Raw genomic sequence first — 576,716 nt, forward strand, 5'->3', positions numbered from 1 at the left:
GCTATGTGGGCTCATACTGTATATAGGAGGCTATATGCAGCCTCATACTGTATATAGGAAGTGATGTACAGGCTCATACTGTATATAAGAGGCTATGTGCAGGCTCATACTGTATATAGAAAGCAATGTGCAGGCTCATACTGTATATAGGAGGTAAACACTGCATTCAGGAGGCTATATGTGGGTGCTCATACTGTATATAGGAGGCTATATGCGGCCTCATACTGTATATAGGAGGCTATATGCAGCATCATACTGTATACAGGAGGCTATATGTGGGTGCTCATACTGTATATAGGAGGCTATATGTGGCCTCATACTGTATATAGGAATCGATGTGCAGGCTCATACTGTATATAGAAGGCTATATGGGGACTCACACTGTATATAGGAGGGAAATACTGTATTCAGGAGGCTACATGTGGGCTCATACTGTATATAGGAAGCGATGTGCAGGCTCATACTGTTTATAGGAAGCGATTTGCAGGCTCATACTGTACATAGGAGGCTATGTGGATGCTCATACTGTTTATAGGAAGCAATGCGCAGGCTCATACTGTACAAAGGAGGCTATATGTGGGTGCTCATACTGTATATAGGAGGCTATATGCGGCCTCATACTGTATATAGGAAATGATGTACAGGCTCATACTGTTTATAGGAGGCTATGTGCAGGCTCATACTGTATATAGGAAGCAATGTGCAGGCTCATGCTGTATATAGGAGGCAAAAACTGTATTCAGGAGGCTATATGTGGGTGCTCATACTGTATATAGGAGGCTATATGCGGCCTCATACTGTATATAGGAAGCGATGTGCAGGCTCATACCGTACATAGGAGGCTATATGTGGCCCCATACTGTATATAGGAAGCGATGTGCAGCCTCATACTGTATATAGGAGGCTATGTGGGCTCATATTGTATATAGGAAGTAATGTGCAGGCTCATACTGTATATAGGAGACTATATTCGGCCTCATACTGTATATAGAAGGCTATATGCGGCCTCATACTGTATACAGGAGGCTATGTGGGCTCATACTGTATATAGGAGGCAATATGCAGCCTCATACTGTATATAGGAAGCGATGTACAGGCTCATACTGTATATAGTATAAAGTGCAAATATATCCCAAATACTGGAAAAAATTCTTCAAAGGCTCAACTCACTGGAAATATAATAGCAAAAAAAATATCATAAATGAGCTATTAAGCATCACAAGAGATCAAAATTGGAGTTTTTCAAGCTAAATAATTTATTTAGAATAATTAACAGAGCATAAATGCTAAATGCAAGTTACAGCAGACATAAACACAATATAATTAAACCAGCACCTTATCATTTTCACTTTTAACAGCCAATCAGAGCGATTGTAGACATGTGGGGGTGAAGCCACCCCACCTGTGGAGAAGTACAAAGCCCCCTGTGTGTGTGGGTCGGGTGGGGTCACTAAAAGGTCAGTCACCCGACCCGCAGGAGGGCAATTAATTCATGACGCCACATAGGCGTCACTGGTCAGATTGGCACAGCTTTTCATGATGCCTATGTGGAGTCATTGGTCGGGAAGGGGTTAAAGGAGCATACACGCCTTTGCACAGTGGGGGTATTAATATTTTCTATGGGACACTAATTTTTGGGGGAGGGAGTAATCATAGTAATGGCACAGTTTTTTAAAATATTGGGGTCAGTATCCTATGCCTCAGGTAAGCAGAGCGGGGAGTTTTTGTAGGTTGGGAATAAATGAGACATCAGTAGAAATGTGAGATGTCAAATGTGTTTTTGTTGTAATCTGTGCAGATGAGTTGTGGCTGGAGAAGTGGTAATGGAGGTCTGGGCCTGATGAAAAAGACAGGAAAAGTGAGCGACCCAAATCAGAAAGATTGTCAGCTGTAAGGTTCTATATATAACTACTGTACTCACGTGTATGTTCTGTGGGACTAGTATCTACCAATATACGATAACAGTAAGATGGTAATATTGCTCTTTTTAGTAGACTATTTTTTTATTTAGTGACCGCTAAATTTGTTTCAGTCTATGTAGTAGTAGGTGTATGGTGGTGTCATTGGTCTCTGTATAGTGTTTTGTTATGTAAAGGTAATGGTTATATTATATTATGTATTTGCTGAGTAGTGGTGATGGTGGTGGACATTGAGTAGTTTTATTGTTTTGGTCTTTTATAGTAGTAATTTTGATAATATTGGTCTTTGCATTGTATGTTTTTGGTTAGCAACAGTGGTATACTGTACTTATATATCTATAGATGCTCTTTAGATGATTATAGGGGGTCAGATGGGTAGACATGCACTTTGAGGCATGGACCCCTGAACTTTTAGAACCCTAGCAATGTCCCTGCTGTAATGTGTGTTTACTTGTCAGTGTTTCTAGAGATATATGTATGTTTGTCAGTAAGCTCAGTTATGGTACCATATCTAAGCAGTAAGCTTGGTTCTGGTTCTGTATTGATGTAGTAATCTAGTTTCTTGTACCATATGCATGCCGTAAGCTTGGTTCTGTTCCCATATCTGTGAAGTAGACATATTAAGCTTGGTTCTGCTCCCTTATATCTGTAGTAAACTCGGTTCTGCTCCCTTATCTCTGTAGTAAGATCGGTCATGCTCCCATAGCACTGTAGTAAGCTCGGTTCTGCTCCCATGTCTCTCTCGTAAGGTTGGTTCTGCTCCCTTATCTACATAGTAAGGCTCGTTTCACACTAGCGTTTGATCGCGCAGCGCATCGTGCACACGCGCAATGTCCCCCTATCTTTAACATGGTGATCGCAGGGTCTTGCGAATGTACGCGCTCTTCAGCGTTTAGCGTGCGCTGCGCATTTTACAGGTGTGCGCCCAGACGCGACGTACGCTACATGTTGCATTTTTTTTTCCGGCGGCATCGTTAAAAAAATCGCGCTCGCACGTGTGCGCCCAAAAATAGCATTACAGTCTATGTGGTTGCTGATGAGCGCTTGGCACCGCGCACGTCAGCGCCTTGTGCGCACACGCGATTTGAGTAAACAATGACTAGACACTTGTCTAGAACTCCCCCTAAACAAGCAACATTGTTTTGGAGGAGTGTACATAAAAGAATGTGTCTTCAGGGTCAGACAATTACTCTACATAATGCCTTGCAGAGACCAGACAAGCATTCTACAAGAGCCTTCTACCTGTGGATTCAAGCTTCAGGAGCCAAAATGTGAGTATTCTTAAAAATAATGTCTGTGTGTCCTGTACAATTTATTATGTACTAATGTATTTTTTGCTTTCTTTTCAGCATGTCTTCTTCCGGATCGGTCTATTCGCCATCTCGGCAAGAACTGGCCCAAGCTCATCGTGAGGTGAGAATCTTGCTGCCTTTTGATAAGTATAGCTGCCTCTAGAAATGTATTTTAATTTTTTCTTTCTTTACAGACATCGGACACGGGAAGTGAAAATGGAGTGCGGGAGCGGTCTGTACGGGAGCAGTCGGAGCGGTCTGAGCGGGATCCGTCTGAGGATTCTGAGCGGGAGCAGCATAGTCAAGTCGTGGCGAGGAGACCCAATGTGAGTATATATATTTTTTTTTTCTGTCTTTCTTTCTCTTGCTTCTTTTCTGTTTCTTTTTGTATCTTTTCCAAACTTCTAAACATTCTATATTTTTTTTTCTAGGTTCCACAGCGGGATGACGAAGAAGTCTACACAGACAACGAGCACCTCATCCGCCTCGTTGAGGAGCGCATCCCATTGTGGGACAGCCGTGACCAGCAGTACAAAGACACAGTGGTGACCCGGCAGCTCTGGAATGAGGTGGCCGCAGTGATGGATGGCTTGGACAGTGCCTCTGCAGCTTCAAAAAGGGTGTTCAGTAAGTATAAAGATGCTCTGTGATATAGCATTTATTTTTGGACCTGATGGTGCTGATGTGTTTTTTGCAAGATATATTCTTGCATTAAACACACCAATGCCTGGTGGAAAACTGTGATTGATTTGTGTCTTGAACTGCTGCATTGTTTTTTGGACCTGACGGTGGTGGTGTTTTTTTGGCAAGATATATTCTTGCATGAAAACCACCAAAGCCTTGTTGAGAACTTTGATTGATTTGTGTCTTCAACTGCTGCATTGTTTTGTGGACCTGACTGTGGTGGTGTATTTTTGGCAAGATATATTCTTGCATGAAAAGCACCAATGCCTTGTTGAGAACTGTGATTGATTGGTATTTTCAACTGCTGCATTGTTTTGTGGACCTGACGGTGGTGGTGTTTTTTGGCAAGATATATTCTTGCATGAAAAGCACCAATGCCTTGATGAGAACTGTGATTGATTTGTGTCTTCAACTGCTGCATTGTTTTGTGGACCTGACGGTGGTGTTTTTTTTGGCAAGATATATTCTTGCATGAAAAGCACCAATGATGGAATCCTCTGTTTGAAAATTTTTTAGCAACTGAGCTATGGATTTCATTACAACATGATCTGTTGGTAGACCTTGTGGAGTGGATTTGGGGAATGCTGCTGGATCTAGTGTGTTCAATATTACTAGAATGTAGAGACTGCTGTGGAAAAGACAAGTCATATAGGTATTATCTACATGACTTGGAGTCAGACACACTCCAAATAGAAAGACAGGCTTGTCTCCCTTTGAAGTCCTGTTTGGTAGTGCACCAAAGACTGGTCTGTACTTCCCACAGGTGCTACAAATGCAACACGGTTCTATGACAGCCTATGTCCAGGCCTTGCAGGAAAGACTTAAAGTGGTGCATAAACATGTGTTCTCATCCATTCCAGATCCTAATGTCAGTGCAGATGTGCATCAGCTCAATCCAGGTGATTGGGTGGTTATACGCAGACACGTGAGAAGGAGCCTGAACCCATGATTTGACGGCCCCTTCCAAGTCCAGCTGACCACATCCACCTCAGTAAAACTTGAGTCACTGCAAGAAGGTCCTTTCAACAGCAGAATGACTGTTCTCCTAATCACCTTGCTGGCAGTGGCAGGGTTACTGCACTCTACAGAGACACAGGACAAACTCTTAAATGCTGACTGGGACAACAAACTTATTCAACATCATGCTCTTCTTATAAAAGACATGGAAGGACAGAAACCAAAAGACTGTTGGATCTGTACACACAGCCCAGTATCTGCAAGGACTATACCATACTTAGCCTTACCTATGGAGCCATGGAATAATAATAAATCTAATAATAATCTTTATTTTTATATAGCGCTAACATACTCTGCAGCGCTTTACAGTTTGCACACATTATCATCACTGTCCTCAATGGGGCTCACAATCTAAATTATTCAATAGGGCCCAAAATATCAAAAACCAGCGGTTTGAATGAACACACATTTCTTGGTAGAATCATGCAGGACTGAAATTTTTGATGTTTTTCTACTCCTCTCATGAGCCCAAACAAGTCTCTAAAAGCATGAGTTTGCAACTACTTTACTTTTGGAGAAAATTCAAAACATTCATTATTCAATAGAGCCCAATAGCAAAAATCAGGTTTTGAATGAAGAATCACATTTCTTGGTAGAATCATGCAGGATTGAAATTTTTGATGTTTTTTTACTCCTCTCAACAGCCCAAACAAGTTTCTAAAAGGATGAGTTTGCAACTACTTTACTTTTGGAGAAAATTCAAAACATTCATTATTCAATAGGGCCCAAACTATCAAAAACCAGCGGTTTGAATGAACACACATTTCTTGGTAGAATCGTGCAAGACTGAAATTTTTGATGTTTTTCTTCTCCTCTCATGAGTCCAAACAAGTCTCTAAAAGCATGAGTTTGCAACGACTTTACTTTTGGAGAAAATTCAAAGCATTCATTATTCAATAGAGCCCAATAGCAAAAATCAGGTTTTGAATGAAGAATCACATTTCTTGGTAGAATCATGCAGGATTGAAATTTTTGATGGTTTTTTACTCCTCTCAACAGCCCAAACAAGTTTCTAAAAGGATGAGTTTGCAACTACTTTACTTTTGGAGAAAATTCAAAACATTCATTATTCAATAGGGCCCAAAATATCAAAAACCAGCGGTTTGAATGAACACACATTTCTTGGTAGAATCATGCAGGACTGAAATTTTTGATGTTTTTCTACTCCTCTCATGAGCCCAAACAAGTTTCTAAAAGCATGAGTTTGCAACTACTTTACTTTTGGAGAAAATTCAAAACATTCATTATTCAATAGAGCCCAATAGCAAAAATCAGGTTTTGAATGAAGAATCACATTTCTTGGTAGAATCATGCAGGATTGAAATTTTTGATGGTTTTTTACTCCTCTCAACAGCCCAAACAAGTTTCTAAAAGGATGAGTTTGCAACTACTTTACTTTTGGAGAAAATTCAAAACATTCATTATTCAATAGGGCCCAAAATATCAAAAACCAGCGGTTTGAATGAACACACATTTCTTGGTAGAATCATGCAGGACTGAAATTTTTGATGTTTTTCTACTCCTCTCATGAGCCCAAACAAGTCTCTAAAAGCATGAGTTTGCAACTACTTTACTTTTGGAGAAAATTCAAAACATTCATTATTCAATAGAACCCAATAGCAAAAATCAGGTTTTGAATGAAGAATCACATTTCTTGGTAGAATCATGCAGGATTGAAATTTTTGATGTTTTTTTACTCCTCTCAACATCCCAAACAAGTTTCTAAAAGGATGAGTTTGCAACTACTTTACTTTTGGAGAAAATTCAAAACATTCATTATTCAATAGGGCCCAAACTATCAAAAACCAGCGGTTTGAATGAACACTCACATTTCTTGGTAGAATCGTGCAGGACTGAAATTTTTGATGTTTTTCTACTCCTCTCATGAGCCCAAACAAGTCTCTAAAAGGATGAGTTTGCAACTACTTTACTTTTGGAGAAAATTCAAAACATTCATTATTCAATAGAGCCCAATAGCAAAAACCAGCGTTTTGAATGAAGAATCACATTTCTTGGTAGAATCATGCAGGATTGAAATTTTTGATGGTTTTTTACTCCTCTCAACAGCCCAAACAAGTTTCTAAAAAGATGAGTTTTGCAACTGCTTTACTTTTCTAGAAAATTCAAAACATTCCTTATTCAATAGGGCCCAAAATATCAAAAACCAGTGGTTTGAATGAACACTCACATTTCTTGGTAGAATCATGCAGGACTGAAATTTTTGATGTTTTTCTACTCCTCTCATGAGCCCAAACAAGCCTCTGAAAGCATGAGTTTGCAACTACTTTACTTTTGGAGAAAATTCAAAACATTCATTATTCAATAGAGCCCAATAGCAAAAATCAGGTTTTGAATGAAGAATCACATTTCTTGGTAGAATCATGCAGGATTGAAATTTTTGATGGTTTTTTACTCCTCTCAACAGCCCAAACAAGTTTCTAAAAGAATGAGTTTGCAACTACTTTACTTTTGGAGAAAATTCAAAACATTCATTATTCAATAGGGCCAAAATGTCAAAAACCAGCGGTTTGAATGAACACACATTTCTTGGTAGAATCATGCAGGACTGAAATTTTTGATGTTTTTCTACTCCTCTCATGAGCCCAAACAAGTCTCTAAAAGCATGAGTTTGCAATTACTTTACTTTTGGAGAAAATTCAAAACATTCATTATTCAATAGAGCCCAATAGCAAAAATCAGGTTTTGAATGAAGAATCACATTTCTTGGTAGAATCATGCAGGATTGAAATTTTTGATGGTTTTTTACTCCTCTCAACAGCCCAAAAAAGTTTCTAAAAGGATGAGTTTGCAACTACTTTACTTTTGGAGAAAATTCAAAACATTCATTATTCAATAGGGCCCAAAATATCAAAAACCAGCGGTTTGAATGAACACACATTTCTTGGTAGAATCATGCAGGACTGAAATTTTTGATGTTTTTCTACTCCTCTCATGAGCCCAAACAAGTCTCTAAAAGCATGAGTTTGCAACTACTTTACTTTTGGAGAAAATTCAAAACATTCATTATTCAATAGAGCCCAATAGCAAAAATCAGGTTTTGAATGAAGAATCACATTTCTTGGTAGAATCATGCAGGATTGAAAATTTGATGGTTTTTTACTCCTCTCAACAGCCCAAACAAGTTTCTAAAAGGATGAGTTTGCAACTACTTTACTTTTGGAGAAAATTCAAAACATTCATTATTCAATAGGGCCCAAAATATCAAAAACCAGCGGTTTGAATGAACACACATTTCTTGGTAGAATCATGCAGGACTGAAATTTTTGATGTTGTTCTACTCCTCTCATGAGCCCAAACAAGTCTCTAAAAGCATGAGTTTGCAACTACTTTACTTTTGGAGAAAATTCAAAACATTCATTATTCAATAGAGCCCAATAGCAAAAATCAGGTTTTGAATGAAGAATCACATTTCTTGGTAGAATCATGCAGGATTGAAATTTTTGATGTTTTTTTACTCCTCTCAACAGCCCAAACAAGTTTCTAAAAGGATGAGTTTGCAACTACTTTACTTTTGGAGAAAATTCAAAACATTCATTATTCAATAGGGCCCAAACTATCAAAAACCAGCGGTTTGAATGAACACTCACATTTCTTGGTAGAATCGTGCAGGACTGAAATTTTTGATGTTTTTCTACTCCTCTCATGAGCCCAAAAAAGACTCTAAAAGGATGAGTTTGCAACTACTTTACTTTTGGAGAAAATTCAAAACATTCATTATTCAATAGAGCCCAATAGCAAAAACCAGCGTTTTGAATGAAGAATCACATTTCTTGGTAGAATCATGCAGGATTGAAATTTTTGATGGTTTTTTACTCCTCTCAACAGCCCAAACAAGTTTCTAAAAGGATGAGTTTGCAACTACTTTACTTTTCTAGAAAATTCAAAACATTCCTTATTCAATAGGGCCCAAAATATCAAAAACCAGTGGTTTGAATGAACACTCACATTTCTTGGTAGAATCGTGCAGGACTGAAATTTTTGATGTTTTTCTACTCTTCTCATGAGCCCAAACAAGTCTCTAAAAGCATGAGTTTGCAACTACTTTACTTTTGGAGAAAATTCAAAACATTCATTATTCAATAGAGCCCAATAGCAAAAATCAGGTTTTGAATGAAGAATCACATTTCTTGGTAGAATCATGCAGGATTGAAATTTTTGATGGTTTTTTACTCCTCTCAACAGCCCAAACAAGTTTCTAAAAGGATGAGTTTGCAACTACTTTACTTTTGGAAAAAATTCAAAACATTCATTATTCAATGGGGCCCAAAATATCAAAAAACAGCTGTTTGAATGAACACACATTTCTTGGTAGAATCATGCAGGATTGAAATTTTTGATGTTTTTCTACTCCTCTCATGAGCCCAAACAAGTCTCTAAAAGCATGAGTTTGCAACTACTTTACTTTTGGAGAAAATTCAAAACATTCATTATTCAATAGAGCCCAATAGCAAAAACCAGCGTTTTGAATGAAGAATCACAATTCTTGGTAGAATCATGCAGGATTGAACTTTTTGATGGTTTTTTACTCCTCTCAACAGCCCAAACAAGTTTCTAAAAGGATGAGTTTGCAACTACTTTACTTTTCTAGAAAATTCAAAACATTCCTTATTCAATAGGGCCCAAAATATCAAAAACCAGTGGTTTGAATGAACACTCACATTTCTTGGTAGAATCGTGCATGACTGAAATTTTTGATGTTTTTCTACTCCTCTCATGAGCCGAAACAAGACTCTAAAAGGATGAGTTTGCAACTACTTTACTTTTGGAGAAAATTCAAAACATTCATTATTCAATAGAGCCCAATAGCAAAAACCAGCGTTTTGAATCAAGAATCACATTTCTTGGTAGAATCATGCAGGATTCAAATTTTTGATGGTTTTTTACTCCTCTCAACAGCCCAAACAAGTTTCTAAAAGAATGAGTTTGCAACTACTTTACTTTTGGAGAAAATTCAAAACATTCATTATTCAATAGGGCCCAAAATATCAAAAACCAGCGGTTTGTATGAACACTCACATTTCTTGGTAGAATCGTGCAGGACTGAAATTTTTGATGTTTTTCTACTCCTCTCATGAGCCCAAACAAGACTCTAAAAGGATGAGTTTGCAACTACTTTACTTTTGGAGAAAATTCAAAACATTCATTATTCAATAGAGCCGAATAGCAAAAATCAGGTTTTGAATGAAGAATCACATTTCTTGGTAGAATCATGCAGGATTGAAATTTTTGATGTTTTTTTACTCCTCTCAACAGCCCAAACAAGTTTCTAAAAGGATGAGTTTGCAACTGCTTTACTTTTGGAGAAAATTCAAAACATTCATTATTCAATAGTGCCCAAAATATCAAAAACCAGCGGCTTGAATGAAGAATCACATTTCTTGGTAGAATCATGCAGGATTGAAATTTTTGATGGTTTTTTACTCCTCTCAACAGCCCAAACAAGTTTCTAAAAGGATGAGTTTGCAACTACTTTACTTTTGGAGAAAATTCAAAACATTCATTATTCAATAGAGCCCAATAGCAAAAATCAGGTTTTGAATGAAGAATCACATTTCTTGGTAGAATCATGCAGGATTGAAATTTTTGATGTTTTACTCCTCTCAACAGCCCAAACAAGTTTCTAAAAGGATGAGTTTGCAACTCCTTTACTTTTGGAGAAAATTCAAAACATTCATTATTCAATAGGGCCCAAACTATCAAAAACCAGCGGTTTGAATGAACACACATTTCTTGGTAGAATCGTGCAAGACTGAAATTTTTGATGTTTTTCTACTCCTTTCATGAGCCCAAACAAGTCTCTAAAAGCATGAGTTTGCAACTACTTTACTTTTGGAGAAAATTCAAAACATTCATTATTCAATAGAGCCCAATAGCAAAAATCAGGTTTTGAATGAAGAATCACATTTCTTGGTAGAATCATGCAGGATTGAAATTTTTGATGTTTTTTTACTCCTCTCAACAGCCCAAACAAGTTTCTAAAAGGATGAGTTTGCAACTACTTTACTTTTGGAGAAAATTCAAAACATTCATTATTCAATAGGGCCCAAAATATCAAAAACCAGCGGTTTGAATGAACACACATTTCTTGGTAGAATCATGCAGGACTGAAATTTTTGATGTTGTTCTACTCCTCTCATGAGCCCAAACAAGTCTCTAAAAGCATGAGTTTGCAACTACTTTACTTTTGGAGAAAATTCAAAACATTCATTATTCAATAGAGCCCAATAGCAAAAATCAGGTTTTGAATGAAGAATCACATTTCTTGGTAGAATCATGCAGGATTGAAATTTTTGATGTTTTTTTACTCCTCTCAACAGCCCAAACAAGTTTCTAAAAGGATGAGTTTGCAACTACTTTACTTTTGGAGAAAATTCAAAACATTCATTATTCAATAGGGCCCAAACTATCAAAAACCAGCGGTTTGAATGAACACTCACATTTCTTGGTAGAATCGTGCAGGACTGAAATTTTTGATGTTTTTCTACTCCTCTCATGAGCCCAAAAAAGACTCTAAAAGGATGAGTTTGCAACTACTTTACTTTTGGAGAAAATTCAAAACATTCATTATTCAATAGAGCCCAATAGCAAAAACCAGCGTTTTGAATGAAGAATCACATTTCTTGGTAGAATCATGCAGGATTGAAATTTTTGATGTTTTTTTACTCCTCTCAACAGCCCAAACAAGTTTCTAAAAGGATGAGTTTGCAACTACTTTACTTTTGGAGAAAATTCAAAACATTCATTATTCAATAGGGCCCAAAATATCAAAAACCAGCGGTTTGAATGAACACACATTTCTTGGTAGAATCATGCAGGACTGAAATTATACTGTATATAGAAAGCTATATGGGGACTCACACTGAATGAATGAAGTGATTAAACAGAGTCAGCATGGGTTTGTAACTAATAAGTCATGTCAGACTAACTTAATTTCCTTCTATGACGGTATTACTGATTGGGTGGATCAAGGAAATGCTGTAGATATAGTATATCTTGACTTCAGCAAAGCATTTGACAAAGTCTCTCATACAATCCTTATTGAAAAAATGACTAAGTATGGAATGGACAAGGCAACTGTTAGGTGGATTCATAACTGGCTTAGTGATCGGACCCAAAGAGTGGTCGTAAATGGCTGCACATCCAGTTGGAAGAATGTCTCAAGTGGGGTACCACAGGGCTCTGTCCTGGGCCCTGTATTGTTCAACATCTTTATCAACGATTTAGATGAAGGAATTGAGGGTAAACTGATTAAATTTGCTGATGACACAAAGCTAGGAGGGATAGCTAATACTAGAGAAGAGAGAGAGAGGATTCAAAAAGATTTAAATAAACTGGAGAAGTGGGCAGCAACTAACAGAATGGTTTTTAACAGGGAGAAATGCAAAGTACTACATCTGGGCAATAAAAATGAAAAAAGCATATATAGAATGGGAGGAATAGGGCTAAGTGACAGCACATGTGAAAAAGACTTGGGTATACTAATAGATCACAGACTGAATATGAGTCAACAGTGTGATGCAGCAGCAAAAAAGGCAAATGCAATTCTAGGATGTATTAACAGAAGCATACAGTCTAGATCACGTGAAGTCATTATTTCCCTCTACTCCTCTTTGGTCAGACCTCATCTGGAATATTGTGTCCAGTTTTGGGCACCACATTTTAAAAAAGACATCAACAAACTGGAGCAAGTTCAGAAAAGAGCGACCAGAATGGTGACCGGTCTGCAAACCCTGTCTTATGAGGAAAGGTTGCAGGATTTGGGAATGTTTAGTTTGCAAAAGAGAAGACTGAGAGGAGACTTAATAGCTGTCTACAAATATCTAAAGGGCTGTCACATTGTAGAAGGATCAACTTTATTCTCATTTGCACAAGGAAAGACTAGAAGCAATGGGATGAAACTGAATGGGAAGAGACACAGATTAGATATTAGAAAAAACTTTTTGACAGTTAGAGTGATCAATGAGTGGAACAGGCTGCCACGAGAAGTGGTGAGTTCTCCTTCAATGGAAGTCTTCAAACAGAGGCTGGACAGACATCTGACTGGGATGATTTAGCGAATCCTGCTTTGAGCAGGGGGTTGGACCAGATGGCCCAGGAGGTCCCTTCCAACTCTATGATTCTATGATTCTATGACTGTATATAGGAGGCAAATACTGTATTCAGTAGGCTATATGTGGGCTCATACTGTATATAGGAAGCGATTTGCAGGCTCATACTGTTTATAGGAAGCGATGTGCAGGCTCATACTGTATATAGTAGGCTATGTGGATGCTCATACTGTTTATAGGAAGCAATGCGCAGGCTCATACTGTACATAGGAGGCTATATGTGGGTGCTCATACTGTATATAGGAAGCTATATGCGGCCTCATACTGTATATAGGAAGTGATGTACAAGCTCATACTGTATATAGGAGGCAAAAACTCTATTCAGGAGTCTATATGTGGGTGCTCATACTGTATATAGGAGACTATATGCAGCCTCATACTGTATATAGGAAGCGATGTGCAGGCTCATACCGTACATAGGAGGCTATATGTGGCCTCATACTTTATATAGGAAGCGATGTGCAGGCTCATACTGTATATAGGAGGCTATGTGGGCTCATATTGTATATAGAAGCAATGTGCAGGCTCATACTGTATATAGAAGGCTGTATGTGGCCTCATACTGTATACAGGAGGCTATGTGGGCTCATACTGTATATAGGAGGCTATTTGCAGCCTCATACTGTATATAGGAATCGATGTACAGGCTCATACTGTATATAGGAAAAAGTACAAATATATCCCAAATACTGGAAAAAATTCTTCAAAGGCTCAACTCACTGGAAATATAGTAGCAAAATAAATCTCATAAATCAGCTATTAAGCATCACAAGAGATCAAAATTGGAGTTTTTCAAGCTAAATAATTTTTTTAGAATAATTAACAGAGCATAAATGCTAAATGCAAGTTACAGCAGACATAAACACAATATAATTAAACCAGCACCTTGACAGTTAATAAAGTTTTTATCTGTATAAAACATGTAGTTTCTTTGCTTTCCTTTCACAAATAGAGTGCATAGTAAACAGCAAACTCCCCATTTACATAATATGTATGCCCAGATAAGGTTTTGCATACAATAAGTGCTCAGAGTAAACTGCTGAATATAAAGTGCACAAGTGCCTTGTATCAAATAAGCCTGGTAGGCGTTAAGTGTACACAGAGTAAAAACTGTCTATACAAATTCCAGAGTAAGATACAAGGACTGCATTAGAAAGTAACAACTTACATGTGTAGTGTATGTCGCTGTAAAACCTGCCGCCCCTACGCGCGTTACGCCGCAGCTTCCTCAGGAGGCGTGGTTTACAAGTGCCCCGGATCTAGTTTATATAGTGCGGTCAACCAATAAACCGCTTTCCCTAATAAAGCTTGTAAAATTCAGGACCTGCGCTGTAGTGTCCACAATGACGTCAATAGTATCCAGTTCTAAACGTCCACAGCATTATCGGCGCATGCGCTGTTGAGTCCCCACTATGAACAGGGAGTCTATGATCAGCGCTCATCAGCATGAAAGCGACTCAAGCTGCAAAACAGCCAGAGACAGCCACATACCAGACTGAGCACGTCAGACGGCTCCTAGGGAGGACAGAACTGGGCATGCGCTCAAGTGAGGACAAGAAAATAAAATAATTATGAAGAATAATAATCACTACTTAAAGTGATAGCAAGTGTTGAAAGTGAGGGGATAAAACATAATGATGCTGAAATAATTATAGCGGTGTGTATGAACCATTAAAGTGAATATGCCTGACATAGAGTGCAAAGGCACACACATATGTGTCAATTATAAGCACACTATGCAAGCAATAAATTTTATAACTATAACAACTATATATCATGTCTCTGTTAAAAAACAAATGTACATAAAAATAACACATGGCATTCAATACATACATCAAATGTCATATATCATAAAGTAATTATACACACAATTATGTATAATGCATAATACATAGCACAAATACACAAAGAAAATTGTGAAAAAAATAAAAAATGAGTGAAAAAAATATATATAAAAATAAAACAAATAAAAATGTAAATGAAAAACAAATAAAAAAAGAAAAAATGAATAAAAATGTGAACAAATAATATGAAATATTGAAGACCCAATGGGTACGAAAAGAGCCGTAGATTTCTTGTGAGAGGAGTGTTTCTTCATAAAATCTTGAAATGCCCTCAACAATGAATTCCATGCCAGATCATATATTGCGATGCGAAGAGTACTGGAGTATAAGCACAGGAAAAGCACAGGAAAAAATAATTAAAAACCGAAAACTAAAACCAAGACTAGAGTTGAGCGATACCGTCCGATACTTCAAAGTATCGTATCGGATGGTATCGGCCGATCTTTAAAAAAAGTATCGGTATCGCCGATTCCGATACCGGAAGTCCCATTCAAGTCTATGGGACTTCCGGTATCGGAATAAGAAAAACCCTTTCCTGCCCTTGTACAGCCTCTCTGGGGTCTGTACGGGCCTTTCGGGGGGCTGTGCCGGCCTGCCAGGGGGTCTGTGCAGGCTCCGGTGGTCTGTGCCGGCCTGCCGGGGGGCTGTGCAGGCTCCGGTGGGCTGTGCCGGCCTGCCGGGGGGCTGTGCCGGCCTGCCGGGGGGCTGTGCAGGCTCCGGGGGGCTGTGCCGGCCTGCCGGGGGGCTGTGCCGGCCTGCCGGGGGGCTGTGCAGGCTCCGGGGGGCTGTGCCGGCCTGCCGGGGGGCTGTGCCGGCCTGCCGGGGGGCTGTGCAGGCTTCGGGGGTCTGTGCAGGCATCGTCCGATGGGACTACAAGTCCCATCGGGCGATGCCTGCTACCATGACAGTGATTGACACATTAGCCAATGATGGGACAGTAGTAGTCCCATCATCCGGCTAATGTGTTAAATGTAAAAAAAAAAAAAAAAAAAAATTACATGCTACATACATACAACATGCATACTACATACATGCTACATTCATACTACATACATGCTACATACATACTACATGCTACATACTACATACATACTACATGCATGCTACATACATACTACATGCTACATACATACTACATATATACTACATGCATGCTACATACATACTGCATGCTACATACATACTACATATATACTACATGCATGCTACATACATACTACATGCTACATACATACCACATATATACTACATGCATGCTACATACATACTACATGCTACATACATACCACATACATACTACATGCATGCTACATGCTACATACATACTACATATATACTACATGCATGCTACATACATACTACATATATACTACATGCATGCTACATACATACTGCATGCTACATGCATGCTACATACATACTACATACATACTACATACATACCACATATATACTACATACATACAATACATTCATACAATACATACATAGACATACAGTACATATAACATAGAGTAACATACTTACCAATACTTGTCACGTTGTTCCCCGAAGCCATTGTCGTCTACGGAATAAATATTAACATAACAAACCACAAAAATACTCACCCACGATCCGAAGCAGTCCACGAGTGTGTCCCACGACGATCTTGGGTAGAGAACTGCAGCATCAGATGATGCTGCCGTTCTCTACGGGCTGCAGGAATCCAATGACGGAAGGTAGGTATCCTTCCGCACTGTATTCCTCCGCCACTTAAAAAAAAAAAAGTCCCTAGTCTCACTTTATGCCATTGCTGTGTGGGAATTTCCCACGCAGCAATGGCATAAAGTGAGACTAGGGACTTTTTTTTTTTTAAGTGGCGGAGGAATACAGTGCGGAAGGATACCTACCTTCCGTCATTGGATTCCTGCAGCCCGTAGAGAACGGCAGCATCATCTGATGCTGCAGTTCTCTACCCAAGATCGTCGTGGGACACACTCGTGGACTGCTTCGGATCGTGGGTGAGTATTTTTGTGGTTTGTTATGTTAATATTTATTCCGTAGACGACAATGGCTTCGGGGAACAATGTGACAAGTATTGGTAAGTATGTTACTCTATGTTATATGTACTGTATGTCTATGTATGTATTGTATGAATGTATTGTATGTATGTAGTATATATGTGGTATGTATGTAGTATGTATGTAGTATTTATGTAGCATGCATGTAGCATGCAGTATGTATGTAGCATATATGTAGTATGTATGTAGCATGCATGTAGTATGTATGTAGCATGCATGTAGTATGCATGTAGCATGCATGTAGTATGCATGTAGCATGCATGTAGTATGTAGCATGTATGTAGTATGTATGTGGTATGTATGTAGCATGTAGTATGTATGTAGCATGCATGTAGTATATATGTAGTATGTAGTATGTATGTGGTATGTATGTAGCATGCAGTATGTATGTAGCATGTATGTAGTATGTATGTAGTATATATGTAGTATGTATGTAGCATGTAGTATGTATGTAGCATGCATGTAGTATGTATGTAGTATGTATGTAGCATGCAGTATGTATGTAGCATGTATGTAGTATGTATGTAGCATGTAGTATGTATGTAGCATGCATGTAGTATGTATGTAGTATTTTTTTTTTTTTTTTTTTTAACATTTAACACATTAGCCGGATGAAGGGACTACTACTGTCCCATCATTGGCTAATGTGTCAATCACTGTCATGGTAGCAGGCATCGCCCGATGGGACTTGTAGTCCCATCGGACGATGCCTGCACAGACCCCCGAAGCCTGCACAGCCCCCCGGCAGGCCGGCACAGCCCCCCGGAGCCTGCACAGACCACCGGCAGGCCGGCACAGCCCCCCGGCAGGCCGGCACAGCCCCCCGGAGCCTGCACAGCCCCCCGGCAGGCCGGCACAGCCCCCCGGCAGGCCGGCACAGACCCCCACAGGGTGCACAGCCCCCCGGCAGGCCGGCACAGCCCCCCGGCAGGCCGGCACAGCCCCCCGGCAGGCCGGTACAGACCCCGGGCAGTCCACACAGCCCCCCCGGCAGGCCGGCACAGCCCCCCGGCAGGCCGGCAGAGACCCCCGGAAGGCCCGAAATGACGGCGCATCATGATGCGCACACACCGCGCATCATGATGACGTCAGTCTGTCAATCAACTTTGAACTTCCGATTCCGATGCCGAATTCCGATATTGAAAAAATATCGGAAGTCGGTATCGGAATTCCGATACAGCAAGTATCGGCCGATACCCGATACTTGCGGTATCGGAATGCTCAACACTAACCAAGACTAAAATGATACCCATACGATTTTTACAGAAAGGACCCAAAACCATTACTCTCATTCAATCATTTTTTTTTTGCTACTGTATATAGGAGGCTATGTGCAGGCTCATACTGTATATAGGAAGCAATGTGCAGGCTCATACTGTATATAGGAGGTAAATACTGCATTCAGGAGGCTATATGTGGGTGCTCATACTATATATAGGAGGCAAAATGCGGCATCATACTGTATATAGGAAGCGATGTGCAGGCTCATACTGTATATAGAAGGCTAAATGCAGCCTCATACTGTATATAGGAGGCAAATACTGTATTCAGGAGGCTATATGTGGCCTCATACTGTATATGGGAAGCGATGTGCAGGCTCATACTGTATATAGGAGGCTATATGCGGCCTCATACTGTATGTAGGAGGCTATATGCGGCCTCATACTGTATGTAGGAGGCTATATGCGGCTTCATACTGTATGTAGGAGGCTATATGCGGCCTTATACTGTATATAGGAAGCAATGTGCAGACTCATACTGTATATAGGAGGCAATTCAAAAGCAGGAAATATCCAGCTACAGATCCAGGGAAAAATTGTTAAAAACAAAAAATGAAGGATAGCGATAAAGTGGCGCCTGTGTAAAAGGTTTTGTAACTGCTGCGACTCTAGATACCAACCACAAGGAAATCGAAAGGATTATAAATATTTGTGATAGACTCGCGCTGAAAAAACCAAGATGTGGGAGAAAAGCTAGTCACTTATTAATGAGACAAATAGAAGAATATTTAATAGGTAAAACCTGACAAGAATAAACAATAAACTGCAGTTAGCCCAATCGTGGGGATAAATAGCTGAGAAATAAATAGTGATTATTATATCTTAATGAATATATTGCAACTCGCCCAGTACAAAGCTGTGAAAAAAATGGTGGTTAATGGAAATAGTAAGTATTGCACTCAAACAGTTGATTAACCAAGGAGAGATGGCATGTACCCGAATAGAATTCTCCTAGAAGTAAAGGGTTAATATGTACATAGAACACAATTGGGTGAAAATATTAAATGGTCATAAGTAGAGTTGAGCGATACCGTCCGATACTTCAAAGTATCGGATCGGAATGGATCGGCCGATCTTTAAAAAAAGTATCGGTATCGCCGATTCCGATACCGGAAGTCCCATTCAAGTCTATGGGACTTCCGGTATCGGAATAAGAAAAACCCTGTTTTTGCCTTGTACAGCCTCTCTGGGGTCTGTACGGGCCTTTCGGGGGGCTGTGCCGGCCTGCCAGGGGGTCTGTGCAGGCTCCGGTGGGCTGTGCTGGCCTGCCGGGGGGCTGTGCCGGCCTGCCGGGGGGCTGTGCAGGCTCCGGGGGGCTGTGCCGGCCTGCCGGGGGGCTGTGCAGGCTTCGGGAGGCTGTGCCGGCCTGCCGGGGGGCTGTGCCGGCCTGCCGGTGGTCTGTGCAGGCTCCGGGGGGCTGTGCCGGCCTGCCGGGGGGCTGTGCCGGCCTGCCGGTGGTCTGTGCAGGCTTCGGGGGTCTGTGCAGGCATCGTCCGATGGGACTACAAGTCCCATCGGGCGATGCCTGCTACCATGACAGTGATTGACACATTAGCCAATGATGGGACAGTAGTAGTCCCATCATCCGGCTAATGTGTTAAATGTTAAAAAAAAAAAAAAATACTACATACATACTACATACATACTACATGCATGCTACATACATACTACATGCTACATACATACTACATGCTACATACATACTACATATATACTACATGCATGCTACATACATACTACATGCTACATACATACTACATATATACTACATGCATGCTACATACATACTACATGCTACATACATACTACATGCTACATACATACTACATATATACTACATACATACTACATATATACTACATACATACTACATACATGCTACATACATACTGCATGCTACATACATACTACATACATACTACATGCATGCTACATACATACTACATACATACTACATACTACATGCATGCTACATACATACTACATGCTACATACATACTACATGCTACATACATACTACATATATACTACATGCATGCTACATACATACTACATGCTACATACATACTACATATATACTACATGCATGCTACATACATACTGCATGCTACATACATACTACATGCTACATACTACATATATACTACATACATACTACATACATGCTACATACATGCTACATACATACTGCATGCTACATACATACTACATACATACTACATGCATGCTACATACATACTACATACATACTACATACATACTACATGCATGCTACATACATACTACATGCATGCTACATGCTACATACATACTACATACATACTACATACATACTACATACATACTACATGCTACATACATACTACATATATACTACATGCATGCTACATACATACTATATGCTACATACATACCACATACATGCTACATATATACTACATACATACTACATACATACTACATACATACTACATGCATGCTACATACATACTACATACATACTACATACATACTACATGCATGCTACATGCATGCTACATACATACTACATGCATGCTACATTCATGCTACATACATACTACATGCTACATACATACCACATACATACTACATACATACTACATGCTACATACATACTACATATATACTACATGCATGCTACATACATACTACATGCTACATACATACCACATACATACTACATACATGCTACATGCTACATACATACTACATATATACTACATGCATGCTACATACATACTACATATATACTACATGCATGCTACATACATACTGCATGCTACATGCATGCTACATACATACTACATACATACTACATGCTACATACATACCACATATATACTACATACATACAATACATTCATACAATACATACATAGACATACAGTACATATAACATAGAGTAACATACTTACCAATACTTGTCACATTGTTCCCCGAAGCCATTGTCTTTTCCGGAATAAATATTAACATAACAAACCACAAAAATACTCACCCACGATCCGAAGCAGTCCACGAGTGTGTCCCACGACGATCTTGGGTAGAGAACTGCAGCATCAGCTGATGCTGCCGTTCTCTACGGGCTGCAGGAATCCAATGACGGAAGGTAGGTATCCTTCCGCACTGTATTCCTCCGCCACTTAAAAAAAAAAAAGTCCCTAGTCTCACTTTATGCCATTGCTGTGTGGGAATTTCATGATGACGTCAGGCTTTCAATCAACTTTGAACTTCCGATTCCGATGCCGAATTCCGATATTGAAAAAATATCGGAAGTCGGTATCGGAATTCCGATACAGCAAGTATCGGCCGATACCCGATACTTGCGGTATCGGAATGCTCAACACTAGTCATAAGCAATATGTCCCGGACCTGAAGAAAGAAGCTGAGTTTTCCGAAACGCGTTGGTTTCGGCCCTTTTTGCCACACGTACCTCCATCTAGCAGCAGTTACGCGGCACCACGTGATCCACCGCGTCACACAGGTCCTGCTCCTACTGCACATCTGCCGGGACGCAGCTATCGACCAGTGTGACCGGATCCCTGCCGACAGCTGGAGCGCAGGAGCGCTGGTCTCACACTACACCTCGGCATATCGCCGCATCTTCCAGGTCCGACTTTTACTGCACCAGCCAGAACGCAGTCACCGGATTCTACGCAGACCATCGGAGGTATTGTGAGTAGCAACACTCACATACAACTATATATGGTGAAATCACCTTGTACTGTTCAGCGCGCTATTTCACAGGGCACGAGCCCTCCACTCATTGGAGAAAGTACTTGGTGTATCTGTCATCGGCCGGGGCAGCTCTCCCCATGGCTATAGACATTGGACTATTTTATGAATGCACGTTTATACCAAGCATTAACTATGGACTAAGGATATAATCATACTCTTTATGCCAGGACATATTGCTCATGACCATTTAATATTTTCACCCAATTGTGTGTTCTATGTACCAATTAACCCTTTACTTCCTGCCGCTCTTATTTGCAGCCTCTAGGAGAATTGTATTCGGGTACATGCCATCTCTCTTGGTTAATCAACTGGTTGAGTGCAAAACTTAATGGAAATAGTAACTACCATTTTTTTTTCACAGCTTTGTACTGGGCGAATTGCAATATATTTATTAAGATATACTAATCACTATTTATTTCTCAGCTATTTATCCCCACGATTGGGCTAACTGCAAATTATTGTTTATTCTTGTCAGGTTTTACCTATTACCGTATATACTCGAGTATAAGCCGACCCAAGTATAAGCCGAGGCACCTACTTTTGCCACGAAAAACTGGGTAAACTTATTGACTTGAGTATAAGCCGGGTGTGCATTGACCACTCATCCCTACCGTGGTATGCATGGTTCCCCCGTCCCTGTCATTGTATGCATGGCTCCTTATCCCCTATCTTTGTATGTATGATTCCTGTTAAGAAAAAAACCATCCTATTTACCTGCCTGGGCGCAGTCAGTGGCACTGCATCTTGTTCTGGCCATATAACACGGATAATTCTTGGTAATGACAGTGAATATTTAGAACATTCATTACTGTGCACTTTATACACATCAATCAATCAATCAAATTTATTATCGCCAAGTACATATTACATATATACAAGGAATTCTTTGTGGCAAAGAGGCAACATAATATATAACAACAGATACAACAAGTAACATCTAACAAGACAGATACAGTATATAGTCTACACATGACGATTTAATTGTTGAACAGAGAGTGGAAAGAAGCTGTTCATATGGCGGTTGGTGCTGCATTTGGGGACTCTGAAGCGACGTCCTGAAGGGAGTAGTTGGAATGAGGAGTGTCCCGGGTGAGAGGGATCGGATGAAATTTTCAATGCGTGGGATCGAATACTCTTATCATAAAGATCCTGGATTTTAGGCAGGGGGGAGCCTATAATTCTCTCTGCTGTTCTGAAAGTCCTTTGTAAGCGGAGCTTGTCATGCGCAGTGGCTCCCCCATACCAGACACATTATACATTCCTGCAGCTCAGTGGCGTAGCAACTGTTTGTGGCGCCCGGGGCGGTCGAAAAATTTGCCGCCCCTTTGGTCGTTGATATTACTGAAGCATCCGAAGAGCCCACATTACAGTCAAAGATCTAATTTTCAGTCTACTACTAACTCTGCTGTTATTATTTCTAATTTTCTAGACTTTCATCTTCTTGCAGTTCTCTATATATATATGTATGTATTAGCTTGATGACCCTACTGAACCTGTCACGTGGGGCTTAGTCCCACTAAGGCTGTAATACCCGGGGGCCCTGTGATGTCCCTATAACTAGGGGAAACCCTCTCTGACCCTCAACCCAGGGTTTTTGCTGATGGTGCAAATGCCTGATCCTCCAACCTTTCCTTGTCTCCTGCTCAGCCCTGCACTTAACCCTCCACCCTCCACCCAGTGAGGAGACACACCACCAAAGCCCCCACACAAATAAAGACAGACAGGGAGAACTTAAACTGCACTGCGCCGCACACACACAGGAATATACAGTAATGTGAACAGGGCACAACTAAACACAAATATGGGAAGGAGAAAGGATAACGACGGATCATACGACACCAGATACGAATCTCTCTCTCTGCAACACCTCCACTCCAGACCGGAACCACTTGGTATGAAACACAAGCTATAATCGGCGACGCCCATAGGCCAGCATGACTATTTAAAGACCGTGGGCGTGACTAACCATCCAACCTGGTCTCCAGCAGGATTAACCCCCGAGAGCCTGAAGATCAGGCCGGCGCCACTGAGGCTATAGTGGCTGGAGGTGGAACTACCTCTGCCTGCCGGACGCTGTGGTGTGAACAGCGTCCGACATGACATTACCCCATCTTCTACGAGGGACCTCCGGACCCTCAAGACTCATAGGACCCGGCTTGTCCGGATGACGACGGTGAAAATAACTGACCAGCCGATCCGCATGTATGTCTGAGGCTGGAACCCAAGACCTCTCCTCCGGACCATACCCCCGCCAGTGCACCAAATACTGAAGAGTACGGCGTACTACTCGAGAGTCCACTACCTTAGCGACCTCAAATTCTAAATCACCATCCACCATGACTGGAGGTGGCATCGGCGTCACGTCCACAGAGCCTACCACCTTTTTCAATAAAGCTCTGTGAAACACGTTGTGTATCTTGTACACCGCAGGAAGTTCCAACCGATACGCCACTGGGTTAATGATGGCTGAAATCATAAAAGGCCCAATAAACCTTGGACCCAGTTTTAAAGATGGAACTTTGAGTCTTATGTTCTTCGTAGCTAACCACACCCATTCACCCACACACAGGTCCGGACCTGGCACACGTCTACTGTCAGCCACCCGTTTGTACCTGGCACTCATGCTCAACAAACGCTGTTTCACCCGCCTCCAGACTGATGACAATTGGGCTCCTAGCTGATCCTCCTCCGGGACACCCCCGAGTCACCCTGACATAAGGTACAAAACTGAGGATGTTGACCGTAAACACAAAAGAATGGAGACTCTCCCGATGACTCTTGGCGGTGATTATTTAACGCGAATTCGGCCAGAGGAAGGAAAGTAGACCACTCCTCCTGGTTGTCGGACACAAAGCATCGTAAATATTGTTCTAGATTTTGGTTCATGCGCTCAGTTTGTCCATTAGACTGTGGATGAAACGCCGATGAATGTGACAACTTGATCCCCAAACGTGATCAAAAAGCTTTCCAAAACCTCGCTACAAATTGCGTACCCCTATCAGATACTATGTCCGACGGTACTCCGTGGAGTCTGACCACCTCCTTCACAAATACCTGAGCCAACGTCTTAGCATTGGGCAACGAAGACAACGCCACAAAATGCGCCATCTTTGAAAAACGGTCAACCACCACCAGGATGACCGTGTTCCCCGCCGAGGCTGGCAAGTCAGTGATGAAATCCATGGAGATTTCTGTCCATGGCCTATTGGGTACCCCAGAGGCTGTAGCGTGCCAGCAGGACGGGTACGGGGTGACTTAGCCCTAGCGCACGTGATGCAAGCTGCCACGTATGAGACCACGTCCTGCCGGATTTTGGGCCACCAGAAACGACGCGATACCAGCTCTAAGGTGCCCCTCACCCCTGGATGACCAGCCAGTACCGAGTCGTGGTGTTCCTTCAACACCTTAAGCCGAAGATGCAGGGGTACAAATGATTTGTTGGCGGGAAGTCCTGGTGGTACCTCCTCTTGGGCCTCGGCAATCTCCGCCTCTACCTCCGTCGTGAGAGCCGAGACCACTACCCCTTTCTGGAGGATGGGTGTACCGGCTCTTCCCGAGGTTCTCCCCCCGGAAAACACCTAGACAAAGCATCCGCCTTGGTGTTTTTAGCCCCGGGACGGTAAGTCACCAGAAAATTGAAACGAGTAAAAAACAATGCCCAGCGAGCCTGCCTAGGAGACAGACGCTTGGCCGACTCCAGATAGAGCAGATTCTTATGGTCGGTGATGACTGTGACCTGGTGAGCCGCCCCCTCCAAGAAGTGTCGCCATTCCTCAAAAGCCAGTTTGATGGCCAACAACTCCCTGTTGCCGATATCATAATTCCGTTCGGCCGGCGACAGCTTCTTGGAGAAGTAGGCGCATGGATGCATCTCGCTCAAGGACGAGCCTTGAGACAGTACTGCCCCCACTCCCACCTCCGACGCATCAACCTCCACCACAAAAGGTTTAGACACGTCTGGTTGCACCAGAATGGGGGCTGAAGCAAAACTATTCTTCAGACGCTCAAAGGCACGTATAGCCACCTCAGGCCAGTTCGCCAGATCGGCACCCTTTTTTGTCATGTCCGTGAGCGGTTTGGCGATAGTCGAAAAGTGTTTTATAAACTTCCTATAATAATTCGCAAACCCAAGGAACCGCTGGAGTGCTTTCAGACTCTCCGGCCTCTCCCACTGCAGCACCGCTTCTACCTTAGCGGTGTCCATTTTAAACCCGGCTGCGGACACAATATATCCCAAAAAGGGCAACTCCTGGACGAAAAATAAACATTTTTCCAGCTTAGCATAGAGCTGGTTCTCCCGGAGCAACTGTAACACCTGCCTGACATGCTCCAAATGAGTGTCCCGATCGCTAGAATAAATGAGGATATCATCCAGGTATATAATCACAAATCTCCCCAGGACATGAGCAAATACATCATTAATAAAATGTTGGAAAACGGCAGGCGCGGTGGTCAACCCAAACGGCATAACCAGACTCTCAAAATGACCCTCAGGAGTGTTAAACGCCGTCTTCCACTCATCCCCCTGACGGACCCTTATGAGGTTATATGCCCCCCTGAGGTCCAGCTTGGAAAACCATTTCGCCCCCGCTACCTGGTTGAACAAATCCGGGATTAACGACATAGGGTAAGGATCACGGATAGTAATCTGGTTTAACTCTCGGAAATTCAGACACGGGCGTAACCCCCCATCTTTCTTCATAATGAAGAAAAACCCCGCGGCTACAGGCGAGGACGAAGGCCGGATGTGTCCTTTGCTCAGACTCTCCGCGATGTAGTCTTTCAGAGCTTGTCTCTCAGGACCAGAAATATTAAACATCCTGGCCTTAGGTAATTTGGCCCCGGGTTTTAACCTGATCGCACAGTTATAGGCTCTATGTGGAGGCAGTTCTGAGCAACCCTTCTCAGAGAAAACATCTGCGAAATCCTGCAAAACCTCCGGCAGGCTGGGCGTCACGGCGGACACACATGTGGCCAAGCAATTGTCTTGGCAAAAACGACTCCATTGTACTATGTCCTGAGTTTTCCAATCAATTACCGGGTTGTGTCTGGACAACCATGGAAAACCCAGGACCATTTGTGCTGGGAGATTACGGAGGACCCTACATGTAACCGACTCAGAATGTAGGACCCCAATGTGGAGTTTCACCTCTGCCACAAACTCTGTAATCTCCCCTTGAGGGAGGGGAACAGCATTAATGGTCACCACCTGTATGGGGTGAGGAAGTTTTTCAATCTTAAACCCGGCGGTGTGTGCAAACTCCTCATCTATGAGATTGGTGGCGGAACCGCTATCCACAAACACTGATATTGGTAGCTCTCTGCCCGCGATAATAACCTTGGCAGGGAGCATACATTGAGATACCATCATGGAGGATATGCATACGCTCAGTTGGGTCTCCTCCATACCCTCTGAGCTTAACAGTTTTCCGCCGATGTGACCCTCTTAGGTAGTACCGGGCAAACGTTAATATAATGACCTCTTTTACCACAGTAGAAACATGCCCCGGGCTTCCGGAATCCTGGAGCGCGACGCTTAACCTGTGCCACGCCAGCAATCTGCATAAGTTCAGGGGACTCATCTACTTCAACCACACTTGCACCTCTGCTTTCGCCCAGAGGTAGCGTCTCCTGTGCCCCCTGATGAAAACAGCGATCAATACGTATCACCAAACTCATGGCAGACTCCAACGTTGCCGGAGTCTCATACATCAGGAGGGCCTGTTTAACCCTCCCTGACACCCATGCATAAACTGGCTCCGCAGCGCTGGGTCATTCCACTGTGTGTCTACGGCCCAGCGGCGAAATTCCGAACAACAGTCCTCTGCCAAGCGCTCCCCCTGGCGGAGGGCGCGGATTTTAGATTCCGCTAGAGCCAGTCGGTCAGGATCATCATAAATGAGTCCGAGGGCAGAAAAAACATTATCAACAGAAAGAAATGTAGCAGAGTCAGCTGGTAAGGAAAATGCCCATGCTTGGGGGTCACCACTCAGTAATGACAACACCACCCCTACCCGCTGTGCCTCATTACCTGAGGAGATAGGGCGCATGCGGAAGTATAACTTGCAGGCCTCCCAAAATACGACAAATTTGCTGCGATCCCCTGAAAAACGTTCTGGCAGCGGAAACTTCGGCTCTGCACCGATACCTGCAGATGCCGTTTGCACCTTCGCTACTACCAGGCCCTGCTGCTGAACTGCCCCTTTCAACTCGGAGACCTGTAAGGACAGCGCCGCCAACTGGCGGGTTATGGAATCTAATGGAACCATGGACTCCTGAAAAAATGAAGGCCGATTATAATGTCACGTGGGGCTTAGTCCCACTAAGGCTGTAATACCCGGGGGCCCTGTGATGTCCCTATAACTAGGGGAAACCCTGTCTGACCCTCAACCCAGGGTTTTTGCTGATGGTGCAAATGCCTGAGCCACCAACCTTTCCTTGTCTCCTGCTCAGCCCTGCACTTAACCCTCCACCCTCCACCCAGTGAGGAGACACACCACCAAAGCCCCCACACAAATAATGACAGAAAGGGAGAACTTAAACTCCACTGCGCCGCACACACACAGGAATATACAGTAATGTGAACAGGGCACAACTAAACACAAATATGGGAAGGAGAAAGTATAACGACCGATCATACGACACCAGATACGAATCTCTCTCTCTGCAACACCTCCACTCCAGACCGGAACCACTTGGTATGAAACACAAGCTATAATCGGCGACGCCCATAGGCCAGCATGACTATTTAAAGACCGTGGGCGTGACTAACCATCCAACCTGGTCTGCAGCAGGATTAACCCCCGAGAGCCTGAAGATCAGGCCGGCGCCACTGAGGCTATAGTGGCTGGAGGTGGAACTACCTCTGCCTGCCGGACGCTGTGGTGTGAACAGCGTCCGACATGACAGAACCTCCACCACTGCCCTGCATAGAGCCACATCATAAAACAGTGTAAGGAGACCCATGTGTCCTCCCCCTGCACAGTCCCACAGTACACTCCCTACAGAGCCCTCATGTTCTCCCCTTGCACAGCCCCCCGTGTTCCCCCCATGTCCTCCCCTACACAGCCTCCCCATGTACCCCCCCAGCACAGTCTCCCATGTCCTCCCCTACACAGCCTCCCCATTTACCCCCCTGCACAGCCCCCCCATGTCCCTCCTACAGAGCCCCCATGTTCTCCCATACACAGCCCCCATGTCCTCCCATGCACAGCCCCCCATGTCCCCCCATGTCCTCCCCTACAGAGCCCCCCCATGTCCTCCCCCTACAGAGCCCCCCATGTCCTCTCCCTACAGAGCCCCCCCATGTCCTCTCCCATACTGTATATAGGGCTCAGGATGAACTCCAGGCAAGTATCAGAGACTCCACAGCGGAAACTCCAGATCTCATCCAGGGCTTCCTGGTGCCTGATCAGTAGGCAATGAGGTCCCTGTATCCACAATGATCCTTGGAGAAACAATTGTCCAGCAGACCCAGCACGCCCTATAACTGGTAAAACCATCCTTTTTACCTCCCTGCTGGCTTTGCAGCTCGTTCTGGCTGCCGGAGCCTGCAGCTCTTCCTGTCGAGTGATCACGTGGTACTGCTCATTAAGGTAATGAATATGCGCTCCACGCCTAAGGGAGCGGAGAGGCGTGCAGGCATGTGAGTATGGTGTGCTGGAAGCTGGTGGCCTCTGTGACCTGCTGCTCCCCTCCTCTGCCGGCTTTCTGGGACCGTGACTCGTGTATAAGCCAAGGGGGGTGTTTTCAGCACAAAAAAGTGCTGAAAAACTCAGCTTATACACGAGTGTATACGGTAAATATTCTTCTATTTGTCTCTTTAATAAGTGACTACCTTTTCTCCCACTTCTTGTTTTTTTCGAGTCTATCAAATATTTAAAAACAAAAAATACATTGAAAAAATGTTCAAAAAACCATAAAGAAAATGATGTGTCAGACTTTCTCTTGATGAAATGTATCACTCTGCGGTGGATTAGGCTGTGAAGCTGGTGAAAATACCGGGAGGAGAGGGCTTCAGTGACATGACTACTGAAGACGGAAACACCCTTCAGCAAGTGAAGAAGAGGATGAGGAACAGTTTGAACAACAGGTTTAAGAAGAGGAGGAGGTTGGCCTAACACTTGATCGACTTGTAATCATGGCCATAATGGGCAATGTACTTCATCGATTGGCTGAGGAATAGGACCTCTGTATGGTTCATAAGAAGCAGAACCAGCATCTCTCCATGACTATGTTCATCACTCGAACAAGAGGTTGGTTACGCATTTAGTGGTAGTAAAAGTTACGGATGAGGCTGAAGATACTACTGCCTCACCTGAAGAAGCTCCTGATGAAGTGGTGCCAATAGGAGAGCTGTAATGCTCTTCCATGCTGTGCAGTACAGTACTGTACATTAATCCCATTTTCATCACCTTCAATCATCAGTACTACACAGCTAATTCATCATCTTCATCATGTAGAATTTGTTTAAGAACATACGTAGTGTTTATAAAAAGGTGCAAAAGGTTAATAAGGAACTGGGGCCGACTAATAAGGGACTGGTAATGGTAAATAAGTGTGTGGGAGGGGTTTGTAAATCCTTAAAATATATAAATGCTAAAATAAATGTAAGTTTCTTACTTGGCGGATTTTCAACTATCGTGTTGGAGGTTTAGAATGTAATGCCCGCGATAAGTGGGGGATCATTGTGTAGGATTGCTGTGGATTATATTCACTTTTTGCAGTGGTTTTGAGGCTCTTTTTAAGGCAGATTCCAGGCAGAATTTAAAGCCAATTGGGGGCAATATGAAAATAACACCTGACACCAGATAAAAAGGGGAGAAGTTGACTCAATCTTTGCAATGTATGTCTCTGTGCCACACTAAGCATGGAAGACATAAAGAGAAGATGAGAACTGTGAGGACTTGAGAACCAAAATTGTTGAAAGATATCAACAATCTCAAGGTGGGGCGTGGCTATGCCGTGAACGGGAGAGGATGCTGGCTAGGAGAGCTCCTCATCATCCTGCTGGATCCTGGACCCTATATAAGATATAGTTTGTGACGCCACCTGTGGTATTCGGCAAGGGATAGCCGACGCTGCTTAAAAAGACCGCTGAGGCTGATGGTGATGCAGCAGAGTTGGTAAAGCTCTCCACAGGTAGAGCTAAGTCCCAGGGCAATTATGTTATAAAAGATGGTGATGATGGATGTAATGCAGGGCTGAGGTGACGCAGCAAATAAACAGGAGAATACAGCGGGGTGCAGTCTTTACGCTTTTACTCACATTTTGAGTTGCAAACCAGGGCTCTGAGTACAGATGGTAATGGAGATCCAGCCAGCCTGGAAGCAATTTAGGATCCACTAAGCCAGATGGGTTGGAGGCCTCCTTTCTACTCTGTCCCATGAAGTCTAAAGCTATTCTCAGTCCTCTGTTCCTTATGGTTCTTTAGTCCTTGCCTGTATGGCAGGCAGCTTGAGCCTTTCACAGGTGTCACTCCTTCGTGGTGGCTCTGGCTCTGGTATGCTGCTGTGCGTTCAGGTGTGTGATGGGGTCAGGAGGCCGGCAGTCTCCTGCCCTCCGGATTTGGCTGCTGGGACTGTTGTACCCGTGCAGCCACGGACTCTGGCGTCCAGTGTCAAGCGCTCTTCGCTGGGGTGAGCTTGGTCACAACTCCAAACTTAATGTGTATGGCGGTTTAGCACTATAGCACCTTATATTACTGGGTCATATTATAGTAATTTATATCTTGGCATATTTTAGTATACGTAAACTTTCATTTGTATTTATCCCTCATATTTTGCAGTACTCTGCAATTCATCTATATCATTGCAGTACTTTTTGTAGAACATTATTTCTTAGTTATACTTGTATGTTCATTTATTTTCAATGTGCATTGTATGTTTTGTCCTCTAGAACTTTATAGTACTGAATCATTTACATTGGATTTAATTCTATATCTTGCAATACTTTTCACTTTTGCACAATTTTTGTTTTACAGCACTATAGCACTTTTTAGTGCAATTTTTAGAATATTATGGTAGTACTTTTCACAATATTATTGACTACACTATATATTTAACTTACACATTATTAATAGAAAAAAGTTTTTTGAGCGAAAAAAATTTATTAAAAATTTTTTGTGCGATATATTTTAGCACTTAGCATTTTTTTTACATATTTTTTATTTTTTCTGGTGCTGATATTATACAAATTTTGGCAAGATGTATTGATTTATTTAATGTATGTATTCAGATTTTATATTTTAGCACTTAGCACTTTTTGATATATATTTTTTATTCTATTTTTTGTGTTTATATTATACTAATTTTGGCAAGATGTATTGATATATTTATTATTCAGATTTTTATGTCATCACATTATAATTTGGTATGCAATATATATATATTTATAATTTTGGCTTTCCATCATTTTTTCATGCTGAATCCGTTTTTTTCTCATAGACTTGTATTAGTGACAGATTGTGACGGATGGCCACACGTTTCATCTGTCGTCCAACGGATCCGTCAGAAAATCTCTGTCCGTCGGCTGGAGACAACGGACAGATGAACGTTTTTTGTGTACGTTGAAAAGTCGGATAGCGACGGATTCCGTCTTTTAAAACTGAGCATGCCCGGAATCATTTTTCTTCCTTTATTTTAACCTCTGCGTCTGCTTTTTCTATTCTGGCACAAAATCCTTCTCTCTCTCTCTCACTCCAGAATTCTGTTTCTTTAATTCCTACAGCAAGGCTGCTACAACGGATCAGTCAAAAAAACGGGTCCAGTGCATCAGTTTTTTGCAATATACGCAGGATCCGTCCACTTGACGGATCTGAACACTTTGACGGATTGTGACTGATTGCAAAAGACTGGAGTGTGAAAGGGGCCTTAAGAAGCGAGATGTGGATGAGAAAAGGCGGTGGATCCGTTGCCAACCGTTAATTGACGGAATCCGCCAACGGATCCTCCTTTTTATACTGAGCATGCCCGAATGAATGTCCTTTCATGATATTTAGCCCCAAATCCCATTCTGGCAGCTAAATCTCTCTCTCTCGTGAAACAGGCCTTACTTTAAATTTCATGCACTAGCGTCTAAAGCGGATCCGTACAAAAAACGGATCCAGTTGCATCCGTTTGCCACAAAACGGAAACGGATCCATTTTTGCACACTGGCGGATTTTGACTAACGCCAGAAAACTGAAGTGTGAAACAGGCCTAAGAGAAAGAAAAGACTCAATCTGAGAAGAGGTCACCTATAAGGTACCAGGATGTACATTTTTAACTATTGGTACTGACTGCGTCTCATCAGTACTATGGTTCCTGTATAGTCCACAGACTGATAAAGTGTCACGGCACCGCCAGACTCAGGGCCTGCTGTTCCGGCCTCGGCCAGTAGGAGGCGCCGGACTATCACATCACCGCCAGACTCGGGGCCTGCTGTCCCGGCCTCGGCCAGTAGGAGGCGCCGGACTATCACATCACCGTCAGACTCAGAGCCTGCTGTTCCGGCCTCGACCACTAGGAGGCGCCGGACTGTCCTATCACCGTCTGACCCGTGGCCTGCAGTCTCGGCCTTGGTCTCTGGGAGGCGTTGTGCTTCAACCCCGAGTGGTGGCGGCGATAGTCATGAGGCTCCTGCGCAGGCGTCCGCTGGACGCAGGCTTCGCTCCTCGGTCAGTCATGAAGGGGCTGGTGCATTACCATCCAGCCTGGTCCTGGGGGCGGTCCGGATGACATCATCAGGCCACGGGCCTGTAAGGGATGACCTGATCCCTTAAATACCTTGGGACTGCTCTTGCAGGCCGCCGGATATATTCTTGGTTCCCCTGCGTGTTACTGTGTGAATTGCTGTTTTACTGACGCTGACTTTTGCCTGGACTTCTGACTTTGCTTCTGCCTAACGATTCTGTACCTCTGCGACTCTCCTGGTTTATGACACTGACTTCGGCCTGGATTCTGACTCTGCTTCTGCCTAACGACTTTGTACCTCTGCTGCCCTCCTGGTTTATGACTCTTACTTTGGCCTGGATTCTGACTCTGCTTTTGCCTAACGATTCTGTACCTCTGCTGACCTCCCGGTTTATGACTCTGGCTTCGACCTGGAATCTGACTCTGCTACTGTCTACTGTCTTTATACCATTTCTGCCTGACTGGTTTAGTCTCGGATATCATTGCCTCTGTGTCCTGTATTGGAACACCTTTCTGGCGACCGTCCTGCTCTGGTCATTGCTCCTATTCAGACAGCGCCTCCTGGGCTCTGCTATAAATCCAGATCCCTGTATAGGGGTAAAGGGTCTCAGTGTTTCTTGGGGTGCTGTCTGGCTGCAGTCCAGACCGCAGGCAGACGTCACATTATATCCGGCGCTAAAAATAAAACGGCTTTTTGTGTCTATACTTAACACAGATAAAAGCAGTTTTCCTCACCTTTTTTTTTTCTTCCTCTTGACTGAGCTGATTCTTGGCCCAAACACCTGTTACATTGCTCAGCCTGGGAAGTCACTCTCAGGCTCAAACATGCTGCAGCCTGGAAGCTTCAAGGAAAATGCTGGCTGTTGGAAATCCACATTCCTGGACCATCACCCCCTGGACAGCGTTGGGGGTCAGGTATTGCCCGCAAAAGCGGCCAAACTGTTGTTACCAGTTTCCCTTTCTTTTGCTAAGAAACGTCTGTGTGTGAAGGCTTATGTGGATTGTGGTGCTGCCGTCAACCTTATGGATTTTTTATGTGCTAAGAGTCTGGGTGTACCTCTGTCAAGGCTTAAAGCGCCTATTCAGACTACTGCGATTAATGGTACATCTATATTCCAAGGAGGCGTGGAATTCTTTACTGCTGAAATTTCTATGTCAGTGGGGACATTGCATAATGAACAAATGTCATTTTTTGTTATATACAATTTATCAGATCCAGTGGTGTTAGGCATGCCATGGTTGCACCAACATAATCCGATTATTGACTGGCGCATAGGTGACGTGGTACGCTGGAGTCCATGGTGTCAGAGTAACTGTATGTCTTTTTCAGTGAACCAGATTAAAATTAAAACACCTTCTATTCCATATGCGTTTAGGGATTATGAAGATGTTTTCTCTATAGTGGAGTCGGAGAAACTACCTCCTCACAGAGAATACGATTGTCCTATCGAATTGGTCCCTGGTGCCCGTCTCCCTAAGGGGAGAATATTCAACCTCTCCGGTCCTGAGCGTGTAGCCATGAAGGAATACATTGCAGACAGCCTTCGAAAAGGCTTCATTAGACCTTCCACCTCACCTGTAGGAGCTGGGTTTTTCTTTGTAGAGAAAAAAGATGGTGGTCTCAGACCATGCATTGACTACCGTGAGCTTAACGCCATAACGGTAAAAAATCAATACCCGCTGCCACTCATTCCTGATCTGTTTAACCAGTTACTGGGAGCTCGCTGGTTTACTAAGCTTGACCTCCGGGGGGCATATAACCTGGTCCGCATAAGAGATGGGGACGAATGGAAAACGGCCTTTAATACACCCCTTGGCCATTTTGAGTACCTGGTAATGCCCTTCGGACTCAGTAACGCTCCTGCAGTGTTCCAGCACTTCGTCAATGATATTTTTAGAGATATTTGTGGGGTGTATGTCGTCGTATATCTGGACGACATTTTGATTTATTCTGCTGATCCTGTGACTCATGCTCAACACGTCCGTTCAGTACTGCAAAGACTGCGCGAAAACTCTTTGTTCGCGAAATTTGAAAAATGTGTTTGTTTTTTTTTGCCGAAGAGGTGCAGTTCTTAGGATACATGGTCTCAGGCAAGGGGTTCCGCATGGATCCCGCCAAGATTCAACCCATTAAGGATTGGGTACAACCCAAATCGCTGAAAGCACTCCAGCGATTTTTGGGATTTGCGAATTATTATCGCAAATTCATCAGGGGATTCTCAGAGATTGCCAAGCCACTCACGGACCTTACCCGGAAAGGGGCGGACGTGACTAATTGGAATCCTGAGGCAACCAGGGCTTTTTCCACACTAAAAGGGTGCTTCGTGGCCAACCCGGTGTTGATTCAACCAAACTTGGACCACCCGTTTATTGTGGAGGTGGATGCCTCCGAAGTCGGAGTGGGAGCAGTGCTCTCACAAGGCTCTGCATCCCTCACTCAGCTTCGTCCATGTGCCTTTTTCTCCCGCAAATTCTCTGCCACGGAGAGAAATTATGACATCGGCAACCGAGAATTATTGGCAATTAAGTGGGCCTTCGAGGAATGGCGCCACTTCCTCGAAGGCGCCAAACACAAAATTACTGTTATTACCGATCACAAAAACCTAACCTACCTAGAGTCGGCTAAAAAACTAAACCCTAGGCAGGCCAGGTGGGCCTTGATTTTCTTCAGGTTCGATTTTTTTTTTTTTTTAATCACCTTTCGCCCCGGAACCAAAAATGTGAGGGCAGATGCCCTCTCCCGCAGCTTTTGTCACACACACACCGAGGACTATGAACCAGCTCCCATATTGGCAAATGGCATTGTTGTGTCGGCAGTATCTCTGGACCTTCTGGAGGAGATCCGTAGGTCATCAGAACAAGTTCCTGACTCTACGCCCCCCAAAAAATTATTCGTCCCAGCTACTTTTCGCTTACGAGTGTTAAAAGAATCTCACGACTCCGTCCTGGCAGGCCACCCTGGTCTTAATAATACCACTAGGCTGGTAACCAGGAACTTTTGGTGGCCAACGGTGGCCAAGGACTGCAAGGAGTACGTCTCAGCGTGTGAAGTCTGTGCCCGCGCCAAGTCCCCCATAACCGTCCTGCCGGCTGGCTTCAGCCCTTGCCCACCCCTGAAAGTCCATGGACCCACATCTCCATGGTCTTCATTACAGACCTGCCACCTTCCGAGGGGAAAACTTGTATTTGGGTGGTGGTGGACAGGTTCAGTAAGCAGTCTCACTTTGTTCCCCTGTCCGGCTTACCCAACTCTGAAACCTTAAGCAAGTTGTTTGTTCTTCATGTTGTACGTCTGCACGGCGTTCCGGCAAATATCGTATCCGACAGGGGTACCCAGTTCGTCTTGAAGTTCTGGAGGGCGTTCTGTAGACGTATTGGTGTTGAGTTGTCTTTTTCCTCGGCATACCATCCCGAGACGAATGGTCAAACTGAGCGTGCCAACCAAACGCTGGAGCAATACCTCCGCTGCTATGTCTCAGCACATCAGTCAGATTGGGTGGAACATTTGCCATTGGCAGAGTTCGCTCTCAATAATAGATACCAAGACTCCATCAAAACCACCCCCTTCTTCTGTAACCTCGGTCTACATCCGCGCTTTGGATCATTTTCGGCAAAGATGTCGGAAATCCCAGGGGTTGAGCAAAGTATACATCGTCTAAAGACTATTTGGTCCGAAGTAAACTCTAATTTAAAAGGGGCTCAAATTAGACAGACTTCGGCAGCCAATAGACGACGATCCCAGGGGCCGCACCTGGGAGTTGGTGACAAGGTTTGGCTCTCTACAAGAAACATCAAACTTAAGGTACCGTCAGCCAAACTGGGTCCCAGGTTCATCGGACCATATGAAATATTAGAGGTAATTAACCCAGTAGCGTTTCGGTTAAAACTCCCGCAGTCTTTTAAAATTCCTAACGTTTTTCATAAGTCCCTCCTCAAGGTATACCGCTCCCCAATTCGTCCCGTCCGGTCCCCTCCTCCTCCAGTTTTGGTCAAAGGCGCCTTAGAGTACGAGGTCCAAGGCATATTTGATTCCCGTCTAGTGAGAAACTCGGTACAATACTTGGTGCATTGGAAGGGCTACGGCCCAGAGGAGAGGTCCTGGGTCCCCGCTAGTGACATTCGTGCAAAGCGGTTGATTAGCAGGTTTCACCTCCTCCACCCTGACAAACCGGGTTTTGAGGGTCCGGAGGCCCCTCTTAGAGGGGGGGGGGTACTGTCACGGCACCGCCAGACTCAGGGCCTGCTGTTCCGGCCTCGGCCAGTAGGAGGCGCCGGACTATCACATCACCGCCAGACTCGGGGCCTGCTGTCCCGGCCTCGGCCAGTAGGAGGCGCCGGACTATCACATCACCGTCAGACTCAGAGCCTGCTGTTCCGGCCTCGACCACTAGGAGGCGCCGGACTGTCCTATCACCGTCTGACCCGTGGCCTGCAGTCTCGGCCTTGGTCTCTGGGAGGCGTTGTGCTTCAACCCCGAGTGGTGGCGGCGATAGTCATGAGGCTCCTGCGCAGGCGTCCGCTGGACGCAGGCTTCGCTCCTCGGTCAGTCATGAAGGGGCTGGTGCATTACCATCCAGCCTGGTCCTGGGGGCGGTCCGGATGACATCATCAGGCCACGGGCCTGTAAGGGATGACCTGATCCCTTAAATACCTTGGGACTGCTCTTGCAGGCCGCCGGATATATTCTTGGTTCCCCTGCGTGTTACTGTGTGAATTGCTGTTTTACTGACGCTGACTTTTGCCTGGACTTCTGACTTTGCTTCTGCCTAACGATTCTGTACCTCTGCGACTCTCCTGGTTTATGACACTGACTTCGGCCTGGATTCTGACTCTGCTTCTGCCTAACGACATTGTACCTCTGCTGCCCTCCTGGTTTATGACTCTTACTTTGGCCTGGATTCTGACTCTGCTTTTGCCTAACGATTCTGTACCTCTGCTGACCTCCCGGTTTATGACTCTGGCTTCGACCTGGAATCTGACTCTGCTACTGTCTACTGTCTTTATACCATTTCTGCCTGACTGGTTTAGTCTCGGATATCATTGCCTCTGTGTCCTGTATTGGAACACCTTTCTGGCGACTGTCCTGCTCTGGTCATTGCTCCTATTCAGACAGCGCCTCCTGGGCTCTGCTATAAATCCAGATCCCTGTATAGGGGTAAAGGGTCTCAGTGTTTCTCGGGGTGCTGTCTGGCTGCAGTCCAGACCGCAGGCAGACGTCACATAAAGACTGATAACTCCCTGCATCTCCTTACCATTGTTAAGGACATACTGGGAGTTGTAGGTTCATCAGATACAAATGTATATGGGCCTGACTTAGAAGGATTCAGCTCATCAGTTATTAATCACATGATGTCATAGACCTAATGGAAAAGGGAAGAATTAGCTGGGTAGAAATGCAAAATGGGCGCCTTAGGCTTCATCTGCCTTGGGCACCCAAAATACTTTGTTTCGGCCCTGGTAACGGATAAAGCAAAATCCTACATGACCTATCAGTGTTCTACGATTTGGGTTGAGGACACTTATTGTATGTGGGCTGGTGAATTTTGTGTGCCAGGGCTGCTTTTTAGTCCCAACTCGGCCCTGAATCCCCTCGTGTATCTGAATGGGAGGAACGGGGTGAACTTGTGCTAATTGTGCAGTCACACTTTGTCATCTCTGCTCCGTCCTGTCTTCCAGCGCAGGGTTAAATTGCTCTGACTTCATAATCTGGCTTCATGGCTTGGTCATAGATGCTGGATCCTGATCCCCAACAAAATCTCACCAACCGAAGATTGTGAAAGAAACACACAAAACACTTTTATTGGATGTTAAATTGACCGAATTTTATTCCAAATCTCATCATTATTTCTTTGAGTGTCTGAAATTTAGAATCAGCCAATTACTATGAAAGAGACACTGAAAATGGCAGAACCCCCGACTCACGAAGAATCGTCCTTCAGCACTCAGGAGAGGAAAAACCCCCTGTGGTGGAAACCTCTAGGGAACCATGGCTGCAGGACTGCCCTTCCCTTGGGCTTAGAAGGTTAGTGCCAACATGTAACAGCAAATTGTACCTGAATTTGTACATTGTGTCATATTTGTTTTGGAGAAGCCTAATGCGTCCTCTCCAGGCCGTACACATAAAGTGAAGGCGGCGAGTGCCGGACGTGAGGGAGATCTGGCTGCAACATCTGTCACCCCATTGATCTGGCTGGCTAGGCGGTATGGCTGATCTGGCTGGCTAGGCGCTATGGCTGATCTGGCTGGCCTCCCCATGTACAGCATGAGCCCCACACAGCCTTCCCATGTACAGCATGAACCTCACACATCCTCGCCATGTACAGCATGAGACCCCACACAGCCTCCCATGTAGCCCCCCCAGGGAGCCTCAGCAGACAGGTAGGGAGGGGGGTATGCACGCTCTTTGGTTACAATACCCAGCATCAGGAGAGATAAGGCTTCCAAAAACAGACTGAATTGAAGTTGTCGTAGCTGTTTTCCTTCTGACCAAAGTCAGGTATGTCAGGAGACCAGTCCACCCCCGTAGCCCGGCCCCTACCACATTTGCATCCAAAGCTAAACACATTACTGCAGCTTATCACACCCAGGGCCGGACTGGCAATCGGGCATTTCTGGAAAATGCCAGAACGGCCGAACCCTGTAGTGGGACGCACGATCAGTAATCCTCTTCACGCTGTCAGCTGCTAAAAATCACGGCCGCCACATGAAATTTGTGGCTGCGGTCTGATGTCCAACTCTTGATCCGGGATGCAGTGACGTAACAGAGATAGGGCAAGGGGAGGAGGAGACTCAATGTGCTCAGTGCTGTGCTGCTTGGAGTTCCGGTCCTGCTTCTTACTGCAGTGATCAGTACATCAGACGTCCACTTCCTCAAGTCTAGCGCAGCTTGCATGACCAGAAGGGGTTAACAAGCATCTGATAAGCTGAGTGCACTGCACAGAGAAGCCCAGACAGCAGCACAGGAGTTGCACCTAGGAAGAAAGAAGCTGTTAAGAGGCAGGCATTTGTGTACGTGCACATGCTGTGGAATGCTCTGTGGATTAGGCTGCGAGGATATTGTAAAATTCGTAGATAAATCTGCAGGTCAAAAGACCTGCAGTTTTACCTGTGGATTAGCCTGCGGTTTTGCCCTGCGGTCTATCATCTCTACAGTGGAGGAGATGGTAAACTGCAGCCGAATCCGCAGAAAGATTTGACATGTCAATTTTTTTCTGCGGTTTAGAAAACGCAGCAAATCCGCGTGGAAAAATCTGCACTGCGGTTTTTGATATCTATAGGATATTATGGTAGTGTACACCGCAGCAGAAACTGCTGCGGGTCCGCAGGGCCAAAACTGCTGCGGATTCGCAGCATAATCCACAGCGTGTGCACACACCCTAAGGCTGTGTTCACACGTAGCATTTTTTTGCGTTTTCGCTGCGATTTTCAACGTGCGATTTTGCCGCAAAAAATAGCATCCCATGCAATCATATAGCATTCCGCTCATGCTTTCCTAATGCTGCAGATTTTTCCATGGCGGAATTGCATTGCAGAAAGATACGCAGCATGCTCATTCTTTGTGCGGAATCGCGGGAATTCCGCACACATAGGAATGCATTGTTCTGCCTTCTTTCCGCATGAGGCTATGCTCACCATGCGAAAAGTAAGCAGAACATTTGCGGATTGTACCCACTGTTTGGAAGAGAGGAGATTCTCCTCCAGGCTCTGGGTACCATATACCTGTAAAAAATAGAATTAAAATAAAAAAATGGTGATAATCTCACCTTCCGATGTCCCTCGCAGCGTCACCAGGCCTCAGCAATGCTCTGGGCAGGTCCCGTTCCAAGTGATGCATTGTGACAATGACCTTTGATGACGTCGCATTCTCGCGATACCATAGCAGTGACGCGAGACTGCGATGTCATCAAATGGGAACGGCACCTGCCAGGAGCATCGCGATGATCGGGAACGCTGCGTGGGACGTCAGAAGGTGAGAATGACACGATTTTTTATTTTTTTTAATTATTTTTAACATTAGATCTTTTTACTACTGATGCTTCATAGGCAGCCTCAATAGTAAAAAGTTGGTCACACTAGTCAAACACTATCACAAAGGAGGAAGAAAAAGACCAGGTTTTCCAATGTATCCACACTGACCACACAAGGACAGAAATGTCAAAGTAAATGTCTAAGAGAGAGATTTTTAGAGCGTGAATGCCCTAAAAAATTAGTAAAAAAAGCATACTCAGAGGCAAAGGGAATTTCACAAAGTAGTTTAATACATGGGACAGACAATAAAAAATCTACAGATGAATACTATACCACTAATTTCATCACAACCTTTTCTTCCCAAAATGGCACTTTCTCAGGAATATAATACAGAAGCACTGAAAGGTCCTACTAAATTACCCAGTCTTTCAGAAAGTATTACCAACTAGACCAGTGGTTACCCTTAGGAGGGCGCCATCCCTATAAAACATTTTAGCCCCCAGTAGAATTAGGAATGTGGGAGACAAAAAAGCCCCGAATGCAGGAAAAAGTACCTTACAGAAGCACATAAGAGTTTCCTTTAAATGTAAAAACAAAAAATGCTTGTGTTTATGCATTAGTGATAATGTAAATACCTTTTATTCAAATAGTGATAATGATAGAGTATATAACATTAATTTTAAGCTAACATGTCAATCCAGTTTTGTGATTTATCTAATTGATTGTTGCTGTGGGAAACAATATGTGGGACGCACTACACAGCCTCTACATCTAAGGATGAGCTCACAACATAGACACAATATCTCTAAAGGATATCTGAAACATGGCTTGTCTCGACATTGTTTTGAAAAACACGGGAATAAAGCCTCTCTGTGAGTTACACCCATAGATCATATACCAGCAGATACCCCAAACAGAATACAGTGTCTAAATAAGAGAGAACTGTATTGGATATGTAAACTAGATACCATTCATCCTAAAGGCCTCAATGAGTTGGTAGATATTTTTTGATAAGCTTTCTCTCATGTTTCTTTGTCCCTAGCGGCCCAACGGATTTCCTTCCCTGACCTGGCGTGTCAGCGTTCTCACATGGGGGTCCGTTATTGGATGTCGGACACCTAGTGGGAATTTTACCAAACAATCGGTTAATTCCAAATTACATAACCATTCCTTGCAAGTGGAGAGGTAGCATAATGGTAATGGGAAGCCTACAGGGTTCTGGCTTGCCTAAACCTTGTGGGTTCGAGTCCAGTCATTATATCTTTATAAAAATGTAATATATATTTATTATAGGTTTCATACATTTTTAAATGAAAGATTGATTTTTTAGATGTTCAATGTGTTTTATCAGAGGTTATATTTATATAGGTTTGACATTTTAACATTGGAGGGGGAGTTTTCACAGGAAGTGATGTTTTGTCTGTTAGTGATGTCATGTAGGTCTTATGTCATGAAGGGCTTATATAAAACCACAACAATCCTAACAAGTGGAGAGATAGTATGATGGTAATGGGAGGCCTTAAGTGTTCTGGCTTGCCGAAAATCTGTGGGTTTGATTCTAGTCAATTCTATTTTTATCAAATTTTAATATGTAGTGAATATAGGTTTCATACACTTTTTCAAATTAAAGATTGATTTTTTAGATGTTTAATGTGTTTTATCAGAGGTTAGATCTTGATATAAAGTTATTGTGACTGGTGTATGACATTTTGACATTGGAGGGGGTAATTCCACAGGAAGTGATGTCTTTTTGCATGTAATTGTGATGTGATGTAATGAAGGTTTTGTATAAAACCACTGCTGTAATCAGATTCTGTAATTCTTTGGCCCTGAGGAAGTGGCAGATATGCCATGAAACGCATCGGCACAATAAAGCTATGAAGAATATTTCTGTCCTTGTGTGGTCAGCGTGGATATATTGAAAAACCCGGTCTTTTTTTCCTCCTTTGCGACATTGGTGTCTACAGCAACCACTGGTTCCTTTCACATTCTGCAAGGGGTTGTGACAGTTCACAACCTTTAAAGGTGAGTGCACTAACCGTGTATTTGCCACCCCCAAAAAAATCACTTTTATCGCCCTATGTGCGCTCTCTTTCCTTAATAGTCAAACACTGTTTGACGAGTGTGACCTACCTGTCAATCAGTTTTCCAAGCGATGCTACAGATTGCTTGGAAAACGCTAGCATTCTGCAAGCTAATTACTTTTGCAAATTGCTAGTTTTTCCGTGGGAAATAGGCAGAAATTGAAATGCGATTTTCTCGCATATTTCCTGCGGAATGGAATTCCGGCATTCCCGCTGAAATTTCCGCGGCAACGTGTGGACATAGCCTTAGAATTAACAAAAAAAAGTGTCCTCTCTGCTCCCATGCCACTAATGCAAAAGAAAATCATTACTCCTGTGGTGAACTATAACTCCCAACATGCCATATTAGCTCCTGTACATGCTGGGAGTTATAGCTCTCTTCAAAGACATAAGGATAATGGTCAACCATGTGACATAACTGGCACCTATGGGATCTTAAAGGTAATCTGATGGCTGATGCCAGCTGCTCAATCCACAGGCCGCATGGATCAGACATTGGCTGTATCATTCCAGCCAGGTATGGTTGACTCTGACACGCTGCGGCATTTCATGCAAAAACCTACTTTGAAAGCCGCCGTGGACTGAGGTCACACAGGTGACTAGTCAGACAGGTGGGTCCCTGGTGGCTTCTCCCCATCTGCTCCCACTGAGGGACAATTTTCTTTCTGCGTGCAACCAGTCATTGGCAGCAGGAGGGGAGAAGTCAGAAAAGTTTTTCTCTGTGACGCTGCAGTGTTAAAGAGACAAACATACTGGGCTTAGATCGTACAGCCGGTGCCGGACACGTGCTGCCTATGGGTCAGACTCACTATAAAGCAGGTGTGAGCAATTAATTTTTTAGAGGGGCCACATGAGACCATGACTGTTGTGGAAGGCAGAACCAATAGCTTGAAATTAATTCTCAATATTAATTTATTAATATTAATTGTATCACTTAATATTGAGCAGAATTAAATATGCTAAACCCCTATATATCTTTAACCCCCCACAGCCCCTTATATACATAACATGAGCCTCACACAAGCTACTACATATGCAACATGAGCCCCACACAGCAGCCCCACACAGCCTACCCATGTAATGCATAAGCCCCACACAGCCTCCCCATGTACAGCATGAACCCTACACAGCCTCGCCATGTACAGCATGAACCTCACACAGCTTCGCCATGTACAGCATGAACCTCACACATCCTCGCCATGTACAGCATGAGACCCCACACAGCCTCCCCATATACTGCATGAGCCCCACACAGCCTCCCATGTAGCCCCCCCAGGGAGCCTCAGCAGACAGGTAGGGAGGGGGGTATGCACGCTCTTTGGTTACAATACCCAGCATCAGGAGAGATAAGGCTTCCAAAAACAGACTGAATTGAATTGAAGCTGTCGTAGCTGTTTTCGTTCTGACCAAAGTCGGGTATGCCAGATGACCAGTGAGTCTGAATTAGCAGTTTTTTACGCCCTTAATTTACAAGCAATTGGAGACAAAAGAGACTGCACACGGGTCGTGGGAAAATCACTTCATCTGACGAAATGAAACACAAGGCAATATTTTATACCATTTACAACAAATGTAGCTCTATGTGGCTCATGTAGCCCCCACCCCTCAGGGTCATACCTTGTTTACCATGTACCCAGAACATGTTGTTGCTGACTATTGAGGACATATATGATAACAAGTATAGTCTCCTTGAAACAGAGACTAATAGTCTGCAGTGTCATAAGAATAATTCTAGCAATAATAGGCAAAAGGCAATTGAAGTATTAAAGGGATATGAAAGCAAACCTTCTATATCAATTTCCCCCTTTTGTAAATGGTATAACTTTTGCCACAGGGTCAGCTGATGTCCACAAAGGAGCTATTGTCTCATGGGTCTAGTACCCATAAGGGGGCTTCCTACCTGCTTCACCCATCCACCCTCAGTGTGGACACTCACTTTCCCCATCAGCAACGCTATCTGGGGTCTATGATACACTACAGAAGGTTCAGCCTTAGATTATTTTTTCACACATACATTATTCAGCAGTAGAGTTGAGCGAAACGGGTCGAAAAATTTCAAAAGTCGCCGACTTTTGTCAAAGTCGGGTTTCATGAAACGAAACCCGACCCTAGGATGAGGTCGGCCACGAGGTCGGCGACTTACGCGTCAAAGTCGCGTTTCAAAAGTTTGTTTTGCGCTCTTTTTCAGCCAATCAGGATCCACGGACACTGTGGGCAACGTGGTGACATAGGCACGGGTCACCACCATCTTTCAGAAGGGCATGCAAGTGATTGGCTAGCTTTGGTGGGCGTCACAGGGGGTATAAAAGGGCATGCACGCCGACCGCCATCTTACTTCTGCCGATCTTAGCATAGGGAGAGGTTGCTGCTGATTCTGTAGGGAGAGCGTTAGGCAGGGAAGAAGAAAAAAAAACTGCTTCTGCTGCTAGCGATTGTGCCTGTACAACACACCAGTTACTGTGTGTGCAGTGCAAGGGGAGGCTATATTGTGGTGTATCAGTGGTGTTGGTTGTTGGGCTGCCTTCTAAGGCTTCCTGACAGCTGCATTGCTGTTTACCCACTGCTCTGCAAACTGCTTTTTTAAAAGCAATCCCAATTTTTTTTTTTTTTTTTGTCCTTCTGAGGTACTGAGCTGCAAACTGCTTTTTTAAAAGCAATCCCAATTTTTTTTTTTTTGTCCTGCTGAGGTACTGAGCGTGCATTTTTTCACACCATACAGCGGTGTACGCTCCTCACACAGTACCGTGTAACGGCTGTTATCACAGCCACAGTGAAGCTAACTGTGTCACTCTGTGAGAATAAGTCGAGGACATGTTCCCTTCTTACAGACCTGCACTCTAGGGAGATTCCTATTCTGCCCAATTCAACATACACCTTGTAGTTTGTGATAAACTAGCCAATTTCTGCCTCTGACATAGCGCTGTGCAGAAATTCAAAATCTCCCTTATCCTCTAGTCACTTTTGTCACAGCTGTGCCATCGAGCCTGTGACATAGCGCTCAGATATTCAGTGGGCCTCACACAATCCAAGAGTGTCCAGTGTCCACAAGTGTCTGCAGAAATTCAAAATCTCCCTTATCCTCTAATCACTTTTGTCACAGCTGTGCCAGTGAGCCTGTGACATAGCGCTCAGATATTCAGTGGGCCTCACACAATCCAAGAGTGTCCAGTGTCCACAAGTGTCTGCAGAAATTCAAAATCTCCCTTATCCTCTAATCACTTTTGTCACAGCTGTGCCATCGAGCCTGTGACATAGCGCTCAGATATTCAGTGGGCCTCACACAATCCAAAAGTGTCCAGTGTCCACTAGTGTGTGCAGAAATTCAAAATCTCACTTATCCTCCAGTCACTTTTGTCACAGCTGTGCCATCGAGCCTGTGACATAGCGCTCAGATATTCAGTGGGCCTCACACAATCCAAAAGTGTCCAGTGTCCACTAGTGTGGGCAGAAATACAAAATCTCACTTATCCTCTAGTCACTTTTGTCACAGCTGTGCCATCGAGCCTGTGACATAGCGCTCAGATATTCAGTGGGCCTCACACAATCCAAAAGTGTCCAGTGTCCACTAGTGTGTGCAGAAATTCAAAATCTCACTTATCCTCCAGTCACTTTTGTCACAGCTGTGCCATCGAGCCTGTGACATAGCGCTCAGATATTCAGTGGGCCTCACACAATCCAAAAGTGTCCAGTGTCCACTAGTGTGTGCAGAAATTCAAAATCTCACTTATCCTCTAGTCACTTTTGTCACAGCTGTGCCATCGAGCCTGTGACATAGCGCTCAGATATTCAGTGGGCCTCACACAATCCAAAAGTGTCCAGTGTCCACTAGTGTGTGCAGAAATTCAAAATCTCCCCTGTCCTATAGACACCTTGTACCTTGTTTTACATTACTATATAGTTTGTTGGATTTTGTCTACATTTCTGCAAAAAATGAGGAAGTCTGGTGGAAGAGGCTGTGGAATTGGGCGGGGTTTGGCAGCTGGTAATGATGGTGTTGGTGGTGGATCTGATGGTAGTGGCAAGAGCAAAATAGGACCGAATGCAGGAGGTGTTGAGCCTGCATCATCGTCTGTCTCCATAAGGCTTCGAAGGCTTAGTTTTCTAGGAGTTGGCAAACCGCTTTTAAAGCCAGAGCATCAGGAAAAAGTTTTGTCTTACATTGCTGACTCAGCCTCCAGCTCTATCGCCTCCTCTTCTTCAGTTGTAAAAAGTAAAAGCACTGAGTCGTCATTGGAGGCTCATGTTCATGAACCACACCTTTCCTTGTGTCCTTCACCCCAACCAAGATTGAAGGATGACGCAGGCCATACTACTGATTACTCCATGGAGCTGTTTTCACATACCATGCCTGGATTATCAAGTGAAATGGTGAATTACCCAGGCCAAGATGAATCTGACATGGAGTGCACTGATGCACAGCCGCTGATGGATGATTCTGCTGGTACATTCACTCAGAGCACTACATTGTCCTCGCAGTGTACAGAGCCAGATTCTGACCCTGATGAGTCTCAGGTGCCATCTAGGCCATCAGAAAGAACAACAACTCCATCACCATCATCAACCCTCTCTCAGTCCGCCCTGTCCACCGCTACTTCCACCATATGCAGCTCTCAAGTCCAGCTCACCCTCCCAGACATTATGAGTAGGTCAAGAAAGTACTCAGTCTCTCATCCGCGTACACACTGGGTTTGAACACCCACATTGCCAAACTAATCTCGTTTGAGATGATGCCCTTTCGGGTTGGTGGAAAGCGCAGCTTTCCGCGAACTCATGGCCTATGCAGTACCACGCTATGACCTACCCAGTCGCCACTTCTTCTCTCGCAAAGCCATCCCAGCCCTCCACCATCATGTGAAAGACCGCATTGTCCATGCACTCAAGCAGTCAGTGAGCGGAAAGGTGCACCTCACAACTGATGCATGGTCCAGTCGGCATGGCCAGGGCCGTTACGTGTCCATCACTGCGCACTGGGTTAATGTGGTGGATGCAGGGTCCACAGGGGACAGCAGTGGTGGGACAGTGCTGCCTAGCCCACGGTATAGGAAACAGTTGGCTGTAGGCGTTCGACCCTCCTCCTCCTCCAGAAGCGCAAGCTCGTCCACAGAGCGCAGTCGTACGAGCACTCCATCTGCAGCTGCCACTGTTGCACACGAGGTGTCCCCCTATCGAGCAGCTAGTGGAAAGCGTCAGCAGGCTGTGTTGCAGATGATGTGTTTGGGCGACAGACACACCGCCGAGGTGCTGGCCGAGTACTTGAAGCGACAAACTGAGTCATGGCTGGGCAGTGTACATCTTGAGGCAGGCAAGGTAGTTAGTGATAACGGCCATAATTTTGTGGCAGCCATAGCCCTTTCAAAACTCAGCCATATACCTTGCTTGGCTCACACCTTGAACCTGGTGGTGCAGTGCTTCCTCAAAAATTATCCGGAGTTAACAGCCCTGCTCCAGAAGGTGCGAAGACTGTGTGCGCACATCCGCCGGTCGCCTGTACACTCCGTTCGTATGCAGAAGCTGCAGCGATTGCTCCACCTTCCCAACCACCGCCTCATTATCGACATTGCAACAAGGTGGAACTCCACCCTGCACATGGTGGAGCGGCTGTGCGAGCAGAGGCAGGCCATAATGCATTTGTGGGAGGATACACGGCCAGGCACTTTGAGAGCAGACATGGAGTTGACAGGTGTGCAGTGGTCGAAGCTGAAAGACCTCTGTAAAGTCCTTCAGTGTTTTGAGGAATGCACACGGCTGGTAAGCGCAGACGACGCCATCCTAAGCATGAGTATCCCACTTATGCGTCTGCTCATGCAAACTTTGACGCACCTTAAGGAGCAGGCTTCTGCAGCCAATGTTGATGAGGAGGAAGAGGAGGAGGGAATCCTTGATGACATTCAGCCATTGTCTGCTCAGGGACCTCTCCTGGACGAGGTGGAGGAAGAAGGGGAGGAGGAGGAGGATGATGGGGATGATTACTTAGGAGAGGAGGATGCATCTCGTGGGGCAAGTGAAAATGTTGGCGTGGCAAGGTCTGGTACAGGGTTTGTGCGTGACTGGAGGGATGTGGATTTGCCAGAAAGTGCTCCTCCAACCAGCACTCGCAGTGCATCATTGACACCGGGAACATTGGCCCACATGTCAGATTATGCCTTGCAGATCCTAAAAAGGGACCCCCGCATTGCCAAAATGATGAACGATGATGACTACTGGTTGGCCAGCATCCTGGATCCACGCTATAAAGGCAAATTACAAAACATCATGCCACAGGACAACCTTGACCTAATATTGGCTAATAAACAAGCAACTCTAGAAAATCGGTTGCTTGAGGCATTCCCAGCACACAGCAGCGGTGATGGTTCTCACACGAGCCGTACGGGCCGGGGGCAGCTTGGCAGAGGTGTTCGTGGTGCACACAGCAGAAGTGGCATTGGAGACAGGGGTTTCATGACAATGTTGTGGACTGATTTTTCAAGTACCGCTCACACAACTGGTAATACTGCATCGATGGAAAGTGACAGGAGACAGCAGTTGTCAACTATGGTTACAAACTACTTTTCCTCCCATATCGATGTTCTACCACACAGGTCATTCCCCTTTGACTATTGGGCTGCTAAACTGGACACCTAGCCTGAACTGGCACAATATGCCTTACAGGAGCTCGCTTGCCCAGCTGCAAGTGTGCTATCGGAAAGAGTCTTCAGTGCAGCTGGATCAATCCTGACAGAAAAAAGGACCCGTCTGTCAACCCAAAATGTGGATGATCTAACCTTCATTAAAATGAACCACGCATGGGTTTCCAAGGATTTTGTCCCACCATCCCCTGATGACACATAGGGTGACAGAAAAATGGCTTGCTTTGGTCCACCTCTTCCTGGGACTTGACCTATTTCACCTTTTGCATCAGCTGAATGTCCAACATGAACATATGCTACTTTCTAAAACTCCCTAACTGTGCTGCCTCCCCCCCCATGAACAAAAAAATTGTCATCTCTTTGCTGCGTGGCGATCCCCTGGATTGGGCATTTTCTTTGAAACCAGATGATCCTATTCTGACTAATGTGAACGCATTTTTTCAAGCCTTGGGGTTGTATGACGAACCTAATGCCATTGATCAGGCTGAAAAGACCCTGCTGGCATTGAACCAGGGTCGGGATTCTGCAGAATTGTACGGTCAAAAATTCCGAAAGTGGCGGTACTTACTACCTGGAATGATAATGCCTTGGCTGCTCTCTTTCGGAAGTGTTTGTCAGAAGCCGTAAAAGATACTATGGTGGGATTTCCTGTTCCCTCTGGTCTTGACGATTCTATGTCATTAGCCATTCAGGTTGATCGGCGTTTGCGCGAACGCAAAACTGCACGAGAGGTGTTGTCACCTGTTGAACAAATGTCTGAACCTATGCAATGTGATAGAGTTTTCTCCAGAGAGCAGCGTCAGGAGTTCAGAAGGCGCAATAAGTTGTGTTTTTTCTGTGGGGATGCCTCGCATATTATTTCTGTCTGTCCTAAACGAGAGAAACGCTCTGCACACACGTTTTCTGTTGGTGGTGTTCAACCTAAGTTTCTTTTGGCTATTACTCTGATCTGCTCCCTGTCCACATTTTCCGCCAAGGCTTTTGTGGATTCGGGAGCAGCCCTAAACCTAATGACCTTGGATTTTGCTAAACGTTGTGGATTTCCAATGACACCTCTGCAGACGCCTATCCCTTTGAGGGGGATTGATGCTACTCCTTTGGTTAAAAATAAACCTCAGTTTTGGACCCAGGTGGTAATGCGGGTCGCCCCAGACCATCAAGAAAATTGCAGATTTTTGGTGTTGCATAATCTGCATGATACCATGGTTCTGGGGTTTCCCTGGTTACAAATTCATAATCCAGTTTTGGATTGAAAATCTGTGTCTGTGGTGAGTTGGGGTTGTCAGTGTGCCTTTAGTGAGGCTCCGGTGTTTTCCACCTCTCCTCAGTCGCATGATGTTCCTGATTATTTGGCGGACTTTTATGATGTATTTAGTGAAAATGAGTCTGCATCTCTGCCTCCTCATAGGAGTTATGACTGTGCAATTGAACTGAGCCCGGGGTGTAAATTTCCCAAGGGTCGGCTCTTCAATTTATCTGTACCCGAGCACGAGGCTATGCGATCCTATATTAAGGAGGCGTTGGAGAAGGGTCATATTAGACCATCCTCGTCACCCTTAGGTGCCGGTTTTTTTTTTTGTAGCCAAAAAGGATGGATCATTAAGACCTTGTAATGATTATCATGCCCTCAACAAAATTACTGTTAAATATCAGTATCCGTTACCCCTGATTTCGGATCTATTCTCTAGAGTTAAAGGTGCTTGCTGGTTTACCAAGCTTGACCTCAGGGGGGCGTATAATCTTATTCGCATTAAGCATGGGGATGAATGGAAGACGGCGTTTAATACTCCGGAGGGACATTTTGAGTACCTGGTGATGCCTTTTGGGCTCACTAATGCCCCTTCTGTCTTCCAGTGCTTCATGAACGATATTTTCCGAGATTTTGTCGATAAATTTTTGCAACTACTTTACTTTTGGAGAAAATTCAAAACATTCATTATTCAATAGGGCCCAAAATATCAAAAACCAGTGGCTTGAATGAACACTCACATTTCTTGGTAGAATCGTGCAAGACTGAAATTTTTGATGTTTTTCTACTCCTCTCATGAGCCCAAACAAGTCTCTAAAAGCATGAGTTTGCAACTACTTTACTTTTGGAGAAAATTCAAAACATTCATTATTCATTATTCATTATCTCTACAGTGAATTCCACTGTAGAGATGATAGACCGCAGGGCAAAACCACAGGCTAATCCACAGGTAAAACTGCAGGTCTTTTGACCTGCAGATTTATCTACGAATTTTACAATATCCTCGCAGCCTAATCCACAGAGCATTCCACAGCATGTGCACGTACACAAATGCCTGCCTCTTAACAGCTTCTTTCTTCCTAGGTGCAACTCCTGTGCTGCTGTCTGGGCTTCTCTGTGCAGTGCACTCAGCTTATCAGATGCTTGTTAACCCCTTCTGGTCATGCAAGCTGCGCTAGACTTGAGGAAGTGGACGTCTGATGTACTGATCACTGCAGTAAGAAGCAGGACCGGAACTCCAAGCAGCACAGCACTGAGCACATTGAGTCTCCTCCTCCCCTTGCCCTATCTCTGTTACGTCACTGCATCCCGGATCAAGAGTTGGACATCAGACCGCAGCCACAAATTTCATGTGGCGGCCGTGATTTTTAGCAGCTGACAGCGTGAAGAGGATTACTGATCGTGCGTCCCACTACAGGGTTCGGCCGTTCTGGCATTTTCCAGAAATGCCCGATTGCCAGTCCGGCCCTGGGTGTGATAAGCTGCAGTAATGTGTTTAGCTTTGGATGCAAATGTGGTAGGGGCCGGGCTACGGGGGTGGACTGGTCTCCTGACATACCTGACTTTGGTCAGAAGGAAAACAGCTACGACAACTTCAATTCAGTCTGTTTTTGGAAGCCTTATCTCTCCTGATGCTGGGTATTGTAACCAAAGAGCGTGCATACCCCCCTCCCTACCTGTCTGCTGAGGCTCCCTGGGGGGGCTACATAGGAGGCTGTGTGGGGTCTCATGCTGTACATGGCGAGGATGTGTGAGGTTCATGCTGTACATGGGAAGGCTGTGTGGGGCTCATGCTGTACATGGGGAGGCCAGCCAGATCAGCCATAGCGCCTAGCCAGCCAGATCAGCCATACCGCCTAGCCAGCCAGATCAATGGGGTGACAGATGTTGCAGCCAGATCTCCCTCACGTCCGGCACTCGCCGCCTTCACTTTATGTGTACGGCCTGGAGAGGACGCATTAGGCTTCTCCAAAACAAATATGACACAATGTACAAATTCAGGTACAATTTGCTGTTACATGTTGGCACTAACCTTCTAAGCCCAAGGGAAGGGCAGTCCTGCAGCCATGGTTCCCTAGAGGTTTCCACCACAGGGGGTTTTTCCTCTCCTGAGTGCTGAAGGACAATTCTTCGTGAGTCGGGGGTTCTGCCATTTTCAGTGTCTCTTTCATAGTAATTGGCTGATTCTAAATTTCAGACACTCAAAGAAATAATAATGATGAGATTTGGAATAAAATTCAGTCAATTTAACATCCAATAAAAGTGTTTTGTGTGTTTCTTTCACAATCTTCGGTTGGTGAGATTTTGTTGGGGATCAGGATCCAGCATCTATGACCAAGCCATGAAGCCAGATTATGAAGTCAGAGCAATTTAACCCTGCGCTGGAAGACAGGACGGAGCAGAGATGACAAAGTGTGACTGCACAATTAGCACAAGTTCACCCCGTTCCTCCCATTCAGATACACGAGGGGATTCAGGGCCGAGTTGGGACTAAAAAGCAGCCCTGGCACACAAAATTCACCAGCCCACATACAATAAGTGTCCTCAACCCAAATCATAGAACACTGATAGGTCATGTAGGATTTTGCTTTATCCGTTACCAGGGCCGAAACAAAGTATTTTGGGTGCCCAAGGCAGATGAAGCCTAAGGCGCCCATTTTGCATTTCTACCCAGCTAATTCTTCCCTTTTCCATTAGGTCTATGACATCATGTGATTAATAACTGATGAGCTGAATCCTTCTAAGTCAGGCCCATATACATTTGTATCTGATGAACCTACAACTCCCAGTATGTCCTTAACAATGGTAAGGAGATGCAGGGAGTTATCAGTCTTTATGTGACGTCTGCCTGCGGTCTGGACTGCAGCCAGACAGCACCCCGAGAAACACTGAGACCCTTTACCCCTATACAGGGATCTGGATTTATAGCAGAGCCCAGGAGGCGCTGTCTGAATAGGAGCAATGACCAGAGCAGGACGGTCGCCAGAAAGGTGTTCCAATACAGGACACAGAGGCAATGATATCCGAGACTAAACCAGTCAGGCAGAAATGGTATAAAGACAGTAGACAGTAGCAGAGTCAGATTCCAGGTCGAAGCCAGAGTCATAAACCGGGAGGTCAGCAGAGGTACAGAATCGTTAGGCAAAAGCAGAGTCAGAATCCAGGCCAAAGTAAGAGTCATAAACCAGGAGGGCAGCAGAGGTACAAAGTCGTTAGGCAGAAGCAGAGTCAGAATCCAGGCCGAAGTCAGTGTCATAAACCAGGAGAGTCGCAGAGGTACAGAATCGTTAGGCAGAAGCAAAGTCAGAAGTCCAGGCAAAAGTCAGCATCAGTAAAACAGCAATTCACACAGTAACACGCAGGGGAACCAAGAATATATCCGGCGGCCTGCAAGAGCAGTCCCAAGGTATTTAAGGGATCAGGTCATCCCTTACAGGCCCGTGGCCTGATGATGTCATCCGGACCGCCCCCAGGACCAGGCTGGATGGTAATGCACCAGCCCCTTCATGACTGACCGAGGAGCGAAGCCTGCGTCCAGCGGACGCCTGCGCAGGAGCCTCATGACTATCGCCGCCACCACTCGGGGTTGAAGCACAACGCCTCCCAGAGACCAAGGCCGAGACTGCAGGCCACGGGTCAGACGGTGATAGGACAGTCCGGCGCCTCCTAGTGGTCGAGGCCGGAACAGCCGCTGGTTTTTGATATTTTGGGCCCTATTGAATAATGAATGTTTTGAATTTTCTCCAAAAGTAAAGTAGTTGCAAACTCATCCTTTTAGAAACTTGTTTGGGCTCATGAGAGGAGTAGAAAAACATCAAAAATTTCAGTCCTGCATGATTTTACCAAGAAATGTGATTCTTCATTCAAAACCTGATTTTTGCTATTGGGCTCTATTGAATAATGAATGTTTTGAATTTTCTCCAAAAGTAAAGTAGTTGCAAACTCATCCTTTTAGAGACTTGTTTGGGCTCATGAGAGTAGAAAAACATCAAAAATTTCAGTCCTGCACGATTCTACCAAGAAATGTGTGTTCATTCAAACCGCTGTTTTTTGATATTTTGGGCCCTATTGAATAATGAATGTTTTGAATTTTCTCCAAAAGTAAAGTAGTTGCAAACTCATCCTTTTAGAAACTTGTTTGGGCTGTTGAGAGGAGTAAAAAACCATCAAAAATTTCAATCCTGCATGATTCTACCAAGAAATGTGATTCTTCATTCAAAACCTGATTTTTGCTATTGGGCTCTATTGAATAATGAATGTTTTGAATTTTCTCCAAAAGTAAAGTAGTTGCAAACTCATGCTTTTAGAGACTTGTTTGGGCTCATGAGAGGAGTAGAAAAACATCAAAAATTTCAGTCCTGCACGATTCTACCAAGAAATGTGTGTTCATTCAAACCGCTGGTTTTTGATATTTTGGGCCCTATTGAATAATGAATGTTTTGAATTTTCTCCAAAAGTAAAGTAGTTGCAAACTCATCCTTTTAGAAACTTGTTTGGGCTGTTGAGAGGAGTAAAAAACCATCAAAAATTTCAATCCTGCATGATTCTACCAAGAAATGTGATTCTTCATTCAAAACCTGATTTTTGCTATTGGGCGCTATTGAATAATGAATGTTTTGAATTTTCTCCAAAAGTAAAGTAGTTGCAAACTCATGTTTTGAGAGACTTGTTTGGGCTCATGAGAGGAGTAGAAAAACATCAAAAATTTCAGTCCTGCATGATTCTACCAAGAAATGTGTGTTCATTGAAACCGCTGGTTTTTGATAGTTTGGGCCCTATTGAATAATGAATGTTTTGAATTTTCTCCAAAAGTAAAGTAGTTGCAAACTCATCCTTTTAGAAACTTGTTTGGGCTGTTGAGAGGAGTAAAAAACCATCAAAAATTTCAATCCTGCATGATTCTACCAAGAAATGTGATTCTTCATTCAAAACGCTGGTTTTTGCTATTGGGCTCTATTGAATAATGAATGTTTTGAATTTTCTCCAAAAGTAAAGTAGTTGCAAACTCATCCTTTTAGAGACTTGTTTGGGCTCATGAGAGGAGTAGAAAAACATCAAAAATTTCAGTCCTGCACGATTCTACCAAGAAATGTGTGTTCATTCAAACCGCTGGTTTTTGATATTTTGGGCCCTATTGAATAATGAATGTTTTGAATTTTCTCCAAAAGTAAAGTAGTTGCAAACTCATCCTTTTAGAAACTTGTTTGGGCTGTTGAGAGGAGTAAAAAACCATCAAAAATTTCAATCCTGCATGATTCTACCAAGAAATGTGATTCTTCATTCAAAACCTGATTTTTGCTATTGGGCTCTATTGAATAATGAATGTTTTGAATTTTCTCCAAAAGTAAAGTAGTTGCAAACTCATGCTTTTAGAGACTTGTTTGGGCTCATGAGAGGAGTAGAAAAACATCAAAAATTTCAGTCCTGCATGATTCTACCAAGAAATGTGTGTTCATTGAAACCGCTGGTTTTTGATAGTTTGGGCCCTATTGAATAATGAATGTTTTGAATTTTCTCCAAAAGTAAAGTAGTTGCAAACTCATCCTTTTAGAAACTTGTTTGGGCTGTTGAGAGGAGTTAAAAACCATCAAAAATTTCAATCCTGCATGATTCTAAAAAGAAATGTGATTCTTCATTCAAACCGCTGGTTTTTGATATTTTGGGCCCTATTGAATAATGAATGTTTTGAATTTTCTCCAAAAGTAAAGTAGTTGCAAACTCATCCTTTTAGAGACTTGTTTGGGCTCATGAGAGGAGTAGAAAAACATCAAAAATTTCAGTCCTGCACGATTCTACCAAGAAATGTGAGTGTTCATTCAAGCCACTGGTTTTTGATATTTTGGGCCCTATTGAATAAGGAATGTTTTGAATTTTCTAGAAAAGTAAAGTAGTTGCAAACTCATCCTTTTAGAAACTTGTTTGGGCTGTTGAGAGGAGTAAAAAACCATCAAAAATTTCAATCCTGCATGATTCTACCAAGAATTGTGATTCTTCATTCAAAACGCTGGTTTTTGCTATTGGGCTCTATTGAATAATGAATGTTTTGAATTTTCTCCAAAAGTAAAGTAGTTGCAAACTCATGCTTTTAGAGACTTGTTTGGGCTCATGAGAGGAGTAGAAAAACATCAAAAATTTCAGTCCTGCATGATTCTACCAAGAAATGTGTGTTCATTCAAACCGCTGGTTTTTGATATTTTGGGCCCTATTGAATAATGAATGTTTTGAATTTTCTCCAAAAGTAAAGTAGTTGCAAAAATTTATCGACAAAATCTCGGAAAATATCGTTCATGAAGCACTGGAAGACAGAAGGGGCATTAGTGAGCCCAAAAGGCATCACCAGGTACTCAAAATGTCCCTCCGGAGTATTAAACGCCGTCTTCCATTCATCCCCATGCTTAATGCGAATAAGATTATACGCCCCCCTGAGGTCAAGCTTGGTAAACCAGCAAGCACCTTTAACTCTAGAGAATAGATCCGAAATCAGGGGTAACGGATACTGATATTTAACAGTAATTTTGTTGAGGGCATGATAATCAATACAAGGTCTTAATGATCCATCCTTTTTGGCTACAAAAAAAAAACCGGCACCTAAGGGTGACGAGGATGGTCTAATATGACCCTTCTCCAACGCCTCCTTAATATAGGATCGCATAGCCTCGTGCTCGGGTACAGATAAATTGAAGAGCCGACCCTTGGGAAATTTACACCCCGGGCTCAGTTCAATTGCACAGTCATAACTCCTATGAGGAGGCAGAGATGCAGACTCATTTTCACTAAATACATCATAAAAGTCCGCCAAATAATCAGGAACATCATGCGACTGAGGAGAGGTGGAAAACACCGGAGCCTCACTAAAGGCACACTGACAACCCCAACTCACCACAGACACAGATTTTCAATCCAAAACTGGATTATGAATTTGTAACCAGGGAAACCCCAGAACCATGGTATCATGCAGATTATGCAACACCAAAAATCTGCAATTTTCTTGATGGTCTGGGGCGACCCGCATTACCACCTGGGTCCAAAACTGAGGTTTATTTTTAGCCAAAGGAGTAGCATCAATCCCCCTCAAAGGGATAGGCGTCTGCAGAGGTGTCATTGGAAATCCACAACGTTTAGCAAAATCCAAGGTCATTAGGTTTAGGGCTGCTCCCGAATCCACAAAAGCCTTGGCGGAAAATGTGGACAGGGAGCAGATCAGAGTAATAGCCAAAAGAAACTTAGGTTGAACACCACCAACAGAAAACGTGTGTGCAGAGCGTTTCTCTCGTTTAGGACAGACAGAAATAATATGCGAGGCATCCCCACAGAAAAAACACAACTTATTGCGCCTTCTGAACTCCTGACGCTGCTCTCTGGAGAAAACTCTATCACATTGCATAGGTTCAGACATTTGTTCAACAGGTGACAACACCTCTCGTGCAGTTTTGCGTTCGCGCAAACGCCGATCAACCTGAATGGCTAATGACATAGAATCGTCAAGACCAGAGGGAACAGGAAATCCCACCATAGTATCTTTTACGGCTTCTGACAAACACTTCCGAAAGAGAGCAGCCAAGGCATTATCATTCCAGGTAGTAAGTACCGCCACTTTCGGAATTTTTGACCGTACAATTCTGCAGAATCCCGACCCTGGTTCAATGCCAGCAGGGTCTTTTCAGCCTGATCAATGGCATTAGGTTCGTCATACAACCCCAAGGCTTGAAAAAATGCGTTCACATTAGTCAGAATAGGATCATCTGGTTTCAAAGAAAATGCCCAATCCAGGGGATCGCCACGCAGCAAAGAGATGACAATTTTTTTGTTCATGGGGGGGGAGGCAGCACAGTTAGGGAGTTTTAGAAAGTAGCATATGTTCATGTTGGACATTCAGCTGATGCAAAAGGTGAAATAGGTCAAGTCCCAGGAAGAGGTGGACCAAAGCAAGCCATTTTTCTGTCACCCTATGTGTCATCAGGGGATGGTGGGACAAAATCCTTGGAAACCCATGCGTGGTTCATTTTAATGAAGGTTAGATCATCCACATTTTGGGTTGACAGACGGGTCCTTTTTTCTGTCAGGATTGATCCAGCTGCACTGAAGACTCTTTCCGATAGCACACTTGCAGCTGGGCAAGCGAGCTCCTGTAAGGCATATTGTGCCAGTTCAGGCTAGGTGTCCAGTTTAGCAGCCCAATAGTCAAAGGGGAATGACCTGTGTGGTAGAACATCGATATGGGAGGAAAAGTAGTTTGTAACCATAGTTGACAACTGCTGTCTCCTGTCACTTTCCATCGATGCAGTATTACCAGTTGTGTGAGCGGTACTTGAAAAATCAGTCCACAACATTGTCATGAAACCCCTGTCTCCAATGCCACTTCTGCTGTGTGCACCACGAACACCTCTGCCAAGCTGCCCCCGGCCCGTACGGCTCGTGTGAGAACCATCACCGCTGCTGTGTGCTGGGAATGCCTCAAGCAACCGATTTTCTAGAGTTGCTTGTTTATTAGCCAATATTAGGTCAAGGTTGTCCTGTGGCATGATGTTTTGTAATTTGCCTTTATAGCGTGGATCCAGGATGCTGGCCAACCAGTAGTCGTCATCGTTCATCATTTTGGCAATGCGGGGGTCCCTTTTAAGGATCTGCAAGGCATAATCTGACATGTGGGCCAATGTTCCCGGTGTCAATGATGCACTGCGAGTGCTGGTTGGAGGAGCACTTTCTGGCAAATCCACATCCCTCCAGTCACGCACAAACCCTGTACCAGACCTTGCCACGCCAACATTTTCACTTGCCCCACGAGATGCATCCTCCTCTCCTAAGTAATCATCCCCATCATCCTCCTCCTCCTCCCCTTCTTCCTCCACCTCGTCCAGGAGAGGTCCCTGAGCAGACAATGGCTGAATGTCATCAAGGATTCCCTCCTCCTCTTCCTCCTCATCAACATTGGCTGCAGAAGCCTGCTCCTTAAGGTGCGTCAAAGTTTGCATGAGCAGACGCATAAGTGGGATACTCATGCTTAGGATGGCGTCGTCTGCGCTTACCAGCCGTGTGCATTCCTCAAAACACTGAAGGACTTTACAGAGGTCTTTCAGCTTCGACCACTGCACACCTGTCAACTCCATGTCTGCTCTCAAAGTGCCTGGCCGTGTATCCTCCCACAAATGCATTATGGCCTGCCTCTGCTCGCACAGCCGCTCCACCATGTGCAGGGTGGAGTTCCACCTTGTTGCAATGTCGATAATGAGGCGGTGGTTGGGAAGGTGGAGCAATCGCTGCAGCTTCTGCATACGAACGGAGTGTACAGGCGACCGGCGGATGTGCGCACACAGTCTTCGCACCTTCTGGAGCAGGGCTGTTAACTCCGGATAATTTTTGAGGAAGCACTGCACCACCAGGTTCAAGGTGTGAGCCAAGCAAGGTATATGGCTGAGTTTTGAAAGGGCTATGGCTGCCACAAAATTATGGCCGTTATCACTAACTACCTTGCCTGCCTCAAGATGTACACTGCCCAGCCATGACTCAGTTTGTCGCTTCAAGTACTCGGCCAGCACCTCGGCGGTGTGTCTGTCGCCCAAACACATCATCTGCAACACAGCCTGCTGACGCTTTCCACTAGCTGCTCGATAGGGGGACACCTCGTGTGCAACAGTGGCAGCTGCAGATGGAGTGCTCGTACGACTGCGCTCTGTGGACGAGCTTGCGCTTCTGGAGGAGGAGGAGGGTCGAACGCCTACAGCCAACTGTTTCCTATACCGTGGGCTAGGCAGCACTGTCCCACCACTGCTGTCCCCTGTGGACCCTGCATCCACCACATTAACCCAGTGCGCAGTGATGGACACGTAACGGCCCTGGCCATGCCGACTGGACCATGCATCAGTTGTGAGGTGCACCTTTCCGCTCACTGACTGCTTGAGTGCATGGACAATGCGGTCTTTCACATGATGGTGGAGGGCTGGGATGGCTTTGCGAGAGAAGAAGTGGCGACTGGGTAGGTCATAGCGTGGTACTGCATAGGCCATGAGTTCGCGGAAAGCTGCGCTTTCCACCAACCGAAAGGGCATCATCTCAAACGAGATTAGTTTGGCAATGTGGGTGTTCAAACCCAGTGTGTACGCGGATGAGAGACTGAGTACTTTCTTGACCTACTCATAATGTCTGGGAGGGTGAGCTGGACTTGAGAGCTGCATATGGTGGAAGTAGCGGTGGACAGGGCGGACTGAGAGAGGGTTGATGATGGTGATGGAGTTGTTGTTCTTTCTGATGGCCTAGATGGCACCTGAGACTCATCAGGGTCAGAATCTGGCTCTGTACACTGCGAGGACAATGTAGTGCTCTGAGTGAATGTACCAGCAGAATCATCCATCAGCGGCTGTGCATCAGTGCACTCCATGTCAGATTCATCTTGGCCTGGGTAATTCACCATTTCACTTGATAATCCAGGCATGGTATGTGAAAACAGCTCCATGGAGTAATCAGTAGTATGGCCTGCGTCATCCTTCAATCTTGGTTGGGGTGAAGGACACAAGGAAAGGTGTGGTTCATGAACATGAGCCTCCAATGACGACTCAGTGCTTTTACTTTTTACAACTGAAGAAGAGGAGGCGATAGAGCTGGAGGCTGAGTCAGCAATGTAAGACAAAACTTTTTCCTGATGCTCTGGCTTTAAAAGCGGTTTGCCAACTCCTAGAAAACTAAGCCTTCGAAGCCTTATGGAGACAGACGATGATGCAGGCTCAACACCTCCTGCATTCGGTCCTATTTTGCTCTTGCCACTACCATCAGATCCACCACCAACACCATCATTACCAGCTGCCAAACCCCGCCCAATTCCACAGCCTCTTCCACCAGACTTCCTCATTTTTTGCAGAAATGTAGACAAAATCCAACAAACTATATAGTAATGTAAAACAAGGTACAAGGTGTCTATAGGACAGGGGAGATTTTGAATTTCTGCACACACTAGTGGACACTGGACACTTTTGGATTGTGTGAGGCCCACTGAATATCTGAGCGCTATGTCACAGGCTCGATGGCACAGCTGTGACAAAAGTGACTAGAGGATAAGTGAGATTTTGAATTTCTGCACACACTAGTGGACACTGGACACTTTTGGATTGTGTGAGGCCCACTGAATATCTGAGCGCTATGTCACAGGCTCGATGGCACAGCTGTGACAAAAGTGACTAGAGGATAAGTGAGATTTTGTATTTCTGCCCACACTAGTGGACACTGGACACTTTTGGATTGTGTGAGGCCCACTGAATATCTGAGCGCTATGTCACAGGCTCGATGGCACAGCTGTGACAAAAGTGACTGGAGGATAAGTGAGATTTTGAATTTCTGCACACACTAGTGGACACTGGACACTTTTGGATTGTGTGAGGCCCACTGAATATCTGAGCGCTATGTCACAGGCTCGATGGCACAGCTGTGACAAAAGTGACTAGAGGATAAGGGAGATTTTGAATTTCTGCAGACACTTGTGGACACTGGACACTCTTGGATTGTGTGAGGCCCACTGAATATCTGAGCGCTATGTCACAGGCTCACTGGCACAGCTGTGACAAAAGTGATTAGAGGATAAGGGAGATTTTGAATTTCTGCAGACACTTGTGGACACTGGACACTCTTGGATTGTGTGAGGCCCACTGAATATCTGAGCGCTATGTCACAGGCTCGATGGCACAGCTGTGACAAAAGTGACTAGAGGATAAGGGAGATTTTGAATTTCTGCACAGCGCTATGTCAGAGGCAGAAATTGGCTAGTTTATCACAAACTACAAGGTGTATGTTGAATTGGGCAGAATAGGAATCTCCCTAGAGTGCAGGTCTGTAAGAAGGGAACATGTCCTCGACTTATTCTCACAGAGTGACACAGTTAGCTTCACTGTGGCTGTGATAACAGCCGTTACACGGTACTGTGTGAGGAGCGTACACCGCTGTATGGTGTGAAAAAATGCACGCTCAGTACCTCAGCAGGACAAAAAAAAAAAAATTGGGATTGCTTTTAAAAAAGCAGTTTGCAGCTCAGTACCTCAGAAGGACAAAAAAAAAAAAAAAATTGGGATTGCTTTTAAAAAAGCAGTTTGCAGAGCAGTGGGTAAACAGCAATGCAGCTGTCAGGAAGCCTTAGAAGGCAGCCCAACAACCAACACCACTGATACACCACAATATAGCCTCCCCTTGCACTGCACACACAGTAACTGGTGTGTTGTACAGGCACAATCGCTAGCAGCAGAAGCAGTTTTTTTTTCTTCTTCCCTGCCTAACGCTCTCCCTACAGAATCAGCAGCAACCTCTCCCTATGCTAAGATCGGCAGAAGTAAGATGGCGGTCGGCGTGCATGCCCTTTTATACCCCCTGTGACGCCCACCAAAGCTAGCCAATCACTTGCATGCCCTTCTGAAAGATGGTGGTGACCCGTGCCTATGTCACCACGTTGCCCACAGTGTCCGTGGATCCTGATTGGCTGAAAAAGAGCGCAAAACAAACTTTTGAAACGCGACTTTGACGCGTAAGTCGCCGACCTCGTGGCCGACCTCATCCTAGGGTCGGGTTTCGTTTCATGAAACCCGACTTTGACAAAAGTCGGCGACTTTTGAAATTTTTCGACCCGTTTCGCTCAACTCTACTGCTGAATAATGTATGTGTGAAAAAATAATCTAAGGCTGAACCTTCTGTAGTGTATCATAGACCCCAGATAGCGTTGCTGATGGGGAAAGTGAGTGTCCACACTGAGGGTGGATGGGTGAAGCAGGTAGGAAGCCCCCTTATGGGTACTAGACCCATGAGACAATAGCTCCTTTGTGGACATCAGCTGACCCTGTGGCAAAAGTTATACCATTTACAAAAGGGGGAAATTGATATAGAAGGTTTGCTTTCATATCCCTTTAATACTTCAATTGCCTTTTGCCTATTATTGCTAGAATTATTCTTATGACACTGCAGACTATTAGTCTCTGTTTCAAGGAGACTATACTTGTTATCATATATGTCCTCAATAGTCAGCAACAACATGTTCTGGGTACATGGTAAACAAGGTATGACCCTGAGGGGTGGGGGCTACATGAGCCACATAGAGCTACATTTGTTGTAAATGGTATAAAATATTGCCTTGTGTTTCATTTCGTCAGATGAAGTGATTTTCCCACGACCCGTGTGCAGTCTCTTTTGTCTCCAATTGCTTGTAAATTAAGGGCGTAAAAAACTGCTAATTCAGACTCACTGGTCATCTGGCATACCCGACTTTGGTCAGAACGAAAACAGCTACGACAGCTTCAATTCAATTCAGTCTGTTTTTGGAAGCCTTATCTCTCCTGATGCTGGGTATTGTAACCAAAGAGCGTGCATACCCCCCTCCCTACCTGTCTGCTGAGGCTCCCTGGGGGGGCTACATGGGAGGCTGTGTGGGGCTCATGCAGTATATGGGGAGGCTGTGTGGGGTCTCATGCTGTACATGGCGAGGATGTGTGAGGTTCATGCTGTACATGGCGAAGCTGTGTGAGGTTCATGCTGTACATGGCGAGGCTGTGTAGGGTTCATGCTGTACATGGGGAGGCTGTGTGGGGCTTATGCATTACATGGGTAGGCTGTGTGGGGCTGCTGTGTGGGGCTCATGTTGCATATGTAGTAGCTTGTGTGAGGCTCATGTTATGTATATAAGGGGCTGTGGGGGGTTAAAGATATATAGGGGTTTAGCATATTTAATTCTGCTCAATATTAAGTGATACAATTAATATTAATAAATTAATATTGAGAATTAATTTCAAGCTATTGGTTCTGCCTTCCACAACAGTCATGGTCTCATGTGGCCCCTCTAAAAAATTAATTGCTCACACCTGCTTTATAGTGAGTCTGACCCATAGGCAGCACGTGTCCGGCACCGGCTGTACGATCTAAGCCCAGTATGTTTGTCTCTTTAACACTGCAGCGTCACAGAGAAAAACTTTTCTGACTTCTCCCCTCCTGCTGCCAATGACTGGTTGCACGCAGAAAGAAAATTGTCCCTCAGTGGGAGCAGATGGGGAGAAGCCACCAGGGACCCACCTGTCTGACTAGTCACCTGTGTGACCTCAGTCCACGGCGGCTTTCAAAGTAGGTTTTTGCATGAAATGCCGCAGCGTGTCAGAGTCAACCATACCTGGCTGGAATGATACAGCCAATGTCTGATCCATGCGGCCTGTGGATTGAGCAGCTGGCATCAGCCATCAGATTACCTTTAAGATCCCATAGGTGCCAGTTATGTCACATGGTTGACCATTATCCTTATGTCTTTGAAGAGAGCTATAACTCCCAGCATGTACAGGAGCTAATATGGCATGTTGGGAGTTATAGTTCACCACAGGAGTAATGATTTTCTTTTGCATTAGTGGCATGGGAGCAGAGAGGACACTTTTTTTTTGTTAATTCTAAGGCTATGTCCACACGTTGCCGCGGAAATTTCAGCGGGAATGCCGGAATTCCATTCCGCAGGAAATATGCGAGAAAATCGCATTTCAATTTCTGCCTATTTCCCACGGAAACTAGCAATTTGCAAAAGTAATTAGCTTGCAGAATGCTAGCGTTTTCCAAGCAATCTGTAGCATCGCTTGGAAAACTGATTGACAGGTAGGTCACACTCGTCAAACAGTGTTTGACTATTAAGGAAAGAGAGCGCACATAGGGCGATAAAAGTGAGGTGAGTGCAAACTTTGACGCACCTTAAGGAGCAGGCATCTGCAGCCAATGTTGACGAGGAGGGAATCCTTGATGACATTCAGCCATTGTCTGCTCAGGGAACTCTCCTGGACGAGGTGGAGGAAGAAGAGGAGGAGGAGGATAATGATGGGGATGATTACTTAGGGGAGGAGGATGCATCTCGTGGGGCAAGTGAAAATGTTGGCGTGGCAAGGTCTGGTACAGGGTTTGTGCGTGACTGGAGGGATGTGGATTTGCCAGAAAGTGCTCTTCCAACCAGCACTCGCAGTGTATCATTGACACCGGGAACATTGGCCCACATGTCAGATTATGCCTTGCAGATCCTAAAAAGGGACCCCCGCATTGCCAAAATGATGAACGATGACGACTACTGGTTGGCCAGCATCCTGGATCCACGCTATAAAGGCAAATTACAAAACATCATGCCACAGGAGAACCTTGACCTAATATTGGCTAATAAACAAGCAACTCTGGTAAATCGGTTGCTTGAGGCATTCCCAGCACACAGCAGCGGTGATGGTTCTCACACGAGCCGTACGGGCTGGGGGCAGCTTGGCAGAGGTGTTCGTGATGCACACAGCAGAAGTGGCGTTGGAGACAGGGGTTTCATGACAATGTTGTGGACTGATTTTTCAAGTACCGCTCACACAACTGGTAATACTGCATCGATGGAAAGTGACAGGAGACAGCAGTTGTCAACTATGGTTACAAACTACTTTTCCTCCCATATCGATGTTCTCCCACACAGGTCATTCCCCTTTGACTATTGGGCCGCTAAACTGGACACCTGGCCTGAATTGGCACAATATGCCTTACAGGAGCTCGCTTGCCCAGCTGCAAGTGTGCTATCGGAAAGAGTCTTCAGTGCAGCTGGATCAATCCTGACAGAAAAAAGGACCCGTCTGTCAACCCAAAATGTGGATGATCTAACCTTCATTAAAATGAACCATGCATGGGTTTCCAAGGATTTTGTCCCACCTTCCCCTGATGACACAAAGGGTGACAGAAAAATGGCTTGCTTTGGTCCACCTCTTCCTGGGACTTGACCTATTTCGCCTTTTGCATCAGCTGAATGTCCAACATCAACATATGCCACTTTCAAAAACTCCCTAACTGTGCTGCCTCCCCCCCCATGGCCGTGGTCACCACCTAGCGCACGACACCGTGCGAGTGCCGTTGCCCTGGACAGGTGGGTAGGCCGACTCTTGGGCGCGGGCACTGGCACAGGGTCCCTCATAGTGCAATCAAGTGTCTCTGACGGTGGTGGTGCACACCCGCCGTCAGACACACCGCCGTACTATGAAGGGCCCAGTGCCAGTACCGACGACCATGAGTGGTCCCCCCTTGCTTGGGCAGGGCCCCAGCATTTGCAATATTTACCTCTCCCTGCTCCTCTGCTGTGTAGTCTGGGCCGTCAAATCCATACTGTGCCTGACACCGTCTGAGCCTGCCTCCTGATGTATAGACATATATTTTGAATGTGTACGCTATCCATACATGTTATCCGGGGATACGGTACCCTTTCTCACCTTTGTGCAAACACGTGCAAGTCATACTGGGCCTAACACCGTCTGAGCCTGCCTCCTGATGTATAAACATATATTTTGAATGTGTATGCTATCCATACATGTTATCTGGGGATACAGTACCCTTTCTCACCTTTGTGCAATCACGTGTAATCCATACTGGGCGTGAGAACGGCTGGCGAGCTGTTAAGCAAGCTACAGCACCTGTGGTTTGCACACGTAAGTTTTTCATTTTTTCAGGAATGACGGTTAGGCCTAATTCCGGAACTGCAGTTGACCTACACTTACTGGGAAATCATCGTTCGCGGGTAATAATTGTAATCAGTGATCCCCATCACTAACGTTGTTCAGCGGATTATCTGCACCTGTAAGCGACAAACGCTGGCTTTTTCAGTGTAGCGCACATGCAGCCACGGACATGTAAGGGCATGACACACCAGTTATTGGCCAATCTCATGTGCCAGAGCCTCACGTGTCCCTCTAGTAAGCCGGACTCGGACCGCGGGGCATGACGGAGTCTCGTTCGTTAACGGAATTAAGCTTGCAATGTGTGCATCTTTTCTGTAGCTGGCATGATTGAGGTTTCCCAGGTGGAGTCGAATTTAACCGTAGGCTCCACTCCTGGTGGTGCCCTTCTGGACATTCCTTTAAGGTTCAGCTTTGCAACCATACTGCCCACGTAAAACAAACACTTTGCCTTCATGAACGCTGTTTGGAGGGTCATGACTCGTGGGAATAACGCCGCCCAATCAGTTAACCTGCTAGAGAGATCGTTCGTTGCTCCCAAGCATGACATCACACTCCCTAGGAGGAAGGTAATGCTGATGCCCAGCCACTGCTCGATGAATCTGCTGGTATATTGACCCAGACCACTACATTCCCCTCGCACGCTACACGGCCTGAATCTGACCCTGATGAAACTCAGGTTACCCTTCCCATATACAGTTCCATCTTACACGATGACAAAGAAAGCTGCAGATGAAAGTGCAGGTTCGGCCCACCCGCCATCAGACACACCACCGTACTATCAGGGGCCCTGTGCCAGTGCCGTCGCCAACGAGTGGGCCCCCCCTGCTTGCTCAGGATCACAGCACTTGCAAGGTTGAAATACTGTGCAGTGAGATGGAAGATGGGGACGACGAGGAGTCCAGACTAGTACAGGGATTCCCTAGCGAGGAGACTTATTTGATTGTTTTCAATGTTGGGACAGCAATTTTTGGGGAGCACTATACTCTGGAGAATGATAGATGGGGCCCACCATACACTGGAACATTCCAAAGGTGGACATCAGACACTGGAGCAGCATTTACAGGGCCCATTATACACTAGAGCATTAGAAATGGGGCCCATTATGTTTGGAGCATTATTTGGGCCCATAAGACAGTGGAGCTTCATCCATGGGGACCAACATATACTGTAGCATTATGTGGAGCTCATCATATACTGTTTCAAACATTATATGGGACCAATGATTCTGTATGGAGAAATAGATGGGCCTCGTCATGAGATGTAAAACGTGAAGTATTTTTCATTGTACTATACCGCTATTTCTCTGCCGTATCGGAGCATGATGAGTTGTGGTATGTGTTAAAGGGGCGCTCTTTCGCCCAGGGCACATGAAAACCTGGAGCCAGCCCTCCCCCCCACAACTGTAGCCAAATAACCCCCATTTTTCAGTGCGTAACTTGTATTATGAAGTTAATTAAGGTTGACAAGCTTAAGTAAGAAGAATTGATGCTTTTGGCATTCAAATGGGCACTGTAGGTGTGTTTCCTGTACTCCTCTCACTGCCGACTTTTATTCCCCATTGACTTACATTGGGTTTCGTGTTTCGGGACGACCCCGACTTTTCCCTATAATCGGCCGATCTTGCTCGATCCGACTTTTGGAAAAGTCGGGTTTCACGAAACGAAACTCGACCCTAAAAAACCAAAAGTCGCTCAACTCTACTGACAAGAATAAACAATAATTTGCAGTTAGCCCAATCGTGGGGATAAATAGCTGAGAAATAAATAGTGATTAGTATATCTTAATAAATATATTGCAATTCGCCCAGTACAAAGCTGTGAAAAAAAATGGTAGTTACTATTTCCATTAAGTATTGCACTCAAACAGTTGATTAACCAAGAGAGATGGCACGTACCCGAATAGAATTCTCCTAGAGGCTGCAAATAAGAGCGGCAGGAAGTAAAGGATTAATAGGTACATAGAACACACAATTGGGTGAAAATATTAAATGGTCATGAGCAATATGTCCCGGCATAAAGAGTGTGATTATATCCTTAGTCCATAGTTAATGCTTGGTATAAACCTGCATTCATAAAATAGTCCAATGTCTATAGCCATGGGGAGAGCTGCCCCGGCCGATGACGGATACACCAAGTACATTCTCCAATGAGTGGAGGGCTCGTGCCCTGTGAAATAGCGCGCTGAACAGTACATGGTGATTTCACCATATATAGTTGTATGTGAGTGTTGCTACTCACAATACCTCCAATGGTCTGCGTAGAATTCGGTGACTGCGTTCTGGCTGGTGCAGTAAAGGTCGGACCTGGGAGATGCGGCGATATGCCGAGGTGTAGTGTGAGACCAGCGCTCCTGCGCTCCAGCTGTCGGCAGGGATCCGGTCACTCTGGTCGATAGCTGCGTCCCGGCAGATGTGCAGTAGGAGCAGGACCTGTGTGACGCGGTGGATCACGTGGTGCCGCCTAACTGCTGCTAGATGGAGGTACGGGTGGCAAAAAGGGCCGAAACCAGCGAGTTTCGGAAAACTCCGCTTCTTTCTTCAGGTCCGGGACATATTGCTTATGACCATTTAATATTTTCACCCAGTTGTGTTCTATGTACATATTAACCCTTTACTTCTAGGAGAATTCTATTCGGGTACATGCCATCTCTCCTTGGTTAATCAACTGTTTGAGTGCAATACTTACTATTTCCATTAACTACCATTTTTTTCACAGCTTTGTACTGGGCGAGTTGCAATATATTCATTGCTAGGGTTCTAAAAGTTCAGGGGTCCAAGCCTCAAAGTGCATGTCTACCCATCTGACCCCCCTATAATCATCTAAAGAGCATCTATAGATATATAATTACAGTATACCACTGTTGCTAACCAAAAACATACAATGCAAAGACCAATATTATCAAAATTACTACTATAAAAGACCAAAACAATAAAACTACTCAATGTCCACCACCATCACCACTACTCAGCAAATACATAATATAATATAACCATTACCTTTACATAACAAAACACTATACAGAGACCAATGACACCACCATACACCTTCCACTACATAGACTGAAACAAATTTAGCGGTCACTAAATAAAAAAAATAGTCTACTAAAAAGAGCAATATTACCATCTTACTGTTATCATATATTGGTAGATACTAGTCCCGCAGAACATACACGTGAGTACAGTAGTTATATATAGAACCTTACAGCTGACAATCTTTCTGATTTGGGTCGCTCACTTTTCCTGTCTTTTTCATCAGGCCCAGACCTCCATTACCACTTCTCCAGCCACAAATCATCTGCACAGTTTACAACAAAAACACATTTGACATTTCACATTTCTACTGATGTCTCATTTATTCCCAACCTACAAAAACTCCCCACTCTGCTTACCTGAGGCATAGGATACTGACCCCAATATTTTAAAAAACTGTGCCATTACTATGATTACTCCCTCCCCCAAAAATTAGTGTCCCATAGAAAATATTAATACCCCCACTGTGCAAAGGCGTGTATGCTCCTTTAACCCCTTCCCGACCAATGACTCCACATAGGCATCATGAAAAGCTGTGCCAATCTGACCAGTGACGCCTATGTGGCGTCATGAATTAATTGCCCTCCTGCGGGTCGGGTGACTGACCTTTCAGTGACTCCACCCGACCCACACACAGGGGGCTTTGTTCTTCAATACAGGTGGGGTGGCTTCACCCCCACGTGTCTACAATCGCTCTGATTGGCTGTTAAATGTGAAACAGCCAAATCAGAGCGATAGTAATATTTCATCAATGAAATTTGATGAAATATTATAATCCCACCACGGCCGATGCTGCAGTAGCATCGGACATGGCTGGAGACACTAACCTGAACCCCCTCCCATACCGGCTGGGAAGGGCGATCTGCCGCCGCTGTCATCATCTGCCCCCCCTGCCTTGGAATTAGGGTTAAGATTAGGGTTAGATGTGTGTTGGGGTTAGGGTTAGGCTTGTTGTTAGGGTTATTGGTAGGGTTGGGGTTAGGGGTGTATCGGGGTTATGGTTAGGGATGTGTTAGGGTTAGGGTTGGAGTTAGAATTGAGGGGTTTCCACTGTTTATGCACATCAGGGGGTCTCCAAACGCGACATGGTGCCACTATTGATTCCAGCCTATTTTGCGTTCAAAAAGTCAAACGGTGCTCCCTCCCTTCCAAGCCCCGACGTGTGCCCAAACAGTTTTCCCCCCGCCACATATGGGGTACCAGTGTACTCAGGACAAACTGAAAAACTTTTGGGGTCCAATTTCTCCTGTCACCCTTTGTGAAAATAAAAAATTGCCTACTAAATAATAATTTTTTGAGGGGAAAATTTTTTTTTATTTTCAGGGCTGTGTTATAAACTTCTGTGAAGCACCTGGGGGTTCAAAGTGCTCACTATGAATCTAGATAAGTTCCTTAGGGGGTCTAGTTTCCAAAATGGGGTCATTTGTTGGGGAGCTCCGAAGTTTAGGTGCACAGGGGCTCTCCAAACACAGCATGGTGTCCGCTAACGATTGGAGCCAATTTTCATTTCAAAAAGTCAAATGGTGCTCCTTCCCTTCTGTGCCCTGCCGTGCGCCCAAACAGTGGTTCCCCCCACATATGGGGTACGAGCGTACTCCGGACAAACTGGACAACAACTTTGTGGTCCAATTTCTCCTGTTAGCCATGTGAAAATAAAAAATAGCGTGCTAAAAAATCATTTTTGAGGAAAAAAAAAATGATCTTTTATTTTCACTGCTCTGCGTTATAAACTTTTGTGGAGCATTTGGGGGTTCAAAGTGCTCACTACACATCTAGATAAGTTCCTTAAGGGGTCTAGTTTCCAAAATGGGGTTACTTGGGGGTTTTCACTGTTTAGGCACACGGGCTCTCCAAACGCGACATGGTGTCCGATAACGATTGGAGCTAATTTTCCATTCAAAGTCAAATGGCGCTCCTTCGCTTCCGGACCCTGCCATGCACCTAAACAGTGGTTTATGACCACATATGAGGTATCGGTGTACTCAGGAGAAATTGCTTAACAAATTTTAGGATCCAATTTATCCTGTTGCCCATGTGAAAATGAAAAAATAGGAGTGCTGGCGGTGCTCCTTTGCTTGAGGAGTGCTGGCGGTGCTCCTTTGCTTGAGGAGTGCTGGCGGTGCTCCTTTGCTTGAGGAGTGCTGGCGGTGCTCCTTTGCTTGAGGAGTGCTGGCGGTGCTCCTTTGCTTGAGGAGTGCTGGCGGTGCTCCTTTGCTTGAGGAGTGCTGGCGGTGCTCCTTTGCTTGAGGAGTGCTGGCGGTGCTCCTTTGCTTGAGGAGTGCTGGCGGTGCTCCTTTGCTTGAGGAGTGCTGGCGGTGCTCCTTTGCTTGAGGAGTGCTGGCGGTGCTCCTTTGCTTGAGGAGTGCTGGCGGTGCTCCGTTGCTGAGGAGTGCTGGCGGTGCTCCGTTGCTGAGGAGTGCTGGCGGTGCTCCTTGCTGTTGACTGCTGATGTCGGTGGCCCAAGCAGGTTCTGTGGTGGTTTGGCTCCAAGCTGGTGGTGCTATGGCGGTGGTGGTGCTCCATACAGGAGCAGCGCTTGCCATAGTGGTGGTGGCGGAGGTGTGTCCTGCAGCACTCAGACTTGAGGTGGTGTAGTGATGTCCGGCTTCGCTGGGAATGCAGGTGGCCGTGCAGTGGTATGCAGCAGAAGTCGGTAGTGTGGTCAAGCGAGTCAGTGGTGGAACTGTTGGAAATGACACCACTGACTGCTGCACATACCGATTCTGCTGCATAGCCTGCAAGTAAGCAGTGTTGCAGGCCTGTAACACACTCAGCTGTTGCTCAGGACTAAGGTGTTCCGCCATGCCCTGTTCAATTTTACTGAAAAAATGGTGCGCTGGTGAGTTGAGGTCGACCTCCAGATGGTCAAGGCGCTGGTCGACAGAGTGGAAGCGGTGTTCCATGTGGTTAAAACCATGCTCCATCAGGAAAAAAACGCTTTCCGTTCTGGCGGCCAGCGCCCTGAAGCTGGCCTTAAAGGCCTCGCTCAAGTGCATGAACTCGGGCATGACATTACTGTCCAAGGCCCACTGCCGCTGGCGGGTAGTGCCCGCATAACCAGTGACAGAGACCTGGGACAGGGGAACACCTGATGGACCAGCTTTCTGGTCACCAGCTGTCTGTGTTGCTGACCTGCAAGATGCTTCCTGGCTGTCGGATGGCTGGGACGGGCCCGAGGTCGATCGATGAAGAAGCGCTCCCGGGACAGGGTTAGGTTGCAGGGTGCTGCTCCAAGTGCTGTGGAAAGAAAGGGAAAACTTTAGTATCATGCATTTACAAGAAGCATCACCTGTGGTATAGAAAAGCATATATTAAGCACAAACAAAAAAAAAAAACTTACGCTCTGATGGCAAGGACCGGTCTCAGGAAAGCCAACTCGTGATGGTAGCGGTACTTTCTTCTGCGCCTTGCCGCAGAACCACTCTGAACCGGTCCCTCAGCACGAACATCAGTGTTGAAGCGGTCCTTCATCGAGCGCCAACGTGTGCGGATTTTTTTCACTGTTGGTAAAAAAAAAAATAAATAAAAATGCACTAGTTTAACATCATTCTCACCACACACCTCATTGAACTTTGAAAACAGTCTCTGCTGCAGCACCAATAAAATTCTAGACACAATGCAGTAACTGTTGAGACGGTGGACACTGTTATGTTTCCTGCTACAATATATGTATCAGCGAAAACAACAGTATCATCAGGAACAAGAGTGAAAACAGGATCAAGACAGCAGTTGAAAAATCAATCACAGTTCTCAACAAGGCATTGGTCCTTTTCATGCAAGAATATATCAAATCAATCACAGTTCTCAACAAGGCATTGGTAATATATCAAATCAATCACAGTTCTCAACAAGGCATTGGTGTGTTTAATGCAAGAATATATCTTGCAAAAAACACAGCACCGTCAGGTCCAAAAAACAATGCAGCAGCTGAAGACACAAATCAATCACAGTTCTCAACAAGGCATTGGTGCTTTTCATGAAAGAATATATCTTGCCAAAAAAACACCACCACCGTCAGTTTTACAAAACAATGCAGCAGTTGAAGACACAATTCAATCATAGTTCTCATCAAGGCATTGGTGCTTTTCATGCAAAAATATAACTTGCCAAAAAAATACCACCACCGTCAGGTCCACAAAACAATGCAGCAGTTGAAGACACAAATCAATCAAAGTTCTCAACAAGGCTTTGGTGCTTTTCATGCAAGAATATATCTTGCCAAAAATACACCACCACCGTCAGGTCCACAAAACAATGGAGCAGTTCAAGTCACAAATCAATCACAGTTTTCCACCAGGCCTTGGTGTGTTTAATGCAAGAATATATCTTGCAAAATACACATCAGCACCAACAGGTCCAAAAATAAATGCTATATCACAGAGCATCTTTATACTTACTGAACACCCTTTTTGAAGCTGCAGAGGTGCTGTCCAAGCCATCCATCATCACTGCGGCCACCTCTTTTCAGAGCTCTGTCTTTGTACTGCTGGTCACGGCTGTCCCACAATGGGATGCGCTCCTCAACGAGGCGGATGAGGTGCTCGTTGTCTGTGTAGACTTCTTCGTTATTTCCCTCTACTCCTCTTTGGTCAGACCTCATCTGGAATATTGTGTCCAGTTTTGGGCACCACATTTTAAAAAAGACATCAACAAACTGGAGCAAGTTCAGAAAAGAGCGACCAGAATGGTGACCAGTCTGCAAACCCTGTCTTATGAGGAAAGGTTGCAGGATTTGGGAATGTTTAGTTTGCAAAAGAGAAGACTGAGAGGAGACTTAATAGCTGTCTACAAATATCTAAAGGGCTGTCACATTGTAGAAGGATCAACTTTATTCTCATTTGCACAAGGAAAGACTAGAAGCAATGGGATGAAACTGAATGGGAGGAGACACAGATTAGATATTAGAAAAAACTTTTTGACAGTTAGAGTGATCAATGAGTGGAACAGGCTGCCACGAGAAGTGGTGAGTTCTCCTTCAATGGAAGTCTTCAAACAGAGGCTGGACAGACATCTGACTGGGATGATTTAGCGAATCCTGCTTTGAGCAGGGGGTTGGACCAGATGGCCCAGGAGGTCCCTTCCAACTCTACGATTCTATGATTCTATGAGTCATCCCGCTGTGGAACCTAGAAAAAAAAATATAGAATGTTTAGAAGTTTGGAAAAGATACAAAAAGAAACAGAAAAGAAGCAAGAGAAAGAAAGACAGAAAAAAAATATATACAGTGCCTACAAGTAGTATTCAACCCCCTGCAGATTTAGCAGGTTTACACATTCGGAATTAACTTGGCATTGTGACATTTGGACTGTAGATCAGCCTGGAAGTGTGAAATACACTGCAGCAAAAAAGAATGTTATTTCTTTGTTTATTTTTTTTTTAAATTGTGAAAAGTTTATTCAGAGGGTCATTTATTATTCAACCCCTCAAACCACCAGAATTCTGTTTGGTTCCCCTAAAGTATTAAGAAGTATTTCAGGCACAAAGAACAATGAGCTTCACATGTTTGGATTAATTATCTCTTTTTCCAGTCTTTTCTGACTATTTAAGACCCTCCCCAAACTTGTGAACAACACTCATACATGGTCAACATGGGAAAGACAAAGGAGCATTCCAAGGCCATCAGAGACAAGATCGTGGAGGGTCACAAGGCTGGCAAGGGGTACAAAACCCTTTCCAAGGAGTTGGGCCTACCTGTCTCCACTGTTGGGAGCATTATCCGGAAGTGGAAGGCTTATGGAACTACTGTTAGCCTTCCACGGTCTGGACAGCCTTTGAAAGTTTCCTCCCGTGCCGAGGCCAGGCTTGTCCGAAGAGTCAAGGCTAACCCAAGGACAACAAGGAAGGAGCTCCGGGAAGATCTCATGGCAGTGGGGACATTGGTTTCAGTCAATACCATAAGTAACGTACTCCACCGCAATGGTCTCCGTTCCAGACGAGCCCGTAAGGTACCTTTACTTTCAAAGCGTCATGTCAAGGCTCGTCTACAGTTTGCTCATGATCACTTGGAGGACTCTGAGACAGACTGGTTCAAGGTTCTCTGGTCTGATGAGACCAAGATCGAGATCTTTGGTGCCAACCACACACGTGACGTTTGGAGACTGGATGGCACTGCATACGACCCCAAGAATACCATCCCTACAGTCAAGCATGGTGGTGGCAGTGTCATGCTGTGGGGCTGTTTCTCAGCCAAGGGGCCTGGCCATCTGGTCCGCATCTATGGGAAGATGGATAGCACGGCCTACCTGGAGATTTTGGCCAAGAACCTCCGCTCCTCCATCAAGGATCTTAAGATGGGTCGTCATTTCATCTTCCAACAAGACAACGACCCAAAGCACACAGCCAAGAAAACCAAGGCCTGGTTCAAGAGGGAAAAAATCAAGGTGTTGGAGTGGCCTAGTCAGTCTCCTGACCTTAACCCAATTGAAAACTTGTGGAAGGAGCTCAAGATTAAAGTCCACATGAGACACCCAAAGAACCTAGATAACTTGGAGAAGATCTGCATGGAGGAGTGGGCCAAGATAACTCCAGAGACCTGTGCCGGCCTGATCAGGTCTTATAAAAGACGATTATTAGCTGTAATTGCAAACAAGGGTTATTCCACAAAATATTAAACCTAGGGGTTGAATAATTGACCCACACTTGTATGTTTAAAATTTATTAAAATTTAACTGAGCAACATAACTTTTTGGTTTGTAAGATTTATGCATCTGTTAATAAATCCTGCTCTTGTGTGAAGTTTGAAGGCTCTAACTTATTTGCATCTTATCAAACCTGCTAAATCTGCAGGGGGTTGAATACTACTTGTAGGCACTGTATATACTCACATTGCGTCTCCTCGCCACGACTTGACTACGCTGCTCCCGCTCAGAATCCTCAGACGGCTCCCGCTCAGACCGCTCCGACTGCTCCCGCTCAGACCTCTCCCGCACTCCATTTTCACTTCCCGTGTCCGATGTCTGTAAAGAAAGAAAAAATTAAAACACATTTCTAGAGGCAGCTATACTTATCAAAAGGCAGCAAGATTCTCACCTCACGATCAGCTTGGGCCAGTTCTTGCCGAGATGGCAAATAGACCAATCCGGAAGAAGACATGCTGAAAAGAAAACAAAAAATACATTGGTACATAATAAATTGTACAGGACACACAGACATCATTTTGGCTCCTGAAGCTTGAATCCACAGGTAGAAGGCTCTTGTAGAATGCTTGTCTGGTCTCTGCAAGGCATTATGTAGAGTAATTGTCTGACCCTGAAGACACATTCTTTTATGTACACTCCTCCAAAACAATGTTGCTTGTTTAGGGGGAGTTCTAGACAAGTGTCTAGTCATTGTTTACTCAAATCGTGTGTGCGCACAAGGCGCGGACGTGCGCGGGGCCAAGCGCTCGTCAGCAACCACATAGACTGTAATGCTATTTTTGGGCGCACACGTGCGAGCGCGATTTTTTTAACAATGCCGCCGGAAAAAAAATGCAACATGTAGCGTACGTTGCAAACTATCAAAAACCAGCGGTTTCAATGAACACACATTTCTTGGTAGAATCGTGCAGGACTGAAATTTTTGATGTTTTTCTACTCCCCTCTCCTGAGCCCAAACAAGTCTCTAAAAGCATGAGTTTGCAACTACTTTACTTTTGGAGAAAATTCAAAACATTCATTATTCAATAGAGCCCAATAGCAAAAATCAGGTTTTGAATGAAGAATCACATTTCTTGGTAGAATCATGCAGGATTGAAATTTTTGATGGTTTTTTACTCCTCTCAACAGCCCAAACAAGTTTCTAAAAGGATGAGTTTGCAACTACTTTACTTTTGGAGAAAATTCAAAACATTCATTATTCAATAGGGCCCAAAATATCAAAAACCAGCGGTTTGAATGAACACACATTTCTTGGTAGAATCGTGCAGGACTGAAATTTTTGATGTTTTTCTACTCCTCTCATGAGCCCAAACAAGTCTCTAAAAGGATGAGTTTGCAACTACTTTACTTTTGGAGAAAATTCAAAACATTCATTATTCAATAGAGCCCAATAGCAAAAAAAAGCGGTTTGAATGAACACTCACATTTCTTGGTAGAATCATGCAGGACTGAAATTTTTGATGTTTTTCTACTCCTCTCATGAGCCCAAACAAGTCTCTAAAAGCATGAGTTTGCAACTACTTTACTTTTGGAGAAAATTCAAAACATTCATTATTCAAAAGAGCCCAATAGCAAAAACCAGCGTTTTGAATGAAGAATCACATTTCTTCGTAGAATCATGCAGGATTGAAATTTTTGATGGTTTTCTACTCCTCTCATGAGCCCAAACAAGTCTCTAAGGCTAGTTTCACACTTGCTTTTTTTTGCAGCGCGTTTTTCCCGCAAAAAGACGCATTGAAAAAACGCATACAAAAGCATACAACTGCTGCGTTTTTTTCAAGCATTTTTATGAGCATGCATGAAAAAAACGCAGCGTTTTTAAGCGTTTGTATGCGTTTTTAGTGCGTTTTTACTGCGTTTGCGTTTTTTTCCAACATTTTTAGGTGGCCCCTCACACTACCCAAACCATGACTTTACTGACCCTAACCCTAACCCTAACCCTGACCCTATCCCTAACCCTAACCCTGACCCTAACCCTTAACCAAATCATACTTAACCCTAACTAACCCTAACCCTGACCCTAACCCTGACCCTAACCCTAACCCTAACAAAACCATACTTAACCCTAACCCTAACCTTAACCCTAATCCTGACCCTAACCCTAACCCTAACCCTGACCCTAACCCTTAACAAAACCATGCTTAACCCTAATCCTGACCCTAACCCTGACCCTAATCCTTAACAAAACCATACTTAACCCTAATCCTGACCCTAACCCTGACCCTAATCCTTAACAAAACCATACTTAACCCTGACCCTAACCCTGACCCTAACCCTTAACAAAACCATACTTAACCCTGACCCTAATCCTTAACAAAACCATACTTAACCCTAACCCTGACCCTGACCCTAACCCTAACCCTGACCCTAACCCTAACCCTTAACAAAACCATACTTAACCCTAATCCTGACCCTAACCCTGACCCTAATCCTTAACAAAACCATACTTAACCCTAACCCTAACCCTGACCCTAACCCTTAACAAAACCATATTTAACCCTAATCCTGACCCTAACCCTTAACCAAACCATACTTAACCCTAACCCTGACCCAAAACCCAACCCTAACCCTGACCCTGACCCTAACCCTAACCCTAAACCCCCTTAACTAACCCTAACTCTAACCCAAACCCCTAAATTCCATGGTTAAAAAAAAAAAACGCATATGCAAAAAAACGCTTACATGAGCATGCCAGTGCGCACATATGCGCATCCAAAGGCTATAATGGCCATTTTTAGCGCAAAACGTGCGCATATGTGCGCATGCGCTTTTTTGCAGGGCCAAAAAATGCAACATGCTGCGTCTGGAAAATCCAAAAGCACACCCCAAAAAAAACGCAGCGCATGAAAATCGCATACATGCGCTTACAAGCGCGCAGGTATGCGCACCCATGTTAAATATAGGGGAAAAAACGCATGCGCAGGTTAGCGTTTTTTTCCAGCGCTAAAAAACGCAAATGTGAAACCAGCCTAAAAGCATGAGTTTGCAACTACTTTACTTTTGGAGAAAATTCAAAACATTCACTTTTCACTAGAGCCCAATAGCAAAAATCAGGTTTTGAATGAAGAATCACATTTCTTGGTAGAATCATGCTGCATTGAAATTTTTGATGTTTTTCTACTCCTCTCAACAGCCCAAACAAGTTTCTAAAAGGATGAGTTTGCAACTACTTTACTTTTGGAGAAAATTCAAAACATTCATTATTCAATAGAGCCCAATAGCAAAAACCAGCGTTTTGAATGAAGAATCACATTTCTTGGTAGAATCATGCAGGATTGAAATTTTTGATGGTTTTTTACTCCTCTCAACAGCCCAAACAAGTTTCTAAAAGGATGAGTTTGCAACTACTTTACTTTTGGAGAAAATTCAAAACATTCATTATTCAATAGGGCCCAAACTATCAAAAACCAGCGGTTTGAATGAACACACATTTCTTGGTAGAATCATGCAGGACTGAAATTTTTGATGTTTTACTACTCCTCTCATGAGCCTAAACAAGTCTCTAAAAGCATGAGTTTGCAACTACTTTACTTTTGGAGAAAATTCAAAACATTCATTATTCAATAGAACCCAATAGCAAAAATCAGGTTTTGAATGAAGAATCACATTTCTTGGTAGAATCATGCAGGATTGAAATTTTTGATGTTTTACTCCTCTCAACAGCCCAAACAAGTTTCTAAAAGGATGAGTTTGCAACTACTTTACTTTTGGAGAAAATTCAAAACATTCATTATTCAATAGACCCCAATAGCAAAAATCAGGTTTTGAATAAAGAATCACATTTCTTGGTAGAATCATGCAGGACTGAAATTTTTGATGTTTTTCTACTCCTCTCACGAGCACAAACAAGTCTCTAAGGCTAGTTTCACACTTGCTTTTTTTTGCAGCGCGTTTTTCCCGCAAAAAGACGCATTGAAAAAACGCATACAAAAGCATACAACTGCTGCGTTTTTTTCAAGCATTTTTATGAGCATGCATGAAAAAAACGCAGCGTTTTTAAGCGTTTGTATGCGTTTTTAGTGCATTTTTACCGCGTTTGCGTTTTTTTCCAACATTTTTAGGTGGCCCCTCACACTACCCAAACCATGACTTTACTAACCCTAACCCTGACCCTAACCCTAACCCTGACCCTATCCCTAACCCTAACCCTGACCCTAACCCTTAACCAAATCATACTTAACCCTAAACCCTAACCCTAACCCTGACCCTAACCCTAACCCTAACCCTGACCCTAACCCTAACCCTGACCCTAACCCTTAACAAAACCATACTTAACCCTAACCCTAACCTTAACCCTAACCCTGACCCTAACCCTTAACCAAACCATACTTAACCCTAATCCTGACCCTAACCCTAACCCTGACCCTAACCCTTAACAAAACCATACTTAACCCTAATCCTGACCCTAACCCTGACCCTAATCCTTAACAAAACCATACTTGACCCTAACCCTGACCCTAACCCTAACCCTGACCCTAACCCTAACCCTAACCCTGACCCTAACCCTTAACAAAACCATACTTAACCCTGACCCTGACCCTGACCCTAACCCTGACCCTAACCCTTAACAAAACCATACTTAACCCTAATCCTGACCCTAACCCTGACCCTAATCCTTAACAAAACCATACTTAACCCTGACCCTAACCCTAACCCTAACCCTGACCCTAACCCTTAACAAAACCATATTTAACCCTAATCCTGACCCTAACCCTGACCCTAACCCTTAACCAAACCATACTTAACCCTAACCCTGACCCAAAACCCAACCCTAACCCTGACCCTAACCCAAACCCCTAAATTCCATGGTTAAAAAAAAAAAACGCATATGCAAAAAAACGCTTACATGAGCATGCCAGTGCGCACATATGCGCATCCATAGGCTATAATGGCCATTTTTAGCGCAAAACGTGCGCATATGTGCGCATGCGCTTTTTTGCAGGGCCAAAAAATGCAACATGCTGCGTCTGGAAAATCCAAAAGCACACCCCAAAAAAACGCAGCGCATGAAAATCGCATACATGCGCTTACAAGCGCGCAGGTATGCGCACCCATGTTAAATATAGGGGAAAAAACGCATGCGCAGGTTAGCGTTTTTTTCCAGCGCTAAAAAACGCAAATGTGAAACCAGCCTAAAAGCATGAGTTTGCAACTACTTTACTTTTGGAGAAAATTCAAAACATTCACTTTTCACTAGAGCCCAATAGCAAAAATCAGGTTTTGAATGAAGAATCACATTTCTTGGTAGAATCATGCTGCATTGAAATTTTTGATGGTTTTTTACTCCTCTCAACAGCCCAAACAAGTTTCTAAAAGGATGAGTTTGCAACTACTTTACTTTTGGAGAAAATTCAAAACATTCATTATTCATTAGAGCCCAATAGCAAAAACCAGCGTTTTGAATGAAGATTCACATTTCTTGGTAGAATCATGCAGGATTGAAATTTTTGATGGTTTTTTACTCCTCTCAACAGCCCAAACAAGTTTCTAAAAGGATAGTTTTGGCTTTCCATCATTTTTTCATGCTGGATCCGTTTTTTTCTCATAGACTTGTATTAGTGACTGATGGCCACACGTTTCATCTGTCGTCCAACGGATCCATCAGAAAATCTCTGTCCGTCGGCCGGAGACAACGGACAGATAAACGTTTTTTGTGTACGTCGAAAAGTCGGATAGCGACGGATTCCGTCTTTTAAAACTGAGCATGCCCGGAATCATTTTTCTTCCTTTATTTTAACCCCCTGCGGCTGCTTTTTCTATTCTGGCACAAAATCCTTCTCTCTCTCTCTCACTCCAGAATTCTGTTTCTTTAATTCCTACAGCAAGGCTGCTACAACGGATCAGTCATAAAAACAGATCCAGTGCATTAGTTTTTTGCAATATACGCAGGATCCGTCCACTTGACGGATCTGAACACTTTGACGGATTGTGACTGATTGCAAAACACTGGAGTGTGAAAGGGGCCTTAAGAAGCGAGATGTGGATGAGAAAAGGCGGTGGATCCGTTGCCAACCGTTAATTGACGGAATCTGCCATCGGATCCTCCTTTTTATACTGAGCATGCCCGAATGAATGTCCTTTCATGATATTTAACCCCAAATCCCATTCTGGCAGCTAAATCTCTCTCTCTCTCGTGAAACAGGCCTTACTTTAAATTTCATGCACTAGCGTCTAAAGCGGATCCGTACAAAAAACGGATCCAGTTGCATCCGTTTGCCACAAAACGGAAACGGATCCGCTTTTGCACACTGGCGGATTTTGACTAACGCCAGAAAACTGAAGTGTGAAACAGGCCTAAGAGAAAGAAAAGACTCAATCTGAGAAGAGGTCACCTATAAGGTACCAGGATGTACATTTTTAGCTATTGGTACTGACTGCGTCTCATCAGTACTATGGTTCCTGTATAGTCCACAGTCTGATAAAGACTGATAACTCCCAGCATCTCCTTACCATTGTTAAGGACATACTGGGAGTTGTAGGTTCATGAGATACAAATGTATATGGGCCTGACTTAGAAGGATTCAGCTCATCAGTTATTAATCACATGATGTCATAGACCTAAAGGAAAAGGGAAGAATTAGCTGGGTAGAAATGCAAAATGGGTGCCTTCGGCTTCATCTGCCTTGGGCACCCAAAATACTTTGTTTCGGCCCTGGTAACGGATAAAGCAAACTCCTACATGACCTATCAGTGTTCTACGATTTGGGTTGAGGACACTTATTGTATGTGGGCTGGTGAATTTTGTGTGCCAGGGCTGCTTTTTAGTCCAAACTCGGCCCTGAATCCCCTCGTGTATCTGAATGGGAGGAAGAGTGTGAACTTGTGCTAATTGTGCAGTCACACTTTGTCATCTCTGCTCCGTCCTGTCTTCCAGCGCAGGGTTAAATTGCTCTGACTTCATATCTGGCTTCATGGCTTGATCATAGATGCTGGATCCTGATCCCCAACAAAATTTCACCAACCGAAGATTGTGAAAGAAACACACAAAACACTTTTATTGGATGTTAAATTGACCGAATTTTATTCCAAATCTCATCATTATTATTTCTTTAAGTGTCTGAAATTTAGAATCAGCCAATTACTATGAAAGAGACACTGAAAATGGCAGAACCCCCGACTCACGAAGAATCGTCCTTCAGCACTCAGGAGAGGAAAAACCCCCTGTAGTGGAAACCTCTAGGGAACCATGGCTGCAGGACTGCCCTTCCCTTGGGCTTAGAAGGTTAGTGCCAACATGTAACAGCAAATTGTACCTGAATTTGTACATTGTGTCATATTTGTTTTGGAGAAGCCTAATGCGACCTCTCCAGGCCGTACACATAAAGTGAAGGTGGCGAGTACCGGACGTGAGGGAGATCTGGCTGCAACATCGCGATGGCTGATCTGGCTGGCTAGGCGCTATGGCTGATCTGGCTGGCTAGGCGGTGTCCCCTTCCTCCCATTGTGGAGTGATGAAGCTCCAGGTCTCCAGACACATCAAGTATGGCTCCGTCTACGGCTGAATGACTTGTGGTTTTGGAATCTTCTCCTGCATCATAGATGCATGACTTTATGACATCAGCGCAGTTGCCATAGTTATCACAGGTGTTTTATACTGTGGTTTCATTGGCTAGAAAGTCCCTCTCAGTGTTCCAAAGATTTAACCCTTGAATGACTGGTATTGTGCCTTTCTCCAGAAGCCTGTAAAATAAACTTGTCACTAGACAGGACCATTATCATTATTATATTTTAGAGTTGCCCCAACCAAAGTCTAATAAGTGAGCGCATCTACAGAGTTGATGTGTAACAAGCGCAGTCATTCCATTAAGCCCTACTAAATGCATAAATGCACAATATGAGATCAGAGTAGTCTCATAGAAAATTAATGATACCAAGGTAAAAGCAGTTAGATATGGGATGCTATATAGGGGCTCATACTGTATATAGGAGCTATATGGGGACTCACACTGTATATAGGAGGCAATATGGTGGCAAACAATGTAGTCAGGAGGCTATATGTGAGTGCTCATACTGTATATAGGAGGCTATATGGGGACTCACACTGTATATAGGAGGCAAACACTGTATTCAGGAGGCTATATGTGGGCTCATACTGTATATAGGAAGCGATTTGCAGGCTCATACTGTTTATAGGAAGCGATGTGCAGGCTCATACTGTACATAGGAGGCTATGTGGATACTCATACTGTTTATAGGAAGCAATGCGCAGGCTCATACTGTACATAGGAGGCTATATGTGGATGTTCATACTGTATATAGGAAGTGATGTACAGGCTCATACTGTATATAGGAGGCTATGTGCAGGCTCATATTGTATATAGGTAGCAATGTGCAGGCTCATACTGTATATAGGAGGCAAAAACTGTATTCAGGAGGCTATATGTGGGTGCTCATACTGTATATAGGAGGCTATATGCGGCCTCATACTGTATATATGAAGCGATGTGCAGGCTCATACCGTACATAGGAGGCTATATGTGGCCTCATACTGTATACAGGATGCGATGTGCAGGCTCATACTGTATATAGGAGGCTATGTGGGCTCATATTGTATATAGGAAGCAATGTGCAGGCTCATAGTGTATATAGGAGACTATATGCGGCCTCATCTAATATATAAAGCTCAAAGTGTGTATGTATGTATGTGTGTGTGTATGTTTGTATGTCCGGGATAGGCATCTGCACCGTCGCAGCTACAGCCACAAAATTTGGCACAGTCACACGTCTGCACCCCGAGAGCGTCCTAAGCTATGTTGTGAGGCGAAATTTTAACCCTGCGCATTCCAATTCACCAAACAATTTTGCCCCTATCTACATACTGGGGGAAAAAGTGTGTGCGCGTCAAGCCCCGCCCCTCATTGTGTTGTCACAATGCCCCTATTTGCATACTGGGGAAGCAGTGTGTGTGCATCAAGCCCCGCCCCTCATTATGATGTCACAATGTTTGCCATGGTGATGCTGATGTCATCAAAGGTTGCAAGCCCTGCCGCCGCTCATTATGATGTCATAATGGTTGATTATGGAATGGAGGATGTGTGATGAGTATATGGGCACTGGACTATAGGATGGTGGATATGTATGATGGGTATATGGGCACGGGACTATGGGATGGGGGATGTGTGATGGGTATATGGGCACTGGACTATGGGATGGAGGATATGTTTGATGGGTATATGGGCACGGGACTATGGGATGGTGGATATGTATATGGGCACAGGACTATGGGATGGAGGATGTGTGATGGGTATATGGGCACTGGACTATAGGATGGAGGATACAGTGGGGAAGAAAAGTATTTAGTCAGTCAGCAATAGTGCAAGTTCCACCACTTAAAAAGATGAGAGGTGTCTGTAATTTACATCATAGGTAGACCTCAACTATGGGAGACAAACTGAGAAAAAAAAATCCAGAAAATCACATTGTCTGTATGTATGACGGTATATGGGCATGGGACTATGAGATAGCGGATATGTATGATGGGTATATGGGCACGGGACTATGGGATGGAGGATATGTATGATGGGTATATGGGCATGGGACCATGGGATGGAGAATATGTATGATGGGTATATGGGCATGGGACTATGGGATGGAGGATATGTATGATCGGTATATGGGCATGGGACTACGGGATGGAGAATATGTATGATGGGTATATGGGCATGGGACTATGGGATGGAGGATATGTGATGGTATATGGGTACTCGACTATGGGATGGAGGATATGTATGATGGGTATATGGGCACGGGCCTATGGGATCGTGGATATGTATGATGGGTATATGGGCAGGGACTATGGGATGGAGGATAATTATAATTTTCTATAACTTACCACCGTTAGTTACTATGCCCGGGCAGCGCCGGGCTCTTCAGCTAGTACTGTATATACACTGTGTTCCAAATTATTATGCAAATGCTATTTTTCTCTGATTTTCCTAAATAGTCGGTACAAATGACAGTCAGTCTAATAAAAGTCATCACCCGTTAGAATATGCATCGAATTTTATTGAAGAAACCTCCCATTGATAACAGTATAATCTCCAAAATGAATAAAAACTCAAATTGCACTGTTCCAAATTAGTATGCACAGTAGAATTTCTAAACATTTGATATGTTTTAAAGAACTGCAAAAATGCTCATTTGTGGAATTTGCAGCATTAGGCTACTTTCACACATCAGGTTTTCGGCGTCAGGCGCGATCCGGCGTCGTGCCAGAACGCCGGATCCGGCAAATGTTTCGTAAAACCGGATGTGACGGATCCGGTTTTCTGCCGGATCCGTCTTTTTCTGGACAGACAAAACCGGATCCGTCTCATCCGGTTCATCCGTTTTTCTATCCGTTTTTCGACGGATTACGCCGGATCCGGTTTTTAAAATTGACCCTTGTGGCCTTCCAAATGGGATTGGCTACTGGAAAACTATATATAGCATGTTCCTACAGCCCTTCTTTGACAGGTTGTAGAGGAGAAAGTGCAGGTTGGAGAGAAGAGCAAGTTACTGGCGAAGATGGATGTTGTCATTGGAAATATTTTGAAGAATTTGGCGGATTTTACAGCGGAGGCAAATCGTTTGAGGGTGATTGTTCTGGAGAAGGAGAGAGCGAGACAGCAGCGCATCAGGCATCGTAGACGACGTTTGTGGATCCACCCCATCACAGCCAAGAGAATGACGCGTGGGGTCTATTCTACACTATGCATGGACCTTCGACTAAACCCGGATAAATTTTTTGGATATGTTAGGATGAAAATGGAGAATTTTGATTACTTGGTGGAGCGCATTGCACACCTCATAAGAAAAGCGGACACCTATTGCCGCTTCTCTGTTTCACCCGCAGAGCGTCTGATGGTGACTTTAAGGTAAGCCACATTTATTGGATATGATCGCATCAGAGCACACTTTCACTGCAATCTTGTTGGTGGTAATTTGTATCTCCAAGTGTTATAGGTCAGTTTTGGTATGTAATGCTGTGATTTAAAACTAATTTATTGTTTTTTAATTCCCCACAGATTTCTTGCAACTGGAGAATCCCTTTCGTCACTGCATTTCCAGTACAGACTCGGGATTTCCACCATATCTGGAATTGTGAAGTACACATGCCGTGCACTGTGGGACTCCTTAGCTGAAGAGTTTTTACCAGAGCCCACAACAGAGAGGTGGATTGAAATTGCTGACAAGTTTCAACAGATATGTCAGTTTCCAAACTGCTTGGGCGCTGTGGACGGGAAACATATCCGCATTGTAAAGCCAGCTGGATCGGGATCGGAATATTTCAATTACAAGAAATATTTTTCCATTGTCCTCATGGCCATCGCTGACGCGGAATACAAATTTATTGCGGTTGATATTGGGGCCTATGGCCGCTCCAATGACTCTCAAGTTTTCAAACTGTCTGCCATGGGGCGTAAACTGTATGGAAACACCTTCCAGTTCCCACCACCTAGACCGCTGCCGCAAACATCTGGTCCACCTATGCCATTTGTCTGTGTAGGGGATGAAGCCTTCCAGCTGTCAGAACACCTTTTGAAACCGTACTCTAGCAGAGGATTGACAAGACCAAAACGCATTTTTAATTACCGCCTCACAAGAGCAAAAAGAATGGTTGAATGTACCTTTGGTATTCTGACAGCCAAATGGCGGGTCCTATTGACTGCGATCAACCTCAAGACAGAAACTGTGGACGAGGTGATCAAAGCGTGCGTGGTACTCCACAATTTTGTTATCTGCAAGGAACCCATTTCCATTGAGGACACCTCTGAAGAAACCACCTTGCAAGATTACCATGACATTACCACTAGAAGTTCTGTGACGGTTTCAGTAATGAGGGACAATTTTGCACTATACTTTATGTCACCTCAAGGCAGAGTACACTGGCAGGATGACAGAGTGTGAAAGATTTGTGCCCTAACCAAACTTGTGTACCTTCTGTACCAACAGTATATACCTTTGCCAACCAAAGTTGGCTATCTTGTCATGGTCTCTATTTTTAGCTTTAGGCCACAGGTGTGTACCTGGTTGTGTTTTATGCAAAGTATTTCACCTTTTAACAAAAGTTGTGTACATTGTTAGGAAATCACCAACAATAAACACAACTTTTTAGGTGAAATACTTTGCTTCAAACACAACCAGGAACACAACTGTGGCAAAAAGCTAAAATTTACCCACAGTTATATACCTAGTTTTGAATACCATTTCACCTTTTAAATACCCTGTATTTAACCTTTTTCGCCGCAGAAAGAAATGACAGACAACCAGTGTAAAATAATTTAACTTTTATTGAAAAATGTTTTTTTTAGTAAACTTTTTTAAAATTTTAATAAACTTGTTTAATAAAACTTTGAAACTATAAAACTGAAACCATAAAACTGGTCATTTTTATTTAAATACACACATCATAAATCTGTGTAGTGTGTGGTGGAAATACTGCTGTAGGGGCTGCGGGACACTTCGACACTGGGAGTGTGGAGAGAGGACTGGGATCGTGGTGGGGAAGGAACAGTTAGAGGTGAAGGTGTGGAAAAAACTACAGAATGGGTGGACATGTGGGAAGCAGAAGAGGTGGTGGGTGGTGGAGTGGAGGGTTGGGCAGGGACTGTAGGAGCAGATGATGTTGATGGCAAGTTGTATGGGGAAGGAGTTTGGTACGGGGCAGGTTGCTGGAAGTGGGGAGATGTCTGGTACGGGGCAGGTTGCTGGAAGTGGGGAGATGTCTGGTACGGGGCAGGTTGCTGGAAGTGGGGAGATGTCTGGTACTGGGGAGGTTGCTGGTACTGGGGAGTTTGCAGGTACTGTGGAGGTTGCTGTTGCTGGGGAGGTTGCTGTTGCTGGGGAGGTTGCTGTTGCTGGGGAGGTTGCTGGTGCTGGGGAGGTGGATGGTGCTGGGGAGGTGGATGGTGCTGGGGAGGTGGATGGTGCTGGGGAGGTGTATGGTATGTAATAGGAGGGGGAGGATGGAAAGTGGCTGGAGGTGGATGGTATGTAATAGGAGGGGGAGGATGGAAAGTGGCTGGAGGGGGTGTAGATGTAATAGGAGGGGGAGGATGGAAAGTGGCTGGAGGGGGTGCAGGTGGAGGAACTACAGTGGTGGGAGGAGGAGGAGGTTGGGAGGTAACTTGCTGGAGAGCAGCGTGGCATGAATGCATTACATACATCTGCTGGGCAGGAGAGAGCGTTTCCATGCGCTCCACAACAGACCTGAAAAAGGTGTGGTTTGGCGAAGATCTTGCTTCTGAATGCATGGTTTGCAGAAGTGTCTTCACCTCCAGAATGCTGGAGTTGATCTGCTGATAGCCTGCGGAGATTTGCTCTGACAAGACTTTTAGACAGTTCTGGAAAGATGCATTCAGATGCAAGAACTCTGGCGCATAAGTCTTTTCCTGACCCCTCTGCCGCTGCCGCCCAGTACCCGCAGGTGTACTAGAGGTGGCAGGGGCAGAAGGGTGGGGTAAAGGGAAAGCGATCTCCTCACCAGCAGCTTCATGTAATGTAGGCGGCCACGATGCTCCTGTGCTGGTGGATGGGACAGATGGGTCGAATGTGTGGGAAGGCTGGGAAGGTGCAGATGTACCGGGGCGGTCGAAGTGTCCCTCGGTGCCGGTCTCCTCAGGGATCGCCTCAGAAGGGTCCAATCGTGCAGGCTCCCGAGTGCTGCTCACCGTGCTGTGGAATAAAGAGAAAAAAAAACATTAAAATACTGACATGGTATGGCCCTGGCTGAAAAAAAAATTTACATATAACATTTTTTTTCACATGTGGTGTGTAATATTTACCTTCTGGTGACCATTGTTTCCCGGAGGAACGACAGGGCTTCTGCGTACTTGTACTTGCTCCTGCGTCCTCCAGATCCACTCGGGGCCCGCATCTCTTTATTGAACTCCTTCTTGAAACGATCTCTGACAGACCGCCACCGATTCACAATTCTGTTCCCTGAAACGAGAAAGGAGTGGTTAGTATACAACATCAGTGTTTCCCAAACTCCAGTCCTCATAGAATCATAGAATCATAGAATTGTAGAGTTGGAAGGGACCTCCTGGGCCATCTGGTCCAACCCCCTGCTCAAAGCAGGATTCGCTAAATCATCCCAGTCAGATGTCTGTCCAGCCTCTGTTTGAAGACTTCCATAGTAAATAGAAATCCTGAACACATGATCCGTGGGGACCACGAGGACTGGAGTTCGGGAAACACTGGTTTACATCAAGCAACCGGTACTGTATATACTTACGCTCTTTAATCTGGGCCCGAGCTTCGAGGTCCTCCCAGCGGCCCACAAGGAGCGAACAGATTTCCTCCCAGAGTCGTCGGGTAACGATCAGGTCAGCGTGGCGTCGGTCAGCCATATTCCAGAGCGGCTCCCTTTCTCTGACGAGATCGATGAGGCGGTCCACATCAATCCCTCCATCCTCACCGTCAGAGTCGGGAGCACGCTGTGAAGGCTGTTAAAGAAAAAGACAAAAATAACATAATTAGCCTCCACAAAAGAAATGAAATAAAAAGTGCAAAAAAACAAAGCAAAAATATTTATACTTACACGCTGGTGACAGCCGCGTTGCTGTCGCCGACGACCCTGGGAGGCACTGCGAGCACCTCTTGGCCAAGCACCAGATTGGGAAGACTAGAGAAGAAAACAAAAAAAGTTATGTCTTTGGATGTAGGCATTTGTTTGCTGTGTGTGGTCTGCAGAACATTGTTTTCTATGTGTTGTGTGTAGTGTGATGTTGTGTTTCTGCGTTTGATGCAAAAAACTTACCAATTGTGAGCCCACTCCAGGTGTCTGTCCACCCCTTCCTTCTTCTTCTGGGAGCTCCTCTTCATCTTGTGATTCCTGTTTTGAAATAAAAGGCCATGAATAGACATCTATTACAGAGAAGATGGATTTTGGAAATAAAAACTTACCGTCAAACGCTGACGATGCGAGGGAGGGCTCCCAGAAGATGATGTGCTGTCTTCCTGGTGGCCACACTCCATGCCTGTGGGTGGTGTTCCAGCTGCTGCCATTGCTGCTGCTGCTGCTGCTGCATCTATTGGGCGGCTGTTGAATAAAGAGAAACAAAGGGCCAATGAATATCTTGATATTCAATAGCCCTAGTTTGGAGGAATGGGTTATTTGATAATTACCGTCTCTCATCTGCTGCTGGCCTCCCCTCCTCAGCATGTTCTATTTGCTGCTCCATTTGGGGTGGTGGTGGTGCTGATGGTGCTGCAGTGGTCTCCTGCCTTCTCCTGCTTCTCTTGGTTGCTTTCTTGGGTGGCATGTTGGGTGTGGCTGTGGGTCCCACTGTCTTGCTTTTATATATGTCTTGTGGGCAGAGCTACTGAGCATGCTCAGACCAAAAAACCGGATCCGGGCGCCGGATCCGGCGCATTGCGGCGCTCATAGGCTTTCATTGTGTGAAAAAGCCGGATGCGCCGGATCCGGCGTGTCCGGCTTTTTCGCCGGAGACAAAAAACGTTACAGTAGACGTTTTTTCCAGACGCCGGATCGCGACACATTGCCGGATCCGGCAAAAACCGGATGAAACGCATGGCCATCCGGCGCGATCCGGCGCAAATGCAAGTCAATGGGGGGGAAACCGGATCCGGCATTGCATTTCGCCGGATCCGGTTTTTGTCAAAAGCGCCGGATCGCGCCTGACGGCGAAAACCTGATGTGTGAAAGAGGCCTTAGGTGGTCACATTCACTGAACAAAAAGGATATTCTGGAGTTAAATAGCTTAACAGGCCAAGTTACATGTTAACATAGGAACCCTTCTTTGATATCACCTTCACAATTCTTGCATCCATTGAACTTGTGAATATTTTGGAGAGTTTCTGCTTGTATTTCTTTGCATGAAGTCAGAATAGCCTCCCAGAGCTGCTGTTTTGATGTGAACTGCCTCCCACCCTCATAGATCTTTCGCTTGATGATACTCCAAAGGTTCTCCATAGGGTTGAGGTCAGGGAAAGATGGTGGCCACACCATGAGTTACAGTGGGGAAAAAAAGTATTTAGTCAGTCAGCAATAGTGCAAGTTCCACCACTTAAAAAGATGAGAGGCGTCTGTAATTTACATCATAGGTAGACCTCAACTATGGGAGACAAACTGAGAAAAAAAAAACCAGAAAATCACATTGTCTGTTTTTTTTTCATTTTATTTGCATATTATGGTGGAAAATAAGTATTTGGTCAGAAACAAGCAATCAAGATTTCTGGCTCTCACAGACCTGTAACTTCTTCTTTAAGAGTCTCCTCTTTCCTCCACTCATTACCTGTAGTAATGGCACCTGTTTAAACTTGTTATCAGTATAAAAAGACACCTGTGCACACCCTCAAACAGTCTGACTCCAAACTCCACTATGGTGAAGACCAAAGAGCTGTCAAAGGACACCAGAAACAAAATTGTAGCCCTGCACCAGGCTGGGAAGACTGAATCTGCAATAGCCAACCAGCTTGGAGTGAAGAAATCAACTGTGGGAGCAATAATTAGAAAATGGAAGACATACAAGACCACTGATAATCTCCCTCGATCTGGTGCTCCACGCAAAATCCCACCCCGTGGGGTCAGAATGATCACAAGAACGGTGAGCAGAAATCCCAGAACCACGCGGGGGGACCTAGTGAATGAACTGCAGAGAGCTGGGACCAATGTAACAAGGCCTACCATAAGTAACACACTACGCCACCATGGACTCAGATCCTGCAGTGCCAGACGTGTCCCACTGCTTAAGCCTGTACATGTCCGGGCCCGTCTGAAGTTTGCTAGAGAGCATTTGGATGATCCAGAGGAGTTTTGGGAGAATGTCCTATGGTCTGATGAAACCAAACTGGAACTGTTTGGTAGAAACACAACTTGTCGTGTTTGGAGGAAAAAGAATACTGAGTTGCATCCATCAAACACCATACCTACTGTAAAGCATGGTGGTGGAAACAACATGCTTTGGGGCTGTTTCTCTGCAAAGGGGCCAGGACGACTGATCCGGGTACATGAAAGAATGAATGGGGCCATGTATCGTGAGATTTTGAGTGCAAACCTCCTTCCATCAGCAAGGGCATTGAAGATGAAACATGGCTGGGTCTTTCAATATGACAATGATCCAAAGCACACCACCAGGGCAATGAAGGAGTGGCTTCGTAAGAAGCATTTCAAGGTCCTGGAGTGGCCTAGCCAGTCTCCAGATCTCAACCCTATAGAAAACCTTTGGAGGGAGTTGAAAGTCCGTGTTGCCAAGCGAAAAGCCAAAAACATCACTGCTCTAGAGGAGATCTGCATGGAGGAATGGGCCAACATACCAACAACAGTGTGTGGCAACCTTGTGAAGACTTACAGAAAACGTTTGACCTCTGTCATTGCCAACAAAGGATATATCACAAAGTATTGAGATGAAATTTTGTTTCTGACCAAATACTTATTTTCCACCATAATATGCAAATAAAATGAAAAAAAAACAGACAATGTGATTTTCTGGATTTTTTTTTCTCAGTTTGTCTCCCATAGTTGAGGTCTACCTATGATGTAAATTACAGACGCCTCTCATCTTTTTAAGTGGTGGAACTTGCACTATTGCTGACTGACTAAATACTTTTTTTCCCCACTGTATCTCCTTTTATGCCCATAGCAGTCAATGACTCAGAGGTATTCTTTGCAGCATGACATGGTGCAGTTTCATGCATGAAGAGGATTTTGCTCCTGAAGGCACATTTCTGCTTTTTATACCATGGAAGACAGCTGTCAGTCAGAAACTCTATATACTTTGCAGAGGTCATTTTCACACCATCAGGAACCTTAAAGAGCCCTACCAGCTGTTTCCCCATGATTCCGGCCCAAAACATGACTCCTCCACCTCCTTGCTGACGTCGCAGCCTTGTTGGGGCATAGTGGCCTTCCACCAACCATCCACTACTCCATCCATCTGGACCATCCAGGGTTGCTCGACACTCATCAGTAAACAAGACTGTTTGAAAATTAGTTTTCATGTATGTCTGGGCCCACTGCAACCATTTCTGCTTGTGAACACTGTTTAGGAGTGGCCGAATAGTAGGTTTATGCACCACAGCATGCCTTTGAAGGATCCTACACCTTGAGGTTCGAGGGACTCCAGAGGCACCAGCAGCTTTAAATATCTGTTTGCTGGTTTGTAATGGCTTTTTAGCAGCTGCTCTCTTAATCCGATGAACTTGCCTGGCAGAAACCTTCCTCATTCTGCCTTTATCAGCACAAACATGTCTGTTCTCAGAATCAACCACAAATCTCTTAAAAGTACGATGATCACGTTTAAGTTTTTGGGAAATATCTAATGTTTTTATCTCATGACCAAGGCATTGCACTATTTGATGCTTTTCAGCAGCAGAGAGATCCGTTTTCTTTCCTAAATTCCTTGAAACCTGTGCCCTGCTTAATAATGTGGAACATCATTCTTAAGTAGTTTTCCTTTAATTGGGCTCACCTGGTAAACTAATTATCACAGGAGTTTGAGATTGATTTCAGTGATCCAAAGAGCCCTGATACACAATACCATCTGAGTTTATTTGAAAAACAAAAAATTACATCTTTATGACACTTAAATCCAATTTGCATAATAATTTGGAACGCAGTGTAGAAGGCTATATGCGGCCTCATACTGTATACAGGAGGCTATGTGGGCACATACTGTGTATAGGAGGCTATATGCAGCCTCATACTGTATATAGGAAGCGATGTCCAGGCTCATACTGTATAAAGGATAAAGTACAAATATATCCCAAATACTGGAAAAAAATTCTTCAAAGGCTCAACTCACTGGAAATATAATAGCAAAAAAAATCTCATAAATGAGCTATTAAGCATCACAAGAGATCAAAATTGGAGTTTTTCAAGCTAAATAATTTATTTAGAATAATTAACAGAGCATAAATGCTAAATGCAAGTTACAGCAGACATAAACACAATATAATTAAACCAGCACCTTGACAGTTAATAAAGTTTTTATCTGTATAAAACATGTAGTTTCTTTGCTTTCCTTTCACAAATAGATTGCATAGTAAACAGCAAACTCCCCATTTACATAATATGTATGCCCAGATACGGTTTTGCATACAATAAGTACCCAGAGTAAACTGCTGAATATAAAGTGCACAAGTGCCTTGTATCAAATAAGCCTGGTAGGCGTTAAGTGTACACAGAGTAAAAACTGTCTATACAAATTCCAGAGTAAGATACAAGGACTGCATTAGAAAGTAACAACTTACATGTGTAGTGTATGTCGCTGTAAAACCTGCCGCCCCTACGCGCGTTACGCCGCAGCTTCCTCAGGAGGCGTGGTTTACAAGTGCCCCGTTTCTAGTTTATATAGTGCGGTCAACCAATAAACCGCTTTCCCTAATAAAGCTTGTAAAATTCAGGACCTGAGCTGTAGTGTCCACAATGACGTCAATAGTATCCAGTTCTAAACGTCCACAGCATTATCGGCGCATGCGCTGTTGAGTCCCCACTATGAACAGGGAGTCTATGATCAGCATGAAAGTGGCTCAAGCTGCAAAACAGCCAGAGACAGCCACATACCAGACTGAGCACGTCAGAAGGCTCCTAGGGAGGACAGAACTGGGCATGCGCTCAAGTGAGGACAAGAAAATAAAATAATTATGAAGAATAATAATCACTATTTAAAGTGATAGCAAGTGTTGAAAGTGAGGGGATAAAACATAATGATGCTGAAATAATTATAGCGGTGTGTATGAACCATTAAAGTGAATATGTCTGACATAGAGTGCAAAGGCACACACATATGTGTCAATTATAAGCACACTATGCAAGCAATAAAAATTTTTTTTAACAATTAGCATAATGTGTATGCAGGCTATATGAAAGTGTATGTGCATCATATAACTATAACAACTATATACCATGTCTCTGTTAAAAAACAAATGAACATAAAAATAACACATGGCATTCAATACATACATCAAATGTCATATATCATAAAGTAATTATATACACAATTATGTATAATGCATAATACATAGCAAAAATACACAAAGAAAATTGTGAAAAAAATAAAAAATGAGTGAAAAAAATATATAAAAATAAAACAAATAAAAATGTAAATGAAATAAACAAATAAAAAAAAAAAATGAATAAAAATGTGAACAAATAATATGAAATATTGAAGACCCAATGGGTACGAAAAGAGCCGTAGATTTCTTGTGAGAGGAGTGTTTCTTCATAAAATCTTGAAATGCCCTCAACAATGAATTCCATGCCAGATCATATACTGCAATGCGAAGATAGAGAACTGGAGTATAAGCACAGGAAAAAATAATTAAAAACAGAAAACTAAAACCAAGACTAAAAAGATACCCATACGATTTTTACAGAAAGGACCCAAAACCATTACTCTCATTCAATCATTTTTTTTTTTTTGCTACTGTATATAGGAGGCTATGTGCAGGCTCATACTGTATATAGGAAGCAATGTGCAGGCTCATACTGTATATAGGAGGTAAACACTGCATTCAGGAGGCTATATGTTGGTGCTCATACTGTATATAGGAGGCTATATGCGGCCTCATACTGTAAGGGGACAGCCATGGTTGCAGCCTGTGCGCCATCCTATACAAACCTGTTCCTGGGGCTATGGGAGAGGGAGCCATTTTCCACAGATGCCATGAATCTGTTAGGCGTCGGATTCCTAACTCTGCACAGCGGGGATCCAGAGCCAGACATCCAGCGGTCTCCCATTTTTCTCTGACCGCTCCGGGTGCTGCTCAGACTTACTCTGACAGCCTGGATGTTGCTGCCACCTCTGGTGCAGCAATGGTAGCGCAACCTGCTCTGCAGGGAACAGCTCCAGAGGCTAAGTCCTCATGCCGTGCTACTGGGCATGCCCGCAAGTTTACCTCTCAGTGGAGAGCAGGGGTCACGTGTTCAGGTCCTGTGTCGGATCTGATTGGTCCTTCCCAGGGTCCTTCAGCAGACTGAAAGGATTGAAATTTTTGATGTTTTTTTACTCCTCTCAACAGCCCAAACAAGTTTCTAAAAGGATGAGTTTGCAACTACTTTACTTTTGGAGAAAATTCAAAACATTCATTATTCAATAGGGCCCAAAATAGCAAAAACCAGCGGTTTGAATGAACACTCACATTTCTTGGTAGAATCGTGCAGGATTTAAATTTTTGATGTTTTTCTACTCCTCTCAACAGCCCAAACAAGTTTCTAAAAGGATGAGTTTGCAACTACTTTACTTTTGGAGAAAATTCAAAACGTTCATTATTCAATAGGGACCAATAGCAAAAAGCAGCGGTTGCTATATAAAACTTGCTGCAAGTTGGCCTCCGCCTGCTGCATGATTGATCCTGGGCTTCAACACAGCCAGTTGTCGCTCGGAAGTGCTGTCCGCACAGAGAAAAACACTAGCTCCTGTGTTAGTGGGGTTCAGTAACGTCTGCTGGTACCCTGCTATGTGGATTGCAATGTCTCCTGCCGCCTCCACATTCAAAAACCATCAGGCCTCTGCCTGCTCCATGCTTGATCCTGGGCTCCAACAATGCCAGTTCGTGTTCGTGAAAAAACAAGTCCTACAGGAAGTCCCAGCGCAAGAAGAAGGAAGGGGGTTCTACTCCCCCCTCTTCTTAATACAAAAACCAGATGGCTCTTGGAGAACCATTGTCAACCTAAGGAGACTCAATCAGTGGATAGACAATTGCTCCTTCAAAATGGAGTCAATCAACACGGCCACAAAGATCCTGTTCCAGCATTGCCTCATGGCAGTGATAGACTTAAAAGATGCCTACTATCACATCCCAATCCATCGGGAGTATCAGAGATGTCTTTTCTGCGATCCAGGGACATAGTGATCGTCCCATACTTAGACGACTTTCTGGTAATAGGGAGGTCGGAATCCCACTGCACACTTCAAGTGAAGGAAGTAATAGCAACTCTAGTAGGACTAGGATGGATAGTAAACATCCCCAAGTCAAGGATAACCCCAGTAAAAGAGCAATCCTTCCTAGGGTTGATATTGGACTCCGAGCAACAACGCTGCCTCCTACCAGAGGAAAGTGACCAAGATAAGAGGCCTAGCTCGCACAGCAATACAAAGGCCAAATATGACACTGAGGAACGCAATGTCCCTTTTAGGCTCACTGACATCATGTATACCCGCAGTAACATGGGCGCAGTACCACTTAAGGCAACTACAGTGGGAAGTCCTGTCAGCGCAGAAACAATTAAAAGGGCATTTAGAAGGCAAACTATGTCTCTCAGTGGCTGTAAGAGATTCCCTGCTCTGGTGGACTGTAGAAAAGAATCTAACAGCTGGCGTCCCGTGGCAAAAACCAGTTGAGGACATCATTACGACAGACGCGAGTGCCACAGGGTGGGGAGCACACCTGAGATCCCATACAATACAGGGGACCTGGTCCTCACTAGAAAGCGATCAGAATTCAAATGTAAAAGAACTATGGGCAGTGGAAAAAGCCGTGAAACATTTCCTTCCCTTACTTCAGGGCCGCCACACCCGGGTCATGACGGACAATCAGGCAGTAGTAGCCTACATCAATCATCGGGGGGAACGAGATCTCGGGGCCTCATGCAAATATCAGATCTACTCTTCCAGCTAGCAGAACTACATCTCTTATCCATCACAGCATTGCACATAAAGGGGGCAGAAAATATACAAGCAGACTTCCTGAGTCGCAGGCATCTAAGACAAGGGGAATGGTCCCTAAACTCCCGAGTCTTCCAACAAATAGTTCAGGCCTGGGGCAGACCAGAAATAGACCTATTCGCTACCGCACACAACCGGAAGGTCAGGAAGTTCTGCCCGCTAAATCCAAGGGAAAACCCCTTCGCAGTAGATGCCCTACAAATACCCTGGAAGTTCATCCTGGCCTATGCATTTCCCCTGATAACAATGATCCCAGTAGTAGTCAGGAAAATCAGGGAGGATCGGGCAAGAATAATTCTTATAGCTCCTTTTTGGCCAAGAAGGCCTTGGTTCTCCCTTCTGAGGCTCATGTCAGTGACAGATCCATGGATACTACCAGAGATTCCAGACCTGCTTTCCCAGGGACCAGTGGTCCACTCTCAGGTGAAGGGCTTCCATCTAGCAGCCTGGAATTTGAGAGGGCGCTACTGAGTCGCCAGGGATTCTCTCCAGGGTTAGTCTCCACCCTGTTGAAAAGTAGGAAACCAATAACATCCCAAATCTACGGTAGAACGTGGAAAAAGTTCCTAGACTTCCTGGGGGAACCTTTAGGGGATGTAGCTCCAGTGGGACCTATCCTAGAGTTCTTACAGTCGGGGCTGCAACTGGGGTTAGCCACTAACACACTCAAAGTTCAAGTCTCAGCTTTGGGGGCCCTATATAACTGCAATTTAGCAGCCAATAGGTGGGTGTCCCGGTTCATTAAGTCCTGTGGCAGGTCAAGACCGGTCATTATCCCAAAGATACCACCCTGGGACCTGAACCTAGTTTTGGAGGCTTTAACCAAAGATCCCTTCGAACCACTACTAGAGCTGTCACCAAAGCTACTTACACTTAAAACGGTCTTACTGGTAGCCTTAACGTCAGCCCGAAGAGTCAGCGACCTACAAGCTCTGTCTATATGTCCTCCTTATACACAGATCTTGGATGACCGAGTGGTTCTAAGACCAGACCCGGCCTATCTCCCCAAGGTAGTCCAAAAGTTTCATAGGACTCAGGAGATCTCCTTGCCATCGTTCTGTAACAATCCCAGAAACCCGGGGGAGCAAAAGTTCCATACATTAGATGTAAAAAGAGCCATAATACAATATATGTCAATAACTAGTCAGTGGAGGAAAGATCAGTCCCTTTTTGTAGCCTTTCAGGGTAGTAGAAAGGGGCACGGGGTAGCTAAAAGTACCATTGCCAGATGGATCAGGGAGGCCATTATGTTATCCTACTCCGCAAGTGGCACTCCAGTTCCAGAAGGCATCAAGGCTCACTCCACCAGAGCCGTGGCTACCTCCTGGGCAGAGAAGGCTGAGGTATCAATTGAGCAAATTTGTAAAGCCGCTACTTGGTCCTCACCTTCCACCTTTGTTAAACACTACCGACTTGATCTGTCTTCCTCTACTGACCTAACCTTTGGTAGAAGGGTGCTGCAAGCGGTGGTCCCTCCCTAAGGTGTCTTATTCTACAAAAGTCTCTCATGTGTGCCGTCATGGGAGACGGGAAAACACCAAGGTTACTTACCGGTAGCCGGTTTTTCCGGAGCCCATGACGGCACCTGTATATTCCCCCCCTTTTCACTCCTTTGGTGTGCACTATAGTTTGGGTGTTTTTTAGTTAGATAGATATAATGTGGTGATAGTTTTACAATGTGTACTAACCCGGGGGCCTCTCATGCTCTGTAAACCAACTGAAGCGAGGGAGAGGTACCGCCCTTTTATCTTCAGTAGGGTTCCTGTCCTGACTGGGCGGATCCCCTCTCTCATGTGTGCCGTCATGGGCTCCGGAAAAACTGGCTACCGGTAAGTAACCTTGGTGTTTCTCCTCCAGACGCAGAGAATGCCCCCTTGTGACCGTCGCCTTCCTTGGTATAAACAGATCCTCGGAGAGATATTTGTATTGTCCCCTTTTCCCAAAATTTAGAAGTTGGAGGGCCTCAAGGGGGAGACAATGTTTCACTAAAGAATTCATAAGCGTCAGGAATCTGGTAGAAATTTAATAACTTAACTACACATTGAAGTAATGAGGGAAGGCGCTGATGGTCTTGTAGCAGGTGGGTGTGCAGAAATGTATCCATCCAAACCTAAACACATTACTGCAGCTAATGACACCTGTACCTACCAAATAGCAAAAGCCAAGACAGATGATTTATATTGCAGACTGAATAAAATACAATGCCTTCCATATATAGGTGAGTACTTGATGTAGCAGAGTTGGTCAAGTTAAATCAAGCCACATGCATTTGGCATTTGAAATGTGCAACTTGGAAAATTAATGCAGAGCAACAAAAGTTGCAAAAAGCATTAAAATATTGCTTTGAAAAGACAACTTGCTTTGGTTTCAATTCAGTCTGTTTTTGGAAAACTTATCTCTCCTGATGCTGGGTATTGTAACCAACGAGTGTGCATACCATCCTCCCTACCTGTCTGCTGAGGCCCCCTCAGCAGACTGAAGCTGGCTGCTGCCGCACAGCTGGAAGACAGTCTGGACCGTCCATTGTGAAACTTGTTCTATTGTCTCCCTCTTGTGACCTACCTAACTACCTTCACCTGTCTGAGTATCCTCTTGGCTTACAGCAGCCAGGTGTCACAATGGAACAATTGGAACACATGTCACAATGGACGGCCCAGACTGTCTTCCAGCTGTGCGACAGCAGCCAGCTTCAGTCTGCTGAGGGAGCCTCAGCAGACAGGTAGGGAGGTTGGTATGCATGCTTGTTGGTTACAATACCCAGCATCAGGAGAGATAAGGTTTCCAAAAGCAGACTGAATTGAATTGAAACCAAAATCTGGTCTTAAACTCTGGAATAAGAGGCATCTGGTAAGCAGCGGATACTGAAGGTAATAAACTTGTTTTCAGTTGAGGAACACTGGATTTCAAAATTGGGACTGACAAAGGTCCTGGTAAAATGATCTGATTTAATTAGAGGATATGCCACATGTTGTGCATAGCAGGCTTGTGTCCCTGATATGGGACTGGTACTGTTTGAGGACGTATGTCCTGCCCAGGTATGTGTGCCACGGGAGGAGAGGACGCGCTGGTTAGAAAGGCACTTGAGTGCAGGGGAATAGCGATGCATCTGTGTCCGGGCGTGTGTACAGCTGCTGAAGGAGATGCTCCTTCAGTCCCAATTTTGAAATCCAGTGCTCCTCAACTGAAAACAAGGTTATTACGTTCAGTATCTGCTGCTTACCAGACGCCTCTTACTCCAGACGTTTAGACCAGATATTCAGTACTGAATAATACCACACAGGCCAGCTGTCAATTTAATGATATATTAAAAAGACAACTTGCTTTGGATTCAATTCAGTCTGTTTTTGGAAACCTTATCTCTCCTGTTGCTGGGTTTTGAAACCAACACGTGTGCATACCCCCATCCCTACCTGTCTGCTGAGGCTCCCTCAACAGACTGAAGCTGGCTTCTGCCGCACTGCTGGAAGACAGTCTGGGACGCCCATTGTGACACGTGTTTCAATGTTCCATTGTGACACACCTCGGTGCTGTAAGCCGATAGAAAGCTCAGACAGGTGAAGGTAGGTAGGTAGTTAGGTAGGCCTCTAATTCAAACAACACACCAGGGGACTGAACAATCTGCCACAAGCTGTAACGTATGAGCGGTGCCCAGCGCTGCCCCCAGCAGGGAGTACTCTGAACCTTAGCAACAAAGCAGAAAGCAAAAAAAGGCACAACCAAATTAGATGCAAAGGATTAGCAAAGGGTCTTAGTGAAACTTCACACTGCACTCGGATGTCATCCCAGTGCAGTCCGATATACACCAAGTCAGGCCATGGAGGAGACGGAGAACTTACTTGTATCGCATCCGATGTGACTCCACTCCAGCCTTAGGCTCTGTGTCCACAATGAGATTTTGTTGCGTTTTTGACACGACATATTTTTGTTCCATCAAAAACACAGCTTCTTACAGTTCAGCAATGTGGATGGGATTTATAAAAACCTCCTGCCCGCTGGGCTTTTTTTATGCAGTGTAAACTGACCTGGGGTGTGTGCTTCAAACACAACCTGTCACTTTTTCTTGCAGATATGCTAAGTTTTCTGTGCACATATTTCCCATAGACACTTTGGACCAATTGCCCAGGATCAATAACTCTGTAGCATGAGATACCATAAAGCTTAACTTTTAATATATAACAGGTAAACTAATTCAAACACCAATAGAATATATATGTGACACAGACTATTACAAAGTGCTCATGAAAAAAATCAGTGTAGGTAATAAAAAATTGGGGGGTTCATCCCTGTTTCTCTGAAGATCACCCTCAGAAGGCAGCATAGGAGGATGGGTGGAATAGTTCAGTCCTTAATATCCCCTGTCGTGCCCCAAATGCAGGACTCCCATCCTGAGGCCGGAGTAACTCCAGCGATGAATACGGACGAGTGCTATGCAATAAAACATCACATAGCACTCGGACCAGTATTCATCTACGGGACAGCTCCCATCACGGTTTTTTCCCCAGACGTTTTCAGTGTCCGAGTGAAATGGTAGCATACAGAGATTGCCACTGACACATGGCAGAGTCTCGGCTCACTCGCACCCATATAAGCCTATGGATGCGGATGAATTAGAAAAAACACAGCACTCGATGACAGAGGGAGGTGCAGAAGTACGGTATCCAATCCACTATAGATTATAGTAAAGACTTGGCACTCAAGAGGGAAAATTGAATTTAACAGTTCCTTTATTGTACAAAGCATCCAGTTCCAAAATTCTTGAATGTTTTCAGTCGTACATTCGACCTTAGTAACATAGTAACAGTTAGTAAGGCCGAAAAAAGACATTAGTCCATCCAGTCCAGCCTATAAAATTCGGTCAGAATAAATCCCCAGATCTATGTCCTTCTAAAAAACCTAACAATAACTGTAAGATACAATATTGTTACGCTCCAGGAAGACATCCAGGCCCCTCTTGAACCCTTCGACTGAGTTTGCCATCACCACCTCCTCAGGAAGGGAATTCCAGATTCTCTCTACCCTAACTGTAAAGAATCCTCTTCTATGTTGGTGGAAAACCCTTTTTCCCGTCTCCCATGATGGCACACATGAGAGAGGGGATCCGCCCAGTCAGGACAGGAACCCTACTGAAGATAAAAGGGCGGTACCTTTCCCTCGCTTCAGTTGGGTTTCCTGTCCTGACAGGGACCCGTGCTGAAGACAGCAGGTCACACTTATAAATGGATGGGGGAACTACAATACCCAGAGAGATTAGCAAAATTAGGATTATTTAGTCTAGAAAAAAGACGACTGAGGGGTGAAATAATAACCATGTATAAATAAATGTAATAAATGTAATAAATGTAAAGTCAAATGGCGCTCCTTCGCTTCCGGACCCTGCCTTGCGCCTAAACAGTGGTTTATGACCACATATGAGGTATCGGTGTACTCAGGAGAAATTGCTTAACAAATTTTAGGATCCATTTTATCCTGTTGCCCATGTGAAAATGAAAAAATAGGCTAAAAGAAAATTTTTGTGAAAAAAAAAGTACCTTTTTTATTTACTGATCAATTGTGAAGCACCTGGGGGTTCAAAGTGAGCACTCTGCATCTAGATAAGTTCCTTGGGGCGTCTAGTTTCCAAAATGGGGTCTCTTGTGGGAGAGCTCCAATGTTTAAGCACACAGGGGCTCTCCAAACGCGACATGGCAACCGCTAAATATTCCAGCATATTTTCCATTCAAAAAGTTTTCGAAGGGAGTGACAATAAAATCTCTTGAGGAGTAAGATCTGTTGGTGTCAAACCCATACAACGAAGTGAGCCATTAATATCTTTCCAGAAAGTTGAAATACCCGGGCAAAACCAGAAAATATGCACAAGAGATCCTATTGCACCAGAACATCTCCAACACAATGGTGTATTGCTTAAACCTAGGTGGACCAAGCGTTCCAGAGTTTTGTACCAGAATCTTGAATGCATTCTCCTGTAATAGAATACACCTGGAAAAACCGTGAGAGTTGGCAAGCACTTGACTCACTTCTTGGTGAGATAGGGTTATCTTTAGCTCCGATTCCCAAGAGGTTATATAAAGAGGCTCGAAGTTCTCTGGTGGCTTGATAAGATTAGCATATAGTTTAGACACTAGTTTGGAGATAGAATGGAGCTTAACCATGAGCTCCAGCCATAACAGATCCAAGGAATGCTTCAGGTCTGCTTTAAATTTTAAGATGAAATGGACATGCTGTTTCTGCAAGAAGTCCTTAGGACGTTTTGTAGCATCTCTCGGCCAACCCTCCACACATGGTATATCACCTCACAGGAGATGGGAGATAGGAATGTTTGGGAGACCATCCCACAGATCATAAACATCCACGTATTTGGGGTTAGTCAACCAAGGGAGGACTCTGAGTGGGATATCCTCCAGAAAAAAACAGTGAGGTATGATATTTGGGATTAGTTTGAGCATTCCGATACCGCAAGTATCGGGTATCGGCCGATATTCACTGTATCGGAATTCCGATACTGAGTTTCCGATACTTTTAGCATATCGAATACCGGAATCGGAAGTTCCCATAATGCTATGAGCCAGCTTTCTTTTGCCTTGCAGCAGCGCTAGTCACAGCTGTCTGCAAGGTCTGTGTGAGTGTAGCTCACACTGTGTAGTGTGTCCTGCAGACACGTCTGCTTGTAGGACGTTCAGCGTGTCACTGCCTCATACAAATTTTTTCTTTTTCTTGCTGCAAATTTTTCATTCTCCTATTAGTGTGAATCCATCCGTATCCATATACGTTGGTTGCAAACACTATAGGAGTAGACAGCGGAGCCTTTCTGCAGCCTTTCAAGCCAAAGCGGGCGCTCCCAAGACTTGCAGTGCGTGGTCCTTTTTTGACACATTTGCAGATGACATTTGCTTTGTCAAATGCAAGCTGTGTCATCAGAAAGTCAAAAGAGGGAAAAATGTCAGCAACCTCAGTTTGCTGCACTGTTCACGGCTGTCTGAGAGGTCCCTGTGTGTGAGTGCAGCTCACGCTGAGTAGTGTGTCCTTCAGCTACGTCTGGTTGTAGGCCGCTCAGTGTGCGTCACTGCCTCACACATTTTTCTTTTATTGCAGCTCATTTTTTATTCTCCTATTAGTGTGCATCCATCCGTATCCATCTACATTGGTTGGTTGCAAACACTATATAGGAGTAGATAGAGGAGCCTTTTTTCTGGCTTGTGCCCTTCAGCTGCAGCCAGATTAGTATTACCCTATTTTTTGGAGCCTCATCTTTTGCATTGTAGGTTACCTTCCTGCATTGTAATAGCTCCAAAAAGTTTGTGATACTATCGTGTTCAAATCTTTGGTCACATCCTTTTAGTTTTTACAAAAAACAAAAACAAAATAAAGTTCACCAAACACTCCATTTGACAGTTGTGTAGGCCACATTAGCTCCTATTAAAGTGTAGTCCACACACACACTTCATAAAATTAGTGTTTCTTATACCTGTTACCAGCTGTTCAGGAATAAGCACACTAAGCCCCCCCTTTGTACTTTTCTGCCTATCTTTATCAGTATACCAAGATGAAGAAGGCAGGAAGTAAGGCCCGTGGGCGTGGAGTTTCAGCAGGGAGAGGACGTGGGGATTCTGTGCCTGCTGCGGGCACCAATTAGTCAGCATCCCCCAGTTTTAGTAGGCAACAGTCCTTTATGCGCAGCTTTGTAGGACCTCGCCGTACCCCACTGCTGCGGGAGGAACAAATTGAAGCCGTTGTCGGATGGATGGCAGATAACGCATCGACTTCAATGACTTCCACGTCCTCTCAGGGCCAGAGCACTGAAGAGCAACCATCTGTCTCTTCACCACCTGCCAAAGTGCCCAGGCAGTCAGAGAGCCCTGGACAGGAGCCATCAGTCTCTACTTCTGTTCTCTGAATCTGTTGGCTTGGAAAGAGGGGGCCAGCCAAGCAGCATTCAAGAATGTGAAGAAGAGAGAGTATGCAGTGATGCGCAACTTCTTTGTCCCTCGGAATCTGAAGAGGTGGGTGGGCCAGTGCCTATGGTCAGCACACCTCGGTACGCATCAGATGATGAGACTCAGGTGCCACTTTCTGGTGTGTACGGTGCTGGCGAGACAACCCAGGAGAAGCAGGTGTTTCAAGAGGGGAGTGTAGATGATGAGGTCCTTGACCCATCATGGCGTGAGGTCAAGGACCTCTCCCAGGAGGGAGAGGGAGGGGGCAGACTTGGTTGCCTGTAGCCTCCACTTCGGCACCCGTTAGGAGCATTCCTCTTTCAAAAGCCAAAGTGGGCGCTCCCAAGACTTGCAGTGCGTGGTCCTTTTTTGACACAGTTGCAGATGACATTTGCTTTGTCAAATGCAAGCTGTGTCATCAGAAAGTCAAAAGAGGGAAAAATGTCAGCAACCTCAATACCACAAATATGTGGAAACATGTGCAGACCAAGCACGAGGTGGAGTTACACAGACACACTGAAGACGTAGGCCAGCGTACCGCACCACCTACCACCTCTTCAGCTCGTGTTGGCGCCTCTTCCTCCAGCTCACACACAGCTGGTTCGGCTTCCTCACAGGATCGCCAAGGAAGAACCTCTGGCACTGTTGTCCGAAGACCCAGTGACATTCCACCCACAGCACCACTTTCCCAGTCATCCTCACACTCCCAGGCCACTCTACAGCCATCGGTAGCACAGGCATGGGATAAAACCCGGCCATACTCGGCAAATCATCCCCGAGCACAGGCTCTGAATGCTGGCATTGCCAAACTACTGGCCCTTGAAATGCTCTCATTCAGACTGGTGGAGACTGACACCTTCCGGAACTTCATGGCATTGGCAGTCCCACAATACACCATGCCCAGCCGCTTTTATTTCAGCAGGCAAGCCGTCCCTGCCCTGCAAAAACATGTGGAGGGAAAAATAAAACATGCACTACTTAATGCCGTCAGTAGCAAGGTCCACCTGACCACCGATGCGTGGACCAGTAACCATGGACAGGGACGATACCTTTCCCTCACTGCCCATTGGGTCAATGTTGTGGAGCCGGGTACAGATCTGGAGAGTGGCGCTGTACGTGTTCTGCCAACCCCAAGCCCAGGATCAAGCATGGAGCAGGCAGAGGCCTGATGGTTTTTGAATGTGGAGGCAGCAGGAGACATTGCCGTCCACACAGCAGGGGAACAGCAGAAGTTACTTAACCCCACTAAAGGGGGTTTTACACTAAGCGATATCGCTAGCAATATCGCTAAAACGTCACTGGTTTTGTGACGTCATAGCGATATTGCTAGCGATATCGCTATGTGTGATACTTACCAGTGACCGGCTCCCCCGCTGTCCATCGCTGATCGCGCGAGAATGTCCGGCTCCATTTCTCGTTGGGCGCTTCCTGCTGAGACTTTCTGCTGTGACGACGAGCGACGCGTGGAGGCGGGCGGGAGGACGCCAGGATCGCTGTGTGTGAATGGTAAGTATCGTGCGCTGCGTCGCTGCTGCATCGCTGTGAGATCTTTCTGTATGAAAGCTCACTAGCGATCATTTAGCGATGCACCAGCGATCCTGACTGGGTCGGATCGCTGGTCGGATCGCTGGTGCATCGCTAAATGTAAAAGGGCCTTAACACAGGAGCTAGTGTGTTTTTCTCTGTGAAGATGGCACTTAAAATTTCAATCCTGCATGATTCTACCAAGAAATGTGATTCTTCATTCAAAACGCTGGTTTTTGCTATTGGGCTCTATTGAATAATGAATGTTTTGAATTTTCTCCAAAAGTAAAGTAGTTGCAAACTCATCCTTTTAGAGACTTGTTTGGGCTGTTGAGAGGAGTAAAAAAACCATCAAAAATTTCAATCCTGCATGATTCTACCAAGAAATGTGATTCTTCATTCAAAACGCTGGTTTTTGCTATTGGGCTCTATTGAATAATGAATGTTTTGAATAATGAATGTTTTGAATTTTCTCCAAAAGTAAAGTAGTTGCAAACTCATGCTTTTAGAGACTTGTTTGGGCTCATGAGAGGAGTAGAAAAACATCAAAAATTTCAGTCCTGCATGATTCTACCAAGAAATGTGTGTTCATTGAAACCGCTGGTTTTTGATAGTTTGGGCCCTATTGAATAATGAATGTTTTGAATTTTCTCCAAAAGTAAAGTAGTTGCAAACTCATCCTTTTAGAAACTTGTTTGGGCTGTTGAGAGGAGTAAAAAACCATCAAAAATTTCAATCCTGCATGATTCTACCAAGAAATGTGATTCTTCATTCAAAACCTGATTTTTGCTATTGGGCTCTATTGAATAATGAATGTTTTGAATTTTCTCCAAAAGTAAAGTAGTTGCAAACTCATGCTTTTAGAGACTTGTTTGGGCTCATGAGAGGAGTAGAAAAACATCAAAAATTTCAGTCCTGCATGATTCTACCAAGAAATGTGTGTTCATTGAAACCGCTGGTTTTTGATAGTTTGGGCCCTATTGAATAATGAATGTTTTGAATTTTCTCCAAAAGTAAAGTAGTTGCAAACTCATCCTTTTAGAAACTTGTTTGGGCTGTTGAGAGGAGTAAAAAACCATCAAAAATTTCAATCCTGCATGATTTTACCAAGAAATGTGATTCTTCATTCAAAACCTGATTTTTGCTATTGGGCTCTATTGTATAATGAATGTTTTGAATTTTCTCCAAAAGTAAAGTAGTTGCAAACTCATGCTTTTAGGCCGGTTTCACATTAGCGCATTTTATGCGCACGCACGGCCGGGGATAGCTCCGCCCCCGATCCGGCTCTCTGCCCGGCGTGCCCGCCCCTTGCCTGTAGCGCCGCCTCCTAGCGGACAGCGGCGCCTGCGATCGGCGCACCCTATCTTTAGCATAGGGTGCGCAGATCGTGCGCAGGTCGTGCGCTAGTTGCGCTTTGACCTGCGCTGCGCAATTTTGACGGTGCGCCGTGCACGCCAAAATCCGAAAAGTTCGATTTTGGCGCGCACGGCGCACCGTCAAAAGTGCGCAGCGCAGGTCAAAGCGCAACTAGCGCACGGCCTGCGCACGATCGGCGCACCCTATGCTAAAGATAGGGTGCGCCGATCGCAGGCGCCGCTGTCCGCTAGGAGGCGGCGCTACAAGGAAGAGGCGGGCACGCCGGGCAGAGAGCCGGCTCGGGGGCGGAGCTACCCCCGTCCGTGCGCGCGCTGAAAAAGCGCTAATGTGAAACCGGCCTTAGAGACTTGTTTGGGCTCATGAGAGGAGTAAAAAACCATCAAAAATTTCAATCCTGCATGATTCTACCAAGAAATGTGATTCTTCATTCAAAACGCTGTTTTTTGCTATTGGGCTCTATTGAATAATGAATGTTTTGAATAATGAATGTTTTGAATTTTCTCCAAAAGTAAAGTAGTTGCAAACTCATGCTTTTAGAGACTTGTTTGGGCTCATGAGAGGAGTAGAAAAACATCAAAAATTTCAGTCCTGCATGATTCTACCAAGAAATGTGTGTTCATTGAAACCGCTGGTTTTTGATAGTTTGGACCCTATTGAATAATGAATGTTTTGAATTTTCTCCAAAAGTAAAGTAGTTGCAAACTCATGCTTTTAGAGACTTGTTTGGGCTCATGAGAGGAGTAGAAAAACATCAAAAATTTCAGTCCTGCATGATTCTACCAAGAAATGTGTGTTCATTCAAACCGCTGGTTTTTGATAGTTTGGGCCCTATTGAATAATGAATGTTTTGAATTTTCTCCAAAAGTAAAGTAGTTGCAAACTCATCCTTTTAGAAACTTGTTTGGGCTGTTGAGAGGAGTAAAAAACCATCAAAAATTTCAATCCTGCATGATTTTACCAAGAAATGTGATTCTTCATTCAAAACCTGATTTTTGCTATTGGGCTCTATTGAATAATGAATGTTTTGAATTTTCTCCAAAAGTAAAGTAGTTGCAAACTCATCCTTTTAGAGACTTGTTTGGGCTCATGAGAGGAGTAGAAAAACATCAAAAATTTCAGTCCTGCACGATTCTACCAAGAAATGTGTGTTCATTCAAACCGCTGGTTTTTGATATTTTGGGCCCTATTGAATAATGAATGTTTTGAATTTTCTCCAAAAGTAAAGTAGTTGCAAACTCATGCTTTTAGAGACTTGTTTGGGCTCATGAGAGGAGTAGAAAAACATCAAAAATTTCAGTCCTGCATGATTCTACCAAGAAATGTGTGTTCATTGAAACCGCTGGTTTTTGATAGTTTGGGCCCTATTGAATAATGAATGTTTTGAATTTTCTCCAAAAGTAAAGTAGTTGCAAACTCATCCTTTTAGAAACTTGTTTGGGCTGTTGAGAGGAGTAAAAAACCATCAAAAATTTCAATGCAGCATGATTCTACCAAGAAATGTGATTCTTCATTCAAAACCTGATTTTTGCTATTGGGCTCTAGTGAAAAGTGAATGTTTTGAATTTTCTCCAAAAGTAAAGTAGTTGCAAACTCATGCTTTTAGAGACTTGTTTGGGCTCATGAGAGGAGTAGAAAAACATCAAAAATTTCAGTCCTGCATGATTCTACCAAGAAATGTGTGTTCATTCAAACCGCTGTTTTTTGATAGTTTGGGCCCTATTGAATAATGAATGTTTTGAATTTTCTCCAAAAGTAAAGTAGTTGCAAACTCATCCATTTAGAGACTTGTTTGGGCTCATGAGAGGAGTAGAAAAACATCAAAAATTTCAGTCCTGCACGATTCTACCAAGAAATGTGTGTTCATTCAAACCGCTGGTTTTTGATATTTTGGGCCATATTGAATAATGAATGTTTTGAATTTTCTCCAAAAGTAAAGTAGTTGCAAACTCATCCTTTTAGAAACTTGTTTGGGCTGTTGAGCGGAGTAAAAAACCATCAAAAATTTCAATCCTGCATGATTCTACCATGAAATGTGATTCTTCATTCAAAACCTGATTTTTGCTATTGGGCTCTATTGAATAATGAATGTTTTGAATTTTCTCCAAAAGTAAAGTAGTTGCAAACTCATGCTTTTAGAGACTTGTTTGGGCTCATGAGAGGAGTAGAAAAACATCAAAAATTTCAGTCCTGCATGATTCTACCAAGAAATGTGTGTTCATTGAAACCGCTGGTTTTTGATAGTTTGGACCCTATTGAATAATGAATGTTTTGAATTTTCTCCAAAAGTAAAGAAGTTGCAAACTCATGCTTTTAGAGACTTGTTTGGGCTCATGAGAGGAGTAGAAAAACATCAAAAATTTCAGTCCTGCATGATTCTACCAAGAAATGTGTGTTCATTGAAACCGCTGGTTTTTGATAGTTTGGGCCCTATTGAATAATGAATGTTTTGAATTTTCTCCAAAAGTAAAATAGTTGCAAACTCATCCTTTTAGAAACTTGTTTGGGCTGTTGAGAGGAGTAAAAAACCATCAAAAATTTCAATCCTGCATGATTTTACCAAGAAATGTGATTCTTCATTCAAAACCTGATTTTTGCTATTGGGCTCTATTGAATAATGAATGTTTTGAATTTTCTCCAAAAGTAGTTGCAAACTCATGCTTTTAGAGACTTGTTTGGGCTCATGAGAGGAGTAGAAAAACATCAAAAATTTCAGTCCTGCATGATTCTACCAAGAAATGTGTGTTCATTGAAACCGCTGGTTTTTGATAGTTTGGACCCTATTGAATAATGAATGTTTTGAATTTTCTCCAAAAGTAAAGTAGTTGCAAACTCATCCTTTTAGAGACTTGTTTGGGCTCATGAGAGGAGTAGAAAAACATCAAAAATTTCAGTCCTGCATGATTCTACCAAGAAATGTGTGTTCATTGAAACCGCTGGTTTTTGATAGTTTGGACCCTATTGAATAATGAATGTTTTGAATTTTCTCCAAAAGTAAAGTAGTTGCAAACTCATCCTTTTAGAGACTTGTTTGGGCTCATGAGAGGAGTAGAAAAACATCAAAAATTTCAGTCCTGCATGATTCTACCAAGAAATGTGTGTTCATTGAAACAGCTGGTTTTTGATAGTTTGGACCCTATTGAATAATGAATGTTTTGAATTTTCTCCAAAAATAAAGTAGTTGCAAACTCATCCTTTTAGAAACTTGTTTGGGCTGTTGAGAGGAGTAAAAAACCATCAAAAATTTCAATCCTGCATGATTTTACCAAGAAATGTGATTCTTCATTCAAAACCTGATTTTTGCTATTGGGCTCTAGTGAAAAGTGAATGTTTTGAATTTTCTCCAAAAGTAAAGTAGTTGCAAACTCATGCTTTTAGAGACTTGTTTGGGCTCATGAGAGGAGTAGAAAAACATCAAAAATTTCAGTCCTGCATGATTCTACCAAGAAATGTGTGTTCATTGAAACAGCTGGTTTTTGATAGTTTGGACCCTATTGAATAATGAATGTTTTGAATTTTCTCCAAAAATAAAGTAGTTGCAAACTCATCCTTTTAGAAACTTGTTTGGGCTGTTGAGAGGAGTAAAAAACCATCAAAAATTTCAATCCTGCATGATTTTACCAAGAAATGTGATTCTTCATTCAAAACCTGATTTTTGCTATTGGGCTCTAGTGAAAAGTGAATGTTTTGAATTTTCTCCAAAAGTAAAGTAGTTGCAAACTCATGCTTTTAGAGACTTGTTTGGGCTCATGAGAGGAGTAGAAAAACATCAAAAATTTCAGTCCTGCATGATTCTACCAAGAAATGTGTGTTCATTCAAACCGCTGTTTTTTGATAGTTTGGGCCCTATTGAATAATGAATGTTTTGAATTTTCTCCAAAAGTAAAGTAGTTGCAAACTCATCCATTTAGAGACTTGTTTGGGCTCATGAGAGGAGTAGAAAAACATCAAAAATTTCAGTCCTGCACGATTCTACCAAGAAATGTGTGTTCATTCAAACCGCTGGTTTTTGATATTTTGGGCCATATTGAATAATGAATGTTTTGAATTTTCTCCAAAAGTAAAGTAGTTGCAAACTCATCCTTTTAGAAACTTGTTTGGGCTGTTGAGCGGAGTAAAAAACCATCAAAAATTTCAATCCTGCATGATTCTACCATGAAATGTGATTCTTCATTCAAAACCTGATTTTTGCTATTGGGCTCTATTGAATAATGAATGTTTTGAATTTTCTCCAAAAGTAAAGTAGTTGCAAACTCATGCTTTTAGAGACTTGTTTGGGCTCATGAGAGGAGTAGAAAAACATCAAAAATTTCAGTCCTGCATGATTCTACCAAGAAATGTGTGTTCATTGAAACCGCTGGTTTTTGATAGTTTGGGCCCTATTGAATAATGAATGTTTTGAATTTTCTCCAAAAGTAAAGTAGTTGCAAACTCATCCTTTTAGAAACTTGTTTGGGCTGTTGAGAGGAGTAAAAAACCATCAAAAATTTCAATCCTGCATGATTTTACCAAGAAATGTGATTCTTCATTCAAAACCTGATTTTTGCTATTGGGCTCTATTGAATAATGAATGTTTTGAATTTTCTCCAAAAGTAGTTGCAAACTCATGCTTTTAGAGACTTGTTTGGGCTCATGAGAGGAGTAGAAAAACATCAAAAATTTCAGTCCTGCATGATTCTACCAAGAAATGTGTGTTCATTGAAACCGCTGGTTTTTGATAGTTTGGACCCTATTGAATAATGAATGTTTTGAATTTTCTCCAAAAGTAAAGTAGTTGCAAACTCATCCTTTTAGAGACTTGTTTGGGCTCATGAGAGGAGTAGAAAAACATCAAAAATTTCAGTCCTGCATGATTCTACCAAGAAATGTGTGTTCATTGAAACCGCTGGTTTTTGATAGTTTGGACCCTATTGAATAATGAATGTTTTGAATTTTCTCCAAAAGTAAAGTAGTTGCAAACTCATCCTTTTAGAGACTTGTTTGGGCTCATGAGAGGAGTAGAAAAACATCAAAAATTTCAGTCCTGCATGATTCTACCAAGAAATGTGTGTTCATTGAAACAGCTGGTTTTTGATAGTTTGGACCCTATTGAATAATGAATGTTTTGAATTTTCTCCAAAAATAAAGTAGTTGCAAACTCATCCTTTTAGAAACTTGTTTGGGCTGTTGAGAGGAGTAAAAAACCATCAAAAATTTCAATCCTGCATGATTTTACCAAGAAATGTGATTCTTCATTCAAAACCTGATTTTTGCTATTGGGCTCTATTGAATAGTGAATGTTTTGAATTTTCTCCAAAAGTAAAGTAGTTGCAAACTCATGCTTTTAGAGACTTGTTTGGGCTCATGAGAGGAGTAGAAAAACATCAAAAATTTCAGTCCTGCATGATTCTACCAAGAAATGTGTGTTCATTCAAACCGCTGGTTTTTGATAGTTTGGGCCCTATTGAATAATGAATGTTTTGAATTTTCTCCAAAAGTAAAGTAGTTGCAAACTCATCCTTTTAGAAACTTGTTTGGGCTGTTGAGAGGAGTAAAAAACCATCAAAAATTTCAATCCTGCATGATTTTACCAAGAAATGTGATTCTTCATTCAAAACCTGATTTTTGCTATTGGGCTCTATTGAATAATGAATGTTTTGAATTTTCTCCAAAAGTAAAGTAGTTGCAAACTCATGCTTTTAGAGACTTGTTTGGGCTCATGAGAGGAGTAGAAAAACATCAAAAATTTCAGTCCTGCATGATTCTACCAAGAAATGTGTGTTCATTGAAACCGCTGGTTTTTGATAGTTTGGACCCTATTGAATAATGAATGTTTTGAATTTTCTCCAAAAGTAAAGTAGTTGCAAACTCATCCTTTTAGAGACTTGTTTGGGCTCATGAGAGGAGTAGAAAAACATCAAAAATTTCAGTCCTGCATGATTCTACCAAGAAATGTGTGTTCATTGAAACCGCTGGTTTTTGATATTTTGGGCCATATTGAATAATGAATGTTTTGAATTTTCTCCAAAAGTAAAGTAGTTGCAAACTCATCCTTTTAGAAAATTGTTTGGGCTGTTGAGAGGAGTAAAAAACCATCAAAAATTTCAATCCTGCATGATTCTACCAAGAAATGTGATTCTTCATTCAAAACCTGATTTTTGCTATTGGGCTCTATTGAATAATGAATGTTTTGAATTTTCTCCAAAAGTAAAGTAGTTGCAAACTCATGCTTTTAGAGACTTGTTTGGGCTCATGAGAGGAGTAGAAAAACATCAAAAATTTCAGTCCTGCATGATTCTACCAAGAAATGTGTGTTCATTCAAACCGCTGGTTTTTGATAGTTTGGGCCCTATTGAATAATGAATGTTTTGAATTTTCTCCAAAAGTAAAGTAGTTGCAAACTCATCCTTTTAGAAACTTGTTTGGGCTGTTGAGAGGAGTAAAAAACCATCAAAAATTTCAATCCTGCATGATTTTACCAAGAAATGTGATTCTTCATTCAAAACCTGATTTTTGCTATTGGGCTCTATTGAATAGTGAATGTTTTGAATTTTCTCCAAAAGTAAAGTAGTTGCAAACTCATGCTTTTAGAGACTTGTTTGGGCTCATGAGAGGAGTAGAAAAACATCAAAAATTTCAGTCCTGCATGATTCTACCAAGAAATGTGTGTTCATTGAAACCGCTGGTTTTTGATAGTTTGGGCCCTATTGAATAATGAATGTTTTGAATTTTCTCCAAAAGTAAAGTAGTTGCAAACTCATCCTTTTAGAAACTTGTTTGGGCTGTTGAGAGGAGTAAAAAACCATCAAAAATTTCAATCCTGCATGATTTTACCAAGAAATGTGATTCTTCATTCAAAACCTGATTTTTGCTATTGGGCTCTATTGAATAATGAATGTTTTGAATTTTCTCCAAAAGTAAAGTAGTTGCAAACTCATGCTTTTAGAGACTTGTTTGGGCTCATGAGAGGAGTAGAAAAACATCAAAAATTTCAGTCCTGCATGATTCTACCAAGAAATGTGTGTTCATTGAAACCGCTGGTTTTTGATAGTTTGGACCCTATTGAATAATGAATGTTTTGAATTTTCTCCAAAAGTAAAGTAGTTGCAAACTCATCCTTTTAGAGACTTGTTTGGGCTCATGAGAGGAGTAGAAAAACATCAAAAATTTCAGTCCTGCATGATTCTACCAAGAAATGTGTGTTCATTGAAACCGCTGGTTTTTGATAGTTTGGACCCTATTGAATAATGAATGTTTTGAATTTTCTCCAAAAATAAAGTAGTTGCAAACTCATCCTTTTAGAAACTTGTTTGGGCTGTTGAGAGGAGTAAAAAACCATCAAAAATTTCAATCCAGCATGATTTTACCAAGAAATGTGATTCTTCACTCAAAACCTGATTTTTGCTATTGGGCTCTATTGAATAATGAATGTTTTGAATTTTCTCCAAAAGTAAAGTAGTTGCAAACTCATCCTTTTAGAGACTTGTTTGGGCTCATGAGAGGAGTAGAAAAACATCAAAAATTTCAGTCCTGCATGATTCTACCAAGAAATGTGTGTTCATTGAAACCGCTGGTTTTTGATAGTTTGGGCCCTATTGAATAATGAATGTTTTGAATTTTCTCCAAAAGTAAAGTAGTTGCAAACTCATCCTTTTAGAAACTTGTTTGGGCTGTTGAGAGGAGTAAAAAACCATCAAAAATTTCAATCCTGCATGATTCTACCAAGAAATGTGATTCTTCATTCAAAACGCTGGTTTTTGCTATTGGGCTCTATTGAATAATGAATGTTTTGAATTTTCTCCAAAGGTAAAGTAGTTGCAAACTCATACTTTTAGAGACTTGTTTGGGCTCATGAGAGGAGTAGAAAAACATCAAAAATTTCAGTCCTGCACGATTCTACCAAGAAATGTGTGTTCATTCAAACCGCTGGTTTTTGATATTTTGGGCCCTATTGAATAATGAATGTTTTGAATTTTCTCCAAAAGTAAAGTAGTTGCAAACTCATCCTTTTAGAAACTTGTTTGGGCTGTTGAGAGGAGTAAAAAACCATCAAAAATTTCAATCCTGCATGATTCTACCAAGAAATGTGAATCTTCATTCAAAACCTGATTTTTGCTATTGGGCTCTATTGAATAATGAATGTTTTGAATTTTCTCCAAAAGTAAAGTAGTTGCAAACTCATGCTTTTAGAGACTTGTTTGGGCTCATGAGAGGAGTAGAAAAACATCAAAAATTTCAGTCCTGCATGATTCTACCAAGAAATGTGTGTTCATTGAAACCGCTGGTTTTTGATAGTTTGGGCCCTATTGAATAATGAATGTTTTGAATTTTCTCCAAAAGTAAAGTAGTTGCAAACTCATCCTTTTAGAAACTTGTTTGGGCTGCTGAGAGGAGTAAAAAACCATCAAAAATTTCAATCCTGCATGATTCTACCAAGAAATGTGATTCTTCATTCAAAACGCTGGTTTTTGCTATTGGGCTCTATTGAATAATGAATGTTTTGAATTTTCTCCAAAAGTAAAGTAGTTGCAAACTCATGCTTTTAGAGACTTGTTTGGGCTCATGAGAGGAGTAGAAAAACATCAAAAATTTCAGTCCTGCATGATTCTACCAAGAAATGTGTGTTCATTCAAACCGCTGGTTTTTGATAGTTTGGGCCCTATTGAATAATGAATGTTTTGAATTTTCTCCAAAAGTAAAGTAGTTGCAAACTCATCCTTTTAGAAACTTGTTTGGGCTGTTGAGAGGAGTAAAAAACCATCAAAAATTTCAATCCTGCTCGATGGCAGAGCTGTGACCAAAGTGACTAGAGGATAAGGGAGATTTTGAATTTCTGCACACACTTGTGGACACTTATGGATTGTGTGAGGCCCACTGACTAGTATCTGAGCGCTCTGTCACAGGCTCGATGGCAGAGCTGTGACCAAAGTGACTAGAGGATAAGGGAGATTTTGAATTTCTGCACACACTTGTGGACACTTATGGATTGTGTGAGGCCCACTGACTAGTATCTGAGCGCTCTGTCACATGCTCGATGGCAGAGCTGTGACCAAAGTGACTAGAGGATAAGGGAGATTTTGAATTTCTGCACACACTTGTGGACACTTATGGATTGTGTGAGGCCCACTGACAAGCATCTGAGCGCTCTGTCACAGGCTCGATGGCAGAGCTGTGACCAAAGTGACTAGAGGATAAGGGAGATTTTGAATTTCTGCACACACTTGTGGACACTTATGGATTGTGTGAGGCCCACTGACTAGTATCTGAGCTCTCTGTCACAGGCTCGATGGCAGAGCTGTGACCAAAGTGACTAGAGGATAAGGGAGATTTTGAATTTCTGCACACACTTGTGGACACTTATAGATTGTGTGAGGCCCACTGACTAGTATCTGAGCGCTCTGTCACAGGCTCGATGGCAGAGCTGTGACCAAAGTGACTAGAGGATAAGGGAGATTTTGAATTTCTGCACACACTTGTGGACACTGGACACTTATGGATTGTGTGAGGCCCACTGACAAGCATCTGAGCGCTCTGTCACAGGCTCGATGGCAGAGCTGTGACCAAAGTGACTAGAGGATAAAGGAGATTTTGAATTTCTGCACACACTTGTGGACACTGGACACTTATGGATTGTGTGAGGCCCACTGAATATCTGAGCGCTAGGTCACAGGCAGAAATTGGCTAGTGTATCACAAACTACAAGGTGTATGTAGAATTGGGCAGAATTGGAATCTCCCTAGAGTGCAGGTCTGTAAGAACGGAACATGTCCTCGACTTATTCTCACAGAGTGACTCACTGATAGCTTCACTGTGGCTGTGATAACAGCCGTTACACGGTACTGTGTGAGGAGCGTACACCGCTGTATGGTGTGAAAAAATGCACGCTCAGTACCTCAGCAGGGCAAAAAAAAAATTGTGATTGCTTTTAAAAAAGCAGTTTGCGGAGCAGTGGGTAAACAGCAATGCAGGAATGTCAGGAAGCCTTAGAAGGCAGCCCAACAACCAACACCACTGATACACCACTATATAGCCTCCCCTTGCACTGCACAGTGACTGGTGTGTTGTACAGGCAAAATCGCTAGCAGCAGAAGCAGTTTTTGGTGTCTTCTTCCCTGCCTAACGCTCTCCCTACAAAATCAGCAGCAGCAGCAGCTCTCCCTATTCTGAGATCAGCATGAGTAACATGGCGGTCGGCGTGCACGCCCTTTTATACCCCCTGTGACGCCCCCCAAAGCAAGCCAATCACTTGCATGCCCTTATGAAAGATGGTGGTGACCCGTGCCTATGTCATCACGTTGCCCACAGTGTCCGTGGATCCTGATTGGCTGAAAAAGAGCGCAAAACAAACTTTTGAAACGCGACTTTGGCGCGTAGGTCGCCGACCTCGTGGCCGACCTCATCCTAGGGTCGGTTTTCGTTTCATGAAACCCGACATTGCCAAAAGTCGGCGACTTTTGAATTTTTTCGACCCGTTTCGCTCAACTCTAGTCGTTGATATTACGGAAGCATCCGAAGAGCCCACACTACACTCAAAGATCTAATGTTTAGTCTACTACTAACTCTGCTGTTATTATTTCTAATTTTCTAATCTTCTTGCAGTTCTCTATATATATGTATGTATTAGCTTGATGACCCTACTGAACCTCCACCACTGCCCTGCATAGAGCTGCACCATAAAACAGTGTAAGGAGACCCACGTGTCCTCCCCCTGCACAGACCCACAGTACACTCCCTACAGAGCCCTCATGTTCTCCCCTTGCACAGCCCCCCATGTCCTCCCCTACACAGCCTCATCATGTACCCCCCCAGCACAGTCTCCCATGTTCTCCCCTACACAGCCTCCTCATTTACCCCCCCTGCACAGCCCCCCCATGTCCTCCCCTACAGAGTCCCCCCATGTCCTCCCCTACAGAGTCCCCCCATGTCCTCCCCTACAGAGTCCCCCCATGTCCTCCCCTACAGAGTCCCCCCATGTCCTCCCCTACAGAGTCCCCCCATGTCCTCTCCCATACTGTATATAGGGCTCAGGATGAACTCCAGGCAAGTATCAGACTCCACAGCGGAAACTCCAGATCTCATCCAGGGCTTCCTGGTGCCTGATCAGTAGGCAATGAGGTCCCTGTATCCACAATGATCCTTGGAGAAACAATTGTCCAGCAGACCCAGCACGCCCTATAACTGGTAAAACCATCCTTTTTACCTCCCTGGTGGCTTTGCAGCTCGTTCTGGCAGCCGGAGCCTGCAGCTCTTCCTGTCGAGTGATCACGTGGTACTGCTCATTAAGGTAATGAATATGCGCTCCACGCCTAAGGGAGCGGAGAGGCGAGCAGGCATGTGAGTATGGTGTGCTGGAAGCTGGTGGCCTCTGTGACCTGCTGCTACTGAAGTGTGAAACAGGCCTAAGAGAAAGAAAAGACTCAATCTGAGAAGAGGTCACCTATAAGGTACCAGGATGTACATTTTTAGTTATTGGTACTGACTGCGTCTCATCAGTACTATGGTTCCTGTATAGTCCACAGTCTGATAAAGACTGGTAACTCCCAGCATCTCCTTACCATTGTTAAGGACATACTGGGAGTTGTAGGTTCATGAGATACAAATGTATATGGGCCTGACTTAGAAGGATTCAGCTCATCAGTTATTAATCACATGATGTCATAGACCTAATGGAAAAGGGAAGAATTAGCTGGGTAGAAATGCAAAATGGGCGCCTTCGGCTTCATCTGCCTTGGGCACCCAAAATACTTTGTTTCGGCCATGGTAACGGATAAAGCAAAATCCTACATGACCTATCAGTGTTCTACGATTTGGGTTGAGGACACTTATTGTATGTGGGCTGGTGAATTTTGTGTGCCAGGGCTGCTTTTTAGTCCTAACTCGGCCCTGAATCCCCTCGTGTATCTGAATGGGAGGAAGAGTGTGAACTTGTGCTAATTGTGCAGTCACACTTTGTCATCTCTGCTCCGTCCTGTCTTCCAGCGCAGGGTTAAATTGCTCTGACTTCATATCTGGCTTCATGGCTTGATCATGGATGCTGGATCCTGATCCCCAACAAAATTTCACCAACCGAAGATTGTGAAAGAAACACACAAAACACTTTTATTGGATGTTAAATTGACCGAATTTTATTCCAAATCTCATCATTATTATTTCTTTCAGTGTCTGAAATTTAGAATCCGCCAATTACTATGAAAGAGACACTGAAAATGGCAGAACCCCCGACTCACGAAGAATCGTCCTTCAGCACTCAGGAGAGGAAAAACCCCCTGTGGTGGAAACCTCTAGGGAACCATGGCTGCAGGACTGCCCTTCCCTTGGGCTTAGAAGGTTAGTGCCAACATGTAACAGCAAATTGTACCTGAATTTGTACATTGTGTCATATTTGTTTTGGAGAAGCCTAATGCGACCTCTCCAGGCCGTACACATAAAGTGAAGGCGGCGAGTACCGGACGTGAGGGAGATCTGGCTGCAACATCTGTCACCCCATTGATCTGGCTGGCTAGGCGGTATGGCTGATCTGGCTGGCTAGGCGCTATGGCTGATCTGGCTGGCTAGGCGGTGTCCCCTTCCTCCCATTGTGGAGTGATGAAGCTCCAGGTCTCCAGACACATCAAGTATGGCTCCGTCTACGGCTGAATGACTTGTGGTTCTGGAATCTTCTCCTGCATCATAGATGCATGTCTTTATGACATCAGCGCAGTTGCCATAGTTATCACAGGTGTTTTATACTGTGGTTTCATTGGCTAGAAAGTCCCTCTCAGTGTTCCAAAGATTTAACCCTTGAATGACTGGTATTGTGCCTTTCTCCAGAAGCCTGTAAAATAAACTTGTCACTAGACAGGACCATTATCATTATTATATTTTAGAGTTGCCCCAACCAAAGTCTAATAAGTGAGCGCATCTACAGAGTTGATGTGTAACAAGCGCAGTCATTCCATTAAGCCCTACTAAATGCATAAATGCACAATATGAGAACAGAGTAGTCTCATAGAAAATTAATGATACCAAGGTAAAAGCAGTTAGATATGGGATGCTATATAGGGGCTCATACTGTATATAGGAGCTATATGGGGACTCACACTGTATATAGGAGGCAATATGGTGGCAAACAATGTAGTCAGGAGGCTATATGTGAGTGCTCATACTGTATATAGGAGGCTATATGGGGACTCACACTGTATATAGGAGGCAAACACTGTATTCAGGAGGCTATATGTGGGCTCATACTGTATATAGGAAGCGATTTGCAGGCTCATACTGTTTATAGGAAGCGATGTGCAGGCTCATACTGTACATAGGAGGCTATATGTGGATGCTCATACTGTATATAGGAAGCGATGTACAGGCTCATACTGTATATAGGAGGCTATGTGCAGGCTCATACTGTATATAGGAAGCAATGTGCAGGCTCATACTGTATATAGGAGGCAAAAACTGTATTCAGGAGGCTATATGTGGGTGCTCATACTGTATATAGGAGGCTATATGCGGCCTCATACTGTATATAGGAAGCGATGTGCAGGTTCATACCGTACATAGGAGGCTATATGTGGCCTCATACTGTATATAGGAAGCGATGTGCAGGCTCATACTGTATATAGGAGGCTATGTGGGCTCATATTGTATATAGGAAGCAATGTGCAGGCTCATACTGTATATAGGAGGCAAAAACTATATTCAGGAGGCTATATGTGGGTGCTCATACTGTATATAGGAGGCTATATGCGGCCTCATACTGTATATATGAAGCGATGTGCAGGCTCATACCGTACATAGGAGGCTATATGTGGCCTCATACTGTATACAGGATGCGATGTGCAGGCTCATACTGTATATAGGAGGCTATGTGGGCTCATATTGTATATAGGAAGCAATGTGCAGGCTCATACTGTATATAAGAGACTATATGCGGCCTCATCTAATATATAAAGCTCAAAGTGTGTATGTATGTATGTGTGTGTGTATGTTTGTATGTCCGGGATAGGCATCCGCACCGTCGCAGCTACAGCCACAAAATTTGGCACAGTCACACGTCTGCACCCCGAGAGCGTCCTAAGCTATGTTGAGAGGCGAAATTTTAACCCTGCGCGTTCCAATTCACCAAACAATTTTGCCCCCATCTACATACTGGGGGAAAAAGTGTGTGCGCGTCAAGCCCCGCCCCTCATTGTTTTGTCACAATGCCCCTATTTGCATACTGGGGAAGCAGTGTGTGTGCATCAAGCCCCGCCCCTCATTATGATGTCACAATGTTTGCCATGGAGATGCTGATGTCATCAAAGGTTGCAAGCCCTGCCGCCGCTCATTATGATGTCATAATGGTTGATTATGGAATGGAGGATGTGTGATGAGTATATGGGCACTGGACTATAGGATGGTGGATATGTATGATGGGTATATGGGCACGGGACTATGGGATGGGGGATGTGTGATGGGTATATGGGCACTGGACTATGGGATGGAGGATATGTTTGATGGGTATATGGGCACGGGACTATGGGATGGTGGATATGTATATGGGCACAGGACTATGGGATGGAGGATGTGTGATGGGTATATGGGCACTGGACTATAGGATGGAGGATACAGTGGGGAGAAAAAGTATTTAGTCAGTCAGCAATAGTGCAAGTTCCACCACTTAAAAAGATGAGAGGCGTCTGTAATTTACATCATAGGTAGACCTCAACTATGGGAGACAAACTGAGAAAAAAAAATCCAGAAAATCACATTGTCTGTATGTATGACGGTATATGGGCACGGGACTATGAGATAGCGGATATGTATGATGGGTATATGGGCACGGGACTATGGGATGGAGGATATGTATGATGGGTATATGGGCATGGGACCATGGGATGGAGAATATGTATGATCGGTATCTGTGCATGGGACTATGGGATGGAGAATATGTATGATGGGTATATGGGCATGGGACTATGGGATGGAGGATATGTGATGGGTATATGGGTACTCGACTATGGGATGGAGGATATGTATGATGGGTATATGGGCACGGGCCTATGGGATCGTGGATATGTATGATGGGTATATGGGCAGGGACTATGGGATGGAGGATAATTATAATTTTCTATAACTTACCACAGTTAGTTACTATGCCCGAGCAGCGCCGGGCTCTTCAGCTAGTACTGTATATAAACTGTGTTCCAAATTATTATGCAAATGCTATTTTTCTCTGATTTTCCTAAATAGTCGGTACAAATGACAGTCAGTCTAATAAAAGTCATCACCCGTTAGAATATGCATCGAATTTTATTGAAGAAACCTCCCAATGATAACAGTATAATCTCCAAAATGAATAAAAACTCAAATTGCACTGTTCCAAATTAGTATGCACAGTAGAATTTCTAAACATTTGATATGTTTTAAAGAACTGAAAATGCTCATTTGTGGAATTTGCAGCATTAGGAGGTCACATTCACTGAACAAAAAGGATATTTTGGAGTTAAATAGCTTAACAGGCCAAGTTACATGTTAACATAGGAACCCTTCTTTGATATCACCTTCACAATTCTTGCATCCATTGAACTTGTGAATTTTTTGGAGAGTTTCTGCTTGTATTTCTTTGCATGAAGTCAGAATAGCCTCCCAGAGCTGCTGTTTTGATGTGAACTGCCTCCCACCCTCATAGATCTTTCGCTTGATGATACTCCAAAGGTTCTCCATAGGGTTGAGGTCAGGGAAAGATGGTGGCCACACCATGAGTTATCTCCTTTTATGCCCATAGCAGTCAATGACTCAGAGGTATTCTTTGCAGCATGACATGGTGCAGTTTCATGCATGAAGAGGATTTTGCTCCTGAAGGCACATTTCTGTTTTTTATACCATGGAAGACAGCTGTCAGTCAGAAACTCTATATACTTTGCAGAGGTCATTTTCACACCATCAGGAACCTTAAAGAGCCCTACCAGCTGTTTCCCCATGATTCCGGCCCAAAACATGACTCCTCCACCTCCTTGCTGACGTCGCAGCCTTGTTGGGGCATAGTGGCCTTCCACCAACCACCCACTACTCCATCCATCTGGACCATCCAGGGTTGCTCGACACTCATCAGTAAACAAGACTGTTTGAAAATTAGTTTTCATGTATGTCTGGGCCCACTGCAACCATTTCTGCTTGTGAACACTGTTTAGGAGTGGCCGAATAGTAGGTTTATGCACCACAGCATGCCTTTGAAGGATCCTACACCTTGAGGTTCGAGGGACTCCAGAGGCACCAGCAGCTTTAAATATCTGTTTGCTGGTTTGTAATGGCTTTTTAGCAGCTGCTCTCTTAATCCGATGAACTTGCCTGGCAGAAACCTTCCTCATTCTGCCTTTATCAGCACAAACATGTCTGTTCTCAGAATCAACCACAAATCTCTTAAAAGTACGATGATCACGTTTAAGTTTTTGGGAAATATCTAATGTTTTTATCTCATGACCAAGGCATTGCACTATTTGATGCTTTTCAGCAGCAGAGAGATCCGTTTTCTTTCCTAAATTCCTTGAAACCTGTGCCCTGCTTAATAATGTGGAACATCATTCTTAAGTAGTTTTCCTTTAATTGGGCTCACCTGGTAAACTAATTATCACAGGCGTTTGAGATTGATTTCAGTGATCCAAAGAGCCCTGATACACAATACCATCTGAGTTTATTTGAAAAACAAAAAATTACATCTTTATGACACTTAAATCCAATTTGCATAATAATTTGGAACGCAGTGTAGAAGGCTATATGCGGCCTCATACTGTATACAGGAGGCTATGTGGGCTCATACTGTGTATAGGAGGCTATATGCAGCCTCATACTGTATATAGGAAGCGATGTACAGGCTCATACTGTATATAGGATAAAGTACAAATATATCCCAAATACTGGAAAAAAATTCTTCAAAGGCTCAACTCACTGGAAATATAATAGCAAAAAAAATCTCATAAATGAGCTATTAAGCATCACAAGAGATCAAAATTGGAGTTTTTCAAGCTAAATAATTTATTTAGAATAATTAACAGAGCATAAATGCTAAATGCAAGTTACAGCAGACATAAACACAATATAATTAAACCAGAACCTTGACAGTTAATAAAGTTTTTATCTGTATAAAACATGTATTTTCTTTGCTTTCCTTTCACAAATAGAATGCATAGTAAACAGCAAACTCCTCATTTACATAATATGTATGCCCAGATAAGGTTTTGCATACAATAAGTGCCCAGAGTAAACTGCTGAATAAAAAGTGCATAAGTGCCTTGTATCAAATAAGCCTGGTAGGCGTTAAGTGTACACAGAGTAAAAACTGTCTATACAAATTCCAGAGTAAGATACAAGGACTGCATTAGAAAGTAACAACTTACATGTGCTGTGTATGTCGCTGTAAAACCTGCCGCCCCTACGCGCGTTACGCCGCAGCTTCCTCAGGAGGCGTGGTTTACAAGTGCCCCGGATGTAGTTTATATAGTGCGGTCAACCAATAAACCGCTTTCCCTAATAAAGCTTGTAAAATTCAGGACCTGCGCTGTAGTGTCCACAATGACGTCAATAGTATCCAGTTCTAAACGTCCACAGCATTATCGGCGCATGCGCTGTTGAGTCCCCACTATGAACAGGGAGTCTATGATCAGCATGAAAGTGGCTCAAGCTGCAAAACAGCCAGAGACAGCCACATACCAGACTGAGCACGTCAGAAGGCTCCTAGGGAGGACAGAACTGGGCATGCGCTCAAGTGAGGACAAGAAAATAAAATAATTATGAAGAATAATAATCACTATTTAAAGTGATAGCAAGTGTTGAAAGTGAGGGGATAAAACATAATGATGCTGAAATAATTATAGCGGTGTGTATGAACCATTAAAGTGAATATGCCTGACATAGAGTGCAAAGGCACACACATATGTGTCAATTATAAGCACACTATGCAAGCAATAAAATTTTTTTTTAACAATTAGCATAATGTGTATGCAGGCTATATGAAAGTGTATGTGCATCACATAACTATAACAACTATATATCATGTCTCTGTTAAAAAACAAATGAACATAAAAATAACACATGGCATTCAATACATACATCAAATGTCATATATCATAAAGTAATTATACACACAATTATGTATAATGCATAATACATAGCAAAAATACACAAAGAAAATTGTGAAAAAAATAAAAAATGAGTGAAAAAAAATATATAAAAATAAAACAAATATGTAAATGAAATAAACAAATAAAAAAAGAAAAAATGAATAAAAATGTGAACAAATAATATGAAATATTGAAGACCCAATGGGTACGAAAAGAGCCGTAGATTTCTTGTGAGAGGAGTGTTTCTTCATAAAATCTTGAAATGCCCTCAACAATGAATTCCATGCCAGATCATATACTGCAATGCGAAGATAGAGAACTGGAGTATAAGCACAGGAAAAAATAATTAAAAACAGAAAACTAAAACCAAGACTAAAAAGATACCCATACGATTTTTACAGAAAGGACCCAAAACCATTACTCTCATTCAATCATTTATTTTTTATTTTTCTTGCTACTGTATATAGGAGGCTATGTGCAGGCTCATACTGTATATAGGAAGCAATGTGCAGGCTCATACTGTATATAGGAGGTAAACACTGCATTCAGGAGGCTATATGTTGGTGCTCATACTGTATATAGGAGGCTATATGCGGCCTCATACTGTATATAGGAAGCGAAGTACAGGCTCATACTGTATATAGGAGGCTATATGCGGCCTCATACTGTATATAGGAAGCGATGTGCAGGCTCATACTGTATATAGGAGGCTATATGCAGCCTCATACTGTATATAGGAGGCAAATACTGTATTCAGGAGGCTATATGTGGTCTTATACTGTACATGGGAAGCGATGTGCAGGGTCATACTGTATATAGGAGGCTATATGCAGCCTCATACTGTATGTAGGAGGCTATATGCGGCCTCATACTGTATATAGGAAGCGATGTGCAGGCTCATACTGTATATAGGAGACTATGTGCAGACTCATAATGTATATAGGAAGCAATGTGCAGGCTCATACTGTATATAGGAAGCAATGTGAAGGCTCATATTGTATATAGGAAGCGATGTGCAGGCTCATACTGTATATAGGAGGCTATATGTGGCCTCATACTGTATATGGGAAGCGATGTGCAGGCTCATACTGTATATAGGAAGCGCTGTGCAGGCTCATACTGTATGTAGGAGGCTATATGCGGCCTCATACTGTATATAGGAGGCTATATGCGGTCTCATACTGTATATAGGAAGCGATGTGCAGGCTCATACTGTATATAGGAGACTATGTTCAGACTCATACTGTATATAGGAAGCGCTGTGCAGGCTCATACTGTATATAGGAGGCTATATGCGGCCTCATACTGTATATAGGAAGCGCTGTGCAGGCTCCTACTGTATATAGGAGGCTATATGCGGCCTCATACTGTATATAGGAAGCAATGTGGAGGCTCACACTGTATATAGGAGGCAATTCAAAAGCAGGAAATATCCAGCTACAGATCCAGGGAAAAATTGTTAAAATCAAAAAATGAAGGAGAGCGATAAAGTGGCGCCTGTGTAAAAGGTTTTGTAACTGCTGCGACTCTAGATACCAACCACAAGGAAATCGAAAGGATTATAAATATTTGTGATAGACTCGCGCTGAAAAAACCAAGATGTGGGAGAAAAGCTAGTCACTTATTAATGAGACAAATAGAAGAATATTTAATAGGTAAAACCTGACAAGAATAAACAATAAACTGCAGTTAGCCCAATCGTGGGGATAAATAGCTGAGAAATAAATAGTGATTAGTATATCTTAATGAATATATTGCAACTCGCCCAGTACAAAGCTGTGAAAAAAATGGTAGTTAATGGAAATAGAAAGTATTGCACTCAAACAGTTGATTAACCAAGGAGAGATGGCATGTACCCGAATAGAATTCTCCTAGAAGTAAAGGGTTAATATGTATATAGAACACAATTGGGTGAAAATATTAAATGGTCATAAGCAATATGTCCCGGACCTGAAGAAAGAAGCTGAGTTTTCCGAAACGCGTTGGTTTCGGCCCTTTTTGCCACCCGTACCTCCATCTAGCAGCAGTTACACGGCACCACGTGATCCACCGCGTCACACAGGTCCTGCTCCTACTGCACATCTGCCGGGACGCAGCTATCGACCAGAGTGACCGGATCCCTGCCGACAGCTGGAGCGCAGGAGCGCTGGTCTCACACTACACCTCGGCATATCGCCGCATCTCCCAGGTCCGACCTTTACTGCACCAGCCAGAACGCAGTCACCGGATTCTACGCAGACCATCGGAGGTATTGTGAGTAGCAACACTCACATACAACTATATATGGTGAAATCACCATGTACTGTTCAGCGCGCTATTTCACAGGGTACGAGCCCTCCACTCATTGGAGAAAGTACTTGGTGTATCCATCATCGGCCGGGGCAGCTCTCCCCACGGCTATAGACATTGGAATATTTTATGAATGCAGGTTTATACCAAGCATTAACTATGGACTAAGGATATAATCACACTCTTTATGCCAGGACATATTGCTCATGACCATTTAATATTTTCACCCAATTGTGTGTTCTATGTACCTATTAACCCTTTACTTCCTGCCGCTCTTATTTGCAGCCTCTAGGAGAATTCTATTCGGGTACATGCCATCTCTCTTGGTTAATCAACTGTTTGAGTGCAATACTTAATGGAAATAGTAACTACCATTTTTTTTCACAGCTTTGTACTGGGCGAATTGCAATATATTTATTAAGATATACTAATCACTATTTATTTCTCAGCTATTTATCCCCACGATTGGGCTAACTGCAAATTATTGTTTATTCTTGTCAGGTTTTAACTATTACCGTATATACTCGAGTATAAGCCGACCCGAGTACAAGCCGAGGCACCAACTTTTGCCACGAAAAACTGGGTGAACTTATTGACTTGAGTATAAGCCGGGTGTGCATTGACCACTCATCCCTACCGTGGTATGCATGGTTCCCCCGTCCCTGTCATTGTATGCATGGCTCCTTATCCCCTATCTTTGTAGGTATGATTCCTGTTAAGAAAAAAAACATCCTATTTAGCTGCCTGCGCGCCGTCGGTGCCACTGCATCTTGTTCCGGCCATATAACACGGATAATTCTTGGTAATGACAGTGAATATTTAGAACATTCATTACTGTGCACATTATACACATTATACATTCCTGCAGCTCAGTGGCGTAGCAACTGTTTGTGGCGCCCGGGGCGGTCGAAAAATTTACCGCCCCTTTGGTCGTTGATATTTCGGAAGCATCCGAAGAGCCCACACTACACTCAAAGATCTAATTTTTAGTCTACTACTAACTCTGCTGTTGTTATTTCTAAATTTCTAGACTTTCATCTTCTTGCAGTTCTCTATATATACATGTATGTATTAGCTTGATGACCCTACTGAACCGCCACCACTGCCCTTCATAGAGCCGCACCATAAAACAGTGTAAGGAGACCCATGTGTCCTCCCCCTGCACAGAACCACAGTACACTCCCTACAGAGCCCTCATGTTCTCCCTTGCACAGCCCCCCGTTTACCCCCCTGCACAGCCCCCCATGTCCTCCCCTACGCAGCCTCCCCATGTACTCCCCCTGCACAGCCCCCCATGTCCCTCCTACAGAGCCCCCATGTCCTCCCCTGCACAGCCCCCCATGTCCTCCCCTGCACAGCCCCCCATGTCCTCCCCTGCACAGCCCCCCATGTCCTCCCCTGCACAGCCCCCCATGTCCTCCCTCTACAGAGCCCCCCCATGTCCTCCCCTGTACAGCCCCCCCATGTCCTCCCCCTGCACAGCCCCCCCATGTCCTCTCCCTACAGAGCCCCCCCAGTCCTCTCCCTACAGAGCCCCCCCAGTCCTCTCCCTACAGAGCCCCCCCAGTCCTCTCCCTACAGAGCCCCCCCATGTCCTCTCCCTACAGAGCCCCCCCATGTCCTCTCCCTACAGAGCCCCCCCATGTCCTCTCCCTACAGAGCCCCCATGTCCTCCCCTGCACAGCCCCCCACGTCCTCCCCCTACAGAGCCCCCCCATGTCCTCCCCTGCACAGCCTCGCCATGGTCACCTATCTGCACAGCCCCCCAATTCCCAGTATTCCTCCTCCCGCCCTCACCTGCTGGTTGCCGGCTCCGTTCAGCAGCGGCGTGCTCTCCCCGGCCTCCTCCAGCTGCTCCCGGTCGGACCACGACACCCTGTTGGCCACATTGGCCATGCTCCATGCTGTGCGGTCGCTCCGCTCGTTGTTTGGGCATGTGACAGCCGAAGCCTCGGCAGATCCCACGGTCATGTGACTGCCAATCTACAGCGCTGCAGCGGGGTCATACCAGGAACGCACGCCCGAGGCATGACGGGTAATGTAGTCCTACAGTGTTACCATAGCAACACGGCTGCTGGGGCCTTTCCTAAAAGCAGCCGAGGAGCTGTCATGCTGCTGCGCCGCCCCCACACACGTGCCGCCTGGGGCGGACCGCCCTCCCCCACGCTACTCCAGTGCTGCAGCTATGGGTCCCTGTTATCAGCCATTCATAGGCCAGGACCAGCCCTCAACATAAAGGGGACACAATTATAACACTGAGCACAATAGTCAGGGGGCCCGTGAGACCACCCCCTGACATCAGCAGAGACCTGTGCAGTGGCTGAAGAGTTAACCAGCCCTCGGGAATCTGCAGAGCTTCATTATACATCGGTGCCAATGTTCACTACAGGACTGGCATTGTATTCATGAATCAGATGGCTCAGGATGAACTCCAGGCAAGTATCAGAGACTCTACAGCGGAAACTCCAGATTTCATCCAGGGCTTCCTGGTGCCTGATCAGTAAGCAATGAGGTCCCTGTATCCACAATGATCCTTGGAGAAACAATTGTCCAGCAGACCCAGCACGCCCTATAACTGGTAAAACCATCCTTTTTACCTCCCTGGTGGCTTTGCAGCTCGTTCTGGCTGCCGGTGTCACGTCGCCGCCAGACTTGGGGCCTGCTGTTCCGATCGCGGCCACTAGGAGGCGCCGGACCGCCACTTCGTCGTCAGACTCAGGGACGGCTGTTCCTGCCTCGGCCACTGGGAGGGGCCATGGTTCCGTCGCATCAGACTCAGGGCCTACTGTCCCGGCTTTAGCCTCTAGGAGGCGCCGGTCTGTCACGTTGCCTTTTAATTCGGGGTCTGCTGTTCTGGGCGCGGTCACTAGGAGGCGCCGTGACTCGCCCGTGAGTTATGGTGCTGACAGAGTAAGGGCAACTGTGCAGGCATCTGGTGGGCGCAGGCTCCGGTCCTCTGTCAGTCATCAGAAGGTTACTGCATCATCATCTGGCCTGGTCCTGGGGCGGTACTGATGACATCAGCAGTCCGGGAACCTGTGAGGGGTGACCTGATCCCTCAAATACCTTGGGAATGGTCTTGCAAGCCGCCGGATATATTCTTGGTTCCCCTGTGTGTTACTTGCTATAGTTGAATAACTATGACCTTGGCCTGGACTTCTGACTCTGCTTCTGCCTAACGATTCTGTACCTCTGCTGCCCTCCTGATTTATGACTCTGACCTTGGCCTGGACTTCTGACTCTGCTTCTGCCTAACGATTTTGTATCTCTGCTGCCCTCCTGGTTATGACTCAGACCTTGGCCTGGACTTCTGACTCTGCTTCTGCCTAACGATTTTGTATCTCTGCTGCCCTCCTGGTTATGACTCTGACCTTGGCCTGGACTTCTGACTCTGCTTCTGCCTAACGATTTTGTATCTCTGCTGCCCTCCTGGTTATGACTCAGACCTTGGCCTGGACTTCTGACTCTGCTTCTGCCTAACGTTTTTGTACCCTGCTGCCCGACTGGTTTAGACCCGGATACTACCACGTTTTTGTCCTGTATTGGAACTCCCTCTCTGGCGACCGTCCTGCTCTGGACACTGCTCCTATTCAGACAGCACCTCCTGGGCTCTGCTATAAATCCAGATCCCTGTATAGGGGTAAAGGGTATCAGTGTTTCTCGGGGTGTTGTCTGGCTGCAGCCCAGACCGCAGACGGACGTTACATTATATCCGGCCCAAAATAATACAAGGAAAAAAAACTTGCTTTTTGTGTATATGTTCACCATATATAAAAGCAGTCTCCTGAATTTTTTTTTTCTTCTTCTGTCTGAGCTGATTTCCTGGCCTAACACCTGCTCCAGAGCACAGCCTGAAGGAACACTCCCATCTTCCTACACCAGCATGCTGCAGCCTGGAGGCCAGGGAAATGCTGAGCGTCAGAGATCCACATTCCTGGGACGTCGGCCTCTGGGCAGCTCTGGTCGCGCTGGCACAGAGGCTCAGGTATTGCCCGCAAATGCGGCTAAACTTTTGTTACCCGTCTCACACTCATTTTCTAATAAATCCCTGTATGTGAAGGCTTATGTGGATTGTGGTTCTGCGGGCTATTTCATGGATTTTTTGCTCGCAAGGAATCTCGGTGTACCACTGCTAAGACTTAATGCCCCTTTTCAGACCACTGCTATCAATGGTACATAGATTATCCAGGGTGGAGTGGAGTTTGTTACTGCAGACATTACTATGTCAGTGGGGGCATTACACAACGAACAGATATCATTTTTTGTTCTACATAATTTATCTAATCCGGTTATGTTAGGCATGCCATGGTTGCACCAGCATAATCCGGTTATTGACTGGCGCTTAGGTGATATCGTGCGCTGGAGTCCACGGTGTCAGAGTAACTGTATGTCACTGTCAGTGAACCAAGTTAAAATTAAAAACCCCTCTATTCCATATGCGCTCAGAGATTATGAAGATGTCTTCTCCATAGTGGAGTCTGAGAAACTACCTCCTCATAGAGAGTATCACTGTCCTATCGACTTGGTCCCAGGTGCCCGCCTCCCTAAGGAGAGAATATTTAACCTCTCTGGTCCTGAGCGTGTAGCCATGAATGACTACATAGCAGACAGCCTGCGAAAAGGTTGTATTAGACCCTCCACTTCACCTGTAGGGGCTGGGTTTTTCTTTGTAGGAAAAAAAGATGGTGGACTCAGACCATGTATAGATTGTCGTGAGCTTAACGCTATTACTGTAAAAAACCAGTATCCGCTTCCACTCATTCCTGATCTGTTTAATCAGCTACTGGGAGCCCACTGGTTTACTAAACTTGACCTCCGGGGGGCATATAATCTGGTCCGCATAAGAAACGGTGACGAATGGAAAACGGCCTTTAATACACCTCTTGGTCACTTTGAATACCTGGTAATGCCGTTCGGACTCAGTAACGCGCCTGCAGTATTTCAACACTTCGTCAATGATGTTTTCAGAGACATTTGTGGGGTGTATGTCGTCGTGTATCTTGATGACATTTTGATTTACTCTGCTGACCCTGTGACACATACTCAACACGTCAGGTCGGTGCAGCAGAGACTGCGAGAACACTCTTTGTTTGCGAAACTGGAAAAATGTGTTTTCTTTGCCGAAGAGGTACAGTTTTTAGGATACATGGTCTCAGGCAAGGGGTTTCGCATGGATCCTGCCAAGATTCAACCTATTAAGGCTTGGGTGCAACCCAAATCGCTGAAGACGCTGCAGCAGTTTTTGGGATTCGCGAATTACTACCGCAAGTTTATCAGGGGTTTCTCGGAGATTGCCAAGCCACTCACGGACCTTACCCGAAAAGGGGCGGACGTGACCAATTGGAATCCTGAGGCTATTCAGGCATTTTCCACACTGAAAGAGTGCTTCGTGGCAACCCAGTTTTGGTGCAACCGGACTTAGACCGCCCATTTGTTGTGGAAGTGGATGCCTCCGAGGTCGGAGTGGGAGCAGTGCTATCACAAGGCACTGCATCCCTCACTCGCCTGTGTGCGTTTTTCTCCCACAAATTCTCTACCACGGAGAGAAACTATGACATTGGTAATTGAGAATTATTGGCGATCAAATGGGCCTTCGAGGAATGGCGCCACTTCCTCAAAGGTGCCAAACACAAGGTCACTGTTATTACAGACCACAAAAACTTAACCTACCTAGAGTCAGCTAAGAGACTAAATCCCAGGCAGGCCAGGTGGGCCTGTTTTTTCTCCAGGTTTGATTTTTTTAATTACTTTTCGCCCCGGTACTAAAAATGTGAGGGCAGATGCCCTCTCTCGCAGTTTTTGCCCCACACAGACCGAGGACTGTGAACCAGTACCGATATTGGCTAATGGAATCGTCGTGTCGGCAGTGTCTTTGGACCTTCTGGAGGAGATCCGTAGGTCTTCAGAGCAAGCCCCTGACGCTACGCCCCCCAAAAAATTGTTTGTTCCAGCTAACCTTCGTCTGCAGGTTCTAAAAGAATCACACGACTCTGTCCTGGCAGGCCATCCCGGTCTCAATAATACCACCAGGCTGGTAACCAGGAACTTTTGGTGGCCGACGGTGGCCAAGGACTGTAAAGACTATGTTTCTGCGTGTGAAGTCTGTGCCCGTGCCAAATCCCTCCATAGCCGCCCTGCCGGCTGGCTTCAGTCCTTGCCCACCCCTGAGAGTCCATGGACCCACATCTCCATGGACTTCATTACAGATTTGCCACCCTCAGATGGGAAAACTTGTATCTGGGTGGTGGTAGACAGGTTCAGCAAGCAGTGTCATGTTATTCCCCTGTCTGGCTTGCCTAACTCTGAAACTTTAAGTAAGCTGTTCATTCTGCACATACGGCGTTCCGACAAATATTGTGTCCGACGGGTACCCAGTTTGTCTCGAAGTTCTGGAGGGCGTTCTGTAGACGCATCGGTGTGGAGTTGTCCTTCTCCTCGGCATACCATCCTGAGACCAATGGTCAAACTGAACGTACTAACCAAACTCTGGAACAAAAAAAATGTTTCTAAAATGGAAAGAGGGAGGCATATCTAAAGAAGAATATTATGCTGTCTGCAGAACCTGCAGGGCACAAATCAGATTAGCTAAAGCTGAAAATGAATTGAGGCTTGCAAGAGATGTCAAAAGCAATAATAAAGGATTTTGGGGATATGTCAAAAGTAAAAGAAAAGTCAAGGATGCTATAGGATTTTTACAGGATGAAAATGATGAAATGGTCAGACAGGATGTTGAGAAGGCTGAACTTTTAAATTCCTATTTTGCATCTGTTTTCTCTCAGAAAGGAAATGTAACATCAACTGTTATTCACTGTCCTATTAAGGGAACAGAAGAATCCAGGATATCTATAAACAGAAAGATAGTGAGGAAACACTTAGCTAACCTAAATGAATTCAAGTCTCCAAGTCCAGATGAATTACACCCCAGAGTACTGAAGGAGATAGCAGAAGAAATTTTTGAACCCCTCTCCATAATCTTTGAAAATTCTTGGAGGACAGGAGAAGTGCCAGAAGACTGGAGAAGAGCAAATGTTGTTCCTATCTTCAAAAAGGGGAAGAAGGTGGACCCAGGCAACTATAGGCCGGTGAGTCTGACTTCTATACCAGGAAAGATCTTTGAACAAATTATTAAACAACATGTATGTCAATACCTGGATAAGAATGAAGTGATTAAACAGAGTCAGCATGGGTTTGTAACTAATAAGTCAAGTCAGACTAACTTAATTTCCTTCTATGACGGTATCACTGATTGGGTGGATCAAGGAAATGCTGTAGATATAGTATATCTTGACTTCAGCAAAGCATTTGACAAAGTCTCTCATACAATCCTTATTGAAAAAATGACTAAGTATGGAATGGACAAGGCAACTGTTAGGTGGATTCATAACTGGCTTAGTGATCGGACCCAAAGAGTGGTCGTAAATGGCTGCACATCCAGTTGGAAGAATGTCTCAAGTGGGGTACCACAGGGCTCTGTCCTGGGCCCTGTATTGTTCAACATCTTTATCAACGATTTAGATGAAGGAATTGAGGGTAAACTGATTAAATTTGCTGATGACACAAAGCTAGGAGGGATAGCTAATACTAGAGAAGAGAGAGAGAGGATTCAAAACGATTTAAATAAACTGAAGAAGTGGGCAGCAACTAACAGAATGGTTTTTAACAGGGAGAAATGCAAAGTACTACATCTGGGCAATAAAAATGAAAAAAGCATATATAGAATGGGAGGAATAGGCCTAAGCAACAGCACATGTGAAAAAGACTTGGGTATACTAATAGATCACAGACTGAATATGAGTCAACAGTGTGATGCAGCAGCAAAAAAAGCAAATGCAATTCTAGGATGTATTAACAGAAGCATACAGTCTAGATCACGTGAAGTCATTATTTCCCTCTACTCCTCTTTGGTCAGACCTCATCTGGAATATTGTGTCCAGTTATGGGCACCACATTTTAAAAAAGACATCAACAAACTGGAGCAAGTTCAGAAAAGAGCAATCAGAATGGTGACCGGTCTGCAAACCCTGTCTTATGAGGAAAGGTTGCAGGATTTGGGATTGTTTAGTTTGCAAAAGAGAAGACTGAGAGGAGACTTAATAGCTGTCTACAAATATCTAAAGGGCTGTCACATTGTAGAAGGATCAACTTTATTCTCATTTGCACAAGGAAAGACTAGAAGCAATGGGATGAAACTGAATGGGAGGAGACACAGATTAGATATTAGAAAAAACTTTTTGACAGTTAGAGTGATCAATGAGTGGAACAAGCTGCCACGAGAAGTGGTGAGTTCTCCTTCAATGGATGTCTTCAAACAGAGGCTGGACAGACATCTGACTGGGATGATTTAGCGAATCCTGCTTTGAGCAGGGGTTTGGACCAGATGGCCCAGGAGGTCCCTTCCAACTCTACAATTCTATGATTCAATACCTCCGCTGTTATGTGTCAGGACATCAGTCCGATTGGGTGGAACATCTGCCATTGGCTGAATTCGCGCTCAATAATCGATATCAGGACTCCATTAAAACTACCCCCTTTTTCTGTAACCTGGGACTACATCCGCGCTTTGAGTCGTTTTCGGCCAGGATGTCGGAGCTCCCTGGGGTTGAGCAAAATATACATCGGCTGAAAACGATTTGGTCTGAGGTTAATTCAAATTTGTAAGGGGCTCAGGTTAGACAGGCTTCGTCCTCAAATAGACGACGATCTAAGGGGCCGCACCTGGGAGGTGGCGATAAGGTTTGGCTCTCTACAAAAAATATCAAGCTTAAGGTACCATCTGCCAAACTGGGTCCCAGGTTCATCGGCCCATACGAAATTATCGAGGTGGTTAACCCAGTAGCCTTCCGCTTAAAACTTCCACAGTTTCCACATTCAAATTACCTAACGTATTCCACAGGTCTCTCCGCAAGCCTTATTGTTCTCCGATTCACCCTGTCCAGTCCCCCCCTCCTCCTGTTTCGGTCGGGGGAGCTTTAGAGTATGAAGTCCAGGGTATCCTTGACTCCCGCCTGGTGAGAGGCTCCATACAGTATCTTGTACACTGGAAGGGCTACGGCCCGGAGGAGAGGTCCTGGGTCCCCGCAAGGAACATCCATGCCAAGGCATTAATTAGAAGGTTTCACCTCCTTCACCAGGACAAACCGGGTTTTGAGGGTCCGGAGGCCCCTCTTGGAAGGGGGGGTACTGTCACGTCGCCGCCAGACTTGGGGCCTGCTGTTTCGGTCGCGGCCACTAGGAGGCGCCGGACCGCCACTTCGTCGTTAGACTCAGGGACGACTGTTAATGCCTCGGCCACTGGGAGGGGCCGTGGTTCCGTCGCATCAGACTCAGGGCCTACTGTCCCGGCTTTAGCCTCTAGGAGGCGCCGGTCTGTCACGTTGCCTTTTAATTCGGGGTCTGCTGTTCTGGGCGCGGTCACTCGCCCGTGAGTTATGGTGCTGACAGAGTAAGGGCACCTGTGCAGGCATCTGGTGGGCGCAGGCTCCGCCCCTCTGTCAGTCATCAGAAGGTTACTGCATCATCATCTGGCCTGGTCCTGGGGGCGGTACTGATGACATCAGCAGTCCAGGAACCTGTGAGGGGTGACCTGATCCCTCAAATACCTTGGGACTGGTCTTGCAAGCCGCCGGATATATTCTTGGTTCCCCTGCGTGTTACTGTGTGAATTGCTATAGTTGAATAACTCTGACCTTGGCCTGGACTTCTGACTCTGCTTCTGCCTAACGTTTTTGTACCCTGCTGCCCGACTGGTTTAGACCCAGATACTACCACGTTTTTGTCCTGTATTGGAACTCCCTCTCTGGCGACCGTCCTGCTCTGGCCACTGCTCCTATTCAGACAGCACCTCCTGGGCTCTGCTATAAATCCAGATCCCTGTATAGGGGTAAAGGGTATCAGTGTTTCTCGGGGTGTTGTCTGGCTGCAGCCCAGACCGCAGACAGACGTTACAGCCGGAGCCTGCAGCTCTTCCTGTCGAGTGATCATGTGGTACTGCTCATTAAGGTAATGAATATGCGCTCCACACCTAAGGGAGCGGAGAGGCGTGCAGGCATGTGAGTATGGTGTGATGGAAGCTGGTGGCCTCTGTGACCTGCTGCTCCCCTCCTCTGCCGGCTTTCTGGGACCGTGACTCGTGTATAAGCCAAGGGGGGTGTTTTCAGCACAAAAAAAGTGCTGAAAAACTCGGCTTATACACGAGTGTATACGGTAAATATTCTTCTATTTGTCTCATTAATAAGTGACTACCTTTTCTCCCACTTCTTGTTTTTTTTCGAGTCTATCAAATATTTAACCCCTTCCTGCCATCCGACGTACTATCCCGTCCATGGGACCTGGGCCCCTATGCCCATGGACGGGATAGTACGTCTCAGCGATCAGCGGCGCCCATGTGGTGAGCACCGCTGATCGCGGCCGGGTGTCAGCTGATTATCACAGCTGACACCCGGCACAATGTGTCAGGGACGGTCACGGACCGCCCCCGACACGTTAACCCCTTGCACACCGCGATCATGTTTGATGGAGTTAAAGGGAAGCATCGGCAGGGAGGGGGCTCCCTCCGTGCTTCCCTGAGCCCCCCACAGCAGCGCAATATGCAGCGCTGCTGCGGGGGGCTCCTTTCCTCCAGGCCCCCGAATCCAAGATGGCGACGGGGGCCTTCAGGGGCCTGCAGGAAGCTGGCTTCCTCAGTGCCTGCAAAGCGCAGGCAAGAGGAAGTCTGCTTCAATGCCTGTGACAGATCGCTGATCTGTCACAGTGATCTGTGATGTGACAGATCAGCGATCTGTCACAGGACAGTGATGTCCCACCTGGGAATGTGTAATAAAGTTAAAAAAAAAAATTAAAAAAAAGTGTAAAAATAATTTTAAAAAAATCGCCAAATAAATTAGTAAAAAAAAAAAAAAAAAAAAAATATTCCCCAATAAATTCATTTTTTGAAAAAAATAAATAAAATAAAAGTACACATATTGGGTATCGCCGCGTCCGTAACGACCCGCCCTATAAAACTGTCCCGTTAGTTAACCCCTTTAGCGAACCCCTTAAAAAATAAAAATAAAAAACGAAGCAAAAAATGATTTATCATACCGCCAAACAAAAAGTGTAATAACGCGCGATCAAAAAGACGCATATAAATATCCATGGTACCGCTGAAAATGGCATCTTGTCCCACAAAAAAAAGCCGCCACACAGCATCATCAGTGAAAAAATAAAAAAGTTATAGCTCGCAGAATAAAGCGATGCAAAAATAATTATTTTTTATATAAAATAGTTTTCATTGCATAAAACCGACAAAACCTAAAAAACGACCTAAATGAGGTATCGCTGTAACCGTACTGACCCGAAGAATAAAACCGCTTTATCAATTTTACTGCACGCAGAACGGTGTAAACGCACTCCCCCAAAAGAAATTCATGAAACGCTGGTTTTTGTTCATTCTGCGTCCCAAAAATCGGAATAAAAAGCGATCAAAAAATGTCACGTGCCCGAAAATGGTACCGATAAAAACGTCAACTCGTCCCGCAAAAAATAAGACCTCACATGACTCGGTGAGTCAAAATACGGAAAAATTATAGCTCTCAATATGTGGTGATGCAAAAACTATTTTTACAATAAAAAGCGTCTTTTAGCGTGCGACAGCTGCCAAATATAAAAACCGCCATAAATAGTAAATCAAACCCCTCGTTATCACCCCCTTAGTTAGGGAAAAATAATAAAATAAAAAAAATGTATTTATTTCCATTTTTCCGTTAGGGCTAGGGTTAGGGTTAGGGCTTGGGTTAGGGTTAGGGTTAGGGCTGAGATTAGGGTTAGGGGTGTGTTGGGGTTCGGGTTGGAGTTAGAATTGGGGGTTTCCACTGCTTGGGCACATCAGGGGCTCTCCAAATGCAACATTGCGTCTGATCTCAATTCCGGCCAATTCTGAGTTGAAAATGTCATATGGTGCTCCTTCCTTTCCAAGCTCTGCCATGCACCAAACGGTGTTTTACCCTACATGTAGGGTATCAGCCTACTCAGGACAAATTGCAAAACAATTTTTGGGGTCCAATTTCTCCTGTAACCCTTAGGAAAATAAAAAATTGGGGGCAAAAATATCATTTTTGTGGAAAAAAATGATTTTTTTATTTTCACGTCCGAGCGTTATAAACTTCTGTGAAGCACTTGGGGGTTCAAAGTGCTCAGCACACATCTAGATAAGTTCCTTAGGGGTTCTCGTTTCCAAAATGGGGTCATTTGTCGGTGTTTCCACTGTTTAGGTACATTAGGGGCTCTCCAAAGGCAACATGACACCTGCAGACCATTCCATCAAAGTCTGCATTCCAAAACGTCACTACTTCCCTTCCGAGCCCTGACGTGTGTCCATACAGTAGTTTTCTCCCACATATGGGGTGTCAGCGTACTCAGGACAAATTGGACAACAACTTTTGGGGTTCAATTTCTCCTGTTACCCTTGGGAAAATAAAACAATTGGGGACTAATTGATCATGTTTGTGGAAAAAAAACGATTTTTTTATTTTCATGCCCTGGCATTATAAACTTCTGTGAAGCCCTTGGGGGTTCAAAGTGCTCACCTCACATCTAGATAAGTTCCTTAGGGGGTCTAGTTTCCAAAATGGTGTTATATGTGGGGGGGTTTCCACTGTTTAGGTACATCAGGGGTTTTCCAATCGCGACATGGTGTCCGATCTCAATTCCAGCCAAAAATGTCAAATGGCGCTGCTTCCCTTCCGAGCTCTGCCATGCGCCCAAATAGTGGTTTACCCCCACATGTGGGGTATCAGCATACTCAGGACAAATTGCACAATAACTTTTAGGGTCCTGATACCCTTGGGAAAATAAAAATTGGGGTGAAAAGATCATTTTTGTGGAAAAAATATTATTTTTTTAATTGTACCGCTATACGTTATAAACTTCTGTAAAGCCCTTGTGGGTTCAAAGTTCTCACCACATATCTAGATAAGTTCCTTGGGGGGTCTAGTTTCCAAAATGGGGTCACTTGTAGGGGGTTTCCACTGTTTAGGTACATCAGGGACTCTCCAAACGTGACATGGCGTCCGATCTGAATTCCAGCCAATTTTGCATTGAAAAAGTCAAACGGCGCTCCTTCCATTCTGAGCTCTGCCATGCGCCGAAACAGTCGTTCCCCCCCCACAAATCGGGTATCAGCGTACTCAGGACAAATTGCACAATAACTTTTGCAGTCCAATCTCTCCTGTTACCCTTGGTAAAATAAAAAAAATTGAACCTGAAGTACTTTTTTTGTGAAAAAAAGTTAGATGTTCATTTTTTTTTTTTAAATATTCAAAAAAATTCCTGTGACGCACCTAAAGGGTTAATAAACTTCTTGAATGTGGTTTTGAGCACCTTAAGGGGTGCAGTTTTTAGAATGGTGTCACTTTTGGGTATTTTCTATCAAAAAGACCCCTCAAAGTGGCTTCAAATGTGATGTGGTCCTAAAAATAAAATGGTGTTGTAAAAATGAGAAATCGCTGGTCAACTTTTAACCCTTATAACTTCCTAACAAAAAAAAATTTTGGTTCCAAAATTGTGCTGATGTAAAGTAAACATGTGGGAAATGTTAGTTATCAAGTTTTTTGTGTGCCATATCTCCGTGATTTAAGGGCATAAAAATTCAAAGTTGGAAAATTGCGAATTTCCATTTTTTTCACAAATAAACACAAGTTATTTGAATGAAATTTTACCACTAACATGAAGTACAATATGTCACGACAAAACAATGTCAGAATCACCGGGATCCATGGAAGCGTTCCAGAGTTATGACCTCATAAAGGTACAGTGGTCAGAATTGTAAAAATTGGCCCGGTCATGAACGTGCAAACCACCCTTGGGGGTGAAGGGGTTAAAAACAAAAAATATATTGAAAAAATGTTCAAAAAACCATAAAGAAAATGATGTGTCAGACTTTCTCTTGATGAAATGTATCACTCTGCGGTGGATTAGGCTGTGAAGCTGGTGAAAATACCGGGAGGAGAGGGCTTCAGTGACATGACTACTGAAGACGGAAACACCCTTCAGCAAGTGAAGAAGAGGATGAGGAACAGTTTGAACAACGGGTTTAAGAAGAGGAGGAGGTTGGCCCAACACTTGATCGACTTGTAACCATGGTCATAATCGGCAATGTATTTCATTGATTGGCTGAGGAATAGGACCTCCGTATGGTTCATAAGAAGCAGAACCAGCATCTCTCCATGACTATGTTCATCACTCGAACAAGAGGTTGGTTACGCATTTAGTGGTAGTAAAAGTTACGGATGAGGCTGAAGATACTACTGCCTCACCTGAAGAAGCTCCTGATGAAGTGGTGCCAATAGGAGAGCTGTAATGCTCTTCCATGCTGTGCAGTACAGTACTGTACATTCATCCCATTTTCATCACCTTCAATCATCAGTACTACACAGCTAATTCATCATCTTCATCATGTAGAATTTGTTTATGAACATAAGTAGTGTTTATAAAAAGGTGCAAAAGGTTAATAAGGAACTGGGGCCGATTAATAAGGGACTGGTAATGGTAAATAAGTGTGTGGGAGGGGTTTGTAAATCCTTAAAATATATAAATGCTAAAATAAATGTAAGTTTCTTACTTGGGGGATATTCAACTATCGTGTTGGAGGTTTAGAATGTAATGCCCGCGATAAGTGGGGGATCATTGTGTAGGATTGCTGTGGATTATATTCACTTTTTGCAGTGGTTTTGAGGATCTTTTTAAGGCAGATTCCAGGCAGAATTTAAAACCAATTGGGGGCAATATGAAAATAACACCTGACACCAGATAAAAAGGGGAGAAGTTGACTCAATCTTTGCAATGTATGTCTCTGTGCCACACTAAGCATGGAGGACATAAAGAGAAGATGAGAACTGTGAGGACTTGAGAACCAAAATTGTTGAAAGATATCAACAATCTCAAGGTGGGGCGTGGCTATGCCGTGATCGGGAGAGGACGATGGCTAGGAGAGCTCCTCATCATCCTGCTGGATCCTGGACCCTATATAAGATATACAGTGGGGAAAAAAAGTATTTAGTCAGTCAGCAATAATGCAAGTTCCACCACTTAAAAAGATGAGAGGCGTCTGTAATTTACATCATAGGTAGACCTCAACTATGGGAGACAAACTGAGAAAAAAAAATCCAGAAAATCACATTGTCTGTTTTTTTTTCATTTTATTTGCATATTATGGTGGAAAATAAGTATTTGGTCAGAAACAAAATTTCATCTCAATACTTTGTGATATATCCTTTGTTGGCAATGACAGAGGTCAAACGTTTTCTGTAAGTCTTCACAAGGTTGCCACACACTGTTGTTGGTATGTTGGCCCATTCCTCCATGCAGATCTCCTCTAGAGCAGTGATGTTTTTGGCTCTTCGCTTGGCAACACGGACTTTCAACTCCCTCCAAAGGTTTTCTATAGGGTTGAGATCTGGAGACTGGCTAGGCCACTCCAGGACCTTGAAATGCTTCTTACGAAGCCACTCCTTCGTTGCCCTGGCGGTGTGCTTTGGATCATTGTCATGTTGAAAGACCCAGCCACGTTTCATCTTCAATGCCCTTGCTGATGGAAGGAGGTTTGCACTCAAAATCTCACAATACATGGCCCCGTTCATTCTTTCATGTACCCGGATCAGTCGACCTGGCCCCTTTGCAGAGAAACAGCCCCAAAGCATGATGTTTCCACCACCATGCTTTACAGTAGGTATGGTGTTTGATGGATGCAACTCGGTATTCTTTTTCCTCCAAACACGACAAGTTGTGTTTCTACCAAACAGTTCCAGTTTGGTTTCATCAGACCATAGGACATTCTCCCAAAACTCCTCTGGATCATCCAAATGCTCTCTAGCAAACTTCAGACGGGCCCGGACATGTACAGGCTTAAGCAGTGGGACACGTCTGGCACTGCAGGATCTGAGTCCATGGTGGCGTAGTGTGTTACTTATGGTAGGCCTTGTTACATTGGTCCCAGCTCTCTGCTCTCTGCAGTTCATTCACTAGGTCCCCCCGCGTGGTTCTGGTATTTTTGCTCACCGTTCTTGTGATCATTCTGACCCCACGGGGTGGGATTTTGCGTGGAGCACCAGATCGAGGGAGATTATCAGTGGTCTTGTATGTCTTCCATTTTCTAATTATTGCTCCCACAGTTGATTTCTTCACTCCAAGCTGGTTGGCTATTGCAGATTCAGTCTTCCCAGCCTGGTGCAGGGCTACAATTTTGTTTCTGGTGTCCTTTGACAGCTCTTTGGTCTTCACCATAGTGGAGTTTGGAGTCAGACTGTTTGAGGGTGTGCACAGGTGTCTTTTTATACTGATAACAAGTTTAAACAGGTGCCATTACCACAGGTAATGAGTGGAGGAAAGAGGAGACTCTTAAAGAAGAAGTTACAGGTCTGTGAGAGCCAGAAATCTTGTTTGCTTGTTTCTGACCAAATACTTATTTTCCACCATAATATGCAAATAAAATGAAAAAAAACAGACAATGTGATTTTCTGGATTTTTTTTTCTCAGTTTGTCTCCCATAGTTGAGGTTTACCTATGATGTAAATTACAGACGCCTCTCATCTTTTTAAGTGGTGGAACTTGCACTATTGCTGACTGACTAAATACTTTTTTTCCCCACTGTAGTTTGTGACGCCACCTGTGGTATTCGGCAAGGGATAGCCGACGCTGCTTAAAAAGACCGCTGAGGCTGATGGTGATGCAGCAGAGTTGGTACAGCTCTCCACAGGTAGCGCTAAGTCTCAGGGCAATTATATTATAAAAGATGGTGATGATGGATGTAATGCAGGGCTGAGGTGACGCAGCAAATAAACAGGAGAACACAGCGGGGTGCAGTCTTTACGCTTTTACTCACATTTTGAGTTGCAAACCAGGGCACTGAGTACTGATGGTAATGGAGATCCAGCCAGCCTGGAAGCAATTTAGGATCCACTAAGCCAGATGGGTTGGAGGCCTCCTTTCTACGCTGTCCCATGAGGTCTAAAGCTATGCTCAGTCCTCTGTTCATAGAATCATAGAATCGTAGAGTTGGAAGGGACCTCCTGAGCCATCTGGTCCAACCCCCTGCTCAAAGCAGGATTCGCTAAATCATCCCAGTCAGATGTCTGTCCAGCCTCTGTTTGAAGACTTCCATTGAAGGAGAACTCACCACTTCTCGTGGCAGCCTGTTCCACTCATTGATCACTCTAACTGTCAAAAAGTTTTTTCTAATATCTAATCTGTGTCTCCTCCCATTCAGTTTCATCCCATTGCTTCTAGTCTTTCCTTGTGCAAATGAGAATAAAGTTGATCCTTCTACAATGTGACAGCCCTTTAGATATTTGTAGACAGCTATTAAGTCTCCTCTCAGTCTTCTCTTTTGCAAACTAAACATTCCCAAATCCTGCAACCTTTCCGCATAAGACAGGGTTTGCAGACCGGTCACCATTCTGGTCGCTCTTTTTTGAACTTGCTCCAGTTTGTTGATGTCTTTTTTAAAATGTGGTGCCCATAACTGGACACAATATTCCAGATGAGGTCTGACCAAAGAGGAGTAGAAGGAAATAATGACTTCACGTGATCTAGACTGTATGCTTCTGTTAATACATCCTAGAATTGCATTTGCCTTTTTTGCTGCTGCATCACACTGTTGACTCATATTCAGTCTGTGATCTATTAGTATACCCAAGTCTTTTTCACATGTGCTGTCACTTAGCCCTATTCCTCCCATTCTATATATGCTTTTTTCATTTTTATTGCCCAGATGTAGTACTTTGCATTTCTCCCTGTTAAAAACCATTCTGTTAGTTGCTGCCCACTTCTCCAGTTTATTTAAATCTTTTTGAATCCTCTCTCTCTCTTCTCTAGTATTATCTATCCCTCCTAGCTTTGTGTCATCAGCAAATTTAATCAGTTTACCCTCAATTCCTTAAGGTTCTTTAGTCCTTGCCTGTATGTCAGGCAGCTTGAGCCTTTCACAGGTGTCACTCCTTCGTGGTGGCTCTGGCTCTGGTATGCTGCTGTGCGTTCAGGTGTGTGATGGGGTCAGGAGGCCTGCAGTCTCCTGCCCTCCGGATTTGGCTGCTGGGACTGTTGTACCCGTGCAGCCACGGACTCTGGCGTCCAGTGTCAAGCGCTCTTCGCTGGGGTGAGCTTGGTCACAGCTCCAAACTTAATGTGTATGGCGGTGTAGCACTATAACACCTTATATTACTGGGTCATATTATAGTAATTTATATCTTGGCATATTTTAGTATACGTAAACTTTCATTTGTATTTATCCCTCATATTTTGCAGTACTCTGCAATTCATCTATAGCATTGCAGTACTTTTTGGAGAACATTATTTCTTGGTTATACTTGTATATTCATTTATTTTCAATGTGCATTGTATGTTTTGTCCTCTAGCACTTTATAGTACTGAATCATTTACAGTGGATTTAATTCTATATCTTGCAATACTTTTCACTTTTGCACAATTTTTGTTTTACAGCACTATAGCACTTTTTAGTGCAATTTTTAGAATATTATGGTAGTACTTTTCACGATATTATTGTCTACACTATATATTTAACTTACACATTATTAATAGAAAAAAGTTTTTTGAGCGATATATTTTAGCACTTAGCATTTTTTTTTACATATTTTTTATTTATTTTTTTCTGGTGCTGATATTATACAAATTTTGGCAAGATGTATTGATATATTTATTATTCAGATTTTTATGTCATCACATTATAATTTGGAATACAAAATATATATATATGTATATATATATATATATATATATATATATATATATATATATATATATATATATATATATATATATATATATATATATATATATATATATATATATATATATATATATAATTTATAGTTTTGGCTTTCCATCATTTTTTCATGCTGGATCCGTTTTTTTCTCATAGACTTGTATTAGTGACGGATGGCCACACGTTTCATCTGTCGTCCAACGGATCCATCAGAAAATCTCTGTCCGTCGGCCGGAGACAACGGACAGATGAACGTTTTTTGTGTACGTCGAAAAGTCGGATAGCGACGGATTCCGTCTTTTAAAACTGAGCATGCCCGGAATCATTTTTCTTCCTTTATTTTAACCCCCTGCGGCTGCTTTTTCTATTCTGGCACAAAATCCTTCTCTCTCTCTCACTCCAGAATTCTGTTTCTTTAATTCCTACAGCAAGGCTGCTACAACGGATCAGTCATAAAAACAGATCCAGTGCATTAGTTTTTTGCAATATACGCAGGATCCGTCCACTTGACGGATCTGAACACTTTGACGGATTGTGACTGATTGCAAAAGACTGGAGTGTGAAAGGGGCCTTAAGAAGCGAGATGTGGATGAGAAAAGGCGGTGGATCCGTTGCCAACCGTTAATTGACGGAATCTGCCATCGGATCCTACTTTTTATACTGAGCATGCCCGAATGAATGTCCTTTCATGATATTTAACCCCAAATCCCATTCTGGCAGCTAAATCTCTCTCTCTCTCGTGAAACAGGCCTTACTTTAAATTTCATGCACTAGCGTCTAAAGCGGATCCGTACAAAAAACGGATCCAGTTGCATCCGTTTGCCACAAGACAGAAACGGATCCGCTTTTGCACACTGGCGGATTTTGACTAACGCCAGAAAACTGAAGTGTGAAACAGGCCTAAGAGAAAGAAAAGACTCAATCTGAGAAGAGGTCACCTATAAGGTACCAGGATGTACATTTTTAGCTATTGGTACTGACTGCGTCTCATCAGTACTATGGTTCCTGTATAGTCCACAGTCTGATAAAGACTGATAACTCCCAGCATCTCCTTACCATTGTTAAGGACATACTGGGAGTTGTAGGTTCATGAGATACAAATGTATATGGGCCTGACTTAGAAGGATTCAGCTCATCAGTTATTAATCACATGATGTCATAGACCTAATGGAAAAGGGAAGAATTAGCTGGGTAGAAATGCAAAATGGGCGCCTTCGGCTTCATCTGCCTTGGGCACCCAAAATACTTTGTTTTGGCCCTGGTAACGGATAAAGCAAAATCCTACATGACCTATCAGTGTTCTACGATTTGGGTTGAGGACACTTATTGCATGTGGGCTGGTGAATTTTGTGTGCCAGGGCTGCTTTTTAGTCCCAACTCTGCCCTGAATCCCCTCGTGTATCTGAATGGGAGGAAGAGTGTGAACTTGTGCTAATTGTGCAGTCACACTTTGTCATCTCTGCTCCGTCCTGTCTTCCAGCGCAGGGTTAAATTGCTCTGACTTCATATCTGGCTTCATGGCTTGATCATAGATGCTGGATCCTCATCCCCCAACAAAATCTCACCAACCGAAGATTGTGAAAGAAACACACAAAACACTTTTATTGGATGTTAAATTGACCGAATTTTATTCCAAATCTCATCATTATTATTTCTTTCAGTGTCTGAAATTTAGAATCAGCCAATTACTATGAAAGAGACACTGAAAATGGCAGAACTCACAAAGAATTGTCCTTCAGCACTCAGGAGAGGAAAAACCCCCTGTAGTGGAAACCTCTAGGGAACCATGGCTGCAGGACTGCCCTTCCCTTGGGCTTAGAAGGTTAGTGCCAACATGTAACAGCAAATTGTACCTGAATTTGTACATTGTGTCATATTTGTTTTGGAGAAGCCTAATGCGACCTCTCCAGGCCGTACACATAAAGTGAAGGCGGCGAGTACCGGACGTGAGGGAGATCTGGCTGCAACATCTGTCACCCCATTGATCTGGCTGGCTAGGCGCTATGGCTGATCTGGCTGGCTAGGCGGTGTCCCCTTCCTCCCATTGTGGAGTGATGAAGCTCCAGGTCTCCAGACACATCAAGTATGGCTCCGTCTACGGCTGAATGACTTGTGGTTCTGGAATCTTCTCCTGCATCATAGATGTATGTGTTTATGACATCAGCGCAGTTGCCATAGTTATCACAGGTGTTTTATACTGTGGTTTCATTGGCTAGAAAGTCCCTCTCAGTGTTCCAAAGAATTAACCCTTGAATGACTGGTATTGTGCCTTTCTCCAGAAGCCTGTAAAATAAACTTGTCACTAGACAGGACCATTATCATTATTATATTTTAAAGTTGCCCCAACCAAAGTCTAATCATAGAATCATAGAATCGTAGAGTTGGAAGGGACCTCCTGGGCCATCTGGTCCAACCCCCTGCTCAAAGCAGGATTCGCTAAATCATCCCAGTCAGATGTCTGTCCAGCCTCTGTTTGAAGACTTCCATTGAAGGAGAACTCACCACTTCTCGTGGCAGCCTGTTCCACTCATTGATCACTCTAACTGTCAAAAAGTTTTTTCTAATATCTAATCTGTGTCTCCTCCCATTCAGTTTCATCCCATTGCTTCTAGTCTTTCCTTGTGCAAATGAGAATAAAGTTGATCCTTCTACAATGTGACAGCCCTTTAGATATTTGTAGACAGCTATTAAGTCTCCTCTCAGTCTTCTCTTTTGCAAACTAAACATTCCCAAATCCTGCAACCTTTCCTCATAAGACAGGGTTTGCAGACCGGTCACCATTCTGGTCGCTCTTTTCTGAACTTGCTCCAGTTTGTTGATGTCTTTTTTAAAATGTGGTGCCCAAAACTGGACACAATATTCCAGATGAGGTCTGACCAAAGAGGAGTAGAGGGAAATAATGACTTCACGTGATCTAGACTGTATGCTTCTGTTAATACATCCTAGAATTGCATTTGCCTTTTTTGCTGCTGCATCACACTGTTGACTCATATTCAGTCTGTGATCTATTAGTATACCCAAGTCTTTTTCACATGTGCTGTCACTTAGCCCTATTCCTCCCATTCTATATATGCTTTTTCCATTTTTATTGCCCAGATGTAGTACTTTGCATTTCTCACTGTTAAAAACCATTCTGTTAGTTGCTGCCCACTTCTCCAGTTTATTTAAATCTTTTAGAATCCTCTCTCTCTCTTCTCTAGTATTAGCTATCCCTCCTAGCTTTGTGTCATCAGCAAATTTAATCAGTTTACCCTCAATTCCTTCATCTAAATCGTTGATAAAGATGTTGAACAATACAGGGCCCAGGACAGAGCCCTGTGGTACCCCACTTGAGACATTCTTCCAACTGGATGTGCAGCCATTTACGACCACTCTTTGGGTCCGATCACTAAGCCAGTTATGAATCCACCTAACAGTTGCCTTGTCCATTCCATACTTAATCATTTAATCATTTAATAAGTGAGCGCATCTAGAGTTGATGTGTATCAAGCGCAATCATTCCATTAAGCCCTACTAAATGCATAAATGCACAATATGAGAACAGAGCAGTCTCATAGAAAATGAATGATACCAAGGTAAATGCAGTTAGATATGGGATGCTATATAGGGGCTCATACTGTATATAGGAGCTATATGGGGACTCACACTGTATATAGGAGGCAATATGGTGGCAAACAATGTATTCAGGAGGCTATATGTGAGTGCTCATACTGTATATAGGAGGCTATATGGAGACTCACACTGTATTCAGGAGGCTATATGTGGGCTCATACTGTATATAGGAAGCGATTTGCAGGCTCATACTGTTTATAGGAAGCAATGCGCAGGCTCATACTGTACATAGGAGGCTATATGTGGATGCTCATACTGTATATAGGAGGCTATATGAGGCCTCATACTGTATATAGGAAGGGATGTACAGGCTCATACTGTATATAGGAGGCTATGTGCAGGCTCATACTGTATATAGGAAGCAATGTGCAGGCTCATACTGTTTATAGGAGGTAAACACTGCATTCAGGAGGCAATATGTGGGTGCTCATACTGTATATAGGAGGCAAATACTGTATTCAGGAGGCTATATGTGGCCTCATACTGTATATGGGAAGCGATTTGCAGGCTCATACTGTATATAGGAGCCTATATGCGGCCTCATACTCTATATAGGAAGCGATGTGCAGGCTCATACTGTATATAGGAGACTATGTGCAGACTCATACTGTATATAGGAAGCAATGTGCAGGCTCATACTGTATATAGGAGACAAAAACTGTATTCAGGAGGCTATATGTGGGTGCTCATACTGTATATAGGAGGCTATATGCGGCCTCATACTGTATATAGGAAGCGATGTGCAGGCTCATACCGTACATAGGAGGCTATATGTGGCCTCATACTGTATATAGGAAGCGATGTGGAGGCTCATAATGTATATAGCAGGCTATGTGGGCTCATATTGTATATAGGAAGCAATGTGCAGGCTCATACTGTATGTAGGAGGCTATATGCGGCCTCATACTGTATATAGAAGGCTATATGCGGCCTCATACTGTATACAGGAGGCTATGTGGGCTCATACTGTATATAGGAGGCTATATGCAGCCTCATACTGTATATAGGAAGCGATGTACAGGCTATGTGCAGGCTCATACTGTATATAGGAAGCAATGTGCAGGCTCATACTGTATATAGGAGGTAAACACTGCATTCAGGATGCTATATGTGGGTGCTCATACTGTATATAGGAGGCTATATGCGGCCTCATACTGTATATAGGAAGCGAAGTACAGGCTCATACTGTATATAGGAGGCTATATGCAGCATCATATTGTATACAGGAGGTTATATGTGGGTGCTCATACTATATATAGGAGGCTATATGTGGCCTCATACTGTATATAGGAAGCGATGTGCAGGCTCATACTGTATATAGAAGGCTATATGGGGACTCACACTGTATATAGGAGGCAAATACTGTATTCAGGAGGCTATATGTGGGCTCATACTGTTTATAGGAAGCGATGTGCAGACTCATACTGTTTATAGGAAGCGATTTGCAGGCTCATACTGTACATAGGAGGCTATGTGGATGCTCATACTGTTTATAGGAAGCAATGCGCAGGCTCATACTGTACATAGGAGGCTATATGTAGGTGCTCATACTGTATATAGGAGGCTATATGCGGCCTCATACTGTATATAAGAGGCTATGTACAGGCTCATACTGTATATAGGAGGCTATGTGCAGGCTCATACTGTATATAGGAAGCAATGTGCAGGCTCATACTGCATATAGGAGGCAAAAACTGTATTCAGGAGGCTATAAATGTCACCTGCTTAACCCAGCAGGAAGTTAAATGTCACCTGCTTAACCCAGCAGGAAGTACGGCGGAGTCTACAAATCACTAAAATTGACAAATCCCCGGGCCCGGATGGGATACACCCCCGAGTACTGCAGGAATTAAGCACAGTCATAGATAGACCATTATTTTTAATCTTTAAAGATTCCATAATAACAGGGTCTGTACCACAGGACTGGCGTATAGCAAATGTGGTGCCAATATTCAAAAAGGGGACAAAAACTGAAATTGGAAATTATAGGCCAGTAAGTTTAACCTCAACTGTGGGTAAAATCCTGGAGGGTTTTCTAAGAGATACTATACTGGAGTATCTGGAGAAGAAAAACCTTATTTACCCAATATCAACATGGGTTTACAAGAGACCCTTCCTGTCAGACTAATCTGATAAGCTTTTATGAAGAGGTAAGTTCCGGACTGGACCAAGGGAATGCAGTGGACGTGGTGTACATGGACTTTTCAAAAGCTTTTGATACGGTGCCACACAAGGTTGATACATAAAATGAGAACAATGGGGATAGGGGAAAATATGTGTAGGTGGGTTAAGAGCTGGCTCAGGGATAGGAAACAAAGGGTGGTTATTAATGGAGCACACTCGGACTGGGTCACGGTTAGCAGTGGGGTACCACAGGGGTCAGTTTTGGGCCCGCTTCTTTTTAACATATTTATTAATGACCTTGTAGAGGGCATAGAGAGTAGAATTTCAATATTTGCAGATGACACTAAACTCTGCAGGGTAATTAATACAGAGGAGGACAATTTTATATTACAGGAGGATTTATGTAAACTAGAAGCTTGGGCTGATAAATGGCAAATGAGCTTTAATCGGGATAAATGTAAGGTCATGCACTTGGGTAGAACGAACAAGTTGTATAATTATGTGCTTAATTGTAAAACACTGGGCAAAACAGTCACTGAAAAAGACCTGGGTGTATGGGTGGACGACAAACTCACATTTAGTGGCCAGTGTCAGGCAGCTGCTGCAAAGGCAAATAAAATAATGGGATGCATTAAAAGAGGCATAGATGCTCATGAGGAGAACATAATTTTACCTCTATATAAGTCACTAGTGCGACCACACTTAGAATACTGTGTACAGTTCTGGTCTCCGGTGTATAAGAAAGACATAGCTGAACTGGAGCGGGTGCAGAGAAGAGCGACCAAGGTTATTAGGGAACTAGGGGGTCTGCAATACCAAGACAGGTTATTACACTTGGGGTTATTTAGTTTGCAGAATCAAAGGCTTAGGGGTGATCTTATTACAATGTATAAATATATGCGGGGACAATACAAAGACCTTTCTAATGATCTTTTTACTCTTAGACCTGTGACGGGGACAAGGGGGCATCCTCTACGTCTGGAGGAAAGAAGGTTTAAGCATACTCACAGATGCGGATTGTTTACTGTAAGAGCAATGAGACTATGGAACTCTCTGCCATATGATGTTGTAATGAGTGATTCACTACTAAAATTTAAGAAGGGACTGGATGCCTTTCTTGAAAAGTATAATATTACAGGGTATATACACTAGTCTCCTTAATATTGCGTTGATCCAGGGAGCTAGTCTGATTGCCGTATGTGGAGTCGGGAAGGAATTTTTTTCCCCAATGTGAAGCTTACTGTTGCCACATGGGGTTTTTTTGCCTTCCTCTGGATCAACATGTTAGGGCAAGTTAGGATAGGATATGGGTTGAACCAGATGGACTGAAAGTCTCCCTTCAACCTTAATAACTATGTTACTATGTTACTATATGTGGGTGCTCATACTGTATATAGGAGGCTATATGCGGCCTCATACTGTATATAGGAAGCGATGTGCAGGCTCATACCGTACATAGGAGGCAATATGTGGCCTCATACTGTATATAGGAAGCGATGTGCAGGCTCATACTGTATATAGGAGGCTATGTGGGCTCATATTGTATATAGGAAGCAATGTGTAGGCTCATACTGTATATAGGAGACTATATGCGGCCTCATACTGTATATAGAAGGCTATATGCGGCCTCATACTGTATACAGGAGGCTATGTGGGCTCATACTGTATATAGGAGGCTATATGCGGCCTCATACTGTATACAGGAGGCTATGTGGGCTCATACTGTATATAGGAGGCTATATGCAGCCTCATACTGTATATAGGAAGCGATGTACAGGCTCATACTGTATATAGGATAAAGTACAAATATATCCCAAATACTGGAAAAAAATTCTTCAAAGGCTCAACTCACTGGAAATATAATAGCAAAAAAAATCTCATAAATGAGCTATTAAGCATCACAAGAGATCAAAATTGGAGTTTTATTCGGTCGTCCATGACAGCACCACCTGAGAGAGGGGATCCGCCCTTTAGGAACAGGAAACCTACAGATACAAAAAGGGCGGCACCTCTCCCACGCATCAGTTGGTTTCCTGTTCCTAGAGGACAGGACTCCCTACAGATCGTCCGTCATGGAGTCGACGAGGGATTCCCAGGCCGGCTGAACGCCTCAGGTAGCGGGGGGATCTCCTACCTCGGTCCAGTTCGGGGTCCCTGGAAGCACCACGGTGGGGCCGGGTAGGTCGCCACGGCTGTGGTTGGAGCAGGTGGAGCATAGGGTCCGGTGGACAGCCGTCTCCAAAGTGCGGGCACCAGGTACGTATACGCCCCTCCTGAGTCTCCCCCTGAGGTCCGGTCATCCTCCCGCGTCCGGGTCGGCGGTCGCGCACAGTCGTCGGGCGCAGGCGGGCGCATGTGGGGGCGGCGGGCACACCGGAGCCGGGGGAGCCCTGCCGGCTCCGTTCCGCGCGCTCCCGCGGTCTCTGACGCACGGTGGAAGTGACGCGGCGGAAGGGGCGGAGCCGGGGATGCCGAAACCGGAAGTCGGGTGCTGGCCGACCTTCCAATGTGCGCCGCGTGTGCGCGGCGGTCCGGGGGGACGCGCTGTACCCGTGGCGAGGGGTGGGGGGAGGCGGAGCATGCAGGGGGGGGTCGCGGATGCTGGGGAGGTGCCACGCCAGAACCCTGCTGACCCGGGTACAGGGAGGCCTTAAAAGGCAGGAGGCAACGCTGCGGGGGTGCTTCTGAAGGCCCAGCGATGGATATGACAGAAGCCCCCATAGAGCAGCAGGACGAGATACAGGAGCGGCCACAGAAGGAGGCCGTGGCGAAGCCTCATGCGAGTGGCCAGCAGAAGAAAAAACGATCGAGTGAACAGAGCCGCGGAAGTTCCTCCAGACTAAAGGACCCTCCTGCTTCCCTCCGTGATCCGGTACCTGCCTCACCTGCATGGGTAAGAGATATTCGTGAATGTACCCTGATGCAGTGTTCCCTTATGTATTTTTTGCAGGGGAGGAAAGCTACGGGAAAACAGAAGCACAGGGAATGTGCCCTCTGTAGTTGCCCCTTGCCAGACGGCCACCCCAAAAGATTGTCAGCCATGTGTGCGACAAACGGTAGGGGTTGGAAGGGAATGAGGGCCAGGGATAGACTGACAGGCCCTTACATTCTCCCCCGTCCTTACAGGTAGCGGAAGAAACGCCAGATTTCACCACAAGCCTGAGAGAAATAATCAGGACAGAAATGAAAGCCCTGTCAAAAAGGGATTCTTCTAGGGGGAGAGAAGTTAGCTTCTCAGGTTCGGAGTCCTCGGTTGCTCCTAGGAACAATGACTCCTCGGATTCCCCGGCCTCCACTTCGTCTTCTTCGGATGAAGACTCGAGCCGTTTCTGCTTCCCGTTAGACCAGATGGACAAACTAGTTAAAACAATAAGGTCCACCATGGGAGTAACAGACTCAAAACCAGAAATTTCGGCACAAGACGTGATGTTCGGAGGTCTAGATCCCAGGAAGCGCAGGGCCTTCCCTTTAAATGATAAGGTCCAGAGCTTAATAGATAGGGAGTGGAAAAAACCCAAAAAAAGAGGCTCCTTGCCACCGGTCTTCAAACGAAGGTACCCATTTGATGACCCAGTGGTGAACAGATGGGTTAAGGCCCCTAAACTGGATGTGGCAGTAGCCAAAGCCTCCAGAAAATCTTCCATCCCTTTCGATGACATGGCTTCCCTAAAAGACCCGCTGGATAAAAAAGCGGATTCCTTTGTAAAGGGATCATGGGAGATGTCAGCAGACGCCCTAAGACCAGCGATAGCTGCCACTTGTACAGCCAGATCCATGATGGTCTGGCTAGATCAACTGGATTCCCATCTGAGAGATGGAGCCTCAAGAGCATCCATTCGGAAAACCCTACCAATTATCCAGAGTGCCGCTGCTTTCCTGGCCGATGCCTCAGCAGACTCTGCAAGGATGGCGGCTAGATCCGCAGGGTTATCTAACGCAGCTCGAAGGGCCCTCTGGTTAAAATGCTGGCCAGGGGATATCCAGGCCAGGTCACGACTCTGCTCCATTCCTTGCGAGGGGGAATATCTATTTGGCTCTGCCCTGGATGAACTGTTAGAGAAAGCCGGGGATGATAAAAAGAAGTTTCCGAGCCTCCCGAATCCTTCTTATAGACGCCCCTTTACCAGGAAAGGATATTTCCATAGAAGGTCGTCCAGAGATCAGGGCAGATGGGATGACAAAAGAAGGAGAGGTACAGGTTTCATGTTCGGAGCAGGGGGCGCCAGGAAGGTCCAGCACGGGACACTAAAAAGCCGCCCCAATGACTAGAGGCCCTGGTAGGGGGGTGACTAGCTGCCTTCTACCCAGCCTGGTCCATGATTTCGGATAGTAATTGGATACGGGGGGTGATAGCTACGGGTCTACAACTGGAATTCACCCGGGTTCCCCATGATCGATTTAGGGTCACCCCAATCAGGTCCTCCACATCAGAACAAGCTGCCCTGGAGGCCGAGGTTCATGATCTTTGCCTTAAGAAGGTCCTAACTGTGGTTCCAGAAGGTGAAAGGGGGAAAGGTTTCTACTCCCCTCTGTTCCTGGTCCGCAAGCCAGACAGTTCCTTTAGGACTATAATTAATCTTAAGTCCCTTAATGAATTCTTGGTTATACGCCCGTTTAAAATGGAAACAATTAATTCAACAATAAAATTATTGTTTCAAAACTGCTTTATGGTGGTGTTGGATTTGAAAGATGCTTACTACCATATACCCATTCATGCAGCTCATCAGCGCTTCCTCAGAGTGGCGGTTCAGTTAAATGGGTCAGTTGAACATTTCCAATACGCGGCCCTCCCCTTTGGGGTGGCAGTCGCTCCCCGGGTATTTACCAAAGTAGTAGCGGAAGTTATGGCCCATCTACGTGAATCTGACATTCTAGTAGTACCCTACTTAGATGACTTCCTGATTATAGGAAAAACGGCAAAACATTGTACGGAACAGCTACAGAGGGCAATGTCTGCCCTGGAGCGGTTAGGATGGCTGCTGAATATGAAAAAATCTCGGTTACAGCCGATGAAAAGCCAGCAGTTTTTAGGCCTGATTCTAGATTCTGAGAAACAGGAATGCCGTCTGCCTCCAGAGAAGCTTGTTCGTTTACACTATCAGGTCCTAAATGCTTCCAATAACCCCACCATGTCCCTTAGGAAAGCCATGTCCCTTCTGGGTTCCCTTTCCTCCTGTATCCCAGCGGTGCAGTGGGCCCAGTTTCATTCAAGAACACTTCAGGGTGAGGTTTTACTGCATCAAAGAATCCTCGGAGGTTACTTAGAGGGCCAGCTAACCTTGTCCCGAAACACAAGGGAGTCCCTAGAGTGGTGGCTGGACAAGGATAATTTATCCAGAGGAGTTCCCTGGGAATTCGACATATCCCGCATAGTCACTACGGATGCTAGCCCTTCCGGCTGTGGGGCTCATATGGGTGAGGTCGTGGTCCAGGGCCTATGGGACCAGCACCAGATAAATATGTCATCTAATTTGAAAGAATTGACAGCAGTAGAACAGGCAGCTAAGAAGCTACTTATGTATCTGCAGGGCCATCATGTGCGAGTGCTCTCCGACAATCAGGTCACCGTGGCTTATATCAACCACCAAGGTGGGACTCGTTCCAAACCCCTGATGAATGTGACAGAACGGTTGTTCCAACTAGCAGAGCAGCATTTTCTATCTTTGACAGCGCTACACATAAAAGGGAAAGAAAACATTATGGCAGATTTCTTAAGCCGCAATCTGCTAAGGCAAGGAGAATGGTCCCTAAACATCTCGATCTTCCACCTGATTGTGCAAAGGTGGGGACAGCCAGAGGCAGACCTCTTCGCCACCAAAGAAAACAGAAAATTGAGACTATTCTGCTCCCTAAATCCCAGAGACAACCCCCTGGCAGTAGATGCCTTTCTGATAATGTGGGACTTCAGGCTAGCATATGCCTTCCCTCCCCTATCGCTACTACCCTTGGTGTTGAGAAAGATCAGGAAAGACAGAGCAAGGGTTATAGTCATCGCCCCATTTTGGCCCAGGAGGGCTTGGTTTTCTTGCCTCAGGACCATGTCGGTGTCCGATCCTTGGGTTCTTCCGGACATCCCGGATCTCCTATCCCAGGGCCCAGTCTTCCATCCTCAGGTGGCTGGCCTACATCTGACGGCGTGGAGTTTGAGCGGGCGCTCTTAAAAGATAAAGGCTTCTCCCCAGACTTAATTAATACCCTTCTTAAAAGTAGAAAGGCCATTACTACCAAGATCTATGTTAGAATTTGGAAGAAATTCCTTCACAGCTCGGGAATAGTCGCTGGGGGTTCAACACCTATAAATCAGATCTTAGAATTTCTTCAGAAAGGTCTGGACATGGGGCTTTCCACTAGTACCCTTAAAGTACAAGTAGCAGCCTTAGGGGCCCTCTTTAGCTGCAACATCACGAGTAATTACTGGATCAGTAGATTCATTAAAGCAGCAGGAAGATCCAGGCCGGTAGTGAAGGATAGATTCATGCCATGGGACTTGAATCTAGTCCTCACGGCCATGACGGAAGCTCCATTCGAACCTATTTCATCAGCTTCCATAAAAAACCTGTCCCTCAAAGTAGCGTTCCTGGTAGCTCTAACCTCTGCTCGCAGAGCTAGCGATATCCAGGCATTATCTAGGCGTCCTCCTTATATACAGATTAAAAATGAGCAATACTCACACCTGATCCAGCGTATTTACCTAAAGTGGTTTCTAACTTTCATAGGACTCAGGAAGTAGTCCTTCCATCCTTCCTCCCTAATCCGGCTAATAAGAAGGAAGAGAAACTACATACCCTGGATGTTAGGAAGTGCCTTATAGAATATGTGGCAGCTACCGATCCTTGGAAGAAAGAGGATGCCCTGTTTATTTCCCACCAAGGCCCTAGGAAAGGTTGTAGAATATCAAAGAATACACTAGCCAGGTGGATTAGAGAAGCGATTGCCTTAGCATACACCTCAAAAGGCAGGTCGCCACCCGGGAAGCTGAGGGCACATTCCACCAGAGCCATGGCGACCTCGTGGGCCGAGAGATCAGAAGTCTCCATTGACCAGATATGTAAGGCGGCTACTTGGTCCTCTCCGAGCACCTTTTATAGTCATTATAGGCTAGACTTGGGTGCTTCCACAGACCTCTCTTTTGGAATAAGGGTGCTGCAGGCTGTAGTCCCTCCCTAAAGTAGTTATTACTCTCTGTAATTCTCTCAGGTGGTGCTGTCATGGACGACCGAATAAAGTCTTAGTTACTCACCGGTTAACGGTATTTTTCGGAGTCCATGACAGCACCCGTATATTCCCTCCCTTTAGTTTAATTTGGGTGTGCACTTCTTATACGTACACGGGTAATTTAAATAGTTGTGTATAGTATTGTATATAAGTTATGCTATTAACCATTGTGGTCCTCTGTGCTCTGTAATCCAACTGATGCGTGGGAGAGGTGCCGCCCTTTTTGTATCTGTAAGTTTCCTGTTCCTAAAGGGCGGATCCCCTCTCTCAGGTGGTGCTGTCATGGACTCCGAAAAATACCGTTAACCGGTGAGTAACTAAGACTTTTCAAGCTAAATAATTTTATTTAGAATAATTAACAGAGCATAAATGCTAAATGCAAGTTACAGCAGACATAAACACAATATAGCAGTTAATAAAGTTTTTATCTGTATAAAACATGTAGTTTCTTTGCTTTCCTTTCACAAATAGAATGCATAGTAAACAGCAAATTCTCCATTTACATAATATGTATGCCCAGATAAGGTTTTGCATACAATAAGTGCCCAGAGTAAACTGCTGAATATAAAGTGCATAAGTGCCTTGTATCAAATAAGCCTGGTAGGCATTAAGTGTACACAGAGTAAAAACTGTCTATGCAAATTCCAGAGTAAGATACAAGGACTGCATTAGAAAGTAACAACTTACATGTGCTGTGTATGTCGCTGTAAAACCTGCCGCCCCTACGCGCGTTACGCCGCAGCTTCCTCAGGAGGCGTGGTTTACAAGTGCCCCGGATCTAGTTTATATAGTGCGGTCAACCAATAAACCGCTTTCCCTAATAAAGCTTGTAAAATTCAGGACCTGCGCTGTAGTGTCCACAATGACGTCAATAGTATCCAGTTCTAAACGTCCACAGCATTATCGGCGCATGCGCTGTTGAGTCCCCACTATGTACAGCGAGTCTATCATCAGCATGAAAGCGGCTCAAGCTGCAAAACAGCCAGAGACAGCCACATACCAGACTGAGCACGTCAGAAGGCTCCTAGGGAGGACTGAACTGGGCATGCGCTCAAGTGAGGACAAGAAAATAAAATAATTATGAAGAATAATAATCACTATTTAAAGTGATAGCAAGTGTTGAAAGTGAGGGGATAAAACATAATGATGCTGAAATAATTATAGCGGTGTGTATGAACCATTAAAGTGAATATGCCTGACATAGAGTGCAAAGGCACACACATATGTGTCAATTATAAGCACACTATGCAAGCAATAAAAATTTTTTAACAATTAGCATAATGTGTATGCAGGCTATATGAAAGTGTATGTGCATCATATAACTATAACAACTATATATCATGTCTCTGTTAAAAAACAAATGTACATAAAAATAACACATGGCATTCAATACATACATCAAATGTCATATATCATAAAGTAATTATACAAACAATTATGTATAATGAATAATACATAGCACAAATATACAAAGAAAATTGTGAAAAAAATAAAAAATGAGTGAAAAAAATATATATAAAAATAAAACAAAAATGTAAATGAAATAAACAAAAAAAGAAAAAATGAATAAAAATGTGAACAAATAACATGAAATATTGAAGACCCAATGGGTACGAAAAGAGCCGTAGATTTCTTGTGAGAGGAGTGTTTCTTCATAAAATCTTGAAATGCCCTCAACAATGAATTCCATGCCAGATCATATATTGCGATGCGAAGATAGAGAACTGGAGTATAAGCACAGGAAAAAATAATTAAAAACAGAAAACTAAAACCAAGACTAAAAAGATACCCATACGATTTTTACAGAAAGGACCCAAAACCATTACTCTCATTCAATCATGTTTTTTTTGCTACTGTATATAGGAGGCTATGTGCAGGCTCATACTGTATATAGGAGGTAAACACTGCATTCAGGAGGCTATGTGGGTGCTCATACTGTATATAGGAGGCAATATGCGGCCTCCTACTGTATGTAGGAGACTATGTGCAGACTCATACTGTATATAGGAAGCGCTGTGCAGGCTCATACTGTATATAGGAGGCTATATGCGGCCTCATACTGTATATAGGAAGCAATGTGCAGGCTCATACTGTATATAGGAAGCAATGTGCAGGCTCATACTGTATATAGGAGACTATGTGCAGACTCATACTGTAAATAGGAGGCTATATGTGGCCTCATACTGTATATGGGAAGCGATGTGCAGGCTCATACTGTATATAGGAGGCTATACGTGACCTCATACTGTATATAGGAGGCTATATGCGGCCTCATACTATATATAGGAAGCGATGTGCAGGCTCATACTGTATATAGGAGGCAATTCAAAAGCAGGAAATATCCAGCTACAGATCCAGGGAAAAATTGTTAAAAACAAAAAATGAAGGAGAGCGATAGTGGCACCTGTGTAAAAGGTTTTGTAACTGCTGCGACTCTAGACCAGACCAGGTCTAGCCGACCAGAGTATAAGCCGAGGCACCTACTTTTGCCACGAAAACCTGGGTGAACTTATTGACTTGAGTATAAGCCGGGTGTGCATTGACCACTCATCCCTACCGTGGTATGCATGGTTCCCTCGTCCCTGTCATTGTCTGCATGGCTCCTTATCCCCTATCTTTGTATGTATGATTCCTGTTAAGAAAAAAAAACATCCTATTTACCTGCCTGCGCGCCGTCGGTGGCACTGCATCTTGTTCCGGCCATATAACACGGATAATTCTTGGTAATGACAGTGAATATTTAGAACAAATTCAAAACATTAATTATTCAATAGAGCCCAATAGCAAAAGCAGCGTTTTGAATGAACAATCACATTTCTTGGTAGAATCATGCAGGATTTAAACTTTTGATGTTTGTTTACTCCTCTCAACAGCCCAAACAAGTTTCTAAGAGGATGAGTTTGCAACTATACTTTTGGAGAAAATTCAAAACATTCATTATTCAATAGGCCCCAAAATAGCAAAAACCATAGGTTTGAATGAACACTCACATTTCTTGGTAGAATCTTGCAGGATTGAAATTTTTGATGTTTTTCTACTCCTCTCATGAGCCCAAACAAGACTCTAAAAGGATGAGCTTGCAACTACTTTACTTTTGGAGAAAATTCAAAACATTCATTACTCAATAGAGCCCAATAGCAAAAGCATCGTTTTGAATGAACAATCACATTTCTTGGTAGAATCGTGCAGGATTGAAATTTTTGATGTTTTTCTACTCCTCTCAAGAGCCCAAACAAGTTTCTAAAAGGATGAGTTTACAACTACTTTACTTTTGGAGAAAATTCAAAACCTTGGGGGGCGTGGCCAGCGTCTGAGCTGTATGGAAGTCTGAGCTCTGTGCTTCTCTCCAGGGCAGCCTGCCAAGCGGTGACAGAAAGCGTTAATTAAACCAGGACTGGCGTGGAGGGGTTGCGGAAGCTCCACTGACACCAACGGTACCCTCAGAATATGGATCCGCTCAGTAAAAGAGCAGAAAAAGCAAGAAAACTGGAGCGCTCTCCCCTTATGCTGAGGAGCCAAGATGGCGCCCGCCTCACAGCAGCCACAGCCTGCAGCCCCAGCCTGAGCGGCGCACAGCAGGAGAGAACACCACAGAGGCTGATACATGCGGCATACAAGTCAGGGGTTAAGTCTGCCCCCACCCCTGCTAAAACCGCTGCTCCATTTGATAAAGAAAGCGGTAATTTTAATATCAAAGATAGCGCTGTGAAGAAACCAGCGAAATATCGCGAGACTGACCGGGGGACAAGCGGGATTACGCAACAGGTACGCAAATTGCGTACCTTAAGCCAGAATCTAGCGCAGCCCATGAAATCTAGTGCAGCAGCAACGCTCACCGCTGCAATAAATGAAACAAACACAATGAGAAATGCCTCTTCTTGCCCAGATATATCTAATATATCAGACACCCCTCTAACGCCGCCGCAGAGGAAATCATCCCCTGAATCACAAAATAGCCGCAGATTAAGCACTAGCTCTGCTGAGCTGCAACATGAATCACAGTTGGAGGACTCACTCTCCTCAGACAAACCTGTATCTGAGAGCATTCTACAAGTACTAATGGAGGTAGAGGCCACTAGCAATGCAGCCTCAGAATTATTCATAAAGAACATGATATGCCTGCTAGCAAAGACATTCCAAAAACAAATAGAGGGATATAATACAAACCTCCAAAATAATATAGACAGTCTGGGCCAGAGAGTGGATCACCTAGAATCCAAAATGGAGGAAATGGTTAAGTCTCATAAAACCTTAATAGATGAACACTATGCCTTAGAAAAAGAGGTTACCTTTCTAAAATCAAAGTAAATAGAGCAAGAGGACAGAAGTAGAAGAAATAACCTTAAATTCAGAGGAATACCTGAAAATGTTTTGAATTTTCTCCAAAAGTAAAGTAGTTGCAAACTCATCCTTTTAGAAACTTGTTTGGGCTGTTGAGAGGAGTAAAAAAAACATCAAAAATTTAAATCCTGCATGATTCTACCAAGAAATGTGATTGTTCATTCAAAACGCTGCTTTTGCTATTGGGCTCTATTGAATTATGAATGTTTTGAATTTTTTCCAAAAATAAAGTAGTTGCAAGCTCATCCTTTTAGAGTCTTGTTTGGGCTCATGAGAGGAGTAGAAAAACATCAAAAATTTCAATCCTGCACGATTCTACCAAGAAATGTGAGTTGTTGTGAGCTCATTTTCCTCTTCACTACTGAGGCCTGATGAACTCCCTCTTCTGTTAAGGAAAGGTAGTGAGCCTGATTATCAGGCACCTGAGCCTAATGATGATGACTGGCTGAGTGGAGTTACGGACTGGATATAAGGCTGCCGACGCCCTCCTGCCCTGCGGGTGATTTCTCTGTGGGATCCTTGGAGACCAGTCTGAATTCCTGCTCTTCTAAAGCTAAGTTTTTCTGCGCTGCTTTTTGCATTTGTGCTTTGACTTTGTTTGCTTTGTTTTTCTGGATTTCTGCCATTCCCTGCTGGGGTGAACTGAATTCCTTTAGCTCTGTCTTCTGAAAATACCGGAGTGCTGATATAGTTTTTGAAGCCTAGCTGCTTCAGGGTCTTTTTCCATATCAGCTGTTGGCTTATTTCTTTGATAGGGTTTTTGGCAGATTGCAGACAGCAACCGTCCTTTCCTGTCCTGTTTAGTTTAGCTTGGGCCCCATCGTTTGCTCAGCCTATCTTTCTATCTGTGTGAATGTTTTTTCATCTTGCTTCACCGTCATTATATGTTGGGGGCTGCCTTTTACTTTGGGGTCTGCTCTGGGGCAGTTTAGATTTCCTTTTCTGTCTTTAGGCTATTTAGCTCTCCGGCTGTGATCGAGGGGTCTAGGGCACCGTAGGAACCCCTTACGGCTACTGCTAGTTGTGTTGATAGGTTCAGGGGTCTGCAATCTGATAGTTGCCAACGTCTCTGGACGTAGCTTCTATTTTTGTGTCTGCCTCCTACGGTGACTCTTCATAACAGAATCACCCGCCATACCGCAGATCCTAGGGTACTCAATAGCAGGAAAGAATTGTAAAAAAAAAAAAAAAAGGTGCGTATATTTTTTCCTCTATATCTGAGGCCGTAGGTGGAATTTTTTTTTTTTCTCTCAATGGAGATAAAGCAATTGTCTAATCGTGTGGAGCAGCTCGCTGCGGAAGTGCGGGGAATTTCCGCCTACCTTGCTCATTCACATGCTACTGAACCAAAGATTCCTACACCTGATGTATTTTTTGGGGATCGGTCTAAATTTTTGAATTTCAAAAATAATTGTAAATTATTTTTTGCCTTGAAGCCTAACTCGTCAAGGAGCTCCGCGCAGCAGGTTAAAATTGTCATCTCTTTGCTGCGTGGCGATCCCCTGGATTGGGCATTTTCTTTGAAACCAGATGATCCTATTCTGACTAATGTGAACGCATTTTTTCAAGCCTTGGGGTTGTATGACGAACCTAATGCCATTGATCAGGCTGAAAAGACCCTGCTGGCATTGAACCAGGGTCGGGATTCTGCAGAATTGTACGGTCAAAAATTCCGAAAGTGGCGGTACTTACTACCTGGAATGATAATGCCTTGGCTGCTCTCTTTCAGAAGTGTTTGTCAGAAGCCGTAAAAGATACTATGGTGGGATTTCCTGTTCCCTCTGGTCTTGACGATTCTATGTCATTAGCCATTCAGGTTGATCGGCGTTTGCGTGAACGCAAAACTGCACGAGAGGTGTTGTCACCTGTTGAACAAATGTCTGAACCTATGCAATGTGATAGAGTTTTCTCCAGAGAGCAGCGTCAGGAGTTCAGAAGGCGTAATAAGTTGTGTTTTTTCTGTGGGGATGCCTCGCATATTATTTCTGTCTGTCCTAAATGAGAGAAACGCTTTGCACACACGTTTTCTGTTGGTGGTGTTCAACCTAAGTTTCTTTTGGCTATTACTCTGATCTGCTCCCTGTCCACATTTTCCGCCAAGGCTTTTGTGGATTCGGGAGCAGCCCTAAACCTAATGACCTTGGATTTTGCTAAACGTTGTGGATTTCCAATGACACCTCTGCAGACGCCTATCCCTTTGAGGGGGATTCATGCTACTCCTTTGGCTAAAAATAAACCTCAGTTTTGGACCCAGGTGGTAATGCGGGTCGCCCCAGACCATCAAGAAAATTGCAGATTTTTGGTGTTGCATAATCTGCATGATACCATTGTTCTGGGGTTTCCCTGGTTACAAATTCATAATCCAGTTTTGGATTGAAAATCTGTGTCTGTGGTGAGTTGGGGTTGTCGGTGTGCCTTTAGTGAGGCTCTGGTGTTTTCCACCTCTCCTCAGTCGCATGATGTTCCTGATTATTTGGCGGACTTTTATGATGTATTTAGTGAAAATGAGTCTGCATCTCTGCCTCCTCATAGGAGTTATGACTGTGCAATTGAACTGAGCCCGGGGTGTAAATTTCCCAAGGGTCGGCTGTTCAATTTATCTGTACCCGAGCATGAGGCTATGCGATCCTATATTAAGGAGGCGTTGGAGAAGGGTCATATTAGACCATCCTCGTCACCCTTAGGTGCCGGTTTTTTTTTTTGTAGCCAAAAAGGATGGATCATTAAGACCTTGTATTGATTATCATGCCCTCAACAAAATTACTGTTAAATATCAGTATCCGTTACCCCTGATTTCGGATCTATTCTCTAGAGTTAAAGGTGCTTGCTGGTTTACCAAGCTTGACCTCAGGGGGGCGTATAATCTTATTCGCATTAAGCATGGGGATGAATGGAAGACGGCGTTTAATACTCCGGAGGGACATTTTGAGTACCTGGTGATGCCTTTTGGGCTCACTAATGCCCCTTCTGTCTTCCAGTGCTTCATGAACGATATTTTCCGAGATTTTGTCGATAAATTTTTGATTATCTATCTGGATGATATTTTGATATTCTCCAAGGATTGGGATTCTCATGTGGAACATATACGGACTGTGTTCCAGATCTTGAGGGAGAATTCCCTGTATGTCAAAGGATCTAAATGCCTTTTTGGAGTACAGAGGATTTCTTTTTTGGGATTTATTTTGTCTCCGTCAACTATCGAAATGGACCCGGCCAAGGTACAGGCCATTTACGATTGGGTTCAGCCCACTTCTTTGAAGGCTCTCCAGAAGTTTTTGGGTTTTGCTAATTTTTATCGGAAATTTATAGCAAAATTTTCTAGTATTTCCAAGCCATTGACTGATTTGACTAAGAAGGGTGCTGATGTGTTAAATTGGTCTCCGGAGGCTGTTTCTTCCGTTCAGGAGCTGAAGCGAAGATTCACCTCCGCCCCGGTTTTGCGGCAACCTGATGTCTCACTTCCGTTCCAGGTAGAGGTGGATGCTTCTGAGATTGGTGCAGGAGCTGTTTTGTCCCAAAAGGATCCTGTAACATCTAAAATGAATCCCTGTGCTTTCTTTTCCCGAAAGTTCTCTCCATCTGAACGTAACTATGATGTGGGGAATCGGGAACTGTTGGCCATGAAATGGGCATTTGAGGAGTGGAGACATTGGTTGGAGGGAGCTAAGCATCAAGTCGTGGTCCTCACTGACCACAAGAATTTGATTTACCTAGAGTCGGCTAAGCGCTTGAACCCTAGACAGGCTAGGTGGGCCTTGTTTTTTACACGTTTGGATTTTGTGGTTTCTTTCCTTCCTGGAACTAAGAATGTCAAGGCTGACGCCCTCTCTTGGAGCTTCTTTGCGGCTTCTCCTGTGGTGACCAAGCCTGCTACCATCTTAGGCGAAGGGGTAGTTCTTTCTGCCATCTCGCCCGATTTGAGACGTGCTCTGGAAGAGTTGCAGGAGGACAAACCTGAGCGTTGTCCCAGTGGAAAGTTGTATGTTCCTGACCAGTGGAAGAAGAGAGTGATGTCTGAAGTTCATTGCTCTGCTTTGGCTGGTCATCCAGGTATTTTTGGTACTAGAGATCTTGTGAGTCGGTCCTTTTGGTGGCCCTCCTTGTCTCGTGATGTCAGGAATTTTGTGCAGTCCTGTGGGACGTGCTCCCGGTCTAAATCGTGTTCTCGCTCTAGTGGGTTGTTGATGCCTTTGCCTGTCCCCAAGAGGCCATGGACCCATATTTCAATGGATTTCATCTCTGATATGCCTGTCTCTCAAAGGATGACTGTTATTTGGGTGATTTGTGATAGGTTCTCTAAGATGGTTCATCTTGTACCACTCCCTAAGTTGCCGTCTTCCTCTGAGTTGGTGCCCCTGTTTTTTCAACAGGTGGTTCGCTTGCACGGGATTCCTGAGAACATTGTATCTGACAGAGGAGTTCAGTTTGTGTCTAGATTTTGGAGAACTTTCTGTTCCAAGCTGGGAATTCAGTTGTCCTACTCCTCTGCTTTTCACCCTCAGACCAATGGGCAGACAGAGAGAACAAACCAGACCTTGGAGTCATATTTGAGATGCTTTATTTCCGCTGATCAGGATGATTGGGTTTCATTTTTGCCCTTGGCCGAATTTGCTTTAAATAATAGAGCTAGTTCTGCCACTTTGATGTCACCTTTTTTTTGTAACTTTGGGTTTCATCCTCGATTCTCTTCAGGGCAGGTGGAGCCCTCTGCCTGTCCAGGTGTTGACACTGTGGTGCAGAGAATGCACCGGATCTGGGACCAAGTGGTAGATAAGTTATCTCTCTCCCAGGAAAAGGCCCAGCGGTTTTCCAACCGACATAGGACCATTGGTCCTCAGTTTAAAGTTGGTGATATGGTGTGGTTATCATCAAAAAATATTGCTATGAAGGTGGCTTCTCCTAAGTTTAAGCCTAGATTTATTGGACCTTACAAGATTTTGGAGATTATTAATCCGGTCTCTTTTCATTTGGCTCTTCCTGTCACATTTAAAATCCATAATGTGTTTCATAAGTCTCTGTTGAAGAGGTTTGTTGAACCTTTTGTTCCGGGGGTGGCACCTCCAGACGCTGTATTGGTTGAAGGTAACATGGAATATGAGGTAGAAAAAGTATTGGATTCTCGTCTGGCGAGACGGAGACTCCAGTATTTGGTTAAGTGGAAGGGTTATGGTCAGGAGGATAATTCCTGGGTCTCTGCCTCTGATATTCATGCCAAAAGATTGGTGCGTGCCTTCCATCGGGCTCACCATGATCACCTTGGTGGCGTGGTTGAGGGTTCGGTGACCCCTCCTCAAGGGGGAGGTACTGTTGTGAGTTCATTTTCCCCTTCACTACTGAGGCCCGATGAACTTCCTCTTCTTGTAAGGAAAGGTAGTGAGCCTAATTATCAGGCACCTGAGCCTAATGATGATGACTGGCTGAGTGGAGTTATGGACTGGATATAAGGCTGCCAACGCCCTCCTGCCCTGCGGGTGATTTCTCTGTAGGATTCTTGGAGACCAGTTTGAATTCCTGCTCTTCTAAAGCTAAGTTTTTCTGAGCTGCTTTTTGCATTTGTGCTTTGACTTTGTTTGCTTTGTTTTTCTGGATTTCTGCCATTTCCTGCTGGGGTGAGCTGAATTCCTTTAGCTCTGTCTTCTGAAAATACCGGAGTGCTGATATAGATTTTGAAGCCTAGCTGCTTCAGGGTCTTTTTCCATATCAGCTGTTGGCTTATTTCTTTGATAGGGTTTTTGGCAGATTGCAGACAGCAACCGTCCTTTCCTGTCCTGTTTAGTTTAGCTTGGGCCCCATCGTTTGCTCAGCCTATCTTTCTATCTGTGTGAGTGTTTTTTCATCTTGCTTCACCGTCATTATATGTTGGGGGCTGCCTTTTACTTTGGGGTCTGCTCTGGGGCAGTTTAGATTTCCTTTTCTGTCTTTAGGCTATTTAGCTCTCCGGCTGTGATCGAGGGGTCTAGGGCACCGTAGGAACCCCCCACGGCTACTACTAGTTGTGTTGATAGGTTCAGGGGTCTGCAATCTGATAGTTGCCAACTTCTCTGGACGTAGCTTCTATTTTTGTGTCTGCCTCCTATGGTGATTCTTCATAACAGTGAGTGTTCATTCAAACCGCTGCTTTTTGCTATTTTGGGCCCTATTGAATAATGAATGTTTTGAATTTTCTCCAAAAGTAAAGTAGTTGCAAACTCATCCTTTTAGAAACTTGTTTGGGCTCATGAGAGGAGTAGAAAAACATCAAACATTTAAATCCTGCATGATTCTACCAAGAAATGTGATTGTTCATTCAAAAAGCTGCTTTTTGCTATTGAGCTCTAATGAATAATGAATGTTTTGAATTTTCTCCAAACTCATCCTTTTAGAAACTTGTTTGGGCTGTTGAGAGGAGTAAAAGAACATCAAAAATTTCAATCCTGCATGATTCTACCAAGAAATGTGAGTGTTCATTCAAACCGCTGGTTTTTGCTATTTTGGGCCCTATTGAATAATGAATGTTTTGAATTTTCTCCAAAAGTAAAGTAGTTGCAAACTCATCCTTTTAGAAACTTGTTTGGGCTGTTGAGAGGAGTTGAAAAGCATCAAAAATTTCAATCCTGCACGATTCTACCAAGAACTGTGATTGTTCATTCAAAACACTGCTTTTTGCTATTAGACCCTGTTGAATAAGGAATGTTTTGAATTTTCTCCAAAAGTAAAGTAGTTACAAACTCATTCTTCTACAGTCTTGTTTAGGCTCATGAGAGGAGTAGAAAAGCATCAAAAATTTTAAACATGCACGATTCTACCAAGAAATGTGAGTGTTCATTCAAACCACTGCTTTTTGCTATTGGTACCTATTGAATAATGAATGTTTTGAATTTTCTCCAAAAGTAAAGTAGTTGCAAACTCATCCTTTTAGAAACTTGTTTGGGCTGTTGTGAGGAGTAGAAAAACATCAAAAATTTCAATCCTGCATGATTCTATTAAGAAATGTGAATTCATTCAAACCGCTGGTTTTTGCTATTGGGCCCTATTGAATAATAAATAATTTTCACCAAAAGTAAAGTAGTTGCAAACTCATCCTTTTAGAAACTTGTTTGGGCTGTTGAGAGTAGTAGAAAAGCATCAAAAATTTAAATCCTGCATGATTCTACCAAGAACTGTGATTGTTCACTCAAAACGCTTCTTTTTGCTATTAGACCCTATTGAATAATGAATGTTTAGAATTTTCTCCAAAAGTAAAGTAGTTGCAAGCTCATCCTTTTATAGTCTTGTTTGGGCTGTTGAGAGCAGTAGAAAAACATCAAAAATTTCAATCCTCTGGCTTCAGTGTCTCTAGTATTTACCTTGGCCTCCAACACAGCCAGTTGCTGCTCAAAAGTGCGGTCTGCACAATCAACACTTGTTCCTGTGTTACTGGTGTTCTGTAATGTCAGTTGATCCCCTGATGTGTGTCCGGCAATGTCTTCTGCTCTGTCCACATTCCCACTACTAGTCCCTCCACCATTACCAAGCAGCAGCTTACCACCTCTGCATGATGGACCCGGGCTACGAACGCACCTTTATTACTTGGTGCGTTCTGCCAGCCCTAACATTATGCTAGCGCCAGGGTTTGGCTCGTAATGGCGGATGAACAGCAACTACAGCGGTACATTCAGCAGCTGGAGGGTAGGTTGGCGGCTTTTGAGTGCACAACCACAGCCATGGATGTTACCACAGTAGCTGCTCAGGCTGCTAGCATCGCTGTAGCCACTTTGTCCAATGCCCCACCTGTTCCGACATTATCCTGTCTCCCGTTGCCAGATAAGTTTTCTGGTGATAGCCAGTAATGTAGGGGATTCGTGAGCCAGTGTACTATACACCTTGTGCTTCTGGCTGCACGTTTCCCCTCAGAGTGGGCCAAGGTGGGATTCATAATACCTCTCTCATTGGACAGGGCGTTGGAGTGGGCCACGACATTGTGGGAGTGTGACGATCATGCAGTGCAGAGTGCTTCACAGTTTCTGAACACTCTGAAACAGGTCTTTTTGGGACCTCGAGTCACCCACGAAACAGCGCTCCAATTGGCATCTACACAGGGTTCGTCCACGGTCAGCCAATTTGCTACCCATTTCCGGACACAGGCTTCCAAGCTGGAGTGGCCGGATAAAGTCCTCATTCCCGTGTTTTGGAGGGGGCTGGCTGACCATGTAAGAATGCTCTGGCCACTAGGGAGATTCCTGCCACACTGGAGGAGCTAATAGCGGTCTCTACTCGAATCGACCTTCATTTTAATGAGCGAAGGTTGGAATGAGCCCAGTGCAGGCAGAGGTTTCAGATGGCTCCCAGCTTCGCCAAACCCCTGGAATCCCCGGCCCAGACATCCGAGCCACTTGAGGCCATGGAGGTGACGCGGGCGGGATCTAAGTCCTGGACCGCTCGTACATGCATGGTCTGTCGGATATGCCAGCAGTGAGGAAATATCGCCTCTAGGTGTCCTCAGCGAGCGATGGAACGTCCACGCTTAGTGTCATTAGGAGCTGGTTCACTAGACGCAGCAATGCCATCCTCTAAGCTCAACTTTAGGGGGACTATCGGTATTGGCCCATCCACCCAGGTGGTAGAGCTTTGCGTGAATTCCGGGATGGAGGGCAAATTTATGTCTTCTGCCTTCTCCCGATGGCACGCAATTCCACTGGTGATGCTCGCCAAGCCAGTGACCATACGGGTGATAAATGGGTCGACATTACCCTCACAGATAACACATCAGACCATCCTATTTACTCTATCCATGTCTCCATGCCATCTGGAGATCATCTGCTAGTCATGTCTGAGGGCATTGATGAGGTTCTCTTAGGGATGCCATGGCAAAGCTATCACACCCCTCATATAAAGTGTTCTTCTGGGAGAATTCTGGGATGGAGTAAATCCTGTGAGGGTAGATGTCAGGAGTGCCTTCAAGTTGCTTCTACAGAGGTAACCGCAGATCTTTCCTCTCTCCCCAACCACTTTTGGTCCAATGCGGACATGTTCACCAAGAAGGCAGCGGAGTTTCTTCCGCCTCACCATCCCTACAACAGTTCTATTGACCTCTTGCCTGGTGCTGAGCCTCCCCGCGGTCAGGTTTATCCTCTCTCTCCCGTTGACAGTCAATGTCTCAGTACATCCAGGAGAATCTGGCAAGAGGATTCATTAGAAAGTCAGTGTCACCTGCAGGGGCGGGGTTCTTCTTTGAACAAAAGAAGAACGGGGTGCTACATCTGTGCATAGACTACAGGGGTCTTAACGCCATTACCATTAAGAACAAGTACCCTCTGCCCCTGATATTGGAGCTTTTAGATAGGTTGCGGGGAGCGAGGGTTTTTACTAAGCTTGATCTGCAGGGTGCCTACAACCTGATACGCATCCGTGAGGGGGATGAATGGAAGACCGCATTTAACATCAGGGATGGGCACTATAAATACCTGGTGATGCTATTCGGGCTTTGTAATGCTCTGGCTGTATTCCAATACTTTGTGAACGACATCTTCCGGGATATGCTCACCACCTCAGTTGTAGTCTATCTGGATAATATTTTCGTCTACTCTCCAGATATTGACTCCCACCGGAGAGATGTTTGCAAAGTCTTCGACCTCCTACGGGCAAACTCCCTCTACGCTAAGTTGAAGTAGTGTGTGTTTGAGCAGGAGTCCTTTCCTGGGCTATATCATCAACCCCCAAGGATTGGCCATGGATCCTGCCAAGCTACAGGCGGTCATGGATTGGCAGGAGCCTCATTCCCTTAAGACGGTGCATCATTTTTTTGGATTTATCAACTAATACCGCCAATTCATCTCCCACTTCTCAACTTTGGTAGCACAGCTGGTAGACAGTCTGGGCCACCCATTGTGACACGTGTTCCAATTGTTCCATTGTGACACACCTGGCTGTTGTAAGTCAATAGGACACTCAGGTGAAGGTAGGTATTTAGGTAGGCCACAAGAGGGAGACAATGGAACACGTGTCACAATGGGCGGTACAGACTGTCTTCCAGCTGTGCGGAAGCAGCCAGCTTCAGTCTGCTGAGAGAGCCTCAGTAGACAGGTAGGGAGGTGGGTATGCACACTCATTGGTTACGATACCCAGCATCAGGAGAGATAAGGTTTCCAAAAACAGACTGATTTGAATTGAAACCACAGAAAGTTGCCTATTCAAAGCAATATTTGAATGCTTTTTTCAACTTTGGTTCCTCTGCATTAGTTTTTTCTTGGTCCAAGTTGCACATTTCAAATGCCAAATGCATTTGGCTTGATTTAACTTGACCAACTCTGCTACATCAATTACTCACCTATATATGGAAGGCATTGTATTGTATTCAGTCTGCAGTTTAAATCATCTATCTTGGCTTTTGCTGCTTGGTAGGTACAGGTGTGAAGCTGCTGCAATGTGTGATACATTTCTGCACACCCACCGTCTTAGTAAGGGAAAAGCGCCCCCACAACAAGTTGGAGTTTCGGTGAGAAAAGAGCCCGTACAGGGTGAAGCGACTACTCAGCAGACGGGGACCCGTCTATGAGATTCAACCTGAAACAGGTGAAGAGCTTCCCACCCGTACACTACATCGGAATAAGCTGCAACCCTGCTTGTCTCGGGACCCTCGAGTGGTACCAGCTGCCCCGATGCCCACGGCAGCTAAACCAGTGATGCCTGAGACTACAGAAATAACCGAGGAAACTTCGACTTCCACTTTCCTAGTGGCTGATTCTTCAACCTCTACTGATCTAAGACGCTCTGAACGTTCAATGGCAGGTGTACCCCCCATACGCTACAATCAGGACGAATTCATCTGGCAAATTGTACAAGGTCTGGAAGATTGCTAGCAGGAGCTCCAGAAACTCTCTCCTATGGAATGGCGAGCTCACAGGGAGGGAGAATGTAAGGGAGTGAAGTGTTGTGAGTTCATTTTCCCCTTCACTACTGAGGCCCGATGAACTCCCTCTTCTGGTAAAGAAAGGTAGTGAGCCTGATTATCAAACATCTGAGCCTAATGATGATGACTGGCTGAGTGGAGTTACTGACTGGATATAAGGCCGCCGTCGCCCTTCTGCCCTGCGGGTGATTTCTCTGTGGGATCCTTGGAGACCAATCTGAATTCCTTCTCATCTAAAGCTAAGTTTTCTGCTCTGCCTTTTGCATTTTTGCTTTGCCTTGTTTTGCTTTGTTTTTCTGGATTTCTGCCATTCCCTGCTGGGGTGAGCTGAATTCCTTTAGCTCTGTCTTCTGAAAATACCTGAGTGCTGATTTAGTTTTGAAGCCTAGCTGCTTCAGGGTCTTTTTCCATATCAGCTTGCTGGCTAATGTCTTTGATAGGGTTTTTGCAGATTGCAGACAGCAACCTTCCTTTCCTGTCCTGTTTAGTTAGTTTTGGGCCCCATCGCTTGCTCAGCCTATCTTTCTGTCTGTGTGAGTGTTTTTTCATCTTGCTTCACCGTCATTATATGTTGGGGGCTGCCTTTTGCTTTGGGGTCTGCTCTGGGGCAGTTTAGATTTCCTTTTCTGTCTTTAGGCTATTTAGCTCTCTGGCTGTGATCGAGGGGTCTAGGGCACCGTAGGAACCCCCCACGGCTACTGCTAGTTGTGTTGATAGGTTCAGGGGTCTGCAACCTGATAGTTGCCAACTTCTCTGGTTTTCTGGACGTAGCTTCTACTTTTGTGTCTGCCTCCTACGGTGACTCATTCATAACAGTGAAGTACAGGAAGAGCCGAGGGAGAGTTCCCTCCTCTCCTTCGTGCCCTGAACCATTGACAAGGGCAGCAGGTTCCCCGGGGGACACTCTAGCACCCAGAAACAGGAAGGTAGGACAGCTGAGAGCGATTTAGATGAAGGAATTGAGGGTAAACTGATTAAATTTGCTGATGACACAAAGCTAGGAGGGATAGCTAATACTAGAGAAGAGAGAGAGAGGATTCAAAAAGATTTAAATAAACTGGAGAAGTGGGCAGCAACTAACAGAATGGTTTTTAACAGGGAGAAATGCAAAGTACTACATCTGGGCAATAAAAATGAAAAAAGCATATACAGAATGGGAGGAATAGGGCTAAGTGACAGCACATGTGAAAAAGACTTGGGTATACTAATAGATCACAGACTGAATATGAGTCAACAGTGTGATGCAGCTGCAAAAAAGGCAAATGCAATTCTAGGATGTATTAACAGAAGCATACAGTCTAGATCACGTGAGGTCATTATTTCCCGCTACTCCTCTTTGGTCAGACCTCATCTGGAATATTGTGTCCAGTTTTGGGCACCACATTTTAAAAAAGACATCAACAAACTGGAGCAAGTTCAAAAAAGAGCGACCAGAATGGTGACCGGTCTGCAAACCCTGTCTTATGCGGAAAGGTTGCAGGATTTGGGAATGTTTAGTTTGCAAAAGAGAAGACTGAGAGGAGACTTAATAGCTGTCTACAAATATCTAAAGGGCTGTCACATTGTAGAAGGATCAACTTTATTCTCATTTGCACAAGGAAAGACTAGAAGCAATGGGATGAAACTGAATGGGAGGAGACATAGATTAGATATTAGAAAAAACTTTTTGACAGTTAGAGTGATCAATGAGTGGAATAGGCTGCCACAAGAAGTGGTGAGTTCTCCTTCAATGGAAGTCTTCAAACAGAGGCTGGACAGACATCTGACTGGGATGATTTAGCGAATCCTGCTTTGAGCAGGGGGTTGGACCAGATGGCCCAGGAGGTCCCTTCCAACTCTACGATTCTATGATTCTATACTTGGAGCAAAAAGGATATCATCAGTCTCATACCCCCCTGGCTCCCGCAGTAACCCCTCGTACCCCAACTAGACATCGTTAAAGTCTCAGGATCCAGAGTACTACGGACTACAAGCGCTGCTGGTGACTCGGCGCCAACATTGGAGAAGAGTGACACCTTCAAACAAGACCCCAGCAGACTGATAAGTTATTTTCTTAAGGTAAAACTTATTACTGTTAAATACTGTTTATGCTTTTTGACCGTTTGCTAAACCCATTCACATTATATTCATTTCCACACTGTTAATTTCACCAGTGTCATTCCCTGTAAATAAACTTCCCTATAACTGTTGGTCCGTCTGTTCCATGGTGACATACCTACTATTTCTGCATGTTATTATAGCCTCAGCAGACAGGTAGGGAGGGGGGTATGCATGCTCGTTCATTACAATACCCAACGTCAGGAGAGATAAGGTTTCAAAAAACAGACTGAATTGAAACCAAAGCAAGTTGTCTTTTCAAAGCAATATTTGAATGCTTTTTTCAACTTTGGTTACTCTGCATTAGTTTTTTCTTGGTCCAAGTTGCACATTTCAAATACCAAATGAATTTGGCTTTATTTTGAATTGACCAACTCTGCTACATCAGGTATTCACCTATATATGGAAGGCATTGTTTTGCATTCAGTCTGCAATTTTAATCATCTAACTTGGCTTTTCCTGCTTGGTAGGTAAAGGTGTAATAAGCTGCTGTAATGTGTTTAGCTTTGGATGCATACATTTCTACCTACCCACCTGCTACAAGGCCTTCAGCCCCTTACCCTCAGTACTTCCCACCTTAATTCAAGTATCCCATGTGTATTTAAGTTGTTCAATTTCTACCACATTCTGGACGTTTATGATTTCTTTTGTGAAACATTGTCTCCCTCTTGTGGCCCTCCAACTTCTAAATTTTGTGTATATGTATTCAATGACAAAGAAGGAATTGGTCTGGTGTGTTGATTGAATTAGTGGCCTACCTAATTACCTAACTACCTTCACCTGTTTGAGTATCCTATTGGCTTACAGCAGCCAGGTGTGTCACAATGGAACAATTGGAACACGTGTCACAATAGGCGGCCCAGACTGTCTTCCAGCTGTGCGGCAGCAGCCAGCTTCAGTCTGCTGAGGTAACCTCAGCAGACAGGTAGAGAGGGGGGTATGCACGCTCGTTGGTTACAACACCCAGCATCTGGAGAGATAAGGTTTCCAAAAAAAAGACAGAATTGAATTGAAATCAAAGCCATATTTGAATGCTTTTTTCAACTTTGGTTGCTCTGCATTAGCTTTTTCTTGGTCCAAGTTGCACATTTCAAATGCCAAATACATATGGCTTGATTTAACTTGACCAACTCTGCTACATCATCTCCACCTATATATGGAAGGCATTGTATTGTATTCAGTCTGCAATTGAAATCATCTATCTTGGCTTTTGCTGCTTGGTAGGTACAGGTGTGATCTGGGCCTGACTGGGACTAAAATTCAGCCCTGGCATTTGAAGGAGCACAGGCCCACTTGTTGCATCGTGAAAATGCAATCTGTGTGAACCTGTAGATTACAAGACGTGAGGCGAGCGTAACACGACTATATAACATACAGTCTCAGAAGGCCAAGTATAACAGTTCAGTCCTATTTATTGCTCTAAGGCCGAGGTCATACAAGCATATAACATGGCTGAGTGCTATGTGATAAAACATCCCATAGCACTCGGCCCAGTGTTACACTATGGTGCAGCTCAAATCTGTGATTATTTTCTCATGTCGATTGGACATGAGAACAATAGCTGCATGCTGCGACAGGCAGCGAGTCTATGGATGCATGTGAAACATTGGACTGCATTCTGATGTCATCCCAGTGCAGTCCGATATACGCCGAGACAGGTAATAGAGGAGATGGAGAAATTACTTTTTCCATCCACTCTGCACCTGAGCTGCGATTCTGTCATGCGAGAGGATGGGAGCAGACAACACTGATACTAGGTTCCCGCTTGCAGCAAAGATGGAGCACAGGGTTATTGGCATATCGCATCCAATGCTCTCGCATCAGATTTTATGCACTCTTGTGATTACAGCCTTAGTTGCAGTACCAATAAAAGTTGCTACTTTACACAGAGCGGGGTCTCGTAGATAATGAAGATGATGCTGTGCTCTCCATAGTGCTACGGCCTCTTCATATAGCTGATGGGCAGGGAGTCAGATACCCACTGAACTATTATTGATGACCTATATCTATAACTTTGATAAACAAAAACAACTGAGTGTAAATCCAATAAAATACAAATTTTATTAAGTATTCAATATACAAAAGTTCATATAGATGTACATAAAAGCATAAAAGGGTTCACATACGGGGAATGAGCAGACAAGAAAGTATATAGAAACCGGGCCTTAGATAAACATCAAGAGGTGGGAAGAAGGTTTAAAGTCATATAGGTTATATATGTGTACCATAATGCACGGCTTTAAAGTGCATGTGCCAGAATGTAAACCATAAAAAAAGAGTAGATTCAATAGACGTGCCGGGTGCAGGGTCTCCTGTGAGATCCCTAGCAGTTTCTCATATATCAAAAATGCATATTGTAGCAAATGTCACTCTTACCCATAATTCCGCGCTAAGAGTTCCTGGAGCACACAGCCCCAATGCGCGTTTCCCCCGAGGAAGCCAACGCCAAAGCACTTACTCTCCGGCGGTACACAACTGACACGATGACATGATGTCATCATGTCAGCTGTTTCACATGCTGATTGGTGGAGGAAGTGGCCGGAGGTCATTTATATTTCACAGTCAGCTTGAAGACTTACACTTGTTCCTCTTCAGCAGTTTATTGTAAAATAATTCACACTGCTGCTGCGCCCGGCGTCTATCATTATTTGCATCTCTGACGGTCACGTCAATAGCGCTCCAGAGAATGAGCTGCTGAGCTCCTGATTGGCTGCAGCACTACTGACGAGACAACAGAACTGTAGACGCTGCATCTGCACAGTGTGAATAAAGCACAGGTTGTTATTTTTAAAACAAACAACGTGGGGGGTAGTGCCATGTGATGTTTTATCGGATAGCACTCGGCCCAGTGTTATTCTATGGGGCAGAGGAGATCAGTAATTATTTTCTCATGTCAAATCGTCATGAGAGAACAATGGCAGCATGCTGTGATTGGCAGCGAGACTCGGCTCACTCGAACCCATATAAGCCTATGGGTCTTAGTGAAACTTCACACTGCACTCGGATGTCATCCCAGTGCAGTCCGATATACACAAAGTCAGGCCATGGAGGAGATGGAGAAATTACTTTCTCCGTCTCCTTCGCTTCTGTGCTGTGATTCTCTCATGAGAGAGGATTGGAGCACAGAGCACGGACACTCAGATCACGCTTGCAGCACAGCTGGAGCCGAGTATCATTAGTATATCGCATCCGATGTGACTCCACTCCAGCCTTAGGCTCTGTGTCCACAATGAGATTATGGTGCGTTTTTGACACTACATATTTTTGTTCCATCAAAAATGCAGCTTCTTACAGATCAGCAATGTGGATGGGTTTTATAAAAACCTCCTACCCGCTGGGCTTTTTTTATGCAGTGTAAAGTGACCGGGAGTGTGTGCTTCAAATTCACAACCTGTCACTTTTTCTTGCAGATATGCTAAGTTTTCTGTGTACATTTTTCCCATAGACACTTTGGACCAATTGCCCAGGATCAATAACTCTGTAGCAAGAGATATCATAAAACTTAACTTTTAGGCTATGTGCACACGTAGCGGATCTCTTGCGGAAATTACCGTGAGAATTCCGGATTCCATTCCGCGGGAGAATCGCATTTAAATTCCCACGGAAAAACTAGCATTTTGCAAGCGTAATTAGCTTGCAGAATGCTGGCGTTTTCCAAGCGATCTGTAGCATCGCTTGGAGAACTGATTGACAGGTTGGTCACACTCGTCAAACATTCATTGAGTGTGACCATCTTTTTACTATTGAGGCTGCCTATGCAGCATCAGTAGTAAAAGATAGAATGTAAAAAATAATTAAAAAAATATTGTTATTCTTACCTTCCGGTGTCCCGCGCAGCCTTCCCGCCTCTCTCCACGCTCCTGGTCCCAGTAATCCTTTGCGCGAATGACCGCGAGACTTTGCGCTCCCGCGACGACAACATGAATGAACACGAGACGTCGTGCTCCCGCGACATCGCGACGTCATCGCGGTCATTCTCGCAAAGGATTACTGGGACCGGGAGCGTGGAGAGAGGCGGGAAGGCTGCGCGGGACGTCGGAAGGTAAGAATTACAATATTTTTTACAGGGATATGGTACCCACAGCCCCGAGGAAAGTCTCCCTTCCTCCGGATCATGGGTACCATCCGCAAATGTTCTGCTTACTTTTCGCACAGCCACATGCGGAAAGTAAGCAGAACAATGCATTCCTATGGGTGCGGGATCGCCACAATTCTGCTAAATTAATGAGCATGCTGCGTTTTTTACCGTGAAGCAATTCCGCTGCGGAAAAAACTGCAGCATTAGCACAGCATTGCAGAATCCCAAAGGAATGCATAGGATGCTTATTTTTCGCGTTCTCACGGCAAAATCGCGCTTTTAAAACCGCCGCAAAATTTATGGACCTACAGATCATTTTACCAGGACCTTTGTCAGTCCCAATTTTGAAATCCAGTGTTCCTCAACTGAAAACAAGGTTATTACCTTCAGTATCCGCTGCTTACCAGACGCCTCTTATTCCAGAGTTTAAGACCAGATATTGGTTTCAATTCGATTCAGTCTGTTTTTGGAAACCTTATCTCTCCTGATGCTGGGTATTGTAACCAACAAGCGTGCATACCCCCCTCTCTACCTGTCTGCTGAGGCTCCCTCAGCAGACTGTAGCTGGCTATTGTCGCACAGTTGGAAGACAGTGTGGGCCGCCCATTGTGACACGTGCAGCAGTGCCTGTGACAGATCGCTGATCCGTGATGTGACAGATAAGCGATCTGTCACAGGACAGTGATGTCCCCCATGGGACATTATAATAAAGTGAAAAAAAAGTGTAAAAATAATTTAAAAAAAAAAAAAAATATTCCCTAATAAATTCATTTTTTCAAAATAAAAAGACAAAAAAACAATAAAAGTACACATATTTGGTATTGCTGCGTCCGTAATGACCCACCCTATAAAACTGTTCCATTAGTTAACCCCTTTAGCGAACTCTTTAAAAAACAAATAGAAAATGAGGCAAAAAATAATGATTTATCATACTGCCTTACAATAAAGTGCAATAACGCGCGATCAAAAAGATGCATATGAGTATCCATGGTACCACTGAAAATGTCATCTTGTCCCGCAAAAAACGAGCCGCCACACAGCATCATCAGCGAAAAAATAAAGTTATAGCTCGCAGAATAAAACGATGCAAAAATAATTATTTTTTATATAAAATTGTTTTCATTGCATAAAACTGCCAAAACATAAGAAAAATGACATAAATGAGGTATCGCTGTAACCGTACTGACCCGGAGAATAAAACTGCCTTATCAATTGAACCACACGCGGAACGGTGTTAACGCACCCCACCAAAAGATATTCATGAATCGCTAGTTTTTGTTCGTTCTGCGTCCCAAAAATCGGAATAAAAAGCGATTAAATGTCACGTGCCCGAAAATGGTACCAATAAAAACGTCAACTTGTCCTGCAAAAATTAAGGCCTCACATGACTCGGTGGGTCAAAATAAGGAAAAATTATAGCTCTCAAAATGTGATGATGCATAAACTATTTTTACAATAAAAGGCGTCTTTTAGCGTATGACAGCTGCCAAAAATAAAAACCCGCCATCTATAGTAAATCAAACCCCCCTTTATCACCCCCTTAGTTAGGGAAAAATAATAAAATAAAATGTTTTTTATTTATTTCCATTTTCCCATTAGGGCTGGGGTTAGGGTTAGGGTTGGAGTTAGAATTGGGGGGTTTCCACTGTTTTGGCACATCAGGGGCTTTCCAAACGCGACATGGCGTTCGATCTCAATTCTAGCCAAAAAAATTAAATGGCGCTGCTTCCCTTCCGAGCTCTGCCATGTGCCCAAATAGTGGTTTACCCCCATATATTGGGTATCAGCATACTCAGGACAAATTGCACAATAACCTTTGGGGTCCTGTTGCTCTTGGGAAAATAAAAATTGGGGGAGAAAAGTTCATTTTTGTGGAAAAAATGACTTTTTTAATTGTACGGCTGTACGTTATAAACTTCTGTGAAGCCCTTGAGGGTTCAAAGTGCTCACCACACATCTAGATAAGTTCCTTGGGGGGTCTAGTTTCCAAAATGGGGTCACTTGTGGGGGGTTTCCACTGTTTAGGCACATCAGGGGCTCTACAAACGTGGCATGGCATCCAATCTGAATTCCAGCCAATTTTGCAGTGAAAAAGTCAAACGGCGCTCCTTCCCTTCCGAGCTCTGCCATGCGCCCAAACAGTGGTTCCTTCCAACAATTCAGGTATCGGCGTACTCAGGACAAATTGCACAATAACATTTCCAGTCCAATTTCTCCCGATACCCTTGGTAAAATAAAAAATTTGAACATGAAATAATTTTTTTGTGAAAAAAAGTTAAATGTTCATTTTTTATTTTTAAACATTCAAAAAATTCCTGTGAAGCACCTGAAGGGTTAATAAACTTCTTGAATGTGGTTTTGAGCACCTTGAGGGGTGCAGTTTTTAGAATGGTGTCACTTTTCGGTATTTTCTATCATATAGACCCCTCAAAGTGACTTCAAATGTGGTGTGGTCCGTAAAAATAAAATGGTGTTGCAAAAATGAGAAATCGCTGGTCAATAGTGTGGAGCGATACAATCAGATATCGTGAAATATCGGATCGGATTAGATCGGACCGATACCACAAAAGTATCGGGTATCGCCGATTCCGATACCGGAAGCCAAATTCAAGTCAATGGGACAGAAATATCGGAATTAAAAAAAACCCTTTCTTTTTCTTGTAGGTTAATTCTTGTAGAATGTATTGGGGGAGGTGGACGAGACATTAAAGGCATAGAGGTTTATCCCAATCAAATGGAATAACAGGAATTAATTTGTTTTTTTAAAGACGTTCGGAGTTACAAAGATATTGACTATGTTAACCTTTTCTATATTTTGTCAGATATGTATGTTTCACTACTTCCATGCTCTTCACCTTCTTTTTTACTTCACCCACACTTTCTCCTTCATCATCCTCAGCAGCAGGACCATCTTTTTAATCAACTTCTTCTTCACCTCATTCATCATCTTCTTCACCGTCTTCCTATTATTCTTTTTTTTACATTCTTCATATTCTTCTTATTCAACTATTATTCTTCTTCTTATTCTACTTCATCTTCTTCCTATTCTTCTTCTTCTTCTTCATCATATTCTTATTTGTGAGTCATTCCTGTAGTTGTTATGTATAAAAGTTTGAAGATTACACATTCCGTTCTGCCTGTCACAAAAGATTTACAACAGGCTTTGTCCGCGCTCAGTTTGGCCTGCAGTAGCAGACATTTTCCAGGGGCACCATGAGGAGGAACGGACTCCTAGAATCATAGAATCGTAGAGTTGGAAGGGACCTCCTGGGCCATCTGGTCCAACCCCCTGCTCAAAGCAGGATTTGCTAAATCATCCCAGTCAGATGTCTGTCCAGCCTCTGATTGAAGACTTCGATTGAAGGAGAACTCACCACATCTCGTGGCAGCTTGTTCCACTCATTGATCACTCTGTCAAAAAGTTTTTTCTAATATCTAATCTGTGTCTCCTCCCATTCAGTTTTATCCCGTTGCTTCTAGTCTTTCCTTGTGCATACACTGCTTAGTCATCTTCTGCTTATAATTTATATATCTTTTGCTCTGATTTTTAGTCTTATGCTCAATGTTCTTCTGCTTCTTGGTCTTCTGCTTCTTGGTCTTCTGCTTCTTGGTCTTCTGCTTCTTGGTCTTCTGTCTCTTGTTGTTCTGTATCTTGGTGGTTGTCTTCATGTTCTTTGTCCTCTTGGTCATCATCTTCAGGGTCATCATTTTGGTTTTTGGGGTAGTCTTCCGGGTCGTCGTCTTCAGGGAGATCCAGAGTGATGATAAACAAAAAACATTTCCAAAAGCTTGAACTTGGAAATGTAGCAGAAGGTACAAGGCGGCTGAGGAACTGTCGAGAACCAGCTGACGGTGCTGGAATCCGGATGGGTAGCCGAAGCTGCAAGAGCCAATGGAACTAGCGAGGACCAGCTGATGGTGCTGGAACCCAGAAGGGCAGCAGAAGGAACAAGAGCCAATGGCACTACCGAGGACCAGCTGACCGTGCTGGAATCCGGTTACTAAGCAGGAGGTACCTGTGCTAGAAAGCACTACCAAGGACCAGCAGACATTGCTGGAACTCGGCTACCAAGAAGGAGGCACCTAGGCCAAAGGCACTGCCTGGAACCAGCTGACGGTGCTGGAACCCGGAAGGGCAGCAGAAGCTGCAAGAGCAAATGGTACTAGCGAGAACCAGCTGACGGTGCTGGAACCCGGAAGGGCAGCAGAAGGAACAAGAGCCAATGGCACTACCGAGGACTAGCTGACGGTGCTGGAAGCCGGCTACTAAGCAGGAGGTACCTGTGCTAGAAAGCACTACCAAGGACCAGCAGACATTGCTGGAACTCGGATAGCGAGAAGGAAGCACCTAGGCCAAAGGCTCTGCCTGGAACCAACTGACGGTGCTGGTACCTGGAAGGGCAGCAGAAGCTGCAAGTGCAAATGGAACTAGCGAGAACCAGCTGATGGTGCTGGAACCCAGAAGGGCAGCAGAAGGAACAAGAGCTAATGGCAGTACTGAGGACCAACTGACGGTGCTTGAACCCGGTTACTAAACAGGACGTACCTGTGCTAGAAAGCACTACCAAGTACCAGAAAACATTGCTGGAACTCGGATACCGAGAAGGAGGCACCTAGGCCAAAGGCTCTGCCTGGAACCAGCTAACGCTGCTGGAACCCGGAAGGGCAGCAGAAGGAACAAGAGCCAATGGCACTACCGAGGACCAGCTGACGGTGCTGGAACCCGGTCACTAAGCAGGAGGTACCTGTGCTAGAAAGCACTAACAAGTAACAGCAGAAATTGCTATTGCTGGAACTTGGATACCGAGAAGGCTCTGCCTGGAACCAGCTGACTGTGCTGGAACCCAGATGGGTAGCAGAAGGTACCCATGAAAAACAAAGTTGCAAGGTCGCGAGCCGGCCGCAGCTACCGAAACCCACAGTCCTTACAGGGGTGCTTGTCCTATTGGCACTACGGAACCAGCCTTTATTACCAGAACCCGCAGCCCACATAGGAAGGACCTAAACTGCAGGCACCATAGACTCGGCTAACCCGGCCGCAACACGACAGGAAAACGTTTTGTTGGCAAAGTGACGTTGACACTACCTGGAAACAGCAGGCGTGCTGGAACCAGGATGGGCAGGAGAGGTACCCATGCCAAAGACACTTGTGAGCAGCAACTGGCGATGTTGGAGCCCAGGGTCAATCAGGGTGTAGGCTGAGGCCTAATTTCATCAAGTTTAATATCGGTTGTAGACTACTACTGATTTTAACCGTGCTCCAATTAGGCCTCTGGCTTCAGTGTCTCTAGTATTTACCCTGGTGTCCAACACCGCCAGTTGCTGCTCAAAAGTGCAGTCTGCACAATCAACTAGTAGTGGGAATGTGGACAGAGCAGAAGACATTGCCGGACACACATCAGGGGATCAACTGACGTTACAGAACACCAGTAACACACGAACAAGTGTTCATTGTGCAAACTGCACTTTTGAGCAGCAACTGGTGGTGTTGAAGGCCAGGGTAAATACTAGAGACACTGGAGCCAGAGGCCTAATTGGAGCATGGTTAAAAATCAGTTGTAGCCTGAATGTAGAGGCAGCAGTAGACATTGCCGTACACACAGCAGGGGAGCAGCTGGCATTACTGCACCCGACTAACACTGGAGCATGTGTTTTTCTCTGTGTAGATGGTACTTCTGAGCAACAACTGGCTGTGTTGAAGCCCAGTGTGAATCATGGTGTATGCTGAGGCCTACATGGAGCAAGTTGAAAAGCTGATGTAGTGTAATTTTGGAGGGAGCAGGAGACTTTGCCGTCCACACAGCAGGGGAGCAGCTGGCGTTACTGGACCCCACAAGCACAGGAGCTAGTGTTTTTCTCTGTGCACACGGCACTCTTGAGCAACAACTGGCAATGTTGGAGCCCAGGATCAATCATGGCGCAGGCTGAGACCTACTTGGTGCAAGTAGAAAATATGATCTAGTTTGCATGAGGAGTCAGCAGGAGATATTGCCGTCCACACAGCAGGGGAGCAGCTGGCGTTACTGAACCCCACTAACACAGGAGCTAGTGTTTTTCTCTGTGCAGACGGCACTTCTTAGCAACAACTGGCTGTGTTGAAGCCCAGGGATTACAGTTCAGGTGGTAGAAACATGAACACAACAGGAGACCTGGATACTGTTGCCAACCAATTATTTATTCTGGAACAGGACTGGCAAATTCTGGCGAGATCCAGGCCTTGCTCATTTTCAGAAAAGTAAGCCGGTCAACGTTATCGGAGGATAGTCGCGTGCGACGGTCTGTTAGTACACCACCTGCGGCACTAAAGACGTGTTTCGATAATAAACTGGCAGCAGGGCAAGCCAGCACCTCCAATGCATACTGGCTAAGCTCTGGCCATGTATCCAGCTTAGAGACCCAAAACTTGAAGGGGGAAGAGCCGTCTGGGAGTACACTGCACCTTATCTCACCTGTACCTACCAAAGAAAAAATGAATGCAGAGCAACCAAAGTTGCAAAAAGCATTCAAATATTGCTTTGAAAAGACAACTTGATTTGGTTTCAATTCAATTCAGTCTGTTTTTGGAAACCTTATCTCTCCTGATGCTGGGTTTTGAAACCAACAAGTGTGCATACCCCCATCCCTATCTGTCTGCTGAGGCTCCCACAACAGAATGAAGCTGGCTGCTGCCACACTGCTGGAAGACAGTCTGGGATGCCCATTGTGACACGTGTTTCAATGTTCCATTGTGACACACCTGGGTGCTGTAAGCCGATAGAAAACTCAGACAGGTGAAGGTAGGTAGTTAGGTAGGCCTCTAATTCAAACAACACACCAGGGGACTGAACAATCTGCCACAAGCTGTAACATATGAGCGGGGCCCAGCGCTACCCCCAGCAGGGAGTACTCTGAACCTTAGCAACAAAGCAGAAAGCAAAAAAAGGCACAACCAAATTAGATGCAAAGGATTAGCAAAGGGTCTTAGTGAAACTTCACACTGGACTCGGATGTCATCCCAGTGCAGTCCGATATACACCAAGTCAGGCCAAGTAGGAGACGGAGAAATTACTTTCTCCGTCTCCTTCGCTTCTGTGCTGTGATACTCTCATGAGAGAGGATTGGAGCACAGAGCACGGACACTCGTATCATGCTCGCAGCAGAGCTGGAGCCGAGTATCATTAGTGTATCGCATCCGATGTGACTCCACTCCAGCCTTAGGCTCTGTGTCCACAATGAGATTTTGGTGTGTTTTTGACATGACATATTTTTGTTCCATCAAACACACAGCTTCTTACAGTTCAGCAATGTGGATGGGATTTATAAAAACCTCCTGCCCGCTGGGCTTTTTTTATGCAGTGTAAACTTACCTGGGGTGTGTGCTTCAAATACACAACCTGTCACTTTTTCTTGCAGATATGCTAAGTTTTCTGTGCACATTTTTCCCATAGACACTTTGGATCAATTGCCCAGGATCAATAACTCTGTAGCATGAGATACCATGAAGCTTAACTTTTAATATACAATAGGTAAACTAATTCAAATGCAAATAAAATATATATGTGACACAGACTATTACAAAGTGCTCACGACAAAATCAGTGCAGGTAATAAAACATTGGGGGGGGTCTTCCCTGTTTCTCTGAAGATCACCCTCAGAAGGCAGTATAGTAGGATGGGTGGATTAGTTCAGTCCTTAATATCCCCTGTCGTGCCCCAAATGCAGGACTCCCATCCTGAGGCCGGAGTAACTCCAGCGATGAATACGGACGAGTGCTATGCGATAAAACATCACATAGCACTCGGACCAGTATTCATCTACGGGACAGCTCCCATCACGGTTTTTTTCCCCAGCCGTTTTCAGTGTCCGAGTGAAATGGTAGCATACAGAGATTGCCACTGACACATGGCAGAGTCTCAGCTCACTCGCACCCATATAAGCCTATGTATGCGGATGAATTAGAAAAAACACGGCACTCGATGACAGAGGGAGGTGCACAAGTACGGTATCCAATACACTATAGATTATAGTAAAGACTTGGCACTCAAGAGGGAAAATTGAATTTAACCATTCCTTTATTGTACAAAGCATCCAGTTCAAAAATTCTTGAATGTTTCCGGTCGTACAATCGACCTTAGTAACATAGTAACAGTTAGTAAGGCCGAAAAAAGACATTAGTCCATCCATTAGACCCCCCCCAAGGAACTTATCTAGATGCAGAGTGCTCACTTTGAACCCCCAGGTGCTTCACAATTGATCCGTAAATAAAAAAGGTACTTTTTTTTCACAAAAATTTTCTTTTAGCCTATTTTTTCATTTTCACATGGGCAACAGGATAAAATGGATCCTAAAATTTGTTAAGCAATTTCTCCTGAGTACACCGATACCTCATATGTGGTCATAAACCACTGTTTAGGCGCATGGCAGGGTCCAGAAGCGAAGGAGCGCCATTTGACTTTGAATGGAAAATTAGCTCCAATCGTTATCGGACACCATGTCGCCTTTGGAAAGCCCGTGTGCCTAAACAGTGAAAACCCCCAAGTAAACCCATTTTGGAAACTAGACCCCTTAAGGAACTTATCTAGATGTGTAGTGAGCACTTTGAACCCCCTGGTGCTTCACAGAAGTTTATAACACAGCCGTGAAAATGAAAAAAAATTTTCTCCTCAAAAAATTATTTTTTAGTCGGCAATTTTTTATTTTCACAAAGGGTGACAGGAGAAATTGGACCCCAAAAGTTGTTCAGTTTGTCCTGAGTACACTGGTACCCCATATGTGGCGGGGAGAAAACTGTTTGGGCACACGTCGGGGCTTGGAAGGGAGGGAGCACCGTTTGACTTTTTGAATGCAAAATTGGCTGGAATCAATTGTGGCACCATGTCGCGTTTGGAGACCCCCTGATGTGCATAAACAGTGGAAACCCCTCAATTCTAACTCCAACCCTAACCCTAACACATCCCTAACCATAACCCCGATACACCCCTAACCCCAACCCTACCCATAACCCTAACAACAAGCCTAACCCTAACCCCAACACACATCTAACCCTAATCTTAACCCTAATTCCAAGGCAGGGGGAGCAGATGATGAGGCGGCGGCAGATCCCCATTGCCAGCCGGTATGGGAGGGGGTTCAGATTAGTGTCTCCAGCCATGTCCGATGCTACTGCAGCATCGGCCATGGTGGGATTATAATATTTCATCAAATTTCATTGATGAAATATTACTATCGCTCTGATTTGGCTGTTTCACTTTTAACAGCCAATCAGAGCGATTGCAGACAAGTGGGGGTGAAGCCACCCCACCTGTGGTGAAGTACAAAGCCCCCTGTGTGTGTGGGTCAGGTGGGGTCACTGAAAGGTCAGTCACCCGACCCGCAGGAGGGCAATTAATTCATGACGCCACATAGGCGTCACTGGTCAGATTGGCACAGCTTTTCATGATGCCTATGTGGAGTCATTGGTCGAGAAGGGGTTAAAGGAGCATACACGCCTTTGCACAGTGGGGGTATTAATATTTTCTTTGGGACACTAATTTTTGGGTTAGGGAGTAATCATAGTAATGGCACAGTTTTTTAAAATATTGGGGTCAGTATCCTATGCCTCAGGTAAGCAGAGTGGGGAGTTTTTGTAGGTTGGGAATAAATGAGACATCAGTAGAAATGTGAGATGTCAAATGTGTTTTTGTTGTAATCTGTGCAGATGAGTTGTGGCTGGAGAAGTGGTAATGGAGGTCTGGGCCTGATGAAAAAGACAGGAAAAGTGAGCGACCCAAATCAGAAAGATTGTCAGCTGTAAGGTTCTATATATAACTACTGTACTCACATGTATGTTCTGCGGGACTAGTATCTACCAATGTACAACAGTAAGATGGTAATATTGCTCTTTTTAGAAGACTATTCTTTTATTTAGTGACCGCTAAATTTGTTTCAGTCTATGTAGTAGAAGGTGTATGGTGGTGTCATTGGTCTCTGTATAGTGTTTTGTTATGTAAAGGTAATGGTTATATTATATTATGTATTTGCTGAGTAGTGGTGATGGTGGTGGACATTGAGTAGTTTTATTGTTTTGGTCTTTTATAGTAGTAATTTTGATAATATTGGTCTTTGCATTGTATGTTTTTGGTTAGCAACAGTGGTATACTGTAATTATATATCTATAGATGCTCTTTAGATGATTATAGGGGGGTCAGATGGGTAGACATGCACTTTGAGGCTTGGACCCCTGAACTTTTAGAACCCTAGCAATGTCCCTGCTGTACTGTGTGTTTACTTGTCAGTGTTTCTAGAGATATATGTATGTTTGTCAGTAAGCTCAGTTATGGTACCATATCTAAGGAGTAAGCTTGGTTCTGGTTCTGTATTGATGTAGTAATCTAAATTCTTGTACCATATGCATGCTGTAAGCTTGGTTCTGTTCCCATATCTGTGTAGTAGACATATTAAGCTTGGTTCTGCTCCCTTATGTCTGTAGTAAACTCGGTTCTGCTCCCTTATCTCTGTAGTAAGATCGGTTATGCTCCCATAGCACTGTAGTAAGCTCGGTTCTGCTCCCATGTCTCTCTCGCAAGGTTGGTTCTGCTCTCTTATCTGCGTAGTAAGGCTGGTTTCACACTAGCGTTCTATCGCGCAGCGCATCGTGCGCACGCGCAATGTCCCCCTATCTTTAACATGGTGATGGCAGGGTCTTGAGAATGTACGCGCTCTTCAGCGTTTAGCGTGCGCTGCGCATTTTACAGGTGTGCACCCAGACGCGACGTACGCTACATGTTGCATTTTTTTTTTCCGGTGGCATCGTTAAAAAAATCGCGCTCGCACGTATGCGCCCAAAAATAGCATTACAGTCTATGTGGTTGCTGACGAGCGCTTGGCACCGCGCACATCAGCGCTTTGAGCGCACACGCGATTTGAGTAAACAATGTCTAGACACTTGTCTAGAACTCCCCCTAAACAAGCAACATTGTTTTGGAGGAGTGTACATAAAAGAATGTGTCTTCAGGGTCAGACAATTACTCTACATAATGCCTTGCAGAGACCAGACAAGCATTCTACAAGAGCCTTCTACCTGTGGATTTAAGCTTCAGGAGCCAAAATGTGAGTATTCTTAAAAATAATGTCTGTGTGTCCTGTACAATTTATTATGTACTAATGTATTTTTTGTTTTCTTTTCAGCATGTCTTCTTCCGGATCGGTCTATTCGCCATCTCGGCAAGAACTGGCCCAAGCTGATCGTGAGGTGAGAATCTTGCTGCCTTTTGATAAGTATAGCTGCCTCTAGAAATGTGTTTTAATTTTTTCTCTCTTTACAGACATCGGACACGGGAAGTGAAAATGGAGTGCGGGAGCGGTCTGAGCAGGAGCCGTCTGAGGATTCTGAGCGGGAGCAGCGTAGTCAAGTCGTGGCGAGGAGACGCAATGTGAGTATATATATATATTTTTTTTTCTGTCTTTCTTTCTCTTGCTTCTTTTCTGTTTCTTTTTGTATCTTTTCGAAACTTCTAAACATTCTATATTTTTTTTCTAGGTTCCACAGCGGGATGACGAAGAAGTCTACACAGACAACGAGCACCTCATCCGCCTCGTTGAGGAGCGCATCCCATTGTGGGACAGCTGTGACCAGCAGTACAAAGACACAGTGGTGACCCGGCAGCTCTGGAATGAGGTGGCCGCAGTGATGGATGGCTTGGACAGCGCCTCTGCAGCTTCAAAAAGGGTGTTCAGTAAGTATAAAGATGCTCTGTGATATAGCATTTATTTTTGCACCTGATGGTGCTGATGTGTTTTTTGCAAGATATATTCTTGCATTAAACACACCAATGCCTGGTGGAAAACTGTGATTGATTTGGGTCTTGAACTGCTGCATTGTTTTGTGGACCTGACGGTGGTGGTGTTTTTTTTGGCAAGATATATTCTTGCATGAAAACCACCAAAGCCTTGTTGAGAACTTTGATTGAATTGTGTCTTCAACTGCTGCATTGTTTTGTAAAACTGATGGTGGTGGTGTTTTTTTGGCAAGATATATTCTTTCATGAAAAGCACCAATGCCTTGTTGAGAACTGTGATTGATTTGTGTCTTCAACTGCTGCATTGTTTTTTGGACCTGACGGTGCTGTGTTTTTTGCAAGATATATTCTTGCATTAAACACACAAATGCCTTGTTGAGAACTGTGATTGATTTGATATATTACCAATGCCTTGTTGAGAACTGTGATTGTTTTGATATATTCTTGCATGAAAAGGACCAATGCCTTGTTGAGAACTGTGATTGATTTTTCAACTGCTGTCTTGATCCTGTTTTCACTCTTGTTCCTGATGATACTGTTGTTTTCGCTGATACATATAGTAGCAGGAAACATAACAGTGTCCGCCGTCTCAACAGTTACTGCATTGTGTCTAGAATTTTATTGGTGCTGCAGCAGAGACTGTTTTCAAAGTTCAATGAGGTGTGTGGTGAGAATGACAAACTAGTGCATTTTTAATTTTTTTTTTTTACCAACAGTGAAAAAATCTGCACACGTTGGCGCTCGATGAAGGACCGCTTCAACACTGATGTTTGTGCTGAGGGACCGGTTCGGAGTGGTTCTGCGGCAAGGCGCAGAAGAAAGTACCGCTACCATCATGAGTTGGCTTTCCTGAGACCGGTCCTTGCCAGCAGAGCGTAAGTTTTTTTTTTTTTGTTTGTGCTTAATATATGCTTTTCTATTCCACAGGTGATGCTTCTTGTAAATGCATGATACTCATGTTTTCCCTTTCTTTCCACAGCACTTGGAGCAGCACCCTGCAACCTAACCCTGTCCCGGGAGCGGTTCTTCATCGATCGACCTCGGACCCGTCTCAGCCATCCGACAGCCAGGAAGCATCTTGCAGGTCAGCAACACAGACAGCTGGTGACCAGAAAGCTGGTCCATCAGGTGTTCCCCTGTCCCAGGTCTCTGTCACTGGTTATGCGGGCACTACCTGCCAGCGGCAGTGGGCCTTGGACAGTAATGTCATGCCCGAGTTCATGCACTTGAGCGAGGCCTTTAAGGCCAGCCTCAGGGCGCTGGCCGCCAGAACGGAAAGCGTTTTTTTCCTGATGGAGCGTGGTTTTAACCACATGGAACGTGGTTTTAACCACATGGAACACCGCTTCCACTCTGTCGACCAGCGCCTTGACCGTCTGGAGGTCGACCTCAACAGACCAGTGCACCATTTTTTCAGTAAAATTGAACAGGGCATGGCGGAACACCTTAGTCCTGAGCAACAGCTGAGTGTGTTACAGGCCTGCAACACTGCTTACTTGCAGGCTATGCAGCAGAATCGGTATGTGCAGCAGTCAGTGGTGTCATTTCCAACAGTTCCACCACTGGCTCGCTTGACCACACTACCGACTTCTGCTGCATACCACTGCACGGCCACCTGCATTCCCAGCGAAGCCGGACATCACTACACCACCTCAAGTCTGAGTGCTGCAGGACACACCTCCGCCACCACCACTATGGCAAGCGCTGCTCCTGTATGGAGCACCACCACCGCCACAGCACCACCAGCTTGGAGCCAAACCACCACAGAACCTGCTTGGGCAACCGACATCAGCAGTTAACAGCAAGGAGCACTGCCAGCACTCCTCAGCAAAGGAGCACCACCAGCACTCTCAGCAAAGGAGCACCACCAGCACTCCTCATCAAACGAGCACCACCACTCCTCATCTTCAGAGCGCCGCCACCAATTCTCCTCCTCGTAGTCCCCCAAGAACTTTGGCTGAGATACCTGATTCGCAGCCTCCTTCACGTAGCACCGACCCAACATGCTCCCCTTCTAGGAGCACCGCCACTGCCACTTTGAGCAGCACTGCCACCACAGAGCAGCAAAGGGGTGATCCGCATTCCCTATTTTACAGGGCAACGCCACAGTCCACAGTCACCAGGCGATCTACAAAAGAAAAGCGGTCACAGGCTGCAAGTAGGTCGGGGCAGGATATACCTGTGCCAAAAAAGAAGAAAAAAAAAAAAACTTTGTTGGTCCATCCACCGTCTCCTCCTAATGTGTCTCAACCTGCCTCAATGTCCATTCCAGAGCTCCCTTCCTCGAGTACTTTTGTCACCCCTTCTCCTAGAACCCCTTCCTCTACCTCCAGTCGTTCCTTGTATCTCCACACACCCAAAGTCTCCCAATCTTCCCCCAAATGTCATTCATAATAAAATTTTTCTTGTTTATTTTTGGTTTCAAAATAAATGTGCACTTGTGCTTTCAAAAAATTGGTAATGGTTTACCGTGTCTATCGCCGACTACACACACTGTACCATACACATAGGGTTTTTGGAAAAACATATCTCCATTACTGTTTCTTGTGTGAGACTTGTTTCTTGTGTCAGTCTTGGAGATATGTGTTGTCAACAAACCAAATCTACATGACTTTCCTTTTCCAGAACAGTCTCTACATTCTAGGAATATTGCACAGAGTGCATCCAGCAGGGTTCCCCAACTCCAGTCCTCAAGGTCCAACAAAAGATCATGTTGTATGGAATCCTCTGTTTGAAAAATTTTTAGCAACTGAGCTATGGATTTCATTACAACATGATCTGTTGGTGGACCTTGTGGAGTGGAGTTGGGGAACCCTGCTGGATCTAGTGTGTTCAATATTACTAGAATGTAGAGACTGCTGTGGAAAAGACAAGTCATATAGGTATAATCTACATGACTTGGAGTCAGACACACTCCAAATAGAAAGACAGGCTTGTCTCCCTTTGAAGTCCTGTTTGGTAGTGCACCAAAGACTGGTCTGTACTTCCCACAGGTGCTACAAATGCAACACGGTTCTATGACAGCCTATGTCCAGGCCTTGCAGGAAAGACTTAAAGTGGTGCATAAACATGTGTTCTCATCCATTCCAGATCCTAATGTCAGTGCAGATGTGCATCAGCTCAATCCAGGTGATTGGGTGGTTATACGCAGACACGTGAGAAGGAGCCTGAACCCACGATTTGACGGCCCCTTCCAAGTCCAGCTGACCACATCCACCTCAGTAAAACTTGAGCCCACCTGGATCCACGCCAGTCACTGCAAGAAGGTCCTTTCAACAGCAGAATGACTGTTCTCCTAATCACCTTGCTGGCAGTGGCAGGGTTACTGCACTCTACAGAGACACAGGAAAAACTCTTAAATGCTGACTGGGACAACAAACTTATTCAACATCATGCTCTTCTTATAAAGGACATGGAAGGACAGAAACCAAAAGACTGTTGGATCTGTACACACAGCCCAGTATCTGCAAGGACTATACCATACTTAGCCTTACCTATGGAATAATAATAAATCTAATAATAATCTTTATTTTTATATAGCGCTAACATACTCTGCAGCGCTTTACAGTTTGCACACATTATCATCACTGTCCTCAATGGGGCTCACAATCTAAATTCCCTATCAGTATGTCTTTGGAATGTGGGAGGAAACCGGAGTACCCAGAGGAAACCCATGCAAACACGGGAAGAACATACAAACTCCTTGCAGATGTTGTCCTTGGTGGGACTGAGCCACCGTGCTGCCCTAGAAGGTATTAACACCACACTGCATACACAACGAGACTTGGACTCAATCTAGGTTTCTGGGAAAAGATGTGCCCCGTCATATATCTGCCTCATTGGCTATAATCGGATGGGCCTCTAATCCCTGGTTTCAGTTTAACATAACGCGGCCTAAGGTACAAATGTGGTGGCGGGAATATGATTCAGACATCGGAAATATGGTCGCCAGGAGGAGGACTGAAATCCCTCACTCAGACCCCATTCCCAATGATGGACTGTGGTTCAGTCGTCAACACACTGGAGCAAATACCTGTGGTGAGGACAATAATTGCTTCCGTATATACACTCATGATCAAACACAGGTTAATGAGACGGTGTACCAAGATGGTGTTGAAGGCTGTAGAGCATCTACGGGTAAAATAATAAGGAAAGAAAGGGGTAAATGTACATCTGGTATAAGTGGAAATCAAATGAATAATACTTGGTGTGCCCTTAAGCCTATGTCAGGACTTTTGAGTTTATACCAATGTATACAGACCCCTGGTCACGTTTGTGTTCTCCCTGAAGGAGTATTCTTGGTTTGCGGGCATCGTGCCTACAGGTGGGTGAGCCCAGACATAAGAGGAGTTTGCACTCTTGCCAAACTAACACAAGCCACTTTCATAATTCCTTATAAGAAAATAGACACAGCAGCAATTCCAATTCAGTCTTTGTATAGAAGGGCTGCAGACAATAAGCCCCGTCCAAATGGTAGGCCGCATCTAGTAGAAATGGGTATAACAAATAAAATATTCAGTTATATGCTAATATACCCCTTCATAACACAAATGAGGGATAAATTAGTGGAAGCTATCGACTACCTAGATGATCAGATTTTCCAGATTCTTGAAGTTCTTAATGAAACTAATACAATACAGAGACAATTAATCATAGTTACTAACCAACATACTATAGTACTAGATTACCTGACAGCAAAAGAAGGAGGAATGTGTCATATAATTGGTCCCACCTGTTGCAATTATATTGACAAAATAGGTGAACTTAGAGACCAATGGTTAAAACAGCACAGTGCAAACAGACTCCTGGTGGGGTAACACATTCTCTTTTTTTAAATCCAGCAAATTGGTTTAATGGCCTAGCAGGATGGATTTTTGGCATTGTACAGACTTGTATGCAAATTTTGTTGTTTTGCTTATTGTTTTATGTAGTCGTAAAAGCGCTAATATATGTATTACTTAAGCTGCTGAATAGTTGAGCGAATGAGTTGAGCGACTTTTGGTTTTTTAGGGTCGAGTTTCGGTTCGTGAAACCCGACTTTTCCAAAAGTCGGGTCGAGCAAGATCGTCCGATTATAGGGAAAAGTCGGGGTCGTCCCGAAACACGAAACCCAATGTAAGTCAATGGGGAATAAAAGTCGGCAGTGAGAGGAGGACAGGAAACACACCTACAGTGCCCATTTGAATGCCAAAAGCATCAATTCTTCTTACTTAAGCTTGTCAACCTTAATTAACTTCATAATACAAGTTACGCACTGAAAAATGGGGGTTACTTGGCTAAAGTTGTGGGGGGGAGGGCTGGCTCCAGGTTTTCATGTGCCCTGGGCGAAAGAGAGCCCCTTTAACACATACCACAACTCATCATGCTCCGATACGGCAGAGAAATAGCGGTATAGTACAATGAAAAATACTTCACTTTTTACATCTCATGACGCGGCCCATCTATTTCTCCATACAGAATCATTGGTCCCATATAATGTTTGAAACAGTATATGATGAGCTCCACATAATGCTACAGTATATGTTGGTCCCCATGGATGAAGCTCCACTGTCTTATGGGCCCAAATAATACTCCAAACATAATGGGCCCCATTTCTAATGCTCTAGTGTATAATGGGCCCTGTAAATGCTGCTCCAGTGTCTGATGTCCACCTTTGGAATGTTCCAGTGTATGGTGGGCCCCATCTATCATTCTCTAGTGCTCCCCAAAAATTGCTGTCCCAACATTGAAAACAATCAAATAAGTCTCCTCGCTAGGGAATCCCTGTACCACGTGTTGCCGCGTAACTGCTGCTAGATGGAGGTACGGGTGGCAAAAAGGGTCGAAACCAACGCGTTTCAGAAAACTCAGCTTCTTTCTTCAGGTCCGGGACATATTGCTTATGACCATTTAATATTTTCACCCAATTGTGTTCTATGTACATATTAACCCTTTACTTCTAGGAGAATTCTATTCGGGTACATGCCATCTCTCCTTGGTTAATCAACTGTTTGAGTGCAATACTTACTATTTCCATTAACTACCATTTTTTTCACAGCTTTGTACTGGGCGAGTTGCAATATATTCATTAAGATATACTAATCACTATTTATTTCTCAGCTATTTATCCCCACGATTGGGCTAACTGCAGTTTATTGTTTATTCTTGTCAGGTTTTACCTATTAAATATTCTTCTATTTGTCTCATTAATAAGTGACTAGCTTTTCTCCCACATCTTGGTTTTTTCAGCGCGAGTCTATCACAAATATTTATAATCCTTTCGATTTCCTTGTGGTTGGTATCTAGAGTCGCAGCAGTTACAAAACCTTTTAGGCTACTTTCACACATCCGGTGTGTGGGGTCCGGCGGCGTGCGGCGAAAAGCCGGGTCGCTGGATCCGGCCTGCAGCCGTGACACCGGATGTGTGTGCGGCGAGACGATACGGCTCGGACATTACTAAAGGAGCCGCAGGACGAGGTGGACAGAGGCAGCCAATGAGACAGCTGCTGAAAGGGAGGTGAAGGGAGGAGAGGATAGGAGAGGGGAGGGGAGGAGAGGAGAGGGGGGTGGAGAGAGAGAGACATGGGGGGTTAACACTTAGTGTCCAGGCAAGAGAATCTCTCTCTTTTGCCGGGCACTTGTGGGGTTAACCCCACAGAGAGATCTCTCTCTCTCACCCAGACACTGTGAGTGTTAACCCCACAAGTGCCCGGCGAGAGAGATCTCTCACAAGTGTCCGGGTGACAGAGAGAGATCTCTCTCTCTCTCGCCGGGCACTTGTGGGGTTAACATTCACAGAGTCCGGGCATGCGCTGCGGAAAAAGCCGATCCATCGCTGACAAAAAGCGTTGCAGGGAACGTTTTTTGCAGATGCCGGACGGCTAATTTATGCCGTGTCCGGCAACAACCGGACATGACGCATAACCATCCGGCACGATGCGGCGCCCATGAAAGCTTATGGGACAAAACCGGATCCGGTGCTGGATCCGGTTATTAAAAATTTTGCCGCATCGTGCCGGATGACAAAAACCGGATGTGTGAAAGAGGCCTTACACAGGCGCCACTTTATCGCTCTCCTTCATTTTTTGTTTTTAACAATTTTTCCCTGGATCTGTAGCTGGATATTTCCTGCTTTTGAATTGCCTCCTATATACAGTATGAGCCTGCACATTGCTTCCTATATACAGTATGAGGCCGCATATAGCCTCCTATATACAGTATGAGCCTGCACAGCGCTTCCTATATACAGTATGAGTCTGCACATAGTCTCCTATATACAGTATGAGCCTGCACATCGCTTCCTATATACAGTATGAGGCCGCATATAGCCTCCTACATACAGTATGAGGCCGCATATAGCCTCCTATATACAGTATGAGGCCGCATATAGCCTCCTACATACAGTATGAGGCCGCATATAGCCTCCTATATACAGTATGAGCCTGCACATCGCTTCCCATATACAGTATGAGGCCACATATAGCCTCCTGAATACAGTATTTTCCTTCTATATACAGTATGAGGCTGCATTTATCCTTCTATACACAGTATGAGCCTGCACATCGCTTCCTATATACAGTATGAGGCCGCATATAGCCTCCTATATACAGTATGAGCCTGTACTTCGCTTCCTATATACAGTATGAGGCCGCATATAGCCTCCTATATACAGTATGAGCACCCACATATAGCCTCCTGAATGCAGTGTTTACGTCCTATATACAGTATGAGCCTGCACATAGCCTCCTATATACAGTAGCAAAAAAAAAAATGATTGAATGAGAGTAATGGTTTTGGGTCCTTTCTGTAAAAATCGTATGGGTATCTTTTTAGTCTTGGTTTTAGTTTTCTGTTTTTAATTAATTTTTCCTGTGCTTATACTCCAGTTCTCTATCTTCGCATCGCAATATATGATCTGGCATGGAATTCATTGTTGAGGGCATTTCAAGATTTTATGAAGAAACACTCCTCTCACAAGAAATCTACGGCTCTTTTCGTACCCATTGGGTCTTCAATATTTCATGTTATTTGTTCACATTTTTATTCATTTTTTCTTTTTTTATTTGTTTATTTCATTTACATTTTTATTTGTTTTATTTTTATATATTTTTTTTTCACTCTTTTTATTTTTTTCACAATTTTCTTTGTGTATTTGTGCTATGTATTATGCATTATACATAATTGTGTGTATAATTACTTTATGATATATGACATTTGATGTATGTATTGAATGCCATGTGTTATTTTTATATACATTTGTTTTTTAACAGAGACATGATATATAGTTGTTATAGTTATATGATGCACATACACTTTCATATAGCCTGCATACACATTATGCTAATTGTTAAAAAAATTTTTTATTGCGTGCATAGTGTGCTTATAATTGACACATATGTGTGTGCCTTTGCACTCTATGTCAGGCATATTCACTTTAATGGTTCATACACACCGCTATAATTATTTCAGCATCATTATGTTTTATCCCCTCACTTTCAACACTTGCTATCACTTTAAGTAGTGATTATTATTCTTCATAATTATTTTATTTTCTTGTCCTCACTTGAGCGCATGCCCAATTCTGTCCTCCCTAGGAGCCGTCTGACGTGCTCAGTCTGGTATGTGGTTGTCTCTGGCTGTTTTGCAGCTTGAGCCGCTTTCATGTTGATGAGCGCTGATCATAGACTCCCTGTTCATAGTGGGGACTCAACAGCGCATGCGCCGATAATGCTGTGGACGTTTAGAACTGGATACTATTGACGTCATTGTGGACACTACAGCGCAGGTCCTGAATTTTACAAGCTTTATTAGGGAGAGCGGTTTATTGGTTGACCGCACTATATAAACTAGATCCGGGGCACTTGTAAACCACGCCTCCTGAGGAAGCTGCGGTGTAACGCGCGTAGGGGCGGCAGGTTTTACAGCGACATACACTACACATGTAAGTTGTTACTTTCTAATGCAGTCCTTGTATCTTACTCTGGAATTTGTATAGACAGTTTTTACTCTGTGTACACTTAACGCCTACCAGGCTTATTTGATACAAGGCACTTGTGCACTTTATATTCAGCAGTTTACTCTGGGCACTTATTGTATGCAAAACCATATCTGGGCATACATATTATGTAAATGGAGAGTTTGCTGTTTACTATGCATTCTATTTGTGAAAGGAAAGCAAAGAAACTACATGTTTTATACAGATAAAAACTTTATTAACTGTCAAGGTGCTGGTTTACTTATATTGTGTTTATGTCTGCTGTAACTTGCATTTAGCATTTATGCTCTGTTAATTATTCTAAATAAATTATTTAGCTTGAAAAACTCCAATTTTGATCTCTTGTGATGCTTAATAGCTCATTTATGAGATTTTTTTTGCTACTATATTTCCAGTGAGTTGAGCCTTTGAAGAATTTTTTCCAGTATTTGGGATATATTTGTACTTTATCCTATATACAGTATGAGCCTGTACATCGATTCCTATATGCAGTATGAGGCTGCATATAGCCTCCTATATACAGTGTGAGCCCACATAGCCTCCTCCACATAGCCTCCTGTCATACCAGGAACGCACGCCCGAGGCATGACGGGTAATGTAGTCCTACAGTGTTACCATAGCAACACGGCTGCTGGGGCCTTTCCTAAAAGCAGCCGAGGAGCTGTCATGCTGCTGCGCTGCCCCCACACACGTGCCGCCTGGGGCGGACCGCCCTCCCCCACGCTACTCCAGTGCTGCAGCTATGGGTCCCTGTTATCAGCCATTCATAGGCCAGGACCAGCCCTCAACATAAAGGGGACACAATTATAACACTGAGCACAATAGTCAGGGGGACCGTGAGACCACCCCCTGACATCAGCAGAGACCTGTGCAGTGGCTGAAGAGTTAACCAGCCCTCGGGAATCTGCAGAGCTTCATTATACATCGGTGCCAATGTTCACTACAGGACTGGCATTGTATTCATGAATCAGATGGCTCAGGATGAACTCCAGGCAAGTATCAGAGACTCTGCAGCGGAAACTCCAGATCTCATCCAGGGCTTCCTGGTGCCTGATCAGTAAGCAATGAGGTCCCTGTATCCACAATGATCCTTGGAGAAACAATTGTCCAGCAGACCCAGCACGCCCTATAACTGGTAAAACCATCCTTTTTACCTCCCTGGTGGCTTTGCAGCTCGTTCTGGCTGCCGGTGTCACGTCGCCGCCAGACTTGGGGCCTGCTGTTCCGATCGCGGCCACTAGGAGGCGCCGGACCGCCACTTCGTCGTCAGACTCAGGGACGGCTGTTCCTGCCTCGGCCACTGGGAGGGGCCGTGGTTCCGTCGCATCAGACTCAGGGCCTACTGTCCCGGCTTTAGCCTCTAGGAGGCGCCGGTCTGTCACGTTGCCTTTTAATTCGGGGTCTGCTGTTCTGGGCGCGGTCACTAGGAGGCGCCGTGACTCGCCCGTGAGTTATGGTGCTGACAGAGTAAGGGCACCTGTGCAGGCATCTGGTGGGCGCAGGCTCCGCCCCTCTGTCAGTCATCAGAAGGTTACTGCATCATCATCTGGCCTGGTCCTGGGGTGGTACTGATGACATCAGCAGTCCGGGAACCTGTGAGGGGTGACCTGATCCCTCAAATACCTTGGGAATGGTCTTGCAAGCCGCCGGATATATTCTTGGTTCCCCTGTGTGTTACTTGCTATAGTTGAATAACTATGACCTTGGCCTGGACTTCTGACTCCTGCTTCTGCTTAACGATTCTGTACCTCTGCTGCCCTCCTGATTTATGACTCTGACCTTGGCCTGGACTTCTGACTCTGCTTCTGCCTAACGATTCTGTATCTCTGCTGCCCTCCTGGTTATGACTCAGACCTTGGCCTGGACTTCTGACTCTGCTTCTGCCTAACGTTTTTGTACCCTGCTGCCCGACTGGTTTAGACCCGGATACTACCACGTTTTTGTCCTGTATTGGAACTCCCTCTCTGGCGACCGTCCTGCTCTGGACACTGCTCCTATTCAGACAGCACCTCCTGGGCTCTGCTATAAATCCAGATCCCTGTATAGGGGTAAAGGGTATCAGTGTTTCTCGGGGTGTTGTCTGGCTGCAGCCCAGACCGCAGACGGACGTTACATTATATCCGGCCCAAAATAATACAAGGAAAAAAAACTTGCTTTTTGTGTATATGTTCACCATATATAAAAGCAGTCTCCTGAATTTTTTTTTTTCTTCTTCTGTCTGAGCTGATTTCCTGGCCTAACACCTGCTCCAGAGCACAGCCTGAAGGAACACTCCCATCTTCCTACACCAGCATGCTGCAGCCTGGAGGCCAGGGAAATGCTGAGCGTCAGAGATCCACATTCCTGGGACGTCGGCCTCTGGGCAGCTCTGGTCGTGCTGGCCCAGAGGCTCAGGTATTGCCCGCAAATGCGGCTAAACTTTTGTTACCCGTCTCACACTCATTTTCTAATAAATCCCTGTATGTGAAGGCTTATGTGGATTGTGGTTCTGCGGGCTATTTCATGGATTTTTTGCTCGCAAGGAATCTCGGTGTACCACTGCTAAGACTTAATGCCCCTATTCAGACCACTGCGATCAATGGTACATCCATTATCCAGGGTGGAGTGGAGTTTGTTACTGCAGACATTACTATGTCAGTGGGGGCATTACACAACGAACAGATATCATTTTTTGTTCTACATAATTTATCTAATCCGGTTATGTTAGGCATGCCATGGTTGCAACAGCATAATCCGGTTATTGACTGGCGCTTAGGTGATATCGTGCGCTGGAGTCCACGGTGTCAGAGTAACTGTATGTCACTGTCAGTGAACCAAGTTAAAATTAAAAACCCCTCTATTCCATATGCGCTCAGATTATGAAGATGTCTTCTCCATAGTGGAGTCTGAGAAACTACCTCCTCATAGAGAGTATCACTGTCCTATCGACTTGGTCCCAGGTGCCCGCCTCCCCAAGGGGAGAATATTTAACCTCTCTGGTCCTGAGCGTGTAGCCATGAATGACTACATAGCAGACAGCCTGCGAAAAGGTTTTATTAGACCCTCCACTTCACCTGTAGGGGCTGGGTTTTTCTTTGTAGGAAAAAAAGATGGTGGACTCAGACCATGTATAGATTGTCGTGAGCTTAACGCTATTACTGTAAAAAACCAGTATCCGCTTCCACTCATTCCTGATCTGTTTAATCAGCTACTGGGAGCCCACTGGTTTACTAAACTTGACCTCGGGGGGGGCATATAATCTGGTCCGCATAAGAAACGGTGACGAATGGAAAACGGCCTTTAATACACCTCCTGGTCACTTTGAATACCTGGTAATGCCGTTCGGACTCAGTAACGCGCCTGCAGTATTTCAACACTTCGTCAATGATGTTTTCAGAGACATTTGTGGGGTGTATGTCGTCGTGTATCTTGATGACATTTTGATTTACTCTGCTGACCCTGTGACACATACTCAACACGTCAGGTCGGTGCAGCAGAGACTGCGAGAACACTCTTTGTTTGCGAAACTGGAAAAATGTGTTTTCTTTGCCGAAGAGGTACAGTTTTTAGGATACATGGTCTCAGGCAAGGGGTTTCGCATGGATCCTGCCAAGATTCAACCTATTAAGGCTTGGGTGCAACCCAAATCGCTGAAGACGCTGCAGCAGTTTTTGGGATTCGCGAATTACTACCGCAAGTTTATCAGGGGTTTCTCGGAGATTGCCAAGCCACTCACGGACCTTACCCGAAAAGGGGCGGACGTGACCAATTGGAATCCTGAGGCTATTCAGGCATTTTCCACACTGAAAGAGTGCTTCGTGGCCAACCCGGTTTTGGTGCAACCGGACTTAGACCGCCCATTTGTTGTGGAAGTGGATGCCTCCGAGGTCGGAGTGGGAGCAGTGCTATCGCAAGGCACTGCATCCCTCACTCAGCTTCGCCTGTGTGCGTTTTTCTCCCACAAATTCTCTACCACGGAGAGAAACTATGACATTGGTAATTGACAATTATTGGCGATCAAATGGGCCTTCGAGGAATGGCGCCACTTCCTCGAAGGTGCCAAACACAAGGTCACTGTTATTACAGACCACAAAAACTTAACCTACCTAGAGTCAGCTAAGAGACTAAATCCCAGGCAGGCCAGGTGGGCCTTGTTTTTCTCCAGGTTTGATTTTTTAATTACTTTTCGCCCCGGTACTAAAAATGTGAGGGCAGATGCTCTCTCTCGCAGTTTTTGCCCCACACAGACCGAGGACTGTGAACCAGTACCGATATTGGCTAATGGAATCGTCGTGTCGGCAGTGTCTTTGGACCTTCTGGAGGAGATCCGTAGGTCTTCAGAGCAAGCCCCTGACGCTACGCCCCCCAAAAAATTGTTTGTTCCAGCTAACCTTCGTCTGCAGGTTCTAAAAGAATCACACGACTCTGTCCTGGCAGGCCATCCCGGTCTCAATAATACCACCAGGCTGGTAACCAGGAACTTTTGGTGGCCGACGGTGGCCAAGGACTGTAAAGACTATGTTTCTGCGTGTGAAGTCTGTGCCCGTGCCAAATCCCTCCATAGCCGCCCTGCCGGCTGGCTTCAGTCCTTGCCCACCCCTGAGAGTCCATGGACCCACATCTCCATGGACTTCATTACAGATTTGCCACCCTCAGATGGGAAAACTTGTATCTGGGTGGTGGTAGACAGGTTCAGCAAGCAGTGTCATGTTATTCCCCTGTCTGGCTTGCCTAACTCTGAAACTTTAAGTAAGCTGTTCATTCTGCACATACGGCGTTCCGACAAATATTGTGTCCGACAGGGGTACCGAGTTTGTCTCGAAGTTCTGGAGGGCGTTCTGTAGACGCATCGGTGTGGAGTTGTCCTTCTCCTCGGCATACCATCCCGAGACCAATGGTCAAACTGAGCATACTAACCAAGCTCTGGAACAATACCTCCGCTGTTATGTGTCAGGACATCAGTCCGATTGGGTGGAACATCTGCCATTGGCTGAGTTCGCGCTCAATAATCGATATCAGGACTCCATTAAAACTACCCCCTTTTTCTGTAACCTTGGACTACATCCGCGCTTTGAGTCGTTTTCGGCCAGGATGTCGGAGCTCCCTGGGGTTGAGCAAAATATACATCGGCTGAAAACGATTTGGTCTGAGGTTAATTCAAATTTGTAAGGGGCTCAGGTTAGACAGGCTTCGGCCTCAAATAGACGACGATCTAAGGGGCCGCACCTGGGAGGTGGCGATAAGGTTTGGCTCTCTACAAAAAATATCAAGCTTAAGGTACCATCTGCCAAACTGCGTCCCAGGTTCATCGGCCCATACGAAATTATCGAGGTGGTTAACCCAGTAGCCTTCCGCTTAAAACTTCCACAGTTTCCACATTCAAATTACCTAACGTATTCCACAGGTCTCTCCGCAGGCCTTATCGTTCTCCCATTCACCCTGTCCAGTCCCCCCCTCCTCCTGTTTCGGTCGGGGGAGCTTTAGAGTATGAAGTCCAGGGTATCCTTGACTCCCGCCTGGTGAGAGGCTCCATACAGTATCTTGTACACTGGAAGGGCTACGGCCTGGAGGAGAGGTCCTGGGTCCCCGCAAGGAACATCCATGCCAAGCCATTAATTAGAAGGTTTCACCTCCTTCACCAGGACAAACCGGGTTTTGAGGGTCCGGAGGCCCCTCTTGGAAGGGGGGGTACTGTCACGTCGCCGCCAGACTTGGGGCCTGCTGTTCCGGTCGCGGCCACTAGGAGGCGCCGGACCGCCACTTTGTCGTCAGACTCAGGGACGGCTGTTAATGCCTTGGCCACTGGGAGGGGCCGTGGTTCCGTCGCATCAGACTCAGGGCCTACTGTCCCGGCTTTAGCCTCTAGGAGGCGCCGGTCTGTCACGTTGCCTTTTAATTCGGGGTCTGCTGTTCTGGGCGCGGTCACTCGCCCGTGAGTTATGGTGCTGACAGAGTAAGGGCACCTGTGCAGGCATCTGGTGGGCGCAGGCTCCGCCCCTCTGTCAGTCATCAGAAGGTTACTGCATCATCATCTGGCCTGGTCCTGGGGGCGGTACTGATGACATCAGCAGTCCGGGAACCTGTGAGGGGTGACCTGATCCCTCAAATACCTTGGGACTGGTCTTGCAAGCCGCCGGATATATTCTTGGTTCCCCTGCGTGTTACTGTGTGAATTGCTATAGTTGAATAACTCTGACCTTGGCCTGGACTTCTGACTCTGCTTCTGCCTAACGTTTTTGTACCCTGCTGCCCGACTGGTTTAGACCCAGATACTACCACGTTTTTGTCCTGTATTGGAACTCCCTCTCTGGCGACCGTCCTGCTCTGGGCTCTGCTATAAATCCAGATCCCTGTATAGGGGTAAAGGGTATCAGTGTTTCTCGGGGTGTTGTCTGGCTGCAGCCCAGACCGCAGACAGACGTTACAGCCGGAGCCTGCAGCTCTTCCTGTCGAGTGATCATGTGGTACTGCTCATTAAGGTAATGAATATGCGCTCCATGCCTAAGGGAGCGGAGAGGCGTGCAGGCATGTGAGTATGGTGTGATGGAAGCTGGTGGCCTCTGTGACCTGCTGCTCCCCTCCTCTGGGACCGTGACTCGTGTATAAGCCAAGGGGGGTGTTTTCAGCACAAAAAAAGTGCTGAAAAACTCGGCTTATACACGAGTGTATACGGTAAATATTCTTCTATTTGTCTCATTAATAAGTGACTACCTTTTCTCCCACTTCTTGATTTTTTTCGAGTCTATCAAATATTTAACCCCTTCCTGCCATCCGACGTACTATCCCGTCCATGGGACCTGGGCCCCTATGCCCATGGACGGGATAGTACGTCTCAGCGATCAGCGGCGCCCATGTGGTGAGCACCGCTGATCGCGGCCGGGTGTCAGCTGAATATCACAGCTGACACCCGGCACAATGTGTCAGGGACGGTCACGGACCGCCCCCGACACGTTAACCCCTTGCACACCGCGATCAAACATGATCGCGGTGTACCGGGAGTTAAAGGGAAGCATCGGCAGGGAGGGGGCTCCCTCCGTGCTTCCCTGAGCCCTCCACAGCAGCGCAATGTGCAGCGCTGCTGCGGGGGGCTCCTTTCCTCCAGGCCCCCGAATCCAAGATGGCGACGGGGGCCTTCGGGGGCCTGCAGGAAGCTGGCTTCCTCAGTGCCTGCAAAGCGCAGGCAAGAGGAAGTCTGCTTCAATGCCTGTGACAGATCGCTGATCTGTCACAGTGATCTGTGATGTGACAGATCAGCGATCTGTCACAGGACAGTGATGTCCCACCTGGGACTGTGTAATAAAGTAAAAAAAAAATTAAAAAAAAGTGTAAAAATAATTTTAAAAAAATCGCCAAATAAATAAGTAAAAAAAAAAAAATAAATATATCCCCAATTAAATCATTTTTTGAAAAAAAAAAAATAAAATAAAAGTACACATATTAGGTATCGCCGCGTCCATAACGACCCGCCCTATAAAACTGTCCCGTTAGTTAACCCCTTTAGCGAACCCCTTAAAAAATAAAAATAAAAAACGAAGCAAAAAATGATTTATCATACCGCCAAACAAAAAGTGTAATAACGCGCGATCAAAAAGACGCATATAAATATCCATGGTACCGCTGAAAATGGCATCTTGTCCCACAAAAAAGAGCCGCCACACAGCATCATCAGTGAAAAAATAAAAAAGTTATAGCTCGCAGAATAAAGCGATGCAAAAATAATTATTTTTTATATAAAATAGTTTTCATTGCATAAAACCGACAAAACCTAAAAAAACGACCTAAATGAGGTATCGCTGTAACCGTACTGACCCGAAGAATAAAACCGCTTTATCAATTTTACTGCACGCAGAACGGTGTAAACGCACTCCCCCAAAAGAAATTCATGAAACGCTGGTTTTTGTTCATTCTGCGTCCCAAAAATCGGAATAAAAAGCGATCAAAAAATGTCACGTGCCCGAAAATGGTACCGATAAAAACGTCAACTCGTCCCGCAAAAAATAAGACCTCACATGACTCGGTGGGTCAAAATACGGAAAAATTATAGCTCTCAATATGTGGTGATGCAAAAACTATTTTTACAATAAAAAGCGTCTTTTAGCGTGCGACAGCTGCCAAATATAAAAACCGCCATAAATAGTAAATCAAACCCCTCGTTATCACCCCCTTAGTTAGGGAAAAATAATAAAATTAAAAAATGTATTTATTTCCATTTTTCCGTTAGGGCTAGGGTTAGGGTTAGGGCTTGGGTTAGGGCTGAGATTAGGGTTAGGGGTGTGTTGGGGTTCGGGTTGGAGTTAGAATTGGGGGTTTCCACTGCTTGGGCACATCAGGATCATTTTTGTGGAAAAAATATGATTTTTTTAATTGTACTGCTGTACGTTATAAACTTCTGTAAAGCCCTTGTGGGTTCAAAGTTCTCACCACATATCTAGATAAGTTCCTTGGGGGGTCTAGTTTCCAAAATGGGGTCACTTGTAGTGGGTTTCCACTGTTTAGGTACATCAGGGACTCTCCAAACGTGACATGGCGTCCGATCTGAATTCCAGCCAATTTTGCATTGAAAAAGTCAAACGGCGCTCCTTCCATTCTGAGCTCTGCCATGCGCCGAAACAGTCGTTCCCCCCCACAAATCGGGTATCAGCGTACTCAGGACAAATTGCACAATAACTTTTGCAGTCCAATCTCTCCTGTTACCCTTGGTAAAATAAAAAAAATTGAACCTGAAGTACTTTTTTTGTGAAAAAAAGTTAGATGTTCATTTTTTTTTTTAAATATTCAAAAAAATTCCTGTGACGCACCTAAAGGGTTAATAAACTTCTTGAATGTGGTTTTGAGCACCTTAAAGGGTGCAGTTTTTAGAATGGTGTCACTTTTGGGTATTTTCTATCAAAAAGACCCCTCAAAGTGGCTTCAAATGTGATGTGGTCCTAAAAATAAAATGGTGTTGTAAAAATGAGAAATCGCTGGTCAACTTTTAACCCTTATAACTTCCTAACAAAAAAAAATTTTGGTTCCAAAATTGTGCTGATGTAAAGTAAACATGTGGGAAATGTTAGTTATCAAGTTTTTTGTGTGCCATATCTCCGTGATTTAAGGGCATAAAAATTCAAAGTTGGAAAATTGCGAATTTCCATTTTTTTCACAAATAAACGCAAGTTATTTGAATGAAATTTTACCACTATCATGAAGTACAATATGTCACGACAAAACAATGTCAGAATCACCGAGATCCATGGAAGCGTTCCAGAGTTATGACCTCATAAAGGTACAGTGGTCAGAATTGTAAAAATTGGCCCGGTCATGAACGTGCAAACCACCCTTGGGGGTGAAGGGGTTAAAAACAAAAAATATATTGAAAAAATGTTCAAAAAACCATAAAGAAAATGATGTGTCAGACTTTCTCTTGATGAAATGTATCACTCTGCGGTGGATTAGGCTGTGAAGCTGGTGAAAATACCGGGAGGAGAGGGCTTCAGTGACATGACTACTGAAGACGGAAACACCCTTCAGCAAGTGAAGAAGAGGATGAGGAACAGTTTGAACAACGGGTTTAAGAAGAGGAGGAGGTTGGCCCAACACTTGATCGACTTGTAACCATGGTCATAATGGGCAATGTACTTCATCGATTGGCTGAGGAATAGGACCTCCGTATGGTTCATAAGAAGCAGAACCAGCATCTCTCCATGACTATGTTCATCACTCGAACAAGAGGTTGGTTACGCATTTAGTGGTAGTAAAAGTTACGGATGAGGCTGAAGATACTACTGCCTCACCTGAAGAAGCTCCTGATGAAGTGGTGCCAATAGGAGAGCTGTAATGCTCTTCCATGCTGTGCAGTACAGTACTGTACATTCATCCCATTTTCATCACCTTCAATCATCAGTACTACACAGCTAATTCATCATCTTCATCATGTAGAATTTGTTTATGAACATAAGTAGTGTTTATAAAAAGGTGCAAAAGGTTAATAAGGAACTGGGGCCGATTAATAAGGGACTGGTAATGGTAAATAAGTGTGTGGGAGGGGTTTGTAAATCCTTAAAATATATAAATGCTAAAATAAATGTAAGTTTCTTACTTGGGGGATATTCAACTATCGTGTTGGAGGTTTAGAATGTAATGCCCGCGATAAGTGGGGGATCATTGTGTAGGATTGCTGTGGATTATATTCACTTTTTGCAGTGGTTTTGAGGCTCTTTTTAAGGCAGAATTTAAAACCAATTGGGGGCAATATGAAAATAACACCTGACACCAGATAAAAAGGGGAGAAGTTGACTCAATCTTTGCAATGTATGTCTCTGTGCCACACTAAGCATGGAGGACATAAAGAGAAGATGAGAACTGTGAGGACTTGAGAACCAAAATTGTTGAAAGATATCAACAATCTCAAGGTGGGGCGTGGCTATGCCGTGATCTGGAGAGGACGCTGGCTAGGAGAGCTCCTCATCATCCTGCTGGATCCTGGACCCTATATAAGATATAGTTTGTGACGCCACCTGTGGTATTCGGCAAGGGATAGCCGACGCTGCTTAAAAAGACCGCTGAGGCTGATGGTGATGCAGCAGAGTTGGTACAGCTCTCCACAGGTAGAGCTAAGTCTCAGGGAAATTATATTATAAAAGATGGTGATGATGGATGTAATGCAGGGCTGAGGTGACGCAGCAAATAAACAGGAGAACACAGCGGGGTGCAGTCTTTACGCTTTTACTCACATTTTGAGTTGCAAACCAGGGCACTGAGTACTGATGGTAATGGAGATCCAGCCAGCCTGGAAGTAATTTAGGATCCACTAAGCCAGATGGGTTGGAGGCCTCCTTTCTACGCTGTCCCATGAGGTCTAAAGCTATGCTCAGTCCTCTGTTCATAGAATCATAGAATCGTAGAGTTGGAAGGGACCTCCTGAGCCATCTGGTCCAACCCCCTGCTCAAAGGAGGATTCGCTAAATCATCCCAGTCAGATGTCTGTCCAGCCTCTGTTTGAAGACTTCTATTGAAGGAGAACTCACCACTTCTCGTGGCAGCCTGTTCCACTCATTGATCACTCTAACTGTCAAAAAGTTTTTTCTAATATCTAATCTGTGTCTCCTCCCATTCAGTTTCATCCCATTGCTTCTAGTCTTTCCTTGTGCAAATGAGAATAAAGTTGATCCTTCTACAATGTGACAGCCCTTTAGATATTTGTAGACAGCTATTAAGTCTCCTCTCAGTCTTCTCTTTTGCAAACTAAACATTCCCAAATCCTGCAACCTTTCCTCATAAGACAGGGTTTGCAGACCGGTCACCATTCTGGTCGCTCTTTTCTGAACTTGCTCCAGTTTGTTGATGTCTTTTTTAAAATGTGGTGCCCATAACTGGACACAATATTCCAGATGAGGTCTGACCAAAGAGGAGTAGAGGGAAATAATGACTTCACGTGATCTAGACTGTATGCTTCTGTTAATACATCCTAGAATTGCATTTGCCTTTTTTGCTGCTGCATCACACTGTTGACTCATATTCAGTCTGTGATCTATTAGTATACCCAAGTCTTTTTCACATGTGCTGTCACTTAGCCCTATTCCTCCCATTCTATATATGCTTTTTTCATTTTTATTGCCCAGATGTAGTACTTTGCATTTCTCCCTGTTAAAAACCATTCTGTTAGTTGCTGCCCACTTCTCCAGTTTATTTAAATCTTTTTGAATCCTCTCTCTCTCTTCTCTAGTATTATCTATCCCTCCTAGCTTTGTGTCATCAGCAAATTTAATCAGTTTACCCTCAATTCCTTACGGTTCTTTAGTCCTTGCCTGTATGGCAGGCAGCTTGAGCCTTTCACAGGTGTCACTCCTTCGTGGTGGCTCTGGCTCTGGTATGCTGCTGTGCGTTCAGGTGTGTGATGGGGTCAGGAGGCCTGCAGTCTCCTGCCCTCCGGATTTGGCTGCTGGGACTGTTGTACCCGTGCAGCCACGGACTCTGGCGTCCAGTGTCAAGCGCTCTTCGCTGGGGTGAGCTTGGTCACAGCTCCAAACTTAATGTGTATGGCGGTGTAGCACTATAACACCTTATATTACTGGGTCATATTATAGTAATTTATATCTTGGCATATTTTAGTATACGTAAACTTTCATTTGTATTTATCCCTCATATTTTGCAGTACTCTGCAATTCATCTATAGCATTGCAGTACTTTTTGGAGAACATTATTTCTTGGTTATACTTGTATATTCATTTATTTTCAATGTGCATTGTATGTTTTGTCCTCTAGCACTTTATAGTACTGAATCATTTACAGTGGATTTAATTCTATATCTTGCAATACTTTTCACTTTTGCAAAATTTTTGTTTTACAGCACTATAGCACTTTTTAGTGCAATTTTTAGAATATTATGGTAGTACTTTTCACGATATTATTGTCTACACTATATATTTAACTTACACATTATTAATAGAAAAAAGTTTTTTGAGCGATATATTTTAGCACTTAGCATTTTTTTTTACATATTTTTTATTTATTTTTTTCTGGTGCTGATATTATACAAATTTTGGCAAGATGTATTAGTATATTTATTATTCAGATTTTTATGTCATCACATTATAATTTGGTATACAATATATATATATATATATATATATATATATATATATATATATATATATATATATATATATATATATATATTTATAGTTTTGGCTTTCCATCATTTTTTCATGCTGGATCCGTTTTTTTCTCATAGACTTGTATTAGTGACGGATGGCCACACGTTTCATCTGTCGTCCAACGGATCCGTCAGAAAATCTCTGTCCGTCGGCCGGAGACAACGGACAGATGAACGTTTTTTGTGTACGTCGAAAAGTCGGATAGCGACGGATTCCGTCTTTTAAAACTGAGCATGCCCGGAATCATTTTTCTTCCTTTATTTTAACCCCCTGCGGCTGCTTTTTCTATTCTGGCACAAAATCCTTCTCTCTCTCTCTCTCACTCCAGAATTCTGTTTCTTTAATTCCTACAGCAAGGCTGCTACAACGGATCAGTCATAAAAACAGATCCAGTGCATTAGTTTTTTGCAATATACGCAGGATCCGTCCACTTGACGGATCTGAACACTTTGACGGATTGTGACTGATTGCAAAAGACTGGAGTGTGAAAGGGGCCTTAAGAAGCGAGATGTGGATGAGAAAAGGCGGTGGATCCGTTGCCAACCGTTAATTGACGGAATCTGCCATCGGATCCTCCTTTTTATACTGAGCATGCCCGAATGAATGTCCTTTCATGATATTTAACCCCAAATCCCATTCTGGCAGCTAAATCTCTCTCTCATGAAACAGGCCTAACTTTAAATTTCATGCACTAGCGTCTAAAGCGGATCCGTACAAAAAACGGATCCAGTTGCATCCGTTTGCCACAAAACGGAAACGGATCCGCTTTTGCACACTGGTGGATTTTGACTAATGCCAGAAAACTGAAGTGTGAAACAGGCCTAAGAGAAAGAAAAGACTCAATCTGAGAAGAGGTCACCTATAAGGTACCAGGATGTACATTTTTAGCTTTTGGTACTGACTGCGTCTCATCAGTACTATGGTTCCTGTATAGTCCACAGTCTGATAAAGACTGATAACTCCCAGCATCTCCTTACCATTGTTAAGGACATACTGGGAGTTGTAGGTTCATGAGATACAAATGTATATGGGCCTGACTTAGAAGGATTCAGCTCATCAGTTATTAATCACATGATGTCATAGACCTAAAGGAAAAGGGAAGAATTAGCTGGGTAGAAATGCAAAATGGGCGCCTTCGGCTTCATCTGCCTTGGGCACCCAAAATACTTTGTTTTGGCCCTGGTAACGGATAAAGCAAAATCCTACATGACCTATCAGTGTTCTACGATTTGGGTTGAGGACACTTATTGCATGTGGGCTGGTGAATTTTGTGTGCCAGGGCTGCTTTTTAGTCCCAACTCGGCCCTGAATCCCCTCGTGTATCTGAATGGGAGGAAGAGTGTGAACTTGTGCTAATTGTGCAGTCACACTTTGTCATCTCTGCTCCGTCCTGTCTTCCAGCGCAGGGTTAAATTGCTCTGACTTCATATCTGGCTTCATGGCTTGATCATAGATGCTGGATCCTGATCCCCCAACAAAATCTCACCAACCGAAGATTGTGAAAGTAACACACAAAACACTTTTATTGGATGTTAAATTGACCGAATTTTATTCCAAATCTCATCATTATTATTTCTTTCAGTGTCTGAAATTTAGAATCAGCCAATTACTATGAAAGAGACACTGAAAATGGCAGAACCCCCGACTCACGAAGAATATTCCTTCAGCACTCAGGAGAGGAAAAACCCCCTGTGGTGGAAACCTCTAGGGAACCATGGCTGCAGGACTGCCCTTCCCTTGGGCTTAGAAGGTTAGTGCCAACATGTAACAGCAAATTGTACCTGAATTTGTACATCTATAATAATAAATGCCCTAACCAGCTTCCGGTTGTAACAACTTCCGTCCAGTTGTAACCGGTGACGTCACCACACACGCACATGTTAACCCTCAACACACCACACCGCCTCAACACACACTCCTCTCACCTTTCACCTCCACTCATGTCCACTCACTCTTTCACTCCACATACGTTCCTTTCTCTCACTCCGTTTCTCATACTCACACCGTCATCGTCGCTGCCCCGACATCTTCCGCCGCGATCCAGGATCCAGACGTTCTCCATGCCGCCGACATGTTCTTGCGGGACGCCATCTTGGATTTCGTGAAATCCCGTGATATTCAAGATAGCGTCGCCGCAACAACATGTCGCTGGCGTGGACGACATCGGGATCCAAAAAGATGGTGTCGGCGAAATCTCGCTAGATTACGCCGACGCCATTTTGGATCCCGATGTCGCCCATGCCAGCGACATGTTGTTGCGGCGACGCCATCTTGAATATCGCGGGACTTCACGACATCCAAGATGGCATCCCGCAAGAATATGTCGCTGGCGTGGGCGACATCGGGATCCAAAATGGCGTCGGCGTAATCTCGCGAGATTTCGCCGACGCCATCTTTTTGGATCCCGATGTCGTCCACGCCAGCGACATGTTGTTGCGGCGACGCTATCTTGAATATCGCGGGATTTCACGAAATCCAAGATGGCGTCCCGCAAGAACATGTCGGCGGCCTGGAGAACGTCTGGATCCTGGATCGCGGCGGCGGAGGAAGATGTCGGGGCAGCGACGATGACGGTGTGAGTATGAGAAACGGAGTGAGAGAAAGGAACGTATGTGGAGTGAAAGAGTGAGTGGACATGAGTGGAGGTGAAAGGTGAGAGGAGTGTGTGTTGAGGCGGTGTGGTGTGTTGAGGGTTAACATGGCAAGAGGTGTGAGGCTGTGTGCACACGCTGCGGTTCCGCAGCGGTTTTGGCCGCTGCGGACCCGCAGCAGTTTTTGCTGCGGTGTACAGTACCATGATTCCCTATGGGAATCAAAAACCGCAGTGCAGACGGTGCAGAATTTTCCGCACGGATTATCTGCGGTTTTCAATCCGCAGAAAGAATTGACATGTCAATTCTTTCAGCGGATTCTCCTGCGGTTTGCCATCTCCTCTATTGAGGAGATGAAAAACCGCAGGGCAAAACCGCAGAGCAATCCACAGGTAAAACCGCAGGTCTTTTGACCTGCGGTTTCACCTGCGGATTTTACAAAATCCGCGCGGATGAATCCGCACCTAATCCGCAGCGTGTGCACACAGCCTTAACGACGTCGGTGAAATCTCGCGAGATTTAGCCGACACCATCTTGCATTCGTGAAATTGCGTCATTTACCTCACGCCGACTTGCTGTGCGGACGCTTGGCATTGCCTGTACCACCATAACTACTGCTGCCTTGGTCCTATGCCTGTTTACTGCCGGTGTCTAATTACAAGGCCAATTTGCCTATACCGCCATAACTACTGCTACCTTGCTACTCTGCCGGTGTCTAATTACAGGGCTAATTTGCCTCTACCGCCATAACTACTGCTGCCTTGCTCCTCTGCCGGTGTCTAATTACAGGGCTAATTTGCCTCTACCGCCATAACCACTGCTGCATTGCTCCTCTGCTGGTGTCTAATTACAGGGCCAATTTGCCAATACCGCCATAACTACTGCTGCCTTGCTCCTCTGCCGGTGTCTAATTACAGGGCTAATTTGCCTCTACCGCCATAACTACTGCTGCATTGCTCCTCTGCCGGTGTCTAATTACAGGGCCAATTTGCCTATACCGCCATAACTACTGCTGCCTTGCTCATCTGCCGGTGTCTAATTACAGGGCTAATTTGCCTCTACCGCCATAACTACTGCTGCATTGCTCCTCTGCCGGTGTCTAATTACAGGATCAATTTGCCTCTACCGCCATAACTACTGCTGCCTTGCTCCTCTGCCGGTGTCTAATTACAGGATCAATTTGCCTCTACCGCCATAACTACTGCTGCATTGCTCCTCTGCTGGTGTCTAATTACAGGGCCAATTTGCCAATACCGCCATTACTACTGCTGCCTTGCTCCTCTGCCGGTGTCTAATTACAGGGCTAATTTGCCTCTACCGCCATAACTACTGCTGCCTTGCTCCTCTGCCGGTGTCTAATTACAGGGCTAATTTGCCTCTACCGCCATAACTACTGCTGCATTGCTCCTCTGCCGGTGTCTAATTAAAGGATCAATTTGCCTCTACCGCCATAACTACTGCTGCCTTGCTCCTCTGCCGGTGTCTAATTACAGGGCTAATTTGCCTCTACCGCCATAACTACTGCTGCATTGCTCCTCTGCCGGTGTCTAATTAAAGGATCAATTTGCCTCTACCGCCATAACTACTGCTGCCTTGCTCCTCTGCCGGTGTCTAATTACAGGGCTAATTTGCCTCTACCGCCATAACTACTGCTGCCTTGCTCCTCTGCCGGTGTCTAATTACAGGATCAATTTGACTCTACCGCCATAACTACTGCTGCATTGCTCCTCTGCTGGTGTCTAATTACAGGGCCAATTTGCCAATACCGCCATAACTACTGCTGCCTTGCTCCTCTGCTGGTGTCTAATTACAGGATCAATTTGCCTCTACCGCCATAACTACTGCTGCATTGCTCCTCTGCTGGTGTCTAATTACAGGGCCAATTTGCCAATACCGCCATAACTACTGCTGCCTTGCTCCTCTGCTGGTGTCTAATTACAGGATCAATTTGCCTCTACCGCCATAACTACTGCTGCCTTGCTCCTCTGCCGGTGTCTAATTACAGGGCCAATTTGCCTCTACCGCCATAACTACTGCTGCCTTGCTCCTCTGCCGGTGTCTAATTACAGGGCCAATTTGCCTATACCGCCATAACTACTGCTGCCTTGCTCCTCTGACTGTTCACTGCCTGTGTCTAATTACAGGGCCAATTTGCCTCTACCGCCATAACTACTGCTGCCTTGCTCCTCTGCCGGTGTCTAATTACAGGGCCAATTTGCCTCTACCGCCATAACTACTGCTGCCTTGCTCCTCTGCCGGTGTCTAACTACAGGGCCAATTTGCCACTACCACTTCATAACTAATGCTGGGCAATTACAGGGTCAATTAGTATCTGTTTACTCTACAATACTTCAGGACGCCTTCTTCACTGCCAGATAACTGCCAAATAGACTCCTTTACCTGTGCCAACATGAGTCATAACAAAAAGTATGCCAATGCCAGTGAAAGGAAAGCAGCTTTAGCACTATGACAAAAACAACGCCGTGCTAATGAGACTCCTGAGGAAAAACACCATCGCCTTGAGAAGATTAAGGCTTATAAACGCCGTCGCCTCACACAAGAATCCCCTAACTCTAAATCCATAAGATTGGCTGAAGAAGCCTCTGCATGCCGTCACCGCCGACAACAGACGGCCTCTTCCTCATCATTATTATTAGACTCACAACAGGATGCTTCCACATCAGCATGTGGAACAATTTACTGCTACACTTCATCCCATATGCCGTTCACTGACATAACTAATCAGCAATCTGTTTCTGCCCTATCAATACCACCATTCAATACTGATGCACAGTATGCCAATGCCAGTGAAAGGAAAGCAGCTTTAGCACTACGACAAAAACAACGCCGTGCTAATGAGACTCCTGAGGAAAAACAGCATCGACTTGACAAGATTAAGGCTTATAAACGCCGTCGTCTCACACATGAATCCCCTAACTCTAAATCTATTACATTGGCTGAAGAAGCCTCTACCCGCCATCACCGCCAACAACAGACGGCTTCTTCCTCATCATCTATAATAATAAATGCCCTAAGCAGCTTCCGGTTGTAACAACTTCCGTCCAGTTGTAACCGGTGATATCACCACACACACGCACATGTTAACCCTCAGCACACCACACCGCCTCAACACACACTCCTCTCACCTTTCACCTCCACTCACGTCCACTCACTCTTTCACTCCACATACGTTCCTTTCTCTCACTCCGTTTCTCATACTCACACCGTCATCGTCGCTGCCCCGACATCTTCCTCCGCCGCCGCGATCCTTGTTCCAGACGTTCTCCAGGCCGCCGACATGTTCTTGCGGTGACGCCATCTTGGATTTCGTGAAATCCCGCGAGATTCAAGATGGCGTCGCCGCAAGAACATGTCGCTGGCGTGGACGACTCGGGATCCAAAAAGATGGCGTCGGCGAAATCTCGCGAGATTACGCCGACGCCATTTTGGATCCCGATGTCGTCCACGCCGGCGACATGTTCTTGCGGTGACGCCATTTTGGATCGGCGAAATCCCGCGATGGTCAAGATGGCGTCGCCGCAAGAACATGTCGCTGGCGAGGATGACGTCGGGATCCAAAATGGCGTCGGCGAAAACTCGCGAGATTTTGCCGACGCCATTTTGGATCCCGACGTCGTCCACGCCGGCGACATGTTCTTCCGGCGATGCTATCTTGACTATCGCGGGATTTCACGATACTCAAGATGGCGTCGCCGCAAGAACATGTCGCTGGTGTGGACAACGTCTGGATCCAGGATGGCGCCGGCGGAAGAAGATGTCGGGGATCGTGGAGCAGCGGCGATGACGGCGTGAGTATGAGAGACAGAGTGAGAGAAGGGGTCGTATGTGGAGTGAAAGAGTGAGTGGAGATGGTGAAAGGTGAGAGGAGTGTGTGTTGAGGAGTGTGTGTGTTATGGGTTAACATGGCAAGAGGTGTGATGCTATCGCATCCTCCCGATGCGATAGCATCGGGCCATAATCTAGTTGTGTCATATTTGTTTTGGAGAAGCCTAATGCGACCTCTCCAGGCCGTACACATAAAGTGAAGGCGGCGAGTACCGGACGTGAGGGAGATCTGGCTGCAACATCTGTCACCCCATTGATCTGGCTGGCTAGGCGCTATGGCTGATCTGGCTGGCTAGGCGGTGTCCCCTTCCTCCCATTGTGGAGTGATGAAGCTCCAGGTCTCCAGACACATCAAGTATGGCTCCGTGTACGGCTGAATGACTTGTGGTTCTGGAATCTTCTCCTGCATCATAGATGCATGTGTTTATGACATCAGAGCAGTTGCCATAGTAATCACAGGTGTTTTATACTGTGGTTTCATTGGCTAGAAAGTCCCTCTCAGTGTTCCAAAGAATTAACCCTTGAATGACTGGTATTGTGCCTTTCTCCAGAAGCCTATAAAATAAACTTGTCACTAGACAGGACCATTATCATTATTATATTTTAAAGTTGCCCCAACCAAAGTCTAATAAGTGAGCGCATCTAGAGTTGATGTGTAACAAGCGCAATCATTCCATTAAGCCCTACTAAATGCATAAATGCACAATATGAGAACAGAGCAGTCTCATAGAAAATTAATGATACCAAGGTAAATGCAGTTAGATATGGGATGCTATATAGGGGCTCATACTGTATATAGGAGGCTATATGGGGACTCACACTGTATATAGGAGGCAAACACTGTATTCAGGAGGCTATATGTGAGCTCATACTGTATATAGGAAGCGATTTGCAGGCTCATACTGTACATAGGAGGCTGTATGGATGCTCATACTGTTTATAGGAAGCAATGCGCAGGCTCATACTGTACATAGGAGGCTATATGTGGATGCTCATACTGTATATAGGAGCCTATATGCGGCCTCATACTGTATATAGGAAGCGAAGTGCAGGCTCATACTGTATATAGGAAGCAATGTGCAGGCTCATACTGTATATAGGAGGCAAAAACTGTATTCAGGAGGCTATATGTGGGTGCTCATACTGTGTATATAGGAGGCTATATGCAGCCTCATACTGTATATAGGAAGCGATGTGCAGGCTCATACCGTACATAGGAGGCTATATGTGGCCTCATACTGTATATAGGAAGCGATGTGCAGGCTCATACTCTATATAGGAGGCTATGTGGGCTCATATTGTATATAGGAAGCAATGTGCAGGCTCATACTGTATATAGGAGACTATATGCGGCCTCATACTGTATATAGAAGGCTATATGCGGCCTCATACTGTATACAGGGGGCTATGTGGGCTCATACTGTATATGAGGCTATATGCAGCCTCATACTGTATATAGGAAGCAATGTGCAGGCTCATACTGTATATAGGAGGCTATGTGCAGGCTCATACTGTATATAGGAGGTAAACACTGCATTCAGGTGGCTATATGTGGGTGCTCATACTGTATATAGGAGGCTATATGCGGCCTCATACTGTATATAGGAAGCAAAGTACAGGCTGATACTGTATATAGGAGGCTATATGCGGCCTCATACTGTATATAGGAGGCAAATACTGTATTCAGGAGGCTGTATGTGGGCTCATACTGTATATAGAAAGCGATTTGCAGGCTCATACTGTTTATAGGAAGCAATGTGCAGGCTCATACTGTTTATAGGAAGCGATGTCCAGGCTCATACTGTACATAGGAGGCTATGTGGATGCTCATACTGTTTATAGGAAGCAATGCGCAGGCTCATTCTGTACATAGGAGGCTATATGTGGGTGCTCATACTGTATATAGGAAGCTATATGCGGCCTCATACTGTATATAGGAAGTGATGTACAGGCTCATACTGTATATAGGAGGCTATGTGCAGGCTCATACTGTATATAGGAAGCAATGTGCAGGCTCATACTGTATATAGGAGGCAAAAACTGTATTCAGGAGGCTATATGTGGGTGCTCATACTGTATATAGGAGACTATATGCAGCCTCATACTGTATATAGGAAGCGATGTGCAGGCTCATACCGTACATAGGAGGCTATATGTGGCCTCATACTGTATATAGGAAGCGATGTGCAGGCTCATACTGTATATAAGAGGCTATGTGGGCTCATATTGTATATAGAAGCAATATGCAGGCTCATACTGTATATAGGAGACTATATGCGGCCTCATACTGTATATAGATGGCTATATGCGGCCTCATACTGTATATAGGAATCGATGTACAGGCTCATACTGTATATAGGAGGCTATGTGTGCTCATATTGTATATAGAAGCAATATGCAGGCTCATACTGTATACAGGAGGCTATGTGGTCTCATACTGTATATAGTAATCGATGTACAGGCTCATACTGTACATAGGATAAAGTACAAATATATCCCAAATACTGGAAAAAATTCTTCAAAGGCTCAACTCACTGGAAATATAATAGCAAAAAAAATCTCATAAATGAGCTATTAAGCATCACAAGAGATCAAAATTGGAGTTTTTCAAGCTAAATAATTTATTTAGAATAATTAACAGAGCATAAATGCTAAATGCAAGTTACAGCAGACATAAACACAATATAATTAAACCAGCACCTTGACAGTTAATAAAGTTTTTATCTGTATAAAACATGTAGTTTCTTTGCTTTCCTTTCACAAATAGAATGCATAGTAAACAGCAAACTCCCCATTTACATAATATGTATGCCCAGATAAGGTTTTTCATACAATAAGTGCCCAGAGTAAACTGCTGAATATATAGTGCACAAGTGCCTTGTATCAAATAAGCCTGGTAGGCGTTAAGTGTACACAGAGTAAAAACTGTCTATACAAATTCCAGAGTAAGATACAAGGACTGCATTAGAAAGTAACAACTTACATGTGTAGTGTATGTCGCTGTAAAACCTGCCGCCCCTACGCGCGTTATGCCGCAGCTTCCTCAGGAGGCGTGGTTTACAAGTGCCCCGGATCTAGTTTATATAGTGCGGTCAACCAATAAACCGCTTTCCCTAATAAAGCTTGTAAAATTCAGGACCTGAGCTGTAGTGTCCACAATGACGTCAATAGTATCCAGTTCTAAACGTCGACAGCATTATCGGCGCATGCGCTGTTGAGTCCCCACTATGAACAGGGAGTCTATGATCAGCGCTCATCAGCATGAAAGCGGCTCAAGCTGCAAAACAGCCAGAGACCGCCACATACCAGACTGAGCACGTCAGACGGCTCCTAGGGAGGACAGAACTGGGCATGTGCTCAAGTGAGGACAAGAAAATAAAATAATTATGAAGAATAATAATCACTACTTAAAGTGATAGCAAGTGTTGAAAGTGAGGGGATAAAACATAATGATGCTGAAATAATTATAGCGGTGTGTATGAACCATTAAAGTGAATATGCCTGACATAGAGTGCAAAGGCACACACATATGTGTCAATTATAAGCACACTATGCAAGCAATAAAATTTTTTTTTAACAATTAGCATAATGTGTATGCAGGCTATATGAAAGTGTATGTGCATCATATAACTATAACAACTATATATCATGTCTCTGTTAAAAAACAAATGTACATAAAAATAACACATGGCATTCAATACATACATCAAATGTCATATATCATAAAGTAATTATACACACAATTATGTATAATGCATAATACATAGCAAAAATACACAAAGAAAATTGTGAAAAAAATAAAAAATGAGTGAAAAAAATATATATAAAAATAAAACAAATAAAAATGTAAATGAAATAAAGAAATAAAAAAAGAAAAAAAGAATAAAAATGTGAACAAATAATATGAAATATTGAAGACCCAATGGGTACGAAAAGAGCTGTAGATTTCTTGTGAGAGGAGTGTTTCCTCATAAAATCTTGAAATGCCCTCAACAATGAATTCCATGCCAGATCTTATATATTGCGATGCGAAGATAGAGAACTGGAGTATAAGCACAGGAAAAAATAATTAAAAACAGAAAACTAAAACCAAGACTAAAATGATACCCATACGATTTTTACAGAAAGGACCCAAAACCATTACTCTCATTCAATCATTTTTTTTTGCTACTGTATATAGGAGGCTATGTGCAGGCTCATACTGTATATAGGAAGCAATGTGCAGGCTCATACTGTATATAGGAGGTAAACACTGCATTCAGGAGGCTATATGTGGGTGCTCATACTGTATATAGGAGGCTATATGCGGCCTCATACTGTATATAGGAAGCGAAGTACAGGCTCATACTGTATATAGGAGGCTATATGCGGCCTCATACTGTATATAGGAAGCGATGTGCAGGCTCATACTGTATATAGGAGACTATGTGCAGACTCATACTGTATATAGGAAGCGCTGTGCTGGCTCATACTGTATATAGGAGGCTATATGCGGCCTCATACTGTATATAGGAAGCAATGTGCAGGCTCATACTGTATATAGGAAGCAATGTGCAGGCTCATACTGTATATAGGAAGCAATGTGCAGGCTCATACTGTATATAGGAGGCAATTCAAAAGCAGGAAATATCCAGCTACAGATCCAGGGAAAAATTGTTAAAAACAAAAAATGAAGGATAGCGATAAAGTGACGCCTGTGTAAAAGGTTTTGTAACTGCTGCGACTCTAGATACCAACCACAAGGAAATCGAAAGGATTATAAATATTTGTGATAGACTCGCGCTGAAAAAACCAAGATGTGGGAGAGAAGCTAGTCACTTATTAATGAGACAAATAGAAGAATGTTTAATAGGTAAAACCTGACAAGAATAAACAATAAACTGCAGTTAGCCCAATTGTGGGGATAAATAGCTGAGAAATAAATAGTGATTAGTATATCTTAATGAATATATTGCAACTCGCTCAGTACAAAGCTGTGAAAAAAATGGTAGTTAATGGAAATAGTAAGTATTGCACTCAAACAGTTGATTAACCAAGGAGAGATGGCATGTACCCGAATAGAATTCTCCTAGAAGTAAAGGGTTAATATGTACATAGAACACAATTGGGTGAAAATATTAAATTTTTCCGAAATGCGTTGGTTTCGGCCCTTTTTGCCACCCGTACCTCCATCTAGCAGCAGTTACACGGCACCACGTGATCCACCGCGTCACACAGGTCCTGCTCCTACTGCACATCTGCCGGGACGCAGCTATCGACCAGAGTGACCGGATCCCTGCCGACAGCTGGAGCGCAGGAGCGCTGGTCTCACACTACACCTCGGCATATCGCCGCATCTCCCAGGTCCGACCTTTACTGCACCAGCCAGAACGCAGTCACCGGATTCTACGCAGACCATCGGAGGTATTGTGAGTAGCAACACTCACATACAACTATATATGGTGAAATCACCTTGTACTGTTCAGCGCGCTATTTCACAGGGCACGAGCCCTCCACTCATTGGAGAAAGTACTTGGTGTATCCGTCATCGGCCGGGGCAGCTCTCCCCACGGCTATAGACATTGGACTATTTTGTGAATGCAGGTTTATACCAAGCATTAACTATGGACTAAGGATATAATCACACTCTTTATGCCGGGACATATTGCTCATGACCATTTAATATTTTCACCCAATTGTGTGTTCTATGTACCAATTAACCCTTTACTTCCTGCCGCTCTTATTTGCAGCCTCTAGGAGAATTCTATTCGGGTACATGCCATCACTCTTGGTTAATCAACTGGTTGAGTGCAAAACTTAATGGAAATAGTAACTACCATTTTTTTTTCACAGCTTTGTACTGGGCGAATTGCAATATATTTATTAAGATATACTAATCACTATTTATTTCTCAGCTATTTATCCCCACGATTGGGCTAACTGCAAATTATTGTTTATTCTTGTCAGGTTTTACCTATTACCGTATATACTCGAGTATAAGCCGACCCGAGTATAAGCCGAGGCACCAACTTTTGCCACGAAAAACTGGGTAAACTTATTGACTTGAGTATAAGCCGGGTGTGCATTGACCACTCATCCCTACCGTGGTATGCATGTTTCCCCCGTCCCTGTCATTGTATGCATGGCTCCTTATCCCCTATCTTTGTATGTATGATTCCTGTTAAGAAAAAAACCATCCTATTTACCTGCCTGCGCGCCGTCGGTGGCACTGCATCTTGTTCCGGCCATATAACACGGATAATTCTTGGTAATGACAGTGAATATTTAGAACATTCATTACTGTGCACTTTATACACATTATACATTCCTGCAGCTCAGTGGCATAGCAACTGTTTGTGGCGCCCGGGGCGGTCGAAAAATTTGCTGCCCCTTTGGTCGTTGATAGAGTTGAGCGACTTTTGGTTTTTTAGGGTCGAGTTTCGTTTCGTGAAACCCGACTTTTCCAAAAGTCGTGTCGAGCAAGATCGTCCGATTATAGGGAAAAGTCGGGGTCGTCCCAAAACACGAAACCCAATGTAAGTCAATGGGGAATAAAAGTCGGCAGTGAGAGGAGGACAGGAAACACACCTACAGTGCCCATTTGAATGCCAAAAGCATCAATTCTTCTTACTTAAGCTTGTCAACCTTAATTAACTTCATAATACAAGTTACGCTCTGAAAAATGGGGGTTATTTGGCTAAAGTTGTGGGGGGGGGGCTGGCTCCAGGTTTTCATGTGCCCTGGGCGAAAGAGCGCCCCTTTAACACATACCAAAACTCATCATGCTCCGATACGGCAGAGAAATAGCGGTATAGTACAATGAAAAATACTTCACTTTTTACATCTCATGACGAGGCCCATCTATTTCTCCATACAGAATCATTGGTCCCATATAATGTTTGAAACAGTATATGATGAGCTCCACATAATGCTACAGTATATGTTGGTCCCCATGGATGAAGCTCCACTGTCTTATGGGCCCAAATAATGCTCCAAACATAATGGGCCCCATTTCTAATGCTCTAGTGTATAATGGGCCCTGTAAATGCTGCTCCAGTGTCTGATGTCCACCTTTGGAATGTTCCAGTGTATGGTGGGCCCCATCTATCATTCTCCAGAGTATAGTGCTCCCCAAAAATTGCTGTCCCAACATTGCAAACAATCAAATAAGTCTCCTCGCTAGGGAATCCCTGTACTAGTCTGGACTCCTCGTCGTCCCCATCTTCCATCTCACTGCACAGTATTTCAACCTTGCAAGTGCTGTGATCCTGAGCAAGCAGGGGGGGCCCACTCGTTGGCGACGGCACTGGCACAGGGTCCCTGATAGTACGGTGGTGTGTCTGATGGTGGGTGGGCCGAACCTGCACTTTCATCTGCAGCTTCCTCTTTGTCACCGTGTAAGATGGAACTGTATATGGGAAGGGTAACCTGAGTTTCATCAGGGTCAGATTCAGGCCGTGTAGCGTGCGAGGGGAATGTAGTGGTCTGGGTCAATGTACCAGCAGATTCATCGAGCAGTGGCTGGGCATCAGTGCACTTGTGTCGCCCCCAGGAGTACGGTCGCCACAGTGGCATTACCTTCCTCCTAGGGAGTGTGATGTCATGCTTGGGAGCAACGAAGGATCTCTCTAGTAGGTTAACTGATTGGGCGGCGTTATTCCCACGAGTCATGACCCTCCAAACAGCGTTCATGAAGGCAAAGTGTTTGTTTTACGTGGGCAGTATGGTTGCAAAGCTGAACCTTAAAGGAATGTCCAGAAGGGCACCAGCAGGAGTGGAGCCTACGGTTAAATTCGACTCCACCTGGGAAACCTCAACCATGCCAGCTACAGAACAGATGCACACATTGCAAGCTTAATTCCGTTAATGAACGAGACTCCGTCATGCCCCGCGGTCCGAGTCCGGCTTACTAGAGGGACACGTGAGGCTCTGGCACATGAGATTGGCCAATAACTGGTGTGTCATGCCCTTACATGTCCGTGGCTGCATGTGCGCTACACTGAAAAGGCCAGCGTTTGTCGCTTACAGGTGCAGATAACCCGCTGAACAACGTTAGTGATGGGGATCACTGATTACAATTATTACCCGCGAACGATGATTTCCCAGTAAGTGCAGGTCAACCGCAGTTCCGGAATTAGGCCTAACCGTCATTCCTGAAAAAATTAAAAACTTATGTGTGCAAACCACAGGTGCTGTAGCTTGCTTAACAGCTCGCCAGCCGTTCTCACGCCCAGTATGGATTACACGTGATTGCACAAAGGTGAGAAAGGGTACCGTATCCCCAGATAACATGTATGGATAGCGTACACATTCAAAATATATGTCTATACATCAGGAGGCAGGCTCAGACGGTGTTAGGCCCAGTATGGATTGCACGTGATTGCACAAAGGTTAGAAAGGGTACCGTATCCCCGGATAACATGTATGGATAGCGTACACATTCAAAATATATGTCTATACATCAGGAGGCAGGCTCTCCGGAGCTAGAGCCCGGACAGCAGGACAGGGCATAGCTACATCTTAACCATCATCTTTCAGTTCAATCAATTTGTAGTGGCAGTCCCAGTGAAGGATTTGACAGACCAGACTACACAGCGGAGGAGCAGGGAGAGGTAAACATTGCAATTGCTGGGGCCCTGCCCAAGCAAGGGGGGCATACTCGTGGGCGTCGTTACTGGCCCTGGGCCCCTCATAGTATGGCGGTGTGTCTGACGGCGGGTGTGCACCACCACCGTCAGAGACACTTGATTGCACTATGAGGGACCCTGTGCCAGTGCCCGCGCCCAAGAGTCGGCCCACCCACCTGTCCAGGGCAACGGCACTTGCACGGTTTCAGGTGCTAGGTGGTGACCCCGGCCATTGGGGGGGGCAGCCCAGTTAGGGAGGTTTACAAAGTGGCATATGTTGATGTGGGACATTCAGCTGCTGCAAAAGGCGAAATAGATCAAGTTCGCGGAATAGGAGGATAACCAAAGCAAGCCATTTTTCTGGCAACCTATGTGTCATCAAGGGAAGGTGGGACAAAATCCTTGGAAACCCATGCATGGTTCATTTTAATGAAGGTTAGATCATCCACATTTTGGGTTGACAGACGGGTCCTTTTTTCTGTCAGGATTGATCCAGCTGCACTGAAGACTCTTTCCGATAGCACACTTGCAGCTGGGCAAGCGAGCTCCTGTAAGGCATATTGTGCCAATTCAGGCCAGGTGTCCAGTTTAGCGGCCCAATAGTCAAAGGGGAATGACCTGTGTGGGAGAACATCGATATGGGAGGAAAAGTAGTTTGTAACCATAGTTGACAACTGCTGTCTCCTGTCACTTTCCATCGATGCAGTATTACCAGTTGTGTGAGTGGTACTTGAAAAATCAGTCCACAACATTGTCATGAAACCCCTGTCTCCAACGCCACTTCTGCTGTGTGCACCACGAACACCTCTGCCAAGCTGCCCCCGGCCCGTACGGCTTGTGTGAGAAACATCACCGCTGCTGTGTGCTGGGAATGCCTCAAGCAACCGATTTACCAGAGTTGCTTGTTTATTAGCCAATATTAGGTCAAGGTTCTCCTGTGGCATGATGTTTTGTAATTTGCCTTTATAGCGTGGATCCAGGATGCTGGCCAACCAGTAGTCGTCATCGTTCATCATTTTGGCAATGCGGGGGTCCCTTTTTAGGATCTGCAAGGCATAATCTGACATGTGGGCCAATGTTCCCGGTGTCAATGATGCACTGCGAGTGCTGGTTGGAGGAGCACTTTCTGGCAAATCCACATCCCTCCAGTCACGCACAAACCCTGTACCAGACCTTACCACGCCAACATTTTCACTTGCCCCACGAGATGCATCCTCCTCCCCTAAGTAATCATCCCCATCATCATCCTCCTCCTCCTCTTCTTCCTCCACCTCGTCCAGGAGAGGTCCCTGAGCAGACAATGGCTGAATGTCATCAAGGATTCCCTCCTCGTCAAGTCAACATTGGGTGCAGACGCCTGCTCCTTAAGGTGCGTCAAAGTTTGCATGAGCAGACGCATAAGTGGGATGCTCATGCTTAGGATGGCGTCGTCTGCGCTTACCAGCCATGTGCATTCCTCAAAACACTGAAGGACTTTACAGAGGTCTTTTAGCTTCGACCACTGCACACCTGTCAACTCCATGTCTGCTCTCAAAGTGCCTGGCCGTGTATCCTCCCACAATTGCATTATGACCTGCCTCTGCTCGCACAGCCGCTCAACCATGTGCAGGGTGGAGTTCCACCTTGTTGCAATGTCGATAATGAGGCGGTGGTTGGGAAGGTGGAGCAATCACTGCAGCTTCTGCATACGAATGGAGTGTACAGGCGACCGGCGGATGTGCGCGCACAGTCTTCGCACCTTCTGGAGCAGGGCTGTTAACTCCGGATAATTATTGAGGAAGCACTGCACCCCCAGGTTCAAGGTGTGAGCCAAGCAAGGTATGTGGCTGAGTATTGAAAGGGCTATGGCTGCCACAAAATTACGGCCGTTATCACTAACTACCTTGCCTGCCTCAAGATGTACACTGCCCAGCCATGACTCAGTTTGTCGCTGGAAGTACTCGGCGAGCACCTCGGCGGTGTGTCTGTCGCCCAAACACATCATCTGTAACACAGCCTGCTGACGCTTTCCACTAGCTGCTCGATAGGGGGACACCTCGTGTGCAACAGTGGCAGCTGCAGATGGAGTGCTCGTACGACTGCGCTTTGTGGACGAGCTTTCGCTTCTGGAGGAGGAGGAGGATCGAACGCCTACAGCCAACTGTTTCCTATACCGTGGGCTAGGCAGCACTGTCCCACCACCGCTGTCCCCTGTGGACCCTGCATCCACCACATTAACCCAGTGCGCAGTGATGGACACGTAACGGCCCTGGCCATGCCGACTGGACCATGCATCAGTTGTGAGGTGCACCTTGCCACTCACTGACTGCTTGAGTGCATGGACAATGCGGTCTTTCACATGATGGTGGAGGGCTGGGATGGCTTTGCGAGAGAAGAAGTGGTGACTGGGTAGGTCATAGCGTGGTACTGCATAGGCCATGAGTTCGCGGAAAGCTGCGCTTTCCACCAACCGATAGGGCATCATCTCAAATGAGATTAGTTTGGCAATGTGGGCGTTCAAACCCAGTGTACGCGGATGAGAGACTGAGTACTTTCTTGACCTACTCATAGTGTCTGGGAGGGTGAGCTGGACTTGAGAGCTGCATATGGTGGAAGTAGCGGTGGACAGGGCGGACTGAGAGAGGGTTGATGATGGTGATGGAGTTGGTGTTCTTTCTGATGGCCTAGATTCAGTCTTTCGTTGATATAACAGTGGGATTCCCTGACTGCTGTGGCCTTGCAACAACACCTCAACATTTGCTGCTGTGCTAACCGGTGGGCTTACAGTGGGGGAAACAATGTAGCATTGCTGACTACCTTCTTTGTGATCAGTTGCACATGTGGTACTTGAGGTTTGGTGTTGTGTCCACGCTTGCAAGTGCATGGTGGTTGAATGTCTAAGCATGCAACTGGTATTCAAATTTTTCAGATTTTTCACTCGGCTAAAGGTCTTTGCGCACTTCTTACAGATAACCTTGGCCTGATCATGAGGATTTTGTTCAAAAAAGTGCCACACTGCACTCTTCCTACTTTGGCAGACATTTTGCGGCCTAGCACGCTGTGATATTTTGACCCTCTGGACAAGCTGTCCAGCAACTCTTTTGATTTTTGGAACCTGTCTTTGGAGTGCTCCGTGCCTGCCAGATAACAGCTGTTGCGATGTCGATGTCTGCTGTGGATGCTCCTCATCTGAGCTATTGGAAGCAGCACCCTCTTCCCCCAATGGATGCCAATCTGGGTCAACAACTGGATCATCCATCACCTCCTCTTCAATGTCATGTGCACCTTCCTCTGTGTCACCGTGTATGGTGGTATAGTGTGCGGGAAGGGGCACCTGAGTCTCATCAGGGTCAGAATCTGGCTCTGTACACTGCGAGGACAATGTAGTGCTCTGAGTGAATGTACCAGCAGAATCATCTATCAGTGGCTGTGCATCAGGGCACTCGATGTCAGATTCATCTTGGCCTGGGTAATTCACCATTTCACTTGATAATCCAGGCATGGTATGTGAAAACAGCTCCATGGAGTAATCAGTAGTATGGCCTGCGTCATCCTTCAATCTTGGTTGGGGTGAAGGACACAAGGAAATTTGTGGTTCATGAACATGAGCCTCCAATGACGACTCAGTACTTTTATTTTTTACAACTTCAGAAGAGTAGGCGATAGAGCTGGAGGCTGAGTCAGCAATGTAAGCCAAAACTTTTTCCTGAAGCTCTGGCTTTAAAAGCGGTTTGCCAACTCCTAGAAAAGTAAGCCTTCGAGGCCTTGTGGAGCCAGACGATGACACAGGCTCAACACCTCCTGCATTCGGTCCTATTTTGCTTTTGCCACTACCATCAGATCCACCACCAACACCATCATTACCAGCTGCCAACCCCTGCCCAATTCCACAGCCTCTTCCACCAGCCTTCCTCATTTTTGGTAGAAATGTAGACAAAATCCAACAAACTATATAGTAATGTAAAACAAGGTACAAGGTGTCTATAGGACAGGGGAGATTTTGAATTTCTGCACACATTTGTGGACACTGTACACTTTTGGATTGTGTGAGGCCCACTGAATATCACAGCGCTATGTCACAGGCTCGATGGCACAGGTGTGAAAAAAGTGACTACAGGATAAGGGAGATTTTGAATTTCTGCACACACTTGTGGACACTGGACACTTATGGATTGTGTGAGGCCCACTGAATATCACAGCGCTATGTCACAGGCTCGATGGCACAGGTGTGAAAAAAGTGACTACAGGATAAGGGAGATTTTGAATTTCTGCACACACTAGTGGACACTGGACACTTTTGGATTGTGTGAGGCCCACTGAATATCACAGCGCTATGTCACAGGCAGAAATTGGCTAGTGTATCACAAACTACAAGGTGTATATAGAATTGGGCAGAATAGGAATCTCCCTAGAGTCTGTAAGAACGGAACAAGTCCTCCACTTATCCTTCCAGAGTGACACACAGATAGCTTCACTGTGGCCGTGATAACAGCCGTTACACGGTACTGAGAGGAGCGTGCACATACATGGCTGTCCGGTGTACGTAAAATTGTCAAGGTCCGTGTTTTTTAAGTATACGGACTGACACACGCTGTCTCTCTATAGTTCTGAATGTGATCACACAGCAAATATATTTAACTGTTTGAAAGCTAGACAAAACTAGAAGGTGCAGGTCTGTAAGAACGGAACATGTCCTCAACTTATTCTTACAGAGTGACACACAGATAGCTTCACTGTGGCCGTGATAACAGCCGTTACACGGTACTGAGAGGAGCGTGCACGTACACGGCTGTCCGGTGTACGTAAAATTGTCAAACTCCGTGTTTTTTAAGTATACGGACTGACACACGCTGTCTCTCTATAGTTTTGAATGTGATCAAACAGCAAATATATTTAACTGTTTGAAAGCTAGACAAAACTAGAAGGTGCAGGTCTGTAAGAACGGAACATGTCCTCGACTTATTCTTACAGAGTGACACACAGATAGCTTCACTGTGGCTGTGATAACAGCCGTTACACGGTACTGTGTGAGGAGTGTGCACCGCTGTATGGTGTGAAAAAATGCACACTCAGTACCTCAGCAGGACAAAAAAAAAATTGGGATTGCTTTTAAAAAAGCAGTTTGCAGAGCAGTGGGTAAACAGCAATGCAGCCGTCAGGAAGCCTTAGAAGGCAGCCTAACAACCAACACCGCTGATCCAGCAAAATATAGCCTCCCCTTGCACTGCACACACAGTGACTGGTGTGTTGTACAGGCAAAATCGCTAGCAGCAGAAGCAGTTTTTGGTGTCTTCTTCACTGCCTAACGCTCTCCCTACAGAATCAGCAGCAGCTCTCCCTCTTCTGAGATCAGCATGAGAAACATGGCGGTCGGCGTGCACGCCCTTTTATACCCCCTGTGACGCCCACCAAAGCAAGCCAATCACTTGCATGCCCTTCTGAAAGATGGTGGTGACCCCTGCCTATGTCATCACGTTGCCCACAGTGTCCGTGGATCCTGATTGGCTGAAAAAGTGCGCAAAACAAACTTTTGAAACGCGACTTTGGCGCGTAAGTCGCCGACCTCGTGGCCGACCTCATCCTAGGGTCGGGTTTCGTTTCATGAAACCCGATTTTGCTAAAAGTCGGCGACTTTTGAAATTTTTCGATCCGTTTCGCTCAACTCTAATTTTGGCTTTCCATCATTTTTTCATGCTGGATCCGTTTTTTTCTCATAGACTTGTATTAGTGACAGATTGTGACGGATGGCCACACGTTTCATCTGTCGTCCAACGGATCCGTCAGAAAATCTCTGTCCGTCGGCCAGAGACAACGGACAGATGAACATTTTTTGTGTACGTCGAAAAGTCGGATAGCGACGGATTCCATCTTTTAAAACTGAGCATGCCCGGAATCATTTTTCTTCCTTTATTTTAACCCCTGCGGCTGCTTTTTCTATTCTGGCACAAAATCCTTCTCTCTCTCTCTCGCTCCAGAATTCTGTTTCTTTAATTCCTACAGCAAGGCTGCTACAACGGATCAGTCATAAAAACAGATCCAGTGCATCAGTTTTTTGCAATATACGCAGGATCCGTCCACTTGACGGATCTGAACACTTTGACGGATTGTGACTGATTGCAAAAGACTGGAGTGTGAAAGGGGCCTTAAGAAGCGAGATGTGGATGAGAAAAGGCGGTGGATCCGTTGCCAACCGTCAATTGACGGAATCTGCCATCGGATCCTCCTTTTTATACTGAGCATGCCCGAATGAATGTCCTTTCATGATATTTAACCCCAAATCCCATTCTGTGGCAGCCAAATCTCTCTCTCTCGTGAAACAGGCCTTACTTTAAATTTCATGCACTAGCGTCTAAAGCGGATCCGTACAAAAAACGGATCCAGTTGCATCCGTTTGCCACAAAACGGAAACGGATCCGTTTTTGCACACTGGCGGATTTTGACTAACGCCAGAAAACTGAAGTGTGAAACAGGCCTAAGAGAAAGAAAAGACTCAATCAGAGAAGAGGTCACCTATAAGGTACCAGGATGTACATTTTTAGCTATTGGTACTGACTGCGTCTCATCAGTACTATGGTTCCTGTATAGTCCACAGTCTGATAAAGACTGATAACTCCCAGCATCTCCTTACCATTGTTAAGGACATACTGGGAGTTGTAGGTTCATGAGATACAAATGTATATGGGCCTGACTTAGAAGGATTCAGCTCATCAGTTATTAATCACACGATGTCATAGACCTAATGGAAAAGGGAAGAATTAGCTGGGTAGAAATGCAAAATGGGCGCCTTTGGCTTCATCTGCCTTGGGCACCCAAAATACTTTGTTTCGGCCCTGGTAACGGATAAAGCAAAATCCTACATGACCTATCAGTGTTCTACGATTTGGGTTGAGGACACTTATTGTATGTGGGCTGGTGAATTTTGTGTGCCAGGGCTGCTTTTTAGTCCCAACTCGGCCCTGAATCCCCTCGTGTATCTGAATGGGAGGAAGAGTGTGAACTTGTGCTAATTGTGCAGTCACACTTTGTCATCTTTGCTCCGTCCTGTCTTCCAGCGCAGGGTTAAATTGCTCTGACTTCATATCTGGCTTCATGGCTTGATCATAGATGCTGGATCCTGATCCCCAACAAAATCTCACCAACCGAAGATTGTGAAAGAAACACACAAAACACTTTTATTGGATGTTAAATTGACCGAATTTTATTCCAAATCTCATCATTATTATTTCTTTCAGTGTCTGAAATTTAGAATCAGCCAATTACTATGAAAGAGACACTGAAAATGGCAGAACCCCCGACTCACGAAGAATCGTCCTTCAGCACTCAGGAGAGGAAAAACCCCCTGTGGTGGAAACCTCTAGGGAACCATGGCTGCAGGACTGCCCTTCCCTTGGGCTTAGAAGGTTAGTGCCAACATGTAACAGCAAATTGTACCTGAATTTGTACATTGTGTCATATTTGTTTTGGAGAAGCCTAATGCGACCTCTCCAGGCCGTACACATAAAGTGAAGGCGGCGAGTACCGGACGTGAGGGAGATCTGGCTGCAACATCTGTCACCCCATTGATCTGGCTGGCTAGGCGCTATGGCTGATCTGGCTGGCTAGGCGCTATGGCTGATCTGGCTGGCTAGGCGCTATGGCTGATCTGGCTGGCTAGGCGGTGTCCCCTTCCTCCCATTGTGGAGTGATGAAGCTCCAGGTCTCCAGACACATCAAGTATGGCTTCCGTCTACGGCTGAATGACTTATGGTTCTGGAATCTTCTCCTGCATCATAGATGCATGTGTTTATGACATCAGCGCAGTTGCCATAGTTATCACAGGTGTTTTATACTGTGGTTTCATTGGCTAGAAAGTCCCTCTCAGTGTTCCAAAGAATTAACCCTTGAATGACTGGTATTGTGCCTTTCTCCAGAAGCCTGTAAAATAAACTTGTCACTAGACAGGACCATTATCATTATTATATTTTAAAGTTGCCCCAACCAAAGTCTAATAAGTGAGCGCATCTAGAGTTGATGTGTAACAAGCGCAATCATTCCATTAAGCCCTACTAAATGCATAAATGCACAATATGAGAACAGAGCAGTCTCATAGAAAATTAATGATACCAAGGTAAATGCAGTTAGATATGGGATGCTATATAGGGGCTCATACTGTATATAGGAGCTATATGGGGACTCACACTGTATATAGGAGGCAATATGGTGGCAAACAATGTATTCAGGAGGCTATATGTGAGTGCTCATACTGTATATAGGAGGCTATATGGGGACTCACACTGTATATAGGAGGCAAACACTGTATTCAAGAGGCTATATGTGGGCTCATACTGTATATAGGAAGCAATTTGCAGGCTCATACTGTTTATAGGAAGCGATGTGCAGGCTCATACTGTACATAGGAGGTTATATGTGGATGCTCATACTGTATAGCTATATGCGGCCTCATACTGTATATATGAAGTGAAGTACAGGCTCATACTGTATATAGGAGGCACAAACTGTATTCAGGAGGCTATATGTGGGTGATCATACTGTATATACTGTAGGAGGCTATGTGGGCTCATTGTATATATGAAGCAATGTGCAGGCTCATACTGTATATAGGAGACTATATGCGGCCTCATACTGTATACAGGAGGCTATGTGGGCTCATACTGTATATAGGAGGCTATATGCAGCCTCATACTGTATATAGAAAGTGATGTACAGGCTCATACTGTATATAAGAGGCTATGTGCAGGCTCATACTGTATATAGAAAGCAATGTGCAGGCTCATACTGTATATAGGAGGTAAACACTGCATTCAGGAGGCTATATGTGGGTGCTCATACTGTATATAGGAGGCTATATGCGGCCTCATACTGTATATAGGAAGCGAAGTACAGGCTCATACTGTATATAGGAGGCTATATGCAGCATCATACTGTATACAGGAGGCTATATGTGGGTGCTCATACTGTATATAGGAGGCTATATGTGGCCTCATACTGTATATAGGAATCGATGTGCAGGCTCATACTGTATATAGAAGGCTATATGGGGACTCACACTGTATATAGGAGGCAAATACTGTATTCAGGAGGCTTTATGTGGGCTCATACTGTATATAGGAAGCGATTTGCAGGCTCATACTGTTTTTAGGAAGCGATGTGCAGGCTCATGCTGTTTAGGAAGCGATGTGCAGGCTCATACTGTACATAGGAGGCTATGTGGATGCTCATACTGTATATAGGAGGCTATATGCGGCCTCATACTGTATATAGGAAGTGATATACAGGCTCATACTGTATATAGGAGGCTATTTGCAGGCTCATACTTTATATAGGAAGCAATGTGCAGGCTCATACTGTATATAGGAGGTAAACACTGCATTCAGGATGCTATATGTGGGTGCTCATACTGTATATAAGAGGCTATATGCGGCCTCATACTGTATATAGGAAGCGAAGTACAGGCTCATACTGTATATAGGAGGCTATATGCGGCCTCATACTGTATATAGGAGGCTATATGCAGCATCATACTGTATACAGGAGGCTATATGTGGGTGCTCATACTGTATATAGAAGGCTATATGTGGCCTCATACTGTATATAGGAAGCGATGTGCAGGCTCATACTGTATATAGAAGGCTATATGGGGACTCGCACTGTATATAGGAGGCAAATACTGTATTCAGGAGGCTATATGTGGGCTCATACTGTTTATAGGAAGCGATGTGCAGGCTCATACTGTTTATAGGAAGCGATTTGCAGGCTCATACTGTACATAGGAGGCTATGTGGATGCTCATACTGTTTATAGGAAGCAATGCGCAGGCTCATACTGTACAAAGGAGGCTATATGTGGGTGCTCATACTGTATATAGGAGGCTATATGCGGCCTCATACTGTATAGAGGAAATGATGTACAGGCTCATACTGTTTATAGGATTCTATGTGCAGGCTCATACTGTATATAGGAAGCAATGTGCAGGCTCATGCTGTATATAGGAGGCAAAAACTGTATTCAGGAGGCTATATGTGGGTGCTCATACTGTATATAGGAGTCTATATGCGGCCTCATACTGTATATAGGAAGCGATGTGCAGGCTCATACCGTACATAGGAGGCTATATGTGGCGTCATACTGTATATAGGAAGCGATGTGCAGCCTCATACTGTATATAGGAGGCTATGTGGGCTCATATTGTATATAGGAAGTAATGTGCAGGCTCATACTGTATATAGGAGACTATATGCGGCCTCATACTGTATATAGAAGGCTATATGCGGCCTCATACTGTATACAGGAGGCTATGTGGGCTCATACTGTATATAGGAGGCAATATGCAGCCTCATACTGTATATAGGAAGCGATGTACAGGCTCATACTGTATATAGTATAAAGTGCAAATATATCCCAAATACTGGAAAAAATTCTTCAAAGGCTCAACTCACTGGAAATATAATAGCAAAAAAAATATCATAAATGAGCTATTAAGCATCACAAGAGATCAAAATTGGAGTTTTTCAAGCTAAATAATTTATCTAGAATAATTAACAGAGCATAAATGCTAAATGCAAGTTACATCAGACATAAACACAATATAATTAAACCAGCACCTTATCATTTTCACTTTTAACAGCCAATCAGAGCGATTGTAGACATGTGGGGGTGAAGCCACCCCACCTGTGGAGAAGTACAAAGCCCCCTGTGTGTGTGGGTCGGGTGGGGTCACTGAAAGGTCAGTCACCCAACCCACAGGAGGGCAATTAATTCATGACGCCACATAGGCGTCACTGGTCAGATTGGCACAGCTTTTCATGATGCCTATGTGGAGTCATTGGTCGGGAAGGGGTTAAAGGAGCATACACGCCTTTGCACAGTGGGGGTATTAATATTTTCTATGGGACACTAATTTTTGGGGGAGGGAGTAAACATAGTAATGGCACAGTTTTTTTAAATATTGGGGTCAGTATCCTATGCCTCAGGTAAGCAGAGTGGGGAGTTTTTGTAGGTTGGGAATAAATGAGACATCAGTAGAAATGTGAGATGTCAAATGTGTTTTTGTTGTAATCTGTGCAGATGAGTTGTGGCTGGAGAAGTGGTAATGGAGGTCTGGGCCTGATGAAAAAGACAGGAAAAGTGAGCGACCCAAATCAGAAAGATTGTCAGCTGTAAGGTTCTATATATAACTACTGTACTCACGTGTATGTTCTGTGGGACTAGTATCTACCAATATACGATAACAGTAAGATGGTAATATTGCTCTTTTTAGTAGACTATTTTTTTATTTAGTGACCGCTAAATTTGTTTCAGTCTATGTAGTAGTAGGTGTATGGTGGTGTCATTGGTCTCTGTATAGTGTTTTGTTATGTAAAGGTAATGGTTATATTATATTATGTATTTGCTGAGTAGTGGTGATGGTGGTGGACATTGAGTAGTTTTATTGTTTTGGTCTTTTATAGTAGTAATTTTGATAATATTGGTCTTTGCATTGTATGTTTTTGGTTAGCAACAGTGGTATACTGTACTTATATATCTATAGATGCTCTTTAGATGATTATAGGGGGTCAGATGGGTAGACATGCACTTTGAGGCATGGACCCCTGAACTTTTAGTACCCTAGCAATGTCCCTGCTGTAATGTGTGTTTACTTGTCAGTGTTTCTAGAGATATATGTATGTTTGTCAGTAAGCTCAGTTATGGTACCATATCTAAGCAGTAAGCTTGGTTCTGGTTCTGTATTGATGTAGTAATCTAGATTCTTGTACCATATGCATGCCGTAAGCTTGGTTCTGTTCCCATATCTGTGAAGTAGACATATTAAGCTTGGTTCTGCTCCCTTATCTCTGTAGTAAGATCGGTTATGCTCCCATAGCACTGTAGTAAGCTCGGTTCTGCTCCCATGTCTCTCTCGTAAGGTTGGTTCTGCTCCCTTATCTACGTAGTAAGGCTCGTTTCACACTAGCGTTTGATCGCGCAGCGCATCGTGCACACGCGCAATGTCCCCCTATCTTTAACATGGTGATCGCAGGGTCTTGCGAATGTACGCGCTCTTCAGCGTTTAGCGTGCGCTGCGCATTTTACAGGTGTGCGCCCAGACGCGACGTACGCTACATGTTGCATTTTTTTTTCCGGCGGCATCGTTAAAAAAATCGCGCTCGCACGTGTGCGCCCAAAAATAGCATTACAGTCTATGTGGTTGCTGATGAGCGCTTGGCACCGCGCACGTCAGCGCCTTGTGCGCACATGCGATTTGAGTAAACAATGTCTAGACACTTGTCTAGAACTCCCCCTAAACAAGCAACATTGTTTTGGAGGAGTGTACATAAAAGAATGTGTCTTCAGGGTCAGACAATTACTCTACATAATGCCTTGCAGAGACCAGACAAGCATTCTACAAGAGCCTTCTACCTGTGGATTCAAGCTTCAGGAGCCAAAATGTGAGTATTCTTAAAAATAATGTCTGTGTGTCCTGTACAATTTATTATGTACTAATGTATTTTTTGTTTTCTTTTCAGCATGTCTTCTTCCGGATCGGTCTATTCGCCATCTCGGCAAGAACTGGCCCAAGCTGCCTCTAGAAATGTGTTTTAATTTTTTCTTTCTTTACAGACATCGGACACGGGAAGTGAAAATGGAGTGCGAGAGCGGTCTGTGCGGGAGCAGTCGGAGCGGTCTGAGCGGGAGCCGTCTGAGGATTCTGAGCGGGAGCAGCATAGTCAAGTCGTGGCGAGGAGACCCAATGTGAGTGTATATATATATATATTTTTTTTCTGTCTTTCTTTCTCTTGCTTCTTTTCTGTTTCTTTTTGTATCTTTTCCAAACTTCAAAAACATTCTATATTTTTTTTTCTAGGTTCCACAGCGGGATGACGAAGAAGTCTACACAGACAATGAGCACCTCATCCGCCTCGTTGAGGAGCGCATCCCATTGTGGGACAGCCGTGACCAGCAGTACAAAGACACAGTGGTGACCCGGCAGCTCTGGAATGAGGTGGCCGCAGTGATGGATGGCTTGGACAGCGCCTCTGCAGCTTCAAAAAGGGTGTTCAGTAAGTATAAAGATGCTCTGTGATATAGCATTTATTTTTGGACCTGATGGTGCTGATGTGTTTTTTGCAAGATATATTCTTGCATTAAACACACCAATGCCTGGTGGAAAACTGTGATTGATTTGTGTCTTGAACTGCTGCATTGTTTTGTGGACCTGACGGTGGTGGTGTTTTTTTTGGCAAGATATATTCTTGCATGAAAACCACCAAAGCCTTGTTGAGAACTTTGATTGATTTGTGTCTTCAACTGCTGCATTGTTTTGTGGACCTGACGGTAGTGGTGTATTTTTGGCAAGATATATTCTTGCATGAAAAGCACCAATGCCTTGTTGAGAACTGTGATTGATTGGTATTTTCAACTGCTGCATTGTTTTGTGGACCTGACGGTAGTGGTGTTTTTTGGCAAGATATATTCTTGCATGAAAAGCACCAATGCCTTGATGAGAACTGTGATTGATTTGTGTCTTCAACTGCTGCATTGTTTTGTGGACCTGACGGTGGTGGTTTTTTTGGCAAGATATATTCTTGCATGAAAAGCACCAATGCCTTGTTGAAAACAGTGATTGATTTGTGTCTTCAACTGCTGCATTGTTTTTTGGACCTGACGGTGCTGTGTTTTTTGCAAGATATATTCTTGCATTAAACACACCAATGCCTTGTTGAGAACTGTGATTGATTTTTCAACTGCTGTCTTGATCCTGTTTTCACTCTTGTTCCTGATGATACTGTTGTTTTCGCTGATACATATATTGTAGCAGGAAACATAAGTGTCTGCCGTCTCAACAGTTACTGCATTGTGTCTAGAATTTTATTGGTGCTGCAGCAGAGACTGTTTTCAAAGTTCAATGAGGTGTGTGGTGAGAATGACGTTAAACTAGTGCATTTTTAATTTTTTTTTTTTACCAACAGTGAAAAAAATCCGCACACGTTGGCGCTCGATGAAGGACCGCTTCAACACTGATGTTTGTGCTGAGGGACCGGTTCGGAGTGGTTCTGCGGCAAGGCGCAGAAGAAAGTACCGCTACCATCACGAGTTGGCTTTCCTGAGACCGGTCCTTGCCAGCAGAGCGTAAGTTTTTTTTTTTTCGTTTGTGCTTAATATATGCTTTTCTATTCCACAGGTGTTGCTTCTTGTAAATGCATGATACTAATGTTTTCCCTTTCTTTCCACAGCACTTGGAGCAGCACCCTGCAACCTAACCCTGTCCCGGGAGCGGTTCTTCATCGATCGACCTCGGACCCGTCTCAGCCATCCGACAGCCAGGAAGCATCTTGCAGGTCAGCAACACAGACAGCTGGTGACCAGAAAGCTGGTCCATCAGGTGTTCCCCTGTCCCAGGTCTCTGTCACTGGTTATGCGGGCACTACCCGCCAGCGGCAGTGGGCCTTGGACAGTAATGTCATGCCCGAGTTCATGCACTTGAGCGAGGCCTTTAAGGCCAGCCTCAGGGCGCTGGCCGCCAGAACGGAAAGCGTTTTTTTCCTGATGGAGCGTGGTTTTAACCACATGGAACGTGGTTTTAACCACATGGAACACCGCTTCCACTCTGTCGACCAGCGCCTTGACCGTCTGGAGGTTGACCTCAACAGACCAGCGCACCATTTTTTCAGTAAAATTGAACAGGGCATGGCGGAACACCTTAGTCCTGAGCAACAGCTGAGTGTGTTACAGGCCTGCAACACTGCTTACTTGCAGGCTATGCAGCAGAATCAGTATGTGCAGCAGTCAGTGGTGTCATTTCCAACAGTTTCACCACTGGCTCGCTTGACCACACTACCGACTTCTGCTGCATACCACTGCACGGCCACCTGCATTCCCAGCGAAGCCGGACATCACTACACCACCTCAAGTCTGAGTGCTGCAGGACACACCTCCGCCACCACCACTATGGCAAGCGCTGCTCCTGTATGGAGCACCACCACCACCACAGCACCACCAGCTTGGAGCCAAACCACCACAGAACCTGCTTGGGCAACCGACATCAGCAGTCAACAGCAAGGAGCACTGCCAGCACTCCTCAGCAACAGAGCACCGCCAGCACTCCTCAGCAAAGGATCACCGCCAGCACTCCTCAGCAAAGGATCACCGCCAGCACTCCTCAAGCAAAGGAGCACCGCCAGCACTCCTCAGCAAAGGAGCACCACCAGCACTCCTCAGCAAAGGAGCACCACCAGCACTCCTCAGCAAACGAGCACCACCACCACTCCTCATCTTCAGAGCACCGCCACCAATTCTCCTCCTCGTAGTCCCCCAAGAACTTTGGCTGAGATACCTGATTCGCAGCCTCCTTCACGTAGCACCGACCCAACATGCTCCCCTTCTAGGAGCACCGCCACTGCCACTTTGAGCAGCACTGCCACCACAGAGCAGCAAAGGGGTGATCCGCATTCCCTATTTTACAGGGCAACGCCACAGTCACCAGGCGGTCTACAAAAGAAAAGCGGTCACAGGCTGCAAGTAGGTCGGGGCAGGATATACCTGTGCCAAAAAAGAAGAAGAAAAAAAAAACTTTGTTGGTCCATCCACCGTCTCCTCCTAATGTGTCTCAACCTGCCTCGATGTCCATTCCAGAGCTCCCTTCCTTGAGTACTTTTGTCACCCCTTCTCCTAGAACCCCTTCCTCTACCTCCAGTCGTTCCTTGTATCTCCACACACCCAAAGTCTCCCAATCTTCCCCCAAATATCATTCATAATAAAATTTTTCTTGTTTATTTTTGGTTTCAAAATAAATGTGCACTTGTGCTTTCAAATAATTGGTAATGGTTTACCTTGTCTATCGCCGACTACACACACTGCACCATACACATAGGGTTTTTGGAAAAACATATCTCCATTACTGTTTCTTGTGTGAGACTTGTTTCTTGTGTCAGTCTTGGAGATATGTGTTGTCAACAAACCAAATCTACATGACTTTCCTTTTCCAGAAAAGTCTCTACATTCTAGGAATATTGCACAGAGTGCATCCAGCAGGGTTCCCCAACTCCAGTCCTCAAGGTTCAACAAAAGATCATGTTGTATGGAATTCTCTGTTTGAAAATTTTTTAGCAACTGAGCTATGGATTTCCTTACAACATGATCTGTTGGTAGACCTTGTGGAGTGGATTTGGGGAATGATGCTGGATCTAGTGTGTTCAATATTACTAGAATGTAGAGACTGCTGTGGAAAAGACAAGTCATATAGGTATAATCTACATGACTTGGAGTCAGACACACCCCAAATAGAAAGACAGGCTTTTCTCCCTTTGAAGTCCTGTTTGGTAGTGCACCAAAGACTGGTCTGTACTTCCCACAGGTGCTACAAATGCAACACGGTTCTATGACAGCCTATGTCCAGGCCTTGCAGGAAAGACTTAAAGTGGTGCATAAACATGTGTTCTCATCCATTCCAGATCCTAATGTCAGTGCAGATGTGCATCAGCTCAATCCAGGTGATTGGGTGGTTATACGCAGACACGTGAGAAGGAGCCTGAACCCACGATTTGACGGCCCCTTCCAAGTCCAGCTGACCACATCCACCTCAGTAAAACTTGAGTCACTGCAAGAAGGTCCTTTCAACAGCAGAATGACTGTTCTCCTAATCACCTTGCTGGCAGTGGCAGGGTTACTGCACTCTACAGAGACACAGGACAAACTCTTAAATGCTGACTGGGACAACAAACTTATTCAACATCATGCTCTTCTTATAAAGGACATGGAAGGACAGAAACCAAAAGACTGTTGGATCTGTACACACAGCCCAGTATCTGCAAGGACTATACCATACTTAGCCTTACCTATGGAGCCATGGAATAATAATAAATCTAATAATAATCTTTATTTTTATATAGCGCTAACATACTCTGCAGCGCTTTACAGTTTGCACACATTATCATCACTGTCCTCAATGGGGCTCACAATCTAAATTCCCTATCAGTATGTCTTTGGAATGTGGGAGGAAACCGGAGTACCCAGAGGAAACCCATGCAAACACGGGAAGAACATACAAACTCCTTGCAGATGTTGTCCTTGGTGGGACTGAGCCACCGTGCTGCCCTAGAAGGTATTAACACCACACTGCATACACAACGAGACTTGGACTCAATCTAGGTTTCTGGGAAAAGATGTGCCCCGTCATATATCTGCCTCATTGGCTATAATCGGATGGGCCTCTAATCCCTGGTTTCAGTTTAACATAACGCGGCCTAAGGTACAAATGTGGTGGCGGGAATATGATTCAGACATCGAAAATATGGTCGCCAGGAGGAGGACTGAAATCCCTCACTCAGACCCCATTCCCAATGATGGACTGTGGTTCAGTCTTCAACACACTGGAGCAAATACCTGTGGTGAGGACAATAATTGCTTCCGTATATACACTCATGATCAAACACAGGTTAATGAGACGGTGTACCAAGATGGTGTTGAAGGCTGTAGAGCATCTACGGGTAAAATAATAAGGAAAGAAAGGGGTAAATGTACATCTGGTATAAGTGGAAATCAAATGAATAATACTTGGTGTGCCCTTAAGCCTATGTCAGGACTTTTGAGTTTATACCAATGTATACAGACCCCTGGTCATGTTTGTGTTCTCCCTGAAGGAGTATTCTTGGTTTGCGGACATCGTGCCTACAGGTGGGTGAGCCCAGACATAAGAGGAGTTTGCACTCTTGCCAAACTAATACAAGCCACTTTCATAATTCCTTATAAGAAAATAGACACAGCAGCAATTCCAATTCATACTTTGTATAGAAGGGCTGCAGACAATAAGCCCCGTCCAAATGGTAGGCCGCATCTAGTAGAAATGGGGATAACAAATAAAATATTCAGTTATATGCTAATATACCCCTTCATAACACAAATGAGGGATAAATTAGTGGAAGCTATCGACTACCTAGATGATCAGATTTTCCAGATTCTTGAAGTTCTTAATGAAACTAATACAATACAGAGACAATTAATCATAGTTACTAACCAACATACTATAGTACTAGATTACCTGACAGCAAAAGAAGGAGGAATGTGTCATATAATTGGTCCCACCTGTTGCAATTATATTGACAAAATAGGTGAACTTAGAGACCAATGGTTAAAACAGCACAGTGCAAACAGACTCCTGGTGGGGTAACACATTCTCTTTTTTTAAATCCAGCAAATTGGTTTAATGTCCTAGCAGGATGGATTTTTGGCATTGTACAGACTTGTATGCAAATTTTGTTGTTTTGCTTATTGTTTTATGTAGCCGTAAAAGCGCTAATATATGTATTACTTAAGCTGCTGAATAATATATGTGTGAAAAAATAATCTAAGGCTGAACCTTCTGTAGTGTATCATAGGCCCCAGATAGCGTTGCTGATGGGGAAAGTGAGTGTCCACACTGAGGGTGGATGGGTGAAGCAGGTAGGAAGCCCCCTTATGGGTGCTAGACCTATGAGACAGTAGCTCCTTTGTGGACATCAGCTGACCCTGTGGCAAAAGTTATACCATTTACAAAAGGGGGAAATTGATATAGAAGGTTTGCCTTCATATCCCTTTAATACTTCAATTGCCTTTTGCCTATTATTGCTAGAATTATTCTTATGACACTGCAGACTATTAGTCTCTGTTTCAAGGAGACTATACTTGTTATCATATATGTCCTCAATAGTCAGCAACAACATGTTCTGGGTACATGGTAAACAAGGTATGACCCTGAGGGGTGGGGGCTACATGAGCCACATAGAGCTACATTTGTTGTAAATGGTATAAAATATTGCCTTGTGGTTCATTTAGTCAGATAAAGTGATTTTCCCACGACCCGTGTGCAGTCTCTTTTGTCTCCAAGTGCTTGTAAATTAAGGGCGTAAAAAACTGCTAATTCAGACTCACTGGTCATCTGGCATACCTGACTTTGGTCAGAACGAAAACAGCTACGACAGCTTCAATTCAATTCAGTCTGTTTTTGGAAGCCTTATCTCTCCTGATGCTGGGTATTGTAACCAAAGAGCGTGCATACCCCCCTCCCTACCTGTCTGCGGAGGCTCCCTGGGGGGGCTACATGGGAGGCTGTGTGGGGCTCATGCAGTATATGGGGAGGCTGTGTGGGGTCTCATACTGTACATGGCGAGGATGTGTGAGGTTCATGCTGTACATGGCGAGGCTGTGTGAGGTTCATGCTGTACATGGGGAGGCTGTGTAGGGTTCATGCTGTACATGGGGAGGCTGTGTGGGGCTCATGCATTACATGGGTAGGCTGTGTGGGGCGGCTGTGTGGGGCTCATGTTGCATATGTAGTAGCTTGTGTGAGGCTCATGTTATGTATATAAGGGGCTGTGGGGGGTTAAAGATATATAGGGGTTTAGCATATTTAATTCTGCTCAATATTAAGTGATACAATTAATATTAATAAATTAATATTGAGAATTAATTTCAAGCTATTGGTTCTGCCTTCCACAACAGTCATGGTCTCATGTGGCCCCTCTAAAAAATTAATTGCTCACACCGTGCTGACCCATAGGCAGCACGTGTCCGGCACCGGCTGTACGATCTAAGCCCAGTATGTTTGTCTCTGAAACACTGCAGCGTCACAGAGAAAAACTTTTCTGACTTCTCCCCTCCTGCTGCCAATGACTGGTTGCACGCAGAAAGAAAATTGTCCCTCAGTGGGAGCAGATGGGGAGAAGCCACCAGGGACCCACCTGTCTGACTAGTCACCTGTGTGACCTCAGTCCACGGCGGCTTTCAAAGTAGGTTTTTGCATGAAATGCCGCAGCGTGTCAGAGTCAACCATACCTAGCTGGAATGATACAGCCAATGTCTGATCCATGCGGCCTGTGGATTGAGCAGCTGGCATCAGCCATCAGATTCCCTTTAAGATCCCATAGGTGCCAGTTATGTCACATGGTTGACCATTATCCTTATGTCTTTGAAGAGAGCTATAACTCCCAGCATGTACAGGAGCTAATATGGCATGTTGGGAGTTATAGTTCACCACAGGAGTAATGATTTTCTTTTGCATTAGTGGCATGGGAGCAGAGAGGACACTTTTTTTTTGTTAATTCTAAGGCTATGTGCACACGTTGCCGTGGAAATTTCAGCGGGAATGCCGGAATTCCATTCCGCAGGAAATATGCGAGAAAATCGCATTTTAATTTCTGCCTATTTCCCTCGGAAAAACTAGCAATTTGCAAGAGTAATTAGCTTGCAGAATGCTAGCGTTTTCCAAGCGATCTGTAGCATCGCTTGGAAAACTGATTGACAGGTAGGTCACACTCGTCAAACAGTGTTTGACTATTAAGGAAAGAGAGCGCACATAGGGCGATAAAAGTAATTTTTTTTGGGTGACAAATACACGGTTAGTGCACTCACCTTTAAAGGTTGTGAACAGTCACAACCCCTTACAGAATGTGAAAGGAACGAGTGGTCGCTGCAGACTCCTGTAGATACCAATGTCACAAAGGAGGAAGAAAAAGACCGGATTTTTCAATATATCCACGCTGACCACACAAGGACAGAAATATTCTTCATAGCTTTATTGTGCCGATGCGTTTCATGGCATATCTGCCACTTCCTCAGGGCCAAAGAATTACAGAATCTGATTACAGCAGTGGTTTTATACAAAACCTTCATGACATCACAATTACATGCAAAAAGACATCACTTCCTGTGGAAACACCCCCTCCAATGTCAAAATGTCATACACCAGTCACAATAACTTTATATCAAGATCTAACCTCTGATAAAACACATTAAACATCTAAAAAATCAATCTTTAATTTGAAAAAGTGTATGAAACCTATATTCACTGCATATTAAAATTTTATAAAAATAGAGTTGACTAGAATCAAACCCACAGATTTTCGGCAAGCCAGAACACTTAAGGCCTCCCATTACCATCATACTATCCCTCCACTTGTTAGGATTGTTGTGGTTTTATATAAGCCCTTCATGACATAAGACCTACATGACATCACTAACAGACAAAACATCACTTCCTGTGAAAACTCCCCCTCCAATGTTAAAATGTCATACGCCAGCCAAGATAACTTTATATCAAAATATAACCTCTGATAAACACATTGAACATCTAAACAATCAATCTTTCATATATAAATGTATGAAACCTATAATAAATATATATTAAATTTTTATAAAGATATAATGACTGGTCTCAAACCCACAGGGTTTAGGCAAGCCAGAACCCTGAAGGATTCCCATTACCATTATGCTACCTCTCCACTTGCAAGGAATGGTTATGTAATTTGGAATTAACCGATTGTTTGGTAAAATTCCCACTAGGTGTCCGACATCCAATAACAGACCCCCATGTGAGAACGCTGACCAGCCAGGTCTGGGAAGGAAATCCGTCGGGCCGCTAGGGACAAAGAAACTTGAGAGAAAGCTTATCAAAAAATATCTACCAACTCATTGAGGCCTTTAGGATGAATGGTATCTAGTTTATATATCCAATACATTTCTCTCTTATTTAGACACTGTATTCTGTTTGGGGTATCTGCTGGTATATGATCTATGGGTGTAACTCACAGAGAGGCTTTATTCCCATGTTTTTCAAAACAATGTCGAGACAAGCCATGTTTCAGATATCCTTTAGAGATATTGTGTCTATGTTGTGAGTTCATCCTTAGATGTAGAGGCTGTGTAGTGCGTCCCATATATTGTTTCCCACAGCAACAATCAATTAGATAAATCACAAAACTGGATTGACATGTTAGCTTAAAATTAATGTCATATACTCTATCATTATCACTATTTGAATAAAAGGTATTTACATTATCACTGATCCATAAACACAAGCATTTTTTGCTTTTACATTTAAAGGAAACTTATGTGCTTCTGTAAGGTACTTTTTCCTGCATTCGGGGCTTTTTTGTCTCCCACATCCCTAATTCTACTGGGGGCTAAAATGTTTTATAGGGATGGCGCCCTCCTAGAGGTAATTTAGTAGGACCTTTCAGTGCTTCTGTATTATATTCCTGAGAAAGTGCCATTTTGGGAAGAAAAGGTTGTGATGAAATTAGTGGTATAGTATTCATCTGTAGATTTTTTATTGTCTGTCCCATGTATTAAACTACTTTGTGAAATTCCCATTTCCTCTGATTATGCTTTTTTTACTAATTTTTTAGGGTATTCACGCTCTAAAAATCTCTCTCTTAGACATTTACTTTGACATTTCTGTCCTTGTGTGGTCAGTGCGGATACATTGAAAAACCTGGTCTTTTTCTTCCTCCTTTGTGATAGTGTTTGACAAGTGTGACCAACTTTTTACTATTGAGGCTGCCTATGAAGCATCAGTAGTAAAAAGATCTAATGTTAAAAATAATAAAAAAAATAAAAAATCGTGTCATTCTCACCTTCCGACGTCCCACGCAGCGTTCCCGATCATCGCGATGCTCCCGGCAGGTCCCGTTCCCATTTGATGATATCGCGGTCTCGCGACACTGCTACGATATCGCGAGACTGCGACGTCGTCAAAGGTCATTGTCGCAATGCATCACTTGGAACGGGACCTGCCCGGAGCATCGCTGAGGCCTGGTGACGCTGCAAGGGACATCGGAAGGTGAGAATATCACCACTATTTTTATTTTAATTCTATTTTTTACAGGTATATGGTACCCAGAGCCTGGAGGAGAATCTCCTCTCTTCCAAACAGTGGGTACAATCCGCAAATAATCTGCTTACTTTTTGCATGGTGAGCATATCCTCATGCGGAAAGAAAGCAGAACAATGCATTCCTATATGGGCAGAATTCCCGCGATTCTGCACAAAGAATGAGCATGCTGCGTATCTTTCCGCAATGCAATTCCGCCACGGAAAAATCCGCAGCATTAGGAAAGCATGTGCGGAATGCTATAGGATTGCATGGGATGCTTTTTTTTGTGTTTTTGCAGCAAAATCGTGCATTTAAAATCGCAGCGAAAACGCAAAAAAATGCTACGTGTGAACACAGCCTTAGGCTGTGTGCCCACGTAGCGATTTTTAAGCATTTTTGCCGCGATTTTCGGCGCGAAAACGTTTAAAAATCGTGTACAGAACGCCCCCCATGCCGGGGTGGACCACTGCTTACCCTGTCCGGATGACACAGATACCAGGCATTTCAAGGACGAGGCGGAGACAGATTTCACTTGTAACAGTTCCGGATTTTATTCGTCGTCCTCCTGACGACCACAAACATGCACCGCAGGGTAAGCAGTGGTCCACCCCCGAAGCCCGGCCCCTACCACATTTGCATCCAAAGCTAAACACATTACTGCAGCTTATCACACCCAGGGCCGGACTGGCCATCGGGCATTTCTGGAAAATGCCAGAACGGCCGAACCCTGTAGTGGGACGCACGATCAGTAATCCTCTTCACGCTGTCAGCTGCTAAAAATCACGGCCGCCACATGAAATTTGTGGCTGCGGTCTGATGTCCAACTCCTGATCCGGGATGCAGCGACGTAACAGAGATAGGGCAAGGGGAGGAGGAGACTCAACGTGCTCAGTGCTGTGCTGCTTGGAGCTCCGGTGCTGCTTCTTACTGCAGTGATCAGTACATCAGATGTCCACTTCCTCAAGTCTAGCGCAGCTTGCAGGGCCAGAAGGGGTTAACAAGCATCTGATAAGCTGAGTGCACTGCACAGAGAAGAAGCCCAGACAGCAGCACAGGAGCTGCACCTAGCAAGAAAGAAGCTGTTAAGAGGCAGGCATTAGTGTACGTGCACACGCTGTGAAATGCTCTGCGGATTTGGCCGCAAGGATTTTGTAAAATTCGTAGATAAATCTGCAGGTCAAAAGACCTGCAGTTTTACCTGTGGATTAGCCTGCGGTTTTGCCCTGCGGTTTATCATCTCTACAGTGGAGGAGATGGTAAACTGCAGCCGAATCCGCAGAAAGAATTGACATGTCAATTCTTTCTGCGGTTTAGAAAACGCAGCAAATCCGCTTGGAAAAATCTGCACCGTATGCACTGCGGTTTTGATATCCATAGGATATTATGGTAGTGTACACCGCAGCAGAATCTGCTGCGGGTCCGCAGGGCCAAAACTGCTGCAGATCCGCAGCAGAATCCATAGCGTGTGCACACACCCTAAGGCTGTGTTCACACGTAGCATTTTTTTGCGTTTTCGCTGCGATTTTAAACGTGCGATTTTGCTGCAAAAAAGCATCCCATGCAATCATATAGCATTCTGCACATGCTTTCCTAATGCTGCGGATTTTTACGTGGCGGAATTGCATTGCAGAAAGATACGCAGCATGCTCATTCTTTGTGTGGAATCGCGGGAATTCCGCGCACATAGGAATGCATTGTTCTGCTTTCTTTCCGCATGAGGCTATGCTCACCATGCAAAAAGTAAGCAGAACATTTGCGGATTGAACCCACTGTTTGGAAGAGAGGAGATTCTCCTCCAGGCTCTGGGTACCATATACCTGTAAAAAATAGAATTAAAATAAAAAAAGTGGTGATATTCTCACCTTCCGATGTCCCTTGCAGCGTCACCAGGCCTCAGCGATGCTCCGGGCAGGTCCCGTTCCAAGTGATGCATTGCGACAATGACCTTTGACGACATCGCAGTCTCGCGATACCGTAGCAGTGTCGCGAGACCGTGATGTCATCAAATGGGAACGGGACCTGCCGGGAGCATCGCGATGATCGGGAACGCTGCGTGGAACGTCGGAAGGTGAGAATGACACGATTTTTTATTTATTTAATTATTTTTAACATTAGATCTTTTTACTACTGATGCTTCATAGGCAGCCTCAATAGTAAAAAGTTGGTCACACTAGTCAAACACTATCACAAAGGAGGAAGAAAAAGACCAGGTTTTTCAATGTATCCACACTGACCACACAAGGACAGAAATGTCAAAGTAAATGTCTAAGAGAGAGATTTTTAGAGCATGAATACCCTAAAAAATTAGTAAAAAAAGCATAATCAGAGGCAATGGGAATTTCACAAAGTAGTTTAATACATGGGACAGACAATAAAAAATCTACAGATGAATACTATACCACTAATTTCATCACAACCTTTTCTTCCCAAAATGGCACTTTCTCAGGTATATAATACAGAAGCACTGAAAGGTCCTACTAAATTACCCAGTCTGTCAGAAAGTATTACCAACTAGACCAGTGGTTACCTCTAGGAGGGCGCCATCCCTATAAAACATTTTAGCCCCCAGTAGAATTAGGGATGTGGGAGACAAAAAAGCCCCGAATGCAGGAAAAAGTACCTTAGGGTATGTGCACACGCTGCGGTTTTGCTGCGGTTTTGGCCCTGCAGAACTGCAGCAGTTCCGCAGACATGGTACTTTACCATGTTAGCCTATGGGTTTTCAAAACCGCAGTGCTAACGCTGCGGTTTTTTACCTGTGGAAAAGCTGCGTTTTTTTTTCCGCAGCATGTCAATTGTTTCTGCGGATTCTGCTGCGGTTTGCCACCTATTCCATTGTCCAGGAGTCAAACCGCAGGGCAAAACCGCAGGCCAAACCGCAGCAAAACCGCAGGTCACTTTACCTGCGGTTTTACCTGCGGTTCCGCAGGAAAAAACCCGCAGGTGAATCTGCAGTGTGTGCACATACCCTTACAGAAGCACATAAGTTTCCTTTAAATGTAAACACAAAAAATGCTTGTGTTTATGGATCAGTGATAATGTAAATACCTTTTATTCAAATAGTGATAATGATAGAGTATATGACATTAATTTTAAGCTAACATGTCAATCCAGTTTTGTGATTTATCTAATTGATTGTTGCTGTGGGAAACAAGATGTGGGACGCACTACACAGCCTCTACATCTAAGGATGAACTCACAACATAGACACAATATCTCTAAAGGATATCTGAAACATGGCTTGTCTCGACATTGTTTTGAAAAACACGGGAATAAAGCCTCTCTGTGAGTTACACCCATAGATCATATACCAGCAGATACCCCAAACAGAATACAGTGTCTAAATAAGAGAGAACTGTATTGGATATATAAACTAGATACCATTCATCCTAAAGGCCTCAATGAGTTGGTAGATATTTTTTGATAAGCTTTCTCTCATGTTTCTTTGTCCCTAGCGGCCCGACGGATTTCCTTCCCTGACCTGGCTGGTCAGCGTTCTCACATTGGGGTCAGTTATTGGAGGTCGGACACCTAGTGGGAATTTTACCAAACAATCGGTTAATTCCAAAATACATAACCATTCCTTGCAAGTGGAGAGGTAGCATAATGGTAATGGGAAGCCTACAGGGTTCTGGCTTGCCTAAACCCTGTGTGTTCGAGTCCAGTCATTATATCTTTATAAAAATTTAATATATATTTATTATAGGTTTCATACATTTTTAAATGAAAGATTGATTTTTTAGATGTTCAATGTGTTTTATCAGAGGTTATATTTATATAGGTTTGACATTTTAACATTGGAGGGGGAGTTTTCACAGGAAGTGATGTTTTGTCTGTTAGTGATGTCATGTAGGTCTTATGTCATGAAGGGCTTATATAAAACCACAACAATCCTAACAAGTGGAGAGATAGTATGATGGTAATGGGAGGCCTTATGTGTTGCGGCTTGCCGAAAATCTGTTGAGGTAGACGCCTCAGAGGTGGGGGTGGGGGCGGTATTGTCCAAGGGACCCGCCACTTTGACCAATTTAAGACCTTGCGCCTTTTTCTCAAAGAAGTTCTCCCCTGCGGAGAGAAACTATGATGTGGGGAATCGGGAACTTCTGGCCGTAAAATTGGCTTTTGCAGAATGGAGGCATTTTTTGGAGGGGGCTGTTCATCCTATAACGGTAATCACGGACCACAAAAACCTAGCTTACATTGAGTCAGCTAAAAGGTTGACTCCCAGACAGGCTAGATGGTCACTTTTTTTCCCGATTCAACTTCTCGACCACTTTTCGACCAGGATCCAAAAATATCAGAGCGGATGCGTTGTAACGCAGTCTAGATCCGGTGTCTCCCCCCCGGAACCTCCATCCTCCATTCTTCAGCCTGGGGTGGTGGTGGCAGAGGCTTCTAATGTGTTGGAACGGGAGATTCGAGAAGCCCAGGCTCTTGCACCTCCAGCTAAGCCGGTGGATAAACTTTTTGTGCCAGCTCAGTTTCGTCTCAAGGTCCTCCAGGAGTTCCATGACTCAGTTCTGGGTGGACATCCAGGGATCTCAGCGACCCGGAAGGCCATTGCTAGAATATTCTGGTGGTCTTTTTTAGCCTCTGATGTTGGGGAGTATGTGTCTGCGTGTGAGGTTTGTGCCCGTGCAGAAACTCCCCATAACCGGCCGGCCGGGGAATTGGTACCACTGCCAATTCCTGAGAGACCATGGACTCACCTGTCCATGGATTTCATCACCAACCTTCCCCCCTCCAAGGGTAATACCGTGGTCTGGGTCGTAGTGGACAGGTTTAGTAAGCAGGCACATTTTGTACCTTTGGCAGCCCTACCTAATGCGGAAACATTGTCCAGATTGTTTGTGGAGCATGTGGTGTGGTTGCATGGGGTACCCCTGAATGTGGTGTCTGATAGGGGAGTACAATTTGTGTCCAGATTTTGGAGAGCTTTTTGTAGGAGGTTGGGTATTGGTCTGTCCTTTTCATCCGCCTACCATCCAGAGACTAATGGGCAGACTGAGCGGACCAATCAGTCTCTGGAGCAAATTCTGCGTTGTTTGACCTCAGCCTGACAGGATGATTGGTGTTCTGTGTTACCATTGGCTGAGTTTGCATTTAACAACCGCACTAACCAGTCTACGGGTACATCTCCTTTTTTTTGCAATTATGGGTTTCATCCTCATTTTGGAGAATTTTCCCGCTTGAATTCTGGGTGTCCTGGGGCGGATGAGACGATCCAGCGGTTGGGGGAGGTATGGCGGGAGGTCCAGAATAACATTACGAAGGCCCAGGACAAATTTAAATTTTTTGCGGACAAAAAACGATCCGTGGGTCCAGTGTTTCAGGTTGGAGATAAGGTATGGTTATCCACCAAAAATATAAGGCTCAAGGTCCCCTCTGCGAAGCTTGGACCCAAGTTTATAGGTCCCTATGTAATTACCGAAGCGGTTAACCCGGTGGCTTTTCGGTTGAGTCTTCCGCCATCTCTAAGGATCCGTAATGTTTTCCATAAGGCCCTTTTGAAACCTGTGAGGTCCGGTGGGGAGGGATCATCATCTTCCCTGACACCGGTTCTGGTAGATGGGCAGGCTGAGTACGAGGTGGAACGAATTGTCGACTCCAGGTTGGTCCGTCGCGCCCTTCAGTATCTGATACATTGGAAGGGCTACGGTTCTGAGGAACGTTCGTGGGTTCCTGCTCGATCAGTTCATGCGGATCGGTTGATTTGAGCCTTTCACGCCAAGTGCCCTGGGAGACCTGGGGGTCCGGTGGCCCCCCATTGAGAGGAGGGTACTGTCATGATCCAGGATGGGATTTCGCTTTGACCCGTCCTGGTTAGACTATGGGTTAATTGTGCTGCCTCTCTCTGGCAGAAGGAGGCTATTTAGAGCTCACTGGACCTGGGTCTGGTGTCACTTATACTCCTGCCCTCGGCTGAGTTAAGTGACCTCTTGTATACGTGTGCCTTGTGCCTGATATCTTGCTTGCTTGTTCGGTTGTGATCTGGTTCTGTCCCTGTTACGAGTTCTGCCTGACCCTCTTGTACTGCGCTACCTCTCGTGTATGACTCTCGGCTTGTGACCCGACTTCTCTCTGCTTGTCCCCTTGGTACCACGTCGCCCTCTTGTGTATGACCTTTGGCTCTGTCTGACTACCCGTCTGTTTGTCCCTCCTGTACCTCATTTGCCCGTACTGCTGTGACCTCTATTTTGCCTGACTCTGAGTTGTTGTATGGTGTCCTGTCCTATCTGAAAACAGGACACTAAGCCCCGCCCCCTTGCAGTCACATGACCATAGGTCCCGTGCCAGATTATTCATTTTCAGTGTCCTCAGGTCCTATGCCTCTTTACTTTCCAGCGCTGACTGGACCCTGACACTATTACCCTGAAGCACGCATGGTCACCTCTGCTGCCCTTCTCCACTGGTATCTTTTAGCACTGCTTCTGTACTCCGGACATGCGCACTGGCTCTATGAGCAAGTGCAGTGCGGTGTCTCTGACAAGAATGACTGTTCTCCTAATCAGCTTGCTGGCAGTGGCAGGGTTACTGCACTCTACAGAGACACAGGACAAACTCTTAAATGCTGACTGGGACAACAAACTTATTCAACATCATGCTCTTCTTATAAATGACATGGAAGGACAGAAACCAAAAGACTGTTGGATCTGTACACACAGCCCAGTATCTGCAAGGACTATACCATACTTAGCCTTACCTATGGAGCCATGGAATAATAATAAATCTAATAATAATCTTTATTTTTATATAGCGCTAACATACTCTGCAGCGCTTTACAGTTTGCACATATTATCATCACTGTCCTCAATGGGGCTCACAATCTAAATTCCCTATCAGTATGTCTTTGGAATGTGGGAGGAAACCCACGCAAACACGGGAAGAACATACAAACTCCTTGCAGATGTTGTCCTTGGTGGGACTGAGCCACCGTGCTGCCCTAGAAGGTATTAACACCACACTGCATACACAACGAGACTTGGACTCAATCTAGGTTTTTGGGAAAAGATGTGCCCCGTCATATATCTGCCTCATTGGCTATAATCGGATGGGCCTCTAATCCCTGGTTTCAGTTTAACATAACGCGGCCTAAGGTACAAATGTGGTGGCAGGAATATGATTCAGACATCGGAAATATGGTCACCAGGAGGAGGACTGAAATCCCTCACTCAGACCCCATTCCCAATGATGGACTGTGGTTCAGTCTTCAACACACTGGAGCAAATACCTGTGGTGAGGACAATAATTGCTTCTGTATATACACTCATGATCAAACAGAGGTTAATGAGACGGTGTACCAAGATGGTGTTGAAGGATGTAGAGCATCTACGGGTAAAATAATAAGGAAAGAAAGGGGTAAATGTACATCTGGTATAAGTGGAAATCAAATGAATAATACTTGGTGTGCCCATAAGCCTATGTCAGGACTTTTGAGTTTATACCAATGTATACAGACCCCTGGTCACGTTTGTGTTCTCCCTGAAGGAGTATTCTTGGTTTGCGGGCATCGTGCCTACAGGTGGGTGAGCCCAGACATAAGAGGAGTTTGCACTCTTGCCAAACTAACACAAGACACTTTCATAATTCCTTATAAGAAAATAGACACAGCAGCAGTTCCAATTCATACTTTGTATAGAAGGGCTGCAGACAATAAGCCCCGTCCAAATGGTAGGCCGCATCTAGTAGAAATGGGGATAAAAAATAAAATATTCAGTTATATGCTAATATACCCCTTCATAACACAAATGAGGGATAAATTAGTGGAAGCTATCGACTACCTAGATGATCAGATTTTCCAGATTCTTGAAGTTCTTAATGAAACTAATACAATACAGAGACAATTAATCATAGTTACTAACCAACATACTATAGTACTAGATTACCTGACAGCAAAAGAAGGAGGAATGTGTCATATAATTGGTCCCACCTGTTGCAATTATATTGACAAAATAGGTGAACTTAGAGACCAATGGTTAAATCAGCACAGTGCAAACAGACTCCTGGTGGGGTAACACATTCTCTTTTTAAATCCAGCAAATTGGTTTAATGGCCTAGCAGGATGGATTTTTGGCATTGTACAGACTTGTATGCAAATTTTGTTGTTTTGCTTATTGTTTTATGTAGCCGTAAAAGCGCTAATATATGTATTACTTAAGCTGCTGAATAATATATGTGTGAAAAAATAATCTAAGGCTGAACCTTCTGTAGTGTATCATAGACCCCAGATAGCCGTTGCTGATGGGGAAAGTGAGTGTCCACACTGAGGGTGGATGGGTGAAGCAGGTAGGAAGCCCCCTTATGGGTACTAGACCCATGAGACAGTAGCTCCTTTGTGGACATCAGCTGACCCTGTGGCAAAAGTTATACCATTTACAAAAGGGGGAAATTGATATAGAAGGTTTGCCTTCATATCCCTTTAATACTTCAATTGCCTTTTGCCTATTATTGCTAGAATTATTCTTATGACACTGCAGACTATTAGTCTCTGTTTCAAGGAGACTATACTTGTTATCATATATGTCCTCAATAGTCAGCAACAACATGTTCTGGGTACATGGCAAACAAGGTATACTAATAGATCACAGACTGAATATGAGTCAACAGTGTGATGCAGCAGCAAAAAAGGCAAATGCAATTCTAGGATGTATTAACAGAAGCATACAGTCTAGATCACGTGAAGTCATTATGTCCAGTTTTGGGCACCACATTTTAAAAAAGACATCAACAAACTGGAGCAAGTTCAGAAAAGAGCGACCAGAATGGTGACCGGTCTGCAAACCCTGTCTTATGAGGAAAGGTTGCAGGATTTGGGAATGTTTAGTTTGCAAAAGAGAAGACTGAGAGGAGACTTAATAGCTGTCTACAAATATCTAAAGGGCTGTCACATTGTAGAAGGATCAACTTTATTCTCATTTGCACAAGGAAAGACTAGAAGCAATGGGATGAAACTGAATGGGAGGAGACACAGATTAGATATTAGAAAAAACTTTTTGACAGTTAGAGTGATCAATGAGTGGAACAAGCTGCCACGAGAAGTGGTGAGTTCTCCTTCAATGGAAGTCTTCAAACAGAGGCTGGACAGACATCTGACTGGGATGATTTAGCAAATCCTGCTTTGAGCAGGGGGTTGGACCAGATGGCCCAGGAGGTCCCTTCCAACTCTACGATTCTATGATTCTATGATTCTAAGGTATGACCCTGAGGGGTGGGGGCTACATGAGCCACATAGAGCTACATTTGTTGTAAATGGTATAAAATATTGCCTTGTGTTTCATTACGTCAGATAAAGTGATTTTCCCACGGCCCGTGTGCAGTCTCTTTTGTCTCGAAGTGCTTGTAAATTAAGGGCGTAAAAAACTCCTAATTCAGACTCACTGGTCATCTGGCATTCCTGACTTTGGTCAGAACGAAAACAGCTACGACAGCTTCAATTCAATTCAGTCTGTTTTTGGAAGCCTTATCTCTCCTGATGCTGGGTATTGTAACCAAAAAGCGTGCATACCAACCTCCCTACCTATCTGCTGAGGCTTCCTGGGGGGGCTACATGGGAGACTGTGTGGGGCTCATGCAGTATATGGGGAGGCTGTGTGAGGTCTCATACTGTACATGGCGAGGATGTGTGAGGTTCATGCTGTACATGGCGAGGCTGTGTGAGGTTCATGCTGTACATGGGGAGGCTGTGTGGGGTTCATGCTGTACATGGGGAGGCTGTGTGGGGCTCATGCATTACATGGGTAGGCTGTGTGGGGCGGCTGTGTGGGGCTCATGTTGCATATGTAGTAGCTTGTGTGAGGCTCATGTTGTGTATATAAGGGGCTGTGAGGGGTTAAAGATATATAGGGGTTTAGCATATTTAATTCTGCTCAATATTAAGTGATACAATTAATATTAATAAATTAATATTAAGAATTAATTTCAAGCTATTGGCCCCTCTAAAAAATTAATTGCTCACACCTGCTTTATAGTGAGTCTGACCCATAGGCAGCACGTGTCCGGCACCGGCTATACGGTCTAAGCCCAGTATGTTTGTCTCTGAAACACTGCAGCATCACAGAGAAAAACTTTTCTGACTTCTCCCCTCCTGCTGCCAATGACTGGTTGCACGCAGAAAGAAAATTGTCCCTCAGTGGGAGCAGATGGGGAGAAGCCACCAGGGACCCACCTGTCTGACTAGTCACCTGTGTGACCTCAGTCCACGGCGGCTTTCAAAGTAGGTTTTTGCATGAAATGCCGCAGCGTGTCAGAGTCAACCATACCTAGCTGGAATGATACAGCCAATGTCTGATCCATGCGGCCTGTGGATTGAGCAGCTGGCATCAGCCATCAGATTCCCTTTAAGATCCCATAGGTGCCAGTTATGTCACATGGTTGACCATTATCCTTATGTCTTTGAAGAGAGCTATAACTCCCAGCATGTACAGGAGCTAATATGGCATGTTGGGAGTTATAGTTCACCACAGGAGTAATGATTTTCTTTTGCATTAGTGGCATGGGAGCAGAGAGGACAATTTTTTTTTGTTAATTCTAAGGCTATGTGCACACGTTGCCGCGCAAATTTCAGCGGGAATGCCGGAATTCCATTCCGCAGGAAATAAGCGAGAAAAACGCATTTTAATTTCTGCCTATTTCCCACGGAAAAACTAGCAATTTGCAAAAGTAATTAGCTTGCAGAATGCTAGCGTTTTCCAAGCGATCTGTAGCATCGCTTGGAAAACTGATTGACAGGTATGTCACACTCGTCAAACAGTGTTTGACTATTAAGGAAAGAGAGCGCACAATATATCCACGCTGACCACACAAGGACAGAAATATTCTTCATTGCTTTATTGTGCCGATGCGTTTCATGGCATATCTGCCACTTCCTCAGGGCCAAAGAATTACAGAATCTGATTACAGCAGTGGTTTTATACAAAACCTTCATGACATCACAATTACATGCAAAAAGATATCACTTCCTGTGGAAACACCCCCTCCAATGTCAAAATGTCATACACCAGTCACAATAACTTTATATCAAGATCTAAACTCTGATAAAACACATTAAACATCTAAAAAATCAATCTTTAATTTGAAAAAGTGTATGAAACCTATATTCACTACATATTAAAATTTGATAAAAATAGAGTTGACTAGAATCCAACCCACAGATTTTCGGCAAGCCAGAACACTTAAGGCCTCCCATTACCATCATACTATCTCTCCACTTGTTAGGATTATTGTGGTTTTATATAAGCCCTTCATGACATAAGACCTACATGACATCACTAACAGACAAAACATCACTTCCTGTGAAAACTCCCCCTCCAATGTTAAAATGTCATACGCCAGCCAAGATAACTTTATATCAAAATATAACCTCTCATAAAACACATTGAACATCTAAACAATGAATCTTTCATTTAAAAATGTATGAAACCTATAATAAATATATATTGAATTTTTATAAAGATATAATGACTGGACTCGAACCCACAGGGTTTAGGCAAGCCAGAACCCTGTAGGCTTCCCATTACCATTATGCTACCTCTCCACTTGCAAGGAATGGTTATGTAATTTGGAATTAACCGATTGTTTGGTAAAATTCCCACTAGGTGTCCGACATCCAATAACGGACCCCCATGTGAGAACGCTGACCCGCCAGGTCAGGGAAGGAAATCCGTCGGGCCGCTAGGGACAAAGAAACATGAGAGAAAGCTTATCAAAAAATATCTACCAACTCATTGATGCCTTTAGGATGAATGGTATCTAGTTTATATATCCAATACAGTTCTCTCTTATTTAGACACTGTATTCTGTTTGGGGTATCTGATGGTATATGATCTATGGGTGTAACTCACAGAGAGGCTTTATTCCCGTGTTTTTCAAAACAATGTCGAGACAAGCCATGTTTCAGATATCCTTTAGAGATATTGTGTCTATGTGAGTTCATCCTTAGATGTAGAGGCGGTGTAGTGCGTCTCACATATTGTTTCCCACAGCAACAATCAATTAGATAAATCACAAAACTGGATTGACATGTTAGCTTAAATTAATGTCATATACTCTATCATTATCACTATTTGAATAAAAGGTATTTACATTATCACTGATCCATAAACACAAGCCTTTTTTTTGTTTTTACATTTAAAGGAAACTCTTATGTGCTTCTGTAGGGTACTTTTTCCTGCATTCGGGGCTTTTTTGTCTCCCACATCCCTAATTCTACTGGGGGCTAAAATGTTTTATAGGGATGGCGCCCTCCTAAAGGTAACCACTGGTCTAGTTGGTAATACTTTCTGACAGACTGGGTAATTTAGTAGGACCTTTCAGTGCTTCTGTATTATATTCCTGAGAAAGTGCCATTTTGGGAAGAAAAGGTTGTGATGAAATTAGTGGTATAGTATTCATCTGTAGATTTTTTTATTGTCTGTCCCATGTATTAAACTACTTTGTGAAATTCCCTTTGCCTCTGAGTATGCTTTTTTTACTAATTTTTTAGGGTATTCACGCTCTAAAAATCTCTCTCTTAGACATTTACTTTGACATTTCTGTCCTTGTGTGGTCAGTGCGGATACATTGAAAAACCTGGTCTTTTTCTTCCTCCTTTGTGATAGTGTTTGACAAGTGTGAACAACTTTTTACTATTGAGGCTGCCTATGAAGCATCAGTAGTAAAAAGATCTAATGTTAAAAATAATTAAATAAATAAAAAATCGTGTCATTCTCACCTTCCGACGTCCCACGCAGCGTTCCCGATCATCGCGATGCTCCCGGCAGGTCCCGTTCCCATTTGATGACATCGCGGTCTCGCGACACTGCTACGGTATCGCGAGACTGAGACGTCATCAATGGTCATTGTCGCAATGCATCACTTGGAACGGGACCTGCCCGGAGCATCGCTGAGGCCTGGTGACGCTGCGAGGGACATCGGAAGGTGAGATTATCACCATTTTTTTATTTTAATTCTATTTTTACAGGTATATGGTACCCAGAGCCTGGAGGAGAATCTCCTCTCTTCCAAACAGTGGGTACAATCCGCAAATGTTCTGCTTACTTTTCGCATGGTGAGCATAGCCTCATGCGGAAAGAAAGCAGAACAATGCATTCCTATGTGCGCGGAATTCCCGCGATTCCCCACAAAGAATGAGCATGCTGCGTATCTTTCTGCAATGCAATTCCGCCACGGAAAAATCCGCAGCATTAGGAAAGCATGTGCGGACTGCTATATGATTGCATGGGATGCTTTTTTTTGCGTTTGTGGAATGCTCTGCGGATTTGGCCGCGCGGATTTTTAAAATTCGTAGATAAAGCTGCAGGTCAAAACACCTGCAGTTTTACCTGTGGATTAGCCTGCGGTATTGCCCTGCGGTTTATTATCTCTACAGTGGAGGAGATGGTAAACTGCAGCCGAATCCGCAGAAAGAATTGACATGTCAATTTTTTCTGCGGTTTAGAAACCGCAGAAAAATCCGCGTGGAAAAATCTGCACCGTCTGCACTGCGGTTTTTGATATCCATAGGATATTATGGTAGTGTACACCGCAGCAGAAACTGCTGAGGATCCGCAGCATAATCCACAGCGTGTGCACACACCCTAAGGCTGTGTTCACACGTAGCATTTTTTTCCAGAAATGCCCGATGGCCAGTCCGGCCCTGGGTGTGATAAGCTGCAGTAATGTGTTTAGCTTTGGTTGCAAATGTGGTAGGGGCCGGGCTTCGGGGGTGGACCACTGCTTACCCTGCGGTGCGTGTTTGTGGTCATCAGGAGGACGACGAATAAAATCCGTAACTGTTACAAGTGAAATCTGTCTCCGCCTCGTCCTTGAAATGCCTGGTATCTGTGTCATCCGGACAGGGTAAGCAGTGGTCCACCCCTGAGCCCGGCCCCTACCACATTTGCATCCAAAGCTAAACACATTAATGCAGCTTATCACACCCAGGGCCGGACTGGCCATCGGGCATTTCTGGAAAATGCCAGAACGGCCAAACCCTGTAGTGGGACGCACGATCTGTAATCCTCTTCACGCTGTCAGCTGCTAAAAATCACAGCCGCCACATGAAATTTGTGGCTGCGGTCTGATGTCCAACTCCTGATCCGGGAAGCAGCGACGTAACAGAGATAGGGCAAGGGGAGGAGGAGACTCAATGTGCTCAGTGCTGTGCTGCTTGGAGCTCCGGTCCTGCTTCTTACTGCAGTGATCAGTACATCAGACGTCCACTTCCTCAAGTCTAGCGCAGCTTGCATGGCCAGAAGGGGTTAGCAAGCATCTGATAAGCTGAGTGCACTACACAGAGAAGAAGCCCAGACAGCAGCACAGGAGCTGCACCTAGGAAGAAAGAAGCTGTTAAGAGGCAGGCATTAGTGTACGTGCACACGCTGTGGAATGCTCTGCGGATTTGGCCTCGAGGATTTTGTAAAATTCGTAGATAAATCTGCAGGTCAAAAGACCTGCAGTTTTACCTGTGGTTTAGCCTGCGGTTTTGCCCTGCGGTTTATCATCTCTACAGTGGAGGAGATGGTAAACTGCAGCCGAATCCGCAGAAAGAATTGACATGTCAATTTTTTCTGCAGTTTAGAAAACGCAGCAAATCCGCGTGGAAAAATCTGCACCATCTGCACTGCGGTTTTTGATATAACATAGGATATTATGGTAGTGTACACCGCAGCAGAAACTGCTGCGGGTCCGCAGGGCCAAAACTGCTGTGGATCCGCAGCAGAATCCACAGCGTGTGCACACACCCTAAGGCTATGTTCACACGTAGCTTTTTTTGCGTTTTCGCTGCAATTTTAAACGTGCGATTTTGCTGCAAAAACGCAAAAAAAAAGCATCCCATGCAATCATATAGCAGTCCGCACATGCTTTCCTAATGCTGTGGATTTTTCCGTAGCGGAATTGCATTGCAGAAAGATACGCAGCATGCTCATTCTTTGTGCGGAATCGCGGGAATTCCGCGCACATAGGAATGCATTGTTCTGCTTTCTTTCCGCATGAGGCTATGCTCACCATGCGAAAAGTAAGCAGAACATTTGCGGATTGTACCCACTGCTTGGAAGAGAGGAGATTCTCCTCCAGGCTCTGGGTACCATATACCTGTAAAAATAGAATTAAAATAAAAAAATGGTGATAATCTCACCTTCCGATGTCCCTCGCAGCGTCACCAGGCCTCAGCAATGCTCCAGGCAGGTCCCGTTCTAAGTGATGCATTGCGACAATGACCATTGATGACGTCTCAGTCTCGCGATACCGTAGCAGTGTCGCGAGACCGCGATGTCATCAAATGGGAACGGGACCTGCCGGGAGCATCGCGATGATCGGGAACGCTGCGTGGGACGTCGGAAGGTGAGAATGACACGATTTTTTATTTATTTAATTATTTTTAACATTAGATCTTTTTACTACTGATGCTTCATAGGCAGCCTCAATAGTAAAAAGTTGTTCACACTAGTCAAACACTATCACAAAGGAGGAAGAAAAAGACCAGGTTTTTCAATGTATCCGCACTGACCACACAAGGACAGAAATGTCAAAGTAAATGTCTAAGAGAGAGATTTTTAGAGCGTGAATACCCTAAAAAATTAGTAAAAAAAGCATACTCAGAGGCAAAGGGAATTTCACAAAGTAGTTTAATACATGGGACAGACAATAAAAAATCTACAGATGAATACTATACCACTAATTTCATCACAACCTTTTCTTCCCAAAATGGCACTTTCTCAGGAATATAATACAGAAGCACTGAAAGGTCCTACTAAATTACCCAGTCTGTCAGAAAGTATTACCAACTAGACCAGTGGTTACCTTTAGGAGGGCGCCATCCCTATAAAACATTTTAGCCCCCAGTAGAATTAGGGATGTGGGAGACAAAAAAGCCCCGAATGCAGGAAAAAGTACCCTACAGAAGCACATAAGAGTTTCCTTTAAATGTAAAAACAAAAAAACGCTTATGTTTATGGATCAGTGATAATGTAAATACCTTTTATTCAAATAGTGATAATGATAGAGTATATGACATTAATTTAAGCTAACATGTCAATCCAGTTTTGTGATTTATCTAATTGATTGTTGCTGTGGGAAACAATATGTGAGACGCACTACACCGCCTCTACATCTAAGGATGAACTCACATAGACACAATATCTCTAATATATCTGAAACATGGCTTGTCTCGACATTGTTTTGAAAAACACGGGAATAAAGCCTCTCTGTGAGTTACACCCATAGATCATATACCATCAGATACCCCAAACAGAATACAGTGTCTAAATAAGAGAGAACTGTATTGGATATATAAACTAGATACCATTCATCCTAAAGGCCTCAATGAGTTGGTAGATATTTTTTGATAAGCTTTCTCTCATGTTTCTTTGTCCCTAGCGGCCCGACGGATTTCCTTCCCTGACCTGGCTGGTCAGCGTTCTCACATGGGGGTCCGTTATTGGATGTCGGACACCTAGTGGGAATTTTACCAAACAATCGGTTAATTCCAAATTACATAACCATTCCTTGCAAGTGGAGAGGTAGCATAATGGTAACGGGAAGCCTACAGGGTTCTGGCTTGCCTAAACCCTGTGGGTTCGAGTCCAGTCATTATATCTTTATAAAAATTCAATATATATTTATTATAGGTTTCATACATTTTTAAATGAAAGATTTATTGTTTAGATGTTCAATGTGTTTTATGAGAGGCTATATTTTGATATAAAGTTATCTTGGCTGGCGTATGACATTTTAACATTGGAGGGGGAGTTTTCACAGGAAGTGATGTTTTGTCTGTTAGTGATGTCATGTAGGTCTTATGTCATGAAGGGCTTATATAAAACCACAACAATCCTAACAAGTGGAGAGATAGTATGATGGTAATGGGAGGCCTTAAGTGTTCTGGCTCGCCGAAAATCTGTGGGTTGGATTCTAGTCAACTCTATTTTTATCAAATTTTAATATGTAGTGAATATAGGTTTCATACACTTTTTCAAATTAAAGATTGATTTTTTTAGATGTTTAATGTGTTTTATCAGAGTTTAGATCTTGATATAAAGTTATTGTGACTGGTGTATGACATTTTGACATTGGAGGGGGTGTTTCCACAGGAAGTGATGTCTTTTTGCATGTAATTGTGATGTCATGAAGGTTTTGTATAAAACCACTGCTGTAATCAGATTCTGTAATTCTTTGGCCCTGAGGAAGTGGCAGATATGCCATGAAACGCATCGGCACAATAAAGCAATGAAGAATATTTCTGTCCTTGTGTGGTCAGCGTGGATATATTGTGCGCTCTCTTTCCTTAATAGTCAAACACTGTTTGACGAGTGTGACATACAGTGGGGAAAAAAAGTATTTAGTCAGTCAGCAATAGTGCAAGTTCCACCACTTAAAAAGATGAGAGGCGTCTGTAATTTACATCATAGGTAGACCTCAACTATGGGAGACAAACTGAGAAAAAAAAATCCAGAAAATCACATTGTCTGTTTTTTTTCATTTTATTTGCATATTATGGTGGAAAATAAGTATTTGGTCAGAAACAAGCAATCAAGATTTCTGGCTCTCACAGACCTGTAACTTCTTCTTTAAGAGTCTCCTCTTTCCTCCACTCATTACCTGTAGTAATGGCACCTGTTTAAACTTGTTATCAGTATAAAAAGACACCTGTGCACACCCTCAAACAGTCTGACTCCAAACTCCACTATGGTGAAGACCAAAGAGCTGTCAAAGGACACCAGAAACAAAATTGTAGCCCTGCACCAGGCTGGGAAGACTGAATCTGCAATAGCCAACCAGCTTGGAGTGAAGAAATCAACTGTGGGAGCAATAATTAGAAAATGGAAGACATACAAGACCACTGATAATCTCCCTCGATCTGGTGCTCCACGCAAAATCCCACCCCGTGGGGTCAGAATGATCACAAGAACGGTGAGCAAAAATACCAGAACCACGCGGGGGGACCTAGTGAATGAACTGCAGAGAGCTGGGACCAATGTAACAAGGCCTACCATAAGTAACACACTACGCCACCATGGACTCAGATCCTGCAGTGCCAGACGTGTCCCACTGCTTAAGCCTGTACATGTCCGGGCCCGTCTGAAGTTTGCTAGAGAGCATTTGGATGATCCAGAGGAGTTTTGGGAGAATGTCCTATGGTCTGATGAAACCAAACTGGAACTGTTTGGTAGAAACACAACTTGTCGTGTTTGGAGGAAAAAGAATACTGAGTTGCATCCATCAAACACCATACCTACTGTAAAGCATGGTGGTGGAAACATCATGCTTTGGGGCTGTTTCTCTGCAAAGGGGCCAGGACGACTGATCCGGGTACATGAAAGAATGAATGGGGCCATGTATCGTGAGATTTTGAGTGCAAACCTCCTTCCATCAGCAAGGGTATTGAAGATGAAACGTGGCTGGGTCTTTCAACATGACAATGATGCAAAGCACACCGCCAGGGCAACGAAGGAGTGGCTTCGTAAGAAGCATTTCAAGGTCCTGGAGTGGCCTAGCCAGTCTCCAGATCTCAACCCTATACAAAACCTTTGGAGGGAGTTGAAAGTCCGTGTTGTCAAGCGAAAAGCCAGAAACATCACTGCTCTAGAGGAGATCTGCATGGAGGAATGGGCCAACATGCCAACAACAGTGTGTGGCAACCTTGTGAAGACTTACAGAAAACGTTTGACCTCTGTCATTGCCAACAAAGGATATATCACAAAGTACTGAGATGAAATTTTGTTTCTGACCAAATACTTATTTTCCACCATAATATGCAAATAAAATGAAAAAAAAACAGACAATGTGATTTTCTGGATTTTTTTTTCTCAGTTTGTCTCCCATAGTTGTGGTCTACCTATGATGTAAATTACAGACGCCTCTCATCTTTTTAAGTGGTGGAACTTGCACTATTGCTGACTGACTAAATACTTTTTTTCCCCACTGTACCTGTCAATCAGTTTTCCAAGCGATGCTACAGATCGCTTGGAAAACGCTAGCATTCTGCAAGCTAATTTCTTTTGCAAATTGCTAGTTTTTCCGTGGGAAATAGGCAGAAATTAAAATGCGTTTTTCTCGCTTATTTCCTGCGGAATGGAATTCCGGCATTCCCGCTGAAATTTGCGCGGCAACGTGTGCACATAGCCTTAGAATTAACAAAAAAAAATTGTCCTCTCTGCTCCCATGCCACTAATGCAAAAGAAAATCATTACTCCTGTGGTGAACTATAACTCCCAACATGCCATATTAGCTCCTGTACATGCTGGGAGTTATAGCTCTCTTCAAAGACATAAGGATAATGGTCAACCATGTGACATAACTGGCACCTATGGGATCTTAAAGGGAATCTGATGGCTGATGCCAGCTGCTCAATCCACAGGCCGCATTGATCAGACATTGGCTGTATCATTCCAGCCAGGTATGGTTGACTCTGACACGCTGTGGCATTTCATGCAAAAACCTACTTTGAAAGCCGCCGTGGACTGAGGTTACACAGGTGACTAGTCAGACAGGTGGGTCCCTGGTGGCTTCTCCCCATCTGCTCCCACAGAGGGACAATTTTCTTTCTGCGTGCAACCAGTCATTGGCAGCAGGAGGGGAGAAGTCAGAAAAGTTTTTCTCTGTGATGCTGCAGTGTTTCAGAGACAAACATACTGGGCTTAGACCGTATAGCCGGTGCCGGACACGTGCTGCCTATGGGTCAGACTCACTATAAAGCAGGTGTGAGCAATTAATTTTTTAGAGGGGCCACATGAGACCATGACTGTTGTGGAAGGCAGAACCAATAGCTTGAAATTAATTCTTAATATTAATTTATTAATATTAATTGTATCACTTAATATTGACCAGAATTAAATATGCTAAACCCCTATATATCTTTAACCCCTCACAGCCCCTTATATACACAACATGAGCCTCACACAAGCTACTACATATGCAACATGAGCCCCACACAGCCGCCCCACACAGCCTACCCATGTAATGCATGAGCCCCACACAGCCTCCCCATGTACAGCATGAACCCCACACAGCCTCCCCATGTACAGCATGAAATGAACCTCACACAGCCTCGCCATGTACAGCATGAACCTCACACATCCTCGCCATGTACAGTATGAGACCCCACACAGCCTCCCCATATACTGCATGAGCCCCACACAGTCTCCCATGTAGCCCCCCCAGGAAGCCTCAGCAGATAGGTAGGGAGGTTGGTATGCACGCTTTTTGGTTACAATACCCAGCATCAGGAGAGATAAGGCTTCCAAAAACAGACTGAATTGAATTGAAGCTGTCGTAGCTGTTTTCGTTCTGACCAAAGTCAGGTATGCCAGATGACCAGTGAGTCTGAATTAGGAGTTTTTTACACCCTTAATTTACAAGCACTTGGAGACAAAAGAGACTGCACACGGGCCGTGGGAAAATCACTTTATCTGACGTAATGAAACACAAGGCAATATTTTATACCATTTACAACAAATGTAGCTCTATGTGGCTCATGTAGCCCCCACCCCTCAGGGTCATACCTTGTTTGCCATGTACCCAGAACATGTTGTTGCTGACTATTGAGGACATATATGATAACAAGTATAGTCTCCTTGAAACAGATACTAATAGTCTGCAGTGTCATAAGAATAATTCTAGCAATAATAGGCAAAAGGCAATTGAAGTATTAAAGGGATATGAAGGCAAACCTTCTATATCAATTTCCCCCTTTTGTAAATGGTATAACTTTTGCCACAGGGTCAGCTGATGTCCACAAAGGAGCTACTGTCTCATGGGTCTAGTACCCATAAGGGGGCTTCCTACCTGCTTCACCCATCCACCCTCAGTGTGGACACTCACTTTCCCCATCAGCAACGGCTATCTGGGGTCTATGATACACTACAGAAGGTTCAGCCTTAGATTATTTTTTCACACATATATTATTCAGCAGCTTAAGTAATACATATATTAGCGCTTTTACGGCTACATAAAACAATAAGCAAAACAACAAAATTTGCATACAAGTCTGTACAATGCCAAAAATCCATCCTGCTAGGCCATTAAACCAATTTGCTGGATTTAAAAAGAGAATGTGTTACCCCACCAGGAGTCTGTTTGCACTGTGCTGATTTAACCATTGGTCTCTAAGTTCACCTATTTTGTCAATATAATTGCAACAGGTGGGACCAATTATATGACACATTCCTCCTTCTTTTGCTGTCAGGTAATCTAGTACTATAGTATGTTGGTTAGTAACTATGATTAATTGTCTCTGTATTGTATTAGTTTCATTAAGAACTTCAAGAATCTGGAAAATCTGATCATCTAGGTAGTCGATAGCTTCCACTAATTTATCCCTCATTTGTGTTATGAAGGGGTATATTAGCATATAACTGAATATTTTATTTTTTATCCCCATTTCTACTAGATGCGGCCTACCATTTGGACGGGGCTTATTGTCTGCAGCCCTTCTATACAAAGTATGAATTGGAACTGCTGCTGTGTCTATTTTCTTATAAGGAATTATGAAAGTGTCTTGTGTTAGTTTGGCAAGAGTGCAAACTCCTCTTATGTCTGGGCTCACCCACCTGTAGGCACGATGCCCGCAAACCAAGAATACTCCTTCAGGGAGAACACAAACGTGACCAGGGGTCTGTATACATTGGTATAAACTCAAAAGTCCTGACATAGGCTTATGGGCACACCAAGTATTATTCATTTGATTTCCACTTATACCAGATGTACATTTACCCCTTTCTTTCCTTATTATTTTACCCGTAGATGCTCTACATCCTTCAACACCATCTTGGTACACCGTCTCATTAACCTCTGTTTGATCATGAGTGTATATACAGAAGCAATTATTGTCCTCACCACAGGTATTTGCTCCAGTATGTTGAAGACTGAACCACAGTCCATCATTGGGAATGGGGTCTGAGTGAGGGATTTCAGTCCTCCTCCTGGTGACCATATTTCCGATGTCTGAATCATATTCCTGCCACCACATTTGTACCTTAGGCCGCGTTATGTTAAATTGAAACCAGGGATTAGAGGCCCATCCGATTATAGCCAATGAGGCAGATATATGACGGGGCACATCTTTTCCCAAAAACCTAGATTGAGTCCAAGTCTCGTTGTGTATGCAGTGTGGTGTTAATACCTTCTAGGGCAGCACGGTGGCTCAGTCCCACCAAGGACAACATCTGCAAGGAGTTTGTATGTTCTTCCCGTGTTTGCGTGGGTTTCCTCCCACATTCCAAAGACATACTGATAGGGAATTTAGATTGTGAGCCCCATTGAGGACAGTGATGATAATGTGTGCAAACTGTAAAGCGCTGCAGAGTATGTTAGCGCTATATAAAAATAAAGATTATTATTAGACTTATTATTATTCCATGGCTCCATAGGTAAGGCTAAGTATGGTATAGTCCTTGCAGATACTGGGCTGTGTGTACAGATCCAACAGTCTTTTGGTTTCTGTCCTTCCATGTCCTTTATAAGAGGAGCATGATGTTGAATAAGTTTGTTGTCCCAGTCAGCATTTAAGAGTTTGTCCTGTGTCTCTGTAGAGTGCAGTAACACTGCCACTGCCAGCAAGGTGATTAGGAGAACAGTCATTCTTGTCAGAGACACCGCACTGCACTTGCTCATAGAGCCAGTGCGCATGTCCGGAGTACAGAAGCAGTGCTAAAAGATACCAGTGGAGAAGGGCAGCAGAGGTGACCATGCGTGCTTCAGGGTAATAGTGTCAGGGTCCAGTCAGCGCTGGAAAGTAAAGAGGCATAGGACCTGAGGACACTGAAAATGAATAATCTGGCACGGGACCTATGGTCATGTGACTGCAAGGGGGCGGGGCTTAGTGTCCTGTTTTCAGATAGGACAGGACACCATACAACAACTCAGAGTCAGGCAAAATAGAGGTCACAGCAGTACGGGCAAATGAGGTACAGGAGAGACAAACAGACGGGTAGTCAGACAGAGCCAAAGGTCATACACAAGAGGGCGACGTGGTACCAAGGGGACAAGCAGAGAGAAGTCGGGTCACAAGCCGAGAGTCATACACGAGAGGTAGCGCAGTACAAGAGGGTCAGGCAGAACTCGTAACAGGGACAGAACCAGATCACAACCGAACAAGCAAGCAAGATATCAGGCACAAGGCACACGTATACAAGAGGTCACTTAACTCAGCCGAGGGCAGGAGTATAAGTGACACCAGACCCAGGTCCAGTGAGCTCTAAATAGCCTCCTTCTGCCAGAGAGAGGCAGCACAATTAACCCATAGTCTAACCAGGACGGGTCAAAGCGAAATCCCATCCTGGATCATGACAGTACCCTCCTCTCAATGGGGGGCCACCGGACCCCCAGGTCTCCCAGGGCACTTGGCGTGAAAGGCTCGGATCAACCGATCCGCATGAACTCATCGAGCAGGAACCCACGAGCGTTCCTCAGAACCGTAGCCCTTCCAATGTATCAGATACTGAAGGGCGCAACAGACCAACATGGAGTCGACAATTCGTTCCACCTCGTACTCAGCCTGCCCATCTACCAGAACCGGTGTCAGGGAAGATGATGATCGCTCCCCACCGGACCTCACAGGTTTCAAAAGGGCCTTATGGAAAACATTACGGATCCTTAGAGATGGCAGAAGACTCAACCGAAAAGCCACCGGGTTAACCGCTTCGGTAATTACATAGGGACCTATAAACTTGGGTCCAAGCTTCGCAGAGGGGACCTTGAGCCTTATATTTTTGGTGGATAACCATACCTTATCTCCAACCTGAAACACTGGACCCACGGATCGTTTTTTGTCCGCAAAAAATTTAAATTTGTCCTGGGCCTTCGTAATGTTATTCTGGACCTCCCGCCATACCTCCCCCAACCGCTGGATCGTCTCATCCGCCCCAGGACACCCAGAATTCAAGCGGGAAAATTCTCCAAAATGAGGATGAAACCCATAATTGCAAAAAAAAGGAGATGTACCCGTAGACTGGTTAGTGCGGTTGTTAAATGCAAACTCAGCCAATGGTAACACAGAACACCAATCATCCTGTCGGGCTGAGGTCAAACAACGCAGAATTTGCTCCAGAGACTGATTGGTCCGCTCAGTCTGCCCATTAGTCTCTGGATGGTAGGCGGATGAAAAGGACAGACCAATACCCAACCTCCTACAAAAAGCTCTCCAAAATCTGGACACAAATTGCACTCCCCTATCAGACACCACATTCAGGGGTACCCCATGCACCCACACCACATGCTCCACAAACAATCTGGACAATGTTTCCGCATTAGGTAGGGCTGCCAAAGGTACAAAATGTGCCTGCATACTATGTTTCCGCATTAGGTAGGGCTGCCAAAGGTACAAAATGTGCCTGCATACTAAACCTGTCCACTACGACCCAGACCACGGTATTACCCTTGGAGGGGGGAAGGTTGGTGATGAAATCCATGGACAGGTGAGTCCATGGTCTCTCAGGAATTGGCAGTGGTACCAATTCCCCGGCCGGCCGGTTATGGGGAGTTTTTGCACGGGCACAAACCTCACACGCAGACACATACTCCCCAACATCAGAGGCTAAAGAAGACCACCAGAATATTCTAGCAATGGCCTTCCGGGTCGCTGAGATCCCTGGATGTCCACCCAGAACTGAGTCATGGAACTCCTGGAGGACTTTGAGACGAAACTGAGCTGGCACAAAAAGTTTATCCACCGGCTTAGCTGGAGGTGCAAGAGCCTGGGCTTCTCGAATCTCCCGTTCCAACACATTAGAAGCCTCTGCCACCACCACCCCAGGCTGAAGAATGGAGGATGGAGGTTCCGGGGGGGAGACACCGGATCTAGACTGCGTTACAACGCATCCGCTCTGATATTCTTGGATCCTGGTCGAAAAGTGGTCAAGAAGTTGAATCGGGAAAAAAAAAGTGACCATCTAGCCTGTCTGGGAGTCAACCTTTTAGCTGACTCAATGTAAGCTAGGTTTTTGTGGTCCGTGATTACCGTTATAGGATGAACAGCCCCCTCCATTCTGCAAAAGCCAATTTTACGGCCAGAAGTTCCCGATTCCCCACATCATAGTTTCTCTCCGCAGGGGATAACTTCTTTGAGAAAAAGGCGCAAGGTCTTAAATTGGTCAAAGTGGCGGGTCCCTGGGACAATACCGCCCCCACCCCCACCTCTGAGGCGTCTACCTCAACAGATTTTCGGCAAGCCAGAACACGTAAGGCCTCCCATTACCATCATACTATCTCTCCACTTGTTAGGATTGTTGTGGTTTTATATAAGCCCTTCATGACATAAGACCTACATGACATCACTAACAGACAAAACATCACTTCCTGTGAAAACTCCCCCTCCAATGTTAAAATGTCAAACCTATATAAATATAACCTCTGATAAAACACATTGAACATCTAAAAAATCAATCTTTCATTTAAAAATGTATGAAACCTATAATAAATATATATTAAATTTTTATAAAGATATAATGACTGGACTCAAACCCACAGGGTTTAGGCAAGCCAGAACCCTGTAGGCTTCCCATTACCATTATGCTACCTCTCCACTTGCAAGGAATGGTTATGTATTTTGGAATTAACCGATTGTTTGGTAAAATTCCCACTAGGTGTCCGACATCCAATAACTGACCCCAATGTGAGAACGCTGACCAGCCAGGTCAGGGAAGGAAATCCGTCGGGCCGCTAGGGACAAAGAAACATGAGAGAAAGCTTATCAAAAAATATCTACCAACTCATTGAGGCCTTTAGGATGAATGGTATCTAGTTTATATATCCAATACAGTTCTCTCTTATTTAGACACTGTATTCTGTTTGGGGTATCTGCTGGTATATGATCTATGGGTGTAACTCACAGAGAGGCTTTATTCCCGTGTTTTTCAAAACAATGTCGAGACAAGCCATGTTTCAGATATCCTTTAGAGATATTGTGTCTATGTTGTGAGTTCATCCTTAGATGTAGAGGCTGTGTAGTGCGTCCCACATCTTGTTTCCCACAGCAACAATCAATTAGATAAATCACAAAACTGGATTGACATGTTAGCTTAAAATTAATGTCATATACTCTATCATTATCACTATTTGAATAAAAGGTATTTACATTATCACTGATCCATAAACACAAGCATTTTTTGTGTTTACATTTAAAGGAAACTTATGTGCTTCTGTAAGGGTATGTGCACACACTGCAGATTCACCTGCGGGTTTTTTCCTGCGGAACCGCAGGTAAAACCGCAGGTAAAGTGACCTGCGGTTTTGCTGCGGTTTGGCCTGTGGTTTTGCCCTGCGGTTTGACTCCTGGACAATGGAATAGGTGGCAAACCGCAGCAGAATCCGCAGAAACAATTGACATGCTGCGGAAAAAAAAACGTAGCTTTTCCACAGGTAAAAAACCGCAGCGTGAGCACTGCGGTTTTGAAAACCCATAGGCTAACATGGTAAAGTACCATGTCTGCGGAACTGCTGCAGTTCTGCAGGGCCAAAACCGCAGCAAAACCGCAGCGTGTGCACATACCCTAAGGTACTTTTTCCTGCATTCGGGGCTTTTTTGTCTCCCACATCCCTAATTCTACTGGGGGCTAAAATGTTTTATAGGGATGGCGCCCTCCTAGAGGTAACCACTGGTCTAGTTGGTAATACTTTCTGACAGACTGGGTAATTTAGTAGGACCTTTCAGTGCTTCTGTATTATATTCCTGAGAAAGTGCCATTTTGGGAAGAAAAGGTTGTGATGAAATTAGTGGTATAGTATTCATCTGTAGATTTTTTATTGTCTGTCCCATGTATTAAACTACTTTGTGAAATTCCCATTGCCTCTGATTATGCTTTTTTTACTAATTTTTTAGGGTATTCACGCTCTAAAAATCTCTCTCTTAGGCCTCTTTCACATATCAGGTTTTCGCCGTCAGGCGCGATCCGGCGCTTTTGACAGAAACCGGATCCGGCGAAATGCAATGCCGGATCCGGTTTCCCCCCCATTGACTTGCATTTGCGCCGGATCGCGCCGGATGGCCATGCGTTTCATCCGGTTTTCGCCGGATCCGGCAATGTGTCGCGATCCGGCGTATGGAAAAAACGGCTACTGTAACGTTTTTTGTCTCCGGCGAAAAAGCCGGACACGCCGGATCCGGCGCGTCCGGATTTTTCACACAATGAAAGCCTATGAGCGCCGCAATGCGCCTGATCCGGTGGCCGGATCCGGTTTTTTTGGTCTGAGCATGCTCAGTAGCTCTGCCCACAAGACATATATAAAAGCAAGACAGTGGGACCCACAGCCACACCCAACATGCCACCCAAGAAAGCAACCAAGCGCAGCAGGAGAAGGCAGGAGACCACTGCAGCACCATCAGCACCACCACCACCCCAAATGGAGCAGCAAATGGAACATGCTGAGGAGGGGAGGCCAGCAGCAGATGAGAGACGGTAATTATCAAATCCCCCATTCCTCCAAACTAGGGCTATTGAATATCAAGATATTCATTGGCCCTTTGTTTCTCTTTATTCAACAGCCGCCCAATAGATGCAGCAGCAGCAGCAGCAATGGCAGCAGCTGGAACACCACCCACAGGCATGGAGTGTGGCCACCAGGAAGACAGCACATCATCTTCTGGGAGCCCTCCCTCGCATCGTCAGCGTTTGACGGTAAGTTTTTATTTCCAAAATCCATCATCTCTGTAATATATGTCTATTCATTGCCTTTTATTTCAAAACAGGATTCACAAGATGAAGAGGAGCTCCCAGAAGAAGAAGGAAGGGGTGGACAGACACTTGGAGTGGGCTCACAATTGGTAAGTTTTTTGCATCAAACGCAGAAACACAACATCACACTACACACAACACATAGAAAACAATGTTCTGCAGACCACACACAGCAAACAAATGCCTACATCCAAAGACATAACATTTTTTGTTTTCTTCTCTAGTCTTCCCAATCTGGTGCTCGGCCAAGAGGTCCTCGCAGTGCCTGCCAGGGTCGTCGGCGACAGCAACGCGGCGGTCACCAGCGTGTAAGTATAAATATTTTTGCTTTGTTTTTTTGCACTTTTTATTTCATTTCTTTTGTGGAGGCTAATGTTATTTTTGTCTTTTTCTTTAACAGCCTTCACAGCGTGCTCCCGACTCTGACGGTGAGGATGGAGGACTCGATGTGAACCACCTCATCGATCTCGTCAGACAAAGGGAGCCGCTCTGGAATATGGCTGACCGCCGCCACGCTGACCTTATCGTTACCCGACGACTCTGGGAGGAAATCTGTTCGCTCCTTGTGGGCCGCTGGGAGGACCTCGATGTTCGGGCCCAGATTAAAGAGCGTAAGTATATACAGTACCGGTTGCTTGATGTAAACCAGTGTTTCCCGAACTCCAGTCCTCGTGGTCCCCACGGATCATGTGTTCAGGATTTCTATTTACTATGGAAATCCTGAAAACATGACCCCTGGGGACCATGAGGACTGGAGTTTGTGAAACACTGATGTTGTATACTAACCACTCCTTTCTCGTTTCAGGGAACAGAATTGTGAATCGGTGGCGGTCTGTGAGGGATCGTTTCAAGAAGGAGTTCAATAAAGAGATGCGGGCCCCGAGTGGATCTGGAGGACGCAGGAGCAAGTACAAGTACGCACAAGCCCTGTCGTTCCTCCGGGAAACAATGCTCACCAGAAGGTAAATATTACACACCACATGTGAAAAAAAATGTTAGATGTAACTTTTTTTTTTCAGCCAGGGCCATACCATGTCAGTATTTTAATTGTTTTTTTTTCTCTTTATTCCACAGCACGGTGAGCAGCACTCGGGAGCCTGCACGATTGGACCCTTCTGAGGCGATCCCTGAGGAGACCGGCACCGAGGGACACTTCGACCGCCCTGGTACATCTGCACCTTCCCAGCCTTCCCACACATTCGACCCATCTGTCCCATCCACCAGCACAGGAGCATCGTGGCCGCCTACATTACATGAAGCTGCTGGTGAGGAGATCGCTTTCCCTTTACCCCACCCTTCTGCCCCTGCCACCTCTAGTACACCTGCGGGTACTGGGCGACAGCGGCAGAGGGGTCAGGAAAAGAGTTATGCGCCAGAGTTCTTGCATCTGAATGCATCTTTCCAGAACTGTCTAAAAGTCTTGTCAGAGCAAATCTCCGCAGGCTTTCAGCAGATCAACTCCAGCATTCTGGAGGTGAAGACACTTCTGCAAACCATGCATTCAGAAGCAAGATCTTCGCCAAACCACACCTTTTTCAGGTCTGTTGTGGAGCGCATGGCAACACTATCTCCTACCCAGCAGATGCATGTAATGCATTCGTGCCACGGTGCTCTACAGCAGGTTACCTCCCAACCTCCACCTCCCACCACTGTAGTTCCTCCACCTGCACCCCCTCCAGCCACTTTCCATCCTTCCCCTCCTATTACATCTGCACCCCCTCCAGCCACTTTCCATCCTCCCCCTCCTATTACATCTGCACCCCCTCCAGCCACTTTCCATCCTCCCCCTCCTATTACATACCAGCAACCTCACCAGTACCAGCAACCTCCCCAGTACCAGACATCTCCCCACTTCCAGCAACCTGCCCCGTACCAAACTCCTTCCCCGTACCAAACTCCTTCCCCGTACCAAACTCCTTCCCCATACAACTTTCCATCAACATCATCTGCTCCTACAGTCCCTGCCCAACCATCCACTCCACCACCCACCACCTCTTCTGCCTCCCACATGTCCACCCATTCTGTAGCTTTTTCCACACCTTCACCTCTAACTGTTCCTTCCCCACCACGATCCCAGTCCTCTCTCCACACTCCCATTGTCGAAGTGTCCCGCAGCCCCTCCAGCAGTATTTCCACCCCACACTACACAGATTTGTAATGTGTGTTTTTTAATAAAAATGCCCATTGGGTTTAAAACCTTTATTAAAAAAGTTTTTTGCACTTTAAAAACATTTTACAAAAAAAAAAAAATTTTAAATAAAAGTTAAATTATCGTTTCACAATGGTTGTCTGTCTTTTCTTTCTGCGGCGAACTATGTTTAAAAAAAAGGTTAAATACAGGGTATTTCAAAGGTAAAAAGGTATTCAAAACCAGGTATATAACTGTGGGTAAATTTTAGCTTTTTGCCACAGTTGTCTTCCTGGTTGTGTTTGAAGCAAAGTATTTCACCTAAAAAGTTGTGTTTATTGTTGGTGATTTCCTAACAATGTACACAACTTTTGTTAAAAGGTGAAATACTTTGCATAAAACACAGCCAGGTACACACCTGTGGCCTAAAGCTAAAAATAGTAGACCATGACAAGATAGCCAACTTTGGTTGGCAAAGGTATATACTGTTGGTCCAGAAGGTACACAAGTTTGGTTAGGGCACAAATCTTTCACACTCTGTCATCCTGCCAGTGTACTCTGCCTTGAGGGGCCACAAGGGTCAATTTTAAAAACCGGATCCGGCGTAATCCGTCGAAAAACGGATAGAAAAACGGATGAACCGGATGAGACGGATCCGGTTTTGTCTGTCAAGAACAAGACGGATCCGGCAGAAAATCGGATCCGGCACATCAGGTTTTACAAAACATTTGCCGGATCCGGCATTCCGGCACGACGCCGGATCGCGCCTGACGCCGAAAACCTGATGTGTGAAAGTAGCCTTAGACATTTACTTTGACATTTCTGTCCTTGTGTGGTCAGTGTGGATACATTGAAAAACCTGGTCTTTTTCTTCCTCCTTTGTGATAGTGTTTGACTAGTGTGACCAACTTTTTACTATTGAGGCTGCCTATGAAGCATCAGTAGTAAAAAGATCTAATGTTAAAAATAATAAAAAAAAATAAAAAATCGTGTCATTCTCACCTTCCGACGTCCCACGCAGCGTTCCCGATCATCGCGATGCTCCCGGCAGGTCCCGTTCCCATTTGATGACATCACGGTCTCGCGACACTGCTACGGTATCGCGAGACTGCGATGTCGTCAAAGGTCATTGTCGCAATGCATCACTTGGAACGGGACCTGCCCGGAGCATCGCTGAGGCCTGGTGACGCTGCAAGGGACATCGGAAGGTGAGAATATCACCACTTTTTTTATTTTAATTCTATTTTTTACAGGTATATGGTACCCAGAGCCTGGAGGAGAATCTCCTCTCTTCCAAACAGTGGATATAATCCGCAAATGTTCTGCTTACTTTTTGCATGGTGAGCATAGCCTCATGCGGAAAGAAAGCAGAACAATGCATTCCTATGTGCGCGGAATTCCCGTGATTCCACACAAAGAATGAGCATGCTGCGTATCTTTCTGCAATGCAATTCCGCCACGGAAAAATCCGCAGCATTAGGAAAGCATGTGCAAAATGCTATATGATTGCATGGGATGCTTTTTTGCAGCAAAATCGCACGTTTAAAATCGCAGCGAAAACGCAAAAAAATGCTACGTGTGAACACAGCCTTAGGGTGTGTGCACACGCTATGGATTCTGCTGCGGATCTGCAGCAGTTTTGGCCCTGCGGAACCGCAGCAGTTTCTGCTGCGGTGTACACTACCATAATATCCTATGGATATCAAAACCGCAGTGCATATGGTGCAGATTTTTCCACGCGGATTTGCTGCGTTTTCTAAACCGCAGAAAGAATTGACATGTCAATTCTTTCTGCGGATTCGGCTGCAGTTTACCATCTCCTCCACTGTAGAGATGATAAACCGCAGGGCAAAACCGCAGGCTGATCCACAGGTAAAACTGCAGGTCTTTTTGTAGCCAAAATATTGTTTTTCAAATAATTTTTATTAATTTTTCATAAGGGAAGGAAGGGTGAACAAAAAAGAAAAGGGAATAATATAAAACTTAGAGAACTCTTTTATAATAGATGCTTTGCAAAACATGTCATACAATATACTTCGTAAACATTAAACATTTTACTGTTGTATTTATCTTAATAGTATTAAACTAAAGAATAAACTAACCTAACACTACTACCAATCCAGACTTAAAGCTTAACCTGAGTCGCATTCCTGTAGGAACCATAAGCAGCTTATTGTAACTACAAAAATTTTGAGTTCCACGGAGCCCACTTTGTGTGGTATTTATTCAAAGAGTTGCTATTAAAAGCAAATCTTTCTTCTGTAGAGCTATGGAAACATAATGTGTCTAGAATATCTGAGAAGGAAGGGATATCTGATTTTTTCCAAAAAAATGCTAATGAATTTTTTAAAGTTAGAAAGATGTGAATCATTATATATTTGGTTGAAGGATTGATACTCTCCAGATCTAAAGAGAGAAGTACCATCTGCGGGGTTACAGTAATTTCACTATCATGTAAAGAATTAATATGGATTTTGACTTCCTTCCAGAGGATTTTTAGTTTTGGACAGCTCCAAAAGATATGATATAAATTGCCAGGGTTTCCACATCCTCTCCAACATTGGGATGAGATCTCCTGATTAATATGGGATAGCCGTATAGGCGTATAGTACCATCTATTCATTACTTTATAAAAGGACTCCTGCAAGGCCATAGAAATAGTAGACTTATAGGTATGCCTAATGGCGTACTCCCATTGTTCTGGTTGAACTATAATATTTAAATCAAGCTCCCATTTGTGCATATAATTGTTTTTTGAAAAGGATGTATCTTTGTTAAAATGTGAGTAGATATTTTTAATACTCCATTTAAACTGATGATTAATATTAACTAGTAATGAAGAGACAATTTCCAGATTCTTAGCCCTGCTGCGTAACAGCTTTTTTATATTCTCTTTTACCGTGAAAAAAGAATATATTTCTGACGAGGGCAGATGATATTTGGATTTAAGCTCACTAAAAGTACTAAACTCTTTCCCATCCCATAAGTCTCCAACTTTTTTTCTGCGTACCTCATCCCAGGTATCTGGTATTGAGAAATTGTAAATCTGGGCCAAGAAGGAGAGAGGGAGTCTTCTAATCATATCCTCCTTATTCTCTTTCCTGTGTAGCTTAGTCAGAATGTTCCAGGCCGAGAATATGGCCTGGAGGATTGGATGGTGGTGCTCCTTCTGCCGAGATTCCAATAAGTAACTGAAAAGAAGTTTTGGAATGGAATTATAATTTATTTGGGCTCTTTCTATATCCAGCCATGCCGGATGCGAACTCTCTTTGAACCAATCCTGACTGAGTTTGATGAGTGTCGCTTGGTAGTATGACCAGATATTGGGCAAAGCGAGTCCGCCATGTCTCTTTGTTTTGTATAAAATATCCGCTGCAATCCTTGCCTTTTTATTTTTCCATACAAAGAGCTGAATTAAAGTCTGAATTTTTGTTATAAATGAGACATGTATGTTTAAAGGGATAGTTCTAAATAAATAAAGAATTTTTGGTAAGATGAAGACCTTTACCACTAAAATTTTTCCTAATAGGGTCAGGTCGTGAGTTTTGAATCTATGGAAATCTTTGGAAATAGTTTTAATAAGGTTATCTATATTGGTGAGGTTTTGTAACTGCTGCGACTCTAGATACCAACCACAAGGAAATCGAAAGGATTATAAATATTTGTGATAGACTCACGCTGAAAAAACCAAAATGTGGGAGAAAAGCTAGTCACTTATTAATGAGAAATAGAAGAATATTTAATAGGTAAAACCTGACAAGAATAAACAATAAACTGCAGTTAACCCAATCGTGGGGATAAATAGCTGAGAAATAAATTGTGATTAGTATATCTTAATGAATATATTGCAACTCGCCCAGTACAAAGCTGTGAAAAAAATGGTAGTTAATGGAAATAGTAAGTATTGCACTCAGTTGATTAACCAAGGAGAGATGGCATGTACCCGAATAGAATTCTCCTAGAAGTAAAGGGTTAATATGTACATAGAACACAATTGGGTGAAAATATTAAATGGTCATAAACAATATGTCCCGGACCTGAAGAAAGAAGCTGAGTTTTCCGAAACGCGTTGGTTTCGGCCCTTTTTGCCACCCGTACCTCCATCTAGCAGCAGTTACGCGGCACCACGTGATCCACCGCGTCACACAGGTCCTGCTCCTACTGCACATCTGCCAGGACTCAGCTATTGACCAGAGTGACCGGATCCCTGCCGACAGCTGGAGCGCAGGAGCGCTGGTCTCACACTACACCTCGGCATATCGCTGCATCTCCCAGGTCCGACCTTTACTGCACCAGCCAGAACGCAGTCACTGGATTCTACACAGACCATCGGAGGTATTGTGAGTAGCAACACTCACATACAACTACAGTATATATGGTGAAATCACCATGTACTGTTCAGCGCGCTATTTCACAGGGCATGAGCCCTCCACTCATTGGAGAAAGTACTTGGTGTATCCGTCATCGGCCGGGGCAGCTCTCCCCACGGCTATAGACATTGGACTATTTTATGAATGCAGGTTTATACCAAGCATTAACTATGGACTAAGGATATAATCACACTCTTTATGCCGGGACATATTGCTCATGACCATTTAATATTTTCACCCAATTGTGTGTTCTATGTACCTATTAACCCTTTACTTCCTGCCGCTTTTATTTGCAGCCTCTAGGAGAATTCTATTCTGGTACATGCCATCTCTTGGTTAATCAACTGTTTGAGTGCAATACTTAATGGAAATAGTAACTACCATTTTTTTTCACAGCTTTGTACTGGGCGAATTGCAATATATTTATTAAGATATACTAATCACTATTTATTTCTCAGCTATTTATCCCCACGATTGGGCTAACTGCAAATTATTGTTTATTCTTGTCAGATTTTACCTATTACCGTATATACTCGAGTATAAGCCAACCAGAGTATAAGCAGAGGCACCTACTTTTGCCACGGAAAACTGGGTAAACTTATTGTCTTGAGTATAAGCCGGGTGTGCATTGACCACTCATCCCTACCGTGGTATGCATGTTCCCCCGTCCCTGTCATTGTATGCATGGCTCCTTATCCCCTATCTTTGTATGTATGATTCCTGTTAAGAAAAAAAACATCCTATTTACCTGCCTGCGCGCCGTCGGTGGCACTGCATCTTGTTCCGGCCATATAACACGGATAATTCTTGGTAATGACAGTGAATATTTAGAACATTAATTACTGTGCACATTATACACATTATACATTCCTGCAGCTCAGTGGCGTAGCAACTGTTTGTGGCGCCCGGGGCGGTCGAAAAATTTGCCGCCCCTTTGGTCGTTGATATTCCGCAAGCATCCGAAGAGCCCACACTACACTCAAAGATCTAATTTTTAGTCTACTACTAACTCTGCTGTTATTTCTAAATTTCTAGACTTTCATCTTCTTGCAGTTCTCTCTATATATATATATAAATATATATATATATATATATATGTATGTATTAGCTTGATGACCCTACTGAACCTCCACCACTGCCCTGCATAGAGCCGCACCATAAAACAGTGTAAGGAGACCCACGTGTCCTTCCCCTGCACAGACCCACAGTACACTCCCTACAGAGCCCTCATGTTCTCCCCTTGCACAGCCCCCCATGTCCTCCCCTACACAGCCTACCCATGTACCCCCCCAGCACAGCCTCCCATGTTCTCCCCTACACAGCCTCCCCATGTACCCCCCCTGCACAGCCCCCCATGTCCCTCCTACAGAGCCCCCATGTCCCTCCTACAGAGCCCCCATGTTCTCCCATACACAGCCCCCCCATGTCCTCCCCTACAGAGCCCCCCATGTCCTCCCTCTACAGAGCCCCCCATGTCCTCCCCTGCACAGCCTACCACGTCCGCCCACTACAGAGCCCCCCCATGTCCTCCCCTGCACAGCCTCGCCATGGTCACCTATCTGCACAGCCCCCCAATTCCCAGTATCCCTCTCGCCCTCACCTGCCGGTTGCCGGCTCCGTTCAGCAGCGGCGTGCTCTCCCCGGCCTCCTCCAGCTGCTCCCGGCCGGACCACGACACCCTGTTGGCCACATTGGCCATGCTCTGTGCTGTGCTGTGCGGCCGCTCCGCTCGCTGTTTGGGCATGTGACAGCCGGAGCCTCGGCAGATCCCACGGTCATGTGATTGCCAATCTACAGCGCTGCAGCGGGGTCATACCAGGAATGCACGCCCGAGGCATGACGGGTAATGTAGTCCTACAGTGTTACCATAGCAACACGGCTGCTGGGGCCTTTCCTAAAAGCAGCCGAAGAGCTGTCATGCTGCCGCGCCTCCCCAACACACGTGCGCCTGGGGCGGACTGCCCCCCCACGCTACTGCAGTGCTGCAGCTATGGGTCCCTGTTATCAGCCATTCATAGGCCAGGACCAGCCCTCAACCTAAAGGGGACACAATTATAACACTGAGCACAATAGTCAGGGGGCCCGTTAGACCACCCCCTGACATCAGCAGAGACCTGCGCAGTGGCTGAAGAGTTAACCAGCCCTCAGGAATCTGCAGAGCTTCATTATACACCGGTGACAATGTTCACTACAGGACTGGCATTGTATTCATGAATCAGATGGCTCAGGATGAACTCCAGGCAAGTATCAGAGACTCCACAGCGGAAACTCCAGATCTCATCCAGGGCTTCCTGGTGCCTGATCAGTAGGCAATGAGGTCCCTGTATCCACAATGATCCTTGGAGAAACAATTGTCCAGCAGACCCAGCACGCCCTATAACTGGTAAAACCATCCTTTTTACCTACCTGGTGGCTTTGCAGCTCGTTCTGGCTGCCGGAGCCTGCAGCTCTTCCTGTCGAGTGATCACGTGGTACTGCTCATTTAGGTAATGAATATGCGCTCCATGCCTAAGGGAGCGGAGAGGCGTGCAGGCATGTGAATATGGTGTGCTGGAAGCTGGTGACCTCTGTGACCTGCTGCTCCCCTCCTCTGCCGGCTTTCTGGGACCGTGACTCGTGTATAAGCCAAAGGGGGTGTTTTCAGCACAAAAAAAGTGCTGAAAAACTCGGCTTATACACAAGTGTATACAGTAAATATTCTTCTATTTGTCTCTTTAATAAGTGACTACCAGGCCCGGATTGGCAATATAACCAACCGGGCATTTTCCCGCTGGGCCGCTGTCATGTGGGCCGCAGGCGGCAGCGCCCGAACATCTGGCCGCTTGCCAGCTGCTGCGGCCACTGTTGCTCCTGCCGCCGGCCCTCTGTGGGCACGGCGGTGATAGATTCAAGTTCCTCCCACACTGCAGGGAGATAAGCCGCCACGCCCCCCCACGCACCCCATCCTCGCCATAGCATGAGACCCCCTCCCCCCCGCAGCCACTCACAGCGTCGCACTCGCTTGCCTGCTCGCTCTGTTCGCAGGACCTGTGATGAGATCACAGGAGGGGAGGAGTCAGGGGGTCACATGATCAGGAGCCTTTGTCCAGACCCCCGATCATATCACCCCTGACTCTGCCCCTCCTGTGACCTCATCACAGGTCCTGTGCACTCAGCCTTGCCTCTACCGTCTGCAAGACTCTGCTTTGCTGTTGTCATGGTGCTGGTTGAGGTAAGTATGTGTGGGGTCAGGATTTACAGTGTGGATGTAGCGGAGCCGTGTGTGTACGAGGTGTACGGAGCGGAGCCGTGTGTGTACGAGGTGTACGGAGCGGAGCCGTGTGTGTACGAGGTGTACGGAGCGGAGCCGTGTGTGTACGAGGTGTACGGAGCGGAGCCGCTTGTGTACAAGGTGTACGGAGCGGAGCCGCGTGTGTACGAGGTGTACGGAGCGGAGCCGCGTGTGTATGAGGTGTACGGAGCGGAGCCGTGTGTGTACGAGGTGTACGGAGCGGAGCCGTGTGTGTACGAGGTGTACGGAGCGGAGCCGTGTGTGTACGAGATGTACGGAGCGGAGCCGTGTGTACGAGGTGTACGGAGCGGAGCCGTGTGTACGAGGTGTACAGAGAGGAGCCGTGTGTGTACGAGGTGTACGGAGCGGAGCCGTGTGTGTACGAGGTGGAGCCGCGCGTGTATGAGGTGTACGGAGAGGAGCCGTGTGTGTACGAGGTGGAGCCGTGTGTGTATGAGGTGTACGGAGAGGAGCCGCGCGTGTACGAGGTGTACGGAGAGGAGCCACGAGTGTACAAGGTGGACGGAGTGGAACCGTGTGTGTATGGAGTGGAGCCATATGTGTACGGGATGTACGGAGCGGAGCCAAGTGTGTACAAAGCATACGAAGCGTGCTTTTCCCACGGACACAGGAGTACACGGCGGAGCCCCGAGGAGCATTTTAAAACACACACATGACGTTCCACCTGAAGTGATGTGCTGGAAGCTGACCGGAAATGAGATAATTTCTTGAGGAGATTGTGACGGAACCAGGAATGCTTCAGATCCATCACCGTGTTCTCCTCCGACAGCGCAGACAGCAGGATCGCCTTGGAATCGGGGATGCCGGCCATGTGAGCGGATCATGATAGGTCCTGCACCGGGAGGCTCAGGTGGGCACTACAATGGGAGCCGGGCTGCTATAGTATCTTTGTAGAATCTTTCTTTATTTCTTTCTCTCTTTTTCTTTCTTTCTCTGTTCTTTCATTCTCTCTCTGTTCTTTCTCTCTCTAATCTTTCTTTTTTCTCTCTGTTCTTTCTTCCCCTCTTTCTTTCTTTTTCTTTCCTCTCTTTCTCTCTGTTCTTTCTTTCTTTTCTTTACTTCTTTCTTTCTCTCTCTGTTCTTTCTCTGTCTCTCTCTGTTCTTTCTTTCTTTCCCCTCTTTCTTTCTCTCTCTGTTCTTTCTCTGTCTCTCACTGTTCTTTCTTTGTCTCTCACTGTTCTTTCTTTCTTTCCCCTTTCTTTCTCGCTCTCTCTGTTTTCTTTTTTCTCTCTCTCTCTGTTTTCTCTCTTCCTTAGTGCCAGTCAGTGTGCCCATAATGCCAGCCACTGTGCCCTCAGTACCAGTCAGTGTGATCAGCAGTGCTAAATGGGTGCGATTAGGTGTGGACATGGGTGTGACTAGTTGTGAAATGGGTGTGGTTGGGCGTGGCCAAAATTTGCAGCAGCGCGCCGCAGTCTTTGTCCGTCTTTCCCTTCTTCAAAAGTTGGGAGGTATGATAGGGGCGGCTATGACCAGGGGGTCTGGTTGCCCAATAGAGAGCAGTTCTGCCAGGAATTCTGTAATCATGCATACAAAAGGGGACAGCGCTTTGGGAGGAGTACTGTACCTAAAAGCAATAAATAGGACTGAGCTGAAATCCTGGGCACAGCTGTGACTACATGTTATATAGTTGTGTTAATCTCCTCTCACTTCTTGTAAACTACAACTGTACAAAGATATTATATAGTCACCATGTGACTAGTGGGCCTATGTAACTTCAAATGCCAGGGCTGAATTTTAGTCCCAGTCCGGCCCTGGTGACTACCTTTTGTCCCACTTCTTGTTTTTTTGAGTCTATCAAATATTTAAAAACAAAATATATATTGAAAAAATGTTCAAAAAACCATAAAGAAAATGATGTGTCAGACTTTCTCTTGATGAAATGTATCACTCTGCGGTGGATTAGGCTGTGAAGCTGGTGAAAATACCGGGAGGAGAGGGCTTCAGTGACATGACTACTGAAGACGGAAACACCCTTCAGCAAGTGAAGAAGAGGATGAGGAACAGTTTGAACAACGGGTTTAAGAAGAGGAGGAGGTTGGCCTAACACTTGATCGACTTGTAATCATGGTCATAATGGGCAATGTACTTCATCGATTGGCAGAGGAATAGGACCTCCGTATGGTTCTTAAGAAGCAGAACCAGCATCTCTCCATGACTATGTTCATCACTCGAACAAGAGGTTGGTTACGCATTTAGTGGTATTAAAAGTTACGGATGAGGCTGAAGATACTACTGCCACACCTGAAGAAGCTCCTGATGAAGTGGTGCCAATAGGAGAGCTGTAATGCTCTTCCATGCTGTGCAGTACAGTACTGTACATTCATCCCATTTTCATCACCTTCAATCATCAGTACTACACAGCTAATTCATCATCTTCATCATGTAGAATTTGTAGTAGTGTAGTAAGTAGTGTTTATAAAAAGGTGCAAAAGGTTAATAAGGAACGGGGCCGACTAATAAGGGACTAGTAATGGTAAATAAGTGTGTGGGAGGGGTTTGTAAATCCTTAAAATATATAAATGCTAAAATAAATGTAAGTTTCTTACTTGGTGGATTTTCAACTATCGTGTTGGAGGTTTAGAATGTAATGCCCGCGATAAGTGGGGGATCATTGTGTAGGATTGCTGTGGATTATATTCACTTTTTGCAGTGGTTTTGAGGCTCTTTTTAAGGCAGATTCCAGGCAGAATTTAAAACCAATTGGGGGCAATATGAAAATAACACCTGACACCAGATAAAAAGGGGAGAAGTTGACTCAATCTTTGCAATGTTTGTCTCTGTGCCACACTAAGCATGGAGGACATAAAGAAAAAATGAGAACTGTGAGGACTTGAGAACTAAAATTGTTGAAAGATATCAACAATCTCAAGGTGGGGCGTGGCTATGCCGTGATCGGGAGAGGACGCTGGCTAGGAGAGCTCCTCATCATCCTGCTGGATCCTGGACCCTATATAAGATATAGTTTGTGACGCCACCTGTGGTATTCGGCAAGGGATAGCCGACGCTGCTTAAAAGACCGCTGAGGCTGATGGTGATGCAGCAGAGTTGGTACAGCTCTCCACAGGTGGAGCTAAGTCCCAGGGCAATTATATTATAAAAGATAGTGATGATGGATGTAATGCAGTGCTGAGGTGACGCAGCAAATAAACAGGAGAACACAGCGGGGTGCAGTCTTTACGCTTTTACTCACATTTTGAGTTGCTAACCAGGGCACTGAGTATAGATGGTAATGGAGATCCAGCCAGCCTGGAAGCAATTTAGGATCCACTAAGCCAGATGGGTTGGAGGCCTCCTTTCTACGCTGTCCCATGAGGTCTAAAGCTATGCTCAGTCCTCTGTTCCTTGCGGTTCTTTAGTCCTTGCCTGTATGGCAGGCAGCTTGAGCCTTTCACAGGTGTCACTCCTTCGTGGTGGCTCTGGCTCTGGTATGCTGCTGTGCATTCAGGTGTGTGATTGGGTCAGGAGGGCTGCAGTCTCCTGCCCTCCGGATTTGGCTGCTGGGACTGTTGTACCCGTGCAGCCACGGACTCTGGCGTCCAGTGTCAAGCGCTGTTCGCTGGGGTGAGCTTGGTCACAGCTCCAAACTTAATGTGTATGGCGGTGTAGCACTATAGCACCTTATATTACTGGGTCATATTATAGTAATTTATATCTTGGCATATTTTAGTATACGTAAACTTTCATTTGTATTTATCCCTCATATTTTGCAGTACTCTGCAATTCATCTATAGCACTGCAGTGCTTTTTGTAGAGCATTATTTCTTGGTTATACTTGTATATTCATTTATTTTCAATGTGCATTGAATGTTTTGTCCTCCAGCACTTTATAGTACTGAATCATTTACAGTGGATTTAATTCTATATCTTGCAATACTTTTCACTTTTGCACAATTTTTGTTTTACAGCACTATAGCACTTTTTAGTGCAATTTTTAGAATATTATGGTAGTACTTTTCACGATATTATTGTCTACACTATATATTTAACTTACACATTATTAATAGAAAAGTTTTTTGAGCGATATATTTTAGCACTTAGCATTTTTTTTTACATATTTTTTATTTATTTTTTTCTGGTGCTGATATTATACAAATTTTGGCAAGATGTATTGATTTATTTATTGTATGTATTCAGATTTTATATTTTAGCACTTAGCACTTTTTGATATATATTTTTTATTCTATTTTTTGTGTTGATAATATACTAATTTTGGCAAGATGTATTGATATATTTATTATTCAGATTTTTATGTCATCACATTATAATTTGGTATACAATATATATATTTTTAATTTTGGCTTTCCATCATTTTTTCATGCTTGATCCGTTTTTTTTCTCATAGACTTGTATTAGTGACAGATTGTGACGGATGGCCACACGTTTCATCCGTCGTCCAACAGATCCGTCAGAAATTCTCTGTCCGTCGGCCGGAGACAACGGACAGATGAACTTTTTTGTGTACGTCGAAAAGTCGGATAGCGACGGATTCCGTCTTTTAAAACTGAGCATGCCCGAAATCATTTTAATTCCTTTATTTTACCCCTGCGGCTGCTTTTTCTATTCTGGCACAAAATCCCTCTCTCTCTCTCGCTCCAGAATTCTGTTTCTTTAATTCCTACAGCAAGGCTGCTACAACGGATCAGTCATAAAAACGGATCCAGTGCATCAGTTTTTTGCAATATACGCAGGATCCGTCCACTTGACGGATCTGAACACTTTGACAGATTGTGACTGATTGCAAAAGACTGGAGTGTGAAAGGGGCCTTAAGAAGCGAGATGTGGATGAGAAAAGGCGGTGGATCCGTTGCCAACCGTTAATTGAAGGAATCCGCCAACGGATCCTCCTTTTTATACTGAGCATGCCCGAATGAATGTCCTTTCATGATATTTAACCCCAAATCCCATTCTGGCAGCTAAATCTCTCTCTCTCGTGAAACAGGCCTTACTTTAAATTTCATGCACTAGCGTCTAAAGCGGATCCGTACAAAAAACAGATCCAGTTGCATCCGTTTGCCACAAAACGTAAACGGATCCGTTTTTGCACACTGGCGGATTTTGACTAACGCCAGAAAACTGAAGTGTGAAACAGGCCTAAGAGAAAGAAAAGACTCAATCTGAGAAGAGGTCACCTATAAGGTACCAGGATGTACATTTTTAGCTATTGGTACTGACTGCGTCTCATCAGTACTATGGTTCCTGTATAGTCCACAGTCTGATAAAGACTGATAACTCCCAGCATCTCCTTACCATTGTTAAGGACATACTGGGAGTTGTAGGTTCATGAGATACAAATGTATATGGGCCTGACTTAGAAGGATTCAGCTCATTAGTTATTAATCACATGATGTCATAGACCTAATGGAAAAGGGAAGAATCATAGAATCATAGAATCATAGAATCGTAGAGTTGGAAGGGACCTCCTGGGCCATCTGGTCCAACCCCCTGCTCAAAGCAGGATTCGGTAAATCATCCCAGTCAGATGTCTGTCCAGCCTCTGTTTGAAGACTTCCATTGAAGGAGAACTCACCACTTCTCGTGGCAGCCTGTTCCACTCATTGATCACTCTAACTGTCAAAAAGTTTTTTCTAATATCTAATCTGTGTCTCCTCCCATTCAGTTTCATCCCATTGCTTCTAGTCTTTCCTTGTGCAAATGAGAATAAAGTTGATCCTTCTACAATGTGACAGCCCTTTAGATATTTGTAGACAGCTATTAAGTCTCCTCTCAGTCTTCTCTTTTGCAAACTAAACATTCCCAAATCCTGCAACCTTTCCTCATAAGACAGGGTTTGCAGACCGGTCACCATTCTGGTCACTCTTTTCTGAACTTGCTCCAGTTTGTTGATGTCTTTTTTAAAATGTGGTGCCCAAAACTGGACACAATATTCCAGATGAGGTCTGACCAAAGAGGAGTAGAGGGAAATAATGACTTCACGTGATCTAGACTGTATGCTTCTGTTAATACATCCTAGAATTGCATTTGCCTTTTTTGCTGCTGCATCACACTGTTGACTCATATTCAGTCTGTGATCTATTAGTATACCCAAGTCTTTTTCACATGTGCTGTCACTTAGCCCTATTCCTCCCATTCTATATATGCTTTTTTCATTTTTATTGCCCAGATGTAGTACTTTGCATTTCTCCCTGTTAAAAACCATTCTGTTAGTTGCTGCCCACTTCTCCAGTTTATTTAAATCTTTTTGAATCCTCTCTCTCTCTTCTCTAGTATTAGCTATCCCTCCTAGCTTTGTGTCATCAGCAAATTTAATCAGTTTACCCTCAATTCCTTCATCTAAATCGTTGATAAAGATGTTGAACAATACAGGGCCCAGGACAGAGCCCTGTGGTACCCCACTTGACACATTCTTCCAACTGGATGTGCAGCCATTTACGACCACTCTTTGGGTCCGATCACTAAGCCAGTTATGAATCCACCTAACAGTTGCCTTGTCCATTCCATACTTAGTCATTTTTTCAATAAGGATTGTATGAGAGACTTTGTCAAATGCTTTGCTGAAGTCAAGATATACTATATCTACAGCATTTCCTTGATCCACCCAATCAGTAATACCGTCATAGAAGGAAATTAAATTAGTCTGACATGACTTATTAGTTCCAAACCCATGCTGACTCTGTTTAACCCCTTCCTGACATGAGACGTACTATCCCGTCCACGGTACCCGGGCCCGTATGACCGGGGACGGGATAGTACGTCTACCGCGATCAGCGGCGCCCACGTGGTGAGCGCCGCTGATCGCGGCCGGGTGTCAGCTGATTATCACAGCTGACCCCCGGCACAATGTGTCAGGGGCGGTCACGGACCACCCCCGACACGTTAACCCCTTGCACACCGCGATCAAACGCGATTGCGGTGTACCGGGAGTTAAAGGGAAGCATCGGCAGGGAGGGGGCTCCCTCCGTGCTTCCCTGAGCCCCCCACGGCAGCGCAATGTGCAGCGCTGCTGCGGGGGGCTCCTTTCCTCCAGGCCCCCGAATCCAAGATGGCGACGGGGGCCTTCGGGGGCCTGGGGAAGCTGGCTTCCTCAGTGCCTGCAAAGCGCAGGCATGAGGAAGCCTTGTGCACTGCCTGTGACAGATTGCTGATCTGTCACAGTGATCTGTGATGTGACAGATCAGCGATCTGTCACAGGACAGTGATGTCCCACCTGGGACTATGTAATAAAGTAAAAAAAAAATTAAAAAAAAGTGTAAAAATAAATTTAAAAAAATCGCCAAATAAATTAGTTAAAAAAAAAAAAAAATATTCCCCAATAAATTCATTTTTTGAAAATAATAAAAAAAAAAAACAATAAAAGTACACATATTAGGTATCTCCGCGTCCGTAACGACCTGCCCTATAAAACTGTCCCATTAGTTAACCCCTTTAGCGAACCCCTTAAAAAATAAAAATAAAAAACGAAGCAAAAAATAATGATTTATTATCATACCGCCAAACAAAAAGTGCAATAACGCGCGATCAAAAAGACGCATATAAATATCCATGGTACCGCTGAAAACGTCATCTTGTCCCGCAAAAAACAAGCTGCCACACAGCATCATCAGCGAAAAAATAAAAAAGTTATAACTCGCAGAATAAAGCGATGCAAAAATAATTATTTTTTATATAAAATAGTTTTCATTGCATAAAACCGACAAAAACATAAAAAAACGACGTAAATGAGGTATCGCTGTAACCGTACTGACCCGAAGAATAAAACCGCTTTATCAATTTTACCGCACGCGGAACGGTGTAAACGCACCCCCCCCCAAAAGAAATTCATGAAACGCTGGTTTTTGTTCATTCTGCGTCCCAAAAATCGGAATAAAAAGCGATCAAAAAATTTCACGTGCCCGAAAATGGTACCAATAAAAACGTCAACTCGTCCCGCAAAAAATAAGACCTCACATGACTCGGTGGGTCAAAATATGGAAAAATTATAGCTCTCAATATGTGGTGATGCAAAAACTATTTTACAATAAAAAGCGTCTTTTAGCGTGCGACAGCCGCCAAACATAAAAACCGCCATAAATAGTAAATCAAACCCCCCGTTATCACCCCCTTAGTTAGGGAAAAATAATAAAATTAAAAAAATGTATTTATTTCCATTTTTCCATTAGGGTTAGGGCTAGGGTTAGGGCTAGGGGTGTGTTGGGGTAGGGTTGGGGTAGGGTTAGGGCTAGGGCTAGGGTTAGGGCTAGGGTTAGGGCTAGGGTTAGGGCTAGGGTTAGGGGCGTGTTGGGGTTCGGGTTGGAGTTAGAATTGGGGGTTTCCACTGTTTGGGCACATCAGGGGCTCTCCAAATGCAACATGGCGTCTGATCTCAATTCCAGCCAATTCTGAGTTGAAAAAGTCAAATGGTGCTCCTTCCCTTCCAAGCTCTGCTATGCGCCCAAACAGTGTTTTACCCCCACATGTAGGGTAGCAGCCTACTCAGGACAAATTGCAAAACAATTTTTGGGGTCCAATTTCTCCTGTTACCCTTAGGAAAATAAAAAATTGGGGGCAAAAATATCATTTTTGTGGAAAAAAATGATTTTTTTATTTTCACATCCGAGTGTTATAAACTTCTGTGAAGCACTTGGGGGTTCAAAGTGCTCACCACACATCTAGATAAGTTCCGTGGGGGGGTCTAGTGTCCAAAATGGGGTCACTTGTGGGGAGTTTCAATAGTTTAGGTACATCAGGGGCTCTCCAAACGCACATGACACCCGCAGACCATTCCATCAAAGTCTGCATTCCAAAACGTCACTGCTTCCCTTCCGAGCCCCGACGTGTGTCCATACAGTAGTTTTCTCCCACATATGGGGTGTCAGCGTACTCAGGACAAATTGGACAACAACTTTTGGGGTCCAATTTCTCCTGGTACCCTTGGGAAAATAAAAAAATGGTGACTAAAAGATCATGTTTGTGGAAAAAATACGAATTTTTTATTTTCACGCCCGGGCGTTGTAAACTTCTGTGAAGCACTGGGGGGGTCAAAGTGCTCACCACACATCTAGATAAGTTCCTTGGGGGGTCTAGTTTACAAAATGGTGTCATTTGTGGGGGGTTTCCACTGTTTAGGTACATTAGGGGCTCTCCAAAGGCAACATGACACCCGCAGACCATTCCATCAAAGTCTGCATTCCAAAACGTCACTACTTCCCTTCCGAGCCCCGACGTGTGCCCATACAGTAGTTTTCTCCCACATATGGGGTAGCAGCGTACTCAGGACAAATTGGACAACAACTTTTGGGGTCCAATTTCTCCTGGTACCCTTGGGAAAATAAAAAAATGGTGACTAAAAGATCATGTTTGTGGAAAAAATACGAATTTTTTATTTTCACGCCTGGGCGTTGTAAACTTCTGTGAAGCACTGGGGGGGTCAAAGTGCTCACCACACATCTAGATAAGTTCCTTGGGGGGTCTAGTTTACAAAATGGTGTCATTTGTGGGGGGTTTCCACTGTTTAGGTACATTAGGGGCTCTCCAAAGGCAACATGACACCAGCAGACCATTCCATCAAAGTCTGCATTCCAAAACGTCACTACTTCCCTTCCGAGCCCCGACGTGTGCCCATACAGTAGTTTTCTCCCACATATGGGCTATCAGCATACTCAGGACAAATTGGACAACAACTTTTGGGGTCCAATTTCTCCTGGTACCCTTGGGAAAATAAAAAAATGGTGACTAAAAGATCATGTTTGTGGAAAAAATACGAATTTTTTATTTTCACGCCCGGGCGTTGTAAACTTCTGTGAAGCACTGGGGGGGTCAAAGTGCTCACCACACATCTAGATAAGTTCCTTAGGGGGTCTAGTTTCCAAAATGGTGTCATTTGTGGGGGGTTCCACTGTTTTGGTACATCAGGAGTTTTCCAAACGCGACATGGTGTCCGATCTCAATTCCAGCCAAAAACGTCAAATGGCGCTGCTTCCCTTCCGAGCTCTGCCATGCGCCCAAATAGTGGTTTACCCCCACATGTGGGGTATCAGCGTACTCAGGACAAATTGCACAATAACTTTTAGGGTCCTGTTACCCTTGGAAAAATAAGAATTGAGGGTGAAAAGATCATTTTTGTGGAAAAAATATGATTTTTTAATTGTATGGCTTTATGTTATAAACTTCTGTGAAGCCCATGGGGGTTCAAAGTTCTCACCACACATCTAGATAAGTTCCTTAGGGGGTCTAGTTTCCAAAATGGTGTCATTTGTGGGGGGTTTCCACTGTTTTGGTACATCAGGGGTTTTCCAAACGCGACATGGTGTCCGATCTCAATTCCAGCCAAAAACGTCAAATGGCGCTGCTTCCCTTCCGAGCTCTGCCATGCGCCCAAATAGTGGTTTACCCCCACATGTGGGGTATCAGCGTACTCAGGACAAATTGCACAATAACTTTTAGGGTCCTGTTACCCTTGGAAAAATAAGAATTGAGGGTGAAAAGATCATTTTTGTGGAAAAAATATGATTTTTTAATTGTATGGCTTTATGTTATAAACTTCTGTGAAGCCCATGGGGGTTCAAAGTTCTCACCACACATCTAGATAAGTTCCTTAGGGGGTCTAGTTTCCAAAATGGTGTCATTTGTGGGGGGTTTCCACTGTTTTGGTACATCAGGGGTTTTCCAAACGCGACATGGTGTCCGATCTCAATTCCAGCCAAAAACGTCAAATGGCGCTGCTTCCCTTCCGAGCTCTGCCATGCGCCCAAATAGTGGTTTACCCCCACATGTGGGGTATCAGCGTACTCAGGACAAATTGCACAATAACTTTTAGGGTCCTGTTACCCTTGGAAAAATAAGAATTGAGGGTGAAAAGATCATTTTTGTTGAAAAAATATGATTTTTTAATTGTATGGCTTTATGTTATAAACTTCTGTGAAGCCCATGGGGGTTCAAAGTTCTCACCACACATCTAGATAAGTTCCTTAGGGGGTCTATTTTCCAAAATGGTGTCATTTGTGGGGGGTTTCCACTGTTTTGGTACATCAGGGGTTTTCCAAACGCGACATGGTGTCCGATCTCAATTCCAGCCAAAAACGTCAAATGGCGCTGCTTCCCTTCCGAGCTCTGCCATGCGCCCAAATAGTGGATTACCCCCACATGTGGGGTATCAGCATACTCAGGACAAATTGCACAATAACTTTTAGGGTCCTGCTACCCTTGGGAAAATAAAAATTGGGGTGAAAAGATCATTTTTGTGGAAAAAATATGATTTTTTAATTGTACCGCTGTACGTTATAAACTTCTGTAAAGCCCTTGTGGGTTCAAAGTTCTCACCACATATCTAGATAAGTTCCTTGGGGGGTCTAGTTTCCAAAATGGGGTCACTTGTAGGGGGTTTCCACTGTTTAGGTACATCAGGGACTCTCCAAATGTGACATGGCGTCCAATCTGAATTCCAGCCAATTTTGCATTGAAAAAGTCAAACGGCGCTCCTTCCATTCTGAGCTCTGCCATGCGCCGAAACAGTCGTTCCCCCCCACATATCAGGTATCTGCGTACTCAGGACAAATTGCACAATAACTTTTGCAGTTCAATTTCTCCTGTTACCCTTGGTAAAATAAAAAAAATTGAACCTGAATTATTTTTTTTATGAAAAAAAGTTAGATGTTCATTTTTTTTTAAATATTCAAAAAAATTCCTGTGACGCACCTAAAGGGTTAATAAACTTCTTGAATGTGGTTTTGAGCACCTTAAGGGGTGCAGTTTTTAGAATGGTGTCACTTTTGGGTATTTTCTATCATATAGACCCCTCAAAGTGGCTTCAAATGTGATGTGGTCCTAAAAATAAAATGGTGTTGTAAAAATGAGAAATCGCTGGTCAACTTTTAACCCTTATAACTTCCTAACAAAAAAAAATTTTGGTTCCAAAATTGTGCTGATGTAGACAGAGAACAGATGCAAAATAGGAATATAAAAGTTCAGCCTTCTCAACATCCTGGTAAGCCATTTCATCATTTTCATCCTGTAAAAATCCTATAGCATCTTTGACTTTTCTTTTACTTTTGACATATCCCCAAAATCCTTTATTATTGCTTTTGACATCTCTTGCAAGCCTCAATTCATTTTCAGCTTTAGATAATCTGATTTGTGTCCTGCAGGTTCTGCAGACAGCATTATATTCTTCTTTAGATATGCCTCCCTCTTTCCATTTTATAAACATTTTTTTCTTCCTTTTTAGCATGTGCTTAAGTTCTGTGTTCATCCATCCTGGTTTCCTTAAATGCTTCCTATTCTTCCCTCTTTTCGGAATTGTTAACAACTGTGCTTTGAGAATTTCATTTTTCAAGATTTCCCATCCTTCCTGGACATTTTTGTCTTTAAGGATATTCAGCCATTGGATCCCTCCAATTCTCTTTCTGAATCCCTTAAAATCTGCCTTTCTGAAATCTAACCTTGACGTCTGAGTCTTCACAGGTCTTCCGCCTCTAGTTATCCAAAATTCTAAAATAGCATGGTCGCTACCTCGTAGGGTCCCAGCCACTTTTACCTCCTCAACCATTTCCTCCCTGTTTATAAGAATTAGATCCAAGGTAGCAGTTCCCCTTGTTTTCTCCCTTACCTTATTAGCTGGGTAGAGATGCAAAATGGGCGCCTTCGGCTTCATCTGCCTTGGGCACCCAAAATACTTTGTTTCAGCCCTGGTAACGGATAAAGCAAAATCCTACATGACCTATCAGTGTTCTACGATTTGGGTTGAGGACACTTATTGTATGTGGGCTGGTGAATTTTGTGTGCCAGGGCTGCTTTTTAGTCCCAACTCGGCCCTGAATCCCCTCGTGTATCTGAATGGGAGGAAGAGTGTGAACTTGTGCTAATTGTACAGTCACACTTTGTCATCTCTGCTCCGTCCTGTCTTCCAGCGCAGGGTTAAATTGCTCTGACTTCATATCTGGCTTCATGGCTTGATCATAGATGCTGGATCCTGATCCCCAACAAAATCTCACCAACTGAAGATTGTGAAAGTAACACACAAAACACTTTTATTGGATATTAAATTGACCGAATTTTATTCCAAATCTCATCATTATTATTTCTTTCAGTGTCTGAAATTTAGAATCAGCCAATTACTATGAAAGAGACACCTTAAATGGCAGAACCCCTGACTCATGAAGAATCGTCCTTCAGCACTCAGGAGAGGAAAAACCCCCTGTGGTGGAAACCTCTAGGGAACCATGGCTGCAGGACTGCCCTTCCCTTGGGCTTAGAAGGTTAGTGCCAACATGTAACAGCAAATTGTACTTGAATTTGTACATTGTGTCATATTTGTTTTGGAGAAGCCTAATGCGACCTCTCCAGGCCGTACACATAAAGTGAAGGCGGCGAGTACCGGACGTGAGGGAGATCTGGCTGCAACATCTGTCACCCCATTGATCTGGCTGGCTAGGCGGTATGGCTGATCTGGCTGGCTAGGCGCTATGGCTGATCTGGCTGGCTAGGCGGTGTCCCCTTCCTCCCATTGTGGAGTGATGAAGCTCCAGGTCTCCAGACACATCAAGTATGGCTCCGTCTACGGCTAAATGACTTGTGGTTCTGGAATCTTCTCCTGCATCGTAGATGCATGTGTTTATGACATCAGCGCAGTTGCCATAGTTATCACAGGTGTTTTATACTGTGGTTTCATTGGCTAGAAAGTCCCTCTCAGTGTTCCAAAGAATTAACCCTTGAATGACTGGTATTGTGCCTTTCTCCAGAAGCCTGTAAAATAAACTTGTCACTAGACAGGACCATTATCATTATTATATTTTAAAGTTGCCCCAACCAAAGTTTAATAAGTGAGCGCATCTAGAGTTGATGTGTAACAAGCGCAATCATTCCATTAAGCCCTACTAAATGCATAAATGCACAATATGAGAACAGAGCAGTCTCATAGAAAATTAATGATACCAAGGTAAATGCAGTTAGATATGGGATGCTATATAGGGGCTCATACTGTATATAGGAGGCTATATGGGGACTCACATTGTATATAGGAGGCAAACACTGTATTCAGGAGGCTATATGTGGGCTCATACTGTATATAGGAAGCGATTTGCAGGCTCATACTGTTTATAGGAAGCGATGTGCAGGCTCATACTGTACATAGGAGGCTATGTGGATGCTCATACTGTTTATAGGAAGCAATGCGCAGGCTCATACTGTACATAAGAGGCTATATGTGGATGCTCATACTGTATATAGGAGGCTATATGCGGCCTCATAATGTATATAGGAAGCGATGTGCAGGCACATACTTTATATAGGAGGCTATGTGGGCTCATATTGTGTATATAGGAAGCGATGTGCAGGCTCATACTGTATATAGGAGACTATATGCGGCCTCATACTGTATATAGAAGGCTATATGTGTGGCCTCATACTGTATATAGAAAGCAATGTGCAGGCTCATACTGTATATAGAAGGCTATATGGGGACTCACACAGTATATAGGAGGCCAACACTGTATTCAGGAGGCTATATGTGGGCTCATTCTGTATATAGGAAGTGATTTGTAGGCTCATACTGTTTATAGGAAGCAATGCGCAGGCTCATACTGTACGTAGGAGGCTATATGTGGGTGCTCATACTGTATATAGAAGGCTATATGCGGCCTCATACTGTGTATAGGAAGTGATGTACAGGCTCATACTGTATATAGGAGGCTTTGTGCAGGCTCATACTGTATAGAGGAGGCTATGTGCAGGCTCATACTGTATATAGGAGGCAAAAACTGTATTCAGGAGGCTATATGTGGGTGCTCATACTGTATATAGGAGGCTATATGCGGCCTCATACTGTATATAGGAAGCGATGTGCAGGCTCATACCATACATAGGAGGCTATATGTGGCCTCATACTGTATATAGGAAGCGATGTGCAGTCTCATACTGTATATAGGAGACTATATGCGGCCTCATACTGTATATAGAAGGCTATATGCGGCCTCATACTGTATATAGGAAGCAATGTACAGGCTCATACTGTATATAGGATAAAGTACAAATATATCCCAAATACTGGAAAAAATTCTGCAAAGGCTCAACTCACTGGAAATATAATAGCAAAAAAAATCTCATAAATGAGCTATTAAGCATCACAAGAGATCAAAATTGGAGTTTTTCAAGCTAAATAATTAATTTATTTAGAATAATTAACAGAGCAGCATAAATGCTAAATGCAAGTTACAGCAGACATAAACACAATATAATTAAACCAGCACCTTGACAGTTAATAAAGTTTTTATCTGTATAAAACATGTAATTTCTTTGCTTTCCTTTCACAAATAGAATGCATAGTAAACAGCAAACTCCACATTTACATATGTATGCCCAGATAAGGTTTTGCATACAATAAGTGCCCAGAGTAAACTGCTGAATATAAAGTGCATAAGTGCCTTGTATCAAATAAGCCTGGTAGGCGTTAAGTGTACACAGAGTAAAAACTGTCTATACAAATTCCAGAGTAAGATACAAGGACTGCATTAGAAAGTAACAAATTACATGTGCTGTGTATGTCGCTGTAAAACCTGCCACCTCTACGCGCGTTACGCCGCAGCTTCCTCAGGAGGCGTGGTTTACAATTGCCCTGGATCTAGTTTATATAGTGCCGTCAACCAATAAACCGCTTTCCCTAATAAAGCTTGTAAAATTCAGGACCTGCGCTGTAGTGTCCACAATGACGTTAATAGTATTCAGTTCTAAACGTCCACAGCATTATCGGCGCATGCGCTGTTGAGTCCCCACTATGAAGAGGGAGACTATGATCAGCGCTCATCAGCATGAAAGCGGCTCAAGCTGCAAAACAGCCAGAGACAGCCACATACCAGACTGAGCACGTCAGAAGGCTCCTAGGGAGGACAGAACTGGGCATGCGCTCAAGTGAGGACAAGAAAATAAAATAATTATGAAGAATAATAATCACTATTTAAAGTGATAGCAAGTGTTGAAAGTGAGGGGATAAAATATAATGATACTGAAATAATTATAGCGGTGTGTATGAACCATTAAAGTGAATATGCCTGACATAGAGTGCAAAGGCACACACATATGTGTCAATTATAAGCACACTATGCAAGTAATAAAAATTTTTTTTTAACAATTCGCATAATGTGTATGTGCATCATATAACTATAACAACTAAGAAATGTGATTGTTCATTCAAACCGCTGCTTTTTGCTATTGGTCCCTATTGAATAATGAATGTTTTGAATTTTCTCCAAAAGAAAGTAGTTGCAAACTCATCCTCTTAGAAACTTGTTTGGGCTGTTGAGAGGAGTAGAAAAACATCAAAAATTTCAATCCTGCACGATTCTACCAAGAAATGTGAGTGTTCATTCAAAACGCTGCTTTTTGCTATATTGGGCTCTATTGAATAATGAATGTTTTGAATTTTCTCCAAAAGTAAAGTAGTTGCAAACTCATCCTTTTAGAAACTTGTTTGGGCTGTTGAGAGGAGTAAAAAAACATCAAAAATTTCAATCCTGCATGATTCTACCAAGAAATGTGATTGTTCATTCAAAACGCTGCTTTTTCCTATTGGGCTCTATTGAATAATGAATGTTTTGAATTTTCTTAAACAATGTTTTTATTAAGGTTTTTCAAGATAACAGAAATATAAAACATACATTCATATAGTGTGAGTCATTTCCATATGGCATTTTAAACATTGTGTAACAATACAATACAATATGGTACTATTTTCCATCATGTATCAAAATCAAAGACACTTGAGATGAATGTAATCAACAATAAACAAATCAACCAATAGGCAAATGTAGAAACGCCGGCGGGCATCTGGAAATATGAAGTTTTTGAGCATGATATGAGTGAGAAAAGGAAGAAAAAAAAGGGTTCAAGATATGAAAACATTTTCTATTTTAGATTTAAGTTCAAACCATTTATTCCATCTATCTCCAAATAGTTTTATTGATAAATTATTAATGAATTTTTTCATATGTGTAATGTTTGTCGACCAACATAATCGATGTAACAACATCAAGTGGTTGCATGTTGTTCCAACCTTTCGCTATTAGATACACAGCAGACATTAGAATATGAGCGACCAGAAATTTTTCTTTTTTAAACCTATAGATTCCAATGAGTAACAAGGCTAGAGCTGGGTGTGGGTGGACACGACAGTTACATATAATCGAGATTAATTGAAAAACCTTGAGCCAATATACTTTTAAGATAGGGCATCCCCAAAACACATGAAGCAAGTCAGCTTGTGATCCACATCCGCACCAGCATAGTCCAGACCCCCCTCCTCCAAAATATCTGAGTCTATTCGGAGTGAGATAGTATCTATGGACCAGCTTATAATGAGTCTCAAGAATATTCATACATTTTGTGGCTTTTGCCGCTATTTTGAATAATGTTGTCCATTGGGGAATTTTTTATTTGTTTCTGTAGAGTGGTTTCCCACTTTTCAAAACATCCTTTATTGGAAAAGGTGTATTTGTTATTTAGAATAGTGTATAAGGGTTTCAAGAAACTCTTGTGGCTGGGAGGTGTTAATTAAAAAATTGTAAATAGTATGGTTAATCATGATCACTCCACAGAAGTTTTTCTTATAATTACTATACTCCTCTTTGAGCAGGAGATATGTCATGTACTCAGTATTGGGGACTCCAAACTTGGTTTTAACCAGTTCAAAAGGTATGACTCTATTGTTGTCAAGTAAATCATCAACAAACATGATGGAGAATTTTGTCCAGCTGTCAAACAATGGTCTCAAAGAGACTCTGACAGGCGACAAAAAGGGAATTCTCAACTGTTTAGTCGAATGAGGGTAAGCCTTAAACTTCCTCCTGCACAAATGTGACCAGCAAATCATAGAAGCCCTAAGTATTGGGTTCTCTATATATGTAATCTCTTTCCTGTGGATGAGAAAATAAGATATGTATAGTAGTGGCTCTTTTTTAGGCATCAGATTTCTCTCAATTTCTGGCCACCCCATCTCGGTCCACCCCGTAAACCACATTTTTGTTAGCTCAGCCATGGTAGCAAAGTAGTATGCCTCTAGGTCTGGGAGGGCTATCCCACCATTTTCTTTGGATTTGAGCAGAGTATGTTTCCTCACTCTTGATTTTTGGTTGTTCCATATAAATTTATTCATTTGATAGGTGAGTTTCTGTATAGACTGCATTGAGAGAGGTAAAGGTACATTTCTATAGAAAAACAATACCTTTGGGAGGCAGAACATTTTGTACAGAACTATTCTACCCATCCAAGTGGCCGGGGTCTTTGACAGTTCTCCCAACTTGATCTCGAGAGACTGCAAAAGACATTACCTCACCCATGTGTGTGAGATTACCTGTGAGCCATATTCCAAGATATGGAATCTTAGTACAGTCCCAATTGAAAGGGTATCTGTCTCTTAGTTGCTGCTTAATGGGTGCTGGTGCTGGTGCTGGTGCTTGTTCATTCAAAACGCTGCTTTTTGCTATTAGACCCTGTTGAATAAGGAATGTTTTGAATTTTCTCCAAAAGTAAAGTAGTTGCAAACTCATTCTTCTACAGCCTTGTTTAGGCTCATGAGAGGAGTAGAAAAGCATCAAAAATTTTAAACATGCACGATTCTACCAAGAAATGTGAGTGTTCATTCAAACCACTGCTTTTTGCTATTGGTACCTATTGAATAATGAATGTTTTGAATTTTCTCCAAAAGTAAAGTAGTTGCAAACTCATCCTTTTAGAAACTTGTTTGGGCTGTTGTGAGGAGTAGAAAAACATCAAAAATTTCAATCCTGCATGATTCTATTAAGAAATGTGAATTCATTCAAACCGCTGGTTTTTGCTATTGGGCCCTATTGAATAATAAATAATTTTCTCCAAAAGTAAAGTAGTTGCAAACTCATCCTTTTAGAAACTTGTTTGGGCTGTTGAGAGTAGTAGAAAAGCATCAAAAATTTAAATCCTGCATGATTCTACCAAGAACTGTGATTGTTCACTCAAAACGCTTCTTTTTGCTATTAGACCCTATTGAATAATGAATGTTTAGAATTTTCTCCAAAAGTAAAGTAGTTGCAAGCTCATCCTTTTATAGTCTTGTTTGGGCTGTTGAGAGGAGTAGAAAAACATCAAAAATTTCAATCCTCTGGCTTCAGTGTCTCTAGTATTTACCTTGGCCTCCAACACAGCCAGTTGCTGCTCAAAAGTGCGGTCTGCTCAATCAACACTTGTTCCTGTGTTACTGGTGTTCTGTAATGTCAGTTGATCCCCTGATGTGTGTCCGGCAATGTCTTCTGCTCTGTCCACATTCCCACTACTAGTCCCTCCACCATTACCAAGCAGCAGCTTACCACCTCTGCACGATGGACCCCGGGCTACGAACGCACCTTACCATCATCTTTATTACTTGGTGCATTCTGCCAGCCCTAACATTATGCTAGCGCCAGGGTTTGGCTCGTAATGGCGGATGAACAGCAACTACAGCGGTACATTCAGCAGCTGGAGGGTAGGTTGGCGGCTTTTGAGTGCACAACCACAGCCGTGGATGTTACCACAGTAGCTGCTCAGGCTGCTAGCATCGCTGTAGCCACTTTGTCCAATGCCCCACCTGTTCCGACATTATCCTGTCTCCCATTGCCAGATAAGTTTTCTGGTGATAGCCAGTAATGTAGGGGATTCGTGAGCCAGTGTACTATACACCTTGTGCTTCTGGCTGCACGTTTCCCCTCAGAGTGGGCCAAGGTGGGATTCATAATACCTCTCTCATTGGACAGGGCGTTGGAGTGGGCCACGACATTGTGGGAGTGTGACGATCATGCAGTGCAGAGTGCTTCACAGTTTCTGAACACTCTGAAACAGGTCTTTTTGGGACCTCGAGTCACCCACGAAACAGCGCTCCAATTGGCATCTACACAGGGTTCGTCCACGGTCAGCCAATTTGCTACCCATTTCCGGACCCAGGCTTCCAAGCTGGAGTGGCCGGAAAAAGTCCTCATTCCCGTGTTTTGGAGGGGGCTGGCTGACCATGTAAGAATGCTCTGGCCACTAGGGAGATTCCTGCCACACTGGAGGAGCTAATAGCGGTCTCTACTTGAATCGACCTTCATTTTAATGAGCGAAGGTTGGAATGAGCCCAGTGCAGGCAGAGGTTTCAGATGGCTCCCAGCTTCGCCAAACCCCTGGAATCCCCGGCCCAGACATCCGAGCCACTTGAGGCCATGGAGGTGACGCGGGCGGGATCTAAGTCCCGGACCGCTCGTACATGCATGGTCTGTCGGATATGCCAGCAGTGAGGAAATATCGCCTCTAGGTGTCCTCAGCGAGCGATGGAACGTCCACACTTAGTGTCATTAGGAGCTGGTTCACTAGACGCAGCAATGCCATCCTCTAAGCTCAACTTTAGGGGGACTATCGGTATTGGCCCATCCACCCAGGTGGTAGAGCTTTGCGTGAATTCCGGGATGGAGGGCAAATTTATGTCTTCTGCCTTCTCCCGATGGCACGCAATTCCACTGGTGATGCTCGCCAAGCCAGTGACCATACGGGTGATAAATGGGTCGACATTACCCTCACAGATAACACATCAGACCATCCTATTTACTCTATCCATGTCTCCATGCCATCTGGAGATCATCTGCTAGTCATGCCTGAGGGCATTGATGAGGTTCTCTTAGGGATGCCATGGCTAAGCTATCACACCCCTCATATAAAGTGTTCTTCTGGGAGAATTCTGGGATGGAGTAAATCCTGTGAGGGTAGATGTCAGGAGTGCCTTCAAGTTGCTTCTACAGAGGTAACCGCAGATCTTTCCTCTCTCCCCAACCACTTTTGGTCCAATGCGGACATGTTCACCAAGAAGGCAGCGGAGATTCTTCCGCCTCACCATCCCTACAACAGTTCTATTGACCTCTTGCCTGGTGCTGAGCCTCCCCGCGGTCAGGTTTATCCTCTCTCTCCCGTTGACAGTCAATGTTTCAGTACATCCAGGAGAATCTGGCAAGAGGATTCATTAGAAAGTCAGTGTCACCTGCAGGGGCGGGGTTCTTCTTTGAACAAAAGAAGAACGGGGTGCTACATCTGTGCATAGACTACAGGGGTCTTAACGCCATTACCATTAAGAACAAGTACCCTCTGCCCCTGATATTGGAGCTTTTAGATAGGTTGCGGGGAGCGAGGGTTTTTACTAAGCTTGATCTGCAGGGTGCCTACAACCTGATACGCATCCGTGAGGGGGATGAATGGAAGACCGCATTTAACATCAGGGATGGGCACTATGAATACCTGGTGATGCTATTCGGGCTTTGTAATGCTCTGGCTGTCTTCCAATACTTTGTGAACGACATCTTCCGGGATATGCTCACCACCTCAGTTGTAGTCTATCTGGATAATATTTTCGTCTACTCTCCAGATATTGACTCCCACCGGAGAGATGTTTGCAAAGTCTTCGACCTCCTACGGGCAAACTCCCTCTACGCTAAGTTGAAGTAGTGTGTGTTTGAGCAGGAGTCCTTTCCTGGGCTATATCATCAACCCCCAAGGATTGGCAATGGATCCTGCCAAGCTACAGGCGGTCATGGATTGGCAGGAGCCTCATTCCCTTAAGACGGTGCATCATTTTTTTGGATTTATCAACTAATACCGCCAATTCATCTCCCACTTCTCAACTTTGGTAGCACAGCTGGTAGACAGTCTGGGCCACCCATTGTGACACGTGTTCCAATTGTTCCATTGTGACACACCTGGCTGTTGTAAGTCAATAGGACACTCAGGTGAAGGTAGGTATTTTTGTAGGCCACAAGAGGGAGACAATGGAACATGTGTCACAATGGGCGGTACAGACTGTCTTCCAGCTGTGCGGAAGCAGCCAGCTTCAGTCTGCTGAGAGAGCCTCAGTAGACAGGTAGGGAGGTGGGTATGCACACTCATTGGTTACGATACCCAGCATCAGGAGAGATAAGGTTTCCAAAAACAGACTGATTTGAATTGAAACCACAGAAAGTTGCCTATTCAAAGCAATATTTGAATGCTTTTTTCAACTTTGGTTCCTCTGCATTAGTTTTTTCTTGGTCCAAGTTGCACATTTCAAATGCCAAATGCATTTGGCTTGATTTAACTTGACCAACTCTGCTACATCAATTACTCACCTATATATGGAAGGCATTGTATTGTATTCAGTCTGCAGTTTAAATCATCTATCTTGGCTTTTGCTGCTTGGTAGGTACAGGTGTGAAGCTGCTGCAATGTGTGATACATTTCTGCACACCCACCGTCTTAGTAAGGGAAAAGCGCCCCCACAACAAGTTGGAGTTTCGGTGAGAAAAGAGCCCGTACAGGGTTAAGCGACTACTCAGCAGATGGGGACCCGTCTATGAGATTCAACCTGAAACAGGTGAAGAGCTTCCCACCCGTACACTACATCGGAATAAGCTGCAACCCTGCTTGTCTCGGGACCCTCGAGTGGTACCAGCTGCCCCGATGCCCACGGCAGCTGAACCAGTGATGCCTGAGACTACAGAAATAACCGAGGAAACTTCGACTTCCACTTTCCTAGTGGCTGATTCTTCAACCTCTACTGATCTAAGACGCTCTGAACGTTCAATGGCAGGTGTACCCCCCATACGCTACAATCAGGACGAATTCATCTGGCAAATTGTACAAGGTCTGGAAGATTGCTAGCAGGAGCTCCAGAAACTCTCTCCTATGGAATGGCGAGCTCACAGGGAGGGAGAATGTAAGGGAGTGAAGTGTTGTGAGTTCATTTTCCCCTTCACTACTGAGGCCCGATGAACTCCCTCTTCTGGTAAAGAAAGGTAGTGAGCCTGATTATCAAACATCTGAGCCTAATGATGATGACTGGCTGAGTGGAGTTACTGACTGGATATAAGGCCGCCGACGCCCTTCTGCCCTGCGGGTGATTTCTCTGTGGGATCCTTGGAGACCAGTCTGAATTCCTGCTCATCTAAAGCTAAGTTTTCTGCTCTGCCTTTTGCATTTTTGCTTTGCCTTGTTTTGCTTTGTTTTTCTGGATTTCTGCCATTCCCTGCTGGGGTGAGCTGAATTCCTTTAGCTCTGTCTTCTGAAAATACCTGAGTGCTGATTTAGTTTTGAAGCCTAGCTGCTTCAGGGTCTTTTTCCATATCAGCTTGCTGGCTAATGTCTTTGATAGGGTTTTTGCAGATTGCAGACAGCAACCTTCCTTTCCTGTCCTGTTTAGTTAGTTTTGGGCCCCATCGCTTGCTCAGCCTATCTTTCTGTCTGTGTGAGTGTTTTTTCATCTTGCTTCACCGTCATTATATGTTGGGGGCTGCCTTTTGCTTTGGGGTCTGCTCTGGGGCAGTTTAGATTTCCTTTTCTGTCTTTAGGCTATTTAGCTCTCTGGCTGTGATCGAGGGGTCTAGGGCACCGTAGGAACCCCCCACGGCTACTGCTAGTTGTGTTGATAGGTTCAGTGGTCTGCAACCTGATAGTTGCCAACTTCTCTGGTTTTCTGGACGTAGCTTCTATTTTTGTGTCTGCCTCCTACGGTGACTCATTCATAACAGTGAAGTACAGGAAGAGCCGAGGGAGAGTTCCCTCCTCTCCTTCGTGCCCTGAACCATTGACAAGGGCAGCAGGTTCCCCGGGGGACACTCTAGCACCCAGAAACAGGAAGGTAGGACAGCTGAGAGCGATTTAGATGAAGGAATTGAGGGTAAACTGATTAAATTTGCTGATGACACAAAGCTAGGAGGGATAGCTAATACTAGAGAAGAGAGAGAGAGGATTCAAAAAGATTTAAATAAACTGGAGAAGTGGGCAGCAACTAACAGAATGGTTTTTAACAGGGAGAAATGCAAAGTACTACATCTGGGCAATAAAAATGAAAAAAGCATATACAGAATGGGAGGAATAGGGCTAAGTGACAGCACATGTGAAAAAGACTTGGGTATACTAATAGATCACAGACTGAATATGAGTCAACAGTGTGATGCAGCTGCAAAAAAGGCAAATGCAATTCTAGGATGTATTAACAGAAGCATACAGTCTAGATCACGTGAGGTCATTATTTCCCGCTACTCCTCTTTGGTCAGACCTCATCTGGAATATTGTGTCCAGTTTTGGGCACCACATTTTAAAAAAGACATCAACAAACTGGAGCAAGTTCAAAAAAGAGCGACCAGAATGGTGACCGGTCTGCAAACCCTGTCTTATGCGGAAAGGTTGCAGGATTTGGGAATGTTTAGTTTGCAAAAGAGAAGACTGAGAGGAGACTTAATAGCTGTCTACAAATATCTAAAGGGCTGTCACATTGTAGAAGGATCAACTTTATTCTCATTTGCACAAGGAAAGACTAGAAGCAATGGGATGAAACTGAATGGGAGGAGACACAGATTAGATATTAGAAAAAACTTTTTGACAGTTAGAGTGATCAATGAGTGGAATAGGCTGCCACAAGAAGTGGTGAGTTCTCCTTCAATGGAAGTCTTCAAACAGAGGCTGGACAGACATCTGACTGGGATGATTTAGCGAATCCTGCTTTGAGCAGGGGGTTGGACCGGATGGCCCAGGAGGTCCCTTCCAACTCTACGATTCTATGATTCTATACTTGGAGCAAAAAGGATATCATCAGTCTCATACCCCCCTGGCTCCCGCAGTAACCCCTCGTACCCCAACTAGACATCGTTAAAGTCTCAGGATCCAGAGTACTACGGACTACAAGCGCTGCTGGTGACTCGGCGCCAACATTGGAGAAGAGTGACACCTTCAAACAAGACCCCAGCAGACTGATAAGTTATTTTCTTAAGGTAAAACTTATTACTGTTAAATACTGTTTATGCTTTTTGACCGTTTGCTAAACCCATTCACATTATATTCATTTCCACACTGTTAATTTCACCAGTGTCATTCCCTGTAAATAAACTTCCCTATAACTGTTGGTCCGTCTGTTCCATGGTGACATACCTACTATTTCTGCATGTTATTATAGCCTCAGCAGACAGGTAGGGAGGGGGGTATGCATGCTCGTTCATTACAATACCCAACGTCAGGAGAGATAAGGTTTCAAAAAACAGACTGAATTGAAACCAAAGCAAGTTGTCTTTTCAAAGCAATATTTGAATGCTTTTTTCAACTTTGGTTACTCTGCATTAGTTTTTTCTTGGTCCAAGTTGCACATTTCAAATACCAAATGAATTTGGCTTTATTTTGAATTGACCAACTCTGCTACATCAGGTATTCACCTATATATGGAAGGCATTGTTTTGCATTCAGTCTGCAATTTTAATCATCTAACTTGGCTTTTCCTGCTTGGTAGGTAAAGGTGTAATAAGCTGCTGTAATGTGTTTAGCTTTGGATGCATACATTTCTACCTACCCACCTGTTACAAGGCCTTCAGCCCCTTACCCTCAGTACTTCCCACCTTAATTCAAGTATCCCATGTGTATTTAAGTTATTCAATTTCTACCACATTCTGGACGTTTATGATTTCTTTTGTGAAACATTGTCTCCCTCTTGTGGCCCTCCAACTTCTAAATTTTGTGTATATGTATTCAATGACAAAGAAGGAATTGGTCTGGTGTGTTGATTGAATTAGTGGCCTACCTAATTACCTAACTACCTTCACCTGTTTGAGTATCCTATTGGCTTACAGCAGCCAGGTGTGTCACAATGGAACAATTGGAACACGTGTCACAATAGGCGGCCCAGACTGTCTTCCAGCTGTGCGGCAGCAGCCAGCTTCAGTCTGCTGAGGTAACCTCAGCAGACAGGTAGAGAGGGGGGTATGCACGCTCGTTGGTTACAACACCCAGCATCTGGAGAGATAAGGTTTCCAAAAAAAAGACAGAATTGAATTGAAATCAAAGCCATATTTGAATGCTTTTTTCAACTTTGGTTGCTCTGCATTAGCTTTTTCTTGGTCCAAGTTGCACATTTCAAATGCCAAATACATATGGCTTGATTTAACTTGACCAACTCTGCTACATCATCTCCACCTATATATGGAAGGCATTGTATTGTATTCAGTCTGCAATTGAAATCATCTATCTTGGCTTTTGCTGCTTGGTAGGTACAGGTGTGATCTGGGCCTGACTGGGACTAAAATTCAGCCCTGGCATTTGAAGGAGCACAGGCCCACTTGTTGCATCGTGAAAATGCAATCTGTGTGAACCTGTAGATTACAAGACGTGAGGCGAGCGTAACACGACTATATAACATACAGTCTCAGAAGGCCAAGTATAACAGTTCAGTCCTATTTATTGCTCTAAGGCCGAGGTCATACAAGCATATAACATGGCTGAGTGCTATGTGATAAAACATCCCATAGCACTCGGCCCAGTGTTACTCTATGGTGCAGCTCAAATCTGTGATTATTTTCTCATGTCGATTGGACATGAGAACAATAGCTGCATGCTGCGACAGGCAGTGAGTCTATGGATGCATGTGAAACATTGGACTGCATTCTGATGTCATCCCAGTGCAGTCCGATATACGCCGAGACAGGTAATAGAGGAGATGGAGAAATTACTTTTTCCATCCACTCTGCACCTGAGCTGCGATTCTGTCATGCGAGAGGATGGGAGCAGACAACACTGATACTAGGTTCCCGCTTGCAGCAAAGATGGAGCACAGGGTTATTGGCATATCGCATCCGATGCTCTCGCATCAGATTTTATGCACTCTTGTGATTACAGCCTTAGTTGCAGTACCAATAAAAGTTGCTACTTTACACAGAGCGGGGTCTCGTAGATAATGAAGATGATGCTGTGCTCTCCATAGTGCTACGGCCTCTTCATATAGCTGATGGGCAGGGAGTCAGATACTCACTGAACTATTATTGATGACCTATATCTATAACTTTGATAAACAAAAACAACTGAGTGTAAATCCAATAAAATACAAATTTTATTAAGTATTCAATATACAAAAGTTCATATAGATGTACATAAAAGCATAAAAGGGTTCACATACGGGGAATGAGCAGACAAGAAAGTATATAGAAACCGGGCCTTAGATAAACATCAAGAGGTGGGAAGAAGGTTTAAAGTCATATAGGTTATATATGTGTACCATAATGCACGGCTTTAAAGTGCATGTGCCAGAATGTAAACCATAAAAAAAGAGTAGATTCAATAGACGTGCCGGGTGCAGGGTCTCCTGTGAGATCCCTAGCAGTTTCTCATATATCAAAAATGCATATTGTAGCAAATGTCACTCTTACCCATAATTCCGCGCTAAGAGTTCCTGGAGCACACAGCCCCAATGCGCGTTTCCCCCGAGGAAGCCAACGCCAAAGCACTTACTCTCCGGCGGTACACAACTGACACGATGACATGATGTCATCATGTCAGCTGTTTCACATGCTGATTGGTGGAGGAAGTGGCCGGAGGTCATTTATATTTCACAGTCAGCTTGAAGACTTACACTTGTTCCTCTTCAGCAGTTTATTGTAAAATAATTCACACTGCTGCTGCGCCCGGCGTCTATCATTATTTGCATCTCTGACGGTCACGTCAATAGCGCTCCAGAGAATGAGCTGCTGAGCTCCTGATTGGCTGCAGCACTACTGACGAGACAACAGAACTGTAGACGCTGCATCTGCACAGTGTGAATAAAGCACAGGTTGTTATTTTTAAAACAAACAACGTGGGGGGTAGTGCCATGTGATGTTTTATCGGATAGCACTCGGCCCAGTGTTATTCTATGGGGCAGAGGAGATCAGTAATTATTTTCTCATGTCAAATCGTCATGAGAGAACAATGGCAGCATGCTGTGATTGGCAGCGAGACTCGGCTCACTCGAACCCATATAAGCCTATGGGTCTTAGTGAAACTTCACACTGCACTCGGATGTCATCCCAGTGCAGTCCGATATACACAAAGTCAGGCCATGGAGGAGATGGAGAAATTACTTTCTCCGTCTCCTTCGCTTCTGTGCTGTGATTCTCTCATGAGAGAGGATTGGAGCACAGAGCACGGACACTCAGATCACGCTTGCAGCACAGCTGGAGCCGAGTATCATTAGTATATCGCATCCGATGTGACTCCACTCCAGCCTTAGGCTATGGTGCGTTTTTGACACTACATATTTTTGTTCCATCAAAAATGCAGCTTCTTACAGATCAGCAATGTGGATGGGATTTATAAAAACCTCCTACCCGCTGGGCTTTTTTTATGCAGTGTAAACTGACCGGGAGTGTGTGCTTCAAATTCACAACCTGTCACTTTTTCTTGCAGATATGCTAAGTTTTCTGTGTACATTTTTCCCATAGACACTTTGGACCAATTGCCCAGGATCAATAACTCTGTAGCAAGAGATATCATAAAACTTAACTTTTAGGCTATGTGCACACGTAGCGGATCTCTTGCGGAAATTACCGTGAGAATTCCAGATTCCATTCCGCGGGAGAATCGCATTTAAAATCAGGCTGGGCTCCTGAGCGCTGGGCGTCGGGATGGAGGAAGCGCTGTCCGCGGGTCCTCCGGGGCTCAGCGTCCGAGCGGGCGCAGGAACAGCACGGCGGGGGTCCTGGGGCTCTGCCGTGGCTGCCGCACCGCCCTCTCCCCCTCTGCCGGTGATTCCCTACTCTGGAGCAGCTCAGGAGCCTTGAGGGAGCGGCCGCTTCCGGGTCGCGCTCCTCTGACGTCACGCGCAGGGCACGCTGGGGAAGGGGCGTGCCCGCGTGACTTCGGGAGGTGGCGCCGACAATTCAAGATGACGGCGCCCATGGTGAAGACCGCCGATCGGTGAAGAGAGATCCCGGCGGTATGGCGGGGGGGAGGGGCTGTGGGGGTAACCGGAGGAGGCGGAGAGTGCAGTGGATCCCCCTTACATAAGGGGGATGACCACAGAAGACGCACTCATGCCCAAGGCTTCAGAATGGAAGTGGGGCAAGACGAGCAGCGTCAGCAGTGACAGCAGCAGCGACAGCAGCAGCGTCAGCAGCAAGACCTCTCGCCAGATGCCAGGCCGAGCCACCAACATACCAGGAGCAGTCGTTCAAGTGGTAGGAGCAGCAGTCATAAACGCAATCGGCATGACTCTGGGACGTCCAGGAGAAACGTCACGACTGCATCTGAGGAGCCTCCGAGATCGGTACCCCTGATTGACAGCGGTGGTGAGTGATCTACGTGAATGTCACCCTTATGGTAATGGGGTTCCATTTTCTCTGTTTGATCACTAGGGGGCGAGGAAGGCCAGCAGCAAAACCAAAAATAGAGAATGCGCCCTATGTAAAAACCCGCTGGCAGATCAGTGGCAGAAAGATCTCTGCGCTGACTGTATTAACAGGACTATACAGGAGGAGACCCCTGATTTGGTGACTAGTCTGAAGGAGTTAATACATCAGGAGGTGAAAGGTTCCCTAAAGGCAGCCCTTAAAAAGAAAAGAAACCGTAGAAGGAGCTCCGATTCAGAGGCCTCGCCAAAGCAGAAGGGGCGGGATAGATCTTTGTCCCCCTCCACCTCCTCTTCCTCTACGCAGTCCTCAGAATCCTCCTCGGACAGCGATACAGGCGGCCGTCCATGTTTCCCAACGGAGGACGTAGAAAAACTGGTCAAGGCCATTAGAGCTACAATGGGCCTTTAAAGAAGAAAAAACTCCCAAATCATTAGAGGATGTAATGTTTGGAGGACTGGAGGAAAAGCGAAAGCGTACCTTCCCTGTAAATGATAAAATAAAAGCGCTAATTGACAGGGAATGGAAAAAGACAGAGCGGTCAGGGGGCTTACCTTCCACATCAAAGAGGAGGTACCCCTTTGACCAGAAGGACTCAGAAACCTGGGAAAAAGTCCCAAAAATTGATGGGGCTGTAGCCAGATCCTCAAAAAAGGTATCCCTACCATTAGAAGATTCTGGCGTGTTGAAAGACCCGCTTGATAAGAAAGCAGATGGGTTTCTGAAGCACATCTGGGAAGCTTCAGCAGGGGGATTGAAGCCAGCAATAGCCGGTACCTGTACCGCTCGTGCCCTCATGGTCTGGCTGCAACAAATAGAGGACCAGATCAAGGATAGAGTTCCTAGAGACGAAATTCTAGCTAATCTAACATTGGTGCACGGAGCAGCGGCTTTCCTGGCCGATTCCTCTGCAGACTCTGCAAGATTGACAGCTAGAGCAGCAAGCCTGTCAAATGCGGCAAGACGAGCCCTGTGGCTTAAAGGGTGTCCCGGAGATTTACCCTCTAAGCACAAGTTATGTTCCATTCCATGCGATGGCCAATTCCTCTTCGGGAAAAAACTAGAAGAGATTTTGGAGCATGCGGGGGATAGGAAGAAAAGCTTTCCCCGATTTCCGGGAGAACCTAAGAAGCAGCCCTTTCGGAGGAGGAAATTTAACAGGGGTCTTCCCCCGGGAGATAGAAAAAGCTGGGACTTTAAAGAAAAAAGAGGATCGGGCTATATGTTTAAAGGGCCCTCCACTTCCTCCAAAAAATCTCCCCAATGACATTGGGCCGGAGGTAGGGGGAAGGCTTTCTCTCTTCCTTTCCGCCTGGGCAAATATCTCCCCCAGTACATGGATCCTAAATATAATCAAGGACGGCTTAAAATTAAAATTCATCCATCCGCCCAGGCATACCTTCATAATAACACCCAGAAGGAAAGCCCAAGAGCAACAGCTGGCCCTGGAGACGGCAGTCTTGGGACTAGTGAAAAAACAAGTCCTACAGGAAGTCCCAGCGCAAGAAGAAGGAAGGGGGTTCTACTCCCCCCTCTTCTTAATACAAAAACCAGATGGCTCTTGGAGAACCATTGTCAACCTGAGGAGACTCAATCAGTGGATAGACAATTGCTCCTTCAAAATGAAGTCAATCAACACGGCCACAAAGATCCTGTTCCAGCATTGCCTCATGGCAGTGATAGACTTAAAAGATGCCTACTATCACATCCCAATCCATCGGGAGTATCAGAGATGTCTTTTCTGCGATCCAGGGACATAGTGATCGTCCCATACTTAGACGACTTTCTGGTAATAGGGAGGTCGGAATCCCACTGCACACTTCAAGTGAAGGAAGTAATAGCAACTCTAGTAGGACTAGGATGGATAGTAAACATCCCCAAGTCAAGGATAACCCCAGTAAAAGAGCAATCCTTCCTAGGGTTGATATTGGACTCCGAGCAACAACGCTGCCTCCTACCAGAGGAAAGTGACCAAGATAAGAGGCCTAGCTCGCACAGCAATACAAAGGCCAAATATGACACTGAGGAACGCAATGTCCCTTTTAGGCTCACTGACATCATGTATACCCGCAGTAACATGGGCGCAGTACCACTTAAGGCAACTACAGTGGGAAGTCCTGTCAGTGCAGAAACAATTAAAAGGGCATTTAGAAGGCAAACTATGTCTCTCAGTGGCTGTAAGAGATTCCCTGCTCTGGTGGACTGTAGAAAAGAATCTAACAGCTGGTGTCCCGTGGCAAAAACCAGTTGAGGACATCATTACGACAGACGCGAGTGCCACAGGGTGGGGAGCACACCTGAGATCCAATACAATACAGGGGACCTGGTCCTCACTAGAAAGCGATCAGAATTCAAATGTAAAAGAACTATGGGCAGTGGAAAAAGCCGTGAAACATTTCCTTCCCTTACTTCAGGGCCGCCACACCCAGGTCATGACGGACAATCAGGCAGTAGTAGCCTACATCAATCATCGGGGGGAACGAGATCTCGGGGCCTCATGCAAATATCAGATCTACTCTTCCAGCTAGCAGAACAACATCTCTTATCCATCACAGCATTGCACATAAAGGGGGCAGAAAATATACAAGCAGACTTCCTGAGTCGCAGGCATCTAAGACAAGGGGAATGGTCCCTAAACTCCCGAGTCTTCCAACAAATAGTTCAGGCCTGGGGCAGACCAGAAATAGACCTATTCGCTACCGCACACAACCGGAAGGTCAGGAAGTTCTGCCCGCTAAATCCAAGGGAAAACCCCTTCGCAGTAGATGCCCTACAAATACCCTGGAAGTTCATCCTGGCCTATGCATTTCCCCTGATAATGATCCCAGTAGTAGTCAGGAAAATCAGGGAGGATCGGGCAAGAATAATTCTTATAGCTCCTTTTTGGCCAAGAAGGCCTTGGTTCTCCCTTCTGAGGCTCATGTCAGTGACAGATCCATGGATACTACCAGAGATTCCAGACCTGCTTTCCCAGGGACCAGTGGTCCACTCTCAGGTGAAGGGCTTCCATCTAGCAGCCTGGAATTTGAGAGGGCGCTACTGAGTCGCCAGGGATTCTCTCCAGGGTTAGTCTCCACCCTGTTGAAAAGTAGGAAACCAATAACATCCCAAATCTACGGTAGAACGTGGAAAAAGTTCCTAGACTTCCTGGGGGAACCTTTAGGGGATGTAGCTCCAGTGGGACCTATCCTAGAGTTCTTACAGTCGGGGCTGCAACTGGGGTTAGCCACTAACACACTCAAAGTTCAAGTCTCAGCTTTGGGGGCCCTATATAACTGCAATTTAGCAGCCAATAGGTGGGTGTCCCGGTTCATTAAGTCCTGTGGCAGGTCAAGGCCGGTCATTATCCCAAAGATACCACCCTGGGACCTGAACCTAGTTTTGGAGGCTTTAACCAAAGATCCCTTCGAACCACTACTAGAGCTGTCACCAAAGCTACTTACACTTAAAACGGTCTTACTGGTAGCCTTAACGTCAGCCCGAAGAGTCAGCGACCTACAAGCTCTGTCTATATGTCCTCCTTATACACAGATCTTGGATGACCGAGTGGTTCTAAGACCAGACCCGGCCTATCTCCCCAAGGTAGTCCAAAAGTTTCATAGGACTCAGGAGATCTCCTTGCCATCGTTCTGTAACAATCCCAGAAACCCGGGGGAGCAAAAGTTCCATACATTAGATGTAAAAAGAGCCATAATACAATATATGTCAATAACTAGTCAGTGGAGGAAAGATCAGTCCCTTTTTGTAGCCTTTCAGGGTAGTAGAAAGGGGCACGGGGTAGCTAAAAGTACCATTGCCAGATGGATCAGGGAGGCCATTATGTTATCCTACTCCGCAAGTGGCACTCCGGTTCCAGAAGGCATCAAGGCTCACTCCACCAGAGCCGTGGCTACCTCCTGGGCAGAGAAGGCTGAGGTATCGATTGAGCAAATTTGTAAAGCCGCTACTTGGTCCTCACCTTCCACCTTTGTTAAACACTACCGACTTGATCTGTCTTCCTCTACTGACCTAACCTTTGGTAGAAGGGTGCTGCAAGCGGTGGTCCCTCCCTAAGGTGTCTTATTCTACAAAAGTCTCTCATGTGTGCCGTCATGGGAGACGGGAAAACACCAAGGTTACTTACCGGTAGCCGGTTTTTCCGGAGCCCATGACGGCACCTGTATATTCCCCCCCTTTTCACTCCTTTGGTGTGCACTATAGTTTGGGTGTTTTTTAGTTAGATAGATATAATGTGGTGATAGTTTTACCATGTGTACTAACCCGGGGGCCTCTCATGCTCTGTAAACCAACTGAAGCGAGGGAGAGGTACCGCCCTTTTATCTTCAGTAGGGTTCCTGTCCTGACTGGGCGGATCCCCTCTCTCATGTGTGCCGTCATGGGCTCCGGAAAAACTGGCTACCGGTAAGTAACCTTGGTGTTTCTCCTCCAGACGCAGAGAATGCCCCCTTGTGACCGTCACCTTCCTTGGTATAAACAGATCCTCGGAGAGATATTTGTATTGTCCCCTTTTCCCAAAATTTAGAAGTTGGAGGGCCTCAAGGGGGAGACAATGTTTCACTAAAGAATTCATAAGCGTCAGGAATCTGGTAGAAATTTAATAACTTAACTACACATTGAAGTAATGAGGGAAGGCGCTGATGGTCTTGTAGCAGGTGGGTGTGCAGAAATGTATCCATCCAAACCTAAACACATTACTGCAGCTAATGACACCTGTACCTACCAAATAGCAAAAGCCAAGACAGATGATTTATATTGCAGACTGAATACAATACAATGCCTTCCATATATAGGTGAGTACTTGATGTAGCAGAGTTGGTCAAGTTAAATCAAGCCACATGCATTTGGCATTTGAAATGTGCAACTTGGAAAATTAATGCAGAGCAACAAAAGTTGCAAAAAGCATTAAAATATTGCTTTGAAAAGACAACTTGCTTTGGTTTCAATTCAGTCTGTTTTTGGAAAACTTATCTCTCCTGATGCTGGGTATTGTAACCAACGAGTGTGCATACCATCCTCCCTACCTGTCTGCTGAGGCCCCCTCAGCAGACTGAAGCTGGCTGCTGCCGCACAGCTGGAAGACAGTCTGGACCGTCCATTGTGAAACTTGTTCTATTGTCTCCCTCTTGTGACCTACCTAACTACCTTCACCTGTCTGAGTATCCTCTTGGCTTACAGCAGCCAGGTGTCACAATGGAACAATTGGAACACATGTCACAATGGGCGGCCCAGAATGTCTTCCAGCTGTGCGACAGCAGCCAGCTTCAGTCTGCTGAGGGAGCCTCAGCAGACAGGTAGGGAGGTTGGTATGCATGCTTGTTGGTTACAATACCCAGCATCAGGAGAGATAAGGTTTCCAAAAGCAGACTGAATTGAATTGAAACCAAAATCTGGTCTTAAACTCTGGAATAAGAGGCATCTGGTAAGCAGCGGATACTGAAGGTAATAAACTTGTTTTCAGTTGAGGAACACTGGATTTCAAAATTGGGACTGACAAAGGTCCTGGTAAAATGATCTGATTTAATTAGAGGATATGCCACATGTTGTGCATAGCAGGCTTGTGTCCCTGATATGGGACTGGTACTGTTTGAGGACGTATGTCCTGCCCAGGTATGTGTGCCACGGGAGGAGAGGACGCGCTGGTTAGAAAGGCACTTGAGTGCAGGGGAATAGCGATGCATCTGTGTCCGGGCGTGTGTACAGCTGCTGAAGGAGACGCTCTTTCAGTCCCAATTTTGAAATCCAGTGCTCCTCAACTGAAAACAAGGTTATTACGTTCAGTATCTGCTGCTTACCAGACGCCTCTTACTCCAGACGTTTAGACCAGATATTCAGTACTGAATAATACCACACAGGCCAGCTGTCAATTTAATGATATATTAAAAAGACAACTTGCTTTGGATTCAATTCAGTCTGTTTTTGGAAACCTTATCTCTCCTGTTGCTGGGTTTTGAAACCAACACGTGTGCATACCCCCATCCCTACCTGTCTGCTGAGGCTCCCTCAACAGACTGAAGCTGGCTTCTGCCGCACTGCTGGAAGACAGTCTGGGACGCCCATTGTGACACGTGTTTCAATGTTCCATTGTGACACACCTCGGTGCTGTAAGCCGATAGAAAGCTCAGACAGGTGAAGGTAGGTAGGTAGTTAGGTAGGCCTCTAATTCAAACAACACACCAGGGGACTGAACAATCTGCCACAAGCTGTAACGTATGAGCGGTGCCCAGCGCTGCCCCCAGCAGGGAGTACTCTGAACCTTAGCAACAAAGCAGAAAGCAAAAAAAGGCACAACCAAATTAGATGCAAAGGATTAGCAAAGGGTCTTAGTGAAACTTCACACTGCACTCGGATGTCATCCCAGTGCAGTCCGATATACACCAAGTCAGGCCATGGAGGAGACGGAGAACTTACTTGTATCGCATCCGATGTGACTCCACTCCAGCCTTAGGCTCTGTGTCCACAATGAGATTTTGTTGCGTTTTTGACACGACATATTTTTGTTCCATCAAAAACACAGCTTCTTACAGTTCAGCAATGTGGATGGGATTTATAAAAACCTCCTGCCCGCTGGGCTTTTTTTATGCAGTGTAAACTGACCTGGGGTGTGTGCTTCAAACACAACCTGTCACTTTTTCTTGCAGATATGCTAAGTTTTCTGTGCACATATTTCCCATAGACACTTTGGACCAATTGCCCAGGATCAATAACTCTGTAGCATGAGATACCATAAAGCTTAACTTTTAATATATAACAGGTAAACTAATTCAAACACCAATAGAATATATATGTGACACAGACTATTACAAAGTGCTCACGAAAAAAATCAGTGTAGGTAATAAAAAATTGGGGGGTTCATCCCTGTTTCTCTGAAGATCACCCTCAGAAGGCAGCATAGGAGGATGGGTGGAATAGTTCAGTCCTTAATATCCCCTGTCGTGCCCCAAATGCAGGACTCCCATCCTGAGGCCGGAGTAACTCCAGCGATGAATACGGACGAGTGCTATGCAATAAAACATCACATAGCACTCGGACCAGTATTCATCTACGGGACAGCTCCCATCACGGTTTTTTTCCCCAGACGTTTTCAGTGTCCGAGTGAAATGGTAGCATACAGAGATTGCCACTGACACATGGCAGAGTCTCAGCTCACTCGCACCCATATAAGCCTATGGATGCGGATGAATTAGAAAAAACACAGCACTCGATGACAGAGGGAGGTGCAGAAGTACGGTATCCAATCCACTATAGATTATAGTAAAGACTTGGCACTCAAGAGGGAAAATTGAATTTAACAGTTCCTTTATTGTACAAAGCATCCAGTTCCAAAATTCTTGAATGTTTTCAGTCGTACATTCGACCTTAGTAACATAGTAACAGTTAGTAAGGCCGAAAAAAGACATTAGTCCATCCAGTCCAGCCTATAAAATTCGGTCAGAATAAATCCCCAGATCTATGTCCTTCTAAAAAACCTAACAATAACTGTAAGATACAATATTGTTACGCTCCAGGAAGACATCCAGGCCCCTCTTGAACCCTTCGACTGAGTTTGCCATCACCACCTCCTCAGGAAGGGAATTCCAGATTCTCTCTACCCTAACTGTAAAGAATCCTCTTCTATGTTGGTGGAAAACCCTTTTTCCCGTCTCCCATGATGGCACACATGAGAGAGGGGATCCGCCCAGTCAGGACAGGAACCCTACTGAAGATAAAAGGGCGGTACCTTTCCCTCGCTTCAGTTGGGTTTCCTGTCCTGACAGGGACCCGTGCTGAAGACAGCAGGTCACACTTATAAATGGATGGGGGAACTACAATACCCAGAGAGATTAGCAAAATTAGGATTATTTAGTCTAGAAAAAAGACGACTGAGGGGTGAAATAATAACCATGTATAAATAAATGTAATAAATGTAATAAATGTAAAGTCAAATGGCGCTCCTTCGCTTCCGGACCCTGCCTTGCGCCTAAACAGTGGTTTATGACCACATATGAGGTATCGGTGTACTCAGGAGAAATTGCTTAACACATTTTAGGATCCATTTTATCCTGTTGCCCATGTGAAAATGAAAAAATAGGCTAAAAGAAAATTTTTGTGAAAAAAAAGTACCTTTTTTATTTACTGATCAATTGTGAAGCACCTGGGGGTTCAAAGTGAGCACTCTGCATCTAGATAAGTTCCTTGGGGCGTCTAGTTTCCAAAATGGGGTCACTTGTGGGAGAGCTCCAATGTTTAAGCACACAGGGGCTCTCCAAACGCGACATGGCAACCGCTAAATATTCCAGCATATTTTCCATTCAAAAAGTTTTCGAAGGGAGTGACAATAAAATCTCTTGAGGAGTAAGATCTGTTGGTGTCAAACCCATACAACGAAGTGAGCCATTAATATCTTTCCAGAAAGTTGAAATACCCGGGCAAAACCAGAAAATATGCACAAGAGATCCTATTGCACCAGAACATCTCCAACACAATGGTGTATTGCTTAAACCTAGGTGGACCAAGCGTTCCAGAGTTTTGTACCAGAATCTTGAATGCATTCTCCTGTAATAGAATACACCTGGAAAAACCGTGAGAGTTGGCAAGCACTTGACTCACTTCTTGGTGAGATAGGGTTATCTTTAGCTCCGATTCCCAAGAGGTTATATAAAGAAGCTCGAAGTTCTCTGGTGGCTTGATAAGATTAGCATATAGTTTAGACACTAGTTTGGAGATAGAATGGAGCTTAACCATGAGCTCCAGCCATAACAGATCCAAGGAATGCTTCAGGTCTGCTTTAAATTTTAAGATGAAATGGACATGCTGTTTCTGCAAGAAGTCCTTAGGACGTTTTGTAGCATCTCTCGGCCAACCCTCCACACATGGTATATCACCTCACAAGAGATGGGAGATAGGAATGTTTGGGAGACCATCCCACAGATCATAAACATCCACGTATTTGGGGTTAGTCAACCAAGGGAGGACTCTGAGTGGGATATCCTCCAGAAAAAAACAGTGAGGTATGATATTTGGGATTAGTTTGAGAATTCCGATACCGCAAGTATCGGGTATCGGCCAATATTCACTGTATCGGAATTCCGATACTGAGTTTCCGATACTTTTAGCATATCGAATACCGGAATCGGAAGTTCCCATAATGCTATGAGCCAGCTTTCTTTTGCCTTGCAGCAGCGCTAGTCACAGCTGTCTGCAAGGTCTGTGTGAGTGTAGCTCACACTGTGTAGTGTGTCCTGCAGACACGTCTGCTTGTAGGACGTTCAGCGTGTCACTGCCTCATACAAATTTTTTCTTTTTCTTGCTGCAAATTTTTCATTCTCCTATTAGTGTGAATCCATCCGTATCCATATACGTTGGTTGCAAACACTATAGGAGTAGACAGCGGAGCCTTTCTGCAGCCTTTCAAGCCAAAGCGGGCGCTCCCAAGACTTGCAGTGCGTGGTCCTTTTTTGACACAGTTGCAGATGACATTTGCTTTGTCAAATGCAAGCTGTGTCATCAGAAAGTCAAAAGAGGGAAAAATGTCAGCAACCTCAGTTTGCTGCACTGTTCACGGCTGTCTGAGAGGTCCCTGTGTGTGAGTGCAGCTCACGCTGAGTATTGTGTCCTTCAGCTACGTCTGGTTGTAGGCCGCTCAGTGTGCGTCACTGCCTCACACATTTTTCTTTTATTGCAGCTCATTTTTTATTCTCCTATTAGTGTGCATCCATCCGTATCCATCTACATTGGTTGGTTGCAAACACTATATAGGAGTAGATAGAGGAGCCTTTTTTCTGGCTTGTGCCCTTCAGCTGCAGCCAGATTAGTATTACCCTATTTTTTGGAGCCTCATCTTTTGCATTGTAGGTTACCTTCCTGCATTGTAATAGCTCCAAAAAGTTTGTGATACTATCGTGTTCAAATCTTTGGTCACATCCTTTTAGTTTTTACAAAAAACAAAAACAAAATAAAGTTCACCAAACACTCCATTTGACAGTTGTGTAGGCCACATTATCTCCTATTAAAGTGTAGTCCACACACACACTTCATAAAATTAGTGTTTCTTATACCTGTTACCAGCTGTTCAGGAATAAGCACACTAAGCCCCCCCTTTGTACTTTTCTGCCTATCTTTATCAGTATACCAAGATGAAGAAGGCAGGAAGTAAGGCCCGTGGGCGTGGAGTTTCAGCAGGGAGAGGACGTGGGGATTCTGTGCCTGCTGCGGGCACCAATTAGTCAGCATCCCCCAGTTTTAGTAGGCAACAGTCCTTTATGCGCAGCTTTGTAGGACCTCGCCGTACCCCACTGCTGCGGGAGGAACAAATTGAAGCCGTTGTCGGATGGATGGCAGATAACGCATCGACTTCAATGACTTCCACGTCCTCTCAGGGCCAGAGCACTGAAGAGCAACCATCTGTCTCTTCACCACCTGCCAAAGTGCCCAGGCAGTCAGAGAGCCCTGGACAGGAGCCATCAGTCTCTACTTCTGTTCTCTGAATCTGTTGGCTTGGAAAGAGGGGGCCAGCCAAGCAGCATTCAAGAATGTGAAGAAGAGAGAGTATGCAGTGATGCGCAACTTCTTTGTCCCTCGGAATCTGAAGAGGCGGGTGGGCCAGTGCCTATGGTCAGCACACCTCGGTACGCATCAGATGATGAGACTCAGGTGCCACTTTCTGGTGTGTACGGTGCTGGCGAGACAACCCAGGAGAAGCAGGTGTTTCAAGAGGGGAGTGTAGATGATGAGGTCCTTGACCCATCATGGCGTGAGGTCAAGGACCTCTCCCAGGAGGGAGAGGGAGGGGGCAGACTTGGTTGCCTGTAGCCTCCACTTCGGCACCCGTTAGGAGCATTCCTCTTTCAAAAGCCAAAGTGGGCGCTCCCAAGACTTGCAGTGCGTGGTCCTTTTTTGACACAGTTGCAGATGACATTTGCTTTGTCAAATGCAAGCTGTGTCATCAGAAAGTCAAAAGAGGGAAAAATGTCAGCAACCTCAATACCACAAATATGTGGAAACATGTGCGGACCAAGCACGAGGTGGAGTTACACAGACACACTGAAGACGTAGGCCAGCGTACCGCACCACCTACCACCTCTTCAGCTCGTGTTGGCGCCTCTTCCTCCAGCTCACACACAGCTGGTTCGGCTTCCTCACAGGATCGCCAAGGAAGAACCTCTGGCACTGTTGTCCGAAGACCCAGTGACATTCCACCCACAGCACCACTTTCCCAGTCATCCTCACACTCCCAGGCCACTCTACAGCCATCGGTAGCACAGGCATGGGATAAAACCCGGCCATACTCGGCAAATCATCCCCGAGCACAGGCTCTGAATGCTGGCATTGCCAAACTACTGGCCCTTGAAATGCTCTCATTCAGACTGGTGGAGACTGACACCTTCCGGAACTTCATGGCATTGGCAGTCCCACAATACACCATGCCCAGCCACTTTTATTTCAGCAGGCAAGCCGTCCCTGCCCTGCAAAAACATGTGGAGGGAAAAATAAAACATGCACTACTTAATGCCGTCAGTAGCAAGGTCCACCTGACCACCGATGCGTGGACCAGTAACCATGGACAGGGACGATACCTTTCCCTCACTGCCCATTGGGTCAATGTTGTGGAGCCGGGTACAGATCTGGAGAGTGGCGCTGTACGTGTTCTGCCAACCCCAAGCCCAGGATCAAGCATGGAGCAGGCAGAGGCCTGATGGTTTTTGAATGTGGAGGCAGCAGGAGACATTGCCGTCCACACAGCAGGGGAACAGCAGAAGTTACTTAACCCCACTAAAGGGGGTTTTACACTAAGCGATATCGCTAGCAATATCGCTAAAACGTCACTGGTTTTGTGACGTCATAGCGATATTGCTAGCGATATCGCTATGCGTGATACTTACCAGTGACCGGCTCCCCCGCTGTCCATCGCTGATCGCGCGAGAATGTCCGGCTCCATTTCTCGTCGGGCGCTTCCTGCTGAGACTTTCTGCTGTGACGACGAGCGAAGCGTGGAGGCGGGCGGGAGGACGCCAGGATCGCTGTGTGTGAATGGTAAGTATCGTGCGCTGCGTCGCTGCTGCATCGCTGTGAGATCTTTCTGTATGAAAGCTCACTAGCGATCATTTAGCGATGCACCAGCGATCCTGACCGGGTCGGATCGCTGGTCGGATCGCTGGTGCATCGCTAAATGTAAAAGGGCCTTAACACAGGAGCTAGTGTGTTTTTCTCTGTGAAGATGGCACTTCTGAACACGAACTGGCATTGTTGGAGCCCAGGATCAAGCATGGAGCAGGCAGAGGCCTGATGGTTTTTGAATGTGGAGGCGGCAGGAGACATTGCAATCCACATAGCAGGGTACCAGCAGACGTTACTGAACCCCACTAACACAGGAGCTAGTGTTTTTCTCTGTGCGGACAGCACTTCCGAGCGACAACTGGCTGTGTTGAAGCCCAGGATCAATCATGCAGCAGGCGGAGGCCAACTTGCAGCAAGTTTTATATAGCAACCGCTGCTTTTTGCTATTGGTCCCTATTGAATAATGAACGTTTTGAATTTTCTCCAAAAGTAAAGTAGTTGCAAACTCATCCTTTTAGAAACTTGTTTGGGCTGTTGAGAGGAGTAGAAAAACATCAAAAATTTAAATCCTGCACGATTCTACCAAGAAATGTGAGTGTTCATTCAAACCGCTGGTTTTTGCTATTTTGGGCCCTATTGAATAATGAATGTTTTGAATTTTCTCCAAAAGTAAAGTAGTTGCAAACTCATCCTTTTAGAAACTTGTTTGGGCTGTTGAGAGGAGTAAAAAAACATCAAAAATTTCAATCCTTTCAGTCTGCTGAAGGACCCTGGGAAGGACCAATCAGATCCGACACAGGACCTGAACACGTGACCCCTGCTCTCCACTGAGAGGTAAACTTGCGGGCATGCCCAGTAGCACGGCATGAGGACTTAGCCTCTGGAGCTGTTCCCTGCAGAGCAGGTTGCGCTACCATTGCTGCACCAGAGGTGGCAGCAACATCCAGGCTGTCAAAGTAAGTCTGAGCAGCACCCGGAGCGGTCAGAGAAAAATGGGAGACCGCTGGATGTCTGGCTCTGGATCCCCGCTGTGCAGAGTCAGGAATCCGACGCCTAACAGATTCATGGCATCTGTGGAAAATGGCTCCCTCTCCCATAGCCCCAGGAACAGGTTTGTATAGGATGGCGCACAGGCTGCAACCATGGCTGTCCCCTGGAGCTGTAGGAAGAAGGAACCATTAAAAGTAAAAAAAAATTGTGGGTTAAAAAAATTTTAAAGGTGTTTGAATAAAATTAACCTCATCAACATTCAAATTGGACATGCTTAAAAACTGAAAACAAGGTTATTGCCTTCAGTATCCGCTGCTTATCAGACGCCTCTTATTCCAGACTTTTAGGCGAGATATTCAGTACTGAATATTACCACACAGGCCAGCTGTCTCTTTAATGATATATGGAATTCTCCATTACAGCTCCTTTCAGTTAAATCAACTGTGAATTTCCTTTCCTGATGGAGAGGAGGAGGGGTTTGTCTTTATGTAAAATCTTGTCTAAAGTCCATTTTAAGGAAAGATATTAGCGAAGGGAATGAGGATGTCGAGTCCATATGGGTCGAAACACATGGAGGGAAAAAATAGTAACAAAATTCTCTTTGGGGTCTGTTACAAACCCCCAAATATAACAGAAATCATGGCAAGTTTACTACTAAGGCAGATAGATGAAGCTGCAACCCATAATGAGGTCCTTGTTATGGGGGACTTTAACTACCCAGATATTAACTGGGAAACAGAGACCTGCGAAACCCACAAAGGCAACAGGTTTCTGCTAATAGCCAAGAATAATTATCTTTCACAATTTGTGCAGAATCCAACCAGAGGATCAGCACTTTTAGACCTAATACTATCTAACAGACCTGACAGAATAACAAATCTGCAGGTTGTTGGGTATCTAGGAAATAGCGACCACAATATTGTACAGTTTCACTTGTCTTTCGCTAGGGGGACATGTCAGGGGGTCACAAAAACACTGAACTTTAGGAAGGCAAAGTTTGACCAGCTTAGAGATGTCCTTAATCTGGTTGACTGGGACAATGTCCTCAGAAATAAGAATACAGAAAATAAATGGGAAATGTTTAAGAACATCCTTAATAGGCATTGTAAGCAGTTTATACCTTGTGGGAATAAAAGAACAAGAAACAGGAAAAACCCAATGTGGCTAAACAAAAAAGTAAGAGGGGCAATTAACAGTAAAAATAAAGCATTTAAACTACTAAAGCAGGATGGCACCGTTGAAGCTCTAAAAAACTATAAGCAGAAAATTTATCTAAAAAAATAATTAAAGCTGCCAAAAAGGAAACAGAGAAGCACATTGCTAAGGTGAGTAAAACTAATCCGAAGCAGTTCAACTATATCAATAGTAAAAGAATCAAAAGTGAAAGTGTAGGCCCATTAAAAAATTGTGAGGAAAGTATGGATGTAGATGATGAGGAAAAAGCTAATATATTAAACACCTTCTTCTCCACAGTATTCACGGTGGAAAATGAAATGCTAGGTGAAATGCCAAGAGACAAAGAAAACCCTATATTAATGGTCACCAATCTAACCCAAGAAGAGGTGCAAATCCGGCAAAATAAGAATAAAATAGATAAATCTCCGGGTCCGGATGGCATACACCCACGAGTACTAAGAGAACTAAGTAATGTAATAGACAAACCATTATTTCTTATATTTAGAGACTCTACAGCGACGGGGTCTGTTCCACAGGACTGGCGCATAGCAAATGTGGTACCAATATTCAAAAAGGGCTCTAAAAGTGAACCTGGAAATTATAGGCCAGTAAAGTCTAACCTCTATTGTTGGTAAAATATTTGAAGGGTTTCTGAGGGATGTTATTCTGGATTATCTCAATGAGAATAACTGTTTAACGCCATATCAGCATGGGTTTATGAGGAATCGCTCCTGTCAAACCAATCTAATCAGTTTTTATGAAGAGGTAAGCTATAGACTGGACCAAGGTGAGTCATTGGATGTGGTATATCTGCCACACCAGAGGCTGGTACACAAAATGAGAATGCTGGGACTGGGGGAAAATGAATGTAAATGGGTAAGTAACTGGCTTAGTGATAGAAAGCAGAGGGTGGTTATAAATGGTATATTCTCTAACAGGGTCGCTGTGACCAGTGGGGTACCGCAGGGGTCGGTGTTGGGACCTATTCTCTTCAACATATTTATTAACGATCTGGTAGAAGGTTTGCACAGTAAAATATTGATATTTGCAGATGATACATAACTATGTAAAGCAGTCAATACAAGAGAAGATAGTATTCTGCTACAGATGGATCTGGATAAGTTGGGAACTTGGGCCGAAAGGTGGCAGATGCAGTTTAACAATGATGATAAATGTAAGGTTATTCACATGGGAAGAAGGAATCAATATCACCATTACACACTGAACGGTAAACCACTGGGTAAATCTGACATGGAGAAGGACATGGGGATCATAGTTAATGATAAACTTACCTGGAGCAGTCAGTGCCAGGCAGCGGCTGCCAAGGCAAACAGGATCATGGGGTGCATTAAAAGAGGTCTGGATAAACATGATGAGAGCATTATACTGCCTCTGTACAAATCTCTTGTTAGACCGCACATGGAGTACTGTGTACAGTTTTGGGCACCGGTGAACAGGAAAGATATAATGGAACTAGAGCGGGTACAAAGGAGGGCAAAAAAATTAATAAAGGGGATGGGGGAACTACAATACCCAGAGAGATTAGCAAAATTAGGATTATTTAGTCTAGAAAAAAGACGACTGAGGGGTGAAATAATAACCATGTATAAGTATAAAAGGGGACAATACAAATATCTCTCCGAGGATCTGTTTATACCAAGGAAGGTGACGGTCACAAGGGGGCATTCTCTGCGTCTGGAGGAGAAACACCAAGGTTACTTACCGGTAGCCAGTTTTTCCGGAGCCCATGACGGCACACATGAGAGAGGGGATCCGCCCAGTCAGGACAGGAACCCTACTGAAGATAAAAGGGCGGTACCTCTCCCTCGCTTCAGTTGGTTTACAGAGCATGAGAGGCCCCCGGGTTAGTACACATGGTAAAACTATCACCACATTATATCTATCTAACTAAAAAACACCCAAACTATAGTGCACACCAAAGGAGTGAAAAGGGGGGAATATACAGGTGCCGTCATGGGCTCCGGAAAAACCGGCTACCGGTAAGTAACCTTGGTGTTTTCCCGTCTCCCATGACGGCACACATGAGAGACTTTTGTAGAATAAGACACCTTAGGGAGGGACCACCGCTTGCAGCACCCTTCTACCAAAGGTTAGGTCAGTAGAGGAAGACAGATCAAGTCGGTAGTGTTTAACAAAGGTGGAAGGTGAGGACCAAGTAGCGGCTTTACAAATTTGCTCAATCGATACCTCAGCCTTCTCTGCCCAGGTGGTAGCCACGGCTCTGGTGGAGTGAGCCTTGATGCCTTCTGGAACCGGAGCGCCACTTGCGGAGTAGGATAACATAATGGCCTCCCTGATCCATCTGGCAATGGTACTTTTAGCTACCCCGTGCCCCTTTCTACTACCCTGAAAGGCTACAAAAAGGGACTGATCTTTCCTCCACTGACTAGTTATTGACATATATTGTATTATGGCTCTTTTTACATCTAATGTATGGAACGTTTGCTCCCCCGGGTTTCTGGGGATTGTTACAGAACGATGGCAAGGAGATCTCCTGAGTCCTATGAAACTTTTGGACTACCTTGGGGAGATAGGCCGGGTCTGGTCTTAGAACCACTCGGTCATCCAAGATCTGTGTATAAGGAGGACATATAGACAGAGCTTGTAGGTCGCTGACTCTTCGGGCTGACGTTAAGGCTACCAGTAAGACCGTTTTAAGTGTAAGTAGCTTTGGTGACAGCTCTAGTAGTGGTTCGAAGGGATCTTTGGTTAAAGCCTCCAAAACTAGGTTCAGGTCCCAGGGTGGTATCTTTGGGATAATGACCGGCCTTGACCTGCCACAGGACTTAATGAACTGGGACACCCACCTATTGGCTGCTAAATTGCAGTTATATAGGGCCCCCAAAGCTGAGACTTGGAACTTTGAGTGTGTTAGTGGCTAACCCCAGTTGCAGCCCCGACTGTAAGAACTCTAGGATAGGTCCCACTGGAGCTACATCCCCTAAAGGTTCCCCCAGGAAGTCTAGGAACTTTTTCCACGTTCTACCGTAGATTTGGGATGTTATTGGTTTCCTACTTTTCAACAGGGTGGAGACTAACCCTGGAGAGAATCCCTGGCGACTCAGTAGCGCCCTCTCAAATTCCAGGCTGCTAGATGGAAGCCCTTCACCTGAGAGTGGACCACTGGTCCCTGGGAAAGCAGGTCTGGAATCTCTGGTAGTATCCATGGATCTGTCACTGACATGAGCCTCAGAAGGGAGAACCAAGGCCTTCTTGGCCAAAAAGGAGCTATAAGAATTATTCTTGCCCGATCCTCCCTGATTTTCCTGACTACTACTGGGATCATTGTTATCAGGGGAAATGCATAGGCCAGGATGAACTTCCAGGGTATTTGTAGGGCATCTACTGCGAAGGGGTTTTCCCTTGGATTTAGCGGGCAGAACTGCCTGACCTTCCGGTTGTGTGCGGTAGCGAATAGGTCTATTTCTGGTCTGCCCCAGGCCTGAACTATTTGTTGGAAGACTCGGGAGTTTAGGGACCATTCCCCTTGTCTTAGATGCCTGCGACTCAGGAAGTCTGCTTGTATATTTTCTGCCCCCTTTATGTGCAATGCTGTGATGGATAAGAGATGTTGTTCTGCTAGCTGGAAGAGTAGATCTGATATTTGCATGAGGCCCCGAGATCTCGTTCCCCCCGATGATTGATGTAGGCTACTACTGCCTGATTGTCCGTCATGACCCGGGTGTGGCGGCCCTGAAGTAAGGGAAGGAAATGTTTCACGGCTTTTTCCACTGCCCATAGTTCTTTTACATTTGAATTCTGATCGCTTTCTAGTGAGGACCAGGTCCCCTGTATTGTATGGGATCTCAGGTGTGCTCCCCACCCTGTGGCACTCGCGTCTGTCGTAATGATGTCCTCAACTGGTTTTTGCCACGGGACACCAGCTGTTAGATTCTTTTCTACAGTCCACCAGAGCAGGGAATCTCTTACAGCCACTGAGAGACATAGTTTGCCTTCTAAATGCCCTTTTAATTGTTTCTGCGCTGACAGGACTTCCCACTGTAGTTGCCTTAAGTGGTACTGCGCCCATGTTACTGCAGGTATACATGATGTCAGTGAGCCTAAAAGGGACATTGCGTTCCTCAGTGTCATATTTGGCCTTTGTATTGCTGTGCGAGCTAGGCCTCTTATCTTGGTCACTTTCCTCTGGTAGGAGGCAGCGTTGTTGCTCGGAGTCCAATATCAACCCTAGGAAGGATTGCTCTTTTACTGGGGTTATCCTTGACTTGGGGATGTTTACTATCCATCCTAGTCCTACTAGAGTTGCTATTACTTCCTTCACTTGAAGTGTGCAGTGGGATTCCGACCTCCCTATTACCAGAAAGTCGTCTAAGTATGGGACGATCACTATGTCCCTGGATCGCAGAAAAGACATCTCTGATACTCCCGATGGATTGGGATGTGATAGTAGGCATCTTTTAAGTCTATCACTGCAATGAGGCAATGCTGGAACAGGATCTTTGTGGCCGTGTTGATTGACTCCATTTTGAAGGAGCAATTGTCTATCCACTGATTGAGTCTCCTCAGGTTGACAATGGTTCTCCAAGAGCCATCTGGTTTTTGTATTAAGAAGAGGGGGGAGTAGAACCCCCTTCCTTCTTCTTGCGCTGGGACTTCCTGTAGGACTTGTTTTTTCACTAGTCCCAAGACTTCCGTCTCCAGGGCCAGCTGTTGCTCTTGGGCTTTCCTTCTGGGTGTTATTATGAAGGTATGCCTGGGCGGACGGATGAATTTTATTTTTAAGCCGTCCTTGATTATATTTAGGATCCATGTACTGGGGGAGATATTTGCCCAGGCGGAAAGGAAGAGAGAAAGCCTTCCCCCTACCTCCGGCCCAATGTCATTGGGGAGATTTTTTGGAGGAAGTGGAGGGCCCTTTAAACATATAGCCCGATCCTCTTTTTTCTTTAAAGTCCCAGCTTTTTCTATCTCCCGGGGGACGACCCCTGTTAAATCTCCTCCTCCGAAAGGGCTGCTTCTTAGGTTTTCCCGGAAATCGGGGAAAGCTTTTCTTCCTATCCCCCGCATGCTCCAAAATCTCTTCTAGTTTTTTCCCGAAGAGGAATTGGCCATCGCATGGAATGGAACATAACTTGTGCTTAGAGGGTAAATCTCCGGGACACCCTTTAAGCCACAGGGCTCGTCTTGCCGCATTTGACAGGCTTGCTGCTCTAGCTGTCAATCTTGCAGAGTCTGCAGAGGAATCGGCCAGGAAAGCCGCTGCTCCGTGCACCAATGTTAGATTAGCTAGAATTTCGTCTCTAGGAACTCTATCCTTGATCTGGTCCTCTATTTGTTGCAGCCAGACCATGAGGGCACGAGCGGTACAGGTACCGGCTATTGCTGGCTTCAATCCCCCTGCTGAAGCTTCCCAGATGTGCTTCAGAAACCCATCTGCTTTCTTATCAAGCGGGTCTTTCAACACGCCAGAATCTTCTAATGGTAGGGATACCTTTTTTGAGGATCTGGCTACAGCCCCATCAATTTTTGGGACTTTTTCCCAGGTTTCTGAGTCCTTCTGGTCAAAGGGGTACCTCCTCTTTGATGTGGAAGGTAAGCCCCCTGACCGCTCTGTCTTTTTCCATCCCCTGTCAATTTTATTTTATCATTTACAGGGAAGGTACGCTTTCGCTTTTCCTCCAGTCCTCCAAACATTACATCCTCTAATGATTTGGGAGTTTTTTCTTCTTTAAAGGCCCATTGTAGCTCTAATGGCCTTGACCAGTTTTTCTACGTCCTCCGTTGGGAAACATGGACGGCCGCCTGTATCGCTGTCCGAGGAGGATTCTGAGGACTGCGTAGAGGAAGAGGAGGTGGAGGGGGACAAAGATCTATCCCGCCCCTTCTGCTTTGGCGAGGCCTCTGAATCGGAGCTCCTTCAAGGGTTTCTTTTTTTTTTTAAGTGCTGCCTTTAGGGAACCTTTCACCTCCTGATGTATTAACTCCTTCAGACTAGTCACCAAATCAGGGGTCTCCTCCTGTATAGTCCTGTTAATACAGTCAGCGCAGAGATCTTTCTGCCACTGATCTGCCAGCGGGTTTTTACATAGGGCGCATTCTCTATTTTTGGTTTTGCTGCTGGCCTTCCTCGCCCCCTAGTGATCAAACAGAGAAAATGGAACCCCATTACCATAAGGGTGACATTCACGTAGATCACTCACCACCGCTGTCAATCAGGGGTACCGATCTCGGAGGCTCCTCAGATGCACTCATGACGTTTCTCTTGGACGTCCCAGAGTCATGCCGATTGCGTTTATGACTGCTGCTCCTACCACTTGAACGACTGCTCCTGGTATGTTGGTGGCTCGGCCTGGCATCTGGCGAGAGGTCTTGCTGCTGACGCTGCTGCTGTCGCTGCTGCTGTCGCTGCTGCTGTCGCTGCTCGTCTTGCCCCACTTCCATTCTGAAGCCTTGGGCATGAGTGCGTCTTCTGTGGTCATCCCCCTTATGTAAGGGGGATCCACTGCACTCTCCGCCTCCTCCGGTTACCCCCACAGCCCCTCCCCCCCGCCATACCGCCGGGATCTCTCTTCACCGATCGGCGTTCTTCACCATGGGCGCCGCCATCTTGAATTGTCGGCGCCGCCTCCCGAAGTCACGCCCCTTCCCCAGCGTGCCCTGCGCGTGACGTCAGAGGAGCGCGACCTGGAAGCGGCCGCTCCCTCAAGGCTCCTGAGCTGCTCCAGAGTAGGGAATCACCGGCAGAGGGGGAGAGGGCGGTGCGGCAGCCACGGCAGAGCCCCAGGACCCCCGCCGTGCTGTTCCTGCGCCCGCTCGGACGCTGAGCCCCGGAGGACCCGCGGACGGCGCTTCCTCCATCCCGACGCCCAGCGCTCAGGAGCCCAGCCTGATCTTCTACGCCGGCACGGGAGAGAGGCAGGTAAGTGTGACCTGCTGTCTTCAGCACGGGTCCCTGTCAGGACAGGAAACCCAACTGAAGCGAGGGAAAGGTACCGCCCTTTTATCTTCAGTAGGGTTCCTGTCCTGACTGGGCGGATCCCCTCTCTCATGTGTGCCATCATGGGAGACGGGAAAAAGGGTTTTCCACCAACATAGAAGAGGATTCTTTACAGTTAGGGTAGAGAGAATCTGGAATTCCCTTCCTGAGGAGGTGGTGATGGCAAACTCAGTCGAAGGGTTCAAGAGGGGCCTGGATGTCTTCCTGGAGCGTAACAATATTGTATCTTACAGTTATTGTTAGGTTTTTTAGAAGGACATAGATCTGGGGATTTATTCTGACCGAATTTTATAGGCTGGACTGGATGGACTAATGTCTTTTTTCGGCCTTACTAACTGTTACTATGTTACTAAGGTCGAATGTACGACTGAAAACATTCAAGAATTTTGGAACTGGATGCTTTGTACAATAAAGGAACTGTTAAATTCAATTTTCCCTCTTGAGTGCCAAGTCTTTACTATAATCTATAGTGGATTGGATACCGTACTTCTGCACCTCCCTCTGTCATCGAGTGCTGTGTTTTTTCTAATTCATCCGCATCCATAGGCTTATATGGGTGCGAGTGAGCTGAGACTCTGCCATGTGTCAGTGGCAATCTCTGTATGCTACCATTTCACTCGGACACTGAAAACGGCTGGGGAAAAAAACCGTGATGGGAGCTGTCCCGTAGATGAATACTGGTCCGAGTGCTATGTGATGTTTTATTGCATAGCACTCGTCCGTATTCATCGCTGGAGTTACTCCGGCCTCAGGATGGGAGTCCTGCATTTGGGGCACGACAGGGGATATTAAGGACTGAACTATTCCACCCATCCTCCTATGCTGCCTTCTGAGGGTGATCTTCAGAGAAACAGGGAAGAACCCCCCCCAATTTTTTATTACCTACACTGATTTTTTTCGTGAGCACTTTGTAATAGTCTGTGTCACATATATATTCTATTGGTGTTTGAATTAGTTTACCTGTTATATATTAAAAGTTAAGCTTTATGGTATCTCATGCTACAGAGTTATTGATCCTGGGCAATTGGTCCAAAGTGTCTATGGGAAATATGTGCACAGAAAACTTAGCATATCTGCAAGAAAAAGTGACAGGTTGTGTTTGAAGCACACACCCCAGGTCAGTTTACACTGCATAAAAAAAGCCCAGCGGGCAGGAGGGTTTTATAAATCCCATCCACATTGCTGAACTGTAAGAAGCTGTGTTTTTGATGGAACAAAAATATGTCGTGTCAAAAACGCAACAAAATCTCATTGTGGACACAGAGCCTAAGGCTGGAGTGGAGTCACATCGGATGCGATACAAGTAAGTTCTCCGTCTCCTCCATGGCCTGACTTGGTGTATATCGGACTGCACTGGGATGACATCCGAGTGCAGTGTGAAGTTTCACTAAGACCCTTTGCTAATCCTTTGCATCTAATTTGGTTGTGCCTTTTTTTGCTTTCTGCTTTGTTGCTAAGGTTCAGAGTACTCCCTGCTGGGGGCAGCGCTGGGCACCGCTCATACGTTACAGCTTGTGGCAGATTGTTCAGTCCCCTGGTGTGTTGTTTGAATTAGAGGCCTACCTAACTACCTACCTACCTTCACCTGTCTGAGCTTTCTATCGGCTTACAGCACCGAGGTGTGTCACAATGGAACATTGAAACACGTGTCACAATGGGCGTCCCAGACTGTCTTCCAGCAGTGCGGCAGAAGCCAGCTTCAGTCTGTTGAGGGAGCCTCAGCAGACAGGTAGGGATGGGGGTATGCACACGTGTTGGTTTCAAAACCCAGCAACAGGAGAGATAAGGTTTCCAAAAACAGACTGAATTGAATCCAAAGCAAGTTGTCTTTTTAATATATCATTAAATTGACAGCTGGCCTGTGTGGTATTATTCAGTACTGAATATCTGGTCTAAACGTCTGGAGTAAGAGGCGTCTGGTAAGCAGCAGATACTGAACGTAATAACCTTGTTTTCAGTTGAGGAGCACTGGATTTCAAAATTGGGACTGAAGGAGCATCTCCTTCAGCAGCTGTACACACGCCCGGACACAGATGCATCGCTATTCCCCTGCACTCAAGTGCCTTTCTAACCAGCGCGTCCTCTCCTCCCGTGGCACACATACCTGGGCAGGATATACGTCCTCAAACAGTACCAGTCCCATATCAGGGACACAAGCCTGCTATGCACAACATGTGGCATATCCTCTAATTAAATCAGATCATTTTACCAGGACCTTTGTCAGTCCCAATTTTGAAATCCAGTGTTCCTCAACTGAAAACAAGTTTATTACCTTCAGTATCCGCTGCTTACCAGATGCCTCTTATTCCAGAGTTTAAGACCAGATTTTGGTTTCAATTCAATTCAGTCTGCTTTTGGAAACCTTATCTCTCCTGATGCTGGGTATTGTAACCAACAAGCATGCATACCAACCTCCCTACCTGTCTGCTGAGGCTCCCTCAGCAGACTGAAGCTGGCTGCTGTCGCACAGCTGGAAGACAGTCTGGGCCGCCCATTGTGACATGTGTTCCAATTGTTCCATTGTGACACCTGGCTGCTGTAAGCCAAGAGGATACTCAGACAGGTGAAGGTAGTTAGGTAGGTCACAAGAGGGAGACAATAGAACAAGTTTCACAATGGACGGTCCAGACTGTCTTCCAGCTGTGCGGCAGCAGCCAGCTTCAGTCTGCTGAGGGGGCCTCAGCAGACAGGTAGGGAGGATGGTATGCACACTCGTTGGTTACAATACCCAGCATCAGGAGAGATAAGTTTTCCAAAAACAGACTGAATTGAAACCAAAGAAAGTTGTCTTTTCAAAGCAATATTTTAATGCTTTTTGCAACTTTTGTTGCTCTGCATTAATTTTCCAAGTTGCACATTTCAAATGCCAAATGCATGTGGCTTGATTTAACTTGACCAACTCTGCTACATCAAGTACTCACCTATATATGGAAGGCATTGTATTGTATTCAGTCTGCAATATAAATCATCTGTCTTGGCTTTTGCTATTTGGTAGGTACAGGTGTCATTAGCTGCAGTAATGTGTTTAGGTTTGGATGGATACATTTCTGCACACCCACCTGCTACAAGACCATCAGCGCCTTCCCTCATTACTTCAATGTGTAGTTAAGTTATTAAATTTCTACCAGATTCCTGACGCTTATGAATTCTTTAGTGAAACATTGTCTCCCCCTTGAGGCCCTCCAACTTCTAAATTTTGGGTATATGTATTCTATGACAAAGAATGAATTGGTCTGGTGTGTTTGCATCAGCGGCCTACCTAACCACCTACCTACCTTCACCTGTCTGAGTATCCTATTTACTTACAGCAGCCAGGTTTGTCACAATGGAACAATTGGAACCCGTGTCACATTGGGCGGCCCAGACGGTCTTCTAGCTGTGCGGCAGCAGCCAGTGTCAGTCTTCTGAGGGAGCCTCAGCAGACAGGTAGGGAGGGGGGTATGCACACTTGTTTGTTACTATACCCAGCATCAGGAGAGATAAGGTTTCCAAAGACAGACTGAATTGAATTGAAACCAAAGCAAGTTGTCTTTTCAAAGCAATATTTGAATGCTTTTTGCAACTTTGGTTGCTCTGCATTAATTTTTTCTTTGGTAGGTACAGGTGTGAAAAGGTGCAGTGTACTCCCAGACGGCTCTTCCCCCTTCAAGTTTTGGGTCTCTAAGCTGGATACATGGCCAGAGCTTAGCCAGTATGCATTGGAGGTGCTGGCTTGCCCTGCTGCCAGTGTATTATCGAAACACGTCTTTAGTGCCGCAGGTGGTATACTAACAGACCGTCGCACGCGACTATCCTCCGATAACGTTGACCTGCTTACTTTTCTGAAAATGAACAAGGCCTGGATCTCGCCAGAATTTGCCAGTCCTCTTCCAGAATAAATAATTGGTTGGCAACAGTATCCAGGTCTCCTGCTGTGTTCATGTTTCTACCACCTGAACTGTAATCCCTGGGATTCAACACAGCCAGTTGTTGCTAAGAAGTGCCGTCTGCACAGAGAAAAATACTAGCTCCTGTGTTAGTGGGGTTCAGTAACGCCATCTGCTCCCCTGCTGTGTGGACGGCAAAGTCTCCTGCTGCCTCCACATGCAAACTAGATCATATTTTCTACTTGCACCAAGTAGGTCTCAGCATGCGCCATGATTGATCCTGGGCTCCAACGTTGCCAGTTGTTGCTCAGAAGTGCCGTGCACACAGAGAAAAACACGAGCTCCTGTGTTTGTGGGGTGCAGTAACACCAGCTGCTCCCCTGCTGTGTGGATGGCAAAGTCTCCTGCTCCCTCCAAAATCACACTACATCAGCTTTTCAACTTGCTCCATGTAGGCCTCAGCATACACCATGATTCACACTGGGCTTCAACACAGCCAGTTGTTGCTCAGAAGAACCATCTACACAGAGAAAAACACATGCTCCAGTGTTAGTCGGGTGCAGTAATGCCAGCTGGTCCCTTGCTGTGTGTACGGCAATGTCTACTGCTGCTTCCACATTCAGACTACAACTGATTTTTAACCGTGCTCCAATTAGGCCTCTGGCTCCAGTGTCTCTAGTATTTACCCTGGCCTTCAACACCACCAGTTGCTGCTCAAAAGTGCAGTCTGCACAATCAACACTTGTTCCTGTGTTACTGGTGTTCTGTAACGTCAGTTAATCCCCTGATGTGTGCCCGGCAATGTCTTCTGCTCTGTCCACATTCCCACTACTAGTTGATTGTGCAGACTGCTTTTTTGAGCAGCAACTGGCAGTGTTGGAGGCCAGGGTAAATACTAGAGACACTGAAGCCAGAGGCTTAATGGGAGCACGGTTAAAATCAGTAGTAGTCTACAACCGATATTAAACTTGATGAAATTAGGCCTCAGCCTACACCCTGATTGACCCCGAGCTCCAACATCGCCAGTTGCTGCTCAGAAGTGTCTTTGACATGGGTACTCCCTCCTGCCCATCCTGGTTCCAGCACGCCTGCTGTTTCCGGGTAGAGTCAACGTCACTTTGCCAACAAAACGTTGTCCTGTTGTGTTGCGGCCGGGTTAGCCGCGTCTATGGTGCCTGCAGTTTAGGTGCTTCCAATGTGGGCTGCGGGTTCTGGTAATAAAGGCTGGTTCCTTAGTGCCAATAGGACAAGCACCCCTGTAAGGACTATGGGTTTTGGTAGCTGTGGCCGGCTCGCGGCCTTGCAACTTTGTTTTTCATGGGTACCTTCTGCTACCCATCCGGGTTCCAGCACCGTCAGCTGGTTCCAGGCAGAGCCTTTGGCCTAGGTGCCTCCTTCTCGGTATCCGAGTTCCAGCAACGTCAGCTGGTCTTTGGTAGTGCTTTCTAGCACAGGTACCTCCAGCTTAGTAACCGGGTTCCAGCACCGTCAGCTGGTTCTCGGCTGTGTCTTTGGCACAGGTACTACCTCCTGCCCATCCTGGTTCCAGCACGCCTGCTGTTTCCGGGTAGTGTCAATGTCACTTTGCCAACAAAATGTTGTCCTGTTGTGTTGCGGCCGGGTTAGCCGAGCAACGTATGCTGGTCCTTGGTAGTGCTTTCTAGCACAGGTACATCCTGCTTAGTAATCGTGCTCCAGCACCGTCAGCTGGTCCTCGGTAGTGTTATTGATTCTTGTTCCTTCTGCTGCCCCTCCGGGTTCCAGCACGTCAGCTGGTTCCAGGCAGAGCCTTTGGCCTAGGTGCCTCCTTTTCGGTATCAGAGTTCCAGCAACGTCTGCTGGTCCTTGGTAGTGCTTTCTAGCACAGGTACCTCCTGCTTAGTAATCGTGCTCCAGCACCGTCAGCTGGTCCTCGGTAGTGTCATTGATTCTTGTTCCTTCTGCTGCCCCTCTGGGTTCCAGCACCGTCAGCTGGTTCTCGGCTGTGTCTTTGGCACGGGTACCCCCTCCGGCCCAGCCTGGTTCCAGCACGCCAGCTGTTTCCGGGAAGTGTCAACGTCACTGTCACCAATACGTTGTCCTGTCGTGTTGCGGTCGGGTTAGCCGAGTCTATGGTGCCTGCAGTTTAGGTGCTTCCTATGTGGGCTGTGGGTTCTGGTAATAAAGGCTTTTTCCATAATGCCAATAGGACAAGGGGTTAGGACTGTGGGTTTCGGTAACTGCGGCTGGCTCACGACCTTGCAAATTTGTTTTTCATGGGTACCTTCTGCTGCCCTTCCGGGTTCCAGCACCGTCAGCTGGTTCCAGGCAGAGCCTTTGGCCTAGGTGCCTCCTTCTCGGTATCCGAGTACCAGCAATGTCTGCAGTTACTTGGTAGAGCTTTCTAGCACAGGTACCTCCTGCTTAGCAACCGGGTTCCAGCACCGTCAACTGGTCCTCGGTAGTGCCATTGGCTCTTGTTCCTTCTGCTGCCCTTCCGGGTTCCAGTAGCGTCAGCTGGTTCCAGGCAGAGCCTTTGGCCTAGGTGCCTCCTTCTCAGTATCCGAGTTCCAGCAACGTCTGCTGGTCCTTGGTAGTGCTTTCTAGCACAGGTACCTCCTGCTTAGTAACCGGCTTCCAGCACCATCAGCTGGTCCTCGGTAGTGCCATTGGCTCTTGTTCCTTCTGCTGCCCTTCCGGGTTCCAGCACAGTCAGCTGGTTCTCGCTAGTATCATTTGCTCTTCCAGCTTCTGCTGCCCTTCCGGGTTCCAGCACCATCAGCTGGTTCCAGGCAGAGCCTTTGGCCTAGGTGCCTCCTTCTCGGTATCTGAGTTCCAGCAACGTCTTCTGGTACTTGGTAGTGCTTTCTAGCACAGGTACCTCCTGCTTAGTAACCGGGTTCCAGCACCGTCAGTTGGTCCTCAGTAGTTCCATTAGCTCTTGTTCCTTCTGCTGCCCTTCCGGGTTCCAGCACCGTCAGCTGGTCCTCGCTAGTTCCATTGGCACTTGCAGCTTCGGCTACCCATCCGGATTCCAGCACCGTCAGCTGGTTCTCGGCAGTTCCTCAGCCTTCTTGTACATTCTACTACATTTCCAAGTTCAAGCTTTTAGAAATGTTTTCTGTTTATTATCACTCTGGATCTCCCTGAAGATGACGACCCGGAAGACTATCCCGAAGAAGACCAAAAAGATGACCCTGAAGAAGATGACCAAGAGGACTAAGAGCATGAAGACAACCACCAAGATACAGAACAACTAGAGACAGAAGACCAAGAAGCAGAAGACCAAGTAGCAGAAGAAAAAGCAGAAGAACATTAAGCATAAGACTAAAAATCAGAGCAAAAGATATTATCTAAATTATAAGCAGAAGACGACTAAGCAGTGTATGGGGATGAGTCCGTTCCTCCTCGTGGTGCCTCTGGAAAATGCCTGCTACTGCAGGCCAAACTGAACGCGGACAAATCCTGTTGTAAATCTTTTGTGACAGGCAGAAAGGAAGGTGTAATCTTCAAACTTTTATACATAACAACTACAGGAATGACTGTCACAAATAAGAATATGATGAAGAAGAAGAATGGGAAGAAGATGAGGAAGTAGAATATGAAGAATAGTTGAATAAGAAGAATATGAAGAATGTAAAAAAAGAATAATAGGAAGATGGTGAAGAAGAAGTTGATTAAAAAGATGGTGCTGCTGCTGAGGATGATGAAGGAGAAAGTGTGGGAGAAGTAAAAAAAGAATGTGAAGAGCATGGAAGTAGTGAAACTTACATATCTGACAAAATATAGAAAAGGTTAACATAGTCAATATTTTTGTAACTCCGAACGTCTTTAAAAAAAAAAAATTAATTCCTGCTATTCCATTTGATTGGGCTAAACCTCTATGCCTTTAATGTCTCGTCCACCTCCCCCAATACATTCTACATTATTCTTAGTTGTTTTTCTTCATGTAGAATTAACCTACAAGGAAAGAAAGGGTTTTTTTTAATTCCAATATTTCTGTCCCATTGACTTGAATTTGGCTTCCGGTATCGGAATCGGCGATACCCGATACTTTTGTGATATCGATCCGATATTTCACGATATCTGATGGTATCGCTCAACACTATTGACCAGCGATTTCTCATTTTTGCAACACCATTTTATTTTTACGGACCACATCACATTTGAAGTCACTTTGAGGGGTCTATATGATAGAAAATACCAAGAAAATACCAAAAAGTGACACAATTCTAAAAACTGCACCCCTCAAGATGCTCAAAACCACATTCAAGAAGTTTATTAACCCTTCAGGTGCTTCACAGGAATTTTTTGAATGTTTAAAAATAAAAAATGAACATTTAACTTTTTTTCACAAAAAAATTACTTCAGGTTCAATTTTTTTATTTTACCAAGGGTATCGGGAGAAATTGGACTGGAAATGTTTTTGTGCAATTTGTCCTGAGTACGCCGATACCTGAATTGTTGGAAGGAACCACTGTTTGGGCGCATGGCAGAGCTCGGAAGGGAAGGAGCGCCGTTTGATTTTTTCAATGCAAAATTGGCAGGAATTCAGATTGGACGCCATGCCACGTTTGTAGAGCCCCTGATGTGCCTAAACAGTGGAAACCCCCCACAAGTGACCCCATTTTGGAAACTAGACCCCCCAAGGAACTTATCTAGGATTTTCTTCTCCAATAATGAGGGAAGAAAAAAAGCTGGGGTAGCCATTGCCTTTCATAAGGATCTATCCGTGGTAATTTCAGACGTACATAAAGACAACAAAGGCAGACAGCTGGCCATTAACTTTTCTTTAGAGGGTATAGAATATACTGTGGTCAATGTGTACACCCCCAATATAAGACAAATTAATTTTCTTAAAGTTAAGAGAAAACTCTCTAGCTTTAGCAAAGGACAAATTATATGGGGAGGAGACTTCAACTGTATTGTAAACCCAGACACTGACTGTTCTTCCTCAGATTTACACTCCTATAGTATGAAGCAGAGGAAGTGGCTGGAAGACTCCAACCTACACGATAGCTGTAAAATATTAAACCCCACCTCAAAAGAATATACCCGATTCTGCCCTCACAACAAATCTTATACCAGAATAGACCACATATTTACCAGTTTCTCATTACTAGATCTATACGTAGATTTCCAAACTGGTCCTATCACATGGTCAGACCATGCTCCTATTCTGTTGACACTTTGTGTCTCCTCACTAGACCAAAGACATTACAACTGGAGATACAGCAAATTTGTTGTAGACTCCTCAGACAATATAACATTAATAAGAAATACTCTGATGGATTACTTTAGAGAGAACAAAGCCCAGGAGATCACACCTGAGACTTTATGGCTGGCGCATAAGTGTGTCATCAGGGGACATTTGATCCAGATGGCCTCAAGACAAAAGAGAGCGCAAACAAAAAACATTACTAGAACACATCACAAAATTAGAGGGTCTAGCCAAAGCAGATAAAAATTTAACCAAATATAAAGAGTTATATTCTCTCAGACTGGAATTAAGAAACCTTCTTATAAATATCTATGAGAAAAAGACTCTGTTCAACAGAGCAGGGTTTTATATAAATAACAATAAAACTTCAAGAAGTATGGCCAACAGATTTAAACCTATAAATAAGAAGCACTTAATCAAAAAAATATCCCAGAATTCACTAACTATAGAAAAACCAAAAGAAATAGCCTTGGCCTTTGAGAAATTTTATTCTAATTTATACAACATAGGGGAAAATGGGGCTAATCCCCCTCCTACAGAAGAGACGATAAAATTTTTTCTAGATAATGTAAAACTAGGATCTCTATCTCCAGATCAGAGAGAACTCCTTGACACACCTTTCTCGGAAGACGAGGTCTCTCTTGTGATCAATAATCTGAAAAGTAACAAAGCTCCAGGCCCTGACGGTTTCCCAATAGAATAATACAAAACATTTCAAAAAGACCTTGTCCCATATCTAACAAATACTCTTAATTTCATAAGGTCAAGAGGTATATGTAGTGCAGACATGCTGAGGGCCACAATAGTGGTAATTCCTAAGCCGGACAAAGACTCTACAAAAATCAAAAACTATAGACCCATATCCCTTTTGAATGCAGATATTAAAATTTATGCAAAAATATTAGCGGAGAGGGTACAGAATGTTATTCCTTACCTTATACATCCCGATCAGGCGGGTTTTGTAAAACATAGACAAACCTCTGACAGCTCTAGAAGCATTCTGCACCATTTACATTTATGCAACAAGAAAAATATTCCCAGTCTGTTTATAGCCCTTGATGCCGAGAAGGCTTTTGACTGTGTCAATTGGGCTTACGCCTTCGCAGTACTTGAAAGGATGGGTTTTAGTGGGGAGATGATAAAGGGAATTCGAGCTCTTTATTCTCAGCCATCTGCCTCTGTACTGGTCAATAGCACTATGTCTGAAAAATTCTTTATAACAAATGGGACAAGACAGGGTTGCCCCCTGTCCCCAATTATTTTAATTTTGAGTCTGGAGCCACTGGCTCAAATGATAAGAGACTCGGGTAGGATACGGGGTGTCCGGCTGGGAGATTCAGAGCATAAAAAAAATCTATATGCGGATGACATCATCCTCACATTGACAGACCCTGTTGCCTCTCTGAAGCAGACTTGGGACATCATAGACCTGTTTGGATCGGTTTCATATTACAAGCTTAACATAAAGAAAACTAAAACATTCATTATTCAATAGGGCCCAAACTATCAAAAACCAGCGGTTTCAATGAACACACATTTCTTGGTAGAATCATGCAGGACTGAAATTTTTGATGTTTTTCTACTCCTCTCATGAGCCCAAACAAGTCTCTAAAAGCATGAGTTTGCAACTACTTTACTTTTGGAGAAAATTCAAAACATTCACTTTTCAATAGAGCCCAATAGCAAAAATCAGGTTTTGAATGAAGAATCACATTTCTTGGTAGAATCATGCAGGATTGAAATTTTTGATGGTTTTTTACTCCTCTCAACAGCCCAAACAAGTTTCTAAAAGGATGAGTTTGCAACTACTTTACTTTTGGAGAAAATTCAAAACATTCATTATTCAATAGGGCCCAAACTATCAAAAACCAGCGGTTTGAATGAACACACATTTCTTGGTAGAATCATGCAGGACTGAAATTTTTGATGTTTTTCTACTCCTCTCATGAGCCCAAACAAGTCTCTAAAAGCATGAGTTTGCAACTACTTTACTTTTGGAGAAAATTCAAAACATTCATTATTCAATAGAGCCCAATAGCAAAAATCAGGTTTTGAATGAAGAATCACAATTCTTGGTAGAAGCATGCAGGATTGAAATTTTTGATGGTTTTTTACTCCTCTCAACAGCCCAAACAAGTTTCTAAAAGGATGAGTTTGCAACTACTTTACTTTTGGAGAAAATTCAAAACATTCATTATTCAATAGGGCCCAAACTATCAAAAACCAGCGGTTTCAATGAAAACACATTTCTTGGTAGAATCATGCAGGACTGAAATTTTTGATGTTTTTCTACTCCTCTCATGAGCCCAAACAAGTCTCTAAAAGCATGAGTTTGCAACTACTTTACTTTTGGAGAAAATTCAAAACATTCATTATTCAATAGAGCCCAATAGCAAAAATCAGGTTTTGAATGAAGAATCACATTTCTTGGTAGAATCATGCAGGATTGAAATTTTTGATGGTTTTTTACTCCTTTCTACAGCCCAAACAAGTTTCTAAAAGGATGAGTTTGCAGCTGCTTTACTTTTGGAGAAAATTCAAAACATTCATTATTCAATAGGGCCCAAACTATCAAAAACCAGCGGTTTGAATGAACACACATTTCTTGGTAGAATCATGCAGGACTCAAATTTTTGATGTTTTTCTACTCCTCTCATGAGCCCAAACAAGTTTCTAAAAGCATGAGTTTGCAACTACTTTACTTTTGGAGAAAATTCAAAACATTCATTATTCAATAGAGCCCAATAGCAAAAAATCAGGTTTTGAATGAAGAATCACATTTCTTGGTAGAATCATGCAGGATTGAAATTTTTGATGGTTTTTTACTCCTCTCAACAGCCCAAACAAGTTTCTAAAAGGATGAGTTTGCAACTACTTTACTTTTGGAGAAAATTCAAAACATTCATTATTCAATAGGGCCCAAACTATCAAAAACCAGCGGTTTCAATGAACACACATTTCTTGGTAGAATCATGCAGGACTGAAATTTTTGATGTTTTTCTACTCCTCTCATGAGCCCAAACAAGTCTCTAAAAGCATGAGTTTGCAACTACTTTACTTTTGGAGAAAATTCAAAACATTCATTATTCAATAGAGCCCAATAGCAAAAATCAGGTTTTAAATGAAGAATCACATTTCTTGATAAAATCATGCAGGATTGAAATTTTTGATGGTTTTTTACTCCTCTCAACAGCCCAAACAAGTTTCTAAAAGGATGAGTTTGCAACTACTTTACTTTTGGAGAAAATTCAAAACATTCATTATTCAATAGGGCCCAAACTATCAAAAACCAGCGGTTTCAATGAACACACATTTCTTGGTAGAATCATGCAGGACTGAAATTTTTGATGTTTTTCTACTCCTCTCATGAGCCCAAACAAGTCTCTAAAAGCATGAGTTTGCAACTACTTTACTTTTGGTGAAAATTCAAAACATTCACTTTTCAATAGAGCCCAATAGCAAAAATCAGGTTTTGAATGAAGAATCACATTTCTTGGTAGAATCATGCAGGATTGAAATTTTTGATGGTTTTTTACTCCTCTCAACAGCCCAAACAAGTTTCTAAAAGGATGAGTTTGCAACTACTTTACTTTTGGAGAAAATTCAAAACATTCATTATTCAATAGGGCCCAAACTATCAAAAACCAGCGGTTTGAATGAACACACATTTCTTGGTAGAATCATGCAGGACTCAAATTTTTGATGTTTTTCTACTCCTCTCATGAGCCCAAACAAGTCTCTAAAAGCATGAGTTTGCAACTACTTTACTTTTGGAGAAAATTCAAAACATTCATTATTCAATAGAGCCCAATAGCAAAAATCAGGTTTTGAATGAAGAATCACATTTCTTGGTAGAATCATGCAGGATTGAAATTTTTGATGGTTTTTTACTCCTCTCAACAGCCCAAACAAGTTTCTAAAAGGATGAGTTTGCAACTACTTTACTTTTGGAGAAAATTCAAAACATTCATTATTCAATAGGGCCCAAACTATCAAAAAACAGCGGTTTCAATGAACACACATTTCTTGGAAGAATCATGCAGGACTGAAATTTTTGATGTTTTTCTACTCCTCTCATGAGCCCAAACAAGTTTCTAAAAGCATGAGTTTGCAACTACTTTACTTTTGGAGAAAATTCAAAACATTCATTATTCAATAGAGCCCAATAGCAAAAATCAGGTTTTGAATGAAGAATCACATTTCTTGGTAGAATCATGCAGGATTGAAATTTTTGATGGTTTTTTACTCCTCTCAACAGCCCAAACAAGTTTCTAAAAGGATGAGTTTGCAACTACTTTACTTTTGGAGAAAATTCAAAGCATTCATTATTCAATAGGGCCCAAACTATCAAAAACCAGCGGTTTCAATGAACACACATTTCTTGGTAGAATCATGCAGGACTGAAATTTTTGATGTTTTTCTACTCCTCTCATGAGCCCAAACAAGTCTCTAAAAGCATGAGTTTGCAACTACTTTACTTTTGGAGAAAATTCAAAACATTCATTATTCAATAGAGCCCAATAGCAAAAATCAGGTTTTGAATGAAGAATCACATTTCTTGGTAAAATCATGCAGGATTGAAATTTTTGATGGTTTTTTACTCCTCTCAACAGCCCAAACAAGTTTCTAAAAGGATGAGTTTGCAACTACTTTACTTTTGGAGAAAATTCAAAACATTCATTATTCAATAGGGCCCAAACTATCAAAAACCAGCGGTTTCAATGAACACACATTTCTTGGTAGAATCATGCAGGACTGAAATTTTTGATGTTTTTCTACTCCTCTCATGAGCCCAAACAAGTCTCTAAAAGCATGAGTTTGCAACTACTTTACATTTGGAGAAAATTCAAAACATTCATTATTCAATAGAGCCCAATAGCAAAAATCAGGTTTTGAATGAAGAATCACATTTCTTGGTAGAATCATGCAGGATTGAAATTTTTGATGGTTTTTTACTCCTCTCAACAGCCCAAACAAGTTTCTAAAAGGATGAGTTTGCAACTACTTTACTTTTGGAGAAAATTCAAAACATTCATTATTCAATAGGGCCCAAACTATCAAAAACCAGCGGTTTGAATGAACACACATTTCTTGGTAGAATCATGCAGGACTGAAATTTTTGATGTTTTTCTACTCATCTCATGAGCCCAAACAAGTCTCTAAAAGCATGAGTTTGCAACTACTTTACTTTTGGAGAAAATTCAAAACATTGACTTTTCAATAGAGCCCAATAGCAAAAATCAGGTTTTGAATGAAGAATCACATTTCTTGGTAGAATCATGCAGGATTGAAATTTTTGATGGTTTTTTACTCCTCTCAACAGCCCAAACAAGTTCTAAAAGGATGAGTTTGCAACTACTTTACTTTTGGAGAAAATTCAAAACATTCATTATTCAATAGGGCCCAAACTATCAAAAACCAGCGGTTTCAATGAACACACATTTCTTGGTAGAATCATGCAGGACTGAAATTTTTGATGTTTTTCTACTCCTCTCATGAGCCCAAACAAGTCTCTAAAAGCATGAGTTTGCAACTACTTTACTTTTGGAGAAAATTCAAAACATTCATTATTCAATAGAGCCCAATAGCAAAAATCAGGTTTTGAATGAAGAATCACATTTCTTGGTAGAATCATGCAGGATTGAAATTTTTGATGGTTTTTTACTCCTCTCAACAGCCCAAACAAGTTTCTAAAAGGATGAGTTTGCAACTACTTTACTTTTGGAGAAAATTCAAAACATTCATTATTCAATAGGGCCCAAACTATCAAAAACCAGCGGTTTCAATGAACACACATTTCTTGGAAGAATCATGCAGGACTGAAATTTTTGATGTTTTTCTACTCCTCTCATGAGCCCAAACAAGTCTCTAAAAGCATGAGTTTGCAACTACTTTACTTTTGGAGAAAATTCAAAACATTCATTATTCAATAGAGCCCAATAGCAAAAATCAGGTTTTGAATGAAGAATCACATTTCTTGGTAGAATCATGCAGGATTGAAATTTTTGATGGTTTTTTACTCCTCTCAACAGCCCAAACAAGTTCTAAAAGGATGAGTTTGCAACTACTTTACTTTTGGAGAAAATTCAAAACATTCATTATTCAATAGGGCCCAAACTATCAAAAACCAGCGGTTTCAATGAACACACATTTCTTGGAAGAATCATGCAGGACTGAAATTTTTGATGTTTTTCTACTCCTCTCATGAACCCAAACAAGTCTCTAAAAGCATGAGTTTGCAACTACTTTACTTTTGGAGAAAATTCAAAACATTCATTATTCAATAGAGCCCAATAGCAAAAATCAGGTTTTGAATGAAGAATCACATTTCTTGGTAGAATCATGCAGGATTGAAATTTTTGATGGTTTTTTACTCCTCTCAACAGCCCAAACAAGTTTCTAAAAGGATGAGTTTGCAACTACTTTACTTTTGGAGAAAATTCAAAACATTCATTATTCAATAGGGCCCAAACTATCAAAAAACAGCGGTTTCAATGAACACACATTTCTTGGTAGAATCATGCAGGACTGAAGTTTTTGATGTTTTTCTACTCCTCTCATGAGGCCAAACAAGTCTCTAAAAGCATGAGTTTGCAACTACTTTACTTTTGGAGAAAATTCAAAACATTCATTATTCAATAGAGCCCAATAGCAAAAATCAGGTTTTGAATGAAGAATCACATTTCTTGGTAGAATCATGCAGGATTGAAATTTTTGATGGTTTTTTACTCCTCTCTACAGCCCAAACAAGTTTCTAAAAGGATGAGTTTGCAACTGCTTTACTTTTGGAAAAAATTCAAAACATTCATTATTCAATAGGGCCCAAACTATCAAAAACCAGCGGTTTGAATGAACACACATTTCTTGGTAGAATCGTGCAGGACTCAAATTTTTGATGTTTTTCTACTCCTCTCATGAGCCCAAACAAGTTTCTAAAAGCATGAGTTTGCAACTACTTTACTTTTGGAGAAAATTCAAAACATTCATTATTCAATAGAGCCCAATAGCAAAAATCAGGTTTTGAATGAAGAATCACATTTCTTGGTAGAATCATGCAGGATTGAAATTTTTGATGGTTTTTTACTCCTCTCAACAGCCCAAACAAGTTTCTAAAAGGATGAGTTTGCAACTACTTTACTTTTGGAGAAAATTCAAAACATTCATTATTCAATAGGGCCCAAACTATCAAAAACCAGCGGTTTCAATGAACACACATTTCTTGGTAGAATCATGCAGGACTGAAATTTTTGATGTTTTTCTACTCCTCTCATGAGCCCAAACAAGTCTCTAAAAGCATGAGTTTGCAACTACTTTACTTTTGGAGAAAATTCAAAACATTCATTATTCAATAGAGCCCAAGAGCAAAAATCAGGTTTTGAATGAAGAATCACATTTCTTGGTAGAATCATGCAGGATTGAAATTTTTGATGGTTTTTTACTCCTCTCAACAGCCCAAACAAGTTTCTAAAAGGATGAGTTTGCAACTGCTTTACTTTTGGAGAAAATTCAAAACATTCATTATTCAATAGGGCCCAAACTATCAAAAACCAGCGGTTTCAATGAACACACATTTCTTGGAAGAATCATGCAGGACTGAAATTTTTGATGTTTTTCTACTCCTCTCATGAGCCCAAACAAGTCTCTAAAAGCATGAGTTTGCAACTACTTTACTTTTGGAGAAAATTCAAAACATTCATTATTCAATAGAGCCCAATAGCAAAAATCAGGTTTTGAATGAAGAATCACATTTCTTGGTAGAATCATGCAGGATTGAAATTTTTGATGGTTTTTTACTCCTCTCAACAGCCCAAACAAGTTTCTAAAAGGATGAGTTTGCAACTACTTTACTTTTGGAGAAAATTCAAAACATTCATTATTCAATAGGGCCCAAACTAACAAAAAACAGCAGTTTCAATGAACACACATTTCTTGGAAGAATCATGCAGGACTGAAATTTTTGATGTTTTTCTACTCCTCTCATGAGCCCAAACAAGTCTCTAAAAGCATGAGTTTGCAACTACTTTACTTTTGGAGAAAATTCAAAACATTCATTATTCAATAGAGCCCAATAGCAAAAATCAGGTTTTGAATGAAGAATCACATTTCTTGGTAGAATCATGCAGGATTGAAATTTTTGATGGTTTTTTACTCCTCTCAACAGCCCAAACAAGTTTCTAAAAGGATGAGTTTGCAACTACTTTACTTTTGGAGAAAATTCAAAACATTCATTATTCAATAGGGCCCAAACTATCAAAAAACAGCGGTTTCAATGAACACACATTTCTTGGAAGAATCATGCAGGACTGAAATTTTTGATGTTTTTCTACTCCTCTCATGAGCCCAAACAAGTTTCTAAAAGCATGAGTTTGCAACTACTTTACTTTTGGAGAAAATTCAAAACATTCATTATTCAATAGAGCCCAATAGCAAAAATCAGGTTTAAATGAAGAATCACATTTCTTGGTAGAATCATGCAGGATTGAAATTTTTGATGGTTTTTTACTCCTCTCTACAGCCCAAACAAGTTTCTAAAAGGATGAGTTTGCAGCTGCTTTACTTTTGGAGAAAATTCAAAACATTCATTATTCAATAGGGCCCAAACTATCAAAAACCAGCGGTTTGAATGAACACACATTTCTTGGTAGAATCATGCAGGACTCAAATTTTTGATGTTTTTCTACTCCTCTCATGAGCCCAAACAAGTTTCTAAAAGCATGAGTTTGCAACTACTTTTCTTTTGGAGAAAATTCAAAACATTCATTATTCAATAGAGCCCAATAGCAAAAAATCAGGTTTTGAATGAAGAATCACATTTCTTGGTAGAATCATGCAGGATTGAAATTTTTGATGGTTTTTTACTCCTCTCAACAGCCCAAACAAGTTTCTAAAAGGATGAGTTTGCAACTACTTTACTTTTGGAGAAAATTCAAAACATTCATTATTCAATAGGGCCCAAACTATCAAAAACCAGCGGTTTGAATGAACACACATTTCTTGGTAGAATCATGCAGGACTCAAATTTTTGATGTTTTTCTACTCCTCTCATGAGCCCAAACAAGTCTCTAAAAGCATGAGTTTGCAACTACTTTACTTTTGGAGAAAATTCAAAACATTCATTATTCAATAGAGCCCAATAGCAAAAATCAGGTTTTGAATGAAGAATCACATTTCTTGGTAGAATCATGCAGGATTGAAATTTTTAATGGTTTTTTACTCCTCTCAACAGCCCAAACAAGTTTCTAAAAGGATGAGTTTGCAACTACTTTACTTTTGGAGAAAATTCAAAACATTCATTATTCAATAGGGCCCAAACTATCAAAAAACAGCGGTTTCAATGAACACACATTTCTTGGAAGAATCATGCAGGACTGAAATTTTTGATGTTTTTCTACTCCTCTCATGAGCCCAAACAAGTTTCTAAAAGCATGAGTTTGCAACTACTTTACTTTTGGAGAAAATTCAAAACATTCATTATTCAATATAGCCCAATAGCAAAAATCAGGTTTTGAATGAAGAATCACATTTCTTGGTAGAATCATGCAGGATTGAAATTTTTGATGGTTTTTTACTCCTCTCAACAGCCCAAACAAGTTTCTAAAAGGATGAGTTTGCAACTACTTTACTTTTGGAGAAAATTCAAAGCATTCATTATTCAATAGGGCCCAAACTATCAAAAACCAGCGGTTTCAATGAACACACATTTCTTGGTAGAATCATGCAGGACTGAAATTTTTGATGTTTTTCTACTCCTCTCATGAGCCCAAACAAGTCTCTAAAAGCATGAGTTTGCAACTACTTTACTTTTGGAGAAAATTCAAAACATCATCAAAAATTTCAGTCCTGCATGATTCTACCAAGAAATGTGTGTTCATTGAAACCGCTGGTTTTTGATAGTTTGGGCCCTATTGAATAATGAATGTTTTGAATTTTCTCCAAAAGTAAAGTAGTTGCAAACTCATCCTTTTAGAAACTTGTTTGGGCTGTTGAGAGGAGTAAAAAACCATCAAAAATTTCAATCCTGCATGATTCTACCAAGAAATGTGATTCTTCATTCAAAACCTGATTTTTGCTATTGGGCTCTATTGAATAATGAATGTTTTGAATTTTCTCCAAAAGTAAAGTAGTTGCAAACTCATGCTTTTAGAAACTTGTTTGGGCTCATGAGAGGAGTAGAAAAACATCAAAAATTTGAGTCCTGCATGATTCTACCAAGAAATGTGTGTTCATTCAAACCGCTGGTTTTTGATAGTTTGGGCCCTATTGAATAATGAATGTTTTGAATTTTCTCCAAAAGTAAAGCAGTTGCAAACTCATCCTTTTAGAAACTTGTTTGGGCTGTAGAGAGGAGAAAAAAAACCATCAAAAATTTCAATCCTGCATGATTCTACCAAGAAATGTGATTCTTCATTCAAAACCTGATTTTTGCTATTGGGCTCTATTGAATAATGAATGTTTTGAATTTTCTCCAAAAGTAAAGTAGTTGCAAACTCATGCTTTTAGAGACTTGTTTGGGCTCATGAGAGGAGTAGAAAAACATCAAATACTTCAGTCCTGCATGATTCTACCAAGAAATGTGTGTTCATTGAAACCGCTGGTTTTTGATAGTTTGGGCCCTATTGAATAATGAATGTTTTGAATTTTCTCCAAAAGTAAAGTAGTTGCAAACTCATCCTTTTAGAAACTTGTTTGGGCTGTTGAGAGGAGTAAAAAACCATCAAAAATTTCAATCCTGCATGCTTCTACCAAGAAATGTGATTCTTCATTCAAAACCTGATTTTTGCTATTGGGCTCTATTGAATAATGAATGTTTTGAATTTTCTCCAAAAGTAAAGTAGTTGCAAACTCATGCTTTTAGAGACTTGTTTGGGCTCATGAGAGGAGTAGAAAAACATCAAAAATTTCAGTCCTGCATGATTCTACCAAGAAATGTGTGTTCATTCAAACCGCTGGTTTTTGATAGTTTGGGCCCTATTGAATAATGAATGTTTTGAATTTTCTCCAAAAGTAAAGTAGTTGCAAACTCATCCTTTTAGAAACTTGTTTGGGCTGTTGAGAGGAGTAAAAAACCATCAAAAATTTCAATCCTGCATGATTCTACCAAGAAATGTGATTCTTCATTCAAAACCTGATTTTTGCTATTGGGCTCTATTGAAAAGTGAATGTTTTGAATTTTCTCCAAAAGTAAAGTAGTTGCAAACTCATGCTTTTAGAGACTTGTTTGGGCTCATGAGAGGAGTAGAAAAACATCAAAAATTTCAGTCCTGCATGATTCTACCAAGAAATGTGTGTTCATTGAAACCGCTGGTTTTTGATAGTTTGGGCCCTATTGAATAATGAATGTTTTGAATTTTCTCCAAAAGTAAAGTAGTTGCAAACTCATCCTTTTAGAAACTTGTTTGGGCTGTTGAGAGGAGTAAAAAACCATCAAAAATTTCAATCCTGCATGATTCTACCAAGAAATGTGATTCTTCATTCAAAACCTGATTTTTGCTATTGGGCTCTATTGAATAATGAATGTTTTGAATTTTCTCCAAAAGTAAAGTAGTTGCAAACTCATGCTTTTAGAGACTTGTTTGGGCTCATGAGAGGAATAGAAAAACATCAAAAATTTCAGTCCTGCATGATTCTACCAAGAAATGTGTGTTCATTGAAACCGCTGGTTTTTGATAGTTTGGGCCCTATTGAATAATGAATGTTTTGAATTTTCTCCAAAAGTAAAGTAGTTGCAAACTCATCCTTTTAGAAACTTGTTTGGGCTGTTGAGAGGAGTAAAAAACCATCAAAAATTTCAATCCTGCATGATTTTACCAAGAAATGTGATTCTTCATTCAAAACCTGATTTTTGCTATTGGGCTCTATTGAATAATGAATGTTTTGAATTTTCTCCAAAAGTAAAGTAGTTGCAAACTCATGCTTTTAGAGACTTGTTTGGGCTCATGAGAGGAGTAGAAAAACATCAAAAATTTCAGTCCTGCATGATTCTACCAAGAAATGTGTGTTCATTGAAACCGCTGTTTTTTGATAGTTTGGGCCCTATTGAATAATGAATGTTTTGAATTTTCTCCAAAAGTAAAGTAGTTGCAAACTCATCCTTTTAGAAACTTGTTTGGGCTGTTGAGAGGAGTAAAAAACCATCAAAAATTTCAATCCTGCATGATTCTACCAAGAAATGTGATTCTTCATTCAAAACCTGATTTTTGCTATTGGGCTCTATTGAATAATGAATGTTTTGAATTTTCTCCAAAAGTAAAGTAGTTGCAAACTCATGCTTTTAGAAACTTGTTTGGGCTCATGAGAGGAGTAGAAAAACATCAAAAATTTGAGTCCTGCATGATTCTACCAAGAAATGTGTGTTCATTCAAACCGCTGGTTTTTGATAGTTTGGGCCCTATTGAATAACGAATGTTTTGAATTTTCTCCAAAAGTAAAGCAGTTGCAAACTCATCCTTTTAGAAACTTGTTTGGGCTGTAGAGAGGAGTAAAAAACCATCAAAAATTTCAATCCTGCATGATTCTACCAAGAAATGTGATTCTTCATTCAAAACCTGATTTTTGCTATTGGGCTCTATTGAATAATGAATGTTTTGAATTTTCTCCAAAAGTAAAGTAGTTGCAAACTCATGCTTTTAGAGACTTGTTTGGGCTCATGAGAGGAGTAGAAAAACATCAAAAATTTCAGTCCTGCATGATTCTACCAAGAAATGTGTGTTCATTCAAACCGCTGGTTTTTGATAGTTTGGGCCCTATTGAATAATGAATGTTTTGAATTTTCTCCAAAAGTAAAGCAGTTGCAAACTCATTCTTTTAGAAACTTGTTTGGGCTGTTGAGAGGAGTAAAAAACCATCAAAAATTTCAATCCTGCATGATTCTACCAAGAAATGTGATTCTTCATTCAAAACCTGATTTTTGCTATTGGGCTCTATTGAAAAGTGAATGTTTTGAATTTTCACCAAAAGTAAAGTAGTTGCAAACTCATGCTTTTAGAGACTTGTTTGGGCTCATGAGAGGAGTAGAAAAACATCAAAAATTTCAGTCCTGCATGATTCTACCAAGAAATGTGTGTTCATTGAAACCGCTGGTTTTTGATAGTTTGGGCCCTATTGAATAATGAATGTTTTGAATTTTCTCCAAAAGTAAAGTAGTTGCAAACTCATCCTTTTAGAAACTTGTTTGGGCTGTTGAGAGGAGTAAAAAACCATCAAAAATTTCAATCCTGCATGATTTTATCAAGAAATGTGATTCTTCATTTAAAACCTGATTTTTGCTATTGGGCTCTATTGAATAATGAATGTTTTGAATTTTCTCCAAAAGTAAAGTAGTTGCAAACTCATGCTTTTAGAGACTTGTTTGGGCTCATGAGAGGAGAAGAAAAACATCAAAAATTTCAGTCCTGCATGATTCTACCAAGAAATGTGTGTTCATTGAAACCGCTGGTTTTTGATAGTTTGGGCCCTATTGAATAATGAATGTTTTGAATTTTCTCCAAAAGTAAAGTAGTTGCAAACTCATCCTTTTAGAAACTTGTTTGGGCTGTTGAGAGGAGTAAAAAACCATCAAAAATTTCAATCCTGCATGATTCTACCAAGAAATGTGATTCTTCATTCAAAACCTGATTTTTTGCTATTGGGCTCTATTGAATAATGAATGTTTTGAATTTTCTCCAAAAGTAAAGTAGTTGCAAACTCATGCTTTTAGAAACTTGTTTGGGCTCATGAGAGGAGTAGAAAAACATCAAAAATTTGAGTCCTGCATGATTCTACCAAGAAATGTGTGTTCATTCAAACCGCTGGTTTTTGATAGTTTGGGCCCTATTGAATAATGAATGTTTTGAATTTTCTCCAAAAGTAAAGCAGCTGCAAACTCATCCTTTTAGAAACTTGTTTGGGCTGTAGAGAGGAGTAAAAAACCATCAAAAATTTCAATCCTGCATGATTCTACCAAGAAATGTGATTCTTCATTCAAAACCTGATTTTTGCGATTGGGCTCTATTGAATAATGAATGTTTTGAATTTTCTCCAAAAGTAAAGTAGTTGCAAACTCATGCTTTTAGAGACTTGTTTGGGCTCATGAGAGGAGTAGAAAAACATCAAAAATTTCAGTCCTGCATGATTCTACCAAGAAATGTGTTTTCATTGAAACCGCTGGTTTTTGATAGTTTGGGCCCTATTGAATAATGAATGTTTTGAATTTTCTCCAAAAGTAAAGTAGTTGCAAACTCATCCTTTTAGAAACTTGTTTGGGCTGTTGAGAGGAGTAAAAAACCATCAAAAATTTCAATCCTGCATGCTTCTACCAAGAATTGTGATTCTTCATTCAAAACCTGATTTTTGCTATTGGGCTCTATTGAATAATGAATGTTTTGAATTTTCTCCAAAAGTAAAGTAGTTGCAAACTCATGCTTTTAGAGACTTGTTTGGGCTCATGAGAGGAGTAGAAAAACATCAAAAATTTCAGTCCTGCATGATTCTACCAAGAAATGTGTGTTCATTCAAACCGCTGGTTTTTGATAGTTTGGGCCCTATTGAATAATGAATGTTTTGAATTTTCTCCAAAAGTAAAGTAGTTGCAAACTCATCCTTTTAGAAACTTGTTTGGGCTGTTGAGAGGAGTAAAAAACCATCAAAAATTTCAATCCTGCATGATTCTACCAAGAAATGTGATTCTTCATTCAAAACCTGATTTTTGCTATTGGGCTCTATTGAAAAGTGAATGTTTTGAATTTTCTCCAAAAGTAAAGTAGTTGCAAACTCATGCTTTTAGAGACTTGTTTGGGCTCATGAGAGGAGTAGAAAAACATCAAAAATTTCAGTCCTGCATGATTCTACCAAGAAATGTGTGTTCATTGAAACCGCTGGTTTTTGATAGTTTGGGCCCTATTGAATAATGAATGTTTTGAATTTTCTCCAAAAGTAAAGTAGTTGCAAACTCATCCTTTTAGAAACTTGTTTGGGCTGTTGAGAGGAGTAAAAAACCATCAAAAATTTCAATCCTGCATGATTTTACCAAGAAATGTGATTCTTCATTTAAAACCTGATTTTTGCTATTGGGCTCTATTGAATAATGAATGTTTTGAATTTTCTCCAAAAGTAAAGTAGTTGCAAACTCATGCTTTTAGAGACTTGTTTGGGCTCATGAGAGGAGTAGAAAAACATCAAAAATTTCAGTCCTGCATGATTCTACCAAGAAATGTGTGTTCATTCAAACCGCTGGTTTTTGATAGTTTGGGCCCTATTGAATAATGAATGTTTTGAATTTTCTCCAAAAGTAAAGTAGTTGCAAACTCATCCTTTTAGAAACTTGTTTGGGCTGTTGAGAGGAGTAAAAAACCATCAAAAATTTCAATCCTGCATGATTCTACCAAGAAATGTGATTCTTCATTCAAAACCTGATTTTTGCTATTGGGCTCTATTGAAAAGTGAATGTTTTGAATTTTCTCCAAAAGTAAAGTAGTTGCAAACTCATGCTTTTAGAGACTTGTTTGGGCTCATGAGAGGAGTAGAAAAACATCAAAAATTTCAGTCCTGCATGATTCTACCAAGAAATGTGTGTTCATTGAAACCGCTGGTTTTTGATAGTTTGGGCCCTATTGAATAATGAATGTTTTGAATTTTCTCCAAAAGTAAAGTAGTTGCAAACTCATCCTTTTAGAAACTTGTTTGGGCTGTTGAGAGGAGTAAAAAACCATCAAAAATTTCAATCCTGCATGATTTTACCAAGAAATGTGATTCTTCATTCAAAACCTGATTTTTGCTATTGGGCTCTATTGAATAATGAATGTTTTGAATTTTCTCCAAAAGTAAAGTAGTTGCAAACTCATGCTTTTAGAGACTTGTTTGGGCTCATGAGAGGAGTAGAAAAACATCAAAAATTTCAGTCCTGCATGATTCTACCAAGAAATGTGTGTTCATTGAAACCGCTGGTTTTTGATAGTTTGGGCCCTATTGAATAATGAATGTTTTGAATTTTCTCCAAAAGTAAAGTAGTTGCAAACTCATCCTTTTAGAAACTTGTTTGGGCTGTTGAGAGGAGTAAAAAACCATCAAAAATTTCAATCCTGCATGATTCTACCAAGAAATGTGATTCTTCATTCAAAACCTGATTTTTGCTATTGGGCTCTATTGAATAATGAATGTTTTGAATTTTCTCCAAAAGTAAAGTAGTTGCAAACTCATGCTTTTAGAAACTTGTTTGGGCTCATGAGAGGAGTAGAAAAACATCAAAAATTTGAGTCCTGCATGATTCTACCAAGAAATGTGTGTTCATTCAAACCGCTGGTTTTTGATAGTTTGGGCCCTATTGAATAATGAATGTTTTGAATTTTCTCCAAAAGTAAAGCAGTTGCAAACTCATCCTTTTAGAAACTTGTTTGGGCTGTAGAGAGGAGAAAAAAAACCATCAAAAATTTCAATCCTGCATGATTCTACCAAGAAATGTGATTCTTCATTCAAAACCTGATTTTTGCTATTGGGCTCTATTGAATAATGAATGTTTTGAATTTTCTCCAAAAGTAAAGTAGTTGCAAACTCATGCTTTTAGAGACTTGTTTGGGCTCATGAGAGGAGTAGAAAAACATCAAATACTTCAGTCCTGCATGATTCTACCAAGAAATGTGTGTTCATTGAAACCGCTGGTTTTTGATAGTTTGGGCCCTATTGAATAATGAATGTTTTGAATTTTCTCCAAAAGTAAAGTAGTTGCAAACTCATCCTTTTAGAAACTTGTTTGGGCTGTTGAGAGGAGTAAAAAACCATCAAAAATTTCAATCCTGCATGCTTCTACCAAGAAATGTGATTCTTCATTCAAAACCTGATTTTTGCTATTGGGCTCTATTGAATAATGAATGTTTTGAATTTTCTCCAAAAGTAAAGTAGTTGCAAACTCATGCTTTTAGAGACTTGTTTGGGCTCATGAGAGGAGTAGAAAAACATCAAAAATTTCAGTCCTGCATGATTCTACCAAGAAATGTGTGTTCATTCAAACCGCTGGTTTTTGATAGTTTGGGCCCTATTGAATAATGAATGTTTTGAATTTTCTCCAAAAGTAAAGTAGTTGCAAACTCATCCTTTTAGAAACTTGTTTGGGCTGTTGAGAGGAGTAAAAAACCATCAAAAATTTCAATCCTGCATGATTCTACCAAGAAATGTGATTCTTCATTCAAAACCTGATTTTTGCTATTGGGCTCTATTGAAAAGTGAATGTTTTGAATTTTCTCCAAAAGTAAAGTAGTTGCAAACTCATGCTTTTAGAGACTTGTTTGGGCTCATGAGAGGAGTAGAAAAACATCAAAAATTTCAGTCCTGCATGATTCTACCAAGAAATGTGTGTTCATTGAAACCGCTGGTTTTTGATAGTTTGGGCCCTATTGAATAATGAATGTTTTGAATTTTCTCCAAAAGTAAAGTAGTTGCAAACTCATCCTTTTAGAAACTTGTTTGGGCTGTTGAGAGGAGTAAAAAACCATCAAAAATTTCAATCCTGCATGATTCTACCAAGAAATGTGATTCTTCATTCAAAACCTGATTTTTGCTATTGGGCTCTATTGAATAATGAATGTTTTGAATTTTCTCCAAAAGTAAAGTAGTTGCAAACTCATGCTTTTAGAGACTTGTTTGGGCTCATGAGAGGAATAGAAAAACATCAAAAATTTCAGTCCTGCATGATTCTACCAAGAAATGTGTGTTCATTGAAACCGCTGGTTTTTGATAGTTTGGGCCCTATTGAATAATGAATGTTTTGAATTTTCTCCAAAAGTAAAGTAGTTGCAAACTCATCCTTTTAGAAACTTGTTTGGGCTGTTGAGAGGAGTAAAAAACCATCAAAAATTTCAATCCTGCATGATTTTACCAAGAAATGTGATTCTTCATTCAAAACCTGATTTTTGCTATTGGGCTCTATTGAATAATGAATGTTTTGAATTTTCTCCAAAAGTAAAGTAGTTGCAAACTCATGCTTTTAGAGACTTGTTTGGGCTCATGAGAGGAGTAGAAAAACATCAAAAATTTCAGTCCTGCATGATTCTACCAAGAAATGTGTGTTCATTGAAACCGCTGTTTTTTGATAGTTTGGGCCCTATTGAATAATGAATGTTTTGAATTTTCTCCAAAAGTAAAGTAGTTGCAAACTCATCCTTTTAGAAACTTGTTTGGGCTGTTGAGAGGAGTAAAAAACCATCAAAAATTTCAATCCTGCATGATTCTACCAAGAAATGTGATTCTTCATTCAAAACCTGATTTTTGCTATTGGGCTCTATTGAATAATGAATGTTTTGAATTTTCTCCAAAAGTAAAGTAGTTGCAAACTCATGCTTTTAGAAACTTGTTTGGGCTCATGAGAGGAGTAGAAAAACATCAAAAATTTGAGTCCTGCATGATTCTACCAAGAAATGTGTGTTCATTCAAACCGCTGGTTTTTGATAGTTTGGGCCCTATTGAATAACGAATGTTTTGAATTTTCTCCAAAAGTAAAGCAGTTGCAAACTCATCCTTTTAGAAACTTGTTTGGGCTGTAGAGAGGAGTAAAAAACCATCAAAAATTTCAATCCTGCATGATTCTACCAAGAAATGTGATTCTTCATTCAAAACCTGATTTTTGCTATTGGGCTCTATTGAATAATGAATGTTTTGAATTTTCTCCAAAAGTAAAGTAGTTGCAAACTCATGCTTTTAGAGACTTGTTTGGGCTCATGAGAGGAGTAGAAAAACATCAAAAATTTCAGTCCTGCATGATTCTACCAAGAAATGTGTGTTCATTCAAACCGCTGGTTTTTGATAGTTTGGGCCCTATTGAATAATGAATGTTTTGAATTTTCTCCAAAAGTAAAGCAGTTGCAAACTCATTCTTTTAGAAACTTGTTTGGGCTGTTGAGAGGAGTAAAAAACCATCAAAAATTTCAATCCTGCATGATTCTACCAAGAAATGTGATTCTTCATTTAAAACCTGATTTTTGCTATTGGGCTCTATTGAATAATGAATGTTTTGAATTTTCTCCAAAAGTAAAGTAGTTGCAAACTCATGCTTTTAGAGACTTGTTTGGGCTCATGAGAGGAGTAGAAAAACATCAAAAATTTCAGTCCTGCATGATTCTACCAAGAAATGTGTGTTCATTGAAACCGCTGGTTTTTGATAGTTTGGGCCCTATTGAATAATGAATGTTTTGAATTTTCTCCAAAAGTAAAGTAGTTGCAAACTCATCCTTTTAGAAACTTGTTTGGGCTGTTGAGAGGAGTAAAAAACCATCAAAAATTTCAATCCTGCATGATTCTACCAAGAAATGTGATTCTTCATTCAAAACGCTGGTTTTTGCTATTGGGCTCTATTGAATAATGAATGTTTTGAATTTTCTCCAAAAGTAAAGTAGTTGCAAACTCATCCTTTTAGAGACTTGTTTGGGCTCATGAGAGGAGTAGAAAAACATCAAAAATTTCAGTCCTGCACGATTCTACCAAGAAATGTGTGTTCATTCAAACCCCTGGTTTTTGATATTTTGGGCCCTATTGAATAATGAATGTTTTGAATTTTCTCCAAAAGTAAAGTAGTTGCAAACTCATCCTTTTAGAGACTTGTTTGGGCTCATGAGAGGAGTAGAAAAACATCAAAAATTTCAGTCCTGCATGATTCTACCAAGAAATGTGTGTTCATTGAAACCGCTGGTTTTTGATAGTTTGGGCCCTATTGAATAATGAATGTTTTGAATTTTCTCCAAAAGTAAAGTAGTTGCAAACTCATCCTTTTAGAAACTTGTTTGGGCTGTTGAGAGGAGTAAAAAACCATCAAAAATTTCAATCCTGCATGATTCTACCAAGAAATGTGATTCTTCATTCAAAACCTGATTTTTGCTATTGGGCTCTATTGAATAATGAATGTTTTGAATTTTCTCCAAAAGTAAAGTAGTTGCAAACTCATGCTTTTAGAAACTTGTTTGGGCTCATGAGAGGAGTAGAAAAACATCAAAAATTTCAGTCCTGCATGATTCTTCCAAGAAATGTGTGTTCATTGAAACCGCTGGTTTTTGATAGTTTGGGCCCTATTGAATAATGAATGTTTTGAATTTTCTCCAAAAGTAAAGTAGTTGCAAACTCATCCTTTTAGAAACTTGTTTGGGCTGTTGAGAGGAGTAAAAAACCATCAAAAATTTCAATCCTGCATGATTCTACCAAGAAATGTGATTCTTCATTCAAAACCTGATTTTTGCTATTGGGCTCTATTGAATAATGAATGTTTTGAATTTTCTCCAAAAGTAAAGTAGTTGCAAACTCATGCTTTTAGAGACTTGTTTGGGCTCATGAGAGGAATAGAAAAACATCAAAAATTTCAGTCCTGCATGATTCTACCAAGAAATGTGTGTTCATTGAAACCGCTGGTTTTTGATAGTTTGGGCCCTATTGAATAATGAATGTTTTGAATTTTCTCCAAAAGTAAAGTAGTTGCAAACTCATCCTTTTAGAAACTTGTTTGGGCTGTTGAGAGGAGTAAAAAACCATCAAAAATTTCAATCCTGCATGATTCTACCAAGAAATGTGATTCTTCATTCAAAACCTGATTTTTGCTATTGGGCTCTATTGAATAATGAATGTTTTGAATTTTCTCCAAAAGTAAAGTAGTTGCAAACTCATGCTTTTAGAGACTTGTTTGGGCTCATGAGAGGAGTAGAAAAACATCAAAAATTTCAGTCCTGCATGATTCTTCCAAGAAATGTGTGTTCATTGAAACCGCTGGTTTTTGATAGTTTGGGCCCTATTGAATAATGAATGTTTTGAATTTTCTCCAAAAGTAAAGTAGTTGCAAACTCATCCTTTTAGAAACTTGTTTGGGCTGTTGAGAGGAGTAAAAAACCATCAAAAATTTCAATCCTGCATGATTCTACCAAGAAATGTGATTCTTCATTCAAAACCTGATTTTTTGCTATTGGGCTCTATTGAATAATGAATGTTTTGAATTTTCTCCAAAAGTAAAGTAGTTGCAAACTCATGCTTTTAGAAACTTGTTTGGGCTCATGAGAGGAGTAGAAAAACATCAAAAATTTGAGTCCTGCATGATTCTACCAAGAAATGTGTGTTCATTCAAACCGCTGGTTTTTGATAGTTTGGGCCCTATTGAATAATGAATGTTTTGAATTTTCTCCAAAAGTAAAGCAGCTGCAAACTCATCCTTTTAGAAACTTGTTTGGGCTGTAGAGAGGAGTAAAAAACCATCAAAAATTTCAATCCTGCATGATTCTACCAAGAAATGTGATTCTTCATTCAAAACCTGATTTTTGCGATTGGGCTCTATTGAATAATGAATGTTTTGAATTTTCTCCAAAAGTAAAGTAGTTGCAAACTCATGCTTTTAGAGACTTGTTTGGGCTCATGAGAGGAGTAGAAAAACATCAAAAATTTCAGTCCTGCATGATTCTACCAAGAAATGTGTTTTCATTGAAACCGCTGGTTTTTGATAGTTTGGGCCCTATTGAATAATGAATGTTTTGAATTTTCTCCAAAAGTAAAGTAGTTGCAAACTCATCCTTTTAGAAACTTGTTTGGGCTGTTGAGAGGAGTAAAAAACCATCAAAAATTTCAATCCTGCATGCTTCTACCAAGAATTGTGATTCTTCATTCAAAACCTGATTTTTGCTATTGGGCTCTATTGAATAATGAATGTTTTGAATTTTCTCCAAAAGTAAAGTAGTTGCAAACTCATGCTTTTAGAGACTTGTTTGGGCTCATGAGAGGAGTAGAAAAACATCAAAAATTTCAGTCCTGCATGATTCTACCAAGAAATGTGTGTTCATTCAAACCGCTGGTTTTTGATAGTTTGGGCCCTATTGAATAATGAATGTTTTGAATTTTCTCCAAAAGTAAAGTAGTTGCAAACTCATCCTTTTAGAAACTTGTTTGGGCTGTTGAGAGGAGTAAAAAACCATCAAAAATTTCAATCCTGCATGATTCTACCAAGAAATGTGATTCTTCATTCAAAACCTGATTTTTGCTATTGGGCTCTATTGAAAAGTGAATGTTTTGAATTTTCTCCAAAAGTAAAGTAGTTGCAAACTCATGCTTTTAGAGACTTGTTTGGGCTCATGAGAGGAGTAGAAAAACATCAAAAATTTCAGTCCTGCATGATTCTACCAAGAAATGTGTGTTCATTGAAACCGCTGGTTTTTGATAGTTTGGGCCCTATTGAATAATGAATGTTTTGAATTTTCTCCAAAAGTAAAGTAGTTGCAAACTCATCCTTTTAGAAACTTGTTTGGGCTGTTGAGAGGAGTAAAAAACCATCAAAAATTTCAATCCTGCATGATTTTACCAAGAAATGTGATTCTTCATTTAAAACCTGATTTTTGCTATTGGGCTCTATTGAATAATGAATGTTTTGAATTTTCTCCAAAAGTAAAGTAGTTGCAAACTCATGCTTTTAGAGACTTGTTTGGGCTCATGAGAGGAGTAGAAAAACATCAAAAATTTCAGTCCTGCATGATTCTACCAAGAAATGTGTGTTCATTCAAACCGCTGGTTTTTGATAGTTTGGGCCCTATTGAATAATGAATGTTTTGAATTTTCTCCAAAAGTAAAGTAGTTGCAAACTCATCCTTTTAGAAACTTGTTTGGGCTGTTGAGAGGAGTAAAAAACCATCAAAAATTTCAATCCTGCATGATTCTACCAAGAAATGTGATTCTTCATTGAAAACCTGATTTTTGCTATTGGGCTCTATTGAAAAGTGAATGTTTTGAATTTTCTCCAAAAGTAAAGTAGTTGCAAACTCATGCTTTTAGAGACTTGTTTGGGCTCATGAGAGGAGTAGAAAAACATCAAAAATTTCAGTCCTGCATGATTCTACCAAGAAATGTGTGTTCATTGAAACCGCTGGTTTTTGATAGTTTGGGCCCTATTGAATAATGAATGTTTTGAATTTTCTCCAAAAGTAAAGTAGTTGCAAACTCATCCTTTTAGAAACTTGTTTGGGCTGTTGAGAGGAGTAAAAAACCATCAAAAATTTCAATCCTGCATGATTTTACCAAGAAATGTGATTCTTCATTTAAAACCTGATTTTTGCTATTGGGCTCTATTGAATAATGAATGTTTTGAATTTTCTCCAAAAGTAAAGTAGTTGCAAACTCATGCTTTTAGAGACTTGTTTGGGCTCATGAGAGGAGTAGAAAAACATCAAAAATTTCAGTCCTGCATGATTCTACCAAGAAATGTGTGTTCATTGAAACCGCTGGTTTTTGATAGTTTGGGCCCTATTGAATAATGAATGTTTTGAATTTTCTCCAAAAGTAAAGTAGTTGCAAACTCATCCTTTTAGAAACTTGTTTGGGCTGTTGAGAGGAGTAAAAAACCATCAAAAATTTCAATCCTGCATGATTCTACCAAGAAATGTGATTCTTCATTCAAAACCTGATTTTTGCTATTGGGCTCTATTGAATAATGAATGTTTTGAATTTTCTCCAAAAGTAAAGTAGTTGCAAACTCATGCTTTTAGAGACTTGTTTGGGCTCATGAGAGGAGTAGAAAAATATCAAAAATTTCAGTCCTGCATGATTCTACCAAGAAATGTGTGTTCATTGAAACCGCTGGTTTTTGATAGTTTGGGCCCTATTGAATAATGAATGTTTTGAATTTTCTCCAAAAGTAAAGTAGTTGCAAACTCATCCTTTTAGAAACTTGTTTGGGCTGTTGAGAGGAGTAAAAAACCATCAAAAATTTCAATCCTGCATGATTTTACCAAGAAATGTGATTCTTCATTCAAAACCTGATTTTTGCTATTGGGCTCTATTGAATAATGAATGTTTTGAATTTTCTCCAAAAGTAAAGTAGTTGCAAACTCATGCTTTTAGAGACTTGTTTGGGCTCATGAGAGGAGTAGAAAAACATCAAAAATTTCAGTCCTGCATGATTCTACCAAGAAATGTGTGTTCATTGAAACCGCTGGTTTTTGATAGTTTGGGCCCTATTGAATAATGAATGTTTTGAATTTTCTCCAAAAGTAAAGTAGTTGCAAACTCATCCTTTTAGAAACTTGTTTGGGCTGTTGAGAGGAGTAAAAAACCATCAAAAATTTCAATCCTGCATGATTCTACCAAGAAATGTGATTCTTCATTCAAAACCTGATTTTTGCTATTGGGCTCTATTGAATAATGAATGTTTTGAATTTTCTCCAAAAGTAAAGTAGTTGCAAACTCATGCTTTTAGAAACTTGTTTGGGCTCATGAGAGGAGTAGAAAAACATCAAAAATTTGAGTCCTGCATGATTCTACCAAGAAATGTGTGTTCATTCAAACCGCTGGTTTTTGATAGTTTGGGCCCTATTGAATAATGAATGTTTTGAATTTTCTCCAAAAGTAAAGCAGTTGCAAACTCATCCTTTTAGAAACTTGTTTGGGCTGTAGAGAGGAGAAAAAAAACCATCAAAAATTTCAATCCTGCATGATTCTACCAAGAAATGTGATTCTTCATTCAAAACCTGATTTTTGCTATTGGGCTCTATTGAATAATGAATGTTTTGAATTTTCTCCAAAAGTAAAGTAGTTGCAAACTCATGCTTTTAGAGACTTGTTTGGGCTCATGAGAGGAGTAGAAAAACATCAAATACTTCAGTCCTGCATGATTCTACCAAGAAATGTGTGTTCATTGAAACCGCTGGTTTTTGATAGTTTGGGCCCTATTGAATAATGAATGTTTTGAATTTTCTCCAAAAGTAAAGTAGTTGCAAACTCATCCTTTTAGAAACTTGTTTGGGCTGTTGAGAGGAGTAAAAAACCATCAAAAATTTCAATCCTGCATGCTTCTACCAAGAAATGTGATTCTTCATTCAAAACCTGATTTTTGCTATTGGGCTCTATTGAATAATGAATGTTTTGAATTTTCTCCAAAAGTAAAGTAGTTGCAAACTCATGCTTTTAGAGACTTGTTTGGGCTCATGAGAGGAGTAGAAAAACATCAAAAATTTCAGTCCTGCATGATTCTACCAAGAAATGTGTGTTCATTCAAACCGCTGGTTTTTGATAGTTTGGGCCCTATTGAATAATGAATGTTTTGAATTTTCTCCAAAAGTAAAGTAGTTGCAAACTCATCCTTTTAGAAACTTGTTTGGGCTGTTGAGAGGAGTAAAAAACCATCAAAAATTTCAATCCTGCATGATTCTACCAAGAAATGTGATTCTTCATTCAAAACCTGATTTTTGCTATTGGGCTCTATTGAAAAGTGAATGTTTTGAATTTTCTCCAAAAGTAAAGTAGTTGCAAACTCATGCTTTTAGAGACTTGTTTGGGCTCATGAGAGGAGTAGAAAAACATCAAAAATTTCAGTCCTGCATGATTCTACCAAGAAATGTGTGTTCATTGAAACCGCTGGTTTTTGATAGTTTGGGCCCTATTGAATAATGAATGTTTTGAATTTTCTCCAAAAGTAAAGTAGTTGCAAACTCATCCTTTTAGAAACTTGTTTGGGCTGTTGAGAGGAGTAAAAAACCATCAAAAATTTCAATCCTGCATGATTCTACCAAGAAATGTGATTCTTCATTCAAAACCTGATTTTTGCTATTGGGCTCTATTGAATAATGAATGTTTTGAATTTTCTCCAAAAGTAAAGTAGTTGCAAACTCATGCTTTTAGAGACTTGTTTGGGCTCATGAGAGGAATAGAAAAACATCAAAAATTTCAGTCCTGCATGATTCTACCAAGAAATGTGTGTTCATTGAAACCGCTGGTTTTTGATAGTTTGGGCCCTATTGAATAATGAATGTTTTGAATTTTCTCCAAAAGTAAAGTAGTTGCAAACTCATCCTTTTAGAAACTTGTTTGGGCTGTTGAGAGGAGTAAAAAACCATCAAAAATTTCAATCCTGCATGATTTTACCAAGAAATGTGATTCTTCATTCAAAACCTGATTTTTGCTATTGGGCTCTATTGAATAATGAATGTTTTGAATTTTCTCCAAAAGTAAAGTAGTTGCAAACTCATGCTTTTAGAGACTTGTTTGGGCTCATGAGAGGAGTAGAAAAACATCAAAAATTTCAGTCCTGCATGATTCTACCAAGAAATGTGTGTTCATTGAAACCGCTGTTTTTTGATAGTTTGGGCCCTATTGAATAATGAATGTTTTGAATTTTCTCCAAAAGTAAAGTAGTTGCAAACTCATCCTTTTAGAAACTTGTTTGGGCTGTTGAGAGGAGTAAAAAACCATCAAAAATTTCAATCCTGCATGATTCTACCAAGAAATGTGATTCTTCATTCAAAACCTGATTTTTGCTATTGGGCTCTATTGAATAATGAATGTTTTGAATTTTCTCCAAAAGTAAAGTAGTTGCAAACTCATGCTTTTAGAAACTTGTTTGGGCTCATGAGAGGAGTAGAAAAACATCAAAAATTTGAGTCCTGCATGATTCTACCAAGAAATGTGTGTTCATTCAAACCGCTGGTTTTTGATAGTTTGGGCCCTATTGAATAACGAATGTTTTGAATTTTCTCCAAAAGTAAAGCAGTTGCAAACTCATCCTTTTAGAAACTTGTTTGGGCTGTAGAGAGGAGTAAAAAACCATCAAAAATTTCAATCCTGCATGATTCTACCAAGAAATGTGATTCTTCATTCAAAACCTGATTTTTGCTATTGGGCTCTATTGAATAATGAATGTTTTGAATTTTCTCCAAAAGTAAAGTAGTTGCAAACTCATGCTTTTAGAGACTTGTTTGGGCTCATGAGAGGAGTAGAAAAACATCAAAAATTTCAGTCCTGCATGATTCTACCAAGAAATGTGTGTTCATTCAAACCGCTGGTTTTTGATAGTTTGGGCCCTATTGAATAATGAATGTTTTGAATTTTCTCCAAAAGTAAAGCAGTTGCAAACTCATTCTTTTAGAAACTTGTTTGGGCTGTTGAGAGGAGTAAAAAACCATCAAAAATTTCAATCCTGCATGATTCTACCAAGAAATGTGATTCTTCATTTAAAACCTGATTTTTGCTATTGGGCTCTATTGAATAATGAATGTTTTGAATTTTCTCCAAAAGTAAAGTAGTTGCAAACTCATGCTTTTAGAGACTTGTTTGGGCTCATGAGAGGAGTAGAAAAACATCAAAAATTTCAGTCCTGCATGATTCTACCAAGAAATGTGTGTTCATTGAAACCGCTGGTTTTTGATAGTTTGGGCCCTATTGAATAATGAATGTTTTGAATTTTCTCCAAAAGTAAAGTAGTTGCAAACTCATCCTTTTAGAAACTTGTTTGGGCTGTTGAGAGGAGTAAAAAACCATCAAAAATTTCAATCCTGCATGATTCTACCAAGAAATGTGATTCTTCATTCAAAACGCTGGTTTTTGCTATTGGGCTCTATTGAATAATGAATGTTTTGAATTTTCTCCAAAAGTAAAGTAGTTGCAAACTCATCCTTTTAGAGACTTGTTTGGGCTCATGAGAGGAGTAGAAAAACATCAAAAATTTCAGTCCTGCACGATTCTACCAAGAAATGTGTGTTCATTCAAACCCCTGGTTTTTGATATTTTGGGCCCTATTGAATAATGAATGTTTTGAATTTTCTCCAAAAGTAAAGTAGTTGCAAACTCATCCTTTTAGAGACTTGTTTGGGCTCATGAGAGGAGTAGAAAAACATCAAAAATTTCAGTCCTGCATGATTCTACCAAGAAATGTGTGTTCATTGAAACCGCTGGTTTTTGATAGTTTGGGCCCTATTGAATAATGAATGTTTTGAATTTTCTCCAAAAGTAAAGTAGTTGCAAACTCATCCTTTTAGAAACTTGTTTGGGCTGTTGAGAGGAGTAAAAAACCATCAAAAATTTCAATCCTGCATGATTCTACCAAGAAATGTGATTCTTCATTCAAAACCTGATTTTTGCTATTGGGCTCTATTGAATAATGAATGTTTTGAATTTTCTCCAAAAGTAAAGTAGTTGCAAACTCATGCTTTTAGAAACTTGTTTGGGCTCATGAGAGGAGTAGAAAAACATCAAAAATTTCAGTCCTGCATGATTCTTCCAAGAAATGTGTGTTCATTGAAACCGCTGGTTTTTGATAGTTTGGGCCCTATTGAATAATGAATGTTTTGAATTTTCTCCAAAAGTAAAGTAGTTGCAAACTCATCCTTTTAGAAACTTGTTTGGGCTGTTGAGAGGAGTAAAAAACCATCAAAAATTTCAATCCTGCATGATTCTACCAAGAAATGTGATTCTTCATTCAAAACCTGATTTTTGCTATTGGGCTCTATTGAATAATGAATGTTTTGAATTTTCTCCAAAAGTAAAGTAGTTGCAAACTCATGCTTTTAGAGACTTGTTTGGGCTCATGAGAGGAATAGAAAAACATCAAAAATTTCAGTCCTGCATGATTCTACCAAGAAATGTGTGTTCATTGAAACCGCTGGTTTTTGATAGTTTGGGCCCTATTGAATAATGAATGTTTTGAATTTTCTCCAAAAGTAAAGTAGTTGCAAACTCATCCTTTTAGAAACTTGTTTGGGCTGTTGAGAGGAGTAAAAAACCATCAAAAATTTCAATCCTGCATGATTCTACCAAGAAATGTGATTCTTCATTCAAAACCTGATTTTTGCTATTGGGCTCTATTGAATAATGAATGTTTTGAATTTTCTCCAAAAGTAAAGTAGTTGCAAACTCATGCTTTTAGAGACTTGTTTGGGCTCATGAGAGGAGTAGAAAAACATCAAAAATTTCAGTCCTGCATGATTCTTCCAAGAAATGTGTGTTCATTGAAACCGCTGGTTTTTGATAGTTTGGGCCCTATTGAATAATGAATGTTTTGAATTTTCTCCAAAAGTAAAGTAGTTGCAAACTCATCCTTTTAGAAACTTGTTTGGGCTGTTGAGAGGAGTAAAAAACCATCAAAAATTTCAATCCTGCATGATTCTACCAAGAAATGTGATTCTTCATTCAAAACCTGATTTTTGCTATTGGGCTCTATTGAATAATGAATGTTTTGAATTTTCTCCAAAAGTAAAGTAGTTGCAAACTCATGCTTTTAGAGACTTGTTTGGGCTCATGAGAGGAGTAGAAAAACATCAAAAATTTCAGTCCTGCATGATTCTACCAAGAAATGTGTTTTCATTGAAACCGCTGGTTTTTGATAGTTTGGGCCCTATTGAATAATGAATGTTTTGAATTTTCTCCAAAAGTAAAGTAGTTGCAAACTCATCCTTTTAGAAACTTGTTTGGGCTGTTGAGAGGAGTAAAAAACCATCAAAAATTTCAATCCTGCATGCTTCTACCAAGAATTGTGATTCTTCATTCAAAACCTGATTTTTGCTATTGGGCTCTATTGAATAATGAATGTTTTGAATTTTCTCCAAAAGTAAAGTAGTTGCAAACTCATGCTTTTAGAGACTTGTTTGGGCTCATGAGAGGAGTAGAAAAACATCAAAAATTGCAGTCCTGCATGATTCTACCAAGAAATGTGTGTTCATTCAAACCGCTGGTTTTTGATAGTTTTGGCCCTATTGAATAATGAATGTTTTGAATTTTCTCCAAAAGTAAAGTAGTTGCAAACTCATCCTTTTAGAAACTTGTTTGGGCTGTTGAGAGGAGTAAAAAACCATCAAAAATTTCAATCCTGCATGATTCTACCAAGAAATGTGATTCTTCATTCAAAACCTGATTTTTGCTATTGGGCTCTATTGAAAAGTGAATGTTTTGAATTTTCTCCAAAAGTAAAGTAGTTGCAAACTCATGCTTTTAGAGACTTGTTTGGGCTCATGAGAGGAGTAGAAAAACATCAAAAATTTCAGTCCTGCATGATTCTACCAAGAAATGTGTGTTCATTGAAACCGCTGGTTTTTGATAGTTTGGGCCCTATTGAATAATGAATGTTTTGAATTTTCTCCAAAAGTAAAGTAGTTGCAAACTCATCCTTTTAGAAACTTGTTTGGGCTGTTGAGAGGAGTAAAAAACCATCAAAAATTTCAATCCTGCATGATTTTACCAAGAAATGTGATTCTTCATTTAAAACCTGATTTTTGCTATTGGGCTCTATTGAATAATGAATGTTTTGAATTTTCTCCAAAAGTAAAGTAGTTGCAAACTCATGCTTTTAGAGACTTGTTTGGGCTCATGAGAGGAGTAGAAAAACATCAAAAATTTCAGTCCTGCATGATTCTACCAAGAAATGTGTGTTCATTGAAACCGCTGGTTTTTGATAGTTTGGGCCCTATTGAATAATGAATGTTTTGAATTTTCTCCAAAAGTAAAGTAGTTGCAAACTCATCCTTTTAGAAACTTGTTTGGGCTGTTGAGAGGAGTAAAAAACCATCAAAAATTTCAATCCTGCATGATTCTACCAAGAAATGTGATTCTTCATTCAAAACCTGATTTTTGCTATTGGGCTCTATTGAATAATGAATGTTTTGAATTTTCTCCAAAAGTAAAGTAGTTGCAAACTCATGCTTTTAGAGACTTGTTTGGGCTCATGAGAGGAGTAGAAAAATATCAAAAATTTCAGTCCTGCATGATTCTACCAAGAAATGTGTGTTCATTGAAACCGCTGGTTTTTGATAGTTTGGGCCCTATTGAATAATGAATGTTTTGAATTTTCTCCAAAAGTAAAGTAGTTGCAAACTCATCCTTTTAGAAACTTGTTTGGGCTGTTGAGAGGAGTAAAAAACCATCAAAAATTTCAATCCTGCATGATTTTACCAAGAAATGTGATTCTTCATTCAAAACCTGATTTTTGCTATTGGGCTCTATTGAATAATGAATGTTTTGAATTTTCTCCAAAAGTAAAGTAGTTGCAAACTCATGCTTTTAGAGACTTGTTTGGGCTCAGGAGAGGAGTAGAAAAACATCAAAAATTTCAGTCCTGCATGATTCTACCAAGAAATGTGTGTTCATTGAAACCGCTGGTTTTTGATAGTTTGGGCCCTATTGAATAATGAATGTTTTGAATTTTCTCCAAAAGTAAAGTAGTTGCAAACTCATCCTTTTAGAAACTTGTTTGGGCTGTTGAGAGGAGTAAAAAACCATAAAAAATTTCAATCCTGCATGATTCTACCAAGAAATGTGATTCTTCATTCAAAACCTGATTTTTGCTATTGGGCTCTATTGAATAATGAATGTTTTGAATTTTCTCCAAAAGTAAAGTAGTTGCAAACTCATGCTTTTAGAAACTTGTTTGGGCTCATGAGAGGAGTAGAAAAACATCAAAAATTTGAGTCCTGCATGATTCTACCAAGAAATGTGTGTTCATTCAAACCGCTGGTTTTTGATAGTTTGGGCCCTATTGAATAATGAATGTTTTGAATTTTCTCCAAAAGTAAAGTAGTTGCAAACTCATCCTTTTAGAACTTGTTTGGGCTGTTGAGAGGAGTAAAAAACCATCAAAAATTTCAATCCTGCATGATTCTACCAAGAAATGTGATTCTTCATTCAAAACCTGATTTTTGCTATTGGGCTCTATTGAAAAGTCAATGTTTTGAATTTTCTCCAAAAGTAAAGTAGTTGCAAACTCATGCTTTTAGAGACTTGTTTGGGCTTATGAGAGGAGTAGAAAAACATCAAAAATTTCAGTCCTGCATGATTCTACCAAGAAATGTGTGTTCATTCAAACCGCTGGTTTTTGATAGTTTGGGCCCTATTGAATAATGAATGTTTTGAATTTTCTCCAAAAGTAAAGTAGTTGCAAACTCATCCTTTTAGAAACTTGTTTGGGCTGTTGAGAGGAGTAAAAAACCATCAAAAATTTCAATCCTGCATGATTCTACCAAGAAATGTGATTCTTCATTCAAAACCTGATTTTTGCTATTGGGCTCTATTGAATAATGAATGTTTTGAATTTTCTCCAAATGTAAAGTAGTTGCAAACTCATGCTTTTAGAGACTTGTTTGGGCTCATGAGAGGAGTAGAAAAACATCAAAAATTTCAGTCCTGCATGATTCTACCAAGAAATGTGTGTTCATTGAAACCGCTGGTTTTTGATAGTTTGGGCCCTATTGAATAATGAATGTTTTGAATTTTCTCCAAAAGTAAAGTAGTTGCAAACTCATCCTTTTAGAAACTTGTTTGGGCTGTTGAGAGGAGTAAAAAACCATCAAAAATTTCAATCCTGCATGATTTTACCAAGAAATGTGATTCTTCATTCAAAACCTGATTTTTGCTATTGGGCTCTATTGAATAGTGAATGTTTTGAATGTTCTCCAAAAGTAAACTAGTTGCAAACTCATGCTTTTAGAAACTTGTTTGGGCTCATGAGAGGAGTAGAAAAACATCAAAAATTTCAGTCCTGCATGATTCTACCAAGAAATGTGTGTTCATTGAAACCGCTGGTTTTTGATAGTTTGGGCCCTATTGAATAATGAATGTTTTGAATTTTCTCCAAAAGTAAAGTAGTTGCAAACTCATCCTTTTAGAAACTTGTTTGGGCTGTTGAGAGGAGTAAAAAACCATCAAAAATTTCAATCCTGCATGATTTTACCAAGAAATGTGATTCTTCATTCAAAACCTGATTTTTGCTATTGGGCTCTATTGAATAATGAATGTTTTGAATTTTCTCCAAAAGTAAAGTAGTTGCAAACTCATGCTTTTAGAGACTTGTTTGGGCTCATGAGGAGTAGAAAAACATCAAAAATTTCAGTCCTGCATGATTCTACCAAGAAATGTGTGTTCATTGAAACCGCTGGTTTTTGATAGTTTGGGCCCTATTGAATAATGAATGCTTTGAATTTTCTCCAAAAGTAAAGTAGTTGCAAACTCATCCTTTTAGAAACTTGTTTGGGCTGTTGAGAGGAGTAAAAAACCATCAAAAATTTCAATCCTGCATGATTCTACCAAGAAATGTGATTCTTCATTCAAAACCTGATTTTTGCTATTGGGCTCTATTGAATAATGAATGTTTTGAATTTTCTCCAAAAGTAAAGTAGTTGCAAACTCATGCTTTTAGAAACTTGTTTGGGCTCATGAGAGGAGTAGAAAAACATCAAAAATTTCAGTCCTGCATGATTCTTCCAAGAAATGTGTGTTCATTGAAACCGCTGTTTTTTGATAGTTTGGGCCCTATTGAATAATGAATGTTTTGAATTTTCTCCAAAAGTAAAGTAGTTGCAAACTCATCCTTTTAGAAACTTGTTTGGGCTGTTGAGAGGAGTAAAAAACCATCAAAAATTTCAATCCTGCATGATTCTACCAAGAAATGTGATTCTTCATTCAAAACCTGATTTTTGCTATTGGGCTCTATTGAATAATGAATGTTTTGAATTTTCTCCAAAAGTAAAGTAGTTGCAAACTCATGCTTTTAGAGACTTGTTTGGGCTCAGGAGAGGAGTAGAAAAACATCAAAAATTTCAGTCCTGCATGATTCTACCAAGAAATGTGTGTTCATTGAAACCGCTGGTTTTTGATAGTTTGGGCCCTATTGAATAATGAATGTTTTGAATTTTCTCCAAAAGTAAAGTAGTTGCAAACTCATCCTTTTAGAAACTTGTTTGGGCTGTTGAGAGGAGTAAAAAACCATCAAAAATTTCAATCCTGCATGATTCTACCAAGAAATGTGATTCTTCATTCAAAACCTGATTTTTGCTATTGGGCTCTATTGAATAATGAATGTTTTGAATTTTCTCCAAAAGTAAAGTAGTTGCAAACTCATGCTTTTAGAAACTTGTTTGGGCTCATGAGAGGAGTAGAAAAACATCAAAAATTTGAGTCCTGCATGATTCTACCAAGAAATGTGTGTTCATTCAAACCGCTGGTTTTTGATAGTTTGGGCCCTATTGAATAATGAATGTTTTGAATTTTCTCCAAAAGTAAAGTAGTTGCAAACTCATCCTTTTAGAACTTGTTTGGGCTGTTGAGAGGAGTAAAAAACCATCAAAAATTTCAATCCTGCATGATTCTACCAAGAAATGTGATTCTTCATTCAAAACCTGATTTTTGCTATTGGGCTCTATTGAAAAGTCAATGTTTTGAATTTTCTCCAAAAGTAAAGTAGTTGCAAACTCATGCTTTTAGAGACTTGTTTGGGCTTATGAGAGGAGTAGAAAAACATCAAAAATTTCAGTCCTGCATGATTCTACCAAGAAATGTGTGTTCATTCAAACCGCTGGTTTTTGATAGTTTGGGCCCTATTGAATAATGAATGTTTTGAATTTTCTCCAAAAGTAAAGTAGTTGCAAACTCATCCTTTTAGAAACTTGTTTGGGCTGTTGAGAGGAGTAAAAAACCATCAAAAATTTCAATCCTGCATGATTCTACCAAGAAATGTGATTCTTCATTCAAAACCTGATTTTTGCTATTGGGCTCTATTGAATAATGAATGTTTTGAATTTTCTCCAAATGTAAAGTAGTTGCAAACTCATGCTTTTAGAGACTTGTTTGGGCTCATGAGAGGAGTAGAAAAACATCAAAAATTTCAGTCCTGCATGATTCTACCAAGAAATGTGTGTTCATTGAAACCGCTGGTTTTTGATAGTTTGGGCCCTATTGAATAATGAATGTTTTGAATTTTCTCCAAAAGTAAAGTAGTTGCAAACTCATCCTTTTAGAAACTTGTTTGGGCTGTTGAGAGGAGTAAAAAACCATCAAAAATTTCAATCCTGCATGATTTTACCAAGAAATGTGATTCTTCATTCAAAACCTGATTTTTGCTATTGGGCTCTATTGAATAGTGAATGTTTTGAATGTTCTCCAAAAGTAAACTAGTTGCAAACTCATGCTTTTAGAAACTTGTTTGGGCTCATGAGAGGAGTAGAAAAACATCAAAAATTTCAGTCCTGCATGATTCTACCAAGAAATGTGTGTTCATTGAAACCGCTGGTTTTTGATAGTTTGGGCCCTATTGAATAATGAATGTTTTGAATTTTCTCCAAAAGTAAAGTAGTTGCAAACTCATCCTTTTAGAAACTTGTTTGGGCTGTTGAGAGGAGTAAAAAACCATCAAAAATTTCAATCCTGCATGATTTTACCAAGAAATGTGATTCTTCATTCAAAACCTGATTTTTGCTATTGGGCTCTATTGAATAATGAATGTTTTGAATTTTCTCCAAAAGTAAAGTAGTTGCAAACTCATGCTTTTAGAGACTTGTTTGGGCTCATGAGGAGTAGAAAAACATCAAAAATTTCAGTCCTGCATGATTCTACCAAGAAATGTGTGTTCATTGAAACCGCTGGTTTTTGATAGTTTGGGCCCTATTGAATAATGAATGCTTTGAATTTTCTCCAAAAGTAAAGTAGTTGCAAACTCATCCTTTTAGAAACTTGTTTGGGCTGTTGAGAGGAGTAAAAAACCATCAAAAATTTCAATCCTGCATGATTCTACCAAGAAATGTGATTCTTCATTCAAAACCTGATTTTTGCTATTGGGCTCTATTGAATAATGAATGTTTTGAATTTTCTCCAAAAGTAAAGTAGTTGCAAACTCATGCTTTTAGAAACTTGTTTGGGCTCATGAGAGGAGTAGAAAAACATCAAAAATTTCAGTCCTGCATGATTCTTCCAAGAAATGTGTGTTCATTGAAACCGCTGTTTTTTGATAGTTTGGGCCCTATTGAATAATGAATGTTTTGAATTTTCTCCAAAAGTAAAGTAGTTGCAAACTCATCCTTTTAGAAACTTGTTTGGGCTGTTGAGAGGAGTAAAAAACCATCAAAAATTTCAATCCTGCATGATTCTACCAAGAAATGTGTGTTCATTGAAACCGCTGGTTTTTGATAGTTTGGGCCCTATTGAATAATGAATGCTTTGAATTTTCTCCAAAAGTAAAGTAGTTGCAAACTCATCCTTTTAGAAACTTGTTTGGGCTGTTGAGAGGAGTAAAAAACCATCAAAAATTTCAATCCTGCATGATTCTACCAAGAAATGTGATTCTTCATTCAAAACCTGATTTTTGCTATTGGGCTCTATTGAATAATGAATGTTTTGAATTTTCTCCAAAAGTAAAGTAGTTGCAAACTCATGCTTTTAGAAACTTGTTTGGGCTCATGAGAGGAGTAGAAAAACATCAAAAATTTCAGTCCTGCATGATTCTTCCAAGAAATGTGTGTTCATTGAAACCGCTGGTTTTTGATAGTTTGGGCCCTATTGAATAATGAATGTTTTGAATTTTCTCCAAAAGTAAAGTAGTTGCAAACTCATCCTTTTAGAAACTTGTTTGGGCTGTTGAGAGGAGTAAAAAACCATCAAAAATTTCAATCCTGCATGATTCTACCAAGAAATGTGATTCTTCATTCAAAACCTGATTTTTGCTATTGGGCTCTATTGAATAATGAATGTTTTGAATTTTCTCCAAAAGTAAAGTAGTTGCAAACTCATGCTTTTAGAGACTTGTTTGGGCTCATGAGAGGAATAGAAAAACATCAAAAATTTCAGTCCTGCATGATTCTACCAAGAAATGTGTGTTCATTGAAACCGCTGGTTTTTGATAGTTTGGGCCCTATTGAATAATGAATGTTTTGAATTTTCTCCAAAAGTAAAGTAGTTGCAAACTCATCCTTTTAGAAACTTGTTTGGGCTGTTGAGAGGAGTAAAAAACCATCAAAAATTTCAATCCTGCATGATTCTACCAAGAAATGTGATTCTTCATTCAAAACCTGATTTTTGCTATTGGGCTCTATTGAATAATGAATGTTTTGAATTTTCTCCAAAAGTAAAGTAGTTGCAAACTCATGCTTTTAGAGACTTGTTTGGGCTCATGAGAGGAGTAGAAAAACATCAAAAATTTCAGTCCTGCATGATTCTTCCAAGAAATGTGTGTTCATTGAAACCGCTGGTTTTTGATAGTTTGGGCCCTATTGAATAATGAATGTTTTGAATTTTCTCCAAAAGTAAAGTAGTTGCAAACTCATCCTTTTAGAAACTTGTTTGGGCTGTTGAGAGGAGTAAAAAACCATCAAAAATTTCAATCCTGCATGATTCTACCAAGAAATGTGATTCTTCATTCAAAACCTGATTTTTGCTATTGGGCTCTATTGAATAATGAATGTTTTGAATTTTCTCCAAAAGTAAAGTAGTTGCAAACTCATGCTTTTAGAGACTTGTTTGGGCTCATGAGAGGAGTAGAAAAACATCAAAAATTTCAGTCCTGCATGATTCTACCAAGAAATGTGTTTTCATTGAAACCGCTGGTTTTTGATAGTTTGGGCCCTATTGAATAATGAATGTTTTGAATTTTCTCCAAAAGTAAAGTAGTTGCAAACTCATCCTTTTAGAAACTTGTTTGGGCTGTTGAGAGGAGTAAAAAACCATCAAAAATTTCAATCCTGCATGCTTCTACCAAGAATTGTGATTCTTCATTCAAAACCTGATTTTTGCTATTGGGCTCTATTGAATAATGAATGTTTTGAATTTTCTCCAAAAGTAAAGTAGTTGCAAACTCATGCTTTTAGAGACTTGTTTGGGCTCATGAGAGGAGTAGAAAAACATCAAAAATTTCAGTCCTGCATGATTCTACCAAGAAATGTGTGTTCATTCAAACCGCTGGTTTTTGATAGTTTTGGCCCTATTGAATAATGAATGTTTTGAATTTTCTCCAAAAGTAAAGTAGTTGCAAACTCATCCTTTTAGAAACTTGTTTGGGCTGTTGAGAGGAGTAAAAAACCATCAAAAATTTCAATCCTGCATGATTCTACCAAGAAATGTGATTCTTCATTCAAAACCTGATTTTTGCTATTGGGCTCTATTGAAAAGTGAATGTTTTGAATTTTCTCCAAAAGTAAAGTAGTTGCAAACTCATGCTTTTAGAGACTTGTTTGGGCTCATGAGAGGAGTAGAAAAACATCAAAAATTTCAGTCCTGCATGATTCTACCAAGAAATGTGTGTTCATTGAAACCGCTGGTTTTTGATAGTTTGGGCCCTATTGAATAATGAATGTTTTGAATTTTCTCCAAAAGTAAAGTAGTTGCAAACTCATCCTTTTAGAAACTTGTTTGGGCTGTTGAGAGGAGTAAAAAACCATCAAAAATTTCAATCCTGCATGATTTTACCAAGAAATGTGATTCTTCATTTAAAACCTGATTTTTGCTATTGGGCTCTATTGAATAATGAATGTTTTGAATTTTCTCCAAAAGTAAAGTAGTTGCAAACTCATGCTTTTAGAGACTTGTTTGGGCTCATGAGAGGAGTAGAAAAACATCAAAAATTTCAGTCCTGCATGATTCTACCAAGAAATGTGTGTTCATTGAAACCGCTGGTTTTTGATAGTTTGGGCCCTATTGAATAATGAATGTTTTGAATTTTCTCCAAAAGTAAAGTAGTTGCAAACTCATCCTTTTAGAAACTTGTTTGGGCTGTTGAGAGGAGTAAAAAACCATCAAAAATTTCAATCCTGCATGATTCTACCAAGAAATGTGATTCTTCATTCAAAACCTGATTTTTGCTATTGGGCTCTATTGAATAATGAATGTTTTGAATTTTCTCCAAAAGTAAAGTAGTTGCAAACTCATGCTTTTAGAGACTTGTTTGGGCTCATGAGAGGAGTAGAAAAATATCAAAAATTTCAGTCCTGCATGATTCTACCAAGAAATGTGTGTTCATTGAAACCGCTGGTTTTTGATAGTTTGGGCCCTATTGAATAATGAATGTTTTGAATTTTCTCCAAAAGTAAAGTAGTTGCAAACTCATCCTTTTAGAAACTTGTTTGGGCTGTTGAGAGGAGTAAAAAACCATCAAAAATTTCAATCCTGCATGATTTTACCAAGAAATGTGATTCTTCATTCAAAACCTGATTTTTGCTATTGGGCTCTATTGAATAATGAATGTTTTGAATTTTCTCCAAAAGTAAAGTAGTTGCAAACTCATGCTTTTAGAGACTTGTTTGGGCTCAGGAGAGGAGTAGAAAAACATCAAAAATTTCAGTCCTGCATGATTCTACCAAGAAATGTGTGTTCATTGAAACCGCTGGTTTTTGATAGTTTGGGCCCTATTGAATAATGAATGTTTTGAATTTTCTCCAAAAGTAAAGTAGTTGCAAACTCATCCTTTTAGAAACTTGTTTGGGCTGTTGAGAGGAGTAAAAAACCATCAAAAATTTCAATCCTGCATGATTCTACCAAGAAATGTGATTCTTCATTCAAAACCTGATTTTTGCTATTGGGCTCTATTGAATAATGAATGTTTTGAATTTTCTCCAAAAGTAAAGTAGTTGCAAACTCATGCTTTTAGAAACTTGTTTGGGCTCATGAGAGGAGTAGAAAAACATCAAAAATTTGAGTCCTGCATGATTCTACCAAGAAATGTGTGTTCATTCAAACCGCTGGTTTTTGATAGTTTGGGCCCTATTGAATAATGAATGTTTTGAATTTTCTCCAAAAGTAAAGTAGTTGCAAACTCATCCTTTTAGAACTTGTTTGGGCTGTTGAGAGGAGTAAAAAACCATCAAAAATTTCAATCCTGCATGATTCTACCAAGAAATGTGATTCTTCATTCAAAACCTGATTTTTGCTATTGGGCTCTATTGAAAAGTCAATGTTTTGAATTTTCTCCAAAAGTAAAGTAGTTGCAAACTCATGCTTTTAGAGACTTGTTTGGGCTTATGAGAGGAGTAGAAAAACATCAAAAATTTCAGTCCTGCATGATTCTACCAAGAAATGTGTGTTCATTCAAACCGCTGGTTTTTGATAGTTTGGGCCCTATTGAATAATGAATGTTTTGAATTTTCTCCAAAAGTAAAGTAGTTGCAAACTCATCCTTTTAGAAACTTGTTTGGGCTGTTGAGAGGAGTAAAAAACCATCAAAAATTTCAATCCTGCATGATTCTACCAAGAAATGTGATTCTTCATTCAAAACCTGATTTTTGCTATTGGGCTCTATTGAATAATGAATGTTTTGAATTTTCTCCAAATGTAAAGTAGTTGCAAACTCATGCTTTTAGAGACTTGTTTGGGCTCATGAGAGGAGTAGAAAAACATCAAAAATTTCAGTCCTGCATGATTCTACCAAGAAATGTGTGTTCATTGAAACCGCTGGTTTTTGATAGTTTGGGCCCTATTGAATAATGAATGTTTTGAATTTTCTCCAAAAGTAAAGTAGTTGCAAACTCATCCTTTTAGAAACTTGTTTGGGCTGTTGAGAGGAGTAAAAAACCATCAAAAATTTCAATCCTGCATGATTTTACCAAGAAATGTGATTCTTCATTCAAAACCTGATTTTTGCTATTGGGCTCTATTGAATAGTGAATGTTTTGAATGTTCTCCAAAAGTAAACTAGTTGCAAACTCATGCTTTTAGAAACTTGTTTGGGCTCATGAGAGGAGTAGAAAAACATCAAAAATTTCAGTCCTGCATGATTCTACCAAGAAATGTGTGTTCATTGAAACCGCTGGTTTTTGATAGTTTGGGCCCTATTGAATAATGAATGTTTTGAATTTTCTCCAAAAGTAAAGTAGTTGCAAACTCATCCTTTTAGAAACTTGTTTGGGCTGTTGAGAGGAGTAAAAAACCATCAAAAATTTCAATCCTGCATGATTTTACCAAGAAATGTGATTCTTCATTCAAAACCTGATTTTTGCTATTGGGCTCTATTGAATAATGAATGTTTTGAATTTTCTCCAAAAGTAAAGTAGTTGCAAACTCATGCTTTTAGAGACTTGTTTGGGCTCATGAGGAGTAGAAAAACATCAAAAATTTCAGTCCTGCATGATTCTACCAAGAAATGTGTGTTCATTGAAACCGCTGGTTTTTGATAGTTTGGGCCCTATTGAATAATGAATGCTTTGAATTTTCTCCAAAAGTAAAGTAGTTGCAAACTCATCCTTTTAGAAACTTGTTTGGGCTGTTGAGAGGAGTAAAAAACCATCAAAAATTTCAATCCTGCATGATTCTACCAAGAAATGTGATTCTTCATTCAAAACCTGATTTTTGCTATTGGGCTCTATTGAATAATGAATGTTTTGAATTTTCTCCAAAAGTAAAGTAGTTGCAAACTCATGCTTTTAGAAACTTGTTTGGGCTCATGAGAGGAGTAGAAAAACATCAAAAATTTCAGTCCTGCATGATTCTTCCAAGAAATGTGTGTTCATTGAAACCGCTGTTTTTTGATAGTTTGGGCCCTATTGAATAATGAATGTTTTGAATTTTCTCCAAAAGTAAAGTAGTTGCAAACTCATCCTTTTAGAAACTTGTTTGGGCTGTTGAGAGGAGTAAAAAACCATCAAAAATTTCAATCCTGCATGATTCTACCAAGAAATGTGATTCTTCATTCAAAACCTGATTTTTGCTATTGGGCTCTATTGAATAATGAATGTTTTGAATTTTCTCCAAAAGTAAAGTAGTTGCAAACTCATGCTTTTAGAGACTTGTTTGGGCTCAGGAGAGGAGTAGAAAAACATCAAAAATTTCAGTCCTGCATGATTCTACCAAGAAATGTGTGTTCATTGAAACCGCTGGTTTTTGATAGTTTGGGCCCTATTGAATAATGAATGTTTTGAATTTTCTCCAAAAGTAAAGTAGTTGCAAACTCATCCTTTTAGAAACTTGTTTGGGCTGTTGAGAGGAGTAAAAAACCATCAAAAATTTCAATCCTGCATGATTCTACCAAGAAATGTGATTCTTCATTCAAAACCTGATTTTTGCTATTGGGCTCTATTGAATAATGAATGTTTTGAATTTTCTCCAAAAGTAAAGTAGTTGCAAACTCATGCTTTTAGAAACTTGTTTGGGCTCATGAGAGGAGTAGAAAAACATCAAAAATTTGAGTCCTGCATGATTCTACCAAGAAATGTGTGTTCATTCAAACCGCTGGTTTTTGATAGTTTGGGCCCTATTGAATAATGAATGTTTTGAATTTTCTCCAAAAGTAAAGTAGTTGCAAACTCATCCTTTTAGAACTTGTTTGGGCTGTTGAGAGGAGTAAAAAACCATCAAAAATTTCAATCCTGCATGATTCTACCAAGAAATGTGATTCTTCATTCAAAACCTGATTTTTGCTATTGGGCTCTATTGAAAAGTCAATGTTTTGAATTTTCTCCAAAAGTAAAGTAGTTGCAAACTCATGCTTTTAGAGACTTGTTTGGGCTTATGAGAGGAGTAGAAAAACATCAAAAATTTCAGTCCTGCATGATTCTACCAAGAAATGTGTGTTCATTCAAACCGCTGGTTTTTGATAGTTTGGGCCCTATTGAATAATGAATGTTTTGAATTTTCTCCAAAAGTAAAGTAGTTGCAAACTCATCCTTTTAGAAACTTGTTTGGGCTGTTGAGAGGAGTAAAAAACCATCAAAAATTTCAATCCTGCATGATTCTACCAAGAAATGTGATTCTTCATTCAAAACCTGATTTTTGCTATTGGGCTCTATTGAATAATGAATGTTTTGAATTTTCTCCAAATGTAAAGTAGTTGCAAACTCATGCTTTTAGAGACTTGTTTGGGCTCATGAGAGGAGTAGAAAAACATCAAAAATTTCAGTCCTGCATGATTCTACCAAGAAATGTGTGTTCATTGAAACCGCTGGTTTTTGATAGTTTGGGCCCTATTGAATAATGAATGTTTTGAATTTTCTCCAAAAGTAAAGTAGTTGCAAACTCATCCTTTTAGAAACTTGTTTGGGCTGTTGAGAGGAGTAAAAAACCATCAAAAATTTCAATCCTGCATGATTTTACCAAGAAATGTGATTCTTCATTCAAAACCTGATTTTTGCTATTGGGCTCTATTGAATAGTGAATGTTTTGAATGTTCTCCAAAAGTAAACTAGTTGCAAACTCATGCTTTTAGAAACTTGTTTGGGCTCATGAGAGGAGTAGAAAAACATCAAAAATTTCAGTCCTGCATGATTCTACCAAGAAATGTGTGTTCATTGAAACCGCTGGTTTTTGATAGTTTGGGCCCTATTGAATAATGAATGTTTTGAATTTTCTCCAAAAGTAAAGTAGTTGCAAACTCATCCTTTTAGAAACTTGTTTGGGCTGTTGAGAGGAGTAAAAAACCATCAAAAATTTCAATCCTGCATGATTTTACCAAGAAATGTGATTCTTCATTCAAAACCTGATTTTTGCTATTGGGCTCTATTGAATAATGAATGTTTTGAATTTTCTCCAAAAGTAAAGTAGTTGCAAACTCATGCTTTTAGAGACTTGTTTGGGCTCATGAGGAGTAGAAAAACATCAAAAATTTCAGTCCTGCATGATTCTACCAAGAAATGTGTGTTCATTGAAACCGCTGGTTTTTGATAGTTTGGGCCCTATTGAATAATGAATGCTTTGAATTTTCTCCAAAAGTAAAGTAGTTGCAAACTCATCCTTTTAGAAACTTGTTTGGGCTGTTGAGAGGAGTAAAAAACCATCAAAAATTTCAATCCTGCATGATTCTACCAAGAAATGTGATTCTTCATTCAAAACCTGATTTTTGCTATTGGGCTCTATTGAATAATGAATGTTTTGAATTTTCTCCAAAAGTAAAGTAGTTGCAAACTCATGCTTTTAGAAACTTGTTTGGGCTCATGAGAGGAGTAGAAAAACATCAAAAATTTCAGTCCTGCATGATTCTTCCAAGAAATGTGTGTTCATTGAAACCGCTGTTTTTTGATAGTTTGGGCCCTATTGAATAATGAATGTTTTGAATTTTCTCCAAAAGTAAAGTAGTTGCAAACTCATCCTTTTAGAAACTTGTTTGGGCTGTTGAGAGGAGTAAAAAACCATCAAAAATTTCAATCCTGCATGATTCTACCAAGAAATGTGATTCTTCATTCAAAACCTGATTTTTGCTATTGGGCTCTATTGAATAATGAATGTTTTGAATTTTCTCCAAAAGTAAAGTAGTTGCAAACTCATGCTTTTAGAGACTTGTTTGGGCTCATGAGAGGAGTAGAAAAACATCAAAAATTTCAGTCCTGCATGATTCTTCCAAGAAATGTGTGTTCATTGAAACCGCTGGTTTTTGATAGTTTGGGCCCTATTGAATAATGAATGTTTTGAATTTTCTCCAAAAGTAAAGTAGTTGCAAACTCATCCTTTTAGAAACTTGTTTGGGCTGTTGAGAGGAGTAAAAAAACATCAAAAATTTCAATCCTGCATGATTCTACCAAGAAATGTGATTCTTCATTCAAAACCTGATTTTTGCTATTGGGCTCTATTGAATAATGAATGTTTTGAATTTTCTCCAAAAGTAAAGTAGTTGCAAACTCATGCTTTTAGAGACTTGTTTGGGCTCATGAGAGGAGTAGAAAAACATCAAAAATTTCAGTCCTGCATGATTCTACCAAGAAATGTGTGTTCATTGAAACCGCTGGTTTTTGATAGTTTGGGCCCTATTGAATAATGAATGTTTTGAATTTTCTCCAAAAGTAAAGTAGTTGCAAACTCATCCTTTTAGAAACTTGTTTGGGCTGTTGAGAGGAGTAAAAAACCATCAAAAATTTCAATCCTGCATGATTCTACCAAGAAATGTGATTCTTCATTCAAAACCTGATTTTTGCTATTGGGCTCTATTGAATAATGAATGTTTTGAATTCTCTCCAAAAGTAAAGTAGTTGCAAACTCATGCTTTTAGAAACTTGTTTGGGCTCATGAGAGGAGTAGAAAAACATCAAAAATTTGAGTCCTGCACGATTCTACCAAGAAATGTGTGTTCATTCAAACCGCTGGTTTTTGATAGTTTGGGCCCTATTGAATAATGAATGTTTTGAATTTTTTCCAAAAGTAAAGCAGTTGCAAACTCATCCTTTTAGAAACTTGTTTGGGCTGTAGAGAGGAGTAAAAAACCATCAAAAATTTCAATCCTGCATGATTCTACCAAGAAATGTGATTCTTCATTCAAAACCTGATTTTTGCTATTGGGCTCTATTGAATAATGAATGTTTTGAATTTTCTCCAAAAGTAAAGTAGTTGCAAACTCATGCTTTTAGAGACTTGTTTGGCCTCATGAGAGGAGTAGAAAAACATCAAAAACTTCAGTCCTGCATGATTCTACCAAGTAATGTGTGTTCATTGAAACCGCTGGTTTTTGATAGTTTGGGCCCTATTGAATAATGAATGTTTTGAATTTTCTCCAAAAGTAAAGTAGTTGCAAACTCATCCTTTTAGAAACTTGTTTGGGCTGTTGAGAGGAGTAAAAAACCATCAAAAATTTCAATCCTGCATGATTCTACCAAGAAATGTGATTCTTCATTCAAAACCTGATTTTTGCTATTGGGCTCTATTGAATAATGAATGTTTTGAATTTTCTCCAAAAGTAAAGTAGTTGCAAACTCATGCTTTTAGAGACTTGTTTGGGCTCATGAGAGGAGTAGAAAAACATCAAAAATTTCAGTCCTGCATGATTCTTCCAAGAAATGTGTGTTCATTGAAACCGCTGGTTTTTGATAGTTTGGGCCCTATTGAATAATGAATGTTTTGAATTTTCTCCAAAAGTAAAGTAGTTGCAAACTCATCCTTTTAGAACTTGTTTGGGCTGTTGAGAGGAGTAAAAAACCATCAAAAATTTCAATCCTGCATGATTCTACCAAGAAATGTGATTCTTCATTCAAAACCTGATTTTTGCTATTGGGCTCTATTGAATAATGAATGTTTTGAATTTTCTCCAAAAGTAAAGTAGTTGCAAACTCATGCTTTTAGAGACTTGTTTGGGCTCATGAGAGGAGTAGAAAAACATCAAAAATTTCAGTCCTGCATGATTCTTCCAAGAAATGTGTGTTCATTGAAACCGCTGGTTTTTGATAGTTTGGGCCCTATTGAATAATGAATGTTTTGAATTTTCTCCAAAAGTAAAGTAGTTGCAAACTCATCCTTTTAGAAACTTGTTTGGGCTGTTGAGAGGAGTAAAAAACCATCAAAAATTTCAATCCTGCATGATTCTACCAAGAAATGTGATTCTTCATTCAAAACCTGATTTTTGCTATTGGGCTCTATTGAAAAGTCAATGTTTTGAATTTTCTCCAAAAGTAAAGTAGTTGCAAACTCATGCTTTTAGAGACTTGTTTGGGCTCATGAGAGGAGTAGAAAAACATCAAAAATTTCAGTCCTGCATGATTCTACCAAGAAATGTGTGTTCATTCAAACCGCTGGTTTTTGATAGTTTGGGCCCTATTGAATAATGAATGTTTTGAATTTTCTCCAAAAGTAAAGTAGTTGCAAACTCATCCTTTTAGAAACTTGTTTGGGCTGTTGAGAGGAGTAAAAAACCATCAAAAATTTCAATCCTGCATGATTCTACCAAGAAATGTGATTCTTCATTCAAAACCTGATTTTTGCTATTGGGCTCTATTGAATAATGAATGTTTTGAATTTTCTCCAAATGTAAAGTAGTTGCAAACTCATGCTTTTAGAGACTTGTTTGGGCTCATGAGAGGAGTAGAAAAACATCAAAAATTTCAGTCCTGCATGATTCTACCAAGAAATGTGTGTTCATTGAAACCGCTGGTTTTTGATAGTTTGGGCCCTATTGAATAATGAATGTTTTGAATTTTCTCCAAAAGTAAAGTAGTTGCAAACTCATCCTTTTAGAAACTTGTTTGGGCTGTTGAGAGGAGTAAAAAACCATCAAAAATTTCAATCCTGCATGATTTTACCAAGAAATGTGATTCTTCATTCAAAACCTGATTTTTGCTATTGGGCTCTATTGAATAATGAATGTTTTGAATTTTCTCCAAAAGTAAAGTAGTTGCAAACTCATGCTTTTAGAGACTTGTTTGGGCTCATGAGAGGAGTAGAAAAACATCAAAAATTTCAGTCCTGCATGATTCTACCAAGAAATGTGTGTTCATTGAAACCGCTGGTTTTTGATAGTTTGGGCCCTATTGAATAATGAATGCTTTGAATTTTCTCCAAAAGTAAAGTAGTTGCAAACTCATCCTTTTAGAAACTTGTTTGGGCTGTTGAGAGGAGTAAAAAACCATCAAAAATTTCAATCCTGCATGATTCTACCAAGAAATGTGATTCTTCATTCAAAACCTGATTTTTGCTATTGGGCTATATTGAATCATGAATGTTTTGAATTTTCTCCAAAAGTAAAGTAGTTGCAAACTCATGCTTTTAGAAACTTGTTTGGGCTCATGAGAGGAGTAGAAAAACATCAAAAATTTCAGTCCTGCATGATTCTTCCAAGAAATGTGTGTTCATTGAAACCGCTGGTTTTTGATAGTTTGGGCCCTATTGATTAATGAATGTTTTGAATTTTCTCCAAAAGTAAAGTAGTTGCAAACTCATCCTTTTAGAAACTTGTTTGGGCTGTTGAGAGGAGTAAAAAACCATCAAAAATTTCAATCCTGCATGATTCTACCAAGAAATGTGATTCTTCATTCAAAACCTGATTTTTGCTATTGGGCTCTATTGAATAATGAATGTTTTGAATTTTCTCCAAAAGTAAAGTAGTTGCAAACTCATGCTTTTAGAGACTTGTTTGGGCTCATGAGAGGAGTAGAAAAACATCAAAAATTTGAGTCCTGCATGATTCTACCAAGAAATGTGTGTTCATTCAAACCGCTGGTTTTTGATAGTTTGGGCCCTATTGAATAATGAATGTTTTGAATTTTCTCCAAAAGTAAAGTAGTTGCAAACTCATCCTTTTAGAAACTTGTTTGGGCTGTTGAGAGGAGTAAAAAACCATCAAAAATTTCAATCCTGCATGATTCTACCAAGAAATGTGATTCTTCATTCAAAACCTGATTTTTGCTATTGGGCTCTATTGAAAAGTGAATGTTTTGAATTTTCACCAAAAGTAAAGTAGTTGCAAACTCATGCTTTTAGAGACTTGTTTGGGCTCATGAGAGGAGTAGAAAAACATCAAAAATTTCAGTCCTGCATGATTCTACCAAGAAATGTGTGTTCATTGAAACCGCTGGTTTTTGATAGTTTGGGCCCTATTGAATAATGAATGTTTTGAATTTTCTCCAAAAGTAAAGTAGTTGCAAACTCATCCTTTTAGAAACTTGTTTGGGCTGTTGAGAGGAGTAAAAAACCATCAAAAATTTCAATCCTGCATGATTCTACCAAGAAATGTGATTCTTCATTCAAAACCTGATTTTTGCTATTGGGCTCTATTGAATAATGAATGTTTTGAATTTTCTCCAAAAGTAAAGTAGTTGCAAACTCATGCTTTTAGAGACTTGTTTGGGCTCATGAGAGGAGTAGAAAAACATCAAAAATTTCAGTCCTGCATGATTCTTCCAAGAAATGTGTGTTCATTGAAACCGCTGGTTTTTGATAGTTTGGGCCCTATTGAATAATGAATGTTTTGAATTTTCTCCAAAAGTAAAGTAGTTGCAAACTCATCCTTTTAGAAACTTGTTTGGGCTGTTGAGAGGAGTAAAAAAACATCAAAAATTTCAATCCTGCATGATTCTACCAAGAAATGTGATTCTTCATTCAAAACCTGATTTTTGCTATTGGGCTCTATTGAATAATGAATGTTTTGAATTTTCTCCAAAAGTAAAGTAGTTGCAAACTCATGCTTTTAGAGACTTGTTTGGGCTCATGAGAGGAGTAGAAAAACATCAAAAATTTCAGTCCTGCATGATTCTACCAAGAAATGTGTGTTCATTGAAACCGCTGGTTTTTGATAGTTTGGGCCCTATTGAATAATGAATGTTTTGAATTTTCTCCAAAAGTAAAGTAGTTGCAAACTCATCCTTTTAGAAACTTGTTTGGGCTGTTGAGAGGAGTAAAAAACCATCAAAAATTTCAATCCTGCATGATTCTACCAAGAAATGTGATTCTTCATTCAAAACCTGATTTTTGCTATTGGGCTCTATTGAATAATGAATGTTTTGAATTCTCTCCAAAAGTAAAGTAGTTGCAAACTCATGCTTTTAGAAACTTGTTTGGGCTCATGAGAGGAGTAGAAAAACATCAAAAATTTGAGTCCTGCACGATTCTACCAAGAAATGTGTGTTCATTCAAACCGCTGGTTTTTGATAGTTTGGGCCCTATTGAATAATGAATGTTTTGAATTTTTTCCAAAAGTAAAGCAGTTGCAAACTCATCCTTTTAGAAACTTGTTTGGGCTGTAGAGAGGAGTAAAAAACCATCAAAAATTTCAATCCTGCATGATTCTACCAAGAAATGTGATTCTTCATTCAAAACCTGATTTTTGCTATTGGGCTCTATTGAATAATGAATGTTTTGAATTTTCTCCAAAAGTAAAGTAGTTGCAAACTCATGCTTTTAGAGACTTGTTTGGCCTCATGAGAGGAGTAGAAAAACATCAAAAACTTCAGTCCTGCATGATTCTACCAAGTAATGTGTGTTCATTGAAACCGCTGGTTTTTGATAGTTTGGGCCCTATTGAATAATGAATGTTTTGAATTTTCTCCAAAAGTAAAGTAGTTGCAAACTCATCCTTTTAGAAACTTGTTTGGGCTGTTGAGAGGAGTAAAAAACCATCAAAAATTTCAATCCTGCATGATTCTACCAAGAAATGTGATTCTTCATTCAAAACCTGATTTTTGCTATTGGGCTCTATTGAATAATGAATGTTTTGAATTTTCTCCAAAAGTAAAGTAGTTGCAAACTCATGCTTTTAGAGACTTGTTTGGGCTCATGAGAGGAGTAGAAAAACATCAAAAATTTCAGTCCTGCATGATTCTTCCAAGAAATGTGTGTTCATTGAAACCGCTGGTTTTTGATAGTTTGGGCCCTATTGAATAATGAATGTTTTGAATTTTCTCCAAAAGTAAAGTAGTTGCAAACTCATCCTTTTAGAACTTGTTTGGGCTGTTGAGAGGAGTAAAAAACCATCAAAAATTTCAATCCTGCATGATTCTACCAAGAAATGTGATTCTTCATTCAAAACCTGATTTTTGCTATTGGGCTCTATTGAATAATGAATGTTTTGAATTTTCTCCAAAAGTAAAGTAGTTGCAAACTCATGCTTTTAGAGACTTGTTTGGGCTCATGAGAGGAGTAGAAAAACATCAAAAATTTCAGTCCTGCATGATTCTTCCAAGAAATGTGTGTTCATTGAAACCGCTGGTTTTTGATAGTTTGGGCCCTATTGAATAATGAATGTTTTGAATTTTCTCCAAAAGTAAAGTAGTTGCAAACTCATCCTTTTAGAAACTTGTTTGGGCTGTTGAGAGGAGTAAAAAACCATCAAAAATTTCAATCCTGCATGATTCTACCAAGAAATGTGATTCTTCATTCAAAACCTGATTTTTGCTATTGGGCTCTATTGAATAATGAATGTTTTGAATTTTCTCCAAAAGTAAAGTAGTTGCAAACTCATGCTTTTAGAGACTTGTTTGGGCTCATGAGAGGAGTAGAAAAACATCAAAAATTTCAGTCCTGCATGATTCTACCAAGAAATGTGTGTTCATTGAAACCGCTGGTTTTTGATAGTTTGGGCCCTATTGAATAATGAATGTTTTGAATTTTCTCCAAAAGTAAAGTAGTTGCAAACTCATCCTTTTAGAACTTGTTTGGGCTGTTGAGAGGAGTAAAAAACCATCAAAAATTTCAATCCTGCATGATTCTACCAAGAAATGTGATTCTTCATTCAAAACCTGATTTTTGCTATTGGGCTCTATTGAAAAGTCAATGTTTTGAATTTTCTCCAAAAGTAAAGTAGTTGCAAACTCATGCTTTTAGAGACTTGTTTGGGCTCATGAGAGGAGTAGAAAAACATCAAAAATTTCAGTCCTGCATGATTCTACCAAGAAATGTGTGTTCATTCAAACCGCTGGTTTTTGATAGTTTGGGCCCTATTGAATAATGAATGTTTTGAATTTTCTCCAAAAGTAAAGTAGTTGCAAACTCATCCTTTTAGAAACTTGTTTGGGCTGTTGAGAGGAGTAAAAAACCATCAAAAATTTCAATCCTGCATGATTCTACCAAGAAATGTGATTCTTCATTCAAAACCTGATTTTTGCTATTGGGCTCTATTGAATAATGAATGTTTTGAATTTTCTCCAAATGTAAAGTAGTTGCAAACTCATGCTTTTAGAGACTTGTTTGGGCTCATGAGAGGAGTAGAAAAACATCAAAAATTTCAGTCCTGCATGATTCTACCAAGAAATGTGTGTTCATTGAAACCGCTGGTTTTTGATAGTTTGGGCCCTATTGAATAATGAATGTTTTGAATTTTCTCCAAAAGTAAAGTAGTTGCAAACTCATCCTTTTAGAAACTTGTTTGGGCTGTTGAGAGGAGTAAAAAACCATCAAAAATTTCAATCCTGCATGATTTTACCAAGAAATGTGATTCTTCATTCAAAACCTGATTTTTGCTATTGGGCTCTATTGAATAATGAATGTTTTGAATTTTCTCCAAAAGTAAAGTAGTTGCAAACTCATGCTTTTAGAGACTTGTTTGGGCTCATGAGAGGAGTAGAAAAACATCAAAAATTTCAGTCCTGCATGATTCTACCAAGAAATGTGTGTTCATTGAAACCGCTGGTTTTTGATAGTTTGGGCCCTATTGAATAATGAATGCTTTGAATTTTCTCCAAAAGTAAAGTAGTTGCAAACTCATCCTTTTAGAAACTTGTTTGGGCTGTTGAGAGGAGTAAAAAACCATCAAAAATTTCAATCCTGCATGATTCTACCAAGAAATGTGATTCTTCATTCAAAACCTGATTTTTGCTATTGGGCTATATTGAATCATGAATGTTTTGAATTTTCTCCAAAAGTAAAGTAGTTGCAAACTCATGCTTTTAGAAACTTGTTTGGGCTCATGAGAGGAGTAGAAAAACATCAAAAATTTCAGTCCTGCATGATTCTTCCAAGAAATGTGTGTTCATTGAAACCTCTGGTTTTTGATAGTTTGGGCCCTATTGATTAATGAATGTTTTGAATTTTCTCCAAAAGTAAAGTAGTTGCAAACTCATCCTTTTAGAAACTTGTTTGGGCTGTTGAGAGGAGTAAAAAACCATCAAAAATTTCAATCCTGCATGATTCTACCAAGAAATGTGATTCTTCATTCAAAACCTGATTTTTGCTATTGGGCTCTATTGAATAATGAATGTTTTGAATTTTCTCCAAAAGTAAAGTAGTTGCAAACTCATGCTTTTAGAGACTTGTTTGGGCTCATGAGAGGAGTAGAAAAACATCAAAAATTTGAGTCCTGCATGATTCTACCAAGAAATGTGTGTTCATTCAAACCGCTGGTTTTTGATAGTTTGGGCCCTATTGAATAATGAATGTTTTGAATTTTCTCCAAAAGTAAAGTAGTTGCAAACTCATCCTTTTAGAAACTTGTTTGGGCTGTTGAGAGGAGTAAAAAACCATCAAAAATTTCAATCCTGCATGATTCTACCAAGAAATGTGATTCTTCATTCAAAACCTGATTTTTGCTATTGGGCTCTATTGAAAAGTGAATGTTTTGAATTTTCACCAAAAGTAAAGTAGTTGCAAACTCATGCTTTTAGAGACTTGTTTGGGCTCATGAGAGGAGTAGAAAAACATCAAAAATTTCAGTCCTGCATGATTCTACCAAGAAATGTGTGTTCATTGAAACCGCTGGTTTTTGATAGTTTGGGCCCTATTGAATAATGAATGTTTTGAATTTTCTCCAAAAGTAAAGTAGTTGCAAACTCATCCTTTTAGAAACTTGTTTGGGCTGTTGAGAGGAGTAAAAAACCATCAAAAATTTCAATCCTGCATGATTTTATCAAGAAATGTGATTCTTCATTTAAAACCTGATTTTTGCTATTGGGCTCTATTGAATAATGAATGTTTTGAATTTTCTCCAAAAGTAAAGTAGTTGCAAACTCATGCTTTTAGAGACTTGTTTGGGCTCATGAGAGGAGTAGAAAAACATCAAAAATTTCAGTCCTGCATGATTCTACCAAGAAATGTGTGTTCATTGAAACCGCTGGTTTTTGATAGTTTGGGCCCTATTGAATAATGAATGTTTTGAATTTTCTCCAAAAGTAAAGTAGTTGCAAACTCATCCTTTTAGAAACTTGTTTGGGCTGTTGAGAGGAGTAAAAAACCATCAAAAATTTCAATCCTGCATGATTCTACCAAGAAATGTGATTCCTCATTCAAAACCTGATTTTTTGCTATTGGGCTCTATTGAATAATGAATGTTTTGAATTTTCTCCAAAAGTAAAGTAGTTGCAAACTCATGCTTTTAGAAACTTGTTTGGGCTCATGAGAGGAGTAGAAAAACATCAAAAATTTGAGTCCTGCATGATTCTACCAAGAAATGTGTGTTCATTCAAACCGCTGGTTTTTGATAGTTTGGGCCCTATTGAATAATGAATGTTTTGAATTTTCTCCAAAAGTAAAGCAGCTGCAAACTCATCCTTTTAGAAACTTGTTTGGGCTGTAGAGAGGAGTAAAAAACCATCAAAAATTTCAATCCTGCATGATTCTACCAAGAAATGTGATTCTTCATTCAAAACCTGATTTTTGCTATTGGGCTCTATTGAATAATGAATGTTTTGAATTTTCTCCAAAAGTAAAGTAGTTGCAAACTCATGCTTTTAGAGACTTGTTTGGGCTCATGAGAGGAGTAGAAAAACATCAAAAATTTCAGTCCTGCATGATTCTACCAAGAAATGTGTTTTCATTGAAACCGCTGGTTTTTGATAGTTTGGGCCCTATTGAATAATGAATGTTTTGAATTTTCTCCAAAAGTAAAGTAGTTGCAAACTCATCCTTTTAGAAACTTGTTTGGGCTGTTGAGAGGAGTAAAAAACCATCAAAAATTTCAATCCTGCATGCTTCTACCAAGAATTGTGATTCTTCATTCAAAACCTGATTTTTGCTATTGGGCTCTATTGAATAATGAATGTTTTGAATTTTCTCCAAAAGTAAAGTAGTTGCAAACTCATGCTTTTAGAGACTTGTTTGGGCTCATGAGAGGAGTAGAAAAACATCAAAAATTTCAGTCCTGCATGATTCTACCAAGAAATGTGTGTTCATTCAAACCGCTGGTTTTTGATAGTTTGGGCCCTATTGAATAATGAATGTTTTGAATTTTCTCCAAAAGTAAAGTAGTTGCAAACTCATCCTTTTAGAAACTTGTTTGGGCTGTTGAGAGGAGTAAAAAACCATCAAAAATTTCAATCCTGCATGATTCTACCAAGAAATGTGATTCTTCATTCAAAACCTGATTTTTGCTATTGGGCTCTATTGAAAAGTGAATGTTTTGAATTTTCTCCAAAAGTAAAGTAGTTGCAAACTCATGCTTTTAGAGACTTGTTTGGGCTCATGAGAGGAGTAGAAAAACATCAAAAATTTCAGTCCTGCATGATTCTACCAAGAAATGTGTGTTCATTGAAACCGCTGGTTTTTGATAGTTTGGGCCCTATTGAATAATGAATGTTTTGAATTTTCTCCAAAAGTAAAGTAGTTGCAAACTCATCCTTTTAGAAACTTGTTTGGGCTGTTGAGAGGAGTAAAAAACCATCAAAAATTTCAATCCTGCATGATTTTACCAAGAAATGTGATTCTTCATTTAAAACCTGATTTTTGCTATTGGGCTCTATTGAATAATGAATGTTTTGAATTTTCTCCAAAAGTAAAGTAGTTGCAAACTCATGCTTTTAGAGACTTGTTTGGGCTCATGAGAGGAGTAGAAAAACATCAAAAATTTCAGTCCTGCATGATTCTACCAAGAAATGTGTGTTCATTGAAACCGCTGGTTTTTGATAGTTTGGGCCCTATTGAATAATGAATGTTTTGAATTTTCTCCAAAAGTAAAGTAGTTGCAAACTCATCCTTTTAGAAACTTGTTTGGGCTGTTGAGAGGAGTAAAAAACCATCAAAAATTTCAATCCTGCATGATTCTACCAAGAAATGTGATTCTTCATTCAAAACCTGATTTTTGCTATTGGGCTCTATTGAATAATGAATGTTTTGAATTTTCTCCAAAAGTAAAGTAGTTGCAAACTCATGCTTTTAGAGACTTGTTTGGGCTCATGAGAGGAGTAGAAAAATATCAAAAATTTCAGTCCTGCATGATTCTACCAAGAAATGTGTGTTCATTGAAACCGCTGGTTTTTGATAGTTTGGGCCCTATTGAATAATGAATGTTTTGAATTTTCTCCAAAAGTAAAGTAGTTGCAAACTCATCCTTTTAGAAACTTGTTTGGGCTGTTGAGAGGAGTAAAAAACCATCAAAAATTTCAATCCTGCATGATTTTACCAAGAAATGTGATTCTTCATTCAAAACCTGATTTTTGCTATTGGGCTCTATTGAATAATGAATGTTTTGAATTTTCTCCAAAAGTAAAGTAGTTGCAAACTCATGCTTTTAGAGACTTGTTTGGGCTCATGAGAGGAGTAGAAAAACATCAAAAATTTCAGTCCTGCATGATTCTACCAAGAAATGTGTGTTCATTGAAACCGCTGGTTTTTGATAGTTTGGGCCCTATTGAATAATGAATGTTTTGAATTTTCTCCAAAAGTAAAGTAGTTGCAAACTCATCCTTTTAGAAACTTGTTTGGGCTGTTGAGAGGAGTAAAAAACCATCAAAAATTTCAATCCTGCATGATTCTACCAAGAAATGTGATTCTTCATTCAAAACCTGATTTTTGCTATTGGGCTCTATTGAATAATGAATGTTTTGAATTTTCTCCAAAAGTAAAGTAGTTGCAAACTCATGCTTTTAGAAACTTGTTTGGGCTCATGAGAGGAGTAGAAAAACATCAAAAATTTGAGTCCTGCATGATTCTACCAAGAAATGTGTGTTCATTCAAACCGCTGGTTTTTGATAGTTTGGGCCCTATTGAATAATGAATGTTTTGAATTTTCTCCAAAAGTAAAGCAGTTGCAAACTCATCCTTTTAGAAACTTGTTTGGGCTGTAGAGAGGAGAAAAAAAACCATCAAAAATTTCAATCCTGCATGATTCTACCAAGAAATGTGATTCTTCATTCAAAACCTGATTTTTGCTATTGGGCTCTATTGAATAATGAATGTTTTGAATTTTCTCCAAAAGTAAAGTAGTTGCAAACTCATGCTTTTAGAGACTTGTTTGGGCTCATGAGAGGAGTAGAAAAACATCAAAAACTTCAGTCCTGCATGATTCTACCAAGAAATGTGTGTTCATTGAAACCGCTGGTTTTTGATAGTTTGGGCCCTATTGAATAATGAATGTTTTGAATTTTCTCCAAAAGTAAAGTAGTTGCAAACTCATCCTTTTAGAAACTTGTTTGGGCTGTTGAGAGGAGTAAAAAACCATCAAAAATTTCAATCCTGCATGCTTCTACCAAGAAATGTGATTCTTCATTCAAAACCTGATTTTTGCTATTGGGCTCTATTGAATAATGAATGTTTTGAATTTTCTCCAAAAGTAAAGTAGTTGCAAACTCATGCTTTTAGAGTCTTGTTTGGGCTCATGAGAGGAGTAGAAAAACATCAAAAATTTCAGTCCTGCATGATTCTACCAAGAAATGTGTGTTCATTCAAACCGCTGGTTTTTGATAGTTTGGGCCCTATTGAATAATGAATGTTTTGAATTTTCTCCAAAAGTAAAGTAGTTGCAAACTCATCCTTTTAGAAACTTGTTTGGGCTGTTGAGAGGAGTAAAAAACCATCAAAAATTTCAATCCTGCATGATTCTACCAAGAAATGTGATTCTTCATTCAAAACCTGATTTTTGCTATTGGGCTCTATTGAAAAGTGAATGTTTTGAATTTTCTCCAAAAGTAAAGTAGTTGCAAACTCATGCTTTTAGAGACTTGTTTGGGCTCATGAGAGGAGTAGAAAAACATCAAAAATTTCAGTCCTGCATGATTCTACCAAGAAATGTGTGTTCATTGAAACCGCTGGTTTTTGATAGTTTGGGCCCTATTGAATAATGAATGTTTTGAATTTTCTCCAAAAGTAAAGTAGTTGCAAACTCATCCTTTTAGAAACTTGTTTGGGCTGTTGAGAGGAGTAAAAAACCATCAAAAATTTCAATCCTGCATGATTCTACCAAGAAATGTGATTCTTCATTCAAAACCTGATTTTTGCTATTGGGCTCTATTGAATAATGAATGTTTTGAATTTTCTCCAAAAGTAAAGTAGTTGCAAACTCATGCTTTTAGAGACTTGTTTGGGCTCATGAGAGGAATAGAAAAACATCAAAAATTTCAGTCCTGCATGATTCTACCAAGAAATGTGTGTTCATTGAAACCGCTGGTTTTTGATAGTTTGGGCCCTATTGAATAATGAATGTTTTGAATTTTCTCCAAAAGTAAAGTAGTTGCAAACTCATCCTTTTAGAAACTTGTTTGGGCTGTTGAGAGGAGTAAAAAACCATCAAAAATTTCAATCCTGCATGATTTTACCAAGAAATGTGATTCTTCATTCAAAACCTGATTTTTGCTATTGGGCTCTATTGAATAATGAATGTTTTGAATTTTCTCCAAAAGTAAAGTAGTTGCAAACTCATGCTTTTAGAGACTTGTTTGGGCTCATGAGAGGAGTAGAAAAACATCAAAAATTTCAGTCCTGCATGATTCTACCAAGAAATGTGTGTTCATTCAAACCGCTGGTTTTTGATAGTTTGGGCCCTATTGAATAATGAATGTTTTGAATTTTCTCCAAAAGTAAAGCAGTTGCAAACTCATTCTTTTAGAAACTTGTTTGGGCTGTTGAGAGGAGTAAAAAACCATCAAAAATTTCAATCCTGCATGATTCTACCAAGAAATGTGATTCTTCATTTAAAACCTGATTTTTGCTATTGGGCTCTATTGAATAATGAATGTTTTGAATTTTCTCCAAAAGTAAAGTAGTTGCAAACTCATGCTTTTAGAGACTTGTTTGGGCTCATGAGAGGAGTAGAAAAACATCAAAAATTTCAGTCCTGCATGATTCTACCAAGAAATGTGTGTTCATTGAAACCGCTGGTTTTTGATATTTTGGGCCCTATTGAATAATGAATGTTTTGAATTTTCTCCAAAAGTAAAGTAGTTGCAAACTCATCCTTTTAGAAACTTGTTTGGGCTGTTGAGAGGAGTAAAAAACCATCAAAAATTTCAATCCTGCATGATTCTACCAAGAAATGTGATTCTTCATTCAAAACCTGATTTTTGCTATTGGGCTCTATTGAATAATGAATGTTTTGAATTTTCTCCAAAAGTAAAGTAGTTGCAAACTCATCCTTTTAGAGACTTGTTTGGGCTCATGAGAGGAGTAGAAAAACATCAAAAATTTCAGTCCTGCACGATTCTACCAAGAAATGTGTGTTCATTCAAACCCCTGGTTTTTGATATTTTGGGCCCTATTGAATAATGAATGTTTTGAATTTTCTCCAAAAGTAAAGTAGTTGCAAACTCATCCTTTTAGAGACTTGTTTGGGCTCATGAGAGGAGTAGAAAAACATCAAAAATTTCAGTCCTGCATGATTCTACCAAGAAATGTGTGTTCATTGAAACCGCTGGTTTTTGATAGTTTGGGCCCTATTGAATAATGAATGTTTTGAATTTTCTCCAAAAGTAAAGTAGTTGCAAACTCATCCTTTTAGAAACTTGTTTGGGCTGTTGAGAGGAGTAAAAAACCATCAAAAATTTCAATCCTGCATGATTCTACCAAGAAATGTGATTCTTCATTCAAAACCTGATTTTTGCTATTGGGCTCTATTGAATAATGAATGTTTTGAATTTTCTCCAAAAGTAAAGTAGTTGCAAACTCATGCTTTTAGAAACTTGTTTGGGCTCATGAGAGGAGTAGAAAAACATCAAAAATTTCTGTCCTGCATGATTCTTCCAAGAAATGTGTGTTCATTGAAACCGCTGGTTTTTGATAGTTTGGGCCCTATTGAATAATGAATGTTTTGAATTTTCTCCAAAAGTAAAGTAGTTGCAAACTCATCCTTTTAGACACTTGTTTGGGCTGTTGAGAGGAGTAAAAAACCATCAAAAATTTCAATCCTGCATGATTCTACCAAGAAATGTGATTCTTCATTCAAAACCTGATTTTTGCTATTGGGCTCTATTGAATAATGAATGTTTTGAATTTTCTCCAAAAGTAAAGTAGTTGCAAACTCATGCTTTTAGAGACTTGTTTGGGCTCATGAGAGGAATAGAAAAACATCAAAAATTTCAGTCCTGCATGATTCTACCAAGAAATGTGTGTTCATTGAAACCGCTGGTTTTTGATAGTTTGGGCCCTATTGAATAATGAATGTTTTGAATTTTCTCCAAAAGTAAAGTAGTTGCAAACTCATCCTTTTAGAAACTTGTTTGGGCTGTTGAGAGGAGTAAAAAACCATCAAAAATTTCAATCCTGCATGATTCTACCAAGAAATGTGATTCTTCATTCAAAACCTGATTTTTGCTATTGGGCTCTATTGAATAATGAATGTTTTGAATTTTCTCCAAAAGTAAAGTAGTTGCAAACTCATGCTTTTAGAGACTTGTTTGGGCTCATGAGAGGAGTAGAAAAACATCAAAAATTTCAGTCCTGCATGATTCTTCCAAGAAATGTGTGTTCATTGAAACCGCTGGTTTTTGATAGTTTGGGCCCTATTGAATAATGAATGTTTTGAATTTTCTCCAAAAGTAAAGTAGTTGCAAACTCATCCTTTTAGAAACTTGTTTGGGCTGTTGAGAGGAGTAAAAAACCATCAAAAATTTCAATCCTGCATGATTCTACCAAGAAATGTGATTCTTCATTCAAAACCTGATTTTTGCTATTGGGCTCTATTGAATAATGAATGTTTTGAATTTTCTCCAAAAGTAAAGTAGTTGCAAACTCATGCTTTTAGAGACTTGTTTGGGCTCATGAGAGGAGTAGAAAAACATCAAAAATTTCAGTCCTGCATGATTCTACCAAGAAATGTGTTTTCATTGAAACCGCTGGTTTTTGATAGTTTGGGCCCTATTGAATAATGAATGTTTTGAATTTTCTCCAAAAGTAAAGTAGTTGCAAACTCATCCTTTTAGAAACTTGTTTGGGCTGTTGAGAGGAGTAAAAAACCATCAAAAATTTCAATCCTGCATGCTTCTACCAAGAATTGTGATTCTTCATTCAAAACCTGATTTTTGCTATTGGGCTCTATTGAATAATGAATGTTTTGAATTTTCTCCAAAAGTAAAGTAGTTGCAAACTCATGCTTTTAGAGACTTGTTTGGGCTCATGAGAGGAGTAGAAAAACATCAAAAATTTCAGTCCTGCATGATTCTACCAAGAAATGTGTGTTCATTCAAACCGCTGGTTTTTGATAGTTTGGGCCCTATTGAATAATGAATGTTTTGAATTTTCTCCAAAAGTAAAGTAGTTGCAAACTCATCCTTTTAGAAACTTGTTTGGGCTGTTGAGAGGAGTAAAAAACCATCAAAAATTTCAATCCTGCATGATTCTACCAAGAAATGTGATTCTTCATTCAAAACCTGATTTTTGCTATTGGGCTCTATTGAAAAGTGAATGTTTTGAATTTTCTCCAAAAGTAAAGTAGTTGCAAACTCATGCTTTTAGAGACTTGTTTGGGCTCATGAGAGGAGTAGAAAAACATCAAAAATTTCAGTCCTGCATGATTCTACCAAGAAATGTGTGTTCATTGAAACCGCTGGTTTTTGATAGTTTGGGCCCTATTGAATAATGAATGTTTTGAATTTTCTCCAAAAGTAAAGTAGTTGCAAACTCATCCTTTTAGAAACTTGTTTGGGCTGTTGAGAGGAGTAAAAAACCATCAAAAATTTCAATCCTGCATGATTCTACCAAGAAATGTGATTCTTCATTCAAAACCTGATTTTTGCTATTGGGCTCTATTGAATAATGAATGTTTTGAATTTTCTCCAAAAGTAAAGTAGTTGCAAACTCATGCTTTTAGAGACTTGTTTGGGCTCATGAGAGGAGTAGAAAAATATCAAAAATTTCAGTCCTGCATGATTCTACCAAGAAATGTGTGTTCATTGAAACCGCTGGTTTTTGATAGTTTGGGCCCTATTGAATAATGAATGTTTTGAATTTTCTCCAAAAGTAAAGTAGTTGCAAACTCATCCTTTTAGAAACTTGTTTGGGCTGTTGAGAGGAGTAAAAAACCATCAAAAATTTCAATCCTGCATGATTTTACCAAGAAATGTGATTCTTCATTCAAAACCTGATTTTTGCTATTGGGCTCTATTGAATAATGAATGTTTTGAATTTTCTCCAAAAGTAAAGTAGTTGCAAACTCATGCTTTTAGAGACTTGTTTGGGCTCATGAGAGGAGTAGAAAAACATCAAAAATTTCAGTCCTGCATGATTCTACCAAGAAATGTGTGTTCATTGAAACCGCTGGTTTTTGATAGTTTGGGCCCTATTGAATAATGAATGTTTTGAATTTTCTCCAAAAGTAAAGTAGTTGCAAACTCATCCTTTTAGAAACTTGTTTGGGCTGTTGAGAGGAGTAAAAAACCATCAAAAATTTCAATCCTGCATGATTCTACCAAGAAATGTGATTCTTCATTCAAAACCTGATTTTTGCTATTGGGCTCTATTGAATAATGAATGTTTTGAATTTTCTCCAAAAGTAAAGTAGTTGCAAACTCATGCTTTTAGAAACTTGTTTGGGCTCATGAGAGGAGTAGAAAAACATCAAAAATTTGAGTCCTGCATGATTCTACCAAGAAATGTGTGTTCATTCAAACCGCTGGTTTTTGATAGTTTGGGCCCTATTGAATAATGAATGTTTTGAATTTTCTCCAAAAGTAAAGCAGTTGCAAACTCATCCTTTTAGAAACTTGTTTGGGCTGTAGAGAGGAGAAAAAAAACCATCAAAAATTTCAATCCTGCATGATTCTACCAAGAAATGTGATTCTTCATTCAAAACCTGATTTTTGCTATTGGGCTCTATTGAATAATGAATGTTTTGAATTTTCTCCAAAAGTAAAGTAGTTGCAAACTCATGCTTTTAGAGACTTGTTTGGGCTCATGAGAGGAGTAGAAAAACATCAAAAACTTCAGTCCTGCATGATTCTACCAAGAAATGTGTGTTCATTGAAACCGCTGGTTTTTGATAGTTTGGGCCCTATTGAATAATGAATGTTTTGAATTTTCTCCAAAAGTAAAGTAGTTGCAAACTCATCCTTTTAGAAACTTGTTTGGGCTGTTGAGAGGAGTAAAAAACCATCAAAAATTTCAATCCTGCATGCTTCTACCAAGAAATGTGATTCTTCATTCAAAACCTGATTTTTGCTATTGGGCTCTATTGAATAATGAATGTTTTGAATTTTCTCCAAAAGTAAAGTAGTTGCAAACTCATGCTTTTAGAGAATTGTTTGGGCTCATGAGAGGAGTAGAAAAACATCAAAAATTTCAGTCCTGCATGACTCTACCAAGAAATGTGTGTTCATTCAAACCGCTGGTTTTTGATAGTTTGGGCCCTATTGAATAATGAATGTTTTGAATTTTCTCCAAAAGTAAAGTAGTTGCAAACTCATCCTTTTAGAAACTTGTTTGGGCTGTTGAGAGGAGTAAAATACCATCAAAAATTTCAATCCTGCATGATTCTACCAAGAAATGTGATTCTTCATTCAAAACCTGATTTTTGCTATTGGGCTCTATTGAAAAGTGAATGTTTTGAATTTTCTCCAAAAGTAAAGTAGTTGCAAACTCATGCTTTTAGAGACTTGTTTGGGCTCATGAGAGGAGTAGAAAAACATCAAAAATTTCAGTCCTGCATGATTCTACCAAGAAATGTGTGTTCATTGAAACCGCTGGTTTTTGATAGTTTGGGCCCTATTGAATAATGAATGTTTTGAATTTTCTCCAAAAGTAAAGTAGTTGCAAACTCATCCTTTTAGAAACTTGTTTGGGCTGTTGAGAGGAGTAAAAAACCATCAAAAATTTCAATCCTGCATGATTCTACCAAGAAATGTGATTCTTCATTCAAAACCTGATTTTTGCTATTGGGCTCTATTGAATAATGAATGTTTTGAATTTTCTCCAAAAGTAAAGTAGTTGCAAACTCATGCTTTTAGAGACTTGTTTGGGCTCATGAGAGGAATAGAAAAACATCAAAAATTTCAGTCCTGCATGATTCTACCAAGAAATGTGTGTTCATTGAAACCGCTGGTTTTTGATAGTTTGGGCCCTATTGAATAATGAATGTTTTGAATTTTCTCCAAAAGTAAAGTAGTTGCAAACTCATCCTTTTAGAAACTTGTTTGGGCTGTTGAGAGGAGTAAAAAACCATCAAAAATTTCAATCCTGCATGATTTTACCAAGAAATGTGATTCTTCATTCAAAACCTGATTTTTGCTATTGGGCTCTATTGAATAATGAATGTTTTGAATTTTCTCCAAAAGTAAAGTAGTTGCAAACTCATGCTTTTAGAGACTTGTTTGGGCTCATGAGAGGAGTAGAAAAACATCAAAAATTTCAGTCCTGCATGATTCTACCAAGAAATGTGTGTTCATTGAAACCGCTGTTTTTTGATAGTTTGGGCCCTATTGAATAATGAATGTTTTGAATTTTCTCCAAAAGTAAAGTAGTTGCAAACTCATCCTTTTAGAAACTTGTTTGGGCTGTTGAGAGGAGTAAAAAACCATCAAAAATTTCAATCCTGCATGATTCTACCAAGAAATGTGATTCTTCATTCAAAACCTGATTTTTGCTATTGGGCTCTATTGAATAATGAATGTTTTGAATTTTCTCCAAAAGTAAAGTAGTTGCAAACTCATGCTTTTAGAAACTTGTTTGGGATCATGAGAGGAGTAGAAAAACATCAAAAATTTGAGTCCTGCATGATTCTACCAAGAAATGTGTGTTCATTCAAACCGCTGGTTTTTGATAGTTTGGGCCCTATTGAATAACGAATGTTTTGAATTTTCTCCAAAAGTAAAGCAGTTGCAAACTCATCCTTTTAGAAACTTGTTTGGGCTGTAGAGAGGAGTAAAAAACCATCAAAAATTTCAATCCTGCATGATTCTACCAAGAAATGTGATTCTTCATTCAAAACCTGATTTTTGCTATTGGGCTCTATTGAATAATGAATGTTTTGAATTTTCTCCAAAAGTAAAGTAGTTGCAAACTCATGCTTTTAGAGACTTGTTTGGGCTCATGAGAGGAGTAGAAAAACATCAAAAATTTCAGTCCTGCATGATTCTACCAAGAAATGTGTGTTCATTCAAACCGCTGGTTTTTGATAGTTTGGGCCCTATTGAATAATGAATGTTTTGAATTTTCTCCAAAAGTAAAGCAGTTGCAAACTCATTCTTTTAGAAACTTGTTTGGGCTGTTGAGAGGAGTAAAAAACCATCAAAAATTTCAATCCTGCATGATTCTACCAAGAAATGTGATTCTTCATTTAAAACCTGATTTTTGCTATTGGGCTCTATTGAATAATGAATGTTTTGAATTTTCTCCAAAAGTAAAGTAGTTGCAAACTCATGCTTTTAGAGACTTGTTTGGGCTCATGAGAGGAGTAGAAAAACATCAAAAATTTCAGTCCTGAATGATTCTACCAAGAAATGTGTGTTCATTGAAACCGCTGGTTTTTGATAGTTTGGGCCCTATTGAATAATGAATGTTTTGAATTTTCTCCAAAAGTAAAGTAGTTGCAAACTCATCCTTTTAGAAACTTGTTTGGGCTGTTGAGAGGAGAAAAAAACCATCAAAAATTTCAATCCTGCATGATTCTACCAAGAAATGTGATTCTTCATTCAAAACGCTGGTTTTTGCTATTGGGCTCTATTGAATAGTGAATGTTTTGAATTTTCTCCAAAAGTAAAGTAGTTGCAAACTCATCCTTTTAGAGACTTGTTTGGGCTCATGAGAGGAGTAGAAAAACATCAAAAATTTCAGTCCTGCACGATTCTACCAAGAAATGTGTGTTCATTCAAACCCCTGGTTTTTGATATTTTGGGCCCTATTGAATAATGAATGTTTTGAATTTTCTCCAAAAGTAAAGTAGTTGCAAACTCATCCTTTTAGAGACTTGTTTGGGCTCATGAGAGGAGTAGAAAAACATCAAAAATTTCAGTCCTGCATGATTCTACCAAGAAATGTGTGTTCATTGAAACCGCTGGTTTTTGATAGTTTGGGCCCTATTGAATAATGAATGTTTTGAATTTTCTCCAAAAGTAAAGTAGTTGCAAACTCATCCTTTTAGAAACTTGTTTGGGCTGTTGAGAGGAGTAAAAAACCATCAAAAATTTCAATCCTGCATGATTCTACCAAGAAATGTGATTCTTCATTCAAAACCTGATTTTTGCTATTGGGCTCTATTGAATAATGAATGTTTTGAATTTTCTCCAAAAGTAAAGTAGTTGCAAACTCATGCTTTTAGAAACTTGTTTGGGCTCATGAGAGGAGTAGAAAAACATCAAAAATTTCAGTCCTGCATGATTCTTCCAAGAAATGTGTGTTCATTGAAACCGCTGGTTTTTGATAGTTTGGGCCCTATTGAATAATGAATGTTTTGAATTTTCTCCAAAAGTAAAGTAGTTGCAAACTCATCCTTTTAGAAACTTGTTTGGGCTGTTGAGAGGAGTAAAAAACCATCAAAAATTTCAATCCTGCATGATTCTACCAAGAAATGTGATTCTTCATTCAAAACCTGATTTTTGCTATTGGGCTCTATTGAATAATGAATGTTTTGAATTTTCTCCAAAAGTAAAGTAGTTGCAAACTCATGCTTTTAGAGACTTGTTTGGGCTCATGAGAGGAATAGAAAAACATCAAAAATTTCAGTCCTGCATGATTCTACCAAGAAATGTGTGTTCATTGAAACCGCTGGTTTTTGATAGTTTGGGCCCTATTGAATAATGAATGTTTTGAATTTTCTCCAAAAGTAAAGTAGTTGCAAACTCATCCTTTTAGAAACTTGTTTGGGCTGTTGAGAGGAGTAAAAAACCATCAAAAATTTCAATCCTGCATGATTCTACCAAGAAATGTGATTCTTCATTCAAAACCTGATTTTTGCTATTGGGCTCTATTGAATAATGAATGTTTTGAATTTTCTCCAAAAGTAAAGTAGTTGCAAACTCATGCTTTTAGAGACTTGTTTGGGCTCATGAGAGGAGTAGAAAAACATCAAAAATTTCAGTCCTGCATGATTCTTCCAAGAAATGTGTGTTCATTGAAACCGCTGGTTTTTGATAGTTTGGGCCCTATTGAATAATGAATGTTTTGAATTTTCTCCAAAAGTAAAGTAGTTGCAAACTCATCCTTTTAGAAACTTGTTTGGGCTGTTGAGAGGAGTAAAAAACCATCAAAAATTTCAATCCTGCATGATTCTACCAAGAAATGTGATTCTTCATTCAAAACCTGATTTTTGCTATTGGGCTCTATTGAATAATGAATGTTTTGAATTTTCTCCAAAAGTAAAGTAGTTGCAAACTCATGCTTTTAGAGACTTGTTTGGGCTCATGAGAGGAGTAGAAAAACATCAAAAATTTCAGTCCTGCATCATTCTACCAAGAAATGTGTGTTCATTGAAACCGCTGGTTTTTGATAGTTTGGGCCCTATTGAATAATGAATGTTTTGAATTTTCTCCAAAAGTAAAGTAGTTGCAAACTCATCCTTTTAGAAACTTGTTTGGGCTGTTGAGAGGAGTAAAAAACCATCAAAAATTTCAATCCTGCATGATTCTACCAAGAAATGTGATTCTTCATTCAAAACCTGATTTTTGCTATTGGGCTCTATTGAATAATGAATGTTTTGAATTTTCTCCAAAAGTAAAGTAGTTGCAAACTCATGCTTTTAGAAACTTGTTTGGGCTCATGAGAGGAGTAGAAAAACATCAAAAATTTGAGTCCTGCATGATTCTACCAAGAAATGTGTGTTCATTCAAACCGCTGGTTTTTGATAGTTTGGGCCCTATTGAATAATGAATGTTTTGAATTTTCTCCAAAAGTAAAGCAGTTGCAAACTCATCCTTTTAGAAACTTGTTTGGGCTGTAGAGAGGAGTAAAAAACCATCAAAAATTTCAATCCTGCATGATTCTACCAAGAAATGTGATTCTTCATTCAAAACCTGATTTTTGCTATTGGGCTCTATTGAATAATGAATGTTTTGAATTTTCTCCAAAAGTAAAGTAGTTGCAAACTCATGCTTTTAGAGACTTGTTTGGGCTCATGAGAGGAGTAGAAAAACATCAAAAACTTCAGTCCTGCATGATTCTACCAAGAAATGTGTGTTCATTGAAACCGCTGGTTTTTGATAGTTTGGGCCCTATTGAATAATGAATGTTTTGAATTTTCTCCAAAAGTAAAGTAGTTGCAAACTCATCCTTTTAGAAACTTGTTTGGGCTGTTGAGAGGAGTAAAAAACCATCAAAAATTTCACTCCTGCATGCTTCTACCAAGAAATGTGATTCTTCATTCAAAACCTGATTTTTGCTATTGGGCTCTATTGAATAATGAATGTTTTGAATTTTCTCCAAAAGTAAAGTAGTTGCAAACTCATGCTTTTAGAGACTTGTTTGGGCTCATGAGAGGAGTAGAAAAACATCAAAAATTTCAGTCCTGCATGATTCTACCAAGAAATGTGTGTTCATTGAAACCGCTGGTTTTTGATAGTTTGGGCCCTATTGAATAATGAATGTTTTGAATTTTCTCCAAAAGTAAAGTAGTTGCAAACTCATCCTTTTAGAAACTTGTTTGGGCTGTTGAGAGGAGTAAAAAACCATCAAAAATTTCAATCCTGCATGATTCTACCAAGAAATGTGATTCTTCATTCAAAACCTGATTTTTGCTATTGGGCTCTATTGAATAATGAATGTTTTGAATTTTCTCCAAAAGTAAAGTAGTTGCAAACTCATGCTTTTAGAGACTTGTTTGGGCTCATGAGAGGAGTAGAAAAACATCAAAAATTTCAGTCCTGCATGATTCTACCAAGAAATGTGTGTTCATTGAAACCGCTGTTTTTTGATAGTTTGGGCCCTATTGAATAATGAATGTTTTGAATTTTCTCCAAAAGTAAAGTAGTTGCAAACTCATCCTTTTAGAAACTTGTTTGGGCTGTTGAGAGGAGTAAAAAACCATCAAAAATTTCAATCCTGCATGATTCTACCAAGAAATGTGATTCTTCATTCAAAACCTGATTTTTGCTATTGGGCTCTATTGAATAATGAATGTTTTGAATTTTCTCCAAAAGTAAAGTAGTTGCAAACTCATGCTTTTAGAAACTTGTTTGGGCTCATGAGAGGAGTAGAAAAACATCAAAAATTTCAGTCCTGCATGATTCTTCCAAGAAATGTGTGTTCATTGAAACCGCTGGTTTTTGATAGTTTGGGCCCTATTGAATAATGAATGTTTTGAATTTTCTCCAAAAGTAAAGTAGTTGCAAACTCATCCTTTTAGAAACTTGTTTGGGCTGTTGAGAGGAGTAAAAAACCATCAAAAATTTCAATCCTGCATGATTCTACCAAGAAATGTGATTCTTCATTCAAAACCTGATTTTTGCTATTGGGCTCTATTGAATAATGAATGTTTTGAATTTTCTCCAAAAGTAAAGTAGTTGCAAACTCATGCTTTTAGAAACTTGTTTGGGCTCATGAGAGGAGTAGAAAAACATCAAAAATTTGAGTCCTGCATGATTCTACCAAGAAATGTGTGTTCATTCAAACCGCTGGTTTTTGATAGTTTGGGCCCTATTGAATAATGAATGTTTTGAATTTTCTCCAAAAGTAAAGCAGTTGCAAACTCATCCTTTTAGAAACTTGTTTGGGCTGTAGAGAGGAGTAAAAAACCATCAAAAATTTCAATCCTGCATGATTCTACCAAGAAATGTGATTCTTCATTCAAAACCTGATTTTTGCTATTGGGCTCTATTGAATAATGAATGTTTTGAATTTTCTCCAAAAGTAAAGTAGTTGCAAACTCATGCTTTTAGAGACTTGTTTGGGCTCATGAGAGGAGTAGAAAAACATCAATAATTTCAGTCCTGCATGATTCTACCAAGAAATGTGTGTTCATTCAAACCGCTGGTTTTTGATAGTTTGGGCCCTATTGAATAATGAATGTTTTGAATTTTCTCCAAAAGTAAAGTAGTTGCAAACTCATCCTTTTAGAAACTTGTTTGGGCTGTTGAGAGGAGTAAAAAACCATCAAAAATTTCAATCCTGCATGATTCTACCAAGAAATGTGATTCTTCATTCAAAACCTGATTTTTGCTATTGGGCTCTATTGAAAAGTGAATGTTTTGAATTTTCTCCAAAAGTAAAGTAGTTGCAAACTCATGCTTTTAGAGACTTGTTTGGGCTCATGAGAGGAGTAGAAAAACATCAAAAATTTCAGTCCTGCATGATTCTACCAAGAAATGTGTGTTCATTGAAACCGCTGGTTTTTGATAGTTTGGGCCCTATTGAATAATGAATGCTTTGAATTTTCTCCAAAAGTAAAGTAGTTGCAAACTCATCCTTTTAGAAACTTGTTTGGGCTGTTGAGAGGAGTAAAAAACCATCAAAAATTTCAATCCTGCATGATTCTACCAAGAAATGTGATTCTTCATTCAAAACCTGATTTTTGCTATTGGGCTCTATTGAATAATGAATGTTTTGAATTTTCTCCAAAAGTAAAGTAGGTGCAAACTCATGCTTTTAGAAACTTGTTTGGGCTCATGAGAGGAGTAGAAAAACATCACAAATTTCAGTCCTGCATGATTCTTCCAAGAAATGTGTGTTCATTGAAACCGCTGGTTTTTGATAGTTTGGGCCCTATTGAATAATGAATGTTTTGAATTTTCTCCAAAAGTAAAGTAGTTGCAAACTCATCCTTTTAGAAACTTGTTTGGGCTGTTGAGAGGAGTAAAAAACCATCAAAAATTTCAATCCTGCATGATTCTACCAAGAAATGTGATTCTTCATTCAAAACCTGATTTTTGCTATTGGGCTCTATTGAATAATGAATGTTTTGAATTTTCTCCAAAAGTAAAGTAGTTGCAAACTTATGCTTTTAGAGACTTGTTTGGGCTCATGAGAGGAGTAGAAAAACATCAAAAATTTCAGTCCTGCATGATTCTACCAAGAAATGTGTGTTCATTGAAACCGCTGGTTTTTGATCTTTTGGGCCCTATTGAATAATGAATGTTTTGAATTTTCTCCAAAAGTAAAGTAGTTGCAAACTCATCCTTTTAGAAACTTGTTTGGGCTGTTGAGAGGAGTAAAAAACCATCAAAAATTTCAATCCTGCATGCTTCTACCAAGAATTGTGATTCTTCATTCAAAACCTGATTTTTGCTATTGGGCTCTATTGAATAATGAATGTTTTGAATTTTCTCCAAAAGTAAAGTAGTTGCAAACTCATGCTTTTAGAGACTTGTTTGGGCTCATGAGAGGAGTAGAAAAACATCAAAAATTTCAGTCCTGCATGATTCTACCAAGAAATATGTGTTCATTGAAACCGCTGGTTTTTGATAGTTTGGGCCCTATTGAATAATGAATGTTTTGAATTTTCTCCAAAAGTAAAGTAGTTGCAAACTCATGCTTTTAGAGACTTGTTTGGGCTCATGAGAGGAGTAGAAAAACATCAAAAATTTCAGTCCTGCATGATTTTACCAAGAAATATGTGTTCATTGAAACCGCTGGTTTTTGATAGTTTGGGCCCTATTGAATAATGAATGTTTTGAATTTTCTCCAAAAGTAAAGTAGTTGCAAACTCATCCTTTTAGAAACTTGTTTGGGCTGTTGAGAGGAGTAAAAAACCATCAAAAATTTCAATCCTGCATGATTCTACCAAGAAATGTGATTCTTCATTCAAAACCTGATTTTTGCTATTGGGCTCTATTGAATAATGAATGTTTTGAATTTTCTCCAAAAGTAAAGTAGGTGCAAACTCATGCTTTTAGAAACTTGTTTGGGCTCATGAGAGGAGTAGAAAAACATCAAAAATTTCAGTCCTGCATGATTCTTCCAAGAAATGTGTGTTCATTGAAACCGCTGGTTTTTGATAGTTTGGGCCCTATTGAATAATGAATGTTTTGAATTTTCTCCAAAAGTAAAGTAGTTGCAAACTCATCCTTTTAGAAACTTGTTTGGGCTGTTGAGAGGAGTAAAAAAACATCAAAAATTTCAATCCTGCATGATTCTACCAAGAAATGTGATTCTTCATTCAAAACCTGATTTTTGCTATTGGGCTCTATTGAATAATGAATGTTTTGAATTTTCTCCAAAAGTAAAGTAGTTGCAAACTCATGCTTTTAGAGACTTGTTTGGGCTCATGAGAGGAGTAGAAAAACATCAAAAATTTCAGTCCTGCATGATTCTACCAAGAAATGTGTGTTCATTGAAACCGCTGGTTTTTGATAGTTTGGGCCCTATTGAATAATGAATGTTTTGAATTTTCTCCAAAAGTAAAGTAGTTGCAAACTCATCCTTTTAGAAACTTGTTTGGGCTGTTGAGAGGAGTAAAAAACCATCAAAAATTTCAATCCTGCATGATTCTACCAAGAAATGTGATTCTTCATTCAAAACCTGATTTTTGCTATTGGGCTCTATTGAATAATGAATGTTTTGAATTTTCTCCAAAAGTAAAGTAGTTGCAAACTCATGCTTTTAGAAACTTGTTTGGGCTCATGAGAGGAGTAGAAAAACATCAAAAATTTGAGTCCTGCATGATTCTACCAAGAAATGTGTGTTCATTCAAACCGCTGGTTTTTGATAGTTTGGGCCCTATTGAATAATGAATGTTTTGAATTTTCTCCAAAAGTAAAGCAGTTGCAAACTCATCCTTTTAGAAACTTGTTTGGGCTGTAGAGAGGAGTAAAAAACCATCAAAAATTTCAATCCTGCATGATTCTACCAAGAAATGTGATTCTTCATTCAAAACCTGATTTTTGCTATTGGGCTCTATTGAATAATGAATGTTTTGAATTTTCTCCAAAAGTAAAGTAGTTGCAAACTCATGCTTTTAGAGACTTGTTTGGGCTCATGAGAGGAGAAGAAAAACATCAAAAATTTCAGTCCTGCATGATTCTACCAAGAAATGTGTTTTCATTGAAACCGCTGGTTTTTGATAGTTTGGGCCCTATTGAATAATGAATGTTTTGAATTTTCTCCAAAAGTAAAGTAGTTGCAAACTCATCCTTTTAGAAACTTGTTTGGGCTGTTGAGAGGAGTAAAAAACCATCAAAAATTTCAATCCTGCATGCTTCTACCAAGAATTGTGATTCTTCATTCAAAACCTGATTTTTGCTATTGGGCTCTATTGAATAATGAATGTTTTGAATTTTCTCCAAAAGTAAAGTAGTTGCAAACTCATGCTTTTAGAGACTTGTTTGGGCTCATGAGAGGAGTAGAAAAACATCAAAAATTTCAGTCCTGCATGATTCTACCAAGAAATATGTGTTCATTGAAACCGCTGGTTTTTGATAGTTTGGGCCCTATTGAATAATGAATGTTTTGAATTTTCTCCAAAAGTAAAGTAGTTGCAAACTCATCCTTTTAGAAACTTGTTTGGGCTGTTGAGAGGAGTAAAAAACCATCAAAAATTTCAATCCTGCATGATTCTACCAAGAAATGTGATTCTTCATTCAAAACCTGATTTTTGCTATTGGGCTCTATTGAATAATGAATGTTTTGAATTTTCTCCAAAAGTAAAGTAGTTGCAAACTCATGCTTTTAGAGACTTGTTTGGGCTCATGAGAGGAGTAGAAAAATATCAAAAATTTCAGTCCTGCATGATTCTACCAAGAAATGTGTGTTCATTGAAACCGCTGGTTTTTGATAGTTTGGGCCCTATTGAATAATGAATGTTTTGAATTTTCTCCAAAAGTAAAGTAGTTGCAAACTCATCCTTTTAGAAACTTGTTTGGGCTGTTGAGAGGAGTAAAAAACCATCAAAAATTTCAATCCTGCATGATTTTACCAAGAAATGTGATTCTTCATTCAAAACCTGATTTTTGCTATTTTGCTCTATTGAATAATGAATGTTTTGAATTTTCTCCAAAAGTAAAGTAGTCGCAAACTCATGCTTTTAGAGACTTGTTTGGGCTCATGAGAGGAGTAGAAAAACATCAAAAATTTCAGTCCTGCATGATTCTACCAAGAAATGTGTGTTCATTGAAACCGCTGTTTTTTGATAGTTTGGGCCCTATTGAATAATGAATGTTTTGAATTTTCTCCAAAAGTAAAGTAGTTGCAAACTCATCCTTTTAGAAACTTGTTTGGGCTGTTGAGAGGAGTAAAAAACCATCAAAAATTTCAATCCTGCATGATTCTACCAAGAAATGTGATTCTTCATTCAAAACCTGATTTTTGCTATTGGGCTCTATTGAATAATGAATGTTTTGAATTTTCTCCAAAAGTAAAGTAGTTGCAAACTCATGCTTTTAGAAACTTGTTTGGGCTCATGAGAGGAGTAGAAAAACATCAAAAATTTGAGTCCTGCATGATTCTACCAAGAAATGTGTGTTCATTCAAACCGCTGGTTTTTGATAGTTTGGGCCCTATTGAATAATGAATGTTTTGAATTTTCTCCAAAAGTAAAGCAGTTGCAAACTCATCCTTTTAGAAACTTGTTTGGGCTGTAGAGAGGAGTAAAAAACCATCAAAAATTTCAATCCTGCATGATTCTACCAAGAAATGTGATTCTTCATTCAAAACCTGATTTTTGCTATTGGGCTCTATTGAATAATGAATGTTTTGAATTTTCTCCAAAAGTAAAGTAGTTGCAAACTCATGCTTTTAGAGACTTGTTTGGGCTCATGAGAGGAGTAGAAAAACATCAAAAATTTCAGTCCTGCATGATTCTACCAAGAAATGTGTGTTCATTCAAACCGCTGGTTTTTGATAGTTTGGGCCCTATTGAATAATGAATGTTTTGAATTTTCTCCAAAAGTAAAGCAGTTGCAAACTCATTCTTTTAGAAACTTGTTTGGGCTGTTGAGAGGAGTAAAAAACCATCAAAAATTTCAATCCTGCATGATTCTACCAAGAAATGTGATTCTTCATTTAAAACCTGATTTTTGCTATTGGGCTCTATTGAATAATGAATGTTTTGAATTTTCTCCAAAAGTAAAGTAGTTGCAAACTCATGCTTTTAGATACTTGTTTGGGCTCATGAGAGGAGTAGAAAAACATCAAAAATTTCAGTCCTGCATGATTCTACCAAGAAATGTGTGTTCATTGAAACCGCTGGTTTTTGATAGTTTGGGCCCTATTGAATAATGAATGTTTTGAATTTTCTCCAAAAGTAAAGTAGTTGCAAACTCATCCTTTTAGAAACTTGTTTGGGCTGTTGAGAGGAGTAAAAAACCATCAAAAATTTCAATCCTGCATGATTCTACCAAGAAATGTGATTCTTCATTCAAAACGCTGGTTTTTGCTATTGGGCTCTATTGAATAATGAATGCTTTGAATTTTCTCCAAAAGTAAAGTAGTTGCAAACTCATCCTTTTAGAGACTTGTTTGGGCTCATGAGAGGAGTAGAAAAACATCAAAAATTTCAGTCCTGCACGATTCTACCAAGAAATGTGTGTTCATTCAAACCCCTGGTTTTTGATATTTTGGGCCCTATTGAATAATGAATGTTTTGAATTTTCTCCAAAAGTAAAGTAGTTGCAAACTCATCCTTTTAGAGACTTGTTTGGGCTCATGAGAGGAGTAGAAAAACATCAAAAATTTCAGTCCTGCATGATTCTACCAAGAAATGTGTGTTCATTGAAACCGCTGGTTTTTGATAGTTTGGGCCCTATTGAATAATGAATGTTTTGAATTTTCTCCAAAAGTAAAGTAGTTGCAAACTCATCCTTTTAGAAACTTGTTTGGGCTGTTGAGAGGAGTAAAAAACCATCAAAAATTTCAATCCTGCATGATTCTACCAAGAAATGTGATTCTTCATTCAAAACCTGATTTTTGCTATTGGGCTCTATTGAATAATGAATGTTTTGAATTTTCTCCAAAAGTAAAGTAGTTGCAAACTCATCCTTTTAGAAACTTGTTTGGGCTGTTGAGAGGAGTAAAAAACCATCAAAAATTTCAATCCTGCATGATTCTACCAAGAAATGTGATTCTTCATTCAAAACCTGATTTTTGCTATTGGGCTCTATTGAATAATGAATGTTTTGAATTTTCTCCAAAAGTAAAGTAGTTGCAAACTCATGCTTTTAGAAACTTGTTTGGGCTCATGAGAGGAGTAGAAAAACATCAAAAATTTCAGTCCTGCATGATTCTTCCAAGAAATGTGTGTTCATTGAAACCGCTGGTTTTTGATAGTTTGGGCCCTATTGAATAATGAATGTTTTGAATTTTCTCCAAAAGTAAAGTAGTTGCAAACTCATCCTTTTAGAAACTTGTTTGGGCTGTTGAGAGGAGTAAAAAACCATCAAAAATTTCAATCCTGCATGATTCTACCAAGAAATGTGATTCTTCATTCAAAACCTGATTTTTGCTATTGGGCTCTATTGAATAATGAATGTTTTGAATTTTCTCCAAAAGTAAAGTAGTTGCAAACTCATGCTTTTAGAGACTTGTTTGGGCTCATGAGAGGAATAGAAAAACATCAAAAATTTCAGTCCTGCATGATTCTACCAAGAAATGTGTGTTCATTGAAACCGCTGGTTTTTGATAGTTTGGGCCCTATTGAATAATGAATGTTTTAAATTTTCTCCAAAAGTAAAGTAGTTGCAAACTCATCCTTTTAGAAACTTGTTTGGGCTGTTGAGAGGAGTAAAAAACCATCAAAAATTTCAATCCTGCATGATTCTACCAAGAAATGTGATTCTTCATTCAAAACCTGATTTTTGCTATTGGGCTCTATTGAATAATGAATGTTTTGAATTTTCTCCAAAAGTAAAGTAGTTGCAAACTCATGCTTTTAGAAACTTGTTTGAGCTCATGAGAGGAGTAGAAAAACATCAAAAATTTGAGTCCTGCATGATTCTACCAAGAAATGTGTGTTCATTCAAACCGCTGGTTTTTGATAGTTTGGGCCCTATTGAATAATGAATGTTTTGAATTTTCTCCAAAAGTAAAGCAGTTGCAAACTCATCCTTTTAGAAACTTGTTTGGGCTGTAGAGAGGAGTAAAAAACCATCAAAAATTTCAATCCTGCATGATTCTACCAAGAAATGTGATTCTTCATTCAAAACCTGATTTTTGCTATTGGGCTCTATTGAATAATGAATGTTTTGAATTTTCTCCAAAAGTAAAGTAGTTGCAAACTCATGCTTTTAGAGACTTGTTTGGGCTCATGAGAGGAGTAGAAAAACATCAAAAATTTCAGTCCTGCATGATTCTACCAAGAAATGTGTGTTCATTGAAACCGCTGGTTTTTGATAGTTTGGGCCCTATTGAATAATGAATGTTTTGAATTTTCTCCGAAAGTAAAGTAGTTGCAAACTCATCCTTTTAGAAACTTGTTTGGGCTGTTGAGAGGAGTAAAAAACCATCAAAAATTTCAATCCTGCATGATTTTACCAAGAAATGTGATTCTTCATTCAAAACCTGATTTTTGCTATTGGGCTCTATTGAATAATGAATGTTTTGAATTTTCTCCAAAAGTAAAGTAGTTGCAAACTCATGCTTTTAGAGACTTGTTTGGGCTCATGAGAGGAGTAGAAAAACATCAAAAATTTCAGTCCTGCATGATTCTACCAAGAAATGTGTGTTCATTGAAACCGCTGGTTTTTGATAGTTTGGGCCCTATTGAATAATGAATGTTTTGAATTTTCTCCAAAAGTAAAGTAGTTGCAAACTCATCCTTTTAGAAACTTGTTTGGGCTGTTGAGAGGAGTAAAAAACCATCAAAAATTTCAATCCTGCATGATTCTACCAAGAAATGTGATTCTTCATTCAAAACCTGATTTTTGCTATTGGGCTCTATTGAATAATGAATGTTTTGAATTTTCTCCAAAAGTAAAGTAGTTGCAAACTCATGCTTTTAGAGACTTGTTTGGGCTCATGAGAGGAGTAGAAAAACATCAAAAATTTCAGTCCTGCATGATTCTACCAAGAAATGTGTGTTCATTGAAACCGCTGGTTTTTGATAGTTTGGGCCCTATTGAATAATGAATGTTTTGAATTTTCTCCAAAAGTAAAGTAGTTGCAAACTCATCCTTTTAGAAACTTGTTTGGGCTGTTGAGAGGAGTAAAAAACCATCAAAAATTTCAATCCTGCATGATTCTACCAAGAAATGTGATTCTTCATTCAAAACCTGATTTTTGCTATTGGGCTCTATTGAATAATGAATGTTTTGAATTTTCTCCAAAAGTAAAGTAGTTGCAAACTCATGCTTTTAGAGACTTGTTTGGGCTCATGAGAGGAGTAGAAAAACATCAAAAATTTCAGTCCTGCATGATTCTTCCAAGAAATGTGTGTTCATTGAAACCGCTGGTTTTTGATAGTTTGGGCCCTATTGAATAATGAATGTTTTGAATTTTCTCCAAAAGTAAAGTAGTTGCAAACTCATCCTTTTAGAAACTTGTTTGGGCTGTTGAGAGGAGTAAAAAACCATCAAAAATTTCAATCCTGCATGATTCTACCAAGAAATGTGATTCTTCATTCAAAACCTGATTTTTGCTATTGGGCTCTATTGAATAATGAATGTTTTGAATTTTCTCCAAAAGTAAAGTAGTTGCAAACTCATGCTTTTAGAGACTTGTTTGGGCTCATGAGAGGAGTAGAAAAACATCAAAAATTTCAGTCCTGCATGATTCTTCCAAGAAATGTGTGTTCATTGAAACCGCTGGTTTTTGATAGTTTGGGCCCTATTGAATAATGAATGTTTTGAATTTTCTCCAAAAGTAAAGTAGTTGCAAACTCATCCTTTTAGAATCTTGTTTGGGCTGTTGAGAGGAGTAAAAAACCATCAAAAATTTCAATCCTGCATGATTCTACCAAGAAATGTGATTCTTCATTCAAAACCTGATTTTTGCTATTGGGCTCTATTGAATAATGAATGTTTTGAATTTTCTCCAAAAGTAAAGTAGTTGCAAACTCATGCTTTTAGAGACTTGTTTGGGCTCATGAGAGGAGTAGAAAAACATCAAAAATTTCAGTCCTGCATGATTCTACCAAGAAATGTGTGTTCATTGAAACCGCTGGTTTTTGATAGTTTGGGCCCTATTGAATAATGAATGTTTTGAATTTTCTCCAAAAGTAAAGTAGTTGCAAACTCATCCTTTTAGAAACTTGTTTGGGCTGTTGAGAGGAGTAAAAAACCATCAAAAATTTCAATCCTGCATGATTCTACCAAGAAATGTGATTCTTCATTCAAAACCTGATTTTTGCTATTGGGCTCTATTGAATAATGAATGTTTTGAATTTTCTCCAAAAGTAAAGTAGTTGCAAACTCATGCTTTTAGAAACTTGTTTGGGCTCATGAGAGGAGTAGAAAAACATCAAAAATTTGAGTCCTGCATGATTCTACCAAGAAATGTGTGTTCATTCAAACCGCTGGTTTTTGATAGTTTGGGCCCTATTGAATAATGAATGTTTTGAATTTTCTCCAAAAGTAAAGCAGTTGCAAACTCATCCTTTTAGAAACTTGTTTGGGCTGTAGAGAGGAGTAAAAAACCATCAAAAATTTCAATCCTGCATGATTCTACCAAGAAATGTGATTCTTCATTCAAAACCTGATTTTTGCTATTGGGCTCTATTGAATAATGAATGTTTTGAATTTTCTCCAAAAGTAAAGTAGTTGCAAACTCATGCTTTTAGAGACTTGTTTGGGCTCATGAGAGGAGTAGAAAAACATCAAAAACTTCAGTCCTGCATGATTCTTCCAAGAAATGTGTGTTCATTGAAACCGCTGGTTTTTGATAGTTTGGGCCCTATTGAATAATGAATGTTTTGAATTTTCTCCAAAAGTAAAGTAGTTGCAAACTCATCCTTTTAGAAACTTGTTTGGGCTGTTGAGAGGAGTAAAAAACCATCAAAAATTTCAATCCTGCATGATTCTACCAAGAAATGTGATTCTTCATTCAAAACCTGATTTTTGCTATTGGGCTCTATTGAATAATGAATGTTTTGAATTTTCTCCAAAAGTAAAGTAGTTGCAAACTCATGCTTTTAGAGACTTGTTTGGGCTCATGAGAGGAGTAGAAAAACATCAAAAATTTCAGTCCTGCATGATTCTACCAAGAAATGTGTGTTCATTGAAACCGCTGGTTTTTGATAGTTTGGGCCCTATTGAATAATGAATGTTTTGAATTTTCTCCAAAAGTAAAGTAGTTGCAAACTCATCCTTTTAGAAACTTGTTTGGGCTGTTGAGAGGAGTAAAAAACCATCAAAAATTTCAATCCTGCATGATTCTACCAAGAAATGTGATTCTTCATTCAAAACCTGATTTTTGCTATTGGGCTCTATTGAATAATGAATGTTTTGAATTTTCTCCAAAAGTAAAGTAGTTGCAAACTCATGCTTTTAGAAACTTGTTTGGGCTCATGAGAGGAGTAGAAAAACATCAAAAATTTGAGTCCTGCATGATTCTACCAAGAAATGTGTGTTCATTCAAACCGCTGGTTTTTGATAGTTTGGGCCCTATTGAATAATGAATGTTTTGAATTTTCTCCAAAAGTAAAGCAGTTGCAAACTCATCCTTTTAGAAACTTGTTTGGGCTGTAGAGAGGAGTAAAAAACCATCAAAAATTTCAATCCTGCATGATTCTACCAAGAAATGTGATTCTTCATTCAAAACCTGATTTTTGCTATTGGGCTCTATTGAATAATGAATGTTTTGAATTTTCTCCAAAAGTAAAGTAGTTGCAAACTCATGCTTTTAGAAACTTGTTTGGGCTCATGAGAGGAGTAGAAAAACATCAAAAATTTGAGTCCTGCATGATTCTACCAAGAAATGTGTGTTCATTCAAACCGCTGGTTTTTGATAGTTTGGGCCCTATTGAATAATGAATGTTTTGAATTTTCTCCAAAAGTAAAGCAGTTGCAAACTCATCCTTTTAGAAACTTGTTTGGGCTGTAGAGAGGAGTAAAAAACCATCAAAAATTTCAATCCTGCATGATTCTACCAAGAAATGTGATTCTTCATTCAAAACCTGATTTTTGCTATTGGGCTCTATTGAATAATGAATGTTTTGAATTTTCTCCAAAAGTAAAGTAGTTGCAAACTCATGCTTTTAGAGACTTGTTTGGGCTCATGAGAGGAGTAGAAAAACATCAAAAACTTCAGTCCTGCATGATTCTTCCAAGAAATGTGTGTTCATTGAAACCGCTGGTTTTTGATAGTTTGGGCCCTATTGAATAATGAATGTTTTGAATTTTCTCCAAAAGTAAAGTAGTTGCAAACTCATCCTTTTAGAAACTTGTTTGGGCTGTTGAGAGGAGTAAAAAACCATCAAAAATTTCAATCCTGCATGATTCTACCAAGAAATGTGATTCTTCATTCAAAACCTGATTTTTGCTATTGGGCTCTATTGAATAATGAATGTTTTGAATTTTCTCCAAAAGTAAAGTAGTTGCAAACTCATGCTTTTAGAGACTTGTTTGGGCTCATGAGAGGAGTAGAAAAACATCAAAAATTTCAGTCCTGCATGATTCTACCAAGAAATGTGTGTTCATTGAAACCGCTGGTTTTTGATAGTTTGGGCCCTATTGAATAATGAATGTTTTGAATTTTCTCCAAAAGTAAAGTAGTTGCAAACTCATCCTTTTAGAAACTTGTTTGGGCTGTTGAGAGGAGTAAAAAACCATCAAAAATTTCAATCCTGCATGATTCTACCAAGAAATGTGATTCTTCATTCAAAACCTGATTTTTGCTATTGGGCTCTATTGAATAATGAATGTTTTGAATTTTCTCCAAAAGTAAAGTAGTTGCAAACTCATGCTTTTAGAAACTTGTTTGGGCTCATGAGAGGAGTAGAAAAACATCAAAAATTTGAGTCCTGCATGATTCTACCAAGAAATGTGTGTTCATTCAAACCGCTGGTTTTTGATAGTTTGGGCCCTATTGAATAATGAATGTTTTGAATTTTCTCCAAAAGTAAAGCAGTTGCAAACTCATCCTTTTAGAAACTTGTTTGGGCTGTAGAGAGGAGTAAAAAACCATCAAAAATTTCAATCCTGCATGATTCTACCAAGAAATGTGATTCTTCATTCAAAACCTGATTTTTGCTATTGGGCTCTATTGAATAATGAATGTTTTGAATTTTCTCCAAAAGTAAAGTAGTTGCAAACTCATGCTTTTAGAAAATTGTTTGGGCTCATGAGAGGAGTAGAAAAACATCAAAAATTTGAGTCCTGCATGATTCTACCAAGAAATGTGTGTTCATTCAAACCGCTGGTTTTTGATAGTTTGGGCCCTATTGAATAATGAATGTTTTGAATTTTCTCCAAAAGTAAAGCAGTTGCAAACTCATCCTTTTAGAAACTTGTTTGGGCTGTAGAGAGGAGTAAAAAACCATCAAAAATTTCAATCCTGCATGATTCTACCAAGAAATGTGATTCTTCATTCAAAACCTGATTTTTGCTATTGGGCTCTATTGAATAATGAATGTTTTGAATTTTCTCCAAAAGTAAAGTAGTTGCAAACTCATGCTTTTAGAGACTTGTTTGGGCTCATGAGAGGAGTAGAAAAACATCAAAAACTTCAGTCCTGCATGATTCTTCCAAGAAATGTGTGTTCATTGAAACCGCTGGTTTTTGATAGTTTGGGCCCTATTGAATAATGAATGTTTTGAATTTTCTCCAAAAGTAAAGTAGTTGCAAACTCATCCTTTTAGAAACTTGTTTGGGCTGTTGAGTGGAGTAAAAAACCATCAAAAATTTCAATCCTGCATGATTCTACCAAGAAATGTGATTCTTCATTCAAAACCTGATTTTTGCTATTGGGCTCTATTGAATAATGAATGTTTTGAATTTTCTCCAAAAGTAAAGTAGTTGCAAACTCATGCTTTTAGAGACTTGTTTGGGCTCATGAGAGGAGTAGAAAAACATCAAAAATTTCAGTCCTGCATGATTCTACCAAGAAATGTGTGTTCATTGAAACCGCTGGTTTTTGATAGTTTGGGCCCTATTGAATAATGAATGTTTTGAATTTTCTCCAAAAGTAAAGTAGTTGCAAACTCATCCTTTTAGAAACTTGTTTGGGCTGTTGAGAGGAGTAAAAAACCATCAAAAATTTCAATCCTGCATGATTCTACCAAGAAATGTGATTCTTCATTCAAAACCTGATTTTTGCTATTGGGCTCTATTGAATAATGAATGTTTTGAATTTTCTCCAAAAGTAAAGTAGTTGCAAACTCATGCTTTTAGAAACTTGTTTGGGCTCATGAGAGGAGTAGAAAAACATCAAAAATTTGAGTCCTGCATGATTCTACCAAGAAATGTGTGTTCATTCAAACCGCTGGTTTTTGATAGTTTGGGCCCTATTGAATAATGAATGTTTTGAATTTTCTCCAAAAGTAAAGCAGTTGCAAACTCATCCTTTTAGAAACTTGTTTGGGCTGTAGAGAGGAGTAAAAAACCATCAAAAATTTCAATCCTGCATGATTCTACCAAGAAATGTGATTCTTCATTCAAAACCTGATTTTTGCTATTGGGCTCTATTGAATAATGAATGTTTTGAATTTTCTCCAAAAGTAAAGTAGTTGCAAACTCATGCTTTTAGAGACTTGTTTGGGCTCATGAGAGGAGTAGAAAAACATCAAAAACTTCAGTCCTGCATGATTCTACCAAGAAATGTGTGTTCATTGAAACCACTGGTTTTTGATAGTTTGGGCCCTATTGAATAATGAATGTTTTGAATTTTCTCCAAAATTAAAGTAGTTGCAAACTCATCCTTTTAGAAACTTGTTTGGGCTGTTGAGAGGAGTAAAAAACCATCAAAAATTTCAATCCTGCATGCTTCTACCAAGAAATGTGATTCTTCATTCAAAACCTGATTTTTGCTATTGGGCTCTATTGAATAATGAATGTTTTGAATTTTCTCCAAAAGTAAAGTAGTTGCAAACTCATGCTTTTAGAGACTTGTTTGGGCTCATGAGAGGAGTAGAAAAACATCAAAAATTTCAGTCCTGCATGATTCTACCAAGAAATGTGTGTTCATTCAAACCGCTGGTTTTTGATAGAATTTTCTCCAAAAGTAAAGTAGTTGCAAACTCATCCTTTTAGAAACTTGTTTGGGCTGTTGAGAGGAGTAAAAAAACATCAAAAATTTCAATCCTGCATGATTCTACCAAGAAATGTGATTCTTCATTCAAAACCTGATTTTTGCTATTGGGCTCTATTGAAAAGTGAATGTTTTGAATTTTCTCCAAAAGTAAAGCAGTTGCAAACTCATGCTTTTAGAGACTTGTTTGGGCTCATGAGAGGAGTAGAAAAACATCAAAAATTTCAGTCCTGCATGATTCTACCAAGAAATGTGATTCTTCATTCAAAACCTGATTTTTGCTATTGGGCTCTATTGAATAATGAATGTTTTGAATTTTCTCCAAAAGTAAAGTAGTTGCAAACTCATCCTTTTAGAAACTTGTTTGGGCTGTTGAGAGGAGTAAAAAACCATCAAAAATTTCAATCCTGCATGATTTTACCAAGAAATGTGATTCTTCATTCAAAACCTGATTTTTGCTATTGGGCTCTATTGAATAAAGAATGTTTTGAATTTTCTCCAAAAGTAAAGTAGTTGCAAACTCATGCTTTTAGAAACTTGTTTGGGCTCATGAGAGGAGTAGAAAAACATCAAAAATTTCAGTCCTGCATGATTCTTCCAAGAAATGTGTGTTCATTGAAACCGCTGGTTTTTGATAGTTTGGGCCCTATTGAATAATGAATGTTTTGAATTTTCTCCAAAAGTAAAGTAGTTGCAAACTCATCCTTTTAGAAACTTGTTTGGGCTGTTGAGAGGAGTAAAAAACCATCAAAAATTTCAATCCTGCATGATTCTACCAAGAAATGTGATTCTTCATTCAAAACCTGATTTTTGCTATTGGGCTCTATTGAATAATGAATGTTTTGAATTTTCTCCAAAAGTAAAGTAGTTGCAAACTCATGCTTTTAGAGACTTGTTTGGGCTCATGAGAGGAATAGAAAAACATCAAAAATTTCAGTCCTGCATGATTCTACCAAGAAATGTGTGTTCATTGAAACCGCTGGTTTTTGATAGTTTGGGCCCTATTGAATAATGAATGTTTTAAATTTTCTCCAAAAGTAAAGTAGTTGCAAACTCATCCTTTTAGAAACTTGTTTGGGCTGTTGAGAGGAGTAAAAAACCATCAAAAATTTCAATCCTGCATGATTCTACCAAGAAATGTGATTCTTCATTCAAAACCTGATTTTTGCTATTGGGCTCTATTGAATAATGAATGTTTTGAATTTTCTCCAAAAGTAAAGTAGTTGCAAACTCATGCTTTTAGAAACTTGTTTGAGCTCATGAGAGGAGTAGAAAAACATCAAAAATTTGAGTCCTGCATGATTCTACCAAGAAATGTGTGTTCATTCAAACCGCTGGTTTTTGATAGTTTGGGCCCTATTGAATAATGAATGTTTTGAATTTTCTCCAAAAGTAAAGCAGTTGCAAACTCATCCTTTTAGAAACTTGTTTGGGCTGTAGAGAGGAGTGAAAAACCATCAAAAATTTCAATCCTGCATGATTCTACCAAGAAATGTGATTCTTCATTCAAAACCTGATTTTTGCTATTGGGCTCTATTGAATAATGAATGTTTTGAATTTTCTCCAAAAGTAAAGTAGTTGCAAACTCATGCTTTTAGAGACTTGTTTGGGCTCATGAGAGGAGTAGAAAAACATCAAAAATTTCAGTCCTGCATGATTCTACCAAGAAATGTGTGTTCATTGAAACCGCTGGTTTTTGATAGTTTGGGCCCTATTGAATAATGAATGTTTTGAATTTTCTCCGAAAGTAAAGTAGTTGCAAACTCATCCTTTTAGAAACTTGTTTGGGCTGTTGAGAGGAGTAAAAAACCATCAAAAATTTCAATCCTGCATGATTTTACCAAGAAATGTGATTCTTCATTCAAAACCTGATTTTTGCTATTGGGCTCTATTGAATAATGAATGTTTTGAATTTTCTCCAAAAGTAAAGTAGTTGCAAACTCATGCTTTTAGAGACTTGTTTGGGCTCATGAGAGGAGTAGAAAAACATCAAAAATTTCAGTCCTGCATGATTCTACCAAGAAATGTGTGTTCATTGAAACCGCTGGTTTTTGATAGTTTGGGCCCTATTGAATAATGAATGTTTTGAATTTTCTCCAAAAGTAAAGTAGTTGCAAACTCATCCTTTTAGAAACTTGTTTGGGCTGTTGAGAGGAGTAAAAAACCATCAAAAATTTCAATCCTGCATGATTCTACCAAGAAATGTGATTCTTCATTCAAAACCTGATTTTTGCTATTGGGCTCTATTGAATAATGAATGTTTTGAATTTTCTCCAAAAGTAAAGTAGTTGCAAACTCATGCTTTTAGAGACTTGTTTGGGCTCATGAGAGGAGTAGAAAAACATCAAAAATTTCAGTCCTGCATGATTCTTCCAAGAAATGTGTGTTCATTGAAACCGCTGGTTTTTGATAGTTTGGGCCCTATTGAATAATGAATGTTTTGAATTTTCTCCAAAAGTAAAGTAGTTGCAAACTCATCCTTTTAGAAACTTGTTTGGGCTGTTGAGAGGAGTAAAAAACCATCAAAAATTTCAATCCTGCATGATTCTACCAAGAAATGTGATTCTTCATTCAAAACCTGATTTTTGCTATTGGGCTCTATTGAATAATGAATGTTTTGAATTTTCTCCAAAAGTAAAGTAGTTGCAAACTCATGCTTTTAGAGACTTGTTTGGGCTCATGAGAGGAGTAGAAAAACATCAAAAATTTCAGTCCTGCATGATTCTTCCAAGAAATGTGTGTTCATTGAAACCGCTGGTTTTTGATAGTTTGGGCCCTATTGAATAATGAATGTTTTGAATTTTCTCCAAAAGTAAAGTAGTTGCAAACTCATCCTTTTAGAAACTTGTTTGGGCTGTTGAGAGGAGTAAAAAACCATCAAAAATTTCAATCCTGCATGATTCTACCAAGAAATGTGATTCTTCATTCAAAACCTGATTTTTGCTATTGGGCTCTATTGAATAATGAATGTTTTGAATTTTCTCCAAAAGTAAAGTAGTTGCAAACTCATGCTTTTAGAAACTTGTTTGGGCTCATGAGAGGAGTAGAAAAACATCAAAAATTTGAGTCCTGCATGATTCTACCAAGAAATGTGTGTTCATTCAAACCGCTGGTTTTTGATAGTTTGGGCCCTATTGAATAATGAATGTTTTGAATTTTCTCCAAAAGTAAAGCAGTTGCAAACTCATCCTTTTAGAAACTTGTTTGGGCTGTAGAGAGGAGTAAAAAACCATCAAAAATTTCAATCCTGCATGATTCTACCAAGAAATGTGATTCTTCATTCAAAACCTGATTTTTGCTATTGGGCTCTATTGAATAATGAATGTTTTGAATTTTCTCCAAAAGTAAAGTAGTTGCAAACTCATGCTTTTAGAGACTTGTTTGGGCTCATGAGAGGAGTAGAAAAACATCAATAATTTCAGTCCTGCATGATTCTACCAAGAAATGTGTGTTCATTCAAACCGCTGGTTTTTGATAGTTTGGGCCCTATTGAATAATGAATGTTTTGAATTTTCTCCAAAAGTAAAGTAGTTGCAAACTCATCCTTTTAGAAACTTGTTTGGGCTGTTGAGAGGAGTAAAAAACCATCAAAAATTTCAATCCTGCATGATTCTACCAAGAAATGTGATTCTTCATTCAAAACCTGATTTTTGCTATTGGGCTCTATTGAAAAGTGAATGTTTTGAATTTTCTCCAAAAGTAAAGTAGTTGCAAACTCATGCTTTTAGAGACTTGTTTGGGCTCATGAGAGGAGTAGAAAAACATCAAAAATTTCAGTCCTGCATGATTCTACCAAGAAATGTGTGTTCATTGAAACCGCTGGTTTTTGATAGTTTGGGCCCTATTGAATAATGAATGTTTTGAATTTTCTCCAAAAGTAAAGTAGTTGCAAACTCTTCCTTTTAGAAACTTGTTTGGGCTGTTGAGAGGAGTAAAAAACCATCAAAAATTTCAATCCTGCATGATTTTACCAAGAAATGTGATTCTTCATTCAAAACCTGATTTTTGCTATTGGGCTCTATTGAATAAAGAATGTTTTGAATTTTCTCCAAAAGTAAAGTAGTTGCAAACTCATGCTTTTAGAGACTTGTTTGGGCTCATGAGAGGAGTAGAAAAACATCAAAAATTTCAGTCCTGCATGATTCTACCAAGAAATGTGTGTTCATTGAAACCGCTGGTTTTTGATAGTTTGGGCCCTATTGAATAATGAATGCTTTGAATTTTCTCCAAAAGTAAAGTAGTTGCAAACTCATCCTTTTAGAAACTTGTTTGGGCTGTTGAGAGGAGTAAAAAACCATCAAAAATTTCAATCCTGCATGATTCTACCAAGAAATGTGATTCTTCATTCAAAACCTGATTTTTGCTATTGGGCTCTATTGAATAATGAATGTTTTGAATTTTCTCCAAAAGTAAAGTAGTTGCAAACTCATCCTTTTAGAAACTTGTTTGGGCTGTTGAGAGGAGTAAAAAACCATCAAAAATTTCAATCCTGCATGATTCTACCAAGAAATGTGATTCTTCATTCAAAACCTGATTTTTGCTATTGGGCTCTATTGAATAATGAATGTTTTGAATTTTCTCCAAAAGTAAAGTAGGTGCAAACTCATGCTTTTAGAAACTTGTTTGGGCTCATGAGAGGAGTAGAAAAACATCAAAAATTTCAGTCCTGCATGATTCTTCCAAGAAATGTGTGTTCATTGAAACCGCTGGTTTTTGATAGTTTGGGCCCTATTGAATAATGAATGTTTTGAATTTTCTCCAAAAGTAAAGTAGTTGCAAACTCATCCTTTTAGAAACTTGTTTGGGCTGTTGAGAGGAGTAAAAAACCATCAAAAATTTCAATCCTGCATGATTCTACCAAGAAATGTGATTCTTCATTCAAAACCTGATTTTTGCTATTGGGCTCTATTGAATAATGAATGTTTTGAATTTTCTCCAAAAGTAAAGTAGTTGCAAACTCATGCTTTTAGAAACTTGTTTGGACTCATGAGAGGAGTAGAAAAACATCAAAAATTTGAGTCCTGCATGATTCTACCAAGAAATGTGTGTTCATTCAAACCGCTGGTTTTTGATAGTTTGGGCCCTATTGAATAATGAATGTTTTGAATTTTCTCCAAAAGTAAAGCAGTTGCAAACTCATGCTTTTAGAGACTTGTTTGGGCTCATGAGAGGAGTAGAAAAACATCAAAAATTTCAGTCCTGCATGATTCTACCAAGAAATGTGTTTTCATTGAAACCGCTGGTTTTTGATAGTTTGGGCCCTATTGAATAATGAATGTTTTGAATTTTCTCCAAAAGTAAAGTAGTTGCAAACTCATCCTTTTAGAAACTTGTTTGGGCTGTTGAGAGGAGTAAAAAACCATCAAAAATTTCAATCCTGCATGCTTCTACCAAGAATTGTGATTCTTCATTCAAAACCTGATTTTTGCTATTGGGCTCTATTGAATAATGAATGTTTTGAATTTTCTCCAAAAGTAAAGTAGTTGCAAACTCATCCTTTTAGAAACTTGTTTGGGCTGTTGAGAGGAGTAAAAAACCATCAAAAATTTCAATCCTGCATGATTCTACCAAGAAATGTGATTCTTCATTCAAAACCTGATTTTTGCTATTGGGCTCTATTGAATAATGAATGTTTTGAATTTTCTCCAAAAGTAAAGTAGTTGCAAACTCATGCTTTTAGAAACTTGTTTGGGCTCATGAGAGGAGTAGAAAAACATCAAAAATTTCAGTCCTGCATGATTCTTCCAAGAAATGTGTGTTCATTGAAACCGCTGGTTTTTGATAGTTTGGGCCCTATTGAATAATGAATGTTTTGAATTTTCTCCAAAAGTAAAGTAGTTGCAAACTCATCCTTTTAGAAACTTGTTTGGGCTGTTGAGAGGAGTAAAAAACCATCAAAAATTTCAATCCTGCATGATTCTACCAAGAAATGTGATTCTTCATTCAAAACCTGATTTTTGCTATTGGGCTCTATTGAATAATGAATGTTTTGAATTTTCTCCAAAAGTAAAGTAGTTGCAAACTCATGCTTTTAGAGACTTGTTTGGGCTCATGAGAGGAATAGAAAAACATCAAAAATTTCAGTCCTGCATGATTCTACCAAGAAATGTGTGTTCATTGAAACCGCTGGTTTTTGATAGTTTGGGCCCTATTGAATAATGAATGTTTTAAATTTTCTCCAAAAGTAAAGTAGTTGCAAACTCATCCTTTTAGAAACTTGTTTGGGCTGTTGAGAGGAGTAAAAAACCATCAAAAATTTCAATCCTGCATGATTCTACCAAGAAATGTGATTCTTCATTCAAAACCTGATTTTTGCTATTGGGCTCTATTGAATAATGAATGTTTTGAATTTTCTCCAAAAGTAAAGTAGTTGCAAACTCATGCTTTTAGAAACTTGTTTGAGCTCATGAGAGGAGTAGAAAAACATCAAAAATTTGAGTCCTGCATGATTCTACCAAGAAATGTGTGTTCATTCAAACCGCTGGTTTTTGATAGTATGGGCCCTATTGAATAATGAATGTTTTGAATTTTCTCCAAAAGTAAAGCAGTTGCAAACTCATCCTTTTAGAAACTTGTTTGGGCTGTAGAGAGGAGTAAAAAACCATCAAAAATTTCAATCCTGCATGATTCTACCAAGAAATGTGATTCTTCATTCAAAACCTGATTTTTGCTATTGGGCTCTATTGAATAATGAATGTTTTGAATTTTCTCCAAAAGTAAAGTAGTTGCAAACTCATGCTTTTAGAGACTTGTTTGGGCTCATGAGAGGAGTAGAAAAACATCAAAAATTTCAGTCCTGCATGATTCTACCAAGAAATGTGTGTTCATTGAAACCGCTGGTTTTTGATAGTTTGGGCCCTATTGAATAATGAATGTTTTGAATTTTCTCCGAAAGTAAAGTAGTTGCAAACTCATCCTTTTAGAAACTTGTTTGGGCTGTTGAGAGGAGTAAAAAACCATCAAAAATTTCAATCCTGCATGATTTTACCAAGAAATGTGATTCTTCATTCAAAACCTGATTTTTGCTATTGGGCTCTATTGAATAATGAATGTTTTGAATTTTCTCCAAAAGTAAAGTAGTTGCAAACTCATGCTTTTAGAGACTTGTTTGGGCTCATGAGAGGAGTAGAAAAACATCAAAAATTTCAGTCCTGCATGATTCTACCAAGAAATGTGTGTTCATTGAAACCGCTGGTTTTTGATAGTTTGGGCCCTATTGAATAATGAATGTTTTGAATTTTCTCCAAAAGTAAAGTAGTTGCAAACTCATCCTTTTAGAAACTTGTTTGGGCTGTTGAGAGGAGTAAAAAACCATCAAAAATTTCAATCCTGCATGATTCTACCAAGAAATGTGATTCTTCATTCAAAACCTGATTTTTGCTATTGGGCTCTATTGAATAATGAATGTTTTGAATTTTCTCCAAAAGTAAAGTAGTTGCAAACTCATGCTTTTAGAGACTTGTTTGGGCTCATGAGAGGAGTAGAAAAACATCAAAAATTTCAGTCCTGCATGATTCTACCAAGAAATGTGTGTTCATTGAAACCGCTGGTTTTTGATAGTTTGGGCCCTATTGAATAATGAATGTTTTGAATTTTCTCCAAAAGTAAAGTAGTTGCAAACTCATCCTTTTAGAAACTTGTTTGGGCTGTTGAGAGGAGTAAAAAACCATCAAAAATTTCAATCCTGCATGATTCTACCAAGAAATGTGATTCTTCATTCAAAACCTGATTTTTGCTATTGGGCTCTATTGAATAATGAATGTTTTGAATTTTCTCCAAAAGTAAAGTAGTTGCAAACTCATGCTTTTAGAAACTTGTTTGAGCTCATGAGAGGAGTAGAAAAACATCAAAAATTTGAGTCCTGCATGATTCTACCAAGAAATGTGTGTTCATTCAAACCGCTGGTTTTTGATAGTTTGGGCCCTATTGAATAATGAATGTTTTGAATTTTCTCCAAAAGTAAAGCAGTTGCAAACTCATCCTTTTAGAAACTTGTTTGGGCTGTAGAGAGGAGTGAAAAACCATCAAAAATTTCAATCCTGCATGATTCTACCAAGAAATGTGATTCTTCATTCAAAACCTGATTTTTGCTATTGGGCTCTATTGAATAATGAATGTTTTGAATTTTCTCCAAAAGTAAAGTAGTTGCAAACTCATGCTTTTAGAGACTTGTTTGGGCTCATGAGAGGAGTAGAAAAACATCAAAAATTTCAGTCCTGCATGATTCTACCAAGAAATGTGTGTTCATTGAAACCGCTGGTTTTTGATAGTTTGGGCCCTATTGAATAATGAATGTTTTGAATTTTCTCCGAAAGTAAAGTAGTTGCAAACTCATCCTTTTAGAAACTTGTTTGGGCTGTTGAGAGGAGTAAAAAACCATCAAAAATTTCAATCCTGCATGATTTTACCAAGAAATGTGATTCTTCATTCAAAACCTGATTTTTGCTATTGGGCTCTATTGAATAATGAATGTTTTGAATTTTCTCCAAAAGTAAAGTAGTTGCAAACTCATGCTTTTAGAGACTTGTTTGGGCTCATGAGAGGAGTAGAAAAACATCAAAAATTTCAGTCCTGCATGATTCTACCAAGAAATGTGTGTTCATTGAAACCGCTGGTTTTTGATAGTTTGGGCCCTATTGAATAATGAATGTTTTGAATTTTCTCCAAAAGTAAAGTAGTTGCAAACTCATCCTTTTAGAAACTTGTTTGGGCTGTTGAGAGGAGTAAAAAACCATCAAAAATTTCAATCCTGCATGATTTTACCAAGAAATGTGATTCTTCATTCAAAACCTGATTTTTGCTATTGGGCTCTATTGAATAATGAATGTTTTGAATTTTCTCCAAAAGTAAAGTAGTTGCAAACTCATGCTTTTAGAGACTTGTTTGGGCTCATGAGAGGAGTAGAAAAACATCAAAAATTTCAGTCCTGCATGATTCTACCAAGAAATGTGTGTTCATTGAAACCGCTGGTTTTTGATAGTTTGGGCCCTATTGAATAATGAATGTTTTGAATTTTCTCCAAAAGTAAAGTAGTTGCAAACTCATCCTTTTAGAAACTTGTTTGGGCTGTTGAGAGGAGTAAAAAACCATCAAAAATTTCAATCCTGCATGATTCTACCAAGAAATGTGATTCTTCATTCAAAACCTGATTTTTGCTATTGGGCTCTATTGAATAATGAATGTTTTGAATTTTCTCCAAAAGTAAAGTAGTTGCAAACTCATGCTTTTAGAGACTTGTTTGGGCTCATGAGAGGAGTAGAAAAACATCAAAAATTTCAGTCCTGCATGATTCTTCCAAGAAATGTGTGTTCATTGAAACCGCTGGTTTTTGATAGTTTGGGCCCTATTGAATAATGAATGTTTTGAATTTTCTCCAAAAGTAAAGTAGTTGCAAACTCATCCTTTTAGAAACTTGTTTGGGCTGTTGAGAGGAGTAAAAAACCATCAAAAATTTCAATCCTGCATGATTCTACCAAGAAATGTGATTCTTCATTCAAAACCTGATTTTTGCTATTGGGCTCTATTGAATAATGAATGTTTTGAATTTTCTCCAAAAGTAAAGTAGTTGCAAACTCATGCTTTTAGAGACTTGTTTGGGCTCATGAGAGGAGTAGAAAAACATCAAAAATTTCAGTCCTGCATGATTCTTCCAAGAAATGTGTGTTCATTGAAACCGCTGGTTTTTGATAGTTTGGGCCCTATTGAATAATGAATGTTTTGAATTTTCTCCAAAAGTAAAGTAGTTGCAAACTCATCCGTTTAGAAACTTGTTTGGGCTGTTGAGAGGAGTAAAAAACCATCAAAAATTTCAATCCTGCATGATTCTACCAAGAAATGTGATTCTTCATTCAAAACCTGATTTTTGCTATTGGGCTCTATTGAATAATGAATGTTTTGAATTTTCTCCAAAAGTAAAGTAGTTGCAAACTCATGCTTTTAGAGACTTGTTTGGGCTCATGAGAGGAGTAGAAAAACATCAAAAATTTCAGTCCTGCATGATTCTACCAAGAAATGTGTGTTCATTGAAACCGCTGGTTTTTGATAGTTTGGGCCCTATTGAATAATGAATGTTTTGAATTTTCTCCAAAAGTAAAGTAGTTGCAAACTCATCCTTTTAGAAACTTGTTTGGGCTGTTGAGAGGAGTAAAAAACCATCAAAAATTTCAATCCTGCATGATTCTACCAAGAAATGTGATTCTTCATTCAAAACCTGATTTTTGCTATTGGGCTCTATTGAATAATGAATGTTTTGAATTTTCTCCAAAAGTAAAGTAGTTGCAAACTCATGCTTTTAGAGACTTGTTTGGGCTCATGAGAGGAGTAGAAAAACATCAAAAATTTCAGTCCTGCATGATTCTTCCAAGAAATGTGTGTTCATTGAAACCGCTGGTTTTTGATAGTTTGGGCCCTATTGAATAATGAATGTTTTGAATTTTCTCCAAAAGTAAAGTAGTTGCAAACTCATCCTTTTAGAAACTTGTTTGGGCTGTTGAGAGGAGTAAAAAACCATCAAAAATTTCAATCCTGCATGATTCTACCAAGAAATGTGATTCTTCATTCAAAACCTGATTTTTGCTATTGGGCTCTATTGAATAATGAATGTTTTGAATTTTCTCCAAAAGTAAAGTAGTTGCAAACTCATGCTTTTAGAGACTTGTTTGGGCTCATGAGAGGAGTAGAAAAACATCAAAAATTTCAGTCCTGCATGATTCTTCCAAGAAATGTGTGTTCATTGAAACCGCTGGTTTTTGATAGTTTGGGCCCTATTGAATAATGAATGTTTTGAATTTTCTCCAAAAGTAAAGTAGTTGCAAACTCATCCTTTTAGAAACTTGTTTGGGCTGTTGAGAGGAGTAAAAAACCATCAAAAATTTCAATCCTGCATGATTCTACCAAGAAATGTGATTCTTCATTCAAAACCTGATTTTTGCTATTGGGCTCTATTGAATAATGAATGTTTTGAATTTTCTCCAAAAGTAAAGTAGTTGCAAACTCATGCTTTTAGAGACTTGTTTGGGCTCATGAGAGGAGTAGAAAAACATCAAAAATTTCAGTCCTGCATGATTCTACCAAGAAATGTGTGTTCATTGAAACCGCTGGTTTTTGATAGTTTGGGCCCTATTGAATAATGAATGTTTTGAATTTTCTCCAAAAGTAAAGTAGTTGCAAACTCATCCTTTTAGAAACTTGTTTGGGCTGTTGAGAGGAGTAAAAAACCATCAAAAATTTCAATCCTGCATGATTCTACCAAGAAATGTGATTCTTCATTCAAAACCTGATTTTTGCTATTGGGCTCTATTGAATAATGAATGTTTTGAATTTTCTCCAAAAGTAAAGTAGTTGCAAACTCATGCTTTTAGAAACTTGTTTGGGCTCATGAGAGGAGTAGAAAAACATCAAAAATTTGAGTCCTGCATGATTCTACCAAGAAATGTGTGTTCATTCAAACCGCTGGTTTTTGATAGTTTGGGCCCTATTGAATAATGAATGTTTTGAATTTTCTCCAAAAGTAAAGCAGTTGCAAACTCATCCTTTTAGAAACTTGTTTGGGCTGTAGAGAGGAGTAAAAAACCATCAAAAATTTCAATCCTGCATGATTCTACCAAGAAATGTGATTCTTCATTCAAAACCTGATTTTTGCTATTGGGCTCTATTGAATAATGAATGTTTTGAATTTTCTCCAAAAGTAAAGTAGTTGCAAACTCATGCTTTTAGAGACTTGTTTGGGCTCATGAGAGGAGTAGAAAAACATCAAAAACTTCAGTCCTGCATGATTCTTCCAAGAAATGTGTGTTCATTGAAACCGCTGGTTTTTGATAGTTTGGGCCCTATTGAATAATGAATGTTTTGAATTTTCTCCAAAAGTAAAGTAGTTGCAAACTCATCCTTTTAGAAACTTGTTTGGGCTGTTGAGAGGAGTAAAAAACCATCAAAAATTTCAATCCTGCATGATTCTACCAAGAAATGTGATTCTTCATTCAAAACCTGATTTTTGCTATTGGGCTCTATTGAATAATGAATGTTTTGAATTTTCTCCAAAAGTAAAGTAGTTGCAAACTCATGCTTTTAGAAACTTGTTTGGGCTCATGAGAGGAGTAGAAAAACATCAAAAATTTGAGTCCTGCATGATTCTACCAAGAAATGTGTGTTCATTCAAACCGCTGGTTTTTGATAGTTTGGGCCCTATTGAATAATGAATGTTTTGAATTTTCTCCAAAAGTAAAGCAGTTGCAAACTCATCCTTTTAGAAACTTGTTTGGGCTGTAGAGAGGAGTAAAAAACCATCAAAAATTTCAATCCTGCATGATTCTACCAAGAAATGTGATTCTTCATTCAAAACCTGATTTTTGCTATTGGGCTCTATTGAATAATGAATGTTTTGAATTTTCTCCAAAAGTAAAGTAGTTGCAAACTCATGCTTTTAGAGACTTGTTTGGGCTCATGAGAGGAGTAGAAAAACATCAATAATTTCAGTCCTGCATGATTCTACCAAGAAATGTGTGTTCATTCAAACCGCTGGTTTTTGATAGTTTGGGCCCTATTGAATAATGAATGTTTTGAATTTTCTCCAAAAGTAAAGTAGTTGCAAACTCATCCTTTTAGAAACTTGTTTGGGCTGTTGAGAGGAGTAAAAAACCATCAAAAATTTCAATCCTGCATGATTCTACCAAGAAATGTGATTCTTCATTCAAAACCTGATTTTTGCTATTGGGCTCTATTGAAAAGTGAATGTTTTGAATTTTCTCCAAAAGTAAAGTAGTTGCAAACTCATGCTTTTAGAGACTTGTTTGGGCTCATGAGAGGAGTAGAAAAACATCAAAAATTTCAGTCCTGCATGATTCTACCAAGAAATGTGTGTTCATTGAAACCGCTGGTTTTTGATAGTTTGGGCCCTATTGAATAATGAATGTTTTGAATTTTCTCCAAAAGTAAAGTAGTTGCAAACTCTTCCTTTTAGAAACTTGTTTGGGCTGTTGAGAGGAGTAAAAAACCATCAAAAATTTCAATCCTGCATGATTTTACCAAGAAATGTGATTCTTCATTCAAAACCTGATTTTTGCTATTGGGCTCTATTGAATAAAGAATGTTTTGAATTTTCTCCAAAAGTAAAGTAGTTGCAAACTCATGCTTTTAGAGACTTGTTTGGGCTCATGAGAGGAGTAGAAAAACATCAAAAATTTCAGTCCTGCATGATTCTACCAAGAAATGTGTGTTCATTGAAACCGCTGGTTTTTGATAGTTTGGGCCCTATTGAATAATGAATGCTTTGAATTTTCTCCAAAAGTAAAGTAGTTGCAAACTCATCCTTTTAGAAACTTGTTTGGGCTGTTGAGAGGAGTAAAAAACCATCAAAAATTTCAATCCTGCATGATTCTACCAAGAAATGTGATTCTTCATTCAAAACCTGATTTTTGCTATTGGGCTCTATTGAATAATGAATGTTTTGAATTTTCTCCAAAAGTAAAGTAGTTGCAAACTCATCCTTTTAGAAACTTGTTTGGGCTGTTGAGAGGAGTAAAAAACCATCAAAAATTTCAATCCTGCATGATTCTACCAAGAAATGTGATTCTTCATTCAAAACCTGATTTTTGCTATTGGGCTCTATTGAATAATGAATGTTTTGAATTTTCTCCAAAAGTAAAGTAGGTGCAAACTCATGCTTTTAGAAACTTGTTTGGGCTCATGAGAGGAGTAGAAAAACATCAAAAATTTCAGTCCTGCATGATTCTTCCAAGAAATGTGTGTTCATTGAAACCGCTGGTTTTTGATAGTTTGGGCCCTATTGAATAATGAATGTTTTGAATTTTCTCCAAAAGTAAAGTAGTTGCAAACTCATCCTTTTAGAAACTTGTTTGGGCTGTTGAGAGGAGTAAAAAACCATCAAAAATTTCAATCCTGCATGATTCTACCAAGAAATGTGATTCTTCATTCAAAACCTGATTTTTGCTATTGGGCTCTATTGAATAATGAATGTTTTGAATTTTCTCCAAAAGTAAAGTAGTTGCAAACTCATGCTTTTAGAAACTTGTTTGGACTCATGAGAGGAGTAGAAAAACATCAAAAATTTGAGTCCTGCATGATTCTACCAAGAAATGTGTGTTCATTCAAACCGCTGGTTTTTGATAGTTTGGGCCCTATTGAATAATGAATGTTTTGAATTTTCTCCAAAAGTAAAGCAGTTGCAAACTCATGCTTTTAGAGACTTGTTTGGGCTCATGAGAGGAGTAGAAAAACATCAAAAATTTCAGTCCTGCATGATTCTACCAAGAAATGTGTTTTCATTGAAACCGCTGGTTTTTGATAGTTTGGGCCCTATTGAATAATGAATGTTTTGAATTTTCTCCAAAAGTAAAGTAGTTGCAAACTCATCCTTTTAGAAACTTGTTTGGGCTGTTGAGAGGAGTAAAAAACCATCAAAAATTTCAATCCTGCATGCTTCTACCAAGAATTGTGATTCTTCATTCAAAACCTGATTTTTGCTATTGGGCTCTATTGAATAATGAATGTTTTGAATTTTCTCCAAAAGTAAAGTAGTTGCAAACTCATCCTTTTAGAAACTTGTTTGGGCTGTTGAGAGGAGTAAAAAACCATCAAAAATTTCAATCCTGCATGATTCTACCAAGAAATGTGATTCTTCATTCAAAACCTGATTTTTGCTATTGGGCTCTATTGAATAATGAATGTTTTGAATTTTCTCCAAAAGTAAAGTAGTTGCAAACTCATGCTTTTAGAAACTTGTTTGGGCTCATGAGAGGAGTAGAAAAACATCAAAAATTTCAGTCCTGCATGATTCTTCCAAGAAATGTGTGTTCATTGAAACCGCTGGTTTTTGATAGTTTGGGCCCTATTGAATAATGAATGTTTTGAATTTTCTCCAAAAGTAAAGTAGTTGCAAACTCATCCTTTTAGAAACTTGTTTGGGCTGTTGAGAGGAGTAAAAAACCATCAAAAATTTCAATCCTGCATGATTCTACCAAGAAATGTGATTCTTCATTCAAAACCTGATTTTTGCTATTGGGCTCTATTGAATAATGAATGTTTTGAATTTTCTCCAAAAGTAAAGTAGTTGCAAACTCATGCTTTTAGAGACTTGTTTGGGCTCATGAGAGGAATAGAAAAACATCAAAAATTTCAGTCCTGCATGATTCTACCAAGAAATGTGTGTTCATTGAAACCGCTGGTTTTTGATAGTTTGGGCCCTATTGAATAATGAATGTTTTAAATTTTCTCCAAAAGTAAAGTAGTTGCAAACTCATCCTTTTAGAAACTTGTTTGGGCTGTTGAGAGGAGTAAAAAACCATCAAAAATTTCAATCCTGCATGATTCTACCAAGAAATGTGATTCTTCATTCAAAACCTGATTTTTGCTATTGGGCTCTATTGAATAATGAATGTTTTGAATTTTCTCCAAAAGTAAAGTAGTTGCAAACTCATGCTTTTAGAAACTTGTTTGAGCTCATGAGAGGAGTAGAAAAACATCAAAAATTTGAGTCCTGCATGATTCTACCAAGAAATGTGTGTTCATTCAAACCGCTGGTTTTTGATAGTATGGGCCCTATTGAATAATGAATGTTTTGAATTTTCTCCAAAAGTAAAGCAGTTGCAAACTCATCCTTTTAGAAACTTGTTTGGGCTGTAGAGAGGAGTAAAAAACCATCAAAAATTTCAATCCTGCATGATTCTACCAAATAATGTGATTCTTCATTCAAAACCTGATTTTTGCTATTGGGCTCTATTGAATAATGAATGTTTTGAATTTTCTCCAAAAGTAAAGTAGTTGCAAACTCATGCTTTTAGAGACTTGTTTGGGCTCATGAGAGGAGTAGAAAAACATCAAAAATTTCAGTCCTGCATGATTCTACCAAGAAATGTGTGTTCATTGAAACCGCTGGTTTTTGATAGTTTGGGCCCTATTGAATAATGAATGTTTTGAATTTTCTCCGAAAGTAAAGTAGTTGCAAACTCATCCTTTTAGAAACTTGTTTGGGCTGTTGAGAGGAGTAAAAAACCATCAAAAATTTCAATCCTGCATGATTTTACCAAGAAATGTGATTCTTCATTCAAAACCTGATTTTTGCTATTGGGCTCTATTGAATAATGAATGTTTTGAATTTTCTCCAAAAGTAAAGTAGTTGCAAACTCATGCTTTTAGAGACTTGTTTGGGCTCATGAGAGGAGTAGAAAAACATCAAAAATTTCAGTCCTGCATGATTCTACCAAGAAATGTGTGTTCATTGAAACCGCTGGTTTTTGATAGTTTGGGCCCTATTGAATAATGAATGTTTTGAATTTTCTCCAAAAGTAAAGTAGTTGCAAACTCATCCTTTTAGAAACTTGTTTGGGCTGTTGAGAGGAGTAAAAAACCATCAAAAATTTCAATCCTGCATGATTCTACCAAGAAATGTGATTCTTCATTCAAAACCTGATTTTTGCTATTGGGCTCTATTGAATAATGAATGTTTTGAATTTTCTCCAAAAGTAAAGTAGTTGCAAACTCATGCTTTTAGAGACTTGTTTGGGCTCATGAGAGGAGTAGAAAAACATCAAAAATTTCAGTCCTGCATGATTCTACCAAGAAATGTGTGTTCATTGAAACCGCTGGTTTTTGATAGTTTGGGCCCTATTGAATAATGAATGTTTTGAATTTTCTCCAAAAGTAAAGTAGTTGCAAACTCATCCTTTTAGAAACTTGTTTGGGCTGTTGAGAGGAGTAAAAAACCATCAAAAATTTCAATCCTGCATGATTCTACCAAGAAATGTGATTCTTCATTCAAAACCTGATTTTTGCTATTGGGCTCTATTGAATAATGAATGTTTTGAATTTTCTCCAAAAGTAAAGTAGTTGCAAACTCATGCTTTTAGAGACTTGTTTGGGCTCATGAGAGGAGTAGAAAAACATCAAAAATTTCAGTCCTGCATGATTCTTCCAAGAAATGTGTGTTCATTGAAACCGCTGGTTTTTGATAGTTTGGGCCCTATTGAATAATGAATGTTTTGAATTTTCTCCAAAAGTAAAGTAGTTGCAAACTCATCCTTTTAGAAACTTGTTTGGGCTGTTGAGAGGAGTAAAAAACCATCAAAAATTTCAATCCTGCATGATTCTACCAAGAAATGTGATTCTTCATTCAAAACCTGATTTTTGCTATTGGGCTCTATTGAATAATGAATGTTTTGAATTTTCTCCAAAAGTAAAGTAGTTGCAAACTCATGCTTTTAGAGACTTGTTTGGGCTCATGAGAGGAGTAGAAAAACATCAAAAATTTCAGTCCTGCATGATTCTTCCAAGAAATGTGTGTTCATTGAAACCGCTGGTTTTTGATAGTTTGGGCCCTATTGAATAATGAATGTTTTGAATTTTCTCCAAAAGTAAAGTAGTTGCAAACTCATCCTTTTAGAAACTTGTTTGGGCTGTTGAGAGGAGTAAAAAACCATCAAAAATTTCAATCCTGCATGATTCTACCAAGAAATGTGATTCTTCATTCAAAACCTGATTTTTGCTATTGGGCTCTATTGAATAATGAATGTTTTGAATTTTCTCCAAAAGTAAAGTAGTTGCAAACTCATGCTTTTAGAGACTTGTTTGGGCTCATGAGAGGAGTAGAAAAACATCAAAAATTTCAGTCCTGCATGATTCTTCCAAGAAATGTGTGTTCATTGAAACCGATGGTTTTTGATAGTTTGGGCCCTATTGAATAATGAATGTTTTGAATTTTCTCCAAAAGTAAAGTAGTTGCAAACTCATCCTTTTAGAAACTTGTTTGGGCTGTTGAGAGGAGTAAAAAACCATCAAAAATTTCAATCCTGCATGATTCTACCAAGAAATGTGATTCTTCATTCAAAACCTGATTTTTGCTATTGGGCTCTATTGAATAATGAATGTTTTGAATTTTCTCCAAAAGTAAAGTAGTTGCAAACTCATGCTTTTAGAAACTTGTTTGGGCTCATGAGAGGAGTAGAAAAACATCAAAAATTTGAGTCCTGCATGATTCTACCAAGAAATGTGTGTTCATTCAAACCGCTGGTTTTTGATAGTTTGGGCCCTATTGAATAATGAATGTTTTGAATTTTCTCCAAAAGTAAAGCAGTTGCAAACTCATCCTTTTAGAAACTTGTTTGGGCTGTAGAGAGGAGTAAAAAACCATCAAAAATTTCAATCCTGCATGATTCTACCAAGAAATGTGATTCTTCATTCAAAACCTGATTTTTGCTATTGGGCTCTATTGAATAATGAATGTTTTGAATTTTCTCCAAAAGTAAAGTAGTTGCAAACTCATGCTTTTAGAGACTTGTTTGGGCTCATGAGAGGAGTAGAAAAACATCAAAAACTTCAGTCCTGCATGATTCTTCCAAGAAATGTGTGTTCATTGAAACCGCTGGTTTTTGATAGTTTGGGCCCTATTGAATAATGAATGTTTTGAATTTTCTCCAAAAGTAAAGTAGTTGCAAACTCATCCTTTTAGAAACTTGTTTGGGCTGTTGAGAGGAGTAAAAAACCATCAAAAATTTCAATCCTGCATGATTCTACCAAGAAATGTGATTCTTCATTCAAAACCTGATTTTTGCTATTGGGCTCTATTGAATAATGAATGTTTTGAATTTTCTCCAAAAGTAAAGTAGTTGCAAACTCATGCTTTTAGAGACTTGTTTGGGCTCATGAGAGGAGTAGAAAAACATCAAAAATTTCAGTCCTGCATGATTCTACCAAGAAATGTGTGTTCATTGAAACCGCTGGTTTTTGATAGTTTGGGCCCTATTGAATAATGAATGTTTTGAATTTTCTCCAAAAGTAAAGTAGTTGCAAACTCATCCTTTTAGAAACTTGTTTGGGCTGTTGAGAGGAGTAAAAAACCATCAAAAATTTCAATCCTGGATGATTCTACCAAGAAATGTGATTCTTCATTCAAAACCTGATTTTTGCTATTGGGCTCTATTGAATAATGAATGTTTTGAATTTTCTCCAAAAGTAAAGTAGTTGCAAACTCATGCTTTTAGAAACTTGTTTGGGCTCATGAGAGGAGTAGAAAAACATCAAAAATTTGAGTCCTGCATGATTCTACCAAGAAATGTGTGTTCATTCAAACCGCTGGTTTTTGATAGTTTGGGCCCTATTGAATAATGAATGTTTTGAATTTTCTCCAAAAGTAAAGCAGTTGCAAACTCATCCTTTTAGAAACTTGTTTGGGCTGTAGAGAGGAGTAAAAAACCATCAAAAATTTCAATCCTGCATGATTCTACCAAGAAATGTGATTCTTCATTCAAAACCTGATTTTTGCTATTGGGCTCTATTGAATAATGAATGTTTTGAATTTTCTCCAAAAGTAAAGTAGTTGCAAACTCATGCTTTTAGAGACTTGTTTGGGCTCATGAGAGGAGTAGAAAAACATCAAAAACTTCAGTCCTGCATGATTCTACCAAGAAATGTGTGTTCATTGAAACCGCTGGTTTTTGATAGTTTGGGCCCTATTGAATAATGAATGTTTTGAATTTTCTCCAAAAGTAAAGTAGTTGCAAACTCATCCTTTTAGAAACTTGTTTGGGCTGTTGAGAGGAGTAAAAAACCATCAAAAATTTCAATCCTGCATGCTTCTACCAAGAAATGTGATTCTTCATTCAAAACCTGATTTTTGCTATTGGGCTCTATTGAATAATGAATGTTTTGAATTTTCTCCAAAAGTAAAGTAGTTGCAAACTCATGCTTTTAGAGACTTGTTTGGGCTCATGAGAGGAGTAGAAAAACATCAAAAATTTCAGTCCTGCATGATTCTACCAAGAAATGTGTGTTCATTCAAACCGCTGGTTTTTGATAGTTTGGGCCCTATTGAATAATGAATGTTTTGAATTTTCTCCAAAAGTAAAGTAGTTGCAAACTCATCCTTTTAGAAACTTGTTTGGGCTGTTGAGAGGAGTAAAAAAACATCAAAAATTTCAATCCTGAATGATTCTACCAAGAAATGTGATTCTTCATTCAAAACCTGATTTTTGCTATTGGGCTCTATTGAAAAGTGAATGTTTTGAATTTTCTCCAAAAGTAAAGCAGTTGCAAACTCATGCTTTTAGAGACTTGTTTGGGCTCATGAGAGGAGTAGAAAAACATCAAAAATTTCAGTCCTGCATGATTCTACCAAGAAATGTGTGTTCATTGAAACCGCTGGTTTTTGATAGTTTGGGCCCTATTGAATAATGAATGTTTTGAATTTTCTCCAAAAGTAAAGTAGTTGCAAACTCATCCTTTTAGAAACTTGTTTGGGCTGTTGAGAGGAGTAAAAAACCATCAAAAATTTCAATCCTGCATGATTCTACCAAGAAATGTGATTCTTCATTCAAAACCTGATTTTTGCTATTGGGCTCTATTGAATAATGAATGTTTTGAATTTTCTCCAAAAGTAAAGTAGTTGCAAACTCATGCTTTTAGAGACTTGTTTGGGCTCATGAGAGGAGTAGAAAAACATCAAAAATTTCAGTCCTGCATGATTCTACCAAGAAATGTGTGTTCATTGAAACCGCTGGTTTTTGATAGTTTGGGCCCTATTGAATAATGAATGTTTTGAATTTTCTCCAAAAGTAAAGTAGTTGCAAACTCATCCTTTTAGAAACTTGTTTGGGCTGTTGAGAGGAGTAAAAAACCATCAAAAATTTCAATCCTGCATGATTTTACCAAGAAATGTGATTCTTCATTCAAAACCTGATTTTTGCTATTGGGCTCTATTGAATAATGAATGTTTTGAATTTTCTCCAAAAGTAAAGTAGTTGCAAACTCATGCTTTTAGAGACTTGTTTGGGCTCATGAGAGGAGTAGAAAAACATCAAAAATTTCAGTCCTGCATGATTCTACCAAGAAATGTGTGTTCATTGAAACCGCTGGTTTTTGATAGTTTGGGCCCTATTGAATAATGAATGTTTTGAATTTTCTCCGAAAGTAAAGTAGTTGCAAACTCATCCTTTTAGAAACTTGTTTGGGCTGTTGAGAGGAGTAAAAAACCATCAAAAATTTCAATCCTGCATGATTTTACCAAGAAATGTGATTCTTCATTCAAAACCTGATTTTTGCTATTGGGCTCTATTGAATAATGAATGTTTTGAATTTTCTCCAAAAGTAAAGTAGTTGCAAACTCATGCTTTTAGAGACTTGTTTGGGCTCATGAGAGGAGTAGAAAAACATCAAAAATTTCAGTCCTGCATGATTCTACCAAGAAATGTGTGTTCATTGAAACCGCTGGTTTTTGATAGTTTGGGCCCTATTGAATAATGAATGTTTTGAATTTTCTCCAAAAGTAAAGTAGTTGCAAACTCATCCTTTTAGAAACTTGTTTGGGCTGTTGAGAGGAGTAAAAAACCATCAAAAATTTCAATCCTGCATGATTCTACCAAGAAATGTGATTCTTCATTCAAAACCTGATTTTTGCTATTGGGCTCTATTGAATAATGAATGTTTTGAATTTTCTCCAAAAGTAAAGTAGTTGCAAACTCATGCTTTTAGAGACTTGTTTGGGCTCATGAGAGGAGTAGAAAAACATCAAAAATTTCAGTCCTGCATGATTCTACCAAGAAATGTGTGTTCATTGAAACCGCTGGTTTTTGATAGTTTGGGCCCTATTGAATAATGAATGTTTTGAATTTTCTCCAAAAGTAAAGTAGTTGCAAACTCATCCTTTTAGAAACTTGTTTGGGCTGTTGAGAGGAGTAAAAAACCATCAAAAATTTCAATCCTGCATGATTCTACCAAGAAATGTGATTCTTCATTCAAAACCTGATTTTTGCTATTGGGCTCTATTGAATAATGAATGTTTTGAATTTTCTCCAAAAGTAAAGTAGTTGCAAACTCATGCTTTTAGAGACTTGTTTGGGCTCATGAGAGGAGTAGAAAAACATCAAAAATTTCAGTCCTGCATGATTCTTCCAAGAAATGTGTGTTCATTGAAACCGCTGGTTTTTGATAGTTTGGGCCCTATTGAATAATGAATGTTTTGAATTTTCTCCAAAAGTAAAGTAGTTGCAAACTCATCCTTTTAGAAACTTGTTTGGGCTGTTGAGAGGAGTAAAAAACCATCAAAAATTTCAATCCTGCATGATTCTACCAAGAAATGTGATTCTTCATTCAAAACCTGATTTTTGCTATTGGGCTCTATTGAATAATGAATGTTTTGAATTTTCTCCAAAAGTAAACTAGTTGCAAACTCATGCTTTTAGAGACTTGTTTGGGCTCATGAGAGGAGTAGAAAAACATCAAAAATTTCAGTCCTGCATGATTCTTCCAAGAAATGTGTGTTCATTGAAACCGCTGGTTTTTGATAGTTTGGGCCCTATTGAATAATGAATGTTTTGAATTTTCTCCAAAAGTAAAGTAGTTGCAAACTCATCCTTTTAGAAACTTGTTTGGGCTGTTGAGAGGAGTAAAAAACCATCAAAAATTTCAATCCTGCATGATTCTACCAAGAAATGTGATTCTTCATTCAAAACCTGATTTTTGCTATTGGGCTCTATTGAATAATGAATGTTTTGAATTTTCTCCAAAAGTAAAGTAGTTGCAAACTCATGCTTTTAGAGACTTGTTTGGGCTCATGAGAGGAGTAGAAAAACATCAAAAATTTCAGTCCTGCATGATTCTACCAAGAAATGTGTGTTCATTGAAACCGCTGGTTTTTGATAGTTTGGGCCCTATTGAATAATGAATGTTTTGAATTTTCTCCAAAAGTAAAGTAGTTGCAAACTCATCCTTTTAGAAACTTGTTTGGGCTGTTGAGAGGAGTAAAAAACCATCAAAAATTTCAATCCTGCATGATTCTACCAAGAAATGTGATTCTTCATTCAAAACCTGATTTTTGCTATTGGGCTCTATTGAATAATGAATGTTTTGAATTTTCTCCAAAAGTAAAGTAGTTGCAAACTCATGCTTTTAGAAACTTGTTTGGGCTCATGAGAGGAGTAGAAAAACATCAAAAATTTGAGTCCTGCATGATTCTACCAAGAAATGTGTGTTCATTCAAACCGCTGGTTTTTGATAGTTTGGGCCCTATTGAATAATGAATGTTTTGAATTTTCTCCAAAAGTAAAGCAGTTGCAAACTCATCCTTTTAGAAACTTGTTTGGGCTGTAGAGAGGAGTAAAAAACCATCAAAAATTTCAATCCTGCATGATTCTACCAAGAAATGTGATTCTTCATTCAAAACCTGATTTTTGCTATTGGGCTCTATTGAATAATGAATGTTTTGAATTTTCTCCAAAAGTAAAGTAGTTGCAAACTCATGCTTTTAGAGACTTGTTTGGGCTCATGAGAGGAGTAGAAAAACATCAAAAACTTCAGTCCTGCATGATTCTTCCAAGAAATGTGTGTTCATTGAAACCGCTGGTTTTTGATAGTTTGGGCCCTATTGAATAATGAATGTTTTGAATTTTCTCCAAAAGTAAAGTAGTTGCAAACTCATCCTTTTAGAAACTTGTTTGGGCTGTTGAGAGGAGTAAAAAACCATCAAAAATTTCAATCCTGCATGATTCTACCAAGAAATGTGATTCTTCATTCAAAACCTGATTTTTGCTATTGGGCTCTATTGAATAATGAATGTTTTGAATTTTCTCCAAAAGTAAAGTAGTTGCAAACTCATGCTTTTAGAGACTTGTTTGGGCTCATGAGAGGAGTAGAAAAACATCAAAAATTTCAGTCCTGCATGATTCTACCAAGAAATGTGTGTTCATTGAAACCGCTGGTTTTTGATAGTTTGGGCCCTATTGAATAATGAATGTTTTGAATTTTCTCCAAAAGTAAAGTAGTTGCAAACTCATCCTTTTAGAAACTTGTTTGGGCTGTTGAGAGGAGTAAAAAACCATCAAAAATTTCAATCCTGCATGATTCTACCAAGAAATGTGATTCTTCATTCAAAACCTGATTTTTGCTATTGGGCTCTATTGAATAATGAATGTTTTGAATTTTCTCCAAAAGTAAAGTAGTTGCAAACTCATGCTTTTAGAAACTTTTTTGGGCTCATGAGAGGAGTAGAAAAACATCAAAAATTTGAGTCCTGCATGATTCTACCAAGAAATGTGTGTTCATTCAAACCGCTGGTTTTTGATAGTTTGGGCCCTATTGAATAATGAATGTTTTGAATTTTCTCCAAAAGTAAAGCAGTTGCAAACTCATCCTTTTAGAAACTTGTTTGGGCTGTAGAGAGGAGTAAAAAACCATCAAAAATTTCAATCCTGCATGATTCTACCAAGAAATGTGATTCTTCATTCAAAACCTGATTTTTGCTATTGGGCTCTATTGAATAATGAATGTTTTGAATTTTCTCCAAAAGTAAAGTAGTTGCAAACTCATGCTTTTAGAGACTTGTTTGGGCTCATGAGAGGAGTAGAAAAACATCAAAAACTTCAGTCCTGCATGATTCTACCAAGAAATGTGTGTTCATTGAAACCGCTGGTTTTTGATAGTTTGGGCCCTATTGAATAATGAATGTTTTGAATTTTCTCCAAAAGTAAAGTAGTTGCAAACTCATCCTTTTAGAAACTTGTTTGGGCTGTTGAGAGGAGTAAAAAACCATCAAAAATTTCAATCCTGCATGCTTCTACCAAGAAATGTGATTCTTCATTCAAAACCTGATTTTTGCTATTGGGCTCTATTGAATAATGAATGTTTTGAATTTTCTCCAAAAGTAAAGTAGTTGCAAACTCATGCTTTTAGAGACTTGTTTGGGCTCATGAGAGGAGTAGAAAAACATCAAAAATTTCAGTCCTGCATGATTCTACCAAGAAATGTGTGTTCATTCAAACCGCTGGTTTTTGATAGTTTGGGCCCTATTGAATAATGAATGTTTTGAATTTTCTCCAAAAGTAAAGTAGTTGCAAACTCATCCTTTTAGAAACTTGTTTGGGCTGTTGAGAGGAGTAAAAAAACATCAAAAATTTCAATCCTGCATGATTCTACCAAGAAATGTGATTCTTCATTCAAAACCTGATTTTTGCTATTGGGCTCTATTGAAAAGTGAATGTTTTGAATTTTCTCCAAAAGTAAAGCAGTTGCAAACTCATGCTTTTAGAGACTTGTTTGGGCTCATGAGAGGAGTAGAAAAACATCAAAAATTTCAGTCCTGCATGATTCTACCAAGAAATGTGTGTTCATTGAAACCACTGGTTTTTGATAGTTTGGGCCCTATTGAATAATGAATGTTTTGAATTTTCTCCAAAAGTAAAGTAGTTGCAAACTCATCCTTTTAGAAACTTGTTTGGGCTGTTGAGAGGAGTAAAAAACCATCAAAAATTTCAATCCTGCATGATTCTACCAAGAAATGTGATTCTTCATTCAAAACCTGATTTTTGCTATTGGGCTCTATTGAATAATGAATGTTTTGAATTTTCTCCAAAAGTAAAGTAGTTGCAAACTCATGCTTTTAGAGACTTGTTTGGGCTCATGAGAGGAGTAGAAAAACATCAAAAATTTCAGTCCTGCATGATTCTACCAAGAAATGTGTGTTCATTGAAACCGCTGGTTTTTGATAGTTTGGGCCCTATTGAATAATGAATGTTTTGAATTTTCTCCAAAAGTAAAGTAGTTGCAAACTCATCCTTTTAGAAACTTGTTTGGGCTGTTGAGAGGAGTAAAAAACCATCAAAAATTTCAATCCTGCATGATTTTACCAAGAAATGTGATTCTTCATTCAAAACCTGATTTTTGCTATTGGGCTCTATTGAATAAAGAATGTTTTGAATTTTCTCCAAAAGTAAAGTAGTTGCAAACTCATGCTTTTAGAGACTTGTTTGGGCTCATGAGAGGAGTAGAAAAACATCAAAAATTTCAGTCTTGCATGATTCTACCAAGAAATGTGTGTTCATTGAAACCGCTGGTTTTTGATAGTTTGGGCCCTATTGAATAATGAATGCTTTGAATTTTCTCCAAAAGTAAAGTAGTTGCAAACTCATCCTTTTAGAAACTTGTTTGGGCTGTTGAGAGGAGTAAAAAACCATCAAAAATTTCAATCCTGCATGATTCTACCAAGAAATGTGATTCTTCATTCAAAACCTGATTTTTGCTATTGGGCTCTATTGAATAATGAATGTTTTGAATTTTCTCCAAAAGTAAAGTAGTTGCAAACTCATCCTTTTAGAAACTTGTTTGGGCTGTTGAGAGGAGTAAAAAACCATCAAAAATTTCAATCCTGCATGATTCTACCAAGAAATGTGATTCTTCATTCAAAACCTGATTTTTGCTATTGGGCTCTATTGAATAATGAATGTTTTGAATTTTCTCCAAAAGTAAAGTAGTTGCAAACTCATGCTTTTAGAAACTTGTTTGGACTCATGAGAGGAGTAGAAAAACATCAAAAATTTGAGTCCTGCATGATTCTACCAAGAAATGTGTGTTCATTCAAACCGCTGGTTTTTGATAGTTTGGGCCCTATTGAATAATGAATGTTTTGAATTTTCTCCAAAAGTAAAGTAGTTGCAAACTCATCCTTTTAGAAACTTGTTTGGGCTGTTGAGAGGAGTAAAAAACCATCAAAAATTTCAATCCTGCATGATTCTACCAAGAAATGTGATTCTTCATTCAAAACCTGATTTTTGCTATTGGGCTCTATTGAATAATGAATGTTTTGAATTTTCTCCAAAAGTAAAGTAGTTGCAAACTCATGCTTTTAGAAACTTGTTTGGACTCATGAGAGGAGTAGAAAAACATCAAAAATTTGAGTCCTGCATGATTCTACCAAGAAATGTGTGTTCATTCAAACCGCTGGTTTTTGATAGTTTGGGCCCTATTGAATAATGAATGTTTTGAATTTTCTCCAAAAGTAAAGCAGTTGCAAACTCATGCTTTTAGAGACTTGTTTGTGCTCATGAGAGGAGTAGAAAAACATCAAAAATTTCAGTCCTGCATGATTCTACCAAGAAATGTGTTTTCATTGAAACCGCTGGTTTTTGATAGTTTGGGCCCTATTGAATAATGAATGTTTTGAATTTTCTCCAAAAGTAAAGTAGTTGCAAACTCATCCTTTTAGAAACTTGTTTGGGCTGTTGAGAGGAGTAAAAAACCATCAAAAATTTCAATCCTGCATGCTTCTACCAAGAATTGTGATTCTTCATTCAAAACCTGATTTTTGCTATTGGGCTCTATTGAATAATGAATGTTTTGAATTTTCTCCAAAAGTAAAGTAGTTGCAAACTCATGCTTTTAGAGACTTGTTTGGGCTCATGAGAGGAGTAGAAAAACATCAAAAATTTCAGTCCTGCATGATTCTACCAAGAAATATGTGTTCATTGAAACCTCTGGTTTTTGATAGTTTGGGCCCTATTGAATAATGAATGTTTTGAATTTTCTCCAAAAGTAAAGTAGTTGCAAACTCATCCTTTTAGAAACTTGTTTGGGCTGTTGAGAGGAGTAAAAAACCATCAAAAATTTCAATCCTGCATGATTCTACCAAGAAATGTGATTCTTCATTCAAAACCTGATTTTTGCTATTGGGCTCTATTGAATAATGAATGTTTTGAATTTTCTCCAAAAGTAAAGTAGTTGCAAACTCATGCTTTTAGAGACTTGTTTGGGCTCATGAGAGGAGTAGAAAAACATCAATAATTTCAGTCCTGCATGATTCTACCAAGAAATGTGTGTTCATTCAAACCGCTGGTTTTTGATAGTTTGGGCCCTATTGAATAATGAATGTTTTGAATTTTCTCCAAAAGTAAAGTAGTTGCAAACTCATCCTTTTAGAAACTTGTTTGGGCTGTTGAGAGGAGTAAAAAACCATCAAAAATTTCAATCCTGCATGATTCTACCAAGAAATGTGATTCTTCATTCAAAACCTGATTTTTGCTATTGGGCTCTATTGAAAAGTGAATGTTTTGAATTTTCTCCAAAAGTAAAGTAGTTGCAAACTCATGCTTTTAGAGACTTGTTTGGGCTCATGAGAGGAGTAGAAAAACATCAAAAATTTCAGTCCTGCATGATTCTACCAAGAAATGTGTGTTCATTGAAACCGCTGGTTTTTGATAGTTTGGGCCCTATTGAATAATGAATGTTTTGAATTTTCTCCAAAAGTAAAGTAGTTGCAAACTCATCCTTTTAGAAACTTGTTTGGGCTGTTGAGAGGAGTAAAAAACCATCAAAAATTTCAATCCTGCATGATTCTACCAAGAAATGTGATTCTTCATTCAAAACCTGATTTTTGCTATTGGGCTCTATTGAATAATGAATGTTTTGAATTTTCTCCAAAAGTAAAGTAGTTGCAAACTCATCCTTTTAGAAACTTGTTTGGGCTGTTGAGAGGAGTAAAAAACCATCAAAAATTTCAATCCTGCATGATTCTACCAAGAAATGTGATTCTTCATTCAAAACCTGATTTTTGCTATTGGGCTCTATTGAATAATGAATGTTTTGAATTTTCTCCAAAAGTAAAGTAGGTGCAAACTCATGCTTTTAGAAACTTGTTTGGGCTCATGAGAGGAGTAGAAAAACATCAAAAATTTCAGTCCTGCATGATTCTTCCAAGAAATGTGTGTTCATTGAAACCGCTGGTTTTTGATAGTTTGGGCCCTATTGAATAATGAATGTTTTGAATTTTCTCCAAAAGTAAAGTAGTTGCAAACTCATCCTTTTAGAAACTTGTTTGGGCTGTTGAGAGGAGTAAAAAACCATCAAAAATTTCAATCCTGCATGATTCTACCAAGAAATGTGATTCTTCATTCAAAACCTGATTTTTGCTATTGGGCTCTATTGAATAATGAATGTTTTGAATTTTCTCCAAAAGTAAAGTAGTTGCAAACTCATGCTTTTAGAGACTTGTTTGGGCTCATGAGAGGAGTAGAAAAACATCAAAAATTTCAGTCCTGCATGATTCTACCAAGAAATGTGTGTTCATTGAAACCGCTGGTTTTTGATAGTTTGGGCCCTATTGAATAATGAATGTTTTGAATTTTCTCCAAAAGTAAAGTAGTTGCAAACTCATCCTTTTAGAAACTTGTTTGGGCTGTTGAGAGGAGTAAAAAACCATCAAAAATTTCAATCCTGCATGATTCTACCAAGAAATGTGATTCTTCATTCAAAACCTGATTTTTGCTATTGGGCTCTATTGAATAATGAATGTTTTGAATTTTCTCCAAAAGTAAAGTAGTTGCAAACTCATGCTTTAAGAAACTTGTTTGGACTCATGAGAGGAGTAGAAAAACATCAAAAATTTGAGTCCTGCATGATTCTACCAAGAAATGTGTGTTCATTCAAACCGCTGGTTTTTGATAGTTTGGGCCCTATTGAATAATGAATGTTTTGAATTTTCTCCAAAAATAAAGCAGTTGCAAACTCATGCTTTTAGAGACTTGTTTGTGCTCATGAGAGGAGTAGAAAAACATCAAAAATTTCAGTCCTGCATGATTCTACCAAGAAATGTGTTTTCATTGAAACCGCTGGTTTTTGATAGTTTGGGCCCTATTGAATAATGAATGTTTTGAATTTTCTCCAAAAGTAAAGTAGTTGCAAACTCATCCTTTTAGAAACTTGTTTGGGCTGTTGAGAGGAGTAAAAAACCATCAAAAATTTCAATCCTGCATGCTTCTACCAAGAATTGTGATTCTTCATTCAAAACCTGATTTTTGCTATTGGGCTCTATTGAATAATGAATGTTTTGAATTTTCTCCAAAAGTAAAGTAGTTGCAAACTCATGCTTTTAGAGACTTGTTTGGGCTCATGAGAGGAGTAGAAAAACATCAAAAATTTCAGTCCTGCATGATTCTACCAAGAAATATGTGTTCATTGAAACCTCTGGTTTTTGATAGTTTGGGCCCTATTGAATAATGAATGTTTTGAATTTTCTCCAAAAGTAAAGTAGTTGCAAACTCATCCTTTTAGAAACTTGTTTGGGCTGTTGAGAGGAGTAAAAAACCATCAAAAATTTCAATCCTGCATGATTCTACCAAGAAATGTGATTCTTCATTCAAAACCTGATTTTTGCTATTGGGCTCTATTGAATAATGAATGTTTTGAATTTTCTCCAAAAGTAAAGTAGTTGCAAACTCATGCTTTTAGAGGCTTGTTTGGGCTCATGAGAGGAGTAGAAAAACATCAAAAATTTCAGTCCTGCATGATTCTACCAAGAAATGTGTTTTCATTGAAACCGCTGGTTTTTGATAGTTTGGGCCCTATTGAATAATGAATGTTTTGAATTTTCTCCAAAAGTAAAGTAGTTGCAAACTCATCCTTTTAGAAACTTGTTTGGGCTGTTGAGAGGAGTAAAAAACCATCAAAAATTTCAATCCTGCATGCTTCTACCAAGAATTGTGATTCTTCATTCAAAACCTGATTTTTGCTATTGGGCTCTATTGAATAATGAATGTTTTGAATTTTCTCCAAAAGTAAAGTAGTTGCAAACTCATGCTTTTAGAGACTTGTTTGGGCTCATGAGAGGAGTAGAAAAACATCAAAAATTTCAGTCCTGCATGATTCTACCAAGAAATATGTGTTCATTGAAACCGCTGGTTTTTGATAGTTTGGGCCCTATTGAATAATGAATGTTTTGAATTTTCTCCAAAAGTAAAGTAGTTGCAAACTCATGCTTTTAGAGACTTGTTTGGGCTCATGAGAGGAGTAGAAAAACATCAAAAATTTCAGTCCTGCATGATTCTACCAAGAAATATGTGTTCATTGAAACCGCTGGTTTTTGATAGTTTGGGCCCTATTGAATAATGAATGTTTTGAATTTTCTCCAAAAGTAAAGTAGTTGCAAACTCATCCTTTTAGAAACTTGTTTGGGCTGTTGAGAGGAGTAAAAAACCATCAAAAATTTCAATCCTGCATGATTCTACCAAGAAATGTGATTCTTCATTCAAAACCTGATTTTTGCTATTGGGCTCTATTGAATAATGAATGTTTTGAATTTTCTCCAAAAGTAAAGTAGGTGCAAACTCATGCTTTTAGAGACTTGTTTGGGCTCATGAGAGGAGTAGAAAAACATCAAAAATTTCAGTCCTGCATGATTCTTCCAAGAAATGTGTGTTCATTGAAACCGCTGGTTTTTGATAGTTTGGGCCCTATTGAATAATGAATGTTTTGAATTTTCTCCAAAAGTAAAGTAGTTGCAAACTCATCCTTTTAGAAACTTGTTTGGGCTGTTGAGAGGAGTAAAAAACCATCAAAAATTTCAATCCTGCATGATTCTACCAAGAAATGTGATTCTTCATTCAAAACCTGATTTTTGCTATTGGGCTCTATTGAATAATGAATGTTTTGAATTTTCTCCAAAAGTAAAGTAGTTGCAAACTCATGCTTTTAGAGACTTGTTTGGGCTCATGAGAGGAGTAGAAAAACATCAAAAATTTCAGTCCTGCATGATTCTACCAAGAAATGTGTGTTCATTGAAACCGCTGTTTTTTGATAGTTTGGGCCCTATTGAATAATGAATGTTTTGAATTTTCTCCAAAAGTAAAGTAGTTGCAAACTCATCCTTTTAGAAACTTGTTTGGGCTGTTGAGAGGAGTAAAAAACCATCAAAAATTTCAATCCTGCATGATTCTACCAAGAAATATGATTCTTCATTCAAAACCTGATTTTTGCTATTGGGCTCTATTGAATAATGAATGTTTTGAATTTTCTCCAAAGGTAAAGTAGTTGCAAACTCATGCTTTTAGAAACTTGTTTGGGCTCATGAGAGGAGTAGAAAAACATCAAAAATTTGAGTCCTGCATGATTCTACCAAGAAATGTGTGTTCATTCAAACCGCTGGTTTTTGATAGTTTGGGCCCTATTGAATAATGAATGTTTTGAATTTTCTCCAAAAGTAAAGCAGTTGCAAACTCATGCTTTTAGAGACTTGTTTGGGCTCATGAGAGGAGTAGAAAAACATCAAAAATTTCAGTCCTGCATGATTCTACCAAGAAATGTGTGTTCATTGAAACCGCTGGTTTTTGATAGTTTGGGCCCTATTGAATAATGAATGTTTTGAATTTTCTCCAAAAGTAAAGTAGTTGCAAACTCATCCTTTTAGAAACTTGTTTGGGCTGTTGAGAGGAGTAAAAAACCATCAAAAATTTCAATCCTGCATGATTCTACCAAGAAATGTGATTCTTCATTCAAAACCTGATTTTTGCTATTGGGCTCTATTGAAAAGTGAATGTTTTGAATTTTCTCCAAAAGTAAAGCAGTTGCAAACTCATGCTTTTAGAGACTTGTTTGGGCTCATGAGAGGAGTAGAAAAACATCAAAAATTTCAGTCCTGCATGATTCTACCAAGAAATGTGTGTTCATTGAAACCGCTGGTTTTTGATAGTTTGGGCCCTATTGAATAATGAATGTTTTGAATTTTCTCCAAAAGTAAAGTAGTTGCAAACTCATCCTTTTAGAAACTTGTTTGGGCTGTTGAGAGGAGTAAAAAACCATCAAAAATTTCAATCCTGCATGATTCTACCAAGAAATGTGATTCTTCATTCAAAACCTGATTTTTGCTATTGGGCTCTATTGAATAATGAATGTTTTGAATTTTCTCCAAAAGTAAAGTAGTTGCAAACTCATGCTTTTAGAGACTTGTTTGGGCTCATGAGAGGAGTAGAAAAACATCAAAAATTTCAGTCCTGCATGATTCTACCAAGAAATGTGTGTTCATTGAAACCGCTGGTTTTTGATAGTTTGGGCCCTATTGAATAATGAATGTTTTGAATTTTCTCCAGAAGTAAAGTAGTTGCAAACTCATCCTTTTAGAAACTTGTTTGGGCTGTTGAGAGGAGTAAAAAACCATCAAAAATTTCAATCCTGCATGATTTTACCAAGAAATGTGATTCTTCATTCAAAACCTGATTTTTGCTATTGGGCTCTATTGAATAGTGAATGTTTTGAATTTTCTCCAAAAGTAAAGTAGTTGCAAACTCATGCTTTTAGAAACTTGTTTGGGCTCATGAGAGGAGTAGAAAAACATCAAAAATTTCAGTCCTGCATGATTCTACCAAGAAATGTGTGTTCATTGAAACCGCTGGTTTTTGATAGTTTGGGCCCTATTGAATAATGAATGTTTTGAATTTTCTCCAAAAGTAAAGTAGTTGCAAACTCATCCTTTTAGAAACTTGTTTGGGCTGTTGAGAGGAGTAAAAAACCATCAAAAATTTCAATCCTGCATGATTCTACCAAGAAATGTGATTCTTCATTCAAAACCTGATTTTTGCTATTGGGCTCTATTGAATAATGAATGTTTTGAATTTTCTCCAAAAGTAAAGTAGTTGCAAACTCATGCTTTTAGAGACTTGTTTGGGCTCATGAGAGGAATAGAAAAACATCAAAAATTTCAGTCCTGCATGATTCTACCAAGAAATGTGTGTTCATTGAAACCGCTGGTTTTTGATAGTTTGGGCCCTATTGAATAATGAATGTTTTGAATTTTCTCCAAAAGTAAAGTAGTTGCAAACTCATCCTTTTAGAAACTTGTTTGGGCTGTTGAGAGGAGTAAAAAACCATCAAAAATTTCAATCCTGCATGATTCTACCAAGAAATGTGATTCTTCATTCAAAACCTGATTTTTGCTATTGGGCTCTATTGAATAATGAATGTTTTGAATTTTCTCCAAAAGTAAAGTAGTTGCAAACTCATGCTTTTAGAGACTTGTTTGGGCTCATGAGAGGAGTAGAAAAACATCAAAAATTTCAGTCCTGCATGATTCTTCCAAGAAATGTGTGTTCATTGAAACCGCTGGTTTTTGATAGTTTGGGCCCTATTGAATAATGAATGTTTTGAATTTTCTCCAAAAGTAAAGTAGTTGCAAACTCATCCTTTTAGAAACTTGTTTGGGCTGTTGAGAGGAGTAAAAAACCATCAAAAATTTCAATCCTGCATGATTCTACCAAGAAATGTGATTCTTCATTCAAAACCTGATTTTTGCTATTGGGCTCTATTGAATAATGAATGTTTTGAATTTTCTCCAAAAGTAAAGTAGTTGCAAACTCATGCTTTTAGAAACTTGTTTGGGCTCATGAGAGGAGTAGAAAAACATCAAAAATTTGAGTCCTGCATGATTCTACCAAGAAATGTGTGTTCATTCAAACCGCTGGTTTTTGATAGTTTGGGCCCTATTGAATAATGAATGTTTTGAATTTTCTCCAAAAGTAAAGCAGTTGCAAACTCATCCTTTTAGAAACTTGTTTGGGCTGTAGAGAGGAGTAAAAAACCATCAAAAATTTCAATCCTGCATGATTCTACCAAGAAATGTGATTCTTCATTCAAAACCTGATTTTTGCTATTGGGCTCTATTGAATAATGTATGTTTTGAATTTTCTCCAAAAGTAAAGTAGTTGCAAACTCATGCTTTTAGAGACTTGTTTGGGCTCATGAGAGGAGTAGAAAAACATCAAAAACTTCAGTCCTGCATGATTCTACCAAGAAATGTGTGTTCATTGAAACCGCTGGTTTTTGATAGTTTGGGCCCTATTGAATAATGAATGTTTTGAATTTTCTCCAAAAGTAAAGTAGTTGCAAACTCATCCTTTTAGAAACTTGTTTGGGCTGTTGAGAGGAGTAAAAAACCATCAAAAATTTCAATCCTGCATGCTTCTACCAAGAAATGTGATTCTTCATTCAAAACCTGATTTTTGCTATTGGGCTCTATTGAATAATGAATGTTTTGAATTTTCTCCAAAAGTAAAGTAGTTGCAAACTCATGCTTTTAGAGACTTGTTTGGGCTCATGAGAGGAGTAGAAAAACATCAAAAATTTCAGTCCTGCATGATTCTACCAAGAAATGTGTGTTCATTCAAACCGCTGGTTTTTGATAGTTTGGGCCCTATTGAATAATGAATGTTTTGAATTTTCTCCAAAAGTAAAGTAGTTGCAAACTCATCCTTTTAGAAACTTGTTTGGGCTGTTGAGAGGAGTAAAAAACCATCAAAAATTTCAATCCTGCATGATTCTACCAAGAAATGTGATTCTTCATTCAAAACCTGATTTTTGCTATTGGGCTCTATTGAAAAGTGAATGTTTTGAATTTTCTCCAAAAGTAAAGCAGTTGCAAACTCATGCATTTAGAGACATGTTTGGGCTCATGAGAGGAGTAGAAAAACATCAAAAATTTCAGTCCTGCATGATTCTACCAAGAAATGTGTGTTCATTGAAACCGCTGGTTTTTGATAGTTTGGGCCCTATTGAATAATGAATGTTTTGAATTTTCTCCAAAAGTAAAGTAGTTGCAAACTCATCCTTTTAGAAACTTGTTTGGGCTGTTGAGAGGAGTAAAAAACCATCAAAAATTTCAATCCTGCATGATTCTACCAAGAAATATGATTCTTCATTCAAAACCTGATTTTTGCTATTGGGCTCTATTGAATAATGAATGTTTTGAATTTTCTCCAAAGGTAAAGTAGTTGCAAACTCATGCTTTTAGAAACTTGTTTGGGCTCATGAGAGGAGTAGAAAAACATCAAAAATTTGAGTCCTGCATGATTCTACCAAGAAATGTGTGTTCATTCAAACCGCTGGTTTTTGATAGTTTGGGCCCTATTGAATAATGAATGTTTTGAATTTTCTCCAAAAGTAAAGCAGTTGCAAACTCATGCTTTTAGAGACTTGTTTGGGCTCATGAGAGGAGTAGAAAAACATCAAAAATTTCAGTCCTGCATGATTCTACCAAGAAATGTGTGTTCATTGAAACCGCTGGTTTTTGATAGTTTGGGCCCTATTGAATAATGAATGTTTTGAATTTTCTCCAAAAGTAAAGTAGTTGCAAACTCATCCTTTTAGAAACTTGTTTGGGCTGTTGAGAGGAGTAAAAAACCATCAAAAATTTCAATCCTGCATGATTCTACCAAGAAATGTGATTCTTCATTCAAAACCTGATTTTTGCTATTGGGCTCTATTGAAAAGTGAATGTTTTGAATTTTCTCCAAAAGTAAAGCAGTTGCAAACTCATGCTTTTAGAGACTTGTTTGGGCTCATGAGAGGAGTAGAAAAACATCAAAAATTTCAGTCCTGCATGATTCTACCAAGAAATGTGTGTTCATTGAAACCGCTGGTTTTTGATAGTTTGGGCCCTATTGAATAATGAATGTTTTGAATTTTCTCCAAAAGTAAAGTAGTTGCAAACTCATCCTTTTAGAAACTTGTTTGGGCTGTTGAGAGGAGTAAAAAACCATCAAAAATTTCAATCCTGCATGATTCTACCAAGAAATGTGATTCTTCATTCAAAACCTGATTTTTGCTATTGGGCTCTATTGAATAATGAATGTTTTGAATTTTCTCCAAAAGTAAAGTAGTTGCAAACTCATGCTTTTAGAGACTTGTTTGGGCTCATGAGAGGAGTAGAAAAACATCAAAAATTTCAGTCCTGCATGATTCTACCAAGAAATGTGTGTTCATTGAAACCGCTGGTTTTTGATAGTTTGGGCCCTATTGAATAATGAATGTTTTGAATTTTCTCCAGAAGTAAAGTAGTTGCAAACTCATCCTTTTAGAAACTTGTTTGGGCTGTTGAGAGGAGTAAAAAACCATCAAAAATTTCAATCCTGCATGATTTTACCAAGAAATGTGATTCTTCATTCAAAACCTGATTTTTGCTATTGGGCTCTATTGAATAGTGAATGTTTTGAATTTTCTCCAAAAGTAAAGTAGTTGCAAACTCATGCTTTTAGAAACTTGTTTGGGCTCATGAGAGGAGTAGAAAAACATCAAAAATTTCAGTCCTGCATGATTCTACCAAGAAATGTGTGTTCATTGAAACCGCTGGTTTTTGATAGTTTGGGCCCTATTGAATAATGAATGTTTTGAATTTTCTCCAAAAGTAAAGTAGTTGCAAACTCATCCTTTTAGAAACTTGTTTGGGCTGTTGAGAGGAGTAAAAAACCATCAAAAATTTCAATCCTGCATGATTCTACCAAGAAATGTGATTCTTCATTCAAAACCTGATTTTTGCTATTGGGCTCTATTGAATAATGAATGTTTTGAATTTTCTCCAAAAGTAAAGTAGTTGCAAACTCATGCTTTTAGAGACTTGTTTGGGCTCATGAGAGGAATAGAAAAACATCAAAAATTTCAGTCCTGCATGATTCTACCAAGAAATGTGTGTTCATTGAAACCGCTGGTTTTTGATAGTTTGGGCCCTATTGAATAATGAATGTTTTGAATTTTCTCCAAAAGTAAAGTAGTTGCAAACTCATCCTTTTAGAAACTTGTTTGGGCTGTTGAGAGGAGTAAAAAACCATCAAAAATTTCAATCCTGCATGATTCTACCAAGAAATGTGATTCTTCATTCAAAACCTGATTTTTGCTATTGGGCTCTATTGAATAATGAATGTTTTGAATTTTCTCCAAAAGTAAAGTAGTTGCAAACTCATGCTTTTAGAGACTTGTTTGGGCTCATGAGAGGAGTAGAAAAACATCAAAAATTTCAGTCCTGCATGATTCTTCCAAGAAATGTGTGTTCATTGAAACCGCTGGTTTTTGATAGTTTGGGCCCTATTGAATAATGAATGTTTTGAATTTTCTCCAAAAGTAAAGTAGTTGCAAACTCATCCTTTTAGAAACTTGTTTGGGCTGTTGAGAGGAGTAAAAAACCATCAAAAATTTCAATCCTGCATGATTCTACCAAGAAATGTGATTCTTCATTCAAAACCTGATTTTTGCTATTGGGCTCTATTGAATAATGAATGTTTTGAATTTTCTCCAAAAGTAAAGTAGTTGCAAACTCATGCTTTTAGAAACTTGTTTGGGCTCATGAGAGGAGTAGAAAAACATCAAAAATTTGAGTCCTGCATGATTCTACCAAGAAATGTGTGTTCATTCAAACCGCTGGTTTTTGATAGTTTGGGCCCTATTGAATAATGAATGTTTTGAATTTTCTCCAAAAGTAAAGCAGTTGCAAACTCATCCTTTTAGAAACTTGTTTGGGCTGTAGAGAGGAGTAAAAAACCATCAAAAATTTCAATCCTGCATGATTCTACCAAGAAATGTGATTCTTCATTCAAAACCTGATTTTTGCTATTGGGCTCTATTGAATAATGTATGTTTTGAATTTTCTCCAAAAGTAAAGTAGTTGCAAACTCATGCTTTTAGAGACTTGTTTGGGCTCATGAGAGGAGTAGAAAAACATCAAAAACTTCAGTCCTGCATGATTCTACCAAGAAATGTGTGTTCATTGAAACCGCTGGTTTTTGATAGTTTGGGCCCTATTGAATAATGAATGTTTTGAATTTTCTCCAAAAGTAAAGTAGTTGCAAACTCATCCTTTTAGAAACTTGTTTGGGCTGTTGAGAGGAGTAAAAAACCATCAAAAATTTCAATCCTGCATGCTTCTACCAAGAAATGTGATTCTTCATTCAAAACCTGATTTTTGCTATTGGGCTCTATTGAATAATGAATGTTTTGAATTTTCTCCAAAAGTAAAGTAGTTGCAAACTCATGCTTTTAGAGACTTGTTTGGGCTCATGAGAGGAGTAGAAAAACATCAAAAATTTCAGTCCTGCATGATTCTACCAAGAAATGTGTGTTCATTCAAACCGCTGGTTTTTGATAGTTTGGGCCCTATTGAATAATGAATGTTTTGAATTTTCTCCAAAAGTAAAGTAGTTGCAAACTCATCCTTTTAGAAACTTGTTTGGGCTGTTGAGAGGAGTAAAAAACCATCAAAAATTTCAATCCTGCATGATTCTACCAAGAAATGTGATTCTTCATTCAAAACCTGATTTTTGCTATTGGGCTCTATTGAAAAGTGAATGTTTTGAATTTTCTCCAAAAGTAAAGCAGTTGCAAACTCATGCATTTAGAGACATGTTTGGGCTCATGAGAGGAGTAGAAAAACATCAAAAATTTCAGTCCTGCATGATTCTACCAAGAAATGTGTGTTCATTGAAACCGCTGGTTTTTGATAGTTTGGGCCCTATTGAATAATGAATGTTTTGAATTTTCTCCAAAAGTAAAGTAGTTGCAAACTCATCCTTTTAGAAACTTGTTTGGGCTGTTGAGAGGAGTAAAAAACCATCAAAAATTTCAATCCTGCATGATTCTACCAAGAAATGTGATTCTTCATTCAAAACCTGATTTTTGCTATTGGGCTCTATTGAATAATGAATGTTTTGAATTTTCTCCAAAAGTAAAGTAGTTGCAAACTCATGCTTTTAGAGACTTGTTTGGGCTCATGAGAGGAGTAGAAAAACATCAAAAATTTCAGTCCTGCATGATTCTACCAAGAAATGTGTGTTCATTGAAACCGCTGGTTTTTGATAGTTTGGGCCCTATTGAATAATGAATGTTTTGAATTTTCTCCAGAAGTAAAGTAGTTGCAAACTCATCCTTTTAGAAACTTGTTTGGGCTGTTGAGAGGAGTAAAAAACCATCAAAAATTTCAATCCTGCATGATTTTACCAAGAAATGTGATTCTTCATTCAAAACCTGATTTTTGCTATTGGGCTCTATTGAATAGTGAATGTTTTGAATTTTCTCCAAAAGTAAAGTAGTTGCAAACTCATGCTTTTAGAAACTTGTTTGGGCTCATGAGAGGAGTAGAAAAACATCAAAAATTTCAGTCCTGCATGATTCTACCAAGAAATGTGTGTTCATTGAAACTGCTGGTTTTTGATAGTTTGGGCCCTATTGAATAATGAATGTTTTGAATTTTCTCCAAAAGTAAAGTAGTTGCAAACTCATCCTTTTAGAAACTTGTTTGGGCTGTTGAGAGGAGTAAAAAACCATCAAAAATTTCAATCCTGCATGATTCTACCAAGAAATGTGATTCTTCATTCAAAACCTGATTTTTGCTATTGGGCTCTATTGAATAATGAATGTTTTGAATTTTCTCCAAAAGTAAAGTAGTTGCAAACTCATCCTTTTAGAAACTTGTTTGGGCTGTTGAGAGGAGTAAAAAACCATCAAAAATTTCAATCCTGCATGATTCTACCAAGAAATGTGATTCTTCATTCAAAACCTGATTTTTGCTATTGGGCTCTATTGAATAATGAATGTTTTGAATTTTCTCCAAAAGTAAAGTAGTTGCAAACTCATGCTTTTAGAAACTTGTTTGGGCTCATGAGAGGAGTAGAAAAACATCAAAAATTTCAGTCCTGCATGATTCTTCCAAGAAATGTGTGTTCATTGAAACCGCTGGTTTTTGATAGTTTGGGCCCTATTGAATTATGAATGTTTTGAATTTTCTCCAAAAGTAAAGTAGTTGCAAACTCATCCTTTTAGAAACTTGTTTGGGCTGTTGAGAGGAGTAAAAAACCATCAAAAATTTCAATCCTGCATGATTCTACCAAGAAATGTGATTCTTCATTCAAAACCTGATTTTTGCTATTGGGCTCTATTGAATAATGAATGTTTTGAATTTTCTCCAAAAGTAAAGTAGTTGCAAACTCATGCTTTTAGAGACTTGTTTGGGCTCATGAGAGGAATAGAAAAACATCAAAAATTTCAGTCCTGCATGATTCTACCAAGAAATGTGTGTTCATTGAAACCGCTGGTTTTTGATAGTTTGGGCCCTATTGAATAATGAATGTTTTGAATTTTCTCCAAAAGTAAAGTAGTTGCAAACTCATCCTTTTAGAAACTTGTTTGGGCTGTTGAGAGGAGTAAAAAACCATCAAAAATTTCAATCCTGCATGATTCTACCAAGAAATGTGATTCTTCATTCAAAACCTGATTTTTGCTATTGGGCTCTATTGAATAATGAATGTTTTGAATTTTCTCCAAAAGTAAAGTAGTTGCAAACTCATGCTTTTAGAAACTTGTTTGAGCTCATGAGAGGAGTAGAAAAACATCAAAAATTTGAGTCCTGCATGATTCTACCAAGAAATGTGTGTTCATTCAAACCGCTGGTTTTTGATAGTTTGGGCCCTATTGAATAATGAATGTTTTGAATTTTCTCCAAAAGTAAAGCAGTTGCAAACTCATCCTTTTAGAAACTTGTTTGGGCTGTAGAGAGGAGTAAAAAACCATCAAAAATTTCAATCCTGCATGATTCTACCAAGAAATGTGATTCTTCATTCAAAACCTGATTTTTGCTATTGGGCTCTATTGAATAATGAATGTTTTGAATTTTCTCCAAAAGTAAAGTAGTTGCAAACTCATGCTTTTAGAGACTTGTTTGGGCTCATGAGAGGAGTAGAAAAACATCAAAAATTTCAGTCCTGCATGATTCTACCAAGAAATGTGTGTTCATTCAAACCGCTGGTTTTTGATAGTTTGGGCCCTATTGAATAATGAATGTTTTGAATTTTCTCCAAAAGTAAAGCAGTTGCAAACTCATCCTTTTAGAAACTTGTTTGGGCTGTTGAGAGGAGTAAAAAACCATCAAAAATTTCAATCCTGCATGATTCTACCAAGAAATGTGATTCTTCATTCAAAACCTGATTTTTGCTATTGGGCTCTATTGAATAATGAATGTTTTGAATTTTCTCCAAAAGTAAAGTAGTTGCAAACTCATGCTTTTAGAGACTTGTTTGGGCTCATGAGAGGAGTAGAAAAACATCAAAAATTTCAGTCCTGCATGATTCTACCAAGAAATGTGTGTTCATTGAAACCGCTGGTTTTTGATAGTTTGGGCCCTATTGAATAATGAATGTTTTGAATTTTCTCCGAAAGTAAAGTAGTTGCAAACTCATCCTTTTAGAAACTTGTTTGGGCTGTTGAGAGGAGTAAAAAACCATCAAAAATTTCAATCCTGCATGATTCTACCAATAAATGTGATTCTTCATTCAAAACCTGATTTTTGCTATTGGGCTCTATTGAATAATGAATGTTTTGAATTTTCTCCAAAAGTAAAGTAGTTGCAAACTCATGCTTTTAGAGACTTGTTTGGGCTCATGAGAGGAGTAGAAAAACATCAAAAATTTCAGTCCTGCATGATTCTTCCAAGAAATGTGTGTTCATTGAAACCGCTGGTTTTTGATAGTTTGGGCCCTATTGAATAATGAATGTTTTGAATTTTCTCCAAAAGTAAAGTAGTTGCAAACTCATCCTTTTAGAAACTTGTTTGGGCTGTTGAGAGGAGTAAAAAACCATCAAAAATTTCAATCCTGCATGATTCTACCAAGAAATGTGATTCTTCATTCAAAACCTGATTTTTGCTATTGGGCTCTATTGAATAATGAATGTTTTGAATTTTCTCCAAAAGTAAAGTAGTTGCAAACTCATGCTTTTAGAGACTTGTTTGGGCTCATGAGAGGAGTAGAAAAACATCAAAAATTTCAGTCCTGCATGATTCTTCCAAGAAATGTGTGTTCATTGAAACCGCTGGTTTTTGATAGTTTGGGCCCTATTGAATAATGAATGTTTTGAATTTTCTCCAAAAGTAAAGTAGTTGCAAACTCATCCTTTTAGAAACTTGTTTGGGCTGTTGAGAGGAGTAAAAAACCATCAAAAATTTCAATCCTGCATGATTATACCAAGAAATGTGATTCTTCATTCAAAACCTGATTTTTGCTATTGGGCTCTATTGAATAATGAATGTTTTGAATTTTCTCCAAAAGTAAAGTAGTTGCAAACTCATGCTTTTAGAGACTTGTTTGGGCTCATGAGAGGAGTAGAAAAACATCAAAAATTTCAGTCCTGCATGATTCTACCAAGAAATGTGTGTTCATTGAAACCGCTGGTTTTTGATAGTTTGGGCCCTATTGAATAATGAATGTTTTGAATTTTCTCCAAAAGTAAAGTAGTTGCAAACTCATCCTTTTAGAAACTTGTTTGGGCTGTTGAGAGGAGTAAAAAACCATCAAAAATTTCAATCCTGCATGATTCTACCAAGAAATGTGATTCTTCATTCAAAACCTGATTTTTGCTATTGGGCTCTATTGAATAATGAATGTTTTGAATTTTCTCCAAAAGTAAAGTAGTTGCAAACTCATGCTTTTAGAAACTTGTTTGGGCTCATGAGAGGAGTAGAAAAACATCAAAAATTTGAGTCCTGCATGATTCTACCAAGAAATGTGTGTTCATTCAAACCGCTGGTTTTTGATAGTTTGGGCCCTATTGAATAATGAATGTTTTGAATTTTCTCCAAAAGTAAAGCAGTTGCAAACTCATCCTTTTAGAAACTTGTTTGGGCTGTAGAGAGGAGTAAAAAACCATCAAAAATTTCAATCCTGCATGATTCTACCAAGAAATGTGATTCTTCATTCAAAACCTGATTTTTGCTATTGGGCTCTATTGAATAATGAATGTTTTGAATTTTCTCCAAAAGTAAAGTAGTTGCAAACTCATGCTTTTAGAGACTTGTTTGGGCTCATGAGAGGAGTAGAAAAACATCAAAAACTTCAGTCCTGCATGATTCTACCAAGAAATGTGTGTTCATTGAAACCGCTGGTTTTTGATAGTTTGGGCCCTATTGAATAATGAATGTTTTGAATTTTCTCCAAAAGTAAAGTAGTTGCAAACTCATCCTTTTAGAAACTTGTTTGGGCTGTTGAGAGGAGTAAAAAACCATCAAAAATTTCAATCCTGCATGCTTCTACCAAGAAATGTGATTCTTCATTCAAAACCTGATTTTTGCTATTGGGCTCTATTGAATAATGAATGTTTTGAATCTTCTCCAAAAGTAAAGTAGTTGCAAACTCATGCTTTTAGAGACTTGTTTGGGCTCATGAGAGGAGTAGAAAAACATCAAAAATTTCAGTCCTGCATGATTCTACCAAGAAATGTGTGTTCATTCAAACCGCTGGTTTTTGATAGTTTGGGCCCTATTGAATAATGAATGTTTTGAATTTTCTCCAAAAGTAAAGTAGTTGCAAACTCATCCTTTTAGAAACTTGTTTGGGCTGTTGAGAGGAGTAAAAAACCATCAAAAATTTCAATCCTGCATGATTCTACCAAGAAATGTGATTCTTCATTCAAAACCTGATTTTTGCTATTGGGCTCTATTGAAAAGTGAATGTTTTGAATTTTCTCCAAAAGTAAAGTAGTTGCAAACTCATGCTTTTAGAGACTTGTTTGGGCTCATGAGAGAGTAGAAAAACATCAAAAATTTCAGTCCTGTATGATTCTACCAAGAAATGTGTGTTCATTGAAACCGCTGGTTTTTGATAGTTTGGGCCCTATTGAATAATGAATGTTTTGAATTTTCTCCAAAAGTAAAGTAGTTGCAAACTCATCCTTTTAGAAACTTGTTTGGGCTGTTGAGAGGAGTAAAAAACCATCAAAAATTTCAATCCTGCATGATTCTACCAAGAAATGTGATTCTTCATTCAAAACCTGATTTTTGCTATTGGGCTCTATTGAATAATGAATGTTTTGAATTTTCTCCAAAAGTAAAGTAGTTGCAAACTCATGCTTTTAGAGACTTGTTTGGGCTCATGAGAGGAGTAGAAAAACATCAAAAATTTCAGTCCTGCATGATTCCACCAAGAAATGTGTGTTCATTGAAACCGCTGGTTTTTGATAGTTTGGGCCCTATTGAATAATGAATGTTTTGAATTTTCTCCAAAAGTAAAGTAGTTGCAAACGCATCCTTTTAGAATCTTGTTTGGGCTGTTGAGAGGAGTAAAAAACCATCAAAAATTTCAATCCTGCATGATTTTACCAAGAAATGTGATTCTTCATTCAAAACCTGATTTTTGCTATTGGGCTCTATTGAATAGTGAATGTTTTGAATTTTCTCCAAAAGTAAAGTAGTTGCAAACTCATGCTTTTAGAAACTTGTTTGGGCTCATGAGAGGAGTAGAAAAACATCAAAAATTTCAGTCCTGCATGATTCTACCAAGAAATGTGTGTTCATTGAAACCGCTGGTTTTTGATAGTTTGGGCCCTATTGAATAATGAATGTTTTGAATTTTCTCCAAAAGTAAAGTAGTTGCAAACTCATCCTTTTAGAAACTTGTTTGGGCTGTTGAGAGGAGTAAAAAACCATCAAAAATTTCAATCCTGCATGATTTTACCAAGAAATGTGATTCTTCATTCAAAACCTGATTTTTGCTATTGGGCTCTATTGAATAATGAATGTTTTGAATTTTCTCCAAAAGTAAAGTAGTTGCAAACTCATGCTTTTAGAGACTTGTTTGGGCTCATGAGAGGAGTAGAAAAACATCAAAAATTTCAGTCCTGCATGATTCTACCAAGAAATGTGTGTTCATTGAAACCGCTGGTTTTTGATAGTTTGGGCCCTATTGAATAATGAATGTTTTGAATTTTCTCCAAAAGTAAAGTAGTTGCAAACTCATCCTTTTAGAAACTTGTTTGGGCTGTTGAGAGGAGTAAAAAACCATCAAAAATTTCAATCCTGCATGATTCTACCAAGAAATGTGATTCTTCATTCAAAACCTGATTTTTGCTATTGGGCTCTATTGAATAATGAATGTTTTGAATTTTCTCCAAAAGTAAAGTAGTTGCAAACTCATGCTTTTAGAAACTTGTTTGGGCTCATGAGAGGAGTAGAAAAACATCAAAAATTTGAGTCCTGCATGATTCTACCAAGAAATGTGTGTTCATTCAAACCGCTGGTTTTTGATAGTTTGGGCCCTATTGAATAATGAATGTTTTGAATTTTCTCCAAAAGTAAAGCAGTTGCAAACTCATCCTTTTAGAAACTTGTTTGGGCTGTAGAGAGGAGTAAAAAAACATCAAAAATTTCAATCCTGCATGATTCTACCAAGAAATGTGATTCTTCATTCAAAACCTGATTTTTGCTATTGGGCTCTATTGAATAATGAATGTTTTGAATTTTCTCCAAAAGTAAAGTAGTTGCAAACTCATGCTTTTAGAGACTTGTTTGGGCTCATGAGAGGAGTAGAAAAACATCAAAAATTTCAGTCCTGCATGATTCTACCAAGAAATGTGTTTTCATTGAAACCGCTGGTTTTTGATAGTTTGGGCCCTATTGAATAATGAATGTTTTGAATTTTCTCCAAAAGTAAAGTAGTTGCAAACTCATCCTTTTAGAAACTTGTTTGGGCTGTTGAGAGGAGTAAAAAACCATCAAAAATTTCAATCCTGCATGCTTCTACCAAGAATTGTGATTCTTCATTCAAAACCTGATTTTTGCTATTGGGCTCTATTGAATAATGAATGTTTTGAATTTTCTCCAAAAGTAAAGTAGTTGCAAACTCATGCTTTTAGAGACTTGTTTGGGCTCATGAGAGGAGTAGAAAAACATCAAAAATTTCAGTCCTGCATGATTCTACCAAGAAATATGTGTTCATTGAAACCGCTGGTTTTTGATAGCTTGGGCCCTATTGAATAATGAATGTTTTGAATTTTCTCCAAAAGTAAAGTAGTTGCAAACTCATCCTTTTAGAAACTTGTTTGGGCTGTTGAGAGGAGTAAAAAACCATCAAAAATTTCAATCCTGCATGATTCTACCAAGAAATGTGATTCTTCATTCAAAACCTGATTTTTGCTATTGGGCTCTATTGAATAATGAATGTTTTGAATTTTCTCCAAAAGTAAAGTAGTTGCAAACTCATGCTTTTAGAGACTTGTTTGGGCTCATGAGAGGAGTAGAAAAATATCAAAAATTTCAGTCCTGCATGATTCTACCAAGAAATGTGTGTTCATTGAAACCGCTGGTTTTTGATAGTTTGGGCCCTATTGAATAATGAATGTTTTGAATTTTCTCCAAAAGTAAAGTAGTTGCAAACTCATCCTTTTAGAAACTTGTTTGGGCTGTTGAGAGGAGTAAAAAACCATCAAAAATTTCAATCCTGCATGATTTTACCAAGAAATGTGATTCTTCATTCAAAACCTGATTTTTGCTATTGGGCTCTATTGAATAATGAATGTTTTGAATTTTCTCCAAAAGTAAAGTAGTTGCAAACTCATGCTTTTAGAGACTTGTTTGGGCTCATGAGAGGAGTAGAAAAACATCAAAAATTTCAGTCCTGCATGATTCTTCCAAGAAATGTGTGTTCATTGAAACCGCTGTTTTTTGATAGTTTGGGCCCTATTGAATAATGAATGTTTTGAATTTTCTCCAAAAGTAAAGTAGTTGCAAACTCATCCTTTTAGAAACTTGTTTGGGCTGTTGAGAGGAGTAAAAAACCATCAAAAATTTCAATCCTGCATGATTCTACCAAGAAATGTGATTCTATATTCAAAACCTGATTTTTGCTATTGGGCTCTATTGAATAATGAATGTTTTGAATTTTCTCCAAAAGTAAAGTAGTTGCAAACTCATGCTTTTAGAAACTTGTTTGGGCTCATGAGAGGAGTAGAAAAACATCAAAAATTTGAGTCCTGCATGATTCTACCAAGAAATGTGTGTCAATTCAAACCGCTGGTTTTTGATAGTTTGGGCCCTATTGAATAATGAATGTTTTGAATTTTCTCCAAAAGTAAAGCAGTTGCAAACTCATCCTTTTAGAAACTTGTTTGGGCTGTAGAGAGGAGTAAAAAACCATCAAAAATTTCAATCCTGCATGATTCTACCAAGAAATGTGATTCTTCATTCAAAACCTGATTTTTGCTATTGGGCTCTATTGAATAATGAATGTTTTGAATTTTCTCCAAAAGTAAAGTAGTTGCAAACTCATGCTTTTAGAGACTTGTTTGGGCTCATGAGAGGAGTAGAAAAACATCAAAAATTTCAGTCCTGCATGATTCTACCAAGAAATGTGTGTTCATTCAAACCGCTGGTTTTTGATAGTTTGGGCCCTATTGAATAATGAATGTTTTGAATTTTCTCCAAAAGTAAAGTAGTTGCAAACTCATCCTTTTAGAAACTTGTTTGGGCTGTTGAGAGGAGTAAAAAACCATCAAAAATTTCAATCCTGCATGATTCTACCAAGAAATGTGATTCTTCATTCAAAACGCTGGTTTTTGCTATTGGGCTCTATTGAATAATGAATGTTTTGAATTTTCTCCAAAAGTAAAGTAGTTGCAAACTCATCCTTTTAGAGACTTGTTTGGGCTCATGAGAGGAGTAGAAAAACATCAAAAATTTCAGTCCTGCACGATTCTACCAAGAAATGTGTGTTCATTCAAACCCCTGGTTTTTGATATTTTGGGCCCTATTGAATAATGAATGTTTTGAATTTTCTCCAAAAGTAAAGTAGTTGCAAACTCATCCTTTTAGAGACTTGTTTGGGCTCATGAGAGGAGTAGAAAAACATCAAAAATTTCAGTCCTGCATGATTCTACCAAGAAATGTGTGTTCATTGAAACCGCTGGTTTTTGATAGTTTGGGCCCTATTGAATAATGAATGTTTTGAATTTTCTCCAAAAGTAAAGTAGTTGCAAACTCATCCTTTTAGAAACTTGTTTGGGCTGTTGAGAGGAGTAAAAAACCATCAAAAATTTCAATCCTGCATGATTCTACCAAGAAATGTGATTCTTCATTCAAAACCTGATTTTTGCTATTGGGCTCTATTGAATAATGAATGTTTTGAATTTTCTCCAAAAGTAAAGTAGTTGCAAACTCATCCTTTTAGAAACTTGTTTGGGCTGTTGAGAGGAGTAAAAAACCATCAAAAATTTCAATCCTGCATGATTCTACCAAGAAATGTGATTCTTCATTCAAAACCTGATTTTTGCTATTGGGCTCTATTGAATAATGAATGTTTTGAATTTTCTCCAAAAGTAAAGTAGTTGCAAACTCATGCTTTTAGAAACTTGTTTGGGCTCATGAGAGGAGTAGAAAAACATCAAAAATTTCAGTCCTGCATGATTCTTCCAAGAAATGTGTGTTCATTGAAACCGCTGGTTTTTGATAGTTTGGGCCCTATTGAATAATGAATGTTTTGAATTTTCTCCAAAAGTAAAGTAGTTGCAAACTCATCCTTTTAGAAACTTGTTTGGGCTGTTGAGAGGAGTAAAAAACCATCAAAAATTTCAATCCTGCATGATTCTACCAAGAAATGTGATTCTTCATTCAAAACCTGATTTTTGCTATTGGGCTCTATTGAATAATGAATGTTTTGAATTTTCTCCAAAAGTAAAGTAGTTGCAAACTCATGCTTTTAGAGACTTGTTTGGGCTCATGAGAGGAATAGAAAAACATCAAAAATTTCAGTCCTGCATGATTCTACCAAGAAATGTGTGTTCATTGAAACCGCTGGTTTTTGATAGTTTGGGCCCTATTGAATAATGAATGTTTTGAATTTTCTCCAAAAGTAAAGTAGTTGCAAACTCATCCTTTTAGAAACTTGTTTGGGCTGTTGAGAGGAGTAAAAAACCATCAAAAATTTCAATCCTGCATGATTCTACCAAGAAATGTGATTCTTCATTCAAAACCTGATTTTTGCTATTGGGCTCTATTGAATAATGAATGTTTTGAATTTTCTCCAAAAGTAAAGTAGTTGCAAACTCATGCTTTTAGAAACTTGTTTGAGCTCATGAGAGGAGTAGAAAAACATCAAAAATTTGAGTCCTGCATGATTCTACCAAGAAATGTGTGTTCATTCAAACCGCTGGTTTTTGATAGTTTGGGCCCTATTGAATAATGAATGTTTTGAATTTTCTCCAAAAGTAAAGCAGTTGCAAACTCATCCTTTTAGAAACTTGTTTGGGCTGTAGAGAGGAGTAAAAAACCATCAAAAATTTCAATCCTGCATGATTCTACCAAGAAATGTGATTCTTCATTCAAAACCTGATTTTTGCTATTGGGCTCTATTGAATAATGAATGTTTTGAATTTTCTCCAAAAGTAAAGTAGTTGCAAACTCATGCTTTTAGAGACTTGTTTGGGCTCATGAGAGGAGTAGAAAAACATCAAAAATTTCAGTCCTGCATGATTCTACCAAGAAATGTGTGTTCATTGAAACCGCTGGTTTTTGATAGTTTGGGCCCTATTGAATAATGAATGTTTTGAATTTTCTCCAAAAGTAAAGTAGTTGCAAACTCATCCTTTTAGAAACTTGTTTGGGCTGTTGAGAGGAGTAAAAAACCATCAAAAATTTCAATCCTGCATGATTTTACCAAGAAATGTGATTCTTCATTCAAAACCTGATTTTTGCTATTGGGCTCTATTGAATAATGAATGTTTTGAATTTTCTCCAAAAGTAAAGTAGTTGCAAACTCATGCTTTTAGAGACTTGTTTGGGCTCATGAGAGGAGTAGAAAAACATCAAAAATTTCAGTCCTGCATGATTCTACCAAGAAATGTGTGTTCATTGAAACCGCTGGTTTTTGATAGTTTGGGCCCTATTGAATAATGAATGTTTTGAATTTTCTCCAAAAGTAAAGTAGTTGCAAACTCATCCTTTTAGAAACTTGTTTGGGCTGTTGAGAGGAGTAAAAAACCATCAAAAATTTCAATCCTGCATGATTCTACCAAGAAATGTGATTCTTCATTCAAAACCTGATTTTTGCTATTGGGCTCTATTGAATAATGAATGTTTTGAATTTTCTCCAAAAGTAAAGTAGTTGCAAACTCATGCTTTTAGAGACTTGTTTGGGCTCATGAGAGTAGAAAAACATCAAAAATTTCAGTCCTGCATGATTCTACCAAGAAATGTGTGTTCATTGAAACCGCTGGTTTTTGATAGTTTGGGCCCTATTGAATAATGAATGTTTTGAATTTTCTCCAAAAGTAAAGTAGTTGCAAACTCATCCTTTTAGAAACATTTTTGACCTGTTGAGAGGAGTAAAAAACCATCAAAAATTTCAATCCTGCATGATTCTACCAAGAAATGTGATTCTTCATTCAAAACCTGATTTTTGCTATTGGGCTCTATTGAATAATGAATGTTTTGAATTTTCTCCAAAAGTAAAGTAGTTGCAAACTCATGCTTTTAGAGACTTGTTTGGGCTCATGAGAGGAGTAGAAAAACATCAAAAATTTCAGTCCTGCATGATTCTTCCAAGAAATGTGTGTTCATTGAAACCGCTGGTTTTTGATAGTTTGGGCCCTATTGAATAATGAATGTTTTGAATTTTCTCCAAAAGTAAAGTAGTTGCAAACTCATCCTTTTAGAAACTTGTTTGGGCTGTTGAGAGGAGTAAAAAACCATCAAAAATTTCAATCCTGCATGATTCTACCAAGAAATGTGATTCTTCATTCAAAACCTGATTTTTGCTATTGGGCTCTATTGAATAATGAATGTTTTGAATTTTCTCCAAAAGTAAAGTAGTTGCAAACTCATGCTTTTAGAGACTTGTTTGGGCTCATGAGAGGAGTAGAAAAACATCAAAAATTTCAGTCCTGCATGATTCTACCAAGAAATGTGTGTTCATTGAAAACGCTGGTTTTTGATAGTTTGGGCCCTATTGAATAATGAATGTTTTGAATTTTCTCCAAAAGTAAAGTAGTTGCAAACTCATCCTTTTAGAAACTTGTTTGGGCTGTTGAGAGGAGCAAAAAACCATCAAAAATTTCAATCCTGCATGATTCTACCAAGAAATGTGATTCTTCATTCAAAACCTGATTTTTGCTATTGGGCTCTATTGAATAATGAATGTTTTGAATTTTCTCCAAAAGTAAAGTAGTTGCAAACTCATGCTTTTAGAAACTTGTTTGGGCTCATGAGAGGAGTAGAAAAACATCAAAAATTTGAGTCCTGCATGATTCTACCAAGAAATGTGTGTTCATTCAAACCGCTGGTTTTTGATAGTTTGGGCCCTATTGAATAATGAATGTTTTGAATTTTCTCCAAAAGTAAAGCAGTTGCAAACTCATCCTTTTAGAAACTTGTTTGGGCTGTAGAGAGGAGTAAAAAACCATCAAAAATTTCAATCCTGCATGATTCTACCAAGAAATGTGATTCTTCATTCAAAACCTGATTTTTGCTATTGGGCTCTATTGAATAATGAATGTTTTGAATTTTCTCCAAAAGTAAAGTAGTTGCAAACTCATGCTTTTAGAGACTTGTTTGGGCTCATGAGAGGAGTAGAAAAACATCAAAAACTTCAGTCCTGCATGATTCTACCAAGAAATGTGTGTTCATTGAAACCGCTGGTTTTTGATAGTTTGGGCCCTATTGAATAATGAATGTTTTGAATTTTCTCCAAAAGTAAAATAGTTGCAAACTCATCCTTTTAGAAACTTGTTTGGGCTGTTGAGAGGAGTAAAAAACCATCAAAAATTTCAATCCTGCATGATTCTACCAAGAAATGTGATTCTTCATTCAAAACCTGATTTTTGCTATTGGGCTCTATTGAATAATGAATGTTTTGAATTTTCTCCAAAAGTAAAGTAGTTGCAAACTCATGCTTTTAGAGACTTGTTTGGGCTCATGAGAGGAGTAGAAAAACATCAAAAATTTCAGTCCTGCATGATTCTTCCAAGAAATGTGTGTTCATTGAAACCGCTGGTTTTTGATAGTTTGGGCCCTATTGAATAATGAATGTTTTGAATTTTCTCCAAAAGTAAAGTAGTTGCAAACTCATCCTTTTAGAAACTTGTTTGGGCTGTTGAGAGGAGTAAAAAACCATCAAAAATTTCAATCCTGCATGATTCTACCAAGAAATGTGATTCTTCATTCAAAACCTGATTTTTGCTATTGGGCTCTATTGAATAATGAATGTTTTGAATTTTCTCCAAAAGTAAAGTAGTTGCAAACTCATGCTTTTAGAAACTTGTTTGGGCTCATGAGAGGAGTAGAAAAACATCAAAAATTTGAGTCCTGCATGATTCTACCAAGAAATGTGTGTTCATTCAAACCGCTGGTTTTTGATAGTTTGGGCCCTATTGAATAATGAATGTTTTGAATTTTCTCCAAAAGTAAAGCAGTTGCAAACTCATCCTTTTAGAAACTTGTTTGGGCTGTAGAGAGGAGTAAAAAACCATCAAAAATTTCAATCCTGCATGATTCTACCAAGAAATGTGATTCTTCATTCAAAACCTGATTTTTGCTATTGGGCTCTATTGAATAATGAATGTTTTGAATTTTCTCCAAAAGTAAAGTAGTTGCAAACTCATGCTTTTAGAGACTTGTTTGGGCTCATGAGAGGAGTAGAAAAACATCAAAAACTTCAGTCCTGCATGATTCTACCAAGAAATGTGTGTTCATTGAAACCGCTGGTTTTTGATAGTTTGGGCCCTATTGAATAATGAATGTTTTGAATTTTCTCCAAAAGTAAAGTAGTTGCAAACTCATCCTTTTAGAAACTTGTTTGGGCTGTTGAGAGGAGTAAAAAACCATCAAAAATTTCAATTCTGCATGATTCTACCAAGAAATGTGATTCTTCATTCAAAACCTGATTTTTGCTATTGGGCTCTATTGAAAAGTGAATGTTTTGAATTTTCTCCAAAAGTAAAGCAGAGCCCAAGTAGAGTAGAGTAGAGCCCAATAGCAAAAATCAGGTTTTGAATGAAGAATCACATTTCTTGGTAGAATCATGCAGGATTGAAATTTTTGATGGTTTTTTACTCCTCTCAACAGCCCAAACAAGTTTCTAAAAGGATGAGTTTGCAACTACTTTACTTTTGGAGAAAATTCAAAACATTCATTATTCAATAGGGCCCAAACTATCAAAAACCAGCGGTTTCAATGAACACACATTTCTTGGTAGAATCATGCAGGACTGAAATTTTTGATGTTTTTCTACTCCTCTCATGAGCCCAAACAAGTCTCTAAAAGCATGAGTTTGCAACTACTTTACTTTTGGAGAAAATTCAAAACATTCATTATTCAATAGAGCCCAATAGCAAAAATCAGGTTTTGAATGAAGAATCACATTTCTTGGTAAAATCATGCAGGATTGAAATTTTTGATGGTTTTTTACTCCTCTCAACAGCCCAAACAAGTTTCTAAAAGGATGAGTTTGCAACTACTTTACTTTTGGAGAAAATTCAAAACATTCATTATTCAATAGGGCCCAAACTATCAAAAACCAGCGGTTTCAATGAACACACATTTCTTGGTAGAATCATGCAGGACTGAAATTTTTGATGTTTTTCTACTCCTCTCATGAGCCCAAACAAGTCTCTAAAAGCATGAGTTTGCAACTACTTTACTTTTGGAGAAAATTCAAAACATTCATTATTCAATAGAGCCCAATAGCAAAAATCAGGTTTTGAATGAAGAATCACATTTCTTGGTAGAATCATGCAGGATTGAAATTTTTGATGGTTTTTTACTCCTCTCTACAGCCCAAACAAGTTTCTAAAAGGATGAGTTTGCAACTGCTTTACTTTTGGAGAAAATTCAAAACATTCATTATTCAATAGGGCCCAAACTATCAAAAACCAGCGGTTTGAATGAACACACATTTCTTGGTAGAATCATGCAGGACTCAAATTTTTGATGTTTTTCTACTCCTCTCATGAGCTCAAACAAGTTTCTAAAAGCATGAGTTTGCAACTACTTTACTTTTGGAGAAAATTCAAAACATTCATTATTCAATAGAGCCCAATAGCAAAAATCAGGTTTTGAATGAAGAATCACATTTCTTGGTAGAATCATGCAGGATTGAAATTTTTGATGGTTTTTTACTCCTCTCAACAGCCCAAACAAGTTTCTAAAAGGATGAGTTTGCAACTACTTTACTTTTGGAGAAAATTCAAAACATTCATTATTCAATAGGGCCCAAACTATCAAAAACCAGCGGTTTCAATGAACACACATTTCTTGGTAGAATCATGCAGGACTGAAATTTTTGATGTTTTTCTATTCCTCTCATGAGCCCAAACAAGTCTCTAAAAGCATGAGTTTGCAACTACTTTACTTTTGGAGAAAATTCAAAACATTCATTATTCAATAGAGCCCAATAGCAAAAATCAGGTTTTGAATGAAGAATCACATTTCTTGGTAGAATCATGCAGGATTGAAATTTTTGATGGTTTTTTACTCCTCTCAACAGCCCAAACAAGTTTCTAAAAGGATGAGTTTGCAACTACTTTACTTTTGGAGAAAATTCAAAACATTCATTATTCAATAGGGCCCAAACTATCAAAAACCAGCGGTTTCAATGAACACACATTTCTTGGAAGAATCATGCAGGACTGAAATTTTTGATGTTTTTCTACTCCTCTCATGAGCCCAAACAAGTTTCTAAAAGCATGAGTTTGCAACTACTTTACTTTTGGAGAAAATTCAAAACATTCATTATTCAATAGAGCCCAATAGCAAAAATCAGGTTTTGAATGAAGAATCACATTTCTTGGTAGAATCATGCAGGATTGAAATTTTTGATGGTTTTTTACTCCTCTCAACAGCCCAAACAAGTTTCTAAAAGGATGAGTTTGCAACTACTTTACTTTTGGAGAAAATTCAAAACATTCATTATTCAATAGAGCCCAATAGCAAAAATCAGGTTTTGAATGAAGAATCACATTTCTTGGTAGAATCATGCAGGATTGAAATTTTTGATGGTTTTTTACTCCTCTCAACAGCCCAAACAAGTTTCTAAAAGGATGAGTTTGCAACTACTTTACTTTTGGAGAAAATTCAAAACATTCATTATTCAATAGGGCCCAAACTATCAAAAACCAGCGGTTTCAATGAACACACATTTCTTGGTAGAATCATGCAGGACTGAAATTTTTGATGTTTTTCTACTCCTCTCATGAGCCCAAACAAGTCTCTAAAAGGATGAGTTTGCAACTACTTTACTTTTGGAGAAAATTCAAAACATTCATTATTCAATAGGGCCCAAAATATCAAACACCAGGGGTTTGAATGAACACACATTTCTTGGTAGAATCGTGCAGGACTGAAATTTTTGATGTTTTTCTACTCCTCTCATGAGCCCAAACAAGTCTCTAAAAGGATGAGTTTGCAACTACTTTACTTTTGGAGAAAATTCAAAACATTCATTATTCAATAGAGCCCAATAGCAAAAACCAGCGTTTTGAATGAAGAATCACATTTCTTGGTAGAATCATGCAGGATTGAAATTTTTGATGGTTTTTTACTCCTCTCAACAGCCCAAACAAGTTTCTAAAAGGATGAGTTTGCAACTACTTTACTTTTGGAGAAAATTCAAAACATTCATTATTCAATAGGGCCCAAACTATCAAAAACCAGCGGTTTCAATGAACACACATTTCTTGGTAGAATCATGCAGGACTGAAATTTTTGATATTTTTCTACTCCTCTCATGAGCCCAAACAAGTCTCTAAAAGCATGAGTTTGCAACTACTTTACTTTTGGAGAAAATTCAAAACATTCATTATTCAATAGAGCCCAATAGCAAAAATCAGGTTTTGAATGAAGAATCACATTTCTTGGTAGAATCATGCAGGATTGAAATTTTTGATGGTTTTTTACTCCTCTCTACAGCCCAAACAAGTTTATAAAACGATGAGTTTGCAACTGCTTTACTTTTGGAGAAAATTCAAAACATTCATTATTCAATAGGGCCCAAACTATCAAAAACCAGCGGTTTGAATGAACACACATTTCTTGGTAGAATCATGCAGGACTCAAATTTTTGATGTTTTTCTACTCCTCTCATGAGCCCAAACAAGTTTCTAAAAGCATGAGTTTGCAACTACTTTACTTTTGGAGAAAATTCAAAACATTCATTATTCAATAGAGCCCAATAGCAAAAATCAGGTTTTGAATGAAGAATCACATTTCTTGGTAGAATCATGCAGGATTGAAATTTTTGATGGTTTTTTACTCCTCTCAACAGCCCAAACAAGTTTCTAAAAGGATGAGTTTGCAACTACTTTACTTTTGGAGAAAATTCAAAACATTCATTATTCAATAGGGCCCAAACTATCAAAAACCAGCGGTTTCAATGAACACACATTTCTTGGTAGAATCATGCAGGACTGAAATTTTTGATGTTTTTCTACTCCTCTCATGAGCCCAAACAAGTCTCTAAAAGCATGAGTTTGCAACTACTTTACTTTTGGAGAAAATTCAAAACATTCATTATTCAATAGAGCCCAATAGCAAAAATCAGGTTTTGAATGAAGAATCACATTTCTTGGTAAAATCATGCAGGATTGAAATTTTTGATGGTTTTTTACTCCTCTCAACAGCCCAAACAAGTTTCTAAAAGGATGAGTTTGCAACTACTTTACTTTTGGAGAAAATTCAAAACATTCATTATTCAATAGGGCCCAAACTATCAAAAACCAGCGGTTTCAATGAACACACATTTCTTGGTAGAATCATGCAGGACTGAAATTTTTGATGTTTTTCTACTCCTCTCATGAGCCCAAACAAGTTTCTAAAAGCATGAGTTTGCAACTACTTTACTTTTGGAGAAAATTCAAAACATTCACTATTCAATAGAGCCCAATAGCAAAAATCAGGTTTTGAATGAAGAATCACATTTCTTGGTAAAATCATGCAGGATTGAAATTTTTGATGGTTTTTTACTCCTCTCAACAGCCCAAACAAGATTCTAAAAGGATGCGTTTGCAACTACTTTACTTTTGGAGAAAATTCAAAACATTCATTATTCAATAGGGCCCAAACTATCAAAAACCAGCGGTTTCAATGAACACACATTTCTTGGTGGAATCATGCAGGACTGAAATTTTTGATGTTTTTCTACTCCTCTCATGAGCCCAAACAAGTCTCTAAAAGCATGAGTTTGCAACTACTTTACTTTTGGAGAAAATTCAAAACATTCATTATTCAATAGAGCCCAATAGCAAAAATCAGGTTTTGAATGAAGAATCACATTTCTTGGTAGAATCATGCAGGATTGAAATTTTTGATGGTTTTTTACTCCTCTCAACAGCCCAAACAAGTTTCTAAAAGGATGAGTTTGCAACTACTTTACTTTTGGAGAAAATTCAAAACATTCATTATTCAATAGGGCCAAACTATCAAAAACCAGCGGTTTCAATGAACACACATTTCTTGGTAGAATCATACAGGACTGAAATTTTTGATGTTTTTCTACTCCTCTCATGAGCCCAAACAAGTCTCTAAAAGCATGAGTTTGCAACTACTTTACTTTTGGAGAAAATTCAAAACATTCACTTTTCAATAGAGCCCAATAGCAAAAATCAGGTTTTGAATGAAGAATCACATTTCTTGGTAGAATCATGCAGGATTGAAATTTTTGATGGTTTTTTACTCCTCTCAACAGCCCAAACAAGTTTCTAAAAGGATGAGTTTGCAACTACTTTACTTTTGGAGAAAATTCAAAACATTCATTATTCAATAGGGCCCAAACTATCAAAAACCAGCGGTTTGAATGAACACACATTTCTTGGTAGAATCATGCAGGACTGAAATTTTTGATGTTTTTCTACTCCTCTCATGAGCCCAAACAAGTCTCTAAAAGCATGAGTTTGCAACTACTTTACTTTTGGAGAAAATTCAAAACATTCATTATTCAATAGAGCCCAATAGCAAAAATCAGGTTTTGAATGAAGAATCACATTTCTTGGTAGAAGCATGCAGGATTGAAATTTTTGATGGTTTTTTACTCCTCTCAACAGCCCAAACAAGTTTCTAAAAGGATGAGTTTGCAACTACTTTACTTTTGGAGAAAATTCAAAACATTCATTATTCAATAGGGCCCAAACTATCAAAAACCAGCGGTTTCAATGAACACACATTTCTTGGTAGAATCATGCAGGACTGAAGTTTTTGATGTTTTTCTACTCCTCTCATGAGCCCAAACAAGTCTCTAAAAGCATGAGTTTGCAACTACTTTACTTTTGGAGAAAATTCAAAACATTCATTATTCAATAGAGCCCAATAGCAAAAATCAGGTTTTGAATGAAGAATCACATTTCTTGGTAGAATCATGCAGGATTGAAATTTTTGATGGTTTTTTACTCCTCTCTACAGCCCAAACAAGTTTCTAAAAGGATGAGTTTGCAACTGCTTTACTTTTGGAGAAAATTCAAAACATTCATTATTCAATAGGGCCCAAACTATCAAAAACCAGCGGTTTGAATGAACACACATTTCTTGGTAGAATCATGCAGGACTCAAATTTTTGATGTTTTTCTACTCCTCTCATGAGCCCAAACAAGTTTCTAAAAGCATGAGTTTGCAACTACTTTACTTTTGGAGAAAATTCAAAACATTCATTATTCAATAGAGCCCAATAGCAAAAATCAGGTTTTGAATGAAGAATCACATTTCTTGGTAGAATCATGCAGGATTGAAATTTTTGATGGTTTTTTACTCCTCTCAACAGCCCAAACAAGTTTCTAAAAGGATGAGTTTGCAACTACTTTACTTTTGGAGAAAATTCAAAACATTCATTATTCAATAGGGCCCAAACTATCAAAAACCAGCGGTTTCAATGAACACACATTTCTTGGTAGAATCATGCAGGACTGAAATTTTTGATGTTTTTCTACTCCTCTCATGAGCCCAAACAAGTCTCTAAAAGCATGAGTTTGCAACTACTTTACTTTTGGAGAAAATTCAAAACATTCATTATTCAATAGAGCCCAATAGCAAAAATCAGGTTTTGAATGAAGAATCACATTTCTTGGTATAATCATGCAGGATTGAAATTTTTGATGGTTTTTTACTCCTCTCAACAGCCCAAACAAGTTTCTAAAAGGATGAGTTTGCAACTACTTTACTTTTGGAGAAAATTCAAAACATTCATTATTCAATAGGGCCCAAACTATCAAAAACCAGCGGTTTCAATGAACACACATTTCTTGGAAGAATCATGCAGGACTGAAATTTTTGATGTTTTTCTACTCCTCTCATGAGCCCAAACAAGTCTCTAAAAGCATGAGTTTGCAACTACTTTACTTTTGGAGAAAATTCAAAACATTCATTATTCAATAGAGCCCAATAGCAAAAATCAGGTTTTGAATGAAGAATCACATTTCTTGGTAGAATCATGCAGGATTGAAATTTTTGATGGTTTTTTACTCCTCTCAACAGCCCAAACAAGTTTCTAAAAGGATGAGTTTGCAACTACTTTACTTTTGGAGAAAATTCAAAACATTCATTATTCAATAGGGCCCAAACTATCAAAAACCAGCGGTTTCAATGAACACACATTTCTTGGAAGAATCATGCAGGACTGAAATTTTTGATGTTTTTCTACTCCTCTCATGAGCCCAAACAAGTCTCTAAAAGCATGAGTTTGCAACTACTTTACTTTTGGAGAAAATTCAAAACATTCATTATTCAATAGAGCCCAATAGCAAAAATCAGGTTTTGAATGAAGAATCACATTTATTGGTAGAATCATGCAGGATTGAAATTTTTGATGGTTTTTTACTCCTCTCAACAGCCCAAACAAGTTTCTAAAAGGATGAGTTTGCAACTACTTTACTTTTGGAGAAAATTCAAAACATTCATTATTCAATAGGGCCCAAACTATCAAAAACCAGCGGTTTCAATGAACACACATTTCTTGGTAGAATCATGCAGGACTGAAATTTTTGATGTTTTTCTACTCCTCTCATGAGCCCAAACAAGTCTCTAAAAGCATGAGTTTGCAACTACTTTACTTTTGGAGAAAATTCAAAACATTCATTATTCAATAGAGCCCAATAGCAAAAATCAGGTTTTGAATGAAGAATCACATTTCTTGGTAGAATCATGCAGGATTGAAATTTTTGATGGTTTTTTACTCCTCTCAACAGCCCAAACAAGTTTCTAAAAGGATGAGTTTGCAACTACTTTACTTTCGGAGAAAATTCAAAACATTCATTATTCAATAGGGCCCAAACTATCAAAAACCAGCGGTTTCAATGAACACACATTTCTTGGTAGAATCATGCAGGACTGAAATTTTTGATGTTTTTCTACTCCTCTCATGAGCCCAAACAAGTCTCTAAAAGCATGAGTTTGCAACTACTTTACTTTTGGAGAAAATTCAAAACATTCATTATTCAATAGAGCCCAATAGCAAAAATCAGGTTTTGAATGAAGAATCACATTTCTTGGTAGAATCATGCAGGATTGAAATTTTTGATGGTTTTTTACTCCTCTCAACAGCCCAAACAAGTTTCTAAAAGGATGAGTTTGCAACTGCTTTACTTTTGGAGAAAATTCAAAACATTCATTATTCAATAGGGCCCAAACTATCAAAAACCAGCGGTTTCAATGAACACACATTTCTTGGTAGAATCATGCAGGACTGAAATTTTTGATGTTTTTCTACTCCTCTCATGAGCCCAAACAAGTCTCTAAAAGCATGAGTTTGCAACTACTTTACTTTTGGAGAAAATTCAAAACATTCATTATTCAATAGAGCCCAATAGCAAAAATCAGGTTTTGAATGAAGAATCACATTTCTTGGTAGAATCATGCAGGATTGAAATTTTTGATGGTTTTTTACTCCTCTCTACAGCCCAAACAAGTTTCTAAAAGGATGAGTTTGCAACTGCTTTACTTTTGGAGAAAATTCAAAACATTCATTATTCAATAGGGCCCAAACTATCAAAAACCAGCGGTTTGAATGAACACACATTTCTTGGTAGAATCATGCAGGACTCAAATTTTTGATGTTTTTCTACTCCTCTCATGAGCTCAAACAAGTTTCTAAAAGCATGAGTTTGCAACTACTTTACTTTTGGAGAAAATTCAAAACATTCATTATTCAATAGAGCCCAATAGCAAAAATCAGGTTTTGAATGAAGAATCACATTTCTTGGTAGAATCATGCAGGATTGAAATTTTTGATGGTTTTTTACTCCTCTCAACAGCCCAAACAAGTTTCTAAAAGGATGAGTTTGCAACTACTTTACTTTTGGAGAAAATTCAAAACATTCATTATTCAATAGGGCCCAAACTATCAAAAACCAGCGGTTTCAATGAACACACATTTCTTGGTAGAATCATGCAGGACTGAAATTTTTGATGTTTTTCTATTCCTCTCATGAGCCCAAACAAGTCTCTAAAAGCATGAGTTTGGGGGCGTGGCCTGAGCATGAAGGAGTGAGGACGTGTTTGCTCGGGGCTCCTGCTCATCTGCCTGTGATAAGCGACATAGAAGCGACAGAAATCTTTCAAACAAGAATTTTTATCTGCTATAAGAATCCGGATGTTATTGGGATCGTTTTGACACCAAGAACGTGAGAATTAAGCCAGAAACAGCGGAGCTACAGCTATAAAGAAGAGGCGGGGGTGTTTTCCCGCGCTGGACAGAGCGGGAGAGCCGGCGGCTAAGCTTGCAGGAGCAGGAGAAAGAGAGATAGCTTGAAAGACTGTCTATCTCCCGGAGACCTGCCTTTGAGGCTGGGAGGGTTGGTGGACAGCCAGATTCTTGGAGACTGAGGTCAGTGTTATATACTGCCGCTGCCTGCCTGCCGAAGAGGAGAGAGGCCTATGAGAGGAGCGCCTTGAAGATCAAAGGAACCGGACTCTTCCCTTATCCTGTGAAGGGGAGGAAAACGCTGATAGGGAGAAGAGAACTGTCGCTGCATATTGATACGGAGGTGGAGAAGGTACGGAGCTGCAGGACTTGGAGCGTGACATCAGCAGCTGCTGCATTTACAGACCCGCCGCGGTTTTTCAGGTGCGGTACTTCAGTGGTGGTCGGGATCCTGTGGGAGCCTGTTGGAGGTGATTTGGGGCCACATTTGGAACAGTTTAAGCCCTGGCACACCAGGATACGTGGAGGATTGGAAAAGTTATAGCTTAAAATCCTCGGCGGGGCTCATAGAAGCAGGAGGGTGATTGACAGCGGCTGCTGGCGCTTGCCTCCTGCGGTTGCCGGCGCTTGGTCCTGACATAGCTCCTGGACTTTTGGGAGTTTCTGGAGATTTGGTTCTGGTTTTGGCTTGGAGCTGAGACGGAGAAGGAGGACGGAGCTACAAGACTTGGAGCCTAACATCAACGGGTGCCGCATTCATAGACCCGCCGCGGTTTTTTCGGGAACGGTGCAACGGTCGTGGTCCGGATCATCGGGGAGCCTGTTGGAGGAGGTCTGGGATTACGTTTGGAGTGATTTGAGCCCTGGTATACCGGAATCCATTGAAGATTGGAGGAGATCTAGCCTAAAATCCTCGGCGGGGTTAGAAGCATAGAAGAAGGAAGTGATTGACAGCGGCTTCCGACGCTTGGACCCGCTGTGGCCCTTGGACTTCTGGGCTCTTCTGGAGATCGGACCTTTGCAGACAACTTGTTTTTCGGACCCTGAAAGACATCGAGGTTCGAAGAGGATCTGCTATAAGTATCTCTTGGGGGTCTTTCACCGTAGCTGCAGCGCTTTGGTGGAAGATTTGTGAAGCCTTCATGTCCTATCTGTTTATCTATTAGAGTAAGTGGAGTACAAATTGGATATCTGCTGGTATTAGTCTATAATCTAGTTTTATCTGGTCACATTAGAAAATATAGTTGATTGAGGAAGCAAAGGGGTGAATTACATATACAGATATAGAAAATCGGCTTTTTCTATTGTCTCATATATATATATATATATATATTAATATTGTTGTTACTGTCTGGGGAAAGGCGTGGGGAGGATTTTGTGAAGTTGCTCCAAAAGTTTTTGGAGCTCAATTAAAAATTTGGTCATAGGGGGAAGGATCAGATATACAGTAACCTGCTGATAATTGGCAAATTTGATGTCTCTCCAATACTCTTGCTAATTTGGGGAGGAGAAAGGGGGAGATCTTGGTTTAGCTCTGTTAATTTTTTTTTTTTTTTTTTTTTTTTTTTTTTTTTAAAGAAAGTAGAAAAATTAAAGAGGCAGCAGGTTTATACTTTATTAACAGTACTAAAGTATTTCATATGTACAGAAGACGGCTGTTTATGAGAAAAATTTACACCAATTGTTATTGTGCTGTTGTAAAACTCTGATAAGTTTTCTGACCCTTTTTTTAGTACTAATTAATAACTATTAAGGATAGCCATACTAAAATTTGGTATCAATACTCTGTAAATTAAGCCACTTCAGTTGATATGATGGCAGGAGGGGGAGCTAAATTTAAATCTGTTTTTAAACTTAATGAACCTTCCGCAAATAAAAATCAAAAGGGAAAACAAAATCAAAATAAGTCATATAATAGGACCTTTGAAGATTTACCTAATCTACTAAGTCCTATTAAATCAAGGTCTCCATTAAAAAGAGACCCACAGAATACTCAACCTCCCATAACGCCCCCAAATAAACCTTCAAAGAAGGAAGTAGAAAGTAAAAATTTAGACTTAAATCCTCCCATACAGATTCCCATAAATAAGGAACTTAATCTCGAGGAAATGGACACTTCTAGGTCTACCAAAAGAAAAGGTCCTAACTCAAGGGACGATGAAAGGAGATCGATTACAGCTGGAGCTGAGGATAATTCAGATTATTCCTCACCGGACAGCAGTCCTAATAGACAGCGTTCTAAAAAAGATCGTTCGTTATCACCACAGATTTCACAAAAAGGATTCGCTCCCATTGAACCAGATGAACTCCTAGCTTCCGAGAAAGGAGTGACAGAAGGTTTTATGGCCAGATTCTGTAAAATGTTTAATGAATCTATTACTCGGGGGTTTGAAGATCAGAATAAGACACTTAGCGAAATAAGTAAAACCTTTACCCAGAGATTAGAAAAGAGTGAAAATAGAATCTTGGTAGTTGAAAACAAAACGGATACCTTACTCAAACAGAACTCCGAACTCAAAATGGAATTACAGACACTGAAGACTAAGTTGATGGATGTGGAGGATAGAAGTAGGAGGAACAACCTTAAAATTAGAGGCATCCCTGAGAATATTTTGCAGGATGACCTTTTGGGATACACAAAAACTATATTTAGAAAGGCTCTTCCTGACTTACCGGTCTCGGAATTTAGGATTGATAGAATTCATCGCATTCCCCGTCCTAGAGGCCTGTCCGTTGATAAGCCAAGAGACACTATCCTTCATATGCACTATTATGAAACTAAGGAAAAAATATTATCTTACATTAGAGATAGTGGAAGTTTTCCAGATCCCTACGCCAACATAAAGGTTTTCGGAGATTTTTCCAAGGCAACTATGGATTTTAGGAGATCTTTTAGAGAAGTAAACGCAAAAATAAAGGATCTTGGGATCTCGTACAGATGGGGCTTCCCTGCTAAACTTTTGGTCTGGTATAGAGGGAAAACAATTCCTTTTTTCACGCCAGATGAAGCTATGTTATTTGTCCAATCATTTCAAGATGGTATTGGTTGAGCTTATTAGTAATAGGACATAGTTATTTTTTTTTTTCTTTTCTCGTGCTACTCTCTTTGGTGCCTTCATGATCCTTAAAAATGGGAAGATTTCATAAAAATATAGGTGTTTGGGTAGAAGTGTTAACCACTTTTTTTTTAACCCCAAACTAGGTGAGAATCCTTCTAGATTGGATTCCTCCAGGGAAACTCATTTGAGTTTATTTTTGAATTTTTTTATTTCTGATTTTATTTGTTCTTTATACTTTATTTGTATTGTAGTTACATTTCTACTGTTTGGTACCGGTTGTGTGTTTATCAAAGGTCTCGCTTGGATTCGGTCTACCTTTTCTCTTGTATTAAAGTAGGAATAGCATGAAACTTAAAATTCTATCCTTTAATGTTAGGGGTTTAAATATCCCTTATAAGAGACATGCTCTATGGAAGGAAATTGAATACAATAAAGCAGACATTGTTTGTCTGCAAGAAGTTAAGTTTGCCAGGGGAAATCATCCTTATTTTCAGGATAAGAAATTCTCACACATGTTCCAATCTCTTCAAGGAAAAAAGAAAGCGGGGGTTATTACGCTCATAAAAAACAATATCCCATTTGAGTTGATAGAAGAATTTATAGACCCACAAGGGAGGTACCATATTTTAGTCTGCCATTTAAATCATACACTCTGCACAATAGTCAATATATATGCACCAAACAAAAAGACTATATCATATCTGAACAGGTTAATGGGCAAGATCGACAAAGTTAGGAGAGGGATGATTATACTCGCGGGAGATTTCAATATAGTCCCTGATAGCAAAATGGATTCCTCTTCTCTGGTCCGTTATAAAGCACCTTCCCTTAACAACTGGTTAGTTTCACATGAGTTCTTTGATATATTTCGCTGTTTGAACACTTCCTCACGCGAATATACCCACTACTCAGATACGCACAAGACATCGTCTAGAATAGATTTAATACTTACTGATGTTTTTGCTATCTCCAAATTTAAAAGTGTCAATATTTTGGGGAAATCTATATCGGATCATGTTCCCATTATAGCGGAATTTGAAATAGGAGCATACTCAGAAAATACATTCCTTTGGAAGGCCAATTCTTCTCTGTTTAAAAATCCGGAACATAGAACAATTATTTCAGATACAATTTCCAATTTTTTTAAAGAAAATGATATTGATGATGTGAACCAGTTTATTCTCTGGAACGCCCATAAGGCAGTGTTGAGGGGACACTTAATCCAACTTTCATCCAAATTAAAGAAAATTAGGAGACAGAAAATTAAAAACCTCCAATCTCAAATAAAATTAAAAGAGGATTCTCAACATAGTTTATCGGTTTCATCTTCGGAGGTCCAATTAGAAATCTTGAAATTAAGACAAGAATTGAAAATTTTAATTATGACTGAATATGACGCGGCTATCAAAAACTCGAAATTCAAACTTTATTCATCTATTAATAAACCGACTGCTTATATGATGAGAAGATTTAAACAAGATAGGATTAGTAAGAGGATAATTAGAGTCAAATCCAATAGTGGGGATATCAAAACTCATCCTTCTGACATTGCGAACATCTTCGCAGATTATTTTCAAGGTCTGTACAATCTATCTACAGATTCTGATACACCGCAACCCGATATTACATCGATAGGTGCATTCTTAGATAAACTAAATCTTCCCCAGATTGATTCTCTGGACTTAGACCATATAAATAGGCCTATCTCCACAGATGAAATCGTTGATGCAATCAATAAACTTAAGGCTCAGAAGTCACCAGGGCCTGATGGATTCATTAATGAGTATTATAAGACTTTTCAACAGCTTTTGACTCCCCATTTGGTAAATGTATTTAATTTGGCTTCCTGTCAGGGTTCCTTCCCAAAGGAAATGTTGGAAGCGACTATAGTTATGATACCTAAGGAAGGGGGGGACCCTGATAGGGTTCAAAGTTACAGGCCAATCTCACTTATCAATGGGGATGTCAAGTTATACTCAAAAATATGGGCCGAGAGACTAAAGAAGATTCTACCTTCCTTAGTTAAAGATGACCAGATTGGATTCGTTGAGAGTCGCCAGGCGTCTGATGGGACCAGAAGGATTTTGAATATATTGAACGATGCAAAGTTTTCTACTGTTCCTTCGGTTCTGGTCACATTAGACGCCGAGAAAGCTTTTGATAGGCTAGATTGGAACTATCTTGGAAGGGTACTTTTGAAGTTTGGATTTAATGATACATTCATTTCCTCGATTATGGCCTTATATTCAGAACCATGCGCAAAAGTTTATACTAATAACCACCTGTCAAAGTTATTTTCTATCTCAAATGGTACGAGACAGGGGTGTCCTCTTTCCCCACTTCTATTTGTTTTAGCAATAGAACCATTAGCAGAAAAAATTAGATCTAACCCAAATATCCATGGTCTAGAAATGTTACAGCGTTCTTTTAAAATTAGTTTGTTCGCAGATGACATAGTATTGACTCTTTTAGATCCAGAGATTTCTATTGCGGCATTGATGGTAGATTTGAAGGAATTCTCGAATATTTCATATTTTAAAATCAATCACTCAAAGTCAAAGATTCTGTCTTTTAATTTAAATTATCAGGAGAAAGAGCGGCTTGAGAGTCTTTCAAACTTCTCAGGAAAAGAGGAAGAAGTCAGATATTTAGGGATAATATTGACAAATAAATTCCAGTCAATTATCCCACTCAATATCAATAACCTAATCAAAACTATTACTATAGACTTTACAAATTTTAAGCGAATTACTCTATCCTTATTTGGAAGGATACTGGCTGTAAAGTCTTTTATTTTGCCTAAAATATTATATTTATTCAGAACCCTACCTGTTAATATCCCATCGGCCCATTTGTCTAAAATCCAAGCGTTAATTAACTCTTTTATTTGGGATGATAAAAAACCCAGAATTGCCTCAAACGTTCTTTATAAAAACAAAGAAAATGGAGGTTTGGGATTGCCGAATATTACGGCATATTACCAAGCCTTGTTAATTAAAGCCAGTCTCCTTTGGTTTAAACAAACTAAGTCTCCGGCGTGGGTGGTTTTAGAAGAGAATCAAAGTAACAATAACCTACTTTATAATATTTTCTATAATAATATTCTTGGCTATAAGCAAAATTTACCTTCACACCCCATATTTCAAGCTATACTTTTGGCCTGGAAAAGTTTTATTCGGCCGGGAAGGAATTGGAATAAAATAAGACAATTGAATAATATACCGTTATCCTTATTATCAATCATTTACAAGCTTTCAATTCCAGATATTTGGTCTACATGCAACATTAAGAAAATAGGAGACTTGTATAATGGGACTTTCCTTTCATTTAGCGAAATTAAATTAAAGTTTAATCTCCCTTCTTCAGAAATCTTTTTCTTTATTGTTCTTAAAGATCATATTAAAAAACTCATTAACCTTAAACCACTAAATTTGGATATATTGGCTTTATTCATGGGAAACTTAGAAAAGAGAAGCGTCTGGAATTTAAAAAACATATACAAAATTTTTAATAGAGATACAGTTATATTAAAAACGACATTTATGAAACGCTGGGAGACTGACTTAAACATAACTCCTTCATTAGAACAATGGCAAGATGCTCTCAAACTTTCTTATACCTCAACAATCTCGATGTCGTTACGTGAATCGTACTACAAAATAGTCACAAGATGGTATTATACTCCATCGAGATTGTTTTTTATAAATCGTGGCACTTCCAACTTATGCTGGAGAGAGTGTGGATCGGTAGGGAATTTATTCCACATATTCTGGGGATGCCCAAACCTTAGAAGCTTATGGAGAGAGGTTTCGGCTCATATAAATACATTTTTAGGTAGAAGGTTAGATATATCTCCCTGTATGGCTCTTTTGCTCCTAGATCTGGAACATCTAGATTTTTCATCGAACCTTATGATAGCACACATTCTATTAGTAGTGAAAAACTCCATAGCAGCACATTGGAGGAAAATTGATCCTCCAAAATTTGATGATATACTCCATAATCTTTTGGTCCATAGTGCACTAGAAAGGCGCTTTGCTTTACAAAACAATTATTTGGTCAAGTACAATAAGAAATGGGGCGCATGGAATAAGCTCTTTATTACTTAACTGGTACCTTTAGAAATCTGTTCTTAGGTCTTGACGAATCCAAGTGAGACTATACTTCATACTTCATATTTCACATTTTAGAGTCTGGTGCTTAGTTTTAAGTATAGCTTTAAATTAGAATTTAGCTTAAGTTTTGGATAATGATCCTTGGCTTCACGCCATTGTTTAAATGTACTGACATTTCTTATATTCATGTATAAACAAGGTACTCTCATTGAGTTTTCTATTGTATTCCCTTCCCTTCCTTTCCTCTGTTAACCTCCCTATTTCCCCTTCCTTTTATGTTTGTTTAAAACTTGGAAAATTCTAATAAAAATTATTGGAAAATAAAAGCATGAGTTTGCAACTACTTTACTTTTGGAGAAAATTCAAAACATTCATTATTCAATAGAGCCCAATAGCAAAAATCAGGTTTTGAATGAAGAATCACATTTCTTGGTAGAATCATGCAGGATTGAAATTTTTGATGGTTTTTTACTCCTCTCAACAGCCCAAACAAGTTTCTAAAAGGATGAGTTTGCAACTACTTTACTTTTGGAGAAAATTCAAAACATTCATAATTCAATAGGGCCCAAACTATCAAAAACCAGCGGTTTCAATGAACACACATTTCTTGGAAGAATCATGCAGGACTGAAATTTTTGATGTTTTTCTACTCCTCTCATGAGCCCAAACAAGTTTCTAAAAGCATGAGTTTGCAACTACTTTACTTTTGGAGAAAATTCAAAACATTCATTATTCAATAGAGCCCAATAGCAAAAATCAGGTTTTGAATGAAGAATCACATTTCTTGGTAGAATCATGCAGGATTGAAATTTTTGATGGTTTTTTACTCCTCTCAACAGCCCAAACAAGTTTCTAAAAGGATGAGTTTGCAACTACTTTACTTTTGGAGAAAATTCAAAACATTCATTATTCAATAGAGCCCAATAGCAAAAATCAGGTTTTGAATGAAGAATCACATTTCTTGGTAGAATCATGCAGGATTGAAATTTTTGATGGTTTTTTACTCCTCTCAACAGCCCAAACAAGTTTCTAAAAGGATGAGTTTGCAACTACTTTACTTTTGGAGAAAATTCAAAACATTCATTATTCAATAGGGCCCAAACTATCAAAAACCAGCGGTTTCAATGAACACACATTTCTTGGTAGAATCATGCAGGACTGAAATTTTTGATGTTTTTCTACTCCTCTCATGAGCCCAAACAAGTTTCTAAAAGCATGAGTTTGCAACTACTTTACTTTTGGAGAAAATTCAAAACATTCACTATTCAATAGAGCCCAATAGCAAAAATCAGGTTTTGAATGAAGAATCACATTTCTTGGTAAAATCATGCAGGATTGAAATTTTTGATGGTTTTTTACTCCTCTCAACAGCCCAAACAAGTTTCTAAAAGGATGAGTTTGCAACTACTTTACTTCTGGAGAAAATTCAAAACATTCATTATTCAATAGGGCCCAAACTATCAAAAACCAGCGGTTTCAATGAACACACATTTCTTGGTAGAATCATGCAGGACTGAAATTTTTGATGTTTTTCTACTCCTCTCATGAGCCCAAACAAGTCTCTAAAAGCATGAGTTTGCAACTACTTTACTTTTGGAGAAAATTCAAAACATTCATTATTCAATAGAGCCCAATAGCAAAAATCAGGTTTTGAATGAAGAATCACATTTCTTGGTAGAATCATGCAGGATTGAAATTTTTGATGGTTTTTTACTCCTCTCAATAGCCCAAACAAGTTTCTAAAAGGATGAGTTTGCAACTACTTTACTTTTGGAGAAAATTCAAAACATTCATTATTCAATAGGGCCCAAACTATCAAAAACCAGCGGTTTGAATGAACACACATTTCTTGGTAGAATCATGCAGGACTGAAATTTTTGATGTTTTTCTACTCCTCTCATGAGCCCAAACAAGTCTCTAAATGCATGAGTTTGCAACTGCTTTACTTTTGGAGAAAATTCAAAACATTCACTTTTCAATAGAGCCCAATAGCAAAAATCAGGTTTTGAATGAAGAATCACATTTCTTGGTAGAATCATGCAGGATTGAAATTTTTGATGGTTTTTTACTCCTCTCAACAGCCCAAACAAGTTTCTAAAAGGATGAGTTTGCAACTACTTTACTTTTGGAGAAAATTCAAAACATTCATTATTCAATAGGGCCCAAACTATCAAAAACCAGCGGTTTGAATGAACACACATTTCTTGGTAGAATCATGCAGGACTGAAATTTTTGATGTTTTTCTACTCCTCTCATGAGCCCAAACAAGTCTCTAAAAGCATGAGTTTGCAACTACTTTACTTTTGGAGAAAATTCAAAACATTCATTATTCAATAGAGCCCAATAGCAAAAATCAGGTTTTGAATGAAGAATCACATTTCTTGGTAGAAGCATGCAGGATTGAAATTTTTGATGGTTTTTTACTCCTCTCAACAGCCCAAACAAGTTTCTAAAAGGATGAGTTTGCAACTACTTTACTTTTGGAGAAAATTCAAAACATTCATTATTCAATAGGGCCCAAACTATCAAAAACCAGCGGTTTCAATGAACACAAATTTCTTGGTAGAATCATGCAGGACTGAAGTTTTTGATGTTTTCTACTCCTCTCATGAGCCCAAACAAGTCTCTAAAAGCATGAGTTTGCAACTACTTTACTTTTGGAGAAAATTCAAAACATACATTATTCAATAGAGCCCAATAGCAAAAATCAGGTTTTGAATGAAGAATCACATTTCTTGGTAGAATCATGCAGGATTGAAATTTTTGATGGTTTTTTACTCCTCTCTACAGCCCAAACAAGTTTCTAAAAGGATGAGTTTGCAACTGCTTTACTTTTGGAGAAAATTCAAAACATTCATTATTCAATAGGGCCCAAACTATCAAAAACCAGCGGTTTGAATGAACACACATTTCTTGGTAGAATCATGCAGGACTCAAATTTTTGATGTTTTTCTACTCCTCTCATGAGCCCAAACAAGTTTCTAAAAGCATGAGTTTGCAACTACTTTACTTTTGGAGAAAATTCAAAACATTCATTATTCAATAGAGCCCAATAGCAAAAATCAGGTTTTGAATGAAGAATCACATTTCTTGGTAGAATCATGCAGGATTGAAATTTTTGATGGTTTTTTACTCCTCTCAACAGCCCAAACAAGTTTCTAAAAGGATGAGTTTGCAACTACTTTACTTTTGGAGAAAATTCAAAACATTCATTATTCAATAGGGCCCAAACTATCAAAAACCAGCGGTTTCAATGAACACACATTTCTTGAAAGAATCATGCAGGACTGAAATTTTTGATGTTTTTCTACTCCTCTCATGAGCCCAAACAAGTCTCTAAAAGCATGAGTTTGCAACTACTTTACTTTTGGAGAAAATTCAAAACATTCATTATTCAATAGAGCCCAATAGCAAAAATCAGGTTTTGAATGAAGAATCACATTTCTTGGTAGAATCATGCAGGATTGAAATTTTTGATGGTTTTTTACTCCTCTCAACAGCCCAAACAAGTTTCTAAAAGGATGAGTTTGCAACTACTTTACTTTTGGAGAAAATTCAAAACATTCATTATTCAATAGGGCCCAAACTATCAAAAACCAGCGGTTTCAATGAACACACATTTCTTGGTAGAATCATGCAGGACTGAAATTTTTGATGTTTTTCTATTCCTCTCATGAGCCCAAACAAGTCTCTAAAAGCATGAGTTTGCAACTACTTTACTTTTGGAGAAAATTCAAAACATTCATTATTCAATAGAGCCCAACAGCAAAAATCAGGTTTTGAATGAAGAATCACATTTCTTGGTAGAATCATGCAGGATTGAAATTTTTGATGGTTTTTTACTCCTCTCAACAGCCCAAACAAGTTTCTAAAAGGATGAGTTTGCAACTACTTTACTTTTGGAGAAAATTCAAAACATTCATTATTCAATAGGGCCCAAACTATCAAAAACCAGCGGTTTCAATGAACACACATTTCTTGGTAGAATCATGCAGGACTGAAATTTTTGATGTTTTTCTACTCCTCTCATGAGCCCAAACAAGTTTCTAAAAGCATGAGTTTGCAACTACTTTACTTTTGGAGAAAATTCAAAACATTCACTATTCAATAGAGCCCAATAGCAAAAATCAGGTTTTGAATGAAGAATCACATTTCTTGGTAAAATCATGCAGGATTGAAATTTTTGATGGTTTTTTACTCCTCTCAACAGCCCAAACAAGTTTCTAAAAGGATGAGTTTGCAACTACTTTACTTCTGGAGAAAATTCAAAACATTCATTATTCAATAGGGCCCAAACTATCAAAAACCAGCGGTTTCAATGAACACACATTTCTTGGTAGAATCATGCAGGACTGAAATTTTTGATGTTTTTCTACTCCTCTCATGAGCCCAAACAAGTCTCTAAAAGCATGAGTTTGCAACTACTTTACTTTTGGAGAAAATTCAAAACATTCATTATTCAATAGAGCCCAATAGCAAAAATCAGGTTTTGAATGAAGAATCACATTTCTTGGTAGAATCATGCAGGATTGAAATTTTTGATGGTTTTTTACTCCTCTCAACAGCCCAAACAAGTTTCTAAAAGGATGAGTTTGCAACTACTTTACTTTTGGAGAAAATTCAAAACATTCATTATTCAATAGGGCCCAAACTATCAAAAACCAGCGGTTTCAATGAACACACATTTCTTGGTAGAATCATGCAGGACTGAAATTTTTGATGTTTTTCTACTCCTCTCATGAGCCCAAACAAGTCTCTAAAAGCATGAGTTTGCAACTGCTTTACTTTTGGAGAAAATTCAAAACATTCACTTTTCAATAGAGCCCAATAGCAAAAATCAGGTTTTGAATGAAGAATCACATTTCTTGGTAGAATCATGCAGGATTGAAATTTTTGATGGTTTTTTACTCCTCTCAACAGCCCAAACAAGTTTCTAAAAGGATGAGTTTGCAACTACTTTACTTTTGGAGAAAATTCAAAACATTCATTATTCAATAGGGCCCAAACTATCAAAAACCAGCGGTTTCAATGAACACACATTTCTTGGAAGAATCATGCAGGACTGAAATTTTTGATGTTTTTCTACTCCTCTCATGAGCCCAAACAAGTCTCTAAAAGCATGAGTTTGCAACTACTTTACTTTTGGAGAAAATTCAAAACATTCATTATTCAATAGAGCCCAATAGCAAAAATCAGGTTTTGAATGAAGAATCACATTTCTTGGTAGAATCATGCAGGATTGAAATTTTTGATGGTTTTTTACTCCTCTCAACAGCCCAAACAAGTTTCTAAAAGGATGAGTTTGCAACTACTTTACTTTTGGAGAAAATTCAAAACATTCATTATTCAATAGGGCCCAAACTATCAAAAACCAGCGGTTTCAATGAACACACATTTCTTGGTAGAATCATGCAGGACTCAAATTTTTGATGTTTTTCTATTCCTCTCATGAGCCCAAACAAGTCTCTAAAAGCATGAGTATGCAACTACTTTACTTTTGGAGAAAATTCAAAACATTCATTATTCAATAGAGCCCAATAGCAAAAATCAGGTTTTGAATGAAGAATCACATTTCTTGGTAGAATCATGCAGGATTGAAATTTTTGATGGTTTTTTACTCCTCTCAACAGCCCAAACAAGTTTCTAAAAGGATGAGTTTGCAACTACTTTACTTTTGGAGAAAATTCAAAACATTCATTATTCAATAGGGCCCAAACTATCAAAAACCAGCGGTTTCAATGAACACACATTTCTTGGTAGAATCATGCAGGACTGAAATTTTTGATGTTTTTCTACTCCTCTCATGAGCCCAAACAAGTTTCTAAAAGCATGAGTTTGCAACTACTTTACTTTTGGAGAAAATTCAAAACATTCACTATTCAATAGAGCCCAATAGCAAAAATCAGGTTTTGAATGAAGAATCACATTTCTTGGTAAAATCATGCAGGATTGAAATTTTTGATGGTTTTTTACTCCTCTCAACAGCCCAAACAAGTTTCTAAAAGGATGAGTTTGCAACTACTTTACTTCTGGAGAAAATTCAAAACATTCATTATTCAATAGGGCCCAAACTATCAAAAACCAGCGGTTTCAATGAACACACATTTCTTGGTAGAATCATGCAGGACTGAAATTTTTGATGTTTTTCTACTCCTCTCATGAGCCCAAACAAGTCTCTAAAAGCATGAGTTTGCAACTACTTTACTTTTGGAGAAAATTCAAAACATTCATTATTCAATAGAGCCCAATAGCAAAAATCAGGTTTTGAATGAAGAATCACATTTCTTGGTAGAATCATGCAGGATTGAAATTTTTGATGGTTTTTTACTCCTCTCAACAGCCCAAACAAGTTTCTAAAAGGATGAGTTTGCAACTACTTTACTTTTGGAGAAAATTCAAAACATTCATTATTCAATAGGGCCCAAACTATCAAAAACCAGCGGTTTCAATGAACACACATTTCTTGGTAGAATCATGCAGGACTGAAATTTTTGATGTTTTTCTACTCCTCTCATGAGCCCAAACAAGTCTCTAAAAGCATGAGTTTGCAACTGCTTTACTTTTGGAGAAAATTCAAAACATTCACTTTTCAATAGAGCCCAATAGCAAAAATCAGGTTTTGAATGAAGAATCACATTTCTTGGTAGAATCATGCAGGATTGAAATTTTTGATGGTTTTTTACTCCTCTCAACAGCCCAAACAAGTTTCTAAAAGGATGAGTTTGCAACTACTTTACTTTTGGAGAAAATTCAAAACATTCATTATTCAATAGGGCCCAAACTATCAAAAACCAGCGGTTTGAATGAACACACATTTCTTGGTAGAATCATGCAAGACTGAAATTTTTGATGTTTTTCTACTCCTCTCATGAGCCCAAACAAGTCTCTAAAAGCATGAGTTTGCAACTACTTTACTTTTGGAGAAAATTCAAAACATTCATTATTCAATAGAGCCCAATAGCAAAAATCAGGTTTTGAATGAAGAATCACATTTCTTGGTAGAAGCATGCAGGATTGAAATTTTTGATGGTTTTTTACTCCTCTCAACAGCCCAAACAAGTTTCTAAAAGGATGAGTTTGCAACTACTTTACTTTTGGAGAAAATTCAAAACATTCATTATTCAATAGGGCCCAAACTATCAAAAACCAGCGGTTTCAATGAACACACATTTCTTGGTAGAATCATGCAGGACTGAAGTTTTTGATGTTTTTCTACTCCTCTCATGAGCCCAAACAAGTCTCTAAAAGCATGAGTTTGCAACTACTTTACTTTTGGAGAAAATTCAAAACATACATTATTCAATAGAGCCCAATAGCAAAAATCAGGTTTTGAATGAAGAATCACATTTCTTGGTAGAATCATGCAGGATTGAAATTTTTGATGGTTTTTTACTCCTCTCTACAGCCCAAACAAGTTTCTAAAAGGATGAGTTTGCAACTGCTTTACTTTTGGAGAAAATTCAAAACATTCATTATTCAATAGGGCCCAAACTATCAAAAACCAGCGGTTTGAATGAACACACATTTCTTGGTAGAATCATGCAGGACTCAAATTTTTGATGTTTTTCTACTCCTCTCATGAGCCCAAACAAGTTTCTAAAAGCATGAGTTTGCAACTACTTTACTTTTGGAGAAAATTCAAAACATTCATTATTCAATAGAGCCCAATAGCAAAAATCAGGTTTTGAATGAAGAATCACATTTCTTGGTAGAATCATGCAGGATTGAAATTTTTGATGGTTTTTTACTCCTCTCAACAGCCCAAACAAGTTTCTAAAAGGATGAGTTTGCAACTACTTTACTTTTGGAGAAAATTCAAAACATTCATTATTCAATAGGGCCCAAACTATCAAAAACCAGCGGTTTCAATGAACACACATTTCTTGGAAGAATCATGCAGGACTGAAATTTTTGATGTTTTTCTACTCCTCTCATGAGCCCAAACAAGTCTCTAAAAGCATGAGTTTGCAACTACTTTACTTTTGGAGAAAATTCAAAACATTCATTATTCAATAGAGCCCAATAGCAAAAATCAGGTTTTGAATGAAGAATCACATTTCTTGGTAGAATCATGCAGGATTGAAATTTTTGATGGTTTTTTACTCCTCTCAACAGCCCAAACAAGTTTCTAAAAGGATGAGTTTGCAACTACTTTACTTTTGGAGAAAATTCAAAACATTCATTATTCAATAGGGCCCAAACTATCAAAAACCAGCGGTTTCAATGAACACACATTTCTTGGTAGAATCATGCAGGACTGAAATTTTTGATGTTTTTCTATTCCTCTCATGAGCCCAAACAAGTCTCTAAAAGCATGAGTTTGCAACTACTTTACTTTTGGAGAAAATTCAAAACATTCATTATTCAATAGAGCCCAATAGCAAAAATCAGGTTTTGAATGAAGAATCACATTTCTTGGTAGAATCATGCAGGATTGAAATTTTTGATGGTTTTTTACTCCTCTCAACAGCCCAAACAAGTTTCTAAAAGGATGAGTTTGCAACTACTTTACTTTTGGAGAAAATTCAAAACATTCATTATTCAATAGGGCCCAAACTATCAAAAACCAGCGGTTTCAATGAACACACATTTCTTGGAAGAATCATGCAGGACTGAAATTTTTGATGTTTTTCTACTCCTCTCATGAGCCCAAACAAGTTTCTAAAAGCATGAGTTTGCAACTACTTTACTTTTGGAGAAAATTCAAAACATTCATTATTCAATAGAGCCCAATAGCAAAAATCAGGTTTTGAATGAAGAATCACATTTCTTGGTAGAATCATGCAGGATTGAAATTTTTGATGGTTTTTTACTCCTCTCAACAGCCCAAACAAGTTTCTAAAAGGATGAGTTTGCAACTACTTTACTTTTGGAGAAAATTCAAAACATTCATTATTCAATAGAGCCCAATAGCAAAAATCAGGTTTTGAATGAAGAATCACATTTCTTGGTAGAATCATGCAGGATTGAAATTTTTGATGGTTTTTTACTCCTCTCAACAGCCCAAACAAGTTTCTAAAAGGATGAGTTTGCAACTACTTTACTTTTGGAGAAAATTCAAAACATTCATTATTCAATAGGGCCCAAACTATCAAAAACCAGCGGTTTGAATGAACACACATTTCTTGGTAGAATCATGCAGGACTGAAATTTTTGATGTTTTTCTATTCCTCTCATGAGCCCAAACAAGTCTCTAAAAGCATGAGTTTGCAACTACTTTACTTTTGGAGAAAATTCAAAACATTCATTATTCAATAGAGCCCAATAGCAAAAATCAGGTTTTGAATGAAGAATCACATTTCTTTGTAGAATCATGCAGGATTGAAATTTTTGATGGTTTTTTACTCCTCTCAACAGCCCAAACAAGTTTCTAAAAGGATGAGTTTGCAACTACTTTACTTTTGGAGAAAATTCAAAACATTCATTATTCAATAGGGCCCAAACTATCAAAAACCAGCGGTTTCAATGAACACACATTTCTTGGAAGAATCATGCAGGACTGAAATTTTTGATGTTTTTCTACTCCTCTCATGAGCCCAAACAAGTTTCTAAAAGCATGAGTTTGCAACTACTTTACTTTTGGAGAAAATTCAAAACATTCATTATTCAATAGAGCCCAATAGCAAAAATCAGGTTTTGAATGAAGAATCACATTTCTTGGTAGAATCATGCAGGATTGAAATTTTTGATGGTTTTTTACTCCTCTCAACAGCCCAAACAAGTTTCTAAAAGGATGAGTTTGCAACTACTTTACTTTTGGAGAAAATTCAAAACATTCATTATTCAATAGAGCCCAATAGCAAAAATCAGGTTTTGAATGAAGAATCACATTTCTTGGTAGAATCATGCAGGATTGAAATTTTTGATGGTTTTTTACTCCTCTCAACAGCCCAAACAAGTTTCTAAAAGGATGAGTTTGCAACTACTTTACTTTTGGAGAAAATTCAAAACATTCATTATTCAATAGGGCCCAAACTATCAAAAACCAGCGGTTTCAATGAACACACATTTCTTGGTAGAATCATGCAGGACTGAAATTTTTGATGTTTTTCTACTCCTCTCATGAGCCCAAACAAGTCTCTAAAAGGATGAGTTTGCAACTACTTTACTTTTGGAGAAAATTCAAAACATTCATTATTCAATAGGGCCCAAACTATCAAAAACCAGGGGTTTGAATGAACACACATTTCTTGGTAGAATCGTGCAGGACTGAAATTTTTGATGTTTTTCTACTCCTCTCATGAGCCCAAACAAGTCTCTAAAAGGATGAGTTTGCAACTACTTTACTTTTGGAGAAAATTCAAAACATTCATTATTCAATAGAGCCCAATAGCAAAAACCAGCGTTTTGAATGAAGAATCACATTTCTTGGTAGAATCATGCAGGATTGAAATTTTTGATGGTTTTTTACTCCTCTCAACAGCCCAAACAAGTTTCTAAAAGGATGAGTTTGCAACTACTTTACTTTTGGAGAAAATTCAAAACATTCATTATTCAATAGGGCCCAAACTATCAAAAACCAGCGGTTTCAATGAACACACATTTCTTGGAAGAATCATGCAGGACTGAAATTTTTGATGTTTTTCTACTCCTCTCATGAGCCCAAACAAGTCTCTAAAAGCATGAGTTTGCAACTACTTTACTTTTGGAGAAAATTCAAAACATTCATTATTCAATAGAGCCCAATAGCAAAAATCAGGTTTTGAATGAAGAATCACATTTCTTGGTAAAATCATGCAGGATTGAAATTTTTGATGGTTTTTTACTCCTCTTAACAGCCCAAACAAGTTTCTAAAAGGATGAGTTTGCAACTACTTTACTTTTGGAGAAAATTCAAAACATTCATTATTCAACAGGGCCCAAACTATCAAAAACCAGCGGTTTCAATGAACACACATTTCTTGGTAGAATCATGCAGGACTGAAATTTTTGATGTTTTTCTACTCCTCTCATGAGCCCAAACAAGTTTCTAAAAGCATGAGTTTGCAACTACTTTACTTTTGGAGAAAATTCAAAACATTCATTATTCAATAGAGCCCAATAGCAAAAATCAGGTTTTGAATGAAGAATCACATTTCTTGGTAGAATCATGCAGGATTGAAATTTTTGATGGTTTTTTACTCCTCTCAACAGCCCAAACAAGTTTCTAAAAGGATGAGTTTGCAACTACTTTACTTTTGGAGAAAATTCAAAACATTCATTATTCAATAGGGCCCAAACTATCAAAAACCAGCGGTTTCAATGAACACACATTTCTTGGTAGAATCATGCAGGACTGAAATTTTTGATGTTTTTCTACTCCTCTCATGAGCCCAAACAAGTCTCTAAAAGCATGAGTTTGCAACTGCTTTACTTTTGGAGAAAATTCAAAACATTCACTTTTCAATAGAGCCCAATAGCAAAAATCAGGTTTTGAATGAAGAATCACATTTCTTGGTAGAATCATGCAGGATTGAAATTTTTGATGGTTTTTTACTCCTCTTAACAGCCCAAACAAGTTTCTAAAAGGATGAGTTTGCAACTACTTTACTTTTGGAGAAAATTCAAAACATTCATTATTCAACAGGGCCCAAACTATCAAAAACCAGCGGTTTCAATGAACACACATTTCTTGGTAGAATCATGCAGGACTGAAATTTTTGATGTTTTTCTACTCCTCTCATGAGCCCAAACAAGTTTCTAAAAGCATGAGTTTGCAACTACTTTACTTTTGGAGAAAATTCAAAACATTCACTATTCAATAGAGCCCAATAGCAAAAATCAGGTTTTGAATGAAGAATCACATTTCTTGGTAAAATCATGCAGGATTGAAATTTTTGATGGTTTTTTACTCCTCTCAACAGCCCAAACAAGTTTCTAAAAGGATGAGTTTGCAACTACTTTACTTCTGGAGAAAATTCAAAACATTCATTATTCAATAGGGCCCAAACTATCAAAAACCAGCGGTTTCAATGAACACACATTTCTTGGTAGAATCATGCAGGACTGAAATTTTTGATGTTTTTCTACTCCTCTCATGAGCCCAAACAAGTCTCTAAAAGCATGAGTTTGCAACTACTTTACTTTTGGAGAAAATTCAAAACATTCATTATTCAATAGAGCCCAATAGCAAAAATCAGGTTTTGAATGAAGAATCACATTTCTTGGTAGAATCATGCAGGATTGAAATTTTTGATGGTTTTTTACTCCTCTCAACAGCCCAAACAAGTTTCTAAAAGGATGAGTTTGCAACTACTTTACTTTTGGAGAAAATTCAAAACATTCATTATTCAATAGGGCCCAAACTATCAAAAACCAGCGGTTTCAATGAACACACATTTCTTGGTAGAATCATGCAGGACTGAAATTTTTGATGTTTTTCTACTCCTCTCATGAGCCCAAACAAGTCTTTAAAAGCATGAGTTTGCAACTGCTTTACTTTTGGAGAAAATTCAAAACATTCACTTTTCAATAGAGCCCAATAGCAAAAATCAGGTTTTGAATGAAGAATCACATTTCTTGGTAGAATCATGCAGGATTGAAATTTTTGATGGTTTTTTACTCCTCTCAACAGCCCAAACAAGTTTCTAAAAGGATGAGTTTGCAACTACTTTACTTTTGGAGAAAATTCAAAACATTCATTATTCAATAGGGCCCAAACTATCAAAAACCAGCGGTTTGAATGAACACACATTTCTTGGTAGAATCATGCAGGACTGAAATTTTTGATGTTTTTCTACTCCTCTCATGAGCCCAAACAAGTCTCTAAAAGCATGAGTTTGCAACTACTTTACTTTTGGAGAAAATTCAAAACATTCATTATTCAATAGAGCCCAATAGCAAAAATCAGGTTTTGAATGAAGAATCACATTTCTTGGTAGAAGCATGCAGGATTGAAATTTTTGATGGTTTTTTACTCCTCTCAACAGCCCAAACAAGTTTCTAAAAGGATGAGTTTGCAACTACTTTACTTTTGGAGAAAATTCAAAACATTCATTATTCAATATGGCCCAAACTATCAAAAACCAGCGGTTTCAATGAACACACATTTCTTGGTAGAATCATGCAGGACTGAAGTTTTTGATGTTTTTCTACTCCTCTCATGAGCCCAAACAAGTCTCTAAAAGCATGAGTTTGCAACTACTTTACTTTTGGAGAAAATTCAAAACATTCATTATTCAATAGAGCCCAATAGCAAAAATCAGGTTTTAAATGAAGAATCACATTTCTTTGTAGAATCATGCAGGATTGAAATTTTTGATGGTTTTTTACTCCTCTCTACAGCCCAAACAAGTTTCTAAAAGGATGAGTTTGCAACTGCTTTACTTTTGGAGAAAATTCAAAACATTCATTATTCAATAGGGCCCAAACTATCAAAAACCAGCGGTTTGAATGAACACACATTTCTTGGTAGAATCATGCAGGATTGAAATTTTTGATGGTTTTTTACTCCTCTCAACAGCCCAAACAAGTTTCTAAAAGGATGAGTTTGCAACTACTTTACTTTTGGAGAAAATTCAAAACATTCATTATTCAATAGGGCCCAAACTATCAAAAACCAGCGTTTTCAATGAACACACATTTCTTGGAAGAATCATGCAGGACTGAAATTTTTGATGTTTTTCTACTCCTCTCATGAGCCCAAACAAGTCTCTAAAAGCATGAGTTTGCAACTACTTTACTTTTGGAGAAAATTCAAAACATTCATTATTCAATAGAGCCCAATAGCAAAAATCAGGTTTTGAATGAAGAATCACATTTCTTGGTAGAATCATGCAGGATTGAAATTTTTGATGGTTTTTTACTCCTCTCAACAGCCCGAACAAGTTTCTAAAAGGATGAGTTTGCAACTATTTTACTTTTGGAGAAAATTCAAAACATTCATTATTCAATAGGGCCCAAACTATCAAAAACCAGCGGTTTCAATGAACACACATTTCTTGGTAGAATCATGCAGGACTGAAGTTTTTGATGTTTTTCTACTCCTCTCATGAGCCCAAACAAGTCTCTAAAAGCATGAGTTTGCAACTACTTTACTTTTGGAGAAAATTCAAAACATTCATTATTCAATAGAGCCCAATAGCAAAAATCAGGTTTTGAATGAAGAATCACATTTCTTGGTAGAATCATGCAGGATTGAAATTTTTGATGGTTTTTTACTCCTCTCTACAGCCCAAACAAGTTTCTAAAAGGATGAGTTTGCAACTGCTTTACTTTTGGAGAAAATTCAAAACATTCATTATTCAATAGGGCCCAAACTATCAAAAACCAGCGGTTTGAATGAACACACATTTCTTGGTAGAATCATGCAGGACTCAAATTTTTGATGTTTTTCTACTCCTCTCATGAGCCCAAACAAGTTTCTAAAAGCATGAGTTTGCAACTACTTTACTTTTGGAGAAAATTCAAAACATTCATTATTCAATAGAGCCCAATAGCAAAAATCAGGTTTTGAATGAAGAATCACATTTCTTGGTAGAATCATGCAGGATTGAAATTTTTGATGGTTTTTTACTCCTCTCAACAGCCCAAACAAGTTTCTAAAAGGATGAGTTTGCAACTACTTTACTTTTGGAGAAAATTCAAAACATTCATTATTCAATAGGGCCCAAACTATCAAAAACCAGCGGTTTGAATGAACACACATTTCTTGGTAGAATCATGCAGGACTGAAATTTTTGATGTTTTTCTACTCCTCTCATGAGCCCAAACAAGTCTCTAAAAGCATGAGTTTGCAACTACTTTACTTTTGGAGAAAATTCAAAACATTCATTATTCAATAGAGCCCAATAGCAAAAATCAGGTTTTGAATGAAGAATCACATTTCTTGGTAGAAGCATGCAGGATTGAAATTTTTGATGGTTTTTTACTCCTCTCAACAGCCCAAACAAGTTTCTAAAAGGATGAGTTTGCAACTACTTTACTTTTGGAGAAAATTCAAAACATTCATTATTCAATAGGGCCCAAACTATCAAAAACCAGCGGTTTCAATGAACACACATTTCTTGGTAGAATCATGCAGGACTGAAGTTTTTGATGTTTTTCTACTCCTCTCATGAGCCCAAACAAGTCTCTAAAAGCATGAGTTTGCAACTACTTTACTTTTGGAGAAAATTCAAAACATTCATTATTCAATAGAGCCCAATAGCAAAAATCAGGTTTTAAATGAAGAATCACATTTCTTGGTAGAATCATGCAGGATTGAAATTTTTGATGGTTTTTTACTCCTCTCTACAGCCCAAACAAGTTTCTAAAAGGATGAGTTTGCAACTGCTTTACTTTTGGAGAAAATTCAAAACATTCATTATTCAATAGGGCCCAAACTATCAAAAACCAGCGGTTTGAATGAACACACATTTCTTGGTAGAATCATGCAGGACTCAAATTTTTGATGTTTTTCTACTCCTCTCATGAGCCCAAACAAGTTTCTAAAAGCATGAGTTTGCAACTACTTTACTTTTGGAGAAAATTCAAAACATTCATTATTCAATAGAGCCCAATAGCAAAAATCAGGTTTTGAATGAAGAATCACATTTCTTGGTAGAATCATGCAGGATTGAAATTTTTGATGGTTTTTTACTCCTCTCAACAGCCCAAACAAGTTTCTAAAAGGATGAGTTTGCAACTACTTTACTTTTGGAGAAAATTCAAAACATTCATTATTCAATAGGGCCCAAACTATCAAAAACCAGCATTTTCAATGAACACACATTTCTTGGAAGAATCATGCAGGACTGAAATTTTTGATGTTTTTCTACTCCTCTCATGAGCCCAAACAAGTCTCTAAAAGCATGAGTTTGCAACTACTTTACTTTTGGAGAAAATTCAAAACATTCATTATTCAATAGAGCCCAATAGCAAAAATCAGGTTTTGAATGAAGAATCACATTTCTTGGTAGAATCATGCAGGATTGAAATTTTTGATGGTTTTTTACTCCTCTCAACAGCCCGAACAAGTTTCTAAAAGGATGAGTTTGCAACTATTTTACTTTTGGAGAAAATTCAAAACATTCATTATTCAATAGGGCCCAAACTATCAAAAACCAGCGGTTTCAATGAACACACATTTCTTGGTAGAATCATGCAGGACTGAAGTTTTTGATGTTTTTCTACTCCTCTCATGAGCCCAAACAAGTCTCTAAAAGCATGAGTTTGCAACTACTTTACTTTTGGAGAAAATTCAAAACATTCATTATTCAATAGAGCCCAATAGCAAAAATCAGGTTTTGAATGAAGAATCACATTTCTTGGTAGAATCATGCAGGATTGAAATTTTTGATGGTTTTTTACTCCTCTCTACAGCCCAAACAAGTTTCTAAAAGGATGAGTTTGCAACTGCTTTACTTTTGGAGAAAATTCAAAACATTCATTATTCAATAGGGCCCAAACTATCAAAAACCAGCGGTTTGAATGAACACACATTTCTTGGTAGAATCATGCAGGACTCAAATTTTTGATGTTTTTCTACTCCTCTCATGAGCCCAAACAAGTTTCTAAAAGCATGAGTTTGCAACTACTTTACTTTTGGAGAAAATTCAAAACATTCATTATTCAATAGAGCCCAATAGCAAAAATCAGGTTTTGAATGAAGAATCACATTTCTTGGTAGAATCATGCAGGATTGAAATTTTTGATGGTTTTTTACTCCTCTCAACAGCCCAAACAAGTTTCTAAAAGGATGAGTTTGCAACTACTTTACTTTTGGAGAAAATTCAAAACATTCATTATTCAATAGGGCCCAAACTATCAAAAACCAGCGGTTTCAATGAACACACATTTCTTGGAAGAATCATGCAGGACTGAAATTTTTGATGTTTTTCTACTCCTCTCATGAGCCCAAACAAGTCTCTAAAAGCATGAGTTTGCAACTACTTTACTTTTGGAGAAAATTCAAAACATTCATTATTCAATAGAGCCCAATAGCAAAAATCAGGTTTTGAATGAAGAATCACATTTCTTGGTAGAATCATGCAGGATTGAAATTTTTGATGGTTTTTTACTCCTCTCAACAGGCCAAACAAGTTTCTAAAAGGATGAGTTTGCAACTACTTTACTTTTGGAGAAAATTCAAAACATTCATTATTCAATAGGGCCCAAACTATCAAAAACCAGCGGTTTCAATGAACACACATTTCTTGGTAGAATCATGCAGGACTGAAATTTTTGATGTTTTTCTACTCCTCTCATGAGCCCAAACAAGTCTCTAAAAGCATGAGTTTGCAACTACTTTACTTTTGGAGAAAATTCAAAACATTCATTATTCAATAGAGCCCAATAGCAAAAATCAGGTTTTGAATGAAGAATCACATTTCTTGGTAGAATCATGCAGGATTGAAATTTTTGATGGTTTTTTACTCCTCTCAACAGCCCAAACAAGTTTCTAAAAGGATGAGTTTGCAACTACTTTACTTTTGGAGAAAATTCAAAACATTCATTATTCAATAGGGCCCAAACTATCAAAAACCAGCGGTTTCAATGAACACACATTTCTTGGTAGAATCATGCAGGACTGAAATTTTTGATGTTTTTCTACTCCTCTCATGAGCCCAAACAAGTCTCTAAAAGCATGAGTTTGCAACTACTTTACTTTTGGAGAAAATTCAAAACATTCATTATTCAATAGAGCCCAATAGCAAAAATCAGGTTTTGAATGAAGAATCACATTTCTTGGTAAAATCATGCAGGATTGAAATTTTTGATGGTTTTTTACTCCTCTCAACAGCCCAAACAAGTTTCTAAAAGGATGAGTTTGCAACTACTTTACTTTCGGAGAAAATTCAAAACATTCATTATTCAATAGGGCCCAAACTATCAAAAACCAGCGGTTTCAATGAACACACATTTCTTGGTAGAATCATGCAGGACTGAAATTTTTGATGTTTTTCTACTCCTCTCATGAGCCCAAACAAGTCTCTAAAAGCATGAGTTTGCAACTACTTTACTTTTGGAGAAAATTCAAAACATTCATTATTCAATAGAGCCCAATAGCAAAAATCAGGTTTTGAATGAAGAATCACATTTCTTGGTAGAATCATGCAGGATTGAAATTTTTGATGGTTTTTTACTCCTCTCAACAGCCCAAACAAGTTTCTAAAAGGATGAGTTTGCAACTGCTTTACTTTTGGAGAAAATTCAAAACATTCATTATTCAATAGGGCCCAAACTATCAAAAACCAGCGGTTTGAATGAACACACATTTCTTGGTAGAATCATGCAGGACTCAAATTTTTGATGTTTTTCTACTCCTCTCATGAGCTCAAACAAGTTTCTAAAAGCATGAGTTTGCAACTACTTTACTTTTGGAGAAAATTCAAAACATTCATTATTCAATAGAGCCCAATAGCAAAAATCAGGTTTTGAATGAAGAATCACATTTCTTGGTAGAATCATGCAGGATTGAAATTTTTGATGGTTTTTTACTCCTCTCAACAGCCCAAACAAGTTTCTAAAAGGATGAGTTTGCAACTACTTTACTTTTGGAGAAAATTCAAAACATTCATTATTCAATAGGGCCCAAACTATCAAAAACCAGCGGTTTCAATGAACACACATTTCTTGGTAGAATCATGCAGGACTGAAATTTTTGATGTTTTTCTATTCCTCTCATGAGCCCAAACAAGTCTCTAAAAGCATGAGTTTGCAACTACTTTACTTTTGGAGAAAATTCAAAACATTCATTATTCAATAGAGCCCAATAGCAAAAATCAGGTTTTGAATGAAGAATCACATTTCTTGGTAGAATCATGCAGGATTGAAATTTTTGATGGTTTTTTACTCCTCTCAACAGCCCAAACAAGTTTCTAAAAGGATGAGTTTGCAACTACTTTACTTTTGGAGAAAATTCAAAACATTCATTATTCAATAGGGCCCAAACTATCAAAAACCAGCGGTTTCAATGAACACACATTTCTTGGAAGAATCATGCAGGACTGAAATTTTTGATGTTTTTCTACTCCTCTCATGAGCCCAAACAAGTTTCTAAAAGCATGAGTTTGCAACTACTTTACTTTTGGAGAAAATTCAAAACATTCATTATTCAATAGAGCCCAATAGCAAAAATCAGGTTTTGAATGAAGAATCACATTTCTTGGTAGAATCATGCAGGATTGAAATTTTTGATGGTTTTTTACTCCTCTCAACAGCCCAAACAAGTTTCTAAAAGGATGAGTTTGCAACTACTTTACTTTTGGAGAAAATTCAAAACATTCATTATTCAATAGAGCCCAATAGCAAAAATCAGGTTTTGAATGAAGAATCACATTTCTTGGTAGAATCATGCAGGATTGAAATTTTTGATGGTTTTTTACTCCTCTCAACAGCCCAAACAAGTTTCTAAAAGGATGAGTTTGCAACTACTTTACTTTTGGAGAAAATTCAAAACATTCATTATTCAATAGGGCCCAAACTATCAAAAACCAGCGGTTTCAATGAACACACATTTCTTGGTAGAATCATGCAGGACTGAAATTTTTGATGTTTTTCTACTCCTCTCATGAGCCCAAACAAGTCTCTAAAAGGATGAGTTTGCAACTACTTTACTTTTGGAGAAAATTCAAAACATTCATTATTCAATAGGGCCCAAAATATCAAAAACCAGGGGTTTGAATGAACACACATTTCTTGGTAGAATCGTGCAGGACTGAAATTTTTGATGTTTTTCTACTCCTCTCATGAGCCCAAACAAGTCTCTAAAAGGATGAGTTTGCAACTACTTTACTTTTGGAGAAAATTCAAAACATTCATTATTCAATAGAGCCCAATAGCAAAAACCAGCGTTTTGAATGAAGAATCACATTTCTTGGTAGAATCATGCAGGATTGAAATTTTTGATGGTTTTTTACTCCTCTCAACAGCCCAAACAAGTTTCTAAAAGGATGAGTTTGCAACTACTTTACTTTTGGAGAAAATTCAAAACATTCATTATTCAATAGGGCCCAAACTATCAAAAACCAGCGGTTTGAATGAACACACATTTCTTGGTAGAATCATGCAGGACTGAAATTTTTGATGTTTTTCTACTCCTCTCATGAGCCCAAACAAGTCTCTAAAAGCATGAGTTTGCAACTACTTTACTTTTGGAGAAAATTCAAAACATTCATTATTCAATAGAGCCCAATAGCAAAAATCAGGTTTTGAATGAAGAATCACATTTCTTGGTAGAATCATGCAGGATTGAAATTTTTGATGGTTTTTTACTCCTCTCTACAGCCCAAACAAGTTTCTAAAAGGATGAGTTTGCAACTGCTTTACTTTTGGAGAAAATTCAAAACATTCATTATTCAATAGGGCCCAAACTATCAAAAACCAGCGGTTTGAATGAACACACATTTCTTGGTAGAATCATGCAGGACTCAAATTTTTGATGTTTTTCTACTCCTCTCATGAGCCCAAACAAGTTTCTAAAAGCATGAGTTTGCAACTACTTTACTTTTGGAGAAAATTCAAAACATTCATTATTCAATAGAGCCCAATAGCAAAAATCAGGTTTTGAATGAAGAATCACATTTCTTGGTAGAATCATGCAGGATTGAAATTTTTGATGGTTTTTTACTCCTCTCAACAGCCCAAACAAGTTTCTAAAAGGATGAGTTTGCAACTACTTTACTTTTGGAGAAAATTCAAAACATTCATTATTCAATAGAGCCCAATAGCAAAAATCAGGTTTTGAATGAAGAATCACATTTCTTGGTAGAATCATGCAGGATTGAAATTTTTGATGGTTTTTTACTCCTCTCAACAGCCCAAACAAGTTTCTAAAAGGATGAGTTTGCAACTACTTTACTTTTGGAGAAAATTCAAAACATTCATTATTCAATAGGGCCCAAACTATCAAAAACCAGCGGTTTCAATGAACACACATTTCTTGGTAGAATCATGCAGGACTGAAATTTTTGATGTTTTTCTACTCCTCTCATGAGCCCAAACAAGTCTCTAAAAGGATGAGTTTGCAACTACTTTACTTTTGGAGAAAATTCAAAACATTCATTATTCAATAGGGCCCAAAATATCAAAAACCAGGGGTTTGAATGAACACACATTTCTTGGTAGAATCGTGCAGGACTGAAATTTTTGATGTTTTTCTACTCCTCTCATGAGCCCAAACAAGTCTCTAAAAGGATGAGTTTGCAACTACTTTACTTTTGGAGAAAATTCAAAACATTCATTATTCAATAGAGCCCAATAGCAAAAACCAGCGTTTTGAATGAAGAATCACATTTCTTGGTAGAATCATGCAGGATTGAAATTTTTGATGGTTTTTTACTCCTCTCAACAGCCCAAACAAGTTTCTAAAAGGATGAGTTTGCAACTACTTTACTTTTGGAGAAAATTCAAAACATTCATTATTCAATAGGGCCCAAACTATCAAAAACCAGCGGTTTGAATGAACACACATTTCTTGGTAGAATCATGCAGGACTGAAATTTTTGATGTTTTTCTACTCCTCTCATGAGCCCAAACAAGTCTCTAAAAGCATGAGTTTGCAACTACTTTACTTTTGGAGAAAATTCAAAACATTCATTATTCAATAGAGCCCAATAGCAAAAATCAGGTTTTGAATGAAGAATCACATTTCTTGGTAGAATCATGCAGGATTGAAATTTTTGATGGTTTTTTACTCCTCTCTACAGCCCAAACAAGTTTCTAAAAGGATGAGTTTGCAACTGCTTTACTTTTGGAGAAAATTCAAAACATTCATTATTCAATAGGGCCCAAACTATCAAAAACCAGCGGTTTGAATGAACACACATTTCTTGGTAGAATCATGCAGGACTCAAATTTTTGATGTTTTTCTACTCCTCTCATGAGCCCAAACAAGTTTCTAAAAGCATGAGTTTGCAACTACTTTACTTTTGGAGAAAATTCAAAACATTCATTATTCAATAGAGCCCAATAGCAAAAATCAGGTTTTGAATGAAGAATCACATTTCTTGGTAGAATCATGCAGGATTGAAATTTTTGATGGTTTTTTACTCCTCTCAACAGCCCAAACAAGTTTCTAAAAGGATGAGTTTGAAACTACTTTACTTTTGGAGAAAATTCAAAACATTCATTATTCAATAGGGCCCAAACTATCAAAAAACAGCGGTTTCAATGAACACACATTTCTTGGTAGAATCATGCAGGACTGAAATTTTTGATGTTTTTCTACTCCTCTCATGAGCCCAAACAAGTCTCTAAAAGCATGAGTTTGCAACTACTTTACTTTTGGAGAAAATTCAAAACATTCATTATTCAATAGAGCCCAATAGCAAAAATCAGGTTTTGAATGAAGAATCACATTTCTTGGTAAAATCATGCAGGATTGAAATTTTTGATGGTTTTTTACTCCTCTCAACAGCCCAAACAAGTTTCTAAAAGGATGAGTTTGCAACTACTTTACTTTTGGAGAAAATTCAAAACATTCATTATTCAATAGGGCCCAAACTATCAAAAACCAGCGGTTTCAATGAACACACATTTCTTGGTAGAATCATGCAGGACTGAAATTTTTGATATTTTTCTACTCCTCTCATGAGCCCAAACAAGTCTCTAAAAGCATGAGTTTGCAACTGCTTTACTTTTGGAGAAAATTCAAAACATTCACTTTTCAATAGAGCCCAATAGCAAAAATCAGGGTTTGAATGAAGAATCACATTTCTTGGTAGAATCATGCAGGATTGAAATTTTTGATGGTTTTTTACTCCTCTTAACAGCCCAAACAAGTTTCTAAAAGGATGAGTTTGCAACTACTTTACTTTTGGAGAAAATTCAAAACATTCATTATTCAACAGGGCCCAAACTATCAAAAACCAGCGGTTTCAATGAACACACATTTCTTGGTAGAATCATGCAGGACTGAAATTTTTGATGTTTTTCTACTCCTCTCATGAGCCCAAACAAGTTTCTAAAAGCATGAGTTTGCAACTACTTTACTTTTGGAGAAAATTCAAAACATTCACTATTCAATAGAGCCCAATAGCAAAAATCAGGTTTTGAATGAAGAATCACATTTCTTGGTAAAATCATGCAGGATTGAAATTTTTGATGGTTTTTTACTCCTCTCAACAGCCCAAACAAGTTTCTAAAAGGATGAGTTTGCAACTACTTTACTTCTGGAGAAAATTCAAAACATTCATTATTCAATAGGGCCCAAACTATCAAAAACCAGCGGTTTCAATGAACACACATTTCTTGGTAGAATCATGCAGGACTGAAATTTTTGATGTTTTTCTACTCCTCTCATGAGCCCAAACAAGTCTCTAAAAGCATGAGTTTGCAACTACTTTACTTTTGGAGAAAATTCAAAACATTCATTATTCAATAGAGCCCAATAGCAAAAATCAGGTTTTGAATGAAGAATCACATTTCTTGGTAGAATCATGCAGGATTGAAATTTTTGATGGTTTTTTACTCCTCTCAACAGCCCAAACAAGTTTCTAAAAGGATGAGTTTGCAACTACTTTACTTTTGGAGAAAATTCAAAACATTCATTATTCAATAGGGCCCAAACTATCAAAAACCAGCGGTTTCAATGAACACACATTTCTTGGTAGAATCATGCAGGACTGAAATTTTTGATGTTTTTCTACTCCTCTCATGAGCCCAAACAAGTCTCTAAAAGCATGAGTTTGCAACTGCTTTACTTTTGGAGAAAATTCAAAACATTCACTTTTCAATAGAGCCCAATAGCAAAAATCAGGTTTTGAATGAAGAATCACATTTCTTGGTAGAATCATGCAGGATTGAAATTTTTGATGGTTTTTTACTCCTCTCAACAGCCCAAACAAGTTTCTAAAAGGATGAGTTTGCAACTACTTTACTTTTGGAGAAAATTCAAAACATTCATTATTCAATAGGGCCCAAACTATCAAAAACCAGCGGTTTGAATGAACACACATTTCTTGGTAGAATCATGCAGGACTGAAATTTTTGATGTTTTTCTACTCCTCTCATGAGCCCAAACAAGTCTCTAAAAGCATGAGTTTGCAACTACTTTACTTTTGGAGAAAATTCAAAACATTCATTATTCAATAGAGCCCAATAGCAAAAATCAGGTTTTGAATGAAGAATCACATTTCTTGGTAGAAGCATGCAGGATTGAAATTTTTGATGGTTTTTTACTCCTCTCAACAGCCCAAACAAGTTTCTAAAAGGATGAGTTTGCAACTACTTTACTTTTGGAGAAAATTCAAAACATTCATTATTCAATAGGGCCCAAACTATCAAAAACCAGCGGTTTCAATGAACACACATTTCTTGGTAGAATCATGCAGGACTGAAGTTTTTGATGTTTTTCTACTCCTCTCATGAGCCCAAACAAGTCTCTAAAAGCATGAGTTTGCAACTACTTTACTTTTGGAGAAAATTCAAAACATTCATTATTCAATAGAGCCCAATAGCAAAAATCAGGTTTTAAATGAAGAATCACATTTCTTGGTAGAATCATGCAGGATTGAAATTTTTGATGGTTTTTTACTCCTCTCTACAGCCCAAACAAGTTTCTAAAAGGATGAGTTTGCAACTGCTTTACTTTTGGAGAAAATTCAAAACATTCATTATTCAATAGGGCCCAAACTATCAAAAACCAGCGGTTTGAATGAACACACATTTCTTGGTAGAATCATGCAGGACTCAAATTTTTGATGTTTTTCTACTCCTCTCATGAGCCCAAACAAGTTTCTAAAAGCATGAGTTTGCAACTACTTTACTTTTGGAGAAAATTCAAAACATTCATTATTCAATAGAGCCCAATAGCAAAAATCAGGTTTTGAATGAAGAATCACATTTCTTGGTAGAATCATGCAGGATTGAAATTTTTGATGGTTTTTTACTCCTCTCAACAGCCCAAACAAGTTTCTAAAAGGATGAGTTTGCAACTACTTTACTTTTGGAGAAAATTCAAAACATTCATTATTCAATAGGGCCCAAACTATCAAAAACCAGCGTTTTCAATGAACACACATTTCTTGGAAGAATCATGCAGGACTGAAATTTTTGATGTTTTTCTACTCCTCTCATGAGCCCAAACAAGTCTCTAAAAGCATGAGTTTGCAACTACTTTACTTTTGGAGAAAATTCAAAACATTCATTATTCAATAGAGCCCAATAGCAAAAATCAGGTTTTGAATGAAGAATCACATTTCTTGGTAGAATCATGCAGGATTGAAATTTTTGATGGTTTTTTACTCCTCTCAACAGCCCGAACAAGTTTCTAAAAGGATGAGTTTGCAACTATTTTACTTTTGGAGAAAATTCAAAACATTCATTATTCAATAGGGCCCAAACTACTCATGAGAGATGAGCCCAAACAAGTCTCTAAAAGCATGAGTTTGCAACTACTTTACTTTTGGAGAAAATTCAAAACATTCATTATTCAATAGAGCCCAATAGCAAAAATCAGGTTTTGAATGAAGAATCACATTTCTTGGTAGAATCATGCAGGATTGAAATTTTTGATGGTTTTTTACTCCTCTCAACAGGCCAAACAAGTTTCTAAAAGGATGAGTTTGCAACTACTTTACTTTTGGAGAAAATTCAAAACATTCATTATTCAATAGGGCCCAAACTATCAAAAACCAGCGGTTTCAATGAACACACATTTCTTGGTAGAATCATGCAGGACTGAAATTTTTGATGTTTTTCTACTCCTCTCATGAGCCCAAACAAGTCTCTAAAAGCATGAGTTTGCAACTACTTTACTTTTGGAGAAAATTCAAAACATTCATTATTCAATAGAGCCCAATAGCAAAAATCAGGTTTTGAATGAAGAATCACATTTCTTGGTAGAATCATGCAGGATTGAAATTTTTGATGGTTTTTTACTCCTCTCAACAGCCCAAACAAGTTTCTAAAAGGATGAGTTTGCAACTACTTTACTTTTGGAGAAAATTCAAAACATTCATTATTCAATAGGGCCCAAACTATCAAAAACCAGCGGTTTCAATGAACACACATTTCTTGGTAGAATCATGCAGGACTGAAATTTTTGATGTTTTTCTACTCCTCTCATGAGCCCAAACAAGTATCTAAAAGCATGAGTTTGCAACTACTTTACTTTTGGAGAAAATTCAAAACATTCATTATTCAATAGAGCCCAATAGCAAAAATCAGGTTTTGAATGAAGAATCACATTTCTTGGTAAAATCATGCAGGATTGAAATTTTTGATGGTTTTTTACTCCTCTCAACAGCCCAAACAAGTTTCTAAAAGGATGAGTTTGCAACTACTTTACTTTCGGAGAAAATTCAAAACATTCATTATTCAATAGGGCCCAAACTATCAAAAACCAGCGGTTTCAATGAACACACATTTCTTGGTAGAATCATGCAGGACTGAAATTTTTGATGTTTTTCTACTCCTCTCATGAGCCCAAACAAGTCGCTAAAAGCATGAGTTTGCAACTACTTTACTTTTGGAGAAAATTCAAAACATTCATTATTCAATAGAGCCCAATAGCAAAAATCAGGTTTTGAATGAAGAATCACATTTCTTGGTAGAATCATGCAGGATTGAAATTTTTGATGGTTTTTTACTCCTCTCAACAGCCCAAACAAGTTTCTAAAAGGATGAGTTTGCAACTGCTTTACTTTTGGAGAAAATTCAAAACATTCATTATTCAATAGGGCCCAAACTATCAAAAACCAGCGGTTTGAATGAACACACATTTCTTGGTAGAATCATGCAGGACTCAAATTTTTGATGTTTTTCTACTCCTCTCATGAGCTCAAACAAGTTTCTAAAAGCATGAGTTTGCAACTACTTTACTTTTGGAGAAAATTCAAAACATTCATTATTCAATAGAGCCCAATAGCAAAAATCAGGTTTTGAATGAAGAATCACATTTCTTGGTAGAATCATGCAGGATTGAAATTTTTGATGGTTTTTTACTCCTCTCAACAGCCCAAACAAGTTTCTAAAAGGATGAGTTTGCAACTACTTTACTTTTGGAGAAAATTCAAAACATTCATTATTCAATAGGGCCCAAACTATCAAAAACCAGCGGTTTCAATGAACACACATTTCTTGGTAGAATCATGCAGGACTGAAATTTTTGATGTTTTTCTATTCCTCTCATGAGCCCAAACAAGTCTCTAAAAGCATGAGTTTGCAACTACTTTACTTTTGGAGAAAATTCAAAACATTCATTATTCAATAGAGCCCAATAGCAAAAATCAGGTTTTGAATGAAGAATCACATTTCTTGGTAGAATCATGCAGGATTGAAATTTTTGATGGTTTTTTACTCCTCTCAACAGCCCAAACAAGTTTCTAAAAGGATGAGTTTGCAACTACTTTACTTTTGGAGAAAATTCAAAACATTCATTATTCAATAGGGCCCAAACTATCAAAAACCAGCGGTTTCAATGAACACACATTTCTTGGAAGAATCATGCAGGACTGAAATTTTTGATGTTTTTCTACTCCTCTCATGAGCCCAAACAAGTTTCTAAAAGCATGAGTTTGCAACTACTTTACTTTTGGAGAAAATTCAAAACATTCATTATTCAATAGAGCCCAATAGCAAAAATCAGGTTTTGAATGAAGAATCACATTTCTTGGTAGAATCATGCAGGATTGAAATTTTTGATGGTTTTTTACTCCTCTCAACAGCCCAAACAAGTTTCTAAAAGGATGAGTTTGCAACTACTTTACTTTTGGAGAAAATTCAAAACATTCATTATTCAATAGAGCCCAATAGCAAAAATCAGGTTTTGAATGAAGAATCACATTTCTTGGTAGAATCATGCAGGATTGAAATTTTTGATGGTTTTTTACTCCTCTCAACAGCCCAAACAAGTTTCTAAAAGGATGAGTTTGCAACTACTTTACTTTTGGAGAAAATTCAAAACATTCATTATTCAATAGGGCCCAAACTATCAAAAACCAGCGGTTTCAATGAACACACATTTCTTGGTAGAATCATGCAGGACTGAAATTTTTGATGTTTTTCTACTCCTCTCATGAGCCCAAACAAGTCTCTAAAAGGATGAGTTTGCAACTACTTTACTTTTGGAGAAAATTCAAAACATTCATTATTCAATAGGGCCCAAAATATCAAAAACCAGGGGTTTGAATGAACACACATTTCTTGGTAGAATCGTGCAGGACTGAAATTTTTGATGTTTTTCTACTCCTCTCATGAGCCCAAACAAGTCTCTAAAAGGATGAGTTTGCAACTACTTTACTTTTGGAGAAAATTCAAAACATTCATTATTCAATAGAGCCCAATAGCAAAAACCAGCGTTTTGAATGAAGAATCACATTTCTTGGTAGAATCATGCAGGATTGAAATTTTTGATGGTTTTTTACTCCTCTCAACAGCCCAAACAAGTTTCTAAAAGGATGAGTTTGCAACTACTTTACTTTTGGAGAAAATTCAAAACATTCATTATTCAATAGGGCCCAAACTATCAAAAACCAGCGGTTTGAATGAACACACATTTCTTGGTAGAATCATGCAGGACTGAAATTTTTGATGTTTTTCTACTCCTCTCATGAGCCCAAACAAGTCTCTAAAAGCATGAGTTTGCAACTACTTTACTTTTGGAGAAAATTCAAAACATTCATTATTCAATAGAGCCCAATAGCAAAAATCAGGTTTTGAATGAAGAATCACATTTCTTGGTAGAATCATGCAGGATTGAAATTTTTGATGGTTTTTTACTCCTCTCTACAGCCCAAACAAGTTTCTAAAAGGATGAGTTTGCAACTGCTTTACTTTTGGAGAAAATTCAAAACATTCATTATTCAATAGGGCCCAAACTATCAAAAACCAGCGGTTTGAATGAACACACATTTCTTGGTAGAATCATGCAGGACTCAAATTTTTGATGTTTTTCTACTCCTCTCATGAGCCCAAACAAGTTTCTAAAAGCATGAGTTTGCAACTACTTTACTTTTGGAGAAAATTCAAAACATTCATTATTCAATAGAGCCCAATAGCAAAAATCAGGTTTTGAATGAAGAATCACATTTCTTGGTAGAATCATGCAGGATTGAAATTTTTGATGGTTTTTTACTCCTCTCAACAGCCCAAACAAGTTTCTAAAAGGATGAGTTTGCAACTACTTTACTTTTGGAGAAAATTCAAAACATTCATTATTCAATAGAGCCCAATAGCAAAAATCAGGTTTTGAATGAAGAATCACATTTCTTGGTAGAATCATGCAGGATTGAAATTTTTGATGGTTTTTTACTCCTCTCAACAGCCCAAACAAGTTTCTAAAAGGATGAGTTTGCAACTACTTTACTTTTGGAGAAAATTCAAAACATTCATTATTCAATAGGGCCCAAACTATCAAAAACCAGCGGTTTCAATGAACACACATTTCTTGGTAGAATCATGCAGGACTGAAATTTTTGATGTTTTTCTACTCCTCTCATGAGCCCAAACAAGTCTCTAAAAGGATGAGTTTGCAACTACTTTACTTTTGGAGAAAATTCAAAACATTCATTATTCAATAGGGCCCAAAATATCAAAAACCAGGGGTTTGAATGAACACACATTTCTTGGTAGAATCGTGCAGGACTGAAATTTTTGATGTTTTTCTACTCCTCTCATGAGCCCAAACAAGTCTCTAAAAGGATGAGTTTGCAACTACTTTACTTTTGGAGAAAATTCAAAACATTCATTATTCAATAGAGCCCAATAGCAAAAACCAGCGTTTTGAATGAAGAATCACATTTCTTGGTAGAATCATGCAGGATTGAAATTTTTGATGGTTTTTTACTCCTCTCAACAGCCCAAACAAGTTTCTAAAAGGATGAGTTTGCAACTACTTTACTTTTGGAGAAAATTCAAAACATTCATTATTCAATAGGGCCCAAACTATCAAAAACCAGCGGTTTGAATGAACACACATTTCTTGGTAGAATCATGCAGGACTGAAATTTTTGATGTTTTTCTACTCCTCTCATGAGCCCAAACAAGTCTCTAAAAGCATGAGTTTGCAACTACTTTACTTTTGGAGAAAATTCAAAACATTCATTATTCAATAGAGCCCAATAGCAAAAATCAGGTTTTGAATGAAGAATCACATTTCTTGGTAGAATCATGCAGGATTGAAATTTTTGATGGTTTTTTACTCCTCTCTACAGCCCAAACAAGTTTCTAAAAGGATGAGTTTGCAACTGCTTTACTTTTGGAGAAAATTCAAAACATTCATTATTCAATAGGGCCCAAACTATCAAAAACCAGCGGTTTGAATGAACACACATTTCTTGGTAGAATCATGCAGGACTCAAATTTTTGATGTTTTTCTACTCCTCTCATGAGCCCAAACAAGTTTCTAAAAGCATGAGTTTGCAACTACTTTACTTTTGGAGAAAATTCAAAACATTCATTATTCAATAGAGCCCAATAGCAAAAATCAGGTTTTGAATGAAGAATCACATTTCTTGGTAGAATCATGCAGGATTGAAATTTTTGATGGTTTTTTACTCCTCTCAACAGCCCAAACAAGTTTCTAAAAGGATGAGTTTGAAACTACTTTACTTTTGGAGAAAATTCAAAACATTCATTATTCAATAGGGCCCAAACTATCAAAAAACAGCGGTTTCAATGAACACACATTTCTTGGTAGAATCATGCAGGACTGAAATTTTTGATGTTTTTCTACTCCTCTCATGAGCCCAAACAAGTCTCTAAAAGCATGAGTTTGCAACTACTTTACTTTTGGAGAAAATTCAAAACATTCATTATTCAATAGAGCCCAATAGCAAAAATCAGGTTTTGAATGAAGAATCACATTTCTTGGTAAAATCATGCAGGATTGAAATTTTTGATGGTTTTTTACTCCTCTCAACAGCCCAAACAAGTTTCTAAAAGGATGAGTTTGCAACTACTTTACTTTTGGAGAAAATTCAAAACATTCATTATTCAATAGGGCCCAAACTATCAAAAACCAGCGGTTTCAATGAACACACATTTCTTGGTAGAATCATGCAGGACTGAAATTTTTGATATTTTTCTACTCCTCTCATGAGCCCAAACAAGTCTCTAAAAGCATGAGTTTGCAACTACTTTACTTTTGGAGAAAATTCAAAACATTCATTATTCAATAGAGCCCAATAGCAAAAATCAGGTTTTGAATGAAGAATCACATTTCTTGGTAGAATCATGCAGGATTGAAATTTTTGATGGTTTTTTACTCCTCTCAACAGCCCAAACAAGTTTCTAAAAGGATGAGTTTGCAACTACTTTACTTTTGGAGAAAATTCAAAACATTCATTATTCAATAGGGCCCAAGCTATCAAAAACCAGCGGTTTCAATGAACACATATTTCTTGGTAGAATCATGCAGGACTGAAATTTTTGATGTTTTTCTACTCCTCTCATGAGCCCAAACAAGTCTCTAAAAGCATGAGTTTGCAACTACTTTACTTTTGGAGAAAATTCAAAACATTCATTATTCAATAGAGCCCAATAGCAAAAATCAGGTTTTGAATGAAGAATCACATTTCTTGGTAGAATCATGCAGGATTGAAATTTTTGATGGTTTTTTACTCCTCTCAACAGTCCAAACAAGTTTCTAAATGGATGAGTTTGCAACTACTTTACTTTTGGAGAAAATTCAAAACATTCATTATTCAATAGGGCCCAAACTATCAAAAACCAGCGGTTTCAATGAACACACATTTCTTGGTAGAATCATGCAGGACAGAAATTTTTGATGTTTTTCTACTCCTCTCATGAGCCCAAACAAGTCTCTAAAAGCATGAGTTTGCAACTACTTTACTTTTGGAGAAAATTCAAAACATTCACTTTTCAATAGAGCCCAATAGCAAAAATCAGGTTTTGAATGAAGAATCACATTTCTTGGTAGAATCATGCAGGATTGAAATTTTTGATGGTTTTTTACTCCTCTCAACAGCCCAAACAAGTTTCTAAAAGGATGAGTTTGCAACTACTTTACTTTTGGAGAAAATTCAAAACATTCATTATTCAATAGGGCCCAAACTATCAAAAACCAGCGGTTTGAATGAACACACATTTCTTGGTAGAATCATGCAGGACTGAAATTTTTGATGTTTTTCTACTCCTCTCATGAGCCCAAACAAGTCTCTAAAAGCATGAGTTTGCAACTACTTTACTTTTGGAGAAAATTCAAAACATTCATTATTCAATAGAGCCCAATAGCAAAAATCAGGTTTTGAATGAAGAATCACATTTCTTGGTAGAAGCATGCAGGATTGAAATTTTTGATGGTTTTTTACTCCTCTCAACAGCCCAAACAAGTTTCTAAAAGGATGAGTTTGCAACTACTTTACTTTTGGAGAAAATTCAAAACATTCATTATTCAATAGGGCCCAAACTATCAAAAACCAGCGGTTTCAATGAACACACATTTCTTGGTAGAATCATGCAGGACTGAAGTTTTTGATGTTTTTCTACTCCTCTCATGAGCCCAAACAAGTCTCTAAAAGCATGAGTTTGCAACTACTTTACTTTTGGAGAAAATTCAAAACATTCATTATTCAATAGAGCCCAATAGCAAAAATCAGGTTTTGAATGAAGAATCACATTTCTTGGTAGAATCATGCAGGATTGAAATTTTTGATGGTTTTTTACTCCTCTCTACAGCCCAAACAAGTTTCTAAAAGGATGAGTTTGCAACTGCTTTACTTTTGGAGAAAATTCAAAACATTCATTATTCAATAGGGCCCAAACTATCAAAAACCAGCGGTTTGAATGAACACACATTTCTTGGTAGAATCATGCAGGACTCAAATTTTTGATGTTTTTCTACTCCTCTCATGAGCCCAAACAAGTTTCTAAAAGCATGAGTTTGCAACTACTTTACTTTTGGAGAAAATTCAAAACATTCATTATTCAATAGAGCCCAATAGCAAAAATCAGGTTTTGAATGAAGAATCACATTTCTTGGTGGAATCATGCAGGATTGAAATTTTTGATGGTTTTTTACTCCTCTCAACAGCCCAAACAAGTTTCTAAAAGGATGAGTTTGCAACTACTTTACTTTTGGAGAAAATTCAAAACATTCATTATTCAATAGGGCCCAAACTATCAAAAACCAGCGGTTTCAATGAACACACATTTCTTGGTAGAATCATGCAGGACTGAAATTTTTGATGTTTTTCTACTCCTCTCATGAGCCCAAACAAGTCTCTAAAAGCATGAGTTTGCAACTACTTTACTTTTGGAGAAAATTCAAAACATTCATTATTCAATAGAGCCCAATAGCAAAAATCAGGTTTTGAATGAAGAATCACATTTCTTGGTAGAATCATGCAGGATTGAAATTTTTGATGGTTTTTTACTCCTCTCAACCGCCCAAACAAGTTTCTAAAAGGATGAGTTTGCAACTACTTTACTTTTGGAGAAAATTCAAAACATTCATTATTCAATAGGGCCCAAACTATCAAAAACCAGCGGTTTCAATGAACACACATTTCTTGGAAGAATCATGCAGGACTGAAATTTTTGATGTTTTTCTACTCCTCTCATGAGCCCAAACAAGTCTCTAAAAGCATGAGTTTGCAACTACTTTACTTTTGGAGAAAATTCAAAACATTCATTATTCAATAGAGCCCAATAGCAAAAATCAGGTTTTGAATGAAGAATCACATTTCTTGGTAGAATCATGCAGGATTGAAATTTTTGATGGTTTTTTACTCCTCTCAACAGCCCAAACAAGTTTCTAAAAGGATGAGTTTGCAACTACTTTACTTTTGGAGAAAATTCAAAACATTCATTATTCAATAGGGCCCAAACTATCAAAAACCAGCGGTTTCAATGAACACACATTTCTTGGAAGAATCATGCAGGACTCAAATTTTTGATGTTTTTCTACTCCTCTCATGAGCCCAAACAAGTCTCTAAAAGCATGAGTTTGCAACTACTTTACTTTTGGAGAAAATTCAAAACATTCATTATTCAATAGAGCCCAATAGCAAAAATCAGGTTTTGAATGAAGAATCACATTTCTTGGTAAAATCATGCAGGATTGAAATTTTTGATGGTTTTTTACTCCTCTCAACAGCCCAAACAAGTTTCTAAAAGGATGAGTTTGCAACTACTTTACTTTTGGAGAAAATTCAAAACATTCATTATTCAATAGAGCCCAATAGCAAAAATCAGGTTTTGAATGAAGAATCACATTTCTTGGTAGAATCATGCAGGATTGAAATTTTTGATGGTTTTTTACTCCTCTCAACAGCCCAAACAAGTTTCTAAAAGGATGAGTTTGCAACTCTTTTACTTTTGGAGAAAATTCAAAACATTCATTATTCAATAGGGCCCAAACTATCAAAAACCAGCGGTTTCAATGAACACACATTTCTTGGTAGAATCATGCAGGACTCAAATTTTTGATGTTTTTCTACTCCTCTCATGAGCCCAAACAAGTTTCTAAAAGCATGAGTTTGCAACTACTTTACTTTTGGAGAAAATTCAAAACATTCACTATTCAATAGAGCCCAATAGCAAAAATCAGGTTTTGAATGAAGAATCACATTTCTTGGTAAAATCATGCAGGATTGAAATTTTTGATGTTTTTTTACTCCTCTCAACAGCCCAAACAAGTTTCTAAAAGGATGAGTTTGCAACTACTTTACTTTTGGAGAAAATTCAAAACATTCATTATTCAATAGGGCCCAAACTATCAAAAACCAGCGGTTTCAATGAACACACATTTCTTGGTAGAATCATGCAGGACTGAAATTTTTGATGTTTTTCTACTCTCATGAGCCCAAACAAGTCTCTAAAAGCATGAGTTTGCAACTACTTTACTTTTGGAGAAAATTCAAAACATTCATTATTCAATAGAGCCCAATAGCAAAAATCAGGTTTTGAATGAAGAATCACATTTCTTGGTAGAATCATGCAGGATTGAAATGTTTGATGGTTTTTTACTCCTCTCAACAGTCCAAACAAGTTTCTAAAAGGATGAGTTTGCAACTACTTTACTTTTGGAGAAAATTCAAAACATTCATTATTCAATAGGGCCCAAACTATCAAAAACCAGCGGTTTCAATGAACACACATTTCTTGGTAGAATCATGCAGGACTGAAATTTTTGATGTTTTTCTACTCCTCTCATAAGCCCAAACAAGTCTCTAAAAGCATGAGTTTGCAACTACTTTACTTTTGGAGAAAATTCAAAACATTCATTATTCAATAGAGCCCAATAGCAAAAATCAGGTTTTGAATGAAGAATCACATTTCTTGGTAAAATCATGCAGGATTGAAATTTTTGATGGTTTTTTACTCCTCTCAACAGCCCAAACAAGTTTCTAAAAGGATGAGTTTGCAACTACTTTACTTTTGGAGAAAATTCAAAACATTCTTTATTCAATAGGGCCCAAACTATCAAAAACCAGCGGTTTCAATGAACACACATTTCTTGGTAGAATCATTCAGGACTCAAATTTTTGATGTTTTTCTACTCCTCTCATGAGCCCAAACAAGTTTCTAAAAGCATGAGTTTGCAACTACTTTACTTTTGGAGAAAATTCAAAACATTCACTATTCAATAGAGCCCAATAGCAAAAATCAGGTTTTGAATGAAGAATCACATTTCTTGGTAAAATCATGCAGGATTGAAATTTTTGATGTTTTTTTACTCCTCTCAACAGCCCAAACAAGTTTCTAAAAGGATGAGTTTGCAACTACTTTACTTTTGGAGAAAATTCAAAACATTCATTATTCAATAGGGCCCAAACTATCAAAAACCAGCGGTTTCAATGAACACACATTTCTTGGTAGAATCATGCAGGACTGAAATTTTTGATGTTTTTCTACTCTCATGAGCCCAAACAAGTCTCTAAAAGCATGAGTTTGCAACTACTTTACTTTTGGAGAAAATTCAAAACATTCATTATTCAATAGAGCCCAATAGCAAAAATCAGGTTTTGAATGAAGAATCACATTTCTTGGTAGAATCATGCAGGATTGAAATGTTTGATGGTTTTTTACTCCTCTCAACAGTCCAAACAAGTTTCTAAATGGATGAGTTTGCAACTACTTTACTTTTGTAGAAAATTCAAAACATTCATTATTCAATAGGGCCCAAACTATCAAAAACCAGCGGTTTCAATGAACACACATTTCTTGGTAGAATCATGCAGGACTGAAATTTTTGATGTTTTTCTACTCCTCTCATGAGCCCAAACAAGTCTCTAAAAGCATGAGTTTGCAACTACTTTACTTTTGGAGAAAATTCAAAACATTCACTTTTCAATAGAGCCCAATAGCAAAAATCAGGTTTTGAATGAAGAATCACATTTCTTGGTAGAATCATGCAGGATTGAAATTTTTGATGGTTTTTTACTCCTCTCAACAGCCCAAACAAGTTTCTAAAAGGATGAGTTTGCAACTACTTTACTTTTGGAGAAAATTCAAAACATTCATTATTCAATAGGGCCCAAACTATCAAAAACCAGCGGTTTGAATGAACACACATTTCTTGGTAGAATCATGCAGGACTGAAATTTTTGATGTTTTTCTACTCCTCTCATGAGCCCAAACAAGTCTCTAAAAGCATGAGTTTGCAACTACTTTACTTTTGGAGAAAATTCAAAACATTCATTATTCAATAGAGCCCAATAGCAAAAATCAGGTTTTGAATGAAGAATCACATTTCTTGGTAGAAGCATGCAGGATTGAAATTTTTGATGGTTTTTTACTCCTCTCAACAGCCCAAACAAGTTTCTAAAAGGATGAGTTTGCAACTACTTTACTTTTGGAGAAAATTCAAAACATTCATTATTCAATAGGGCCCAAACTATCAAAAACCAGCGGTTTCAATGAACACACATTTCTTGGTAGAATCATGCAGGACTGAAGTTTTTGATGTTTTTCTACTCCTCTCATGAGCCCAAACAAGTCTCTAAAAGCATGAGTTTGCAACTACTTTACTTTTGGAGAAAATTCAAAACATTCATTATTCAATAGAGCCCAATAGCAAAAATCAGGTTTTGAATGAAGAATCACATTTCTTGGTGGAATCATGCAGGATTGAAATTTTTGATGGTTTTTTACTCCTCTCAACAGCCCAAACAAGTTTCTAAAAGGATGAGTTTGCAACTACTTTACTTTTGGAGAAAATTCAAAACATTCATTATTCAATAGGGCCCAAACTATCAAAAACCAGCGGTTTCAATGAACACACATTTCTTGGTAGAATCATGCAGGACTGAAATTTTTGATGTTTTTCTACTCCTCTCATGAGCCCAAACAAGTCTCTAAAAGCATGAGTTTGCAACTACTTTACTTTTGGAGAAAATTCAAAACATTCATTATTCAATAGAGCCCAATAGCAAAAATCAGGTTTTGAATGAAGAATCACATTTCTTGGTAGAATCATGCAGGATTGAAATTTTTGATGGTTTTTTACTCCTCTCAACCGCCCAAACAAGTTTCTAAAAGGATGAGTTTGCAACTACTTTACTTTTGGAGAAAATTCAAAACATTCATTATTCAATAGGGCCCAAACTATCAAAAACCAGCGGTTTCAATGAACACACATTTCTTGGAAGAATCATGCAGGACTGAAATTTTTGATGTTTTTCTACTCCTCTCATGAGCCCAAACAAGTCTCTAAAAGCATGAGTTTGCAACTACTTTACTTTTGGAGAAAATTCAAAACATTCATTATTCAATAGAGCCCAATAGCAAAAATCAGGTTTTGAATGAAGAATCACATTTCTTGGTAGAATCATGCAGGATTGAAATTTTTGATGGTTTTTTACTCCTCTCAACAGCCCAAACAAGTTTCTAAAAGGATGAGTTTGCAACTACTTTACTTTTGGAGAAAATTCAAAACATTCATTATTCAATAGGGCCCAAACTATCAAAAACCAGCGGTTTCAATGAACACACATTTCTTGGAAGAATCATGCAGGACTCAAATTTTTGATGTTTTTCTACTCCTCTCATGAGCCCAAACAAGTCTCTAAAAGCATGAGTTTGCAACTACTTTACTTTTGGAGAAAATTCAAAACATTCATTATTCAATAGAGCCCAATAGCAAAAATCAGGTTTTGAATGAAGAATCACATTTCTTGGTAAAATCATGCAGGATTGAAATTTTTGATGGTTTTTTACTCCTCTCAACAGCCCAAACAAGTTTCTAAAAGGATGAGTTTGCAACTACTTTACTTTTGGAGAAAATTCAAAACATTCATTATTCAATAGAGCCCAATAGCAAAAATCAGGTTTTGAATGAAGAATCACATTTCTTGGTAGAATCATGCAGGATTGAAATTTTTGATGGTTTTTTACTCCTCTCAACAGCCCAAACAAGTTTCTAAAAGGATGAGTTTGCAACTCTTTTACTTTTGGAGAAAATTCAAAACATTCATTATTCAATAGGGCCCAAACTATCAAAAACCAGCGGTTTCAATGAACACACATTTCTTGGTAGAATCATGCAGGACTCAAATTTTTGATGTTTTTCTACTCCTCTCATGAGCCCAAACAAGTTTCTAAAAGCATGAGTTTGCAACTACTTTACTTTTGGAGAAAATTCAAAACATTCACTATTCAATAGAGCCCAATAGCAAAAATCAGGTTTTGAATGAAGAATCACATTTCTTGGTAAAATCATGCAGGATTGAAATTTCTGATGTTTTTTTACTCCTCTCAACAGCCCAAACAAGTTTCTAAAAGGATGAGTTTGCAACTACTTTACTTTTGGAGAAAATTCAAAACATTCATTATTCAATAGGGCCCAAACTATCAAAAACCAGCGGTTTCAATGAACACACATTTCTTGGTAGAATCATGCAGGACTGAAATTTTTGATGTTTTTCTACTCTCATGAGCCCAAACAAGTCTCTAAAAGCATGAGTTTGCAACTACTTTACTTTTGGAGAAAATTCAAAACATTCATTATTCAATAGAGCCCAATAGCAAAAATCAGGTTTTGAATGAAGAATCACATTTCTTGGTAGAATCATGCAGGATTGAAATGTTTGATGGTTTTTTACTCCTCTCAACAGTCCAAACAAGTTTCTAAAAGGATGAGTTTGCAACTACTTTACTTTTGGAGAAAATTCAAAACATTCATTATTCAATAGGGCCCAAACTATCAAAAACCAGCGGTTTCAATGAACACACATTTCTTGGTAGAATCATGCAGGACTGAAATTTTTGATGTTTTTCTACTCCTCTCATGAGCCCAAACAAGTCTCTAAAAGCATGAGTTTGCAACTACTTTACTTTTGGAGAAAATTCAAAACATTCACTTTTCAATAGAGCCCAATAGCAAAAATCAGGTTTTGAATGAAGAATCACATTTCTTGGTAGAATCATGCAGGATTGAAATTTTTGATGGTTTTTTACTCCTCTCAACAGCCCAAACAAGTTTCTAAAAGGATGAGTTTGCAACTACTTTACTTTTGGAGAAAATTCAAAACATTCATTATTCAATAGGGCCCAAACTATCAAAAACCAGCGGTTTGAATGAACACACATTTCTTGGTAGAATCATGCAGGACTGAAATTTTTGATGTTTTTCTACTCCTCTCATGAGCCCAAACAAGTCTCTAAAAGCATGAGTTTGCAACTACTTTACTTTTGGAGAAAATTCAAAACATTCATTATTCAATAGAGCCCAATAGCAAAAATCAGGTTTTGAATGAAGAATCACATTTCTTGGTAGAAGCATGCAGGATTGAAATTTTTGATGGTTTTTTACTCCTCTCAACAGCCCAAACAAGTTTCTAAAAGGATGAGTTTGCAACTACTTTACTTTTGGAGAAAATTCAAAACATTCATTATTCAATAGGGCCCAAACTATCAAAAACCAGCGGTTTCAATGAACACACATTTCTTGGTAGAATCATGCAGGACTGAAGTTTTTGATGTTTTTCTACTCCTCTCATGAGCCCAAACAAGTCTCTAAAAGCATGAGTTTGCAACTACTTTACTTTTGGAGAAAATTCAAAACATTCATTATTCAATAGAGCCCAATAGCAAAAATCAGGTTTTGAATGAAGAATCACATTTCTTGGTAGAATCATGCAGGATTGAAATTTTTGATGGTTTTTTACTCCTCTCTACAGCCCAAACAAGTTTCTAAAAGGATGAGTTTGCAACTGCTTTACTTTTGGAGAAAATTCAAAACATTCATTATTCAATAGGGCCCAAACTATCAAAAACCAGCGGTTTGAATGAACACACATTTCTTGGTAGAATCATGCAGGACTCAAATTTTTGATGTTTTTCTACTCCTCTCATGAGCCCAAACAAGTTTCTAAAAGCATGAGTTTGCAACTACTTTACTTTTGGAGAAAATTCAAAACATTCATTATTCAATAGAGCCCAATAGCAAAAATCAGGTTTTGAATGAAGAATCACATTTCTTGGTGGAATCATGCAGGATTGAAATTTTTGATGGTTTTTTACTCCTCTCAACAGCCCAAACAAGTTTCTAAAAGGATGAGTTTGCAACTACTTTACTTTTGGAGAAAATTCAAAACATTCATTATTCAATAGGGCCCAAACTATCAAAAACCAGCGGTTTCAATGAACACACATTTCTTGGTAGAATCATGCAGGACTGAAATTTTTGATGTTTTTCTACTCCTCTCATGAGCCCAAACAAGTCTCTAAAAGCATGAGTTTGCAACTACTTTACTTTTGGAGAAAATTCAAAACATTCATTATTCAATAGAGCCCAATAGCAAAAATCAGGTTTTGAATGAAGAATCACATTTCTTGGTAGAATCATGCAGGATTGAAATTTTTGATGGTTTTTTACTCCTCTCAACCGCCCAAACAAGTTTCTAAAAGGATGAGTTTGCAACTACTTTACTTTTGGAGAAAATTCAAAACATTCATTATTCAATAGGGCCCAAACTATCAAAAACCAGCGGTTTCAATGAACACACATTTCTTGGAAGAATCATGCAGGACTGAAATTTTTGATGTTTTTCTACTCCTCTCATGAGCCCAAACAAGTCTCTAAAAGCATGAGTTTGCAACTACTTTACTTTTGGAGAAAATTCAAAACATTCATTATTCAATAGAGCCCAATAGCAAAAATCAGGTTTTGAATGAAGAATCACATTTCTTGGTAGAATCATGCAGGATTGAAATTTTTGATGGTTTTTTACTCCTCTCAACAGCCCAAACAAGTTTCTAAAAGGATGAGTTTGCAACTACTTTACTTTTGGAGAAAATTCAAAACATTCATTATTCAATAGGGCCCAAACTATCAAAAACCAGCGGTTTCAATGAACACACATTTCTTGGAAGAATCATGCAGGACTGAAATTTTTGATGTTTTTCTACTCCTCTCATGAGCCCAAACAAGTCCCTAAAAGCATGAGTTTGCAACTACTTTACTTTTGGAGAAAATTCAAAACATTCATTATTCAATAGAGCCCAATAGCAAAAATCAGGTTTTGAATGAAGAATCACATTTCTTGGTAGAATCATGCAGGATTGAAATTTTTGATGGTTTTTTACTCCTCTCAACAGCCCAAACAAGTTTCTAAAAGGATGAGTTTGCAACTACTTTACTTTTGGAGAAAATTCAAAACATTCATTATTCAATAGGGCCCAAACTATCAAAAACCAGCGGTTTCAATGAACACACATTTCTTGGTAGAATCATGCAGGACTGAAATTTTTGATGTTTTTCTACTCCTCTCATGAGCCCAAACAAGTCTCTAAAAGCATGAGTTTGCAACTACTTTACTTTTGGAGAAAATTCAAAACATTCATTATTCAATAGAGCCCAATAGCAAAAATCAGGTTTTGAATGAAGAATCACATTTCTTGGTAGAATCATGCAGGATTGAAATTTTTGATGGTTTTTTACTCCTCTCAACAGCCCAAACAAGTTTCTAAAAGGATGAGTTTGCAACTACTTTACTTTCGGAGAAAATTCAAAACATTCATTATTCAATAGGGCCCAAACTATCAAAAACCAGCCGTTTCAATGAACACACATTTCTTGGTAGAATCATGCAGGACTGAAATTTTTGATGTTTTTCTACTCCTCTCATGAGCCCAAACAAGTCTCTAAAAGCATGAGTTTGCAACTACTTTACTTTTGGAGAAAATTCAAAACATTCATTATTCAATAGAGCCCAATAGCAAAAATCAGGTTTTGAATGAAGAATCACATTTCTTGGTAGAATCATGTAAGATTGAAATTTTTGATGGTTTTTTACTCCTCTCAACAGCCCAAACAAGTTTCTAAAAGGATGAGTTTGCAACTGCTTTACTTTTGGAGAAAATTCAAAACATTCATTATTCAATAGGGCCCAAACTATCAAAAACCAGCGGTTTCAATGAACACACATTTCTTGGTAGAATCATGCAGGACTGAAATTTTTGATGTTTTTCTACTCCTCTCATGAGCCCAAACAAGTCTCTAAAAGCATGAGTTTGCAACTACTTTACTTTTGGAGAAAATTCAAAACATTCATTATTCAATAGAGCCCAATAGCAAAAATCAGGTTTTGATTGAAGAATCACATTTCTTGGTAGAATCATGCAGGATTGAAATTTTTGATGGTTTTTTACTCCTCTCTACAGCCCAAACAAGTTTCTAAAAGGATGAGTTTGCAACTGCTTTACTTTTGGAGAAAATTCAAAACATTCATTATTCAATAGGGCCCAAACTATCAAAAACCAGCGGTTTGAATGAACACACATTTCTTGGTAGAATCATGCAGGACTCAAATTTTTGATGTTTTTCTACTCCTCTCATGAGCCCAAACAAGTTTCTAAAAGCATGAGTTTGCAACTACTTTACTTTTGGAGAAAATTCAAAACATTCATTATTCAATAGAGCCCAATAGCAAAAATCAGGTTTTGAATGAAGAATCACATTTCTTGGTGGAATCATGCAGGATTGAAATTTTTGATGTTTTTTTACTCCTCTCAACAGCCCAAACAAGTTTCTAAAAGGATGAGTTTGCAACTACTTTACTTTTGGAGAAAATTCAAAACATTCATTATTCAATAGGGCCCAAACTATCAAAAACCAGCGGTTTCAATGAACACACATTTCTTGGTAGAATCATGCAGGACTGAAATTTTTGATGTTTTTCTACTCCTCTCATGAGCCCAAACAAGTCTCTAAAAGCATGAGTTTGCAACTACTTTACTTTTGGAGAAAATTCAAAACATTCATTATTCAATAGAGCCCAATAGCAAAAATCAGGTTTTGAATGAAGAATCACATTTCTTGGTAGAATCATGCAGGATTGAAATTTTTGATGGTTTTTTACTCCTCTCAACCGCCCAAACAAGTTTCTAAAAGGATGAGTTTGCAACTACTTTACTTTTGGAGAAAATTCAAAACATTCATTATTCAATAGGGCCCAAACTATCAAAAACCAGCGGTTTCAATGAACACACATTTCTTGGAAGAATCATGCAGGACTGAAATTTTTGATGTTTTTCTACTCCTCTCATGAGCACAAACAAGTCTCTAAAAGCATGAGTTTGCAACTACTTTACTTTTGGAGAAAATTCAAAACATTCATTATTCAATAGAGCCCAATAGCAAAAATCAGGTTTTGAATGAAGAATCACATTTCTTGGTAGAATCATGCAGGATTGAAATTTTTGATGGTTTTTTACTCCTCTCAACAGCCCAAACAAGTTTCTAAAAGGATGAGTTTGCAACTACTTTACTTTTGGAGAAAATTCAAAACATTCATTATTCAATAGGGCCCAAACTATCAAAAACCAGCGGTTTCAATGAACACACATTTCTTGGAAGAATCATGCAGGACTGAAATTTTTGATGTTTTTCTACTCCTCTCATGAGCCCAAACAAGTCTCTAAAAGCATGAGTTTGCAACTACTTTACTTTTGGAGAAAATTCAAAACATTCATTATTCAATAGAGCCCAATAGCAAAAATCAGGTTTTGAATGAAGAATCACATTTCTTGGTAGAATCATGCAGGATTGAAATTTTTGATGGTTTTTTACTCCTCTCAACAGCCCAAACAAGTTTCTAAAAGGATGAGTTTGCAACTACTTTACTTTTGGAGAAAATTAAAAACATTCATTATTCAATAGGGCCCAAACTATCAAAAACCAGCGGTTTCAATGAACACACATTTCTTGGTAGAATCATGCAGGACTGAAATTTTTGATGTTTTTCTACTCCTCTCATGAGCCCAAACAAGTCTCTAAAAGCATGAGTTTGCAACTACTTTACTTTTGGAGAAAATTCAAAACATTCATTATTCAATAGAGCCCAATAGCAAAAATCAGGTTTTGAATGAAGAATCACATTTCTTGGTAGAATCATGCAGGATTGAAATTTTTGATGGTTTTTTACTCCTCTCAACAGCCCAAACAAGTTTCTAAAAGGATGAGTTTGCAACTACTTTACTTTCGGAGAAAATTCAAAACATTCATTATTCAATAGGGCCCAAACTATCAAAAACCAGCCGTTTCAATGAACACACATTTCTTGGTAGAATCATGCAGGACTGAAATTTTTGATGTTTTTCTACTCCTCTCATGAGCCCAAACAAGTCTCTAAAAGCATGAGTTTGCAACTACTTTACTTTTGGAGAAAATTCAAAACATTCATTATTCAATAGAGCCCAATAGCAAAAATCAGGTTTTGAATGAAGAATCACATTTCTTGGTAGAATCATGTAAGATTGAAATTTTTGATGGTTTTTTACTCCTCTCAACAGCCCAAACAAGTTTCTAAAAGGATGAGTTTGCAACTGCTTTACTTTTGGAGAAAATTCAAAACATTCATTATTCAATAGGGCCCAAACTATCAAAAACCAGCGGTTTCAATGAACACACATTTCTTGGTAGAATCATGCAGGACTGAAATTTTTGATGTTTTTCTACTCCTCTCATGAGCCCAAACAAGTCTCTAAAAGCATGAGTTTGCAACTACTTTACTTTTGGAGAAAATTCAAAACATTCATTATTCAATAGAGCCCAATAGCAAAAATCAGGTTTTGATTGAAGAATCACATTTCTTGGTAGAATCATGCAGGATTGAAATTTTTGATGGTTTTTTACTCCTCTCTACAGCCCAAACAAGTTTCTAAAAGGATGAGTTTGCAACTGCTTTACTTTTGGAGAAAATTCAAAACATTCATTATTCAATAGGGCCCAAACTATCAAAAACCAGCGGTTTGAATGAACACACATTTCTTGGTAGAATCATGCAGGACTCAAATTTTTGATGTTTTTCTACTCCTCTCATGAGCTCAAACAAGTTTCTAAAAGCATGAGTTTGCAACTACTTTACTTTTGGAGAAAATTCAAAACATTCATTATTCAATAGAGCCCAATAGCAAAAATCAGGTTTTGAATGAAGAATCACATTTCTTGGTAGAATCATGCAGGATTGAAATTTTTGATGGTTTTTTACTCCTCTCAACAGCCCAAACAAGTTTCTAAAAGGATGAGTTTGCAACTACTTTACTTTTGGAGAAAATTCAAAACATTCATTATTCAATAGTGCCCAAACTATCAAAAACCAGCGGTTTCAATGAACACACATTTCTTGGTAGAATCATGCAGGACTGAAATTTTTGATGTTTTTCTATTCCTCTCATGAGCCCAAACAAGTCTCTAAAAGCATGAGTTTGCAACTACTTTACTTTTGGAGAAAATTCAAAACATTCATTATTCAATAGAGCCCAATAGCAAAAATCAGGTTTTGAATGAAGAATCACATTTCTTGGTAGAATCATGCAGGATTGAAATTTTTGATGGTTTTTTACTCCTCTCAACAGCCCAAACAAGTTTCTAAAAGGATGAGTTTGCAACTACTTTACTTTTGGAGAAAATTCAAAACATTCATTATTCAATAGGGCCCAAACTATCAAAAACCAGCGGTTTCAATGAACACACATTTCTTGGAAGAATCATGCAGGACTGAAATTTTTGATGTTTTTCTACTCCTCTCATGAGCCCAAACAAGTTTCTAAAAGCATGAGTTTGCAACTACTTTACTTTTGGAGAAAATTCAAAACATTCATTATTCAATAGGGCCCAAAATATCAAAAACCAGGGGTTTGAATGAACACACATTTCTTGGTAGAATCGTGCAGGACTGAAATTTTTGATGTTCTTCTACTCCTCTCATGAGCCCAAACAAGTCTCTAAAAGGATGAGTTTGCAACTACTTTACTTTTGGAGAAAATTCAAAACATTCATTATTCAATAGAGCCCAATAGCAAAAACCAGCGTTTTGAATGAAGAATCACATTTCTTGGTAGAATCATGCAGGATTGAAATTTTTGATGGTTTTTTACTCCTCTCAACAGCCCAAACAAGTTTCTAAAAGGATGAGTTTGCAACTACTTTACTTTTGGAGAAAATTCAAAACATTCATTATTCAATAGGGCCCAAACTATCAAAAACCAGCGGTTTCAATGAACACACATTTCTTGGAAGAATCATGCAGGACTGAAATTTTTGATGTTTTTCTACTCCTCTCATGAGCCCAAACAAGTCTCTAAAAGCATGAGTTTGCAACTACTTTACTTTTGGAGAAAATTCAAAACATTCATTATTCAATAGAGCCCAATAGCAAAAATCAGGTTTTGAATGAAGAATCACATTTCTTGGTAAAATCATGCAGGATTGAAATTTTTGATGGTTTTTTACTCCTCTCAACAGCCTAAACAAGTTTCTAAAAGGATGAGTTTGCAACTACTTTACTTTTGGAGAAAATTCAAAACATTCATTATTCAATAGGGCCCAAACTATCAAAAACCAGCGGTTTCAATGAACACACATTTCTTGGTAGAATCATGCAGGACTGAAATTTTTGATGTTTTTCTACTCCTCTCATGAGCCCAAACAAGTTTCTAAAAGCATGAGTTTGCAACTACTTTACTTTTGGAGAAAATTCAAAACATTCACTATTTATTAGAGCCCAATAGCAAAAATCAGGTTTTGAATGAAGAATCACATTTCTTGGTAAAATCATGCAGGATTGAAATTTTTGATGGTTTTTTACTCCTCTCAACAGCCCAAACAAGTTTCTAAAAGGATGAGTTTGCAACTACTTTACTTTTGGAGAAAATTCAAAACATTCATTATTCAATAGGGCCCAAACTATCAAAAACCAGCGGTTTCAATGAACACACATTTCTTGGTAGAATCATGCAGGACTGAAATTTTTGATGTTTTTCTACTCCTCTCATGAGCCCAAACAAGTCTCTAAAAGCATGAGTTTGCAACTACTTTACTTTTGGAGAAAATTCAAAACATTCATTATTCAATAGAGCCCAATAGCAAAAATCAGGTTTTGAATGAAGAATCACATTTCTTGGTAGAATCATGCAGGATTGAAATTTTTGATGGTTTTTTACTCCTCTCAACAGCCCAAACAAGTTTCTAAAAGGATGAGTTTGCAACTACTTTACTTTTGGAGAAAATTCAAAACATTCATTATTCAATAGGGCCCAAACTATCAAAAACCAGCGGTTTCAATGAACACACATTTCTTGGTAGAATCATGCAGGACTGAAATTTTTGATGTTTTTCTACTCCTCTCATGAGCCCAAACAAGTCTCTAAAAGCATGAGTTTGCAACTACTTTACTTTTGGAGAAAATTCAAAACATTCATTATTCAATAGAGCCCAATAGCAAAAATCAGGTTTTGAATGAAGAATCACATTTCTTGGTAGAAGCATGCAGGATTTAAATTTTTGATGGTTTTTTACTCCTCTCAACAGCCCAAACAAGTTTCTAAAAGGATGAGTTTGCAACTACTTTACTTTTGGAGAAAATTCAAAACATTCATTATTCAATAGGGCCCAAACTATCAAAAACCAGCGGTTTCAATGAACACACATTTCTTGGTAGAATCATGCAGGACTGAAGTTTTTGATGTTTTTCTACTCCTCTCATGAGCCCAAACAAGTCTCTAAAAGCATGAGTTTGCAACTACTTTACTTTTGGAGAAAATTCAAAACATTCATTATTCAATAGAGCCCAATAGCAAAAATCAGGTTTTGAATGAAGAATCACATTTCTTGGTAGAATCATGCAGGATTGAAATTTTTGATGGTTTTTTACTCCTCTCTACAGCCCAACCAAGTTTCTAAAAGGATGAGTTTGCAACTGCTTTACTTTTGGAGAAAATTCAAAACATTCATTATTCAATAGGGCCCAAACTATCAAAAACCAGCGGTTTGAATGAACACACATTTCTTGGTAGAATCATGCAGGACTCAAATTTTTGATGTTTTTCTACTCCTCTCATGAGCCCAAACAAGTTTCTAAAAGCATGAGTTTGCAACTACTTTACTTTTGGAGAAAATTCAAAACATTCATTATTCAATAGAGCCCAATAGCAAAAATCAGGTTTTGAATGAAGAATCACATTTCTTGGTAGAATCATGCAGGATTGAAATTTTTGATGGTTTTTTACTCCTCTCAACAGCCCAAACAAGTTTCTAAAAGGATGAGTTTGCAACTACTTTACTTTTGGAGAAAATTCAAAACATTCATTATTCAATAGGGCCCAAACTATCAAAAACCAGCGGTTTCAATGAACACACATTTCTTGGAAGAATCATGCAGGACTGAAATTTTTGATGTTTTTCTACTCCTCTCATGAGCCCAAACAAGTCTCTAAAAGCATGAGTTTGCAACTACTTTACTTTTGGAGAAAATTCAAAACATTCATTATTCAATAGAGCCCAATAGCAAAAATCAGGTTTTGAATGAAGAATCACATTTCTTGGTAGAATCATGCAGGATTGAAATTTTTGATGGTTTTTTACTCCTCTCAGCAGCCCAAACAAGTTTCTAAAAGGATGAGTTTGCAACTACTTTACTTTTGGAGAAAATTCAAAACATTCATTATTCAATAGGGCCCAAACTATCAAAAACCAGCGGTTTCAATGAACACACATTTCTTGGTAGAATCATGCAGGACTGAAGTTTTTGATGTTTTTCTACTCCTCTCATGAGCCCAAACAAGTCTCTAAAAGCATGAGTTTGCAACTACTTTACTTTTGGAGAAAATTCAAAACATTCATTATTCAATAGAGCCCAATAGCAAAAATCAGGTTTTGAATGAAGAATCACATTTCTTGGTAGAATCATGCAGGATTGAAATTTTTGATGGTTTTTTACTCCTCTCAACAGCCCAAACAAGTTTCTAAAAGGATGAGTTTGCAACTACTTTACTTTTGGAGAAAATTCAAAACATTCATTATTCAATAGGGCCCAAACTATCAAAAACCAGCGGTTTCAATGAACACACATTTCTTGGAAGAATCATGCAGGACTGAAATTTTTGATGTTTTTCTACTCCTCTCATGAGCCCAAACAAGTCTCTAAAAGCATGAGTTTGCAACTACTTTACTTTTGGAGAAAATTCAAAACATTCATTATTCAATAGAGCCCAATAGCAAAAATCAGGTTTTGAATGAAGAATCACATTTCTTGGTAGAATCATGCAGGATTGAAATTTTTGATGGTTTTTTACTCCTCTCAACAGCCCAAACAAGTTTCTAAAAGGATGAGTTTGCAACTACTTTAATTTTGGAGAAAATTCAAAACATTCATTATTCAATAGGGCCCAAACTATCAAAAACCAGCGGTTTCAATGAACACACATTTCTTGGAAGAATCATGCAGGACTGAAATTTTTGATGTTTTTCTACTCCTCTCATGAGCCCAAACAAGTCTCTAAAAGCATGAGTTTGCAACTACTTTACTTTTGGAGAAAATTCAAAACATTCATTATTCAATAGAGCCCAATAGCAAAAATCAGGTTTTGAATGAAGAATCACATTTCTTGGTAGAATCATGCAGGATTGAAATTTTTGATGGTTTTTTACTCCTCTCAACAGCCCAAACAAGTTTCTAAAAGGATGAGTTTGCAACTACTTTACTTTTGGAGAAAATTCAAAACATTCATTATTCAATAGGGCCCAAACTATCAAAAACCAGCGGTTTCAATGAACACACATTTCTTGGTAGAATCATGCAGGACTGAAATTTTTGATGTTTTTCTACTCCTCTCATGAGCCCAAACAAGTCTCTAAAAGCATGAGTTTGCAACTACTTTACTTTTGGAGAAAATTCAAAACATTCATTATTCAATAGGGCCCAAACTATCAAAAACCAGCGGTTTCAATGAACACACATTTCTTGGTAGAATCATGCAGGACTGAAATTTTTGATGTTTTTCTACTCCTCTCATGAGCCCAAACAAGTCTCTAAAAGCATGAGTTTGCAACTACTTTACTTTTGGAGAAAATTCAAAACATTCATTATTCAATAGAGCCCAATAGCAAAAATCAGGTTTTGAATGAAGAATCACATTTCTTGGTAAAATCATGCAGGATTGAAATTTTTGATGGTTTTTTACTCCTCTCAACAGCCCAAACAAGTTTCTAAAAGGATGAGTTTGCAACTACTTTACTTTCGGAGAAAATTCAAAACATTCATTATTCAATAGGGCCCAAACTATCAAAAACCAGCGGTTTCAATGAACACACATTTCTTGGTAGAATCATGCAGGACTGAAATTTTTGATGTTTTTCTACTCCTCTCATGAGCCCAAACAAGTCTCTAAAAGCATGAGTTTGCAACTACTTTACTTTTGAAGAAAATTCAAAACATTCATTATTCAATAGAGCCCAATAGCAAAAATCAGGTTTTGAATGAAGAATCACATTTCTTGGTAAAATCATGCAGGATTGAAATTTTTGATGGTTTTTTACTCCTCTCAACAGCCCAAACAAGTTTCTAAAAGGATGAGTTTGCAACTACTTTACTTTTGGAGAAAATTCAAAACATTCATTATTCAATAGGGCCCAAACTATCAAAAACCAGCGGTTTCAATGAACACACATTTCTTGGTAGAATCATGCAGGACTGAAATTTTTGATGTTTTTCTACTCCTCTCATGAGCCCAAACAAGTTTCTAAAAGCATGAGTTTGCAACTACTTTACTTTTGGAGAAAATTCAAAACATTCACTATTCATTAGAGCCCAATAGCAAAAATCAGGTTTTGAATGAAGAATCACATTTCTTGGTAAAATCATGCAGGATTGAAATTTTTGATGGTTTTTTACTCCTCTCAACAGCCCAAACAAGTTTCTAAAAGGATGAGTTTGCAACTACTTTACTTTTGGAGAAAATTCAAAACATTCATTATTCAATAGGGCCCAAACTATCAAAAACCAGCGGTTTCAATGAACACACATTTCTTGGTAGAATCATGCAGGACTGAAATTTTTGATGTTTTTCTACTCCTCTCATGAGCCCAAACAAGTCTCTAAAAGCATGAGTTTGCAACTACTTTACTTTTGGAGAAAATTCAAAACATTCATTATTCAATAGAGCCCAATAGCAAAAATCAGGTTTTGAATGAAGAATCACATTTCTTGGTAGAATCATGCAGGATTGAAATTTTTGATGGTTTTTTACTCCTCTCAACAGCCCAAACAAGTTTCTAAAAGGATGAGTTTGCAACTACTTTACTTTTGGAGAAAATTCAAAACATTCATTATTCAATAGGGCCCAAACTATCAAAAACCAGCGGTTTCAATGAACACACATTTCTTGGTAGAATCATGCAGGACTGAAATTTTTGATGTTTTTCTACTCCTCTCATGAGCCCAAACAAGTCTCTAAAAGCATGAGTTTGCAACTGCTTTACTTTTGGAGAAAATTCAAAACATTCACTTTTCAATAGAGCCCAATAGCAAAAATCAGGTTTTGAATGAAGAATCACATTTCTTGGTAGAATCATGCAGGATTGAAATTTTTGATGTTTTTTTACTCCTCTCAACAGCCCAAACAAGTTTCTAAAAGGATGAGTTTGCAACTACTTTACTTTTGGAGAAAATTCAAAACATTCATTATTCAATAGGGCCCAAACTATCAAAAACCAGCGGTTTGAATGAACACACATTTCTTGGTAGAATCATGCAGGACTGAAATTTTTGATGTTTTTCTACTCCTCTCATGAGCCCAAACAAGTCTCTAAAAGCATGAGTTTGCAACTACTTTACTTTTGGAGAAAATTCAAAACATTCATTATTCAATAGAGCCCAATAGCAAAAATCAGGTTTTGAATGAAGAATCACATTTCTTGGTAGAATCATGCAGGATTGAAATTTTTGATGGTTTTTTACTCCTCTCAACAGCCCAAACAAGTTTCTAAAAGGATGAGTTTGCAACTACTTTACTTTTGGAGAAAATTCAAAACATTCATTATTCAATAGGGCCCAAACTATCAAAAACCAGCGGTTTCAATGAACACACATTTCTTGGTAGAATCATGCAGGACTGAAGTTTTTGATGTTTTTCTACTCCTCTCATGAGCCCAAACAAGTCTCTAAAAGCATGAGTTTGCAACTACTTTACTTTTGGAGAAAATTCAAAACATTCATTATTCAATAGAGCCCAATAGCAAAAATCAGGTTTTGAATGAAGAATCACATTTCTTGGTAGAATCATGCAGGATTGAAATTTTTGATGGTTTTTTACTCCTCTCTACAGCCCAAACAAGTTTCTAAAAGGATGAGTTTGCAACTACTTTACTTTTGGAGAAAATTCAAAACATTCATTATTCAATAGGGCCCAAACTATCAAAAACCAGCGGTTTCAATGAACACACATTTCTTGGTAGAATCATGCAGGACTCAAATTTTTGATGTTTTTCTACTCCTCTCATGAGCCCAAACAAGTTTCTAAAAGCATGAGTTTGCAACTACTTTACTTTTGGAGAAAATTCAAAACATTCATTATTCAATAGAGCCCAATAGCAAAAATCAGGTTTTGAATGAAGAATCACATTTCTTGGTAGAATCATGCAGGATTGAAATTTTTGATGGTTTTTTACTCCTCTCAACAGCCCAAACAAGTTTCTAAAAGGATGAGTTTGCAACTACTTTACTTTTGGAGAAAATTCAAAACATTCATTATTCAATAGGGCCCAAACTATCAAAAACCAGCGGTTTCAATGAACACACATTTCTTGGTAGAATCATGCAGGACTGAAATTTTTGATGTTTTTCTACTCCTCTCATGAGCCCAAACAAGTCTCTAAAAGCATGAGTTTGCAACTACTTTACTTTTGGAGAAAATTCAAAACATTCATTATTCAATAGAGCCCAATAGCAAAAATCAGGTTTTGAATGAAGAATCACATTTCTTGGTAGAATCATGCAGGATTGAAATTTTTGATGGTTTTTTACTCCTCTCAACAGCCCAAACAAGTTTCTAAAAGGATGAGTTTGCAACTACTTTACTTTTGGAGAAAATTCAAAACATTCATTATTCAATAGGGCCCAAACTATCAAAAACCAGCGGTTTCAATGAACACACATTTCTTGGAAGAATCATGCAGGACTGAAATTTTTGATGTTTTTCTACTCCTCTCATGAGCCCAAACAAGTCTCTAAAAGCATGAGTTTGCAACTACTTTACTTTTGGAGAAAATTCAAAACATTCATTATTCAATAGAGCCAAATAGCAAAAATCAGGTTTTGAATGAAGAATCACATTTCTTGGTAGAATCATGCAGGATTGAAATTTTTGATGGTTTTTTACTCCTCTCAACAGCCCAAACAAGTTTCTAAAAGGATGAGTTTGCAACTACTTTACTTTTGGAGAAAATTCAAAACATTCATTATTCAATAGGGCCCAAACTATCAAAAACCAGCGGTTTCAATGAACACACATTTCTTGGAAGAATCATGCAGGACTGAAATTTTTGATGTTTTTCTACTCCTCTCATGAGCCCAAACAAGTCTCTAAAAGCATGAGTTTGCAACTACTTTACTTTTGGAGAAAATTCAAAACATTCATTATTCAATAGAGCCCAATAGCAAAAATCAGGTTTTGAATGAAGAATCACATTTCTTGGTAGAATCATGCAGGATTGAAATTTTTGATGGTTTTTTACTCCTCTCAACAGCCCAAACAAGTTTCTAAAAGGATGAGTTTGCAACTACTTTACTTTTGGAGAAAATTCAAAACATTCATTATTCAATAGGGCCCAAACTATCAAAAACCAGCGGTTTCAATGAACACACATTTCTTGGTAGAATCATGCAGGACTGAAATTTTTGATGTTTTTCTACTCCTCTCATGAGCCCAAACAAGTCTCTAAAAGCATGAGTTTGCAACTACTTTACTTTTGGAGAAAATTCAAAACATTCATTATTCAATAGAGGCCAATAGCAAAAATCAGGTTTTGAATGAAGAATCACATTTCTTGGTAGAATCATGCAGGATTGAAATTTTTGATGGTTTTTTACTCCTCTCAACAGCCCAAACAAGTTTCTAAAAGGATGAGTTTGCAACTACTTTACTTTTGGAGAAAATTCAAAACATTCATTATTCAATAGGGCCCAAACTATCAAAAACCAGCGGTTTCAATGAACACACATTTCTTGGTAGAATCATGCAGGACTGAAATTTTTGATGTTTTTCTACTCCTCTCATGAGCCCAAACAAGTCTCTAAAAGCATGAGTTTGCAACTACTTTACTTTTGGAGAAAATTCAAAACATTCATTATTCAATAGAGCCCAATAGCAAAAATCAGGTTTTGAATGAAGAATCACATTTCTTGGTAAAATCATGCAGGATTGAAATTTTTGATGGTTTTTTACTCCTCTCAACAGCCCAAACAAGTTTCTAAAAGGATGAGTTTGCAACTACTTTACTTTCGGAGAAAATTCAAAACATTCATTATTCAATAGGGCCCAAACTATCAAAAACCAGCGGTTTCAATGAACACACATTTCTTGGTAGAATCATGCAGGACTGAAATTTTTGATGTTTTTCTACTCCTCTCATGAGCCCAAACAAGTCTCTAAAAGCATGAGTTTGCAACTACTTTACTTTTGGAGAAAATTCAAAACATTCATTATTCAATAGAGCCCAATAGCAAAAATCAGGTTTGGAATGAAGAATCACATTTCTTGGTAGAATCATGCAGGATTGAAATTTTTGATGGTTTTTTACTCCTCTCTACAGCCCAAACAAGTTTCTAAAAGGATGAGTTTGCAACTGCTTTACTTTTGGAGAAAATTCAAAACATTCATTATTCAATAGGGCCCAAACTATCAAAAACCAGCGGTTTGAATGAACACACATTTCTTGGTAGAATCATGCAGGACTCAAATTTTTGATGTTTTTCTACTCCTCTCATGAGCTCAAACAAGTTTCTAAAAGCATGAGTTTGCAACTACTTTACTTTTGGAGAAAATTCAAAACATTCATTATTCAATAGAGCCCAATAGCAAAAATCAGGTTTTGAATGAAGAATCACATTTCTTGGTAGAATCATGCAGGATTGAAATTTTTGATGGTTTTTTACTCCTCTCTACAGCCCAAACAAGTTTCTAAAAGGATGAGTTTGCAACTGCTTTACTTTTGGAGAAAATTCAAAACATTCATTATTCAATAGAGCCCAATAGCAAAAATCAGGTTTTGAATGAAGAATCACATTTCTTGGTAGAATCATGCAGGATTGAAATTTTTGATGGTTTTTTACTCCTCTCAACAGCCCAAACAAGTTTCTAAAAGGATGAGTTTGCAACTACTTTACTTTTGGAGAAAATTCAAAACATTCATTATTCAATAGGGCCCAAACTATCAAAAACCAGCGGTTTCAATGAACACACATTTCTTGGTAGAATCATGCAGGACTGAAATTTTTGATGTTTTTCTATTCCTCTCATGAGCCCAAACAAGTCTCTAAAAGCATGAGTTTGCAACTACTTTACTTTTGGAGAAAATTCAAAACATTCATTATTCAATAGAGCCCAATAGCAAAAATCAGGTTTTGAATGAAGAATCAGATTTCTTGGTAGAATCATGCAGGATTGAAATTTTTGATGGTTTTTTACTCCTCTCAACAGCCCAAACAAGTTTCTAAAAGGATGAGTTTGCAACTACTTTACTTTTGGAGAAAATTCAAAACATTCATTATTCAATAGGGCCCAAACTATCAAAAACCAGCGGTTTCAATGAACACACATTTCTTGGAAGAATCATGCAGGACTGAAATTTTTGATGTTTTTCTACTCCTCTCATGAGCCCAAACAAGTTTCTAAAAGCATGAGTTTGCAACTACTTTACTTTTGGAGAAAATTCAAAACATTCATTATTCAATAGAGCCCAATAGCAAAAATCAGGTTTTGAATGAAGAATCACATTTCTTGGTAGAATCATGCAGGATTGAAATTTTTGATGGTTTTTTACTCCTCTCAACAGCCCAAACAAGTTTCTAAAAGGATGAGTTTGCAACTACTTTACTTTTGGAGAAAATTCAAAACATTCATTATTCAATAGAGCCCAATAGCAAAAATCAGGTTTTGAATGAAGAATCACATTTCTTGGTAGAATCATGCAGGATTGAAATTTTTGATGGTTTTTTACTCCTCTCAACAGCCCAAACAAGTTTCTAAAAGGATGAGTTTGCAACTACTTTACTTTTGGAGAAAATTCAAAACATTCATTATTCAATAGGGCCCAAACTATCAAAAACCAGCGGTTTCAATGAACACACATTTCTTGGTAGAATCATGCAGGACTGAAATTTTTGATGTTTTTCTACTCCTCTCATGAGCCCAAACAAGTCTCTAAAAGCATGAGTTTGCAACTACTTTACTTTTGGAGAAAATTCAAAACATTCATTATTCAATAGAGCCCAATAGCAAAAATCAGGTTTTGAATGAAGAATCACATTTCTTGGTAGAATCATGCAGGATTGAAATTTTTGATGGTTTTTTACTCCTCTCAACAGCCCAAACAAGTTTCTAAAAGGATGAGTTTGCAACTACTTTACTTTTGGAGAAAATTCAAAACATTCATTATTCAATAGGGCCCAAACTATCAAAAACCAGCGGTTTCAATGAACACACATTTCTTGGAAGAATCATGCAGGACTGAAGTTTTTGATGTTTTTCTACTCCTCTCATGAGCCCAAACAAGTCTCTAAAAGCATGAGTTTGCAACTACTTTACTTTTGGAGAAAATTCAAAACATTCATTATTCAATAGAGCCCAATAGCAAAAATCAGGTTTTGAATGAAGAATCACATTTCTTGGTAGAATCATGCAGGATTGAAATTTTTGATGGTTTTTTACTCCTCTCTACAGCCCAAACAAGTTTCTAAAAGGATGAGTTTGCAACTGCTTTACTTTTGGAGAAAATTCAAAACATTCATTATTCAATAGGGCCCAAACTATCAAAAACCAGCGGTTTGAATGAACACACATTTCTTGGTAGAATCATGCAGGACTCAAATTTTTGAAGTTTTTCTACTCCTCTCATGAGCCCAAACAAGTTTCTAAAAGCATGAGTTTGCAACTACTTTACTTTTGGAGAAAATTCAAAACATTCATTATTCAATAGAGCCCAATAGCAAAAATCAGGTTTTGAATGAAGAATCACATTTCTTCGTAGAATCATGCAGGATTGAAATTTTTGATGGTTTTTTACTCCTCTCAACAGCCCAAACAAGTTTCTAAAAGGATGAGTTTGCAACTACTTTACTTTTGGAGAAAATTCAAAACATTCATTATTCAATAGGGCCCAAACTATCAAAAACCAGCGGTTTCAATGAACACACATTTCTTGGTAGAATCATGCAGGACTGAAATTTTTGATGTTTTTCTACTCCTCTCATGAGCCCAAACAAGTCTCTAAAAGCATGAGTTTGCAACTACTTTACTTTTGGAGAAAATTCAAAACATTCATTATTCAATAGAGCCCAATAGCAAAAATCAGGTTTTGAATGAAGAATCACATTTCTTGGTAGAATCATGCAGGATTGAAATTTTTGATGGTTTTTTACTCCTCTCAACAGCCCAAACAAGTTTCTAAAAGGATGAGTTTGCAACTACTTTACTTTTGGAGAAAATTCAAAACATTCATTATTCAATAGGGCCCAAACTATCAAAAACCAGCGGTTTCAATGAACACACATTTCTTGGAAGAATCATGCAGGACTGAAATTTTTGATGTTTTTCTACTCCTCTCATGAGCCCAAACAAGTCTCTAAAAGCATGAGTTTGCAACTACTTTACTTTTGGAGAAAATTCAAAACATTCATTATTCAATAGAGCCAAATAGCAAAAATCAGGTTTTGAATGAAGAATCACATTTCTTGGTAGAATCATGCAGGATTGAAATTTTTGATGGTTTTTTACTCCTCTCAACAGCCCAAACAAGTTTCTAAAAGGATGAGTTTGCAACTACTTTACTTTTGGAGAAAATTCAAAACATTCATTATTCAATAGGGCCCAAACTATCAAAAACCAGCGGTTTCAATGAACACACATTTCTTGGAAGAATCATGCAGGACTGAAATTTTTGATGTTTTTCTACTCCTCTCATGAGCCCAAACAAGTCTCTAAAAGCATGAGTTTGCAACTACTTTACTTTTGGAGAAAATTCAAAACATTCATTATTCAATAGAGCCCAATAGCAAAAATCAGGTTTTGAATGAAGAATCACATTTCTTGGTAGAATCATGCAGGATTGAAATTTTTGATGGTTTTTTACTCCTCTCAACAGCCCAAACAAGTTTCTAAAAGGATGAGTTTGCAACTACTTTACTTTTGGAGAAAATTCAAAACATTCATTATTCAATAGGGCCCAAACTATCAAAAACCAGCGGTTTCAATGAACACACATTTCTTGGTAGAATCATGCAGGACTGAAATTTTTGATGTTTTTCTACTCCTCTCATGAGCCCAAACAAGTCTCTAAAAGCATGAGTTTGCAACTACTTTACTTTTGGAGAAAATTCAAAACATTCATTATTCAATAGAGGCCAATAGCAAAAATCAGGTTTTGAATGAAGAATCACATTTCTTGGTAGAATCATGCAGGATTGAAATTTTTGATGGTTTTTTACTCCTCTCAACAGCCCAAACAAGTTTCTAAAAGGATGAGTTTGCAACTACTTTACTTTTGGAGAAAATTCAAAACATTCATTATTCAATAGGGCCCAAACTATCAAAAACCAGCGGTTTCAATGAACACACATTTCTTGGTAGAATCATGCAGGACTGAAATTTTTGATGTTTTTCTACTCCTCTCATGAGCCCAAACAAGTCTCTAAAAGCATGAGTTTGCAACTACTTTACTTTTGGAGAAAATTCAAAACATTCATTATTCAATAGAGCCCAATAGCAAAAATCAGGTTTTGAATGAAGAATCACATTTCTTGGTAAAATCATGCAGGATTGAAATTTTTGATGGTTTTTTACTCCTCTCAACAGCCCAAACAAGTTTCTAAAAGGATGAGTTTGCAACTACTTTACTTTCGGAGAAAATTCAAAACATTCATTATTCAATAGGGCCCAAACTATCAAAAACCAGCGGTTTCAATGAACACACATTTCTTGGTAGAATCATGCAGGACTGAAATTTTTGATGTTTTTCTACTCCTCTCATGAGCCCAAACAAGTCTCTAAAAGCATGAGTTTGCAACTACTTTACTTTTGGAGAAAATTCAAAACATTCATTATTCAATAGAGCCCAATAGCAAAAATCAGGTTTGGAATGAAGAATCACATTTCTTGGTAGAATCATGCAGGATTGAAATTTTTGATGGTTTTTTACTCCTCTCTACAGCCCAAACAAGTTTCTAAAAGGATGAGTTTGCAACTGCTTTACTTTTGGAGAAAATTCAAAACATTCATTATTCAATAGGGCCCAAACTATCAAAAACCAGCGGTTTGAATGAACACACATTTCTTGGTAGAATCATGCAGGACTCAAATTTTTGATGTTTTTCTACTCCTCTCATGAGCTCAAACAAGTTTCTAAAAGCATGAGTTTGCAACTACTTTACTTTTGGAGAAAATTCAAAACATTCATTATTCAATAGAGCCCAATAGCAAAAATCAGGTTTTGAATGAAGAATCACATTTCTTGGTAGAATCATGCAGGATTGAAATTTTTGATGGTTTTTTACTCCTCTCTACAGCCCAAACAAGTTTCTAAAAGGATGAGTTTGCAACTGCTTTACTTTTGGAGAAAATTCAAAACATTCATTATTCAATAGAGCCCAATAGCAAAAATCAGGTTTTGAATGAAGAATCACATTTCTTGGTAGAATCATGCAGGATTGAAATTTTTGATGGTTTTTTACTCCTCTCAACAGCCCAAACAAGTTTCTAAAAGGATGAGTTTGCAACTACTTTACTTTTGGAGAAAATTCAAAACATTCATTATTCAATAGGGCCCAAACTATCAAAAACCAGCGGTTTCAATGAACACACATTTCTTGGTAGAATCATGCAGGACTGAAATTTTTGATGTTTTTCTATTCCTCTCATGAGCCCAAACAAGTCTCTAAAAGCATGAGTTTGCAACTACTTTACTTTTGGAGAAAATTCAAAACATTCATTATTCAATAGAGCCCAATAGCAAAAATCAGGTTTTGAATGAAGAATCAGATTTCTTGGTAGAATCATGCAGGATTGAAATTTTTGATGGTTTTTTACTCCTCTCAACAGCCCAAACAAGTTTCTAAAAGGATGAGTTTGCAACTACTTTACTTTTGGAGAAAATTCAAAACATTCATTATTCAATAGGGCCCAAACTATCAAAAACCATCGGTTTCAATGAACACACATTTCTTGGAAGAATCATGCAGGACTGAAATTTTTGATGTTTTTCTACTCCTCTCATGAGCCCAAACAAGTTTCTAAAAGCATGAGTTTGCAACTACTTTACTTTTGGAGAAAATTCAAAACATTCATTATTCAATAGAGCCCAATAGCAAAAATCAGGTTTTGAATGAAGAATCACATTTCTTGGTAGAATCATGCAGGATTGAAATTTTTGATGGTTTTTTACTCCTCTCAACAGCCCAAACAAGTTTCTAAAAGGATGAGTTTGCAACTACTTTACTTTTGGAGAAAATTCAAAACATTCATTATTCAATAGAGCCCAATAGCAAAAATCAGGTTTTGAATGAAGAATCACATTTCTTGGTAGAATCATGCAGGATTGAAATTTTTGATGGTTTTTTACTCCTCTCAACAGCCCAAACAAGTTTCTAAAAGGATGAGTTTGCAACTACTTTACTTTTGGAGAAAATTCAAAACATTCATTATTCAATAGGGCCCAAACTATCAAAAACCAGCGGTTTCAATGAACACACATTTCTTGGTAGAATCATGCAGGACTGAAATTTTTGATGTTTTTCTACTCCTCTCATGAGCCCAAACAAGTCTCTAAAAGCATGAGTTTGCAACTGCTTTACTTTTGGAGAAAATTCAAAACATTCACTTTTCAATAGAGCCCAATAGCAAAAATCAGGTTTTGAATGAAGAATCACATTTCTTGGTAGAATCATGCAGGATTGAAATTTTTGATGTTTTTTTACTCCTCTCAACAGCCCAAACAAGTTTCTAAAAGGATGAGTTTGCAACTACTTTACTTTTGGAGAAAATTCAAAACATTCATTATTCAATAGGGCCCAAACTATCAAAAACCAGCGGTTTGAATGAACACACATTTCTTGGTAGAATCATGCAGGACTGAAATTTTTGATGTTTTTCTACTCCTCTCATGAGCCCAAACAAGTCTCTAAAAGCATGAGTTTGCAACTACTTTACTTTTGGAGAAAATTCAAAACATTCATTATTCAATAGAGCCCAATAGCAAAAATCAGGTTTTGAATGAAGAATCACATTTCTTGGTAGAAGCATGCAGGATTGAAATTTTTGATGGTTTTTTACTCCTCTCAACAGCCCAAACATGTTTCTAAAAGGATGAGTTTGCAACTACTTTACTTTTGGAGAAAATTCAAAACATTCATTATTCAATAGGGCCCAAACTATCAAAAACCAGCGGTTTCAATGAACACACATTTCTTGGTAGAATCATGCAGGACTGAAGTTTTTGATGTTTTTCTACTCCTCTCATGAGCCCAAACAAGTCTCTAAAAGCATGAGTTTGCAACTACTTTACTTTTGGAGAAAATTCAAAACATTCATTATTCAATAGAGCCCAATAGCAAAAATCAGGTTTTGAATGAAGAATCACATTTCTTGGTAGAATCATGCAGGATTGAAATTTTTGATGGTTTTTTACTCCTCTCTACAGCCCAAACAAGTTTCTAAAAGGATGAGTTTGCAACTGCTTTACTTTTGGAGAAAATTCAAAACATTCATTATTCAATAGGGCCCAAACTATCAAAAACCAGCGGTTTCAATGAACACACATTTCTTGGTAGAATCATGCAGGACTCAAATTTTTGATGTTTTTCTACTCCTCTCATGAGCCCAAACAAGTTTCTAAAAGCATGAGTTTGCAACTACTTTACTTTTGGAGAAAATTCAAAACATTCATTATTCAATAGAGCCCAATAGCAAAAATCAGGTTTTGAATGAAGAATCACATTTCTTGGTAGAATCATGCAGGATTGAAATTTTTGATGGTTTTTTACTCCTCTCAACAGCCCAAACAAGTTTCTAAAAGGATGAGTTTGCAACTACTTTACTTTTGGAGAAAATTCAAAACATTCATTATTCAATAGGGCCCAAACTATCAAAAACCAGCGGTTTCAATGAACACACATTTCTTGGTAGAATCATGCAGGACTGAAATTTTTGATGTTTTTCTACTCCTCTCATGAGCCCAAACAAGTCTCTAAAAGCATGAGTTTGCAACTACTTTACTTTTGGAGAAAATTCAAAACATTCATTATTCAATAGAGCCCAATAGCAAAAATCAGGTTTTGAATGAAGAATCACATTTCTTTGTAGAATCATGCAGGATTGAAATTTTTGATGGTTTTTTACTCCTCTCAACAGCCCAAACAAGTTTCTAAAAGGATGAGTTTGCAACTACTTTACTTTTGGAGAAAATTCAAAACATTCATTATTCAATAGGGCCCAAACTATCAAAAACCAGCGGTTTCAATGAACACACATTTCTTGGAAGAATCATGCAGGACTGAAGTTTTTGATGTTTTTCTACTCCTCTCATGAGCCCAAACAAGTCTCTAAAAGCATGAGTTTGCAACTACTTTACTTTTGGAGAAAATTCAAAACATTCATTATTCAATAGAGCCCAATAGCAAAAATCAGGTTTTGAATGAAGAATCACATTTCTTGGTAGAATCATGCAGGATTGAAATTTTTGATGGTTTTTTACTCCTCTCAACAGCCCAAACAAGTTTCTAAAAGGATGAGTTTGCAACTACTTTACTTTTGGAGAAAATTCAAAACATTCATTATTCAATAGGGCCCAAACTATCAAAAACCAGCGGTTTCAATGAACACACATTTCTTGGAAGAATCATGCAGGACTGAAATTTTTGATGTTTTTCTACTCCTCTCATGAGCCCAAACAAGTCTCTAAAAGCATGAGTTTGCAACTACTTTACTTTTGGAGAAAATTCAAAACATTCATTATTCAATAGAGCCCAATAGCAAAAATCAGGTTTTGAATGAAGAATCACATTTCTTGGTAGAATCATGCAGGATTGAAATTTTTGATGGTTTTTTACTCCTCTCAACAGCCCAAACAAGTTTCTAAAAGGATGAGTTTGCAACTACTTTACTTTTGGAGAAAATTCAAAACATTCATTATTCAATAGGGCCCAAACTATCAAAAACCAGCGGTTTCAATGAACACACATTTCTTGGAAGAATCATGCAGGACTGAAATTTTTGATGTTTTTCTACTCCTCTCATGAGCCCAAACAAGTCTCTAAAAGCATGAGTTTGCAACTACTTTACTTTTGGAGAAAATTCAAAACATTCATTATTCAATAGAGCCCAATAGCAAAAATCAGGTTTTGAATGAAGAATCACATTTCTTGGTAGAATCATGCAGGATTGAAATTTTTGATGGTTTTTTACTCCTCTCAACAGCCCAAACAAGTTTCTAAAAGGATGAGTTTGCAACTACTTTACTTTTGGAGAAAATTCAAAACATTCATTATTCAATAGGGCCCAAACTATCAAAAACCAGCGGTTTCAATGAACACACATTTCTTGGTAGAATCATGCAGGACTGAAATTTTTGATGTTTTTCTACTCCTCTCATGAGCCCAAACAAGTCTCTAAAAGCATGAGATGGCAACTACTTTACTTTTGGAGAAAATTCAAAACATTCATTATTCAATAGAGCCCAATAGCAAAAATCAGGTTTTGAATGAAGAATCACATTTCTTGGTAGAATCATGCAGGATTGAAATTTTTGATGGTTTTTTACTCCTCTCAACAGCCCAAACAAGTTTCTAAAAGGATGAGTTTGCAACTACTTTACTTTTGGAGAAAATTCAAAACATTCATTATTCAATAGGGCCCAAACTATCAAAAACCAGCGGTTTCAATGAACACACATTTCTTGGTAGAATCATGCAGGACTGAAATTTTTGATGTTTTTCTACTCCTCTCATGAGCCCAAACAAGTCTCTAAAAGCATGAGTTTGCAACTACTTTACTTTTGGAGAAAATTCAAAACATTCATTATTCAATAGAGCCCAATAGCAAAAATCAGGTTTTGAATGAAGAGTCACATTTCTTGGTAAAATCATGCAGGATTGAAATTTTTGATGGTTTTTTACTCCTCTCAACAGCCCAAACAAGTTTCTAAAAGGATGAGTTTGCAACTACTTTACTTTCGGAGAAAATTCAAAACATTCATTATTCAATAGGGCCCAAACTATCAAAAACCAGCGGTTTCAATGAACACACATTTCTTGGTAGAATCATGCAGGACTGAAATTTTTGATGTTTTTCTACTCCTCTCATGAGCCCAAACAAGTCTCTAAAAGCATGAGTTTGCAACTACTTTACTTTTGGAGAAAATTCAAAACATTCATTATTCAATAGAGCCCAATAGCAAAAATCAGGTTTTGAATGAAGAATCACATTTCTTGGTAGAATCATGCAGGATTGAAATTTTTGATGGTTTTTTACTCCTCTCTACAGCCCAAACAAGTTTCTAAAAGGATGAGTTTGCAACTGCTTTACTTTTGGAGAAAATTCAAAACATTCATTATTCAATAGGGCCCAAACTATCAAAAACCAGCGGTTTGAATGAACACACATTTCTTGGTAGAATCATGCAGGACTCAAATTTTTGATGTTTTTCTACTCCTCTCATGAGCTCAAACAAGTTTCTAAAAGCATGAGTTTGCAACTACTTTACTTTTGGAGAAAATTCAAAACATTCATTATTCAATAGAGCCCAATAGCAAAAATCAGGTTTTGAATGAAGAATCACATTTCTTGGTAGAATCATGCAGGATTGAAATTTTTGATGGTTTTTTACTCCTCTCTACAGCCCAAACAAGTTTCTAAAAGGATGAGTTTGCAACTGCTTTACTTTTGGAGAAAATTCAAAACATTCATTATTCAATAGAGCCCAATAGCAAAAATCAGGTTTTGAATGAAGAATCACATTTCTTGGTAGAATCATGCAGGATTGAAATTTTTGATGGTTTTTTACTCCTCTCAACAGCCCAAACAAGTTTCTAAAAGGATGAGTTTGCAACTACTTTACTTTTGGAGAAAATTCAAAACATTCATTATTCAATAGGGCCCAAACTATCAAAAACCAGCGGTTTCAATGAACACACATTTCTTGGTAGAATCATGCAGGACTGAAATTTTTGATGTTTTTCTATTCCTCTCATGAGCCCAAACAAGTCTCTAAAAGCATGAGTTTGCAACTACTTTACTTTTGGAGAAAATTCAAAACATTCATTATTCAATAGAGCCCAATAGCAAAAATCAGGTTTTGAATGAAGAATCACATTTCTTGGTAGAATCATGCAGGATTGAAATTTTTGATGGTTTTTTACTCCTCTCAACAGCCCAAACAAGTTTCTAAAAGGATGAGTTTGCAACTACTTTACTTTTGGAGAAAATTCAAAACATTCATTATTCAATAGGGCCCAAACTATCAAAAACCAGCGGTTTCAATGAACACACATTTCTTGGAAGAATCATGCAGGACTGAAATTTTTGATGTTTTTCTACTCCTCTCATGAGCCCAAACAAGTTTCTAAAAGCATGAGTTTGCAACTACTTTACTTTTGGAGAAAATTCAAAACATTCATTATTCAATAGAGCCCAATAGCAAAAATCAGGTTTTGAATGAAGAATCACATTTCTTGGTAGAATCATGCAGGATTGAAATTTTTGATGTTTTTTTACTCCTCTCAACAGCCCAAACAAGTTTCTAAAAGGATGAGTTTGCAACTACTTTACTTTTGGAGAAAATTCAAAACATTCATTATTCAATAGAGCCCAATAGCAAAAATCAGGTTTTGAATGAAGAATCACATTTCTTGGTAGAATCATGCAGGATTGAAATTTTTGATGGTTTTTTACTCCTCTCAACAGCCCAAACAAGTTTCTAAAAGGATGAGTTTGCAACTACTTTACTTTTGGAGAAAATTCAAAACATTCATTATTCAATAGGGCCCAAACTATCAAAAACCAGCGGTTTCAATGAACACACATTTCTTGGTAGAATCATGCAGGACTGAAATTTTTGATGTTTTTCTACTCCTCTCATGAGCCCAAACAAGTCTCTAAAAGGATGAGTTTGCAACTACTTTACTTTTGGAGAAAATTCAAAACATTCATTATTCAATAGGGCCCAAAATATCAAAAACCAGGGGTTTGAATGAACACACATTTCTTGGTAGAATCGTGCAGGACTGAAATTTTTGATGTTTTTCTACTCCTCTCATGAGCCCAAACAAGTCTCTAAAAGGATGAGTTTGCAACTACTTTACTTTTGGAGAAAATTCAAAACATTCATTATTCAATAGAGCCCAATAGCAAAAACCAGCGTTTTGAATGAAGAATCACATTTCTTGGTAGAATCATGCAGGATTGAAATTTTTGATGGTTTTTTACTCCTCTCAACAGCCCAAACAAGTTTCTAAAAGGATGAGTTTGCAACTACTTTACTTTTGGAGAAAATTCAAAACATTCATTATTCAATAGGGCCCAAACTATCAAAAACCAGCGGTTTCAATGAACACACATTTCTTGGTAGAATCATGCAGGACTGAAATTTTTGATGTTTTTCTACTCCTCTCATGAGCCCAAACAAGTCTCTAAAAGCATGAGTTTGCAACTACTTTACTTTTGGAGAAAATTCAAAACATTCATTATTCAATAGAGCCCAATAGCAAAAATCAGGTTTTAAATGAAGAATCACATTTCTTGGTAGAATCATGCAGGATTGAAATTTTTGATGGTTTTTTACTCCTCTCAACAGCCCAAACAAGTTTCTAAAAGAATGAGTTTGCAACTGCTTTACTTTTGGAGAAAATTCAAAACATTCATTATTCAATAGGGCCCAAACTATCAAAAACCAGCGGTTTGAATGAACACACATTTCTTGGTAGAATCATGCAGGACTGAAATTTTTGATGTTTTTCTACTCCTCTCATGAGCCCAAACAAGTCTCTAAAAGCATGAGTTTGCAACTACTTTACTTTTGGAGAAAATTCAAAACATTCATTATTCAATAGAGCCCAATAGCAAAAATCAGGTTTTGAATGAAGAATCACATTTCTTGGTAGAATCATGCAGGATTGAAATTTTTGATGGTTTTTTACTCCTCTCTACAGCCCAAACAAGTTTCTAAAAGGATGAGTTTGCAACTGCTTTACTTTTGGAGAAAATTCAAAACATTCATTATTCAATAGGGCCCAAACTATCAAAAACCAGCGGTTTGAATGAACACACATTTCTTGGTAGAATCATGCAGGACTCAAATTTTTGATGTTTTTCTACTCCTCTCATGAGCCCAAACAAGTTTCTAAAAGCATGAGTTTGCAACTACTTTACTTTTGGAGAAAATTCAAAACATTCATTATTCAATAGAGCCCAATAGCAAAAATCAGGTTTTGAATGAAGAATCACATTTCTTGGTAGAATCATGCAGGATTGAAATTTTTGATGGTTTTTTACTCCTCTCAACAGCCCAAACAAGTTTCTAAAAGGATGAGTTTGCAACTACTTTACTTTTGGAGAAAATTCAAAACATTCATTATTCAATAGGGCCCAAACTATCAAAAACCAGCGGTTTCAATGAACACACATTTCTTGGTAGAATCATGCAGGACTGAAATTTTTGATGTTTTTCTACTCCTCTCATGAGCCCAAACAAGTCTCTAAAAGCATGAGTTTGCAACTACTTTACTTTTGGAGAAAATTCAAAACATTCATTATTCAATAGAGCCCAATAGCAAAAATCAGGTTTTGAATGAAGAATCACATTTCTTGGTAGAATCATGCAGGATTGAAATTTTTGATGGTTTTTTACTCCTCTCAACAGCCCAAACAAGTTTCTAAAAGGATGAGTTTGCAACTACTTTACTTTTGGAGAAAATTCAAAACATTCATTATTCAATAGGGCCCAAACTATCAAAAACCAGCGGTTTCAATGAACACACATTTCTTGGAAGAATCATGCAGGACTGAAATTTTTGATGTTTTTCTACTCCTCTCATGAGCCCAAACAAGTTTCTAAAAGCATGAGTTTGCACCTACTTTACTTTTGGAGAAAATTCAAAACATTCATTATTCAATAGAGCCCAATAGCAAAAATCAGGTTTTGAATGAAGAATCACATTTCTTGGTAGAATCATGCAGCATTGAAATTTTTGATGGTTTTTTACTCCTCTCAACAGCCCAAACAAGTTTCTAAAAGGATGAGTTTGCAACTACTTTACTTTTGGAGAAAATTCAAAACATTCATTATTCAATAGGGCCCAAACTATCAAAAACCAGCGGTTTCAATGAACACATATTTCTTGGTAGAATCATGCAGGACTGAAATTTTTGATGTTTTTCTACTCCTCTCATGAGCCCAAACAAGTCTCTAAAAGCATGAGTTTGCAACTACTTTACTTTTGGAGAAAATTCAAAACATTCATTATTCAATAGGGCCCAAACTATCAAAAACCAGCGGTTTCAATGAACACATATTTCTTGGTAGAATCATGCAGGACTGAAATTTTTGATGTTTTTCTACTCCTCTCATGAGCCCAAACAAGTCTCTAAAAGCATGAGTTTGCAACTACTTTACTTTTGGAGAAAATTCAAAACATTCATTATTCAATAGAGCCCAATAGCAAAAATCAGGTTTTAAATGAAGAATCACATTTCTTGGTAGAATCATGCAGGATTGAAATTTTTGATGGTTTTTTACTCCTCTCAACAGCCCAAACAAGTTTCTAAAAGAATGAGTTTGCAACTGCTTTACTTTTGGAGAAAATTCAAAACATTCATTATTCAATAGGGCCCAAACTATCAAAAACCAGCGGTTTGAATGAACACACATTTCTTGGTAGAATCATGCAGGACTGAAATTTTTGATGTTTTTCTACTCCTCTCATGAGCCCAAACAAGTCTCTAAAAGCATGAGTTTGCAACTACTTTACTTTTGGAGAAAATTCAAAACATTCATTATTCAATAGAGCCCAATAGCAAAAATCAGGTTTTGAATGAAGAATCACATTTCTTGGTAGAATCATGCAGGATTGAAATTTTTGATGGTTTTTTACTCCTCTCTACAGCCCAAACAAGTTTCTAAAAGGATGAGTTTGCAACTTCTTTACTTTTGGAGAAAATTCAAAACATTCATTATTCAATAGGGCCCAAACTATCAAAAACCAGCGGTTTGAATGAACACACATTTCTTGGTAGAATCATGCAGGACTCAAATTTTTGATGTTTTTCTACTCCTCTCATGAGCCCAAACAAGTTTCTAAAAGCATGAGTTTGCAACTACTTTACTTTTGGAGAAAATTCAAAACATTCATTATTCAATAGAGCCCAATAGCAAAAATCAGGTTTTGAATGAAGAATCACATTTCTTGGTAGAATCATGCAGGATTGAAATTTTTGATGGTTTTTTACTCCTCTCAACAGCCCAAACAAGTTTCTAAAAGGATGAGTTTGCAACTACTTTACTTTTGGAGAAAATTCAAAACATTCATTATTCAATAGGGCCCAAACTATCAAAAAACAGCGGTTTCAATGAACACACATTTCTTGGTAGAATCATGCAGGACTGAAATTTTTGATGTTTTTCTACTCCTCTCATGAGCCCAAACAAGTCTCTAAAAGCATGAGTTTGCAACTACTTTACTTTTGGAGAAAATTCAAAACATTCATTATTCAATAGAGCCCAATAGCAAAAATCAGGTTTTGAATGAAGAATCACATTTCTTGGTAAAATCATGCAGGATTGAAATTTTTGATGGTTTTTTACTCCTCTCAACAGCCCAAACAAGTTTCTAAAAGGATGAGTTTGCAACTACTTTACTTTTGGAGAAAATTCAAAACATTCATTATTCAATAGGGCCCAAACTATCAAAAACCAGCGGTTTCAATGAACACACATTTCTTGGTAGAATCATGCAGGACTGAAATTTTTGATATTTTTCTACTCCTCTCATGAGCCCAAACAAGTCTCTAAAAGCATGAGTTTGCAACTACTTTACTTTTGGAGAAAATTCAAAACATTCATTATTCAATAGAGCCCAATAGCAAAAATCAGGTTTTGAATGAAGAATCACATTTCTTGGTAAAATCATGCAGGATTGAAATTTTTGATGGTTTTTTACTCCTCTCAACAGCCCAAACAAGTTTCTAAAAGGATGAGTTTGCAACTACTTTACTTTTGGAGAAAATTCAAAACATTCATTATTCAATAGGGCCCAAACTATCAAAAACCAGCGGTTTCAATGAACACATATTTCTTGGTAGAATCATGCAGGACTGAAATTTTTGATGTTTTTCTACTCCTCTCATGAGCCCAAACAAGTCTCTAAAAGCATGAGTTTGCAATTACTTTACTTTTGGAGAAAATTCAAAACATTCATTATTCAATAGAGCCCAATAGCAAAAATCAGGTTTTGAATGAAGAATCACAATTCTTGGTAGAAGCATGCAGGATTGAAATTTTTGATGGTTTTTTACTCCTCTCAACAGCCCAAACAAGTTTCTAAAAGGATGAGTTTGCAACTACTTTACTTTTGGAGAAAATTCAAAACATTCATTATTCAATAGGGCCCAAACTATCAAAAACCAGCGGTTTCAATGAAAACACATTTCTTGGTAGAATCATGCAGGACTGAAATTTTTGATGTTTTTCTACTCCTCTCATGAGCCCAAACAAGTCTCTAAAAGCATGAGTTTGCAACTACTTTACTTTTGGAGAAAATTCAAAACATTCATTATTCAATAGAGCCCAATAGCAAAAATCAGGTTTTGAATGAAGAATCACATTTCTTGGTAGAATCATGCAGGATTGAAATTTTTGATGGTTTTTTACTCCTCTCTACAGCCCAAACAAGTTTCTAAAAGGATGAGTTTGCAACTGCTTTACTTTTGGAGAAAATTCAAAACATTCATTATTCAATAGGGCCCAAACTATCAAAAACCAGCGGTTTGAATGAACACACATTTCTTGGTAGAATCATGCAGGACTCAAATTTTTGATGTTTTTCTACTCCTCTCATGAGCCCAAACAAGTTTCTAAAAGCATGAGTTTGCAACTACTTTACTTTTGGAGAAAATTCAAAACATTCATTATTCAATAGAGCCCAATAGCAAAAATCAGGTTTTGAATGAAGAATCACATTTCTTGGTAGAATCATGCAGGATTGAAATTTTTGATGGTTTTTTACTCCTCTCAACAGCCCAAACAAGTTTCTAAAAGGATGAGTTTGCAACTACTTTACTTTTGGAGAAAATTCAAAACATTCATTATTCAATAGGGCCCAAACTATCAAAAACCAGCGGTTTCAATGAACACACATTTCTTGGTAGAATCATGCAGGACTGAAATTTTTGATGTTTTTCTACTCCTCTCATGAGCCCAAACAAGTCTCTAAAAGCATGAGTTTGCAACTACTTTACTTTTGGAGAAAATTCAAAACATTCATTATTCAATAGAGCCCAATAGCAAAAATCAGGTTTTGAATGAAGAATCACATTTCTTGGTAGAATCATGCAGGATTGAAATTTTTGATGGTTTTTTACTCCTCTCAACAGCCCAAACAAGTTTCTAAAAGGATGAGTTTGCAACTACTTTACTTTTGGAGAAAATTCAAAACATTCATTATTCAATAGGGCCCAAACTATCAAAAACCAGCGGTTTCAATGAACACACATTTCTTGGAAGAATCATGCAGGACTGAAATTTTTGATGTTTTTCTACTCCTCTCATGAGCCCAAACAAGTTTCTAAAAGCATGAGTTTGCACCTACTTTACTTTTGGAGAAAATTCAAAACATTCATTATTCAATAGAGCCCAATAGCAAAAATCAGGTTTTGAATGAAGAATCACATTTCTTGGTAGAATCATGCAGGATTGAAATTTTTGATGGTTTTTTACTCCTCTCAACAGCCCAAACAAGTTTCTAAAAGGATGAGTTTGCAACTACTTTACTTTTGGAGAAAATTCAAAACATTCATTATTCAATAGGGCCCAAACTATCAAAAACCAGCGGTTTCAATGAACACATATTTCTTGGTAGAATCATGCAGGACTGAAATTTTTGATGTTTTTCTACTCCTCTCATGAGCCCAAACAAGTCTCTAAAAGCATGAGTTTGCAACTACTTTACTTTTGGAGAAAATTCAAAACATTCATTATTCAATAGGGCCCAAACTATCAAAAACCAGCGGTTTCAATGAACACATATTTCTTGGTAGAATCATGCAGGACTGAAATTTTTGATGTTTTTCTACTCCTCTCATGAGCCCAAACAAGTCTCTAAAAGCATGAGTTTGCAACTACTTTACTTTTGGAGAAAATTCAAAACATTCATTATTCAATAGAGCCCAATAGCAAAAATCAGGTTTTGAATGAAGAATCACAATTCTTGGTAGAAGCATGCAGGATTGAAATTTTTGATGGTTTTTT

General features: G+C 40.4%; 1 long non-coding RNA gene across 1 annotated transcript; it reads left to right on the forward strand.

Annotated features, from left to right (window-relative positions):
- The first annotated feature begins 39,511 nt into the window (after nucleotides 1-39,511).
- LOC141058929 (uncharacterized) lies at nucleotides 39,512-306,062 on the forward strand. The gene is made up of 7 exons (XR_012222352.1): nucleotides 39,512-39,675; nucleotides 84,758-84,925; nucleotides 123,284-123,451; nucleotides 151,906-152,066; nucleotides 219,505-219,672; nucleotides 240,177-240,344; nucleotides 306,010-306,062. It is a non-coding gene; the product is annotated as an uncharacterized lncRNA (long non-coding RNA).
- Nucleotides 306,063-576,716: the final 270,654 nt, after the last annotated feature.

This window comes from Dendrobates tinctorius, unplaced genomic scaffold, assembly GCF_039654945.1.
Source record: "Dendrobates tinctorius isolate UK_male_01 unplaced genomic scaffold, ASM3965494v1 ptg000220l, whole genome shotgun sequence".
NCBI classification, from domain to species: Eukaryota; Metazoa; Chordata; class Amphibia; order Anura; family Dendrobatidae; genus Dendrobates; species Dendrobates tinctorius.